The sequence below is a fragment of the Corvus cornix genome, chromosome 2 (assembly GCF_000738735.6).
Source record: "Corvus cornix cornix isolate S_Up_H32 chromosome 2, ASM73873v5, whole genome shotgun sequence".
In the NCBI taxonomy this organism is placed as follows: Eukaryota; Metazoa; Chordata; class Aves; order Passeriformes; family Corvidae; genus Corvus; species Corvus cornix.
In genome coordinates this window covers 119,303,223-119,767,094 of record NC_046333.1, presented here as the reverse complement: position 1 = coordinate 119,767,094, position 463,872 = coordinate 119,303,223, and the positions used below count along the sequence as shown (strand labels likewise).

The 463,872-nt window shown below is 39.2% G+C and overlaps 9 protein-coding genes, 1 long non-coding RNA gene and 1 other non-coding gene across 27 annotated transcripts in view; 7 read left to right on the top strand and 4 right to left on the bottom strand.

Moving 5' to 3' along the window:
• Positions 1–35,948: 35,948 nt before the first annotated feature.
• On the bottom strand, positions 35,949–44,306 carry LOC109950939. The gene is made up of 2 exons (XR_005601607.1): positions 44,237–44,306; positions 35,949–37,013 (listed from the first exon to the last, which is right to left on the bottom strand). It is a non-coding gene; the product is annotated as an uncharacterized LOC109950939 (long non-coding RNA).
• Positions 44,307–44,401: 95 nt separating this feature from the next.
• CPA6 (carboxypeptidase A6) lies at positions 44,402–131,919 on the top strand. Of its 2 annotated transcripts, none has more exons than XM_039550112.1 (11): positions 44,402–44,515; positions 82,685–82,760; positions 95,461–95,585; positions 98,964–99,078; positions 100,049–100,150; positions 100,979–101,083; positions 114,817–114,927; positions 115,175–115,265; positions 119,819–120,021; positions 124,977–125,061; positions 131,733–131,919. In XM_039550112.1, the coding sequence occupies exons 1-11, from the start codon at positions 44,430–44,432 to the stop codon at positions 131,735–131,737; spliced, it is 1,104 nt and encodes a 367-aa protein (XP_039406046.1). In that variant the 5' UTR covers positions 44,402–44,429; the 3' UTR covers positions 131,738–131,919. The 2 variants fall into 2 exon arrangements, with proteins under 2 accessions (XP_039406046.1, XP_039406045.1); XM_039550111.1 differs by lacking the exon at positions 131,733–131,919 and adding an exon at positions 126,380–127,781.
• A 16,038-nt stretch (positions 131,920–147,957) lies between these two features.
• On the top strand, positions 147,958–235,093 carry ARFGEF1 (ADP ribosylation factor guanine nucleotide exchange factor 1). 2 transcript variants are annotated; one of them, XM_039550110.1, is made up of 39 exons: positions 147,958–148,101; positions 174,023–174,053; positions 177,931–178,087; positions 179,134–179,280; positions 185,564–185,743; positions 186,469–186,742; positions 187,266–187,379; positions 188,038–188,201; positions 189,285–189,418; positions 192,876–193,110; positions 197,567–197,666; positions 197,785–197,924; positions 198,029–198,137; positions 199,145–199,346; positions 200,266–200,377; positions 201,566–201,771; positions 201,869–201,953; positions 202,496–202,667; positions 203,814–203,965; positions 207,403–207,531; positions 210,627–210,785; positions 211,127–211,277; positions 214,683–214,773; positions 215,805–215,845; positions 215,934–216,103; positions 216,729–216,880; positions 217,042–217,214; positions 218,188–218,348; positions 218,979–219,109; positions 219,964–220,093; positions 222,047–222,182; positions 222,271–222,409; positions 226,888–226,957; positions 229,616–229,745; positions 230,549–230,688; positions 231,072–231,240; positions 231,733–231,871; positions 232,772–232,889; positions 233,629–235,093. In XM_039550110.1, the coding sequence occupies exons 1-39, from the start codon at positions 147,978–147,980 to the stop codon at positions 233,791–233,793; spliced, it is 5,532 nt and encodes a 1,843-aa protein (XP_039406044.1). In that variant the 5' UTR covers positions 147,958–147,977; the 3' UTR covers positions 233,794–235,093. The 2 variants fall into 2 exon arrangements, with proteins under 2 accessions (XP_039406044.1, XP_019144787.2); XM_019289242.3 differs by lacking the exon at positions 147,958–148,101 and adding an exon at positions 154,274–154,304.
• Positions 235,094–238,211: 3,118 nt separating this feature from the next.
• CSPP1 (centrosome and spindle pole associated protein 1) lies at positions 238,212–300,147 on the bottom strand. 8 transcript variants are annotated; one of them, XM_039548458.1, is made up of 32 exons: positions 299,776–299,835; positions 294,962–295,065; positions 294,287–294,383; positions 290,252–290,352; positions 289,535–289,558; positions 286,976–287,056; positions 284,357–284,458; positions 280,781–280,959; positions 280,520–280,669; positions 276,320–276,421; positions 275,592–275,674; positions 273,747–273,840; positions 272,733–272,790; positions 268,939–269,129; positions 267,927–268,045; positions 266,851–266,929; positions 266,398–266,518; positions 262,366–262,501; positions 260,230–260,376; positions 257,892–258,004; positions 256,667–256,816; positions 255,288–255,434; positions 254,417–254,521; positions 253,340–253,406; positions 251,892–252,012; positions 251,007–251,152; positions 250,321–250,461; positions 248,213–248,268; positions 246,932–246,995; positions 243,289–243,395; positions 242,982–243,132; positions 238,810–239,036 (listed from the first exon to the last, which is right to left on the bottom strand). In XM_039548458.1, the coding sequence occupies exons 2-32, from the start codon at positions 295,061–295,063 to the stop codon at positions 238,810–238,812; spliced, it is 3,561 nt and encodes a 1,186-aa protein (XP_039404392.1). In that variant the 5' UTR covers positions 295,064–295,065; positions 299,776–299,835. The 8 variants fall into 8 exon arrangements, with proteins under 8 accessions (XP_039404389.1, XP_039404393.1, XP_039404395.1 ...); XM_039548455.1 differs by having other exon boundaries at positions 238,212–239,036; positions 280,520–280,959; XM_039548454.1 differs by lacking the exon at positions 299,776–299,835 and adding an exon at positions 300,114–300,147 and having other exon boundaries at positions 280,520–280,959.
• A 441-nt stretch (positions 300,148–300,588) lies between these two features.
• Positions 300,589–311,210, top strand: COPS5 (COP9 signalosome subunit 5). Its single transcript, XM_039548462.1, has 8 exons — positions 300,589–300,864; positions 300,972–301,206; positions 303,740–303,868; positions 304,351–304,416; positions 305,861–305,946; positions 306,767–306,878; positions 307,605–307,753; positions 310,814–311,210. The coding sequence occupies exons 1-8, from the start codon at positions 300,707–300,709 to the stop codon at positions 310,896–310,898; spliced, it is 1,020 nt and encodes a 339-aa protein (XP_039404396.1). The 5' UTR covers positions 300,589–300,706; the 3' UTR covers positions 310,899–311,210.
• A 14,080-nt stretch (positions 311,211–325,290) lies between these two features.
• On the top strand, positions 325,291–346,741 carry PPP1R42 (protein phosphatase 1 regulatory subunit 42). Of its 3 annotated transcripts, XM_019289052.2 has the most exons (10): positions 325,291–325,470; positions 326,627–326,837; positions 328,057–328,223; positions 328,665–328,803; positions 330,154–330,225; positions 331,432–331,548; positions 336,580–336,697; positions 337,971–338,099; positions 339,280–339,431; positions 346,602–346,741. In XM_019289052.2, exons 2-10 carry the CDS (start codon positions 326,709–326,711, stop codon positions 346,638–346,640), a joined length of 1,062 nt encoding a protein of 353 aa, XP_019144597.1. In that variant the 5' UTR covers positions 325,291–325,470; positions 326,627–326,708; the 3' UTR covers positions 346,641–346,741. The 3 variants fall into 3 exon arrangements, with proteins under 3 accessions (XP_019144597.1, XP_039425074.1, XP_019144599.1); XM_019289054.2 differs by lacking the exon at positions 330,154–330,225 and having other exon boundaries at positions 325,294–325,470; XM_039569140.1 differs by lacking the exons at positions 330,154–330,225; positions 346,602–346,741 and having other exon boundaries at positions 325,292–325,470; positions 339,280–339,920.
• A 5,941-nt stretch (positions 346,742–352,682) lies between these two features.
• Positions 352,683–359,668, top strand: TCF24 (transcription factor 24). Its single transcript, XM_039550223.1, has 5 exons — positions 352,683–352,792; positions 353,806–353,891; positions 354,817–354,908; positions 355,802–356,211; positions 358,641–359,668. Exons 4-5 carry the CDS (start codon positions 355,828–355,830, stop codon positions 358,752–358,754), a joined length of 498 nt encoding a protein of 165 aa, XP_039406157.1. The 5' UTR covers positions 352,683–352,792; positions 353,806–353,891; positions 354,817–354,908; positions 355,802–355,827; the 3' UTR covers positions 358,755–359,668.
• A 4,557-nt stretch (positions 359,669–364,225) lies between these two features.
• LOC120409841 lies at positions 364,226–364,303 on the top strand. The gene has a single exon (XR_005601662.1). It is a non-coding gene; the product is annotated as a small nucleolar RNA SNORD87 (small nucleolar RNA).
• A 1,363-nt stretch (positions 364,304–365,666) lies between these two features.
• Positions 365,667–375,524, bottom strand: MCMDC2 (minichromosome maintenance domain containing 2). The gene is made up of 14 exons (XM_010405130.4): positions 375,050–375,524; positions 374,837–374,967; positions 374,686–374,745; positions 374,178–374,373; positions 373,064–373,186; positions 372,767–372,874; positions 371,387–371,515; positions 370,627–370,858; positions 368,743–368,948; positions 368,264–368,430; positions 367,824–368,000; positions 366,971–367,113; positions 366,332–366,441; positions 365,667–365,834 (listed from the first exon to the last, which is right to left on the bottom strand). The coding sequence occupies exons 1-14, from the start codon at positions 375,147–375,149 to the stop codon at positions 365,668–365,670; spliced, it is 2,049 nt and encodes a 682-aa protein (XP_010403432.2). The 5' UTR covers positions 375,150–375,524; the 3' UTR covers position 365,667.
• Positions 375,525–378,735: 3,211 nt separating this feature from the next.
• On the bottom strand, positions 378,736–434,719 carry LOC104692837 (serine/threonine-protein kinase Sgk3). 6 transcript variants are annotated; one of them, XM_039548858.1, is made up of 17 exons: positions 434,537–434,600; positions 405,151–405,355; positions 400,328–400,411; positions 398,331–398,403; positions 395,455–395,530; positions 389,727–389,814; positions 387,801–387,850; positions 386,650–386,707; positions 385,766–385,849; positions 385,538–385,669; positions 384,247–384,359; positions 384,004–384,040; positions 383,805–383,891; positions 382,929–383,024; positions 381,931–382,086; positions 380,788–380,877; positions 378,736–380,351 (listed from the first exon to the last, which is right to left on the bottom strand). In XM_039548858.1, the coding sequence occupies exons 2-17, from the start codon at positions 405,226–405,228 to the stop codon at positions 380,181–380,183; spliced, it is 1,473 nt and encodes a 490-aa protein (XP_039404792.1). In that variant the 5' UTR covers positions 405,229–405,355; positions 434,537–434,600; the 3' UTR covers positions 378,736–380,180. The 6 variants fall into 6 exon arrangements, with proteins under 6 accessions (XP_039404792.1, XP_019144826.2, XP_010403433.2 ...); XM_019289281.3 differs by lacking the exon at positions 434,537–434,600 and adding an exon at positions 412,493–412,730; XM_010405131.4 differs by lacking the exon at positions 434,537–434,600 and adding an exon at positions 412,443–412,469.
• Positions 434,720–451,614: 16,895 nt separating this feature from the next.
• VCPIP1 (valosin containing protein interacting protein 1) overlaps positions 451,615–463,872 on the top strand; it is a 16,568-nt gene continuing 4,310 nt past the window's right edge. The window contains exons 1-3 of the mRNA XM_010405218.4: positions 451,615–454,509; positions 459,697–459,783; positions 462,753–463,872. The exon at positions 462,753–463,872 is cut by the window's right edge and continues 4,310 nt beyond it. Of these exons, the coding sequence (XP_010403520.2) occupies positions 451,821–454,509; positions 459,697–459,783; positions 462,753–463,624 (3,648 nt within the window). The 5' untranslated portion in view covers positions 451,615–451,820 and the 3' untranslated portion in view covers positions 463,625–463,872. The remainder of the gene's footprint in view (positions 454,510–459,696; positions 459,784–462,752) is intronic.

The window sequence follows — 463,872 nt, the reverse complement described above, 5'->3', positions numbered from 1 at the left end:
GGAGCAGCATTTTCTGGGACCAATTCTGCCATAGGTATCCTGCTCAACCATTTATGCGTGTGCAGATCAGCCTGGGAACTTGCCTGCTGACATCAGCATAGCTCATTCCTCAGTATGGTGCTAGTCCATTTCAAAAACAGACACTGATTTTCATGAAAACCAAAATTTCATTATTTTAAGTACCTCATGGCCCTGCTAAATCTCGTTCAAATGGATTGATGGGTTGAAAAGCCAAACACAGCTCACTGAAGCCTCTTTCTAAAGAAAACCTGTTTAAAATAGACAACATGTCTGATGATTAGCTCAAAACTTGTTCACCGTCTTGGTGGGCTTCATCAGTGAGACACTGTCCCAAAGTCCTGAGGCTCTGTGGCATCTGCCCTGATCCTATGGAGGAGATTAGGTGTTTCACAATTGCTTGCATTAGCATCAAGAAGGCTGATGCTATGGTGGCAAGACAAAAAAAAAAAAAAAAAAAAAAAAAAAAAAAAAAAAAAAGTCACCCACTGAACCCCATGATGAAGTTCTCAAGTGATAACCAGAAAAAAAAATCCGAAGCCACTGGAGTAGGACACACTACGGTTTCCCATTCCTAAATGCATGTGGGTGCCCTTCTTCAGGCCATCGTAGCCAAATGCCTCAAACCTGTTAAAACTCCTGTGAAAAAGCACCCTCTCTTTCTTTTAGGAAAGCAGAAATAAGGGTCCACTACATTTTTGATTTCAGACATTCCCCTGTGTTCTCAGCTTCAGCTGCGTGACATTGGTTGTCACAATCCGCATGCACCTCACAGACCAAGGTGACAGCTAAAAGAGGCAGAAGCAGTAGCTTGCTGTCTTTCTTTCCCATCATCTATAGAAGTAAGAATCCCTTCCCTTTACATGTTTGTATCTCACTGCCAAGAGACCTTAAAGCCAAAGTGTTCCGTGTCCTAGTTTACGCTCTTGCTGCCCTCACACAATGCTCCTTCATTGAAGCAGGCAGCTCCAGCTATCTGGGCCGGCAAAAAAAAAGTGACAACACACAAGAGATTTTTATGACTCATCTAAGGCCACTGGATGCAGAAAAACCCACAGCAGATGTGCAATGATAGGAAAAGTCATTCTAAGTACCAGACACAATCTATGGAAAACATACGTGCCTACAGGCTCAGCCAGTTTTCCTGACAACTTGCTTGAAGTAATAAAGGCACGGGGCAAATTACTCTTTCCCCTAGCTTCAGGGAAAAGCTAAATTGCTCCAATTGTAGTTTTCACTACACCAAAATTGAGTAAAAAAGAGTGAAGTAGAAGAAGATAGAATATAGAGCCATAAGATAAAAAAATTTAGCCTAAACAAGACATTTTAAGCAACGAAACAGCCGATTTTACACTGTGATGTACCAGAAAACTTAACTAGTAGATAACATGTTCCTGTATTTTAGACAAGTAGTGCTATGTAAAACAGTGTATTGCTTATGCTAGCGTGTGGGAGACAGCAATCCTTGCTCCCTATGTGGAAAGACATTGATTTGGAGAAGCTGGAAAAATCGTACTGTTCCCATGGGGTGCTATAACTCTGGAATGCAGCAAGAGCTATTTTGGTCCAAGGGTATTTGAGGCCCAAGCTGGATTTCTACTTAGAATCATGTTGAAAAAATACAGCAATAAATATGGCCTATACACATAACCACTGAAGATGGATGTGACCTCTTCAGATCTAGTGCAACCCTCCTGCAGAAGACTGACCAGGGCAACAGGGCAGGTTGTCCAGTCAGGTTTTGAGTAACTCCACAGATGGAACTCCACAGTCTCTATGGGAAATCTGTGCCAGTGTTTGATCAGTGTTCTACAGTAAAAAACAAACAAACAAAAAAAAAGTCTTGTGTTCAATCAGAATTTCATGGTTTTTAACGTGTACCCATGACTTCTCATGCAGTCAGCTGGCACTACTGAGAAAAATCCAGCTCCCTCTTCGTCATTCCCTCCCATCAAGCATTTAGAAACTAGGGTAAGATTGCCCATGAACCTTCTCTCTTCCAGGCTGAATAGTCCCATCTCTCTCAGCCTCTTCACATATGTGAGATCCTCCATTTCCTTAATCATCTTTGTGGTCCTATCTGATAATCTGAACCAAGATTCCATATTATATATCTTATGTGTGACGGATGATAGCAATTAAACTTCAGTGATCTGCCGTGACACTTATGGTCTCTGTGGGAAAACCACATGGATTTGTTTCTGTGTTGCCACTGAATGATGGCTATTGATGCAAGACAGCTTCAGCATCACACAAGAATGAAGTCAAGTATTCTGCAGGACACATTATCTTGTATTACAGCGCTCTAAAGGACTCCAGCTGGGAATTTAAAATTGTCTTCTCAGAGAGATCTGAAACAAATTTTATATTTAAAAAAAACAAAAACAAAACAAAAGCAAACAAAAAAAGCCCCACAGCTCCTTAAGAATTACTAAGAGGCCCATCAAAAAAAAATGTGACTAACACTATAAAAGTTCACCAGAATAAAAACAGTTTCTTTACAGGTGGTTCTAGTATCATACTGTGCAATTAAAATGTTAATATGTATGGGGTTAGCTATAAAGTGTTATGAAGTGTTGAAGAGTAAATAAATTGCAAAGTTCACTTTTGACACATTACTGTCTGTTCATTCACCACAGAGTTTACACCAAACCAACTTCTCAACCACAGGTTTTAAAGAGAAGTCATTATATGTATAGAACGAACCAAAATAGTCAGTTCTATAATCTTCTTTATGGCATTTTGCAAGAAAGATGGAGGTACTTTAACCACAAAGACATTTAAATGGTCTCAAGCACAGTAAATTATAATTTTTACTGTAAAATAATCATCAACATAATGAGTAAACTCATACAATCAAAAGCTTTCTGCAGGTATTCTGAATACAAGCTGGTCTCCCTCCCAAAACCAGATTTTTTTTACCCCAAGCTGCTACAGCATTGCTCTCCCAAGTATGAATGCACAGGACTTCACCACAAAGTTTTTCCAGGAGCTTCTTATGATGGTGTGTATCTATCCACAAGGCTTTTAATAATTTTATTCCCACCAGCACAAGGGACACAGCAAACATCTGCAGCAAACAAAATCTTAACATTCAGCTTTACTTTGCATGGAAAGAATTACTGCATGATTCAAATCTGATTTATCAAAAAATAAATCTAAAAGGACATATAGAAATTATAGCTCTTAATAAAAAGGGGTGATTTGCATTTCACGTAAATGAATGTATTTGATTTTCCCTGGGGGGATGAATTGTACCTTTAAGAAATCCTGCAGCAAAAGCCACCCAAGTCCTACAATGACAAGTGATGGTTTCTCTTCAGAAGGTTATCTAGCTTGAGCCAGCATGTACACAGAAGACCAAGACAGGAGCAGAATTAGTCCAAGTATCTTTTGACTTTAAATCGGTATTAAAAAACCATGTACTAACACAAATACATGCCAAGATTTCCTCCAGAAGCTCTAATTAGTTGAGGAAGAAATTTACCTTACCTGAAATCACCATTGCAAAATAAAAATAGTCTTGACAAACTTCAACCCCATCTTAGGTACCCTGTTGAAAGCTATTTAAACTAAAACCTCACTTTGTGTAATGTCTAAGCAGAAGAACAGAAAGGACAGCTGCAGGCAATTATTCTACCTCAATTTGTCAACATCTGATCACAGCTTCTTCACGTTAGCTATTTAGCAACCTTTCTAAAAGCTGGTAGGAAGTTGAAATAAAATTAATTATAAACCATGCAAGCTGAAATAAGAGGAATACTACTTATACAAGTAATGTCAAAAAACCCATGTTGATAAGAAGTACAAAGTCTTTCATGTTGCTAGCCATCTTTATATCCCTATGGATTCTACATGGGAAAGAAGCCATAGCTGATCGATTAAAACGCCTTTTTTGATCTGTGCATGGGATCTCTGCAGAGCAACCAAAGAGAGATTGAGCAACAGGGATTTATGTGGAAACAATGACAGAAAAGTAACAGCCACTCTTTGGCTTTTGGCTAACAGACAAATAAATAAATCATGATACAAAGAAAAGTGTAGTGAATTTCCATTCTGTTTACTTTAGGGTAAAAACGAAAACAATCTTATAATAAGAAGAAACTAATTAAGAGCTTTCAGGAATAATTTTACCTGATGTACGGCAAGTTCTTCCAAGACTGTAGCATGTTTGCTTATATTTAATCATAGGGCAGTAACTCATCACTAAGTTTCTAACACTAGTTGTTGAACTGTTATGTAAACATATGCAACTATTTTGAAGGACTTAGAAGGTGGAAAGAACATTACATTCATCATCTGGTACAACGTATAAGACAGATCTGTATCTGACTTTAACAGGCATCCTTTTTATTTTAGCAAGTACATTATGTCTAGACCCACTTGAAGGCTCTCTTTCACTCAGCTTGAAATACTTTTGATATAAGAGGTATTTTTATCACATCTTAGTAAGGAAATTTTGTCCCTCAGAGTGCAAAGACACTCTGTGCAAATTGTTATTCAGAGTTTAATACATTAAATATTTTATTTAACAAAAATCTTTGGTTTGATGTTCAAAAAAGTGGGGGTTTTATCTCAAGTATTTTAATGTTCTTACTCTTGGACAATGGCTTAGGTATTTTTTCATCTTTTTTTGAAGTGTAAAATTGATCAGTAATCTTTCTAGTCACTGCATGTGCCGTGTAAATACTGTCAATGTTTGCCGAAAATCTTAAATTAATCTTAAATTAAGCAATGCTTCTAATTCGGTTTAAAAATTTTGTATTTTGCTTTCATTGCTGGATTGAATGATACAGGATCCTCAAATATTAATTAACTTAAAGCCCAAGACCAAAAAAGATCTCACCTCAATTCGTACTTTGTCAGAAATTATTTTTATGTTCCCAAATGTGTGTTTGAGAGAGAGGATGGGGAGCAGGCAAGGAGAGGTAACATAAAGCAGATGTCCAGAAGCAAGCTAGACATGCATGTAAGCACAAAACAAGTCACACTGGCAATACCAGCACAAAACAAAAAGCATTTGATTGGTCTCAAGATTTCCATTTTCTGTAAAGTAACCAATACTTGCACCATCTCTGTCTCTGGCAAACCAAGAATAAATACAGACTGCTCAAGTTATGATGTGCTATAAGGTACGTGACAGCTAAGCTCCTCTTTTCTCTGAGTTCCTTTTGCCATGCAGCAACTTCCACAGATAATAAAAAACAGCTGAGATACTGAGTTCATTGGTTAAAGTTGAAAGTACAGAACAAACTGCTCTTACTCCAGAGATTAAATGTTGATTATACCCAAACCAGGTATTTTGCATCTCCAATCCTTCAGAGAGTACTAGACCAGAGAAAGTAATATTTTGAAACTATTCCAAAGTAAGGGTTTTAGCAAGACCTGTCAATCAAGAAAAGACAAACTTTAAGCTGAGAAATTAATTTGGATTTTATTATGGTTGATGCATTTTCATTATTACAGAGCTGAAGGAATGATAACTACTACAGAGAAATCTGAATTTGTTCTTCCCTAGGTAGGATTGCTGCTGTCAGAAGATGAAGCTTCTGCCAAAATGAAGGCTTAAAAAATTTAGAGCTTATCAACAGAAAAGCAGCGTAAGACTGGACATGCCCAGAATTCAAGACCAAGTACAGCAGAGTGTTACAGTATTCATTTGCTAGATTTTTATAGGAAGAACTAAAACCTTCTGTTTTTAAAAGCAGAATTAAAAAATAAAAATCTGAATGGTAAGTTTACCACAGTGGCTACTTATTATTTTATAGTAAGATAATACACAGACAAACTGTGATTTGTATGTTTGGATGTTCTTTGTTCATTTGTCCAAACAGGGAACAAGACAAGGTTCTGCAGGCCAAGCCATGTGCTTCAACCACAAAACAACATGATACAAGGTTAGATCATCAGCTGACATAAATCATCATAACTCCATTAACTTCACTGACCATTAAAGACACAGATGAAATACAGACTAGCTGTGTAACCCTACTAGAACTATCACCCATCTATTTTAGCTGTGTATGAGAAAAAGACACTTTACTGCATGTTTCAATGCACTTTTCTTCCCTAGAAAGGTAGAAAAAGGAAAGAAAGCATTAAAAACAAAATAAAAAATCACTGCCAAAAAAAATCTATGAAATAAACAAAAACACACAAATTTCTTCATTAATATACTTAGTTCGTCAACCATAGAATGATTACACATTAATATTAAATGTTTGTAGAATACTTTTAGTAAAACATGATAATTTGTTCTGAGTCACTTTCTTGTTAACCTTCCCTTTCACTTCTACCTATCACGATAACATATATGACTTTATTAATATATTCACATCATTTTTCCCCAGTGAACTATGAAATGTCAACCCCAGCAGTACAAATTTCTTTCAGGTAACACTGATTACATAAGGATGTGGAACATTTTGTTTTAAAAAAAGACAAGCTTATTCTTTCAGCTCTTCTATCTTCCAGGATTTAGTTTCCATAACACAACGTTGATACATCGCTTTAAAAAATAACCTGATCTTTGTGATATGATCCAAGTGACTACCATTCAGGCATTAAGCAACATGACTGGGACCTGGTATGTTTATTGTCTTACCTTTCCTATGAGGGAAAAGGCCTATGATGCTAAGTGCTAAGGTTGGGATTAAAAAAAAACCACGTTGCTATTTTTGTTACTAGAAAATTGTTATTTATAATGGAAAAAAGCCAAAGCAACAGTCCTTGCACTTCAGGCAGAAACTGTTCATGACAACAATGTTCCCCAATTTTGGGGCAAGTTGATTGCAGCCCTTTGAGGCTATAAGAAAGTTCCTTTATTTCACATGTACAACTCCTAATGCAAGCATTTAAAAAATACTTTGCCCAGGTAAATGTAGATTTGGAGGCTCATTTCCCTGCACTGTGGGACCAGATAATAACCAATTCTGAATCCAGACAAGTAAATCAGACTGGATTTGTCTTATCTGTGTGGGTTTATCTGTAGTTATAAAATACTTTTTCCTTATCCCTATAGTGGGGTCTGTAAGGAAGTAAAGAATTATTACAGTAACATATATCAAAAAAATCATATAGATAACAAGGACCTCTAGCACTCCTAGATTAAATATCCTGCTCAAAGCAAGTACAGTTAGAGAAAGTTACGCAGCTGAGTTTGTACTGTCTACTACTCTGAGAAACCTATTCCAGTTTTTACCACTCCTACGGGGTTTTTCCCCCAAGTATTGTCAATATTTTCTATATTCTAATTTGTGCCTGTAGCCCCTCATCCTTCCACTGTATAACTCTGAGAAGATTCTGGCTTAATCTCTCCATAACATGTAGAGAGTTACAGAGAGCAGCACCACCCCTGCCCGCTCTTCCACAGGTTGAACAAACCCAGCTGGTTCTCTCAGCCACCTCTCATACCCTATAAGCTTCCTGCTGGTTCCCTGCTGGACTCATTCCAACATGTCAATGTCTGTCTGGTACTGAGGAGCCCAAAACTGGGTATTGTGCTCCAGCAGCAGTCTCTGAAGTGCTGGACACAGGGGAAGAATTACTTCCCTCAACCTGCTGGCTGCACTGTTATTCTTATGCTCAGCCTGGTATGACATCCACCACTGAGTAACGTCTCCTTATGAAAGGAATGCAGGAGTTGCCAACTATGCTGATTTTGAAACCCTTTTGTTCTGCCAAGAAGCCATGAAACCTGAGAAAAAACCAAGTAGTGTCTCAATATTAGTCCCTTCTTCGGTACTAGCTAAGTTTAGCATCACTCTATGCCTAACAGAACTGTTTACATTCAGCAGCAGTATAATGCTGCTCTAAGACAAAAGGTTGCTAGCTGCAGGATATAAATGTGTCTGCCAGTGACAGCACACTGATTTATGAGTGCTGAAAAATCAGTAATTTGGGTACAAGTTAGGTGTGGATCAGCAACCTTTTATGGCCATCTATAAAAGGCCATGTAGCAATAAGTGCATTATGGCAGCTGTGGGAATAGGTGATTAGGAATTTCCTGTGGAAGTAGCATTTTTATTTTCCACGGTAAGAATTCCCACTCAGCCACTATGACATTGTTTGGACTCTAGAGAGTTTCCTGCACAGGTGCTCCATGACCATTGGAAGGAACTGCACAGAAATGTTTGTGCCGCTAAAAAGCACACAAACACGTTCTGTCAACAATATGAAATCACAATTTAAAAGATATTTCACTATACATGATGAAGACACATGGCCATAAAACAGTAACCTAAGAACTGAATCTGGAGTTTACCACTAATTTGTTGTGCAAGCACCATTAAGCCATCTCACTGCATGCTCCTCTGGGTTCTTACCAGCTATTACCTCCATTTATACACTTGACTACCACTAACCCACAAATCAATAGCGGCTTTTTTTTTTTTTTTTTTTTTTGGCAGCTTTTATGTTTTCATGGGCCTTCATAACTCACCCTTCCTTGCTCACATAATGTCAAAAATACCTGTCAGGGTTTCCACAAAGTACCTCCTACTGAAAGGAGACAAAATTTGCTGCTGTTGTAAACGGGAACTGTCAGTAAAAAAGGGCAGCAATCCTATACTGGCAGGAATTTCACCATAGGAGACTAAACAGTAACACCTATGCTAATCTCTGTAAACTGTAATATCTGATAGGCTTTTCCTTCTCAGACAACAGAATTTATTCTGTTACAGTAATAGTGTTGCCTCAATAATTATCTTTTCAATTGTTTTTCAAATTACTGCAATAAAAAACATTTTATTTTTACATTACAAAGGAGGTAATACATAACACAGATGTAAGACCTGCTGTCCCAATGAGTTATGACAGATTCGCACGCCACTTGCTAGTGCAGTTTGGCTTCCCTGTGAGACAATGGTGTTACAGCCCTAATACTTGATTCCATAAATAAATGCAGGTGTAATAAATGAAATTGATGAAATAAAGTCCATAAATAATGCCAGACACAGGATCTGGACTTCCAGCAAGGACTGGTGAACTAAGGTTTATTGAACAAATGAAAGGAATTATTGCAGTAAGATTTAGAGTACTAAGCGTTGGATGATCATATTGCCTGGATGAGGAAATTGAGCCACTTCTGAAGTACAACTCCAAATCCCAAGGCCTGCATTCCTTTTGGTAGAAAATATCCTTTTTATTGTGTCATTCTTTGACAAAACGTGACACATTTTGCAATACAGGAATTGATCTGGTATCATTACTATATATATCTGTGTCAGTTTGGCCTACACTGGGGCTCTGTAGCCTGGGGAAGAGAAGGCTCGGGTTAGGGGAAGGGTTGGATCTCATCCATGTACACATACACTAGAAGGGAGTGCGACAGCACGTCCAGCAAAGGGCAACAGGGCTCATGAAAGGACTAGAGAACGTCTTATGAGGGGCATCTGAGGGAGCTGGGTTTGTTTATTCTCAAGAAGAGGAGGTTCAGGGGGGACCTCATCACTCTCGACAACTCCCTGAGGTTGTGGTGAGGTGGGGGCCTGTCTCTTCTACCATGCCTGCAGTGAGAGGACCAGAGGAAATGGCCTTAAGCTGAGACAGGGGACATTCAGATGAGCTACAAGAAAAATTTTTTCATTGTTCAGGTGGTCAGGCATTGGAATAGGTTGCCCACGGAGGTGGTAGAGCCACCATCCCCGAAGGTGTTCAAGAACTGTCCAAATCTGGGTGATGGTTTCATGATGTGGGAGTTACAGTGGTAGTGCTGGGTTGATGGTTGGACTTGGTGATCTTAAAGGTCTCTTTCAACCTTGATAATTCTGCTCTAAAGCAGAGAAAATGGGGCTCTTTTCAGTGTCACCCAGTACCAGGACCAGAGGCAATGGGCACAAACTGAAAAACAGGTTCCTTCTGAACATCAGGAAACACCTTTTCACTTTGAGTTTGACCTAGCACTGGCACACCTTACCAAGACAGGTTGTGGAGTCTCCACCCTTAGAGATATTCAAGAGTCATCTGAACATGGTCCTGGGCAACTGGCTCTTGGGTGGCCCTACCTGAGCCCCCTTAAGGGGGGTTGGAATAGATAACGTCCATAGGTCCCATCCCATATCTGTCATTCTGTGGTTCTTTGAACTGCCAGGCTCATAGGGTTTTGATTACTGGCATAAATTCTGGATGGAGGCAAGTTAATAGGGATATATCTGGGGGCTGGTACTGGATCTAATACTGTTCATCCACTTCATTAATAATCTGGATTATGGGATAGAGTGCATCCTCGGTAAATTTTCATAAGATGTAAAACCAGGAAGAGTAGTGGATACACAAGGTCATTGTGCTGCTATTCAGAGGCACATCAACATAAAAGAACCCATGAAGTTCCCTCAAGAGAGAATGTGAAGTCCTGCTCCACGAAAGCATCAGCAAGCACTGCCAGCCAACAAGATAGAAAGTAGTTTTGCAAGGAAGGACCTGGGGGTTCTGAAGGATGACATTAACATGAGCCAACGGTATGCCACAGTCCCATGGATAACACCAGCACAGAGCAATGGAAAAAATGTAAGAGGCAGCAAAAGACAAGAAGTAAAGAGCAGCAGAATGAAACTGCTACACACTGATCCACACTATCTCTGCCACCCATCATGTCACAAAAGGGACTGGGAGTAACCATCAGTGACAACAGGAGGAGTGAAGACAAGGAAGTTGGAAGAAATGGTATCTGGAGTGAGCTTAAGCCTAAGAAAAGGGAAAGAAAGGTGTTTTCCCCAAGTCTTCAATGCTTTTCTTCTTTCTCAATACCCAGATCAGTAATTAAGTGTTTATGGCAATTAATTCTCCCACTGGACTCTGCTCATAGTAACATAGTAACTATGTTAATAGTAACTATTAATTCTACCACTGGACTCTGCTCATAGTAACCCTTTGACTCTGCACAGCCATAGCCTCCACAAGCCTGCCCTTGGCATTTCTCCCCACATGCATACACACAGCACCTGTGCCCAGACTTAGGAATCTCACCACACTGTTTCTTACAGATCCTCAAATCCTCCCTTCACCTGCACCCAAACTGCACCAGCATCCCAAAAATAACAAATCCACCACAAATCCATCACGTTAACAGTGCTCCCAATGTCAAACACTGTCCAAGTATCCCAGTCTCTCTAGTCAGAAAACCTTTTCTGCATGTTGAACCCTTATATGTGGAACTTAGTCTCGGATTTTTTTTTAAGTGGGTAAAAGTTGCTTTCTTATCTCTGTCTTGTTTCACCCCAGTGCTGCCATATTCGCTGGTGTGCCCCATCCTGCATTTAGCTCCATAGAGCTGGAGCAGGGCTATTGCTACAGGTTATAGTTCCTTCACTGTTGTGATCCTCCCTGTTTTCTCAACCCCCCAACAAAAAAAGCAGAATCAATAAGACAACATCTGCAAACTACCAAATACTAAATATACCTGCTCTGATTTTAACCTAGAATTTAGCCATTTAAACTGCTGCACTTATGCAACCCAAAACCTACAGATTCTGCTCAGGTATTGGCACAGTACCTGAAAAGCTAAAAACAGGACATCTGCTTTGTGATTAAACAGTATGTCACCTAACTGAACAATTCCCCAATCTAAAGCAACCAGAGAAAGAAAATTTTCTGAAGCAACTTTATTGCTAAAGAAATCGTCAGTCTTTAGAATAATGTACAATGTCTGGTGTTTTCCCCTGGAATTGCATGTGCATAAGAACAGCTGTGTTGAGGAGCTAAAGAAAAAAATATATGTGAGATATAACCTATTCCACACACAAAAAAATCCATTATGTATACAGCAGGAAATCAATAATCTGATCTAAATCAATTAGAGGCTACATAGGACTGACTGAAATAAGGAAATGTCTGAAACACAAAGTGCTGTCTAACTGTTTGAAAACATCCCAGCTGGTTCCTTCAGTGAGCTCAGGATACCTGAGGCAAGACAAAGCTCCATCCCATTTTCTTTCTAGAATCTTCTTCCAGGGATCAGATGTCTAGACAGGGTCCTGGACAGCTGGCTCTGGGTTTTCCTGTCCAGGCAGAGACTCTGGACCCCAGGCCATCCAGAGGTCCCTTCCCACCTCAGCCATTCTGTGACTCTGTGGGATTGCCATTGTACAAATTCATAATGATGACCAACCCTACTTTGCCATTTCGGTCTTAAAATTTACAGACAGAAACCTCTGGTTAAGAGTATTAAAACATGTATTTTCTGTCAAGTGTGAGTACAGAGACATATACTTTCTCAGGTCCCTTACCAGCCTTAACAGCCCTGCCCTGACTCTCCAGGGCTCCCTGCATGCTGCCCATGGCATAGGACCCCACATCAGCCCCAGGGCTCCCCTCACCCTGCTCCAGAGGTGCCACAGGTGGGCTGGTCTCCAGCTTTCCCTCAGCCCTTCCTTGCCTGGCCGTGAGCTCCACAGAGCCAGGCCCAACCATGGACTGATGGCCCAGCCGGGACGCTGCACGTGGCGCTGATCAGCCATGTCTGACCCTTGTTCTCCTCACCAGCTCTGACTCCCAGCTGCAGACCACTGGCCTGGCCTGGCCCCATCACCACATCCCTGCCTGTTGGCCACTGGACCCAACTGCAGACTCCGCCTCCACCATCTTCTGTACTTTTGTTCATGTACTGTCAAAGCATTAGGCATGCTGCCACTGCAAGGCGTTTTCCATGGGTGGATTCACATTTTCTTGAAAAGCAATCACTTCTGCCTTTTTAGGCTGCCCAAAGTAATCTGTGTGTGCTTAAGAGCAGCAGTCCAGATCACAGCATTCAACATAGAAATGATCTAGAAGCTTAAAGTAATGAACAGCAACACGGGAAAGACTGCTTGAGTTGAAAAGTTCATTACATGACTGCTTATCCTTGTCTCCCAAAGCTTTTTTTCCTTTGGAGTGAGAATTTCTTTATCACCTACCTTCCAGCCTAAATTTACATGGAGACTCTACTTTGCTGTTAACCATGTTTAATCTTCTACGATGTGTTTTCTTTAATTTCATAATTGTTGCTTCCCCTGCTATTTATACGTTTGCTGAAAGTGGCAACAATTTCCCACTCTGAAGATGTAAATGGACCTTGTATTTATAAACAAAGGCAAATGCAAATGTATTACTTGACAAATCAAAATTTTTCCATTATGTGCTGTGCAACTATCATATGTACTGCTGTTGTTCTCGTGCACAGAAAATGGGAGAAAAGAAGAATATCACTTCATACAGTCAGAGTTCATCCTCCAGATTTCCAGATTTCAATTTTTAATCAGTCTTTTCCTCATCCTTTGTTGCTATGTTTCCTGCTGCATCCAGTAAAGGATGGAGATTCACCTTGACCCTCCTGTTGCTAATGCATGTTAACAAGAACCATGAAGTAAACAAGAGTACTTGTATGCATATCATTCATCCATCCGTCACCATAGGTGTAACTGCTGTCCTAAATACATTAAGTATTACGTTCATCCTTGAATGCATAATTAGCATCACCAGAGTTAAAATTTAAGCATTTCTCTAAGTGTTTAAAGTCACTGCCTTCACAACAAAAACATGGCAATATATAATCTGTGTGAGAATAACTCTAGAATATTTATTAAAAATAATAATTAGGGAGGTTTTAGGCATTAGTAAAATTAATTATTGCAGCCATCTTAGGGTTCCAGAGATTTGGCCATGAATTTTACCCATGTAATTCACATTTACATATCCTGAGGATATTTCTAGGGGAGAAGTAAAATTCAACTCCGACACTACAGTGTTAGGTAATTTAAAACTAAATAAATTGGTATATACAGTAGCGTTATAAAAGTGTGGTCTATGTTTTCACAGAGTTATGCTGAATATGCTCATTTTAAATTTGATGGAACTTTTTGTTTGGTTTGGATTTGGGTTTTGTGTGGAGGCAAATATATTTTCTTTCACAGAATCACAGAATGGCTGAGGTGGGAAGAGAAGTGTGGAGGTCATCTGGTCCAACATGCCCACTCACACAGGGCCCCCTAAAACTGGTTGCCCAAGACCATACCCAGATGGCTTTTGAATATTTCCGAAGAGGGTGGTTCCACACACCCCTTGGACAATGTGTACCAGTGTTCTGTCACTTTCAAAGTAATTTTCATATGATGGGTAGCAGAAGAATTATCCTCTCTAACTGGGTACCATTCTGCCACTAGACAGCCTTTTCTTTCATTTATTTGTCCCGGTAATTTATCAGCTAACTGGCAAACAGCACTTCTGATAGTACAGTTATAGTTATGCTTATTGAAAGATTTAAATATGACTCCCTTATATGCAAAAAACCCTGGAAAAAAAGGCACAATTTCAGGGCTTCTAATGGCTCTAGAGAGTGATAAAAGAGTAGTTTTGAAGCAGAAATTGTAATGGTCACCACCATGGTTCAAAAACTTAAAAACACATGAGAACTATGAAAAATGTTCATGAGGAACATTTGAGTAAATCACAGAACAAGTTGAGTCATTTTTTAGGACACAACTGAAGGAACAAGAGATCATTGATATGCCCCTGGAAAATATGTCTTAAATGTAGTCAATCCACTGCCAATCCTGTAACATTGTTGTAGCAACTGTAATTAGGACAGAATAACATTTAAGAGCATCTAAAGTATTAAAACAAGTGAAGTGGTGATGGTGCCCCTCTCTGGTCATTAGCTATGTATCAGATGCTGTTTGATCACATTTTTCATAGCTTCCAGACTGATTTACATGTGTTGGAAATTAACCCACAACATTTTATATATCAATCATCACAGCTCTTTGAAATGTATCTTAACATCATTTGATTTCCCAGTAGAGGAACAGACACATGCAGTGTATTTATAGGTCTCCCAGTGCTGTCTAGTCTGGTAAATGAACCATCTATTTTAAAAATGTATTTGTTTTGGTTGTATTTCCAAACTGATGACTAAAACATTTTAAATACCTAAATAACAATAAGTATTTTTTTTACATTTTCTCACAAGAAAAAGCAACCTCTGAGTTGTGTATGGATGCAGATTGATAGCACCAAGAGTTGAAGAGCAAATAAGGACAGATATGCAGATAAGAAATTAAAACTGCACAAATGCCATTTGCATATTCACCAGAGAATATGGATTTTTATCTGTGATACTGAATTAAGCTTTTAAGTCCACACTCTTTCTTACATATTGCAGTCATGTTTTCAACAGAAATGCAAAACTAAATCTGAGCTCTCATCCTTTCCTCTTATTTATTATCTTTTTAAGTAACGAGGCCATAGAGCCCTTACCAAGCATGAAAATGCATGGGAGCTGCAGTGGCTGCTTTCAGATTTTACAGGGTGCACAGGATCAGGCTGGCAATGGAGCTAATTAGCAAACCAGCGTTTTAGCTATTGCTGAGCAGTGCTTGCACAGGGTCAAGGCTTTCTCTGTTCCTCTCTCTGACCATGAGCAAGCAGGCTGGGGGTGGGCAAGATGCTGGGTGAGGACACAACCTGGGCAAAGGGACATTCCTTACCATGTCTAATGTCATGCCCAGCAACAAAACTGGAGGGGAGTCATGGGAAAAAAAGGCAAGATAATATTTCTTGTGTGAAAAGCCTAAAAAAATTGGGGGTAGAGGGCTGGTGAGTATTCAGTTTTCCATCACTAATAAAGGAGAAAATTACATCATTCTCCAGTACTTTTGATTACCCTACATCTTATATGCATTTGATCAGTCAGGTTTGGGTTTTCTGATTAAAATTTCAAATAAGAAAAAATAGTAATAGAAGTCTTATAAATGTATGCTTTCTAAAAGTAAACTTTTGGTAGAGTAATGCATAAAGAAAAAGAAAGAGCAAACTCCAAGGGGAAAAACCACTGAAAACAGGGAAAGCCAAACAACCTATTAAAAACCTAAGTTTTGATTGTAGGTGCTCACTAGATTTAATGAGTTTTAATAATCCTTTTCAACACATACGGAACACACAGAGTAGTTCATTTTTATACACTTTCTACTTTCTATTTAATCTACTTGCTCTTAAGATTGTTTACAAGAATAATAAAACCAACATTTCTTGGAAAAGGCTGGCATTCCACTGGCTGTTTGATCCCAAATTGGTTTTTTCCCTTTGAACTGTTTCCTTAGTATACTGAAATTATCTCCTGGAAAATTATGAAACAATGCAGATTTATAGCTGGCCAAATAGTCTTTTTTCCCATGTGCTGGATTGCTAGCCGTGAACAGTAAAAGGAGGACACAGGGAACACAATGGATATGCAAAGTTCTTTGCTAGCCAAATTAAGGACTCCTTTACCTTCACATCTGTACCTATAGGGGGCCTACAAGACATCTGAAGATGGACTTTTCACAAGGGCATGTAGTGATAGGACAAGGGGAAATGGCCTTAAGCTAAAAGAGGGCAAGTTTAGATTAGATATTAGAAAGAAATTGTTCACTGTGAGGGTGGTGAAGCCCTGGCACAGGTTGCCCAGAGAAGCTGTGTGTGCCCCATCCCTGGAACTGTTAGAGGACAGGCTGGATGGGGTGTTGAGCAACCTGGTCTAGTGGAAGGGTAGGGGGTTGGAACGACATGATCTCAAAGGTCTCTTCCAACACAAGCCATTCTATGATTCGACAATTATGAGGCAAAGATTCATTCTTCCCATAGCTATCATTTACCCATTACACCAACAAAATAATCAGAGTTTATCCAGTAAGCCATAAAACTCCAGACTGGGCACCTAGCAGACCCAGCAACTTTATAGCCATTCCATGCATCTGTAACCAAATGATACTATGTCACATGAGGTCCTTACATAGGTTGATGACTTCAGTATTACTTTGAATCCATCATCTCTTACAGCAAGTGAAAAGAGTTCAAATTTACATCACAAATCACAATGGAACAGGCAGAGTTTGATTTGTGATGCAGCTTTAAAACACTATTCACTTTCAGACACAGCAACAGAAAAACTCCTGATGCCCAGAAAGGCACACACATGTATCTCTATAGTTGAAAAGGCAGCTCTATTCAGGAAGAAAAATCATCCTTTCCCACATAATCGCTGTAGGGATAATTTATGTTATAAATCTAAAGGGAAGGGTCTTCCTTATTGAGAAAACAGAACTAAAGTAAACTTCTCTGCCCTATTTAGTACAAGGATCCTTAAGCAGATTTCCTCATTTATGTTATTCTGAACCTAGAAGTGAATGGACTTAATAGTTCACTGCTGTAATCATTGTTTTATGTTTCTAGCTACAAGTGCTGTTGCTTTCAGCACAAAACAGAACAGCTGATAAAAGCTCAGTGTGTCTAAATAAAAGAGATTTTTCACTTTTTCCAGTCATATCATCACGTCTAACCAAATATATTATCTTTCTCTTCAATCATTGCTTCATTATAGCCTTGGTAGTCATGAATGCAACAGTAATTAAGAGTATGGTATCATGAAGCTTTGGTCTTACTCCTTTCCTGTTTTTGCTCCTAACTGTACAAACATAAGGTCTGCCTTGGCTTCTCCTGGTTATTTTTCTGTTATTTTGTCTTGCTCAATATATCTCTTCCACATACAGAAACCATGATAAAAATAAAACTGTCACCTCAACACATTCACCCCCAGATACTAATTTCTTTACTCACTTCAAATAGGAATGACTTAGAAAAATTTTCCTTTTGGAACATGTTCCATCCATTCTGCCAATAATGATTAGGAGAATGGTTTCTATCAACAGTCTGTAGATTAAACTACATGTCTCAAACAATACAATATCCTATCACTTCTATTTTTATCTGATTTTTATAAGGACTTCTTATATTAACTTATTTCTCCTTATTTAATGCCACTTACTTAATATCACTTTAACAGTTATTGAGGAAAAAGGAAAGGAAGTAAGTGTCATACATAATTTACAATTTCTTTTGATTAATCTTCTTCTGTTGGCAGAACTGTTCATCTTTCATGTAAAGAGCTTGGGAACATTCAATAGTTCTACTGGACTAACACTATATAAAAGCTACTGCTCAATTATTCATACATAGATTAAAGTGAATTAAAACTGTGGTCTTGGAACATCAGGAAAATATTAAATTACCAAGAATTACTAATATAGAAACCTTCAAAGAAGTTATAAAAGTCAAATTCTCAGCTACAACCTACTGTTATCTTTTTGGTCCAAAAATCAAAGGAAAACTTATTTTCTTTTTTAAAATATGGTAATTCATTTTTTCACAGTTTCAATTAATTGTGCCAAAGATTTCAGAGAATCTCTTTCTTACTAAAGAAGATAATTTCAAGGGGTAAATTACAGGAGTGGTTCATAGGATTGATATGGTATTATGCTGACCTCAAGCCCTATGGAGTCCTCTCATGACTGAAAGGGCAATCTGGAGTTAACACTTTCTTCCCTGCTCATGATGTCTACACACTGCAACACTGATGCCTTCAGTTTTGTCACCGACTTGGGGAAAAAAAGGGAAAAAACTGAACAGAGCACTGTGGAACAGTATCATTCTAAGATAAGATAATAGGAGTTCCAAAGGAGAGTCCAGTTATGCCTTTCTTGAGAAATTTTGGCACTCATTTTGGGAAGGCCAAGGATGTAATTCAGAAAACGCAGATAATGTACAGCCGGTCTCTCACCTGCCACCTTGTTTTACACCAGGAGTTTCTGGTCTGTTATGATCCCAGTAAGAAAGCATTTTGACTCTGTAAGGTATCATTTAAAATTCTACTTATTAGAGATAACACTATAATGAGAGAAAAATAAAGGTAATTTCATGTCCTGTTTGCTGCTGGGAACTCTGAATGTTCAGCATCAAATTATTCTCTGATGCACATGTAGCTCATCATGCAGAGAACATCCATTGAATTTTTGGTGATTTGAGCTGTTACAGGATTTTATTGCAAGAAAACAACTCTATTCATCATTTCTACTATCAAACAGAAAGGATGTTCACATGAGAAGTTCTTGCTGTGCCTTTAGATAAGGCAAGGCCAAGCAGGTGGCATAATCGTGGTGGGAGTTGCCTGCAGGCTCTTTTTTCACAGGGAGTGGGCTGAGTCTGTCCTGAAGCCAAAGGACACAGGCAGCACAGCACCAGCCTGAAGGCAAAGCTGCATGTGCAGTGCAGCTCAGGTTGACTGTTTCATGGCTCACTAATGATATAATATGGTCTTCTGGTCAGGATTTCTACACACATCTTTCAGCATGTTTCCCCTAGAACTAATGCTGTATTTTTCACAGAGGGACACTGAAAGGCGTTTACATTCTCCCCAGAAGTTTAACATACCCATTCTGAAAGCTCCCACTCTCACAGCTGCTGTCCTACTGCAGAGAGAGCACAGGTCTCCTTGTAGAGCTCACATACAACTTCCAAAAATTCTACTTGCACCATCCCTTCTTCTTTCCTGTAACTGTGTACTATCATGCAGAAATTAGCGTTAAGTCAATTTAATTGCACAAGCACACAGCTAATTTTTCCCCTGCATACTTGTTCAGTTGCACACCATGCTTACGTTCCTGTGGCTTTTTACTAATTTTTAATCTCTTCATTCACTCTTTTCTCGAAGAGAACATGCTCCTTATTTCTACCACTCAGTTCTACTTGTATTCACCTCTGTTCATCCCAGCTATGAAGAAACAGGGGTTTGCATGCATGCACACTTCACATGCTGACAGCCACCTGTCTGAGCACCCATCCTTCTTCCCTTCTATACTCAAGACAAAACAGAGAGCGGGAACATGACATTGTGTGAGTATGTGTGTATGTGCATGCGTGCTTTGGTGTTTATTTACCCTCAAGCACACACACATATACACATGCACCTTGCTGGGTCCTGGAGTGGAAGAGGATGCGAGCAAGCTCAATGGGACACAGACTCACATCCCTGCAGGAAGGGAAAGAAACAGCTATTTCTCCATCTGCAAGCCGCAATATTACTGCTGCTCTCAGGACTGAGCAGAGCTCAAATTCAAGAATAAGTTATACCTTCAGCTAGCATAATCAAACTCTGAAAATAAGGCTAAAGCTCTGCACCCAGAACTCCCTGTACCTGACTCTCAGAGAGGATGAATTTGATATCCTGCCTCTACAAGTCACTGCTTTCTGTACTAATGTTCAAATTGTGGTGCACCAGAAAGCAGACATAGGGAATAAACGCTGCTTACCTCTATGAGCACATATGAACAACTGGGGCCACATTGCATCTTGCTCTACTTGGGACAATCCATGCAGTTGTCATACCTACTGTGGCATTCACAGGCAGGAGCGCAGCACACAGACTAAACTGGACACTGCACAAGGCAGCCAGATCATGGTCAGTGCACACACAGATGTTGTTGAAAAGGCTGAGATTAGGAACCTCTGGTAGGCATCTATAGAAATGTTTCCATGCTTGTTCTCACTGAAGGTAGACTTCAAGCCTAACGTGTGACAAATGAGGTGTGACATCTGCCATGGGAAAAAAAAAGTGACAGGATCACACAAAAATATCTGCTATGTCTGTGAAATGCTTAAATGACCACTTGCCACTTTGGCTTAAGTCATTATTTTCATTAGCTGACTAGCTAGGTAATATTCAGAACATCAACTTCTATTGGGAGAGAGAAGTTTCATTCAATTAATACTCAGAATTAAAATAATTTGCTCAGAAAGATATGCTGAATTTTTATCCTACATCAGGTGCATCCTTTTCATCACCACCACATTGCACAACCAGTGTACTATTGTCACAAGCACAGGTGATTTAATCACTAATTAATGAAATGCTGCAATCAAAAATATAAAACAGCAAGCCTTTGGCTCTAAATGAGAAATTCTAATCAGACTTAAATAGTTCAGTTGTTCCAGTTACTGCATTGATCTTTGTATTCATGGTTTTTTTAATAGGATGAGACTATCTGTGTCAAAAATGCTGTTACCCAAGTACAAAAACTGCATGTACTGTAGGCACTTTTCAGTTGCCCAATTCTGTCTTAAGTCTTGAAGCAGATGTTTGGTTCATTATGATAATTTATTATCACTAATTTTCATGGGTTTAAATTCACTATATTTATTTGAGGTTTATTTCATTATGGCCACAGCACCTTTAGTATCATTAATACTTTCTAAATCTAGTTTGCTTCAAATTTCAATAAATATGCAGAACTTGTAGTTGTGAAAATAGGAAATGAGTATAACAACAGGTTTCAACATCAGAAGACAAAGTTCACCTAAAATTACAGTAAATAAAATAATTTTTTCTGACCTAACTCCAAATTATTTTTTTAATACCATAAGTGAATGATGCTGGTGACCAACCTCCTTAACCTGATTATTTGGGTGCTGTTTTTCCGAAAGCTGCAATAAAATGCATTCACATTACTCTTGCTGTGTACTGCCCTCTCGTGGATTCATCAGACAAGAAACCCAAAAAAGGGATCCAGTAGACTAAGAATATACAGAGACCTAGGAAATTGTTTTCCCCAGCCCTGTAAAGCCTCTGTACATGCCTGACTTTGGTCACAGAAGTGGGTCCACAGGAATTCGCATCCAGAAATATACATAAGCATTTACAGAAATCTCTAATCACTCAGAGAATAAATATATTAACAACAGTTTGCATTCAAATGACAGCTCTTCATGTCTTCAAAAAACCTATTTATGGTTTTTACATTAAAATAACTTATAGATTAGAACTTGATAATTTTAGCTACAAAACTTACTTTTTGTATCGATTATAACTGAAAAACACTTTAATTAATGAAAGCCTTAAGCTCCTTTAAAATCAAGCCAAGTGTTTTAAAATGAAGCCAAACTCTACAGCATTTTCAATAGGCATTTACAAGTAATGTAAATAGTTTGGAACTCATGTAAATTTATGATACACATATTTTTAGGTCAAGACTGGTAAAACACCCAGATTTTGGCTACCAGAAGGAACATTTTATGCAAGCTGCAGAAAAGAGAGACACTTCAATACAGCTGGCACATTGAGCAAGACAGATCTGCAAGTATTCTCAAAAAAATACTTTCAGCATCAAACCTGTTGTTTGCTCCATGTGAAAATGTGAGTTTCTCTGCAATTCAGCCTGCTCCTGAAATTCACAAATTCCTGGAATTTTTTTTAATCTTCAAAGATGGGTGTATAATTTATCTCTGAATATGGGATAGTCTGCTGCATTTTTTAAAGGCAAAACTGGATTTATTCAAAGGCATGCCACAGGAAGGGTGCTTTGGTCTGTACAGAGTATACCTAAAAGTCTATGTCAATAAGCTCATTCAGCCCAGTCCAACAAAAGCACATTCCCTTCCACCTCCTTCCCTGATTAATTGATTTCAACTAATTTTGAGAGGAAAAAGATCAGAGGCTTTCAATTAGCATGGTTTACTATAACGTGATGAAACAAGCTCTGCCACTGATCAAGGAACATAATATATCCATTGTTTCCATCATATTTTAAATTAAGACTTCAGAACAGGGTAAATTATTCTTTATTTCTTCTCTATCCAAAAAAGTGTGCATATCAGAATGCTTTCACAAAAAGCAGATGGACATTTGACAGGAAAATCAAATCCAGGTAATCTAGGATTTTAATCCATGTTGTCAACTCTGTTGTCACTCAAATGAAAGGATCTTGGACCGTAACTTTGACAGGAAATAAAAGTATTGGAGATGAAGAGTTACAATGCATGACCACCTCCAGATGTAATGAGGAAAAACACAGTTCTGAGTTTAATGCTGTAGTGAAACTGAAGATTCAGCCCACAATCTGAATTCATTGCTGGCATCTAGGGGCTGATCAAGGGTATAGATTTCTCCATGCCAACAGCATGGAAAAGTCTCCACCACAGCCCTTCTGCTACCCAGCTGAGTCTGTGCTCACTTATTACTCCCAGGAACCAGAATAGGCAGTGCTTTTCCATTGCTTCATTCAGGATTTAGCTTCTGTGGCATCGCCCATTTTAAAATACACATTGGGGAACAGATGGATAGGATGACACATTTTGCATGTCTATGCAATATAATTCTTTATGGAACAAGCTGCCAGATTTTAGTATTTCTAATTTACAAGAAATTTTTTTATACCTTTTATCAGCATCAGACACTGCAGCTCACTTTCTGAAGCAGCTAGAAGTAAATAGCTATAGATTTTAGGATGGATAGAAGAGGAATGCACTTCAGGGAATTCTAAATTCAATAGAAGTCTATTTGAGCGTTCAGTTCTTTTATCTGGGCATCTTTTAGAGCCAACTAGGAACACTACAGAATGAGCACAGGAAAGTTTTCCCTCTCTGGTCATCCAATCAAATTGAGTAGGTCAGCTTTAGAAAGGAAAGTGTTCTTCTATTCCTTTTGAGACTCTTACTTGTGCATTGATGTGATATTCTGGTTTGTGCCTGTTCTCTACTATTCTGTTAATACAAGAGGACCCAGGCTCAAGAATACTGCTGGTTTTGTTTGATCTCTCTTGAAGTAGTAAAGTCAGAGCAAAAGCAGGATTCAGCAGAAGAAAGGGTCCATAAAGAGCCTTAGAGACTTGTGGATTCCAGTGATTTCCATGGCAGTACCAGAAAACAAGATTTGCCTTATTAAATTTTCTTTTGTGGTGCATTACTTTGTTCCTGTGGTAGATGACACTAACAGTAGCTATTATCAATTTTACCACTTTTCACCTAAAATGTTAAGTTTAATTATTTATAGTTTTGCCAAGTACCAGTACTTTGCCCTTAGAGTTTGCTTCCAGGCCAAGTATCATGTCAGCTTGAAATACAGGGATGAGGGACAAGAGAAGGAAAGGAACAGATTTCAATAAAAATAATTCAGCTGTGTAGACAGAATTGATTGAGACTTTGTTTGCCTACGTTTAAAATTAAGTGTAATCTTACTTTTTAAAAATTCTAGCAATTTGGTTTTTGAAGTAGGGACTTGAATTTCAGGTGGCCAAGGATGGGAAGGGGGGAGTGCCAACCCACCACTGTATCAAGAATGTGGCTTTTTCATCCTTTTGAAACACTAAGTCCCACTGAGGTAAAAATATGGCAGGGCAAAAATAACTGCATGAGTGCCAATAAATCAGTACCTATAAATGATAATCTGAGAAGTGAAGTGTATCCAAAGAGGATATTTCACAAAAGTAGTGGAAGACTAGTCAGAATAGCAGGTGGTGTTCCCAGGAGTTTTGGGAAAAGCAGGCTGTGACAAAAATCTTGAGTGCTTTGTACAGATGAGGGCTCCAAGCAATTTGGAAAGTGACAACCAAAATATGTAAAACAGTGACTGAGATATTTTATATGCAGAGAAAAAGAAATGCATAAGGGAAATGAGATCTACAGGTTTACTGAGGCTCTCTGAATTGCTAATCCTGTTTCATGTAATGGACAGTTCTGTTCTGCTCTGCAATGCTAACTGGAAGGTTATTTAGCAGCATTGTCAAATCAGCATATCATACTGATGGATTTTGAAAGCCAGGTAAACCATCTAATTCATCTGCTGACAGGTTCACAGAATCACAGGATGGTTGAGTTTGGAAGGACCTCTGGAGGGCATCATGTCCAACTTCTCTGCTCAAGCATGGTCATGTAGAGCCCAGGACTATGTCCAGGAAGCTTTTGAATATGTTCATGGATGAAGACCCACAATCTCCCTGGGCAACCTTGCCAGCCCCTGGTCATCATCACAGTGAAAAAGTGTTTCCTGGTGTTCAGAAGGAACCTCTTGTATTTCAATGTGTGCCAGTTGCCTCTGGTTGTGGCTCTGGGCACCACTGACCTCCTGGTTCTGTCCATATTGGACCCTCCCTTCAGGTATTTTAATACATTGATCAGTTTTCCCCTGAGCCTTCTCTTCTCCAAGCTGAACAGTCCCAGCTCTCCCAACCTGTCCTCACAGGAGAGATGCTGCAGTCCCTTCGTCATCTTTGTGGCCCTTCACTGTACTCTCTCCAGTACATCCATGTCTCTCTCTATTTCTCTGGAGTCCAGAACTGGAGCCAGGCCTCCCCAGACCCAGGCCAACACCTCCATTGTCTCTTGGCCCAAGAGAAGCCCATGCCTCCCTGCCAGCTGCTACAGCTTAGCTGTGAAGTAGCCTTTGTCCCCAGCTTTGCCCAGCCATGTTACATGTTATTCGTCCAAACCAAATTCAGTCATGCTGGTCTGCGCCCACAAAGACTACTGCAAAAGACAGCTGCCACAGATGTGTATCACCAAATCACAGAATGGTTGAGGTGCTGAGTACAAGACAGCTAATACTTTACATTTCTTCCTAGTGTTGATAATTTTTTTATAAATCTTGGCAAAACTAGGGGGAGAGGAGAAGCAGCAAAGAAATTATGTAAAATTTGGCTTTGTAGTTCAGCTTCAGTTAAAAGAGAAAAAAGTCATAGCAAATATTTATGTTCTTTTAATATTTTGAGCAGGGCACACAAGTAAAACCTAGTGAGATAAAGAAATTCAAATTAAAAAACAGCATGATGTACATTTTGCACATATTCTGTGGTGATTTAGATCCTATACAACCAGAGATACCAGTGACTCAGCACACAGTGTGAGTTAAAAATAGGACTTTACCCAAAACAAATAAATATTTGTTACAAAAATCATTGCACTTTAATACATACCCCACCTTCTACTGTACACTCCAGGCACTCAGGTCTACAAGGTCAATGATTTGGCTACATTGCCAGAAGCCTCCCTTGTGACAAGTCACCTTGTTCCCATATGGTTATGAAACAAGAGCATTGACACTCTGTCAGAAATCTGTAGGATTTTTTTTCTCTCTCTTCATCTTTAGTCAAGTTAGAGCTGCACAAAATTGTGGGAATGACAGCCCTGGTGTGACTGTATTCTTTTGTAAAATCACAAAAGAGTTCAGCTTGAGCAGAACTGACACCAACCTCCCAACAGTATCTTATCAAGATCCATCAGCCGTGGCCTCCAGTGACCTCTCCCAGCAGTGAGCTTCATTTAAACCCAGTTTAGTCAGAAGTTTCCCTGGTGGAAAAGGCTTGCAATGCTGGCAGCTCTGTTCAGGCCTTGGTTCAGGCTGACTGAACCAAAATCACCACCACATTTCACATAGTTATCCAAACAGCACATAGATGGCAATTGCTGGTCACTATCTATCCAGCCTGGATATGGTAGTTATTCGCATCTATATTAGCATCTTTTTAAAGACAGCTTGGGGATCTATTCCTAGCAAGATGATCAGTATGTAAATTATTTCATAATGTAATTAAAATTTGCAAACTGCAGTAAGAATCCAAAGGGATTGCCTAAAACCTAAAATTATCCTGTGAAGACTGTGCTCTCCAAGCTCCCTCATTTTTCAGCAGTGAAAGAAAGTTTTCTTGGGCACAGAAACATAAACCAACTTCAGTCACCCTGCATCTCCCTCTAGAAAAGTCCCACAGGAAGCCCAGGGTTATTAGTTTTGTGAGGCTTAAGTTTACAGAATGTAAAAGACCCTTTATGAGGCACTATGTAGAGTAAGAAGAACAGGAGCTTGTGGCATGTTTTTGTTTGGTTTTTACTTTATTTTTGAATGCACAAAAATATTCCTTAAATATGCATTTAATTCTCAATGAAAAACAGTGTCAAATTGCTTATAGCAGAGACTTGTAAGGAAAGTTGTTATTTTTTATTGGATGTACCTCAGAGTATGATGTCTCTTTGACTTCCTCTGTGATTTTGTTAAATTTCCCAGGCCTACCTGACAACAGCTGCCTTATCAGCCTGATAGCTCAACACATCTGCAGAGAAATGCAACAACAAGAGCTGGAGAAAAAGATAACACCTATTTTGATGTGATTAACATATTTAAAAAAATATAAAAGGTCAGATGTCTGGTTCTGGGCATATGAAGTATATAACTAGATAAATTTAAATTTTGCATGGGGAGCAAAGGAAAGGAGGAAGGAAAAGCACTGCCTGTCTGCATCCACTAATCCTACAGTTATACTGTAGGCACTGGTGGGATCCTCTATTGCAGAACTCATTCCCAGCTACCTTTGCTTTGTAGCAGCTTACTGGTTTACACTGTTCCGCTCTGTCACAGCCACATTAAACCTCCTATTAAATTGCAATAGCTTAGTCATTACCATATTTTGACTCAAGTAGTATAACAAAATACTACCAATAGAATTAATATTCTTAGACTTATTCATGATCATAGCATGGAAATTCCCATATGTTTTGAGAAGGAAAGTAATTTAGAAATTATCGGTTTGATATCATGATGGTAAAGAGACTGTATGGTCCATAAAAACTTATTAATAAAATGCTTTACCCTACTAAAGTGAAATGTGTTTTTTAAACCTCTCGGTGGCCATTTCATGATTGGGTGCATATATTATTAATAATGTTTTGGTTATGGTAAATACCTGAGATACATTCCCCAAACCTTACAGTATTTTTTTAATATTATAAAACTGTATTTTTCTACTGCAAGTGCCTATAGGTAAAGAATTAAGCAGCTTACAGTACACAAAATGTGTATACTTATATATATATAATTTTGTAACACAGGCTCTTCTGATAGATAAGTGACAAAACTGGATGGAAATATTTACAGTAATCTGGTTAATTGTTGGATAAATTATAGCAGACCAGATCCTGATCCCACATTTATTATCCACAGGAGTTGCCCCATACAAGCCTAAATGGCATGCTAGCAAATCCTGGTGCTCCAAACCATGCACACACATCCTAAGGCACCTTAAATGCATCCCATGAAGGAACTTGATTTGATAGAGAATCGAAATAGCTCTTATTGCATACATATGTGTACATCATGTATTAGTTCTCCGTGGAATATAAGAATTTTTAGATGTGGACTGAGTGATTTTATGATAATAGCAGAGGTATTTGCAAGAATACCTACATTCACGGGATTCCCTTTAAATATTTCCACACTGCTTAGAGTTTTTCCCATGTATATCAGAGATAAGATATACTGCAGTTGTCAAGCAGCTGTAATGACAGCCCATCAATACAGAATGAGAAACGACTGTAGTTGGTTCCTTTAATTTAAAGTTTAATTTATGACGTGATCCTGATCTTCATCTAAATTTGGGTTATAATTCATTAGAAGCAGCCTCGGGGATTTTTCTCTTATTTTAATCACCACAAGTGATTTTAAATCAAGTTAAAAATCCTATCTGATAATATTCCATGCATTTAATCTAAACTTCCTAGACAACTGTCTAGCAACAGGGGAATGGAAATCTCTAATGCCGTTGCAGTGTTCTCCGCAGTCATACCAGAATGTAAAGCAAATGGCACACCTTTGACAACTTTTCCCTATCTGGGTTCCTACTTCCACTATTCAGGCAGTAAGTGGATTCCTAAGGTCTCTTATACACTGATTGCTAATTTTTTTCTTTCTGACAAGCTTTCACCATGTGATAACATCTGCCTGTTTGTTACCTTGTTCTCTTTGTCAGATCCTTTGAACTGATTAAACAGCTTAGCAAACTGACTTTTCATCATGTTCAAAGCTGAAACCCGCTCCTTCACTTTCCATCAAAGAAGATAAGATTATAAAGAAGTCAACACATTAGTGACCCCTGAAGAATCTCTATCAATTCTACTTTCTCTGCTATTACATTTCTGTGCAAACCCCTTAACTTCAGTGCTAGAGCCATTTCTTCCGAAAAAAAAATAGGAACCAATTATACAGACTAAAGTGATTCTGAGAAACTCTATGCCATTTCAAAAATATCTGGTAGGTCCTGTTCAAATATCACTGATATTTCTTAAGTTAGAATTTCAAGGACCATGGTTCCTGTAGAAGTCTTACTCAGGTAATCCAAATAGCCTGTTTAGAGCCTATCTAGTTAAAATAAATGATGTTTCCCCTAAAAAGATAAACCAAAGATACAGGGATTAATGCAACCATTCTTTAGCAAAGCTTTTTAAGAAGAAAAAAAAATTAATTTGACAGATATCCATGAGGTATTGTCTTGGTTTGAAAGACAGGTGTCTGCTAAGGAAGGCAGAAGCCTCCCTTGGAATGGCAGATGCGACCCCCCTTCCCTCCGAGTTATTATAATTTTGAAATCAAGGGGCTTTTAGGCAAAGATGTGGGAAATAGGAATAACCCTCCTTTACTATTATATATCTATATGTGTATAACCAGTCAAACAAACAGCAATAACTCTGGCAGTAACAGCAAACAATCACAAACCCAGTCCCAGCCTTCTCGGCTGTCGGGCCCTTTCCCCTCGGGTGCAGTTCCGCTCGCAGCCGGCAGGGGCGCTGGCGGCTCCCGGTGAGCAGGGCAGGGGCGATGGTTCCCCCGCGGCTGCAGGGGGCGCTCCGGAGCGAGCTCGGGGAGCACGCGGCACCGGTGCCCCGGGATCCCGGGAAGGGATGGGACAAAGGCTTCACAAACCCCTGGGCAGCCGATCCCGGTGTCCGGCCGGACTCTCGGGAACAGCAGGCTGGAACAGCAGGGACGAGCACAAATCCCGGGTGGCAGACGAGATGTATCCAAACTCTGGACGCTGTGGTGGGAACGCCCCGGAGGTCTGGGCAGGCAGGGTGAGCAGAGCTACAACACAGTGAAGGCTCGAAGCAACGGCAGGGGCAGGGCGGCCACGGCCTAGCTCTGAGCGCAGCAGGGAAGGCGGGCTTGGGATCCCAGGGTTTCTCTGGCAGAAGGAAAAGCAGCCAAAGAGACCAGCCTCCCTCTCCGTCCAAACGCCAGGGACCGACTGACCGCACACCCAGGTGAAACAAAAGAGTAGCCTGGTGCACCCCACCCTCAGTGGCTAGGTCTTTGTTTTTCTTAAATACCCAGCAATTTGTCCCATATGGGGAAAATTCCTTTAACAGAAAAAAAAAAACCAAACCAGGAGAGCTCCTAAAACCCCAACAGGTATAAAAGCAGCATCATGCTGCTCCCACCTCAGCACATTATCTTAGGTTCCTACAGCAGCTGACAATGTGGTCTCCAAAGTAATTTTGATATTTTGTTTCTTTTGGTTTTGAGGATTTTCCTTGAAGTGTCACAGGACTTCTAAATACTCTTGAATAAAGAATGCTTGCCACTGACAATTATTGCAGTTCCAGAAAAGCTTTTTACCAACTTATTTCTCATGTGCTAAAATGTGACTGTAGCAAATAAATTGTGTGTATATATATAGAATTGCAATAAGTGTTCTTAAAATTAACCAAGGACTTATTTATAAACAGGCTAAATAAGGTGCTAACTATTCTCCTTTGCCATCATTTTAGTTTAATGGAAATAGGTTTATCTGCATGTGCTTGGAAATTAATCAAAGATTCCGTGGTGCCTTGTCAAAAGCTCACTATGCCTTTTCCATGGAATCCAAGAGGTGTATCCTGTTCCTGAATTTCAGACATTATTTACATAACTAATAGGGCACTGCAAGTTTTAGTTTGAGTAAAGTTGGGCAGAACATGTAAAAGGTATCAGTCTGCCTGCTGCCAGACTGAGGGAATGTACTAAGGGAGAGCTCATCCTACCTCCATTTTCAATGGACTCTGTGATTTTGAAGTTTAGTTTGAACACAAATGTTTATCCATTTTGCATCTCAGTTCAAAGAAAATCTGTGTGGCAAGTGGAGAATAAAGAGCAATTTAAAGAGTCACAGGCTAGAAATACCACTCAGCAGTGATGTTGTTTTTTTCTACAGTGCTGCTCCTAGTCAGTCTTCAGACAGTCTTGAGAAATGTGATGAATGTGAAATACATTGTCCAACGGCAGTCTGGAAAGGATGCTGTGGCTTAGTCTAGACAGAAACTTCTTCCAATTTCCTCTTGCTGAAGGGGAAGGAATAATTTGAGGATCTTTGCCTGTTATACGTTCCTTCCATCACAAGTGTTGGGAAGATTCGTGACTCTATTAATTCTGTAATTTCCTTCCCACAAAGCCTCCTTGACACAAAAGCACATTGACATGTGCCTACTCATCACAAGAGTCTTGCAGACTGGAATAAGTGTTACAATGTAGTCTTAATATAGATGTGTACCTGTTTGTAGGTATAAACCTGCAAAGTTAAAAGGGAGATAAATTTTTAAGGGAAGTAAACTATATGTTATTTTCCAAATATCTAGGGTTAGAGGAGCTCATCAGTGCCATAATACTGTGTCAATGGGAGTCTGTCAAAACTTTGTGGGAGTTTGTCTCACCATTATGCCAGGTCACCTTGCCCCAAAATTAAAATTCTTCAGGTCAATATTATTTCATGTTTCGACCTCAGTCTCTCTGACTTAAAATAAGAATGAAACAGTGGCAACAAACTTGAAAGGACTGTCAATCCAAAGTTTAGTAAGTACACAAGGAAGGAGCATCCTGGACTATGTTAACAGGCATGTAGCTAGTAGATTGAGGGCAGTCATTATTCCCCTTGGCATTTGCTATACGAGGTCTAGAATACGGTGTCCATTTTTTAGGGCCCTGATACAGATAATGCAATAATTAAACCAGTGCACATCCAGTGAAGAGCCAGCACAATGCTGAAGGGCTGGAGCACTCCTATGAGAAGAGACTGAGAAATCTAGGCCTTCAGTCTGGAGAAGGACAGATTTGGAGGAGATTGAATAATCCCCTGCCAGTAACTATGAGGAGATCACTGAAAAGACAGAGACAGACTAATATAGGAGTGGATGGTGGGAATGAAAGAAACAACAGATAGATGGACACAAGAGAAGTTCAAACATATGAATTAAATCTTTCTCACTGTTGGAACAGTGACAGTGAAAGAGGTTGCCCAGAGAGGAAGCACAATACCTGTTCTTAAAGATTTTCAAGATGTGACTGAATAAAGCCCTGGTCTCACCTCATATGTATGCCTCTTTTGAGCAGAAGGTTGGGTTACGAACCTCCTGCAATCCCTCCCAACCCTTTCTCATGATCCTACGCAATACTCTTAAGAGAAGGGGGATTGATCTGTATGCTCTTACTCAGGACATTAATTTTTTTGCTGCCAAACTTCATGTCATTAATCAGTTTCTTTACTGAGGGGTATGAACATGTTATCACAGATACTACTACAATGATCATACTACAGAGATTTTAGTGCTGCATAGAAGTACTACCAGTAATTTAAATCAACTGTTTCAGGTAATAGTCACACTCTGGCTCAAATCTAACTCCCAGAGCTGGCAGTCAGAATAGGGAGTTTTGAAAACACAAGGTTTGAAAACAAGATGGTAACAAGACAATAACTTTACACACAATTATAATGGGGATAATTCAGATGGCTCCATGGATGACTTTTTTCCCAACAAGTTTCTTAATATAACCTATTTCCTTATACAATTCATCAGTGTTCCATCTTACTCGCTTTACTGTACTTACATTTGCACAAATGGTCCCAGACACAAGGAATACCCATTACACTAGCAACTGTATCAACAAATGTTAAAATAAAGAAGGCTGGGTGAGGAAAAGAGTGGAAAACATTATCATTCCTACATTGTTTTCTCCAAATTGCTCTCCATTACAAAGTCTTATGTTGAACACCCCACACACACACTCCCAGTTAGTAACTTCCTTGAACAGACATTAATAGATCTAGATGGAGCCTTAAATTGAACAAAAAACCCCTCCTCTCCAAGAAAAGGAGTAAGACAGCTGAATTGCCATTTATCACTGAGACATTGGACACTAAGATACGGCATTTTGAAAGCAGTAAGTGCTAACCTTTATTTGCTAAGATCAAAGGGTGGTTTGAGCAATTTTACCAGTGTTCTTGGGTACACTGACAAATCTTTTTCCTAATCTCAGGTATCTTCTCTGGTTTCATTTATAATGCCAAGTAAGGTGTGGGTGCATACCTGAAAAAATATCTGCACTTAACAATGTGTTTAAAGCCTATTATATTAAATTGTATTCATATTAATTAATGTCAGTATGTTACACTGTTATATTAAATGCTAACATAAAAAGCATCCAGCTAATTGTTTAAGAAATAAAAGAAATAAGAAACTGCTATGTTGCATGGAATGTAATCACCTGGAGGTGAGAGTTCAGGAGGCAATTAGAAAGCCAGCTAGGATAAAAGAGAGAGGAACTTGAAAGGAATCTGCAAAGGATTCAGTCACTGCAAAGAGTGAGGAAAAAGAGAAAGAGAGAGATGTAGTCATAGATTACTAGAAGACCTGAGAACTAATGGGCAATTAGAGTGACTGAATACAATGAGGGATGGGAAATTCTAACAGGATGCACTTCACATTAAAGGAAGCACTGGCCACAGTGAAGTGCCTCAGGAATTTCCTGCCTGCCTCCCTTTCTTTCTGGCAGGCTAGTCTTTCAGTGAGGAAGTCAGTCTGCTAGGAGCTGATGTGGTTGTCCAAAACCTTCATCCAAGCTGCTGCAACAACAGAATGTCTCAAGACACCACCAAATCAGTGAAGAAGCTGGCAAAATACATTTAACTGAGCACTGGTTAATGTATTTCATATCAACCTCCAAAATACAAACAAAAATATGCATGCTTACTTTATTGACCATATAGGATTTTCTTAAACTATGCTTTCCTCAGGCACAAACCTGCATCTTGTTTCAATGCCAAACAGATCCCAAAGACTGAAAGCATGGGTTTAGTGCATAATTTGGAATCAATAAATAGAGAAAAGATATTTTGTCATATATGCAAATATATGTGTATATAAACATACACGTATTTTTATCATGCTAGCATGCTAAACACTGACAAAAAATGACTCCGAGATATTTTGTAGTTTTTGGAATGTACAATTTAAAGTTGCCAGAGCTCACATCCGCTGTAGGAAGTGCAAATGTGTTACTTCTGACGCTAGATGGCAGGAGATTGAAGTAAATTGTTTCGGTGGGTCAGAGTAGCCTTCTTAATAAATCGGCTTATAAAACAAATGCCTGACATTTTGTTTATAAGGTGATCAAATCAAATTGAGAGATATCGAGATGTTTCTAAAATAAAGCAGAATAGATTTTTAAGTTTTTAAAGCTAAAATATTTCTCAGAGAATGACTGTTCAAACACACACATAAAATCTCAGTAATTAAATGGAGTTCACAAAGGGTTAAAAAAATCAGGTGGAACTGATTCTACAAATTTCTAACCCCAATGAAGTTCTTCCAGGTGTGGTTAGAAGCTGGTTGAGTCTCACTTTTACATTTAGCTAGTGTTTTCTTGGTCTGTTTCTTTATCAGAATTATATTTTAGAGCAGTTACCAGCTACATCCATCACACAGGGCTGTGGTTACAATGATACAGAGCCAGTAATGTAATACAGTGCCAGACTAGCTGGCACTTTTCATTATTCATTAATTGCTCTTTGAAAATGGTGAGTATCATTATACCTCTTTTCTAGTTGGGGAAACTTAAGCTGAGGAAAATGGTGCAATCTGTGCAGGATCATCATCAGGCTAGCAGCAAGTCAAAAACTTAAATCCCTCAGATTCTGGGCCTCATGTTCTAGCCACTGCCTTCCAACAACATAGTAAATACTAGGAAGAAAAGATTCTGGCATCTTTTGTCATCTAGTAATTTTTCTTTCATATTGATATTTTATATGCAATGGGTGATAATTTTAAGCTTCCAGTATCTGAAGAGGGTGTACAGGGAAGCTGGAGAGGGACTTTTCATCAGGAATTGTAGTGATAGGACAGGGAGCAATGAGTGCAAATTGAAAGGCAGGAAATTTAAGTTAGATATTAGGAAGAAATTTTTTACTGTGAGGGTGGTTACACTGGAACAGATTGCCCAGGAAGGTGGTGGATACCCAAACCCTGGTGGTCTTCAAAGTCAGGCTGGATAAGGCCTTGAGCAACTTGGTCTACTGGGAGGTGTCCCTGCACATGGCACGAGTGGTTGGGACTAGATGATCTCTAAGATCAGTTTCAACACCTGATTCTCTGATTGGGAGTTCAAGCAGCCTCTGGTAATGGGAACAGGACTAGTCCCAGTCTCCTACTAAACCACTTCAGCTGATGGTCCCTTCCACATTTATTATGGATCCTAGCAAATAGAGAATACTTTTCTTAGATGTTATAAATTATCCATTTACAGGTATCATATTGAATTTAAACCACTCAAATTATTCTAATTCACTGTTCCTGTGCTTTTTGCACTGGTTCAATTTAGTAGATCAGATTTGTAACATATCTCTATGGAGCCTTGCTTAGATGGTTCCCATTAATTACAATTTCCTATTAACCCCCATTTCCTTTGTTCACCTGTTAACTTGTCTCTTAATCTGTGAATTTGCACTTTATTTGTATGGCATACAGCTATTCTTGATTTGTGCTATTCAGAACATTGAGCAATATGAAATCGTGTATTGTACTTCTAAAAAGTTGGAATATGCTGCACCCACATGGCAATAAACCCAGCTCCCAGAGGGGTAGCTTATGTTTGTGAACAAGTGTCAAATATATTTGATTTAAATCTTTTTATGTACCTTTTTTCACCATCCATATTGACTAACATTACTTCCACTCCAATCCTCAGATATTTCTTCTAACTGCACCCTGTGTAAGCCACTCCTCTGTCTTCCCTGGGACTTCAGACCAACAACCTTACCTTAGAAATTGCTCATGATCCTCCTTGATCACTTCTCAAATGATTCCCAGTTCTCTTAAAGTATTAGATTATAATGTTGATTCTTGCTTCTTTACAAATACAGAACAAATTTTGCTATTGAACACTTATGTTAATTCTGCATTATTAATAATTTAACCATCAAGCAGTGCCTCTTTGCCACAGCGAGGATTTACACTCTACTCGATGTATTTAAGCCCCTTTGTTCTTAGGCTTGTCAGTCATGAATTTCTTCCTGATGCCTTTAAATCCTCTTATAACTCAGAATTTGTAAAGTGTAGAATGTGTGTATCCACTGGTATATATTTCTCTTTTTTTCTTGTTACATATTGCTTTTTCCTTTTTAATCACTGCACTGTTTCGCTACTGAACCAGGATGAACTTTTAGGCAGTACTGTCCTATTTCCTGGAAAATAGTAATCATTGAATGATGTCTTCAGGCCATAAAATAAATTATTCTCAAAGGTTATTAAATTCAATACAGTTTTTATTTTTGTTTATTAGAGAGATATTTAGGAAATAACATATATTTTTCATTTGGCCCTTAACAAATCCTAATCAGTGTCCTTCCTGTACTGTATTAATATGCCGATCCACAAATTCAAGACCCCATGATTCTTTCTTAATCAGCTGTCAAACAGGTAATGGTGTGTCTATTGTGAAAGACCTTATTGTTTTACGCTTTTTACTCTCTCTACCCTCACTAGATGGCTCAAAAAGTAGTTTCTCTGCAGCAGAGTAACTGGGGTTTTTTGAGGCATTACAGAGGAAGACTCTGTTATGACATCAATTATCTGTATTTCTGGCAGGTAGCTGAAAATACTGGCAGGATGTGCCACTGCCTCTAAACCACCTGTTGGCATTTGGAACATCAAAGATATGTGAAATGAAAGGAAACATCGTGACACTTCTCTTGTTCTTGAGGGTAAGAATATATTCCAGCAGTGGGATGGTACAACCTTCAGAGAGATGTGTGGCAATTTCCTCATAAGTATTGACCTTTCTAGCTGTTAGAGAAAGCTCTGGATTATCAGTTTAAATCCTTGGATTTAATCCAGGCGAACAGTCTCTGAGCTAAGAGATTTTTTGCTATGGAAACAGTTTCCATGGTGCATGGATGGTCTAATTCTATCAGATATATCAACCAATCTGACAAAATTTGACTGAAGTATTGCATAATAATTTTATATTTTCTTTGAAACAACAATATTCTCAGATGCAGTCACTTGTTTATATCCAGCGATAGCTGCGTGGCAGAATGCAAAATGGTATTACACCAAAATACTTCCATGTTAATGAAGATGTTACTTGGAAAAACTATCCTTGACATTTCGTATGGATCTTCACTACTAAGTTTTGCACTAATAGAAGGCAGAAAACTGTAATTCATTTCCAGGAAAAAGGTCCCACAGCTCTTTTTTCAATGTCTTAGAATAAGGAGAGTTTTCACTCTATGGAGTCCAGATTCAAAAATGTTCATTTGTTGTCTGGTGTATCAGGCACAAGTTGTGGGCAGGAAAGCAGGACACAATCTGGGCTGGAAAAGCAAACAAACAAACAAACAAATATTTAAAGTTTAGCAAGATGGTTGAACTGAGAATAGAATAATTGAGCTGATAAGGGACTTGAATTGAGCTTTTTACCTGGAGAACTTACCTACTATACTTCAGCTGCACATATACCTGAGCTAAATGTTACCACAAAGGATTATCCCACTTCTACAGTCACACAGAGATTGGGTATGTGAAACACTTTTAATAGTGTTAAGAAACAACAGAGAAAGTAATCACTTGGTTAACAAGTTGACATCTGCTGACTGACTACTCAGGAAAGAAAAACAGTTTAACAGGCTCCTAAGGGGTAAAGGTATTTTCTACTCTGCTTGTCTGCTCCTGTTCTGTGTTTTCATGTGCTTACCTCTTTGGACAGTAACACAGCAGCTCAAAACCTTTTTTTTTTCCTAATATATTGCTTCCAGGTTGAGGTTTTTTGTTTCTCCAACAGTGGAACAGCCTATCAAGAGAAGTATATTTTTTCATTGGCCGGGGGTGACGGGTTCATTTGCTTATGAGGGGAATTTCAATCAATCAAGGAAATACGAAGTGGAAAAATTGCACATCTGTGTCTCAGCCACTGCTGTCATGCCTGAAATCACCACATTTAAGAGAGCAACAAGTGAAGACTACATGCTACCTGAGTTATAAAACACTAGTACTTGTTCTAATGAAGGAAAAGAGATACTGCATTCAGATCATGTACTGCAAGGACTAGCTTAGACACCACATTCAGATCACTCTGCCTACCAACGACAAAGAGAAAAAGCTAAATTGTAATCTAAAATGTTCTTTAACTGTATCACGTGTCCTTCCTGCACTGTCATGCTCTGTGAAACAGCATTACCAACACGGATGTGAGGTGAAAAAATACTTGATGAGCCCTGGATGAAAACATTAATGGACATCTTCAGCAAATTTTTCTTTCTTTAAACAAACTATTTTCCATATTTTCTCTTCATAAACAGTTTTACAGGTTGTTCTTTAAAATTTTTTCATTAAATGAGTAAGTTCAAAGGATCACATTTAAAGGAAGGACTCCCCAACAGAAGATTGTAAGAGATGACCTTTCAGTGAAAATATATGGATCCCACAACTTCCAGCAGATGATGAAATTACGAAATTCTCGTTATGAAGTTCTTTCCTGAATCAAATTTTGTAAAGTCACCTCTTGTTAAATTAGTAGAATATTGGTCAAAAATAACTCAGTGGCTGTAAAATTCAAGTAGGGTGTTAATCACAAAAAGGGGGGTTGAGTTCAGATTATTTTTTGGCATTATATTTCCGTATTTATAGCTACAATTCAACTTCAGGTACCTGCAAGCTCCTGCCACCCTGCCTCTTCTGGCTTTGTAGCCACTTGCCTCTGGTTTGAGCTGCCACGCTATGTGTGCCTTCACTGGGTCAGCCACCCAGCTGGAGAGGATGAACAGACATGTCAGGGAGCAGAAAAAGGCAGCTCCCTGTGAGCTGGGAGTATTAGGGTGTCCCAAGGCAGCCCCAGCCCCAGGATGTGGGCCTGGCTTGTTGGGGCCCATGGCCAGGCAGGGCTGTGGGGAGCTGGGGACCAGTTCTGCTGTGGCATCACTGGGGCAGGGTCTGACCTGGGGCCCTGGGCTGTGGGCAGGGCTGGGGAGCCCTGGGCAGATGCAGGCAGGCCCAGCAGCACCCTTGGGGATCTGGCAGTTCTCCATTTCCCAACTGAAACAGTTCCCTCTCATAGCCCAGCTCACATGCATCCACTTTTTTTAGGAGTTGTTGACAATAGGTGGTGTGATCTCACCATAGTGCTGCCTGCTTGTAAGACCCAAGGATGTTTGCATTAAATATGCTTGCGGGGTTCTCCTTGTTTTCCTCCTCTGACATATTTCACCAGATCTAGACTTTATTCCTTGGCTTTTTAATGTTTCAGGATTGACAGAATTCTGTAATACCAGTACTTTTCACCATTCATATTTTCCAGTCTTTTCAGCATTTTTCAGCATTCAAGTTGCATAAAGCTCTGAAGCACATGCTACCTAATTATATAGTTGCAAGCTATTGAGGCATCTGAATTTGAAGGAGGACCATCAAAATATCACTTCAGGCACAGATGGTAAAATGACCTGATAATTATGAGGCAATGTTAAGGGTGAGAAAGAGAGGAGGAGGAAAGACACTTCTCATACCAGTGCAGCTGACAGATAAATTAACAACTCCGTAGTTTCTGCTTCACCTACCTCCAGTACGATATTCTACGTAATGTTCCCTTTCCTCCCAGAAGATATAATAATAGTTCACTGCAGAATGTCTGCAGCCAGGAGTTGTCTGGGGAGTCACACAGAACACCATTGTACTGAATGTACTCTTTCAGAAGTACCTTTTCCTTCTCAATATTTTCACACATGTATGTATGGCAAATGCCAATTGATATAAATAAATACTGGGCACCTGCCATCTTTTGTGGGCAGTAGCAGCTATAGAGCAGTGCTGATTCAGATTTCTAGCGGTGTTTCAAAATAACATTGTTATAATTTTCCTTTCTTCTCAACATTGTAACTGGGTCTCCAGTGATTGCAAACAATGTGTTTTAGAACTAGATACTGAACATACAATGCAGTTGGCAGTGCTCAGTTAATGGTTGGACTTACTGATCTTAGAGGTCTTTTCCAACCTCAATGATTCTATGATTCTTTGATTTTATGGCATAAAATCTTTCATTGGGATTTGTCACTACCCTTGGAGCAAAAGAAGCAAGACTGTATCTAAGCCCAAGTACCCTCAGACAAGTTTGAGACTCTGGGAACTAAATTGTTTGCCTTTTAAATTAGAAGTACAATCTAATACAAATTCACAAATTCCATATGTTTGAGTGGTTATAGTCATGAAATCCAAATGCTAGACTTAAAGTTGCTACAGACTTGCTCTTAACTCTTGGGACAAATTATTCAGCCTCCACATATCTTAGTATGTCCAGCTGCAAAACAACTCCAAAATACTGGTTACATGAAGTTAGAAGAAGTCTGAGATCTTTAACCACTATAAAGTACAGAAATTCAGAGAAGGATAGAGAAATGTGAAATACAAGTGCAGTGTGTTACTACACACAAATCATTTGTACAGAAAGTAAATACACATGATTTGTGTAGGAGATGCAAGAAATTTTTTAATTGCCATCCTCGTATTTCCCCACCATGAATTTTTCAGCAGAACAGAAAAGATAGGGGAAACTCTTGCCTAATAAAAGGCTGTATTTTCACTCAAAAAAAATTATCATGGAGGTTCAGATATAGGGAATATTTTTATGTGTGTTAGCAGGGATAGAGACATCTGAGACAAAGTCTATATTCAATGCAATTTGTTTATCCAGTTATATACACCTCTTATTTGTCATGAGCAATGCTTTTTTTTCAGAACACTCAGCCAAAAGTCTGAAACCAAGTTGCCACGTGTCTTAACGCAGAATCTCAAGACAGAACAAACTTTTCTTCACAATGGTGCCTGCAGCAAGGCCTTTAAAGACTTTTTTTCTCCTATGGTTAATTCTAAGAACTCTGTACGTATAAAGACACCTATGAACAAAAGTATACAAGTCTTTCCAAGACTAAAACTATTCTAAGGAATGGACTCATCAGATTTGTAATACTGTGCTCTGATGTTATCTATCAGTATGATTCCTAAAGGCTTCTATGGAGGGTTGATCGGTTGATGAATTGTCTATTATACATCTATTTTTCTTTAGCTGCTTCTAAAGCATACCCATATTTAAATGTCCCTTGATTCTACAAAACAGAAAAGAATATTTAACCTGTATTCCTGTCCTCCTGCAGAATAACAGAATAAGAGCAGAAGACAGAAATTCTCTAAGTGCAATTGTTCCATTCTTCCACTTCATTTAACCATTTAATGAAAGTTCAGTGCCATTGACACCAATTCAGATAAAATTTTTCAGTTATGGTAATGCAGCATCCCAAAGTAAGTTGAAGACAGAATGTCAAATTCTAAATTGCAAAACTCCTTCCTTCTAAAGATACTTGTACTTCGTTTTAGTAAGAAAATTACATTTGAATACCCTCCAAGGCAATGTCAAGCCCTGGTTCATTGTAAGGAAACTGTCTCAGGTACCAACAGCAGCCTGTCTCTGATAGTGCAAATCCCAGCACAACCTGAATAACCAAGCCCTAAGAGTGGGCAATTCTCAGGTTATCAGATCTCTGTTGCTACAGTAACATTTCTGACTACACAGAGTGGTTAGTTAAGGCTAACTAGCCATGGCACTCATGCATGGATTATATCACATTCATTCTTTTAGACCACAAACCTAACCTAGAACATAACCAGCAGGGCTACTTTCACTTTCCTTCATCTGACAAGGTCTCTGTGGGAGTTAAAAGAAATAGAGACCAGATCTTGAAAAGAACATTACACTCAATCAACTTCAATCTTTTTTAATGAGTTACAGCAGAGAAAATGCCAGCATGAACACGCTTAGTCTAATTTATCATTAATGGGTATGATTTAAACTAGGAAATGCAAACCCTTTTTAAGCTCCTGTTTCTGAACTGCTTTGTCTCTAACAAATGTGCAGCAAGGATTGTTCATTCAAGCCATGCAACCTTCTCATGAAGGTCAGAGTTGGGCAAACTCAAAGCTATAAAATATGCTCATAAGAAGCTAATGCCCTTTTTTCTGCTCTTCCCAATAAGTGGCATGTTCTAAAGTCCAGGTACCAGATGTAGGCTGCCTGCCCACTCACTTTAATGAAGCCTTTCCTCTTTCCACGCCGTGTAGAATTGCCTCTGTTTTGGCAGTATGCGCTCCTTGTAAAGTGTAGGACGCTGTGAAAAATCCCACAACTTGATTCATTAAGAGGGAAACTGTATTTCAGTTTGCTCTCTTCTGTTCCATCCAAAGCTGTTATTACTACCAAGCAGTCCTTGCTCCTGGCAATTTCTCTTTTCTGTTCCAAGAAGAGAGGGAATAGAAGCTCTGATCTTCTTTGTCTCAAATCCTTTGTTTGGCTGGGTGCAAGTTAGATAGCCCCTTCTTGTCGAGAAAGTAGACTTGCCACGTGTAACTTCCAGGCTCAACTACAGTGTTTTAATACTTTCCTAGCTGCCAGCATGACAGAGTTCCAGCCCTCCCTCCAGTATGCCCTGCAACATAGTAAAATTTAAACTGATGGATCAAGGAGGCATCAATGGACCTGTATCCGCCTCACTATCCCTACCTCGTCAAAGCCCTTTTTGGTACTTTTGAGCTGTTTCCTTCTCCAGCTTCCCCATAGCTTTAAAAGTGTACTTTAAAATTATATTTAAAATGTATTTTAAACTGCCTGAAGTAGTACCTATTAACAAAGGTAGTGACACCTTTTTTTTGAGTATTGATTCCCTATTTTGTTACTTTCCTTCACTATTTAGTTTTGGTGCATGAGTTTCCTTTCTATCTCATACCTTCTTGCATTTTACTTTCAAGGAATGTTGCAGGAAGGCAGGATTTAAGACTGAAACCTAGAGCCACAGAAGCCCCCCATAATTACATCCTCCCTAACTCAAATGAAGCCAAGTTTTCCTCTTGAAAGCAAAATTTTTAGAATAACAGCTAAATTATTCTACAAAGAGATGCCAAAAGTAAAGTTCTTACTAACTCAAATAGAGGCGGGTTTTCATCTGGAAAGCTAATGCTTTCGTATAATAGCCAAACTACATTTTAAAAATATTTAAATAAATTAGTGTATTACCCAATGCACTTCAGGTGTCGCAAGAATAACAGTAAGAAAAGTAAATGTGTAATAAAGCAGTGGGCTTTGCTTTAATATCATACTCACCCCCTTCAAAAGTCACTTACTCAACTTTACCTTTGAAGTCACTTCTGAACAGAGAGTAGAGCTTTTATTAAATAGGTGTTTGTAAAGTTGAAGTTGCATTTATTATAAGACTGAAGATTCACAGAACAGATTTGGAGGCTTGCCTGTAGTTAATGGAAAGTGTTTCCAACAAGAGATGTACAGCATTTAAGCACACACACACACACATTCACCTCTGCATATTCTCACCAGAAATAAATTTAAGATTTTAAGCAGGGCATGTTATGGGGGGATGGGAAGCTCAAGGGTGAGAACACCAATAACCAGACAGAAGAGAATAATCCTGCCTTGGACAAAGCCTTTTCCACCTCCAGACTCTATCATACAACTAGTGTCAGATTTGGTGCCAGTATGAAAAAGAGACAAAGGAAAATGCTTGTTTGCCTTTCAGCCAGAGAATACAAAGTGTGTGTGGTTTAATACAGTCCTTTTTCAAAAGGCTCCCTGTGTTTCTGAAACATTAACAGGGATTTACAGTAGTTCTCACACGTTCAAATGTCAGCTGGTTTTATTTTTCTACAGCCCACTCGTTCATTTTGCTGTCAGAGAGGCTGAGAATCAGTTGGGTTTGAAACAATTTTTGCTCCTTTTTAGTAAATTCAACATAAATGTATCAAAGGGGCTACCATTTATTCCATATTGACATTACATTTTTACCTACATTCTCTTTAACAGGTACTCCATGTGCTTTCTATAAACTACAATTATTTGCAGCAAAATTCTTCCCATTTTCCTTGTTATTCTCAGTGCGCCAATGACTTATCTTTACATGGATCTTTCATCCTCACCAGTGCGGAAGAGATAGCAAAAGTCCAGTTTTAAAATCATGCTTGGCTTTTAATTCACTCTATCGTATCAGTGTCTCTTCCATTCTCACTGCTCAGACCCAAGATTTTTGACCTCACCGGTAGCTTGAAATCCCACGTTCTCCTCCCTTTATGGTTCCTAGTGGACGTTCTACCACTCTTTGTTTCATGGAAGTGTGTCTCTGCCCTCTCATCAGCCTCACCTCTTGCCCAGCCTGGGAAACCTCATCGATAATCCCCCGATGCCACTGACTGCGCGTTAAGCGACCCTTGGGCGGCTGCCTCGCCGCACCTGCAGCCGAAGCCCACCCCGCCGCAGCCCTCGTCCCGCCAGCCCCGACGGAGCCGCCGTGCCCGCGGGGGCCTGCTCGCCCCCGCCCGGCCCTTGCCGGCCCCCGGGCTCCCCCCGGGGCAGGGCGGCGGCGGGGCCGCGCACCCCCCGCACCCCCGGCCCTCCCCGGCGGGCGGGCGGGCTCCTCCCCGCCCAGTCCCGTCCCCGTCCCGTCCCCATCCCCGTGCCCAGGCGCGGCGGGGCTGCGGCCGACGGGCGTCCTACCCCGACTTTCTGCCCTCGCCGCTGGCGACCAGCGACACCTCCGAGAGCCCCGCTCCTCCCGGCTGCGGCCCCGGCCCCGGCTTTGTGTGCGCGGCACCAGCCGCCACCTGGGGCGGGCGCGGCGGCGGTGGCGGTGCCGGGGGTGGCGGTGCCGACGGTGACGGTGGCGGCGGTGACGGCGCGGCCCCGCACGATGCCGCTCCGCAGGCTCCTGCCCCTTTGTCTGCTCTGCCTCCAGGCTGCGCTACCGCTCCGCGGCCACCGCGGCCGCTACGCCGGGTAAGTCCGCCCGGCGCCCCGCTCCGCCCGGGGCGCAGCACCGCGGCCGTGCTCCCTCCGCTTCCGCTGGCCAGAACCGGCTGGTGTCTGCATGTTCGGGCATCCCTCCCGCCGCCGACCTGGTCGTGGGCTTGTTTGCTGGCAGTTATAGCATGTAGTTCTTGAAAGAGGTGCTGCTAGTCTCTGTTAGCCAAAGGTAGGATGCTACATTGGGGGAAAAGAAAAAAAAGTTTGAGTGTCCTTGTGAAAAAGGAAATTGCGATTATACAGGGGGGAAATAATAGGTTTCGAGGCTCCACCGTGCTCTGAAATGAATGAAGGTTTGTATTTTCCTTTAGGATACAATTGTACTGGAACTTAAAATCGTTTTTCAAAGTTGAACAGCGTGCAGTCTTATTAGGGAATGCATAAGAAGTTCAAGCAATAGGGGAACTCTACTGTAAGCAAGTGAAGACTAAAACTTTCACGTGTATTTCAAACTAGACTTTTTCTTTTTTTCAGCGGGAGTTCAAATTTGTGTTAGAAAGGGAAAGATTGAACTAAGTAGTAGTAAAATGTGAACTTGCCTCCAAAGTGTATGTTCTTTGCCCGGTTTAAAAACTTTGGTTTTAGTAAGTATTTAACATAATAGGTTTATGATGCAAATGAAAAGGCAGTCAAATATAGGAGCATTAGAAGCCAGTGGCGTGTGTCAATGTACAGTATAAAATTCTTTCAAAGTGATCAGCAAATTCGTCAGGATAAGCATCCCTCTCTGTGGAAGTAAGAGCTGTATTATTCTTTTCATTTTGTTGGAGTAGCCAAGCCAGGCATAGAAATTCCCCTACTAAAATGAAGTTAAAAAAAAACATTCCCTAAGCTTCAAGGATTTGGTAATGTGATATGAAGCCATTTACCCCTGGGTCACTATTAGTGACAGAAAGTAGTTAAACACTTGACAGCTGTTTCACCATCTCTGTTCAGTTCCTCAGGTCCCAGTATCTGTCTGCACTGCGAAATCAAACAGGCCACCACAGTCAAGAGTCCTCCTTACAGTGCCAGAAAGCAGCAGGACAGAAAACTAAACTGTTCTTTAAAGCCAGGGTCCCACTGTAAGTTTTGTGCCACAGCACTGTTCTCTCTGTCTGAAGTCCATAGCACAGGCATGGTCTCCAGGGTCTTGAATTTTTTAAAATTCAAGATAGCATTCAATTTGTTTCCAGGTGACATTGAGATGAATAACACATTGACAGTGCTGGTGCCTAACTTTTTCTGAATATTAATTACATGAGTTATCTACTAATTGATGTGTAAAATGTCAAAATACACATTTTACTATCCTCTAGGTTTAAGTGACATCGTCAACTATAATCAAGTTGGTTCAAATAGAATAATATGCATAAAAATTCAAATATTGTACCTCTGCTCATTTATGCAACTCAACAATTTTGTTCAAAGTTTTAAAAATTATTTTCTTGTTTCAGAATCTCATATTCCCAAGGTGACATGTGAAAGACCTGCCCAAACTCTCCTTTGTTGATCCCTGGTTTTGAAGCTTTTGCATAGACTCTAGTTCAAAAAAATGAGACTTCTCAGCAGCTTCCAGAAGTTGGGCAAGAAAACCACTGCTCAAAAAAAAAAAAAAAAAAAAGCTAGAGTTAATTATAAAAACTCCTGGTCAACAGGCAATTGTAGTAGGGGGCCAAGATACATTTACAAGCCTTGCTGAAAATGTGGTCATATTTGAAACAGAAACCAGAATGTGTACCACATGTGTAACACAAACTGGAAAAACAAGCTAATATTTTTCCCACTCTACTAATATTTTCCCCACTCTACTAATATTTTCCATTTCTACCGTCCTGGCATTAATTTTGTCAATAAAAGATGATGGAAAGTTATTTTGAAATGGGATGAAGGTTTCTACAGGATTATGAATTTATCTTGTCTGTCTGTCATCATCCCAGTGTCCTGAGCGGGATCATTTAATTTCTTCTGTGTGTGCCATTGATTAGAAACAGTTGAACAAGTACTGCCATTACTACTGAACCTGGCTGTCACTCAAGGGGAAAAAATTTTGATGGGTTTCTTTTGAGAAAGCCAATTAGGAGGTGAATATTTTGCTAATGTTCACCATTAGAAGGGGTGTCCCAACAAACTGACTTCTTTTTGTGCTGAGAAACATCTGTGAATCTTAGTAATTTCTATTGTGTCAGAAGCTGTACCATAAAGGGAAAAGGCATAAGTATAATTAGGGCAAAAGAATGAGAGGAAAAAAGAACCAAAAAAAGTAATGGAAACATTTCTCATAAACTTACGTCAGCACTAATAGGTACATGCAATTGTAACTCTTTAGTTGAGGACTCAGACCTAAGACAATTTACTGGTACTGCACATGTTTCTCCAAACTATGTCAAGCAGGCCAGGTATGCCATATGGGCACATCTTTAGGTAAATGTGTTCCAGATACCTTTGGGAACTCAGCAAGTATTTGGGGAGTCTCAGCAAAGAAGAAGAAGCATTCATGCCCACAGAGCTCTTGGAAAGACTGAGGGACAGTTATATTTGCCTTCTGCCTCACACAATACTCAGAAGTTCAACCTGCCTCTGTGTTCTTGTGCCTGAAGGAACTCAAGAGGAGCTGTCTAGAAGACACTGCTAATCGGCCACCCGACAGCAAATTCAAAATTATACTGACACATACATTTTTCCTTCCTGCATTTGTATGTTCTGTCCAAAGGTTCCAGGGGAAGTGGATAAGTGGGAGATGCACACACACACATCAGGGTTTGGACAGAGTAGATGTGGAATTTTTAAGAGGATTTTTCAGGAGGCCATTGCCAGAAATTCAAACAGGGGAACAGTGATAACCAAATGCATGGGAATAGCTGAAGTTCCTGAAATAACCAAGTGGACTAGAACTCTTCAGTGTCCAGTAGAAACAATTTAGGCTCTAAGAGATGTCTTCAAACTTAGAGCCACATGGACCCAGTAGATAAAGATGAGTTGTTCACTGTTTCTTCCAGTTACAGGAAGCAGGAGACATAAAATGAATCTAGTAGGAACCTTTTGATAGCTTTACAGAATAGGGTGCTGGAGCAGACGGAGTTTTGTGAGGATTTTTTACCAAATGCAGCAATCTTCCTACTCTTGGGAATCCTATGAAGGAGATGACTTCCCATTAGCAGGTCAAGTTTTCTTAGAATAGAAAATCTCTCTCATTTATTCTTTAAAAATCACTACTGTGATCTTTTTACTTCAGTTCATCTACCTCCACCTGTAAATGGTGGCTCAGCATGTTGCCTCTGATTTCTCCCCTACTTTTTGTTCTTCCAAAGCCTTCTCAGAAGTGTTCCTCATCTCACCTCTTCTCTCACATGTTGATGACCAAGTGCAGGCAAAGGCTGAAATAACTTGTCCAGTTTTTCTCTAAGGTATTTGTTGCAAGATTTGAAGTCTTTTTAAGTATTGGATCAAGATGATAAGTCCTCCAAAATGTTATTCCTCAATGAGTTGCAGTACTGCAGATGATTGTCATTTCTCTTGGTCAGATGAAGGCCATGATACTGTGTAACAACCGCATAAAATAAACGGGGAGTCATGTGGAGGTGGATAGCAAGGAAACAGAACAGTAAAGAGATGTTCTGTAATCCAAGATATAATGTGCTGTAGCTACTGGGATATGACATCCGGCAAATTGCATAAACCAACTGTTCATGGAGATAAGGACAGATATCAAATCTGAGAACGTTCAGCAAATTTCAGGTATTTTAATGCCCATTAATACCCCTGCATACCATAACTAAGTACCTCTGATCTCACAGTACCTTACACACAATGGCTGGCAATTGTTCTGTCTCATGGAAAAAACACATGGGAGTGTGATGAAAATGAGTTGCTGAGGGAATTGAGAAGTGGAGAGGAACTCCTCCTGTGCTATTCCCTTTGCAGATTTTTTCCAAATGCTTTGATCAGGGACTAAAAGCTCTGCTGTGTAAAAAAATTTCTTTCTCCCTGCTGCTCAGCTCTCCATCCCCAAGTCAAAGTTAAAAATGTCGTGAACACTGGCAAAAAAAGCATTTGGAAAGCACACCACCAGCATGAGATGGAAGGTAATCATATTAATTCAGATGAAAACCAAACTTAGTGCTTCTCTGGATGGTGTCAGGGAGCTTCTCAGAAGTGAAAAGCTGTGAGCTCTATAGCAAAAACCATTTTGAGTATTCTTTTTTTCAGATAACCAATAATTATGTAGTCAAATCACCACTGATTCCTAAAAGCAGCACAGATCAGTGAAATCCACAACAGCTCTGGGACCACTTACCTATTATTGTCCCAACACCACAGCTCTAATTATGTGTTTTCTCATTACCTGATACTCCACCTGTACAATAACATTTATGTTCTCCAACAGGAAAAAAAGTACTGCCGAGTTTTGGTTATTTTTCTCCTCTATGCCCAAGCATCATAAATTTCCCTTTTAAAGCTTCTCTGCCCTCCTCATAATAAATGAGAAATACAAAGTGTTTCAGTTGCTCTTCCTTTCCCTCTTTTACTTTCTTTTTTAAAATAATTGGAACAACAGTACACATCCACACTACCTAGGTGAAGTGCATGCCAGGCAAGGAGGGTCCCAGTTTATTATGGCTGTGTTGGAACTGCAGATTCAGGTCACCATGTGAGCCTGGTGCCCATACACTTATCCAGACTGGGACACCATTGCCTGGTGTTGTGGCTTCTGACCTCTGCAGGTGGAAAAGATGGGGGGAAAAGCATGGGAAGTAAGGGAAGATACAAAAAATCAAGACATGGGCAAAGCTTGCACCCCTGCTTAGGAGCTCTGAACCTGTCCTAGATTTCCTAGCTTTTATGCAACCTATGGCCTTTCAGTAAGAATGATTCTTTTGGAAGTGTAAAAGCAATTCCAGTAAACACTTACACTTTCCTCGTTTTAAAGTGTGTATGTTACAAATGGGAATGTAGTCTATTATTAAAGAAAATTCATGTTCAGGGTTGAATCCAACAATTATGTGTGCAAAAAAACCTAGGATACATCTAAGGTGTACTTAGAAAAAGACACTTTTAAAAATAAGAAATTCACATATAAAATCTGCCTGGACCCTCAGTCTAAAACATCCACTTTGAATATGCCAGCTTCACTGTCTCATGAAATTAAGCAGGCAAAGAAATACAGCTTTTCCCAGAGCTTCTGGTAGTAGTTGCAGTGAATTCCAAAGCTCCCACTTCTACACTGTGTTCACCATATGCTGCTGCTGTGAGTTCACACTGCCAGAGTCATTCATAGGCTTCTTAAAATGAAGTTCTCAAATCTGAATGTTTTGTACAGGGCTTAACAAACACTTAACAGGGGACAGACACTGTATAAATTACGTACATATTGATTCTTTTCACTAAAGAAAAAAGAAATCTAAAATATGTGAGCAATTCATATAAAAGACAGCATAACCTACTTTTAGTTTAGAAAGAATCTCACAGTTCTGAAAGGAGCAAATTTGAAAAAGAGAGGCTAAAAATCTGCTTTTCTGAATACACTGCTAATATTTTACAGGGAACCCTTAGTTTCATACACTGTATAGCGCTGTATCCCACACTGCACAATAAACAGGATCCCAAAGTCTCATCTCCTGAAATTCTAGTATCTGTAAAAATGTCATTCATATGTCTGAAATGGCCTTACATGGTCAAAACACTGTAGGAAACGTTTATTGTTGTATCCAGTTGAAGGTGAATGGACACCATCAATCATCTCTCACTATCTCCTGGAGGTAAACTCTGTCATCTCTGTCTTGCAGCATGGCTCTTCACTTATGTTTTCTCCTTAATTTTACTTCTGAATACATAACAGAAACTGTACTCCCTCTTCTGTGGTAGAACATAGTATTTAAGAGGGCACTGTGTGCATAATGGTCAGGAGGAAGTCAAGAAATAAGCAGTTATATTGATCATATATTGGGCATCTCTTCAGTTCTCCTGCAAGCAAAACCTGCTGTGAGCATGCATATAGCTCTCAAAACTGAGAACAGCAGTGTAGGTCAGCAGTCAGTACTTCTACTGCTCAGGCAGTACGATTTGTTTTGCTCTCAGGCAAGAGATTAAAAGAATTTTTCTCAATACAAAATAAAAATAGAAAATAATTTTAAATAAACAGCATTGTTACTGTCCTCTGTCCTCCTAGCTTACATCTTTATGTTATCAGTATTGTTTTTCAAGCAGAAAACAAGTGAAACCCATACTCTCTGTTCTATTTACGGTAAGCAGGTTTAGTTGGAAAATGAGAACTAATAATTACAGTTACACATTAAACCTCTCTCTGAAAACTCTACTGTGGTTAAAACAGGACTTTTGCTGGTCTCAGATTTGCAGGAACAAATCCACAGTCAGCAAAATTCTGGAGACAAGCCAAATTCTAATTTTTTTCCAGTTAATTTTGATTCTGATTTAAAGGCTTCATTTACATGACTGTACATGTGGGTACGAAGTTATGGTTCTGATTTGATGTTTGTGTTACAGCAAAATGTGCATGAATTTCAAGGGTGCTACTAATTTGCACCTCAGTATATCAGATCAGAATCAGACTTTAAATAGACTGTGATTTTCAGGAAGATATCTGCAAAGAAAGCTCCAAAACTGCAAGGCACCTAAGGGTAGATAAACCACAGTACTCTGAACTGAAAATATACTCAGACCAACAAATGGATGGGGACAATAAATTCCATTTTTTCTATTATTTTGCATCTTGAACTTGCCAGATGAGGAGGATGGGATGGGAGCTGGAATCCAGCAGTGGACAGGGAGCATGAACCCTTTCCTTCTGTGTCTGCCTGTGCAGGCTGAATGCTCTGGAGGACAATGCTCTGCTGAGCCTCCTCTTCCTCTGGGAAACAATGAGACTTACAGTGTATTTATTTAAAGAGAATCCACACCATAAAGTTACCAGACAAAACAATACACAGAACAGCATTTTCTAAAGAGAAGATGCTCTAGATTGCTTAAATACAGCCATGGAAAAAAACAGAAGTACCTTATCAAATCAAAACAGTTTTTCTTTACGGTCTGCACCTCAGTTAAGGCTGTGATACAGGGGAGACTACCACAGCAGGACCTTGAAAATGAGTTTTTAGGGGGTTTATTATAGTAAAATTATTCTAAGAAAAATTTACTGTTTCTTTATCATACTGTATTTCAAATATCTTCAGAACAGTAGTGATACACCTCATGGTTGACTCAGGGATAAAAAAAGAAGCTCTTTTTAGCTGAGATTAAAACTAAATTCTGGGTGTTCACAGCCCAGAAAGCCAATCATATCCTGGACTGCACCGACAGAAGTATGGCCAGTAGGTCGAGGGAGGTGATTCTGCCCATCTGCTCCACTCTCATGAGACCCCAGCTGGAGTGCTCCAGTGCATCCTGCTCTAGGGACCCTCACATAAGAAGGACATGGACCTTGGAGCAAGTCCAGAGGAGGGTCACAAATATGGTCAGAGGACTGGAGCACCTCTCCTGCGAGGAAAGGCTGTGAGAGTTGGGGTTGTTCAGCCTGGAGAAGAGAAGACTCCAGGGAGACCTCATTGCCACCTCTCAGTACTTGTAGAGAGCTTATAAGAAAGATGGGGACAAACTATTTAGCAGGGCCTGTAGCAATAGGACAATGGGTAATGGTTTTAAACTAAAAGAGGGTTGATTTAGGCTAGATAGATGAAAGAAATCTTCTACAGTGAGAATATTGAAACCCTGGAACAGTGTACTGGAACAGGTCTGGTTGCCCAGAGCTCCATCCAACCTGACCTAGAAGGTTTCCAGGGATGGATCATCTACCATCTCTCTGGCCAACCTGAACTAGTGAAAGATGTCCCTCTGGAGGCATTGAAGTAGATGGCTTTAAAGGTTCCTTCTAACCCAAACTATTCTGAATTACTTTAGCAGGCCTGATGAAAAAATCTTGATTAATTCCACCGTACTCCTGCCAAGATTACCACCAGATGCCACTCCGAGGCTGCAGTGCAGTCATACAGCCAAACCCTACAAACCCACACTAGTGGCCACCTGCTGCCAGGGCAGTCAGTTGTGCTTCTGCTCTTCCAGATGTGCAGCCTCCGCTCAGGGACTGGCACTTCTCTGCCTACAGAAGGACAATTCCAGGAGCACAGAGAGTGAAAAAAACCCAACTTACTCATTCTTTTTTTCTCCCGGGACTAATTGACAGCTTATCAGGTTGTGATCTGGCTGCTGCAGAGGCTCTGTGTTTGTGTTGGCACAGGGAAGGGGCAGGAGTGGCTGGTTTTTTGGTACCTGCCTGTGTACCTTCAGCCTGTTAGTCTCCCTGTGCACTGGGGATGGTTGTCTGAAACCAGTTAATTCCAGATGTGTATTCCAAGGAGCACACCATGGGTTTACCTCAGCAGAATTTGGCTTCTTGATCAGTCCTGACTGCCAGATTCCTCTCCAGACCTATGCCAATGGAACGATCACAAATGAATGTTTCAGACTCAAAGAGAGAATAGTAGGATGCTTATTTTCAAATAAGTACTTTCCTGAAAGTGAAAAACCAAAGAAAACTTTAACCTCAATACTAACCATCATCCTGTGGGTTTTTGAAGCAAAGGAACTTCATTATGCTTAATGTCTGAAGAAGCTGTAAGTCCTTTACATAATGAACAAGACTGATGTGATAGGGCCTACAGAAAAAATAGCCTCTATTTATTAAGTAGGTTTGTGTTAGGCAAACAATAGCTATTACATGTCAAGAAATCAGGGAAGACATTTAATTAAGGATGTTTTATTAAGAGCTCTGTATTTTTTGTCACAGCACAGTTTCATATTTTCAGGGAAATAAACCTTGGGTTCACTTGAACTGTGTAGCACAGGCAGCCAAAAACACACGCTGCCCAAAATTTACACCAAATAACAGGAGTCACCGTGCAAGCACAGTGCCAAGTCTGGGCTGGTAAGTCAGACCTCTCTGTAGAGTGGGCTTGTGTCCTTGCCAGCAACACACAGTGTAAACATACCCAGCAGCACAAAGACAGCGCAGTGTGTCCTTACCCTGCTGCCTTATCAACAAGCTGGATCCCTGGTCCATCTGCCTGTGGTAGCAACAATGGTAAAAAATGTAAATGGAGATGATTAATCGAACATAAAATCTAAGTAATTTGCTTTTCTTCATGAAAAATCCAATAGTTTCACCTTCAGTGTGTTTAGCTGAGGTTTTTTTATTTTGCTTTTACCAGAAGCATCTCTCTTAGTTTTGAAATAGTCAAACATGTAGTCATGTTTTGATATGGCCAATAAAAAGGCTTCAGAGGAAATCATAGCATTTGTGTTTAAAGGGTAAAATCTTTTGTATTCTCTACCCAGCAGCATAAAAATAATTACTGATGTATTTTCTGAGGCCTAGCCTAAAATATTAATTGCAGTGAAATATCTAATTATGCAGGTTTTGATCACTACTGCAAGGGTTTTTCTGTTCACCACTAAGTTGTCCTGAGAGAGAGTGGTGGTTCTCCCTCCAAAGCAGCTGCGAGGAGCGGGAAACACAGGAAGCGAGGGCTCCTGTGTCCAGACAGGTCTTGTGAGGAACCCTGCCTGCTTGCCATGGGCTGTGCAGTGTCTGAGCACATTTGGTGTATCATATCTCAGAGGCCCCAGGCAAAGGAACATCATCTGGTCATAGAATCACAGAACCATAGAATTATTTGTTTTATAAAAGACCTTGAAGGTCACTGAGTCCAGCTGGTAACCTAACACTGCAGAGTCCACTACTGAACCATGTTCCTAAGCATAAGATCCATGTGTCTTTTAAAGACCCTCAGGAATGGTTTAGAATGGTGACTCAACCACTTCCCTGGACAGCCTGTTCCAATGCTTGTCCACCCTCTCAGTGAAGAAATTTTTTTATCAACCTCTGTCAGACAGATGCATGACAAAGATGCTGATCTACTCTTGCCAGGTGCTTCTAGGCCAACACAGAGACAGAAATGTGGGTATTTCAGGTTCAAACTGGGTGAGGGAGGACTCAGGGGCTTCAGCCTTTCCTCCTGTCTACAGCATATGTTGTTTGTCACATGAAGTAGTTATATCTTTCAAGGCCTTACGTCTAGCCTCACCTGCCAAAAAATCGTGCCTTTGCAGTCCAGAAGCAAATTAACAGGTGTAACACACCTGGAGACTACAGGACCATCAGTGCCCCTGCTAGCATCCACTCCCCCTATTCTTAGTCCTTAGCTAGTGGGCGGCATGCAACCCTCCAGTGTTATTTTTCCTATGTTCATCCCTCTTCCTTGCAGCTGTCACCTCTTCTTCATAAGATAACTGGTGGCTTTTTACTATATCATGAGTGGTGGAAAAAAAGGCACCTCAAAAGTCTGGTAGTCAGCACAGGCTGCCCCTGCAAGGTGCAGGACAATTTGTAATGATTAGCATGTATCACCCACAAACATGAGAAAACAGTATAGAGCCATAGAAAGATTAGTTAGCTTAAGCCTCCGGGAGATTATGGAAAAGTGGAGTCAAGTCATTGTCCTACATGTTAAGGAGTCAGTATGGAGTAGTGCTCAGGATGAGTTAAAGCTTATGTCTTTTTTTATGAGGGGCAACCTCTCCAAATCCTATGAAAAATCCAGGGAGGAATGGTGAGTGAAGGGCTCCATGGACCAGGAAAATCTGATCTTTTGCTTCTGCTGAATGAAACTGTAAGAGTGAGGGCAAAACCCACAGATTTTACCTCGTCAGATGAGATCAGTCCTACCAATTTGCAGACAGTGAGACAGTGCCATGAAACATTTTAGGGTACAGTATAGCAGAGCATAAGGGATGCACACTGTGCTCTGTGAAAGCTGATCTTTCTGCATTGTTTGCCTTTAATCCAGCAACCATTATCTCTACTGAAAAAATACATGTGAGCTTTTGTGTGTGGCAACTGCACTCGGGGTGGTCTTTGAATTAGAAGGCATTTGGTCGCAGAGCCTGCAGCAAGTCATGCCAGTGCAGCCTGCAGTTATACTGGGAAAAAAGAAGCAGACAGGAGAGGAAAAGCCTTGTCCTGGGTGGTTAAAGGGGCAGATCTGTGAAAACTAGATCTGAGGAAAGAGGTTTCTAATATTCAGGTGTATTTACTGTGAAGTGACATTAACTGAGGGAAGAGACATACATTTTAAATGTTTATTCCACAGGTGATGGATCTACCAGATTTAAGTTATCTTGTTAGAGCTAATGAAATGCAGTCTTAATGGAGTAGCTAATAGCTGGCCAATAAAAATGCAAAATAATAATTCTGTTAAAACATAAAATAATTAGAACAAACAGAAAAAGTCTTTATGCAGAAGAGAAATTCAGGGATCTTACTGGGAGGACCAGTTTTACAGCACCCAATGGAAAAATTGTTAGGGTGTATGTAGCAACAAAAGTCCCCCTGGCTCACTGGAAAACATTACTTTTTTTTCAGGAGGAAAAAAACAACACAAACTTCAAGCAAACAAAGGAGGAATTTTTAAATTAGTTGTTGCATGAAGAACCTTGCTTCTTACAAGAATAAATAAATGGGTGAATTTAAGGTAGTATTTTTAAAGTTATAAAATTGCAGAGAGACTATTTATTTCTAAACTGCATGGCTATAAAACACCAGATGCCATACAATGAAGTAATCTCAGAGCAAGGCTGGAATCTGTTGTCTGCGAGGAACACGCAGATGCTTGCTTTCAGCAGTGACGTCTTGCTCATAAAACAGGAGCACCAAACACTCTTCACTGCATTCAGAACTTGTGTCCCCATTGCGTGTGGGATTTTGTTGTTTTAAGCTTAATAATTACTCATGTGAAACAAGGAAGGGAGAGTTTTAAGTTACAGTTTATGAAGAGAGAAGTAAGAGTTGTCTTATGTTATGTTAAGGATTAACTGAAGGAAATGGTGCCTCTTGGTTGAGCTTGGCAGCCAAAGAGGCCTTTACTCTTTTGGCCACACATTGTCCTGATGTATGGCTTAGGTCACTCCTCTCTATTTTACAAAAGCAAAAATGAAAGATCAACAAAAGGATATATTTTTCATTTGAGATGGAAAAAAACAAAATTCCAATATAAAGGCAAAGTATCACCTCATATATCGTGCTGCTTCTTGCGTAATATAAGTTTTGGCAGCTTGTTCTTAGTCATGGAGCATGCCAACTCCATTTTCCATGAAACTTGATGTAATGATAGCTGGTCACAAAAAGAGTATAATAAGAAAGAAGCTGCAGAAATGTGGAGCCAACAATTTAGTGGTTTTGTAAAGCTCTACATTTGTGTGGTATTAATTGACATAGCATATCAAGTGTAGCTCAAAATGCACGTATTTTGCCCATTGCAGCCTTATAGACTGCAATAATTGCAAATGGTAATGAATTCACCTTATGAATTTATCCCGGTGTATAATGTAAAAAATATAATTTAAATTGTAAGTGTATAAAAGCAGAGAATGTGATATTAGCTGGATTTTTAAAAATAAAATAAAAAATAAACACAACTCTGTATCTGGGTTCTGAATTTAGTATGTAGTGGGCATGTACTGTTGCTGCTAATTAAAAAAAAAAACCCTTTCGTTTGCACTTTTGATAAATCACATTCCTTCAGGCATATCAAAAGAACTGTCCTTTTCTAGGAGAAAATGTAGAGCAAAGCTGAGGTTCAATATTGATCACAGGTTTCATAATTTGTGCATTCAAGATAGCATAAAAAAATACAAACATTATGTATTTTTTCATCTGAAATTTCATCTCACGCTTCAAGACCATTTCAGACAAATTGAGCTACATCCTATTTACCTGCCAAAAACTCAGCAAAATCAAATAGACCAACCAACCTTCCCTAGCTCAGCATTTCACCTTTAGATGGGAGTAAGTACGTTAGAAGCTGTTTCATAAAAACACTGGGTGCTACAGCAGCAGCAGGAGATTTTGGAGAAAATGCTGCTTGGGGGACATATCTTGGCAAGCAGCAGCTCCCTGATGGAAATAGCATTTGGCATCAAAAGTTCTCTCACAGAAGGCCTATGTACATAGTTTCTTGGTTGTCTTTTTCAAAGAACCTTTCCTTTTGCTGGCTGTGCAGGTGCTAAGCTGAGATTACAGCCTGCTGTGTAAAAACCTGCCCCTTTTCCTCATACCTGCCTCTCAGTTCTCACCCCCCTTCTACTTCATTGTCCTCGTGTCTCCTCATAAACAGCCTGCAGAGCCATTCTGGGTAGGGGCTGAGGCATTTTACTACCCGCTGGCTCAGCACATAATTCCAGATCTTTGTTGTGTGACTGCAGTATAATCAGGCAATAGCAGTTTCAGCTCTGAAACAGGTCTTTTGGACAGTGGGCCCAGACAGTATGATAAATAGCCATCTTATCCAGGTGAAAATAAGCTCAACAAGTTTTTATTATTATGAATGTTTCCAATTTAGGGATTTAGTTTCAGTTAGACAGAAGGCAAGAAATGCTGACGGGATGATTTGTTTAAGGAGCTAGCAGCTCTCTTCAGCATTTCATTAATTTTTGTGAGTTATTTTATCAAGAGAGATCTTATATCATACTTAGGAAATTTTCAACAAGTATCAACAGACAAAGGTCTGTTTTGTAATATGTTGAGTAGATGTGAGCAATGCTGAGAAATAATTGATACCTGAGTGCAAGACTCTGACACCCTCTGAACTTGGTATCCTGTTCTCCTGGATTCCCTTGGATTTTTTTGGTGTATTTGCTTGGGTTTAGTAGTTTTATCTGTGTGGGAGTTGGAAATAGGAATCAAAAAAGAGGAGTAAGCAAGAGGTCATAAACACCAGCTCTGAGAGACATCTACCCTGGTCATTTCAGTCCAATGTAACACATCCTGAGTGAATTTGATAGCAATGTCCCTTTTCACTAGAAGTTACGAGTATATTTTTATACCTTCACACAAATATGTGCATCATTATCCATTATACCTCCGAAGCTGGTAAGTCAAAGCAACACACAAAAAGGTAACTGTCTCTCATACAGAAAGTGTGAACAGCATGATGTCATGCAGTCAGGTAGACTAAACAATCTGTCTTTTTTAGATAAAAAACTATAAAACCTTTAGAAACATTTACTGTATCAGGTATCTGATGAAAATTACAGCAATAAATCTGAGATGATTTAGAAACTGTGTTCCCAGGACAATTACAGAATGCCCTAGGCATTCGCTGTCTGCCTGCTCTTAGGCAGAACATGTTTACACCATGTTTCATAAATCCAACTTCTGCAGCATGGAGTGGTTTATTCTAAGAGCACAGCAGTGAATTGTCTAAACAAAATGAATGACGTAAAACCTCAAATGGCAAGTTTGATATTTCAGTGACAAAGGCACAATACTTAAAGGAGATCTCTGCATTTGTGGTTTGTCGTAGTTTAGCAAATTAGATTCCAGATTGATGTTTAGCAAATAATCAGTGTGGTAATGCTTTTCAACAATCAAGTAATAAACAAATGTAGTGGCACGTCTCAAGAAATCAATTGTAAGTTGTTTTAACAATGCATAAAACATCTGCTTATTACTACAGATGTCACACGGCTCTAGCATGGAGAGTGGCACTAATGGGACTTGCTGTGTGTTGTCAGTGCCCTGAGTCTTTCCAAGTAGCCCCTTCACCACCCTGCCGTCTTCCAGTAGAAGAGCCAAAATCATCATGTCATATTCAGTGACTACTCATTGACTATTCTGAGCCATGACTCAGTTGTAGCCACACCTTGAACTTTGAAAACACAGAATCACTGCTTTGCCACTTAAGAGTTTTGGGAGAGCAGCCAAGGTAGTCTGGGGAGGTTTTGATGGCATTACAACAATGAAATCAGAATCTGGCCAAACATGAATGCTCCTTAATTTGAGGAAAAAGTGTTTACCAGGCAAATAAGTGACATTTTCACAGATTTCAGTTCAGGGCATTAAACTTTTTCTATCTCTGTGGAAGTAAAAACCTTACCATCTAATAACAGTTCTGCCTTTTTTGTTTAGCAGAGCTTCCCAAAAGTCGATTATATTTCTTTTCTTGGTATCATAAGGGATTCCCAAACCCTACTGCATTATTTCTCTGCTTAAAGAATATTTTTCAAGTCACACTTTTCTTTCAAGCTTATAGCTTGGTTGTTCCTTTAGATAAAATAAATAACACTGCCATCAGATTTTCTGATTTTTTTATTTACCTATTGAATACTGGGGAAAAACACAAACATTGATTCAGGAACCTGCATAATTCTGGGCAATATTGGCTAAGAAAGTTCATGTGTTGAACAGATGATAGTAAATGAAATGTTTTCTCCAGGAGTTACTAAATTCTCCAAACTGAATGAAACTGTAATGCATGTTAATTCATCTTAATTCATGCTGTGATGAGAATTTCCCAACCTCACCCCACATTTCAACACAAATATTTGTATTATCTAGCCGTAAAGTGAGTTTATTAAATGAAATAAGACACTCTGTACTCCATTTTACAAACATTTTTCCGTAAATTACATCATATTGGTAACAGATTTTGAGCCCAGCTAAGTCCAAAACACTAGAAATAGTAAGATGAACTATTTAAAGGGTCATTTTTTTGTGTGTTTTAAATTGGCAAGAAATTACTTCAACCTTTTGTTATTTTGGTTTTGTTTTGTTTTGTTTTTTAAATAAAGGAAAAAACCAAGGAACTTTTAGGTATGCTGGTGATCATGATACCTCCCATGAAATTGTGAATGTTTTATGATGTACTTTGGGATATCAATCACAGGACCCATAAGCAAAGAGTCAGCAAAGGCAAGAGACTCTTCCAGGCATGACACATCTGGTTCTTTGGCAGCTTAAACAGACTTTATATTGCCAGCTTTAAATTGGGCCTTTGAGTTTGCCACATGCTTTGTCTGGCGATGGGCTGTCTGGACTGCCATGTGTTCCTGGTTGCAGCAGCTTTAACATTTAATATTTAGGTTTATTCCCCTCCCTTCTCTCTCTTCAGAGGATCTCCATGCACACAAACCTTCATACTCAGTCCTCATGCTTAGGGCTTATGGCCTTGCACTTCTAAGCCTTGAAATATGCATTTCTAATTGGAACTGGGACACATTTACAGTACTACATGAATTGTGTTCCTGCGTCACCCACAGTTCTACACTTGTAGATATTCAAAATGAGCAATTAAAAGATTTCCCATCTGTACAAGACTCTTAATGCATCCATTGACTGGTCAGAAACTTCTCAATTGCTTTCTTTACTAAACTGAGGCTCTATTATCAGAAATCTATTACTAGAGGAAGTCAGTTGTAAACTGTATTTGTCAGTTACGAAAATGAATCTAGAATCAACTGGGTATGCCATCATAGATTGTAAATGAATGTACATTTGTGTATATCTTGATTTAAGGTGTTCTGCAAAGAAGCACCTTACTGCTGTTAGAAGTAGAAGGAAGCTGCTGTTAGGGAAAAAAGTCTTGATTATCTCCTGGATGTTAAGCTCTAATAAAACATAAGGTTGCTTAAAAGGAGTATCAGTAGTTTCCAAATTAAGTGATATAGGAAATAGAGGAAATAAAGTAGTTTATTCTTGATCTATTCCATTTCTGGATTCTAGTACTCTTGCCCCTACATCTGACACTTCAGTCTGTATACAGCGTACTTCTGAAGTTATGGATTCGGGTATATTCATGCTGATCTTAAGCATTAACTTTTTTTTTTCCTGCTCAGACTCTGCAATCAAAAATAACTGAAATATCATGGAAAACAAGTTTCCACTGTGAACCTATATACTCAAAGCAGGAAAATGGACTAATGCTTTTGTTTTCCCTTATCCATAATTTCTTAAGCTTCTCTTAGAGTCTGCACAAACTGTTTGAACACTCAAAGTCAGCAGTGACTGGGAAAGCAGAGAAGTATCAGGCCAGAGGATTGCAGATGTTGCCCCACTCTGGCTCTGTGTGCTATTTGTCACAGGTGCCACTGACTCCACCAGTGTGTTATGCTGAGTGACAGTCAAGTGCTTTCATGCAAATATCTGCTAAGCAGCCTTTCCCCTCACTGCCTGCATCTTCTTCATTGCACTCCCTGTTCTTGTGACAATGGTGCTCTCACTTCTCTTCCAATTTAGGGCTTATTTAGAAATTGCTACTGCCATCAAACCTCAGACCAGCAATGGGCCACAGAATGGATTATCAATCTTAAATATTCTAATATAAAAAGCCATTGTAGTGTGGTATTACTAAGTATGCTGTTAAACTAATATGAAAATCAATAAAATAGTTTCACTTATGACACTGATATCAGAGAGCATAAATAAAAGAGTTCTGTTTCTTCCCTTGTTTTCTTTTTAGGTGTTGCTCATTAAGTGTGAGCATTAAGGAGACATAGAATCAGGAACCTCTTCACTTTCATATCCAAAGTGAAAGCAAATGGCAAGCTAGCAGCCACCCTGCTCTGCTCCCTAAACCAGCCATGGATCTGGTGTATTTCTGTATCATACTGTATTTATCTGGTCATGTGTGATAGTGTGGTCATTTACAACAGTACCAACATAGCACCAGGATGCCACTTACTGCTGTGGCAGCTATATCAAACTCCAGCAGATTACCAGGCTTCCTGTAGGCAAATAGCACCCAAAATACTCATCTACCCAGGGAATTAGGCATCTGTTAACTTACCTGATAGCTTCTTTGTTACACAGTTCATTCTCTTGGCAACTGACCTTCAAAATAAATGTGAAATGCAAACCTCAAAGCATAAAAAGAGCCCCTAAAATATATCAAATCACTTAGTAAAATCCATCACTATTGGCTCAGACAGAATGCTTCCTAATTTAAGGCTGATGTTTATGTTACTCTAAAATAGCTAAACATGAATACTGAAGAGAGGAAAGAAGTTAGAAACATCAGAATTAGTAGTTAAATTTCTACATCACTTAATTTTAAAAGTTTGGTTAATGGCATGAGATTCTAAAATCTGTAAGAACAGGGGATTTATGGGTTTGCAAAAGACCTTTAGAAAGCTATGTACATGCATTACTGGATCGTTAAAATATTTTATGGAGAAGTTTTGAAGAAGAGTGCTTTGGTTTCTTTGACACTTGCTTAAAACTGTAATATTTCACATAAGAGCCTAATGTGGAACTGAGAAAGCTTATTTTACACATTTAAATATGTACCGACTTTGATAGCATTCAGACATCGACACTTGTATAACGTAGTGCCCTTGTAGGCAGAAAACATGTGTCAAGTAGAGCTGGTAAAAACAAAAGTTACTTGGGGTGTTTTTTGATTAAATTGACCTTTGACAGAATAGAAATTTCTGTGAGGTTTTTTCGTGCTTGTGCTGATGCAAAAAAAAAGAGCCATTAGGGGAATTTAAAATATATTTTAATTTTTTTTATGAAAGCTAAATACATTAACTTTCTTCTTACTATTTCTCTGGGAATAAATAAATTTCATGAGTAGTTATCAACAAATTAGAATTTATCTCAATTATGACAAAATTTTGAGGGTGAAATTTCTCTCACCAGAAGACAGGATGACTTGTAGCTCATGTGTTAATGACATGTATTTGAGTGGGGAAAAAGTGTTTTCCACAAGCAGTGATGGAGAATATACATCCACCCTCTCAAATGCATGGTCTTCTGTAGGAAAAATGGCCCTCCAGGAGTTACCCTACCTTTGGTAAATTTGAAGTAGTTTTGGTTAAATTTAAATCTAAGCAGAGGTCTACTTTTAAGTCTTGGCATTTTGAGTCAAAATAACCACCCTTTCAGGTTCTGTGTGAGCAGGTAGCCGGTGCTGAGGACCAGATCTTCTCTACATTATATGGATATGATTGGGTTTGGCTTTGGACTGGCTGATCTCATCTCATGGACTAAAAGCTGATTTGTGGTTGGGGCACATTGCGTGTATCCCAAGAGCATCCCTCAGTTTATGTTCAATCAAATTCATGCACTCTCAGACTGGTCCAATGTGTGCCACAAACCCAGAGGCTGCGTCATAGCAAGAACCATATGTGTGTAGGAAGGGACACGCAGGTTCAGTTCAGAAGTGCACTTCTGATATAAATTAAAATGTTTATGTAACTTCTATCCTTCTCCCAACACTAGCATCTAAAGAATAAGGTGTCTGAAATACTGCAGCTGTTAAACAGCATATCTGCAGCAAAGGATTCTTCCTAATCTCTATCACTTATCATTGATAAAGATACTGAGATCTCTGAAGTGTCTTGCAAGAGAATATGGAACTACTGTATTCGTGTTCTCTTGGTTTTGTAATTTGTGGGTATAATAGGGAGTAATTCCATCCAGAACGATCCAAGATTCTTGTGTATATTTTAAAAAGCTTTACTCAGCCATTGGCTCCTTTTTCAGAAGAATATTTTCACATTGTAATCAGATTTGTACTGCCTAAAAATGAAGTAATTACCTGCTCTGTACCAGGAATGTATTTAAACTAGCAAAACTTTTCCACTTCTTTGCTTTGTGACCCAACATAGTAACTGTAGAACAAATGTAGTTTCTTTAAAGCATTGCCTTACACCTGTACAACATACACATCTGTATGTTGGGACTTCCGTATTGAAGGCTGTTGTGTCAGCAAATATCCGGATCACTTCAAATCACGGACCTTGGAGATTAGGAATCAGCTGACTGACTACTGAAGCAATTCAGATCACTGACACCTTTTCTTTTGTTAGCTGAGGACTGAAATGAGTCATATTTAGAGAACACTATTTGTCCTTCAGTAAAAAAATCATATCAGGGGAAGCAAAATGTTTACCTGTGTGTACCTGAGGCACCCATCTGAGTGGACTTGGGTGAAGGCCCTGTCACCCTTGGCCTGGGTGGTACCATGTGGTCAGCTCAACCCCACAGCTGTGACTGAGCTGTGACACCCATTTGGCACCATCTCGCTGGGTGCTCTCGGCCTTCTCAGCTCCTGCTGTGGGACAGCTGTGCATCCCCCACGAACCAGCCCCACACACGTTAGCTATGCTTACACCACACCCAACACAAAAATAGCAAAGCAGGAACTCTCACTATTCATTTCTTCCTTTAATTCATTTGCAAAGGTGTCTTTTGAACCCCTCCTTTATGGAAACCAAGATATCAATAACAAGAAATACAAATTCTCCAATAACAAGAGTGGTTAATACCAGGCTTTCACTTTTGAAGTTACTATAAATGGAGTCATATTACCCTGAATGGGCCTAAGAAATGTAGGGCAAGTCCCAGCTGCCCTGAAGAGATTTCTGAGACTGGGCTGAAGATTTAAGAGAAGACACCAGCTTGTCTGCAAGCTTCATGGCAGCTTCCCTTGTAGTAAACTAAGCACAGCTGTCGCAGCTTCTTGCTTGAGGGCAGGGGGTTAACATCCCCTTACACACCACACTGTGTTAATCTCCACACTATCTTGGGTTTTTGTTTACTGAAAAAAAGTGAACAGAATCAGTGAGTGCAATTTAAAATGTTTCAGCATCACACTGCTCTTCTTTGTGCAGGTGACACTGTCCAACCGAGTATTCAGCTGGCTGTCACCTACCACAGGTATGTCTGGCTAACTCGGGGCGAGACGACTGCTCCAAATTAGAAGTGCTCTGATAAAAATGCTTTGATAAAGATAACCACCTTTTGACCCATACTAACATTCAGAGAATCTCAAAGCAATTTTATATTGCATATGCTTTCTGGAAGCACATCAAGAGGTGTTTAAGGAATTTAAATTGCTTGAGGCAAGAGGGGAAGGCAAAGGGAAGTGTCTTGCTCTAGGCATCACAACAGAAACAGTTGCTGCAGGCAGGAAACTGCCTCTGGTGGGATTACTGCAGATATCTGAGGCTCCTGCAGTACAGCCCTTCATACAGCACCACTGGACACTTTGCTAGATCCATAATGCAGCTGTTCTTTTAATACTTATTTGTACTATGTGTTTCTCACTGTTCAAAACTGTACTTCTTGAGCTAACATGCTACCTCAGAGTTTTCTGTTTACAAAAGCAAACAAAAAATGCACTGGTTTTCTCCTTTCTCTTTCACATCCTTCAGTGGTTCCTTGTTATGCTGGAACTGCCTTACCCAAGCTTCTACTTGACATCATTTTGGTGTGAATATTTAAATCTGCTACTTGGATGCATTGTTGACTTTTACTGTGCTGTTTCCCAGTTGAGTAGTATTAAAAAGTTTGGAAATCTACTACTAAAAAAATATGTAATTAGTATTTATTTTATATTTATATTGTCTCTAATTACAATATTAGTAAGATTTATTAACACTCTCTTTCTGCTCCTGTAAAAAATAATTAAAAGCAGATGATCTTACATACCTATGTAATTTCTTTTCCTGTACAGCTGGTAAAGAGTTAGAAAAGACTAGCTTAACTTCCACCATTTTCACAAAATCAAAATGCTAAATGTGATAGATGAGCTAAGTATGAATGATGAGGTCTGAAAGTGAACTTGTTTTTTTCCAGCAAACAGGCAGACCTGAGCAGCTTTAATTGTAGCACTCACTACAAGTAGTTTATGCCTGTACTTACAGACTACATAACATACATAATTCCCATGTTAAGCACAGCCATATGGATCTGTTAGGAATGGGCTACAAATTTGGATTATTCCAACAGTCAGAGTACAACCTAATAGTTGCTAACCATCACTGATCTTGCTACAGCCTCTTTTATGAGAAGTCAGAATACCATAACTCATTTCATGCAGACCACATTAGTATGATTGATTCACAATTCTAGAGCCCCTTTCTGCCACAGAGGAAGAGAAGTTTCTAAGTAAAACAGAAGAGTGAAAACAAAGAAGAATCCTTATAATACACTATACTAGGGATTTTCCTGTGATGCAGTAGACTCCCTTCACTCTGCCATTAAGACCAGACAGGAGATTTCACATGCTGCCTGTGTTATCTCCATGCTAATCTGGGCTACTGAGTCTTTCTGTTGGATTTACAATTGTGTGGTTTGCATTGGAAGGGACCTTAAGGAAGATCTAGTTCTCACCAGGAAAGTTTTCCTTTTCTCTCCATGCAGAATGGGAAAGTTTTCAGAATGTCACGTAATTTCTCACTTACCCCCTTTGTCATTGTCAAGATGTGTTTCAGGTGTAGACTTTTATTGTGAAGTGCTCCAGCTGGGTAAGCCTTCTGGTATAATGGGGAGAATTTTGATGCTGGCAGCTTTGTTGGGTACTACACCAACTCACCCTACAATCAGGATATTTTTAAGTAGAACAAAATAAAATGAAAGCCATCCGGATAAAAAATGTTGCTGCGAGGGTTGTACTGCAGAATGATTTATTTTCCCATGTGCCCATGCAAGGTAGGTATATTTTAAACAAATACCAATAATGGTCTTTGGATTTGAGGGCAGTAAACATCCTGCAATGAACATTTTGCCCCAACATCTGTAGATCCCAAATGTCAGAAGATAGGAGAATTCATGACCAGTTTATGCAAGCAGGTGTAACTCCATTGACTTGAATAAAACAATGTGTATTAACACCAACAAAAAAGAAAAGAACACCAGGTGCTTTTGAAAGGTATTTTAAGACACAGTTTATTATTTAAATATTTAATATAAATCTTTCTCCTTCCAGTCGTAAACATAGATTACCTTGAAGTTAAATATCAGCCTCACAACACGGCTATAACATATGGACTGCATTTATTCCTTGGTGAAGTATTTTACCTCTCTTCAGTTACATAAATAACCTCACCAAGACCTGTTAATTTATACATTGCCTTTTAATCCTTATTTGTCACCCTTATTTTAAAAATATACATTTATCTTCTGCTAATGAGAAACAGGAATAAAAGTCATTCTCAGATGGTTCCAGGAAGCGTCAGAATGTGCAGAGTGGTTAGATTAGTGCACAAAGCTCAAAATAAAGTGCTCAAAGCAGTCATAGCCCTGGCATCAGAGAACAGCAAGTTTAGGAGGAAAAAAAGAGGAAAAAGGCAAGAAAACAGAGAGCCTTAATATATAGAAGATATTAATATAAAATATAAATAATAGAATAAAAAATAGAATATATATTCTATATATATATAATATAAAATAGCTTAACTGCATTGTGCTCTATACTGCATTGATCCTTATGGAAATATTTCACTGTGTAGGTGATGAAGAGAGGACTTTTAGAAGGTGATCTGTGTCTTTATCAGTCTGGATAATCTTGAGATGCCCATCCCTCACTATGAGCTGTGTTGGGTCGGGTGGCCTGGCATGACATGGAACGGACCTGGGCCTGTAACACAGGTGATGCAAGTGATGCCTTTTCCTGGTCTTAAAATCAAGAGTCAAATATGTTTAGAAGGGGAAAAGGGATTTTAACTTGGTATTTATTTTAAGCATCCTTAGGTACGCACGTCCAGGTCAAACGCACCGAAATGCACACTGCAATGCACCCCCAAAAGACCTGGTATAACATTATAGGTCTTACTAATTAGCATATCTATCAAAAATTCCCCAATGAGAGGCTTGAATGAGCCCCCCTCCTCAAGGAGCCTTCCCCTGGATGGCTCTATCTTAGTTTACAGAATGTGTTCTGGAGAGGACCTTGGGGTCTGGTGCACATTAACCCCCACCTACGAAGCTTCTAAAATGTTGAGTCTCCTAGCTGAACAAACAAGTCTAAGAATGCAGGCAAAAAACATTAAGAATACAGAAGTTGTAAAAAAGGTATAACAGGGGTATAAAAGAAAAGGCAAAAAATCATCATGGCATCACAAGCACCTGCTGGAAGACAGCTACTCATGATGTGCTTTGCCAAGACACCTGCCTAAGGCTGTTGTTTTTACAAAGTGCTCCCTCTCAGCAGTTCAGAATTTGATTTTGTGGCTGGTCTATTAATGAACTCATGTTGGTAGAAAGGGCAATGTTTTCTGGTGTGCCTACAAACATCATCTCCCATGTGTCTTCAGACTGCCATAATACAATAAAATCACTCTGTCTATTCACAGCACCCTGGTAGAAGGTGTGGGAGGGTTACAGCACTGCTCAGGGAAGACCTGTGGAATTGGCCTCCTTTTCAATTGTGTTGAAATTGTGACAAACTCAATAGGTGCAGTTAAGCTGAACTATTCTCTAAACCACAAGCAGAATTTCCACTTTTTTGCTTAGAGAATTCTTACTGTGGCATCCTCTGAGGTCAGGGTATTAGCAAACTAAGAGGCACAGAAGTTTCTGTAGAATTCCAAGTTCTCCCACACAAATAACTATTAACACAATAAAGAAGTAAATCCCAAGCTTTCAATTCCAGATTTATGCAACATGTATCTCTAGTATTCCTTTCAGTCAGAAGTGATTTTGTAGACAACTGACACAGCTTTAATCTAGTGGAGAAAAGTTATTTCTCAAGCAGCTTATAAAAATGGCAAAATATAATTGCGTTAATGGCTGGTGCAGCTGCCTTACAGGAGCTGTGTTCAGAGAATAAATAATTTCATTGCCACTAAAATATTTATATCCCTCCCCAAGCCTTCCATTTGATTTTGTTTTTCAAATGTTATTCTGCATTTGGTGTGCTTTTGTTTTCTTTGGCACTATAGGTATCATTTTTCAATGATAGGATAGCAGGTCAGTTTTCTGTAAGATACTCAGGACTGGTTTGAGGAACAAGAGGTAAAGAATTTGTTTTAGAAAATCCAGATCAAAGGAGAGTCAGATTGCATATATGCATATCAAGACCAAGTTCAAAGATTCAGATCCATCATATTATGCACAGCTATCTTGTTTGTATGTGTGGATGTGTTACAGTCTTCCTTCCCATCCATTCCTTGCTGTTAAGTGAGACTACAAACTTGCCATCTAGTATAAACCTGTTTAAATGTAGTATGCTGACATCTTTTTTATCAAGATGTGTAGCTGAGTGAGTGCAAGAACTGTGATGTATGTATTACAACATCATTAGGGATTAAGGATGTCTTATGTGCCTACACAATGCCTCTCACAAGAAAAGACTAAATACCACTTAAGAAATGCACTGCCCTAAGAAGCAGCTGTAGTCACATCATGAGCAGAGCTCTCTTGGGTCGCCTTTCATTTTCTGGGGAGCCAGGGCAGGAGGACCCTCCACTCTAATTCTTTCCCACCACATTATTCATCATTTTTGTGTGGTTTGAGATTTTTTAAGCTTTCACTTTTGACACCAAAAACCAAAACAGCCTGGACCATCTAAATATAGCAAAATATAAAATATATGGCAGCCTGTCTTAACAAGTAATTGGCCAGCACAAATGTCAGTCCTGCTGATTGCAGTGCTGCACGGGTAGTCTACCCCTGAGAAACCTTGTGCCAGGTTGGAACCTAAATTTATGGCTATAAAAATGCAGAAGGATAAAATGTAGTATCCTGATGGGCTAGACCAATGCAAAGGCATTGGGAGTCTTCCACAGCCTTTAGAAAGAGAGCTCCATGTCCAACAAAGTGAGTTTGGTTGTCTTTCACACCCCAGCTCCTAAATACAGCTGACCTGGGTATGTCTGAGAGGCCCCTGATAATACATAAAGCCACTTTGCTTTTAAAATAATGGGGGAAAACCCCAACAACAACAACCCCCTAACTTTTTCACTTCCCTAAAAAATAACTGAACAAAATCCATTATGTTCAAGATAGAGATTATCAAAGGAAAGGCACTTCTACATAGTTGTTGTGCTGATGTTCACAGCATTTAAAATAAGTAATGAAGAAGATAATTATGTTGATCACATCAAACACTTTTTGGATGCTTTTTTTTAATCTACTGATATATACAAATGCCTCCCCATATTCAGATCCTGCAGGCAATTAGTGTACTGTTAATTTTACTGACATATAAGGTGACTTGTTTATTCACATGTGGGTCCTAGATGTTGTTCCACATATATTTTCTGTCTTTATTCTTATCTCTCTTATCTATTCTTTTGACAAAACATTGATAGAAGTGCTGCAAGCAGTCATCTGAAGAGCTGCTGGCCTGTGAGCTGAGTGTGTCAGGGAGGGCTGGCAGCATGGGCTCTCCAGAGGGGCTGGGTCCTCCGTTTGGGCAGATTATCAAGTAACTCACATGGTATGAGAAACAAATGGATGTAACCTCTGCATTTCCAAACAAAAAGGCTCAAAGAAAAAAAAAAAAAAGTTACAGAGCCTGAAAACAGCTTAAATGCATGTATAAGCAAAAAGATTATAAATAACATCCATAAAGCTGCTTGGAGCAGCTGGAGAAGTGTTTTTCTTTTTCTGGGCTAAAATTGTCCCACCACAGAAGGTTTCTAAACCTTGTCTGTAAATTCATCACCATGGAAAAGTGGTCCTTAGGAAAGAACATTCTGTGAGTCATCATGAGCTTTCTCTTTGTAGTACTACATCTAGTTCCAAAGGGTTGTTTTGAACTCTCATATAAAAAAAAAAAAAATCTGGCCTTTATCCAAAACTTATAAAAATGTGAACATTACAAATCTGTTATATTTAGTAAAATAACACTTCTTATTGCAGGCACATGTATACTTAATTTGTTTATACTTAACAGGAAATCAGATTGATACCCGTAAGGAAAGGTGGGTCAGTAAATACACTGCAATTTGAAGTATATGTGGTACAGAATTGTAGCTGTACTTTTCAGTGCATAATTCTTTAAAGTGAAACAAAAAATTTTTCATGGAAATTATTTTTCTCTCCTTCTGCTTCACACATTTGGTTTCCATGTTCACTGAAAACGTAATTAAACATTTTTATTTTCAGATTTATTTCAAAAATTTTTTTGAAAGTTGATATAAAGACAACCCATTGCATTACTGAGCACCCAAAAACACTTCCAATTTTTTCAATACATTTTACTGAACAACACCTGACAGTGCTAAATGCAAAGTACATTTGTTTATATTGGCTACCCAACAGTGTAGGCTGCTTCCAGGGCACACTCAGACACTCCTCAGCAGTGTGCACCTTGCATCCTTTCACAGGGCAAAGATGGTTGAACTCAGTGCATTACGGTCACACAAGATTCAGCTGGAAGCCAGGATACATCTGGGCTGTGCATTAAACTGGGCAATACTCCCAGGTGCAGCTGTACCTTTGCAGTCTTACTGCTAGGTTTGTCTCACTGGTCTCTTTATTCAAGGCAGTTGGTAGAAAGCAAAAATGACACAATGTACCAGGGGTCATGGAGACCAACCATCCAGCATTTTTAATTCAAAGAATTTACCATACATCTCTGCTTTATATATATTGAATCTGTTCCTTTCCTGCAGTATCATTTCCCCTGGAGATATATCTTCCCCTGAAGATATTCTTCAGTACGGCCTGTTTGGAGAAAAATTTGTAAATACCATTTGACCTCAGGCTGGGTGTACAAGGTGTCCCTTTGCTGAGGGACTCTCCTCATTCCTGTTGTCAGGGACTGTAGTGGTTTGGTCCAACATACTCATTACTGTTTACCTTCTGTGATATAAGAATTAGGACAAAAGCAAAGCAGGCACAAAACTTGAAAGAATATAAAGAAGTTTATTAATAGACCTAAAAGAAGGGGAAAAAAAAATCATACCACACCTTCAGAACACTTCTACTCCCCCCACCTTCCTCCCTTCTGCCACTGACAATGTAAAAGACAACCTTTGAGATGTTCAGTCTGTTTACCAATTCCGTAATAGCCTTGTTCAGTTCATTTAGGAAGAGGAGTTTCTCTTGTTCATGCTATGGAGACCATCTCCACAAGAAATTCCCTCATGGCTTCAAGTATCACAAGGAGGCAGCCGCCTGGGTTGGTTTTGAGAGTCCAATCTGGAGCTACTGGGGTACCATTTTAAGGTTGAGCTGTTCAGAAACAAAAGTTCTCTTCACCCATCTCTGGGAGCATTTAATCTCTAAGAGTAGAGGCTCTCCTCCTTTCCTGGGAGACAAGGGTCCTCATCATCTTCATCTTTAGGACTGTCTCTGGGAGTATCTCTAGGAACAGAGGTTTTCTCCTTCCAATTGGAGCAAGAGTCCTCATCGCTTCCATCTCTCCCTGCTCAAACTTCTCATCAAATTACAGCTGCTTCAGCATTTGCTTATTCCAGCACAGGTGCTTTTGCTCACAAGTACAAGTTGAACGCTCCACTCCCCGTGCTTTCATGAAGTTACAATGGGTACTCTGATATATCACAGTCCATCACCACCATAGCTTTACAACAGAATTTCAGCTTTAAGCATCTCCTCTTTCTCCTCCCTCAGGATTTCAGCTCTTCTTTCTTTACTTAATGTCTGCAGCACTTACAGCACTAAAGGGTTAATCTCACCTGGGCCTTGCAGCTGGAATTTTGCTTATTGCTGTTGGTCACATGATCTTTTGCTGGACGGAGGTGCAGCTTTAGCTGAATCTCAGCTGCACTGGAGAGGAGGAGCCGGGCTGCTCTGTCTGCGCATAGCAGGACTGGGGGGGGGGGGGGGGGATCCCGCGGGTGGAACAGGGCCCATTGGCTCCAGGATGGCTGGCCTGGGCCCGCCAGGCCCTGTAGGGGCCCTGCAGCCACCTGTCCCAGCACCGGAAACGAGACAGTCCTCCCCCAGGCTTTGTCCATTCTAAAATGTGGACCACAGAGGCAGTCAAAATTTTAGGTGGCTTAAAAAATTGTCCATATTCAAACTAGCCAGCTGATAGGTTCTGTCAGGTCATAGAGGAGTTGTAAGCACCTCTTTGCAAGAACATCACTTCTGGGACTATGCTCGCTAACTCATGACAGGGACACTCTACCTGGACACAAAATATTGCACCTCAGGTCAACACTGTCACCTTGCTCATGTTCCTGTGGGGAAAATTAGAGGGCTTCTTGTGAGACTCTCGGTTGTGGCAGTATTTAGCAGCTAGCATCATGTGTAATTGTTTCTGGGCTTAGTGCTTGCAGATTTACAATTTCTTCTTCAAAATAGCATCCTAAATTGATGAACAGTTCAGCACCCAGATCTCTGTTATGCTTATCTGAAACAGAGGAATAGCTAATTGTACTGTAATGAAAAAAAATCCTGCTGTTTTTCTCTAGCTTAACGTAGCAAGACTCCATGGAAATCAATGGAATTGCACCAGCCTATTGCAGTAACACCAGCAAAAAGAGAATTTCCTTACAAGATTTTCCTCACTTTATTCAGTGAATTTGGTGTATTCCCCAGCTTTGAAATATATGGATCCTGTCCTTCTGCAAAACTGTGGAGAGGCATGTCCTCTTTGTCCTTTATTTGAATAGTGACACTAAATGTGTACTTTCCATGAATTAAAATATATAATCATTATGTAGAAGCAAACTAGGCAATAAATGATGATGGAAGGGTTTGGGGAAACTTAACATGCTACAGACATCTCATGCAGCAGTATTTCACACCATAACAGTTTTTTACTCCATAAATATTTTCATCTTTCTTGCTGTAACTTGCATAAATGAATAAATGCATAGAAAACACTAATGATAAGTCCTAAATTAAATCTAAGCTCACCATCTTGACATTTACTTTTTAAAATATGTATGAGGCAATTCCTCTGATCTCTTTTTTATACACTTACAAACACATGCTTACAAGTTATTTGTGTTTCAGGGCCAAGTACAGTAATGAGTAAAGGCTTCCTCCTGCTATTGCTGAAAGACTTTGTAAAGTCATGAGGGCTTGAGGATCAAGGTCTTAAATTGAGCTCAAGAGATTGCCTATCAGGAATAACCAAATGCTTCCAAACTTGGTCCCATTCAGCAGCAGGAATTGCTACATGCCTTTAACCCTCATTCTCTATGCTTTGAATTATCATTACCTACAAAAAATACAGTTTTTCTCTATTTCCAGTTATTTTCTGAAACTATTCATTCAAGAAAGGTTCAAGACATGTTAGAAAAACCTGATGGACTTAATGACTGAATTAAAAGAACTAGGGTGAAATGCAATAATTTAAGTTTAAGATCATGCATACAGGAATTCTCCCTGTTACTGCAAATCGTTGGGTTGGATCAAGGAGGAAAAAAATCAGCAATGTAGTATTCAGCCACAGGATGACTCTGATTTTCAGTGTGTTAGGACCATAAAATTGAGTTTGTATGAGATTTTTCAAAGGAGTAACAAAGCTTACACAGTGCTTTTGGTCCACATTCAGAAGCAGAAAACCAGGAAGAAGTGCAGAGAAGAGCTACAAAGACGTCTGATTTAATGATCTCCAGATATCTCATGAACCAAAATTATTCTCTTACTCTATTGAATTATTTCTCCAAAGATGGAAATCATTTTGGAATGAATACAGTACAAGAATTACATGTATTATAATGAGAGGAACAGAGTACTGTTAGAGAAGACCTGGTGGTCATAAGATCTTCCTCTTTGCTGTTAAAGGAAATTATTTAATAAATTCGGCACGTTTTTTTCTGGGCCACCTATAGGCATTCTGTTGAAATTAGAGGGGAGGAAAAAGAAATTTAAAATAAACACAGATTTAAGTGAAGATCATGACTTATGAAAATAAAAGTAAAAATTTCTTCTTTTCAGTTTTTCAAATATAATAGTATTATCTGCTCCTTGAAAAGAAGCCATCAAGGCAGATAAATTACATGCCCCATTCAGTGGTTGTCACACAGTTGGAAATGTGCAGGTATTTGACTGCAGTGGCAAGTCAAGGTCAAGTAAAACCATAATTCATAAAAAGTGGAGTACAGGTAGTTTTTGTTCTATAAATTAAGGATTTTCTGTGAACTTCAAACATTCAAAAGGAAGGGTTTACACTTGTGTGTGGTAAGCTATTTATTAGTTTCAGAAAAATAGCTATTTTACTTACTTCTGGGTATTTGGGATTTTTAATATAAACACACTTTTAAAAATATGGCAAATCAATTTTACCATGTTTTCCTCATGGTCGCACATACTAAACCTGGGCAATTTTATCAGAATACCACCAGTTTAAAATTTTCATGAAAGACTGTAGAAGACTGCTTTCATTGAAAATATACTTTGCGCTTTCCAGGTTTGTAGCTTGCCTGAACAACCAAAAAGGGGAGGGTTTTCCAACCTTTGAGCATATTTCACAATTTCATAGCTGTCTTCAGAATAAGAGAGCGTGGACATCTCTTGTTTGGACTCTTTGCTGTTATTTTACAAATATCAATACATTGAAAAAATTGGAGATGTGGAAAATATTAGATTATTTGAAAAAGAAAAGGGTTTTTTTCAACATCATTGAAGGCTGTAGAGTAAATGCAGAATGTTTCAAGACTTAAGAAGAGTTGTAGAATTTCGTTCTGTGGAAGCTGTATTTAGCACTTTCCATCTGTGGTCCCTGCCTTGCTCCCATTACCATAGCCATCAAGAAGCTTAAAAGCTGTGAGTTTATTTGTATCTCCATACTCTCACAAGTTTAAAGGATGAGATCATCCCTGTTTATAGGGGCGGGGAGCTGAACCGTGCTGCACTGTCAGCCGAGCATAGCTCTGCACCCCTGCCTGTCCATCGGGCTTTGCAGGCAGGTCTGAGATTTGCGCCCAGTCTCGGACTCAGGCTGAGTGCCAGGCTTTGGCAAGTACCTGTGCTTCAAGCACACCCACCACGACAGAGCCCAGAGTCTTGCTCAGGCCATTAGAACAGATGGGGAAGAGAGGGACCAGACAAACCAATCCACCATCAAATGTCTCTAACCAAATACAGAGTGTGTGGTTTTCACACGTGAATGGATATAGAGTATATGGATCTCAGTATAAGGAACCTTCTGCCAAGCCTGCACTGAATCTCACAGGCAGATGACCTGTGATTGTTTGTTCAAGGTCTTAAAGGAAGTTGGAGCACAAAAAGTTTAATGCAGCCCTCTACCACTGAACCATTTCCCCCTTCAGCCTTCTGCTCTTGGTATCTAAATTCTGTAACAACTTTCTTTCAGATTTGGTGTTCTTTCTTTCACTGAGGCCAAGAGCAAATCTGCTGCACAAAGTCCTGAGATACTTAGTTTGGATATAGTTGCTGCAGTTGTCTCAAAATGTACACAGGGCTTAGAATGAATTGAAGAAACTCTGAAGCTCAGAAAAGCCAGTGAGCTTCTGTGTGGACTTCCAACATGACAGGACCTGCAGGAATGTGCAGGCCATGGACTGGACTCTGGCCTGAAGTTGGGCTAAGTGATCCAAACATGGATAAATGATGGCACATGACATGAGAAATTGTTGGCTATGACAATGTGAGAAGCCGACAAAAAAATCAGATAGCACTGTGAAGGACAGCTAGATCTTGCAGGGGGTAAAGGAGGAGGTACTTGAGAAATGGTTGAATTTCACAGGTAATTGAAAGGGAGTACTGGGGACATTTTGTGGGCAACAATACCTAAGTAACCCTATCAGTGATATGTATGAAGCTGAGATTACCTAGAAATATCAAATTTGGGTACAGATATAGCAAAGCTGGGACCAGTTGGGGAAAAGTAATTAGGTCTAAGTTGTTTATTTGAGAGGAGATGGAGAGAGGAAGCAAGGTACAAGTGTGGTGAAAAAAGGGAGGGTCAAGAACAGGAAAAGGGATAAAATACATGCAGCTGATGTAATCAGATCTGTTCAGGGCACTGACTGGGTAGTAATCATTTGCTACAGCCTAATCAGGACATTACACTGATCTTGTCTGGCCACACCACACAAGTTCAACATGCCTCTGCAGTCAGGATGAAGAGGGAATATAAGGGGAAGATTTCCTGTTTGGGCAGAGGAGCACCCAGATGGCTAGATAAACACCCTGGTACTGCCAGGCCTATGCCAGGCCTGACAGCATCACCATCTACTCATCGCTTCCTTACAAAGCACGGAGCAACTCACCTTATTGCCATGAGCCATGGCAATAAAGAAATAGATGAGGTTATAGTGGAAGCTCTGTTCAATAATATGTTACCAGGATGATGGTGATCCTTTCTTTAAAAGTAGCAGTAGTTCATATAATGTGTCATTGGAAGGATCACATCCAAGTTAAAAAATCATCAGCTGTTTCATGCAAACATGTTATTACAATATGTTTCTTAGGAAGTTAATATGAATGAGTATACATGCTGTTTCATTTAAGCAGATTAATGCAGCCTCTCCCCTGGATCTTAACCCTGCACAGTTAGCACAGTATTTCCTTGTCATCTGGTTGCTTAATTTGGTCTATTTGTTTGTCTTAAGTGTGTATTGGTCTTGTTACTTCTTATTTTATTTTCTGCCCTGAATCACTGCCCTCTTTCTCTCTTCTGTTTGCACATGACTGGATGACACTTGATGAAGCAAGACAGCATTCATTACCATACACAGCTGGTTTTTCTTTTCTGAGACAGAGACATGCACTGAAGCAATTGGTTCCCACTAGTTGTGTTTAAGCTAGATGTCCCTATAGGCAGTGTTTATGAGACACTGAGGGACAGCTTTTATTGGAAAAGCATTGCTCCTTAGTCGGAATGAAAATGGGAATTTTTGCAGTTATCAACATTTCCATACCATGTGTCTGTGAAAAGAAGCTGTTCAAAGGAAGATGGCTAGTAATATAGCACAGCTTTAGTCTGTAAAGTTTCCTACTTGGTAAAGAAACCCTTTTTGCACCTGAAAAACATCCCTGAAACTCAGATATTCCGTGTCCAGGAGTTAGGATGTAAGCTCAGCTTCCCAAGAAGTCGTTTGTGCTATCCTGATAAATACAATGCAGTAACATACTTTGCCTTCTCAGCATTTCTGCCTACATTACCCAAGCAACTATTTTTCATTCAAAATTATAAACTAGCTAGCTCTTTCTTATACGAGGAATAGTATCAGTTTTCCTGCCTTAATAGGTAAAAGGCAGAAAATATATACATTGCTATCTGGACAATACAAATGGTGTTCTCTTCTGTTTGGATCAGCATCTGCTGTAATACAAAAAACCATAATGAAGGGCTCAGGAAGTTTTGTAAAGTTCCCTTTCCAGATGTCCCCACCAGGTCTCAGGAAGAAGCCCAGCCTTATTTATCTATCTTGATTTTGTAACAGTATTGAGTCACAGTTTAAACTCTTCATCCCAGTAACAGAGAGAGAGTAAAACATTAATGTTTTATTATTTCTTAACCTTTTGACTATCAGAGTTTAGTGGAGAAAAGGGAATGAAGCAATTGATCTTTCATCACAAATGATATCTGGTGGCATATTGGGAGTTGACGAGAGGCTTTCAAACTGTAGATATTTTCAGATGTGTCATTCAGCCTTAATGAACCACTGAAGTGCAGCAACTATGGCAGCTTGCTCTCAAGAACTGTAATCCCTCCTGTACCATTAGGAATGGATGCCTGTAAGTGGGGATTTATTTTCTTTCCTATTTTTTAGCATAGGTATTTGATTTATAGCATATCACTTCTTAAACTGTGGTTAAAATACTTGTAAAGCCTTTGTAAACATACTTTTATTAAATTCCATGGGAGAGCAGAGATCTGATTAAGGTTCCCATTAGTCAGGAGAATAAAACAATAAGAAGGATTTTCCTGAAGGAAATGAGGAATTTACATAAATGCAGTTCATGCCATGTGAGTTCATCAGGAAAGTTTCATGAGAGAGAACTGCTAATTCCATCAGTAAAGAAGTCGTAGATGTGCTGCAGAATAGTTTCTTTGGATCCATCTGGTCTGTTCAGAGATGAGTAAAACGATGAAGTAAATGGAAAAAAAACCTCAATGAAAAAGCCAAAGAAGTAAACCAAGAGGTTTTAGTCCCCATTGGCGTCAGGGAGTATCACCCTTTCCAGGGCCACGTAGAATATTCTGTGTTTCGAAAGCAGGTGTGTCATTTCTCATGCTGTTCCTGAAAAATATAAGGGGGTGATGAAGGGAAAAAAAAGTGTCATTGCATGTCAGTGCTGGCCAACAGCTGGTCACCCATTTTGCTCAGACATGAGGCTGTCCCTGGGGACATCAGCTGTCTGGCTTCTACTCTTTGCTCACCACGCTCATTCAGTCAGTACTTTTACTAAAGCTTGTGTTTTGCTCTTGGCAAAGGCTTTCAACTGTGTTTACACAAAATTCAAAAGATCTCTCTAAGTCCTAGCTTTAAATTCCATTAGCCTAATTGCTAGGGGTAAATTGAAAGTTTGTCATGGTGGATATAAATTTCTACATTAATTGATACAAAATATATCCCATCTTGCTGTTTGTTTAGAAGGTTTTAGAAATAGGCTTTAAAAAAAAGATTTAGAGGCATCATGGTTAGAAAAATAACCTTACCTGCATAAATCAGCAGACTGCTGACATATGTCTGCCGGCAACAAAACTTTCCCTAGACAGACACGATTACTTGCTTCTTTCTCCTCAACAGCTCAACATGAAGGATGGCAGGCAACCTCACCAGGGGATGGTCCTGAGTGTTTGGGGTGCAGCTGCCATTTATCAACCATATTAGTCCATGATCTGGTAGATTTTGTTGTTGGCTTTTAAATAGTGGGTAGGTTGCTGAATTTCTACCCTGAATTCCATGGTATTGCATAGTGTTCAAGGTAATCGTTCGATTTCTTTAATGTGAACTGTAACCAGAAAAACTATAAAGCTAAAAAAATTACCTTAGGACTATGGTTTTTGACTGGTAGACATCTGTAGTAAAGCTAGATTTGCAATCTGTGCTTTGTTGAAGTATGCATAATGATTATCCACTGGCTAGCCAGCCTGCAGAAGTGGGTGTTAGCAGATAGTTCTCAGGAATCCAGCGTATTCCTACATCTTGCATGCACAAAAATTGAAAGAGCCTTGCCATAATGGCTTCACCATCTTTTAATAAAATACTAAAATTACCAGGTATGCTAGACTGCTTGCTATGAGCTCTCTAGCAGCAGACCCAGCCACAGCTTGAGGCATTTCCCAACAATGTGTCAAGTGATCAATCTGTCACAGCACCAGTATTTTCCTCTTTAGGGCAGGTTTTTCATCACATTGGAAATGACAGAGTTGCTGAGCTAATTGAAGACAGTTTACAGTGATGTGTATTAATTCAAGACCATACCTAAGTGATATCCGTTCCTTCAAAATTCCATTACAGCTGTGTAACACATGCTTAGCTACTTATTTCATTAAAATCTGGTTTTTATATGTTGGTTGTACCAATCCTTCCAGACATGTCTGATGAATCTTTATTAGCTACATCAACTTCCTGGGCAATAATTACTTCTTTATTACTTCTTTATTATTTTCTTCTTAACAGCAGTTTAGTGCTTAGAAAGAAGTGAGTAATGGAAAAGAATATTACTGTTGTATGTATGATAAATTCAAAGCATCTATTTTCTTTTAAAAGATGCAGCAGTTGTAGTACTCTAAGAGATTTATTCCTTTCTGTGCAAGCTCCTTTACAGGAGGTTAAACTTGTCTTGGAAGCAAAGTAATTTCCCCTAAATTTTTTGGGCTGCCAAATTATAATGGGAGAGCTTTCAGGAATCTTTCTTCTTAGGCATAAACTATTTGTCCAGTAAAGTCAACAGCAGCCGAGGAGAATGGAATGAGGTCCACACCTCTGGGCACATCAGTGTTATTGCAGCAGGAACCTGGAGTCTAATTGGACCAAAGACTTAATGCCATGAAGGAGTTGGAAGGCTTGGGACCTGTCTACAGGGAAAACTCAGCAGGGGTGAGAACCGAAACTGGAGAGCTAAGACAGAACGAAGGATTAGAGGCTGACCAAGGGGAGCAAATGTTGACTGTAGAGAAAAGACTAAGAAAGAAGAGGGTGTAAGGGAAAATTATTTCCAGAAAGAGGTAAGCTATTTCAGAATTCAGAATTTATTAGCAGTGCTTTCTTCTGAAACACTTACTGGCAATATTTAATGCTTACCTACATATGCATTAAGGATTTTTGCAACAAAGGTGAGTCCTACCAGAGCTGTAGCTGCAGTTCACCAAAGGCAAGACCTAGTGCTTTGGAACAGCAGCAGCTTGGGATCCTTCCTAAAATGGTGAGCCAGCAAGGGCACACTCAGCAGTGCTGTTTCTAGTTGGCCAAATATCTTCTCAGCAGACTCAGAACCTTCAACAAAGTAGGAGAGCTCATGAGATATTTAAGGGACAAACCTCTCAATGTCAAGGGAAATTCTGCTGTGTGAAATTCCCAGATGATATAGAAATTGTAGGTCAATAAATTGTTTAAAAGGCATTCTGGCTAGTGGATGGAACTCTAGAAATACAGATATGCATGACCTCCAAGGTCTCTTGGAAGAGAAGTACTGGTTATCAAAAGTACAAATAAAAAACTCAAAATGTAGTAAAATGGCAGAATTCACATGGGGCACGTAAAGTTATTTCATCCTTCTTGTGTATGGCTGATATTTTAGTTACATGATCGTGCCCTCTATTTTCTGTGGTCTCCAGCATCCCATTGGTCATGACATAGATGGTGGTCGTTGAAGGGTCATTCAGTTTCTTGCTTCCTGTTTGCATAATTATGTTGAGGTCATGGAATCATAGAAAGGCTTGAGTTGGAAGGGACCTTAAAGGTCATCTAGTTCCAGCCCCCCCTGCCTGCAGGGGTACCTTTCACTAGAACAGGTTGTTCAGAGCCTCATCCAACCTGGCCTTAAACACTTCCAGGGATGAGGCATCCACAACTTCTCTGGGCAATAAGTTCTAGTGCTCCTCACAGCAAAGAATTTCTTCCTCGTATCTTACCTAAACTTACTCTACTTCAGTTTCTGTTAAAGAAAGTTAATAAAATTAGCTACTATTTTTTTTAGAACCTCCTGAGCATGTATGAGCAGCTATTTACTTCACAAAATTTGTGCAAGTTTTAATGGGTAAAGCAAAAGGCATGCCCTAATATGAAGATCACCTCTTTTCTCACATCAGCTCCTCTCTTTAATGCATGAGAACAATGAACTTTTCAAAGTCATTTGAGGGTTTAAACATGAAAAAGCAATGTATTTTACTTAATCTCATCCTCGGAAAGAGATTAATTACTTTGGAAAAAAAATAATTGCTTTGTTCTGAGGCATTTGTTCAGTATGGAAGATGTCAGCTTGAATGGTTTAACTTAGAAGGAATGAACAAAGCATTTACATAGAAATGGAAGGTCAAGCTGACACTGATCTGTAAAGAGCAAATAATTTCTATGGAAGTGCATAGTCCAGCAGCAAGCTCAGAAGCAGAGCTTCAGCTCACCCAACATTTCGCAGATGCTGAAAAAGAGCACAGTTGCAGTATCTATCTGAACCTAATTACTGTCCCATTGTACTGCTGCAAAGAGTCCTAAAGTGCCAATTCAATTTTCTGTTATTGGCAGTGATAAAGTCATACGAGTTGTTCCTGAGAGCGACAGGGAAACACAGATCCTGAGGGCTGCGTTCAACAGGCTTAAGGTGAGTTTCATTATTTTCATCTTCTTTTTCTGATCTTTTTTGAAGACTGTAGTGGGTTAACAAACTTACCTTTCATTTGGCACTTCAAATTATTTTATTATCTGGAAAGCAGTCTTTGCCCAATAAATTCCTAATTTACCAATAAAATAGCATATGAATTAGATTCATCATGCCTGACAAATTTAACAACACTTATTGCCTTAAAGTAATGGAGGTGCCACACTTGTAAATTTGCTTTCTTTGCTCTTCCACTTCTTGCTAGCATACATAGTTGCTTCATTATCTGCCCAATGGTGTTATTTAAAACACTGAGAAATTTAAAGTTGTGAACAAACAGAGGAATATGAAAAAGGAAGTGGCTTCAGTTTGAGAATCTCTCTGGCAGAATAACCTTCTAGTAGCAGTTGAGATAGTGTTTATGATACTCACTAGAAAGCTAAAATCTTTCTTCCCTGGCTTTTCCCTGCAAATATAAATGAAAAGCAGCGGTGCCACTGCAGCAGGGCAGCACAGGAGCACTCTGCATCATGCTGCTTTGCTGGCACAGCTTGTGAAGGCAGAGGCAGTCTTTCCACAGCAGTCTGGCCCACTGTCTCAGAGGATGGGCAGCACCTGTAAGCCAGGTCTATGGTCTGAAAAAAAGAACTGTACCATGAGCATGCACTGCCCCCAAGCACTATGGGAAAGGGATAAGCCTCATTAATAGTCAACAAAACACAGCCTAACTAGAGCAGAATCAGGGAAGTAACAACTTGATCACTGTTAAGTACCACAGTGTTTGGAGCATGTGCAAAAGCTTTGGGCTGCTCACTGCCTTCAACTCCAGCAAACTATTAGGCAGTCTGTGGTGTAATTCTGTCTCTATTGTTGAAATCTTACATAAATGATTGTGTTCTCTGTGACAAAAAAATGAAGGTGCATCTAATTTTCTAGTCCAATAGTTAACATCTGTGATATAAGTAAATCAAATCTCTGTCTGCATACCAAATAAAACAAAACAGAATGAAGATGTTAGGAGAGGTCTTACACCCTCCTGAAAAACATTCCATCTTTCAATTATGACAAAGCTTTCTTGCTACTTTTTTTTAAAGAAAGAGGACTGAGCTACCTTAGGTACCTTAGCCCAGGAGAGGGCTTACTGCTGTGAATACTCCAGCAGTCAAGACATTGACACCTCACTAGTCTTAAGTAAGAAAGCTGAGGCTGTCTCCATCACATCTGCATTTCTTAATGCTATGTTTGGTTAGTTTCCCATTAAAGATGCTATATTTTGTAACCCCCGTTCTCAAGACATCCAGCCTGTGCACGTGTTGCAGGAAAAATTTCAATGTTCAACAGAGGCCGTGTCATGATGCCATGGATTACCACACTTCGCACTGTAATGCCCAACTCTCCTAAAGAATATTGTCTTATGTTTGTTACTGCACTGCTTATTAAGGACCTGACCCTCACTGTGAATGCTACTGTAGCACACCAAAAAGGATACTTGTTTTACTCCCAATTAGGAAAAAAACCTAACCATAAAACCAAGCAATACATGTGGAAGCTGGGTTTTGCATTAATTTCTCCCCCCTGGATGTTGGAACATAAAGAGGGAGCACATGTGTTTTTTCCTTTCTCCTCATATTGTAAACCCTGCAAAGCAAAAGGGTTACTCACCTTCCTGTAACTGTTTCTCATTACAGAGCTCCCTTAGGCTCCCAGAAAGAAATCTCTTCACTCAATTCCATCAAAGTGGGAGCAGTAGAAACTTGAATAAATAATTGCATGCTGTAGCTCTGAGAGCAGGATAATAAAATTTTGGCAAACTGCATCAGAATCTGACTAGTTAATTAGAGAATGATTGATTCTGATGAGAAACTAAGCTGAGGAGGTTGAAATGAAGACTGAAAAAAGAGAAAGTATCGTGTCACCCAGTTTCATGAAGACAGGCTGGGTTTGGCTGCGTGTCAGGTCTTAGGGCTCTTCCATCTGCAGCTGCTTCACTGCCCATCTGCATGGGGTGGAAGAGACACCTCAGTGGATAACAAGTAACAGATATGTTTAACATTAAATTATCATATTTTGTCCCCTGTCCCGGTTTGAAATAAAAATCTCAAGTTATTCCCTCATGAAGAAGTCGATCAATAATGACACTCTTCAGAAGTGCCCAGTCCTTACAATACCAGCAAAAGTCAGTAGTGGCTGCAAGTCATCAGCCCCTCTGGAGAACCACGTATTTAGAGTTGTGCAATTTTTAAGTCTCCAAGTCAAGTTTCCCCTGTCCTTCTCCCTGCCCCCCACCCCCCAGACTTCCAGAGCTGAAATTCAATGGACAGTGGATTTATGCTCTGTTTTTTAAATATGACCCTTTAAGCACGATGTTGATTATGTGCTCAGGAGGAAATGGAAGACAGTGCACAAAAAAAAACCCCTCTGTAGTGCAAAGTAAGCTGCAAACAAACCCCAGATATAGTCCTGCTGCCATCTTAACACAGTATGCCTGACAAACAACAGGAATATGAGCAGGAGTGTCAACAGACGTACAAATTGCTGTAATTACAAAGACTGCATTTCAGATTTTTTCATTTTTGAGTCAGAAAACCAGAACTGGTTTGAGACATCTCCTTTGAATCTATTTTGGTTTGAGCAGTAAATGAATAGCAACCTGTTACATTACTCACACATTCTGTCCCTCAAGGGGGAAATCAAGATGGAACCAGGATCCTTTTGAGACAGTTTGGTTATGTTACTCAGTGTTGTGCAAAACTCAGTTTTCAACCTGAGTTATGATATGGCCTGATAGTATTCTCTACCATTGTCAGTATTATAACAAGAAAAGTCAATAAAAATAAAACTTATATCACTTCTGTTGTTAAATTGAGAAGAGTACATGCACTTGGGTTTCAATTCAGACATGTTTCTCTACCCTGGAAAACTGGTCTACTGGAGATGAGGTATATTTCAGAGGACCAAAAGTTACACTCTCTAGGGATGTCAGGATTAGTCCCCGTTAGTCAAGCAGGAATTGCAGTGCAAAAGTCATTTGGGGAGCCCAGTTTACCCCTGGTGTCATCCATGCACAACATAACTATTTTGAATAAATTCCCTGGACAGTGCAAGCACAGAGTAGATTCTGCAAAAATGGATTGTATGTTTGGTGCAGAATTTCCGTGCATAGAACAGACAGTGGTAATAGGGCAAAGGGAAGATAATCCCTCCTGTCACAGGCTTCCTCCTCACCGGGTCTGGTGGAGGGAGGTTTTCTAAAGACTTGGGGTGTTTTGTGTTCATTCCAGCCATTTCCTTCTGCCCTTAAACTTACACTTGTAAGGCAGAGTGACTTAGCTTTTTCTTCTGACCTACCTCTCATAATCCAAAGAATTATAAGAAAAACTCCTCTCTGTTCAGTTCAAATGACCCTATCCTTCTGAAGGGTGTTATCACAAAGAAGCTTGAAAAAATGATCCTGATGATCCTACTGCAAAGGCAATGTATTTTGGTGTCAGGCAGAGAATAAAGCAAATGCAAAGATACCCCTCCTTATTGCCTACTGATTTGGACAAAGAGAAAAGAACCAAGAAGAAAATAAATGGGCAGCGGAAAGAACAGCAATGTATTGTTTCCCTCATTTTGTTTTATATGCCAGTTTCTTAATTATTGTCCTTACCACTGATCTTCTTGAGTAGATTTTGTCATTTACAGTCTACTCTAGCTGTTTTCTTTCAGAAAGAAACACCAGGGCAGTGGGGAAGTAAGTGGTGAGAGCTCTGCCTTTTGCCATGCTGAAGCCAATGCCACAGAGGTCAGCAAGGTCCATCCCTTTTGGGAAAAGCACCAGACATAAAAGGAATACTTTCCTGAATGTGCATTTACAGAAACCTACACTGAGTCATCCTTGAAAGATCATCTTGGAATTGTCTCTATGTCTTGATGTATTTGAAGTCTCTTAGAGTATGTCCCCAGTGATTAACTTGGGCAGTGGCAGCCGAGCTAAAACATAACAGCAAAACTCATGTAAGAGTTTGAAGGACTACTTAGGGGTTTTCATCCACATGGAAACCTCTTGATCTCAAACAGGACTGCTCTTCTACCAATACCTGAGCTATAAGGTTAATTCACACACTATTACAGAAGGTGTAATCTCTAAGAACTTTATAAACCTAGTATCTGGAGCTCCTTAGGAGGGATATTTGCCCCCCTTTTTTTAAGGGAAAAGTCCATATAATACTTGGTGTAAATAATCCCTGAATTCTACCTGAAGTGTCTAGGCTCTGTACAGTATGAATGCCGTTGCCTATACTGAGTGAATAATGGATAATGAATGTTTCATTCCACACATTTCACTTTTGTTCCTGAATTGCCCAGTGGCAAATCACATTAGTCATAATCACTTGCTGAGTAATTTCCACAAATTAGTTTTGGTCTGTAGCTCCATTGCCCACAGTCCTTTGTTATTAATCATTTTTATAAACTGATTCCTTCACAGGCTGGTTTTGTTAACTTTTAGGTGACAGAATATTGCTTTTTTTCCCCTGTTGGGGTGGACATAGCATGTAGATCTGCACTGCCAGTAAAAATAGCCAGCCCTACAGATTAAAATTTTTCTGCAGTAAGTTCTGTAAAATTCCCTGAATGTGCATGTATTTAACCAATAAACTCAGCTACAGTAAAGAAGAAATATAGAAGGTAAATATACTGAGTCAGATCAGCTGCATTCCAGCCTCAAAGCAGCAGGAGGGGGGTCTGGCCCTGACCACTCTCGTCTCAGCCAGGCTGAGCAGAGTTCCCTGTGCCTCCCCACCAGCCCCCCACTCTAGGACTACATCTCTCCAGAGCAAGTTCTCAGGAAACTCTTGTGCACCATGCACTGCTGTGTATGCAACTGTTTCTTAGGGCAATATGTGTGTGAGGTCAGAAGAAATGTGGCAGGTGGGGAGCAGAGTCATGCTCTTTTTTGAGGCTGGGTTTCACTAAGTGACAGACGTAGTAGCAGCTGACAGATGCCATCAGTATGTATACAGCAGTATCTCTTGTCTCCAGCAAGTTCCTCCATTTTTCTTTCAGTTTCCGTGGGGAAGAAAAATAAGACCCTGGTAACTGTCCTACCAGCAGCACCACCCCACACCCTTAGACACTTTTGGCACAGACCTTGTGCCAAAGCCCACCGGGGTAGATGCAACAGGGAGTATGACAGGGATAAATGATGGTGGAGCTCCTCCTCTGACTTTCATGTAAGATGATAGTATGCAAGTATACTATACATGCATGACAAGTATATTGCATAGCAGTGCTGAGGAACATTTTCGTATGGTTGTGATGGACTAAAATGCAGCAAATTCTTTGACAGTTCAAGTGAAAATTTTTTATTTTTTAAATATTTCTTTATTGCTCATGGAATTATTTATTTTTCTAGCTATAGATCTGTCTATAGACAGTATATACTGTCCAGCTTTTAGACTGGCTGCTGCTGTAATGCCATCACAGGTGCCAGTCTTAAATTTTAGATTTTCTGTTGCAGTCCTTTGCTCTTATAAATAATTTCTCTTTTTAGAGATATGGTAAAAAATTTTAATCCTGACTTAGTGTTTAAGACCAGAAATATCTTTTTGCAGGTACACCATTCCACACTAATCATTTGCAAATTATTACAGTAATCAATAAATCAAAAAGAAATACTTAGGATGATAGTACCACAGTGACATGAATATTACTGCCCACACTCTGTCCCCCAAGACTCCTCTTGTCCATCTGCTGTCCCTCTGTTTTGTACACCTCTCCAATGACTGGCTATTTTCTCCTGCTCTTTCTTGTTCAGAAGACAATTTGAGGAGCCTGTTGCTGATTTATGAGCCCTTTCATGGTTTTAATTCTGTTGGACCTGACTGACAGAAACAAATGTCACATTCCCAAGTGCTTTGCAAAGAAATGGGGATTTTCGTGGGTCCTCAGACCCAGCAGATTCTGTTTATCTGCTCTGGAATTTTCCTTTGTAAGGGTTATTTTTGAAGCAGCACTTCCTTTGAGCCTTGACTGATAACTTCTACTCCATCGGTGGTCTACAAGCACTTTTTATCACATAACGTCTGACTGGGATCAGGACTGTTTGTATAGGTAGCAAAGAAGCCACTGCTCTGTGAACATTCCTGGCATAATAGAGTTAGATCACTCATTCTTCAGCAGTTTTTATAAAAGAAATTCCTGGGCACAGCCAGGCACTTCTTCAGCTTTGGGAGAAGCCAGCCTAGCAGGCCTTGAAGCCAGAACTCCATTCCCTTTTGTTTGTTTTCTAGTCCTTACAGCAGCTGCTTATCCATTGTAATCCCTGAATTGATCCTGTCATTGCAGTTCAGGGAATCAGAAAAAATGTCTCATAGGGGAAAAGGATCACTTGGCTATAAATCTGATAGTTTACACCTCCATAGGAAAATGTGATAAAAAGCCTTCAGAGGACAAAAGCCCATCTGAAAATGCAGTAAGAAAGTCTGTAAGCCCAAGTGGAGCTATTCTTATTTGCAGAAGGAAAGAACTAGCTCAGCAGCCAAGGCTGCATGCATTTTACTTTGCACCTACAGCAAATATATCTATATAGCCAGATGCTTTAGTTTTCAGTCTAAATTTTACCCTAGCTCATGGTTAGGGTTCCATTCAGATATTAGCATATTTCAGATACACAAGGAACATCAGGTGACAACAGAGGGTATTCATAGATATATCAAAATACATGTTTGGAAACCACTTGCCAGGATCAGAAGGAAAATGTTGTTGCAGAAAATCTTTAGTGGGAAAATACAAGATAGAACAGCATAACCCAGGTAGTAAGAGTATTGCTCTCACAAGGTGCAGAAAGCATGGACTTTCTGAGATGGAAGGAATCTGCTTCCTCTGAGGAAGTCTGAGCCTGAGCTCAACAAAGTCATCAGCACAGCCTCAGTGGGAGTAGAATCAGATCCAGGGCTTACTATTCCATTTCCATGCAGTGCAGCAGCAACTGCAATTTGAACCAAGCTATAAATAGTTTAATAATAAACAGAAGAAGGGTTTGGCCTTTTTTTTTTTTTTTAATGAGTCTGTTAAAGACTTTTTCACATCTTTAAAATATACTTAGCCCAGTGGCATCTGTACTTCTAAGAACAGATATTCAGTTACCATAAAATTGAGTACAAGTTTTATCTCAGTGACTCTCTTGAGGAATAGCTGACAGGTTCTTTTCAGTGTAGAGCCCTGTGTAAAATTATACCAGTGCAAATAGAATGGGAAGACCATTACTTCGTTATAGTTCCACAAAGATCCGCAAAACTCAAAACTTCAAGCTGTGTGTTGTTCATATTCTGTTCCTGTCAGTGTTATGGTTGCTGCAATCCCATGAATCGTTCCCCATTTATTGGCACAATTACTCTTACCAGCCTCGCTGAAAAGCAAATAAATACTGAAAAGTTAGAGCCAGTAAAATGTCTAGTGCACTCAGTCAGAAAGCTAAATTACTTTGCACTAGGACTGCATTGTAAGTCCTTTTAGAAAGCAAGGGAATTCCACATTGGATTTCCACTGGATAATTTTGCAGCACATAAAGGGCAGCTGAAGCAGATTGGCAGTTAGGACTGCCAATTAAGTTCCTTAATTGTCAGAAGCAAGTGAGAATGAAATCAGTCCTGGTCCTGAGATGTTTGCAAGGCTGAAGACATTAGAGATTAGCAGTTCTGCTCTTTCCAGGTGAACCACAGCACTGCTGTAGTTATGCAACAGTGTCAGAGTGAACAAGAGTCATTCTTCCTTGCTTCTTTCTCTTCAGATGTACCAACAGAGGTCTAAAATTCTGTTGCACACTGTACATGTGCATGCGAGGGGTGTTTGTACATACGTGTAAGTAACTGTGTTGCCCATGTATTATGTGATAAAACCTCGGGCAGTCAGACCCCTGACAACACCAATAAGACTAAAGTGGTTTCTACTTCTACACTCTGCCTTCTACTATTGGATTTCTAATTGAAGACATATCTAGTAACTTTCAGCACTGCTAAGGGTGTTTTTGTGTCTATACATGAGCATATGGATGTAAATGGGAAACCCACGTTTCCTGAAAGAGCCCGCAAGCAAACAGTACCCCTGCTTTCATTACTGACTGCACATTCCCTTTTACAAGAGGGTCAGAAATGCCAAGCCATTTCTACTGACAGCATCATAACAATAGTTATATTCTGAACTTTACAGTTGACAGCATTTCTCAAAGAAATCCATTCATAGTGATGTTAAGGACAAGTCCAGCTTTGGCACATGTATTGCTGGATACAACTCAGTAGGAATAAAAACTGCAATTGCTAGGTAATAAAACATATAACAAAATTTCTGTCTTCATGGCGAATAACACAGATAAATCATAAACTGTTTTCTCCAGATACTAAATGTAAGTTATGACAAAGTTATTCCAGTTATTTTCGTGACAAGCATCAATCATTTGATTGATTCATAATTGCCGACCTGATGAGAGCACTAAGCATCTTCCTTTCAGGTTAAATGGAAGAAGAAATGAAACATCTGCTTATGAAAAGGTAATGAGGGACAACTGGAAGCTACTGCCCAAGAAAATGGCTTTAATTACAAAGGCTGGACTAAGCCCCATGGTCTAAAGAAGATGGGGATTTATTTTTATTATTACTTGAATTTAAAAAAAAAAGACTGTGAGATTTATGCAGCCATGAGAGTGTTTGTGGGGAAAAGCAGGGAGACTTTTCTTCCCAGGCTTCCTTTCCATGGCATGGAATGAGCAGGAGGAAAAATGAACTAGTGAATTAAAAACTCCCTGTTCTGTTTTCTGTCTAGGCAGAGCAAAAGAGTTTTCTGTACACCATTTGTGATATGTAGGATTATACTAACAAAATGTTTGTATTCTTGGAAAATTATTTGCATAATTTTAACTTTGGAAGAAATTCTGAATTCTATTAGTTCAGCACCCAAATCTGTTTAAAATATTTGTCCCTTTGCCTTGTCCTGACTTTTCATCACTGTACTGATCAAAACCTAGAGACATGACTAGTGAGTTCAGTGTTGCTGTACCTTGGAAGGTGTCCAGGTAAGAGCTGATAGATTTATTTGAGCTGTCTTTAACACCTCAGTTTAAAGGAAAATTGCCTGCAAAGAAACCTGGCTTTCCTAAGCACAAACTGAACCACAGGGACTTTTATGGGACAAGTGAGGTTGAAAAAAGAAGAACAGGCAGTTTAAAAAGACTACTTATTATGTAGTCACAATTAATAAACTCTCACACTTTCTTTGTTAAATAAAGAAATAATGTGTTTAAATGTTTTGGAAAAAGAGACCAGTCTCTATGCTCTTACATACCATTTTTTCCTCATAGAAAGCAAGTCAGGATGCCCATGCTTCCAGTGATATTCTGGGAAAGAGCATTCACTGGGCATCTGGGGAGCCACCACTGTCCCTGAGAACAGGCACTCATGGCCACATTGAGTGACAGGTGCTTAGTAATTGGTCTCCTGGTCCCAACTCTGAACATGTTGAAAGACAGGAAAAGATGTGCAAATAAGAGTGTTCTGCAAAGGAGATGAGAATATTTAGGTTTGCAGACATGCTCTAAAGCATATTTCTTTTCCTCTAGCCTCAAGATACCAGATGAATTTTGAGGTTCAAATATTTGGCTGTATGCTCCGGGAGTTTTGTAGGATTTCTGCATCTCTTTGTTTTGTAGCTGGAGAATCTTCCTCCCACCTAGCAAATCCTACCACCCATACAGCAAACAGATATCTTTTGGCACTGACTGGTACTCCATAATACTGTATAAAGGCTCGTGTGTAGTGTGTGGGGGTAACAACACCCTGTCTCAGAGAGTGAAGAGGATAGGACAGTCATTACTTTCACTGCCACTCACTAGCCAGCAGAGCCCAGCATGGAAATCCAAGGCATATTTGAGAGAGGAATGATGTTGAAATAAGAGTGATAATTTCAATAAGACTCTCAGTATCTGTGGGAGATGCAGTGATAAAGTCTCCTGAAGATGACAGTGAGTAGAGGATAGTTGGACTTGCTCAGTCCAAACATGCTTGCTCTGAAATCCATCTTCTGTTTGTCAGTTTCCATGTACTTGTCACACCAAGGACAAGCTGACAGCTGCAATATAAATAAGATGTCTGTTGGAGAAACATGTTGCTTTTTATATGCTTTATTAGGCAAAATCCAGCCAGTGATTGAAGTGTTGTTCTGGACAGCACAGGTAACATCTCCCAGAGGAGCACTGACTGCTTCGTTTACATTGCAAAGGATGAGAAGTGGGAGTCAAAGGAAGCCAAACTACCCAAACAGGGAATTGGGATGAAGCAGAATGATTTGCATTCTAAATATAGGATTTTTTTGTCTCACTTCCAGGACAATGCCAGGAGTGAAATATTGCAGTTTCACTGAAAGAGTGTAGTGGCAATATGCCACTGATTTCATTAGTTAAAAGAAGATTGCTTCTGCTTTTGATATTCACTTGTAGCCAGTAATGTGAGGAACAATTAGAATACCTCAGAAATTAAAAATTCTGGTGATGTTATAGCTAATAGTGTGAATATTTGTTGGTTTATCTCCTCCATGGTAATGGAGAGTTTCACCAGAATAAATCCTGAGTAACTGTCAAGAACAAAGACAAGTTTCAGGTGTATATCAGTTGTGATTAGTTGGGGTTTTTTCTTCTATTGCAATTCTGTGTGCTTAGATATTGCAGTTGGCCAGGAGACACTTCACTTCAGTTGCTCTTAGCTTGTATGTAACAATATGTTGTTATTTTTATAAAGATGGCTCTGGCTGAGCTCGTTGATAGACTGTTACTCTAAGAAAAACACATTTACCCTTTCTGATGTATATTTTTTGGAATAAATCTTAAAAGTCAAATACACATTTCTAATTAAACATGTGTGAAATTAACCATGTTGAGTTAGGGGGGAATTTCACTGGGTGCCTGTAATTTATCAAAATACAAAAGAGAGATAAACTAAAAAACATAAGGTGTTAGCACAGTGAGACAATCTTTATTTGTAAGCAGCATTTATCACCACTTAATTCACGACTTTCGTTTCTACTGGCCATCTGTCATAGCTGCTGTCAGCTTCACAAGCCTCGTGAACTTTGCCAGTCCTGGTGTTAGACTTCAAAAGATGCTGCACCCACCCACCACTATGACTTGGATGCCGATACCATATTGTGGCAGCTTGAAACAAAGAGTGGCTTTGGCAGGAACAAGAAGAGGCTGGCCCTGTGTTTCAATTCTGCTCCTTCCAAAGTAGCAGGCATTTAATTGGATTAACTGGGTTGAGGTCACTCTTGTTTAAAGAGGTAACACCAGATTCAGCATTAGATGCCCTCTTAGTAATCAGAATATTTTTACCCAGGGCCATTTGAGAAATGTTGAGAACTAAACCCCTGTTGCAAGATTGTACTCCTCTCACAAATGAGGTCCATAGCAAGACCAGGTAAATGCATTTGATGTTTCCCAAATAGCTTCTATGGCATAAAAGAAGTGAGGACCTTTTAAGGTATAGATTATAAAAATCTTTTTAGATACCTGGAAAGCAGTGGACGCTCATGAGCTGTATCAACGGCTTCGTAAGTGCAGCCTGGCACAGCTGATTGCAATAAACTTCAAAAGACATTTATCAAGTATCAAACCTTTAAAAATTCTCTTTAAGAAATGTGTGAACATGTACTCCATATCAGTTTCCTTCCTTGTATTCAGCTCACAAACATATTTTTAAGGCCTGTGGATCTTGGCATGCCTCTTTGTCATGTTGATACAGAGATTGCTCCTAAAACTCCCATTTATAATCTCCTATGAACATCCAGAAGCTCTGGAAAGAGTTTTGTTGACTTGTGTTCTTTCCACTGTCCTCACACTGGTTGAGGAGGAACTGTGCTCGTGTTGAAGAGTGCAAGTACAGTATTTTACTACAGGGTGCAGAACACTGAGTTTCAAATCCTTCTTTGCAAATTTTCTTGCTTTCTTGAAAATTCATGTTCTGGGCTAAATTTTCCAAATTTATCTCAGATTTGGCAACAAAAGGAAGTAAAAATGGACAAGAAACATCCCTTAGGTATGAGCAGATACAGATAGCACAATAATAATAGTGGCATTGTTCAGTAGCTATCATTTTTTACAAGACTGAAATAATCTGATTATCTTAATCCTGTTATTTTGACATTTAATATAAAGTTATTGTGTATTCATGGTCTTGGTGACCTGTTACTGACCTCTGATCTGCTTATTATCAAGAATAAAACTTGAGTACGTTTTACAAACAACACTGGTATATGCTATGCTTCCTATATCTCTTTAGCATTTTTTGGCTGCCCTAATGAGCAGAGAAAATGCCTTGCAAAATTAAAAAAGACTCATGGACTCCATAGGAGCTAATACATTGGGAATGTATAATAGTCTGAGGAGGTGCATGAAGCTGGAACTAGCTTTTGTTTTGAGCTGTTTGAGGAGGCATGTTCTGAAGACTGTTCTCTGTTCCCACTGGCAAATCTCCCAGGGCAGTTGTGGTGAGCTGGGCACAGTGAATCCTCAAAATCTGCTCCATTAGCACAGATGCTGAGCTGGACCAGCCGATGCAGTTTTATTGTCTCTACCAAGCCTAGAGGGTTTGCCTACCTACCTTCAAGCATGCTGTCTCCTGGACTTCCCCACCTCCACTGAATGCATGTGAATTACAGGTTGGTTCCTGCACTACAGGTGGACTTGTGGCAGCCCAGCAGCCCCTTCCACATCGTCGAAGGTACAGTCGCTGACGTGCGAGTACCGCAGAACACGAGCCAGAGCCTGCTGCCCTACCTCCAGCAAGCAAACATCCAGTACACGTAAGCCCATGCTTCACTTCCCATGCCTCGCTCCAGAGGCCTGGCCTTCGGAGCAGGTCTGCATCTACCACGCCAAGTGCTCTCAAAAATGCGTTCCACATCACAGCAGTTAGGCTGGCAGACAGCTAGGCATTGCCAAGAAAACAACCACTTTAATGGCAGAGCAGACCATCTCCCACAGGCAGGCAGCTTTAATTAAATGTCCTCCTTTGGAGTCAAGCTGAAATGTTTTCAATATATGTGAAATCACATCTGTTAAGAGAGGGTTGGTAATTACTAATTCTGTAGCCTGCTTTGCCTCTTTGTTTAGTAGGAGCAAGGTTTATTTACAAGCAAGCTGCAAATGCAGAGGCAAAACTTCTTCATCAGTTATACAGGAACATGCTACTTCTTTATTCTCCATTCCTAGCGACCAATGCAAGTCATACAGTACAAATGCACACTTAAGTTCACAAACCATTTATAGTGCTCCTTAAAAAAATTCAAGACAATTTTGGAGTATAGTTATCCTTTCATATTTATCCATATGATATACTGGACAAGAGAAATGATCGTGTCATTAAAGCTTTTTCAATGACATGCCTAAGCATCTGAATAATCAACTGATGAGTTATTTGAATTCTCAAAAATTTGCTGAGTAAAGACCTATATGAAGTTATTTATACTTTTTCCTCCGCACATCATCTCAGAATGGTGTAAATCATACTGTAGATGTATTTATGTATACATATGTATAGTACTCATCACAATCCCATTTTAATTATAACAGTGGTCTCTTCTTAATTTGTTGTTCTAAAAATACAGAAACAAATATAAGGCAATTAAGTACACAAGCTCCATAGCTGCAGTTCAGAGTAACTTTCATGTGGGTTCAGCACTGCTTCGGCTTTGTTTATGTTTAAAACTGAGATGGGGATTTCTGTAATTGTTTTCCTGTGCTTATAAAAAAATGTTCCCTAATTACTGTGACCCAGCAGTTGTATTCATGTCTACTGCTGTTCCTGCTCACAGTAATCACCTTTAATGATATCTGTTATAAACACTCTCTGTACTTGAAGACCTCTGCTTGGGTTGCAGAGCCATGTGCCAGGGCAAGAACTGCCAGAGCAAAGGGTCTCTGCAGTTTACCCCAAAAAACATGCTAGGATAACAGTGCATTAATCTTCCACAGGGAAAATCTGACTTTTGGCACAAAAGTTGTGTGCACTTAGAAGGAAATTGGGCAGCATTTTACCAGGTCCATACTTGTCCTTTGCTCTCCCTCTTCATCTCCCTGCTGCGCATTTTGGATGGTCCCAGCCATCAGAAGCAAAACCCTGCAAAGCCTCAACAATCATGTGCTTGTCCTGACAAGCCTCCTGAGATCTGTAACTCCACAAGACCTAGGAGGATTCACCATGAGAGCAACAACATCCATAATCAGGGAGAAGCAGGAGCAGGCTGGCCAAGCACAGTCATGCCCACAGGGTGGGGACCACAGCCCTGAGCTGAAGTGCAGCTCCACAAGCCAGGATTTTGTACAACTCCTTTTCAGATTACTGTTTTTCACAATTTTTAAAATTATTTTTTTCCACACACTGCAATGGAGTTAAATTTCTACATCTCTTTTGGAACTGGAAAATCTGAGGCAAACGCCAGGTAAAATTTCAGCTCAATACAGTGATGCTTACCTAAATTATGACATATTTACAAAGGCAGGAAGCATTTAAGCATCCCTAATAATGACCAGCACTTGCCTTTAAAACAGGCTTATTTCTCTTAGGATTTGACTTCATGACAAGATGGCCATGGAAACAAGCCAGGCATCAGATAAACTCTCTGCACCCAGTTGCCTTGGTTGTAAGTTTTCTGGCAAAGAAGCCACTTACGTTGCACTCAGACCTAAGGGACTTAAGAGCCTTTGTGTTATAAGCACACACAGTAGACAGTCATTTAAGAATAAAGAAAGATTATCAAATCCCATTTAGAGTACAGATGCGTAAGTTAACAGAGTGAGCTTGATCCTGATAGGTGCTTATACGAATCAGAATTCTGCAAAGCAGTCCAGTATTTTTTTTAAATATTAGATGCCCTAATGACTTGAATAAAATCACTCCTTTGATCAGCTTTACAGTACTGCTCTTACAGTACATACAACACCTTGCAAGTCAAGACTATAATCCTTTAGTTTGCTTAATGAATGTTGCTGATGTAGAACAATGTAATTCCTAATTATACAACTACTTCACTAATGCTTTGGAGGATGAGAATAACCTTTACCTTGATTCTGTATGTAGAGAGGCCTATTACCTTTGAGGCATCTGCTGCACAGCTGAGTTACGAGGAGAGTAAATGCCATTTCTTTCCATCTTTTTCCAACCACAGCAGCTAATGCCTATAAAAATTTCGAAGGTTGAATGTGACTGTCATTTTCTGGGAATGGTGAATTAGTGGCGTGGTGATTACACATTGCCATGCTTTAGGAGAAGAGAGCATTACAAGGATGACTCTCGGTTTTACAGTAATGTTGTTACAGATATCCATGACAATATTCCCTGCTCCTGCTACTGTCTGATGGGATGGATGGATGCCTCAACTTCCTTATTATAGTTATTTTCAGATGTTTTCTGTATTATAATTTAATATTCTTTTTTTTTTTTTTGCCATAAAACAGGAAAGTTTTCAGCTTACATAGCCCTCTCTGCATTTTGCTCTTAATGCAAAGAACCTCTCACTTTTTATGCAAGTATATTTAATTTTCACTTCATATTTTTCATATTTTTCCTGAGTTATTTTAACAAAACTGGCAAACAACTACAGCAGAGTAGATAAGGTAAACAACAAAGCACACTTCAGATTTTTTTGTTTCCTGTTTTAACGTGTTTCAGACAGAACGATAATGCTGCCAAGTTCTTAATTTTTTGTTTTGCCTCTACAACTTGTAGCTATATGTAACATTGCATTCCACTCCCAAGAGAAAGTATGTCCATGTTTTTCTAAGCTTAAAAAGATTTTCCAAATGGTTTGAAATCAGTTTTCAAAGATCCATGATCACATAGTATACCTGGATTATAAAAGAAGACAGCAAATGTTGCTCCTTAAAAAATTAAAGTGGGTGCCTCTTCACATTGGCTACATTATTTACATCATTCTGTTTTAGTCACTTAACTAGCTTATTGTGTTTTTGAAGGCACTGTTACATTTCAAAGCAGCTGGAGTATTTATTTGGCAGCTTATATTCAAGTGAGCCTGAAGCACTCTATTGTCAAAATGTAACAGATGAAGTAAAGTCAGGATGGTTTAAATTCTGCTATATTTCCTCTAAACATGATTGTTATTCTGATTTAGCTTGTGTGTTCTACTAGTTTTTCAGTAATACTGCTATCTTTTTTTACCTAGGATTCTCATATCAGACCTACAGCAAGCAATAGAAAACCAGACTGGAGTGAGGTCCCATAGGAATCGAAGGTCCCTCTCTGGGTATAACTATGAAGTGTACCACTCCCTGGAAGAGGTGCATTAAAATCCATATTGTTCCTCTTATCTACTACAATGTTGTATTTAATAAGGCTAAGATTTCATTCTCTCTACAAGTTCTGGTTACCTGTTCATCTTCAGAAATGTTCATCTACAGAAATGTTCATCATTCAGAAATGTTCTTAGAACATTTTGCTTCTTCAAAAATAGGCACTTCCTTGAAAAAAAAAAGTATATTTAATATTTGTATTCAAGGCTCATCTTTACATGTAACTATCTTTCAGAGCACCTGAGTTTTTATTTTAAAAAGTAGGTCTTTTACTCTGGTGGAATAAGAGATTTCAGTGAGTGATTGGTCACACTAAGTCATTTAATTAAGCAATATGAGTAAATGCTTAGGTATTTGCACGGGAGGTACAAATACTTAAAAACACCTAGGTACAAACTCATGTATAAGGAATACTATCCTGGATTATGGCTGGGTAAACAATTTCTGTTGATTTTACTGTGCTCACATACACAATTTCAGTCTGCACCAAATCAAAGTCACTGGGTTGAGCATGCAGAGTGCTGCACCACAAGAAGATCTGGTGCCTGTGAAACAAATATTGCAGGTAGCATTGAGACATGCATGTCAATCTGTTTGTCATTGTGTTCTGGCAGGCAGAATCAGGGACTCTCTTTCTTCATTCCATTAATATTTAGTGGCAATGGTGGATTAGCCACGTCCCCCTATTTTCAATGGACAGCTTATGCATTCCAGTAATACCCAACAATTAAATGGAAAAAAAAACCCATGTGAAGGCTGCATCCAGCCTCTGGCAATAGAGCTATGAGAGCCAAATAATGCTTAAAGTGTGAAAACAAAAACAAACAAGACAAAAATAAAAACTACAGGAAAATCAAAAAGTAGAGAGAGGACTGAGAGCTGAGAAAAATAAATATATTACAGTTTCTTCCCAGGAAATGCAAAGACTGAAAAAATGATTTTATTTCTGTATTTGCAGATTGAGGAGTGGATGCATTATCTGAATAGAACTTATTCAGATCTTGTTCACATGTTCTCTGTTGGAAAATCCTATGAAGGGAGACCACTGTATGTACTCAAGGTAAAGATTAAACAGTCATTAATGAGACTAAAATCTGGAATCAGGGACAGACCCTGTTATTTATGTTACAGCACATACACCAGAGACACAGCTTAACAGTGTTTCCTAAGGATGAGTTGCTTAAATCTAAGTATCTCTCTGAATGTCATCTTTAATGAAAAAAAGGGAAAAGAAAGCTGGAAAACTAATAGCCAAATCCTATTTACCTGGTTTGAATATGCATGGAGAAAGATAACAGGACAAGTTCAATTAGCAGGATTTGGATTTAAGGGGATTGCAAAGCTTTTTTTTTATAGACAACTAGGAGAGCAGTTATGCTGGAGAGGGACCCCAGAGGACTCTGGAGCCCTTCTCAGCATGTGTCACATGCGCCTTTTCTTTAGCTAGTGACAAAATTTCAGGGCTGTGTGCTCTCGACTCACATGATTAGGACCACAAATTAGAGTGTGTCGGTAAGATGCAAAAAATCTTTCAATGTATTTTCTTTCCATCTCCTGTTGAAAAGTTCTGAAAATTTGATTCTTTATGAGGCTATTCACATAGTGTCATTGTTCCTCACCCTACTCCATGTGATATTCATTCCTCGTAAAAGAGGAACTGACAGATCTCACTTTTCCTACAGTTTTTTTCCATAGGTCAGCCTCATTATCTTGGCACACCTGCCTAACATTATCTTGGCCATACCTTTTAAAACAATAAATTTGCATTCCTTTATATGAGGAAATTCAAAATGGTTTCGTCTCTCTCATATTCTATTATTTTCTCATTATTGTGTTTTCACTAATGTGATGAGATCCATTGGTATTTTGTGAATACTCACACTTCAAGTTAGGTAAAAGATCACGGCCCTACAAGAAAGCTGTCTGGATAGACTGTGGGATTCATGCAAGAGAGTGGATTGGCCCTGCCTTCTGCCAGTGGTTTGTGAAAGAAGTAAGTGTGCAAAATTTACAGTCATACAGTTCCTTCTGTTAAATAAACTTTGCATTTTTTCTGTAGCAGTTCTAACACACTACTAATATGGAAAATAACTAGCTATTATACCTCTCTTTTTAAAAATAGTTTGTGGAATACTTAAGTGCTTAATAAACAAAGCTGTTAATGACAGCCAGACACAGCTAGGCACAGGAAAAAATATGCCAGACACATACTGGCAGAGGTATGAAGTAGGATTTTATTCCAAGACCTAAAAATGTGAAGATTGTGATTCTGGTAACGGCGCAGGTAAATCAGTGCCAGTGTGTACTGCTTCAGATCAGTTCAGCAGCATCTTTGCTTTAAGGACTTAGTTTAAAAGAGACATTTCTCTTTTGTGTCATTCCATAGGAATAGGAAGCTAAAGTCACAGAATAATGCAATAGAATCACAGAATTGTTTGGGTTTGAAAAGACCTTAAAGATCATCAAGTCCAGCAGTTAACCTAACACTGCCAAGTCCACCACTGAGTTATCACCCCAAGTACCACATCTACACATCTTTTAAATACCTCCAGGGATGGTGACAAGCATTTAACTGGGCAGCCTTCTCCAATGTTTGACAACCCTGTCAGTGAAGAAATTTTTCCCAGTATCCAGTCTAAGCCTCCCCTGACTCAACTTGAGGCCATTTCCTCTTGTCATATCACTTGTTACTTGAGAGAAGAGGCTGACTCCCACCTAGCTACAGCCTCCTCTCCGGTAGTTGTAGAGAGCAGTAAGGGTCCTCCTGAGCTTTCTTTTCTCTAAAGACCCTCAGATCCCTCAGCTGCTCCTCATCACATTTGTGCTCCAGACCTTCACCAGCTTCTTTGCCCTTCTCTGGACTCACTCCAGCACCTCAATGTCACTCTTGCAGTGAGGGCCCAAAACTGAACACAGGATTCAAGGTGAGGCCTCACCAGTGCTGAGCACAGGGGGGCAATCACTGCCCTGGTCCTGCTGACCACACTATTGCTGATACAGGCCAGGATGCCATTGACCTTCTTGGTCACCTGGGCACACACGAGCTCATGTTCAACCAGCTGTTGACCAGCACCCCCAGGTCCTTTTCCAACGGGCTTCTTTCCAACCATTCTTCTCTCAGCCTGTAGCACTGCCTGGGGTCTCTGTAATTCAAGTGCAGGATCTGGCACTTGGCCTTTCTGAACAGTTGGTCTAAATCTGTCAAGAATTCATCTGCCATTTTCCCATGATGGCAATTATCATAGTTTTTCTGCTGTTCAGTGGCTTCCAGCTCCTGTTGGTTGCCCATCCTGTGTGTATTGGTGTAGATGTACTTCACCTGGGCTATTGATCCTGCTGCCTTCCACAGGGAAGAAGCCCTAATTCCTACATGACTGTTCTTTGGCACTTCTGTGGTTTCTGACACATCAATAACCCTTCTGTCTTTGCTGCCTCCTGGATCTTCATCCCCAGCTTCCGCTGGGATGGCAGACTGAAGGACCTATCTAGAACAACATCCCTCAAACATTGGTGTGGTGCCCCCAAGCTCATCTCTATCGAGCCTGGTTTTATCCTCTTCTGCCTTCAAATCCAGTTTAAAGCTCTTCCAATGCGACCTCTTAACTTGTGATCAAAGATCCTTTTCCCCCTTTGAGACATGTATAGCCTATCTCACTGGGAAGCCTGCTGTTGTGTAACCCAACCCATAATCAAACCCACAAAATTCTTCCAGTGACACCAGTCTCAGAGCCAGTGATTGATCTGCTGGCTGTTCTTCTTCATGCATGGATTTCATCTGAAACGACGGATTTCATACTATCTGAAGAACAAGTGAATCCTATGTTTCTTTGATTCTATCTTATTTGGTTTATTCTCCCTTTATTTTTGAGGTCTAGTATTTAGTCTTCATATTTATCCATTTGCAGTTTTCAAATGAGAGGTGAAATCAAGTGGAATTGGAATTTTGCTTCCAAATTGTCTGGTTCTGGTTTGGTTTTGGCTTTTTATAAGTATCAGCACTTAAACTCTTCTAATTTGGGATACATTACAGATGCATTATATGTTTATAGGATTTTGCCATCTCCCCTTAGCCAACAAACTTTTGTTCAAGATGAGACATTAGCTGCACAATGCAGACTACCTTGCAACGTAATTGGCAGAAGTCAAAAGCGGCTTTAAAATACCCCCACAGAGGTGCTTTGAGTATTTTGCATACTGTTTTTTGCACAAAAATAAGGGTTGCAATATGCTTTTACAAGCTTCTTCCTATAAACACATGATTTTCTTACCTGTCTTCCCACCCATCACTGTGTAATTCTACAATGTATTAATACCTCCTCTGATTTTGTGAGAGTAAACTTCTACATCACCAACACCCTAATGCTGAGATGATCAGGTAATCATGTGTGGCCTTCCCTCGAGCATCACAACAGTGAAGTTGAACAGGGGAAGTATAGAAATAATGAGGGATGCGCCCATGACCATGGATAGGCTAAATGAGATCCAGGAGCCAATCTCCAAAGTTCAGCGTGCAATGATGGTGTGTCTTCTCATTAAGACTCCTGTTAATGTAAAGATGAACTAACTTGCAATTTCTGAGTAGCTTTCCTACAGGAGAACATGTGCAGTAAGGAAAGAAGTTGGGACAGAAAGGCACTGGTGGGAAGCCTGTTGCTTAAGTACCTCTTCCTTACCAAGGTTTTCCCATAAAGCAGTAGAATGTGGCAGTAGGGTAAAAATCACAAGGTTTCTCTGTAGACCTTATAGCAGAATATAGGCCGTGGGTGTGTATACAAAAACCTCCTGGTTGTTATATGAGATTTTCAGAGAGCAGCTTGTAAGGCTGCTTCTCTAATTATGTAAAAAAGTTTTCCTAGATTAAAAGTAGTCTCCGCAGAGTTCCTTCATACTACAAGAATGTACCACCCTTGTCTGCCCATCCCTTCTTAGAGCAGTATTTCAATCCAGCATTAAAGCAAAAACCATCAGGAAGAGAATACATTATGCTCATAGTCTCCATCATCATATTAAAAATGACTGGCAAAGGAGGAGAGACAAGATGATTAGACTGCTTGGTTTAGGACATTACTTTTCTCATTGTATGAATTAGAAAATTTTAGTAAGAACTCTAGGAAAACTGAAGGTCTTTCTGTGCTTCAAACTCTGCAATTCTCTTTTGCTGGCAAACTCCTCCCTTAAGCACCTCTGCAGCCTGGCAGCCCAGTTTTCCATCCTCCCTGGCACTTACGGGCAGTTCTGAGAAAGGGCTGTCAGCTTGGAAACAGATCTTTCCTGGCATGTTTGCTGACTCTCAGGAATAGCACCACAAGTCCATCGATTTAAGGCAAGCAAAAAGAAATGCTGGATTTACATGGTGTTGGCTTCTTTTCTACCAGGAACAGCATACATGCATTCCTTTACCATGCAGGCAGCCTGAAAAGTTTTACCAAGCTTTCACTTCACCCTGTGATTTCTGACACTTATTTTTAATGAACTAGATTCATGTTCCTGTGTACAAGAAGGCTTTTCAAGCAATTTAGCTTAGGAAGAAAACCCTCTATGCATGAATGTCACTTAACATTCAAGCTCAAGACTGGGTGCTGCAAACTTTACCAGATACTCCTACCCAGTTTGGGAACTCTCAGTATCTTGCTTGCACCTCTGGAAGTGGCAGCTTCTGAGTGACAGAGGATTTGCTGCAAGCAGTGGGAGACCCCCTCCGAAGGGTGGAGGTGCCACCGAGCAGCTGCTCATGCAGTTTGCCAGGGTATGGCAGCAGCTCCCCACTTTCTACAGAGTCTGGAATTGTTCAGCTAAACTGGACCTGGCTCCCACCTATTTAGAAATGCAAAACAGACTAAAGCAGATCAGACTTGGGAAGTGAGGATGTAAGGCTGGAGCATGGGAAGGCAAGAGGCTGCCTGCTGTGCAGGCTTGTTCTATATTTGGGCAATTACAATAATTAGAGGAAAGGAAAATAATAGCTAGAGAAAAAAAAAAGATACAGAAGTTAAAGATTTAAAAGCAGAAAGAAAATGCACAGGGTATTATGTGATGATATAACTCAAAGTACAAAAGCAGGCTACTCTCATTTTGGAACAAACAAAAGGAGAGCAAAGACTATGGTTTGAGGAATTGTGGGGTTTTTTTGGTTTTCTGTGTGTTGGTTTGTTTTTTATTTCCTTATAATCTACTCCAGAATGAGCTCTAGCCTTGGCTCTGTGTTCCATAGATCTGATGTTAATAACAACGTCACTGTTTCTGTGGAAGGCGCCCAGAATGTCTGTAGTCTCTCGCCTAAAGATAATCAGATGTTCTGTCAGGATTAGTTGTACTGGTGGCCTCTGACAATCCCCACCTCATGGTCACTGAATTTCAAGTCAAGAAAGGGGTCACCTTGCATACAGAGCACCAGAGCTTTAGGTACCAGCTAATGAGCCACAGAGAAGTGTCTGCACCTGTACTGTAGTGAAATAGCAGTCAGGTTACAGTGGAGTCCCACCCAATTCCAGCCTTACTCAGCTGGAAAGGGATGGAAAAAGGACTTTGATAGTGGAAATATTATGAGACCTGTGGTGGAGCAGGGAAGCAAGACAAGCTGTAAAAGGAAACAGAACTGATTACATGTGGGCTTATTTGAAGGCAACCTGCAAAGATAAATGAACCCAGAACTTGTGTCCACAGCAAGAGATTTAGAAAGAAAAAATGAAAAAGAAAAAAGGTTTGTTAGCCTAGAAATTTAAAGAGGCTACATGGGATCTAATACATTATTATGTGTTAGTAAATATTACAAACTGAAAGATACTCTATTATGTATAATTACTTTGTAGGAAGCAGTAGACTTTAGAAACAAAATTCAGATATATCATGTATTTATCCAAAATTAAATAGTCCTTACAGACACAAAGATGCAATACCTATAGCCATTTTGCAAAAATACAATTATATATGTACATATGGTAAGTAAGAACATTTAACTCCTACTCATTGAGAGCAGAGAAGCAGAATTCAGGTATCAAATTATCCAGACCTCAAATTTAGGATTTTACCATTTCTTAAAAAATCTTAAATATGGTTCACAGGCTGCTATTCAAATTAACATCAAAACTAGATTCTGTTTCAGTTTTAGTGAAAGCAGATGAGGATTCCCATTACATCTGGTTTGACTTTCTTCCCTCTAATAAATGCTGCCATTTGATCCATTTCAGTGATGTATAACCTTGACATGTCTTTCACGCAGTATTTTCAGAAAACAGCATAGCTGAGATGTGACTTTGATATGTGTTATTCTTTATTTCTGGTGCAGGAATTTGTATTTCAAGATTAGAAATTCAAGAATGTAATTAAAAATCCTCAAGAAGCATGTACTGATTGTTCTTCTTGACAAAATATCCTAAGAGTCCAATGTCAACTGTAAGGGAAATGTCCATTGAGATCAAATGCATCTCCCTAAAGGAGTGACCTCATCAGGGCCTCAAATGAAGGTGAAAATAGCCTCACACTTTGGAAATGAAGTAACCTCCACCACCTTCTTCTCCCATCCTCAACAGTGATCTCAATTATTTGAGTTCCCAAATTATTCAAGACTATGTGTTTGGACTTCATCATGCTCCCAGGGAGCAAACATATAGCCCCAGAAAAAAGAAATTAAAGGCTGAGGGCAGTTCTCAGAGGTATTTTGTTGTTTGTTGGGGGTTTTTTTCATGCTGACATTGGTATTGATTTATTCCAAAACCAGGCTAGAATCCTGTCTTTTCATTCCATAATAATGAGCCAAGAGAGACAGACAGACTGTCCAAGAAGCAAAGTGGCAACATCTGCCCCCACTATTCTCAGCTTGAGACTGTTTTATGAGTCACCTCGTGGGATGCATATGGGATGCATACTGCCAATTAGCCAGCCATTAGGATTGTGGACCAGGCCCCAGAGAGCAGTCTTTACCAGGAATTTTGCAGCATTCAAGACCTCAGATTTTTCCTTAAGAATGTTTATGAAGTGCTTGAGTGCAGCCAGCTAAAGGAACAGTATATACACAGAGCTCAGTCAGGACAACAGCGCACTCAGGTGCAGGGCCAAGCAGGAGACCCAGACAATGTTAAAAAGGGTTGGCTCTTTTCTGCTCTGTTCAGGCCATGTGGGCAGAGGGCAGTGAAGCTGTAAGTATTCTTACTTTAAGATCTGCTGAAAGCCAGTGTAGCACTTATTCTCATTGTACAAAATTCACAGTCCGTGTCCTGATGGACAAACCATCTGCAAAATCCTGCATCGATAGTCAGAGCAGCACTCGGTCATTCATTCCAGTGCTGAAGCCCACACTGCCAGGGAAACAGCTTCACATTCTGTATCATTGCTGGGTCTTACTGAGCTCCATCAAAACCAGTAATCCTTTAGGATTTAGAAAATTTCTTTCCTGTGTTTTCCATAACTACCAGAGTCTTCAAATAGTGGCTAATTATCAAATTCAGATACCAGTTTTTTCACCCACTTCAGAAATAGTCTGATCTTGGGGGTGTGTAAGATAGTTATGTGAAGCAGCACAATAATGTTTCTTAGAGATTATACATTTGATCTCTCACTTGTCAACCCACTAAAGTCTTTTGAACAGGTACAGCTGAAATGCTGTGTTCCCACAGCCCAGGGTTTCAGACAAAGATTAACTCAAAGGATATTCGTTACACCTATATTTAGTTATTCTTTGAGACAATGTGTTCCACCTGCTGTGATAGGCTTTCCATCTCCATTTTTTGGAGTTCTCCAAGTGGAAGTTTTGGACCATAGAGGAAAGAAAGCAAGAACCTGACTGCCTTTCCATATAAATCAGACATTTATGCCAGTCCTTTCCTAGGTACAAGTATGCCACAGTTCCTAAAGTATCTTTGATGGTCCTCAAAAATCTGAAGAGCTTTTGAAATAACTTGAAATATTCCAAAGTGAATGAGAGGCATGCAAGGCCAAAACAAATATTTTAGCTGTAGGTTTTTCCTTTCACCCTTTTAGCTGAGTGTTCTTTCTTGACAAAGTCTGTTCCCTTCAGCTAAAGCTCTTTCGCTGATGTTGGCTTGACATGAAATTTTTGTTGCTCTTTAAATCATTGCATCTTCTTACTCTATGAAATTTTCCTATCTGAGTTTTCCTGCAGTTGATCCATTTTTAGTTTACCCTTGGTTTAGGAGAGTCAGATGCCTCCCAGGGCTGTGTCTTACCCCCCTGCAGCCTCCTTCACAGCTGTCAGTGGTGATGTCACCACAAAAACGGGGCTTTTTTCACCTTGAAGAACCAGTCATCTGGCTACAATCTCTCCACAAATGTCTGCAGCTCTTTCAGCAAACACTGTACAATCCTTGGAGCTTAATTTTTATTGTTTACCGGAATCTAGTCTCCCCAGCTGTCTTTTTAGCTGCCTAACTTCAGAAAAAAAAAAATGGACTTCTCTGAGTGCTCCCTGTATATTCATTATCTGGAGGGAAAAATCCATCTGTTTCATCCTGCAGTATCTATATTTGAAACACTCAGCCTTACTTGTCTTTAGCTAATTCATTCTTCTCTGTCAGAAGCTTCTGCCTGAAACATTATTTGTTTTTTCTCCATCAGAGACATCACCTCTTCCAGCCTCTTCACTTAGCACTTCATTTATCAGCCTTTCAGCAGCAAGAGGCACTGGTACCAATGCAGAATTTGTTTTATCCTCATGATTTTTTTTCCATCCTGCAAATGCTGTTCCTGCCGTTTGAAGTTCATGTGCAGTATTCACACCTATGTGTAGTAGTTTTTGCTTCTACTCAACGTCTCCCTTCCATTCCACAGCTGTTTCAGTTCTGAATGTGTTCCCTTTTTTTGGCAGCCATCCTACATACCACTTCTCTCTGAGTATCTGCATTTCTCTAGCACATGCTTGCTACTGAAAATGTGCACCACTTCTGAGGGGAAGGAAAACAAAGTAGCAGTGAACACTATCAACAAGAGTTTCCTGATCTAGGGCCCCAGTTGTGGTGCTTTAAAAAAAAAAAAAAAAAAAAAAAAAAAAAAAAAAAAAAAAAAAAAAGATAAAATCTAAGCCAATGCCAGAAAGATAGAGTGCAGTACCACGGTATCACCACAACGAGGCATGTGATGCATTGTTCTAAAGGCAGCTGTGGCAAACCATTTTTATACTGTGAGGTATCTCCCTCTCTTTTAATCCGCGGTGGAATTTCACAGGTTTTATTCAACAATAAGACAATTTAGGGAAGGTTCCTTCCCTTGCTTTTACACCTTCACAATAGCAAATAAAATTTTAAAAACCAGTTAAAATTGCTTTCAGTTTTCCAAAAGGAAGTACTGCACTGATTTTTGTGTGCACTACTCAGCTGCATCTTCTTGCCTACCCATGACCTTAAGAAGGTAAAAAGTGCTTTCATTTTGCTTGCAGCTATTAATTTTTCATAATGTGAGTAGATCTTGATAAAAGAAAAGTAACACTGCAGCTGTGTTGTGCCTGTAATAGGAATTCTTCAATGACACTTGCTCCTGTATATTCCTATTTAGGTATTCATCACTAGGACATTCAGATTCTACCCCCTGAAGGCTTTTAAGATGTTGGGTATGTTCTTCTTCAAGGCATGAAAAGAATTCACATTGTTGTTCCAACACATTACTTGCCCTAAGGGAGGAAGTCTGCTCTGTATTTTAGCAGTCCACTCCAGTATGATGGCACTGAGTAATTAGGGCCTCAGTAAAACTGCTGATATACAAAAACACTACTGAGCATGAGACAGGACTGTGAAAGAAAATTCCATATGTTGGACAATTTAGTTGTTCCAGAACTGGAATTACAAGCAATTATTTGTATCTTAAGTATTTAATCGTGTCTCAAAAATTTAATTAAGCCTTGTATTCAAGTGAGTTCTATTGAGTTTCCCTCAATATGTACTACCATGGACCAACACAATTAGGATGTAAAATTCAATAATTACATTTTTCAGAGGCCTATACCTTGGTGGGTCTCCACCAAGTTGGTGGGCACTAATTTCATACAATTACTAGTAAACAAATCTTACTCCTTTCAAAGCATTCACAGTGCTTCAGAATAACTCAGGCCTTTCTTTTCCTGGATAGGCAGTCCCTGACTTTTTTGGCATCTAAGAGGTTTTTCTTTTTTCTTTTTGTACTACTCTCTGAGTGGAACCAAGAAGCTGTGTCTCCAATTTCTACTAAGATCTGTGTAATTATGCATCTTCTTTCCCACAAGATCCTGCCTTTGCTTGAGTGGTCCCAGCCTTACCCAAGATTCCTGGAATGGCTGTTTGCTTCCCTAACATGTCCATCACACCATCGTCCCTCTGCCTCTTCTCCCCTCAGCATCTTCTCCACTTGCATCCTTAAGGAGCTCCATAGTCAAGTCTTTGGGATTCTGCAGATTCTTCTTGTCAGACTATTTTGTGGGTGTTGAAGAATAGTTGCAGCACAGTCCTCTTTCTCAGTTGTTTCTGGGTTTCTCCTGCAGTAAATGCCTTCAAAGAGGAAGGAAGGTTTTGCTTGGAATTAAACAAAAAAGATAAATCAGACACAGTTCAAGCTTCAGCCTTGAAAATTTGACCCTTTGTTTTAAGCCATTTGTTTTTAAATACTCAGTTGTATCTTAGCCTTAATAATGGGTTTACCACTCTGCTTGTGATTTGAATGCCAAAGCAGGACACTAGCAGTAAAAGGGAAAACAAAGATAAAAAGCTGTATTGCTTCCAAGAGTAGAGACAGAGCTAATTACTAGCTTGCCAAACTGATAAAGGGGCAATGAAGGCCTGAATGGCAGATCAGAGTGCTAAAGCATAACATGTACAGATAAAAGTAAAATATTGTGTGTTACTGTCAAAAAGGATGTTTTAACTGGTATCTTAATAATGGCACAGAAGAGTTAATCCTGTTTTGCCAGAAGCAGGTTTTTTGTGATTTCTGGCAGAACAGTAAATGTCTTGTGCTAAAATAGTAACTGTTTAATTCAGTATGATTGTTTAATTCAAAATCAGAAATAGCAAAAGCTGATTGTTACCTTAAATTTAATAATAATTAATTGTGAGATAGCAAATCCTTATTAAGCTCAACTGGGATTTCAGAATTTCTCCCAACCCTGTCTCCTCGCTGTGTCCTTCTCAGTCAATCCCCTGATTTTATAAAAAGCCTAACTGCATCCTAAATCCATTTTACACTCTTGCCTTTTATTGCCTTGGCAGTTTACAATATAGCTCTTTTGTTTACTTCGTCCCCTAAATTAAATTTCCTATGGACCAGATCCTCAGCCAGCCTAAGCCAGTATAGCTCTATCAACAACCATCACTCAGCTGATCCAGATGATCAAGCCCCCTCCTATTAATCACTGGTCCTCTCCCCATCCCCCAGGCAGATTGCTTGCACGGTGTTGGCAGTGTTCCTCTATCATCTGTTCACTCACTAATAACACAATTCAGCATTTATTGGGCTGGTCTGGTTCTCTGCACATTCAGCAGCAAAGCTGCTATTGATTGCATGATGGGGAAGCAGAATCAACCCATATTCTGAGAGCTCTCTGCAAACTACAATGCAGTTAATTCACTAATGCTTTATATTTGCCTTGCTCATGTCACAGCAGAGGGAAAATGTTTCAGCACTGCTGGCGTGGGTGGGGGAGGTGGTTCACACAACCATTGTTGGGAGGACTCGAGAGTCACGTCGCAGAAGGCAAGTTGTGGGCTTTGCTCCAGGAAGGACGTACCTTGGCAACTGTAAGGCTCATTGCCAAAGATTATACAGTCTGCGTTGCCTGATTACACACATCAAATAAAATTGCCAGATAAAAGCAGGACAAAAGACAAAGTATTTTCAGCAGAAAGAGTGAGTATGATCTTACTTACACTACCTACTTGCTTTCCAAGAAGAAAGCCACTCTAGATCCACTATGTTTTTAATTAAATACTACTTTAAAAGGGTAACCAAGTTATTTAAAACCCCATATATTCTTTAAAGAACAGAATTGAATGACATGTTTGGCTCTAAACCAATGTTAAGACTTTCAATTTTGAGGATTATTACTGGGGACTATAATGCTTTCTAAAGTCTCTTTTAGTATTTTGTCAACGATAACAGGCATTAAAATAACTTAGTCACTATAAAACCTCAGCATTTTGCTGCCTATATTTTGTTTAGGTTTTTTTAATGGTGGTCCTTTTACCTAGCAAGGAAAATATATTTTTCACAGGATTTAAAACATATTGTATATTAAACAGTCTTAATTCAAATATTTTCATTATGCCACTTTTTGCAAATTTGGAAAGGTACTGAAAAATATGCAAAGTTCATTCATGCAATTTTAAGCAGTGTATTACTTTTAATTAATTAATTATCTGTAGTTATTTTTAGGAGATGATTTTAAAAGTGTTTTAAAGAGTTTAGTCTTACAGCATTGCAGTTTAAAACATAATATATAGCCCAGTGTAACAAAATGCATAATCACAGATGTAACTGACAGCAAAAGGATGGCATACAAAATACAGATACAAGCACATATGCCAATCTCATCATCACTGGTATGTAAATACCCACCATGGGGACACAACCTGAGCTTAATTTGCTAATACTGTCTATAAAGAGAAAAGCAGTAAAAAAATCAAGAAAGTGGTGTGTGGTGCCTTATTTCCTCCCCAGCCAAACTACTTTTCCCTGAAATAAGCATGATGAAAATGTTCATTTTCCTTGACTCACACTTTGGAGCATGGGTTGGTTCTGTTTCCAACTGTAAGAACAGTTTTACCAATTTAACATCCATACTTACCATACAGGCTCTTAATCCTGTGCAGATTTAAGTACAGGGCCAGCCTAATGCACATAGTAGCCCTGTTTACTACAATATGTGTTCTCTGCATGTGAAATAGCAATGACACAGAGTCCTTATTTTCATGGTCATTGTTTTTGAGTAACCATTGATTTGACAAATCAATGTTTTGACAATTTTTTTTTTCCCAGGTCCCTGAACACCAATATTTTTATCCAAATCTATTTGAAGACTTGATATGGTTTTTTAATACAAGTAAATAAAATTTAAATGCAATACCAGCTAAGAATTTGGGGGGATTTTCTGGTACATGGGCCAGGGAACCTATCACCTCCTCACTGGCCAGGGACTTTCTCCAGGGCAGTCCATCAAGCTTCCCCTCAAAAGCTCAACTGTCATTTCCTTCTCCCCTATGAATGCCTCTTTCAAGATCTCATCCCTGCATGCTGTGCTGCACACCACCCTGTCCCAGCTGCTGCCTAAGTCTCATTTCATTCTGTGCTTTGCCCATTTGCCTTCTATTTCTCACTTTCCTCTCCTCTTGCCTGGCTGAAACAGAAGAGCTCGGTGTGGAGTAGCACCAGGTGACTTGGCTTTTCACAGGGATGAAGTGCTGCTTTGGATCTGATAGTGAGGCTGAAGGACTTGCATGTGCACAGCACTTCTGGGAGGGTGAGATGAAGCTGGGTAAGGATAAAGCACTGCACAACAGAGGGACGAATAATGAACCATATAGAAGAAGTATTTAGAAGTCTCACTAATCCCCTCTGTAAAGAAAAAAAAAGTCATAGTCCTCCATGAGTACATTTCAGCCCCAGACATGTCCAGATGTATGGTTATTTCTTATAGGTATTCCATACAAAGCATCCATCAGCTCCCATAGCAGCTTTAGTAATTCAAACAGCTGCATAGTTAGGAGCCCAGAAGTATTGAATTCCTGTACTTCACACTGCTCCCAAGCATTTGTCAATTGAAAAGCATTTAACTTAGTTTATTTCAGAGTAAATGTTTCCCTTTGCTCCCCAAACACATGCTACTCTTCAGATCTGAAGGGCCAGAAACACTGCAGAGCAGAAGCCTGTAATCACAGTAGCAGCAGGAGAGGAGCCAGGCTCAGGTATCCGCCTGAACCCAGCATCAGTGTGATATGCTTTCCACCTGCCACATGAAGCACTGGATTCCTCACCTTACAGAATCAAGACTTACACTTTGAAGGATGCAAAATTGATGCCTAGCTATGACAAGGGACAGTATTTGCAAGAGCATGTGGAGTATAAGCTTCCTGGAGCTGGTAAAGGAGCATCTCTGGCACTAGCAAATAGAACCACTGAGGAGCCTCTGGTTTTGCTGCATTTTTCTAAGATGCAGAATGGATAAAACCCAAAAACTTTCCCTACCTAGACTTCCTCTACTAACCTTTATACTAGAGGTCCTCCAAAAATAGAGAGGAGTCTAAATGATAAAGGAATAAACTGCCTGTATTGAAAATTGTGCATATGGTAAACTACTTTGAATACAACAAAAGCTGTGTTGTTAATGTGAGCCTTAAATACTTCAAGACCTTATCAAATCACCTGGTGGAAACAACAGGACTCCATTGTCTTACAGGAGCTAAACTCATTTACTCAACTAACAATCTATTCCACTGACTTTCAGCTCTTACTTCAAGAAAAACTTTGTATGCATTTGCTTCTCTGTAATATGAGTTGTATTTTCTTGAATGTTGAAAGCCACTGAGAAGCAGAGAGAATAGGGCCTTTAGAACACCTTTTTCACATGTTCACATGCTGTCTGAATCACATTTGCAGGAAGATGTCAGCCTTTCAGGCCCAGCTAGAAGAAAGTCTGTGCTGCCATGAGAACAGACCTCTGTACTGCCAAATGCCTTGTGACTTAGTCCATCACAATACTTAATTGGGAAAATATTTTTTTAATGGAAACTATTTTCTTTGCCTTTTCTACTTTAGGCTCTTCAGACATACCAGACTGATCCTGACATGCGAAAGATGCTAACTCATCTGTATTTCTATATCATGCCTGTATTTAATGTGGATGGATACTATTTCAGCTGGACAAATGTAAGTAATGTCAGTAGTATTACTCAAAAAATTATTCAGACAGGAAAGATAGAATGGTTGTTACATTATTCAAAGGTGACTGTATAAATCCAGTCCATCACTTTGTGCCTTGAAAAATGGAAGTAAATTACTCCACTTAAAACAGAATACTGAATATGTTTACCAGGGTTGATTTGTTATGTGTACAAGCAGATTTTTGCCAAAATAGAGTAATATTGCGATTTACATGTTTTGTAACTTATGCTAGGATCGATTTTGGAGAAAAACAAGATCAAAGAACGTGAGGTTTCACTGTTATGGTGTTGATGCTAATCGCAACTGGAAAGTGAAATGGTGTGGTAAGTATGGAGATACTTTGGTCCCCCAGTTTAGACTACCCTGTATTTAATTATCCAACAGAGGTAATTATCCAAGTAGGTTAGGTCACATCTGTTGTGAAGTGTTCTCTTTTCTGTAGTTAAAGTTGAAGATTTTTTTCCCATAAAGCCATAAGCCAAGGCTCAAATCTTCCTACTAACTTCTAAAAAAATAAAAGTCCCCAACTTCAGAAAAACAGACCTTCTCATAAGTAAAAAGTTGTCATGGCAAATGTGGCAAAATTTAAAAAATCACACATACAGCTATTCTGTATTTTGGCAATCATATAAATAATTTGAAGCATAGCATTAAGAATGAACCATGACTTTGCAAGATTTACCTAACTGCAGCTCTAGGAAATATTTCAAGCTTAATTTTATTCAATTTGCCATTTCTCTGAAATTATTTTAGTTTTGTAAATGTCAAACTTACTTTGTTGGCCTCAGTGTCCTTAAGGCCATTATTATTAGTGATTTAATAAAGAAAGAAGGTGCTTCTAAATGCATGGAGATACAATTTTAAACTCCCAGCACTTCTGTAAGTACTTCATAAAAATTGGACTCAATTTTGCATAGAGAAAGCAGCAGCAATGAAATAACAACCAGAAGATTTGGAATGGGTCCACCAAAGAACAAATGGTATTTATTAAATCTTACCAAAAAATAGTGCAACTCACAGAGGGGTAAGCAGCCCCTAAAAGTTCTGGTGTAAGAAAGTAAGAACACTGAAATACAGCCATATATACCTGCTGACCTGCTCTTCCACCTCAAGAAACTTCCTTCAGCTCTCTGTGCAGCTGTTTTCTCATCCAGCATTAGTCAACCTTCCTTATATTACAAGCTTCTAAAGACAAGAAATTGTGTTTGCATAGTGCAAGGGCCCTGCCTTCAGCCCATTCCTCTTCCACTGGAAGACTCTAGATGTTTCCACAATACTCTGTGTGTAGTAGGAGTGAGCACTGTACAGTCTGGCTTGCAACAGCTGGATTCTTTAAGTAGAGTTGTGAGAATTTTAAGGATAAAAGTGAATGTGAACAGATGTATACATTCAATCCAGTATGGACCTGTGAAATATGCTTCAAATTGTTTTCAAGGCTACCCACTATAAGGAGAGGACTGAGACAGAAGCAGAAAAGAAAGCCTGTGTTAGCTGAGAAACCCTCTGTTAAAGAAGACAGGCCCAGGACTGCTATCACAATCTTTAAGGCAATTTTATGATGCAAAAATAACATAAAGACAAACCAGTCCTACATCACTGTTACCATCTTTACTTAAGTGTGTAAGCCACAACTGCAGATATTGTGGGGACACCCATTTACTGTTCAGAAGACAGCCAGTGGCATAACTGGAATGATCAGTTCTCTTACAGTGTGTTGAGAGATATATCTTAGGTACCTATCAGTGCAACATTAATATTCAATGAATTTTCTTTCTAGTTCTAATTAATCTTTCTTGGGTTCCTCCTCCCTCTTCCTGCTCCCTAGCCACTGTATTAAAGCACATTTTTTATTCAGTCCTAAAAATGCTTGCTTAGTTTTCATTCAAAACACTATTTTTTCTAGGCTTAGTGAAACTGTAACAATACCCATGTGTTGCATGTTGTAATCCCCTACTTGTTGCATTTCTCCCCTGCACTGAACATGAAAGACAGGTCCCCACCCCAAGTTCAAAAAATAAAAATTCCTTCAAGGCTGCTCGTCATCCCAACAAGCACATGCTCTGCTTCCTGCATTGGACCCCAAAGTCTGTCTGATGGTCTGCTTTGATGGAGAATAAAAAGCTCTTTCATCAACTGGGCTGACTGGTACTCAGATGACCCTAACCAGTCACTTGGTATTGTCATTAATATCTGACACTGGATGAGTCAGAGAAGAATCTGGATCATATCACACTTTGAGGCTTGTGTAATCATGGTGTGTTTAACATTTAAAACTGCATGTGCTTGTAAAAACCTTTTTATTCAGCTCAGTTGCACTTAGAGTTTTCAGACAGGCTTGAACTTAACTGTGGGGCTTCCACGCAGGTGTGCTGTGGCAGACTCCAGCCTCAGCAAAGCCACTAAATGCTATCAGCAGTGAGCTAGTCAGTGCTGATAACACAGCATCCCATCTGCTTTCCTCTTCCTTTGTAGTGTAGGACTTTGATGTAAGGTTTGTGACTCTCTAGGGACCAAGCAAAGGGCCATATCACTGCTAGATTTCATGTTGCAGTGCCCTGTACTCAAAACAGTGCGCAGAAATTGCACACAGACCCATGTGAATACTGGCAGCAAGAACTCTGGGTAGAACCGCTCCTTGTAATGCACATATATTGCAATAACTATGATGGTTTAATGATAATCAAATAATAGCAACTTTAAAGCAAAATAATGAGGTACTTAGAATTAATTAAAGTCATAGGGCAAATCTAGATAAAGTGCTTGCATCCAAATCCCCAAGCAAGCAACAGTGGGAGTTAAAATTCCCAGTACATCCCAATTTCCAATGCACCCCAGTGCTCACTGAGGACAGTATCCCATACTGGCAGAAGTGGCTGCAAGGAAATTTGAATATCATGCTCCAGCTCATTCATACTCTTAGTCCTCCCTCTGTATCAAAGTGCTGGTTTTATCACTCTCAGTACGCATTTCCTTTGTTCAGTGGGTCTCATGATGGATGTTGGAGGATACTTGTCCTCCCCGGGTATGCTATTAGGTACAGTAATATAGCAGCACAGTAACATTTTACACAATTCCATTTGCTTCTCTTCCCTGTAACTTAGAAATGTCACAGGAGTTGATACATGCTGTAGCAATTCTTTTTTCATTCTTGAGTTACTTTAAAAGAATTTCCAGTACAAAAATTGAGAATATCCTTACATTATCCAAGGCTACCATGGAAACCTCCTCTTTTTACTACCAGCCAGTTTCACTTAAGGTAAAGCATTAACTACAGCTGGGATAGCACATGACTCACTGTAATAGGTTGAACAGTCACCATAATAGGCTGGACAGCTTACAGGGTTTTTCCTTCACTGGAAGTCACTAAACTGAGTCATATTTTACCATTGGGCCGTTTTACCATTAGCTTGTAGGAATCCACTGTTTATTAACAGTGTTATCCATTGCCATGATTCAGTATACAACACTGTTACAGGAGATGAAGTATCTATAAGAAAAAAAAAGCAAAGGCTCTGGGGACTTGGTAAAATAGCTCTCCTTTAGCTATATTATCTGAAAAGAAATCGAGGCAGAGTGCTCTTGGGATTTGAATGACTTGGTGTCCATCTGTTCTGCGCAGAGAAGACCATCTGCCCTCTATATAACCCTTCCGTATTCACTGCAATCCAAGCACTAATACCTTTAGAAATCCCCACCTGTAATGGGCCATTGAATGGTAGCCTCGATTTTCATCTTACAAATGAAAATGCAGCATGAAATTCTTCCACTTCTTTTTATTTTTTTGGCATGATTGCATAACCCTGTTTTAGTTGATATCATTATGCCTTCTCACACACTGCTCTTTTCTTATTAATTGAAGGTGGCAGTACTTACTATACAAAGGAAAGCTAATAAAACACTGCTGTTTTAAGTCCCTGATGGCACCAGGGAAGTTTGCAAACAATTATTATTCTGCAGGTCAGTGTAAAATGTGTGGTATTTTGAAATTATAGTGGATAAAAGAGCAGCATAGATTTGCATAAATATTGTTCTTTTAGGCCCAGGCCCTAAGCTGTAAATGAGACGATAGCTTAGATCCAGAATTGCTAAAGTATAAAGGAGCCACTGCCACATCTCCTTTTCTAAGTTTCATCTTTCAGTACCTCATGGGATATTACAGTAAGGCTACTCTTGAGCAGCTTGCTGCTGCCTGAGCAGATTGACATAAAGATATCCTCAAAACTGAACCCCTGCCCCAAACTTGAAGGAAAGTTAGGCCCTATGCAAACCGAGGTGATTTCTATTTTAGCTGACTGAACAATCATCCCATGTGACTTTTTTTTTTCCATAAGGTTTTCAGGGGTGAAAATAGGCAGTAGTTAGGAGTTGTTATCATGGTTCTAAGATAATCCCTGTTGAGGTTGTCTACCTGCCATTGTAACCACCACTGTAGTAGATAGTACATTAAAAGCTCTAAAAGGCTAGATTTGTCCTGGGAGTGACTCATGAAAGAGGTATAGCTCTCTGATTTCAAATAGACCAACTGAGACCCATCAATAGTTTTAATACTGGAATGCTGTCATAAAATGTGCCACTGATATGAAAAGCCAGGGAAGAGAATACAATGAAGTCAAGTTCTCCTTTTTCAGTTGGAAAGAATGTATCCTCTGGGGAGAACTGTGTGTAGTTGGCAAACTGGGAGCTTGGTGTGTCTACTAGATGAGCGAGCAGATTGCTGCACTGAGGTCCCATAGGCTCATTCCCATCAGGCACAAGAAAGCAATTTGTTTATTGCTTTTCATGCTTTTGCACATGGGCCAAAAAAGGTTGAGCCAGAAGTTGACCCTTGGAACTTCTCTGTGATTGTTCAACACCAACTTTCTCTTTCAACCTCTAGATGAAGGAGCTTCGTTACACCCATGTGATGATACTTACTGTGGTCCTTTTCCCGAGTCAGAACCTGAGGTAAAGGCTGTTGCTCATTTTCTCCGCAAACACCGGAAACAAATAAAAGCCTATTTGTCCTTCCATGCATATGCACAGATGCTGCTGTACCCTTACTCTTACAAATATGCAACCATTCCAAACTTCAACTGTGTGGTAAGTACATTAAAACTTAGGAGAATGTGCTTGTCTGTATATTTTTTGGTACATTTTGTTTTGAGAGGAGACTAGTTTCTTCAATAATTTGCATGTTTAATATTGAGCAGTATTTATTCTGGATCTACTTGCAATCACATTTCTGGTTATATAACCTTCACACACCATGAGTCAGTGGCAATTTGATTAAAATGGTATAGTGCCTTTCATCCATCAGTCCCTTTAAATGACTTTATAGGATAAATTCCTAAATTTTAATTATAGTTATTATCATTTTATTTAATTAACTGTAATGGGAATTACATAGTTAGGTCCTTGGGCTTCTAGTTGAAATTCTGTCTCTTCATGCTCAGAACTTAAACACTAAGAGCACAAAGAAGATCATCTTCAATGTTATGAACAAAATAAAACTGAAATTATGTTTATCAATTCAAAAAGAAATCTCTTAGATTTCACCAAAATTCCATTGCACTACATATCATTCGGTCAGACACAGTGTTTTTAACCCTTTCAGAAAAGCAGGTACAAAAAACCAGGAGCTTCTGTATATTAGAAAAAATAATTAACAAGAACACATTTTTTGATGTAAGCCTATTGATTCACAGATGAGTACATTTCGTGTATTCCATGCTCATCCAAATGCATAGCTATTCCCTTTGCTTGCAGTCTGAGGTCTGTTTTAGCCAGCCCCCTGTTGATAAAACCCCCCCTTATGTCTTATTCTCCGAGGGACACATGGCTAAGATTTGCTCTCCGTTTGCTCCTGCTCTCAGACCCACATTGCACAAACCAGTTGCAAGCCTCTTTCTCTCACCCTCAGTCCTGAGTAAAATTACATTTTCCATTTATCTTCCATTTTGACCTTGAAAGCTGCAGTGACTTTTAACTTGCTGGTTTTCTCCGAAGGAGCTTAACTGCACCTTAGATTTATCCTGTGCAGAATAAATTATGTTGTCAGTCCCTGGAGCTTCGCTGAAGTTTCACTCAGCTGTTCTCTCAGGAGGCTGCGCAGCCAGCACTCCGCAAACTAAACTCTCTTTGTAAGTTTATTTCTGTTGAGACAACTAATTTTAGTACCTACTAAACATTCTTCTATCTGATGGCATTCCTGTGAAACAGAGCAAACTAAAAGTTAACTAAGCAGCCAGAGGAGCTAAAATATGAAACTTGTGGAGACTGACCACCCAGCCCTGTACTGACTGTGAATAAATTTATGAAAAATTTTTTATGCTACCTTCACTCTCTTTTGGGGAATGACAAGGAAAAAGGAGTTCCCCAAGCGAATTGATGACTATTCAGTTAGCAAAAAAACATGGACTGGGAATTTAAAATCATAGGTTCTCATTCCTTTGAGGATCAGCAGGTGCGAGCATATATTTTTAAGAACAGACAACAGAAAAGAAGGTAAAGATGTAGTGTTAGGAAGAATCAGCACTTCTCTGCAAGTATATGATTATTGGGTATCTGACTAAAATGTCCAGAGTAATGTAAGGCAATAGCAGATGCTATAGATGGGAAATTCATTGTAAGGAGAAGGAAGATTTAACTGAGAGTTTTCACACACACCAGTATATTTTACACGTTGTTCTTGCTTCTTAAGGAATAATTCCATTCTGAGATGGGGCGTAACTCTGCCTTTCCATCCATTGCTTTTAGAACAAAGGATCCCAGTTTTTGATGTTTAGCAGGTGTTCCTCAGGTTTGAAAGACCTTGGATCAGGCTTCTCATCAGAGGAGGTGGATCACAGACCTAAATGAACAAAAAAAGACACTATTTTAAACAACATCCATGGATAAATTGAAGCCAAATACCAATTCTAAATATCTTGTCAGTATTTGAACTTCATACTTCTTTTCATTGCAGTCGGTCAAAAAGAAGAGGGAGGTTGAAATAAGAAACTGAAGTAATTTCCTGTTATTTATAAAGCTCATTATAGGGATCATAGTGAAAATCAAGGGAATACTTGTTGGTTATTTATTTGTCTGTTTTAATACTTGCCTACAGCCAAAGGCTCCATCACCTGGTGGCTCATAAATGCATAGTTTTTAATATTTGAAGTTTCTAAAATGGTGACTTAGGCTGAGGTTTCAGATTCTCCAGCTCTCTTGGAAATTGCAGTTAGCTGGAAGGTCATAGATCTCTGTTTCCTGACACTGATGGAACAAGCATTGTTGGTCTACATGGGCTGTGTACAGTGGAAAACTGTAGGACCCCACATGCATAGCAGATAAATAGCTTTTGGTGCTAACAGTGGGCTACAAGTAATTCTGAGCAGAAGAAAGGCTGTTTCTGTCTGAGTTGGATCATCCTAGTAAGCTGTCAGTTACCATTTCAATTACAGCGTTCAATTATTCAGAGCTGCCTTTAAACTGGAGAGCAGTGTACTGATCACAGCGTGTATATTCTGTTCTCATTTAGGCACAACTGTCTTATTAACACTCTCCTGAAATCTGCTCTTTTAAGATGCTTAAAATGAAAGTGTTCTTTTAGATTGAAAAAAACACCAACAGAAACATACATCCATCTCAAGAGTTTTAAATTTCACCTGATTTTCATCCCTTTTCTTCCTGTACTGTCGTTTGCCTTAGTGTTTGCAGTGAACTTACATGGCATGACTGAGTTTGTGTACACCTTTGCAAAAATCTGATAATTTTATGTGGCATTTTCTCCTTGAGGGCGTTCAAAGACTGGTTGCCTGGATTTACTCAGGATCCAACCTGCTCAGTATCATACAGTTGAGAACTGTCCCTTTCTTTGGGCACATGGCTCTAACAGTGGAAGTCAGCTGCATTCCTCAAGGCTAAGAACTTCAAGTTCACAGTGCCCAGGGATGCGTGCCCACGTGCCATGGACTTGGGATGCTCCCGGTCTGACCTCCTTCTGTGCTTCCTCCGCACAGAACCCATTACTGTTGTGCTGATTTTACATGGGCATTGCTAAACTATTTCTTCAAAAGATTCCAACAGAATTTTCTGTTGTCTCATTGCTGTACAGTGCATAATTCACATAATGCACAGGGAGTCTTTTCATTTGTGGCTATATTCTCCTTGCCATGGTGCATTTATTGGGACTTTGTTCTCCACCCCTTTGAGCTCCCTCAGCTGAGCCCTGTCTCCTGCTCCCTTGGCATCAGGCCTGTTGTCAGGCCATCCTAGTTCCACACCAAGACCCTGGGATGGTAAGTACAGCTGCTTGCAAATTTTGGTTGAGCAACAGAGTCTTGGACTTGGGACAGTGCCCCTGGCTGCAGCTGGAGTTCCCCCTTCCTGGGCCCTGTGCAGCCACAGCCACCACGGTGACATCACTCTGCCACCCCACCACCCTCACAGGGTCCAACAACTCCAACCCCATCATGGGTCTTGCATGTCACAACTCAGAAGTCAAGGCATATGGAGGAAGAGTTCCAAGTGACAGCATTTCTCCCACAGGACAGGCCCTTCTCATCTTTGGTGTTAGGGTGAGTCAGAGGTTACCCCTTACTGACAGCTACATCCCAGACCAGCAGAAGTTCCAGCAACACTGGGTTCAGTGGTCCTTGCCTCCACACACTCTCTCATGGAGGCGGCAAGAGGCCAAGCTGAAAATGTCAGTCTCCAGCACCATCATCCTTCTGCTAAACAAAAAATAATTCTGGTTGTGCCTAACAAATTTTTGTAATGGAATAAAAATGTGCTCTTTCATTTGCTGAGAGGAGTGTAAAATAAGCTCTCCAAAGCCCTACCTGCAGGTAAGTTGTTTCCAGAATGACATTTTAAAGCAGTTTTCTCTGGCTTCTCTACTTGGACAGACAAAGCCTGCATGGGTCAGACTGAGGACTAAGTCAGAATCCCAACTCCTGACAAGGGCAAACAAGTGGAAGGTTAGGAAAAACATTTAAATGAAAAGGCAAGTATAGGGTAATCCTTCCTCAGTGTATTCATTTAGTGCCTGATGAATAACAAGGTAAGGACTGAGTTCATGAAGACTTGCATAAACCAAAAGCTACAGCTCTTCTGTTCAAGGAAGTAAAACAACTAAAACAACCATTGCAACTTTACCCAGTGGTTCAAAGTCCAGCAGTTTCTAGCTCCAAATATAATAATTTCCTGTTGTCTATAGGGACATGACTGTGTTTTCCTGGCCTTCATTGTATATTTGCCAATATACTTTTCTTTGGGGTAATAATATTCCTTTTCCTTTTGAATATGTGCATCCTTTCTGTGCGTTTCGATGCACTATCCATATGTGACTCTCAGAAATTTCCATGGGTCAGGCCTTCTGCACCCAGTTTCACAGGGTGAACCATGAGCCTCCTAAACAGCCTTTCAGCCCCAAGTTGTTGCAATGTAGGCACTCATTTTCCCCATACAGCACTGAAATCACATTTCCATAACAGTGGAAAGAGCTCTCCAAGACTACATCATCAGGCCCCAGATAAAGTTGGACCAGCAGTGAATATCTACCTGCTGGATCAGCGATTCAGGAGTGGAACTTGCTTCCTTCCTTCTTCCCACTCTGCTCACTGAACCACTGTGAGTGTCAACAAGACATCATTTCTCCTTCACAAGTCCAGCAGGGACAAGGTTTAGTGAACTGGGAAATACATCCTCAGAAAATGTGAGCATGGCTTTTAAACTGCATAAAGAAGATATGATTTCATCTCATGGTCATCTAAATTTGTCGTGTTGCTAAATTGACATATATGCCTATAATTACAAATAATTAATGTCTGATCGTTCACAGTACAGTGAGCTCTTTTATGTCATGAAAACACCAAAACAAGTTTTTCGGGGAATTGATGTTATTAAAAATAAATTATGCATTTATCCTTTACTATAATTTTAACTTAGCTGCCATGGACTCATGGAACACAGCATTGCACTGGAAGTCAATGATCCATTGATTCAGGTTCCAATCACAATACAGTACTTAATTCAAAGTCTAATTTATGTATTTGGTTTTTTCTCCTCCCCAGGAATCAGCAGCCTATAATGCTGTTAACGCTCTTCAGTCAGCCTATGGTGTAAGATACAGATATGGCCCTGCATCCAGCACTTTGTGTAAGTTTCCCTCTGCAGGTTTGTGACTTTGACCTTCCTACAGTAAGAAGGAGAATACCCTTATTATAACAAAGAATGCAAACACTATTTAAAGTGAACTTTGTTCTGGTTTTGGTTGTGAGGAAGGCAGAAGAAAGTTTTGCAACTGATTCAGTCGATTGAAGTAAGATTAACTCAACTGATGTAATAACAGAGATTAAAATGCAATGCATTTGAGAGTCAAAAGCCAGCAAATAACATACCATATAAAACTGTGGATTCTGTAAAAAGAAAAATTAAGATCTTAAAACTCATATCTTTATCAGATACTGCAAATGCACTACTAAGTTGTAACAGCATTTGTCAGGCAAGCTCTCTGTAGACAGGTAAGAGAAAAAGAAGTTCAACAGGTTTCAACAAGACACTTTTTTTTCTTTACTGAAACCTTGAGGCCTGAATGCTGTGGCTAATGATAACAGACATTGAAAAAGTGAAAAGCTAAAGACTATTTGCTAGTAACTTCCTGCATCTCATCTGTCATTGCTGCATTTCAGCTACAATTCCACTTATCTTGGGCCTCCATCTCCCAGCACAGTCATCATCTTGTGCTCATTACACTGCAGTCAGTCACTATGTCAAAGGAAAAGCAGTGTGAATTAATGCCAGAATTGCACAGATTACAGCAGGCCACATGAGAGATGTATCTATATAAAAAAATGTGTCTTGGGTAATCAACATATGGAGATAACGAAAGCATAAGCAGCACACTTCCTCAGGAAGGTTTGTTAATATTAGACACCACCTATGCAAACGCTCTCATGCTGTGAGGAAATGGTGAGAAAGTAAGACAAATGAAAAGAATTTTAAAATCACTTTCAAAAGAAGATGGTAGATTACTTTATCAACTTCCCCCCTTCTCACCACAAATGAATTGCCTAAAAAACCCAATTTAAACCTAGGAGCATGCAGAGTTCTCCAGTCCAGCTGGGAGATCTTTGTGGAAGGAAAGCTTTAGACTGCGCTCACATGGGGACAAGAACAATTTGAGGCTTTATTCTAGATATTCTCTTTTAATAAAATTTTGCTTTACACAAAACAATTACAATATCTTTTCCTATGAAACTGAAGTGTCTAATCCATATTGTGCTGAGCACATTTCATCAGGTGCTGGGTTCTCGTACTATTTCTGAAGGGTGTTCAGGATCAGGGCAAGCAACAGCTGGAGTTGCAAGTATACTCACTGAGCCCCAGAGACAAAATGCCACAGGAGCCCTCTGGTGATTTCAGCATGACTTGGATTTAACCTTTTTTAATGCTTTCTCTGAATTGCCTGTTTCAGATGTGAGTTCTGGCAGCTCTATGGACTGGGCCTACAAAAATGGCATCCCATACGCATTTGCATTCGAGCTGCGTGACACTGGCCATTTTGGTTTTTTACTTCCCGAGACACTGATCAAACCAACCTGCACAGAGACCATGCTTGCAGTTAAAAATATAACTCTTCACTTGCTGAAGAAATGTCATTGAAATGGATTTCTAGGAGCTGGAAGTGAACATTTTACTCCTAGTGCTGATGCCTTTCAGCGTGTTCAGTTGCCATTCTAAGTTTGGCCACTTCAGAATTCTAGAAGCTAATGGGAAATACAGTATTGTTTCTGCCAAATTTACTTAGTGGAAAATGGAAAAAAATCATTTAATATCTGCTCTTCTAAAGTCCATAAAGTTGATATACTAACTTAGTTACCAGTTTGGTGCAAAATAGTTTCTTCTTTTTGCAATAAAACTTTAATTCTGCAACTTCAGTGAGGCCGGTCCTAAAATAAAGCGCCACTTCCAGGCAGTTCCTGGCCTTACTCCTTTCCTTAAGATGAAGACTTCCTGTGGGGTCTCTCGAACCAAGGGATAAAGTTTACATTCATGTAAATATACCCTGTGACCCAACACAGGCCTGTATCTACTGCAATAAATGCCTTATAGAGGTAGCTGGCTGCACTGCAAGTGGCAGTGTGGCTTCCTTCTGCGTGTATACGTACATACATACATATATGCACTTTTGTGATTTTTTTTTTTTATATTATGCAATAATTTGAACCAAGGTTTCTTTGAACTGTTCTGAGAAATCTACTTTCAAATGTATATAATTGGAGTGGACTCAAAATCAACATATTGTCTTTGAAAACGTAACTTTCCTAGTGATGTGTAAGGATTATAATGAAATACTATTGAGATAGACAATACTCTGCTTTATGGAGAGACAAAGCAACTTGCCATGACCTGGAACTTGAAGCTGGCAGTCGACTGATGCATCTGGGCTCTGCTGCCCGTTTCCACCAACCAAGGATTTAGCCTTAAACTGTAATTAACTGATGTTTTATTTATCAGTATTCTTGCAGTGAGTTCTGTAGCTCTTTGGCTATGTGGCTCTTCTTCTTGGAAGTTGTATTTTTATGCATGTTTTAAAGGAATTAATAAATTTTTAATAGATTCTTAAGTGAGCCAGAGGTGAAGGTAGAAGCCTTACAGCTGAAATAAAGTGAATAAGCACTGTTTGAAAGAATAATGAAAGCACAAAGAAGGTACCAACATGTTGAGAGATTTTTCGTACTTTTAAAATACTATTTTTTAAATCTTATTATATCTGCAGAAGCATATATTTTACTTTACAAATTTTGAATTTAATCTTACGCCACTACATGTTAACTAAAACATATTTGTTAATAAAATTGTCAAAGACTTTTGAAGTATTCTTCATATTTCACTTCAGAGTTAAATCTTTAGTTCAAGGATGTAACAGTTTTACCTATCTGTAAAACATTCCTGACAATAAGGATGGGGAATTTAAAAAAAAACTAAAAAAAAATCCTCTCTAAATAAGCACTTGAATTTAGCAAACAAGCAATCTTTATAAGTCTTATAAGAGTAGCACTGTATTTAATAAAGAATATCATTGTTTTCAGGACTCCAAAAGGCGATCAGTGAGCAAAGATGACAGAATTGCATTCTATTTGTCTAACATTTTGTTAATAAATGTGTTTATTTTACACAAGTTTTCTGAAGGCCTGTTCAGACTTGTTTAATTCAGTCTTGTTTGAGTACTGTAAGTTTCTATTCTGGTTTATTAAAAGTCTAGGGGACAGAAGCCCTCAAAATAGTAATTTCCAATTGCTTATGAGCATAACCATTAAATATTTTGAAGACAGCAATAACTGTCTTTTTCTATGCACAGATTCCTGAAGAATATCCTTGGTAGTGGTACAAATGCTTAGCACCAATTGTTATGAGTTATTCTGAATTTAGGTGACAAGATTGAACTACTATAAGGATGTAAGAGACTGAAAAAGAGGATGAATGAGGGATGTCTAATTAGCATGAGGCAAATTCACCTCTGAATTGCTACAGTACAAGCATGGAGCAGGAGAAACCAGATTCTTATGTGATGGTTTGATTCCTGCTTGCAGTCCAAAAGTTCATCATATGAAATATTTCAGCTTTATGTTCATACCATTACAACTCCACTGGTAATGACAAGTAATTCAACTCTTGAAAGAAACAAATGTCCTCTTTTAATTACCAAAAGGACCTAACATTGTAGACCTAGTTGACCTTCTTGGACAGAAAAACTGCAAGTATTCTTAGATTTATCTAAGAAACTTTGACAGTAAAAGTACTTGATATCAAACCCTTTCCATGCGTAAAGCTACACACTAGTTAATGGATGGACTTCACTTGATTACTATGTATGACGCACAACTGAGAACTCTGAGCTGAGTTTTGAAGACCTGTGCAGGGTAACATAATGCCCCATAGCTGAATACAAGTGTAAACAGTCTCTGAACCCTCTAGTTTCAGGGTCATTAAAGCTGGTGGAAACACAGTTGCTGGGAAAGAACAAGCCCTGTTTCCTGAACTAAAATTTAGTAAAATAATTTTTCAGCAGAAGAATGATTCTAAATGGAGTAGTTTACCCTAAGGAGAGGACTAATGGCAACCAGCTATTTGGATATGAAATCATATCATTTTTGTGACTTATAAATGTTTATTCTCAAGAACAGCTCTTTTTTATCCCTATAATTGCTTACTTCTCTTTCCTTTGTAATTTTCAGCAATTTTTATTGACTATAGGACAACAGATTGAAAGCTGATTTCGAGAAAAGTGAATTTATTTTATGATCATAGGTACAGTTTGTCATTCAACACAATAAAAAGTACATGAACAGCAAAACACTGTTTAGTAACCCAGCAGTCAAAATCATATATATAGTGATTATGTGAAATCCAGAAGTTACATTTCCATTGATTATTGATAGAATAATTATAAGCAATTCTGTAACTTGGAAAACAACATCTGTTATTTTTTAATAGCTTTTAATTTTTATAAACAAACCTCTGAGATTAATTAATAGGAAGGAAACAGGTCCGTGCCTCTTCAAGTCACCATTCCAAAAAACAAGTATTACAAATTACATTAAATCATCATTCCTAAATTGATTTAAAAATCCCCTTTAGAGATCAAAAAAGCTATTGAGCTTTGTTGCAAACCTTGAAGAAAGAGCACTGCTGATGGGTGAAGCTTCTTGTGTATTTTCCAGAAGTTGCTTCAAAAAGGTCAGTGTATTTGGTTGCTCATAATATATAAAGCCTATGGAAAACTGCAGTTCCTTTTTGAGAACTGCAATACCTTTTCCGAAATGTGAATCGGAAGAGTCCAAATGACCTTGAATGCCAACATGCATTTATATCCAGAGCCAGTCTATAGGAAACAGCATTGTGCAGATTGAGCTGCCTACTCAAGGACCGCATAAAATAGCCATTGATGGACAAGATTGTGTCTAATTCTTAAGGCTGGGAAGAAAGCTTTGTATTTCTTATGAAAAATAAGTCAATATTCAACTGCTCCAGTTTATTTCTGTTAAACAATCCCTTCACTTTTTATATTTACATTCATTTTAATGGTACCAATCAAAGAATAAGATACTCAGTAGCATGGGTAGGGTAATAAGTACTTTTGTTAGCACTTTAACCTTTCCTTTGGTTGTCCAAAATTACTTTATCATTTCCATAGTTCACTGTTTTGTAGCAGTCACATTCAGTCTCACACATGCATTCGTGTTTTTGAATCTTTAAGCAGTTCTTAAGTGATGGTAAAACACCAGAACAATATCTCAGATGCATAGAGATACAACTATCAGTCTGCGGTAGAAAACAGAATAAGAGAACAGAAATTTAAATAAATTACAGAAAGACATCTTAAAAACAAACCCTGCGGCATTAGGTATACTTCTTAAAAAACATTTTTAAATGCTCACAACACAAAATAATTTGTAAATTTGTTGGAAATTTAAAATTATTCTGTCCACAGAAAAGGTAGATTATTTGCCATGTGCTTAATGTTTGCCTGACTCTCATAACTATTTAGCATAAAAAATTGAGGTCCAAACAGCTGTAATTCCCTTCTCCTTCATTGTGTAGGAGGGAAGCTGGGTGTGGAGAGAGCTGCCTTCTTAGTGACTGCATCGATAGATTTTCCAGCCCTGTCAGCAGCACCAAGCTGGGAGTACTGATGCTGTTGATGGGTCTGTCTTGGGGGAAGTGTAACAACTGCAGAGAGGTTTTCACTCTTCCTGGCTGAATGCGCCTGTTGCCACAAGCATGATGCGCCGGTTGAGCAGCTTGTCAGAAATTTACAGCCTTAGGCTGCTCCTGGTGTCAAAAGGGCCTGCCCTAACAACAAGGTCTTCTGTTAACATCCGCAAGTTTGGGAACTAGCAGTGAGCTAACACACAGTTCTCCTTAGAAAAAGATGTTTGGGGCAAGGGCATTGAGAATTGGGAAATCTTTAGCCACTGAATGCTTGTCCTTGCCTGACAGGCAGGAGCAGTCAAGCAGAAAGTCTCAGGTCTCTCCACTTTTAAGGTGGAGGTCCTTTCAAGCCATCTTGTAAGAGAACACATCAAGCACAGCAGGGCTTGCCCTTGGATTCAGACATCAGGGAATGCACTCATAAATAATAGATTCAAATGTTAATTTAAAAAAATCTGCCACTGTCCCCAGCCATGCAGAGAGCATACTTTGCCTGTGACAAGGAAAATTTATCCATTGCCCTAAAAACATGGGGTAATCTATTCCATCAGTCTGGCCTGCTCTGAAAGTCCAGCCACTTCAACACTGCTTGGCCTTTTTGAAAAAGACATGTGGCAGAATAACCATAACAATGAAATATTTTAAACTACCCCCAGGCCCGTAGGAGCATATACTTTATATAAAAGAATGGATAACAGCTTCTGAAATAAATATTGTGGTATTACTGGGAGCAGGTGTTTTAGTCTGCTTTGCTGACTGTGATGTGCCAGGCTATTCCTCTGCATACCAGGATGGATCAATGCTGGGAGGAGTGTGTGTTTTATTAACCAATTAATGAAACTTTTTTCCCACTTCTGAGCAGAATATCAAATTAGGCCTGAAACTACATACACACAAAAGAGTCTGATAAAGTTGGATTTTAAAAACAGGATTTTCAATTTTCTTGAAAATAATGCAGCTGTTAAAATCACAGCCATAGTTTTCAGGTGGTTTATTGTTTTCAGCATGTCATAACTGAAAAAAAACCCAGTTATAGCAGCCTTGAAAGCTGAGCAGAGATGCTGATCTACTCACTGTTTAATTTCCCTTGTTTCATTTTGCTTTGTTTCTAGATTGAGAAAATCTGTTGATTGGGCTGAATTGATGGAGTGCAGTCAAAAAGCTGAGTGTAAAGGGTTTTTCTGTGTCTAATGAGCTAGAAATAGCTACTTAAAAAAAAAGTAGCTTCATCTATTTTAAGTTCTTTATACAGACTAATTGCTTTATGCTGTTTGAAATAAATTATCACATTCACAGAGACGGTTTGGACAGATCTATTGTTATTTTGTTGTGACCCAGCCAGTTTTCTAAGGTTTAAAATAGTGAAATGTCTACTACTGTTGTAGAAGAACCAGAGCTGCTCTTTGGCCTTGACAGCACAGAATCTGTACTTGAGCCTTCTCTAACAGAACAAATTTGCTCCATCATGCTGCATGCACCTCCATTTTTCTCCTTCCATTTCAAAAAAGAAGTGAATACTGTCTGTTGATGATGACTTCGGGCTATAAAAGAGCCTAACTTTTGGTACTAAATTTAAAACATGAACCTGTTAACATGTGTGAACTTCCCCACATACCTACGCAGAGCCAGTCACACACAAACACTCTGTCTGGCTGCACAATGTGTACTGTGTAATGGTTTATGTAATGGTGTAGCTGCAATTCTTGGCAACTGCAGGGCTGCTGATGGCAGGCAGCATGTGTTCAGCATCTCTCCGCTGCCTGCTGGAAGCACACACAACTTCAGCTCGTCCGGCCAGCTCCCTAAAAGCCCTTTGACACTATTTCCCTGGTGCAACACAGGAAGTTCTCGCTTCTGCTGCAGTGTGTCTCCGTGGGTTACCTGCCACTACTGTTGACACACCACCTATGAGCTTCCCTCTCAGGCCAAGCCCTTTGTGTGCTGCACCCTACAGAGCTCAGAGGTCGAGTTTCCCTATTGTGAATATTAGGGCAGAGGCTGTGAGAGGGTGTTATGACCCCTACTCCAAATGTGGATTGCATCCCAGAAAGCTTTCTTACCTTGTGCATAATGAAGAAAGTCCTATATCATTGCCCAGAGTCAACAAAGGGGTGTCTGAGATTGTGCCTGGAATGTCTGAAGTGTTAAGGAGAACACTGGAGAGCCTACAAGCCCATACCAACTTCCACCAGGAGTTTTGGAACTGCTTCAGCCCATATTAAGCATTTGCAGGAATACATTTTTAAAATAGTAATTTTAGACAAAAAAAAACCCTTATCTTACACAAGTTAAAGATTTTCTTTTGAAGTTTTTGTATTTATTTTAATGAGGTTTCTTTTCTGAGAAATGAAGTCCCTTCTGAGAAGCTAAAGTAGAAATAATGTGAAGTTGCTCTCATGCTGAAGGCTGTTTAGGAAGCCAGTGGATGCAGTCCACTACCTGTCAAAAACACACTTCCCAACACTGCAGATAGTAAGTGCAACCTTCAGCTGCAAACATGTCTGAAGACCGGGATATTCTGCAGGTAGCAGTTTTGAGGCAGAATGACTAATGAATGTTGAGAAGCTCTTCTACAACTCTCTCCTCTGGAGCTGAGAGTAGGAACATTATGCTTTCACAGCTCTCAGGACTGCACTTTTCCAAAAAACATTAGTCTGTGTCAGAGTTTTAACAGAGAAAGGAAGGTCCCCATTCATTTCACACTCCTCTGCGCAGCACCAGCGAAGGGCTCCTTTGCTGGTGTGCCTGGCTGCAGATCCATTGGCACCCAGCCCATCAGAAACAGTGTTGTTTGAAGTTGATGGAATCACTGTCTTGTTTTCCTTTTGCCTTTATGAAAATCACAAACAACCCAACAGTGCTAAAGCCTGAATATGCACAAGAATAACTCTCTCCTGTTTAGGTGTCTGTTGAAGGTCACACAAAACCTCATTTCTTAAAAATTCCTTTTTGGATTCAGAAATTTCCATTCTGTTGAAAACTAACAGTTTGTATGTACATGGGGGAAAAGAATAATCCCAGAAGACAAATGATTAATGGAAACTTTTATCCAAAACCATACCAAGTACAGTATGTATCATCTTCATGGCTTAATTCTGAATGCACAGAGAAAAGGTGGGACATTTGGAGTATGTTTTCTATTTTCACTTGGTATCAGGACTAAAAATAAGGGCAAAGGACAGAAGTCTATAACACGGAAGAAGTCCAAATTAAGTAGCAAGACTATGCCCTAAGAGCAGCAGAGATTACTGTAACTAGTATAAAAAGGCATTTTTATTTTTAACCAGGAATAAAAACACCAAAGCACCAAACAATACATTAGAAAGATGAAAGAAAATAATGTTGAATAATGCTGATGTTTGAAAAACCCAGAGCTGCTGGGTCAGATGACACACTGGGAGAGTGAACAGCTATCAGTGACACAGGTAGAAGAACAAAATTTAGAAAAAATTTGGCAAACAGGCAAAGGCTAATCATTTTAGATTGAATGACACTACGTGAGGAGTATAAAAATAACTTCATCCTGAATAAGTAAAGTAAATAGATACTGCTGGGATTACTTCTAAAAGTAACAAGCAGAGAAGACAAGATGGACACTAAAACAAAGATAATCATTTCTCTGATCATCTGATGGTGTCAAAGCCTATAATCAAGCTTCTTTTACCAAAAAAAAATTACCTGCCTTCAGTGTATACCCATGGGGACAATGTTAATTAATATTCAGCAACCTTGCGACACAATTAATTTTTGGTGTACGTGGATATTAGAAAGAGGCAAAAGGTATCTATCAAATATTGCTTACTACCTTACCTGGCAATACCAGTGTTTCCTACCTCATGAAAGTTTGCACTTTACCTCTTCAGCTGTACATGTGGATAAAGCCCAACACAGGCAAGCCAGATTCCTAGCTGCTGTGTGAAGAAGCAGAGCAGTGGATTCCATACAGAAGTAACAGAAGTTGTCTGCATTATATTCGGGGGGTATTTCCACAAGGGAACACGCACAAGTGTAAAAAGAACCACATAGCTACTATAAGATACTGGAAACTAAAAGAGGGTTAAGATCAGCTTCCTCTGTAGAAAACCTCGCTTGTCAAAAAATTCATCAAAATATTGATCCCACTGCATAGTAGATGCGCATTTCTTCTGCCACTTTTTATTAAACACCCATAATGCCACACAATGATGATTTTTCTCAATTCTCCTGCATGTCAATGCACTTTCATAAGTACACAGCTTTTCAAGAACAGATTGATACCATAGCTGAATAGGATAAAGTTGCAGCACAACCAATATACAGTATTAAATTAAAGACCTAATAAATTCCAAGCAAAAAGCAGCACTGCAACCCAGGACATGAGATTTATACAGGAATGTTTCCAAGGAAGCCTTTCTTAGGCTTCCCTAAATCTTGACAATGTGTATCTATTTAAATCACACTTCATGCTCAGATTCACCGGAGTAAAGAAGCCAAGGCTGCAAGGAAAGCAAAAACTATTGGATATGTATCAGTTTACTTGCCATTAGTTTAACACAGCCAGAGTCAATCTATTTGCCTAGTTGTCTTGGTTTGAAAGACAGGTGTCTGCTAAGGAAGGCAGAAGCCTCCCTTAGAACGGCAGATGCGACCCCCCTTCCCTCCGAGTTATTATAATTTTGAAATCAAGGGGCTTTTAGGCAAAGATGTGGGAAATAGGAATAACAGTTCTTTACTATTATATATCTATATGTGTATAACCAGTCAAACAAAACAACAGTAACTATGGCAGTAACAGCAAACAATCACAAACCCAGTGCCAGCCTTCTCGGCTGTCGGGCCCTTTCCCCTCGGGTGCAGTTCCGCTCGCAGCCGGCAGGGGCGCTGGCGGCTCCCGGTGAGCAGGGCAGGTGCGATGGTTCCCCCGCGGCTGCAGGGGGCGCTCCGGAGCGAGCTCGGGAGCACGCGGCACCGGTGCCCTGGGATCCCGGGAAGGGATGGAACAAAGGCTTCACAAACCCCTGGGCAGCCGATCCCGGTGTCCGGCCGGACTCTCGGGAACAGCAGGCTGGAACGGCAGGCTGGAAAGGCCGGCTGGTGTGGCAGGGACGAACACAAATCCCGGGTGGCAGATGAGATGTATCCAAACGGGGAACCCCCCGGAGGTCTGGGCAGGCAGGGCGAGCAGGGCTACAACGCAGCGAAGGCTCGAAGCAGCGGCGGGGGCAGGGCAGCCACAGCCCGGCCTCCAGCAGGGCAGGGAAGGCGGGCTTGGGATCCCGGGGCTTCTCCAGCAGAAAGGAAAAGCAGCCAAAGAAAGCAGACTCCCTCTCTGTCCGAACGCTGGAGACCGAACTGCCCACCCACCCAGGTGAAACAAAAAGAGCAGCCAGCTCTTTTGTTTTCCTGAAGTACCTGGCCATTTGTCCCCCTGGCAACATGTATGGGCAAAATTCCTTTAACCAAAAAAAAAAAACCCAGGAGAGCTCCTAAAACCCCAACACTAGTATACACCTATCTTTAAAAGGAACAATAAATAAATAATCTTTAAACTCTGCAAATTTGTTATACAAAAGAGTATTACATATCAAGGCTCACACATTTATATCGTGACTCTCTCTGTACTTCATATTAGGTGTTCCCTGAAAATTACATACATCACCATGAGAAAGGTCCAAACCTTTAACAGCCCAGTCAGTATATTTCAGCACATTGACAAAAGCTGGCAATAATCCTACAGCCAAAAGCTTTACTTCAGATTTCTGAGACATCACAGTAAATCCACCCATTCTTAGGTGTTAGATAAAAAAAACAGGCACCCTTGTACCTCCTGCTGGGGCACGGTGATGCAGGATACTGAGGAACAAAGAGGTGTTAGAGGTGTTACCTCTAAGAGTAACACCAACCTTACCAATTTGGTAACACCAAAGAGGTGCTACCAGTGCTGCCATTCACCTTCCGTTTTTCTGTATTCATCCTCTGCGGTGGCAGGCCTCAACTTTCACCTGTCTGGGAGAAAAATTTCATGTTCTTTCTGCTCTGAAGGTGGGATTTAACTCATCTGACTTCTGTGTCAAAGCTATTTATCTAAACTAAGTCGACTTGGTTCCCTCTGTAGTTGGTAGAGAAAAATAAAGGATGTAGAGGATGACAGGTCACATCTACCTTAGACTTGGTGCCATTGGTACTGTGCAAGTTACTCATTAGATGTCAGACTTTTTGCATAGTAAGAGCCAGCCTATGATTCTCAAAAATAAATGTTACTTATTTTAGCTATAAATATTTGTCTAATAGAAAATAATGTCCACGTAATCAGCAAACTGTCTATATGTATTTCTGTCACATAACTTTAACTCAAGCAGACCTAGTTTAATAAGCCACCACAAGTGAAGCCTGGCATCTTTCAGGTACTGTGGACCATGAATGCTTCCCCTTTTCTGTCTCCCATGTCTCTTTTAATCCCACCTGCTATTTTTGTGACTCTACATTTACATTTCCTTTCTTGTCCTTTTATTTTGCTGGAGAGAAAGCCAAAAATGTAAGAGCCCCTATAAATAACAATTAGCTGTCTAACACTAATCTAACAAGTTAGCTGCTTGGTGAATTCTTCTTTTTTCCCTGGACAGATTTTTTAGAAGTTAAACAAATGCTACGATACAGAATACAGAAAATGCCAAAGACACATAGTACATGAATAATCAAGCAATGCAGAGTATTCAGATTCTATCATAGGGCAGTTCCAAATCTGGCACTGAAAATAGCAAATTCCAGGGTTGTTAAGACCTTGTGGATTTTACCCCAGCAGCTGCCTGGCTGTCAGCTGCCTGCTGAATCCATAGTAGATGCCTCTATAAACAGTCAGTCTCCTCTGTTAATTATCTCTTTTTCTTGCTTCTGATATATAAAAGCTACTGAGTTTAAAGTGAAAATGTTATTTTTATAAGAATGTATAAGAACTCAGTGTTTGATGCAAATTATCAGTAATGGAGACTAGTAAACAAATATTCAAAGTAAGCTATAACCTCCTTAGCTTCCCACTGCAAAACCAATCTTTTTCTTGTAAAAGTCAATACCTTCATTAGAAAGAAAACTCACTCTGAGTTTTTTATGAGCAAGAAAAATAAAATGCAGTCACAGGTTCATGGTACAACATTTATCAGAATTGTATGTGTGAAATAAATGCTTTCTAGTAAATGATGCAGTAAAAACAACCTCAGAATTTTTGTGCAGAACTGGTGACTACAGATTTTTGTGTTCTGTGATTTGCTTTTTAATTAATGTTTTTGCAATTATTGCAATAAAATTTAGGTTTGCAAATGCACCAGACTGTTTTAATACTATATTTCACAGAGTGACCACATTTACCAAATGTGCACGATATGCAAAGCTTGCCTATAAAACATTGCTGTTATCGCTTGGATTTTTAAACCAGAGCACAGTCAGCTTCCATAGAGAGCTCACACCTATTTCAAAGGACACAACCTCATTCTTATACAGTACACTGTGAATTTAAAGCCAATTTGCATTTTAATCTTCTTCCTTTGATACAGCACTACAGTAGAAAGTGAAAATGTGAACTTAAACCTCCACAAACTCAGGGAAAATTCTGATGGGGTCTCATATTATGTGACATGAATGCCTCTAATTCCTATTATTAAGTGATGCATGATTGTGTACCCTTCTTTACATATTTCTCCATGAACTATTAGGCCTTAGGATTAAGGAAGCTATCTTGAAGGTGCCACACATACTGCTGTGCCTGTGCCTGTGCTAAATGTTCTGGTTTCTAAGCATCCACACCTGTACTGACCTCATGCATGTGAGAGAGCTCACTGCCAGCATGCTTCATTTTGAAAAACTGCACCACATTGCATCCTTCTTAGATCTGTGTTCATGCCATTTGTGCACATTAATATTCTTGTTATTATATCCTTGTGCACAATAATATATTACTTCTGTTCTAGAATGGTGAGCAAAGGAGAAGCAATATGCTGACAAGAGTTTAAACCAGGAAAAGTTAAGGAAGAAGAAACTAAGGAATAGAAGTGGTTTGTCAGGTGAGCATTCTAAGGATGACACCTGCAGCAATCCAGAGGCATGACCCCCATCCCATGTCGACCAAGTAGACCAATTCATCTTCCACTGCTATAACCTGCTATTAAATAAACATAGCTAAGCCTTTATTGCAAAATGTATCTAGTCCCAGAGCTAGCCAAGGAAGTAAGTTTGATCCAGGTATACATAAAACAATAAAGATTATTGTTAGTGTTGATTTACATAGTTATGTATCTATTACAAGGACCCTGTAGAATTATCTCCTGCATGCCTCATGAACTATGATACATGAGATTTGTACCAGCCCAAAAATGTTTGTTTGCCTTTCTTAGCTACAGCCAATTATTAATTGAACTTCAACAGTACCAGTGGCACAGCAAAATTTTCTAATAGCCACTGTCCCTACTTCTGTATGGGAAGACTTAAAATTATAAAACAAAGAAACAGCATACAGTACAAACCTCCAGATATCAAAACTTAACACTCAGGTCTGCCTGGATCAAAACCCAGACAAGCAGCAGCTTTCCATGTCATGATAAACCATCCATCGTACATGCTGTGAACTAGTCAGTTCAGTTTTTCATGATCCAGATTGCACATCAGCTGTGACACTTGACTTGAAACTAGAAACCTAGTCTAATCAAAATCGTTGCAGGTGTTTCAAAATGTCTTATAAAAATATTTGAGTGAATACACATCTAGTAAACAGTTAGCTAACTGGCATATTAGAATGAATCACTGCAATGCTTCTTTAATGTCTTCCTTTTAGGCAAAAGTATCCATATCTCCCATTCAATTTTATCTTTCAAGTTATTCATATTAAAAATCTTTCATTCATGTCATGAAGTCCACATATAAAGTATATGCTCAAACATCAGTTATTGCATTTTTGACAGGAAATGACCAACTGCAGTTGCTGGAGGAAACAATCAGGCAGATTCAAAGATCGTTTCATGGTATTTAAAAGTGGTTATTGCTTCAGTCTCATTGTTTCACACCTTAATTCACATGACTTTTATGACCTCTCTATCTAAGCGTTTCAACACGGATATTAAAACACTTGGAAACCACCCTTGTTATTCATTTGACTTACCCTGCCCAGAGATTAAAGGGATATTTTTCTCCAGCTGAAATCCATTCAACTTTTCTCAGCTGATTTTCATTTTTAACTGTTCTTTTGGTATTAGCAGCTTATTGAAAGAGATCTGCATAAACCTTTGAAAGCACTTAAGTTCTAAAGTGCTATGCTGAATTCACCTCAGATCAAGGGGAAAAGAGTTATTCAGCATACAAAAACTAGGTTCAGACTAATGCTTCATGCACCCAATATCTAGGCTATTTAATTACTAATCTGTAGGACAACCTCAGCATGCATTACACTCATCATGTCACATCAGTCACAAAGACCTGCAGGAGACTGAAGCCAGGATATAAAGGTGGAACAGTTACAATTTTCAGTAAATGTTACTTTTCTCATCTGTCAGATTATTCCCGTTTTTTGAATTGACACTGGAGATTAAGAATATGGGACAAACTATACACTATAGCAGTCCTTCCTATTACAGGTGTTTAGGGAGGTAACTAATTAACCAGGCTCACCCACAGAGCAATCCAGGAAATCTGTAATGGTACTGACAGCAGCTCCCAGGAAAAAGGGCAATCGTGTTGCGGCTTCCTCCTCTTAAATAGTTTCTCCTCTGCAATTTTAGTTCTGCTTAGCAATTTTATCTTCTGGAGTTGGCTGGGAGAAGCAATAAATCAGTGGATCTTATTGCTAGCTTTGCCATACATTCTCCAAATACCTTCTTTTACAGTGCAAAGGCTCTCAGGAAAGTGCCAGAGCTTTATATTCTTAGCATTTAGAGACAGAAGTATTTGCCATCATGAAGGAGTCATAATACTGGCTTGGATTTACCTTTGTATTTGCATAGTCTCACATACAACAGTAAGTGTATAGTAGGTTCCTGGTTCAGGGTGAGTATGGGCTACTCATTACTATGTTCCCCAAAACACCCTCTCTTCTTCAACAGAATGTTCCAGAAAATTACCTTTTCTGACAGTTAGGTCTGGTACATCCATAATCAGGCCCTTAAGTTTGAAAAACTACTGAAGAAACATTTTTAAAAACCCTGTATGACCAATTTTTTGAAAATGCATTTCCTTCTGTCTTTAAGACTGATACTTATATTCCTTCTTCATGCAGAGTATTAGGGAACAGTACGCTGAGGTACCATGGAAGCTGGGAACTGAATTATTCATCTGTTAGCAGGAGCAACATGCAGAAGAAAGAACAAGTTGAAAACTCCTATAGGTAGGCTAGAAGAAAATGTATTCCCACAGAAAAAGAACTAGAAAAAGGAATCATATTCCCTCAAATGCACTGGTATAACTTCCAGCACATAAATTCAAGCTACAGCCAGGAGCCTTTGATATCCTCTCACAGTTTTCAGCCACAATTCAAAACTTTATTCCATCAACCACAAGAGGTGGAATTTTTTCTTCACTGGTCTCTGACATTTTTCCTACATGTCACAGACAAATGGAATGCTTTGCTAGGAGTATGTTTCCTCACTTAACTGTAGTGTCAGGAATGTATTTCAATATGTATTGATGTATTTCAAAGTCTGTACTTTTTAGCTTTAAGGTATGAATTTGTCACCTTGAAAGAGCCTCTTTGCAGTGATGGATGTTTACTTCTTTACTGGTCACTCCAGGGTGTTACACGCTTTTGTACAAATGTCTGGAACAAACATACCTACTGGTGCATATTCCCTCTGCTAACAAACATTTGCTTTTTTTTCTCATTCAGTGCAACAGTGGATATACTGCAACCTGTTAGAATACTCACTCTCCGAACTAACTGGCCTCTTCAGTTACAGAATTTATGTAAAAAAAAGCCCCAAACAACAAAAAAACTCTTAAAAATATTAAAGCGCATTTGTGGTGAGTGTACCTCTTGCAGTTTGGTTGACAGACTGTGATCCTTTGCATAATGGATACACCAAATGTTCTGGATTATGCTTCACCTATTTTTACAAGGGTGGCAGCCCTTTGAGTCCATAAAGAGACAGAGAGTAATGCTTGGTTTGTACCTCAATATTATGTGACCAAGCACCACCAGAAGACCTGTTAAATCTTATGCATTCCGTAAGAATCTTGGAAACTTCTCCACCAAGGTGCCTGCAGTTGAGAACATAATCAGAGCTTCTCTCCTGTTCCAGGTTCCCATCTGTCACATCGATCTGGACTCTGATCCATCACGCACTGATTATCTGCATCTGGTATATGAAAACAGGATGGGAACAGATGCAAAGTATTATATTGGAGCTAAAGAAGGTGACAAGTGAGCCACCATGGTTAAAGGCTCATATGCAGTGGCAGGAATACACTAGTCCTATCTATTGACCCATCCATCCTATACAAGGGGTTACATACAGACACAGGGCTGAGTGCTCTCTTGCACCATGGAAATAATCAAGAAAACTTATATTAAAAGTAGTCACTTAAACAATACTTTAAGTTGGCATAAACCAACACTGCTGAAGTTTTTTAAAAAAGCAAGCCTGACCTCTTCTTACCTATTTTCTTGTTCCTGTTCTTGTGTTATCCATTACCCTGAGCTAACACAAACATCTCTGATGCTGCCCGCTGAATTGGGATATGGAATACATCTGGATTAAAAATAGTCAGTTTCTTGTCAGGTTAATTTCAATCTAATTAAATTCTGAATATAATTCAGCACAAAATTCACAACATATTAATGCAAATGCTTACACTGACGAAGGAAGTACGAAACATATAGGTAGAAGCAGGAAGGATTGCATCTTTTAGTAGTAGTTCTGTCTTATTCTAGCTTGAAGTGATCACTGTGTTATTATCACTGTGCTGTTTTAAAGCTCATCAAGATGATTTAAGAAGACACTGCCACCATGAGAAGCAGTCCTCCTCATCACCCACATTCCCCACTCCCTTTCTTGTAAGATTTACTGAATATGCAGGCAAGTCTGATCAATTCACTCATCCCACTGAAAACTAACTTTCTTATAAGACTGATTTTTGGCTGAACCACAGATGAACTAACTGATGGCACAGTTACACAACTGGACCAACACAAGAAAGTGGATGGGAGCTCATACAGGTGAAAGAATTCCCTTTGGGAGGCAGAACAGCTGAAAATCATCAGCTTTTTCTAAGCATGAAACTGCACTTTTACTATTCCCTTTTACTACTCATCTCACTTTTAAGCAAAGCTTTCTAGTCCTAGCTTATCAGCATTTTCAAACAAGCACTACATACGATTGTGGTACATAAAGCCAGCAGAAGCAGGTGCTAATTGTTCCCTCTCATGTGGAAAGTTCTCCACAGTTTTTTACTAAACAAATATCTAACACTCAAAACAGTTTAAATATATGAAACAATACAAATGGCTTTTGGACTATTCCAATTAACTGGTAAATAAAAATGTACTGGACAGTAATTTTTGCAGTGTTTCTCAAATACACTTTGTTCTCTTGTGTTGCTCTATGTTTAAATGTTAAGGCTCCAAGAAAGCAGTGATGCTTTTGTGCTTTAGGGCATATATACTACATGCTTCTTTTAGGCTGGACAGCAAACATTTCTCAGGTTTGATTGGAGAACTATATTATTTCTTACATCATGTTGCCAGCAGGCTTAGCAGTTGAAGAAGAAAAAACAATTAACAGTCCTTTTCCACATCTTCAGGACTTCACCAACAACCAGATAGGGACCTCTACAGCTATGAGGACTACAGTTCTTGGCTCAGACATTTACTAGTAAAACAAATTACTAGCAAAGCAAAGATCTGCATGCTGAAACCAAAACAATTATAATTACTGCATGCAACAAGCATTTTGGAATTCTTTGCAAGGCACTGCTGTCGTATGGCACAAGCTGTTCCTCAGGGCTCTGTATTGGGGCCAGTCCTTTTTAATAACTTTATCAACAATTTGGACAAGGGGATTGAGTGCACCCTCAGTCACTTTGCAGACGACACCAAGTTGGGTGGGAGTGTTGATCTCGTAGAGGGCAGGAAGGCTCTGCAGAGGCATCTGGACAGGCTGAATCGACAGGCCAAGGCAAACTTTATGAGGTTTAACAAAGCAACAAGGCCAATTGCCAGGTCCTGCCCTTGGGTCACAACAATCCCATGCAGTGCTACAGGTTTGGGGAAGCATGATTGGAAAGATGCGCATTGGAAAAGGACCTGGGGGTGCTGGTTGACAGCAACTGAACACAAGCCAACATCTGCCTGGGTGGCCAAGAAGGCCCATGGCATCCTAATTAGTATCAGGAATAGTGTGACCAGCAGGACCAGGGCAGTGATTGTCCCCCTGTTCTTGGCACTGGTGAGGCTGCACCTCGAGTCCTGTGTTCAGTTCTGGGCCCCTCACTAAAGAGAGGCATTGGGGTGCTGGAGCATGGCCACAGAAAGACAAGAGAGCTGGTGAAGGGTCTGGAACACCAGTCTCATGAGGAGCAGCTGAGAGAACTGGGATTGTTCAGCCTGGAGAAAAGGAGGGTCAGCAGGGCCTTTATCACTCTCTACAACGACCTGAAAGGAGGTTGTGGTCAGGTGTGTGTCAGCCTTTTCTCCCAGGACAAGAGGAAATGGCCTCAAGTTGCACCAAGGGAAGTTTAGATTGAATATTAATAGAAATCTCTGCACCAAAAGGGTTGTCAAGCTTTGGAATAGGCTGCCCAGGGAAGTTGTTAAGTCACCATTCCTGAAGGTAAGGCACGTAGATGTGGCACTTAGGGACATGGTTTAGTGGTGGACTTGGTAGGGCTGTGTTTACAGTTAGGTTCAATGACCTTAAAGGTCTTTCCCAACCTAAATGATTCTAGTTAGGAATCCATGTAAGACAAATAGTCTAAATCTTCACCTTTTAATTCTTACGAGTTTTCTCATTCTCCTTTCACTAGAAATAAACCACTACCTTTTAAAGTAATCAGGAAAGAGTTAAACACGTTCCTTATGGTCTGTAGTCTCTGTAACAAAATCTTCCCTAAAAAAGCTTCCTCAAAGTCTGTAACTTTTTTATGATTGACCAAACATTATTTTAATAGCTGGCTCACCTAGTAAATGAAGCTGTCATAACAACTAACTTTATTCAAAGCACTGGGACCCAGCACACAAGCTGATTACCATTTGTATCTTGTCCCTAAATGAGGGCATGGGACTTTTTCTCTCCAATGCTTATACAATAGTTCCACGGTGATTTCCACCCTTATTGACTCAGCTCTGGGAAGGAAACTGAATATTAACCTACTGGACAGGTGATTCACAATAAGATCTCCCTGTGCAACTTCAGAAGCAGGCTCTACACTGTTGCAGAGTTTAGATAGTGTTTGCCTTGTGACTAGAATGTAGATGTAGATAACCAGCTGTGCCAAGCTACAAATTGAGTCAACAGAGCAGCAGTTGTTTGAAACTGAGAACAGAATTTGAAGATTCAAACCACATTAAAAAATACCCAAACCAAAACAAGCACTCATATTAGAGCAAGAATGAAAGACATGGAACTGAGTCTCTTTTTGACAGGTCTTTTTCCCCAGACGCTTCAGCAGCAATTCTATACGCTCAACTAAAACACAATTTTACACGTAAAATCATCTTGTGTACAGAACATGAAAATAGACATTAATAAGAACAAAACAGATAACTGCAGTGCTCAGTGCTCGTTACGTACAGATACCCTTTTCCTTCATATCGCAAGTCTATTTCTGCTAAATGGACTGTGAAAATCAATAGCAAACTCCATTTGCTAAATAACACTTGTAAGCTCTGACTTGGCCAAGGGAATCTGGACTCAAATGGTTTGTGCAAACCTACCAGCAAGAACTCCACGGAAATTCTTACATTTTGCCATGTGGTCACTAGCAGGCAGCTTTGAAAGACCAAAGTGATTTTGACATCTGCATTTCTGAACTTGCACCTATACATTTAAAAAAAAAAAAAAAAAGATTTAGCCAACAGGCAAATGGTGTTCCCTAAATAAACTACTAGAAATAATTCAAGAATGCTTAGCAATTTTGCTGCTGAAGACACAGCCTTTTGAATAAATCAACACAATCTGAATACCATCTTTTTTCAGGAATCAATGTGCTTGGTGACATGACTTCTAACTCTCTCACAAAGTTGTCATAATTCTAAAATCAGATGCAACCTTTTCATATTTTCTGCATTGTTTATCAGTTGGGTGGCAAAATAGCCAATAACCAGAAAAAGCCACTGGTACAAATAAAGTCATTTCAGCAGGACAAGTGTTTTGCTCTAACACTCAGGCCTTACATTCACCTATAGCTTTAGGAGAATTCCCTGGGCCAGTGTGTTCCTTAAAAAGTCAAATACAGATACCTGTAAGGCAACAAATCATTTTGGCACAAATAATTTCTCATTTGGGAAACTGGGTTAAGCAACACTGGGCAGCATTACCTGCCTCTTCACTGGGGGGGCTGAGATCACTGTACCTTTACTAATGCAGCTACAATGGCTCCATTGTAGATAAGGAAACAAGTGCTCAAATAAACTGCTTACAAGGCCTTAGCACAGTGGTACGACAGCCCGGGCAGAATCGCTCAAATGCTCCATGATGAAGGTGTCAGGATTAACTTCGGAAGGCTGTGTTCCTGACTGATACAGCAGGACCACAGGAACAGAGAAAAGACTGAAAAGGCTTGCTGGGGATAACCTCCTTGCTGTGTGCTGGCTCTGTCCTCAGAGGTCAGAGACGGCCCCTGGTTTCCACAACCATCCCTGCTTTCTGCATGCTGATGCTGTAGCTTTGTCCTACTCTTCCTGAAAGGTACAGCTAGAACTTCTGCTCTTTCACTTCCAGATTAACTTCTAAGAAAAAAAAATTTTTTTTAATCAGGTAAAATTTTTCTAAACCAGACCTGCCTTCAGTTAGCACCAAATTCTACATTTAAATACTGCTGTATCACGTCTGAGTGCAAAAGCTGGCTCTGTTATCTTTTTGATGCTTACCAGTTAGGCAGGCTTGACCTGAGCTTTTCTTGGCTCTGAACCAAGTAGGAAATGACCCTTTTGCTTTCTGGGACGGAAAAGGACCAAACAACGTAAGCAAAAAAAACCCCAAAACCAAAACCAACCAAACAAAAAAACCCCAACCAACCAAAAACAAACAACCCCCCCCACAATTTTACAAAAATTTCCAACAATTTAATAAAGTAACAAATCATAAAAGGCACTGTTCAGTTGCAAGCGAAGGTGCAAATTTTATTATTTTTTTCAGTGCTCTATACTCTTAGTGCACGTGCAGTGGGAAGAAACTCGGGACGACAGCGCTTCAGTGAGAAGATGCAGGCGAGAGAGGAAGGGCACCACGCAAACTCACAGGTGCAGCGCTCCTCCGCGCCTCAGGGGAGCTCCGGGCATGCGGCTGCAGGACCAAGCGGGGCGGGGAAGGGCTGAGAGAGCGCCCGGGGAAGCCCGGACACCTCCCACACCCCAACGCGCTTCTTCCCTTTCTCCCTCCCTCGGTGCCAGGGGCTGCTCTCCGCTCGCTCCCCCGTGAGCCGGAAACCCGGGCGTTTCTCGTCAGGAAGGGCGGAGGGCAGCTCCTCTCCCAGAGAGGGTCCTTGCCCCAGGCCCGGCGGAGCCCGCCCTTTCAGGGGCAGGTGGCGCATCTCGGGGGAGCCTTCCTCCTCCTCTTCTTCCTCTTCCTTCTCCTCCTCCACCTCCTAGCGCTGGTGGCCCGGAAGGGAAGCCCGGCCCCTCCTCCTCATCTAGCTACTAGGTGGCAGCGGCCATCTCTGTGCATCCCTCTTCACTGCCTCCCGCGGCTCCGCTCCACCTGTAGCGTGGCCGCGGGGCGGGCAGAAGGCGAGTGCCCCCCGCCTTCCCACTTCCCTCCGCCCGCCCTGCCTCCCGGGACACGGCCGCCGCTTCCTCCCGCTCCGGCCCTGACGTCGCTTCCTTCCAACATGGCGAGGGCAGGTTGTTGCTGCGGCCGCCGCCGCCGGTGCTGATGGAGGCGGGCGCGGGCCGGGGGCGGCTCGGGGACTGACGGGCGCCGTCCGCGCACACACGCATCGGGGGTGGGAGGAGAAGGGAGGAGAAGGCTTCGTTCTCCCTCAGCCTCGGGAGTTGGCTGTCGGCGCCGCCCGGGCCCACCCCAGCCTCCCCCGGGGGAGCCGCCGAGCGGGTGTCAGGACGCCCTGCGAGGGGGCCCTTCCCCCGCGCCCGCCGCGGTCCGTGGCAGCGCTCCCGGCGGGAGAGGCCGGTGCCCCGTTCTCACTTCCCCTCTCCACCCTCCTCCTCCTCTCACGGCTCGATCGCGCCCATGTATGAAGGGAAGAAGACGAAAAACATGTTTCTGACCCGGGCCCTGGAGAAGATCCTGGCCGACAAGGAGGTGAAGAAGGCGCATCACTCCCAGCTGCGCAAAGCCTGCGAGGTGGCACTAGGTGAGGAGCAGCCCGGGCGGCAAGGGAAGGGGCGGCCAGAGGTCGGGGTGCGTCTCGGGGCCCTCTTTGCCAGTGCGTGTTTGCGTTGCGGGGGGGGGGCTGTGCGGCTTCTGGGGGAATGAGGCAGAGGGGCTGCCCGGCAGGGAAGGGTCGGCAGAGGTGGGGCTGCGGACTGAGCCGTGGCACGGGTTTGGGTCGTGCAGCACAGCCCCCGGAGGTGAGGGTGCCCTGGGCTGCGGGCGAGCATCGCCCCTCCCGGGAGCGGCCCCGTGCTGACAGCGGCGAGGGCGCTGCGGCGCCCGCCGGGCTCTCCTCCTTCTCCTCCTCCTCCTCCTCCTCCTCCCCGCTCGCAGGATGAATAGGCAGACACGGAGCTGAGCTGAGCTGACCTGGAAGCAGACGGCCGGCGGGGAGGGAGCAGGTGACAGGCGGCGGGGAGGGAGGAGGGACGAGTGAGGAAGAGGTGGCGGAGAGCGAGAGACAATGACACCAGGCCATGTCTGGAGCTGGTGGCCCTTCGTGAGCCAGGAGGAGGGCTGGAGAGGGAGAGGATAGTCCGGGAGATGTGCGAGGGAGAGCCTTAAGCGAGTCGTTCCTGGTGGAGAAACAGCTGATGGGGAAGAGAGCTGGAGCGGCCACGGAAGATAACAGAATCACAGAGTTGTTAGGGTTAGAAGGGACCTCTACAGATTATCTAGTCCAACCCCCATGTTGTTGGATTCCCAGGATGTGGGACCGTTTGCCTGCTTCGGGCCGAAGGACGGGTGTTGGGTTTGTAGTGCAGCTGTGTCAGCACCACCTCGTCTGGAAGCGTGAGGGAAGTACCGGTGCTGGATAGCACAAAGCACATGCAGGCATCCAATTACAGGCAGCTTGAAAGGACAACTTGGGCTTTGCAATTCTGACATGAATACAGGCGGGGCTTGAACCTCTGTGGCAAAATACGTATTTACTGAAAGGCTTCTAGAGAAAGACCTGTTTTATCTAAGTAATACGTAAATTTATTATGTCCCTCTCTTCCTAGTGTAATTATCGTGATTTTGTACAGTGATAATGTCTGTTCAAATGGATTTATTTGAAGAGATAACATTAAATTGAAACTTGCTTGTTTTAAAAATGAGTGTAAGTAATTTGAAGTTGTTCTTTTGTCATTCTAGTAATTCGTATGTTAGTCCTTACTTCTTTTTAAAAAAAGAACAATCCTTTTCTTGATTTCTTTGTCTGAAAGATCCTGACAAAGGGAGGGGCAGAAATAACTGTACTTAAGCTATTTATTTCTTCTTAATTAAAATCGATGAGAAACAGTTTTTTCTTACATTTTTCATGTATCACTAGAGTGATTAACAACAATTTTATGATTTATGCAAGTGAGATTAAATCGATAACCCTTTGGCCCTTTTGTTAACTTTAGACTGTGCATTCAAGCTAGAAATAAAACAGAGAAATGTTTTTTTATTGTTAAACTGAATTTATAGCCAGTCTGTATGTCATCCGTAGAATTAGACACTTTAATCTTCTCTTTCTGCCATACTTTATTTCAATAGCTTGGTCTGTCTGAAGTATCATCCATATCTCTCCAAGCATGGCTCCATTGTGTTACACAGATTATAAAGCAAGCCCTCTAGACTGTACAGTCTGCCTCTTGTGTCATGTAAACTGATTTGTGCAAGGAGACCCTCAATCACACATCCCAGTGGTTTCTATCCTACAGCTTCATTGAAACCTTCTCCTGTAGATCTGATTATGTGATTTGGGCTTAAATATGAAAACGATAGGATGTGGGTATAAAAACCATTAAGGCAGGAAAGAAGAAATACAAGGTTGTGTGTACTACCTTATGTATATACAGCGGTTTCATGAACTTGAAAAGTATCAGACATGATGTTAACTACTATGGAGTCTTATTGAATTTTTTTTTTCTGGTTACAGCACAACAAAATACAGTTGTTGGTTGTCAATTTAGCGTGGTCTGTTGTCTGGTTTTGTGTGTGATAGGCTCCTAATCCAGAAGTGGCCATATGTAACTCCGGAGTAGAGCTCATGTCTATCTAAAAGAAAATTTTTGGAGAAGAGTACATATCATCCATATTTCACATTTGGTGCCGTTGGCTTTTAAAGCTGAGCTATGTTTTTTGTAGTATTTGAAATAGGATGCACATGTTGTGGTCTGTCCATTTAGCTCCTCATCTGTAGAGACTACTCTTCAGCTGGACGCTTCTTTGCCACCTTAAGGAGTATGGACTTCTTATTCCTGAGATACTGTTTTATTTTGGAGACCAGCAACATTAAGGATAAAACATGAGTAAAATAGTGATTTAAAATTGAATTTAATTTGGTGCTAACTCTGGCAAAGTCTAACTTTAGAGTTATGTTGGATTTTTTTAAAATGGTAATTAAATAAGAAGTAGCTTTTAAAAATCATGGCAGTACTTCCATATCTTCAAATCAACGTATTTTTTTTTCAGTCTGAATATTTAGTTGATTAGTCTTCACTGAAGTGATCTCTCTGCTCCACTAAGATCCATTAAGATCTTTTTTTCCAACTGCATGACCGTAGTAAAGTGTTGCTTTTTATTTAATACTAATAATAGGTCAGATATTCTAACTGGTAGTTGTTACTAATTCAGGCTTTGTTTCATTTTCTAAAGCCACTATTTAAATTGTTTTATTTTGTTTGTATAAAATGATGTGCTATTGAAGTAGTTGATAAACAAGCAGTTGTCAGAATTACAGTATCCCTTGACAACAGGCAAACAAATTGTAGCTCTGCTTTTTAGATTGAGTTTAACAAGCAGTGTTTTAAGAATCTTTAATAATCTCTGTTGGTCGTTTTTAATCCCCATATATTTTCTTATAAATCTGTGCTGTTGCATTCCTTTAAGATTATACATCATCTATTTTTAATTTTTGAATTCTTGGGGAGAAAAACCTTGCAACATTCTAGACTGTGGCAGTCTGACCTCTGAATAGGTGTTGAGGTTCTTCTAGTATGACCATTTTTGTGTTGATTAGAAGATAAGAAAGCAAAATATAAATTAAGTATTGCAACCTGAATTATAGATGTTCTTTGGCTTTTAAACAGGGATGAAATTAAGCCTGATACTTGTAGCTTCCTATATTTGATGATTCACCAGGTTGTGTCTGGTTTTATATAGAACAGTTGAGTTTAATTTAACATTGTCCTTTCTGAAAGATTTTCTCTCTATGTGGAAAACACAACATTTCTTTACTCACCTAATGAAGTACAGCTAGTATAGAACTTTGTATTGTTTACTTTCATAGCAACAACTCTTAATCTGTGTAAGGAATGAGTTTATCCTTAAAATTGTCCACTTGCAGAAAGCATCAGGCAGCAAGCTGTCAGAAGGATTAGATTTAGAAGCTCCTTTTCCAGTGAGTTACCTCCACTGTTGTTTCTGTATTGCTTTTTAGCCATGTTACAGTCTAGAAAACTTTACTGTAAACATACTGTGTTTGCACAAACGATGAAAGATCTTGGGGAGAAAAAAATCCTTATCTGAACATAAAGTTTTTAATAGACTCTACAAAAACTGTTAGTGCTTCATGTCAAAATCTGGAGTGTGGATTTGTCTGCCTGAAAAGGTGGTTTCCTGGGACCAAGCTGAGCAAACCAGAATGCCCTCATATAAAGTCTGCTAGTTCAACTGCAAATCAGGAATCAAACAACTCTTCCATAAAACTCCAAATCACAAGTAATATAAAATGATGTTGGTATGTACCTAGTATGTACTTTAAAGAATAGTGTGCATGTGCTGCCTAGAGTTCTGGAACTACCAACTGAAGGGAGCTGAAACTTAGTTTTAAAAGGTTCTCTAGGGCTCCTTGTATTGTTCACTTTAGTCTGTCATGCAAGGATCCTGCTGGATGATGTAGGTCTCATGCAGTGTGAAAGTAGCAGCTCTGTTCAGTTTGTCCTGCCGTTATGTGTATGTGGAGGATGATGAAGCAGTGGACTATAATTAAGCACTTAGTTTCTCTGAAAACAGGTAATGCTTGGAGTAGAACTAACCCAGAGGTGTGAAGGTTCATCTGTGTCCTTACCTGCACCGATCTGCAAATGACCTCTTACCTACTTATATTTTTCTGTCTCCCTTTTTACCTTTCCTCATTTCATCTTCTTGTGTCCTTCGCTTATACAAACAATGCTGATACATTAGAATGAGTTAGGTTAGCAGTCAGTACAGAAATGTGTGTATGTATTGGAAAGTCTGGGTGTATTACAAAATACCTTCCTACACTATCATGAACAGTCAAAAATGTATTTTGAAGACCCTTATCGTGTTACTGCACTGATTTTAATTTTACTGGAGAAGTTGTGGATGAGCCAAATTCCTCTTTGTATTTTGGATAGTGCTGTTCTTGTTAGGCTGCCTTCTATTTTTCATGAAAACTGGTTGTCCTTTTTTGGAAACTGAAGGTCAGAATTTTTGGAGTCTTTTCTATGCTGAATACAAAGAGATTGGTATTGCAATATTGTCTGTTATCTTCATGAGCTATAGGCATTTATTTTCACAACATACAAGTCACTATTGTCCATAAAAATTTATTTTCTGGTTGTAATTGTTCTTCTGAAACACTTACTTTTAAGCAAAGAGTATAAATGGAGATTTCATGCTAGTAAAAACCAAGATGTATATTTAAAAAAAAAAAAACAAACTGAAAATTGCAGTTGCCCTTCCCTGCTTTTGCTTGCTTTACTGAGCTTGGGCTTTAACTAGCAGGCTTTCGGTGTAGTTAAGATCTCATCTACTTTTGCGAAGATTAAAAACTTGGCTTGGTAACAGTTAGGTTTGGTTGGCCCCATAAACTGTTTTCTAGGTTGCCTTCAGCATTTGATATGTAAGGTGCTATTTATGTAGAATTTATGGGGCTCATTTAAGGAAAGTTGTGTGTGTTGAGATACTTTATTGTTTCAAATGTAATCATATCTTGGCTGTGCAGAATGGCAGTGCTGATGAGATTTAATCTCTTTTGAGAAAGGGGATGTTTGGCAGGGTATATGTAAAAACACTTCAAGAAAACAGGGTGGATCGTATCTGGGTCAGAAAAATGTGTATGGAGAATGAGTATCAAATACTTGGGTTTTGTCTTGGAAGTTAAAAATGGTATTTCTTTTAGATGATTTTGACTTCATCCTGAAATATGTGTTCAATTAATACCTTTAACGTTTTGAAAGTTTGAACATTGATTTTCACTGTCTTTTAAAATTTAATCTTGAAGGACTTCAAATATCTTTATGACACAGGACAGCTTTTAAATACCTCTGTTCTGCTGCATATTTTAGAGCCTTAATTAGAATTTTGAAGCTTAAAACGAGAAGTTATTGCCTTGTGACCAGAATATACCTATTTCTTGTAAGAACTATCTTTACTGTCTTGTGGGGTTTTGGTCTAGTTCTTTTTTTTTCCTATACCCTTTTCCAGTGTTTTGCTGCTGTAACTGTCATTTTTTCTTTTTTTCTTGGTTCTTGTCTCCATTTAACCGCTGTGTCATTCATTCAGGATGACAGCCGTGTCCATTCTTATGCATATTCTTCATATACAAATGAAAAAAATTAACTGTTGACAGCAGTTGTACATTCCAGACTTTTTCTAGAATCCTTCAGAGAGCAATTGGTATTGAGATAGTATTTTGATTATGTGTTCTAAATATGTTAACTTCCACAGTTGTCAGGAAGGATTTTGGTGTTTATGGGTGTTTATAGAGAGGGAAGCATCAACCATTGGTGTTCTAGTCAGTCTCTCCTGTTCTCGGCAAACATCCTAGCTGAAATCATGGACTTACAAGTAAAGCTTATCTTTTGGGGGGCACCTAGCTGTCAGTTTGGGGGTTGTATTGGTGTTGATATTTTGATCAGGTTGCTGATTAGTTTGTGCTTTAAATGAACATGGCCAGGAGCCTGGGAAGCAAGACCTGCAAACTTGTACATGACTCTCATTCTATTCTGCAGCAGCCAGTGGTAGATCAGTGACTCGAATAGGCAGGGGAAAAGAGTCTTGTGTTTTCTGCACCCAGCTGGAAAGCCTTCCTGTGTGATGTGTAAATTGGTGGTTTGCAGGGAGAAGATATCCTGGCGTGTGAAAGACAGCTACTGTCAGTGGAGCATTGTAGGCCAAAGGGACTTGAGAAACAACTCTGCAGATTTTGAGGAAGGAGAGGAGGTATCATGGAAATACAGCTGAGTAAGAAGTTTGGTAATTTTTATCTGTAAAGGAGGCAGACCTTTACTGTGTGTGTTTAAAAGCCAAAAATAATGTGGAGTAGCTGTGCTAGTCAGATGCATACAGACCAAGGAGGATTCTGTGCATAGTTCACAGTTAGCCTGTAGTTCTTTTCCATAAATAAGTAGTAGAAGAAACTATAGGTTATACCTAGGCAAAACAGGCCTTTAAGAAAAATCACATACAGGAGGTCTCCAAACAGCCAGGGAAAACATAATGTGCTTCTGTGGGATTTTATAGAAAGAGAATATTGTACAAGGATAATTGAACAAATGGTAGCTGGTGTTTCTATGAAAAGCGCTTAATGTGCTTTTTTAACCTAAAATGAAGAAGAAAACACAAAACTCCAAATCTACCAAACAGCACCACCACCCCCACCCCCAGCATATATAATTTATAGATACCGTAATGGAATGCAGGGGAGTGTTAAAATCTGTTTTGAGGGATAAGGTAGATGATACTTGTTATACGATGCTTTCCATTTTCAGTATAAATGTAGAGACACTAAAAATAGGTCTGTCAAGACCCAAGAGTTTGAAATACCTGGCACCATTCCCTTAGTGATTTCTAATCAATGTTGGGACACTGAGAAAATTCCAAAGGGCTGGAAGACATCTGCTACTGTGCCAGCATTGTTACAAGGATGGATAGGATGACCTAGGTAATTGCTGGTGTATTGGGTTAATGTTGATCCCGGGCAAAGTAGTGGAGTGACTGTCAGTGAGAACAAAATTGGCAATCAGCAAGGATTTGAGAAAGATTGAAAAATAATTTTTTAAAAAGGGAGGTCCTCTACCAGTTTTAAGGTTTGGGATAGATTATAAGGCATCTTTCTACATCTTAGTCTTCTGTAACTCTTATGTTCTTCAGTTCCTAATTTTACGTGATTAGAATTAAAAATTGCCAAACTCAGAGAAAAAGGGTTAATAACATTTCATTTGAATTGATAAATACTAACAAATTTTGGTGTGAGGGGTTTTTTTGTGATGTTGGATTGGTTGATTTGTTTTTTTTTTTTCTATCCCATTTTTCATGTTGCTTCTTTCCAGTCTACCCTTGGTCTTAGCTTTTGGGTATTATTCTTGGTGTTGGAGATTTTGCTTGGGTTTCTTCCGGGATTTCTGAATTTGGGGGTGCTTGCTGTTTTTTTTTTTAATTTGAGGTTTTAAATGTGTTAGTAGATGATGAGATTTCAGTTGGGAGGCAGGAATTTTTGTAAAAGTCTTGAAGTCTTGAGGAGGCTGAGCTCTTGTTGTGGTGCTGTGGTCAAGAACAGCTTGGGTAGAGAATGAGGAGGTTGTACAGACTCTGTACCTTACACAACTTACAGCTGTTCTGTCATGCATAGATGGGGGTTTTGTCTTTAATCCAGGCTTTTTATTTTAGAATTGTAACACTTTAATAGCATAACTAGATTTTTCCAAAGCCAAGGGTGTCTTTTAGTAAGAAATCTAGGGCATGATTGCTTTGGACTTTTTTTTTCTTTTTTTTTTACTATTATTACTTTAGTTCAGAAGATTTGATTTTTTTTTTTTTTTCCCTGTCCCCCTATTTCTGGTACTCTACCATGTATACTCATGTGGTACAAGATTGTGTGGTTATTGATGTTACGCTATTTATTACTTGGTTTTGTTCAAATGGTTTATGTCTGCTGTCCAGTGCTGTCTAGGGTTTTTTTCATTTCATGTATTTCTTATGTAAGAAAAATTATATTTTAAAGATAATTGAAGTTATCACAATTGAAGAATTGTGATAAATGGGCTTATTCAAGCTCTCTTGTTTGTCTACTCAAATACAGAGGGAGATAAATTTCAAAAAAATGATCCATTAATAATACCAATTCTGCACGTACTGCCCTTAGCACTTGCTGTTCTAATAATCTCAACAGGTTTTGTAATGTTATTCCTACTTTTCAGTTAAAAATAAAAGTGTAATTAGGTTTGTAAATATTTCATGTGAAGAGATTTTAGCCAGTGCTGGATCCAGGAGTGTTTTACTCCTTTTTTTTTTTTTTTTTTTTCCCACTTGAAGTCACTTGAAGTGACTCCCAGGTGTCAATTTGCATTGCAGTTGGTTTGAATGACCATCGTGCTTCGACACTGCAATGTGCAGCTTTGCAGTTTGAGAGAAATGAGGGAGGAGATATTTTTAGACTTTGAAATTGAGATAAAAATACTGAGGTTTACTGAAGATATTAGATAGCATTTTATACTACAGTCTAAGCTGTCCAGTGGAATAGTATGAGGTAGACTTCCAAAGTTTCAAATCTGTAAATTAAAAATAAGTAGTGTGCCACTGGTATGATTTCTTTGGTAGCTTCCATCATATTTTAGTTTTCAAACTGTGCTACAAAATTGGCGCAGATATACTTGCACAGAGCAGTGTACTTTTAATGCAGGTTGTAAGCATAAACTAATGGGAATGCCCTTCCAAGTGAAGATACTTTTTGCAAAGGTATGGTTCTGTTGTGTGTAAAACTAACACACTGCTGCATGCCTGGGAAGTGACCTTGCAGGTATTAACAGTGTGTATAAAGATCTGGGTGGTACTGTTACCTGAACTGAGAGTGCAGCAGCCAACACAAAGTCACAGAGTTCTTTCTGCAGCTCAGGTAAGCTGGAAAGGCAGAGTCTTAACTTGGCTTGCTTAATTTGGCTGTTGGACTGTGATGTTTTGCAAGTATGCCGTCTCTTCTGTGGAGTGCAGGAAATTGAATAGGAATGAATTAACCTTTGTTTTCATTATTCTGAAATGTAAACAGACCTTTACAACCTTAAGTAAAATTGCTAGCATAGAACAGCTGCATTTGCATGGGAGTTCGAAAGCTGGATTAAAACTGTCTGAGAAGTATGATTAAAATTTTCTTTACCTGCATCACAACAAGACACTTGGATATTCTCCACTTGTGATTTAAGACATGAAACCTGATGTTGTGTGATTATGCATATAAATAGATCTTAAATGCCTAGAAATTTTGCTGTAAAGAGAAATAGTTTCCTTCTTTAAAATTGTACCTAACACTGTGGGATATATAGTCTGTGGTGGTTACCAATGTTTGGAGAAGCCTCAGGTTTGTATCTTAGCTCCTTTTCTCTTCCTCTCTGCACCTAAGTTTGACCTCCATCCATGAGTCTTGCTCAGAACAAAATCTATGTTCAAATTATTAACAGCCTTTTAGCAGTAATTACTTATATTTTCTACTTCACTGATCTTGTGTGTCTCCTATGTGTTCTTTAGGAGCATTTTAGGACATACAGTTAAATAAACTATAAATTTAATTGTGTTGTTAAATAAAAAGAACTTGTGTAATCAATGCAAGTACATTTTATCATAATACTGCATTATGAACTTTTGATCCAGTGCATCCAGTAAATATGTAACTGAGTGCCTGAAATTCTTCACAGCTTGATAAGCAGCGGTAAAAGAAGCACTTTCTTGTAGCATGGTTGGCAACATGAATAGGGCTAATAATACTGTGTAATGGTGTTCTTTTTAAGTAGCCTTCAACTTGCCTTCTTAGGGGCATCTGAGAAAAGGAAGAACAGTTGTCATAAGAGTAAATGTCTTAATTTATGCAGTCTGAGCTTTTAAAGAAAATTATTGGAAGTAAATAAAAGAACATAGAAAATTAAGATTTCATCATACTAATAATTAATGCATATGTGCTGTACTGAAGGCAGTCACACTGGATCTTTCAATAATACTCATATTCTTACTTCTTGTGTTCTTTCAAATATCTTAGTCTGACCTTCCTATAACAGCACTTCATGGAGAAATCAGGACTTCAACAGTGATCACCTTGAATGCTTCATTTAAAAGAGCTCACATCGGGACTTCTGATTTGAAGTTCGAGCTTTCTAATACAAGTTGAAATTTTTTTGGGGTGAAAATTACAAACTTGATATGGTTGTAACCTTTTTGGGGGGCATACCACAGGCACAAAAATAAACTTAAGTCCATACTTTATTGTTACCCTTTTATGTTTCCTCTATCAAATACAACTTTGAGTAGTGACTTTCTTAGACAATCATTAAATTGTAGTCTTCTGGCCATCGTCTTGTAGCTGGAAAAGATAATGGTTTCCTTATAATTCAGAACTACAGTAGGAGGGAATTGGCTTATTGCTCTTTTAATTGATGGTTACCAGAAGTATAATTCATGTATAGACTTACATGTGACCTTTAAAGTTTTAGTGTCTGAAATGAATAAGAGTCTTACAGTGTCATGTGTTTTGTTGCTTTTGAAGTTACTGTAGTGAGCAGGCTGCTTAATGGGGGTATGTTGGGGGTTTGTTTTGAGCGTTTTTTGTTGCAATTTCTCCAGGTATCATGGACTTAAGGTTATCTTCTATTTAAGTCTAAAATAAAATTTAGTAATCTTCAGCTTTTAAATTACCATTTAAATACCCATTTCCAAAAGGAAAAAATAATTGCACTCTAATATCTACAGCAAGGTTAAAAATAAAATGCAGATTTTCCCAATATTACAAAGGGATCTTTTAATTTGATTCTTAAAACTTGACACTGCACAAGACCTTAGTGTCCTTGGTTGTATCTTGTTTTTTACAAATCACAATTCTGGTCATTTGACAGAATAGAAATGGGCCTCATACACATTGAAAATGTTATAGCAAATGATTGTGCATGTTGGCACGAGGATAATTTAAAAGCCTGAAGGTTCCCTTTTTGCAGGATGTAGGAAGGGTTGCTACCTATAGTTTGATCAGCTTTAACTCTGGATTTTACTAAAAAATATTCTCGCAGTCAAAATAAATACTTTGAGATTAAGATGTTCACATGACCGGCTTAAAATAATCATTTTATTCCAGGTTTTCTTTTATTCCATGAATCTATTCTGTGTGTATATTACAACGATTTAAGATGTTGTATACTTGTGTTTATGGAGGGCACAGCAGAGGTGTAATTACTTTTATTACCTTGAGTAATCTGTGAAACTTGCATATGATAGTATTTTGTGGTAGCTGACTATTCCTTAAAAAAGTATGGAATAAGGATGTATCATCACTGCTTTGGATGTGTGCTTACTCCTGAAAAGAAAATTTAAAAGAAAAAGGAATGTTCGAAGGGTCATGTTACATGACAGAGTCTACTGAAGAGGTGGGCTGTGTGAAGAGGGGACACGTAGCTTTTGTTCATACTGCCAAATGATCCAGAAACAAGACTGAGAAACATAATGAGAGTCTTGTTCTACAGCAGCAGCCTGTCTTTGCCAGAATAAATACAGAGCATTAGTAAAACATTTATTTCAGTCTTCATTTGTCACCAACTGAGCAAATGTCAAATAGAGCATAGTAGAAAATAACAGAAGTCTCAATAAATAGTTTCATCAGTAGGTAACTCGGTCAAAAAGGAATGTATGCTTGCTTACATATGAATGCCAGACGTCTTTAAAAATAGTCAGCTGAGAAAGTATCAGTTGTTTTAAAATGAGCATCCTGTCTTAGGCCAGGAATGAGAAGGGATAATTTGTGGAAAATTCTTCATTCCATAGCATTAATTATAAAGGTATGAATGTGTAATTTGCTTGACATAGAGCTTAGTCATGGTAGGTAGATCATTCAACTGCATTGACAGGTAACATTCAATTAAGATGTATTGAGCAGCTCTTGTGTCCTTGAGCAGTACCTAGGAATTGGTTTAAGATGTAGCAATTGAAGAGCTCCTCTGTAAGAGTGAGCAATCTCATAATTGTATGCTCAAACATAGTCTCAAATTAAGCTTCATAGCAGTCATGAAAAAAACTCACTAAAGACCTTGGGTTTTTATTTCAAAAAGAGTAACACAAGATCGAGGGATCAAAAAGGGCGCAAAATGCTTAGAGCTGATTGTTTGTCAGGTGTTTTGTTAACAGAGGATATCAACTATCAATAAAAGCTTTTCAAAGCTTTGTGATAAAGCCAGTGTGAGCAAATAGTAAAGAAAACACACCCATATCCATATGGCTTGTAAGTGATAATGGTCACAAAAGTATTTGGGGAATACACAGATATTGAAGAAGATGAAAATACATTATTTACCTTTTTGCTGTTTATTTTGCTTTTTTTGCTGAGGAAGTTTTCTACAGAGGAATTAAAATTAATGACTTGGGGAAAAAAAAAAACCAATTTGAAGTTTAAACTAAAGATCCTATTAACTTGCTAGGAGCTTTTAAAGGGCCTCAAATCTGAAATTGCTGGACTGTTTAATAGAGCATGTAAGATTTTAATTTCATTAATTGCTAATAAAGGAATGCAAGGTACTAAATGTGACTAGAGACAGTGGTTTGTTGTTTTTTTTAAAAAAGTGCCAAGGGTGTGAGGGTTGAGGAAATGTTGAGAACTTCAGCCTGGCAAGTCTGAACTGTAGCAAGGAATAAAGTTAGTGGAGAACAGAAGGGATGCGTGCGCTGTGGTGAGGAAGAATCAGTGTGGACTTTTCTGAGGGGAAATTTACCATCCCAAATCTGCAGGGCATAGTCATTGAGTGTATAGGTAAGTGTAAGTAATCAATCCAGTTTTACAGTGAACCTCAACCAGGTTGCTCACCCAAGGTTCCTGAAGGTACTGAGCTCTCAAGGATTACATGTTCTGTTTTCCCTACAAAGAGGCATTTCAGTTCTTTAGAGGTTTGTGGTATTTTTGGGTGACAAAGGTTAATTAAGGAAAATACTTAACAAGTGAAGAGTAAAAACAACCTGCCAGAGGCAGCAGTTGTGCTGTGCTGACCCACTCCTTGATCAAAGGGCGCTGGTTGGGTGCTGCTAAATGCAAACTGACCTATATGATTGGAGGAGGAGACTGGTCGAAATTGTGGGTGCACAAATACAGTCACTAAATAATACTTACATCTGTCAAGAGGGCGCGTGACATTTGAATTGCTGGGAATGATTCCATCAAAATATTGATTCCTTTGTCAAAAAGACAAATATGAAAAACATTAGAGAAAACAAAATGAAGCTGTCAGGCTGCTTTATAAAGATACCACAAGTTCCACGTGCAGTTTTGCTCTCTGCTGCCTTCTTGATGCAGAAGTCAACAAGGATGATTGAAAGTGTGGAATGTCTTCCAGAGGTGATCAAGCAGACTGTGCTTCTTGTTCCCTGGAGAGGAAAAAAATGAGAGATGGAAGTAAAGGAAGTTTGTAAAATTGTAAGTGGCATAGACACGAACAGAGAATAATTGATTGTAATTTCTTGTAATGCAGATACAGAGATCCTGTAAAGAACCCATCTTATTTAAGTAAAGCAAAAAGTTCTTTCCTGCAGCTTGTAATTACATTCATCCCAAAAGTTAAAATGGTTTGAAAAGTGATTAAGCGAAAATTTAACAAGGGTTGTCAAACCTGTAGGAACAGTCTCCGTACAGGAAGAGCATAAGCCACAGATGGCTAAATAGTGGTAGGAGGGAACTATTGCAGCATTCCTGCCCTGCTTTTGTAATCTGCATTTACTTGAGCATATGCTGTTGGCCATTCCTGGAAGCAAAATGAAGACTGGATATAAAGGGTTTAAGAAAAACTTGCTATTCTTGTGTCTTTCTGTCCAATGTGGTCAGATATTTTTAGATTTAATTTCTGGGTTTGTTCCCCAGTTCTCAAAGCTCTCACAAACCTTATTTAAAAATCTGGGATAGGGTTGCTGTGTTTGCATCTTTGGACACTAATCTGCTTATGTATTTCATGAAACATTTCATGAAACATTATGTATTTCATGAAACATTGTCCATCAAACTTTATTAGATGCCTTCATTCCTCTTGTTTGAAATTTAATTTTCTACTATGTCTGCACTTCATAGTGAAATAGCTTTTGAGCTGGGTAGTACAAAAGTTCAAAACTATATTCTTTTTTTTAATTTATGTATAAAAATGCATGGTTAGCTGCAAAGAAAAAAATTTTTTTTCTTCTTAATTAAATGGACTAAAACTACTGCATATAAATCCCTGTCTTGACATGAATTGATTGAAAATACTGCTGTTCTGGGAATGGCATCGTGAACTGAAGATACACTAATTCTAGAATTAAACTTTGCATGTAGGTGTAAAAAGCTGTGTTGTATCTGAAGTAGGAAGAACAGAATGCTTGTGTAACACAAGGAGAGCTTGACTGTTGCAAAATACACTGTAGCTTGATTTTTCCAGGTTATGTTTGATTAGGCCTTGAAATTTTGATTCATAAAGAACCCACGTACGTAAGTGAAAATAGCTTTTGTTTCCTTTGAGTTTTTGTGATAGTTTATGTCACTGCAACACTTCATGTATACGACTGTAATACTCTTATTAAAATATGACAGTATTGGTGCTGAGGAGAAATTGAGAAACTGGCTTTGTGACTTAAATTCATGTTATCTGCTACTTCTGTTACGTTGTTCATGCTGTCATGAGAGGAGGGTACACTCCTGAAGCAGGATGCAGTTAACGAGTAAGATGCCTAAGATTAGGGTCCTTGATATTTATCTGATCTCCTGTGTTCCATAACTATTGTTCAGCTCTCTGCTGGCTTTGGAGAATGCTTGGGCAAATTCTGAAGCAGACGTCCTGGTCCATCTTCACAGCTTCTTCACCTGATGATTGCAGTGACAACTTGCATTTACAAGATGTCAGGCAGAGGGCATGCATGAAAACATGGGGAGAAACAGCATATATATCAAACTGAATCGTAGCTGGAATGCAGCATTTTGTGTTTCTAAATGTAGGTTCTATTGAACGTTTGGGATACTTTTTCAGTTGTAAATGCAAGCAATTAAAATGGTAATTACATTTTAAGAGTTAGTGAGATACTTAAGAGACTTGTTTCTGTTAAGCCTTCTGTTTGTTGCATTGCTTGACTGCAAGTGAGTGTGCAGAAATTTGTCTGTTACAGGGATGGATGGATATGGTGGAAGAATTCAGCAGTTGGCATTGCAGAGGGGTGAGAGAATTTCATACTATCAAGTCTTTGATTTGATTTTTTTAGAGTCAGACTCATGTTTGCTGTGAACTTAAAGGTCAGACTTAAAGATGATCTTCAGAGAAAAGCTCATTGTATCCCTTCAGATGAGATACAAATCATGGGATTTTGTTCTGGATATATTTCATTTCAGATAAGCTTTTTCAGGCAGGTGGAAACAAATTGATTAAAAATGCTTTCCCTATTTCAAATGTAATCTTGTGTCTGCAAAATTTATTTCCACTTTTGACATATATATGTATATATATATAATTTTTTTTCATTTATTACTATTATTTTTTGACAAAAACCCACATTTTCCAAGCAGAGGAATGTGTTTGAGTTTCTGATTTTAAGAATGAGGGAAGCTAAGCTGTTCAGTTAAAGGAGCAGAAAGAAGGGAAGCCAGACTTGATATGAAAAGTCACAACATGCATTACCACAAGATTATTTTCTTCATAAGACATGATACTACATTTCATATCTAATGGCTTTCACCAGAAATGTTATACATAATCAGTTACGTTGCTTTAAGTTTGCAGAAGAACTGAGGCTGCTTTTGACTTTTCCAAATTTCAGAGGGCAACATATCAAGCTGCTGTGGCAAATCAAGAATTATTGATGATTCACATGCTTTAGAAATAGGAAAACATGCTTCACAATTTTAAACAGCAGAGCTCCTGGTCTCCTTGTGGCTTGGAGGAAGCATAAGCCCACCATGCCTTGAGAGTGTCTGCAGCACGGCTCTTGCATGCAGTGCAAGCTACAGTTCTGCTGACTGGAACAAATACTCAATCAAGTAAAGTAATGAATGTTTGAGAAAATTGATAGGAGGACTGAATGTACTGAGTCTCTCTGCAGGATACACTGTTGAGAATTTCTGTCTCCTGATTTTTCACTCTGTTTTCTCTTTGATGAGTATGCTGACAAACTAATGTGTGCCATCAGTTGACTCAGGTAAACAAGAGTTGGGTTGAGTCCCCTGATCTTGCATGAACTATTCTAGAGAGAATGGTGGAGTTACATATTAATACAGACCATTAAATTCTATCATCCTTTGAGGCTTAACCTTGCCCTCCTCCCTTAAACTTGAAACTTAATTCGATTAGTAGATTCACACCTCCTTTTAGAGGGCTTAAAAGTGTGCAGGAATTCACACAGAGTGCTTTGTAATGTTGGGTTGCAGTGACAGAGGTGATATAAATAAAGTCTTACTTCCGACAAGAATTCTGCTGATTATAATCACTATGTTAGGAAATTTATAATTGGTGGTCAGTTTCTTTTACCTTGTTACGTGCTACTTAGATGGCAGTTATGGTTCTTTGCAAGAATATTTGAAAAATCAGTTCCTGAGGCAGAGAAGCTGCTTTTTATGGTTTGTTTAGGTTTTGTTTTGTCTGTTCGTTTCCAAAGACTTGCAATGCTTTTCTTAGTCCATCATGTGCTATTTTCATGAGAGACATTGGTAAGAGACTTTTTGTATACTGCTCTGTATACTGTTGTACTTGGTGAAATGGCTTTTACTTTAAATGTAGTTATTTGGACATGAATAACTGTAGCGTACCCTTTGATCAAACTCTTGTAGGAGGTCTGTCTCATTTTGGTGTTTCTCTGCAGTATTTCATCCTCTCATATTCTTTACTAAAGAAATAAATGACCTCCCTCTATGCACATTTTCATGTTTCCGTGTTGAATTTCATTTTCTGTTCTGTTATTCCAATCTGTTTAACTTAACAACCCATATTCCCCAGCAGCAGCAGTAATCCTGGGTAAAGCATTTGTTTTCTTCCCCATCCTACCCTTTACCACATGGTAAAACCAGGTGTAGGAGCTCATCAAATTGTGGCCCTTTTTTAAAAAAAAGTCTGTTAAAAACTAAGTAAAAAATGTCAACATTTATGTTCTTAATCCAGTTTTAAATTATTACTTTTTAACTAGTAAAGTCCCTCTGCAATTTTATAGCTGGTGTGCAAGACAGTTGTACTGGCTTAATACAGATAGATGATGTAGCCAGGAGGAAAGGGATGTTAAGTAGCAACTGATTTTTTGCTGTTCAACATATTGAACAGCATTGTAAATTCTTCTTGCTGAATAGTCTTTGTTCTGAGTCGTAGTTGACTCACTTGTGTGCATAGCACACATGTGCTACCTTCTTTCTTTAAGCAGCAAAAAATACAAAAAAGTGATAAAAATACCTGAGTGAAGTTAGTTTATGCTGTTTTCAAAATGTGCTACCGATTTGAATAGCTGTTGCTGTGTTGCTGGGGTTGTAGCGTATAGAATCAGAATTTACACAACTCACAAATGTTTTAATACATGACATGAGAAAGAAGAGTCAGAAAAACTATACACATTGTGAATATGAAGAAGAATATACAGCTGCAGACTTCCGTCCCCCACTTATGTGATAAAGAAACATTATTGTCCTGTCAAAACTTCATTACCCAAATAGCAGTAATGATGAGACATAGAGTGCAAACTTCGTAGGGGTTTGCAGTATATTTGTTACAGTTCGTTTTTTGGTGTACACTGCCATGGGCAATTGTGCTCCAGCTTTTCCTTCCCGAAACATGTGATGCACATGAGGTATGGCAACTCAGGGTCATGCAGGTCTACAGTGAGTTGAAATAGCTCTCTGACCCAATGAAAACTAAAATTGTCAGGCTATTTAAACACAATGCCTGGATAGCTATTGTGTAAGGAGTTTGCAAATACACACAGACAGTGGAATAGGAGGAACCACTTTTTTTTTGGTGGTCACCCTCAGATAGACTGGATTAAAGCACATTGGAAAACTGTCTTTCTAGGCAAGATCCTTTTTACAGTCTGGTTAGGTCACTGTGTATTTGGTAAGCAACCAAACTGCTTTTATGTTAATGGACCTTTTCAGCGACATGTGCCACCAATTCTGAGCATGAAACTGATTCACAGAGGTTGTGAGAAGAGGTGCCAAAAGGCAGGCACAAGGTATTTGAAAGGTATGTCGTGCTTGATTAAACTAAATACACATGGCTATCCTCTTGTAATTGTTCAAAGATGTAAATAAAAAGTCTATTTCCGTTCTTTGATACTGATTTAAGAAAAGACACAAATTTGGGTGTGGCTCGAGTTCACTGTAGATTTAATAAAGGATGAGGACCCATATAGTAATGAGGGGAAGCAGAGGGATTTACTGCTGTAGGAAATGAGCTTTTCAGCCACATGTTAGAAAATAAATGCTACTGAGAATGACTGCAGTTCAGTTCTCCTTGGTAATGTGTGACCTGTAAGTGTGGCACCACTCCTCAAGTAGTGAAGCAACTTGACAGTAGTCTCAACTTGTTTTAGCAAATAGAAGGATTATTTCAGGAAATCTAGTTATAAAGCCCCACCGGATTGAATTATTCTGAATTAATTTTAAACAGAATGAGGCCACTAGAGTAGTTTCTGCTTTTGTACAGATGGGCCGGTGATTCTGTATTTTAAAATGTCATATCTAATAAACTGAAGGAGTTTGACTGAATCGAGACAGGTTGTACATTCAGGTTTCTAAATTTACACCAGAGTTGCATATTCCTGAATGGTGTATTGTGAGCAGGGCTAGGGAGAACCTGTAGTTCTGTATTAGTGTCTAAAAATGGCTAAAAAGAAGACTGAGAATAAAGGAGAAGATAGCTTGAAAGATTAAAAAACCAGTAAGGACCATAAGACATAATGACTTTTGAAGTGCAGGTATAAAAGTAGAGAAACACTTTGACAGGATTTGCTGCAAATCTGTAGCATATCAGAAAATATGGCATGGGAAGTAACAACAGATACTGTTCCTTTCCTGTATTAGCACTCTTCAGAGGAATTAGTGTCATCTAAAGTTGAAGCACCTTACCAAAGTCTGTATTTGTGACTTTTGAGTTTTTACTTTGTGTGTATGTACATGTAAATATTTCTCTACATGATTGAAAGGTTACTACTCCATGTTTTTCCAAAATAATGAGATGACTTAGCATTTCACTTGATTAGAGGGTTTCAGGATTTTGTAGAGTACAAGAAGGATTTACACAGAATTTCATCAAGAGTTATTAGACTCAAAATATAACGGCTGTTTGTTTGGAATGCTGCTGCTTAAATAGTGTTGATTAATCTGCTTGCTTGGTTACTCCTTCGATACCTGCAAACATGAAGTTGGAACAGTATAATATGTTGGAATGGAAAGCAAGTGAAAGTGTTCAGATATACTCCTGAGGTTCTTTTATTTGTCTGTACAAGAATTATTTCTTACTATATAAATGCTAAATGAAAACCACAGCAGTGATTTTCTTAAATCTGTACAGAACTTTGCTATTTCCTGTCCCTGTGCCATACCTGTGTGAGCTATGATTTTACAGACAGAGGAGACTAGGTATAATGAAAAGTTAATTAACCCCAGCAAGAACCAGCAGTTGTACAGATGTGTAAATACACTATAACCAAAGGCCTGTCTGGCTAAAGTCTGGACTCAGGAGAGGGAAGAACTTTTGAGAGAGAAGAAACACTCGTGATATTTTACAATGGGGACACAGGAAAAATTCACACTTTGATGCTATATTGTGCTTGCACTTGCATCTGCATATCTTCCAATCCCTTTTTTCTTCAGGTTAGCTTCCTGGATTGAAACATAACAAAAACTGCACCCTAAAGGCCTAGTGCCACTGTCAGCCTCTTGGACTTCCACAAATAGGCTTTTTTTGTCCATCTTCTAGACACTGTGTTGAAGAGGGTTTGAGGGAAGGGAGGAGAGATTTCAGTGCATCATGGAAGGTACGATGGAAAAAGCTGTTTACAGGATTTAGAGGAAGACATAGTGGTGTCATATGTATCTTGGGAATTCCATTTAAGATACAATTTCAGCTTTCATAATGAGTGGTTTTTCTGCAGGCTACCCAAAATACTGGTCATTTCAGTACTATCTTCCTATCATGAATTTGCATACACTGTTACCAGTTTTAGGCAGGTCAACCTGATTTGATAATCTAGGGGAATAGATTCATACAGTGTTATATTAAACTGTTTAATTATTCTGTGCTGATTTGAGATCCCAGTGAGGCTTTTTATAAAGCCTTCATTTTTTGTCTGTTTGGTATTGCATACACTGATACCCATTGATATTGCAGATAAATGTATTAAAAGTTACTGAAGTTAATTACACTTCTAACTTAATAGTTAATTTAACTGCTACAGTTAAAAAAGAAATAGGAGAGGAAAATACCGTAATCTGAGTTTGACAGTTCTTCATACCTCCTCAGCACAAGGAAACATACTGAAACTGGAGTAGTTCGTAATTCAGATGCAGTGAGACCAAGGTTCTGTGGGAGCAAGCAGAGTGGTTCAGCTGGAAGCATCAAGAAAATCTCTCTGTTTTTTGGACACTTGTCTCTTGGCAAATCTTAAGCTTTGTGGAAGATCTGTAAGTGGTTTAGATGTTAGGGACAATGTCTGGGTAAAAGCAAGTCCTAAATTTGCAGCATGTATTTTTACATAAACTTACTGGTTTTTCATAGATGTATTGACTTAGCAGAAATTGCCCACAGAGAGCTTCTCTGGACCATAATTTTTTTAGTGCAGTGGAGCTTGAGGTGAAAACTGCTGTGTGTTTCTCCGGTTCCATTATTTGGACTCCTTAGACATAGTTATTTTAGTTTTTTTCTGAAGTCTGTTAGTGGCTTGTGGGTGTCAGTACTTCCTTACTTTAGCTGAATAGACAAGACTTTTTGCCACTGCTTGAAGCTAACAGGTATCAAGAAAATAAGTAAGTTTCAGATATTTTCTAAGAAATATATTCTAATAACCCAGTTAGGGGAAAAATGTACTCAGCATGATCTGTTTGGAATTTCATCTCATTGAGGGAGAAATTGGGTTTTTTGTTCCTGTTCCAAATTTATGTGGCTTTACTACTGTAAGTTCAAACTTGGTACTTTTTAAAAATTAAACTGTTACCATATGTGTAATAATCATGCTACACAGTTGGGAGTGTAGTTACTTAAAGTTATCTTCAAATAAATATGGAATTTCTAGTTTTATATTACAGAGTTTTTGTATACCTTGACATGGAGAAGGACATTGTCAGTATTGTTAAAGAGGGACAATTCGGGGTCTTTTAATCATTTAGTTGCCACAATATTTTGTATGATACTGGAGACAGTCACTAGAATACTTGGATGGAAGAATGCAAGCAAAGTAAATTCAAGCAAGGCTGTAACGTTTTAATTGGATTTCACCTTTTTTTAAATATAGATGGCGCTTTAAATTCATTTTCACTCCGTGTTCCTTGGATCTTATCCACCTGCTTTGACTTGAAAGAATTGAATGCAAATTGCTTCCTTCTCATGGTAGTCTTCTATGGTGTAAGTCATGTGAACTCCAAATATTGACTCATTTCCTTGAAGTATTGCAGCCTGTGCTGCTTTGGATGGTTCTACATTCTGATTAGCCAGGATGGTTACAGTTGTTTAAAATGCCACTGCTTACTGCCTTGAATTCATTATATATTTAATAAACGTTTATTTTAATGCTTACAGTGAATATTAGCCTTTAGATGTGCAGATCCTTGTGGAATTGAGAATTATGTATGTGCTTTTCTGGCGGGTAACATCAGTTGTTTAGAATACAGTATAATGGGAATGCAATATCTACTTGTTCTTGAATACAATTCTGATGCAAGAATGGAAAAACAGAATGAGAGATTTATTAAATACTTTTAGGTGTGTGGGGTTTGCCTAGCATAATATTTTGTAATGAACTTGTAAAGTATTTTTCCACTTTAAGGTAAATAGTTTGCATTTTTCCCAATAGCAAGTTCCATAAGAATTCTTTCTCCAGCAACCTAATGTACAGTTTGATGTTGATATCATAGAACTTAGCTCTCTGTAGTGTTCCTAAAGGTAACAGTTTAATTATTCCTTACCTGATGAGAATGTAATCCTTGATTTCTGCCAAAGTATAACTCTAGAATATTTATACTTCACTTAGTATGACAGCATATTTAGGTAATCAGAAGGAAATAATACCTAAAGATACCCACTTGAAATTTAGGTTATTAGAGATGCCCTTCAATGCAGTTAAGGTTTAAATCATACTTTGAATTGGATACAGAAGGGTAAACAATGAATTAGTCTTAAGTTGGAGTTTTGTTCAGTGTTATAATCCAGTATTGCCCACAACACGTGCCTGACCTACTTGGCCATTTTGATGTTGCTGTTTGGTGGTACTCACTGTCATTACAGAGAGATTTGTTGATTTTATAGTTGTAAATGAGATTAGCTGGTTATAAGGTGTCAAAGGAAGAAGGAGAAAACTGGAAACTAGCTTGGTTTTTAATAAAAACTATGAGCAGTCTGAAGTTCAAATGACATGTTAAAGGAGTGAATTAAAGCTGGAGAGGTGAGAATGAAATTATGAATGCCTGTTGTGATGGTTTATCTCTGGCCAGCAACTAAGCCCTACACAGCCTCTCACTGGCTTGTATCAAAGAGAGAAGTGAAAGGGTAAAAGTGCAAAAACTTTGGGTTGAGATAAAGATAGGTTAATTAAAAAAAAAGAAAAAAGAGGGAGAAATGACAATGAAAATCAAACCCAAGAAACATGTGTGATGCAAAAAAAAAAGCAGGAGCTCACCAGCAGGTGACCAATTATCAGCCAGTCAGCAACAGGCAAGCTGCACACACACCTCGTGCCCTAGTTTTTTATTTCTGAGTGTGACACCCTGTGGAATGGAATATCCCTGTGGTCTGTAGGGGTTGGCTATTGTGGGTCTGTCCTCTCCCAAGTCCTTGGGTATCCCCAACCTGCTCGCTGGTGGGGTGGAGTGAGAAACTGAAAAAGGCATTGACTCTCTGTAAGCGCTGCTTAGCAATAACTAAAACATTCCTGAATTATCAAGTGTTTCCAGCACAAATCCAAAACACAGCACCATATACAACCTACTGTGAAGAAAATTAGCTCTAACCCAGCCAAAACCAACAACAAAGGTCTTAGACATTTTCAGAGATTTCTTTGAAATTACAATGGCCTGTAGAAGTGTAGATGAAATGGAAAATGATGTTGAAACTCATGTACGTGATTCATTTTACCTGCTTGGTGAAAAAGTTGATGCATACCATTGGAAAACTGGAAAATAATTTATCTCTGTGATCAGCTCTAGCTTCTGTGTGCAAAAGCTTCATGTATTTCCATTAATTCTGTGATAGAGATGTGTAAAGAGATCTTCTGGAGCTGTGTGTCAATGGGAGATTCCGAGGGGTTTTATTTTGTCATTTCTGCTGCACTTTTAAATAATTGCAGTTAGTTCCATTTTAGCACACGTGATTGTTTCTCTGCCATAGAATAATCGGAGCTGTTTTTTGTAGTAATCTGTGTTTACATCACAGATAATACACAGGAAGCTGTTGTCCTTCCCTACAGTTTTCATCCCTTGTTTCAGCATCTTACATCGTCTTTATTTCTTCCCTTCCAGAATGAATGGTGATTCTGAGATAATAAGCTTTTCCAGCTCTTAGATCCTCTCTGCTGCAATTTCGGTTGTGTGTTTGGAGAGAGGGAGAGCAAAATAAGGAATGTTTTCAAGCCTGGCTTAATCATTCTTTTCTAGCTAATTTTTTTAGTTCTGCAGGGATTACTTTTTCCCATTTAAAAGAATGCATTGGTCGGTGTTCTGGTTCATTGTCTTTAACAGATTATTTATCTAGCATGAGAATTGTTAGTTACCTTTATTATGATCTGGTTTTCTGCTGATCATGCTTCTTGAATTTTTGTATGCTTCCTACTGGATGTGGTTGATACATGACCATGAAATTGTACTGTGATTAACTTGTGTTCTGGCTTGGAGAGCAGAGGGAGCAATCAGACAGTGAAAGAAATTAGGTTTCCTCTGTTCTCAAGGGTAAAAGTAAGGTTCAAGTCTGCTGGTTTACCTCATTCATACTAATAGTATCGTATCATCCTTCTCTGCAATTACAAATATTTTAGTCTTGTAAAAATAATTTACATCAGCCACTGTAAGAGCCTTTCTTTTTATTTAACAAAGGTTATAAAATCAGTAGTTTCACATTAATAGACTGAGGCAATGCTGCTTGAAATGGTAGTAACATTTCATTAGATTGAGACTTCTGTAAGTTTTTTACTTCTAGTCAGTTTTGTTGGAAACTTTAAACTCAGAAGCAGTTCAGTTTTATCTTTTGGTTGATAATGTTGTCTGATGGACAGACTTCAGAGTATCTCAGGGAGCAGAGTTCCTGAGTGTGAATGCTAAAGTGAGAGGTAAAATAATGGAAGGTATGAAGATGCTGGAAGGGAGGAAGAGAGTTTCTTCTCCTTTCTGTTGGTCAGGAGTTTGTCTTCAAGCAAGTAAAAGGATTGAATGTCATAATCTGGGAGGAAGGTACACTTTACTGAAACATTGCTGACTATGAGTTTTATTGTTACTTACTGAGGAATGCATAGTGTCTGGAATATGGAATTATTTTCGTGTTTTGTCTAGTCCTGGGTAGCAGCTCAGATTTGATCAGCTTCTGGAGTAGCTGTTCCTGGGATGAACTGCTGAACCTAACCTCTGGGGCTTACTGGGGGTAAATATGAACATCAGTCTTACCAGAAACAAGATGTAGATTTTAAGTTGATGTGCATTCCATATGTTTAGTTTTCTTGATGTTGGGAAAGTCAGTAAATGTATTTGCTGCTAGTGATCTGTGATAAAATACCAAGCATGAGAAGCTGTGTTAGGTAAGTGAATCAGTATGACCATGTGAAATGATAAATGAAGGGTAGGATGCAGACAAAGTGTGTTTTTCCTACGTGGGAGCTTAGTTAGAAATACTAAGTTGGTGTGGTTTTTGTCAGAATCAGTCCATGCCACTAGTTTAAGGCTTATATACAAAAACCAAAGTAAAGTGTTTGGTTTAGTTGATGATGGTTTTGCATGTTTGAACAGGACTTGATACTGGAATAGATCTCCTGAGAGGATTTCTTAAAAACACACACACACAAATATATATTTATTCATGATCCTGTACAGTTTATTTCAAGTATGTATTGCTTCAGCACTGGAAAACCTAGGCTTTATGAAATTCCCCATGATTTAAGCATGCAAAATGACTAGAGAATAGACAAGACTAGTCTTGAATCAAAGATGCTTCCTAAAATAAGTTCCAGTAATTTAAAATTATTTTGAAAATGTATTGTTAAAAATTTGCTTGAAATAGTATGAAACAGAGGTGCTACAGACTTTTTTCCTCTCCCTTAGTCATTACTGTGGTATCTAACACTGTTTAAAACCAAGGGTGATAATTGGTCATTAAGATTTCATATAAGAACTAGCAGTGATGGATTGGTTGGTTGTGTTTGTGTATAATCTGTGTTTATCAATAGTATATACCTTATATACTTCATGGGTAAATTGATAGTTCTAATAATGCTTGTGTTTTCCGTATTATTAACATATATGTCAGCTGGCCAGTGTCTTCACTGAAGCATTCCAGGGATGTGATGTGTAGCTGGCATGACTGGATGCAAATCTCAGCGTCCAGTTTTGAATACAGATTTGCAAAGTACTTATGATACAGTTTGCAATCAATGCAGGTGGAAAGTAGAGGTACTTAGGAAACTGTAAGCATGTATTTTCTGTTTTATAATAATCCTGGTTTCAAATGTTTGCCTAAATAGTTTTGTTTTCCAGTAGTTTTCTGTTATTTAATTTTATATATGTGCTTATGATACCATTTCTATAACTATGCCTTTGTTTCGTTTTACAGAGGAAATAAAGGCTGAAACAGAAAAGCAAAGGTATGTGATAGTTCATTGTATTAAGTGATAGTGCTTTTAACATCTTAAAATGTGTACCATACTTATTCTGCACGGGGAGTATGGGCTTACTTGGAAAAGCATTTTCAACATATTTTGGGTAGTTGGTGGTATCTGGAAATGTACAAGTAGTGTTCCTTTATGTGGCTGGCTGTTCTGGTGCAAGGCATGGGGCTTGGGAGAAGCAGCAGAAGGTAGCTTAGAGGGAGCAGGGTGGTACTGTCTGGCCAGGCCGCATAGGAAATGGGGATCAAAGTTGGAAAATATCTTTGTCGATGGCAAAGAAATTTCTTTCAGTGTATCGGTGGAAGAGCCTTGAAGTAGATTCAGAGAAGGGGGAAGATTGCAGATAAGACTTGAAGTGAGTGATCAGTGGGAGGAGACTGGGGTGAGGAAGTGGGAATGAGCAGAGAAAAGTAATGTAACTGGAAAAGATAGTGTCTGGAAAGGACCTTGCTAGGGAATAGGTGTAGATTTGTGAAGCAGTTCCTCTGCATGTGAAGGTAAAACCAAAAATGGACATTCAGCAGTCCTTTGCTGCCAACAAACTTTTAAGTATTGCTAAGCTGTGGAATCTCATACTGGTATTTCATTACATGGTCCACAGGATCGTCTTCTTCATGCAGTGTACATTGCTAACTCTGAGTCAGGGCCGTGTGGTGAGGACTGCTCATACCACGTGTTGAAAGAATTGGATCAGTGGGTGAAACTGAGGATGAAAGTGTTCTTAAGCAGATGGGTACTGCTTGGGGGTCTCTGTTCTGCCCTGTAACTGGATTTTGGGTTTTGGCAAATCATTTAAACCACAGCTGTCAGAGTTGGATGTTAATGATTTCTCCTTCATCTCCTGCATATTTGAGCAGAAATCTACAATTTTGGTTTGGAAAACAGAATCACTTCTAGCTGGAATAAAGTCAGTGGGAACTTTGTTTCAGAAGATGTAAAGGAAAACTTAATATCAAATATGCTGAAAAATTTAGTCTTCCATCTTATCAAATTGGGCACATAAAACTTAGTGGGTGCATCTGATTGAGACTGTGATTTGCTTTCCACCAGCAAAATAAAGTCAAGACAATGAGCTCATAGTAAGATTGTAAAAATAAATTGAATATTGATGTAGTGCTTAGAAAATGTTGCATCCAGCACTACAAGATTGTCTCAGAAAATAATAATGTGAATTTATAATAGGTTTTTCTTAGAGTGGTATAAATAAAGCAGAAGTCCACATTGTGAAGCATGATAAGAAAAAATGCTTTACATTAAATATTCAGTGAGAGATATTTGTTCTGGGCACTGAATATGGAAAAGTAATACCTGGTCCTGTAGTTAAATACCATGCTAAAACTAATGAGACCACAGAATTAAAATCATTTCTACAAATATGGTTGAGCCATTTCTGGACTTCAGGTGCATAATTTCTGCCCTATTAATGTCTGAAGTTGTGATTTTTTGGAGGGAAGAATGTGTATGTCTTATCTTCCTATATGCATTTTTTAAATAGATTTTGATTTCTTCAGTGCTGTCTCTATTTTGACAATAGCATTTTGCTGCTGTGAAGGCTTTGCTGGACTTGGAAACCCTTAATGGACTTCTCTATTCTTACTGTAGAGTCAAATTTTTTAGGTGCAGTAGAATGTACTGTTTTTCTAGGCCCTAGAATAGAGAAACTTCTTAGTCTGTTAAATTATTTTCAGGTTCTTACTTCTGTAATTGAGATTCAAATACCCTAATAAGGGATTTCTAATGATGAGTCTTTAAATTTTTCCAGTCCCTGTTCAAGGTAACTGATCTCAGTTAACCTGGAATGCACTGAAGAACAGATCCACATTTCCACTTTCCAGAAATTTTGCATGGACAACAGCTCCTTTTGTTCTGCTATTTGTTTTTTAAACAGAACTGGTATTTGATAGTGGGGTGGAGGGGAAGGGAATAGAAAAGTTCAAGCTGATTTATGTAACCATTACACAGCAAATGCTGCCAAAATAATTTTCCAAATCCATTGTTTGATACATACCTTAACCTTTCTCTATGGCTAATGCATAAATATCAGCATATTTCATAATTCCCATGCTTTGTAGATGCCTTGGTGGAAGAAGGTCTTGGGGATAATTTCTGGGTTTCAAAGCAATTCACTGACATTAAGAAGAAAAGTCCTTTTGAGTTTCTCTTCTCTCCTCCCTGCTATCCCCTTCCCTTACATTATCAGCAGTGTGATGAGCTTACTGAGTTGCTTGTCCAGAGAAGAATGTGCATCATCTTCCATATTTAATATCTTGCCCATTTTAAAATAGCTTTCAATTAAGAGAATTAAGAGGCACTCCAGGCTTATGCAGTAGCTTGCTGTGGTATGGGTTCTTCATTTTTGGAATCTCATCATGGCCTGCTCCTTGTTTTGAACAATTCTAGGTTTATTTCCAGAGTGCTCTTTTTAACTTAATTTTAATGGTTTCAATGGACATAATCACTAGATGAGGAACAGTCTTGTCATAAAACATAAGAAACAGATAACTGCCCTTTCATTCCTCAGAGTAAAGCTTTTATAGGAATATCAGAGAGGTTTAAGAACACAGAAGAGTCATGTACTTCCTCTTCAACTTATCTGATTAGGGTGTTGTTCAAAAGAGCTCTGCTTCCAGCAAAACAGTACAGGGCAGTAAATAAAGTTGTGCATCCAACAGAAAAACAAACCTCTGCTTAAACCTTCAAAAGAGATTTAGTCAGTAAAAAGTAGCGTCTTAATACTAATTATTTACTCTTAAGACTTAGAATTTGGGTGCCCTTTTTAAGCAGCCTAAACAAGATCTGTTTGAATGTGGTGACAGATACCATCTCCAGCACAATCCAGCCTGCTTCTTGAAAAGCTGAAACTAATTTATATTGATTAGTTTAAGGCCCACTCCATAATGCATGGGACTGCAATCATGATTTGGATTTATAATAAAATCTTAGCAGTTCATCTTCTACTTCAGGAACATGAAATTGAATGCATTCCTTGAAGCATCTGATTTAATTTGGAACATACATAGGAGCTGTATTTGAATGAAGTTGTTCTATAAAGATCTATTTGAACTACTGCAAGAATTCTGTAAGCCTTCACTGCAGACTATGACGTTTTTCACTTTTTTTAATACTGCTTATCAAGTCTGTGTAAGATAGCGTAGTTTACCTTTTATCTAAAGATACCTATGTGTGCACAAAAAAGGTTAGGAATGCTTTATGTAAAGGTGATGAGTTATTCTGTGAAATGAAAAATCAGAACATCTGGCTTTGAGCCAAAGTCAAACTGCACTGATGCACTGAAATTAGTGAAAAATGACCCATTCTTAATTATCCTTTTGTGGTAAGTATTACTGAGCACAACCTTTCTAAAAGTGCTGTAATCAATAAAACTTGAACAGCTCATAATTTTCTTGCTTTTGTACAGTTAGTAATTTCAGATAATTTACCCAAGTGCGATACATTGGTAACCACTGAACTCTTAAATTAAGTGGTGTTACCTGAAGCCGAGATTAAGATAAAGGTTCAGCTTGTTTTGCTTTGTTTTGTTTTGTTAGTGTATTGCTTTTGCAAGTCTAGTAAGGGGAGTCCTTTGGTATTTGACAGGAAACAGGTCTATGCCTCCAAACCAGCACGTACCACTGAATATCCCTGTAGAGTGCAGATGGGTCAATTTGCCTGCTCCACAAAGGAGCCATGAAGTATAAAAGGTGTTAACAATACTTTATGTATTACTGTTGTTAGAAGTTAGTCTTTCCTAACATTAATTTTCTTGATATTTTATTTCATTCATAAACATTATGGTGGTGAGAACTATTAATGTGATCACTTTACAGTATTCTAATACAGTCACTCTGTTTAGTCCCCCTCATGGAGAAGCAAAGTCTGGTTCAAGCACTCTTCCACCTGTGAAATCAAAGACAAGCTTCATTGAAGCGGACAAATACTTCCTACCATTTGAATTGGCATGCCAGTCCAAGTGCCCCAGGATTGTCAGTACATCTCTAGATTGTTTACAGGTCTGTATGAAGATGAGCTTTAACTATCAACTGTGAAATCCTGTTGCTTTGGAGGGGGAGTACAGTTATATGTGATAATTAACATAATGGGTTTTTATTATTTTACTTGATTGCACACACAGCCAAATAGAATGTATTTCTCACAAAAGATGAATATATGCCTTATTTATGTAGTTTATGTATGTGTTTCTTTGTGTATATATGGTTTACCACAGTTACCTGTTAGGATATTATGTACAGCTACCTATTTCCGTGTGTTTAAATATGTGTTGAGCTAGCAAAGCAGGTATAGCATTAGCAAATTCATTTTATGCTATTTGTAACTGCAATAAATTATTTTCAGTTTGACTCTAGTCTCTCAAAACTCTGTGGCTCCTGTAATGTTTTCAGAAGAAATTCTGCAGCGTTGTATTTAGCCATTCATTCCACCAGAGTAGCCCAACAGTGAACTCCGTTTACAGTCACAGGCACATGCGTGCCTGGCCTGCTCTCATACCATGATGCTGCTCTGTGAAGCATGGGGATTTACAAATACTCTTGTGCCTAAAGTGTTCAGAAGAGGATTCTACTAATTTTGTAATAAATTCCATTTCTAAGTATTGAAGACCTAGGGAAAGCAAAGGATACTAGAACACTTAAAAACAGAAGAAACACTTAAAAATAGAACACTAGCTACTAGCTCAAATAGAAAGTATTTGCAGCTGGTTTATCTGGTTTGAAAAACATTTGTGTGTTGACTACATATGAAGACTTGTGTGATGTGAGTTAGTTTTTAGAATCCTGATTGTTTTAAAATATTGTTAACTGATAAACAAAACCTTTAATGTTAAACTTGCTGACAAACTTACAGCAGTTGCTGAGTGAAAATTTAATAAATCTGAAGGCTATGTAAAAAAATCCTTGATGTTTTATGATACATGGGGTAAAATGTGCTGTTTTAATTATTCTGTGCAAGTTAGAAATATCAAGTGAATTTATTTATTATAACAAAAAGCTGGCTTAATTTTTTAAGCTCTTATTTACATGGGTTTTTCTCTTCTCTCCAGAAACTTATAGCATATGGGCACTTGACAGGCAATGCTCCAGACAGTACAGCTCCAGGAAAAAAACTAATTGATAGAATTATCGAGACAATATGTGGCTGTTTTCAAGGCCCTCAAACAGACGAAGGGGTTCAGCTACAAATAATAAAGGTAACATGTTTAATACTTCCTATATTTATAGTTGTGGCAGCAGGAAGATATTAATGATCTCAGAGTTCAAAAGCAGAAGCGCTTAATTTGTAAATGTCGTGGTAGTGTTAAAATATTTTCTTGATCCTGTTTCTTGGAGGTGGAAACTCCCTATTCTGTGCCCTTCCCCTAATTTCGCCCACTGCATTTTGGGCAAACTCATGGTTATGGCCTCAAGTCTTGTACATAGACTACTGGCTGAAATTCATTCACAGTAGACCTTTGGAGCCTCTAATTGCGAGGAATTACTGTCAAACAATCCTGCACTCCCAGTGGGGGAAATGTTAATTAAGCAGCAGATTTTAAAATCCGTTTTGGAATTGGTTGATAAAAGGCAATTAGACCTGGCAGTTGGACATTACCATGGTAGCTTTGTGCTGCTGTGTCATACACTTGCTTGAAGGAGGTCCAGGGTTTCTTTCCACAGGCTATATAACTGTTGCATGTGGAGTTTGTACAAATGTTTCTGGGGAACCTGTTTCCTGATTGCAGCCATTAATTATGGGTATTTGTTTCAGGAAATTGCTATGCCAAGTACTAGAATTTAGCTGCCTAGTGGAAATGTGGTACCCTGCTCCTGTAACAGCAGTCTTTGAATGGCTGCAATGGTGAGCGGCAGTGAAGAATACAATTGAAGTTAATTAAGAGAAATGGAGTGTTTGTTACCTCATAATCTTGTGCATACGTATCCTGAGGCATTGGGTTTTCTTGCAGACTGTATTTACTTGTTTTAGTGCAAAGAACGTAGTTTGTTCTTCTCTTCCTTTTCATAGCTCAAACCTTCCCTGTTCCTTTTTTGCACTCCACTTCTCCAGCAAATGGTTGTTACAAATGTTGGTTCATGCTGCCGTTTTCTAGATTTGTTGTTTTGTTTTGCCCAAGCGTTTAAGATGTTTTTCATCCTGCAAACCAAAGTTTTCATTGATTTAAACTTTCAGTGGCTGAAACTATTATAACTCTCTCTCTCACTGTAATACCATCTCTCTGAATGCTTTCTTATTCCAGTCCTCCCCGCCTGAAGGGGCTTTAAGAGATAATATTCCTTCTGTCCAGTAGAACAGTTGAGAAAGTAAATTATTCAACAATTGTAAAATGCTTGTAAAATTTAGTGCCTTAATTTTTTCACTGTTTAAATTTAGCTGATTTCCATGTTAGAGCAACTGGGAAAGTGGAGAGTACTCTTTTGACTTTGACTCCATCTTTGTCCAATACACTGAACACTATAAAAAGCTTGAAAATTTTAAGTAACCTTGGCAAAGACCAGAAGTTTTGGCTTTTGAAGAACAATGAAACTGCTAAGTCAGTCATATTCTCTTAGGCTTCATAACCCTTCAGTTCTGAGATGAATGTGGACCCTGCTTCTCCAGTATGTTTTGAAGGATGGATCATATATCTTCTTAGATTCTTCTGTGGTTCTGGTGATTAGTATGGTGTCTGAAGAATTTTAATTCCATCAGGGAGATAGAAGGTAGCGGACCTGGATCTCCTGCTTTTTTGTGCTGGTGTTCCCAGGCTGTTACCCACAACATAAGTGGCACTCCCACAGGGCAGCTGCTTCACCAAGACCACAGTGAAAGATAAGAACTTTGGTCACTTGGACACCTTCCTCTCTGGAGGACTGTCTTGGTTCTGCATGCAGAATGGGTGGCCCTTGCATAGCGTGCAGCCCTTCACTCTGGGATCTGGGAGCCATCATGGGGTAAGAGTTAACATGCAGTGCTGTTTCCTCGTTAACTGGGTGGCTTTCCAGGGGTGGAGTCATCTTAAGCCAGTTCCCAGCTACCAGAGCCACTTAGGCATTCTGAAAATCCCTTTCTCCTGACTGCCAGGGAAATAATCTTGGTGACACCGAGGAGTATAATTTGTCTTTTTTTTGTTATCTAAGCTCTAGAGTCATGTTCTGCAGTAGTTTTGATGGAGGCCAGTTAAATTTTTCTGCTCCTATTTTCGCTTGCATGTTCTCTCTAATGCCCTTGTTCTTCATCTGCAGACTCCATGATGAACCAGACTGGGACATTGGCCTTTCCTTCCTTTGCCTTGTAGTTTAGTTTGATTTAGTGTAATTCTGATGTGAAGCCATGCAACTCTCTTGTGTAGCTGTTGTAGTGGGGATTGTTGTGGCAGAAACAATGCAAGTAATTAGACTGCTGATGCAATTGAAAGTGGTTTATTCAAATTGTTTGAAATAACATCGCTTGATTGAATCTTTCTGCCTCCAGGCTTGCTTTCCTACAGCTGCTGTGGCATTTGTGGTGTGAGTGCAGACTTGCACTGACGGTTGCAGAGGTCTTGAAGTTCTGTTTACATGTTTTCTGGCCTTTTGGTGCCTGAAGAACTAAAATTATGACAAAACTTGTATTTTTTTTTTAAATCTGTAAAGAAGGAACAGGGATGAGGATGCAGGATGGGACATGATATCAGCTGTTGACACTCACGTGTTTTCTTTCCTTGGTTTGTCGTATGGAAAGTATTGGCTACTATCTAGGTACTTTTACAGCTTAACTTCCTAATGTTTGGCAGAGAAAGATTATTATGTGTGCTCAATAGCTGTAGTCTGAAAAGCTGAATGTTAATTAGTGACTTTTTTTTAGTGTCACTTAAATTCAAAAATTATTTATCTATGAAGGTTATTTGATGTATTTGTTGTTTTGTGGTTTAAGTTCAGTTTCCTGTGTTTTTTCAAAAGTCAGTCCATACTAACACATTATTTTGTGATAAGGAAATGTTTGGACTTCAAGTTAAGTTAAAACAAAAATTATTGTTGAAAATAACCCTGTAGACCCTCTCAAAGGAAACAGAATTATGTGGTTCCAGTAGCTAATTAACACTAGAGAGAGGAGCTAGGGCTACTCTGTTTTATGTGCTGTTCCACGTACTCGAGAGTTTCCAGGCAACTGAATTATGAAATTAAGACAAAGTAAGCCTGTGCTGATCAGATGACAGCTGTACTGTGTCATAAATCTTCCAAAGATAAGATGGTCAGAGTTGGCTGAGAGGAAGACAAAACTGACCCTGAGCTGAAAATTGTTGTCCTGGTCGTAGTCACATTATTTTGCTGCAACCATGCTGATATTATAGAATATTCAGTGTGAGAGGAATCAAAAGTTTAGAGTTAAGTTGGATGCTGGATGTTTTTAGTAGAGGATTATTGTTAATTTAGTTTACTTTTAAAATTACATTCGTTTTGCCTCACAAGGCATGATACTTCCAGAACTGTTCTAATACATTTGTTTTAAATAATAGAAAATTCACTTGGCAAACATGCTTGAGGCTAAAAGAAAAAGTATTGTGGGTGTCACACAAAGATAAGATAATCTGTAACTCAGGAAGTTATCCTGGAGATTCTTCTCCTTTCCCAAAGCCATCCAGTGGTTGTTCATAAAAATGAATGAGCTTTATTTATAGTAAGTAGGTGGCAGCACAGAACGGTAGGGTCTTTCTCAAACACAGAACAATAGGTATAAAGGACTGGAGGGAAAGCATAAGGAAACAAACTCACAGTCAGGATGGTAGCCAGTAGTTTTAGGGCAAGGAAGGCTTGTTGGCTGTTGGTATTTTTGCCCTTACCCCATCCCTTGTCCTAGCAAGTATTTAATACTCTGCATCTACTGAAATCACTTTTAAAACAAAACAAAATCCCAAAACTAAACACCAGAGAACCACCAGTGGGTGCTTTTGTTCTCAAGCTTTTGTACCGATGAGTTGCTGTTAAAATAGCGCAGGTGGCTTCATGCCCTGGACCTGTTGCAAAGTAAGCAGTAAGAGTGTGTGGTTGGGAGGAAGGCAGAGCTTTTGTTACTCCACCTCTCAAGGACAAGTGTTGTGTAGCAGTTTCAGATTTTGTGTAACCCTGCTTCACTGGGGGCTGAGGTGATTGTCCCCTATTCAGCTGTCACCCCTCTCTTCTTCCTTGTGTTGGACATAGTAGCTGTTTGGTCACAGAGTAAGGCTGGGGAGCAACATGAAGAAAAGTACTAAAATGAGAAAGGGTTTATTTTTCTAATGTATGAATTCACAAGGCTTTCAGAGGAGCAGTACTGCCACTCCTGATCATAAGCTGTGGTTTCTCAGGGTTAGTTGTCATGCCATTGCGATAATTATATACTCTTTTATGATAGAGAATCAGGTGATGTTGTTTAGGGTATATCATCAAATCGAGCCCTAAATAGAAGCTGTCAGGAGGGAAGGATGTTCAGAAAGCAATTGTAAAATACTTTCTGTCTTGTGTTCATTCTTGTATTTCTACTGGATTGTCATAGTAGTGGAAGAGAAATGGCACTGGGATTTGAAGTTAGAATGACTAATAGCCTGAGGATGGCTCTAAACTGTAGGGAAGAGGGAAGATATTAGCAAGAGATCAAAGCTAAAAATGCTTATCAGTTTGCAAATGTGTATGGTAGTCATTAAGATTAGTATCTAGTGCCTGGGAAGGAAAGAAACCCAAAGTGACTGTCAAGAGCTCTGTAAACTCTTCTATAGTTTGATATCCGCAGGGAGATGCCCTGTAGAAAGCCTGATTCCTCAGTCTGCACGGGAAATGTTATTCAGTGAATTTGGATTAATATATTAAGGAGATCTGTCTCTGTGTGTATTTGAAGTGTTTCTTTGCCTCCACACTAATAATTAGGTGGTGTGAAGAGAATCAGGCTCTAGTATTCATAACAAGCATACTGAAAAAAACTTAGGAAATTAAAGCTGTTAAGCCAATTAAAACAAAAGAGCACATAGTCTACCTGTAGTCTTGTCACCTTTCTCTACTAGCTGGCTCTCCTTTCTATTATTAAAAGTTGGGGAAAAAACGTTGTAAGACTTCACTGAACTGAGGTGGAAGTTAAAATTGGATTTTCAAGTATCAGCTTCTTGTCAGCTTCTCTCAGAAGGAGAGAGAAGGTGACACAAAGGAGTAACTTCATGAATGACATCTCTAGAACCAGAGATGAAGACTTGATCCCCCTACACCTTTTCGTTAGTGTCCTAAGTGCTAGGCTGCAGGAGACCCTGTCTTCCAAGAGAGAAGCTGTAGGTGGTTCTTAAGCTGGTGTATTAAGTGTTTGTGTACATGTGTCAGTTGTATAACTTGTAAATGAGTGAAAGAAATATTAATTAAATCTAAATATGTACTGTATTGGGTCCAGACAGTAGTGGTTTGGGAAAAATAGTTGTTTATGCCTGGGATCCACTTGTTCAGCTTGTTTTCAAGAGTGACTGACTTTACTTTTTAAGGGGTTTGAGTGAGTGATGGCTACTACTTCTCCACTTCTTGGTGCCTCGTGTGTATAGAAGTTCTGACAATGTCAGTAAGAGATGTGAGGTGTGGTTTGATGAGTAAATTACCCAACACTTGAAATAACTTTTAACTGTGATAAATTTTAAAAAGTAGGAGCTTTCTAGTGCTTCCAGTTCTTTTTTTCTTACCCTAAACATCCCATTAAATGATAACTTTGACAAAGTTTTTAATGCTCAAAATTCCCTCATTACTTCTACTGGATTACAGTGATGAATATAAACAGTGGCAAACCAGGCTCTTTGCCTTTCTTTCCACTCTCCAACACAATCTCTGACAATGTTTTCAAACCCTGTCCTCAGGTTTCATCTGCCTCTATTTCTGCCTTTTAATCCAGCCTGCCTCTGCCTCACATAGAGATAATTTGTTCCTTACTTCTGTTATCTGATCTTTCAGAGATTTATGTGCTTTTTTTCTTAAAGAGAAGCCGATCTTAGCACAAACAGGAAGAAGTAAGTTAATTTCTACATAGGGGGCAACACAATATTCTAGCATCTACCAAAAAAAAAAAACTTTTATAAAGGGAAGTTGTCTTACTGTAGCTGTCTAATCTCAGTCTTTGTTCATCACATTTACATTTATTTCTAAAACAGCTTTTGGATCCTTTGGCTTCCCTTCCAGGCTTTAACAGGTAGTCTGTTCCTGTTTTGTGTCTAGAAAACTTGAGGATAACTTCTATAAGCTACCTCTCTGATGGCTCCATTGGTTACTTCTTGCTGTTACAGGCTATGAAACACGTAATTCTCAGCTATGATGATTAAAAACTCTCAGTTTAATGTAACTGGTAAATATGATTTTCCACTATGGCTACAAGAGTATGTAGGAAAACATAATTGCAGTTCAATATATGTATTTAGGTATATTTTAGAAGGAATCCAGTTTTGGTATTTATTAATTTGTAAACATTTTGGTTGATAAATGTTTTGACTGGTAAATGTATATGTGTGTGTGTTTATTTAGGCTTTGCTCACTGCAGTAACATCTCAACACATAGAAATCCACGAAGGAACAGTACTACAGGCTGTAAGAACATGTTACAATATCTACCTAGCAAGCAAAAATCTTATAAATCAAACTACAGCCAAGGCCACTTTAACACAAATGCTGAATGTCATTTTTGCACGTATGGAAAATCAAGCAGTGAGTATCTCGGTATCTTTATCTAGAAACTACCTCTTGAAAGCGAACCAGCTTGAGAGATTTGTTTTATCATTATTAAAGCTTTTTGGCTTTTCTAACTTGAGCACTTTGGGGAAAAGTAAGAATCTGGTATCTGATATTTTTCTTCTTGTGTTTTACACTGACAGAGGTGGAAAATGTGGAGTTTGGGGGTGGGGGTGGTGTACAGGTTTTAAACTTCTTATAGTGGTCTGCTATATTTAATAGATGTGTTTACCTCAAAGGACATCTTGCTTTGGTTTGACTTTACATGTTGTCATAATCCATTAGAAAAGTCACAGAAATTCTTCCCTTCTGGGGATTCCAGATCAAGAGACCACAAAAAAAAGTCTGCCTTGATGTTTTTCCAGGCACTCTTGTTTATTGTCACATCTACTCCCTGAACTTCCTTATGGCGGGGCAGACAACTCTTTGTTGTATGGTTTATGTAGTGTAGTCGTCCCTTCTTTGACAGTGAAGGTATGAACTATGTGCATAGTTGGGAAGCAGCCCTTTTGCAATGGATTATCCCATGATACTGAAGTTATTTTTAATTAAACAAAGATGCATTTTCTTAAACTGTTACAGCTTTAGAAAGGCACTGTATAAGCAGCGACAATAGAGATGTCATCTTTATAAAATAATGCATATATCTTACTGTTTTATTTTGATAGTCAAGTTCTTGTGTGTTTAAAATGCTTTTGTAGCTTCAGGAAGCCAAACAGATGGAAAAGGAAAGACACAGACAGCAACACCATCTCCAGCAGTCTCCAGTAAGCCATCATGAGCCGGAATCACCTCAGTTGAGACATATTCCAGCACAGGCTGATCAGCTGTCCAAAGACCATGAGAGAGAACTTGACCACAGCACAAATGATGTGGACAAGAACCTTCAAGAAGATACTGAGGCAGAAAATGGATCTGATATTTCTAGTGCTGAAAATGAACAGACAGAAGCTGACCAAGCCACAGCAGCAGAAAGTAATCAGTGTGTATTTCTATTTCATGGAGGGAGGGAAAAAGTCTGTAAAAAGTGAGGCTTGAGGATTGTCTTTTTGCTCTCTCCCAAATCTGGAGTCAGGCATAAGTTTTCAAGTAGCTGACTAATGCAAAATGCCCATTTGTCCTTGTTACCACTGTCCATCAAGAGCATCCTTTAGTCCTGCACTCTGTAGGGAGCCTGTATCAAAAATTCCTTTTTGCATCTGTGTAATGTTGTGAAAGTTTTTGAGAATAACATCTCAAAACACTCAAGTTTTCAGTGTTTTAATGTATGTGTAGTTACAAAATTGATGTCTATTGTTGGCACAGGCCTGTAGAATAATTGCTGTTTACAGGTTAAATGCTGGAATTCTTACATTCCACAAATACCTATTTTTGAAGCATCCAAACATTTGTTAAGAGACTTGTAATTGTATTCTGAAATACTAAGTGCAAGCAAAATGCCTTCTTAATTTCGGAGTTTCTCATTAATACTTGTTTGTGTTTGTTTTTCTTTATAAAGATCTTTCTAAAGCTGATGGAGGAACGTATGATGGTGAAAGCAATGAGTGTGAAGAGAAGGCACAAGAAATTGTAGAAAGTATTGTGCAGGAAATGGTGAACATAGTAGTTGGAGGTATTACATTAATATCTGTCTAGTCAATAGCAACTGCGGTGTGATTCTTGACCTTAAGAATTATTTTACCACTCTCAAGTATTTAACTAAAATTTATTATCATTAAATATGACTTACATGCTGAAGAAGACAGTTTCAACTGTCAGACTTTAGCTGTGCATTATTTAACAGCAAAATGGACAGGATTTCATACACTGATTTACACTTTATATTGGAGACTAATGTTCTCTTAAAATACAAGTTCTTGGTGGTTTTTTCTTTTTGGTTTTTTTAAATTTCTATTATTATTTTATTTTGTTTCTATATAAACACTCTTCAGAAATGGGTTTCTCGCTGTAGGAGCAGTGTATCACTGTATTTTTCAGTTTGATGGAAATTGTCTATTCAGTCTAGTGAGTGATGTCCCATACCAATACTTCTTGGAAACTTGGTAGAGTGGTGACCCTGGCAATGTGAAGTTATAAGCAAATTTTTTACTGTAATTTTTGTTAGTGGGAATTGAGTATTTACAATTTTTATAGTCCTGAAATGCCATGTAAATTCGGCCTTAAGCTCCTCCTTATGATTATTTTAGTATTTAAATGTTGGTTTTAAAAGCTCTTTTTAATTTTTAATGTCATGTAACGTTTGTTAATAATTTTTACATCTTTTCTGATAGATGTGGAAGGGACTGCAGGCGGTGATGGCACAACTGTATCGTTAGAGGATGGCAGTGACAGTGAAAACATTCAGGCAAATGGAATTCCAGGGACTCCAATTTCTGTTGCTTATACACCATCTTTACCTGATGACAGATTATCTGTCTCTTCCAACGATACTCAGGTAAAGGCAGATATAAATTAGCAAATACTGAAAAAAAGTATTATGTTTTAAATGTTGCCCAACACTTGTGCAAAGTGATTTGTATAACTCCATTTAAAAAGTCACTGAGATGAATTTCAAGTATTAAGTCATGTTACTCTACTTCAATGCACTATTTAAATGAAATTTTTCTGAATAAATTTTTCATGTGATGTCTTTTTTTATCCCAGCATGTTTTTAGTAGCCCCATGGAGTTCACTGTTCCAAGAGAACTCAGTTTCCTGTTTCTTGAAGTGCTCCTAGTATTCAGCTAGTATTCAATATACATAGTAAAGCATATTGCCAATTATACACATGCCTGTGTAATTTCAATGTGCTCTTTTCAAGCAATAAATAGAAATTTCAAGCTGATAGCATGATCTTAATGCAGTGATTTCAGATCAAGAGTTTCATGTCTGAGAGGATTTGATTTTCCTTAACAAAATGGATGTGAAAATACACTCCCTCTGTTGTATGTGACATGTATGCACTTGTCAGCTGACCAAGAGTATCTGCTGTCAGAGTGTACTGAGTAATTAGGTTTGAGAATAATAATTGTAAGTTCAAAAAGTTACAGTCACATAGACCGTACAAATAGAACACTTAACATTAAACATGTTGCTTAAGTATGGAACAGTAATACAGAATGCAAGAACTTAGTAATAGGGGTGTTTACTGTACCATAGAAATTTTATCAAATGTATCTGGCGACAGATAGTTAACGATTCATGTGCTATTAAAATGTCAAGTGTTAGGGTCTTTTTAAACTAATTATCTACTAAAAGTGCCTGGCAGCAATTCACTGCAGATTACTCTACTTAAACTTGACCTAATTTCATGACACTCTTTAATTAATTCTGACTTTTTACTGAGTAGGCAATTTTTAGTAGTGACTTTCATTTCAACTGGACTGCAGAATGTTTTGTTTTAGTCTTAAGACCATAAAGCTAAAGTGAATTGGTTATATTTGTTTAATATATTAACTTCTTATTGCTCAGAGGTGGGGATTTCCCTACACATGCTGCTGATGCAAAATGGAATACTGAAATATGTTAACTTCCTTAGGAATCTGGAAATTCTTCAGGACCTACCCCTGGTGCTAAGTTTTCCCACATTTTACAAAAGGATGCCTTCCTTGTATTCAGGTCACTGTGTAAACTCTCCATGAAGCCCCTGTCAGATGGACCACCAGATCCAAAGTAAGTAGAATTTAAGAGTTTTCCTAATGAATCTGAAAATAAAAATAAGTTATTTAAATATTTTTGTAAGTCCTGTTACTGAGAAACTAATGGTACGGTGAAAAGAACCTAGAAACTCTGGAAAAGTACTTTCATGTTTTAATGTATCTTTTGTATACCTCTTAAGAGGTTGCTTAACACCTATCCTTCTATAAGTACAGCATTTTCTTCCTAGTTGCTGTTTATAATGCCTTTCAGAAGGGATTGTATAGAAGATCTTCAGGTATTTCTAGTCTTGCTCATGTTGCTCTGCTTTTGATACCTTCTAGGTTCATAACCATTGCTGGTTGTGCCCCATAATTTCTTTCATATCTTGCTTATTTCTCACCATCCAAAACGTAACCCTGTACCGGCCACTTGGAAGAAAATTAACTCTACACCAGCTGAAACCAGCACATTTGTGTATCCAGTACACATACTCAGCCCTACTTCATCTTCATATAAGCTACTCACCTGGAGCTGATAACTGGTTATGATAAGTTCATGTTACAGTGTTTCATTCTTTTGTTCAGGTTGGACTCTCTTATCAGCCTATTTAATCAAAACACAAACGTTTGATAACGAAGTCTTTATTTGGCTGTTTTTTCTGACTGAAGATTCCCTGTTTTCAGTTGCATTTATAGAATTGTTGTAAAGCAAATAAAAATTCTTCTCTATAGATGCTAATATTAAGTTTGAGTGCCAGCAGAAAGGTTTGCTTTCTGATCTTGGATTTATATGCGTATAATTTATATGCATTTTTGTACACGTTAGTAACAGTTGCTAATAATTTTCAAGAGGAATGCATTTTGTTCTAAGGAGTGCCAAGAGATTAAATTAAAACTGTAGTGTGATTTCAGATGACAGTGAAAGGCCTGGTATTCTTCAAAATAAAATCAGGTTTAATGGTCCAAGTCTGGCTTTTAAAGCAGGTAACTTTAAGACAATTTAGTTTAATCAGTGATGTGTGGTGTAGATTTATTAAGCTGAAAATGATATAATGTAGTCAAAAGGGTTTGAAGTTCTAGTCTAGAAATGTTTTTAAATTATCTAGTGATGCGCTATGGAAAGTCAGGACGTTAGAGAATGAAGACTGAAGCATGAGGGTTTCCCTCACTATGTCTGAGAATTGTCTTCCAGGAAATGCAATGAAAATCCTGTGGTTTTAGTTAGTACTCTGAGACTAAAGCTGTCCATTTATTAAAGGCTTTAATGGATTAACTCCCTTTGCAAGAGCAGTAATAGCTATTGAGGCCTTGGAGAATCTCATCTGAATCCATGGAGTCCTTGATATTTGTATTAGAACTGGTGAAGTTCTTCATACAAAACAAATTGGAGAAAAAGGCATTTAGGGCAACAAAAAGTCACTGCAAATATATTTGAACATATCCCATATTTGGAGAAGTGCCTAGAATTTATCAGTGGTTCTGAAGCGTTGATGGCTTTTTGAACTATTACAAACATGCTGTAATTGGAAGAGGAGGCGTAGGATATCTATGGCATTTCAAGAGTCTTATCTGCCTCTTTAAAAATCTTATTTTCAATGAAATTTGTTATGAAGTCTGTAATGAAAATATTTTTAAATTTTAGGTAACTGAACATGAAGCTTTAGCTTAAAATCACAAGTCTGGGTGTTCAGATGAGCATTTTGCTTCCCGGGAACCTGGTTAATGTCTTTGTTTCCTTTTTCTCTGGAATAAAATAAGCTGGGAGTGGAAAATAGCTCGAAGATTTGTTTGCTGGTTTTTGTTTTTACCTTGAGCCTGTTCTAAATTAAGTGAGCTTTACACATCATAAAAAATTGAGGTCAGCATGTCAGGATTTCAGGTAGGAGCTGACACTTGCTGGGAAGTAGGCAATATTTAATATCTTATTTATGACTGAAATTCTCTTCATATTTAAATTCTTACATTCCATAGCAAAGTGTGGTCTGGTCCTGTGCTGTCTACACAGCTGGTACCATGTGATACAAAATCAAGCCTTCTGCATTAAAAGAGATTGTTATGTCAGCTTCCATGCAGTGCCAGCACCAAGCATTTTCTTGAAGAACTCCTACAGAGAGCAGTTCTGGATTGACTTTGACCTGCAGCCCATTAGGAAAAATGTGAGGGACAAGTTCCTCACTCAATTTGACAGGCTGTTTTCTTCTCAAAAGCATCTTCAGAAAAGAAGTCTACTGTTGAAATTATATTTTGAGTTTGAAATGTTTGCAGATTGATTTTCCCATCCCACTTTGTTGGGCAGAAATAATTGAGTTTATTTGCAACATACTTAATATTAATTAGCACTTTTGGTTTTAGCTAGTCTGGAATTACATTTTTTTTTCATTAAACTTACGTATTTGCGATATATTGCAAATATCCAGCTACTCTGTGTGTCACAGATTGACTTGAAGCACTCCTTACTCTGTCTGGGCTGTACTGGATGAAAAATTTCCTGTCATTGTTTCCTGTGTTTCATAACTGTCCTCTGTCAGGGGTGGTTGTTTAATAAAAGCTGTGGACTCTCCTGTTGGGAAGGCCAATTGTGTCTATACCTGCTCTTGAGAAGAGATACAGCCTTTTTTGAAATGAGCAGGGGTGGGAAGGAGCATCCAGAGTCTTAGGAGAGAATGGTTTCACCTGGAATGCTATTTATTGCATTGGATTTTAATAGGTGCAGATCTCCTTTATGTTTCTTTTGTGTGCGGTTTGAGGGTTTTTTGGCTGTTTTGTTGTGTTTGTTACGGGGTTTTTAGAGCAGATATAGTAGCACTGTTCTGACATGAATTCTAGTTTACTTGAGTCTGTAAGAATGTTACTGTGGAGCACGTGACAACACTGTGGTTGTGTGTCTTGGTGATTGCCATGCTTAAAATAGGCACATTATGTGTCTTACTTGCTCTCAGAGTGAGATGGGCCCAGTGACCGATTAAAGCTGTATTTGCGAAAAGAGATTCTAATGTTGGCAGGAAGTAGGTCAGGCAGTACAGCTATTGTCTTTATAGACCCTTCAACTCTCTCTCCATGCTAGTGGAAATGGAGGAGGAGGAGGAATTTCCACCTTTTGCTAGTCAGGCTTTGGTAGATGGGCTGGATTTTAGATGGGATCTTCCAAAGCTCTTAACAGGACAGAATGCTCCTTCATCCTCTGGCTAAAAGGGCAGCATTGCCTCTTGTTGCTGCTGTTCTGTGGTGCAGAAGAGAGAGTGGTTCAACAGTAATTTTTCCTTTTCTGGAAAAAGGTCTTGCTTGCATTCTTGGTTGAAAAATGACCAGTTCAACAAAAAAATACCAACATCTTTTTATGACCCTTTCTGCAACAGGTTATGTCACATTTGAGTTTTTCTCATTTACATTCCACTTCCAAAATGATTGTGGTGTGTTTTGACTTTTCAAGAGAATGTTTTTTATTTTTTATGACTTACACTGGGATGATGTGCTGCATTGTTTTGTTCTAGGTCTCATGAACTGCGATCAAAGATTCTTTCATTGCAGTTGCTTCTGTCCATTCTGCAAAATGCAGGACCAGTCTTCAGGACAAATGAGATGTTCATTAATGCTATAAAGCAGTACCTTTGTGTTGCACTGTCAAAAAATGGAGTCTCATCAGTTCCAGAAGTTTTTGAACTTTCACTTTCCATATTTCTTACCCTCCTGTCAAACTTTAAGACTCATCTAAAGATGCAGATTGAGGTATGTTACATTAATTTCTAATTAAATATGTGGGAGGTGTTAAGTGAACATTTGTTTATATTTGTGTAGCTTGGTCTTGCTTAAATAAATTTGTTTTCCTTTGTGACTCACAGCTTTTCTGTAAGACTTGCCAGATCTTCCTTATTTTAAAGTTTTCTGTTGGGTGTGGCATGGTATTGGCACAGAATGTTGCTGAAACTCACAATTGAGTAGGTTTGTGCCTAAGTTCAACCAGTGTTCAATACTCCAATTAATAAAGCTTAGCCCAGCACTGCATATTATAAATTAAGAAAATGAATACACTTAGGAAAAGACTGTGTAATATATGGTTTTGCAAAAGATTTTTAGAATAAAAGCTAATGACGTGAAAAGCATTGTGGATTCTCTTTGAGGTCACTTGGACAGATTGCTTTCTCTGGGGAAGTCCCACCTGCTGCATTATTGTAGCCACTTCCCTGAAGGCTTATCAGGGCCTCAGTCAATATATGTCCTGAATAAGATTATCTCATTTCCTCTAAAGGTGTGTGCACAATTTAACTCCGTGGACTATAAGAGGAGATAAGTACATATTCTTTGCAATAAATTGTCTGAGTCCTGGCAGACGTTGTGAATTTTCAGTGGGTCAGGGAATTTTCAGTAAGTCATAGGGAAAAGGAAGATGTATCCCCATACGGGCCATTCACATAAGAGTTGGATTCAATGATCCTTGCAGATCCCTTCCAGCTCAGAATATTCTGTAATTCTATATGTGGAGTTTGTTCTTGAGATCTGCTCTTTGTGCATAAGATACAAGCAGCTTCTCAGAATGACTCTGTCCTGTTCACATGGATACCCTCTTGTGGTGTCCCATGTGTTAAAGATCTTAATTCTGTGGTGAATAAAGTAGTGCTGTGTGCAGTGTGTCCCTGTTGTTTATTTTAGTAATTTTATGTTTGGGGAGTCAGGTGTGAAAACTGAAGCCAACAGATTGCCCCATCCATGTGGAGCTTAAGTATGTGAAAAGATGCTTAGAAATGTTGATAATCTTTCTGTTATAAGGACCTTGAATTCAGGGATATCTTTATCTGTGGATGTCATTGTACAAGTTGATATGTTATGGCAGCTTTGGAGGAAGAACCTCATTTTGACAGTAGCATGTCAGAAAACGATTGTGTTCTGATCACTTACCACGTTATTCTTCTTTGGGGAAGAAACAATAAGATTTCCAGTATATGGCTGAGCATAGATTGGATAGAAATGATTGAATGTGCCTTGAAAACATGATGAATTTTGAAGAGTTTCAAGACCAACTGTGTGTTCAACAAGAATGTAGTGCATGTGCGGTGTTTGGCACATCCGACAGACTGGGTGGAGCCATTCTCAGTCCCACAGCCTGCTTCCCAGAAAGTGTTGGACTTGCTTACAAGTGTTCAGAGCTTACAAGTCAGCATGTAGGTGGTGAATGCATTGCAGTCGGCTTCCCTGACAGAAATTTGATAGGTTTCCATCACTGCCAGCCTTTTACAAATTCCAAACAGAAAATGGTAGAGACATGAGGCAAACTGGATATAGGATGCCCCACACTATTGTAGCAGGTTGTAGAGTATGCTGAATTAGGACCATCACCACATATCAGGGCTACATTTCCTCCTTGTGAATAGGAAAACCAAAAACTTGATGCTGCTGAGATACCCATCTTTGGGGTACAGCAGTTTCTAGAAACTTCTTTTTTTTCCTGGTTGTGAGCTAAGAATTCTTTCAGCTACTGATCCTAAAGGTTATCCTGAAGATGTGGGTAGACATGTAGATAACTTCACATGCAGTTTGTGTCTTGGAGCTGTAAGGAGAGCCATATGCTCTGATTTATAATATGCAAAATCTATATATTTTGGGATTGAGGCTGCATTTTTCATCTGTGTGAGAATTTTGTGGCGTGTTTGAGAAGAATAGTTTCAGATTCTGCTGAAAGTGACTCTCCCATGGCCTGTTGACTTACCTATTTAGCTAACACTGCCCTCTGACAGTAAAATAGTTTTGAATTGTACCTTAGTTGTATTGTAACTGTATTTCTGAATGGGTTAATGAATATATTTGAGCAAATCAAATCCTAGGTATCAGAGGAGCTGGAATGTCATTTAGCTGTATTTACCATTACCACCCTTTCATAACTGTGAATAAGCTGCCTTAAAACTCATACTTCAGTTGACCAAACATAATAAATAATTAGCTCTTTCCTGGTTTAGTTTTCCAGTATATTAGGAACAAAGTCTCAGCTCCGTGATGTGAATTGGAATAAGCTATATAGCGATAAACAGCATTTTTATGTAGCTGAAATGTAAACCACCACTATGGTTTTGAGAAGTTCTTCATTCCAGGATACGCTTGTCCAAAGGTGACACCAGAAGCAAGAAGTCAGCTTGGTCTCGGTGATGCCTTAGGTTTTAACTTCTATATTTTTCAGATCCTGTACTGCCTAGTATGCAACTCTGAAACTTCATACAGCCTGTTAGCTACTGTTCTCTCATGCTGATTAGGCATAACAAACCAGCCTAAACTGGTTTGAACCTGAGCTCAAGGACACATTGAGTTCACATCCCAGACCCCAAAATATGTAAACTAAAGCCTTTGAGAGGAGGGGCAAACTTGGGGTAATTACATCATTAACTGAAATCATAGTTGGGGAATTAACCCTGATATGCAAATGGACCAAAGTTAGAAAAGTGTGAAAAAGCCGTGACCCATCCTCCATCTTGGGTGTAGCCTCATGTCTGCCCAAGGTGTACCTTTGAAGGCCTTTCAAATAAATACCTACTTTTATTGTCTTAATCTTATCTAGCCTCTTGTTTTCAGGTAGCCACTTTAAGGCATCATTGGAGGCATAGAGATCTGAAGTGCCTTGACAGTATGCAGACCTTCCAGCTGTTTTCTCTTCTAGCTTAGATTTGGGTTTAGTTTTTGTCCCTGAAACTTTTTTCTCTGCTTCATCAGTGACTTCTTTATAAAATTTTCTACCAGAAAAGTAATAATTTTGCTGATTCTAGAAAGCATATAAAACTACTGTCTTTCAGTAAAAAAATCAGAAAACACCAAATGTGTAACTGAGGTTTTCTCACAGCATGACATTTATTAAATTTTTGTCTTTCTCTGGTTACATGAAATTGTGGGTAGAATCAGCCTAGTACTCTTAAGTATGTTTAAGCACTTGCAAGTCTTTGAATTATTGTGTGTTGAACTCCTTAGGTTTCATAGGGATGCTTTCCATATTAAGACAGTCAGCTGGCACTGTGCTGTGTGCCTCTTTTTCTCTAAAGAGATCCATAAAATATAACTATTGTGAGCACATTTTGCTTGAGGAAATAGCTTACCACCAAAGTTGCCTAAAAGTCAATGTTGCTGTTTTTCCTCAGATATATGACTTAAAGTGGAAATAGCCTTATGTTTATCTCTACCTGGCTAATAGCATAAAAATCTCTGTAAAAATTCTGTGCTATGAAGGAATTGTCAATATTAAAATAAACAAGGGTAGTTATATATTTGGATATTCATGTGATGCAATTGGAGAAGAGAAGTTGAGTGGTTTAGGACTTTGCAGCACTCTAGTAAAACTGTGTGCTGTGGATTTGGAAGCCACAAGCGGCTGTGAAGAGCTGAGCTCTCAGAAGTACAGAACAGTGATGTAATGCCCTGTAGCAGTTCAGTTTTGAGTTCATGTGCTGTTACAGCAGTTGCTGCTGCTCAGAGAAGAAGTGAGAAGAAGCCTTATTGTAGCTGCTAAGCAAGCTTGGCTGAATTAGTCAGCCTATGGTGCTGATGGATCTGGTGAGGAACTAATTGGGAGGGGATAAAATAGGTTCTATTCCAAACAACAGCATCTGTACTAAAGTAATTTCGGGGCAAACTCATCTCTGTTCTAGTGAAGAGTAGCTTTCCTATTAATGGAATTGCTGCATGTTGTGCCTGACTGGTACTCTTCTTCCAATAATCTGGTACTGTGAGTGATTCTTTTGTGTCAAGATGTTTCCCTTTTAATGAAGGTCCAGTACTTCAAATTTGCATAAGTAGCTGTTTGTTAGTTTGTGCCATAATATCATCTTGTAGAGAAAATATTTTTGTGATGAGGTGATACCTCTTCTTTCAAAATCCCAAATGAACTCTTAACAGCAGTTTAGGCTTCTTGTTAGGCTGAATTGTCCTTCAGGATTTGACATTATTCCTAATTCTTCTGGTTCTGAATGCTCAGAAAATAAACCTGGACAACACTGCAGAAGTACATAAGTAAATAATTCAAATTCATAATTTGCATGTATCAATCATAAGTTGTATTTCTTCCTTTCCTCCTGTTCTTTGCCTTTTTGTTATTTCCCATACCACTAAAGTGCTGCTTTCAGACTTACGTCAGAATTTGGACCATCAAAGTTAGTTGACTGTGTTTGTAATAGATTTTTTTTTTTCTCCTTCTTCCTGGAATATTTTTTAGGTTTTTTTCAAAGAAATTTTCCTGTATATCTTGGAAACTTCTACTAGCTCATTTGATCATAAGTGGATGGTTATACAAACGCTGACAAGGATATGTGCAGGTATTAAGGACTGTTGTGTTCTAGATGTTGTTTTTTATCTTTAAGAACAAAACTATACTTGCCTTTCATTGAGTTACATAGTTTTTGTTCAAGTTTGACAATGTCACTTTATTTATAGATGCCCAGAGCGTGGTGGACATCTATGTGAACTATGATTGTGATTTAAATGCAGCAAATATATTTGAAAGGCTGGTTAATGACTTATCAAAGATTGCTCAAGGAAGGGGTAGCCAAGAACTTGGCATGTCCAATGTTCAGGTAAAAATTGCACCAAACTTTATGAAGTTTCATGTTTCTTGTCATAATAGTTTGAGACTAAAGTCTCCAGTCCACTAATTAATTATTTATGAAATCTTTTCTAGGAATTAAGTTTAAGGAAAAAAGGATTGGAATGCTTAGTATCGATCTTGAAATGCATGGTGGAGTGGAGTAAGGATCAATATGTAAATCCCAATTCCCAGACCACACTTGGTAAGACACACAATGTGTTTCTTCTGGCTTTAGTAATGACATCCTGCTGGAGCTGAGTGTGTTCTTCCAGTATTTTGATGCTGTTAGTGTCCAGACTATTTTTCCTTTGGTAGAAATATTGGTAAGTTTGGTGTCATTTAAGCAAGTTGTCTTAGCTGTCTTTTCCTAATTGTATGAATTCCTAGAATGCTACTGGATTGAAAATGTCTAAATCCTGATATTTTCTGTATTTCTGATTTTAAAAGTGTCACAGAACTTGCTTTGAAGATTCCCGAATTTTATCTAATTTCATATTGATTAAATAACTACTAAAGGAAGCTGAATATAGAGCATTTTTTACTTATTTAGTGACTGTTTTAAAAATTACTTATTTGCTGATTATTTACTTACGCTTTATATAGCTGTAGAAGTTTGAATGTTGTAAGCTGTGAAGTAACTAAATCATTACTTGTTTTAAGTACTTGTGTACTCATCTGTCCTGAGATGGGAAGTACTAAGGTTATGCCAGAATTTTCAGATTAAGCTCTTAAAGTTGGTAGGTGAGGTAATAAACTTTCCAAGGGTGGTTTGCATGGCTGTCTTTGTGAACTGAGAGCACCATCTCCTTGGCATGCCTAAATTCTTTTAGACACTGTGTTTCAAAAACTTAAAATAGCTGCTTCAGGTTAAAAGTGACACTGGATCTGAAAATAAAATATTAATGCTGTAGTTGGTTTTCTAAGATGGTGGAGGTTTTCTCCCAGGTGCTTGAAATTACAGTTGTAATTTAAGGCTTAAATTTCAGTACGTGTTGAACTGAAAGAATTCTCCTTGATAGGTTGTAGTGATTTTTTAGTTATTATTTACTTTCCCAACCAAAATAAAAGCAGAATATGTCTATATATAAATAAATACATAATTGAAGAGAACCCTGAGTTTTAGAAGCCTTCATTGAGGATTTGACATGTGATTTTTATTTCTTTTCACTGTATGTATTTTGGATATATGTAACCCTTTCCAATTTGTAGGCCAAGAAAAACCCACAGAACAGGACAGCAGTGAAACCAAACACCCTGAGACAATTAACAGATATGGAAGCTTAAATTCTTTGGATTCTACTGCTTCATCAGGAATTGGCAGTTACAGCACACAGATGTCTGGCACTGACAACCCAGAGCAGTTTGAGGTCCTAAAGCAACAAAAGGAAATAATAGAACAAGGAATTGACTTGTGAGTGCCCTTTTATCACCCATGGGAGGGTGGATTCTTTTGGAGCTATGAAGATTCCTGGGTGTTTCTTCCTTCTCCTCATAGATACTCATCTTGTGTTAGGAAAAAAACTCTGGATGTAACAGCACTTCCTCTGGTGAAAGAGTGCTGAATGGTGTCCCCTTTGGAGCCTGTCAACAGTGTTTTGTGTTAACCTAATTCCTCACAGCTAGAAGATGAGTACTCTGAATGTTTGTTCTTTTTTCTCCAGACCTGCTTGTCTAAAAATAAGGTTTTTATATTTGGATAAAAAGACCATCAAACTCGTGATCATTTGAATATGACCCGTTTTAATGTACTGATGAAAATGCCTATAATGCTTATGCTGATGAGTCCTTATGATTAATTTGTCATAATTAGAACTGGAGGATAGTGTAATTTCTCAGTGCAGTCTGGCATGAATCTTCTGTGTGATTTCATTTTCATCACCTTAATCTCCTCAGCGAGGTCAGTTTTATGCAAAAATAAAAGTTTCCTGTCATACAGTTCTGGGACCCTGCACAAAAACGCCTTAGTCCTTTAGGGCTTCAGTTTCTTTCAGTTTCCTGGTTCTATCTCTTGTTCGTTTCCATTCTTACAGGCAACTAATGGATTTGTTGATTGGTTCATACAGATTAAGATAAAAATCAGCAGAGCGTAATTGTTCTTTCCAATTCAAGATTTTGCTGTCTTTGTGGAATATCTTTTTCTTCATGAGTGCCAGAGTAAATGGGAATAGCTCATTCCTATCTAACGTGCAGTTTGATAAAGGAAAAACATTTCATATGTAGATTTTTCAGCATCTCATCTGAAATTTCTGAATCTTTTCACTTAAGCTGGTACAGCTTTGTGCATGGGTAAAAGGGTTAACTCTTGTTTCATCTTGCTCTTCATTGTACAGATTCAATAAGAAACCAAAGAGGGGGATTCAGTACCTGCAAGAACAAGGAATGCTTGGCACTACCCCTGAAGATATTGCTCAATTCTTGCATCAAGAGGAAAGACTAGATTCAGTAAGGAAACTGTTTTCCTAATGGTTGTCTGTGCTCATGCTGATGTGTTAATACTAATTGCACATCAGCTGATAGTGTTTAGAGTGTGTAACACATTATTGTGGAATGAAGAAAAGGACATGTCTCTCCTAGAATTTGTAAGCTCAAGGAATTTGAGTTGGAGGGTGCATTGGAGCTATACCCTGTGCTCTATGCATCCTGTGGTTCAGCGAGGTGTAAAGCAGGAAGCTGACCTACTTGAGCTGACTCAAAACTTGTACTTAGTTGCTAGTATAGCTTGAAACAACTTAGTTAACTGTATATACTTTAGTAAGGAACTGCCAGAAGTATCTGTCCTTCAGAGATAGTTAAAAAAATAATCTGGTGCAACAACATTGAAAGGCAGTTTTTTCTGCCCCCAAAGGAAACTTGTTTAATCTAGATTAGTTCTTTGATTTTATTTACAGTTAGCAGCTGTTGCTGGACTTGGAAAGGTCCTTCAATATCTGGCTAGGGAGGGTGGGAATATCTTGTGTTAATATTATCATGAAAAACCTAACTTTCTGAAACAGCACTTCTCACCATTGTGCATAAAAGCCACACTCATTGGTACCCATGTTTGCATCTGTGGCTGAAGTCACAAATTTCAGTCTTAATGCTTAGAATCAGACATCAAAACATTTTTTTAACCTCAGTTTACATATACAAGCATCTTTATCTGAATGCATGCTCTTTTTCACTGTATTGTGTTGCACTGACAGATACCAACTCAGATGTATTTGAGTACCAGCTATTTATATTTGAGCATCCCTTGCATCTGTTTGAGATCAGTACTCTAGGGGATAAAGTTGAGTTTATTATGCTTTTCATTCCTGTAATAAGTTTCTTAGCTACAAAAATCATTATAGCAGAGAACAACCATTAGTAGTATTAACTTTGTCTTGTACACATGTGGAATTCATCTAATGAAAATACAGCATGTGAGTAAAAGCAGAGAAGGAAGAATGTAGGCAGATATGTATGAGCACATAAGAGCATTATGATGGAATAGATGACCAAAATACTTTGCTTTAGACAGTAGAGGAGAAGCCAGAGTATGTCTTAGTTAACTGCAATAGATGCCTCTCTTTTTGTAAGACATTTGACTCTGTTGTTACTTTTTTTTCCAAATATAAATACACTAGTTTGTCTTTTCTATTCTTATTCTAGACTCAGGTTGGGGAGTTCCTGGGAGACAATGATAAATTTAACAAAGAAGTCATGTATGCATATGTAGACCAACACGACTTTTCAGGAAAGGATTTTGTTTCAGCTCTGCGCATGTTTCTAGAAGGATTTCGTCTACCAGGAGAAGCTCAAAAAATTGATCGCTTAATGGAGAAATTTGCTGCTAGATACTTAGAATGTAACCAAGGGTGAGATATACTTCTTCAGAACTTTGGAAAGTTGAATAATTAGTAAAAAATCCTAATAAATTAAATTTGCTGTTCTTTCTCTCCTTTTTGCCTTCAGGCAAACTCTTTTTGCTAGTGCAGATACTGCATATGTTTTAGCTTACTCAATTATCATGTTGACAACAGATCTTCACAGTCCACAGGTATGTTGCTGGAATAAATATCTGTGTAATTCATAGGCATGTAACTTCCAGGCTTTGTGACAATGTGGTTGTAAAAGCTTGATGTCCAATTTAACACCAGTGTGTGTGTAAGAAGTAAGGAAGCGTAAGTTTGTGCATCTTTTAGTAACAGTATTATGTTTCATGGGTGTTGAGGTTTTGAAGTTTTTTTGGTAGGCCTTTCTGTAAGGTAGATTTCTGTAAGAGATCATTTGGTCTGTATGACAAGATAAAGCATTTTTTTTCCTTTTTTGTTTTTTAAATGTATGTCTAATTTGACGTACATTTGATCTGTGGATCCTACCAAATGCTTGAGTGTCCATGAATGTCCACATGGCTTTGTGGTATATTGTAGATCTGACAGTGTAGTCTTGGATATGTTGAATACTTCAAAATGTCTTCTGAATCAGCAGGTTTATCCTTGATGGTAACTTTTCATGTGCTGGGCAGTTTTATAGGGAGCATTATAACTGTGATGAGCTTGCCTCATTTGTTGATATTTACAGCTACTTTCTGCATTTCAGGTTAAGAATAAAATGACAAAAGAACAGTATATTAAAATGAATAGAGGTATCAATGACAGTAAAGATCTCCCTGAAGAATATTTGTCTGCTATCTATAATGAAATAGCTGGAAAGAAGATTTCAATGAAAGAAACAAAAGAATTAACAATACCCACAAAATCCAGTAAACAAAGTAAGTAGTTGCAGTGTTAGCTTTTTTCGAGGGTTGGCTCTTCAGTTTCATGAAGTTCTCCTTTGTAAAATAAGAGTTGAATGAAGCAAACACCACTCACTTAACTCACAGCGGGTCCTAGCTTCTAATTTCATATCCTTTTCTTCTTAACATAAATGCATGATGCTAACCTCACTGCATTAAATGCAACTGCTTTTTTTCACTTCCTTTTGCATTTGAATTCCTGGCAGTCGGTGCATTGACCATGAAGGGGGCAGGTTTTGCTGCTGAGGGCAACACAGGGAAATTGGATGTCTCTGTGAAGTTACAGTGTTGCCAATATGTACAGAGCAGAGCTCACACACTGGGTCTATCTTCTGTTTCTAAAGCAGCTGTTGTTATTTCCTGCAGTAACCAATCTGTCATCTTCAAAAATTCTGCAGTATTTGGTTCCTAGGGCCCTAATTTGTGCACTTTATTAATTATCTTTTCCTCTCTCAGATACCAGAAGAACTTCTTGTGTTTTGCACAGTGTGAAGATTGAGATGTTACTCATTCTAGCTTTTCTACAGAGAGCATTGAGAAACTTAACTTTCCCCCAACATATTTATATAGTTTAAGTCCTAAGGTTGGCCTTATGAATGGATTGCTTGCAGGAAATTTGCATCTGGAAAAAAGAGATACTCTTGTTTTCAGTATTCATTCACTTAGCATAATATTTTATTGTCATTTTTAAAATGATGATTATTACATACTACTTGGATTTCACTCTCTTGATGAGATGGAGGTTCTGTTACAGAAATGAAAAGATTTAACATAGTTCTTGCTCTGAAAAAGGATGTCTGCTGATGGATTGCTATGAAATATCTCTTCATTTTGAATTTGGCTTAGTGGGTGTGATACTTAACGGTGTCAGTATCTCTGTTGTTCAAATCTTAAAATTCTGTTGAGGTTTAAAAATAGTTTACATTTCATACACAAGTTTGCCTTAAGTTAAATTTTATCTATATTGTAAAAAAAATACAAGAAAGTTGGTGTGATAATTTCAGAAAGTAAAGATAAGACAAAAATGCATCTGAGTATTGTACTTAATGAAAAACCTAAAATTGTATTCCTAAAGACACCATTGCTAAAGATGCATAAATGAGAGAAAAAATGTGTTTGCAGGTGTTGCTAGTGAAAAGCAGAGAAGACTCCTCTATAACTTGGAAATGGAACAAATGGCTAAAACAGCTAAAGCTCTCATGGAGGCAGTGAGCCATGTTCAGGCCCCTTTTACTAGTGCAACACACCTGGAGCATGTGAGACCCATGTTTAAGGTGAGATACATGTTTAGATAATCATGTAGAATATCACCGGTTCTTAATACAAATGCTGACTGACAGGATTTATTGGAAATACTAAAGATTTGTATCTGCTATGTTTTGCTCATTTTGTGAGTTATTTAACTTGCTACAGGAAAGAGGATTTTGAGCCATCTAATCTAGTTTCATTTACCCTGGAATTTAAGAAGTTTCTGTGCTGATAGAAGAAGCATCTTGAGGCAATGGAGGTGTTACGATGAATGTGTTCAAGGGGAAAAAAGTATAAAAAGTAGTTAAAAACTTTTTATTTCAGATATAGAGGTGTAGTCAAAAAACAGATTAATAAACATGAGCAATCACTAATTTCAGGTCATTGTTTTGAGTCCCCCCTAATGTTTCTAATGGAGATTACATCATTGCATTTTGGGAGAGCAGTTATCAGGAAAAACTTTAATCTGATGTTGCCTGTTGCAAATGAATTCTGTAGAAAACCTAGGACTCTCATCCAGTGTAGGGGAGGAAGCTGGACCTGTATTAATCTTTTATTCTAAACATCTGTCTGCTATTTTGTAAGTGCAAAGTTGTGTGCATCCCAAATGCCTTTGCCGTAGTGGTGGATTCAGAGTCATAGATAGAGTATGTCCAGTAGTGTCCAATGCCTCAGTGTGCTCTTGGATGTTGTCTCTGACACAGCTAACTCACAGCAGTCATCTGCCAGTGAGATGAATTGTTATGCCCTTACCATGCTCTCATTTGTGCCCTTGTTCAAGTCATGGTCCTCACATGACCCCTGTGTGAACTGCTCCAGGGAAGTAAGGTCTCAGACTACTACCACTAAATAAACAAATGGTTCCCTGGAGGGATGTGCTGTGAGGTCAGGTGGAGCTCCAGGCCCAGGAATCACAGAAACATTTAGGTTGAAATAGATTCTTAAAAGCTTTGAGTCCCACTGTTAACCCAGTGCTGCCAAGTCCACCACTAAACCATGACCTGAAGTGCCACATCTACATGTCTGTTAAATACTTCAGGGTTGGTGCCTGCACTCCTTCCTTGAGCAGCTTGTTCCAGCTTTTGTCAACTGCATCTGTGAAGCAATTTTTCCTAATATTCAATCTAAACCTCTCCTGGTGCAACTTGAGGCGGCTTGCTCTCATCCTTTCCCTTGTTACTCGGGAGAAGAGACCAATCCCACCTCTTTCACCAGCTCTGTTGTCGTTCTCTGGACTCCCTCCAGCACCTCCATGTCTTCCTTGCAGTGAGGGGCCCAAAACTGAACACAGGTTTCAAAGTGCAGCCTCACCAGTGCTGAGTACAGAGGGAGGATCACTGCCCTGGTCCTGCAGGCCACACTATTTCTCATACAAGCCAGGATGCCATTGGCCTTCTTGGCCACCTCGGCACAATGAGGATCTGGCTGTAAGATTGCTGTCTGTGAGGCAAACTTACGAGTTCTCTGTCACCTTATTAAAAAAACTAGCATAGTATTCCATGTGTACAGAGGAACACTAAGGACAGACCTTGTTAAAAATTTACTTCTAGGCTGTTCAAGGTTGGACATAGCAGAGGTGTACGTACTTTCTTTCTGTTGACTTCCTTAAGACTGAAATAATTCACATGCAGGCATCTGTAAAATTCATAGTGTGATTTTCTTTAAGATACCAGCCCTAATACTTCCTACCCTTTAGGATCTGAAAAGTGTATTTCTAAAGTTCATTTTCACTGGAGCAAAATATGAAGCACTGGGGTAAATTAATACCCTAAACATCTTTCATGAAGGTGCTAAGAATTAGAAGTTGTTACTTGAAGTTACTTGAGGATGTTCATGAGCTAAAGTACTGAGGACAGTGTGATGTATTGAGCAGAGGACCCTCTCACCAAAAAAAAAAAAAAGAGAACTGTGGAATTTAAATAGTTAATTTCATATTTTTTATTTAGATGTAAATTTTCAGCAAAACTTCACAAATTTCTGTGAATCTCACCCATTGATTTCCACATTAAATTGATTATTATAACTGTATTTAGAGATACATTGGCTAAATCTTTAAAACAGAGCAGAAATTCACTTTATGTACCCATCTAAGCAGTTCAAAATTTATTGTCTGGTTTTGAGGCTTAATTTTCACCTTTAATAACAAAACAGTTTACAAATAACAGCTATATCTAGTTACAAAGCACAGTATACAGACCATTAGATAGTTCTTAAGAAATTATTTCAGTCTTGTGATTTTTTTTTTTTTTTTAGATTAGTTTTGGTTTCAATAGTAATGAAAATTAGGAAGGCGGTGGGAAGAAACATATATTTCTGAACATGAAATCATAGAATAGTTTGGGTTGGAAGTGACCTTTAAAGGTCATACAATAGGGAATTAAATCCTGAATCTATTAATTCATCTGATGCCTTTAATACTGTCCTGGAGTTACAGTTTGGTATGTGCAAGCATTAAATGCTTTTCAGAGGTAGTGCTTTTGGAATTGCTGGCTTAAATGAAACCAAAGCTCTGTGGTGCATCATTTTGTTATGAAAGTAAGTGTGAAATCTGTTGCTCCTTGCTGTGCCCACTGACTCTGTATTCATCTGGGGTGCCTTCAGGTAAAATTATTTCTAAAATCATTCTGGGTTCCTCTCCATAACCCCATGTAGTTATGGTAAGATCCTCTGCATTTTCTCACTGTTTTTTCTGCCTTTGGGAGAGGGAGCCTTGACCACAAGGAAAGTGTAGACTCTCTTGCAGTAATTTTTATTGCATCTGTTTCATCCTCAGTGCCACCTAAGGCAAGAGGAATGCGAAACATAACAGTGGCTTAGGTACAAAAAGATGGAGGGATAAGAGCAACAATATTAGTAGTAGAGAGATAAGGCAAGAGTCATATCCTGGGGTTTTTTGTTGTTGTCTTACCATAATTTTAGTGTAATTAATAAAGTTTGCCTTTTTTTCCCTACCTTCCTGTTTTTTGTTGTTTTTTTCTGGTGTTACCAGGACAAGCTAGTCTTATTTTAAGTATGTACTTTTCATCGTAAAGAAATCTGCTACATGGTGTGTTGGTTATTACAAAAACTGTTGACCCTGCTTTTCAGTGTGCAAAGATGAAAGTCATCCTGGTGCTAAAACTTTAACGGACATGTAATTAATGTAGCTTTAGGCTTTGGTGTTTACAGCTGTCTGAGGATGGCTGTGTGTTAGTTACTGAGGGAGAGGACAAGTGCTTTTGAAGAGAGCTCCACTCTCCATTACTTCTGTCCCATTCTGTGTCTCAGGTCTCTTCTAACCACGCTTTATACTATTCTATGTCTCATGTCTGTATATTTTATTTCCTTTTTGGTAAAAGACAACTTCAAGGTTAATGATGTAAGTTAAGGGTGGAATTTACACTTCAGCAAGATATTGAAACTGTAACATTCCCTTCAAGTACCAACAATTGCTGATTTAACACTTATATTGCATACATTCCAGTTGGCATGGACACCTTTTCTCGCTGCGTTCAGCGTGGGTCTACAGGACTGTGATGACACCGAAGTTGCCTCTCTTTGTTTGGAGGGTATACGTTGTGCAATCCGGATTGCTTGCATTTTCAACATACAGGTAAAAAATGTAAGATTGAGACAGTACTTTGATTTATGTACCAGCAAAAATGTTAGTGGGGTTCTAAGAGTCCTTGCTGCAGAAGCTGTGCACTTCAATACCTGGAGGCTGCCTGCTTCTGACATTGCAGTTTCATCTGATATTAGACTGGAAGTGTAAATGAGGTGACCTTTATAAAGTTTTTCCTGGTGTTTTGTGGTAAGTGCTTCCATGCCTCTGCACTGAAATGTTTGTTTCCCTAGAAATTGACTCCTTTTATGTCAAAGTATTTTATTTCTAGCTTTGTTACAAAGCCGTTTAGATGTGTTGTGTTGTTTTATAAAATTAGTGTCTCTGTCCTGTAAAATAGTATCTCTGTGAACTGTATTTGAAATATTGTTCTCAACTTCAGAGAGATTATACTAATCCAAGATGCCTATAAATGGATACCCTTGTTAAAAGGTTATGGCACTGGAAATGGCGTTCCTGATGTAATGAATGAATGGATCTTGCAGTAAGCGCAACGCCAAGAATGCCAGACTCTCAGGTTCCAGAGGGTAATGGTGATTAAACTTGGGCTTTTTTTGGCTTTGGTTTTGCTATTTTAAAACCATTGGTAGGGAAGGTACAATTATGTTATTGTAGATTATTAGTTAATAAATGGAGTACTGGTCTGCCATAAGTCCATTATAGGGATAGCTGAAGAGAGGGGCAGGCAAAATTCATGTGTTTGGCATTTTATTTCATGTGTACATTGAAAACACTTTAAAAAACAAACAAACGAAAAAAAGAAACCAAACAGAAACCAACCAAACAACCCAAACAAGAAAACACACACCAACCCCAAAACCAACTGTATAAGACTAAGTAGAAAATGTTGAACTATGATACAATAGTGAATGCTTTCCTTCCTTCCCCCTTGCACTTGTATTTGGCAAGTTAGATAACTTCCTATCACTAATGTGGAAAGGCACATCGGGACCTGTGATTCAGCTGCTTAAAAAAGCCCAGTTGAGATCATGTGAGGTTTCCTTCCTCTGTTTTTCCACCTAATATCTGCACCACCACCTGTCCCTGAGCTGAACAGACTTAAAAATTTGATTAACAAAGCCTTCCCTGGAGCCTGCAGATGTTCAGTGAAATTCACACTCTGGTTACTTTTGTTTCTAAGCTGCAGAGGTGGAACTGGTACAAATACCAGTTTCAGCAGCTGCAGAGTTTAGCTCTCAGTCCTGCAGTGGTCAGCCTTGCATGGGGAGGGCAAGGACGTGTTTGCTCTAAGATCCCTGTGACTCTGTTGTACCTGTCCATTGGCTTGGGACATGATTGAACTGGAGGTGTTCCCAAAATAAAAGGTTTTAAATTGCAGAAAATGGGAAGTGTTGCTTTTGAATTTTCATTATAAGCAATATTCCTTCTTGGTTTTCTATGGAAATTGTGTTTTGTTGGTGTAGTTAAAAACTATACTGTTTGTACTATTTGTTGGTGATTTCAGTATTACAGGATGATTCCAATTCACAAGATCTTGATTAGATGGGATATTATCTGATGTCAGACACCAGATAGCTCTGGTGGTTTGAAGGAGACTGGCACATTTGTACTTGAGCTGATTTAAGGATCTTTTTTGTTGGAATCAAGTTTTTCCTCATGTGCTTAACCAGTGATGGCAAGTTTTCAGTTTTCATCATGTAAAAGTATAGAAATTAAGATTGGTGCCTATTAAGAATTAACATTAGTTTACACACCTTGAGAGATAATGGAGGAACCTGGTTGCCTTTAAGAAAATTTCCGAAGTACACAATATAGTTTAAGTTATTCATATTCACCTCTAAAACCTCAATTATAGTTTCTGGTTTTAATTATTTATGCTTTTAATCTTACACTTGTCACACAGTCTGACTTTTGTCTTTAAGCATTTGAGACAAGATACGCATCAAAAGGATGTACTTAATCTGCTTGTATCATCAGATTTTACTTTCTAGGTGATGGACACATTGTCTACTTTGCTGGCTGAGAAAAAGGCGGGAGGGGGGACTACCTGTATGGATAAGTAGGACTGAAAACGTTTTGTTTTTACTGAAGATACACAGTTTGTAGGCTCCAAAGTTTCATTGCTTTGTACACTTTCTTTAAGACTTCCATTTTTCTGTGCTTCTACATCACTTTCTGTGCCTTTGCCAGCATACCCTGCAGTAGTGGTTGAGTTTGAATGTGGTCCGTGGCTCAGTGGCAATCTGTCCCTTCTTTCTGGGATTTTTTTTTAATATTTTCTATTTGGTTGTTTTCTGTGCTCAGTTATTTTTTTATTTTAAAATAGCCCTAAATATACAAACAGTTAAATATATTTCATATTTGCCATTTGTTTATCTGGTGTACAGCCATTTCACTCCGTGGCCTTCAGTTTATACATAACAGGAGAATAAAATGCACTTGTGGGCTCAACTGTAATCCCCTTTTTACCATTGTAATTGGTTCATGTGACATCTGAGGAGTTTCCTTTGTTGTTTCTAGATACCATACACATAAAAATTGGGTAACTGTAGAATTTTTTTGATGAGATCTGTCTAGATTATGGTCACTTGCTGTTTACCCATGACACTTGCTTCAGAAGCTTCTGAGGTGCTTCAAATGATGCAGATTAAATCAAATAAGTTTTGAGCAATTCCATGGAATTGTCATAACGTACCTTTCAGATACATTTTTTAGATTTTGTTGACAAAAAATGCTACAACTTGAGTGAGTCTGCTAAGGCAGAATTTTCAGAGTAGGTCTGAGTAGAGTACCAGAGTATTGAAAGCTTAGCTAAGTAGCAACATTTCTTCTGAAACAGCATCCTGATTTCCCCAAAAAGACCAAACCAGAAACCTAAACACAGCCTATGTGTTCTATGCTGTCAGATATAGCACTTCATGTTCCTGAATAGAAGGAACCTGATTTCACCCCACAGATATCTTCTTCCTGGTGAAGAACATGAGTATTTTCACTGTGCTTTGGAAATTCAGTTCTAGGAAGAGAAAGGTAAATGGTATCATTGATGAAATCACAGAGATTTTACTAAGAACAACAAATGGCAAAAACATTTATGAGACTTTTGTTTCTTTCCCTCCCATTTGTAGCTTGAAAGAGATGCCTATGTTCAAGCATTAGCAAGATTTACACTGCTTACAGTGAGTTCTGGTATTACTGAAATGAAGCAGAAGAATATTGACACCATTAAAACTCTCATCACAGTGGCTCATACAGATGGAAACTATTTAGGAAATTCCTGGCATGAGGTACAAGTCATTTGTACTTAAACTGTAAGAAAGCATGTTTACTAATTTTAAACACAGTAGTGTGCTTGTTTGTGCATAAATACAGTGGGGTTAGGTAAGTGCCGTGTCTATACTTTTGTTGCATACATTATGCAGCCAATTAAAGTAGCAGAACATGTCCAAGTGAGAAATAAAATTGTGAGAGATGAATCCAGTACTAATTAAATTAATACTCATTTTAGACAGAACAGATTGTCTGACCTCAAGTGTTTAGAATTCTTTTCTTCTAAAGATCTTAGCTTGTTTTTTACTATTTCAAGCTGCTTTTTGTTGATAAACAACTTCTTTATTCTCTGGAACAGATTCTGAAATGCATCAGTCAACTTGAACTGGCACAGTTAATAGGAACTGGAGTAAAACCTCGCTACATCTCAGGGACAGTGCGTGGCAGGGAAGGTTCTTTTACTGGAACAAAAGATCAGGCACCTGATGAATTTGTGGGGCTGGGACTGGGTAAGTAATGCAGATAAGAAGTATTTCATTTAACTGGTTTTGTTCAGAGATTTAAATTTGTTCTGTGTTTTGTGTGAGGTTCTGACAAAAGACCAAGAAATTAGTCCTTACAAAACTTAGGCTTTGAGTAGGCTGATTCCAATTTCTGGAATATTTAGTTTGCTCTGTTATTATTGCTAGGGTGGGAAGTGTAAGAAGATTATATATATTATTCATTTCTAGTAAAATACAGCTTTCCAACTAAGAATGGGTTGCAGATGGTATGACCTGATTTAATAATATTGCAACATTAGTGTGCCAAGTATTTTACCAAGCAAGCAAGTCAGTATGTGTAGGTTAAGCATCTGTTGTGGAGCTTTGTGAGAAATACACAGAATTCAAACCAAGTGGGAGATTAATTTAGCTTAAATTCTGAAATTCCATTTTTTTCCTATTTTGGTTACTTTGCTACTGAGTAAGTGCCTTTTCTAGGCTTGAGCACCAAGATATACTCCAAACCTGAGATGATGTCTCTTATCTTCCTAGAAAAGCCTAAGTCTTACCTTAAATTATCTTTAGAAGGTTGGGGCTTTTGTTTATTTGTCTGTTTTAAATGGGAACACAGTTAAAGATATTGAGGTACAGGGTATTAGAAAACACTGGAAGTGCCAAAGTGAATATATAAGTCTATTTGACTATGAGAGAGTTTCAGTTGTAGTGCGGTGCTCAGTATCTCCTGCTGTTTGAACTTCACCCACAGCCAGACAAAAGCTTTGTCCCCTCATTTTTTCACGTAATTTTTTTTTTTTGAGTAGTGATAATTTTTCTATTTTCCCTGATCTTAGCCCCCAAACTAGTCCTAATCATCCAGCTTTGTGTTCTCCTCAGACAGTTGTTCTTCTTCTATAGTCAGTCCTTTTTTTTCCTGTCTGCTCCCCTTTGGCCTGCCTCTGTGTACTCCCCTCACCTTGCCAAGCGTTGATGAAGGGAAAACTTAGGCCTGGAAGTCAATGAGTCTGCCAACACTCTCATGTACTGAGCTTCTTCCTGCCCTGCCAATATGCATCCTTCAGTTCAGTGTTCCCTGATGACCTGTGCAACTTGGCTACTTTCAAGTGCTGGCAGTTTCTCTACACTGCAGTGACTGGCCTTTAAAGGTTTTAAGGTCTAATAACTCAAGAATGTAAACTGTATTCAGGTGTCTCAAAATCATACTTGCTAGTAATTGGTATAGATCCAGCTTCTAAAGACCTTTTGCTGCTGTCAGTTACTTCTCTAGGGAAAATAGTTTATGCCCAAATACATAAAATGTTTCTCTCTGAATTGAATTTCTGGAATGCTTATTACAGTGCACATATGGAAATTTCACCATTTTCTTATTTTTTTTTAAATAATGTTGCTTCAATCTTATAGGAAAATGCTTAACTTGGTTTTCATGCACTAAAGGGCTGTTAGAACATTTTCTCAACTGTTCTAGTTATTTCACTTCTTTCCATAAATCCTTTTTTGCAGAAAGTTTAATTTTCTATGATTACTCGAAGGTATGCATTGGAACTATGGGTTTCAAGCAAGCTTTCTATAAACCTGGATTCCTGTGAAGAACACATAGTGCGTATGTCCATATATACAGACACACATTTTACAGGAAAATAGTTGTTTAGAGTGAAGTTGCAGTCTGGTGACACAGAAAATCCATCTTTCAGACCTGCTTGCAAAATCAGATGTGGATAAGCAGCAGCACTCACTCTTCTTGCTGAAGTTAATGTGGTTTTGAAATAACAAAGTTGGCAAAACCAAACCCAAAAGCTCCTTTGCTCATTTACTGCCTCAGCAAGGTTCAGGTGTGGTTCTTCAGGCATCTGCATTCAAATGTCTTCATCTCTTGTATTATCTTACTGTTGTGGCCCTTTTTTTTGTTGTACTTGGAAATTCAAAACATCACAAGCATGTGGGTTGTAAAAGTAAATGCACAAGCATCTGTTCTATTGCTTCTTTGGTAGGAATGTTGCCTTACTTGGAGCTGTAATTGTGAAATTCACATTTCTTCTACTTCAGTTTCTGTTCACAAAGTTGGAAGACAAAAGCCTCTGCTATGAGTAGGTCACAGCTGAAGTGTACTTCCTAGGTAACCAGAAATCCTCTTTGGACACTGGGAATCTGAGGAATCCCTTTTTCATAAAGCAGAGTTACATAGCTGACTCCTGTGTTTCATTCTAAAAGATTTCACAACTGTTAGAGTGTAAGTCTGCTGTCTGTTTAGGTTTTCAGGCATTGAATTACAAGTCCTGCGATAATAAGGAATTCTTATGTAAGCTGGTAGAGTTGGTTAAGGTTCTGACTCCTTGGAAATAGCCCTTCAAATTCTCTTCACACTCTGCTGCTCATTTGATAAATTTCTTCGCTGACTCGTTACCAAGATTCAAGCTAATTGACACTGGCAGCTTGTGTGTTTACAAGAGAAGTCTTGATCAAACCCAGTGGTGTTATAAGTTGCTGAAATATTAGTATGAGGTTACATATGTATGTACAGAAAAATCGTTCTATAAATGCCTTAGAAAAGTACTTCAGATAGGTCAGGTTATATAGATTTGACAGATAGTCATCTCCAGCCACCTCCAAATGTGGAAGGAGCACATCAAGACTTTGAGGCAGGCTGAAACACGAGGAGTTTTTCTCTCAGCAAACCTCTGAGAACAGAACTGCTTGCCTTCTTTCAGTCTCCTGTTCTTCTCTGTATTTCTGAAAAAAGAAAAGCCCTGAATAAAGGGTATGTGGAATTACCCAGAGTGGTTGCAAGAATCCTGCTCTTTTTTTTTCATGGTGGTACAAGGGGAGTTTGGAGATTGCTAAAAATTTCAGAATTTTTCTCGCTGCCTAAGTTAGCAGTTTCTTCATATGAGCTTTCCCAGATGTGGGTTACAGTTTCCAGCCTCTAAAATAAATAATTGCTATTTTTATTTGTAGATATTTCTCACTATTTTGGGTGATAATTTTGCTGTAATTGAGATGTAGCTTTAAGATGGAGTTTTGGTGGAAGCTCTTCTTTGTGAATGATAAACAAAATCTTTTGGGATGGATTTACTCGCTTGATGCTAATTAAGCGTGAAAAATTCTCCTCTAAGCTGTATTCTCAATCATATGTTATATATTTTAAGTAGCAAGTTTACCAAAGATTCATTGAAAGATGGAGCAAAAAAGGTGATTCTTCTGGGTTTTATTTATAATCCAGATAATTAGGATTACACCAACATGCAGCTGTTCACTGAGGTGGCCAGCTCATGCAAGGGAAATAAATAATGTGCTTCTCTTATTTGTGAATTAAAAATATATTTAATTATACTGGTAGTGGCACAACTTTTATTCTTCTTTCTCCCCAATCCAGTCTGTATTCTCTCTTACCCATTTTTCAATTTTTTTTTGCTGTAGTTGGTGGAAATGTGGATTGGAAGCAGATAGCAAGTATTCAGGAATCCATTGGTGAAACTAGCTCCCAAAGCGTTGTTGTTGCTGTAGACAGGTACTGTATTAAATCTGTTGTTGCCACCTGAAGTTTTTTAAGCAGTATTTGAATATCCTGTGCTAAGAAAAGGATCTTACTAATTTATTAATTTATTAGGAAGAAATACATAAAAACTAACCTAGAGAAGTGCTTTTCAGTTTGGGGGTGTTTTTAGGATCATAGATATTTTTGCAGGAAGGAGCAGAGCAAAGATTAGGCAAGAAGCTTTTTTACTGATAAAATTACTACAGAAGACTTGCAGAATGAAGTCTGCTGTAGTGTCTGTTGAATCTTGATTTGCTGTGTATAGTAACAGATAGCAAATCTCATTTTGCCTTAGTACTGATTTTTGTCAGACCCTTTTTCTCCTAAATGTTATTACTGCCTCCCTGCTTTCCTCTACGTTATGTAGATGTTCTCTGAAATGACCAAAGTTATTATTCCAGTCTTCCTTTCTATGAATCACATTTATTTTAACTGGATTTGGCTAGGCAGAATACATATTATGAACATTCCCTGTTTATATCATAGAGTAGAAGTGTTCATGGATCTTACTTGCTCAGCATGTAAGAAATCAGAACATACAATTTTTTTTATGGTTGTCAAAATTGATGAAGAGGTATCATTTCGAAGGCTTACAAACATTGTTGTGGTTGAAGTACAGGCAGCAAGATCAATGTCGGTTCAATGAAAAGTTGTCTTGCAGTAAAATCACATCAAGTGCACTAGAAGCTTGATGCCAAACACATAATAGGTGTTTAGGTTTGCAGTGTCCCTGCAAACATGGGAAGTGTTTCAAATATCTGCTTGTCATGACAAATGGAAATTAGGCACTCTGGAGATGTTTGACTTCTGTATTTGGATCAGGGATAATAAAAACTGACAGTATTATCAGTATGTCTTTGCAATTACTAATTGTTTTTTAATAACTAAAGGTAATTAGAGGCTATCTATATATTGTTAAGAAAAATAAGACAAGGAAGTTTGAATACATTTAATAGATGCTTTTCTTAAGAAATTTTAACAATGTCTTTAACTGCACTTTACAGAATATTTACAGGATCTACAAGGTTGGATGGAAATGCTATTGGTAGGTTTTATCTCTTCCCTACCCCTCCCCACCCCTGTAAACTAAATCTTGGAAAAACACTGCATTAAAATCTGTGGTCATTTAACAGTGGATTTCGTTCGCTGGCTTTGTGCTGTGTCTATGGATGAGCTGCTGTCTGCTACCCACCCTCGAATGTTTAGTCTGCAGAAGATAGTAGAGATTTCTTATTACAACATGGGCCGGATAAGGTTACAGTGGTCTAGGATCTGGGAAGTTATTGGTGATCATTTTAATAAGGTATGTTCATGATTATAGTGCATACTCCTTCAGTTACTGGTACACATTAATTTTATTTTGAGATTTATTGGAAAAGCATGTGCTTATCTGAGTCATAGTGGTTTTTATGTCCTTTTCTGTAAGCTTGAACCAACAAAAACTGTAAAGCTGGAAAGACCTGTGAGGAGGCAGAGGTACACAGTATAATAAATGTAAAAACAGAAGTATACATTAAGTTATTTATCATAACCTGAGTCTAGAACTGGCTGCTGTTAGTTTTGTGTTATAATTTTGGGGGGTGTTTCATGACACTTGGATTAAGAGGTTGTCTTCAAGTCTAAATTGACTGTTTATCAAATGAATGTTTGACATACATTTTTAATACAGCTGTTGAAGTCTTTTTTGGACAGCTTGCTTATTTTTAGGGGGTTTTAAATGCCAGGTTATTTAACATAGAAGATAGCTGGAAGTAGTTAGGAATTACTGAATTGCATAAACAGTGTGGTTTCTGGAACTGACTGCTGTTTAATTTCATTAATTTTCCAGTACTGCTTAGTTCTCTGTTATCAACTGTAAAGGCAGCTTGTGCTGAATCCATAAGAATTCTGATGCAAGCTTACTCTGCATTTCTGTTCTACATTCTCAGGTTGGCTGCAATCCCAATGAAGATGTAGCTATTTTTGCAGTAGACTCATTAAGGCAATTGTCAATGAAGTTCTTGGAAAAAGGTGAACTTGCTAATTTCCGATTCCAGAAGGACTTCCTAAGACCATTTGAACATATCATGAAGAGGAACAGGTAATCACATAGAATTAACTGAACTGCCTGGGATCACAAGCATCAACTTTTGCAATTAATGTTTCAAATAGCCTTTGTAAAATCAGTCGTTAGAGAATTGTACTATTCTAATTGATTATGTAATTTAATTTTAAAAATTACTGTTTGTTATCCTAATTTAGGTCTCCTACTATTCGAGACATGGTTGTACGGTGTATTGCACAGATGGTGAATTCCCAGGCTGCTAACATTCGTTCTGGCTGGAAAAACATTTTTTCAGTGTTCCATCTGGCAGCTTCAGATCAGGATGAAAGTATAGTGGAACTGGCATTCCAGACTACAGGACACATTGTCAGTGAGTATGGACGATATTCAGACGTCATGCAAGTGTGTCACTTCAAGAGCCCAAGAAGCTTTGTTTGTGTGTGGACTCCACAGCCTGCATAGTAGAGCCCGCTGCATGTCTTGGAACCAATGATTTACACTTTCCAATCATTCTTCTGAGAAAATACTTACAGAAGTCTTTCAATAAGATTAGAGTTAACTGGCTTTCTTCATGCCTTTTGGCAAAACTTATCTCTTTGTAGCATTCTGTAGTAAAACAAGTCAGGCCTTAAGTAATTCTATTTAATGTGTACATTTTTGTTTAAGTGAAGTATTCCGGGGTTTCCCCTAGGAAAAATAAAAATTTAGCCATTTTACTAATACGTTGTTTGCCTATCTTTTTCTGTGTTTCTGAACTGTGCTTGTGTAAGGCCTGTTTAGGAGAAAGTGCTGAGCTAGGGGGCACTATGATAATTTTTTTTTCTCTCTCTCTCTCTATTCTAATCTAGATCCTAGGTTTTAAGGGATTTCTTTATTCTGTCTGAACCTCTGCAAGTTTATAAAACTATTTCAGCATCGATGAAGGACTTTTTTTTTCTTCAAAAGTAGCTATTTAAAAACAAGGCAACATGTTGCTGAGGAGGAGGTCCATCAGTAGATGTAATTCCATGCTTCATGCATCCCTCTTAAGCTCTGGTGACACAGACTAGTGTTAAACAGTAAGCCTATTGCTCTAGTCTTGCTTAACTGTTACATTTACCTGCTTTAGTCTAGATGCTACTCTAATTTACTTTAAACACTCACTGTCAAAATGAAATGCCCTCTGGGTGCTTTTTTTTTTGTATTCCTTTTTTTTTTCTTTAGTTTTTATTACTACTCAGACATTTGACAGCACCGGTCAATGAACCAGCTTCTCATGACTTCTGTTACAGACAGTTCATATTAGAATTAATAGATTTTAAAGCATGACACTTTTTTTTCTCCTTTTCACACTTTTCTCTCAGCAATCGTGTTTGAAAAACACTTCCCAGCAACCATAGATTCTTTCCAGGATGCAGTCAAGTGCTTGTCTGAATTTGCCTGCAATGCAGCATTTCCAGATACCAGTATGGAAGCGATCCGCCTCATTCGCCACTGTGCAAAATACGTGTCTGACAGACCTCAGGTATAGTCTGTGTTAAGTGCTTTTATTAAAAAAAAAAAAATTATGCTAAACTTATTGTCTTCCCTTCAAGTTTCATGGATTAATGAGAAATGTACTTTATTCGGAAACAATAGGAGTATAAAATGCCACAGGCTTTGAAAGTATCAGCGATTTTTTTTTTCTCCTTTTATTCCCCTTTGCCAATTCCTATCCACCCCGTTCAGCTGGTGACTAGTATTCCTGAGAGCTGCTGGAAATCAGCATATCTCAGGATCTGCTCTCTACCGAGAAATGTGAAGAAATGGATAATGGCGTAGCCAAAAATGCTTGATATCCTCAAAATGTTATGGTTAGATCCTCACTTTCAGAGCTGTCTCTATAAAAATGAGAGCAAGAGACTCACACTGAACTGCAAGCAAAAACTGGTGCTTGAATGTATAAGCTTGTTTGTTTTTTTTAAGTTTATTCTTCATAATATACTAAGCGTTACTTTGAAAAACACTTTCTCAGTGTTACAGTTTTGACTGCCAACTCATCTGAGGTATCAGGGATGATACTGTTGCAGGAGAGATCATTGTTTACAGTCCAAACTGTGTTTTATTTTGAAGATCTAACTTCTATGACTGTGTAACTCTGTGTTTCCTTCTAAAGGCATTCAAGGAATACACAAGTGATGATATGAATGTAGCTCCTGAAGACAGAGTGTGGGTACGAGGATGGTTCCCAATTCTCTTTGAGTTGTCCTGTATCATCAATAGATGCAAATTAGATGTAAGAACCAGGTAACAATCAGTATTTGTAATTCAAATTTTAAAAGACTTACTTTACACTTCTTAATTATAGAAATACCTCTTGATAAATGTAATCACTGTAAAATGACTTAAATATGTAATTTGGGTGATACCACTGTGGAAACAACAAACACCTTTTAAATAGACACTGGAATACAAAAATGAAGTCTGTGTTCTGTACATTTGAAATTTTTGTTTTCTGTTACAATAAATAACAAAGTTATGTAGCTGTTATTGCATTCTGTGTCTAGCCCACCCTGCTTACCCTGAGGATTTTAAAACTTACCCTGGGGTTTTATAGCATGATTCATTAAGTGGTTGAGGATTGCAGAAATGGTTAAAAAAGCAAAGGTGTACTCTAATCTCTTGTAAAACTTGCTTAATTTCCTGGAATGTGATTTTCCCTTGTAAAGTGTATTCAGTTGCAGTTCTGATGTGAAATATGAGGGGTAGTGTACAAATAACTTCACATTTACATGTTGGCATTCAGGCTGTGCATCTGGACTCCCTTTATAGCTGGTGAGGGTTAGTAGTTGTTTCTAAACCTTCATATTTTTTAACTGGAAATATTTGTTTATTAATTTTTGTGGCCCTTGGTAAAGAAGTTGGTTTATTATTTTAATTTTAAATTACCCCACTTCTCAAAAATATTTTTTGGCTATTGCCTGTGTCTATAAAGTGCTTTTTTTACAAGCTGATTTTCTACTTATTTTTTGTGTACTCATGTGCACGTATAATGTTCTCGATGGTATTTGAGTTAGTTATTGCTGCTGTAGTTGTACTTACTTGGTCTCGTTCATGTCTTTCTGTAACTATTGGTAAAAGTTGTTCTCTCTTCTTTTCAGGGGCTTAACAGTAATGTTTGAAATAATGAAGACATATGGCCATACTTATGAAAAACACTGGTGGCAGGATTTGTTTCGGATTGTCTTCAGGATATTTGACAACATGAAACTGCCAGAACAGCAGACTGAGGTGAAAAAAAGTGGAGGAAGATAATTTACATGAGAAATAGATTTACAGTAGAAAACCTGTAATATAGGTTTGTCAAGTAATGTAGGGTAAACCTCAAATTTTGGACAGTAGACCTGTGCTTCTAGTATCCTTGTTTTGTTTTAATGGCATTCTGTTGGCAGGTGTTATCCCTTTTTTAATTTTTTAAAACCATGTATGTAAAAGGCCTACTAGTTTACACTAGGAACAACAGAAGAATAGCATAAAATGCAATGTATCTAGGGTTTATAAGAAGAACTGTAGCTTTTACATGTGATGTTTGGAATCTGAGATACACAACATGCTCACCTGAGTGATGTTATGATCTGGTTTAAACCCAGAAAAGCAAAGCAAGCTAAGTCTCTGTGCATAAACCGGAAAGAACTTAGAAGGTTCAAAAATATTCCCAGAAATGAGATTAAAACCAAACGAGATTAAATGTTTTGATACATAAAAAAATTGATGTATTTTATTTAATAGGAGAGAGGCAAAGAGAAGAGAAAAGAAAGAAAGAAATAGAAAAAGAAGTGTGCATGGGAATTGGGAGAGGTGACAGGGCTTAGGTGGAACCATATCACCCATCCGAGGGTCCCAATGACGTCTCGTTGCTCCCCTCCATCTGCTCTGCTGGTGGTGAGGGTCCCCCATCGCCGCCGTGGCCATGCTGCCACACGGTGCCACACGCCAGAGGGTGCAGAATCCCGTGGATTAATGCACACTTTGGGCCAGGTGGGAACGCCCACGTGTCTCCCCTTGCAGGGGCCAGCTTGACACTGTCCCCTGCAACACTGAGGGTCTGTTGCATCACCTCTGGTGCTCTGGGGCAGGGTCTGGGCACCCCTTTGAGAGGGGGCCCCTGTGATGGGCCATGTCACCCCCTTCTGCTGTGGATAAGCTTCTCCCCCCCCCGGTGAGGAGCCCTCAGCTGGGCTCCTCTGCACAGTGGAGGATGGGCAGTCTCTGCGCCTCTGACCACAGGCTTTTCCAGGACACCCAAAGCCTCTCCTCCCCCCACCCTTTGGTGCAGGGGGTCTGTGTGAGCCTGGCAGCTGATAGCCCTGGGGCTGTGGTCTCCCCCTTGGAGGCGTTAAGCGTGTGCTTTGTGAATGTCCCCAGGCCTGGGCTGTTATTTTATCTTACCTTCATCAGTGAGCAGTTTAAGGCCTCAGACAGGGCCCCATCCAGGGTGTGGTAGTCTTCTCTGCAGCTTTTGTAATACAGTTTTAAAAGTCCTTCAAGAAAATGTTTAAGTCATAAACTATAATATTTCACTCTCTGAAAAGTGAGGCTTGTAATCAGCAGTGAAATCACAATTAGAAGAAATAAGTTCTGTTAGTTCAAAATTTTTTGATGACAAGGCCAAAAAAAACCCCTCAGCCGAACAGAAACCAAAAAACCCCATAACCAGCCCACAAACAAACAAACAAAAGCCACCCAAAACAGCACTGTGCTGTTTTGACCAGCAGTCTGGGTTTTGATTTGCCAAATCAGAACTGGGTACTGTTCTGACAAACAACTGAACAGAAATGGGCTTTAAAATGTAAATAATGTGTAAATTATTATTATTAGAAGTTAGATTAAAACTGTCAGTTGTTTGGGAGGCTTTGTCTGGCTATTTGTAATAGGACATGTCTTACTCTGTAAATTTTTATTCCCTGGAAAACACTTAAAAGAAACACAGCTTTAGCTTGGTGTTAAATTGTTGAGCTAGGATTAGACACTTAGACAGTCGTTTGTTTGTCTGTTCCTGTAGTTCTTTTTAAACCTGCTAGCTAGCAAAGCAGAAGTTGAGGCTCCAAATTTTGAAGTTTTGAGATACAGAAATGAATTCCGTTTCACTGTAAAGCAAATTGAATAAATACAAACGTTTATCTATATCTGTATACTGAAGTTTCACCTTAAGGTTGTAACTCTTCTCTTTTTTTTGACTTCTAGAAAGCTGAATGGATGACAACTACTTGTAACCATGCACTTTATGCAATATGTGATGTATTTACACAGTATTTAGAAGTACTTAGTGATGTTCTTTTGGATGATATATTTGCACAGCTCTACTGGTGTGTGCAGCAAGGTAGGAGCTGTACAAATTATGTTAAAACAATGTTAACATTTTGCTCTGTTGTATGTGAATAAACAAATACACTGTTTGTCTTTTACAGACAATGAACAACTGGCACGATCTGGTACAAACTGTTTGGAGAATGTTGTCATCCTTAATGGTGAAAAGTTTACCCTAGAAATCTGGGACAAAACTTGCAATTGCATGCTGGATATTTTCAAAACTACAATCCCTCATGCGTAAGACAACTGTTAATACTTACACTTGTAAAATAGTTTAACTAGATGATGTACCCATTTCAAACTCTTGGATGTCTCATAGGTGGGGTGAACAAAAAGCAGTTACCTGTGGACTAAAGAGAAACAGACTTACTTGAAATGTAATGATAAATTAGGTGTAGGTATTCTTTTGTATTGTAAATGATAAAGTCTTAAAAACTGAAATACTGTATAGGAGATAGGAAAAAAAAACCCCAACAACCCTCAGAATGTAACATGATTCAGTTTTAAGGTTTTGGATTTTTGGAGAAGTACTGTCTGATTTTTTTGGTTATTTTCTTTTTTGTAATAGAAGATGCAGGCATTGCTATTTGTAATTACTTGTGAAGCTTTTTCCACAAAATACTAAAATACTGCAACGGTCCTACATACTCAAGTCTCTGTGGTTGATGATTAATTTCCATCATATGTTTATATGAATCTTAATATTTTTGTGAAAATGATCTTCGATACTTGGTAACTCTTTCCCTTCATATAATAACTCGGTGTGAGGTTTCTTGGAGTAAGGCCATACCATTCTAAGTGCTATGTTTTATACATCCTAGAGCAGAGTAGTGAGAAATCATGGCATTATACCAAAGGTGAGGGATTTTTGCCCTGCACTACCAGCAAACACTGAGATGAAACACTACTTGTTTTCAAATCTGATAGTCTTCATGGTGAACTGCTGTATTATTACTTGTCCTATGTCTATCATCCAGTTCATATTGTTTGCTTCTGGGACTTTCTTTGGGCCTGAAGAAAACTAAAGCAAAAGGAACCTTCTTCATTTTAGTCTTTTCTTTAATTTTAGAGTTGTGTATCAGATAGCACTGTAAGAGAGCTTCATTCATTCATTAAAAGATAAAATCTGTCACTACCTCACCTATTTTTTTATATAACTATGTATAAATTAATAAAACGAAGGTGAAAGATTTGGGAGCTAGCAAGATACTTCTGCATTTTGGTAACTGCCACAAATAAAATTGAAACATGAATCTCTGGATGTAAATGTCCCGCTGAATTAATCCTAACTTACTAATGGCCTGTACTTGGAAAGATTTTGAAGTTAATGTTCACTACAAGAACATTTGCCTTGGTTTCAGCATATGATCAAAACTTAGGTTTCTGAGTATTCTTACAGTTGAATATTAGAAATCTTTCTAGAGCACCATTTTGGATATCTTAATATTTAGACATACTCGAAATATTCCTTTTGCCTTTAGTTACATCTAATTAGAAATACGTGCATTATTCGCTTTGATGTTGAGGCACTTCTGTTTCTCAAATGGGTTATTTTTCCTAGGAGAGTATCTGACTTCTTCCTTAATCTTTCTCTTTCTCTTTCTTTCTCTTTTAATCTTTCTAGACTCTCTTTTGAGAACTTCATTATATTATTCCTTCTTAAATTTCTGGGAGGTTCCCAGCTTTTGCAGTCTTATTTTGATTTTATATTAGGGTACTCATCTTTTTTTCTTCTCTTTCTGAGTCCTGATACTTCTTTTTTCCTCTCTTTTTATGGGATCTGGTTCTTTTTCTGAGACTTCTGGTTTGGCTGACATTTCACATATTTATTTCTTAGTCCCTCTACTAGCCTTATTTTTGCAATGGAACTTTTCCTACCCTCCCATCCTTAGTTTCTTCTTACTTTCTTTTTTGACAATGCAGTTTTAATACTCGGCTTGTTGTGGAGGCTGTCTCAGTGCTTAGAGAAGGCAAATAATCTTTTTACCTTTGTTTTTCCATGCCGGGAAGTAACACAATAGTTAATGTTGAAATGAAGACAGACAAATGACACAGTGGTATATATGAAAACTTTATGGGCAAGTGCTTTATTGCCAGTTGTCTTCAAGTAGTCAGAGGATACAAATCTCTGGAGTGTAAAGTATCTTCTGGCAGAAGTTCTTATTAGGCTGATCAGGTAGGGTTACATATGTTCTTTTTTTGCATTCATGTAAAACATCTTCCAGCTGTTGTGAAACTAACTTCTGTAATTTAAGAGCTGCAGCATTGGCTGCAGGAGTTCTTAATTGCAGTATCAGCCTCTCCTGGTTCTTCGCAAGTTACTTTTTTGTAAAGAGAGATGATCATATTTCCTTGTTTGGAAAATGTACTATAACATTTACTCAGCTACCAATTTCTGCAAGGACCACTTGCTAGAAAGCCACAAATCAGGCTGCTGCCAAGCATCTACAGATCACTGAGGTGTTGATAGCTGAAGATACTAATGCAGAATGACACAGAGTGGCTGAAGTTGGAAAGGGCTCTGGCAATTTTGTGGTCCAGCCCCTGTGCTTAGGCATGGCCACCCAAAGCAGTTTTCCCAGGATCATGTCCTGACTTTTGAATATCTCCAAGGAGGGAAGCTCTGCAGCCTTTCTGGGCAACCTCTGCCTGTGCTTGATCACCCTCACAGTGAAAAAGTGTTTCTTAATGGTCATATGGAACCTCCTGTGTTTCTTTGTGCCATTGCCTCTGGTCCTGGCATTGTGAATCACTGGAAAAAAGCCTGGCTCTGTTCTCTTTGCACCCACATTTCAGATATTTATAGCATGTTGATGAGATGTGCTGAGCCTTTTCTTCTCCAGGCTGGACAATCCCCATTGTCTCAGACTCTTCTCATAGGAGAGATGCTCTAGTTGCTTCGTCACCTTTGTGGCTTTCGCTGAGCTTTCTCCAGTAGGTCCATGTCTCTCATACTGGACCGCCCAGGACTGGCCACTGTGCTGAGCAGAGGGGCAGGATCCCCTTCCCACCTGCTGGCAGCTCTCCTCACACAGCCCACGGTAACGTTTGCTTTTTCTGCAGCAAGGGCACCCTGCTCACTCCTGTCCAGCCTGTTGTCTACCAGGATCCCCAGGGCCTTCTCTGGGGGCCAAGCTGCTTCCCAGCTAGACAGCCCCCAGTACATCCTGGGGTGTGGGCTTGTTCCTCCCCAGGTGAGGCACTTTGTTCTTCCCCTCACTGAACTGCACAAGGTTCCCATCAGCCCATTTCTCCAGCCTGTGGAGGTCCCTCTGGATAGCAGCATGACCCCCTGGTGTATCAGCCACTCCTCCTACTTTTGTCATCCAACTTTCTGAGAGTCTGCTCTGCCCCATCACCCAGATCATTAAGATACAGGACAGAATGGGACCCAGTATTGACCCGTGGGGTGTACCACTAGATACAGGCCTCCAACTAGATTCTGTGCACCTAATCACCATTCTCTTGGCTTGACTCTTCAGTCAGTTTTCAGTCCATCTTACTGTTTGCTTGTCTAGCCCCTTGTTTGTTAGTTTAATAGTTTCTTCAATTTTTCTTTTAGTTTAATTTCTATTCTAATTTTTGTTAGTTTAAATTTTCTGAAGCTTCCTGAGAGCAAATCTTGGCTTTCTGGTGCTCAGAAGTACAGTGTGAATGCCCTCTAGTCCTCCAAAATTTCAAGAGTTAGAATTGGTTCCTTGCACAAATTATGATGGTCTGGCCTCTACTGGTTCATAATGGCTCATAATTCTAATACCTCAATTTGTGTCCTTGCAGCTTTCAAGAATCAATTCAGTTCTCTGTTCTGCTTTATTTGTCGTATTACATGCCTCAAGACTTTATCTTTTCTTATCTCCAATGTGTTTTTTTAGTTATCCAGTATTTAGTTTTCTGGAGATCAGTGGTGTATTCATTTACGATGCTTAGCTTGTTGGGGAAAGCTCTCCCTTAGGATATGCAGACATAAATGTCCAATATGTGTTACCTCACACAGACTGAGACTAAAGAGTTTGAGATCATGACAATGACAAGTAACTTCAATCTTACTTTGTAGCAGTAGACTGGATAGAACAAGAAGTGATGGGACAATTTACGTTATTTAAGCCAGTTTCCCTCAATTCTTGGCAGGCACAGACAGTTTCAGTAAGTTACAATTAGTGTAGAAATTTTTTAGTGCTAAGGTAAAGATCCTCAAGACAGCAGTGCCCTGTAGGAAATCAGCAGGGAAGAGGTCAGAAGTATTGCCAGCAACTTGATACCTCATAACAGCAATGAATCCTGAGTGGAAGTGGTGAATCTTAAGCAGAAATAGAAACATAATGCTGGAACATACCCCAGAGAGAGAATGCAAAACATCTCCAAATGCTCATGTGATTTGTTCTGGAGTAGATTCATTCCTTATTCTAGATGAGGCAGTGTGGGAGAAGAGGCCCACCAATGGCACTAAAGCACTGCCTTAAAACAAATCCAGTATTTCTGAGAAAAATTAATCCACCTCTGCACAGTCCACTTGTCCATCCAAGGTAGTTGGCAGAAATGTTGAAGTTCAAAAAACACAGTACTTACATGTTTAAATATGTGTGAAAGAATAAAATGTACTTAGAATTGAAGTTAATGCAAAAAATCCACACCATGTTGAAGGGGACTCTTTAGAGTGCTGGTTCTGATTTATATTTCAAACTTAGTAAATTTGGGATTGGTTTTGTGTTTTCAAGGCTGCTGACTTGGCGACCAGTTGGTGGGGAGTTTTGCTCTGGCTCTCCCTCTGATGCAAAAGAAAAACTGGTAAGCTGCTGAAATAAAAAAATAATTTAAGATTGCAAGAGCTCAGTCCAAATGTGTTGTGATGTAGAATAGGTGAAAAGTATACTTGGTTTAAATACATTTTTCAGTTTTGATTTACGTGATTTTTTTTTTCCAGCTCAAGTGCTATTTAATGTTTAAAAATGGCAAGGAATTAACTGATACAGAAGTACGTATTTGTTTGCAGCAAAGTTGACTTCCAGAAATTGGCTGTAGGTAGTTACCTGTGTTTGTTTTAAGTAATGCCCTGTGATTGGTAGGTTTCTCTAATACTGTATTTGAGCTTTGAGTTGTTTTCTGGTTTGGGTCATGGTTTTTCTTTCATTTTGATGTACTGGCAAGAAGAGAAACTGCTAAAGAGGGATAGATTGACAGATTGACTTTTTCTTTTTTTTTTCCCCTCCAAATTTTCTCTTGTAATATCTTAAATATCTATTTAAGATAGAAAATGGATATAACCATCAGATTTCTTAGCATTGATTGCATAAACTGATGTGAAGTCTGGATTTGCCTGCAAGTGACAGTCCTGTAGCTACTTTGCTACTGATGAGAATGAGTTTAACTTTTGGACATTCTCACAAGATTGCTGCATGAAGTTCTTTATAGATTAGTGAAGGCACTTGATAACAGTTGCTCAAGGATAATGGTCCCAAATGAGCTTTACTAAGAGAGACCAACTCCCTCCATTTATCTTTATGGAGTGTGAACATGATTCAGTGTCGTGGTTTGACACTGGCCCAACGCCAGGCACCCACGAGAGCCGCTCTCTCGCCCTCCCCTGCCACAGCTGGGCAGAGGAGGGAAAAGGAAAAAAAATTAACGAAGGCTCCATGAGTGAGATAAGGACTGGGAGAAACACTTCAAGGGGGGAAACAAGCTCAACTTCAGTTGTGAAGTGAATTTATTACTAACCAGAATCAGAGGGGGATAATGAGAAGTAAAATAAGCCCTTAGAACACATTCCCCCCCCAGCCCCTCCCCCCTTCCCACGGACAGGGCAGGGGGGTTTGGTCTGTTCATCACCGAGATTTCCTTCTGCTGCTCCAGGAGAGGAGTCTTCCCCTGTGAGGCCGTGGGGTCCCTCCCACCGGAGACAGTTCTCCTGAACTTCCCTGGCGTGGGCCCGCTCTCAGGAGCAGCAGCCGCACCGCCCCTGCTGCAGCGTGAGCCCCTCCCATGGGCACACAGCCCTCCCAAAACTGCTGCAATGTGGGTTTCTCTTTCCACGGGGTGCAGCCCTCCAAGGACAGGCTGCTCCAGCCTGGAAGCAGGCCCCTCTCTCTCCACCAGGTCTCCCACTGGATCACAGCCTCCTCCAGGCATCCACCCTCTCCAGCACAGGCACCTCCCCCACGGGCTGCGGGTGGATCTCTGCATCCCCCGTGGATCCCCATGGGCTGCAGGGGCCCAGCTGCTTCACCATGGTCCTCACCACGGCCTGCAGAGGCATCTCAGCTCTGGAACGTGGAGCACCTCCTCCCCCTCCTTCTCCCTGACCTTGGTGTCGCCATGTTGTTTTCCCTCACATGTTCTCACCTCCTCCTCTTCTCTGACTAGAATCCAAAATCTTGTGACTTTGTTTTGATTTTCTTCTTAAATATGTCATCACAGAGGCGTTACCGACCTCTCTCATTGGCCCAGTTTTGGACAGCAGCATGTCCATCTTCAGAGCCATCAGCCATTGGCTCTGCTGGACATGGTGGGAAGCTTCCAGCAGCTTCCTCACAGGAGCCGTCTTTGTGGCTCCCCTGCTACCTAAAACCAGGCCGTGCCAAACCAATACATTCAGTTAAAACAGAAAGTAAATGTTTGTGATGGCTAGTTCTCATTATATGGATGTTATACTTTCATGCTGTATTATGACTCATTTATATATATATTGGCTATATTTTTTATCCATTTATGTCAAATATAATAGCATGCATAAATGGCAAATAAATTCAAAGTCTTGAGTAAATTGAAAGATCTTTTCCCTTTGAAGTAGTTTAACATGAATGTTTTTAAAAACTGTTTTTGTCTTCAGTATAAAAAAATACTTTGCAACTTCAAAATTAACAGAACTTGCATAATAAATTATACTAAAGGAAAAATATTTTGGCTTTCTCATTTAGTAGGATAGAATCTTTGCAGGCTTTGGATATTTTCATCTCATTTTTCTTTACGTAGCTCAAATATGATGGAGCGTTTTGGTATCTATAGACATTATACTTATTAAACTATATATTTTTACTTAATAGAGATGAAATCCTTTGTTATCTAGTGATATGAGAAGCTGAGATGTTCTTTACAGGAACCTTGCAGCAAACCTCCTACTCTTGATCTGATAAAAGCCATAGTAACTCTTGGCTGACAGAAGAAGTGCTTGGAGGGCATACAAAAACCTATCTGAAAAATGCTACTCATCTACTTTTCTGTGTACTTAAATATTTGTTACTTGATAAATTTTCAGTTGTTTCTTAGTAGCTCATCTGTTTGGTACATTTTTCATGAATGCTCATAGCAAATATGAATAGACGTGAATGAAAGTGCAGTGTTGAAACAGCAAATGTCTTGAGCTCTGAAGATCCCAGCACTATTATCAGTTAGGTTGCAGAAGTTTTCTATAAGTTAATTACTTAATTTTTTTTGCTTTCTTTTCAGGATACAATCTCCCAGAAGTCAGTAGATATCCATGATTCCATTCAGCCTCGATCTTCAGATGGACGCCCGTATCAACCCAGCACAGGGGCCACAGTAGCTGAAGAAATGAGTAAAGCCAGGCCAGCAGCAAGTGCGTGCTCTGCAGTGATTTGGCATTTGATATCTCTTAAGAGTAGTATTTAGTAGATGTTTGATATATTAGTTATAGCCCCAGCTATGACTTCAGAAACATGATGTGAAAAGATCACATTTTTAAACTTTTTGTCTTCATGCAGTATGACAGAATTCTCTTGGGCTCCTGTGGGTCCACATTTTTGGGTTGTGTTTTAAAAATCAAAGATTTCAACTGCAAGCTTCTAGGCTTTTTACCCAAAGCAAAATATTAAAAATAGTAGTCTCCTTACAGTGCTGTGTATTTTTTTTTCCTTAGGAGCAGAGATTTTTCAGTGCAAAATGCAACAGAAGCAGTAGCTGAAAAAGAATTCTGTCTGTGATTTGAAGAGAGTATATCAAACCCTTATTTAAGAGCCTTGTGCAGTTATGTGTTGGTGCTTAAAATGGTCATGTGGTGACATCAGCACTTGCCACAGCTGCAGACAAGCAATGAGGCCAGTGCTGTGCTAAGCCTCCTGCCTGGGAACAGCCTCAGCCTCTGCCTCTTGCTATTGCACTGAAGGTCCAAGTCACTCATTTTGGTGATTTCTAGGTAACATTGAACCAGGTTGATCCAATGTATCACAGACAACTTCCGGAAACAGTTTTTTACGATGTTCCAGTTGGTAACATGGTGATCTGTCCTGGTGTTAGTAATTCAGACAGGTGGATTCCAGCTTTGGTTTACACATGTGCTTGAAGTTAAACTGTTCTTCAACTTGCCCTCAAAATAGCTCAGAAAAGTTCTTTAGTTAACAAGTAATTTTCTTTCCTTTAAAGAATTTCCAGAACAGAAGTTATTTGCTGCTCTTTTGATCAAGTGTGTTGTACAGCTGGAACTCATTCAGACGATCGACAACATTGTGTTCTTCCCAGCAACTAGCAAAAAAGAGGATGCAGAGAATCTAGCAGCAGCACAAGTAAGTGGAACTGATAGATATCTCTCTTTTTAACACCTTTTCTTCCAAAGGTTTTAAGATAAAGTTTCTTAAACTCCCATAACATCTGCTAATTTACAATTTTTACATAGGTTTGAGAATTTCCATTGGACTGTTGAGATCTTTTACAACTTCCATTAAATTGCATTTGCTGTGCCAGGGCAGCACTGTGGAGATTAAAACATGTATTGCTCAAAGGGATTTATGTAACTGGGATATGGATATAACCTTTACTACAGTGTTAAGTTTAAGTACAAGTACAGATGTAAACAGGTTAGGATGGAGTTATCACAGGAGCTTGCTGAAGACAGTTGTGAATTTTTACTTCAAATATTTTTTTTTTCTTTTCCTTTTTTTTTTAATAGAGAGATGCAGTAGACTTTGATGTCCATGTGGATACACAGGATCAAGGGATGTATCGTTTTCTAACATCACAGCAGCTTTTCAAACTTCTCGATTGTCTGCTGGAATCTCACAGATTTGCTAAAGCATTTAATTCAAACAATGAACAAAGAACTGCTCTCTGGAAAGCAGGTGAGTCAGTCCCCTTGGAGAAATACTTTTGTGACGGTGTGAATTGACCCAAAAATAGGTCAAAAGTATTTTGATGCTGAATGTAAAAGTTGAAGCTTTAGCTTTATAACTGCAGGATTCCTAAAGGGAGGGGATGTCATCTGTGCAGTTGCAAATATGTCTGGTTTCCTAAAATTTAAGGTTTCACTGAGGTACAGCTGCCAAGCTGATTCTTGGCTGTAGGTGTGAGTCCCATGCTTGAAAGCTGCAGGCACAAACACAGGTTTCACAGCTACCTGGAAGCTGAGATTAAAAATGGGTGCCAAACACAATCATGGAACATATAAATAGATTAATTTTTAGCAATGCTCTGTACTAAATGTTACGAGAAATTAATTACTGAGGTGGTTCTTCTGTCTGTGTGCAGAAGATGCTTAGAAAGAGAAGTGGGGGACTGTAAGAAAGAATGTCAGTTGAAAGAAAAATCTGAATGGAAACTTGGAATTCCTGTAGGTTTCAAAGGCAAATCAAAGCCCAACCTGCTGAAGCAGGAGACGAGCAGCCTGGCCTGCGGGCTGCGCATCCTGTTCCGCATGTACATGGACGAGAGCCGCACCAACGCCTGGGAGGAGGTCCAGCAAAGGCTGCTGAAGTAAGGTCCATGGAGCTGAACCTGTTCATGTTATTTCTGATGTTAAAGAAGGAGGTTTTTATTTGGAAGGATATACCTTCTCTGTTTGCAGTGAACTTCTAGAGCTAATGTGTGTGATGGCGGTCGCAGCTAATATTAAGAGTTTTATGTTCTGTGGGGAGTGCTCTGCCTCCAGCTACTGATGCTGTCTCTCCTTTTTGTTCTCATTACATGTTTTGCAGAGAGAACAAAGGTTTTGTCACCTTTTTTTGTATCATCTGGGTAGGTGGAGGCTTGTTACAGCTCCTCTTTAAAAAGGAAAGCAACTATCACCTAATCCCTGTTTTTTCTTTCACTAGCCTCAGTGAAACTGCAGTGGAGCTGGCACTGTTTGTTCTCATCTGCAGAAATGGACACTGGGCTTGAGCAGCCTTGTGAGGATACAGAGGCTTTTGGCTCTGTGGTTATTCATCTGAATGGTTTTTGTTTACAAAGTTTTTCAAGCAACTCTTGGAATAAGAGAGGGCTTAAAACCACAACAGCAACACTTAAGGCTGGGGCTTTAAGGTTCACAGACCAGGAAGCAGAGCTGAAAACTGCCTGGTTCCATCAACATGAGATGTTCCTAAAGTGCACATAGCATTTTGTCACATACTTCTCACAGAGCACTCGATACATTTCAAATACATGCACAAACAGCATAATCACATTTTTTCAGCTTATTTATTACTGAAGTCCTGGGACTTTGGGTTTAACAAAGTCACTGCTTTCTGTCATTAATCTTAGAGCAGCTTTCATAAAACAATGCTGTTCTACACTAGGGCTCTAGACTGCCAGAGGTTGCAAAGCCAAAGCTCCCTCTCTTCAGAAGAGCTCAGAAATAAATGTGAGTTGCTATTTTTTTGTGTCATTTGTCTCCAGTGTCTGCAGCGAGGCTCTGAGCTACTTCCTCACTCTTACATCAGAAAGTCATCGGGAAGCCTGGACTAACCTTTTACTCTTATTTTTGACTAAAGTCCTGAAGATAAGTGATGAGAGGGTAAGTAACTATTTGGAAGGATGTTTCAGATGACATGTACAGGTAAGAAGGAGTTCCAGACTGGTTTGTCACACACAGTTACAGACTCGACTTTAAAAGCTCCTGCTGCTCTGTAGACGCTCCTTGTGTTGAGGGAACGTACGTTCAAACTGCACTTGACAGCTACTGACACTAATAATTCAGTGTGAAGGTGCAGTGAGTGATAAAATAAAACGTGTCAGAGAAGTTTAAAGATGCTGGAATCCTTTAGAAGTGTGTGTTGTTTTCACTCCTCTCCTGCTGAGGAAGGGAATTAGTGATGATATTTTATTCAAAGAATTAACTCTTGTTTCTGCCTCCAGTGCTGCGGGTACGTGTACACCTTGACCTTCTCCAAAGCAATTCTGCAGTAAATAAATCCCTGTTTAGATCTCCCTCTGTTTCTAAGAAAACTTGGCTGAAATAATTAAGTGAAAAAGGCCAACTGCAAGAAAAAACTCATAATAGAAAAATATTTCCTCTTGGGGAATAAGCATTAGTAAAGAGCTTTGTGTAGCTGGTGAGCATCTGTCAGAGTATATCACAGCTGTCTTAGCCTTATTCTAGCACTGCTAACTTCAGTTGTAAAGATGCTTCTGCTTGTTACTTTGTGGGTTTCTCACCCTCATTTGGTAGAGCATTTAATATTCATATTTTGCAGTGTGCTTTCTGAGGTGTACCGATGTGTAATAGAGTAATTTCTTGTTTGTTTTCTCCTCAGTTCAAGGCCCATGCCTCGTTCTACTATCCTTTGTTGTGTGAAATCATGCAGTTTGACCTTATCCCTGAGCTTCGAGCTGTTTTGCGAAGGTTTTTCCTGCGGATTGGTGTGGTTTTCCAAATATCCCAACCACCAGAACAAGAGTCTGGAATAAGCAAGCATTAGCAGATAGTGACGCTGTGTTTCAAGGTTTATATTCCTCAGCTAAATAAAAGGACCAGGTAGCTGGGCCATTCTGTCTGGATATCCATATAAATGATTTCTTTCTCTGGCCACGTGTATCCAAGGGTTAACGGTACAGACGCTTACACTGTAATTAAGGCTTGCAACACTCCAGTCCCTCTTTCCTGGCGGATTCTCTCTCGTCGGTATCTCTTGCCTGGCTCGTGCTGAGCACAGAGCCAGTTTTTAGCACAGTCCCCTTGTCAGCACGGGCTGCAGTGTCCTTTACTGTCCTAGACAGCAGTATAGCAACAGATGTTTATGGCGGGTGTGAAAGTAAAATGTACCCAAAGAAACATATATATGTAAAGGTTTGAGCTTCTGCGAGAAGTACAACTCAGGAGAGCTGTATTTTGAAGGATAAAATGTTTATAGTGAAAAGAAAATGGAGATTATTGTTCATGGAAAAAAATATTTAGCAACTATGTCTGATATTCTAAGTTTTTTGCACACTCAGGCTGTCTGAGACATTGGTAATCATCCTTCTGTGAAAATGTACAGAGATGCAGGTCTGTAATATAAACTCTTTAACACTATACAGTTCTTCCTGAATTATTTTATTTCTGTATTACTGATTTGTTGAAAGCCCATAACTCTTCCTTGTTTACCAAATGCACTAGAAGTTTGGGGTTCTTTTTTTGGGTTGTGATTTTTTTTTTCTTTTTTTTTTTTTTTTTTTTTTTTTTTTTTTTTTTTTTTTTTTGTTCGTTTCGTTTTGTTTCATTGTAGCCCAGAAGTTATTGTTGCTGACTTTTGTCAAGAACAGCGGTAGAAATATCACGACTGACATAACTACCTGTAATATACTTGTTTTAGGGCTTTTAAATATAACGAGCCATTGAAATGATGATCCTTCAAGGACTGGAACTTGAATCACTGCAAACAAGTCTAGGTTGTGTCTGCTGTCAGATGTTTTTTGTTTGATGTAGATTTCACTCTTATGTACAGAATTTAATGTTGGATATATTCAAGTAACAAATCTGGCATGGTTTGGGGATGGTTAAATTTATTGGAAATGTATTCATACTGTGAATTGTGCTCTGATGGTTAACAGACGAGATTGTCAAGCATTCTGTATTACAATGGATGTAGAAATTTTTTTCAGATGGACAAAATGTATATGGTACAGATATGTAAAGTTTTCTATGTAAAAAAATTCTGTACAACTTTCTGTACAATATTTGGTTCTCATCTGGCATATTCTAATCAGGTTATAGGTCAATAAAGTTTTTGAACTCTTTCATCAGTGCAATCAAAACCAGTCTAATCCACAGCTACTTGTTTTACAGTTTGCTTTGCCTCTCACGCTTTTGTTTCAAAGGAGCAAACCCCAGACCCCGGGAGCAGAAAGGTGGATGCCCTTTGGTTGACTGGGATGTGTCTTCTCACTTTTAGAGACAAATACAGAGGGAAAAAGAATGGTAAATTTAAAAAAAAGGTGGGCAGGGCTGGAGGAGAATAAAAGCACTGCATGAAGTGGGCAGATGAACCCTGTAGTGCTGCACAGATAGAAACTCAAGTACTGCACTTTGCTCTCTGGGGATTAAAATATAAACACCAAACATCTGATGGAGAAGGGGGGAAGGGAAGGGCTGAGATTGCAGTTCTGCTGACTTGGAGCACATCAGCAAGCTCAGCTGTGCCAATGTCTTCGATTTTGTAAGTAAAAGTGGAATTGGATTGTACTTCAGTGTGTTCCCACAAAGCTCCTGACTGGTACAGGAGAGCAGTGTGAAGACCAAGAAGGTGTGTGAAGGACACTGCTCTCTCTTACAGGGCAATGAATCTGCCATAGACATTCACAGCAGGCTCCAGAAATAAGCGTAAGCAGTTCAATGAAATAGCTATGGAAAAGCCAGAAAAGGGAATTAAAATGTTGTGACCTGTAATTCAGAGTTTGCTCACAGAGTTAATTGGGGTGGAGCAAAACCAAATAACAATTACCAGTGTCGGAAGGGGGAGAACTGAGGTTATTTGAATTAATTGTAGCCTTTCCTCTTGGGCTGTATTTTACTTCTTCAGTTTGTTGTGCTGTGTTTAAATCTTAAACTGCTGTGCTAGGCCAGATCTGAGGTCTTTCTTTGTTTGACAGTGATCAGTAATAATTTTTAGAGTATAATGTATTGCATCCCTATTCATTGTCATTCTCTTCCCCCATGACTTTAGCAAACTGTTCTGAGACCATTACCAGGGTGTTCCTGACACTGCTGCCCTGAGCACTCTTTAAACAGCCACTGTTCCTTGTGTCTGCTCACTTGCTTTCTAATCATCTGTGTTCAGGATAGAACAGTGAGTACAATGAATTATCTAAAAACTTGGGCAGTTGGGGTTGTGGGGCTCTTTTTGGTTTTAAACCTCACTGCTTCATTGTCTTACTGTGTACTCCCCTTTACTAATGACGTTTTTCTTTTATAGCCTGGCCTTCTCATGTCTTATTTATTGCTTATGTGGAAAAGGCCCAATAGCTGTTAAATTTTGATTCATTGGGAACTGAACTTCAGTGTCATCATAACTCTTTTCTGTGCATCTCTTTGATTCTTGCAATGGCAGAGCAGCACCAGGTGTACTCTGGGCATCTTACTCAACGTGCAGCTTTCTTAACATTCACATTTGTGATAATTATCAAGAATCGGGGGTCAGGGGCAGGGAGTAGGTTCTGTTTTAGTAATCTCAGTATCCATCAGGGCTGTGGACTGCAGATATATTTATTTTGCAGGTGAGGCTGTCATGATAAAAAGTTTTTAAAAGGCAGAAGGGCCCTGCCAAAAGCTGAACTTTGGAGACGCAGAGAAAGCTGAAGGAAACATCTGGAAAGGGAAGCCTCAGGGCCCAAGGGAGGGTGGCTGTCGGGAAGAGTGGAATTCGTGGTGCTAAGGGCTGCTGAGCAGTGAGGTTAAAGTCATTTCAGTGGTTGCTGGCCACAGCACAGAGGGGCTGTGCCTGGCCATGAGCTGGAGTAAAGGAATGCTGTTACAGTGGGGATGTTGCAACACGCGTATCAAACAACGAGGCCCGTGGAAAGAAATACCTATGGGCTGATTCTTGCTAGCTGTTTCAGAGATGTTTATTTCCCCAGCCGCATGGCCGGAGCTCTGCCCAGGAACTGTTCCAGTCACGGGACCCGAGGGTCCTTCTGCCCGCGCAGGGAACACAAACCAACCAATGGGAACGAGGCTGAGCAGGGACAGGGAAACCCCGTGTGTCCCCTCAGGGCCCCTCTCCCAGGGCTACATGGCAGGGGGAGGGCCCCAACATTTCACCAGTTTATTTTTAACAAAAAGAGATTTAAAACTTAACATTGAAAACAACTGGATAAACATGAGAGAACAGAATGCCAGCCTGTGGTGGTCTGTGGCATTTACAAAACTTACTGCAGTGAAATGAGGGTGGCTTTTTAGGGCAACACTTCATGCTTCTGCCAGGGGTAAAATGCTGACTAAAATTAAAGAAATAAAGAATAATTAAAATTCGGTAGGCAACTAGATGAGGAAGAAGAGAAATTCTGCCTCTAGCCTGGAGTTAGGGCAGTGAGCATGTTACAAAGTTCAACTTGTGAAGTAACTGGAGAGAGCCATCAGGGCAGGTGACAAAAGCATAAAAGACGTAAGGTGGGATTTGGTGTGAGAGGGTGGTAAGTGTATTACTATAAAGCATTTTCATCTCAGCTGCTTAAAATTATTTCCGCTGCCTCTGGTAAATCCAGACTGAAGCAGCCATGCAGGCTGCAGTACCTGCTCCAGCCCAGGCTGGGGATTACACCACTGCCCCTGCTTGAGTGGCCACCACTGTCACAGCCACGCTGATGAACATGAGCCTTCTCACTGCTGAGCCAGAAATTCAGGGCAAGAATTATCCTGATTTGGCAAATCCTCTCTGGATAGGAATGTGCTAAGCCCATGAAGAAGCTGAACACCACCCAGGTTTGAAGTGCATCTGTCAGCAAACATTGCCTGCCGTCATCATGGAACTCCTGTAGCCTTCAACCATGCTTACAAAAGCTTGAAGATGGCATTTTAGTAAAAATAAAAGACCTTTGTAAAAACTTCTTGTTTTCATCGGTAGTTTGTTGGGATCTTTTTTTTCCTCTGTTGATCATGTTTAGGCCTCTGGGTGGGAATTTCCTAACCAAGAGGAAAGCTGTGGCATTACCCTGCTTCACCTTGGTCATCTAGTTCACTGCACTCCTAAAATCTTGCTTCCATCTACATGTCCTTGGTAAAGCTCTGTACTCTTAATCAACAGATTTTCCATGTGTTTTTGTTTCTTTGCAGACAGCCTTAACAGTTTGTTCATGAGTAAATGAAAGCTGAAGCAAATAGTAAGAAAATTGAAGTCGGCTTTCACAGTTTTTGTAACAAAAATAATTTTAGTAACAAAATACTTTATTAACTCTTCAATCAGAAACATAAATATATGCAACAATATCTGTATTTTCATCACATGACAAGTTAGGGAATGTAAGACACATTGCTAATAGTAATTTTTTTCCCCATGAAAGTGTTAGCTGCACTTTTCATGCAGGATAGCATTTATCCTGTATGAAAAGTAAGTATCCTTCTTCAAGTTATTCACTCTTTGGATAAAAACCTAATGCCCTTCTGCTGTTGGGCTATGCTAATACCAGACAGTTTTGGACTTTGACTATAAAGCTAAAAAACATCTTTGATTTAATATCAAATTCACACACACACCACACTCTGTTTCTGAGGCTGAAACTTAAGTTGTATAAAAAGTGCAAAAGCGGCCAAGCTATTCCTCCATTTCCCACGTCACGGAATAGAGAACATCCCTGTGCTACATCTCCGTTCCACTGCAGTGTCTGATCCTTTATTATTGCTATTTTAAATTGCACACACAGCTCCACACTCTGTACATGGAGGAGAACTCTCCCTGCAGGATTCTGGCAGGTGCAGCGGTGCTGGGCGCTGCCTCCTCGGCCGCGGCGGTTCCTGGGCTGTGTCAGCCGTGTGCGGTGGAGAGGCCCTGCCAGCCCAGCGGGAGCGCGTTCTCCGGGGAGAGCTTTGCTGAGCCCGGCTGCTCCACCAGGAATCTCCGGAGCGTGGCCGACGTTCCCGGTCGCAGCCAGGGCTCTGTGGCCTCGGTGTCAGTGGAGCTGGAGCATCTGCCGGCGTGGGACTGAGGGCGCTTCAAAAGGTCGTCCACGTCCCCCAAGGAACTGTCATCACCTGAGAGAGGAGAGCAATGCTCCTGTGAGAGGGGACAGAAGCTCTTCCCATCACAGCACTGGCCAGGCTTGGCTGCAGTGAATGCATCAATTACACTTTTAAATGACATTTGTTTCTACTTAGCACACGGTTGCTGCTGTTCTGGGAACTGCGCCCCAACAGCTCCCCACCACCAGCTCAGCAAGGGATAAGGATACAGGCAAAGGTGGGTGGACTCAGCAGAGGGTTCTTGCTTTCCAAAAAGTTTCCATTTAGTCAAATCTGACCATGCATATATGCATTAAAATGCATGTAAAAATAAAGCCATTCAATTACAGGGGCCTGGCTGAACACTATAGACAGTCTCCTATTGAGGAAGAATTGTTTTAACTTGGTTTAACAGTGCAAATGCAGGTGAGCCTGTGCATCACAGCCCAGCTACAGCTCAAAACCTCAATGCAGTCTCATGCTGAAACTGGCTAAGTTGGGATCTTCCAGCTACAAAACAAACCCCAGCAAATAAAAACCAGAACTGCCTTGCCTTTGAACTTGGGGTCATTATCACTCTGTACCTCTACTATTACTTGTACATACACATGATACCTTAAACAAGTAGTTCTTAGTGTGGATTATCAAACAACATACATTTTTACTATAAATGAAGGGGTATAAAGGTGTAAGTTCCTCTGTGCTGTTCATTTCCAGGCTTTACAACATTTACTTTTTACATACTTAAACCAAAATTGTGCAATTCCCCTCTAGCTATAATGATTGAAAATTGCAATGTTTTCCTCTTAAAACTGAGTCACGTCAATGAGGAGGTTCTGGTTTCTTGGTATTTAGGGTGGGCAGAAAAATATTTAAAGACTCTGGATTAGGAAAAAAAAATCAACATTTTTGCAGAAACATTCTAATTCAAGCAAAACAGAATTGTATATTCTTTAGTGATAAAATAATTCACCTAAGCAATTGATAAATATCATGTAATTTAAGTATTTGGATGATTTTTACAGATTTCAGGGGTTTATTCTGGAAAATGATGACTTTTTAAAAATGAGAACTTAAACCAAAGGTTCTCTGACGATTCTCATTAAAAACTGAAAGTTGATGTTCTGACCATGGGTGTGAGAGCCCAAGGCCTGGAGGAGCAGCAGCCAGGTGTGCAGGGGTGAAGGGAAGAACAGGAAACGCACAGCCCCAAATACACTGGGAGCAAGGGCTCCGTTTTCCTCTTTGTGTGTTAGGTGGGATTGCAGGTTCTAAAACAAAATGCCAAATACTTTTTGTTCCGAAAGAACTTGGCACGAATCACTAGTTCTGTCACATAATACAGACAGTGATCTGATCATCCTCCAAGCCTTCCCAGTCTGGTTAAAACTTGTCTGTAACACTAGAAGTGAGAGCAGACCTCCCTCTCTCTAGGGCCTGTCATCTCCTGTGCTGGAAGCTGGCAGAGTGAACCTCTTTGTCTCCTCAATCCTGGGTCAGATGAACTCTCCTGGGCGTTGGAGCCCACAGTTTTTTGAAGACATAGGTTATAGTGGGGTTAACAGCCACAGCAGGAAAAGTCATACCTAAACAAAATTAATTTTCTCTTTGCTGCTTTAAGAGATTATATTTAGCAACAGTAAAAATAAGGTTGTTTAGAGATAAATAGTGAATGTCCAGGCCGGAGGGCTGCATTTCCCCACACTTAACTACTTCTGCCTTTAAAGCAAAGCCTTTAGATCTTGAAGATGGCAGAGGTAAGATCAACTCTTCTACCAGAGGTAAGATCACAGTGCACATCACTGGATCAGACTCACTTGGTGCTGCTTTTAGAAAGCACAGCAGATCAGCTGCACTGCACAACTTCATTGGGAATTTCAACACTTTGCACATGCCATAAAAAACTGTCCTTAATTGGGACACATATCAAGACTCTTGATAATTCAGTCTGCATGTGGAGGCTGGGTGTAAGGAGAACTTTTCCTTAGCGTGAAATCCTGGTTAGGAAATTGAATGGTATCTGGATTCCTGCAAAACACCAATGGCAGCACATCCTGTGTGCCCAAATCTCTGAGCATTCCCTCTTCTGTATATGAGCCTGCTCTTGTTTATGCCCTTAGGAACACACATACCTTGCCTGACAGAGAAGGCATCTCAGGCTTGCAGAGACTCCATCACCCAAATATTCACCAAGTCTACACTGATAGGAATTCATCTGGATGGTGAAAATGGAGAAAGCCTGGCTCCTTTTTTCTTATTTTCCAATTAAGAAAACAATACTAGGACGCCTTTAGGATTCCCACATCAGCCCCACAGGAGAAAGTGAACTGCTGCAGACAGAGCCTCCTTATTGAACCGGATCAGCTCTTAGAATTTATCAAAGCCTGTGAATTGCCATCTCTCATCATTTCAAGGGAAGATAACCAGGTTCCTTGGTTATATATTTGAGAGATTTGTTTTCTCTCAGCAGTGTCTTTGAGGGCAGAGGAGAAATTACAGTCCTGGCTGCTCGGAAAGCAAGAGGATGCCACCAGGGTTCTTTGAAAAAAACTTGGCTTCACTCATTTTTTCTGTAACATCCCTGAGCACAAGAACAGGAGGGCAGGCAGCAGTGCAGCCTGAACAACCACAGCTGAGCAAGAGGATCTCTTGCTCCCTTTCCAAGAGGCACAAATGCTAACCATGAGTGATGGATCCCCATGTGCTCCAGAGAACAAGCTACATACAGACATAAATGTAAATATAAATATAAATATATATATATGTGTGTGTGTGTGTGTGTATATATACACACAGATCAAAATTATATTTATCTAAAGGCTGAAACTCTAGCGACTGTGACAGAAGGAAAGCAAAATAAAAAGTGTAGTGCATATGATAGGTGGAATTCTAAAAGAGGTGAGATAAAACAAGGATACAGAAGTAAAAGTAGTTCATATAGCAAAAATATCTGGGTAGAGTAAAATTAGTAAAGAGTTTATTTAGATTATAGAAGAAAATAGTATGAGTAGGGTTTTTTTTTAGTGACTTAAAACCACAGTGAGATGGTTAAAACAAAAAAAACAAGGATGAAGTGCTTGTAAGAGTGCCCATAGCAACAGAATCAAAAATACTGCCAGCATCTGTACTCTCATTAAGTTTATAAAAAGGATACTGATACTGTAATTGCCTAGGCAGCATAGCAACTACCTCCAAATAAAGGGAGACTTCAGACTTGTATTCAGACTTGTATGAAAGAATCATTAGCACAAAGTGTATGAACTGGGTCACAATCCATGTGAGAAATTAGAGGCCATTAATGGTTGCCATGACTGGTACTTCACACACAACAGGGGTCTAGATCAGGCAGCCAGCATTTGGAGATGCTCCAAGACAGCTCCCAGCGCCTGATGTAAGAAACATGGAATGAATTCAAGTGTGTGTGCAGTGAAAGAGATACTCAAATACTCACATACTCAAATACTGAATGATCATTAATATTAACAAACCACTAGAAAATCAAATTAACTAGAAACTGAAGTACTTCATCATACACAATTCTCTGGCATATCTTCATGCTGGCTGGACCACAGACATCTGATTCCCAGGAATGCCAATAAGCTCACACAGGCACCTCATCATCATTCATCACTTGGGCGTTTCATTTCTTCCCACTGCCAGTTCAGCTGTGCAGCTGGATATCCCCATGCTGCTGCCCACAGTCACACACTGCAGTGGTGCAGGCAGGACAAGTATGAGTGGCTGATCAGACAGGAATATGAGAATCTTCTCCTACTCTCCTGCTCTAAACTTACTCTAAAGGAGCTGTGTTGAGGTGTGCTGGGGAAGCCTTTGTACCAGCTACAGAGCTCTATAAATAACGCCTGTGTTTGATCTGCTTGCTTGCTGTTCTGCTACATGAAGCCTATTACTATTTGCTCCTTTAATTATTGTAATTACTTGATGTTCACTACATCATCTCTGCTACAGGGAGCATACCTAAGGAAGGAGATTTCTGCTGGGGCTCAGTCAGTCTGTGCAATCGCTCCTCATTCTTGCCTTTCACCTGATCAATGTCAAGGCTGAAGTTTGAGTGCAAAGAGAAGCTGTCAGGCTGCAGCAACGGTGTCTGGCCTGGTGGAACTTCCTCCTGTAGGGAATCCAAAAATGCACAAATCCTTCAGTTAAACAGCATCCTTTTCAAAAGGGCAAATAGCTACACATGTACTCTCTCAGGAGCCATAACATGGAGTCACTGAGGAACCACAGGAAGTCTGACATTACTTCTGTCAGTTCTCATACGTACAGCACTCTCCAAAGCTCTCTGCTTTAGTCGTCTCCTCTCCCTTGCAGAAGATGGATGCTGTGGTAATAAATTAACTTCTAAGGCAGAAAACGTTTCCCCATTAGCACCTGGAAAAACAGGTGAAATAATTTTCAAAGAAATCAAAATACCAGAGAGTGCTCAAACCCGTTTATGTTTTGAAAGAAGCCAATACATTGTACTTGACTCCATCACAGGAATCAGAGGAAAGTATTCATTACAGATCTTGTTTATGCCTAGACCTTTAAAGAAAATGAGTACTCAAATGAGCACAGTACCTCTGCTTGAAAGAGAGAACACTTGGAAAATCAGTGTCATAAAGAGATACAATCATGTAACAAATTATGTTTGTAAATATGTTACATGGAATATATAATAACATTACATGGACTGACAATGTTACCTGGAATATGATAACACAAAATCTATGCATTAACCACACATCCTTGGTTGTATCTCAGCCTTTTCATGAAATAAAATGTTAGAATCTGTTAATACAAAAATAAATAACTACACTTTTTGATCATACTTTATCACATTACAGCGGGGGGGTTTAATCTATTTTTATAATATACATGGACTCTAAGGTCACGTCTCTGCTTCACACTTGTCTATTTATTCTTCTTTAGCTGACTCTGGAAACTCTATCAAACAGGTACTTTTTTTTTCCCCCTCCAGGACCAGTAACCACTGCCTGGGGCTGGTTCATGGCTTTTCTGCTGCTTGGTGCAGACAGTGGGCTGTGCTTCCTACTGCTGTCCCTCTGGCATCTTCAGAACAGAGACTCCCAGGAAAAGGAAGGACTCTGCTCAACAAAACCCCTACAGAATCCGTTACCACCAACTACTCTTTGTGACAATGAAGTCACATTTTGGAAAAGTGCTTAGTCCAGTATATCACATAAAGTAAAAAAAAAAAAAATTTAAAATAAATGTGTGTAAATTCTAAATGTAACAATTAAACAATTAAACAGTTATTTTGGTTGAAAATTGATACTTAGGTTTGAAAAATAAATTTGATTGATATCAAACAAGTTCAGATTAACAAAAAGATATTTTAAAAAATTCTTTTATATTGTCAGTTGTTTTTTTCCCTAAAAATACATTTTTTATTCTCTTCTTGTCTCTTCTCTCCCCAGTTTCACCAAAGGTACTCATGCTCTTATCACAAATGTTTTAAGTAAAAAAAATCAAAGCATAATTTTAAAATAGTGTAATGCTAACAATTCATGCATCAGAATTCCAGCTACAAGACCAGCTGAACTTCACTAGATTCAAAATAGTGCTATTACTTGGAATATAGAACATGGTTTAACAGTGTGAATTTGTCACAACAAAGAACAAGCTTAAGAATTTATTTGTACCATTAGTGTATCATCAGTATCAGATGCTACCTTTTTCCTGTAAGCATCTATCATTCACATCCTGCTGCACAGAGATGCTTTCAAATCACTGCATTAACACTAATGGATTCTAAGGTTTTCAGTGAGGCAAAAAAAGGGAAAAAAGAAACTGATAAACCACTTTATTTCTAACTGCCTCAAATTTCTGAGCCCTAGGAGATTAATTCATTTGTAATGCTGACATAATAGATGCCAAAATTGAGTTGGATTTCAAACCCATGTCAAAAAAACCTCAACCAAAACAGAGGGTAGTGTTACACTCTTCTTAGGAAATGGCACACACTGTTAAATACATCCCCTGTATTTCACAAAAGACCCTCAGACAATGTAAGCAGCACAACTCACAGAGAAGGCAGCCCACAGATAATGATAGTTTTTAATTCTCACTTCAGGGACAGAAGTCACCAGATGCATATCCAGAATGTTAGTAGCTATTTATAAAGCCCAACTAATGCAAAGGATAACACATTTTTAGGTAATGCATACAGCTCACTATTGAAGAACATGGTTTTCATCAGTCATAAATGATCGGGGGGGGGGGGGGAAGGGAAAAAAAGTGGGGGGGGAATAAATAATATGCTAGGTTAACTGCAACACCTCACTAAACTGCAAGTACCAGCTGGATGGGGAGAAGAAGGAAAAGGGTGAGAGAACTATAAATATCCTGAACCTCATGAAAGTGGTGAATAAAACCAAGAGCACCCCATTACAGAGTTGGCAGACTCAGAGCAGATGAAAGGACACAGTTCACAGAAGGCACAGGTTGGATATTTATCCACACAATACAGCTGATGGTAAACAGAGATTCAAAAATGCTGATTCCCATTCACGAAAGACAACCTATGAAAGGCCCAGCTTAGCAAGACTCATGAAATGCAACCAGCTGCAGGTCACTGGAAGCTGGAAGAGTCCTGCATGTCTGCCTGCATCTTGTGTTCCTCTCCATGAGCCTGTCCTGGCTGAGGTGGCAGATTTGGCCCCATCCTAGACTGATGGGCTCTCCTGAGGCATCCTTTCACCATTGGGCTGTACTACTACACAGTAATCCCTAACCTGAAAAGGAAGGTATTGCAGACTACAGAGAGAACCAAGTGCACTGAACAAGGCTGAAAGCACCACCTGTGCTCTTCCACATGCCAGGTTCTATCCTGTACTCCAGGACTTGCACGTTAACAGAATAGGCTTGAATACATTTCAAATGGAAAATTCTGCTTTTAACCAAATCCAGAGATAACACTCATCAGTTTATAGAAACATTGTTTCATTTAAAAGTACCTGCAGGACTCTACTGCATCTCCCCTACAGCACAGAATAAAAACCTTGCAAGATGATTTCCCATAGATCACTGAAAGAAATTTCAATATACATTCAGCAATGCCTGCTAATGGAAAATAACATGTAGAGGCCCGAGCTGGTTGGGTTTTTCTAGCCTTGTTATTTCGAGTGACTGGAAATAAAACAGCACTTTTATATCCATGCATATAAAGGTTGAATAAAGAGACACTACATGAGGCAGTCCATAACAAAAATCTTTAGAAAACTAAAAATCATTGACTTCAGAAGATGAATAAGTGACAACATCTGTAAGTATGATGTTGCAAGTGAAATGAAATAATATGTGAACACTAGAAAAGTGACTAATTTAGAATGAATTGCTATTTTATACCCATATAATCATACTTAAAATCAAGCATGCTTGTAAATCAAAAGAATAACCATGAAAAGAATCGCTGACTGTCTAAGACTTGTACATTTCACTGTGGACAGATTGCAATTGTAAGCTGTGATTGCCAATAAATTATATTATTTGCAGCAGAACAATAGAAAAGCATTGCCTGTGCTACCATTGTAACACATTTCCTGAATAATCATTAGCTTTTCCTTATCCAAAGCTGGGAAGATGGCAAAAAAAGCCCCTTAACAAGATTAACATCCCAGAAGAAGCATGAAGAGCAGAGAAAGATGCTTTCTCATGAAAAGATGTAAGGTGGTAAAGGGCAACTGAGCAGCATCATTAAATTCAGGTATGATCTACACCGATTTTTTGCAGTAAAATTTCATTTGAATTTGGAGACATAACTTCCTAATACTTCAAACAAGTCACCATAGCTACAACCACTGCAACTTTTAAAACAGTAATAATCATTTTAGAGACACAGCATTAGACTAAACCATGTGTCTGTGCACTCACAACATGGTTAATAAGGGGAGGTATAAACTCACCAATAAAAGCACTATCCGATTCCAACAGTGAATTTTTCTGGAATTCATTAGATTCATTTCTGAACTACAAAAGTGAAACAGAAAAAATGGAAATTCAGAGGCCTCTATATATTTCTGGGGCCAAATTATAATTAATGTAAATTAATTGCCAAACTTTTGCAAAGTAAAGAGCAGCTCTACAGTGTTAATATTCTACTATCCCTGACTCTGTGGTTCTAAAAACCCAACACATTTTTAAATAACTCATACTCTTCTTAAGCATTAGGGATTTTTTTTATTTTTCTGTAGACATCCCAGTCGCTGAAATTGCCTAGACATGGCATCTGTTGTAGTGATTTGTGCAACACACACATTTCCATCAAGAAATTGATCCTTGTCACTCTGCAGGAGGTTCAGAACAGTCAGTGCTTGAAGTGAGCTTTGCACTTAAGGTTTGTATGAAGTATTGATCAAATGAAGAATGATTCCTTATGTTTCAGTTATCCCACCACATACAATCTTTGACATTAAAGCATTAAAATAACAAATTTCTACATCACAATATCAAGCACTAAGACCAATACTCGAAGTTCACTGCATAGTTGCAACCATTTGTTACAGAAATCCTACTGTGGAATAATTTATGTTTAAAACCACTCTAAAATCAAAGCAGTAGAAACTATCAGAGGAAACAGAATAAGAGAAAACAAATCTTTTACTGTAAAGCATTGCTCTGAATGAGAACTTCAGGCATTAAATTACAACTATGAAGTGCATAAATGTGATTTTTTTTTTAAATAAATACTGTTTCATTTCTGCATTTAGTTACAGTATTATCCTGTAATGTCTTTGCTGTTGCACAGTCTCCTGTTTTTCATCACACTACCATGAAACACAATTGAACTCTGTTATTCAGTATTTTGGGTTAGTGCAGAATTCTAATTTGATAGCACTTTATTTTGCTCTTTCACTGAGTCAGAAAATAAATGTCCCATCTGAGGACAGATTCAATTCTTGACTGCTAAGTGCATCACTTAAACCTAGCAGCAATTTAACATATGAATATAAAATAAGTACCAATGAATACAAAATGAAGAAGAGTTAAAAAATCAGGCCATCTCTGTATACAAAGATAAGCAACTTGTATGTCAAGTTTAAAGAAGCTGTCGCTTGTGTGGACAAGAAAAAGAAGTAAATAAGCTTGCTGCCTTGTTAAGTGTCATTTATTTCTCCAAATCAGTGAAAGACACAATATTTCTCACACTTGAAAAATTAATATAATAAAAAAACTTTTATTCTTACCAGGCCCATGGTTTGTGGGTAGCTGTCCAAAGCAGAATCATCTTGATCAACAAAAGCTACATAGACAAGAGACAAAACAACAGGGTTGACATAAAAACAGCTAATAACAAAACATATTTTATCAGCTTATTGTTGCAAAAATAGACCAGTATGCATTACATCTTTAAATATACATAAATTGTAATGAATTAATGAGTTTTTAAAACATTTGAACACAACAATTATTCCAGTTTCCTTATGTAAATCTAAGTAGAATCAGAGAAATCAAACAGTAATCTGTAGTGTATTATTTCTAATCTGTTTTTTGGCTCCTGGCAGGGAGTAACAACCACAACAGGGACTGCAGAAAGCCCCAAGAGTAAATGCACATTCAACATGCTGAGCACACCCCACTTCCAGCTTTCAAAGAGAGGCTGAACTAGACAGAGATCATTTCACAGAGGAAAGTGATAAGAATATATATGCTTTTATCTAGGGATAAAAAACTCCGTTCTGAAGAGCACAGAGAACCATCCTGAAAGTTAAGATAACAATGACCGAATGCGTGCTGGAAATGCAAAGAAGCAGAACTGAAGTTACTTTTCTTACTTAGTTTAAGTTTTCAAATAAATTATTTAATTAGATTGTTTTTGAGGCAGAAATGCAAGAAACAAAACCTTACTCAGTGTGTAGCTGACCTTGTGTCCAGCATCAGAGCACATGGGCTGTCAGTCCTGCTGGGCTGACACCCAGCCCATTCCTGACACTGCTCCAGCACCCAGCACTGCAGCACAGCAACATCAAACCTGCCCTTGGGGCTTTCCCTCCCATCCCCCAGAATAATAGTCATCCAAAAGTCTGTAAAAGACTGCCTCATTTATAGGGACACAGCTAGCACTTAAAAACTTGGGACATTTAAAACACTGATTTCTCAGTTTATAGTTCTATTAACAGCCAACATACTCCTCTTTCACATAAAGAGAAAAACAAACGTATCAGAGGGAAAACTGTATGAAAAGCATGTAAGACAAAGAACACTTACACACAGAGTGGGAAAAAAGGTATCCCTTTGCCACAGCAGCCCGTAACACATTATTTCACCCACAGAACAAAAGTACATAATACTGCTTTAATTCATCTTTCTTTCTGCCTTAAATCAGACACTAAAACCACTCCTCTATTTTCAGAATATGATGAACTTGTCTCTGAGGAAAATAAACTGGAAACAGAGAGATGGCAACTAATTCTCTTGCTCAGTACTCAGTGACAGACTATAAAGTTAAATGATATTGTAAAGCAGTAGGAGAAAGAGGAAAAGCTGTTCAAGCATCCTCTAGAAGTTCAAGCATCCAGTAGAAAATACTTATAAAAATCAGCTGCCTGTCTATCAATTAATCTAAGTTACCCTGAAGAGGCCTTTCCTTGGACGTCATCATGAGCCTACATTATCCATTAGCAGAAGTCTAAATGACTGCTTATGCTTGAAATTAATGGGAAGGGCAAATTTGCTTTCTAGATGGTGGAGGTTTCTCTGCAGAAAACATTAAATGAAAACTTTCTCAGACTGGTCTGTTCAAAAATATTCTAATGGCAGAAAACCAGAACCAAGCCCCAGAGAGATCTCAGCTGAAGCCGGTGCATTATTTTTCAGCATTTCAGTCAATCTCATGAAGAGGAACACTGAAGTCAACCCTATACATTCCATTTAGACATTAAATTATAGTCACAACCATATAATTAACACAGAACGTGGTATAGATATGCTTATTTGCAACTGTGATGTTCTATTATCCATAAGCAGCATCACACACATTGCTTGAACACCAGCACATCTGTCCAAGATAGAACAGGAATCATCTTTAACACTCAACAGGATACTGAACAAAACACATACTGAACAAAATCCCAAAACTAAGTCCAAAACCACAAAAGCTCCTCCAAACACTCGATTTTTTCATGCTTACATTATGATAGAATTTCAGTATTCTGGTGTTTTACTGTTTTGTACTGCAGTGCTGACAGTGCACTTGAAAGAAGTAAAACCAGAGCTAGCGGGTTTTAATTCTTATCAAATACAAAACACATTGTTTCAAGGATTTTTTGTTTATCTCAGAACATTCATTCCTTACCTTCTGTTTCTCTCCTCATTCTCATTCTGTCAAGTTTCTTCTGTTGCTCCCTCAACAGTGCCTGCTGTTGAATCTCTAGAGTCTGGTCATCTTTTGGAGGATCAGGATACATGTGCCTCAAGCCCATACGTGTTTCAGGATCTAGAGCAAAGATATGAAATTTACATTTTTTCCCTAAACCAACATTTCTGAAAAGCATTTTTAAAGAAATAGCTACAAAGTCATTAAAAAACAATAGTGACAATGACCAAGAGGATGAGCAACTTAGCAAAGATTTTACTATTTTACTATATTAAAAATATATATTTTCTGGTAAAGAAGAAACAGAAAGTTACACAGAAAGATAATTTGTTGGTGGGTAAAAAAGTCCAATCTATTTTCAGTAACACCATGATATCAAATGCACAACAAGCTTAAGCCCAGGGACTAGAAGATAGGTGAGTGCACCAAGTGATGATGGAGCGTTGTGATGCCAAGAATTCTGTGGAACTGCAGGAGCAGCCCCACAGAGAGATACACACACACACACACACAAAGTACTGACCACAAAGTGTGTTGCATGGTCAGTAGTTCATGAAGAGCCTGATTTTTACTTTTGTCTTTAAATCCTGCGTGGAATGGAAGATGGATGAAAGGGACAGATGTTTCCCTATCCTTCTTTATCAGTAATAAGAAGATCTACCTGCCTTTGTATTTAAGTTCATTAAATTCCCAGATATTCTGTATATTGACGGGATCTTGTGCCTCCTTTAAGGAAGGTCGCCGAACTGGAGCCTGCAGACGAAGCCTGGCCATCTCAAATATGTCCCTCGGATTCTTCTCTCTCCTCCAGCTTGAAAGGTTTGTCAAACAAGCAGAACGCAATTTAACACCATAATATTAATGAGTTGGATGGAAATATAATATTGATAAAGTTCAGATCTTTTATCTTTAAATAAAGCTATCAAAACAGGAAAATAAATTTGAGAGTAATAACACTGCATATTGTGTTATAAAAAGAGATAACCTACTTAAAATAAAACAAACCCTCATACTTTACAGAGTGGAACTAAGACTGGTAATTAGATGAGTCTTTCCCAGCTAATTGGTATGATCAACTAATACATTTTGGAAGCAACCCAAATTTATTAAATAAAGAGAATATCATTTTTCACTAGGAAAGAAAGTACTTCCACAACAGTATGGTATTCATGAGCATATTTGGCAGCTATATACTAGCTATATTCTATATACTAGTACTGCAGTTTACAGGCACAAATTATGCCCTAGGAAAAAAAGTAATGAGATAAAATTCTGCCTTAGACATCTGTTTTAGACCACTCTTCAAGACAGACCCTTGCAACTTCCTATCTCACCAGTACAGCCATTCTTACAACAAATTTCAGCAAGAGTCTTGGAAAAAACCCAAACACATTAGGAAAAAAAAAAAGAAAATATTTTATATACCAGTTCTACCTTTACATTTTCATTCCACTCATGTATATTGGCCAACTAATACTAGCTAATAATACAAAGTAACTCTAAGTTCCTCTGAAAAATCTAGCTTCTAAAACAGAAGATTAAATTCCTACCATGTAATTGGTACGTAATCATGACTGGACACATTTAGTAACTGTTCCTGCAGTCGCCTCTCCTCACTTCGAAGCTGTTTCCTCATCTCTGATAATTCATTTATCACATTCTTCCTTTCCTCTGGAATTTAGCACAAATAATTTAAAAATAAGGAGTGTCAGAGCAATGTTGCTGCCTACTTATAAACATAAGTAAAAAATAAAGGGAAAAACAGATACAATGAAATGTTAATTAAAACAAGGATTGTTTTAATTAACATTGTGTACAAACACAAGAATTGCAACATTTCATACACTAGAAATTAGATCAGAGTTTTTATTTTGACACAGCACAAGGACCAGAACCCCTGAACAGCAGAAAACACACAAATGTCACTGGAAATGTTTCACTATACTTAAAAAAGTAAAGGCTATGGAATACAAGTGGGTGTTGCCAGTAAATAGCCTTATTTTGAAATATGCAAGCCTACACAGTTCTCAGATAACAGGAACTGAAGTAGTATCTGCAAGCACTCAATGTAATTTTTTTTCCTGACTCAAAAGTGGGATAGGGTTAGGGTTATCTGTCTATGCTGGTTTTTTGTGGTCAGGACAGCAGTCCTCCACATGTTAAACCAGTTTAAGAAATTCCTCATTTTCCAAATAACATACTTATAATTAGATCTTTCACTGACTATTAGATTTTAGTGTCCAGAACTTACCAGGCAAGCAAGTCTTACAAGTTTTTGTCTTTATTTCTCTCCTCAAAGATGGTCTGAGTCAATTTCCAATGGCTGCATTAAGAACCACTCTGCTTTCCATTTAGTGGAAAATCCACAACTCCCCAGAATGGCCCCAGGTACTTTCTGCTGCAGGCTAGCATTTGTAGGACATCATTTACTGCTACATTCCATGTGTTGTTTCTTATATACTTGTAAAAAAAGTATCAGCAGAAAAATTACTGCTTTCCACCCACATATTGCCAGGATAACTAATATAAAAAAAGCAAAGGAGATCCTTCCAGCACATTTGAATTTCAGAACCACCAGTGAAAGCTACGAGGAATGAGGAGAGGATTAGGCAGATTAACAAAGGTAGCTTGAATTTAAGAGTTAGGACTGCAATGCTCTACACTCTAATCCCTAACTCAGCCAATCCAAAACTCTCCCATGTTGCAATATTCTGGTCACTATTCCAAGACATCCAGAACTTCCCATGCAGACTATTGCATTATCAGAGTTTTTACAAAAAAATATTTCCTTATGAATACGTATAATAAATGCATTTTTATTTTGTCTTAAAACTTCAGACATACCATGTTAATACACTGATAGTACTAAGAGAGAGAAAACACCTAGATAGAAATGCAAACTTCAAAAGACTATTCTTTTGCAGGCAAGAAAAGAACTGGGACTGAGAACGGTTTTGTTGCAATAGAAAGCGAGCTTGCAATAACGGGAAATACCCACCTAATGAACGCAACTGATTCCTTCTAGCAGGAACAGGTGGAGAGGGAGCTCTCGGCTGTGCAGGATCCTGGTGATCATCATGAACATGAAATGTTGATTTGTAAAAGGAAGGAATTACAGTACATTTTATTTCCTTACTTTACATCCAATTTACATTAACAGCTGGAAGACAGAACAGTAACCTTACAGGTTGTGAATGCATAAGGTTTTTTAAATCTGGTCTTTAAATGTGTAATCCAAATCACTGTGACAATACCTATAATGCACTATTCAGAAATCTAAACAAACCTGTAACAAGTACAGCTAAAGAAATAAAATGACCTACCTCCAGAGCATGCTTCACATTTAGGGAAAGCAATGGTTTTAATAAGTTTTAAAGTGTGACATAAAATATTCTCTGAAACTGCACTATAAATTGTTTAGCACAGTTCAGACAGAGAGTTGGTAAAAAACAAACAAACACTTTTTCAATAAAAAGACAGAAGTGTAGCCTGAGATTCAAATATCATAAACAATTATTTAATCTACTCTCTTCTAGAAGTTTCTTTAAAAAGCCAAAAAAAAACCAGAGAAGATTATCAAGTAAACAAATGAGTGGTCTCAGAACCACTACTGTAACTCATTAGTGATGCAGAGAAGAAAGCAAAGCATATTACTAGTTATAATCTTCTTGTACCTTCAAAAACATAAAGATTACACAATGTCAGTAGCTTCGTGCCTGAGAGTGAACACGGTGAGCTGCTAGGTTATATGTAAACTTTCTTATCCTATATCTTGAGATCATTGGAGACCCCTGGTATGGGTCTGGACAGCGTATGTCCTCTCCAAAATGAGGTACTCATTCCTACAGAAAACGCGCATGCAGCAAAAAAATTAAAATAACACACCACCAGAACAAATTTTTCAGTACTTGGAATAAAATCTAACCTTCAATTTCAGAGCTACAAGACTGATTAATATAAAGACTGTCTCATTATCCATGGCATTCCAGTAATAACTGGCAAACTTTAAAAATCTGGCATGATTTCACACACTGTATTGTTTTAAATAAACCAGTAGAAGTTTGCTATATCATACTTGGGCATAGTAAGATAGACGGCTCTCAGCAGAGGGAATCCTTTCTTCTCTCCTCACTGATTTGTTTTGAAGAGCAGGAATGACGGGTGAAGCTTGTCGTGACAACTGCAGGGAAGAAACCAAGACTGAAATTACATTCCTGCAGTTTCTGAATAAAGTGTTATTTTGGACAGGGAAAGTTTAGTTAGTGTTTTCCTTTTGACAGAAAAAAATGTTCTTAAGCACATAAAACAACTGCAAAAAATTATTTCATGGGATTTTTGTTTTCCACCTATAGCAATTTTGATACTTTTTTTCTATGCTGTGGTGCTTTTTTCCTTAACTTATATTTCAGTTACGTATCTTTTTCCTCTAGACACTTCCTTTCCATCAGTCCATTTTAGAGAAATGACAGAAATTTAGTAGACATTTTATGAAAGAGACAGTTTTATAACTTACTTAGATTTTGCCCATCAGAATTCTATGTGATGGACTTCTTACATCATCCAGGTCAAAGGAAAATAATTAAATTGCCAAAAACACCATTGTTCAAGATGAACAGTCCCACCAGACCTCTAGTAAACAATTTTATTTGTATTTACACCTCAGCAAATGCAGGTCACAGTATTTCATAGCAGATATAAAAATCAACTATTGAGTGCAGATTAATCTTGCTTTTACTATTTTTTAATGCAAATTTGATCAACAAGATAAATTTCTACTGCAGTATGTCTGATTTTTCCATCAGCTGTTCTTGTTTGTGCATGAAGTATACTGCAGTTTGATACACTGAGAGGGGAACAACACTGAAGGCAGAGGTCTAAGAAATCATGTGATTTCCTTAAAATCCAGTTATTTTTAAAAGTTATCTTAGAAAGTCATTTAAACATACCATCTTCTTTTCCTCTTCCATCTTTTCTTTCTCAAAATATTGTCTAAGTTGTTCCTCTTGCTTTTCTTCTTTTTCTTTTCTTTGTTTTTCTGCCTCTTTTTTTCTTTCTTCATCTAATTGAATTACTTCCTTATTTTTCAATCTTCTCTGTAACATAATTAATACTTAATAATTAAAAAAGACTCAGTTACTGAAGTTTCTTCTTTTTCTTTGAGAAGTTAAAATTACACATCAAAGTGATGTAGTATGAAATAAAAAAGCATATTTCATTAGTCTGACTTCAAATATTCAAATTAAAATATATCTCCTTCAACTATTAAACATCAGCAGCCCTGGCTTTGCTAACATCATTAAACAGAATTCCTAATAACTTCTTTAAACACCAGTCTGTGACCCCAGATCTGCCATCAGCTAAGGCAAACTGTAGGAGTCATTTCCAAAAATTCAGATTCAATCAAAACATACTGCAGACATGCACCACACTATCAAAAGACCACAAAGAAATTATCATCTGGTCTCAGTTTTACTCTTGTGACTGTGAATAGCAGTGACACCAGTTAGCTCCTTACTCTCTGCTAGACCAGCTCTAGTATCCAGAAGACAAGGCTCATCCAACTAATCTGTTCATACCAGGGAAGGAGAATTTAGAATATAAGCTAAACATTCTGTCTTAGAAATTTTCAAGTCCTACATCCTAAACTCATCTTTCATAATCCCCTAGGGTACTGAAAGACTCCTCCTTCTCTGATGTCCTTGTGTCCTCTTCCTACAATTATTTATTATAGTCTAAATTATGCAAATTTATTTTAAAATGCAAACCCAAGAAATAAAAGTTTGGGGTTTGAACTAAATCAATGGGTATAGATTTAGGGTTGAATTTACCTTCATGGAAAGTATTCACTAGATTTGTTTAGCATTCTTCCAAAACAAGCAGTATTCTTATCTCAAAGATATTTCCTTGGCAATTCAAAAAAAGGCTTTACAAAATATTTCTGTACAGTTACATTTTACAAATAGTTCCATGCGAACTAAATTTAAGAAAAAAACTGGGATGATATTTTTTTAATTCACCAATTTGACAAAGCTTTTTATTGGCCTCACCACCAATTTCTTTTAGAAAGGAGAGCACCACTGTCATTTATAAAACTACAGACTTTTTCTTTAAAGAATTAATAGTACTTCAAGATTGTAGTATACCATAAAGAGTGAGAAGAATGTGCTAGTTAATGCTGACAATCTTCTACCTCTCCTCTGCCTGCAGACCCATTTAAAAGCAAAGACCAATTCACAGGACAATTCTCAGCTTACCATCCTAGACAACAAATATTACAAAGGGTTCGTTTAGCATGGAAAGAAGTCAAAGTATCAAAATACTACACCTCCTCCTCTTTTCTCCTTCTCTCCTCTAGTTCCTCTTCATATGCTTTTTGAATTCTCATCCTCTGCTCTGCAAGTCGTTTTTCCTCTTTTTCTTCTTCCATTCTAAGTTTTTCTCGCTCTGCTTCTTCCCTACGTCTCTTTTCTTCAATCTTAAAAATAAAACAAAGAAGTATTCAACTGTCAATTGTAATCTGATTAACAACATTTACCACCATTTTTGCAGTAACTACTTGCAAGATCAAAAGCTGTATGGTGCGACTGAAAGAATCCTAGAGCCTGTCCTATATTTCAGCTGCAGGATTCCATTAAAATGAGATTCTATTTTACTATTTCTTTTTGGCCATTGGAGCCACCCCCCAACAGGAAAACTACTTATAAACACTACTAATAAAACCAGAGTATTTCCTAACACTTGCTCTATTCCAGATGTGCTGCAGTAACACTTTTATTCACTGATTAAATAATGGAAGATGGGAAACAAAAAAGATACGGTAATTAACTTTTTCCATTCCACAATTACAGTATTATTAGATGAAGTGCTGACTTAGTGAAGCAAAAGGTCTGCCCATTTTTTAGTCTTTTTGGCAGCCCTATGCATGGAAAAAAAACCTTGATCTTTTCTTTTCAGCAGATCCACATCAAACTAACTGTATGACTTTAGTAGTCTCTTAAATTATCTTTGATTTCCTTGATAATGGTATTTAATTATATTGATATTTAAGTCATGCAGTATAAGATTAAATGTGAAGTATTATGGAGAGAAGATATATGCTGGTTGAAGAACAATCAGGTTTTATGTACCCATCAATAAATAACTACACTATGACTGATCACCATTTCATTTTGATGAATGTGCATTTTTATAATGTAGACTTCCAAGGGCAAACATCTTTGCTTCTGCAGTCATTTATGTATGCAAACCTGTACTATATGTACAGCTTCAGAACTCAATACTGTATTTAGAGAGCTGTACTTCAAAAAAAAAGAAAGACAGAGTCTAGATTAAACAAGCCAACTATTAAGAAATGCTTGTATAAGTGATGCTATTATGTAAGCCAAAATCTAAGAAACTCAATAGTATGTAGCTTTTAGTCCACCTCTTGTGTACAGAATTGGCTATGATAGCACAAGTAAGGTCTTTGGTTGGCAGTGATTATTTACTCTGATTGTAAACCCTTTTTTTACAATTTATTTCACCAGATGATATCTGGCATGAGCATTCACCTGTAGACGGAGGAAGTTCTTGTACGATTCCTGTCGCTTAAGCTGCTCTGGAGATGGAGGTTCACCAAACACATTACCTCGAGCAAAAGGAGAGGCCTGTGTAAATGTAACACCTAAGGGAGGGAAAAGGTTACAGATAAAAATCAAACAGAACTTATAACAGCAAGCCAGAGTGAAGAAGGGGGAATCCGAGACACTTGTTTCAAAAGGAAGCTTATGACAGTCGTAACTCAATGCTATAGCTGGGCTTAAAAGTTCTTACATTGTCTGCCTGGAATAATTGCCAGGTTTTAACTGTTTAATACCATCCAAGCAAGTTGTATTTCTACAAAACAACACCTACTAAAGTCACCTATTCTACTGTCCAATTTGCAGCTTAGTATGTAAGAACATTACCTACAAGTTAATTAGAATAGCAAATACTTTACGCCTCATAACTTTACTGCTGGCAATTCCTCTGACTTAGAACATACAGTTCTGTTCCTTAGGTTTATTCACTCTTTAAAAACAGAGCATCCTAATAGAAAAAATATTTACACAAAAGAGCAAAGGATGCTACAAAAAGCAAAGCCCCAGACTGGCAAATAAAATTCTAAGCAGTCAGAGAACTGAATTCTGCCAGTATAAAGTGCTTTCTGTACTATGAAGTTTGAAGTGTCAGGTTTCCTTTAGCCCTGAGTTACGACCATGACATAACCATACAGACCCCAAAGCTCTAGACAGGAGGATTAATTCAGATACCACACAGAGCAGGTTTTGCAGAACAGAATCCCTACAAGAAGCAGAGGAAAAAGAAAGGAAGTAAAGGAAAGTAGAGTAAGTTGTGTTAACTTTCCAGCTCATGCAGCACGTTCTTCACTCATATCATGTCTGCTCTGAAGGACAGTGCCTCAAGCAAGTGCAAGAGCAATAGCTCCGCTGAGCTGAGACAAACATTACATTTCCCTATATGGTGAGGTAACACCCAAGTCAGATGAAAGCATAAATAACACATAAAAGTATTCCCAGAGGAATGCACATGTTTACTGCTACAGCCTAGCCTTAGGAACATGTGTTTGCATACCAAGGAGTACACTTTGAGATTATTTTTCCTTACATGGAAGCAGTGCTTGAATCCTTCCAAAATATAACTGAATTTACATGTGGCTCTTTCATGATGGAGTTACTTCCATATAAAAAAGCAGAATAAGTTTTATATACCATTTAGAAGGCATGGGTACAAGACAGGCAAGTTACTATGGAAAGTATCAAGGAAAACACTTGCTGTGTACCAGCTACTATCCTGCAAATTCCTCTTTTAATAGGGCAGTGTACAAAAGTACCCCACAAAACCAAGCGAGCAAATCCACCAAAACATACACAAAGCCACTCTACTGTGTGGCTGATCAAATTCAAGGTGCAAGACTGTAATGTTCCCATCACTGATGTTCACCACCTCCTAACGCAAAGTAAGTGAGCTAACCAGGGGGCTCTTGGCTGTTTTACATTATTACTTTATCAGCCTTCCTGTTTCACTTCTTACTGAATGGTTAAATATACACTCTGTTGGGGATAAAGAGAGGTGGGACAGAAGGAACAAAAGTCAGTGGTAAGGATGCTGAATTGCAATAGCGCAAAATAGATTCATGCCCCAAATACCATGTAATTCTTTATTCAGAAGTGCAACAATTCAACCAGGAGAAGGAAAAGTAGCATCTAATCTGAGTTGAGAAGATCATCACTAATCCTGGCCTTTGCCCATCCTAAACTAGGGACAGGTCTGGAGTAACACAGTGCTCTCATTCAGATGTCTCACAAAACATAAGGAGATAAAGATGCCTTAGTTTTAAAATATGAAAATAAAACAAAATCCCTAAAACTCGGAGGCAGTGCACAGGGCTCCATATGTACCCAATTTACCTGTAACTTTTTAGAACTTGTTAACCTAGTTACTGTGCCAATTTCACCTTAACCTCTAACATCATACACCTAAAGACCTTCCATTTCCTTTTATTCCATAGTCTCACCTACCACACAGCTGTATTTTTACTATGTCATTTAAAAATAAGACAAACGTGTATGAAGATTGGATTAGAAAACACCAAATCTGGAAAACTAATATACTGATCTTGACTCTTCAGGGCTAAAACAGCTTTAGTTATTACTGACAAGACAGATAAGATTTTAAGAGCACACAGTGACAGCAATGAAGAAATTTGGGAAAGAAGCATGATACTGACTTCACAGGCAGATAGCACTAACACTACCATGGGACTGCCAGAAAGAGGTAAAGAACTATGGAATTTTGATCGCTAAGACTTATGGATAGTTAGAGGAGCAATACAGTATTCTTAAAAACCTGCTATTTTATTTGTAGATGCTTCTGAGTTCTCAGGTCTTGAGGAGGCCAAAGTTAGGTCAACAATACCCCTTTTATCTTCATATAGTCTTGCCTCTGGATTATGATATACCTCTTCATTTCGCTTGTGCATGATATTCAAGTCCGCTAAAGGAAAGGGGAAATAACTGTTTATAGTGTTTTAATCTCATAAAAGCATGTTCACTGTAGATTCTCCAAAACACAGAGAGTTTTGATCAGATTCCACTTTTCCTGGGCATATCAGCCATGGGAACAAAAAATTCAGGCAAAGACAAGAATATAGAGGCTAAGGGTGAAATACTAATAATTAGGTCCTATTAATTAACAGATTAAAAGATTTATTTTCTTGCTTTTCTTTTGTCAGGAACGATTATTCACAACAAACCTCCCTTCTCCCCTGCCTCAAAATGCTATTAAATGGAAAGATAAAGAACTCAAAGACAAAATTGACTCACAAGTTTGTGTTGATAAGCACATATTTAGAAACCACCCTTTTTTCTATCTCCCTAAAGCTGTAAAATACTTTTGAGTTTAGTATTGATATTTTAAGTGCTGAATCTCTCCTTAATTACTGTTCAGGGAAATGAGTGAAATTGAAGCACTGAAGCATATTTTGGCCTTCATGTCTTGAATAATAATCCAGGTGCAGATTTCTATATGTAAGAAAAGCAACATTATCCAACATTTTCATCAAAATTTACATGGCGCCTGATCAAAGATGTTAATTTCAGCTCATTTTGAAGCGTTACTGTACTACACTTAGAAGGCTCATTTCAAAGCAAAAAAGTACTGCATAGTTTTCAGATTACCTTCTGAAATAGTGTTTCTGATAATTATTAATTACTGTAGTCATTTAAGCACACAGATTCCAAGAACTTTAAATTACATGCCTCTCTGTAAAGCAGCCTTTGCATATATCAGAGTCTCAAATGCTATTTACAGACATTTTTAAGAGGATAAAAGGACAAGTCACACTGCATAAAAAAGAGACGTCAGAAAGCATGTTCTGTTTCACGACACTTGACTCATAGCTTATCCATCATGCAGCCAAGCTATGGTGGGAAAAGTATTTTACATATGTAATCCAGGAAAACAGGGTAAGAAGCTTCTTTCTCTTGGTTTCCCATTTACAGACAGAGATAAACTTCTCAGCAGTTACATGCAGAGCTCAGGTCAGTGTGAGACCTTTACATTTCCAGTCACACCACTGTTAAAGCCTAGAGGAAGAAGCCAAACATATAAATACAGTGCCTGAAGTCAGGCAGTATGAACACCTCTATCTGGCTGAGGATAAACAGAAGCTTAGATCCTTAATACAAGCTTCTAAACTTGTAATTTGCCCACAAAATCTTTGAAAAGCACTTAAACTTTACTCACTACTCTCAAAATATACTACTAATTTTGGCACATGTTGCTCAGGTGTCATACAACTGAAACTAATTACTTTTATACATAAACTGTTATCCAGTAAGTATTTCATGATTTACTGGAAGGGCAGATGAACAACCTGGATCATGATCATAGCTATCTTCCAGCTCAGTGCTCCCATCTTGTATAAAACAGCACTTGGAAAAAGTAAGACTTAAAAACCATTACTGCTGAGCGCTCTTTATATAGCCATTTACCAGCAGTGTTAATTTGGGAAATCTAAATATTCCACTTAGCTTTGTATATTTATATAAACATGCTTCCATTTTTCATATCACAAGTAGAGATTTCTAAGCCTAGAAATTATTTTTAAAATGAAAAAGAATTTTAAACCTGTTCCTAGTACATGTTTAAATAAAAGTCTTCACAACAGACTTTAGCATATTTGTATTGCAGATGATTCTGACAGCTTGTTTTCCTCCTTCTCCCTTTACAACTGCATTGTGTCTTCACTTACAGTTGACATGTCCTGTGTTTCCCATTTTGTTCGGATTGTATTCTTTGAATGATTCTACAGAAATCAAAATAATAACTACTCCTAGAGTGCATCTCCTTGAAACAAATAAGTCTTATTTGTCAAGGGCTACCAGTGTTACAAAACAAGCAATAATACGGCTGAATAGAGTCCTTACGAGAGCAAGGAAACATCAGCCTTGAAAAGACAACCCATAATTCTCACAAACATACTTATAAGATTTCCTTCTGCATCTCTGAGAGGAGCACCACCACCACCTCTTCCCCAGGGATTGTAATTCCTCATTTCTGCTTCTAACTTCTCCTTCTCCTCTCTCTCTTGTCTGCGTCGCTCTTCTCTCTCTCTTATCTAAAAACAAACCAACCAAAGTTAGTTCCACAATAGTATCACATTAAGTAGAAATTTCATAAAAAGTTAACAGAGCAAACTGAATGCTCTCATTATCTATTTCCCTCTTCTACATCAAGCAAATCCAAACAGTTTGCTGCCTATACTCCAGACAGTGCATTGAATTCTGTTGTCAAAACATGCATGTCCAGTTGTGCATAATCAGAGAAACATACTACACATTATAAGACTTAGTCATGGTTTAGTATAGATTGGGTTTTTAGTAAAGAGGGCATCAGCCATGGAAGTGATTCTCTTGCAAAGAGGTGCTTACAGCTTCCTCTATGACCTGACAGAACCAATCAATTGGCTAGTTTGAATACTTTGGCAACTTTTTAAGCCACTTAAGCAGCTTGACATGCCTCTGTGATCCACATTAAAGAACGAACCAACCCCGGGAAAGCTCTCTTGTCTTCTGGCTTTCGAACAGGTAGTGGGGGGCCCTGCAGGGCGGCCCAGCGGGGCCGGGGCCGAGGCACGGCCCTGTTCCGCCTGCGGCCCCCCACGGCCCTGCTCCGTGGAAGGCAGCCCCTGCTCCGTGCGGGCAGCCCCTGCTCCGTGCGGGCAGCTCCTGCTCCCTGCGGGCAGCTCCTGCTCCCTGCGGGCAGCCCCTGCTCCCTGCGGCAGCCCCTGCTCCGTGCGGGCAGCCCCTGCTCCGTGCGGGCAGCCCCTGCTCCGTGCGGGCAGCTCCTGCTCCGTGCGGGCAGCCCCTGCTCCGTGCGGGCAGCCCCTGCTCCCTGCGGGCAGCTCCTGCTCCGTGCGGGCAGCCCCTGCTCCGTGCGGGCAGCTCCTGCTCCGTGCGGGCAGCCCCTGCTCCCTGCGGGCAGCCCCTGCCTCCGTGCGGGCAGCCCCTGCTCCGTGCGGGCAGCCCCTGCTCCCTGCGGGCAGCTCCCTGCTCCGTGCGGGCAGCTCCTGCTCCGTGCGGGCAGCCCTTGCTCCGTGCGGGCAGCCCCTGCTCCGTGCGGGCAGCTCCTGCTCCCTGCGGGCAGCCTCTGGTGCAGTCGGGGCTCATCCGGGGCTGCTGCCCCCTGCCCGGCAAAGATGATGTGACCAACAGCGATAAGCGAATTCCAGCTGTGGGGCCGGGTGAGATTAAACCTTTAGTGCTGTAAGTTTCCTCCAGAACAGATGAAGCCGCAGACATCAATCCTCTCCTGAGTCAGAGGAAGAGGAAAGGTGGAGGCAAGTGAAGAAAACACCACAGAGACACCAAAGTCAGTAAAGAAGGAAGAGCTGAAACCCTGAGGGAGGAGAAAGAGGAGATGCTTCAAGCTTAGAAGCTGAAATTCTGTTGTAAAACTATGGTGGTGATGGACTATGATACATCAGAGTACCCATTGTAATTTCATGAAAGTATGGGGGGGTGAAGAGTTCAAACTGCAATTCAGAGCAAAAGTACCTGTGCTGAAATAAGCAAATGACAGTAGCTGTAATTTGATGAGGACCCTTGCTCCCAGGGAAGGAGAAGACCTCTGTTCCTAGAGATGAAAGTGATGAGGACCCTTACTCCCAGGGGAGGAGGAGGGCCTCTATTCCTAGAGATGAAGATGCTCCCAGAGATAGGTGAAGAGAACCTTTGCTTCTGAACAGCTCATCCTTAAAATGGTACCCCAGTAGCTCAAGACTGAACCCTCGAAAGCAGTTGTGGGGAAAGCTGGAAGTCGAGGGAAGGGACTTCCACATGCGAGCAGAGAACCAACCCGGGCGGCTGTCTTGCTGTGATATTGAAGCCAAGAGACAACTGTTTCTTGTGGAGATGTCTCCATAGCATGAGCAAGAGAGACTCCTCTCCCTAAGTGAACTGAAAAAAGGGTTATTATAGAAGTGGTAAACTGACTGGACATCTCAAGGACTGTCTTTTTACTTTGTCAGTGGGAGAAGGGAGAAAGGTGGGGGGAGGAGAAGTAGCCTGCAGGTTTAGTCTGACTATTTTTCTTTCTTTTAGGTCTGTTAAAAAACTTCTTCATATTCTTTTAAGTTTTGTGCCTGCTTTGCTTTCTCCAAATTCTTATCTCACAGAAATAAAATAAGTAAGTAATAGATATTTTGAACCAAACCACTACAGACTTCCAAGTTCCAGAAATGTTCACATCTGACATTTGCACTAGATCAAAAGTTCCTTATCTTTGGATCTTTGATACAAATTTTTATACTGCCTGAAAATTAAAAAGGCAAAATTCTACAATATTACTGCACTTGCTTCTCTCAATCTGGTATGTTTTGTTTAACCAAAACTTAGACTGGAGGTGACTCCTAATAATAAATGCTTTAACAGAATGTTCCACAATTCTATAATCATTCATAAAATAGTTTTCAGCAGTAATACATTATGATCGATGTATATAACACAGGAATGTTCATATGCTTTGCTCTTCTTTTTCTTCAAAATCATCTATGGAACTAAGTCTCCTAATAACTGTAGCATTTATAAAGTGAACAGCCGTTAAAAAGTCCATCTTCTACTCAAAGCTTTTAAAACATTATTTATGTAGTTGAAATATGTTACTGTAATTTTCTTAAGTTTATTTCTCATGTGCATCAGATAAACGTTTCATTAGATAAATATAATTAAATAAAACACTATGAGGGTGGTGAGGCTTTAGAACAGGTTGCCCAGAGAAGCTGTGGATGCCCCATCCCTGGAAGTGTTCAAGGCCAGGTTGGATGGGGCTTCACACTGCCTAGTCTAGTGGAAGGTGTCCATGGCAGGGGGATTGGAACAGGATGATTTTTAAGCTTCCTTCCAACCTAGGCCATTCTATGATTCTATAATTTCCATTTACCAAGTAATCACAATTTTGTAAGAGATATAATGAGTCAACAAAAACCCATCTAGCCCCTTCAAGTGTTTATAAAAATCATCAGTCGGGTTTGTCTATGGAAAAAAAAAAAGAATACCCTCTGTTTGCTTTGAACCATAATAACTTTGAAAGACTGTATCATGCCACATTTATTAGATCTGTGCAGTCTCTCATATAGGGAGGTAAAACTTACTTGAGACTGTAGTGAGAAAATGCCTTCAGAGAACCACATGTACAGTACCTGACACTATTCCTAAATGGTTATTCTATTCTTTATTCGACCTTGGTTGGCAGCCTCTCATTTATTCCTTATGCACAATCATAATTAGAACTACAGTATTTTTATACCTATTATTTACCACTACCAAAGAAATAGAGAAAAAATAGAACAAGAAAATGTTAAGTGCCACTGAACTGGGTTCTAGCAAAATTTCTTCCAAAGAGACATGTCTCATCATGGTCAAATACATTTTATAACTAAAAACTCCCGCAAGGTACAGCAGCAAAAGGCCACTAAAATGAATATAGGACTTGGATGTCTACTGGAACAGGAGACCTGAAAAATTTGTTTAGTCTTTCAAAAAAGAAGCTGAAAAGAATTAAGACACCACCTACAAACACACTGGAAATAAACATGAGGCAAGCCTTTGAATTAGTGCCCAAATGATCATGAAGAACTTACTGAAATTAGACTGTTCCTAATTATTGTAGCAATAATGGAATATCAGAGCAATACAAGCCATTCCTTTTAAGATGCAGGTGCTTATGCTCATGAAAATAATAATATAAAGCTACATGGCTGGAACTAATGTGTTTGCTGTAACATTCTTAACATTCTCTCTGCCTCTGACAAAAAATTTGAAGAGCTTACTGTCCACCTGAAGAGCTAAAATGAGCTAAAGCAGCGTCAGAGGAAGGAAGTCATGAACGGAAGAAGAGTTTAGAAAGCTTTTTACTTGTAAGCTAAATAAAATTGTCTTAAAGAGTACTAGAGTTGCCACCATTTTATGTCAAAAAATAGAAGAATAAAGAGTCAGAAACTTTATCACTCAGTACCTGCTGTTGTAATTCTTGTTGATAAGATAATGTTGCCTCTTTGGAAGGCTTTGCTTTTTCTTCTGAATACACTCCCATGCTTCTTTGTCTGTCTCCTGTATTCCTCTGTCCAATGTTATTTCTAAATTGAAAAATCACACATATAAAAGGAAAATATCACAGGGTCCAAAGTGGGGTAATTAAAAAAAATCCCTTCCTGAAGTTAAGAGCTGTTCTTTCCCACAGTCTGGCAGTTTATAATCCCAAACATTTTCTTAAATCCATATGAAAATAGCAGTTCACTGAATAACTCTTCTACTGTCTAGATAAAAATCTTTTATTAGAAGTTTGAAGAGTTGTCTTTAACACATTTTATTTCAAAGGCATATCTGTTCTCAGCAAAATACTACCAACACAAAAAGTATATCAATACAGAAAAATACACACAAAGAATATGATACAGATAATACTTACATGGACTGCTCTACTGGGGCTTGGCCTAAAGGAGGATCCAGACTAGGTGTGGGTTGCATTCCCATCATACCTGTACCATCTGCAAGTGAAAAAATAAACCCTATTTTAAATTTTGAATGCTCAGATATAAATATTTTTCATTATTTAAAAGAACAGAGTTCACTGCTCAAACTCTGTGAGTGCAGAACAAACAGAATTCTCAGCTTCTGTAACAAACTTAGCTAATCCTGAATGCCCTCTAAAGCAAAAAATACAATGCCAAGGTACAAGTCCATTTCTTAAATTCAACTTTAACCTCTTTAAATTTTACAAATTACTTCATTAAAATATTCTAAAATTAAATTACTCGCTTAATGGTGACACTCGTCCTCATTCTTTCCAAATGTCATTCAAATAAATTAGTAAAAGAGTTATTTTTCTAAGGTTTTTTTCTCCTTATTTTTTACCTTTGCTATGAAGGTAGCACAAAAATTTTTTTTAAGTATTTCTGGATTTTTCTCTAAAAAAGAAAGAAGAAGAAAAAAAGAGAAAAACAAACACCACGTAATCCAGTCCCTCCCTACACACATCACAATTGTTTCAATCATGAGATCATCATGAAGCAGTCAAAGGACAGACAAAAAAGAAGTTCTTAAAATATAAAAGTAGATTACTTCAGACATTATTTTAATATTTTAATGTATTAATAAATATCTTTAAAATATTGACAATTATATCTGAAATCGTAACAATGCCTAAGCATGTAATTAATCATTATTTAAGTGATTTTAGGAAATAATGTTTTAATTATCAAAATTATAAAGAAAATAATCTGGAAGGAGTAACAGCAAAGAATCTGAGATTAGAGCTTGTCCAAGTGATGAACAAGATTTCTGGAAGTCACAGCCCTTTTTGTTGCTGGAGAGAATTACTTCATTCAAAAACAGTATTTGAAAAAAAGCCCTTTTCATTCAATACGCCTCTAAAAAACAGGTTTAATTTGCTGTTACAAGTTCTACACTACCATCATTTAACTAGATTAAAAGCAGTCATATGAATCACTCTAACAACCAATCCACCTAAAATCATCAACTTACAATATGCAAGAGCAGGATCCAAAGGATTCCTAGCCCCATAAAAGTAATAAGCATCATCATAAGGTGTTTTATAGTTGTCTGTCAAAACTGGTGGTGGAGGCGGTGGCAACGGTGCAAGCCTTAAAGAAAAAAGGGACACAATTCCTTGGTTTGTTGTACAACTGAAAAGATGTCATCAAAAGAAGTGGGTGGAGGAGAGAAGGAGAGAAAGAGAATGGAGTGGGGACAGGACTAGAAAGAAAATTAATTATGGAAAAATTCCAGATTCAGTTCAGCTGAAGACCTCTCATTAGTGGCATGCAGGAACAAGATGCAGTAAGTTTCAGTAGGGAATTAACCTTCCCTGAGGGAGTAGTACATGATCCCAGACTATTCCAGGGATCTAAGGAACAGAAAACAAGCACACCTTCTTTAAGTGGCTCAGTTAATGGTACTTCCTGGCTACATTAATAAAGAAAACAAGGCAAAATCTGGTCAAAGGGTGAGTAGCACAGCACAGCTTCAGCCACATGCCTGAAGCTCCTTCTCTCCCTGAATAGTTTAGTCACAATCACACCATCTAGTGTAAGCTGTCCTTGCCTACAGTGCATTCCTGAGCTCAGCCCTGGGAGACTGCTTAATTAGCAGGGGCCAAACTCATGCCATACCAGCCTTCTGAAAACATGGACTCTGCTGGGCATGTGCCCAAGCATCCTCACAACGTGATTCAATATTACAGGCATGGACATAATTTCTACAATCCTTATCTACACAAACATCCACTAGAAAAGAGCTGCCTGCAGAGATAATCCAGCCTCCATGGATTTTTTCAAATAAACTGTGAAGAAACTGACATTAAAAGTTTATTCCAGTTCAAAGCAGTTAGTTTTCCGTTACTTGTCAAAATACTATTTCTACCTTCATCAGTTCCTTGGAGAATGATCAGCAGCACCACTGAGCTCTACCTCAGCAGTTATAACATGCTAAACAACAATCTCCTTTAACATGCAAAACGAACATGATGATGAAGCACCTGGGAGCTGCCATTTCCCCAAGACTGCTGACTAGACTCCTCTGAAAGTCTTTATCACTCTGAGAGTCTTCATTCACTGGAGAGGCTGAACGGGCAGGCATTGGAGTTTGGAAAGCCACCCTGGGCCTTTCAGGAGGTACTTTCTCTTCAAAAGCTCTTGCTGTGAAGCCAAATTGCTTCAATCTATTTGGCTGAAGGAAAAAAATAGAAGTAAGAGAAAAAGAGAGAGGGAAAAAACCAAACCAAAACAGTTACTTTATTACTAGGAAATATTCTGAACCTCCATTTACGTTGGGTTAAACACAGGATCACAACTAGCTGTTCAAATTTGTAGAAACTGCATTTTTTCCTCCCAGTGATCTACTGGGAGTCTAACCCTACAAGGAAATCTCTGTCAATCTCTGATGAACTTTTATCAGAGATTTACAAAAAGCAACCTTATCACAGGTTTCAGAAATCTAGTTAATGTCCAGAAAAAAAGAACATTTCCACAGCTGTCTGTAGAACAGTTTATCTACAGCTGCCAATTTTCTATAGTGACAGTATTCTCATATAATGCATAGGAAAATTTTCTGAAATCCCTCCCCTCCACCCCAAGATTGAAATAGCTCATAGTCAGTTAAAACTAAAATCAAATACACACTGAGACTTTTTCCAATAAACATTTCCTTGCAATACCATTATTTTATTTTTTAAATTCCTTTGATCTTAATAATTTTTTCAACCACAACAATTACAAATTTTTGGGGGGAGTTCTTTTTAAAACAGAAGTAGCAAATGTTTATTGATAACTGGCAGCCTCAGAAGAGAGTCAAAAGCAACATGCAAATAATGTGAAGGCATGCAAGTCAGTTAGTTTCAGAATTATCCTATCAAACCCAGAAAGCCCTTATAGCAACTGCTCTGCATAACTATTCTAATGTTTGTTTAAATAAGGCAATATAATAGGAAAATTGAAACGAATCATACAGTGTACAAGTAAAAGAGATTTTGTTCTGAATTTATTGGTCCTAATATTGAAGTTCTTCAACTAACATGCATTTGGAGAAAGTAAGACCTGAAACCAGCTACATATTAAATATCTACCAGAAAATCATATACCCTACAATATGGAAATATTTCAAGAAAATATTAAATCTTTACCTCCTCATCTCTTAGCTGCAAGACAGTGTATGCAAGGCAGTTAGTACTTGCCAATCATGGACTACAGCGTTTGGATAAAAATTCTCAAAATCTACTAGACATGAATATTTGTTTATAACATTTAACTTCAAATTTCTAGATGTGAATACAGAATCAGATAACAGATATTAGCTAAAGCAACTGAACTTCATAAAGCGGTCTACAGACTTTTTGTCTTTTCAAATCCAGTGTCTTGGGCAGCAGAACATTTAAAACAGCCTTTCTCACTAAAAACTTTAATCTGAACTGTTCCCAAAGTGCCCCAGATTTCAACTCTAGAGCTGATTTCAGATGTGACTTCAGTACTCAGTTCATCCTACGGATCGTTTCACTTTAAACAAGCAGCATATACAACAGTCTACATTTATAGATTCTTAATTAGGCATTGCTATTTAACCAACCTGTAATTAATCAAGAAATCCACCTAATTAGAATCTCTCCCTGAGAGCCAATTTAAAGCTAACAGTGACTGATGCTTAATGAATGTAGCAATTCAACTTAATTGAAGGCTTTCAGCTAAATTAGTGCTTTTAAAACACTATGCATGCCCTATACTTACTCTAGATATAATTTTGTTCCTACGACAGGCACTTTGCAGACTCTGACTGAGATGTGTATGGTATATTGAGTGCTGCAGCACAGCAGGCTTCTGCACAGTCAGCTTTGATTACACAGTACTGTTTATACTGACCTTGCAGCCTGCTGAGCCAGAAGAGCCAGCATCCTCTGCTCAGTTCTGCCTCCTCTCCTGCCTGTCTCCCAGCTGTACACTCCATCCCTCTCCCTTTCACCATCTGAATCCCTGATCAACCAGCTGACCTCTCCATACAAACTAAGCAGCAAAAAAGATTCAGATTTTTGCCAGATAACCAAGCTGAATCAGTTTGAGACCGAACAAGCATGACAGACACTTTAAGCAGGGAGGGCAGGAACATGCAACCAGACAGGTATTCACTCTCCCCATTTAGGAGTAAGAATTTTGATTCAGCTTCATTGCTTGTCTTTGTGCGTTCTTAGTCTCCTGTCTTACAAGCTTCACAGAAAGAAAGAAATGCTTTCACAGAATATTCAGAGTTGGAAGGGACCCACAAGGACCTGACTAATAGCATTTTACAGCTATTCATTCATCTACATTTTCTAGCAAATAGGGCCTTCTTTCACCTCTACTGAACCCCCCAGAAATGGCCCAAGTTTCATTCAGTGTTGTAGCATCCCCCAAACCAGCACTATTGATAATTTAAACCAGTAACCAGTTAAATGAATAACCAGTCTATTCTTGCACAAAAGTTACCACCCTGCATCTTAAACAGCACATCTCCACCATACCCAACCTGTAATGCCTTTGGGCACTTAGCATGTACATGCAAATCATACAAGTTCTGTCAGTCTCTGCAAGACTGTCAGTCTCCTCCTGATGTTACTTGTGCTGATGACCTACTCCTGGATACATATTAATCAAAATTCTTAATGTAATCATCACCTTACTAAGGAATTGGAGACAGTAGTAACTCTGCATTAAGTCTTTATGAACAACACAATACTAAACATCTTGCTTTTTACAAAATCCTGTAAAAATGCTTGTAATCCTAAATACTATATTGGATCACTTTAAAAAATTTACAAATTTTAAATTAAAAACTGCTATAATGAGATCAACTCATCTGCAAAACAACCTTTTTTTTTTTAATTAAGAAAGAGAAAAGCATACTTTGCATTCCCAAAGAAAGTTTACTACTGTGTGTATGGAAGAGGCTACCACTGGACACTAAGTATTCTTTCCATGATACCCACTGTTGGTACAAATTTCCACTTGGACACAGCAAAAGAAAATGTTCAATAACTTCCATGAAAGTATTTTCCTCTTAAACTAAAAGCATGTGCAATGACTTACAGCCTGTGCTGCTTTTAGCTAGGGTAGAGTGAATTTTCTTCACAGTAGCTGCTATGAGGCTGTGTTTTGGATTTGTGCTGAACACAGGATTGATAATATAGAGATGGTTTTGTTATTCTGCTTTTCGTGCTGCCATGCTGGTGAGGGAACTGGGAGTGCCTGGGAGGGTGGGAGGAGACACAGCTGGGACAGGTGACCCCAGCTGACCAAAGGAATATTCCAGACCATGCTCATCATGCTCAGTAGATATAGTGGGGGGAAGAAGGAGAAAGAGGGGGATGTTGGAGGGATGTTTGTCTTCCCAAGACATGTGATGGCTGAACACCTGGCTACCCATGGGAAGCACTGAATTAATTCCTTGTTTTGCCTTGCTGGTGTGTGCAGCTTTTGCTTTCCCTATTAAACTGTCTTTATCTCAACCCATGAGTTTTGCAGCTTTTACCCTTCCTATTCCCTCCCTGATCCCACTGGTGGGGAAGTGAGCAAGCGGCTGCTTGTGGGGCTCAGCTGCTGGATGGGGTTAAACCACCACACAGCCTCATCATCCTTGGCTTCAATTTTCTTATATACTGATGCCCTATTAAAAAGAAAATAGCCCAACATTTTATCATTTTATAGCAGCTCAGTCACAACTGTACAGTTTTGTGACTGAACAATCACAGTGTGCATGTAAGAAAAAAAGAAGAGGCTACATAGATGAAAGAAAATCCAAGTTTCTTACCTTCTTTTCTGGGTCTCGAGCTCCAGAAGCAGCAACTGAGAGCTCAAGTTCCTTCTCACTGTTTTGTTTTTTTTTAAAAAAAAGGATCAAATCAGAAAGCAATAACAACTATATTCATTCTTTCAAAACACAAATTCACAACTCTGTAGCTCAAAGAGCTCTGAAAATACAGGATAACAGAAGACAATGATTCCACTTGATTTCTTCTGGAGTCAGGGAAGGAAGTAATATAATACTGGTAAATAAACAGAACTCTCAAGAAGTATCTGGCTATCAGCTATTTCACCTAGTAAAAATCCAACTGCCATAAAAGGAGAAACCACCACAATTCTTTTTTACTACAACTTTTCAGGACATTTCTAAAAAATTTGTCTTTATTCACATTCAAGAAGTTAATATTAAACACATATGATTTGAAAGTGCAGCAATAAATACTGTTTTGTAATTTCTGGGCTCAGGCTTGTCCTGCATGTACAATTTTTGTCACAGTGAGACTGTCAATAGCGAGCAATTTTTAATTCCTTATCCCTTCTCTAATATTGCTGTGTGTTTTTATGTATCCATACTATTATTCAGTAGACAGCTACTAATAGGTAAGGAAGAAATTAATTTTTTATTATTCTGCATAAGCCAGATGATCAAATGCTTTAAAAATGAAAGGTTACTTTCCTAAATTGGAGGGCAAAAACAAAACTAATTTTCAACTTTGCCAACTAGTTAAGCACTCCTGTACCAGCAAAAAAAGATAACTTTAGTTAAAGCTTCTTTACCCTTAAGAAACTAAAAATCAGTTTTAAAAATGAAAAAGTATTTGGCTTTTCTTTGTTTCACTGAAAGCTTGTGAATATGTTCATTATAAACTAAATCTCTCATGACAATGAGTTTAATTAAATGCAGTATTACTCAGCTACCTGGAATCCCTTAGTTATGAAATTACTTCTTACTGCACTGAATTAATGGAATGCCTTTAAATTTCAGCCATTGTCTTTAAAAAATACAGTAACTTTCCATTACCGTCTCTTATTTCGCTGCTGCTCAGCCATCTGTTCCATCAGTTCTTGTCTGTATTTCTCCTTTCTTCTCTGGAGAAGTTCTCGGTCCTGACCACCTAAAGGAAATGACCACACATTTGTGTAAATGCTCCACAAAATACACAAAAGGTACTGGACAAAAACATTGTCTTTCAGTCAATTTAAAAACTGAAGCACAGCAGACTGTACGAACACTGGATCTTTATTGACTTTAAAAAATAGATCTCTGGTTTTAACACACAATTTGTTTGGAGTATGATGATCAAAATTACTAGAATTTTCATTATTACTTTCCTAGTTTGCCTGGTTTTCTATAGTTTCAAAGCTATTTGATACAAAAGCAACTAAAAAAAGTAACTTTTTTTTTTTTTCTAATGTTCACCTAAGGAAGATACACTACAGCACTCCAAAATTATGAGGCACTGCTCTGGATAAAAATGAAAATTAAAACTGAAGGGAGTCAAACCCATGGGGAGGAAAGCAAGTTGCTCCACTTTTAGGATGGTTCCCATGACTACTAAGAATTAGCAAAGTACCGACAGATGTAAAAGGATGTATGTAAAAGGAAATAATGGTAACAGCTCATGTAGACCTTAAGGAACACAAAAAACTTTGTTTGTGGTGGTTCCCCCACAATATGTGCAGAGGTCTTCTCTTATTTTAAAAACAAACCCCAAAAAACATCAGCAGTACTTTCTATAGTATGACTATCGGACACAAAGACTCCTAAAATACTCTGTACACAAAGCACCTGTGGACTTCTGGTGAAGTAGACCTGAATAATAGAGAAAGAAGCTGGAAACTAAAACAAAAGCCAAATAATCAACAGCAACAAAATCTGATGCATGACTGATTGTTTTTTTTATTTAACTGTTGTGCTGGGACTACAAAGTGACCAAAATGCTCAAGATAACCTCATGGTTTGTGAGTTTGGGGGAGTCTGAAATCACTTCTCATTTTCAAAAAATTCAAGTTTCCATTTACTTAATCTTTTCACAACATGGTTTACAATACTCTTCTAACTAGGACTGCTAGGAGTACAAATTCACACCTCTGTGTCCTCAGGTTACTACAAATGAGATGACTGGGCAGACCAGAGACTGACTGCTACAACACCAATGGTTCATTGCTGCCTTTAAACAGTTCCGAAAACCTGACCTGCCACATATAGCATTGAAGATCAAGTAAATTCAAATGAAAAAATGAACAGATATTATTCTGACAACTGTTAATCTATTTTTCCACATTTCAAAGCTAGCTTGCCTTCAAAAGCTCCCATCTGAAGAACTACTAGAGTTTTTATTCTTACCTTATAGTTTCCTGAATTCAGCTAAGAATGCTATGTCTTCACCAGTATTTCTCTCTATGACACTCAATACTAGTGTTTCCTGCTAAAATTTATGACTACAGGAGAGATAAGAATCATTTGTTCTCGCCCAGGGTTGTGAACAGTACCATTTTCCATATTTCTGCAATTAAAATTCACTATAAAGCTGTGTCTTTAACAATACAGAGGTTAAGATTTCTCCCATATTTCATTTTGTAAAAATAATTTAATTGTTTATCTGGGCCTTAAAAAGTTAATGAAATCTAAGAAGAAACTCGGGCTCTTCAAAATTAATTAGTAAGTCCTGTAACATTAAAGCGGAAAAGGAACATGTTTTGCTTTAGTTTCTCTATGTAAATAATACTCATTTACCAATCATGGAGACAACTAGCACAAGGAAAAAGAAAAGCTCATTTTTCTAGTTTTTAACTATTCACATGCAGAAATAATATATGCAAAGAAAGTCTAACTTGGTGTTTTTAGTTAGGTTTTTATACATACCAAGAACAAGGCCTGTTGCATACCGCATTTCAGCTGCAGACTTGGCCTGTTCATTAGCTGAAGAACTAATCTGTACCTGATTTCTGGCAAAGACAGAAAAAGAAAATGGAATGATCAAACTCAAACTCCTGCACAGTCTGTGGGAAACATGACAGATTCACTTACATCACTATGTGACACATTTATGACAAACAGTTTTCCTACAATCCAAAGAAATATCCCAAGCAAAAGAAGAAACTGCCTGGCAAAAAGGCATTTCTCACAATTCCCATTTGCCTTTGGTTTCTGAAGCCATCAGAAAAACTGACTCAGTTGAGCACTTCAACCATGTTGACAGACTGAATGGTGCCAGTCAAGAGTTTACGTAAGGATTTTACAAGTGTTCTGCTTCTGCCTCACCCACTTAGATCACGTCAGGACGTGCAAAACCAAGACAAGAGGAAGAAAAGGAATTTCAAAACTACTATCAAAACAGGATTCCACACTATTTGACTCAATAAAAGTCATCAGTTGGAGAATAGGTGCTCTATTAATTCAAAAAGAAAACTGGCATGCAAGCTTCAATGGCAGTTTTCAGAGGAAACATGTTTTTCTTGTTATACTATATTGTAGCTGCAGGAAAAAAACTACCAGGCATTTCAGATGATGTTTTGGGATTTCAAGCCAACATTTTCCTCTCACCACAATTTTGCAGTGCAATTATCAGAAAAATACACAGTATACCACACCTAGAATCTGCAGTTCTTGAGATCGGCCGCACACGTGCTCTCTCCTTTAATTCATCTTCATATTCTGCAGGTACATCTCTTACCATTCCATTCAGATAGGGCCTTAAAGAAATAGAAAATACTCAGCTATGCTTGCCTAGAAACAGCCAATCTGAAATGGAAGGTTCAGCAGTTTCATGCAAATGGATCTGCTGCCTGAATGCACACTGGACAGCAGAACCAGTTCTGAAAATATCACCCCAATTTTCTAGAAATAATTCACTTTGCTAGCACTGTCAGGGCAGCTATTTGTCTGGAGTGTGAATTCCCAAGCCTGCTTTCCTGCAGCCTTTATATAATGAGCCTGGTTAAGAGCTTTGAGCACTGAAGGGCTTCTGACACTCACACTGCATTAATTGAAACAGATCTTGCTGCTCTTAATCCCCAGGAGCCAGCAGAGTCTTCAGCAGGTTTTGGCACACAGCTATTGGGTAAGGCTGGTGAAACAGCCAATTCAGATATGAAAAGCTTCTTTAAAGACAATCTACACTTCACTGCCCACCCAATAGAATTTGAAAGGGTGAAGTGACTTTTGATCAAGACAAGAGACAGGCAAAACCATAAATACAAAAATTCAGGAGCTAAAATTTGAGTCATCTACATAAGAAGTGAAATCATATGATTGAAACTTCAAGTAACTTCAAAGATGCCAAATACTGTATGGACACAAGGGAGCTATTCCTGAAAAGATCTGGGGTGGTAGAATTTACAAGGTTTTCTTGACTTGCAAAGTAACAACTCTTTAATGAGGACTTCAAGTTATCATGACAAAACAGGGCAAAAATAGGTATTCAATGAAAAATAAAGTACCCAACAAATGCTAACAAAGTTATATATTTTCCAGAGCTGGACAGAGGCATGGAATTCCTATTAAGCAAACAAAAAAAACCCCAAAACCAAGGTAAATGTGGGAAAAAACCTCATTCTTTTACATAAAAAGAACCACAGCTCTGCCTATCTCTAATTTAAATAGAAGTCAATAACCAAAGGCAAAAGGATGCAAGCAGATTATTAAACATTGATCTGCATCTTAACAACCCACCAGAACAACATGAAAGAACAACATTCACCCTCTTGGTATAACATGATCTCCTTTCATGATCAAGATCATCTTTATGACAACAATCAATCTGCTCCTTACAAGGCTGGTCACGTAAGACTGAAACACAGTCAGGTAACAGAAAGCCAAGTCCCCAGTGTAATGAAACGATGCAGGAAGGAAGCAAAGAAACAAACCTTGGAATTCAAGAGGCAACCTTTTTTGTAAAAAGCAGCCAGCTTAGCACAGCAGGGCCAGACATGTTGGCCCAATTCAATCAAGAAGCTGTTGTCTCCTGTTCACAGGACAGACCTGACAGCTGGGTCATTCCACTCCTAAGAACTAAAACATTTTGCAATTCTTCTCACTTCCCGGTCACAATTTCTGTTTGTTGAAATATGCCACAGACCTTGTGACTCCATCAAAACAGAAACCCTTCTGAAAAGTCCTGTTACGACCATCTGCCTCTCCAAACTAATAACCCCCATATAAAAACCTAAGAACTTTAGTAGAGCAAATAAAAACATGTCTCCTTTCAAACTTAGTTTCCATCATGAATCAAATGTATTTGGGAAAAGTTGACTTTGCCTGAAATGTAGAAAAAAATGCTAACTCTTTAGAAGCTGAGCTGTAACTAACTAAAAGACGTATTTCTCCTTGAAGAGACTGAATGCACTTCATAGGAGGTTAAGTGGAGCTCCTTGCAAATGAGAAAAAAGTACCAGATTAAAAAACACATTTAATAAAGATATACTGAAAATTAATTCTCAATAAAAATTCATTAGTAGAAAATATACACAAAAACCCATAAACAATCTTATGTACAAAATTAAGTTCAGGTAATTCAGGTGATGGTCCAGAAGATTATTTTAAGAAGATGCACCACGTCTGCCAACAGCAAAGATAAGACTCTCACCTCTATTCTCTTTTAAAAGAAAAATGGTGCTAAACCAGTTTCAGAGGTCTCTCCAAATAACCCATGAATTGCCTGGTGATCTATCAGTCACAGATACTTATATAAGCACCATCCACATTTTCTGGAATAACTTAAAACTAGTATAGTAATATTCAACATGATGTCTACGGTTGGTTCAAACACCATACTTGCTGGTAGTTTATCTGTATAATTCTGTATAAATTCTTTGAGAAACAAAGTAAACCCTCAAACATTATCAAATGGTTACTTTTATTTAAATATTAGACTCTGTGTCCAGCTGCATTAGACAGTGGCAAACAGCTACCTAATAAAAAGAGGACACTCATCCTGAGCATTAACTGACTCACTTTAATTCTCTGACGGAATTAAACATTGCTGTTAGTTTGAAAAATATTTTGGTTGCCTTTCTTAGACATCAAATTCAGCTTCTAATAATTTTCTTTCTGAAAAGCTATAGGACAAGTCCACTTTATCCTACAACCTCATTTGCTCATTTCTACCAATAATACACTACAGAATGGAACAGATTTTGAATTTTGCGTTCTCTTCTCTGAATCTCAGCAGAAAATGGGCAATCTTGTTCCTCTCATCTATTTAACCACTGTTTCCATTGCTAGTCTTTTTCAGAAACACTTTATGAATAAATACACACTTTTTAGAAGCACACCAGAACACACAGTCTGAAACTTTGTAATAACCCATTTATTAGAGTCTGCCTCTCCCAAATACTTCCAGACATTTCATTTTTTCCACAGACTTACTTCCTCTACTTTTTTTTAAGGCTGAGAAAGAATATCAAGAGCTATTTTTGGAGAAAAATTTTTATAACTCTCTTGGCATTTGAAACTGGAAAAGAAATATGAGTTCATTGAATTCAGAAAATGCTTTTACAGTAGAAGAGCATTTCCTCTCACCCCAGTTATTAATTTGCTATCCAGAAAGTTATCCCTGTAAACAATGACTCAAAAGATCATTTAACCCATCCACCAGCCACTACCAACAAAAAAGAATAGTAATATTTAACACTGTTTAGAGCAGTACAATATGCCTTTGTTTTTCATAGAAGTATTATTTCTAGAAAAAAGAAGAAGTGTTTATTTTGCCTTGCAAAGGAAGAACACTGGTTCCTTCATTGAAGCAATTGCAGGAAAATAATTCTGGCAACAGGCTTAACACAAATAAAAATAACTACAACACTCATGTTCCCAAGACCTGGAAAGGGAACAAATTAACACCTTTAAAATATCATTTGAAAATTTATTTACAATAAACTTCACTGCTTTATTTACCTATATAAACAAATCAGTTTCAAGTTTGGTACTGTCTCCCACCACAACCCATCTGGTTTTGAAAGCAACCAGTTCTTGCAATGGAATCACTAAAGGTGGCCAGAATGCCAAACCCTGAATGATTAAGAAGGCTGTACGTTTTTTATTTTCTTTTAAACAGGTAAACTAGAAGAGAAAGATTAACAGTTTATGTCAAAGTAACCCAACTGATGTATCAGTTAACACAGTAAAGACTACTTAATACTGAACAGTACATAATATTAGTTTTCCTGGTGAATGTTTTATATGAGACACCCTCTTTTGTTCGGTTTGGGCTTTCGCAAATATTTATTCAACCTGTGTAGTTATTAGAGAGATTAGCACCTATTAAAGCCATCAACTACACAGATGTTTAAAGCCTGTCATTTAGGAAGACATGGAGTAAAAAAGAGGATTTTTAAAACATAGACTTTTACATTTTATACACATAGTCACATGTACCAAAAATTGAAGCTCAAACCAGTTTTGGAATCTGAACTGAAAACTGACTTGGGGGAACTATTACAGAGAAAGGAAACAGAGGTAACACTGGGTTCCCAGTGCAGGGGTTTGCTCTCAAATATGTTTTCTGGCAAACCATTCTTCATAAAAATGAATTGTGAACTGCTGCTTCTGGGGTAATTTTTCTAGTACCCTTGGTTTGCTATAATATATAAAATGTTTCTTAATGTATGATGTATAAAGGTACTGGTCCAATTTTTCATCACTTTTTCTATAAATTATTGCAAAGGTCCTTTTTGTAAGTAAGTACAACAATCCTGCTTTCACATGGGAATTTTCTCTAATATTGAAAGAGAGTAAACCATAGCTGTCAACAAGCACTACAGAAATAAAGGAGAAAATGGAGCTAAGAATACCTTTCAGAATAAAAACTCCGGGGAGTTTTTCTGTCATAGGTGCTTTCACATCTAAATCTATGGTCCATTTCTGCATTTGTCTCAGGATCATATTCCCCTCTGCAGTATCTTCTCCCAAAATCACCATCTTCATCAAGTCTGTGATGCTTCCTAGTAGAAATTACAGATTGGCTAGCAAATCCACGATGTCTTTGATTGTGAACTTCTTCATCAAGTCTTTTATTTAATAGTCGACTTCTTAATTCAACCTCATCATCTAACCTGTGGTACCTGTCTTCCTCCAACCATCTCTTACTTAGCACCTCTTCGCAACCTTCTGTGGAAGTAAAGGCATCCTTCTTGGGAGGTTCTGCACCTGTGTTACAGGGCTGGACTTCTCTATGTAGTTCTGGCTGGAGCCTGGTAACAGCAATAGGTGTTTTATTCCTGTGCATCTCATTCTGTTTAATGGAAACAATATTGAAAGGGTTGAATATAAACAAATCACATTGAGTAAAACCTTAGTTCTGTATTTCTTCAAATAAACCCTCATCAAGAAGAAAGGTAAGAGGTGAGCAAGGAAAATACCTCAAGAAGTGCTTAAAAACTAGGGGTTTATTCATTTTTCTTGAGGAAAAAGAGAGTACTGTTCCTCTTATCTAATGTCTTTCAGAAGAATGGCTATCAATACTGGACAGGTCTTTTATGAACTCCAATATGACCTCCAGTTTTTTAGGTGCAAAGAATCAAAAAAACACTTCAAACTTTACTTCCTCAAGAGACTAGGTATCTTCATTCTATCCAGATTCAGGCAAGTCTGCAATACTTCTTACCTATGAGCACAACCTTTTAACCTGAGCATTTATTACTCAATGTCTCTGCTCCTCAGGAAATGTCATTATCAGAAAGGATAGTTAAGTAGATAAAAAACCCTATGACACTCTGGACTAGTGTTCAATACGAAGTCCTAATAAAAACCATGGTTTTGCATAAATCCTGTAGTATTTCTGTGTACTAATCTTTGATCTAATCTTTCCTCAATGGAATAAAGATAACAGTAACTCATACTTCACAAAATTTAATGAAAAAATAAATTAAGGATGTAAATGACACGAAACTGGGAAGAAGGATCAATACACTAGAGGGTATGACTGCCACTCAGAAGGATCTTGACAAGCTGGAGAAACATGCTGACAAAAAGCTCATGAAGATCAACAAAGGCAAAGGCAAAACTCTGTATCTCAGACAGAACAGTGCCATGCACCAGGACAGGCTGGGCACTGACCACCTAGAGAGCAGTTCTGCAGAAAAAGGCCTGGGTTAGTTGTGGGCGAGGAGCTGAACATGAGGCAGCAGAGCACTCTTGCAGTGATGAATGCTAACCACACCCTGGGCTGCAGTATCTGTGCAGGTCGAGGTAAGTGACCCTTCTCCTCTGCTCCGTATTTATTCAGTATTTAGGTTCTGGTGTAGTGTGCCCAGTCTCTGCCTCCCCTCCCCACAGATACTGATGCACTGAAGGAAGTGCAGAGGGTGGCTACTGAGATGGTTAAGGTATTTGAGCTCCTCAAGGAGAAGCTGACAGAGCTGGGTTTATTCAGCCGGGAAAATGATTAAGGAGGGTGTGTATGGGGCAGGAGGAACTAATAATTGCAGTCCCTATGTAAAAGGTGGTTACAGAGACACCAGTATTCATGGTTTTCAAAGAATTGCAGCAAAGGAAAATTCCAATGGGATACAGAAGGACAGAAGTTCAGATCAAGCAGTTAAAGCGATGGAATGGGTTGCCCAGAGGAACTGTGGATTCTCCACCCTTTCTAACCTCAACCAAATAAAGCCAGACCAACCTAACCTAAACTGTGAAGTTAACACTACTCTGAGCAGGATTTATCCTGTGACTATCTAAACTGTTGGATCAAACTTTGGAGGTCACATGTAATTTGACTCTCACTCAAAGTTAAATATCCCTCAGAGATGGCATAACCTCAACAAATCCTGACCAGGTTTTTTTTCCTGTTTGTTCTTTTCTGACAGCAAAATAGTTTCTACACAAGAGTAATAAAAATACAACTTAAAGGTCCAAGTGGCTGACAAATAAAGCAAAAAGAAAATCCCTTGAGTCCCTAGATAGATTTCATTGTGTAAGTCAGCTTAGGAAACTTAAGTGCCCAAACACTTAGAAAAATTTGAGAGACTTAGTTCAGTTGCACAAAAAACAAGCTGCATTTTTGCCAGTATTTCCTAGAGATCACTGCTGTGTAGCACTCCAAACCTTGAAGAAGGCAGTAAGAATGAGATACTCAATTTCAACATCTACAGGAAGCCTGAATGCTGCCTTACAGATACCTTCACAGATTAAAATAGTTTTCAACTATTTGACACTCCAATGCACTTGAAGGAAAAGATGTTTCTCATAAGCAAACAATCTTTCTAGAGACAGACAAGAAACATTCTTCTAGACAGAAATTACAAATATAGGGGGATTTGCACTTGCCAGCTGCTATAAGGAAGACAATAAACTTTCAGCTGTTTATTGGGTTTTAGGTACAAATACAAGGTCCTTCATAGAACAATCTAGCTCTCACACTACTGTACACTTTAGAATTTCCCTATTAAAAAGAAGTGGAAGGACTTCTGAAATGAAACTTTCATTAGATGAAAGTTCCAAATTATTACAGTCCATCACTAAACTGAGGCAAAAATATTTTAAAAAGGAAATCTACCTACTCTAGACAAGATTTTAAAGTTGAAAAGAGTTTATGGATCAATATATTGCTTCCAGATTACTCAAACTAAGAGTCTCCCAACAATGCTAATCAGACCTAAAAATCCGATTGGCTGTTGCACTAGTTTTGGTTGAGACAAATTTCTTCATAGTAGCTTGTATGAGGCTATGTTTTAGATTTGTGATGAAAACAGTGTTGATAATACCAGGATAATTTAATTCCTACTGAACAGCACTAACACAATGTCAAGGGCTTTTCTGCTTCTTACACTGCCCCACCACCAAGGAGGCTGTGGGTACATGGGAAGCTGGGAGGGGACACAGCCAGGATAGATGATCCCAACTGACCAAAGCGATATTCCACACTAGAGAGGGTCATGCTCAACATGAAGGACGGGGGACATTCTGAGTGATGGCATTTGTCTTCCCAAGTCACAGTTACATGTGACAGAGCCCAGCTTTCCTGAGGATGGCTGAACACCAGCCTGCCCATGAGACGTGAATGAATTCCTCGGTTGGCTTTGCTAGTGTCAGCAGCTTGTGCTTTACCTATTAAACAGTCTTTAACTCAACCTACACTTTTTCTTACTTTCACCCTTCTGATTCTCTCCCCCATCCAACAGAGGTGAGTGTGTATGTGGTCCCAGCTGCTTACTGCCATACAAATCAAAGGCCTCAGCTCAGAACTGGAACTCAATTACGCATATGTCTAGTTCACATTCAGCAGTAAAGACTTTTTGATCTTTATTCACAAATGCACAGCACCATATTCTGGATGGCTGCTACACTTGCCTGGCTTTCTACACGAGAGAGGAAAAAAGAATCTACAAATAAAAGCTAAGGAACCCTATGTGGAGTTCAACATTTTGTTCAAATAGACAGCTTTTTTGGATACCACTTTTATTACCAAGAACAACCCACAGAATTGCTTCAGGCACATAGATGAATTAAAGCATCCTTCTACCAGACAGACACGACAGAAGCAGGAATCAAGAACTGCACTGTGTGAGAGTTGTAACCAGGACTTTCTTAGATGCATTAATAAAACTGTGGCCTAATTGAACAACATTATTTGTATATTTTGTCTTACTTTGTATGTCTGAGTCAATAATAAGACTGTAAAACTGTATTACCTCTCTGTTTTTCTTCCCTAATTTCCTTAGCCTTTCATTCCATTCTTCTTTATCCCTGAGATATTGATTGTACTCCTTGTTTCTTTCAAGCCGTAATCTCTCCTAAAATAGGCATTGAAAAAGGCATCATAATTTTGCATTTTTTGTAGCTTTTAACTTCATAGAACAGCAGTACTAAATGAATAAATGCAAACTGTGTGTTTGCCCCCCTCCCCCTTCTCATTTTTTGTGATGTACAAATAAAGCTTGAATTACTTTGAGGTTTTAGTTCATTTTCTCTTAGCATAGCACTTTCTCTTAATCTGAAATCTGTAAGCAGAAGTCAGCTTCTTGGGCATGAAGTCTAGTCCCCAGAGACACTACAGTATATCAAGGTCCATCTTTAAAACCAGGTAGGTTTCCTTCTGCTAAACTTTTTCCAAAATTTACCAAAGCCGCTCTCCAACAATTAGGAATTGCCTTCTCATTTCCAATCTGAATGTATTTACAGTTGATTTTCAAACATACAATTTCTTTCTTTGTGTTAAGGCTAGTTGTGACTTGCCCCTCTCACAATTAAAACAGGAGAACAAATACAATTGTAGACAAGATGTATCAATTACAGCTCAGGATATAACTTGAACTTTTAAATTCAAACAAACAGTTAAACTGACTCCAAAAAGTCCAAAGTGCAATGAATGCAAGGAAAACCAAGAAAAACAGGATCTATGCTTGTTGTCCTAGCTGCTTTTACAAGGTGATAACATTTATAACCAGCTTTCTCAGGTCTAAAAATATACATGAATTGTACTTCAATAGCTTAATAACATAATATGAAATACAAAAGTCTCCAGATAAAGCAAACTCTAATTTGCATTATTTCTTGGTATCAGTCCCTTACGTTTAGAGCATGGGGTATCTCTTACAATAGCCAATTCCAACAATCATAAACAGGAAAAAAAGAGAATTATACTACAGTGTTATGAATCAAGCTCTTTTCCGCTGCAGCATTTTCCAATTAAAAAGTAAAAGTATTAAAAACTTCTGAACATTACATAAATTTACTTTCTCATGAGCAAATTTCAAACAAAAATAATTTATACATCAACCACCACATAAATACCAGATTACTAAAAGTTTTGCAGATTAGACTAATGCTCTCCAAAACGGTTTCAGTTTTTGTTTTTTTTCCCCCCAAAAAAGTTTCCTATAGGTTTTCTAACAGTGACAATTTAAAACATGCAGACAGCCATGAAAGCTGCCTGAGATGCATTTTGCAAAGCTGAGAAACCAGCATTGTCTTTAACAGGTGGCAAAACACTCGGTAGAAAATTCAATATGCTGTGTGACTGCACATTTGACCTAATAAAGGAAACCAAAATGCAAATGTTAACCTCTCATTATTCTGCCCAGAGGCCAACTGATTAACAGGGCACAGTGTGACATCTCCTGGCAGCTTTTAGGTTCTGCAAGAGCAACAAATAGATGGGTAAAAAGGATACAACACACCTATACAGAGCTGATACGATATAAATCCATCAATGATAAGACATGTTTCCAGTACAAATACATCTTTAATTTCCCCAGAATTAATCAATCATACTTTATTTTTCACTGTTTCAGCACACATACTTGCAAGGGTTAATACAAAGTTCACGAGAACCTGAAGCAAACATAAACTCAGTACAAGTGCATGCTGCTCCGGAGGAGTCCTCTCCCCCCTTCTGGGTGTTTCATTCTTTCTGCCTCCTTTTTACACTTGTATAACTTGGAGTATAGGGCTTTTTCATAAAAGCAATTTTCACTTTGAGTTCTCACCTGGCTCCTCCTACATCCAAACCAAGAGCACAGGAGGGGCAGAAAGTTTAATGTAAGCACAAAGGCAAAGCCAACCCGTGCCACAGCAGAAGCCTTGCATCAGATTGCAGTGATAGCATAGCCGCAAACACAGATCAACAGTGCAACTTGAAGGCAACAAAGGTTAAAAATAAAATCAAAACCAAACAAAACTCCCAGGATTGCAAATGTCTGCTCCTCTTCCAGCAACACACGTTATCTTTTTGCCTTGAATCTCTGCTGTGCTTTGACCAATCTTAACAACCAACCAGTGGTGTTGATCAGAAAAAATATTGATAAATTATTGATAAATTACAATGTTTCTGCTGATTCAACTTCATGGATCAATTTACAAGCAAACACAAGAAAGAAACTGGGACTATAAGGCCAACAGCATGAGGGCAGGAGATCAAATCAATATTAATTGCTGAACAAAACCCAAGCACAACCACTAGAGGTCTTGAACAGACCAAGTGCTCTAAATGTGTGGATCAGAGGTAGCAAACCACAAACTAATATCAGTACAGAATTGTATCTATATAATAAAAACCAAATATCTAAAATTTAAGGGTACAGGTAACCTAGGATCAAAAATTAAAAAAAAAAAATTCAAGGACCAGACTTTTCTGAAAATGATTACTAATTACCACCTCAAAAAACATTCATTTGTGTAAGAAAAAAAAAGAAAAAAACCACAACTAAACAAAAAAACTTAAGTGGTAATATTTTTTCCATAGCCGTTTCAACACACAGGTACATTTTTCAAGTTATACTCCATTTACTTAATTTACTTCATATATTTACCTTGGCAGATCTTCGCTCATCAATAGGAAGAGATAATCCCTGAGTATATGGATCTACTTCACCAGTAGTCAGATAATTTTTCTACATCAAAAGAAAATTTAAAACCATTCAATACATTTTAAAATACCAAACCTTACTCACTAAAGAGCCGTTAAGAATTATATTTTCTGAAATTAATTTGAGCAATTTAATGAACTAAAGACTGAAGACAACCTTCACATTTTGAAAACATCAGATGTTCTTGAAACACATGAATGAAGTGAAGGAATGCAGGAAGTAAATGTCTTTGTCAAGTTTTAAGCTTGAGTTTGAAAGTATTTGTCACTTCTTCCATGTTACACTATTTCCAGTATTACATATGTTAGTCTCGATATTAAAAAAACCCTATTTTTATTCAAAGAAACCCCACTCAGTTCTTCTGTAGCAAAAGCATAAGCATCTGTACAAGCATACAAGGAGTTTTCCAAGACGCTTCCTTACTTAAGATGAAAAATTGCTTTTCTAACAGCAGAAAACATATGTTTACCTCTTAGTTTAACAGATGGAATTCATGCTAACAGTAGCACACCTCTTTATCTCAACAGTGTTTTCCATACCAGCAGTACCCAAATTTTTCAGGATAATGACCCATCACCAAAACTTGCAATTCCTTGTGAACGTCAGTCACTTTCAGAACAGAACTTCCCATCAAAACCAGTATCTTTTTGTTCCATATAGATCCCTGGGCCACAGCTTGGGAACTGGGCTGTGCAACAAATCAAAGTACCTGCTCTTCAAACCAAACACCAGTGCTGGAGCAGGTCCTTAGATTCCAGGTCTAGATGTGTCATACATCACTCCTTTATTAAAAGCATCCCCGGGCCATTCTCAGTCAATCATATGTTTTATAAACCTGATTACCTTTAATAAAAAGATCATCTATTTGTGTGTCATGGGCTGAAGAGGGGAATGGGTGAAATACAGTATTTCACTAGCATTGTTTCCTTTCATTATCTATATTGCAATGTAGCCTAAAAGCTTAGAGGAAAGTCAAAAAGTAAGAGCTCTACCTGTTCCAGTACAAAGCCACATCATTAGAAACACCCCCATCATTATAAATGATATTTCAAACCAGACATTAAAAGATTTAATGTATTTAATAATCATGCAAATATTCAAGCACCACAACAACTAGATTTATATGGAAAACCAAGTTATTTCTACTAGAAAAGGTAAATAAATTGTAATCCTCATTATTAAGAAATTCTTTACACGTATTTTGAAGACATCTCTAGAGGTTACCTCTGATCTTAAAAACTTATTTTCCAAAATCAGAATCTGATATGGAAGCTGCATTTTTCTAGATAAGCAAGACTAAGCAAGCTATTAACAAAAAGTTATGACAGTGAGAACTGCTAAAAGTTCCACCATCTCTTTAGGTGGGAAGAAGAAATTAGAGATTGTTATCTTAGTTCTTCCTCAGTCCTTACCAGCTTAATACAGCTAACATGCACTAGACCAAACACACAAACAAACAAAAAGCCTTGTAAACCTAAATTTGTAAAACTGAAGTCCAGTTGAGAATAAAACACTAGAAGTTAATGTAAAGATTATATTATTTGGGTACTTCGGTGGTAATTATGAAACAGTAAATTTTAACACAATATTCTAATTGAAAATAATCTGGAGTCTTAAATTAAACAAGAAACAAAAATTATATAAGGATAATTTTGGTTAGAGGTTAAGAAGGCAGTTTATTCTGCTGTTGCTATTGCTATTCAAGAATTCTAGTGCATGCTAATATAGACAATTTGTAACATATGCATGTTATTCAAAGCCCCAGAAAAAAACCGGCAGACTGTGTTTCTACCACATTACCTCCTGGTCCTTTACTGAAGTTGCTCAATCTGAACAATTTGGATGGAGAGCTAAATTTCAAAATTACAGATTCACAAAAGTATAAAAATATTTTTTAAATTAAAATTATTTTAAAAAGCTTGCAAAAATAACACCAGAGGTGTTATTTTGTCCTCACAATACTTCTTTGTATTCTTGCATTCTGGCCAGTAGGTGCTAAATAACTGGCTCTACTGCTTCCCTAAGCACCACTGATGAGAATTCATAGAGACAGGGAAGAAAAAAGCCCTGACTCTGGTTGTGATGATATATTATAATATTTATATAAAGTTAGTATTTTATTCCAGCTTTATAAAGAATGTATAGCAAGAAAAAAATTATGTGAACTCTTCATATCTACATAACTGATAATCTGTGAAGCAAATGTCTACTAAAATAAAAACTACTGTAGAGCCAGCATTGAACAGCAACAATGGCAACTGCAAAGGGAAAAGGAAATCAGCAAGTGTTTTAAAAACTTAAAAATGGAAAATAATATATATAAGTAATCATTTTGCACAAAGCAAGCAATGCTGTTAGTCACAACTAATCACTACAGCATGCATAAATGCACAAAGCACAAAAAAAAGTAATGATTTTTTAAATTCCAAGAGCATAAAGTTTTCAAACAAAGCAAAAAGCAACTAATTTGAAAGAAAAAAAATAATATTGAAGGCACCCTACCTTTCTTTTTGCCTGTGAAATACCCTAAAAATCAGGGAAAAGATACTATTCAAAAGGATTCTTTGAGTCAAAAATATTTGACTTAACAAAAAATACTTCATTTCTTAAAGCAAATCCATTAATTCGTTTTAAGAATTAAAGACACTGTTAAATAGTATTTTCATAAAACAAAAATTATTTGATTTCTCATTTTTTTCTGACTCATAAAGAGCAGCTACAGAATATCCCCAAGATGATGACATTTCATACATATCGTTTCAATTTTAAATTTACTGTGACATTTAGTAAATCATGTTAAGCAGAACATCAAAGGTTTTTTCTTTCTAAAATTGAAAAGAAGCTGTCAAACGGAATCACAGTAAGTATAGGGATATTCTTACCCCAATTACAGACCATAGAACACATAAGTACTTCAGGAAGTAACAGCTTTTAAATTCTTAAGAAAAAAACTAAGGAAGAAGCAAAAACAAATAATTAAAATATTCAGAATGAAGTGTCCTAAGTCACATGGCAACAAGATCTGCAGAAGCCTAAAATATATAACCCTTCCTAGGAAATATTTTGAAATTACTTTCACTCAAGTCTTCAAAAACAGCCATTGCTCATAATGAATGCCTCCTTAAAAAATTCTCTACAGATATTAATTTTCATTCAATTAAATGAGAGAATAATTTTAAGAGACTCACTAAAGTCAAGCAACCAGACAAGCAGCTTTACCTGAGAAAGATAGCGCCTGTAATCTTGTCGAAGTTCCTCTTTGAGTTTATGTTTTTTTCGTTCATATTCTTCTCCAAGAGGTAAACTCAAGCCATAGTCACCTGAAAGTTTAACACCGCTAAATATCATTATTTACTACTTTGCATCAATACAAAGCAAAAGCTACATCTGGATTCTTATTAGACACAAGCAATAAAAAAAAAAAAATTAACTATGCAACCAGTAATAAAAAAACCACCTTCTCTGTATAAGTAGTTGGGTGAAAAGCATAGGAAAATAGACTGGTATTTGGATAGTAGTTTTCCTCTCATCCTTTGACTTTTTCTTCCCATATAAAAAAAAGCAACATAAGCTGAATTTAATTGAATCTTTTACATATTTCTTTTGTCAATGTATGTTTCCAAAGAAATCTCCTTTGACATGTGAGCTTCTAAATTATTCTGATATTTTAAGCTGTGTTTACCACACAATAGAAAACACACTTTCCAAATGAAAGCAGCAAGCTATTTGTTTAGCATGTGAAACATTTGTTTGTTCCTACACAACTAGAGGGAATCTGACTATATGATAAAAATAATAATCATTTTTCTTTCCACCTCAGTGTTTTTAATCGTAGTAGACCCAAAACACATTAGTACCTTTCTGAGATTACTATCAGGTCTCATAACAGCTGCACTCTTAAACTATAATAAAATATTATGCTATGCAAGCTGTTTGCTGTTCCCAAAATACATTTCAAAGTACTTTATAAGAAACATCCTCTACCCAAGAAGCCCATCTCTGTAGTCACTTTCACCACTCTCCACAGACCAGCGAATTCCACAAAATCACACAACTAGTGACAAAGATTACAACTCTATGTGTGTGTATTATTATTATTTCATATTGTTTCTCTAAAAGCATTTCTACATCTTGTGATCTATGTAAAATTAGCAGCAAGGAGTAAGAGGGAAGAGAGGGATATTCAAGACTTACTCTTAGATCAGTCCATTTATTTTAGGGTAGTTTGTTTGGCCTGGCTCGAGATACATTTGGACTTATCCTATCCCCATGAGCCAGGGAAACAGTGTAACAGGGAAGAAGTAGCAAACAAGAGTCAGCCTGATCCTCTGCAGAACCAAAGGACCCAATACCTGATTAAGTATCTCCTATGCTATTCTGAAACAGCCTGCAGGGTTCAACTACTAGCCAAAATCTGCACGGGGACTTCTTCTCCAGCCCACTTTTCTCCTAATTTTGCACATAAGGTAAGTGTGAGTTTCATTAAAAAAATAATGTACCCTTTCAAACTTCAGAAAAGGGGTTATAAAATGGAATAGAATACAGAAGAAGAAATGGTTTGTTTCAGCTGCTTGCTCTTGCCTTTTATTTTATGCCTAAGTACTGTTGAATTAATTCTAGAAAACCAAGAAAAAGATCAAAAGCAACTAAAAAGTTGAAGGAAAGATTCATTTAGTAATTTCACAGGTGCTACTGAAATTCAGTATCAAAAAAAGAGAGAAAAGTGAGAATCTAGTGCTTTGATTCAAATACGTGAAGTATTCAAACAAAAGATGGTTTAAAATTAATTTTGTTACAGAGGACTTTTTTTGGCCACCAAAAAAGCACTGAGATAACAATTATGGGTAGTGATCTGGGGGATATTTGAAAACTACCCATTTCAAAAACCTACTCTAGGAGAGCCTAGCAGAGTAAAATTACTCCAGTCAACATATGTTCAACCTAGTGTCATGCAAAATTTGTCCGAATTCTTCTGACAGAATAAGAGATAACCTTTTTGTTTTGTCACTTATGTTTATTCTGTATTTTCTGTATTTATTTGCCATTTCACATTCTATTAACCACATAGAATCACACTGACAATGATTTTTTTAAAAATGTTAAGATTTTAAATGCATTTTTACATAAATATTTCCATGTATGCAATGTTGAGAAATAACTGCAACTTTATTCAGTCTGAATCTCAACATTACTGCTAGAACTATAGAATATACTTAAAAGCTACCAAGGAACAAGTCCCCATCTGCCTTAATCCACACGAAATTACAGTGCTTTAAAGCAGATCAAGCCATTAATATCAGCAACCACCCATTTCAGCACCCAAATGATTATTATAGAAAGTGCTGAGTTTGGCTGGGATAGAGCTAATTTTCTTCATAGTAGCTGGTGTGGGGCTGTGTTTTGGATTTGTGCTGGAAGCAGTGTTGAAAATTGTTTTACATTTGCACCACTTGGTTCTTCTTGAGTTTTACTTCTTTCTCTTTGTTATTTTCCTCTTCATTACTTTTTTTTTTTTTCAATTATTACTGAGTTTTTATTTCAGCCCATGAATTTTTTCACTTTCACTCTTCCAGTTCTCTGCCCCCACCCCCCTAGTGTGGAGGGAGTGAGTGAGTGGCTGTGCTGAGTTGCCAGATGGGGTTAAACCACAACATGGCAATTGCTCCTTTTTCTTTTCATTTAAGCTCAGCTGAATGCCCCTCATCTGTAATACTTCGTTGTTACTATATTCAGGTGTCAACAGTTAAGTCAAATTTACAGTAACAAACACAACATTACATGCTTTTATAGCTCTCAACAACAAGAGATAAAACTATTTTAATATTAATAAAGTTTAACTGTTTGGTAATGGTCTGTCACAGCCAGTGGGGTACTACCTATTGTGTTCTGGTTTTTGTATCATATGTTTCCTCAGTTAAGCAAAGAATTACCAGCACCAGGAGTAACCTGTGGCACCAAATAAAACTGCCAAAAATGTGTGACAAATACTGATTCAAGTGCAGCCCTCTAACCAAGCTTATCCATTATGACTTCTGGAAGCAAGGAATATTCAATTATCATTTCGAGTATTTTTCTGTGAAGTTTTCCTCTAAAGGTCTTTGAGGAGCTTGCTTTGCTGATGGCTGGAAGTTCTATTTATACAACATCCCTATAAAAACCATGTTTTTACTTATGCAGCTAAGATCAGTTCAGACATACAGATTCACAAGCTTGGGCTCCATCCCACTGGAAGCTGCAGAATGACACCAGAATTAGAGTAGGCACAGTACGAAAATTAATGATGTACAAACCCAGTGTCTACACATCAAAGAAAAGAGTTACCTATCAAAAAGAAACAGGACACAGAAAAGCTCTAAAGCTCTCAGGACAAAGCTGAGCTGCACAAATGTAGCTGAGAAAAAACAGTAGTGCCTACAGAAGGGAGATGATACAACAACTAAGGAAAGGTGGCACATTGCAGGAACAGGAAAATGGAGAAAAGAACACTATCACACATTTTCAATCAAACATCACAAAGAACACAGAGAAAAGAAGAAAAAGGACAATATATAAAGAAAACAGATATTAAGCTTTTGGTAGCCACACCAAAATAAATCGAACCATTTCACTTGGTTAAGATTTCAACCAAAATGAAGTTCTTGTTCTTTCCTTGTACAACAAATGACTACATTGTAACAAAATTACAAAAGGAATAAAAACAGTTTAAACTGCCTAAACGTTTGAAAGACACTATTTAATAAAGAAAAATTAGTTTAACTGTGTGCATCTTAGCCAAGCTGGACCAGGACTCCTAAGCTAAGAGGCTGAAGGAAAGAAGCCCTACTTCCCACATACAGGGAATGTACTCTTTTGCAGTAAAGTTCAGATGAAAGATGAACTTTTGAAGATTTTGCTGCACCCCAATAGAACAGGAAAGGACACATCACCTATCAAGGACTGCCAAGCAGGTTTTTTGGGTTGTTCTTTTTTTGTTTGGTTCATTTGGGGTATTTTTAATGGCACTACCTTGCAAGAAGAAAGAGAAAGCTTTTGGCATATTTTCCTGATTAAAACAAAAAAAAAAGAAAACCTAACTACAAAAAAAAATTGCATACAATCCCAAGACTTTTGGAAGACTGGGGAATTATTATGCACTTGAATTACAATGATCACCCTAATGATTAAAAATACAAAGCAGTAATTCCCTTCCAAAAATTGTCAAAGACAATGAAATGGTACTTAAATCTAGAAGACATTAAAAAATATATACTATACCTAAAGGATAGTTCTGTTGACTATTTGGAGGTATATTTTCTTTAGCCATGGAGATTAACATCTTGCTAGTTTCATAAAGCTTCTCTGATTCCTTATTCTGAAAACAAAACAAAATGCCTTACTGCATCACAAAGTAAAGGAAATACCACATGAAAGAACAACATTAGTAATGTAATTATTAGCACTGGAGAACAGAGGGATTGAAAGTAATGCTGGACTAACACATTAAAATTACTAATAGGAAAACTGTGATAAGAACAGATTTTTTTTTTAATTGTTATTTGCCTTTTATATTTCATAGTTTCTGGAACAGAAATTTTGAGGATATTTATACCTTCCGTCCCCACCCCAACACCCAAGCTCTGGAGTGGACAGAGGACAGATCCCTGCTAATCAGCTTCCCTAGGGAGGGCCAAAGGAGTAAGAAAAGCCAGGTACAAGACTTTTCTCACTTGTAAAACATAAATCTTACTGCATATGCCTGGTGGCAAACAAGTTTTTAAAAATCTACATATAGATATGAAGCACTGAAGTTGGAAATTACTTGGAATAGATAAATCTTTAACATACTCTTTAACAACAAATACAGTTTTAAGAGTGTAGTAAAAGCAAGCTTCAATCAAGACTTTGGCAACAGAAGTATTTAAATTCAGGAAAGCTTTTTAATACTCTTACCCTCATTTCCATGTAAGGTGGATCATTTTCAAGTTCTGCCTTATCTTGTGCCAACTTGGCCTTCTGGTCTTCAATAAATTTTTCTAAATCATCCGCCATCATTTCTAAAGTTACAGAAAAGATGTAGAATATGGCTTTTACATTAGAACCTCAAAAATGTAAAGCTCAATTACTGTTGCTTAAGACAGCAATTAAAAATAATCAAATTTCTCCCTCAGAACTACAAGTCTTAAGATGTTTGCTGGGTCAACAAAACAACTGACTTGGGAAACCCATCCATGGGGGAGACTACTTGAGGTTTCACCAGAAAGAAAATACAAAGATTTCAGATTACAAGACTGAAGATACTTCCCTAATTTTTTTTCCTAACATGGCTGAAGTGTTTTGGGGTTGTTTTTTTAAAGTGCAAGTCTACCACTGACCCTTCACTACACACTAGCACAAGCTTACTCTTAGTGAACTATAAAATCAAAATTAGAAAACATAGAAAAGTAAACAGGATGAAGGAATCATTAGGAAAAAAGTAGAAAAGATGCAAAATATATGCACAGTCTAAAATAAAGACCAAATCATACAATTAATTTTGTGCTTAACTTACTACCATGAGAAGTCTTGAAAATAATTGAGCTTATAAAACATTATTTTTTTTAAAAAACACTCACAAAATACATGCATAGTGTTTCTGGAGTCAGAGACAACAGTACCTACCTCCTGGACCACTAAAATAGTAGAGGCAATAAGTACAGCTACAAGTCTGCAATAATCCTAAAATCAGGGATATGACAAAGCATTGACTGAGAATCAGACACTGATCTGTAAGAAAACATGTTCTGAGGAAGAGCTAATTACCTCTCTTCCGTTAGTTGTGTGCCTTGCATATTTAACTGAAAGTCCTTCAGAGCAGAAATTTTAGCATCTTATTTGTAAAAATCAGCATATATTGCTGCTTTCAACAACCTCATAATGAAAACTAAAACCAATCAAGTTCCTGTCAATGGAACTGTACTGAAGTTGAGTTAGAATAGTCCTATCAGAACTGAAAATACTGCAAAGCTGCGTATTAACTACTTTTGGAAAAAAAAGACAAAACCAAAAAGAATGACTGCATACAAGCCTACACATTCTAATCTCCACTCAGCATTTTCACCAACTCCACTGGAGGAGGAGTTTTACAAAACCAAGCCTACCGATAAAAAAAAAATCCTTAAGTTATATTCCATGCTTAAAAGAAGCATGAAACTGAGAAGAAAATTATGACCCTCAAATCACTCCATGCAGCATAAGCAAAAGGATTGCTTATGCAGGTTCCTGAAAAATGCCATCAGATCCAGTATCTAAACTAAGACAGCAGTTTTTTTGAGGCTAATTCAGTATCTTTATAAGATTGTATGAAGTAAACAATAGGCCAATGATAAAGATATTTTAGAAAACAGTTTCAGGAAGACGATCAAAGAACTCAAAAACAACAGCAACAAAAAAACTCAAACCATCATCTCAAAGACAATAAGGGAGCACACAGGTAAAAATAAAAATAATGTGTCCAGAGAGACTGAGATAAATTCTCAGTAGAAGCAAAATGGAAATAATAAATGCACAAATTCTAATGTGAAGTAATTGCATGATAACTTAATTTAAAGAATACATTTGCTTGATGTATTCCTTAGAACGTACTCCTTTAAACTTTTTCTCTTTTTTGATTCATAATATAAAAGTGTAATATTGTTATAAAGGAGACAGAACTAGGCCAACCCATTTAAAATTCCTAGTAGTAACACAGGACAATCAATGCCAAAAATAAATACCCCCATCTGATTTGTCCTAAATCTTTAATCTCATTAGTTTTGCACACTGATAAAGGATAAAAGAAATCTGAAAGAGGATAAGTTTCCAAGCATGGTAAATTTTATTCAGCCTATTAGGTTACATAACAATAATGAAAAAACTGTTCAGAAAGGGTGAAACAACTTGTCATACTAAAGATTTTAGAAGTTGGTCTCATCACCTACCCCGTGCTGCACAGTCATCAAGAGGAAAATTACCACACGTAGGAGGCACTGTGAGAAGCCTTTCTAAAAGCTCACTGACTGGAACATCTATATTTCCTACCTCTATTAACAACAGCATTTATAAACTCCAGCACTGTTTCCGAATCACTGTATGGGAATGGTACCAAACTTATTCTGAGAGCTGGCATAAGGAAAGGAGTCTTTGCAGTGTATTTTCTAACTAGCACGAGGAAGACAATGAATATTCCAGCATTCTGCACTCCTATCATATTGCTCAAAAGGCCAATATAATAAATTAAAAACCAAAGACAAAACAGTTACAGTTGAACAGTTGAACTCCACAGGCACTTCAATTGGTGTGAAGAAAGCTGCCAACTCCAGGCCTTGGAGAACACTAAGCTACAGCACTGCTGATTCAGCATACCTTTAACACAGCACAATTGCCAGAAGAGTAGCCGAATCCTTCTTAGAAATATCTAGACATTTTACATCTTAACATCCTTCTACTTGAGTTGATCTTCTTAAAATATACATGAATGCAAACTTTATGAGACAAGCAAAAAGAATATATTATACCAAAAAAGAAAAATTCCTTAGTTGTTCTAAGCAAAAGAGTGACAACTTCAATGTGACACATACACTGTTAAGTTCCAAAAATATACCAGCATGTAAGCAAATATCCTACTGAATATTAACCAATTTTATCATCTACCTCATGAAGAGATTATGACTAATCACAAAAAAATAAAGAAATAACACATTTCTATCTGAGATGAGGCCTACTACAGCCCACAAGCATGCAGTGAACTATATTGGAGGTGACAGCATCGAACTCACAGGGAACTGTCGACTTCAAACTGGCTTCCCATGGCTGCACAAACACACTGAGGCACAGCCTGACACTATAAGACCAGTTCAGAACAAAAGAATTTATTTTCAGTTTAGCGATGCATCTGAATTCTTTTTGAGCATTTCTAGATTCTTGTAATTACTACTAAAAGTAGCAGATTCAAAACCAAAAACTGGGATACATCACTCCATGGGCACGCGCAGAGCACAAAGGGAAAGTCAAAATATGCTGTAAACGCTTAAAAATCCATCCATAGGATTGGATCACGAGGCATAAACATATTTTTCAAGCTTTTTGTAAAACAGAGTATTTTGCAAATGCTGTTTCTAAAAAATGTTTGATAGCACTTATCTATCAGCTTTCCTTTAGCTCTTGCAACTTTAAATCTTGGATAATTTGCATTCCCAAAACAATGCATTATTCAAAGTAAAATTCAATTAAACATACGTCTGCTATAAATTCAAGTACTGTCTGAAAATGTCCCATAAAAATATTTTTACACATTTTTTCTTTCAAGATGATGTTAGATTTTCATAGCCTCTTTTCCTTATTCAGAGTTTTTACAAAAGCAACCCTGAATAATTACAGTCACCCAGGTAAACTTCAACTTAAGCAAACATAACAAGCAATAGAAAGCATATAGATATTCAAGAACAGTAAGTCAAGTCTGAACATGAGATTTTTATTGGATCTATGCCCAAACAGAGTTAATAATGCATGTCTCTCTATTCAGGGTATTCAAAACATCTATGTGCATATGTATTGTATGTACTATATTTACCTACGTATTGTGTAGCTACTTTATCACCTAAAGCAATGTTTACTGCATTCCATTTTAATCTTTCCCTTCCCCTCCTAATTGTTCAGGAAAATGGACAAAATTTAAAACCAGCACGTGGAAGAAGATTTTGTCTCTTCTATGCTACCATAATATTAAAATATTATCAGGAGCACCAGCAAAATGGTAATTCCCATCCACATGAACTGCAGCACGGGTGTCAAGGAGGGAAATGCAACTACATGCCACGTTTAGTTGAAAAAGCAGCTATATGCCACGTTGAGTAATTGTACTTACAGGTTACATGGCCACTAATTGTGTCATTAAGAAACACTGTTCAAAGTTTAACCCAAACTTCCTAAGGAATTAGTATTGCCTGCTTCTGTACCCTTGTGAATGGCACTTAGATTAAGCTACTGCTGCCAGAGATGCGCTCCCTGTACTTTTCTTTCAAATGCGCTGCTAAAAAGCACAGGTTCTAGGGTCTGGCCACTCACAAATTAAATAAACTCTTGACTAAAGCAATGCGACTCTTTCGCAACTGAGAAGGCAATCCATCCTCTGAACAACCAAGCAACAAGTTTCGCGAGTTACCTTCCCTCCAATACAGGGCCTATCTACTTTGCAGAGCACGTGATTTGATCCAAAAAGACACTAATTTCGAAAAACTTTCAGACCCAGGAGATCAGGTTTATTTCTCCAAGAGCGATAGCTCGGGTACGCGCCTCTCCCCCGGCCTGCAGCACCCGCGTCCCAGCCTCCCTCCTTCCCTCCATGGCAGCACCTCAGGGGCACCCCGCAAGGCTCCGACCCCTCAGGGAGCAGCTGCGGGGCGGGGATGCTGCACTCGGGGCTCGGCCCCTTTCCGGATCGCGGCGCCGTTGTCTGGCAACGGCCGCACAACAAGCGGCCCCGCCGGAGGGCCGGGGCCAGCCGAGCCAAGCCGAGCCGAGCCGAGCCGAGCCGAGCCCCGCCGCCCCCGCGGGGACCCCCAGACCCAGCGGTACGCCCCGGGTGCGCCCCCGCCCCGTCCCGCTCTGGAGCCCGTCCCGCTGCCCAGCGAACCCCCCCTCTCCCGCCGCCGCCTGCTCCGGGCTGTGAGCGATGCGGGCGATGGAACCGCCCGGCGGGGCTGCGAGGAGGGTCCCCGGGTGCCGCGCTGCCCCCGCCGCCCGCTCACCGGTACCGGCGGCCGCGGCTCCGTCCGCGCCCCGCGCGCTACCGCCGCCCCGGAACCCAGCGGGCGGCGCCGCGCAGCGCCCCCCGCTGCCCCGGAGGGCGGTGCGAGCCGGCCGCCACCTCCTCCCGGGCGGGGAAACGGAGCAGGAGGGGAGGCGGCGGCGGGCGGGCTTCCGAGCATCACGGAATGGGGCAGGTTGGAAAGGACCACAGTCGGTCACCTGGTCCAACCTCCCTGCTCAAGCAGGGTCACCCTGGAGCACATGGCACAGGATCGCATCCAGACGGCTCTTGAGACTCCACAACCTTTCTGGGCAATCTATTCCAGTGGTCGGTCACCTGCACAGTAAAGAAGTTCTTCCTCAATTTCCGGGGGAAATTCCTGTGCATCAGTTTTCTTGCCTCTTGTCCTATTGCTTGGCACCTCCGAGCAGAGCCTGGCTCCATCCTCTTGAAGCCTCCCACTTTAGATACTTTACTTATAGACATTGATAAGGCCCCCTCTCAGTCGTCTCTTCTCGAGGCTGAACAGGCCCAGCTCTCTCAACCTTTCCTCATGAAAGAGATGCTCCAGTCCCTTAAACATCTTTGTTGCCCTCCGCTGGGCCCGCTGCAGAAGTTCCGTGTCTCTCTCGTACTGAGCAGCCCAGGACTGGTTACAGTAATTTAAAAAGTATAAGTAAATAAATAAATGGGCAAATAGTGAGAAAGGCCTCGGCCCGGCCGGGGTCGGGTTCCTGCGGTGCCGCTTCACGGCGCCATCGGGTCGAGCCCGGCCGCGTGCAGAGCCGAGCGCAGCCGCTGGGGGCGCAGCGCCGCCCGCCCCGGGCCTGCGCGGACCGTACCACCCTCCGTCCGTACCCTCTGCCCCGCGCTTGGTTCCGCCGGCGGCCCGGTGCGGCGGTGCGGGGCCGGGGCGGGGAGCGGGGGCCATGGCGGCGGCGGGGAGCGGCGCCTCCGGGAGCGGGATGGCGCAGAAGACGTGGGAGCTGGCGAATAACATGCAGGAGGCGCAGAGCATCGACGAGATCTACAAGTACGACCGCAAGCAGCAGCAGGAGATCCTGGCGGCCAAGCCCTGGACCAAGGAGTGAGTGGGAGAGGGGCGGCGGGCCGGGCGGGCGGGCGGGCGGGCAGTGAGGACCGGCCTGATCTGATGGCTCTGCCTTCCCTTCCGCGGCCTCTGCGATGTTGCAGCCACCATTACTTCAAGTACTGCAAGATCTCTGCCCTGGCGCTGCTGAAGATGGTGATGCACGCCAGGTCCGGCGGCAACCTGGAGGTGATGGGGCTCATGCTGGGCAAAGTGGACGGGGAGACCATGATCATCATGGACAGCTTCGCCCTGCCTGTGGAGGGCACCGAGACCCGCGTCAACGCGCAGGCCGCCGCCTACGAGTACATGGCTGCCTACATCGAGAACGCCAAGCAGGTAAGGAGAAGTGGCAGGGGGTATCTGACCGCCTCCGTGGAGGTCCTGTGCCTCTTGTGAGCTACAAAACATCTCGGGGGGTTGCAGGCTTCCCCCGTCCCTCTGGCGCCTGCCCGATTGTCCTGTCTCTACTCAAACATGACAGTAGAACTGTCAGCAGCAGGGAACGCAGGACCATGTAAACGTCTTCACATACATATTTTCCTGACTTACAGTAGATCATCAAAGGTTGGACACGATGATCTTGGAGGTCTTTTCCGACCTTAATGATTCTATGAAAAGTAGTGCATTCTCCTTCCCTTTGTAAACTATTGTCATTGCTGAGGAAGTGTTTTTATGGCTGAGGCTGCTGGCTGTGTGAGGGAGTGTGTTTCTAAAATAACTGATACATCTTTGTAAAAACAATATGCAAAATTAAACATATGTGTGTATTGGACATATTTAGTATTTGTAGATCAGTATTATGACATTTATTCTTACCTTCTTCTGAGGTCTTTCTATATTGTATGCTGCTCTTTTCCATAAAATATAAAAGACATATTTGTGAGGAAAATGCTAATGAAGGAATCAGTAAGTTTCAGTGCAACTTAATTATTCATATTTACCATTTGGAAAATTAGATGGAGAGACTCACTTGTCTGTTTCTCATCTTTGTCACTTTCTATTCAGAGATCCATGTCATATTAAAGCTAACTATACAATAAAGTTCTCATATGCAGAAGGATAACAGAAATACAACTCTGCTCTGTGGCTGATGTGGAAATCATAACAGCACATCAGAGCACTTGCTGATGTGCTTCTTCCAATACAGGACAATCTTATACTACAAATAAGAGCTGAAATAACTTTAACTCTTCAAGCTCAAACAGTTTTGAGACCCTGTCGACCCTTTGATATTTAAACCAGCTAAAATTAAAAGCCCCTTACCTACTAAGTGGATGTAACAGGAGTATTTGGGTTATTTTGCAGAGTTGTACCTATATTCACAGCCTTACATACAGCTGGAGATACAGAAATGGATGTGCATTAAGCTGAATCGTAACATCAGCAAAGAGTAAACATAATGCAGACACAGTTACGTTCTGGGACTTTTTTTTAATAATTCATCCGTGTGAGAAAATTTAGAAATAATTCATTTAATCTAGTTTATCTGAAAACAATGTCATGATGCTAATTCTCTTATTGCAAAAAGTAGGTAACTTGAAGGGATGTCTTTATCCATAGGTAACTTAAAGAGATGTCTTTGCCTAAAGATACAGTCATCATATCTTTCAATAAAGATATATTCATACAATCCCATTCTTAGGTAGAACTACTGAATTTCAAAATAGTAAGTATATAGCATAAAATTATAAACAGCTTGTCTTATGTTTAAAACAGTCCAGGTTTCTGTAGGAGTTCTTATGTGATAGGAAATAGTTTTTCCCCATAGTTCATACTGTTCAGTTTTGTCTGTAGTTGGTTTCACAATTTTGAAACTGAACTTGTGTGCAAATAAAATATCTCAGCTTTCCTGGTGCGCGGGAGGAGTTTCCATGCTGGCTGTTTCATATTTGATTTTGGCAAGCACTTGTTCCTGGAATAGCTCTTTTTATCATTAGGTTGCTTGTTAATATATCTCTCTATGTAAGTGCTTCATACATGCTGATGTTCCAGTTACTTGATTCTCCATGGACAGGATCTGGTCTTAATGTAGCCAAACGTGTTATTTGGCTTTGAAAAATAACACACATTCTTTCGTGTTTTGTTGGTCTCTCTCATGGGAGTTTTAAAGAAAATACAATTATTATTCACCAGTTAAAAAATAAAGTAGGCAGTCTGTGTGTTTTGTCTCATCATAACCGGAGCAGCCAGTAAACGATTCCTTAGAGAGGATCACAAAAATTAGATAGATCCATTAGGTGTTTATTCTCTTGGGTTTTTTTGGCTTTGCTCCTTTCTCTTCCAGTGTTTTTAGAGATAGCCAGGTGTATTATTTGGAAACGCCTATTTTGAGGTTTTATCTGATGACAAGTTGCCAAAAATTCATCTTTTGGCTTTTAAACCTGGCTTCAGGCAATAATTTCTGTCACTTCTGGTGTTTGAAAACATGCCTTTGAAGTTATTTTTTAAACCTATCACTAATCTAATAGTATATGCCTGTAAGATACGTTACCATACTAAATAATTCATTCTCTACTGATATTCCCTGCGTTATATGAGATTATATATATACTTGAGTTATATTCCTAAGAAATTTCTCAGCCCTGCTGAGGAGCCCCAGCTCACCATCCAGCTTTGTGGAACCTCTTCTGTACTTCAGATGTCACTGAAGAAGGAGCTCCAGGCTCCTTGAAGGCCTTCGTTCTGTGGCAGCAGCGGTAGCAGAGAATGCCAGTACTCATTGCATTCGTAGGGAACAGTTTAGCACGAGTGAAATTCCTGTTTATCCTGCCGCGCCTTGCAGTGTGCTGGAAGTGCCGCTGGAGGGCAGCCGGTGCTTTGGGAATGGTGCTAAACGCTAGGGCTGTTTCCCTTCCCTGCTCTTACTTAGGTCGGACGCCTGGAAAATGCCATCGGCTGGTACCACAGTCACCCAGGCTACGGCTGCTGGCTCTCGGGGATCGATGTCAGCACCCAGATGCTTAATCAGCAATTTCAGGAACCCTTCGTAGCAGTGGTTGTAAGTACTGGCTGACGGGTGATAGCGCTGCATAGCAAATCACGTTGAACAGGGAATACTTCTTGGATTTCTGTCTGTTAGGATTCTGGTAGTGTGTACTTTGTATGAAGGAAGTGTTAGATCCACACCTTAAAAGGGTGCCACTCCTTTTGCTTTGCTGGCCACATACTGGCCAAACCAGTAGTGTTGCTTGCCTAGACCGTTTTCACTGCATTGTTTCATTTATGGTATAGTTCTTAAGAATAAGGGGGTTTAAAGTATTTTGGAAATAAGGAAAATCAGTTTGAAAAAATGATCCACTGAAGGCTATTGATATTCCCATCTTTTTAGAGAGTCTCATACCAACAGAAAAAGTACTGTTTATGACAAAACTAATACAATTTGCATGAATTACATTTCTGAGATAAAATTACTACAAACTTAATTTAAGCCTGTAATAATAAATAAAATGTAGGTAATGAGTATTACCTGTATTTCTACAGATTGATCCAACAAGAACAATATCTGCAGGAAAAGTAAATCTTGGAGCTTTTAGGACATATCCTAAGGTAAATAGTTAAAATTATCTAGTGTGTGATCACTGAACTGTCTTTAAATAACAATGGATTGGTTCTAAAGATTATTGCAGTGATTGTTTGAGTTTGGTCTGCTGTGCTGTACTGAATGTCATTGTTCATTCCAAAGGAAGATGTGCCCATACACTGGTTACTGCACGCCTTCGGATGTCGATTACATTTATAAAGGTTGACTTCTAAATTGGTTTTCATAAAGTTTTGGCAGTGTTAAATCAATTACACTGTCCAGATTGTGGAGCTGTCCCAAAACTATGTAGCTCCATATAGCCATTTTTTAACAGATATAGTTGTAGGTAGCATTCATCAAAATAATTTTATGTTAGTTCTTCTCTGTTTATTTTTTATACCTAAAACCAAATGTTAGTAGCATGTTTAATATGTTGTAATTCACTTTTCATTTTAGAAAAGGAAGGTTCAAAACTACCTACTTAACTTTTTCAAATAAATATTATGAATCTTCACAAACTAATGTACAAAAAAGTTAATTAAACAGTATGGGTTCGGCTTAAAACTAGAAAATCACATCAGTATTGGAGATCTGGGTCTCCAAATGCATCCTCTTAAGCATATTTCTGGCTGTGCTATTTAATTTCAATCCAGTAAAGCTCAGGTATATCTTTTAAATACCCAGTTAGTAACTCATCAAGAACTTCAGGCAGCCATCCAGTAAAACAATTACCAAAATTAATTGTTTAATAAAAATCAATTTTTTTAATTAACAAAAATGTTTGTGAGAAGTCCAAGCATTAGGTTTGTGTTGACAAAAACATGAGAGAACAGTTTGTGATTCAGGAAAATATTCACTTCTGTGGGCAAAACCACTTCATAAATACTTTGAGAATTTTGAACAGGGAGAAGAATCCTGCACCTGAAAACCAAATCACATCTGGAAAATGCATGATAAAAGCATATTTTTAGGGGCTTCTCACAGTGTACTGTGGGCAGTTCTTGCTTAGTAGCTGTGAGTGGCACCAGCTTGGCTAAACAAGTAACTGAATGTTTTAGGTTTCCCTAAGGCATATCCATGGACGTTTCTTTCCTCTTCTCATGTCTCCTATCTTCACTCAAAATTTCAAAGAATACGTAGAGAAATACCGTCTAAGAAGAAGCTTGCCCTTTCTTTGATCTAAGAAATTATCTAATCATAGCTTGTCACGTTACTCATGAAAAGACTCAACTATGACCACTAGTTTCCTTTTCATAAATCTGCAAATGTAATGACTAGTACAGCTAGTAAAGCCAAATGTAAACCTGAGATTCCAGAAAATTCCTAATTTCAGGCTACCGGGGGAAATGTCATTTTCTATAGACAAAAATAAACTAGAATTTCATAAACTAGAAATTTTTTTGTGAAGTTTAGGCATCTTAAAAAGCCTCAGAATTCCTGTGTCATCTTTGCCATTTGTAACATTTTTAGGGCTATAAACCTCCAGATGAAGGTCCCTCTGAATACCAGACTATTCCACTCAATAAAATAGAAGACTTTGGTGTACATTGTAAACAGTAAGTAACATAAAAACTACTAACTTTATTATTTTTTGTATGTTTAGGTTAGTGATGCAGTATGGAAAAGTAAATTTCTTGTAGTGTTTCAAATCCTGAAGTTCACTGTTGCTTTAATACTCCTGCTTTTGTGCAAAAAGTGTTACTGTCATTTTTCAGGAGATGTTTTAGGGGAGAACTGCTGCAAAAATAAAGAGGAACCTGGTTAAAAGCTTTAGCAGTTGATTTCTGAACACCTTTAAGCAGTGATATCTTGTTAGGGCAGGAAGGAAAGGGTCAGATGTCGATTGGTCAGCAGGACTGGGGAGGCTGTAATCCCACTCTCTTCTGAGTTAGGGGCAAGTGCTGTGCAACTCCTTTTCTTGCCTTACTGGGAGTGTTAATTTGTAACACCGCTAAAGCCTGGCTTTCAAAATCAGTGTGGTGGAAGGTAAGGTTGTTTGCCTGTTTGTAACATTTACTGCTAGGAAGCCTTCCTAAAGGAATTAGAGGTGATGTATGCAAAACTACAATAATGTGTAAATTATTACAGTATTGAAGAACCCAAGCATGGAACAGGTTGTTAAGAGAATAATTAGAAATGCCTTGCAGTCTCATTAAACAGAACACAGCAGTATGTGTAGGGATTATGTATTAAATCTATATATGAATTACTTATGGAAAATTGTACAGAGATTTGGAACTGGGAGTATCTTTAGGTGCTTTGAATTTTTGAAGATATTTGCCATTGATAAGGATTTTTTGAGTTGTATGTACTTTGGTTCTGACAGTCAAGCAAGACAGATGGAAACTTATTTTGTTTGCATGTTTGTTTTTAAAGGTATTATGCTTTAGAAGTCTCATACTTTAAATCATCTTTGGATCGTAAATTGCTTGAGCTTTTATGGAACAAGTACTGGGTGAACACTCTCAGTTCTTCTAGTTTGCTTACTGTAAGTACCACAGTTGTGTGCATTGATTCATTCATGAGTGCTGAAAGCCAGGCCCTCTGCTGTAAAATGCTTAATAGGACCCTGGGAGATACAGATCCCACATTAAGAATCTGTAAGATAAAACAAGAAAGGAAGGTTTTCTTAATCATAAATACTGAAATGTCCTTCATATCTGCTCTGTAAAAGTAGAAGGTGGGAATAACGTGCTTAATTTTACTGAGTTCTCTCCGTACACTTAGATTTTGTCTTAAATACTTTTTAACCTTGTATCTCTGTAGAGCACTGTAATGAATAATTCAGTTTAATAAGTAAATACGTTTTAAAAAGTAAATAAAACAAGCTTACAGCAGAAATACTGCAGGTAGACCTTCAGTGTAACAGCTGAGCATCAAAACCTTCCCTGTGCAGAAGGCAATTTTATTTTTTTTCTCTTGGTCAAAACTAACTGAATTTTACTCTTTCATAACTTAGGGCATGAGCTGAAAGTAATAAAAATTACCCAATTCAGGCTTTAGGGATTGAGCATTTGTCAGATGTTCAGTTTCTGTTCTCTTAACCACCACTCATGTTCTGTATCACTTCAGTTGCAGATTTAGATTAAAATATGCAGCACTACACTTTTAAAAACTTTTCTCAGATTTGGTTTATAGATTTGGTTTATTTTGTGTATAAACCCTTGAATTTATAGCTTAAATTCAATAGGTTTGTTACCTTCTTTCTCCTAAGAATGCTGACTACACCACCGGCCAAGTCTTTGATTTGTCTGAAAAATTAGAACAGTCAGAAGCTCAGCTTGGAAGGGGCAGTTTCATGCTGGGTTTAGAGACTCATGACAAGAAATCAGAAGACAAACTTGCAAAAGCAACAAGAGACAGGTAAAATAACACATCCATGTGTTCTTCCCTGTAAAAAGTATTATTTGGTTTTAAACTTTTATCATGCCTGTAATTGGAACCTGACAAGATTAGAGATAAGAATTATTAGATTATAGATAGGAATGAGAGACTCCAGAAGTCACTAGTTATTTTAGTTATTTTTGAAAGTTAAAGAAAATCTTGCCTCTATTAAACCTACAATGATTTTTTTTTAGGTTTGGAATAAATTCAGCTCTAGTTTATTAAACAAAAAATTGCTGTACAATTCCATCAGTATCTAGCAAACAAAAAAAATGTTTTCTGTCATGCAAAATCGTAACTTTGCTAGAAGTAAGCACATTTTTGTGGTTAATCAGGTTAAAATGAACAGTAAATAAAATTATGGTATAGAACATGATTTTAAGAACTAGTGTTCACAGTCCAGTAAGTTTAGTTTATACTTGTCTAATACTTTAACTAACTTAAAAATTATGAACTCCTTTTTTTCATAGTTCTTAATTAATGTATCTTTTTTTTCAGAAATAAGAAGAGGTTGGGGTTTTGTTGTTTTTTGTTTTTAAGAAGTAGCTTACAGATATTCTGGCCTTTATATTTAGCCACCCTCCCTCACAGCAAACAGCTGGTATTATAAGTTAATAAACTTCTTACCACTAGATCTACAAAATTATTTCAAGGAAGTTGTAATATTTTCCCTCAGTTTTCCATATGTTTATTGGTGATCAGCTCTGTTAATTTTGAGCTTTGAAGTACACGAGTTGCTTCTTGGTAATACTCACGTCTCTTTCCCAATAGTCTTAAGAATGATATGTGTGCTTAGACTATACCATATTAGAGTCACCATTTTTCCAAGTAAAATCTTTTAACAGAGGGTAATAGTATCCAACAGGTCATAACAGCTGGGTTGTTCAAAGACATTGTATTTGGCAAATTTAAGACTTTGAAAACCAAGAAACACTGCACTGTATGTGCTGGTACAAACTCAGGTCCATCTGTGAAGAAGGCACCTGCATGCACCTTAGGAGTGTCCTGAGCGAGATGTAGTAATTCCATTTAATAAGGAACAATTCTGTAGAATCCCTTGGAACAGAGTGCAAAAATGGAACAAAATCTGGGATGTTTGCATTTGTATGTTTTCAGATTTTGAGGCTTTCTGTCCCTCTTCCCCATCACTTTATCTTGATAATAGAACAGTTTCCTGGTATTCTCTCCCCCTGACACACCTCCATGCTAGCATACTGTGCTGTAGTACAAAGTTGACTAAGAAACAGATTTTTGAGATACCGGAGGAGTGGTGACTTATGTAGGTAAAAAAAATCAAGAGACAAAAAGGAGCTCTTGTGTGAACAGAAATAACTACTTACATCTTGTTCACTGTGACTCAGTGAACACAGGCTTTGCCTTAATAAAGAGAGGAGTCTGCCTGTTTTGGACAATCCTTTGTTCCCCAGTAAGCAGTGGGGGAATACCTGCAAATGTAATATGGTCATTGCTAAACAGAATCAGAGCTGCTCTTGTGCTGGTGTCTTCTGTGTGTTTGTTTCCTTCTTATGGAAAGTTAACAGCTTACAAGTTTTCTAACAAACATCATCGAGTTGGAGGCGGGTTGACTTTATAAAAATTAATACTCATTTAGCCTATTTCAATTGCAGAATACATTTGCAGTGGAGTTAATGCTGTTGCTAGGCCATAGCAGCCAGGTTAAGTGGTACCTCCCCGTTCCTGTAGGGCAACAGAATAGCAATGCTTTAAAGACATGAGAAGGATGGAGTTGCTGACAAGCTTGCATTGATTTTGATTTCTGTCTGGAGTCCCATAACACTGACCACATTTTATTTTCCCCTTACTCTCACATGCTTGTGGTTATTCTAAGAAATAACTCCTTCTCTGATCATCCTATTATAATATTTCTTGCAGCAGTTCTAGGTATTTTTCTTTTCTGTTTTTATTTAGTCTTCATCAGTAGTTAGTTTATAAATTGTAAAGGATTGGAAGGGATTGTTTTTGTCCTGAATTCTGCTTTCCTGTGCAACAAAAGCTCCCGTAGTTCCCAAAATGGACTGTAACACTTCTACACATGCATGTTTTTCTTCAATTAGTGATCTTGCCTAAGAGAAAAGACAATAGAAGACCTATGCAGACATATGACAATTAATTTAGTGTCAGCTAAATTACTTTGAAGAAATAAGGTTGCAAAGTTTACTAAACGATTGTTGGACATACCTGGTTTAGGAAAACAGTGCTGTAAAGCATTAGCATAAAGGTGCTTACACGGGGCTGTGTGATAACTTCTGTTACTATCCATGCACATCTCTAAGCCATTTTCTGAGGGGACATACGCATTCACCAAATTGTGCTCCAAGTCAGCTTCCTTTCCCTAGGATTCCTTTATCGGTCTAGTAGTAATTTGTCCCTATTTTCCATGTCTTCAGTCCTGATTCATCTTTTCCATTTGTATATTCTGGTTTTATTTATTGGTTTGACACTACATTTCCCTAAGGCAGACACTGGGGAAAACTTGGATCAATAAGAATCCTCTCAGCTGTTCAGGGGTTTTGCACATTACATATTTTGACCAATAACTGATTTATTCTATGAATTCTTCCTTTAATGTTCCCAGTAAAGTTTCTCAGGGGACCATGATTACTGTGCACTACCATTCTGGTAGTGAGCAAAGGAGATAAGGTAGAGAACAGTGACAGCCTGCGGGTATTGATAACACTAGCTGATAGCTCCATTCCCATAAGGATTTTTTTATTATTATTTTTTGGTTCAGATGACCCCAGAGCCCACTTGCTATTGTCAATATAAGATGTCCTAAATGGCAAGACAAAGAAGTTTTCTGGAACTGGTCTTTGTGTGTATAGTCAGTTTGCTTTTTAAGTTACAAAAAGGTATTGGCAACAATGGCTAAACTGCTGCGTGTGACTGTTCCTTTCTGGACAGTTTTTAAGATTCATGGGGTTATGGGCACCCTGAACTTCAAAACAGCTGGATATCTTCAAGGAAAATGACAGTTCAGTTCAGTTTTTGTCCAACATTGAATTTATGCTTGTTTTTCAGCTGCAAGACCACCATAGAAGCTATACATGGATTGATGTCTCAGGTTATTAAGGATAAACTTTTCAATCAAATTAATATAGCTTGAAGTGCATCACCAGTTGATATGGATCTCCAAAGCAGAAAATATCATAGTTTCTTTTGCTTGGACTTGTTCAATTTGGGAAATGAAGCTGAAGTGGAAAATTATTCATCTAATTTGTAGTACTTTTAATATTTCCCACCTGTCTGACCAGTTTTAAAGAACAAAATGTTCCAAAATGTAGTACAACTTTTTGTTCTTTATCATAAAACCAGTTTGCAGAATTGTTCCAAAGGAAAATAAATGTGACTTACTGGATTTTGCTCTTAGATATTTATCTCTATTATCCAACTGCAATAAAAGAATTTTGAAACTAAATGTGCATTTTGGGCCTTGATATTTTTGGCACACTTTTATCTTCTGTTACTCTTTTTCTTATTGTTCTGTAGAAAAGTTCTGTCTACTCAGATGAGATAGGTAACCTATGCAGTGTAAGAAGTTTGTTTCTCAGATTTTAATATATGTGCTTAATTTTAAGAATTGAAATCCCACTTGTTTCTCTTTTGTTAGTAATTTTATTAGTTATTAAATCTAGTGGAGCCTTTCTTGATTTAGGTTTACTGGTCCAGCCAGAAATGGTTTCTTTTCACAGTAATGAAACATTTATGCATGGTACAACAGTATTTTGCTTACAGCTTCATACTCACGATGGACATTTTGTATTTCTACATAATCAACTATTGACCAGTTCTGCAGTGAAACTCATAATATGGTTATATACCATTATTTTTCTCCTACTCACCTTGTATTGCTTCTCATCGTCACTTGTTGCATACAAAAGAACAAAATGAAAAATTACCTTTGAAATACGCATTAGGCTAATTTCAGGCCACAGATAATAAATGCATTAATCATAATTTCTGGCTTACGACATGGTGCTGCTGCAGGGCTGATCTAAGTTTGTTTTGGAGGCTTTCATACTGCATTTTAATAATACAAGATGTTTGGATTTCTTTTAAGTTTTCATTCTTAATCCTGAGTTTCCTGGGGGTTTTAGAATGTTTACTTTTAGGACAATTTATGCTTTATACAATATGCCATTATGCTTTATACCTTAAGTAACTGATACTCCTTTTCAGCCTTAGCTCTGCCTTGATGTGGGTTTTGTTTTTGTTTTGGTCTGGAAATTTTAATAGCTATTACTCATTTAGGCCTTTTCATCCCAACAGCTTCCAATGCATTTGAAGTTAAGATGCAAGTTATACAATGAAAATTTGTAATTCAGCAGGGAAATGCAAATACCCTGAAGCAGAAGTTCATCAAGAGTTTTAAAGCAGCAGCATCCAACTGTAGGAAAAATACGTTTAATTGTAGCTAGTAAATTTGAGATAATTATCAGATGTGCAGTTTGATAGAAGAACAGTTTCATTTTCTTTCAGCATGATAGTGGCGGTGAGGAGGAGTCAGGAGAAGAAAGCTGTGGTATTTTAATAGTCAAAGCTATTTTATTTTCTTGGAAGTTGCACCAGTAGACTTCTGTACAAACAAGCACAGTACGTAAGTGCACAGCAGTTTCTTTTAAGTTCAAGGAAGACACAGCAAGTGTACCTGGCCAGTTACTCTTCTTACTTAATTTTCTTCCACAGGTGTTTGAGACTTTAAATTTAGCACACAGCCATTTTCCCAGTCAATGTGTGTTTATGCAAAGAAGTACCCTGCTTTTGTGAGATAGGTTATATTTCCTAATAGGTATTTCCATTGCTACTTGGAGAATTCTCTTTGCATAACATGATCCAAAAGTTTTGCACATCTTGTATCTACCTAAAATATAAAGTAACAGTTTGATCTTGTATTAGTCTATGACTATTTAAACTGTCCTTGTTTGTGATAGCAGTGAACTGAACGTTTTTTGCCTGTAGGCTCACACCCAATGTTTTGTAGTCACAGATGGCTTATTTAAAAATACCAAGTTGTTTTATAAACTATTGCGATATGAATGGTGATGTTTTAATGCTCATGTGAAGAGTTGTCCATTGAGTTGCATGTCTTGTTACTTGCTGAGCATACGGTGTTCTAACTCAGTTTGAAATTATACGTGTAGTGGGGCTCTACCTGTGGCCTGCCCAGGATCCTTTCTGCATTGTTCAGGAACCAGAATAATGGGGCCTTTGTCTGTGATCAGCCATTTTTAATGCTAGTGTTATTCCAAATTCTGAGATCAGAATTCCGTGCATTGAAGATCATTACCACAAAGGAGTCATCCCCATCTACACACACAAACAAGTGTACCCTGAACAATGGAGATTAACGGATAGATGCCTTAATTCTACCAAGCAATTGTGAGACTTCAAAAATATTAGTAATAAGGGTATTCTTGAGCACAATACATGTTGTGTACTAACAAATACATCAATTTATTCTTCCCCATTTGCGCCCACTTTTTATTTAGAAATTAGTTTATGCAAATGAGTGCCAAATATCAGTAATGCAGGAAGTACTAAAGCACGTACACATGGTAAGATTTTTTGAGACAAGCATGCATTCCAAAATACTGAGTGCCTTTTACATTGCAATAAATAAAAATCTTAATGAACACAAATAATTTCTTCATCTAACAGTATTTGTCAACATATTAAAATTACAGAATGCTGAAAATGCTGAATTGTGTTTGAACTTCCCCCTATCTTGTTTGGTTTTCTTTTTTGAAGCATACCTGTATGCTTACCTTTCTCATGTATGCAAATTGCATTTTAAAATAATTTATACATACTAATATCACCAAAATCCAAAGAAATACGTGCATATTTGTGACAATCAAATATGAAGGAGTAAGGTGTAATTCCTGATAGAGTACTGGTTTGCCTTATTGTGAATGGGCTCAAAGAAGAGCCATTCAGATTTATTCTGTGGTTACCAGGACAAAGATGCTTCATTATCCTATCAGATTTGATTCTCCTGTGAAATTCCCTTCAAATGTTTGGTAAGGAATGGACTGACAGCTCCTCTAAGTTAATTTTAGTGCCTGAAGATTGTATGGTTGGACTTCTGTTGCAACACGAACAAGAAAAAAAGATATAATGTTTCTTGCATTTTTCATTTTTAAATTTACTGCATGGAGGAATGCAGCTGTGAGAGACTGGCTTCTATTTCTGTTTCCCGGTTGTCCTGTCCTCCAGCCTACATAAAATGCAAGCAGGCAACAGAAGGTGAGGGGGTGTGGGAAGTACCCTGCTGATGGACCATCTCTAAAAGCAGCTGTAGGAGTGCTGCTGAGGGAGAGCACCTGAACCTAGCCACGTTTTTACCTGTTTTGAATGGATCTAGTAGCTTTCTAGAGTAGTTCTAATAGCATGGCAGGGGGTGATTACCAGTTCTGTTTAAAAACCTCCACCTTTATGTTTATTAGCTTTCATCATATCGTCACCTCAGCCTTCTCTCTCAATTAGGAAGTTTCAGCTTTTTCATGTTGTTATAAAGCTGCCACTTTACCCAATTGATAATTTCAGTTGCCCTCCATACATCCCACATCCTACTTTGGTCTTGACGCACAGAGCCCAGACCTGCACTGTACTCAAGATTTGGGTGCACCAAAGTTTTAGAGAGAGGCAAAATAGTTCCCCTTCATTCCCTTGTCTCCCTTGTAAAAAGCTAATTAGGTGATCAGTGTATTAGGATAAGTTCTTTTCTAAATATGTCTGCATCCAGCAGCTCCCATTCGTACCCTGAAGCACACAGATTTTCAAAACCTCAGCAGTTAGTCTGAGGGAAAATGGGAGCTAGTAAATGTTAAGTGTTTGCCTAGATCTCTTAGACTGGATATCTACTGGAGACTGAGCCTTTCTGAAGGATTATGCTACATGGGAATTTAAAATAATAAAGTCAGTACAGTGAAGAAAGACAACTTTTAGAAAATGTGTCAGTCCCAAAAACTCTGGCACCATTAGCCAAAGGTATCTGTGTTTTGTCACAAACTCTGTAATCTTTACTCATACAAACCTCACTAAAGTCAAGAAATATTTTTGCTTCAGAAAAAGCTAATAAAAAGGCTGACCTTAAGCTTTTGCTTTTGAGCAGCATCCCAAGTTCATCAGTTGTTCCTTACCTCACATTCATGCCAAGTCAGAAGAAATATTCCTTAAGCTTTTCATAAATTATCTTTCATTCTAGTACTGGAATAACAGGCAACTGTGACCTGGTTACAAGAGCTCTGTTCACCATCTATCTTCAGTATTCCTTGAAAAACTCACCTCAAAAAGTCCCTGTTCAGACCCTATTTGACAAGGGACTCTCTCATTTTCTGTGCTTTTGGTGGCAGTGTGTGCACATGTGCTCAGATTAAATAGAATGAGCTCTTTTAAACTTGATATTTAGTAAATGAAGCATAATGTTCTTGCATTTCTATCACTTGTGCCTTTATAAAGTTTTGACTGCAGCTGGTTTTGGGTATTTTGATTTTACCTTAACTTGTCCAGTGTTTCATGAAACTTCAGTGTGGCAGATACAGTTGCTTTAGAAAGTATAGGGTTGCTATGAACTTGGGTACAGGATCACAACATAATACATTGCCCCAAGGCATGCAGTGTTTCTATAGTAGGCCTCCATTTATTATGAACTGTAATGCCAGTTGATTATTTAATGTTGATTATGAAAAATGGAAGAATCCAAGCTGTAAAGCTAGTTGCTGACATTTTACTATTTTGTTTATAGGTTAAAAATATAGTAAATATAATTAAGCATTACTCACCTTACTTATTTTCTCCCTTTTGTTAAATTTTGGATTTATTTTTTTTTTTTTAAATTTTAGGTCAGTGTTTTAAAGTAAGCTTAGTATGTTACTTTCTCCTTGATAAATATGCTATTTATTTTATCTATTTTTATGGCTGTGCCCCAAACTTGGACTCTCATTATATCACTAAAATTTCTTCACTGAGCGGGGTCAAGCATTGGAACAGGCTTCCCAGGGAAGGGGTTAAGTCACCATCACTGGAGGTATTTAAAAGACATATCTATGTGGCACTTAGGAACATGGTTTAGTTGTGGACTTGGCAGTGCTAAGGCAATGGTTAGACTTGATGATCTTTCCAGCCTTATTGATACTATGGTTCTATTATATTTAAAGTATTTATTGAAATCCCAATATAAAGTATTTTGTATATGATACTGTAAACTAGGTTAAGATAAAATGATAAAAACAAATACTTTAAAAAGTAAAAAACCAGAAAAAATGTAAATACTACATTTTTTCTACTACATACTAAATACTACAGAGCTGAGCTAGCATCATTTTAGGGTGCAAGTCTCTAAGAGATGAAAATTATTAAAATATGGGGTGATAAAATATAAGATTAATTGCATGCACACAGAACTTTTTTCATGTGTCAAGTCTTGAAGAACTGACATCAGAGAGTATCCAGTTAGTTGAAAGATTTTTCTGGAGTTAAAAATAATTATGCTAAACCTTTAAGGAATTAATGAAGTATCTTGTTCCTCAGGGTGTATTTTTATGAGCTGTAGTTTTACTTTTCAGAGCCTCAGAATAATATCCACAAGGAAATATGTAATTTAAGAAAGTTAATTTTGACCCCCAGATTAAACCTCTAACATATGAAATATTTGCTGTGATGTTTGGTTTGTTTTTAATTATGAAAAAATGCTTCATACAGGACTTTCTGAAAACTGCAGTATTCTAGGAAGTAGCATGGTCCAGTGGATAGGTCACAGGACTGCATCTCAGGAGAATGGGGTTTTCTTCCTGGCTTTTCAAAAACCAGGAGTGCATTAACTTTAGCAAGGCATTTTTGCCAGAGCTAGTGTCTATTTCCCTCTATGAAATAAGAAGATTGATCATTAGTCTTTTAAAAACATATGATAAAGCATATGTAAGTATTATTGGGTTTATGCACTAAAGGTCATCACTACATCTCTAGTTTGTCAGACATTACCACCTTAAATAACAATTTGTAATACTGCTGTCAGCAAAGAATGTTTACTCTGTTTTGCATAGTTTGTCTCTTTAGATCATCACAGATAGGAAATGGCTAACCCCTTTGAGGGGATTATAAATGTATTATGTATTATTTTCAGAACTCTTCATTTTCAACAGAAACATGTATTCAACTCCTATGTAAATTTGTCCATCATTTCCTGTGTGAATTTCTGTTTTCTCTAGCCCAGATTACCTTAGGGCTTATGTGCAACTGCAGTGGCATTACTTTATTATAAAAGGAAATTAATTTATGTGCCTACATCTAATGGCATGCAATCTTTAGTAATTACAACCATCTGAACTTTCTTCTCCACATGAAGTTGCATTCACATAATTTGAAGTTAGAATTAACCTTCTATTTTAAATCTAAGGGAGGCATTTTCAGTCTGAGTTCTTCAAAGCTGGAGATCTAACTAGAGAAAATGGCAGATACTGTTTCAACTTAAACTAAGATGTATGTATCCTGTATGGTGATACAAGCTCCAAACTAGCTCCTCATTATTCCAAATTTGTGTAGAAGTTCTTCCTTTTCCACTTTAAAAATTCTTCCTAGGACATCTAGGTAAAGCTCTATGAGTAGCAAAAATGGTTTAACACAAATATTTATGTAAATCATCAGCTGCGGACAAATAACATGTTAATAACATCTTACAGCTATTTAGAATAAAGAATGACTGTATGAGTACTCAGAAATCTATACAATGTTTGACAAAAAAATGCTGAGATACCAGTACATCCTTGGACTGCTTCTGAACCATAGCAGCATATCATAATTTTTACTTTCTATTCTTAATTCATCTGTCAAACTTCATTACAAGATTTCCCAAGCTGTTATATCCTCTATGGTGAAAACTTAAAGAGTTTTGAATTATTTCTTATCACTCATCTTTGGAGACAGGATTTTGCATTTCCCAAATCTACACTGTCATTTCTGCTGGAGGTAAGATACAATCTTCATTTAAAAAAACAAACAAACAAACATCAACTCTATAAAGATAAAATGTTTGTCCTAACAAACAGTTTTCTAGTAACTTCACTTTCTTTTCCAGGCTTCAGCAGATTTTAATACTGCAGGTCTGATATGTGACTTCATTGTCTTTGTTGACTGAGGTGCTCCATTCCCAGTTGCTTAATTGTTCTGATCATGCAAGTGTGTAGTGCAGATGATTTGAAGAGGTCTGTCCATGTCAGTGTGAGGAAATCAGCTGTAGTAGTACGTTGCATAAATAGAAGCAGCTCTCTAAAGCTTCAATTTACTTGTTTTAAGTCATGAGTTTTGCTTGCCTCACCCTGCATACTGGTTGGGCTGCACAAAACAGACTTGAGAAACTTAACACTTGTGAAGTTATAGTAATTGTAACCAGGCAATCATGGTTAAATAGGATAAAAACTTTTATTTTATTTGAAGTCCTAGAAGGACCAAATGAAACAAATACAGATCTTAACTTTAGACTGAACTTTCTCTATAGAAAGGCATTCTCTTTAAAGGTAGATGAACTTTATGTTTGGTTGTTGTGTTTTGGGATTTTTTAACTGTAGTAATTTCAACGAATTTGTATACTCCTCATAAACGTTAAAGCCTTTCATTTATCTCTGAAATCCTTTGATGAAGTTGTCCAGCACCAGGTTTTGCTTCAAATAGGAAAAAAGATGTGAAGATCTCTTGTCTGTGCTGCTACAGAAAATGAGCCAAAGAATTGAACTGTGGGCTTTGTCAGTGCTGTATGTTCTTTTGAATGCAATGCTTCTCTACTAAAGAATTTTTTTTCTTCTAACATGGTTTGTTAGCTTTCTAAAAGGAGATCTAAGGATGTGAATTAATCTTGCAGAAGGAAGGCAACATGAAATGCAGACTTTTCTCCTGTTCTGAACTTACAGCAAACCTTTGCAGAGGGCTCAGTATTGTTGCTAAATAAATGTAGAACCACTGTTCTGTGCATGGAAAATAGGGAAAGCAGGGTGTAAGTGTTCTTGGCGTTAGGAAAAAGATATTGTGGTCAATGACATCTTGCATGTAAGTAAAACAAGAAAGTAACCTATCCCCTGTAATGAAATTTAAATGATTTCAAGCCAAAAGAATACAAAATCCCATTCTTTCCTCCACACCTTTCTTAGGATATGGGAACAAAACGCTATGTGTTCTTGTTGGTATGAGATGGGAGTTTGAGATGGTGGCTTCAGGTCTGCAGTCAATAGTGTTCAAACACATGAAGTGTGCATAGGAGGATGATAACACTGCTAATTCTCCATTTTTATAGATACTTGTATCATTTTGTCACTTAGAGGTCTGAATTCGATGATTCTTAACATCTCTTGATCCAAAATGAATTTGTACCCAGCACAAATTTAGCATCCGAAGTCTTGAGCATCAATATTAAACTTCTTGTTTTATGGTAGACTTCTTTGTCTAAAAATAGTGTGCTAGCTAAGGAACAGAAGATGCAGCAGCCAAGCATTCATGAAACATTCCTGACTTTATTCCTTTTATTAGTGTTATGGCTGAATGGGCTTTACATAGCCATAGATATCAGTACTGGGACCAGTCAGTTTAACATCTTTATTGGTGACCTGGATAGTAGGATCGAGTGTACCCGCCACAAGTTTACTGACAACACCAACTGTGTGGTGTGGTCAACATACTGGATGGGAGAGATATCATCCAGAGGGACTTTGACAGGCTTGAGTGGTGGGCCCATGCAAACTTCCTGAAGTTCAATAAGGCCAAGTGCAAGGTCCTGCACCCAGGCCAGGGCAATCCAAAGCACAAGTACGGGCTGGGCTGAGAAAGGACAAGAAGCCTGACATGTCTCAGCAGTGTGCACTCACAGCCCAGAAAGCTCAACTGTGTCCTGGGCTGCGTCAAAATAAGTGTAGCCAGAAGGTCCAGGGATGTGATTCTGCCCCTCTACTCGACTCTCGTGAGATCCCCACCTGGAGTACTGGTGTCCAGGTCTGGGGCCCCTAACACAAGAAAGGCATGGACCTGTTAGAATGAGTCCAGAGGAGGGCCACTAAGTTGATTACAGGGCTGGAGCATGTCTCCTATAAAGTCAGGCTGAGAGAGCTGGCACTGTTGAGCCTAGAGAGCCTCCAGGGAGACCTTACAGCAGCCTCCCACTACCTAAACTGGCCTACAAGAAGACTTTTTACAAGGGCACGTTGTGATAGGACAAGGAGGAATGGCTTTAAGCTGTGAAAGGGTAGGTTTAGATTAGCCATTAGGAAGAAATTCTTCCTTGTGAGGGTGGTGAGGCACTGGAATAGGTTGCCCAGAGAAGTTACAGGTGCTTCATCCCTGGAAGTGTTCAAGGCCAGATTGGATGGTGCATTAACCTGGTCTACTGGAAGGTGTCCCTGCCCATGGAAGGGGAGTTGGAAGGAGATGATCTTTAAATGGATCTTTAAAGTCCCTTCAATGAAACCATTCTAGGATTCTACAATTCTGTGATGATTTCTCAAATATCGAAACCACCACCACAGCCCCAAGAGCACAACAAGGGCTACAGCCCAGGTCTGCCACTGCAGCATGGCAGTGAAGAGCAGATGTCTCTGGGCCATGTCATTCTGCTCCAGTTCCTGCAGTAGCCGAGCCATCTCCCGTCTCAGCATTCCCGCACGCTGCCGCATGCGCTCACATGTGGCCTCATCCAGCTCCATATTGACCATCTGCAGGTGCTGGATGATGATGTTTCGCACCACACTAAAGAACACTCGGGCAGCCATGGCCTGGAGGAGGAGGGAGAGAAGGGGTCAAGTGGGTCTGGGAAGGAGCAGGGAGCAGGTATGGGAGCTGCACAGAGTTGGGAGCAGGTAGGAGAAGGGGTGGTGCTGCTGGCAGGGGGCTGGGCTCTTGATGCAGGGTGAGAATCCACGTTTCTGTCCCAGCTCTCACCCAGCCCAGCCTCCCCTCATGTGCTTACCTCTGGCCCAGACCCTGAAAACCAGTCCCACTATGACTCATCCCCTACGATGTCATAGGGCCAAAGCCCATCACAGACACTCCCAGCCACGCCCTGGCTCTGCAGCTCACAGCTGTCCGTGGCAACCAGAGCCTTGATAGCCTCAAGGGACAGACCCACCCAGCAGAACAGGTAATAGGGGATAATATAGGTATTATAGGATACAGGTAATATAGGATGCAGGGGTGGCTTCTTCATACTAGGTGAGAAGCTGCCAGAAATTCCCTCCATGTCTGAGAAAGCCAATGCCAGCCAGCTCCAAGACAGACAAGACAGACCCACCACTGGCCAAGGCCAAGCCCATCAGTGATGGCAGTAGCACCTCCCAATAACATATTTAAGAAGAAGGGGGAAAATAAACTCATGCAACACCAGCAGCCAGGAGATAGAAGTGAGAATATGGGAGAGAAACAACTCCGAAGATGCCCGGGCCAGAGAAGGAGGAGGAGGAGCAGGAGGAGGAGGGGCTCCAGGCACCAGGCAGAGATTCCCCTGCAGTCTATAGTGAAGACCATGGTGAGGCAGGATGTGCCCCTGCAACCCATAGAAGTCCATGGTGGAGCAGGTAGACACCTGCAGCCCTTGGGTGTGCCTGAAGGAGGCTTTGACTCTGTGGGAAGCCCATGCTGGAACAGGCAAGAGTGTGAAAAGTCTTCCCCTAAGCAGGAAGGAGTGACACTTCCCACAATCCCCATTCCCCTCTTTGCTCTGCTCCAAGTTTTTGAGAATCTTATATTTGCTACCTTTGAAAAAGTAAAACCCAAATTGAAATTAATTGGAACAAGTTATTTCAGACATATTTCACATAATAAAACATGTTTGCTTGTAACATTTTGTGTCATTTTTCCTGTAAAAGAAATAAAGTCCTAATCTTGGTTTCATTTTAAGCAATCACCCTGAGCCTTCTCTTCTCCAGACTGGATAGACCCAGCTCTCTCAACTACTCCTTAAAAGAGATATGCTCCAGTCCCTTCATCATCTTAACAACCTTAGCTGGTCTCTCTCTGTATGTCCATGTCTCTCTTGTACTGAAGAGCCCAGAGGTGGACACCAGCACTCCAGGTGTGGCCTCACCAGCGCTGAATACAAAGGGTAGGATCTCCTTCCCCAACTGGCAATATTCCTCTAATGCAGCTCAGGATACCATTTGCTTTCTTTGCTGCTACACTGGTGGCTCATGTTCAGTTTGGTGTCCCAGGACCTCCATGTCATTTTCTGCCAAGCTGCTCTCCAGCTGTTCTATGCTGGTGCCTGTGGCTGTTCCTCCCCATGGGCCAGGTTTTGCAATTTCCCTTGGTGAACTTTTTTGGGCTCCCCTTGGCTCATGTCTCCAGCCTGCTGAAGTCCTTCGCCATGGCAGCACGACCCACTGGAGTATCAGCCACTCCTCCCACTTCTGCTTTATCAGGAACTAATTAGTTGGCTTTTATAAAGGCACTAAAAAGTTTTATATAATTGATTAAACAAACCAAAACAAAACCAACAACCAACCAACAACAAATTGGAATAATGTTTCACCATAAAAAAAAATTATTAAGTATTTGCTAACATGGGGGTTTTTTATTAGTTTGCTGTTACATACAGTATCCACTCCATTTATAAAACTATTAACTTTTCCAATTCAAGCATGAGGGAAAGGAACTGGTAGTCCATGCTCACAAAAAAAGCCTGGCATGCAGGAAGAAGGGGCAACATCAAGCAGAAAAACTGCTGGTTAACAAGACTTAAAAACACATAGCCTTATTAAGACATTAATAAGGCAAAGAGCTCTTTGTAGGGGTGGGCAGTGAGGGGGATATTGTTCAAAGTCCATTTGCATTAGAATAGTCTCGACAATGTAGAGGCCTTGTCAAGCCTCTAAAGGGGGGAATGATGCCTTAGGTTTTAACTTTAATATTTTTCAAATCCTTTACTGCCTAGTGTGTAACTCTGAAGTTTCCTGTTGCCTGTTAGCTGCTGTTCTCTCATGCTGGTTAGGCATAACAAACCTCTCTAGGTTTTGTGAGAAACTACTCACTCGTTTGAAGTTTCAATTGTTTATTAACTGACAATAGGGGACAAATGATAATAATCATCCAACCAAAGCAGAGGGCGCAGCCCTAGGTACCCGACTGCAGCCAGGGCACAGGCAGATGCACACCCTGCAGCTAAAGGATGCAGTTTTTATACCCCAGGGGGATTAGCTCTGCCTCCGCCCTGGCTCCGCCTTCTTATGATGTTTTCATTGGCTCATTGTCTACAGGGTCTTCTTATTGGCTCGTCGTTTGTGCAATAGGGGTTCCCCATTTACTCCTTTATGTTAAGTAGGTTAACACCCACACCCCCTTTTAGAACAAGATTACATCATCCATTTCTAGAACTTTACAATCAACCAATTACATTAATGACAATCCCAACAATGAACTTATCAACAATGAACCCATTTTCATAAAACTCTCATTAACCATTTACGAAAGCCAACCTTACTAATTGCATTTATAACAGTTTCCACCTCAAGGACACCAGGCCCCAAAATGTGTAAGCTAAGGCCTCTGAGAGAGGGGCAAACTTCGAGTAATTACATCAAGAAGTGAAGTTATAATTGGACAATTAACCCTGATACGCAAATGAACCAAACTCATAAAAGTGTGAAGAACTTTTGACCCAGGGTCCATCTTGGGTGTAGCCTTTGGCCTGCCCAGGGTGCACCTTTGAAGGCCCTTCAAATGAGTACCTACCTTTATTCCCTTATTCTTGTCCAGTCTCTGGTTTTAGGTGGCCACCTCAGGCATCAGCAGGTTTCAAAGGTTTCTTCTGGGACAAATTAGAGAGTTGGGCAATCACCAAAAGTAAAGTTCTGGATTCTGCCCCTGGGATGGGGCTACTCTGGATGTATGGACAGACTGGGAATGAAAGGCTGGAAAGCAAGGCCACAGAAAGGGCCCTGGGGATCCTGGTCGACAGAAAGCTGAATATGAGTCAGCAGTGCCCTGGCAGCCAGGAGGGCCACCTGCATCCTGGGGTGCATCAGGCACAGCATTGCAAGCCAAGCAAGGGTTGTGCCGCTCTGCTCTGCAGAGTACTTGAGTACTGTTCTCCACAAAAATCATATTACCTGGTGTGCAACAAGCCAATAATTACACTCTTGAGAGAGACATTGATTATTTATTCCAAAATTATGCAAGCCTGGGTGCCTGGTGGAATTCCACCAATCAAGCATGCAAACTACCAAAACTTTTTACTATTTATACATTTTAGCAAACAAAGGAATTAGTGTTCATTGGCTATAAGTTACATAGTTTTCTTAGGACTTCCTATTCTACTATTGGTTAACAATTTTCTTGCTTCTTATGCTAATTAGTCCACATGTCTAATCTTTCTCTTCTTTTGGGTTGGTGATCTCTGAGTTGGAGGTTGTAGATCTCCCCCTTCTGGAATTACTTTTCACTCAGTTGCTGCTGGTTCAGCACAACTGCTGAGTTGAATTCATTACTTTTTTTCCTTATCTTGGGAGTTCTACCAGATGTCTTGATGGCTTATAAATTCTGCATTCTTTGTGACCAGTCTCAGTCGGCACCCTTTTTCTCAAGCTTTGTTAACCTCCCCCTCAGTCTCAGATCATTGAAGCATGTCAAGCCCTAAACTTTAACAAGGTAATTCTGCAAACATGTAATTTGTTTTTCTAACACATAGATATCACTTAGAGCTTGCTTGTTAGCTGCTATCTGTTTCACAAATGAAATCTCCCTTGTTGACTGGACTCGAAAGTATACAAAGATCAAACATGAAAGAACATCCTTTAAGAAAATTTTTACATATTCCACATTTTGCAACAGTCCTGTGTGCAGTTCTGGGCACCACAATATAAAAATGACATTAAGCTATTATAGGAGGCCCAAAGGAGGACAAGGAGGATAGTGAAGGGACTGGAGAGGAAGCTGTATGAGGAGTGGCTGAGGTCACTTTTTCTGTTCAGCTTGGAGGACACTGAGGGGAGACCTCATTGCAGTTTACAATTTCCTCATGAGGGAAAGTAGAAGGTCATGCACTGATCTCTTCTCTACAGTGTTCAGTGACAAGACTCGAGGGAATGGCCTGAGGTTGTGTCAGAAAAGGTTCAGGTTGTATATCAGGAAAGTTTTCCAACCAGAGGGTGGCTGGGCACTGGAACAGGCTCTCCCGGGAACTGGTCATAACACCAAGCCTAACCAGAGTTCAAGAAGCACTAGAACAATGCACTCAGGCACATAGTGTAACTTTTGGGATGTCCTGTGCAGGAGATGGACTCGATGACCCTTTCGGGTCCCTTCCAACTCGGGACATTCCGCACCTCTCCGAACGCGGCCGCCAGCGAGGGCAACCCGCGAAGCCTCGTGGGAGTCGTGACTGCGCATGCTCGAGAAGCCCCGCCCCTGCTCTCTCCTCGACGCTGATTGGTCGGAGGGCGCGCGCCGCGGCCGGTAGCGGGAGCGCCCCGCCCCTCGGCGTTGGCGTGCGGTTGCCGTGGCAACCAGGGGCCGCCGGCTCGCGCGGGCCGGGGCTGAGGGGAGAGCGGGGCCGGGCGGGGTCGCGTTCCTGCCGGGAGGGAGCCTGGAGCAGATCCCGGCCCGTGCCCGCCGTCAGAACCGCCTTCCCACCCCACCGGCCCTGCTGGGAGGCGGTTGGTGGCGGGGCGGCGGGACGGGCAGGGCGGTGGGCAGTCGCACGGCTGTAGGTAGGAAGGAGCTGGGGGACCGAGGGCGGGAGACCTGCCCGGCTTTCTCCCGCTTATTCTGCTCGGTTTGGAAGAAGATCTGAAAAGGGGCTCTGAAAGTTATTTTTATCTAAAAAGCAAGAAACTCACAGTAGAAAAACAGGCAACCCACAATGTCCTTTCAGGTCTCCTTCATCCCCACCTTTTAAAATCAAAGTTAAAAGCAAATCCTGTTGCGATAAAGGAGAGCTACTGAGCTTCAGATTTGTTTCGTAAGAAAGGAAGTTTCTTCTGCCTTCGCAGCCTCGATCTTGGCTTTTCTTTTTTCTCCTAATTGTAATGCTGGCAAGGAGGATTCTCTGTGCGAGGTTTAGCACTGGGACGCTTTTTGCTGTCTCCTCAGTTTTCTGATACACTATTGTGGGGCTTTTGTGTATCAGCTAGAATAGATAATATACATTGGTATATGTACTGGCTGAATAGGTGACCTTTCTGTTCTGAGTCATTAAGTTATATCTGTTAGGGTATCTTTATCCCCGGATCGTTTATGCATCCCATTCAATACTAGCCACTTACCTTCTTCCCTCTTCCCCATTCCCTCATTTATAAGCTCACTTATATGAGCCAGAGTTTGAAAAAAAATGGTATTGTTGTGAGAGCCTCCATAATATGCCTTAGTGAGAAAAACTCAAAGTTTTTAACTGTGCAGAAGATGCCGTTGTGCATGTGACAAAAGTGCTGTGCAGATATATAAAGAGCACTGTAGCTTAATGCCACCTCCCACAGCCTGTAAAACCTGTTATGGAGTGTCCTGTATTTTCTAATTTATAATCAGGTTATGAACTTCCATTAACTAGTTAATATGTGTGAGAATTATACCTGCTGTGGAGCATTGTGCTCATATTTCTACAAGAAAAAGATGAAAACCAGGATACAACCTTCTTAAGCAAACTGAAACAACAAATCAAATAGAAAAAATATTTTAAATGTTAATGAATACACCAAAAACTCGATAAAATGTCAGCAATAAAAGAGGTAGATTTTTATAGACCATATAGTATCACTGTAAATGAAAAGGGTATGGTGAGGATATGTCAGATTTCAAGTACACATGTAAGCTTTGTTGAAGTTCTGGGATACAAGTAGTATAACATTTTCCTTTTTTTTGTTTTTTAAGGCATTCTATAATACTACTTAGAAGAGCACGTGGAATAAACTATTAAAAGAAGCAGTAGAGCAGCTTGACCTATTACAGAACCATGGTTCAACTAACAATGGACCTAATTGCTAAAAATGCCAGTCACAAGAATCGTAGTGAAGAGGACTTTGGACAATATCTGCAAAAAATAACTCATCTGAATTTGTCAGATAAAAATATCGATTCAATTGTAAGATTTATTTTTCATTATTCCTTTTAAACTGGCTACTCTAATGTTTTGTAGTTACCGTTATGATGAAGTGTTCATAGTTGGCGAGACAAACAAGGAAAGCCAAGTTTTACAGAGTTGTTAACTCACAGCACAATCTTTTCAATCTATCTGTGATTTATTCCTTAAATTGCAGAGGAAGTCTGAGAAAGGAAAGGAGAGTTCAGGAACAGGAAATAACCCGAGTGAGGTTAACAAATTTGGACTGGTGTAGTGGCTTTTTCAAATTAGTCAGGTTAAAAATACACTTTTTTTAAAAAAAATTGCTCCTTGGGGCTTACTCATTTAGAGAATAAATCCATGAGCTTTTTATTTCGAAGACTAAACCTGCAAATTTAACCCTGTCCTCCTTCCTCTGAGTTTAATAGTAGGAAATGTATACAGGTTTCAGTAAGTTCTGAGTTAATTCAGATTCCCTCAAGATACTGAGTAAATTTTGAAACTGCTGAGCCCTGCACAAGTGCATTGTTGCATGTGGTGGATTTCTGCTCTAAAAGTGTGATTTCAGTCAAGAAGAAATCGCTTGTTCTGTGTGAACAGATCCAGGCAAGCAAATGGGTTTATTCAGCCCACTCCTAGGAACATGTGCAGCCATAGCAAGTTACTAATTGGATCAGTCCGTTTGATGAGGTCTGGTTCATCAGCTGCCACAGCGAAGTTTTACAGAAACCTTCATAAGGAGTGGCCTTTTACTTGTTTAATAGAATATATTCAAAGAAACTCAACATTTGAGTGCAAACCTGAGTTCAGAAGTACATTAAAATAGATTGAAGTGCAAGGTTGTGTATAAACCAGTAATTCTTTGCCAAGAACTGGTTTCCAGTTACATCAGTGTGGTTTAATGGAGACAACTACACTAAAAACTGTGCTTTTCTGGAATCCATCTGATGAAGGCAGGGAAGGGAATGAAGTCACACTGGATGTGGTGTATCTGCTGGTTATGCCTGTAGTTATCAACTTCTGTATGACCAAATAGTAATGACAGATTTCAGTCTTTAATCTGATGATAACTGACAATGTAGAATAACTCCATTGTTCTAGGAAAAAATAATTTTAAGAAATGTTTGCTAAAGGTGAAAATTTATTAATCATGCAGCAGAATTTAAGTATAAGAAAAATGAATAGCTTCCAGAAGCAGGCAGTGAGTGAACATTAAGTAGCATGTTATTGTTTATTTCAGGGTGACCTCTCTTTCTGTAAAAATCTGAGAGTTCTGTATTTATATGATAACCAAATCAACCAAATCCAGAACTTGGACTTTGCTTCAAATATAACACACCTTTACCTTCAGAACAATCATATTTCAAGTATAGAAAATCTCTCATCACTGAAAAAACTTGAAAAACTGTAAGTTGAAAATAATGTATTTATTTTACTAGTAAAAGGAATAGTTATGACACTTAAGAAATTTTTTAAATTGTGTAGCCATTAAGGTCCTTTCAGCTCCTAAATTTTGCTTTTCAAATAGAAGTAATTGCTTGTTATTTTTTGATGAGATGTTCTGTGATAAAAGTAATGACATATCATCTTGACATCTATTTAAATTATTTTATTCTTTCAGTCATATAATAATAATAATAGTAATAATAGCAGTGGACAAAACTGCAAAAAGCTTTCGAATCAGTTAAGTGTACAATCTACTTGTATGCTGGGTTATTTACTTTTTCTATCATAATTTCCAAGTGTTATTCAATAATGCTTGAAAAATATTTTTCTTTATATACTGAAGCCTTGTGTTTGCTCTTACTTTCAAAGGACATTAAGTCTATTTTGTGTTCTATTCTGTAGATATTTGGGAGGCAACTGTATCACTGTAGTTGAGGGTTTGGATAAAGTAGGAGAACTAAGGGAGCTACACATTGAAAGTCAACATCTCCCTCTTGGTGAAAAGCTTCTGTTTGATCCAGTATCTCTTAACTCCCTGGCAGTAAGTATATTTTGAGAATTTCAGTGAGCCAGTTATCAAGTGATTAGTATTTTTACGAGAAATGATTAGGACTTGATCACTCTGTGTTTTCCTTCTTTGCCAACTGGTGGCATTCTTTCAGATTCTACCAAGGGACTCCCACCCTAATTCTCATTTAAACGAGGAGTCCAGAAAATTCTACTTCATCTTTTTTTTTTTATTATGAAGGATGAAAATGAGAATAAAGAGAGAGAGGAATTAAGGAAGTGTGTGGATGCCCTATACCAACAGAATGTGAATAAACTAAAAACGGGGTTGGAATTTTTCACTCTTAGTTTTCTTACTCTGTTTCACTTGTAGTGAATTAGTTTGTTGCTATTTCACTGATTTGATTGTTATTTATTGCCTTTTGTGTTTCTGTAGAAAATGGAATGGAAAAAAAAGGCACGAACAGCTTTTTTTTTCCCTGGATATTAAGAATAACACAATCAAAACCATTCAGTTTTAGTTCTGCAGTTCTTCTGTGTTGTGTTATATCAAGATTTCAGGAAATCTTTTTGAAGTTGTCTTTCAACATGTTAATTGCTCAGAAAACATAAAACATATAGTTGAAAAGGTTAAAAAGTAGGCTTTATTTGCTAATGGATGTAGTCCTGTACTAAAAAAATTCCTCTTGCTGTATCTCCCATAGTGTAGCCAGGGTTTGATGAGCCTTTTTTCGTGAAAATGAAAAACTCACTAAAAAGTGAGTTCTTTTGTTCACATGTATATCATAAATATTTAACCTAGCTCTATTTTTTTCCTGTTTTGAGGTTAAGTAATTCAAGACATGTATTGCTGTTTTTCTTTAATAGAAATGAGTCATTACTGTGAGAGCATTTGTACTTTGTTCCCTCTATATTGGAGAAATTATCAAAGTAAAGGGAAGTTTTATAGCTATAATCTTCCCAGGATAATAATGTATAATAAACTCTTCATGTGTTTTTCAGCAGCCTGGCCTAGATTTTGTTCTTCGTGGCTTTTATTTAAGGCCTTTTGAAGTGGGGTTTGTTTTGTTTTTTAAGGAACACTTTGCATTCTTGACGATGTAACATCTTTGTGGAAGCTAAATGTAAAAATATTCTATTTTATCCTTCAAGTGCTAAGTGTTTGGAGCCTTTTTAAGACATCACGTTTTACTTCTTATTCATCTGTTTCTGGCTCTTTTAATGGCGTCAGAGATGAAAGAGATAAAAACATGAGGCCGTATAGCTCTCTGTGTACCACAGGCAAATGTTTTGATGATGACAATGTCATGAATCTGACTGAGAAGATTAAGTTTATGAACCTGGCTTATCAGGATGATACTGGTAATTTCTGTCTGCAATGTAGATCTTGGTCAAATTTTTGAAGGGAGTTAGTTTTCCTGTATCAACTGCTGAAATGGAGATTTTCCAACTAATGGTAAGTCCTATACCTTGTATAATTCTAAACTCACTGGATTAGGTGTCCCTTTTCATTTTCTAGAGATATAAACTTCTTCTTTTTATGTGGAACTACATTAGTATTTCCTGAGATAAACACCCGAAACACATTTAGCTTTTTATCTAAAATGTAAAGATCTCCGTAACTATTGTCTGTTACAAATAGCAAAGTGCAACATGTGACTCAGTACTGCTCCAGAGAAGGGGTAAGGAGCAGACGTATGGATACTGAGAGGTTTGTAGGATCAGGCATGAAAGAAGAATGCTGTAGTCCAGCTGTTGAATGAGACTATGTGGGTATCACATATGGGCTTCAGCTCTGCAGTTCAAATGCAATCTTTGGGCCCACAGTATAAGAACATGGACCTGCTGCAGCAAGGCCAGAGAGGGCCACAAAGAGGATCAGAGGGCTGGAGCACCTCTCCTGTGAAGACAGGCTGAGAGCGGTGGGGTTGTTCAGCCTGGAGAAGAGAAGGTTCCAGGGACACCTTATACCAGCATTCTAGTACCTAAAGGAGGTTCATAAGAAAGCTGGAGAGGCACTTTTTGCAAGGGTGTGTTGTGATAGGACACAGGGTAATAGCCTGAAACTGATCAAGGGCAGGTTTAGATTAGCTGTTAGGAAGAAATTCTTTGTGAGGTGAGACACTGGAACAAATTGCACAGAGAAGCTGTGGATGACCCATTCCTGGCAGTGTTCAAGGCCAGGTTGGATGGGCATTGGGCAACCTGGTCTAGTGGAAGGTGTCTCTGCTTATGGCAGGGGGATGGAACTAGATGATCTTTAAGGTCCCTTCCAGCCCAAGCCATTCTATGATTCTATAAAAAGGCAGTCAGTTTCAATGTATGTTTCATACTTCAAAAGTAGAGTTAGTAGCACTTGCAGAACTCCGTAAAGCATTTGAACATGTTTAAAGAAAAACAAAAATTCTGTATTTACTAAGAATTCCTGAAATAATTGAGATACAATCTTACTTTGGTTTCACTTCCAAAGCAGAATAAATTACATTTTAGGACAAGATGGAAAGCCAACATAAAACAATCTGTATAGTATGTGGAGGTGGTATTTGCATGTTTCTTCTTCATATGTTTGTTCATCTTTTAAGATAATTTTCTGTAATAGTTTACAACTTGAAGCATACATGGCATGAAAAAAATACTTCTTTTTCTGCTTTTCTTCCTTCAGAAATCTTTGTCTGTATTGAATATCAGCAATAACAACATTGATGAATTAGAAGAGCTGGCAGTTTTGGAAAATCTTTCTTATCTTAAAGCAGTCGACAATCGACTTAAACATATGAAGGTATTAAAATAAATATTTGTTGTATTAAGTATGGGTGATAAGAAATTAGTCACATTCATCTTTATCACCAAATTTATGAGTAAAAAGAAATTTTACTTCTGCTGTTACTAAATCTCTGGATTGTCAAGCATGCTGTCTTTTCTCATATAGAAATATTACTGAGATTAAAAATGGAGAAGCATTTATCTAGGACGTCAAAAATTCCATTTTTATTAATTAATACTGAAATTAATGGGCTTAAATGGTAACCCAAATCACCAAGACAAAGTCTTGCTTAAAATAAACTCTTTCATTTCTGGTTTGCATATACATTTTATTTCCTTAGTAAACTTAACTTTCATTGGTTAGTAATTATTAGAATAACTATTCTTACTACTTCTTAGAACACAATATATTTTTAACAGATTGTTGAGAGAATTTGGCAGTTCTCTTTACTAATGAGGAGATTGCAGTATTTTGTGTGCATAACCTATTAGTTATATAGATGAATATATTTTCTTTGGACTCTTCATTTTTTTACACTTTAATATTAAAAAATGTTGAATGATGTCCTTCTTTTTTACTTGAGGACTATTAATGCTTTGTATTTCAAGTCCTGGATGTCAGTTGTGATTGAATTTATATCAAAATACAATTCACGTAGGCTTTAGCTGAAGAATTAAAATCACATTGAATATGTTGGTTACATCAAAATAGCAGAAAGCTTTTTCAAATAGGCAATCTCCCCAAAGCTTCCCTTTTTAAAAGGAATCCATTTCTAAATAAAACATATTACAGAGATTTTTATATTGGCTCTTTCTTTCTTATAAATAAAATATACTTCTGTTGTGATGATCTTAAAAAAAAATTGTCATAGCCAAAGAACCAATTATTTTTAAGAATTAGGATGCCAGTTTGAGACAGTATTTTCAGTATCTCAGGGGAAAAAACAGAATCCTCTGAAACAGAATAAGGAGAGGACAAAAAGACTGCATTATTCAGTAACTGTGTATATATTATTTATTCATTATTAAACTTGATTATGTAATCATCAGGAAAACCAGAATTATATTTACCCAAATAATGTAGATTTCTATGCTGCATGGTCACAATGTTTGAAAAATTATGCAATTAGCATTTGAGTTTGCTGCTGCTGTCCATTACATTCAGATTAAGCTCTGGTATATTTTGAAAGTGACTGTTCTTCGTGTTTTCTAAACAATCTCCCAATTGTTTAAAATATATAATTGTTTGAAATGTATGGAACAGGGAAGGTGTTTCTATTTGTATCTTTGCAGACCTGTAAAATTAATGAACATATCAAATATGTTTAATATACAGTGTAATGCAGGTGGATATCCAGCTTTCCAGCTACAATTACTGAGTTTTAAGGGATTACATTTTGGTAGGCTCTACTTATCACTGATATAAATTCTTAAATAAATAAGAACCAAACTGTTGAAAAATGGAGTGAGCCATACAAAGTGTTTTTTAAAAAGTCAGTTTTAACTCTGTGTAGAAGGCTTTAGCTCACAGCAGACATCAAGTAGGAGAACAATCTTATACAGCCGCTGACTGTTCAAAAAAAATAGCTGAGGGAAGTTTTGAGTATGTTTCAACTTTTTTGCATCCCTGAATTTCATGATTGCATGGCATGCATTATTCTACAGCTGTGAAAGCTGCAAGGATTTTAGGAGTATACAGTTCTATACACTTAACTGGTTCTGCTGGCTGAACTTGCTACGCACAGCAAAGGCTCTTTCATTCCCACACAAGCTGCCTCCATTCTCCTCCCTCTTGCCCCTCTGTTATCAAAACTCTGGTGTATACCTCTTTTTCATGCCAAAAGCACTATGTCCCCTCTTTTACCATTCTTTCTTTCCCATCACTGCCATCAAGAACTTCCCCAGGAATATTTGGCATTGATCAGAGATCGTGGCAGTGCTGCATAACAGGGAAGTGTCGGAGAGCTCTGTACCCAGCTGTGCTTCACCCGGTGGGAAGAGAGACTGTAGAGGAGCTGTGTCTGAGCAGGTCTGGTGAACTGCAGGAATAACATGGAATCTTTGTGAAAGATGAAAATATGAAAGGCATGAGAAATTTATGATATGCAATCTTATGTAGACTTTTCTCAGTTTTGTGTATTTTATATAATTATTTAATATTTAAACATTTCTCTCAGTTTTTTCACTTTATTATGAAAACCCATTTTCCTTTGCTTTGCAACTATGCCACCTTGATTTCAGCACAGTTGGAAATTAGGACTAGTAAATTCAAGCACTTAAGGTTGTGGCTAATTCAGGGCTTTGTTAGCATAACTAACAGACATCAAGGCATATGACCTTGTTTCACTTGACTGAAGTTTATATAATGCAGTCTGAACAGTAGACAGAAGAAAATCAAGTAATTTTTCTTAATTCATGCAAAATAACTGTGATGCAAATAACCAGATGCAAAAGGTATGTTGTAGGTCAGTTCTCAAGAACATAATTGATTTTAATAGAATTGGCTTTTCTTTGTTTTCTGTTGCTTGCTACTTCATTTATTCATCTTACTGAGGTTCTGGTTTGCTTTAGTCAGGATCACAAGGTCTTCTAGACTGCAGTGTATTTGGGTTGGAATTAAGGAAATTTTTTTAAAACACTATGTCTATTAAAAAACCCCCCACAACTATTCCTTTTTACAAAAAGCCAGCATATTATTTATTTATTAAGTTCATTAGTTTTTGGAAGATTATGACTTGTGTGAGTATTTGGATAGGTAGAAAAAATATAGCTAGAAATACCTGTAAAAATCTGTATTTCCCAAGTCTTTAATTTATTCAACCTCTGCCCAGTATTGATTATGACAAGAGGATATCATGAAAGATGAATTCATTTGCTTCAGAATTGAGTCAGGAACAAGAGAAAAATTATAGATTTTCTCAAATAGATTATGACAGGTAATCAAACTGGTGACAAATTGCTGTCTGTAGATGTAGCTGGGGCAGTTGGATTAGATGTTTCCGATAAAAACTGGAGCATACTGGTCAAATACCAATTCTTAAATGGCCACCGTTAATTGGTAAGAAAGTTACTGCCAGCACTCCAGCTGCCTACTCAGGCACTTGCCCTTCCCCCTCCCCACCCTCCCTGATGGAATATAGTTTGCTCGTCAGTATTTTGTAGCAGACCTCAAAGTGATAGCATGACATGATCATTTATCAAACGGAGCCTGCCCAGAAGAGTGTCTGGTCCCTTTAGTACAGCTTATTGAAAGGCTGGGAAGTGAAAGCACTTTATTAGAGACAGGAAGGCAATGAACAACTAGAGCGTATCGAAAGGGTAATCATATTTCAGCACAGGATTAGTGTGCTCTTAGATAAACATACATTGGAGTAAGCATGTTCTGGGTCATTTATCAAGTAAGTAACAGCTAACAAAAATCTACAGGACTCTGTGTACATTCATCAAAGTTAAACTGTATACATTTTATTTCAGTAATAGACAACTTTGTGTTGCAAAACTATTTCTAGGAAAAATTCTTTCTAGTGAAATCTAGAACACATTACAGGCTTCAATTATAGTGTCTGAATGCTTAGGTAAGAATAAATAAGTATACTTGCTAAATGATTTTTCTTTTTTAATAATTCTAGCCTAAAATATTTTGCTTGTGATGAAGTGTTAGCACCTAAACTATGGGGGTTGTCATGTTGCTGTTCGGATACATGCTGATTAAGCTTTGCTGCGTAACATTACAAGAATTATTAACATTTCTTTGTGTGCATTGGTCCTCAGAGTTTCTTGCATTGTTTTATCAGTCTTGATCCTCACAGAACCAGGCTTTTGCTCTCTGTTTTTCTAAGAAGACATTTTTATCACTGAATAACAATAGATGATATCACCATCATCAGAGATAGACCAAAAATTATATGATTTGGAGGTATGAAGCTGTGCTGCCACTTTCTCTTCCACATGATTTTTCTTAACATATATTATGTAACCCATAGAATATTTCCAAGAGGATTTCCTACCAAGGGAGATGAGCCAGCAAAAGCAGAATTCTCCCTGCTTGTGTTACCCAAGCAATTTTCTAAATTTGAAGGACCTAAGAGATACCTGCATTACTAGAGACTTCATTGTTGGCATCAAGCTACAAAATTTTACACACTTTGCAGTTTAGAATCTGTCACAGCATGATGAGTAGATTTTTCCAAATTATTACAACAGTAGAACATAAATTCTCTCTCCTCTTCTATTTGTACAGATTGTCTTGAATCCCTCCATAAGCTTTTCATACATACAAGAAAAGCCTGTGAAGAATGGGAGTTAAATGAAATTTTGGAAAGAAAGTATTTCATAAAGTAGGGTGTCTGAGTAGAAAGGACCAATCTGCTAAACTTTGCATGTTTTTACCTTGAATTTATTGTATTTAAAAGACAGAATAGTTTCATCTAGGTCATGCTGTCCCTGGGTAACAGACAGAAATACAGATGGAGCAAGGTATATTTCACTAATTTCACTGTTTAGGCCAATACTATAACTGACCACCCACAGTTAGGTAGGGAGAGATTACTCTTTCTCCTGTAAAATACAGTTCTACATATATATAAAGAGAGAGGCAGTCCACTCTGGATAGTGTGGTTTTTAGCTTTTTTTTCAGTCTGTCCTTTATAAAGTATTTATTGTGCCACACGCTGATATTCTAAGGGCTCTGTAAGACCTTGGTGATGCATTAACAGACATTACATATCATACAATTGTTTTCATTGGTACTTCCTAGGCTTTAGGTGCTTATAAGTGAGATTGAAGTGGTAATTTTCCAAAGCTGGCGTTACTGTATCCTTAAAAATGCAGTGTCTTCCAACTGCATCACCGGTTCTTCTGTGCAATTTTGATATATTCAGGGGATGCTGTGGACCAATCTGCTTGAAAATGCACATTCTTAATGTGAATAGTCTCGTTGAAGTTATTTCTGTGTGCAGGATTTGGGCCTGGCTGAACGAATCACTGTTGAATTTTATTCTGGAGGGGGAAACATAATCACAATGTTCTGTTGTTGTTTCAATTGCAGGATTTGGAGGTTGTATTAAAAAAATGGACAAAGCTACACAGAATAGATCTTACGGGAAACCCCATCTGCCAAAAACCAAAGTACAGGGACAGGATTATAGTACAGTCACAGACTTTAGGTAAAAAATTAAATCAACAGCCCACCCATAACCCCCACTCTTTTAGAAAATAACTGAAAAATTAATTGTTCTTGAGTAGCACTATGTATGTAAACACAGTTACTGCTATAGATATGTGTCAAATCATAAATTTTTAATTTATATACAAAGCTAAAACTGCTTATGTAATCAGCTTCACAAGCCATCTTGTTTGGCTTTTGGTATTAGTAGTAGTAATCATTTGTTTTGTAATAGATGATTGGTGAGACTGTTACAAGACAATTTTTGTGTTCGTATTCCAGATGTTGTGAAACTGATTTTCAAAGATCAGTTTAATCCATTCCCCTATCAATGTGTAGTAGTTGCTAAAGTGTTTTTGTTGTAGAGCGCCAGTTGTGCAGATCCCACCTTACTGTGTTTGAATTTGTCATATAACATTCATCCTTAAACTTATAAGCAGTTCACACTTATATTATGGGTGTTATTTGTTAATCTTAACCCTTATGGTGCAGTTTATATTATTATTTTGAGATAACTTTAGCATAAAAGGAAGAAAGTAATTCTTCTATATCTAAACAGTTGTACTGTAGAAATAAGTAAAAAAAAACCCCTCCTAATTTTTTACTTTTTTGGATAAATGTGGCAATTACGTTTAAAGTTAGAATTACGGAACTTGATTTTTCTCAGAGTACAAAGTATTGGCCATTAAGAAAAAGAAACAGCTTATCTGCACAATGAAAATAACAGTGCCTTAGGACAGTTCTAATGCAACCTAAATTTGTAGCCACCTGAGGTATTTCATTTGGGCTGACTCAAAAATGCAGATGCAACCAATGAATCATAGAGCAAAAGGTTTATGGCACCTAAGTGAGTAAAGTTAACCTTAGAGAGGAAAATCTGTGTGACTGTCTTCATGATCAGTAGAATCCCTTGATTGCTAAGACATGTCGTTTCCCTCTGAACCTGGATTTTTGCATCTATCTATACTGTATGTAAGAGCATATCCTTTCTTCAGAACTTTCTAGAAGTGTTGCATGTTAACCAAATATGAAATATGTGTATTTCCCTTGAAATTTATAAAAAAAGTAGGGTTTTTTTTTTTGCAATTAAGACAAATCATTCTTGCAGCTTGAATATGAATATAAATCTTTATTGGTTATTTTTTTCTTTACCAAAATACTAGAAAAAGAAAAAAATATTTGAAGAGAATGAATATAGAGCCAATACACATTACATACAACTTTGTATAGCCATTTAGTTCACTTTGTATCACAGAAAATGTTCTCTTTTGCAGAATCCCTCGATGGGAAAGAAATTCAAGGAATGGAAAGACGTTTCTTAATGAATTGGAAAGCCTCCAGAGCTGCCAGGAAAAAAAGCAATGAAAGAATAATAGATGAACATGCAGCCTATGTACAGTTTTGTAAGAAAAACAAATCAATTATTTCATGCTTATTTAAAATTTACAGAAATCATAAAATAGCAGCTAAAAATATATATACTAAGAATTGTATGTAAGGGACTTGTACCAATGATGAGTCCAAAAGACATGAATAGAAATTGAGCTTTTCCAATATAAAATTTAATTTTAGCACTAGTTCATGTGTTGGTTTTTTCCCTCACATCCCAAACTCCCAGAGTCATGGAAAGGAGTAGCTAGTACATTTTGAGTGTGTAAATATTCACATTTACTTCCCATGTTTAAAAAATGTTGGGCATTCTTGAATAAATATGCATGAAATTCATCAGACATTTAAAATATATTTGTTGATACTTACTTGATCTGTGTATATTGTCAGTCCTTTAAAGGCCTTCACAAGATACATGTAGCAGAAGTCCAAGTTTTAAACTTGGAAAGAAAAAAAATGTCTGGGAGGTAAAAAAGCCTTAAAGCCTTTTTGAGGTTAAAAGGCAACATGTTCTTCAAGTGGGAAAACAAATTAGTGTTGAAACTAAAATAAAACCTGAAATAAATGTTGAGGTTTTTTAAAAATGATGGGGAAGTGGTGGTTGTTACAGAGTTGACTGCAGGTTAAAACATAAATGACTTAACAGCATGTCTTGCCATCTTGCAGTATTTGGATACAGACATTTGACTTGAAATTAGTCAAAATGGTTTGGATTACCATATTTATAAAGTAAAATTGGTGGCAGTTAACACTGTTGCTTTCAGAAGATAAATTAATATGTTATTTTGGAAGACATGAAGGCTGATTCTCTGCCTGCCAGCACCAGTCCTAAAATATTTAGTGTGCTCAGTGTTTGGAAGCCATATGTAAATGGCAATGGTTTTGAAATGGTCTTCTGAATAACTACTGATATAAGGAAGTGCTATGTAATTGAATTTACTCCCTTTCAAATAACTCTACCTGACTGGGAATACCTGTTTTAATATTCACCTTCATCAGTGTTTAAAGCACCTTCCATAATTCCATTCAAAGTTTTCCGTTCTCAATTATCAAATTTGAAGTATTTACCTTAATATTACCTTGTTTTCTATAACAAGATATATTGGAACCTCTGATCAATCACACTGAATATTAAATAGATATGGTTTGACTTGGGATATTGAATTAATCCTTTTTTCTTTCTATTTTCTGCAGCTGACTCTGAAACACCTTATCTCACTCTTCCTTTTCACGACAGTCACTCTGTGAAAAAAAAAGCAGATTTTTTAGATTTGTCTCACAAGCAGAAAGTTGCAAGAAAACCTCTGTCAGGAATCCGTGAAAGAAGTAGTCAGATGAAAACTCAGGTGTGTTCCTCAAATATCTTCCCTTTAGTTATGTTGGTTATTGCTTTTACAGCTCTTGCTGAATCAGTTGGAAAATGAGTACAGGAAGGTAGAGTTTAATATGAAATAATTTTTTTAAACACATTATATTTATTGTCTTTATTTCTTTAAAAGACAGGATAATACAATTCAGTCTCTGGTTATAAATCAGTAGACTAGCTAATAGTAGTAACTTTAATGTTACTAGTTTCTGTCATATGCATTTAACTATAATCATTTTCCACAAAGGTAAAATAATATCGAAGTTAATTCTCAGAAGTAAGTTAAGGTGTCAGCACCGTTGGTGAAGGGTGATCCTGTGCATGGAGTCATCTGCAGAAGGAGAAACAATATCTTTTCATCATTACAGCTTACTTCTAACGGCCATGCTCCAGTTTCACCTGTAGCAATAGTATAGTGAGGTATTTGGGACCTAATATCACTCCGTCCAGATTTTTAATGTTATTTTTAACCAAACAGTTTTATTATTTATCAGCTACACTAGCCAAAAAAAAAAAAATTCATCATTTATACAATGCCATAGATAAAATAAATAAATACATGCAACTGACACAGCTATGCTTCTGTTACTAAATTAGTATATATAGTGTTCTATTTTATATTTACATCCAAGTTAGAATTTGTTAGTATGTTTGACAATTTACTGAGCAACATTTAATGCTATTTTATTCTTGACAATTTACCACTTTCCATTCCATCACTTTTGTTCCTTCTGATTGTTTGTTCTGATTAAAATACCTGCCTTTCCATTGAGAAGGGAAGAAGAATTGCAAATCATAAAGCTGCTCTCTTTCAAATAATAATCTTTGTTCATCACATGACAATGGATATATTCTGGCCTAAAAAAACCCTGAACTTGTCATATATGTGCCCATTCTCGAATTATTTCTTGCTGCGGAAAGCACAAAGCAGTGGAGCAGTTAAAAAGAACTGCAGGAACAATGTACTAGTTATTATAAAAAGTAATAGTGTTAGTACTACTATAGTAGCACACTATTATTTTCCAGTGAATAGTCCAGGCTTCTGAAATTTAAAGGGATACAGACTAATACTCCTGCCATATAAATATGTTTGGGGTTTTTTCAATTCTGTTGTAAGATGGGTTTGCTTGCATGCTCAGTGTTCTGTCAGCTTGCATGTCATCTTTATTAGCATCCTGTCTTTTGGGCCAGGCTGAGTAAAACTGTGCTTTCCATTTACCATTCCCCATAGTCCTAAAAAAGCATGGAATGTGCATGTACATCATCTTTTCTTCTATAAGACCTTCTGCTATTCCCTTGGAGACAAAGCATTCCGATTCTGCTGTACAATGTTAAAAAGCTGTCTGATTGTTGAGCTTCTTTGCTTGGCAAAAATTTTCTCAGTGTGAAAAAGCTGGAATACATCCCGGCTCTGTTGAAATCCCTTTTGACCCTAGAAAGGCAAAGAGTGCATCTTCCATACTTGATTGAAATGAATGTCTTTATTTTTATTAATTTACATTTGTAAATTAAACAATTTGAGTGATTTTTTTTTACTGTTATTCTAGAAGATTTTAGACTGTTTTTGCAGAAAGGTTTGAAGAAACTGCAATCAGATGACGTGCATTTAATATTTTTAAAAAACTTTTAAGTGGGACTTTTATCTTAGATGCTGAAGGTTGCTGTACCTTACAATTTCATGTGTAATTACTAATCCTGAGATGTATTCTAATCTTGTTACTAAAAGAATTCCATAGAAACAAGAGAGTCTTGGGAGTTAAAGGTTTGTGAATTCTTTAGAATATTTATTGGGAAAATAAACCCAAGAGCTCAAAGAATAGAAATATTCATTCTCAGAGTTTATGCAGATAGGAAAAAATGGTAAATCATAGTATTCCCTTGCCAGATCCAGTAATTAGGGATATACATGAATGTGCCCACAAGTAAAGGAAGGAAATTTTTTCAAACTGAACAAATACCTGTATTGTTTAATTGAAATTCAGTATTGAACCAAAGAAATTAGTGAATTTTAATCCTACCCTCTGTGTTAGTCAAATAAATTATTCCAACAGATGTTTCCTCTTTCCCTATACATACTAGGTGATGTTTGACCTTGGCAACTGAAAAACAGGCATTAAATACCTTTTTAACCTACATCTAAGATCCACTGAGGATTGCATACAGCTTGAACAATAAAAAAAGCCACTTATTACTAGATTACTGAAATATGTCATTTATCTTTCTTTTTTGATGATATAAAAACAATAGCAATTTTATATTGAATTTTAAGTTAGTTTTGGGCATTCAGAGAAAATTATGGATATTGGCAGGAAGTAATTAAAAGAAACCAAATCACTTAACTATTTTAAAGATACCTAATACCTTCCAATGGGATACACCATTATTAATTTTCCCTGAGTAGAGAAGTTGTTGAAATTTTGATGTTGTAAACCTAATCTGTTACCAGCAGTTTCTGCCCACATTGCCTTACTCATGGAATTAAATATTGTGGTAGGTATTTGTAGCAATTCAGAATGGGGTGGGAAAGTCACCTTTTGTCTCTCCAGCATATGTTATGGAATTAGCAATATGGAAATATCTTTAAATGATATAGTCAGCATGTAATAAATACTCTGGATTGTGCCAACTAATTATAAGCCATTATAATGGCTTATAATTAGTATATGTATATCTCAAGTTCTGAATTAGTATATGTATATAATTAGTATATGTATATCTCAAGCAACATGTATAGCTCAAGTTCTAGTCCGAAAGGAAGGAACTTGCAGTGAACAATGTCAGTTCTCCCTCTTCTTAGGCAGGTGCTTGTATAAACATTGTATTTAATTAGATAAATATTTATAAATGCCTTGAGTTGCAGTGATTTGTGTGGTCTGAAATCTACACAGGATAATGTATATTTGATAACAGGTAGAAATCTGCATGTTCTGCATGTTTACTGGGCTTTTGTTTATATGAGTCCAACCAGCGTTATAATACATAGAATTATTAAGGCCTATTATATGACAGGTTTTTGGGGAGAGATTATACTGAGACTATAATGATATATACCCAAAATATAAACTTTGCAATAATGGACTTCACATTACACAATATAGTTCTCTTTTTTGAGAGGGAGGTGGGGAAATACGTTACCTCTGGGTGACCTAATTCTTGTTCTCTTACTAAATATCAATTTCAGCAAACATCTGAAAATTCAAAAATAAAAAATACCCTCAGTCTTGGCTCCAGGAGAAGGAGAAATACGGATTTAAGATATAAACCAGTGCACCCTCGAGTTGGTTTTTGCAGCTGAAGAGCTTACAAGCACTCCAAATGTATTCAGAATTAGGTGCATTAAATACTTAGAGATACCAGCTGGAGCACTTTGCCAGAGCTGAGAGCATGTTTAGAACAGACACTGAGTGCCTTTTCCAGCAGCCCATCTCACTGCCTTTTCTTGCGATGGTGTTGAAGGAAAAATGTAAACATCTTCTTAGTGAGGTCTAGAGAGTATCAATCAGCATTTAGTGCTGAAGGCTGTGGAAGAGAAATGTAAGGAATTTACTTGCTGTTGAATTATTCAGCCATAACAGAGGATATCAAAGGAGTCACCACAATGCTAGATAAAGTGTAAGGATAAAGAGATAAAGTGAAGTTCTGAAATTAAATAGTGTTGCTGAAGCAGAGCTATAGGAATGAAGGTCAGGTAAGCAATTTCTGGTTACTGTGGCCCATGCAAGGTCTCAGCAGGCAATTCAGCCAGTTTAGTGGTTGGTTCCCTTTTTTTTTTTTGTGGAGAATATGCACTGCCTGTAAAGGTGAGTGTAAGTACTTTTGCAGAGCCATAATTAACATTACAGTAATCTATACCCTAGTAGTATTTTTGGTATCCATGTTTACAGCCTTGCTGAATATGGTGCTGGATGATTCTCCCCATCATTGCCATCATTCATACTCTGTTCAGTCGGAAGAATATAACTGTCATCACAAACATACAAGATGATATACAAATGGCATTGCCTTCTGCCTAAACTTCTTTCAGTAGTGGTAATTAAAAAAAACCAAAAAATCCCCAAAAAGAAGTAGGTCTAATATATGCCCAATCTGTAATATTTAATACTGCCACATCATCCAGTGTCCTAAAGGCAGTGACAAAAGGCATCCCTTTTTGCCCATGCCCTGCCTCCCCACTCCAGTTCTCTGTGCTGCTGGCTGTCCCCAAAGCTGAGGAGTAGAGATCTAAACCACACTGGCAGGAACATGTGCACTGATAGACCTCTGTGCCCTTGAAAAGAGTAAATTCTTCTCAAACCATGGAGAGAGAGCACATCTGCTGGTGAGCAGATTGCCAGCTAGACCACGTGTACTCCTACACGTCTGGCTGACCAGATAGAGCATAGACACATTCTTGACTGGCAATCTGGCAGGAACACATTTGCAATAGTCTGCTCCCTCTTCCAGGAGATACAGGCTGTTTCCTAGACATTTAGAAAACCAAATGGCACATGCGACTTGTCTGCCAGTAGGTGGTCAACAACCTACAAGGGCACATTTGGGGCTGCAGGCTGTCAGGTGCTCTCAAGAACATTGAAACCAGACTGTTTGAAATCTTCTCCATAAAAAACATGAATATTTAGAATGTTTTAGGTTGGAAGATCATCGAGTCCAACTGTAAGTCAGTAACATTTTAAACTGAATGCAGAATGAGAGAGGACTACTTAATGATTTTAGGGTGAGTTGTATCCTTTAACTGGCTCCATTTAAATTGTATCAGGAATGAAAAGCTATTTTAGGATGGTAAACAAAGAGCAAAGTCAGATCTTTGCATATCTATTTTTCAGGTGTTACATGTTCACCCTAATAGATACTAGATAAATGAAACATTCAGGATGCGGTATTTATTTTTTTTCATAGATTTTTGTTGTCAGTACTTTTAGACTACTGTTGAGATAAAACCTCAAAACCTCATAATGTTTTTGGTCTGCTGCATTAGCATTACACATTTTTTACTGTGTAATTAACTGGAAAAATTAAAAAAATCACTTTAATAACACAAATATGAATCTAATTTAAAAAGTAAAGAAGTAATGCTGTGTTTTCACATTTTTAAAATACATATCTGCATGGGAGTTTTAAAAAGTAATTTGAGGTTAAAATAAAGACTGCTGCTTGAATAGGAATATATAAATAAATTCTGTAATTTCAATATAACTCTGTTGAACTCAGTTTCAATAATCTAATTTACTGCAATGATATAAACACTGTTTCAATATTTGCCTTCCTGTATCCGGTCATACATTGTGTAGGCACACTCCCCTCTCTGAAAAGTTGAAAGCAGCTGCTTTAGCAAACCTGAGGTGAAAACACAGTCACTGTGCCTTCATCTAGCATGGTGAGCTACTACATTTTGGAGGACACCAAATGGACAACCACTAATTTTGGACAACCACTAATTCCTTAGTAGTAGCTATACCTCCTCAAATTCACTTCCAGCACCTTGGGATGTATCCCACCCAGTTGCAAAGACTTGGATATGTCAGATTTGCCTTAGTGGTTTTTAAATTGGTCATCATCTACTGTTGGTAGAATTTCTCCCCACCAAACACTGTTCCTAGGACTTAAGAGGCCTACAGGCCTTACCAGTAAAGATTCTGATGCTTTTAGAGCTTCCACAGTACCGATGGTGTGTTAGAAGTACCAAAAGAAAAAAAAGACATCACTGCCCAAATACCTCCCCTTGATAATAATACCTCCCCTCTTACCAGAGTCAGAATATATGTAAACACGCAGTGTTTGAGTTACTGATCTAAAGTTCATATTTGAACTTTTAAACCATAGCTGATGAAAAAATAATATTTTTTCTTAAATATCACATTAAAACCAGTGCAAGGTGTAAGTTAATTTAATGCTGTATTATTTCTTTATATATGCAGGTATAAAGCAGTACACAGCACTGCCTGTGATACAGCTATAAAAACCATGCAGTTCAAAAGTTCTGAGATAGGGGCAGACAGGGGAAAAAAGTAGCCAGAAAACTGTCAGTGATGAAGATGTGTCCATTGATTTTTCAGGATGAGGATTCAGACATGATCTGTTAATATGGGGTAGTATGTGATTGTATTCAGGCTGTAACTGGTAAAAGTAAGTGCATCTGAAAGGCTCTCTTCCCTGTTTTTCTTATGATTTTTTATCTTGGTGTGGTGTGCAAAGTAACTATCATAACTAACAGAGCTCTGAGGCAAAATGATTAATTATGTGAACCTGCTTATTTACAGTCACAAAATTATAAATGTTATATATTATAACTGGAAGCAATACTTTTTTGCTAGGAAAAAAAAAAACAGTGAAAATTTATTTTAAGTCACTTGGCCTTGAAGAATTCTAGGAATTCATTGTTAAAAAAGTTGTATTTGAACTTCACCTCTTCACTCAAACAACACTGTAACCAGAGACTACGGGAACAACTGACTACATCTTTCTGTTCTCTTAATTCTGAGCAGAATTAATTGCTGCATCAAAACCAAGATAAATCCAAGCCAGCTGTTTAATGATCCATGTAATAGACTAATACTTTAAATCAAAAAGAGTTTTGAATCAATAAGCTCTTCCTTTCTTGGAGAGTTAATATGTTAGACTACCATAGTAACCACTGATTACATGTCCAGTAAAGCTGGGTATAATCAGTTACACATAGTTTGTAGGAAAATGTTTTGGAATAAAAGACTGAATCTTATCTGATTTCGTTTATATGAGAAATTGCTTTGATTATTTATAAGTTTTTTTCCTTATGGGGCTTGAAAATTGAAAGTATTTGATACACATTTATGCAGGAAAAAATGTTAATACCATTTTTGTCCATGAAAAAAGTCAGTTTTGTAATAAAGGAATGTACAATACCCCAAATGGACAGATTCTGTCAATTCAGAATATTCTGGCTCCAGGTTTGGCACTGAGAAGAAAAACAAAAGGGCTTTCACTGCAACAGCCAATAACCTTGCAATAGGTAAAGATCTTTTTTTCTCATCAGCAGGGTTTGATAACACTGCTTATACTTTTTTAGAAATATTGAGTGCTCCCGGGAAGTGTTAATGACAATGAGAGCAATAGGTGCTTTGGCGTGGATGTGACATGAAGATCTGACCTGTCTTCTCTGATCTCTCTGATGTAGGTTGAGGAGGAATCTGAAGTAACAGCAGAAGTAGTTTGAATTCTAAAAGCCAGAAGTTACAGGATGTGAAGATTTGGCCAATATTGATTTTTCTTTTTCCCCTCAAAGCTTACAAAGAAAGATACTGGTGTCTCTTTGGATATGTTATCTGTGTCTTTTTAATCTCAAAACCAGACAAAAATTAGTATGTTGAACTTAACACTGCTTTCTAAGAACATTCAGAAAAATAAGGGGACTACCTCTTTATTTAGAAGCAGTGCTTTGTCTCAAAAGCATGTAAAAACATCAGCATGTGCTAGGCTAAACTGGTTGCCTAATTCTTAAACTTCCTCAAGAAATGAACTGGTTTTAGCCAGTGTCTTACCTAGTAGCTGCTTCTTTCCCTATATGATACTCAGCAATTGTGTAGACGCATGTTCACAGTAGAGTCATTAAGGTTGAAAAAGACCTCTACGATCATGCAGTCCAACTGTAAACCTAACACTGCCATATTCACCACTAAACCATGTCCCCAAGCACCACATCTACACATTTTTTTTACACTTCCAGGGATGGTGATTCCACCATTTCCCTGGGCAGCCTATTCCAATGCTTGACCACCCTTCCAGCAAAGAATTTTTTCTCAACACCCAATCTAAACCTCCCTGGTGCAACTTCAGGCCGTTTCCTCTTGTTCTGTCACTTGTTACTTCAGAGAAATGACCAGCCCCCACCTGTCTACAACCTCTTTTCGGGTGGTAAGGTTCCTGAGCCTCCTTTTCTCCAGATTAAATACCCTGAGCTCCCTTGGATGCTCCTCATCAGACTGGTGCTCCAGACCCTTCACCAGCTCCATTGCTGTCCTCTGGACATGATCCAACACCTCAATGTGTTTGTAAACTAAATACAAGGGCCCAAAACTGAACAAAGGATTTGAGGTGCGGCCTCTCCAGTGCCAAGTATGGGGAACAATCACTGCGCTGGTCCTGCTGGCCACACTATTCCTGATACAAGTCAGGATGCCATTGACCTTCTTGGCACATGGCTGGATTATGTTCAGCCCACTGTCGACCAGGTTTTTTTCTGATGGACCGCTTTCCAGGCTCTCTTACCCTGCCTGTAGTGCTGCCTGGGGTTACTGTGACCCAAATACAGGATCCAGCACTTGGCCTTGTTGAACCTCGTACTATTGGTTTCTCACTTCAAGCAGAAAGAGGCTATTAGCACATGATTTTTGAGAAGATCTGTAGTCCTAAAAAATAATTTCCATCATTTGGATTTTTCCAGGTTCTGGTGAATAATGTGGAACAGTTAACAGAGGAGGCACAAGAGGATTAATTATGTCTGTGCTGATTTTTTGATTGGGAGTATTGTTCATTAATTTAACTTCAAATTCTGTTTGTTTGGCTGCTTTGCACTACTTTGAGTAATTAAATAAATGCTCGAAACTTCTGATATAGGAAAATTCCAAACCTACAGATAAGGAAAGGAAAGCCCAGATTACAAATTGCCCCTGGAAAAAAACTTTTCCTAATGCAGTTTCTCTGTGTGAATGGCAGCTCAGCATCTTGTGCTTACGGCCCTCTCTGAAATAAGAAAGGAATTTTTCCTGAATAAGGAAATGAGGATCTGTCTTTTTTCATGGAGTGTTTTGTGTATTTTGTTATAATTTATAAAGCTAAAGATAATTTGATACAGATTATTAAAATACATTTAACTCCTGCATGCAGTCTCCCCTTGAATACCAAGGTCTTCACCTTCATTTTAAAGAATGAGATTTCCAAATCTAAGGTAGTAAATGAGTGGTACTGCAATGCTGAGGTGCCAATGCTTCTGTTAAAGTGTCGTGGTTTAACCCCAACCAGCAGCCAAGCCCCACGCAGCTGCTTGCTCACTCCCCTCACTGGGACTGGGAAAAGAATTGGAAGGGTAGAAGCTGGAAAACTCATGGGTTGATATAAGGACAGTTTAATAGGGAAAGCAAAAGCCACACAAGCAAGCAAAGCAAACCAAGAAATTTAAGTACCCCTTCCCATGGGCAGGCCGCTGTTCAGCCATTTCCAGGAAACCAGGGGCTCATCCTGTGCTATGGTTCCTTGGGAAGGCAAATGCCGAACATCCAAACATCCTTCTGCTTACTCCTTCTTCCCCCACTTGATACTGAGCATGATGTCATATGGTATGGAATATCCCATTGGTCATTTGGGGTCACCTGTCCCAACTTCCCATATTGTCAGTTCCCACATTCCCAGTCTCCTGGCCAGCATGGCAGTGTATGAAAGGTAGAAAAAGGCCTCATCTCTGTGTTAGCACTGCTCAGCAATAATAAAAACATCTCTATATTATCAACCCTGTGTTCAGCACTAATCCAAAATACAGCCCTATACCAGCCACTTTGAAGAAAATCAACTCTACGCCAGGCAATCCAGCACATAAAGCTGGTGAGTCATTTGCCTTCAGAATGAGAACATTCCAAACATGAATTAAAGCTCAGATGTGTAGCTGTTAGTCCATTACTGAAATCAGTACTAACTGAGCACGGTACCTCTTGTTCTAGCTGTAGTCATCAATGACATTCAGGTCGAGAAAGACAGAAAAGCATACCTTAAAAAAAAAAAGTTGATCGTTCACAGTGTCAACTGCTGATTGCTGACTCAATGTAGCACATTAGGAAGCTGCCTCCTGATCTCTATGTCATGGTGTTATCTTTGCATCTTACACTTCTCTCTGCCTTACGCACACCCATTTAAAACTATTTAATGGATTGTTAGTATTTCTCAATGTGGGTTATGCTGTGTAAGCCATCTAGAGCATGATCTATTTTTCATAGGTTCTGAGTATTTCTGGATTAAAGATTTTACTCTTTTGTACAACAAATAAAACATTGAAGACCTGAATGAATTACTCCGATAGAACATGTGTCATGGGGTTTCACACAGAGAATTCCACAGCCAAGCAACTCTTGTCTAGCTAAAGCAAATCCCTAACAAAATCTTGATACCATGGTCTAACACTTATGTACACACCCACCCCTACCCACCAGAATGGAGCCCTTCTGATACGTATTTTAAATATACATTTTTAAAGTAATTCTTACTGGAAAATGCTATAAGAAGTATATTGATACACTGTAATATGACATATTTAACATAACTGTGGAATATGCTATGGTTCTACAGTACACTATCAACATGGCATTTGAAACAAGGGGGAAAACATATTTAATTGGAAATCTTCAAAATATTTGTTTAGCTTTGGAATCCATTATGAAATGCTGAGATTTCCCCAAGAAGCAAAAGTTGTGAACTGCAACTTATTTTTATTCTGCTGTGGCTGTGTCCTGCCTTTGATTTGCTCCCAGGCTACAGCTGGAATCTGTGGGATCTGACCAGATACAATCTGTGTGTGGCTTCCTGCCGGAGTTGTTTTACTTGGACAGGCAATGTTTCTGCTAGTCTCTGTCAGAAGCAGCAGTAACTGCTGCACCATACCAGGCAAGCACACTTGAGAAATCCTTATACAGAAATGGGAATGGGAGAAAATGAACAATTTGGAAAGAAATAGCCTGAATGTTCGTGCTGAATTGTAGCCATAAAACCAGAAAATAATTTGACATGAAGGGAGCAGAGTGTACCTGGAAAAACATCATTCTGTCTCTGGTAGAACTTCTTCTTACCTAAATCACACTGGAAATCTGGCTCTTCTGTGGCTCTGGCATTTCTCAGATTTGAGATATACTGTGGAAGGTAAGGCAGGAAAAGTAATTCTCAGTCATTTGTCTGGGAAAGAAGAAAAAGAAACAGCTGCAGCAACTTGTTACAGCTTTAGACTAAAAGAGTGGGTTGATACAAGAAAATAATCATCGGATGTCTTTGTGCTTATAACGGAGCAGGCATCATCTGATGGGAGAAAATCTTAATGGAGCAAAGAACAACTATTTCTACACTTCTATTCTCTGGGTTTTTTAAAATATGTTTAAATCACCCCTTTTTTGGTAACAGGGCTAGAAGCCAGAGTAGTGTCCCCAAATGTGCTCAAAATCTTACTGTGCAGTCTCCCTAATCACACTCTGCAGTAAACTGGGTTTGGTGTTGTCTGAAGATGGTAATGGGAGTTCAGCCAGCACTTGTCTTCCAGCTCCTTCCACTGGATTTCCTGCACTGAGGCAGAACTCTCTGTGCAGTGTGAAACTCCAAAAAAAATATGGTGTCGTTAATCCGATCAGAGCAGAAGAGCACAGTACTCACAATCTGCTAATTTAGGGTGGCTGGGAAGTCTCAGGGCAGATGGGACACCTGCTGTTAAGTTCTCTGTCAGTGACTTATTTGAGCGTCCCATGACCTAGTGAGGAGAAGTCCTCTTTGAGTGGGCAGCAGACCTAGAAACTCCTTGGGGTGTGGGAGGGCTGATCCCCAGACTTGTGTGCTCGTCTCAGTCAGTGTGTGTTTGGCACTTACAAGATGACAGAGGAGCCCCAGTGGAACTGAGGCTGGAAGGCAAGTCTCCCTGCTCCCCAGGGAGTCTGGGATCAGTTCTTCCGCATCACATGGCGGTGTCAGACTGTTTTCAGTACAAGCTTAAGGATATCTTCAAGAGCTGCTTGTCTGAGCCCCAGAGGCTGACTGAGCAGAGGAGCGTCTGTTGAGTGAATTTTTAAAGAGGTTTTGACTGCAGAAAGAATTCAGCAATGCTCGCTTGGGCTGGAGGCAGCCGTGGAAACCTTTGGGGCCAAAACATGGCTTAGCGGGGCTGCTTGAAGGCTACTCCACTGTCCTCCAGAGAATCAGTATCTTCATTCTTTTGCATCCTGGAGGCCAAAGGATGGTCCGTGGTGGCGGTGAAGTCCATCATCGCGGCCGTGTACATACCGACAAGAGTAGCTTTTGTCAGAGTAGCTCCTGATGGCTGAAGGGAAGCTCCCACCGAGGCTGCCAGCACCAGGCAAAGGTAAACGTTGAGGCACAGTTTCAGTTCTTAAATTTATAGATGAATTTAAGTACTTAACTTAGAAATTAGTGCTTAAATTCAGTACTTAAATTCAGAACCCGTAGAGCAGCCCGACAGCATTCCTTGCCATCCGGCCCTCTCCGGCCCGGCGGAGGCGGCTCCTTGAGGCCGTGGATGCCAGCCCAGGGCAGAAAGGGCGGCGGGGCCTCGGCGGGGCGGTGGGGCCGGGCGGGGCAGGGCAGCGCAGGGTCCCGCCCGTGGGCAGAGCCGCCCGTCGCCCCCGGCGTGGCGCTGGTGGAATTCTCGGGCTGGAGCGTTTGGCCGGGACGGGCCGGCGGCTGCGGCGGGGGCGCCGCCGGGCCGGGCCGGGGCTGGAGGCAGGTGTCCGGGTCCCCTGCGCTGCTCCTGCCCCCGCCGGGTCCTCACCGGTCTCGTCCCTTCCCGGGACTTCCAATAATCGCTAAAGTTTAAGTCCTTAATTTTCTTGGCTGCAAACCCGGTAACGAATCGCTCAGACTTTGTTTTTCCACTGCTCCCGAGGCTTGATTTATTGTGTCTCTGTTATCGCACAATCGGGCTTCGTTCAAAATGTTATTCTGGGCTAATTCCATACCCCGGTATTTATTTTGACTGTCCCTTCTCATTAGCGTTACTGATTTTTAATCGCTTCCCGCTCCCTTTTAAATCCCCTCTCTGCCCGCCCGGGCTCGCCTCATCCCGTTCGTGTTTCCATCCTGCGTGGGTCGGTCCCCCGGAGCGGTGCCCGGGCAGCCAAAACCCGCTTCCCCCGCGGCTGCGGGACGGAGCCTCGCCCGGGGGAACCCGCGAGCCGGAGATGCGGCGGCGGAGCGGAGAGAAAGGGCTTGCTTTTAACAGGGCACCGCCCGAGCTCCCAGCCCAGCGATTGAATTTCTCTCCTCCAGCAAAACCGTTACTTTATCCTAAGAAAAACAGCGCGAGCGGGGCGAGCGGCGGCGCGGGGCGGCGGGACCCGCACGGACCCGGGGCCGGGCGCGGGGAAGGGCGGGGGGCGAGGGGAGCGTGAGGCGATGTCGCCCCGACAGCTCCGTGATTGATGACCCACCCGCCCGGGAAGGGGCGGTCGCTGTCGCCCGGGCAGGAGGGGGAGCCCGGAGGCCAGGTGCGACCCAGCCCCGCCGCACCCACCGGCCGCGACGGCTTATAAGCACCGGGGCCGGACGGGACGGGACGGAGGCGCCTGGAGGGGCCGCGCCGGGCTGGACCCTCCGCACCGGGAGGGAGCGGTAAGTTCATCCCCGGCCGGGCACCGCGGGGTCCCGCCAGGTCCCGGGCAGCCGGGTTCCCCCGCCGGGGTGCGGAACCGGGGCGCAGCAGCCGGCGGGGCCGTGAGCGCCGGTGCTGCCCCCGCACACCGACAGGCAAGTTCCTATTTCTCTGCTCCGGAGAAAGGATTTTCGATACCGGAGTTACACAGAGGGCAAGGTCTCTTTAAAACCGATGCAAAATAATTCAGATTCACTATGTTTTTCCTCCTATGGAGCAACGGAAAAGTTTATCTAAGGTTTCCAACTGTTTGTTTTCAGTCTGTGTGCTTTGCTCCGGCGTTTTCCGTCTTTTCCTTGTCTGTGTGAGCAGGTTGCCTTCATTGCTGTTTCATTCACACAGAATATAAGATTAAAATAAATATTGTGCTGGGTTTTTTGGTAAAAGATGTCAAACCAATCATGTCTTTGTAGTGTTATGTAAAAACACCTATAAATCTGCACGTATTAGAAATACTGCAGTAGAAGTGCTTTAGAAACAACATAAATACTTTAACTTACTTTCACAGCCCTGTTCCCAACTCTCTCAGCACACCAGGTGGCAAGTGGGTGTTTGCAAAAATTACTGCCATTATTTTAAAAACCAAACCTCTTTCTTATAAAATTTTAAAAGGAAAATAACTGTTGCCCAGAGGCTTTTTATTTACTTTAGTTTTTAGCAGCATTTTTTGGACCACGAGGTTTGGGTGACGCCTGGGTTTGAAGCACCTGGAATGTGTGTCCTGATTTCGCCGGGGAGAAGAGTGATGCTGCCAGTCCCATTGTGCAACAGAAGCGATGTTGGCCGTGGATCCAGGAACCACCATGGTTTGGCTACACATATGTACATACCTACAGCAGATCCTTTCTTTTGTGTAGCAGATTTTCCCAGGCCATTTGCTGTTCGTATTTGATGGGAAGTCTGACAGTGGATAAATTTAATTCAGAGTGAAATCTCTCATTTTTAGAGCTGAAATTTTGCACATTTTTTCCAGGCCTGGGATTTCATCTCATATAGATGTGAAGTTCCTAAATCAGAAACTCCTACTTCCAGGGTCACCCAAGGAGATGAGGTTTTTAGGTACGTGCATTACTATGTACTGTATGTCACTCGAAGTCATTCCAGTTCTAAATGTGGTTATACAACAGCATGGCAAAATCAAAACTGTAAACCAGCCCCAGTCCTGTATTTCAGCAGAGGAGAAGGGATTTTTACTATCCCAGTCCGTCTGTATCCTTGGGTAATCTGGATGTCTCCAGTAATCGGGGAAGACTTCCTCCTACCAGTGGGATTTTGATGGGATGGCAGATGAGAAATCCTGCTACTAAACATGAAGTGTTGGATTTTTCTGCCAGTTTTTGTGATTATTTTAAATTACTGTCTTGATGTCATCTCTGCAATGATGATTTTTTTTTTTAAAATGAAATGCATCCAGATCTGACCGTGCCTTAACACAATGCAGAAACACCAAGAAAAAAGCACATAGGAATTCTTTCTATTTTAAGTTAGAGGCAATAGCCAGTGTAAGGACCATTTTTCAGCCCTCATGAAGTCTTAATGTAAGTTTTATTTTATATTGATCATAAATACAACAATAAAAAAGAATAGTGAGATTTTTCCTTTGGTTTAGAGCTATAACATGCACAGAATATTTCACAAGTAATTTCAGTCTAACCTGTACTGCTACTGAAGAGAACGTTACATGATAAAACTCTATGAGACAGATCAATAGCAAATTAATCACAATTAATCGCCCAAAATGATAACAATAAAAATGTATTCTAAATACCATCAAGTTATAGCATTGCAAAAAGCATTTAGAAAACTTTCCTTGTCTTTGATAGAAATCTTTGACTTCAATGCGTGCTTGAAGTCCTATGCAAAATCAAGAGCTAATTCTTGTAAATTAGATAGTCATTTATGTTTATCATTGTTATTTAAAATTTTAATTATGCAGTATTTGGATGAAATCAAGTTTTAATAACTTGTTCCCGCCCCTGTCTAGCCAGGCTGTCACAGGAACAGACACCCCTAACACGTGAAAGCTGGGATCTGGGACACCCACGAGGGCTGCTTTGCTGAGGACAACAGGATCAGGTATTATTCCAATTAAGTACTGCACTTTGGGGAGTATTGATTGAATTTTTCTGTGGAACTGAATTAATTAAAGGACTGTGAGTTGTATTACGGGCAGAGCTGACTGACCAGCCTTTCTGAAAGCTGGGAAAAAACCTTGTGGTCATTGCTTTCAGCTTTCCTCAAAAGAATTTTTTTTATGTTTTCAAAAGGTTTTTTTGCCCCCCAATGGCCAAAATACATCTTACAAAATTCTTTTGAAGTTTGAAGATGTAGATGAGAAAGGATAACGACACAATTTTTTAAGTAACATTAGGGGTGGGAGGTCAGGAGAAGTCAGTTCCTGATTCTTTAAAATTATGGGCCAAGTTTTGCCCTTCAAAAACTGAGTCTGTGCTCTGTGGCTTCACTTACTGATGCATCTGAAAATGATATTCTTCTTTCTGTAGTCCATGGAACACTGACCACCTATAAGACTGTTGATAAAATGATTGTAGCTAAAATAGAAAATATACTAACAGTTCCACATCCCAAATCATAGAGAGAATATGTCTTAAAAATTGTATTTAGCCTAATTTTTACTTGGTTGTAAATGGAAACCACTGTGGCAGTGCCTCTGGGCAGTGCCTGTTGGGCTTTCTCAGAAGTCATCTCTGGGCTATAAGTGACTCAAAAAATTTGCTCTGTGTAATACTGTCAAAAAATTAAATACTTATCATTGTGAAGATTTTAACTTCTGTACCGTGTGTGATGCTGAATTTGTAAGCAGTGAATGGAAAAGTGGCTCACAGAGCTGCATCTCGGCTTTTCCTAGCACAGGCAGTGCCTGCGTTTCTGACCATCCTTGTTTTCAGAACGTGCTGGCTCCAGGCCAGCACAGCATCTCACTTTAGAGATGCTCTTGTTGCTTGCAGGGCCCTCCCTGCCGGGGAAGTCACCGATGGAGTGTGGACACTTAGCGGAGAGCAGCGAGGAGATCTCCAGCGCGGGCGCAGAGCCCAATTCCCTGCTGCCCTCCTCTGCCGGCAGCACCTCCTGCCTGCCCTTGGCGGCCGCGCCGCGGGCTGGGGCCGCTCCGGGCCGCCCCGCCGCCGCCAACGCGGCCCGGGAGCGCAGCCGGGTGCAGACCCTGCGCCACGCCTTCCTCGAGCTGCAGAAGACTCTCCCCTCCGTGCCGCCCGACACCAAGCTCTCCAAGCTGGATGTGCTCCTCCTGGCCACCACCTACATCGCACACCTCACCCGCAGCCTGCAGGATGAGGAGGAGTCACCGGGAGAGGGCTTGGGCACCCTCCGCGGGGATGGATACCTGCACCCGGTCAAGGTAGGGGAGCTGAGGAGCAGCTACCACCTTCTGTCAGCGAGTGAGTACACTGGCCTTAGATACGCAGATGAAACGAAAGATTTCAAGTTCCTGTACCTTGCCTAGAGGTAATACTTGGAAATCCTGTCCAGACTAACCATTGTGCCTAGGTGTTAGGGGTCCGATGGAAATATATTGGAGCATTGTTCCTCCAGCTTCAGGGACTTTGTGCCAAAATACCAAGTCTAGTGTAGGTCCAAACCTGGTGGGACCGGGTTTTTGGAAGTGAAGGTCAGCACCAGAGGAGTACTTGCATCTTCTCAGTCCCTGTGTGGAAATCTTGGTGATCCCCTCAGACCTACTGGATCCTGCTGTGAGGGGTCTGTGGTGAGGTGACACTGTCCCACAGTAGTGACCCAGCCACGGCTGGGCCTGCTTTGGTTCTGCTGCCAAGGCAGCCCAGTGCAGACAGCGGTGTTAATTATCAGCCATGTGTTAATTACTTCCATGAAAGTGCTTTCCTGAAGCATTTCTCTAGTTGGTATATGCTCTTCTCTTTGTCAAAAAAAAAAAATCACAGCGATGCAGAGGGGATGAGAAGGGGGAACTGCTCTTGGAGAGGACCGGGCTGGAAACTGTTTCCAAATGCAGTGCTCACTGACTGATGGGGCTCAGACACCGCGGGGTATTTTGTTTGGCTCTGCTCGCAGAGAGTGAGTTAGAGCACTGGGCTGTTTTCTTTTCCTTTTTTTTTTTTTATTTTAAGAGTCTGAATTCAGAATGATTTAATTAAGATTAATTTGTGAAGTAATCTCTAATTTCTAAAAAGTACCTAATTCACAGAGAGTTCCTTGTTCACGGTGTTGGTTGCAGTATTTTACAGCACGATGTGAATGTAGGCTTCTGAGGGCATTTAAATGATTAGCAGGCTCATAAAGAAAGCAAAACCTTGATATCAATTAGAAGATGGCTATAATTTAAGTAAAAAAATTCTGTGACGTATTTAAAAATAAGTTCAAATTAGCTTCTGTTAGTTCCCTCAGTCAGAGTGAAAGGACACAGGTCTCTTACAGTACTTTTTATCAGCTGCCAACTACAACCAGCAGAAAAATACTCTTGAATAGTTATTACAGCAGTTAAATGATCCAGACGCCCATTTCCCAGGCTACTGGAATAGAGTAGCCTGGATTCACTTAAGCAATCATTTTTTATGAATGTATTTGATGAAAGTGTCACAGTCAAATCCTAATACGTGCTTCAAAAACCCCAAAACACAGTATATGAGACAACCTTTAGAAATAAAGACTTCAACTAAACTGATAGATTAAACATAGTAAATGCAAATGGTGAGGAAAGTTAAATATCCAAGTACAGTTGTGTGTACACTGAATGAAAAATATGGTTAATAACTTTAAACTCTGATGGTTTATTGGTGACAAACTCGTAACATCACACTTGAAATTGAATTACTGAATGAGATCGCACATTCCAAGCGAGAATATGCTGCTGCTTTGGGTCTTTGAACAGCAGAGCTGAGATTTATCTGCAGTATTATTAGGTGCCCCTTACCCACAGGAAAGGTGTCAATCTGTTCCCAAGAGAGTCTTTAAAAATGGCATTCTTTTGGAACAACGTGCTGGCTGCATATCAGGTGTTTTTGCATCCAATGTGTGTGAAAAGTTGTCTCAAACATCTGCCTCTCTAATACTGAACTTGGCACAGCAAATGGAGCTGGATGCTCCCTCCCAAGTTCTGGGTGCCCGGCTGTGGCCACCTGCACCACAGGGCTGCTTGCAGTGAGTAACCTGCTGGGGTTAAGAAACCTGAGCTGTCAGAATAAATATTTAACACCAGAGTAACTGATGATTCCAAAAATCTGTGAGTGTAAAGATGAATTGTCTCATCTGAAACAGCTGGACCTGACAAGAACAAGAAGCTGTGAGCACTGAAGACTGCCAAGGTGCAATTACATTAAATTCCCTCAGACTCACAGCCTTCAGCAGCAGCCCCTGTGCTGCAGGCAGGGTTGTGGGGCCCAGCCAGCAGGGATGGGTGTGCACACAGGGCTGCAATCCCTACAGGTGCAGGTGTATCCCCATAGTATCCCTGGTGCCTTGAGAAGGAATGCTTTGTTTTATTCTACTAACAGAACATTTAGGACACAAACTGAGCTAGAATGACTGGCCAGCATGGCCTGCTCCTGTCTGCTGGGGCACAGCAGGGTTGGGAGCTGTGCCTCACAATTAATTACCAAAGCAAATATCCTGCCTGAGGCTCCCTTATCAAGTTCCAAACATTTTCCAGTGAATGACAAAACAGGAACTGTTTGGTGATAGCAACAATCTCCTATTTTCTTGTACCATGATTCTATCAAAGCTTTGCTGAGAACTGCAGTCAAGAGTGCAAAGATCCCAGGTGTCTCAGTGCTGTGCTTGTCTCCTCTCTTGCAGAAGTGGCCCATGCGTTCCAGGTTGTACATTGGAGCCACGGGACAGTTTCTGACTCACTCGGCACAAGGAGACAGCGCAAACCATGGGGAAACATCAACATCTTCACAGATCTAATCTCCCTTCTTGCTTTGAAAAAAATGGTTATTTATTACACTTTAAATATATATATTTAAGTTAAAAAATAGTATCTACAGACAAACTATCATTCCTGAATGCTGTTTGTAGAGGACAAGGAATTGATTCTTAAATGTAATTAATACCTCATTAAGTTAATGTGACGCATCATTGGTTTCTATCATTGCTGGGATCTGAATGGGGGGAGTGGGAGGTGGTGACTGCAGCCAGCACCAACATGAGCAGCAGTGGCAAAGAGCTGACAGCAGAGTAAGTATCCTTGTCCTCTCAGGGACAAGTGCTGTGAGAAAGAGAGGAGAAGTGATGTGGTACTGGCCAAGTACAGGGCAAAACAGGCTCGGGTGAAAAGAGAAGGGCAAGGCTAAAAACAGCAACTGTAATCCCACACAGACTTTCTCCACTGCTTAAAGCCGATGGCAGAAATCCCCTGACCACAGCTGTCAGGTCAGGGCTTCACCCATTGGATAGTCCTACATGTTTGTAGCTATTGCTGGGAACATGGATGCATGTTCATGGAGTAAAAACATGCTGAGAGACCTGTCCCTCCTGCACAGAGCACTGTGCGTCGGGCACTGCTTGTATGCACCCGTGGGATTGTGCTGCATGTTACGGGGCTCAGCCTGTGTTTGCCACCCCGGCACAACCACGTGTCTGCTCACCATTCCACAGCTCACTTCATTTAAGGGGTTCACATGTTGGAGCAGATGAGCCCAAAGTGTTGGCTTGTTCGTAGCACACTTGTTCGCTTAAACATCTATATTTAGGCAAGAAAAGTTGAAACTAAATGCACAAATGTCATCTGTTGTAACTGTTCTATAAAACACTGTACTTCTCATATGGTTTGTTATTGCTGAGGTAAATGCTCTATTAAATATTATTCAGTGAATATTATATATTTCGACTTGCAAAATCTGTTATCAGTTTCTCATTGTACACGATAACATTCTACATTTATAGATGCTGTCTTCTTTCTGAAGGCTTCATGATTTAAATTTAAAAATGACGTTTAGGAAAACAAAAGTATTAGCCAGAACAACTTTCATAAAAACAGTATGGTAAAATCTGGAGCTCTCATCTGTCCCTGCAGCATTCTGAGCGTTCAACAAGATAATATACCTGGAAGGGACAGTATTCAAGAAAGGGGGAAAAAAAATTCCTCCGTGTTTTTAAAGGCTTTGTTCCTTTAAATGTCATTGGAAGATTCTGACTGCTTATCCAAGAAGCAGAGGTTCAGCTGGACATCAGGAAAAATTTCTTCAGAGAAAGGGCTGTTAAGCATTGGAATGGGCTGCCCTTGGAGGTGGTGGAGTTGCAGGTGGTAGAGTCACCATTCCTGGAGGTGTTCAAGAAAAGTCAGGATGTGCCAATTAGTGCCATGGTCTAATTGACAAGGTAGTGATCAGTGAAAGGTGATCAGTAGTCTTTTCCAACCTAGGTGATTCTGTAAGCATGAAAAATGCTTTAGCAATAAGGGTTAAAAACATGGACCATTATGAACGGATGGCCCAGAGAATACATCTCAGACTCTTTATCAGTGAGCTACAAGACCTGTATCAGTTTCTCCTTGTACATGATAATATTCTGAATTTATAGATGTTGTCTCTTTTCTGAAGACTTTAAATTTTAAAATGACATTTAGGGAAAAAGAAAAAAAATACTAGCAGGAACAACTTTTGTTTAAAAAGTATGGTGAAATCTGGAGCTCTCCACGACCCCTATAGTATTTACAATTAAATATTTACAATGTTCTGGACGCAGCCAGAGAATTGGAGCAGCAAGCACTGTAGTCACTTACTGTAGCCACATCCCTAAGATCTTTTCAGCATTTTATGGAATTATTACAGGCCAGTAAGAATGTGCAAAATTACAACAGCAGTTTTTCAGTTAAGAAGAGTTCCCCATATTTGTGAGTTGGGATTTTTTTTCCTTGAAACAGATTATTCTGCATCAGAATTATGCCTTTCCTTTCAGAACCAAGACACCAGGTTAGGCAAAACACTCCCTTCGACCAGGGCAAGAGCTTTTATCTTCTAGAAATTTACACAGCAGGGTAACAACAGATCCTCTGAACCTGTCTGCTTCAAGCCTGATGTTTGATTCCAGTGCTACAATTCCTAGGAACAGTTCATATCCTCGTATACTGAAACACAAGTGTTTGGCATTTAGCACTAGGAATATGCACGTGCTTAGGAATAAAGCTGTACAATGTTTATACATTGCTATCAAAAGGTGGCATTTTTCATGCAGGAGCCTAGAAGATCTCGGCAAACCTCGGCCACTGTCATCCCGGTTTTTCTCACGGAGGGATGGGACAGGTGAACTTGCCGCGGCCACAGCAGAGGCGCTGCCTGTGCGGACGCTGCGGCGCAGAGATCGGCTCTCGCTGCTGCTCGCGGCTGCACTTCCTCAGCGCCCGCGGCCCCGCGCCGCTTTCCCGGGACACGCCAAGCGCCCCCGGCGCCGCTCTCCCCCGTGTCCCTGTGCGCGCGCAGCCGGAAGCGCTGCGCCCGCCCCGCCCCGCCCGGCGTGCCGCGTATTTAGCGGGATCCCGGCCAGGATTCGCCATTTTCCAAGGGGTCACACCGGAGCGACCGCGCCTGCCCGCCTCCAGTCGGGGTGCGTGCCTCGGTGGGTGCATGGATGGATTGTGGCGGGACCCGGCCCGCGTTTGCGGGGGCCCCTTTTTGCGGCGGATCCCGGGATGGCGAGGGGCGCCCCGGGCGGTGCCTGGGAGGGGGGAATGCCCGGGCGGGGGCGTGCCCGTTGCCGCTCCGTGGCTTGGGAGCAGTTCCGCCGTGCCCGGCCTCGGGCGTGGGAGCGCCAGCAGCGGCCGCCGAGTCTGATGGGTACAAATTGAAAAAGGGGAAATTTAGGTTAGATATTGGAAAGAAATTCTTTACTGTGAGGGTGGTGCGGCCTTTGGAACAGGGAGGCTGTGGTGTGTAAAGCCAGGCTGGATAAGGCCTTGCTGGTCTAGCGGGCGGTGTCCCTGCCCGTGGCAGGAAAGGGGTTGGGACTGGATGATCGCTGAGGTCCGTTCCAGACTCTTAACATTCTGTGATTCCGTGATCCGCCGTGTGGATCCGCAGCGATCCGCGTGATTCCGTCAGAGCCGCCCGACCTTCGCCGTCCATCCTTGGAGCAGGTTCTGGCAGTCCAGGCACATGCTCGTCTAAACAGTAGAGTGATTTCTGGCCTTCTCAGAGGAATTAGAAATGCTCCCAGGCGGTTGATTTGAGAAATCCCGACGTAGCAGGTCAAAGCAATGGCTGTAATCTCAGGAATTGCAGGGATGGTTTGCTGGTGCTTTTCTAAACAGCCAAAGCCATCACGTGAAAGAGGAGTGATTGTCACGCTGTTGTAACTGTGCCTGTGTGTCCCCTGGATGTTGGGGTGGCACAGTTCAGGCTGACACTCCAGCCACACAGGCTTCCCAGGAGAGCGGGTGCCATGGGAGAGTGAGATGGACTTAATTAGTGTGTGCCACGTGGTGGTTACTTCGAGCTGTCACTTGGCTCATCAAGTCATAAAACAAATGACAGATTGGACATTCAAAGACACTTGGTTTTGCTGAGAGATCGTTTTCATCAGCAAATGCCTGTCATAATTCAAAAGATAAATTACCTTCTTTTTCCTTTAGGGAATTGGGCAAGGGCTGTGAGGTGACCCAGACTATGCCCCTTTTCAGGTTATAGGCACAGATCCGAACTGGTGGGGTCTGGCAGGGACAGGGCCCCAGGGGTATCAGCAGCCTCTGTGGTAATGCTCTCCTGCCAGGACTGCAGTGTGAGTGCTGACCTCAGTTCAACTGGTGCTAAAACATCAGTGAGTTCCCCAGAGTGTCGCACGTGAACTGGGGTTAAAGGCTGTACCCTGCCAGGGTGCTCCTCTGCCCAGCCTCGCTGCTCATTAGGAGCACTGTACTCATCCTGCAATCAGTCATTTCTCACACTGGAGCTTGCTTTAGGAAAATGGTCATGCCTCTCCTTAACCTTGATCTCGGCTGATGCTCTGTCCCAGGTAATTACAAAGAGAGCATGAGGCTGGTGTTTCTTGGACTGGCTTACTGTCCCCAAAGAAGTGTTAATGCTTTTTGCTACTGGCTCAGCAGTGAAGCTCTGTGAATCAAACATCTTCTTTTCATTGTTTTAGGCAGAAAGTGAAGCTCAAGATGCGTTTGTTACCGGCTTTGGGAATCCTCCGTCTGGACTCTGCCATGCTTTGCAAGCGGAAAGATGCCACGTGAATTCTGGAGCTACAGAAGTAAATATTTCTTACTGTATTTTAAGATGTTGAGGGAAACCCCATGAAATCCAGATGAAGAGTTCTGAAGCTGTGTAATGGCTTGAAAATTCCCTTACAGGTGAAAAAAGGAGGAATATGATTGTATTTGGGGTCAAAAGATTGAAATTCTAACAAAAGGTATTATGGCAGCTATAAAATCTCCCAAGATCTGCTCCCCAGAAGAAAGCAGGTGCAATCCAAGGATCCCAAAGGAGTCAGAAGGGAGAGGTTTGTACCAGAGAACCTAGTTTTTAACTGGGGAAACATGACTTCTGATTTGAAGAATTCATGGATGTTAGTTGAAAGGAAGAGAATTAAGTGAAGAACAGTATGTTCAGATCACAAATCATGCTGGCACCTAACCTGTGTCAGTCTTGCAATATATTCCAAAGGGAGAGGTGACTGTGGTAGTGAGCTTGACCTCTAGAAAGATACTTGGCATCTGGGGGTTGAATGTAAGAGAGGAACCTGCATTTTTGTGCCCAAACAGAGCTGTTTTTCTCTGATTCTTGGCTATACTCAATCTGTTTTGTGCTTAACAGTTAAAACCAAGGCTCTGGTTCAGCTTATGGAAGTACAGCTCTTGAGACAAGCCTAACCAATTCCCTTGTATTTAGTACCTGGAAAAAGCTGTCTTACATAGGCAGGAAACTGCTGGCATAGTGATGATGACCCTTTGCCGTTTACCCAACTGAATGTTGTGATGAGCAGTGTTGTATATCTGATGTGCCAGCTAATCAGTAGGGGTTTCCCGTTTGATTTGCTCCTGTCATTTCTGATTTTATTTATTCCTTTCAAGGTTCTGTGACATCAGATGACCACCTCCACCATCTTCCAGCCTTGTGCGTGCACATAGAGCCAGCCGGAGAGTCCACCCACTTCTAGAAGTGCAGGTGTTTAAGGAGGTCAGTTGCTTTTTTACTGTCACAGTACTGAGGCTCCTGCAGGCTGTACTGCCATCCAGGGAGAGCCTGTACTGGCCATGTTGACCACTGTCCTGTCCTTATGGGACTGATACAAGTCTTCCAGTTTTCAAGAGATCATGGAAGAAACTGGGGAGAGGCAAGGATAAGTGCTCTTTTTGCAGAAAATCCCTTTATGTTGCTTCTCAAAAATAGAGATTTATAAAGGAATTCTGTTTCAGTCTACTCTTAAAGAGTAATTTTGCTGGCACAATGATGAGACTTTTGCCGTTTACCCATCTGAATGTTTTTGATGTGTATCTCGAGATCTGAAATGCCAGTGAGGGTAGTACCTTTGTCTAAGATTGATTAAGGATACAGGAAACTAACTTATTATTGTTATTGTTCTTAGCTTGAAAACAGCAGCCTGGAATACGGAGTTCTAATGCACTTGGAAATGCTTACATTGCCCTTCCTGCTCTTCAGAAATACTGCTTGGTTCCATAGTACGCCAGGGGAGTAGCTGTTCACTGAAAATGAATAATCCTGGAATGAAGTTCAGGGTAGACAGTCACTCTAGAAAGAGAAAGAGGCCTTATGGGCATTCTTAGAACTTAGTATGAATATTTGAGTGTATCAAATAAATGGATCAAAAGTGAATAAAGCAAAGATTAAAATGTGGGAAAACTTGTGTTGTCTAAATGAGTGTTTACAGTGTTAGTAGAGGGTATGAATAAAATCTTGGCTTTCTGTTTTCAGTGACTTATTTTTTTGTTGAGGCTATGGGAGCAGTAGCACTGTGATCTTGCTGGATGACATCCTGGGTAGGAGGAATACAAGCCTTAAGTATTCAGCTTGTCCAGATTTGACAGGAAGTCTACAGTTTTACTGCTGCTTTTCTATTTATGTGTATCTCTTGGATGTGAGACTTGCTGAGGATTGTCTAGTGCTATATCCTTACTAGGAAGATGAAATACAGGAAAGCCCATAGCTGGGGAAGCATGCTGTGCTTCAAACACCTCATGGCCTACCACTTACAGTGAGGTAGAGTTGAATTCATTGAGCTACCTGCCTACCAGGTTGTCTAATACTATTTTTTCACTTACCTGTAGCACTTGGCTATTCCTTGCAGTCTATACAAAATAATGTGGAAACACTGGGGTTTTGGGTATTTTTGAGGCTGGGGGAAGAAGGCTTGTGGGGGGGGGGGGAGGGCTAAGGGGTTTGTTTTGTGGTTTGTTTGTTTTGCAGGCTTTTTTGTTTTATTTGGGTTTTGGTGGCAGGAGCATGTGGCATCGTTGTAGAATCTCGTGTTGCTGTAATGTAAAAAAGGACGCAGAACATGAAGCAGTATGATAATACTTTTATACATTTCAAAATCTATACACCATGAGGAATTAAAGACTGTTAACTTAAACTAGGAAAAGAAGGGTTTTGATGTTCTTAAAGCTCCTTAACCCTTTGGGTGATATATTTGAAAAGAAGCAACAAGAAAAACTGCAGAATTCAGGTAGCTGAAATGAAACATTAGATTCTGAACTGGTGGTTTAATTTTCAGTTGTAGTCTTAATAAAAATCCTGAATCCTAAATTACTCCTTACTTAGCTGTGAATGGAGAGTGGTAGCCACAAAGAGAAGTAATTTTGTATTTCTAACTGTAGTCTCTCAAAAAGCCAAAGCCTCAGGCTTTACTTAGAGTGGGAATTTTACTCCTCATTAGTGTTAGTGTGAATTCCTGGGCTATAGGCAGCAATAAACTTCAGCACTTGATGGTGACACTGCATGAGGTAAATATCTCTCTGTTGCAGGGAGTTTTCATCAGTGATGTCAAATGGAAATACAGGATTTGGTGCTACGCATAATACAGATGTGCCTAGGCAAAGAAGAAATTAAACCTTGAGCTGAAAGGCTTGATATTTGCCAGTACTTTGAGGGGGAAAAAGCTGTGATGCAAATTACTTAGTAATGCAATCCTAGATCATAATTCTTACCTCACTTCCAAATATGTGTGTGAACAAATATGACTGATGCTTAATAAACAAAAAAACCTCCAACCCTTGGTTTTGGTTTCCCCAGGGAGGGAAATCTGTCCTTAGTTTAACCTCAGCCAGTGTTAAGAGGAGCAATGCCTCATATAAGCCAGCATGAAGGACAGGCTTGGTTCAGGCTTGTGGCCTCATTACATACAGCACTGAGACTCAGCAGAGAAATCAAACTGACAGACTTCTTCAATACCAGTCTTCAGCAGTGGAAGTTCTGGATTTTGATCTGAAATTCACTTACTGCAATCAATGGATATAGAATTTTTTCAGACTGACAAAATGTGCTGGTGATGCACCCAAGACTAAGGAACTGTTGTGCATTATTTACCATGTTTTAGGGTCAGCGATGACTCAAGTAACAAGATGGCAATCACTGCATCTTCCTCAAGTACTGTCTGTCTTAAACTGAGCTTGGCATGAGCCTTAGACAGTGAGATCCTAAGAGATCAATATAAGCATGTCAGAAATAAAAAATACTGCAGGCATGAATGCAATGTGTATCGCCCTGTGTCAAACACTTGCGTAATTAAAAGTTAATGCTGGGTTGGTTTTTTTCATACTTTAGCTGTGCAGTTACACTTATCACTGACAAAATACATGTGCATTGACTTTTTGTGCTAAAAAGTGGAACTTGGCATATTATCCATTAATACTTTTTTGCTCCCATGATAAAGCAGTGCCTATTTAAGTCCCATTTTGTTTTTCTAGATAGCTTTAATAATGATACGTGTTTTGTAAATAGCTGTTGGGAGGTTTTTTTTGCCTGGCAAAGTTGTTTGAACTTGGGTTTCTTTTAGCAGTATCTATATATATATAACAATTCAATATATAGAATAAATGGCATTCATAAATGATAAATAAGATTATTTATGCTTGATCAAAAAATTAGTCTTATCTAGATTTTTATTAAACAAGCTCCTGAGCAGATGAGCACAATTTCTCTTTGAAAATTAAAAGTGGGACATACAGAATTTTTAGTGCAGAGGCTGATAACGTTGATCCATGAATGGAATCTCTTCTCACCCTGCGACTTGCAAGATAATAGCCCTGAATGAGACTTTCTGCTTCTGAACTCAGTTCAACATGAAGATTCCTAGCAAACAAAATAAACTAGAGAGAGAGCATACATTTTAAATATTTAACTGGAAAATAAAGAACTGACCTTTTTTCACACCTTTTAATATACCAGTGGCATAGTAATACAGGCTGGACAATATATTCTACCAATAGTTTTAATAGTAAAGACAGTTGTCACCATTTGGCTATGCTGAATAAGGAAAATATGAAGGATAACAATAAGGACAGATCTTGGATAGTAAATAGAATTATAGTATGGTTTGGGTTGGAAGCGACCTTAAAGATGACCCAGTTCCAACTCCCCTGCCATGGGCAGGGACACTTTCCACTAGACCAGGTTGCTCAGAGCTCATCCAATCTGGCCTTGAACACTTCTGGGGGGAATCATCTGTTAGTTATGCTACAGCTATTGACAATTTAATTAGAATGGAATATTAATTTCTGCTACTGCTTGTAAACCTTTTGGCCAAAAGTAGATATTGGAGATCTGTTCACATATGAATGTTAACTTAGTCTGTTTTCCAGAAACACGCTCAAACTGTATTTATTATACTGACCCTTTTCAAGAACTGAAGCTGCTTTTGTCAATGATCCTCTTAGTGCTAGTGGAAATATGATGGGGGAAGGGCAAAAAGTGAGTATTAAAACTAAGCAGACTGTGCAGAGAGAACTTTCTGATGCCAAACCTAGTATGATATTCACAAATATAATGCATTTCTAAATTATTGTGTATAATCTGTTACCTCCTCGTAATCTTGTGTTCTGAACTGCTGTGAGACTTTGTACAGCATGGCTTCAGGATTAATGGCTCTTCTCAAGACATGATGTACAACAGAAGAAGACAGGTGACAGGAAGGAAACTCATTGTAGATCAAGAGCCCAAAACCATCTACAAGGTTAACTGGAATCAAACTCACATCCTAAAGAAAAGACCCATAGAAAGAAAACATCTATTTTGGGCTTTTGACATGTAGAAGCATCATATTGTTTTCCATCTGAAATATCCTATATCCACTTATACTGCAAGATTATCTAATGAATTACCTGTAATACTTAGTAAAATTTTGTTTCAATACTTTTTTGGGAAAGCTGTCTCATTTTAGAAGATACTTGATTTAAATTTACTTAAGTTGTGACTTTCTGGGAAATACTAACAAGTTCAATTTTTAGGCATGTGCTTTACCATCTGTCCAATTAGAAAGTTCTCCTTTTGTATATGTTTCTTTGAGGAAGAGTCCACATCTACATGGGACCAAAAGTTGGTCTGAACTGAAACAGTAACTTGTTGGTCAGCCTCTTCTCCATACTTCTTCCCAGGAATAAATACTGTTGTTGTTCTGCTCTCTAGCACTAGGATAAGACAAAATTCATCAGTTACGTTACCAATTCAGCTTAGCTATAAATTCTAGTCCCACACATAATCTGAAATCAGTCACAATGGTGATTTTGCTGAATTGTTATGATTAATGGATGTCTGTAGTGTAGCAGATTTACGTTTACAGGACCTTGGCTTTTATGTCCTTGTGTCTTACACAGACCCATTAAAAACAGTGCACAGATTTTTGCAGCATTTGAGGGCCATAAGCTGGGGAACAAACCTAGCCTTGAATTTGCACATTTGTTTAGTTCTGTCCCCTCATTTGTTAGGAGGTGGGAGATTACCAGACTGCAGTAGTTCAAGTTTATCCTTTTTATATGAACTTAAGTCTCCTATGTAACAGATGCCACCCTTGGCCAGCACAACACTGCAGGCTTGAATACTGGCACTTCCAGTTCCATGTTTATCTTTGGACACAGAAGGAAAAATGTCACTAGAAGGTGGGTGTCGTATGCCACGAGGCAGAAGACATAAGCTGTAATTCAGAAGCCTGGAGGATTAAATAATTCTGTCAGTCATAAATTGTTAAATTATTCACTTTTAAAAAAACTTAATAGGTATTAAGACTCACTTAGAAACAACAACAAAAAACCCTTAATGTGAAATCAGCATCAAAACTAAATGTTTGAGTACAAAAGTAGAGGTTCAAGCCTGCTCTCCAACAGCTGTCATTGAGACTGTATTTCTTATGGATTAAACATGAGGCAAATTGTGGTGTGCAGAAGTAATTCCTAGGAAATCAAAGTCGTCTCATAATTTAACCCCATATTGTTAACTCCTCTTTCTATGCTAGAGAAACTTTTCCAGTGATGTAAAAGTTTAGAGGATTAGTAATTCTGGCCATCTAGGAAAAACGAAAAGGCTGGAACTTGTAAACTCTGCCTTCCTGAGTTACACAGTACCCTCCAATTCTTTTGGAGAAAGAAGGCATAGAATATCTTTTTCATCCCCTGTACTGTGTTCTTTGGCACAGAGAGGTTGCAAATTATCTGTCTGGTTCCACAATCAAAGGCTCATAATGATTTTAAGATGTCAGAGCATGGTTTGTCCTAGTATTGCGACCTGGGAGAAAATTATTAAATGAAATCAGTAAGAATTAGTAAATAGGGTATTGCACCAATGGAAATATGTAGGAAAAGCCTACTTTGACAGGCTGCTGACAGTAAATACTGTGCACATGCAAGACAGTACCAATTACAATACTGATCATGATTTACAGTGTGCAACTGTTTTAATATTAACCAGATGGTTTGATTCTTAAAACACTGAACTCCTGTTTCTTTTAAGAAATCTTAATCTTAACCTGGGAAAAAAGAAATCTTGTAGATCACAATTTTTAAAATTTGAACAAATTTCTACAGCTAAATTTTGAAATGGTCAAAGTTTTGGGTTCTTTTTTTCACAACAAAAGATATTAGTGAGTGGGTTGAAGAACTTCCAAATGAAAATAAAATTCATGCCCCTTTCAGAGAACTTTTTTAAGTTATGGAAGGAGAAAGTAGTTTGGTTTAAATTAATGTAACTGTAAAGCTGAGCATATTGTACTTTTCTGCAGTGTATGTAAAATTGTGTTAACAGTCTATAGTTGCATGAATAGCTAAATACATAAATGCATAGTGAAAAATGTTTAAAGGCAACAACAACCAGATTTATAATCTATGTGTAAAGATGTATGTGAATTTTCATACCTTATTCGTATGGTTTTTATGAAAAAGAGTGATAAAAATGTAAGGATCTATTTATACGCTGCTTATTTATTAAAAAGGCTGATAGCTGGGAATCAGTGATGAGAAGGCTTACATTGAAACAAGGTTTGAAAAGTTGAGCCCTATTTTTTTTGGCATTACCAGCTTCTGGGACAGTCTTCAGTTTTGATTTCAGAAGAATGTTTTGTCTGAGCTCTGCAAAACAGTGCTAGTGTTAAATTCTTACTGTAATCTTATGAGAGTTTTAGGAGGTTTTATAATTAATGAAGTTCTGATCTAGATTTATCACTTGAAAAAACCAAAAAATGTCCTAGGGATAAAAACTGAGTGTTTAACTAAGTTGGAGCCTTGTATATTCTTTTAAAACAAAGTCTCTAGCTTTCCATGTAAGACCGATCCTATTAGCTTTAAAAATACTAATTCTTAAATTCTAATTTATGTGAAAAAAAATAATCTCTTTACCTGTCGATTATTAGCGTGTCACTTGTTACAACCAAGAGATCCAGATAATCTGCATTTTCTTTTTCACATGTCTGTACTAGACTCAACAATATTGCAAGTTTAAGAGTATTGTAAGTGCCTGGTGGAACAACCTGAGAAGCAAAGACGTTGGCCAGGACAGCAGTAAACCTCCAGCATGAACTTGAAGTCAGTGAGAGCAGATACTTAAAATTGTCACTGACAAAAGAAGGACCTAATGGAAACAAAGTACAGGTGAACAAACACATAAAAGAGATCTATGCAGGTATGTTAGAACACATCACCATTGGAGTCTTGATACAAAACTTACCAAGAACAAACATATCTCTGTATTAAGCACGAATTCAGAATGTAAGCATCTGACACAGTTAATTTTACTGCTAAAAAGTTAGCAGACACAATCTGCTAGAACTGATGGAATAAGAAAGGAAAAACAAACTGAAATATCAGGTGCATTTTATATGATTTCAAAATACTTTCCAATGGATAGGTGAAGATGGAAAGAGAAGTTGAAGAACTACAATAAATAATTAGGGAGTTTCCCAAGGCATGGAAAGTGGGCAAAAGCAGACATCCTCAAATAACAGCAAGTACACATTTCAGACTGGAAGAGGAACGTCCCTGAATGGTTTTGTAATCTGGACCTCTAGGTAATAAAAAACTATACCAATTCTCAAGATTTTTTTTTTCTAGGAGGTTTTCCAACTTTTTTTTAAGCCAGTGTTTAATGGAACTTTCTTACCATTTGGTTTATAGAGCTGTACACTATTGACTTCTATACATGCCGTAGCTTGTAGACCATTTTGCACACAAGCTGGAATTCCTATAATCCTGTAGTGGTTTCCTATTGTCATTTTATTGGCCAGTTCATCTGGAAATAATAAAAAAATAAGTGTGGGGGGCAAAGCTACAGATATGTTAGGGCATAAAAGCAGTTTTAAAGACATGGTCAGAAAACAACACATTCTGAACGTTTGATTTGATGATTTAACATTGGCAGAAAACAGCTGTATGCCAGATTGATAATGGACTAGAATAAAATGAAACATACAATTTTAATTATTTAGTGCAAAAGGTAAGGAAGGCACACCAGGTGAGGGAAAATAGACTTAATGATAAAGAAAATGGACAATGCATTTAGTCCTCCATTGAAAAGAAAATGGACAGTTTTTTACAAGTATATTTCCTACTCTGAAACTTGTGGCACCACCATCATCAGTCACTGTCCTATATAAGGTCAGAGAAAAAAACCCAACACAATAAAGAGGAGTTACAAACTACAGATTTCAAAAAGACACACAAACAGCTTTGTGAATCTTTATATTTCTGTGCAGCTTAGAAAACAAAATCCCATTTATTTTTTGAAAATGAGAATTAGATCCAACCAGATATCAATCTCAGCCTGAGAAACACTGTAACCACACTGATCGCTGGAGCCAGTGGAAATTTAATGCATACAACTCACAGTATCTTAACCATAGATTTTTCTATGAAATTTTTAAATATAATTTTAGCACTCCTAGTTCTTTCTATTTAGTTTTCAAGAAATGAATCATATAATTCCCTAGACTTTTGGAATGGCAGAGGGCTTTTTTGTTGCTTGTCTCTTTGTTTGTTTGGGGTTTCTTTAAGAATTAATGGAAATATGTTGCTGAGTTGTGATTTCAGTTGGATATTAACATTAGAAATCATTTAATGTTTGCAGTGGAAGGCAGTGGTAGTAGAAGCCAAAAATCCTGATGGAATGTGGAAAACAGCTAGATTGAGGAAGGATGTTAAAAATGCATGAAATTAGTACAGAACAGCATGGCCAAAGGAAGTAGAAAGGAGATAAAAACAAGCAACAGTTGGAATAAGACACTGCTAAGCTGGCCAGGGATTTTAATTCAATGGGGGTGTAAAAGTGACACAAGAATTTTGTGATGTACGCTCTGCAATCACCTGTGCACACTGCTTTGTTACCTAGCTACTTTTTATAAAATTAAGGAGGGGAGTACAGAAAGAACTGCAATATAAATTATGACTTTCACCATTTTAACCCAAAAAATGGAGCTACAATTGCAAGGGATTCTTACGGATCAATTCTAAAACATTTTTGACAAAACTCCAAAGTTCATCTTACCTCTCAAGAACACTGTAAATGCCTGAATCCTAAAATGTGATTTATCATTGGAATATCCTTTCAAAGCATTCAGCATTTTAGCATCAATCATTTCAACTATTTGTTTATCTTTCAAAACAAAGGCAAAGAAAGGTTAGTTCTCTTGAAAACATATTTTTTTAAATGACTGGTGTATTTTAAGTGGGCTTTTGTGGAAAAAGCCATGGGCTTTTCCATTTTTGGAAATATTTTGTTTACTTATTGTGTAACAGAAGTAGGAAACTACCAGATCTAGAAGTCAGATTACATAGATCCTACCACCAAGTACTCTAAATTTCATGTCTTCCTGCAGTGGTGAAGAACACAAGCTACACACAAAATCAGTCCTCACTGTAGCAGACTCTGTAGCTCCAGGACAATGCACCCTGATGCACCTAAATCCTAAAAAAAAAGTAATAAGTTACCAACCATTTTAAAACTAATGCTGTGCCCTCCTTTTATTTTCCCATGAAGAACAGAAGCAATTAAAATACTGGACAGTGAAATTCCAAATCTATTACGTGTCTCTTCAGATGAGCCTCCCATACATATTCCACTAAAATTATCCATATAATTTATTGGGGTTGGCCACGAGATGGCAGAGTTTCCTACTGCACATTCCCAAGCTGAATAGCTTGGCCGGGCTTTCTTGAGGAGTGAGCCACTGCGGCTTCTGCCTGGCGTAGGAATGACATGGGACATGGATAGTCACTAACAGAGGTGCGTGTCCTCATAAAGATGTCAGTATGACTTAATCTGCAGTCTCCAAACTTTGGGATTTTGCATCTCTTTTATAACCGTATGGTCTCTCTTACAGAAGAGGCAAAAAACCAGCCTTAAAAGTATTTAGGGCCTCACCCTGCAATGGTACAAGCAATTCAGTAACATTACTCAAAGTAGTACTTCCACAGAAGTCAGCTACTCATTAAAGCAAACTTGTTTTATGCTAGAAGCTTTTGCCAGCCACTTAAGCATATTGTGCTGTGGTGTTTTTATACAGACAGAAACAGTTTCCAAGGAAAAAGGTATCTTACTAATTTGTTTATTTACTTTTGAGATATTTTATTGTTATTCAAGACATTTAAGTATTAAGTTATTTAAGATATTAAATACATTCAAGTTATACTGGTGACTTATGTTTTCTCCTATAAACTATCTCCAGCATTAGGAAAAGGGATTGCTGGCACAGATATTCTTCTAAAACATTTAATAATGCTGAGTAAGTCCACTCCTTTCAATTAATAAAAATCCTGCTATGCTCATTACAAAAATGTATGCATAATAAAACTATATAGGAAAATACCTTTGTTATGCTAGGTCTTTAATATCTTATTATCAAATTTATTTAAAAGCTTTTAAAATAGTACTGATTAATTTGGGGGTTTTTTACTACCTTCAGAGAAAGGACAGGTTTCCTCAGTACAAAGAAATCTTGCTCCTTGTGTGTATTTTGTTACAGTTCCCATTGCAATCACTATCCCATCAGACATATAAAATCTTTGAGATGTGTAATTAAAGGGATATGCAGAAAGACTCAGAACATAACTTGGTAAAGGTGGCAAATGTGTTGGTTTCAGCAATATACTGATCTAGCAAGAGACACAATTGCATTAGTATCATAAAAACATATTTTTATTTAAAACTGCTTTACTTTTCATGGACAAACACACAATGTGATGCGTAACTGCTAAAAAATTTCAGAAACACATGAAGAGTAACTAAGTTTCATATTAATTAATCTCACAATTGCAATATGTTTGGGTGAGACTTCCAGCTAATTTTAATTATAAATAGTACTGCAACCAAAGGGAAAATGAAAACTTAATACAAAAATATTTGTTAATATTTCACTATACTTAGAAGATTCAAGGTCTAAATGGAGAAAACCAATGCAGACTCACCTGGGCTTCTGTCTGCAATTGTTCAATTAATGATAATGTCTTAATAGCTACGAAACATACCTGTGATGGAAAAATAACTTCATTTTAGAAAGGAAAATCTTGTTGAAATTTAGATGGTGCACTTTTGTGTACTCATCTGTTATACACTTACTGACTGAAAAATCTGTGCAGCTTGTAGGGGATTATGAAGAATATAGTTTCCAAGAGTTGCATCCAATTCAGCAATGTCAGAAGGATTAATTGAAATAATGAAACGATAAACAGCATAACTTTGCTTTGAGTCTGTAGGAGCAAAAAGTATCTTAAAATAACAGATTTGTGTAACATTATGTATTAATTTAACAGACTATGTGTTGAGTAATACCATTATATTTTTTGCAATCATGCACAAATTTCTGAAGGCCACCACTTCTGTCAAGGTAGACAAGGACAACTTCCCTCATTTTCTGCATTTCAGGATCCATCTTTCAAGATCTTTGCACTCTTTATCCAACTGTGGGAATAAACTGTGAAGAAATTATGGTAGCACTGGCCATGCTATAATAGTAATAATAAGGGTACATATTAACGAAGCCACACAAAATTAAAATAGTCTCTTTTTCAAACTAGGAAATTCTTGAAGGATTTTTAACATTCAGTTCAAAGTTCTTTCCAACGACTGAAGCATACCCTATTTCTAGAGTAAATTTCTGAAGAATGCTCTAGTGTTTTCATTTCCTTAGTGAGTTATTTCACTCTCCTAATTCCCTAACCCATGAAATTAAAGTTTCCATTTAACCTCTCCTGTAGATTTTATAATCAGTCTATCAAAAGTAAGACTTAAAATTTTAACTCCCTTATTTGAGAAGTCTATCAGAGCTGTTAAAAGTGTGAAACTGGGAAACATCTCCTTTCTTAAAATCTGACTTTCCTACTCTGCTGTGATTTCCTGTGGCACCCACTTAAGGTGCTGATCTTGCATTTATTTCCATGCAGGTACACAGAAGTTCAATTCTGATTCCCACTGACAAAGCTTTTACAACTACAGTTTTGGTTTGCAGGCTGACCATGTTCTTTGGTGTGGTTTTCACTGTGTATTACCCACATCTCTTTATATTTCTTTTTGTAAGAGTAGAGTCTTGTACCATAAAGCACTACTTTGCAGAATTTAGAAGGAGCACTACTAAGGCCAAAATATGGTATTTTGTATATATGCATCTGTTTTAATATCTTTCATATTTTCTTCTGCAAAATGTCCTTAGTCCTCTTTGTAGATGACCAATATGAAACAACACTTGAATCTTCAAAAATAAGAAAGCTACCTGGTAAAGGATAGGACATGGAATTACTGAGCTGATGGGGAGCCAAAGTTCACAGCATATGAAAGATTCCCTGCAGTAGTTCACAGAAATGACTGTGGGATGACAAACAGATCGACATCCGAGAGGAGTAACTGCATTCCAGCGCAACTTCAGTGTGACAGCAGCATAAACCCTGTGGCCTGAGAACTGTACCCTGTGGGCTGGGCTGTGTTTAGTGACTGAAGTAACAAATTAAATGCACAAGTTAAAAGACAATTTATAACAGGGATTTTTCCTCCCCCCCCACGCCCCCCCCCCGTCTTCGGGATTACTCCTGCACAATTACTACTCCATCCCCTGAAATCTTCAGCAAGAAGGGCTTAAATGTACACACACAGATCCACTGTACCTCCCTGGATCCTCTGTTACCCGGGCTGGACACACAGGACACCACATATGACTAGGAAGGACTGAGCTATGGCCCAGCTCATTGTGCACTGAGCAGCCATCGCCTAAGCTTCAGAAAATAAAGCCTGACCACGGTGATGGTGTTCATCAGTGTCCCCACAGGCAGCTATCCCCACTCCAGGCGTTGGATCCGGCACGGACACCAAGCATCTCCCGCCTGGCTTCAGGCTCCTGCCATCCGCACCCACCCCTTCCTCACAGACCTCTCCACCGAAGTTATTCACCAGGCTTCCTGTGCCCCCTCCTTCCCCGGCCCTGCTGGGGCGGCAGCAGCGGGCACCGAGGGGGCCGGGCTGCCCTCACCGCTGCGGGGCCGCGATGCCGCTGCCTGTGCCCGCGGGACGGGGCTCCCGGCGCCGCCCCCTCAGCCCCTCAGCGGGCGGCGCGGGGGAGCGGCGCCACGGCCCGCAAGGCCCGGCCGCGCTGGGCAGCGCCCGCGGTCAGTGCAAGTCCTCAGGGAAGGCAATTCCCAGCCCACCCCACACCCACGGCTGCCGCAGCCCCGCGGCCACCACCGGGACTGGCGACTCGGCCCCAAGAAGCTGCCTTCACCCACGGGCAGCACACTGGGCACGGGACATGGCTCTGAGAGCGTACAAAGTACTGAAACAACCTACAGAACCATTTTCTCTCATTAATACATACTGCGTATTTAACTGCTTTCCTTTTGCATGCTAGCCACTCCCAAACTTACCTCCCAGGAGAGCACCTCTGAACTCTGTGTCGTATTTCAGTTCACGTTGTACAGCCATCATGCATTTCAGTCAATCCGTCTTTCGTGGGGTCTCTCTCGTTCCCCGCGCAGGCCGAGAGACCGGAGACCACAACAGCGGCACCGTTCCCGGCCTCCACAGCACCGGAGAAAGGCCTGCTCCTCATGGGGTGCTTGGGTTCCCTCTCTGGAAGGGGAGAACCATCCCCTTTCGCCGCAGACAGGCAAAACAAAACCCCCTGCACTAGTCACAAAAAGGCAAATTTTGCCTCCCTTTCTTACTTATCAGCCAAAACATGAAAGGAGTAGCACAGGTTGTTCCTGACAGGTCTACTCTCCTCTCTAGGCTTTACCAAGAGCTTCATATATGACTTTCAGCTCAGCCCTGGGTGAGGGGACTATGATACTCCAAATGCACGTCGTACTGTGGAAACCATCCCCATGGGATGCACAGAGATACAGAACAAGAGCACTAGATACAGAAATACTGTGAGGCTTTATTGCCTGATGCTGTACAGTCTGTTAACCTTTAATTAAAAAAACTTCAGTACTTCAAGCAATGTGTTGAACACATTTGCACTTTGCCAAAAAGGCAGAGTCTGCTGAAGTAAAAAGCTTAGTAAGCAATTATTAAGCAGCTCTTGCAGAAATAATTTCAACTGCCACTGCCATACTATTTTTTTAAAGGAAAGAACCCCTGAATTCTGACCAAAAAGAAAAAAACCCAACCCCCCTCATTCAGTCAGGCAGCTAGGTATGAACATCTTGGAATACAAGACAAAAACTAAAAAGGGTTGTTGCTAGTTCGCACAACAATTTCTGAAGTATTCCCTCTCCTTCCCATCTCTCCACAGCACTGTACCTCCTTGCCATAAAGAGGAGGTAGTTACAGTAGCCACAGAATTTCACAATAATTTCAGGAGCACACAGACTAAACATTCAGTATGAGAATGGATACTTCCTTTCATACCATCAACTTCTGCTTTCCAGTCCCTCAGAAAGCCATGTTAAAAAAAATTAAATAAATAAAAAGAACAAAACAAAACCAACACAAAAAAACCCTAAAACCCAAACCAACCAACCCCCCCCCCAAAACCCCAAACTAAAAAACCCCAGGGCTGTTGCTTCCAAATTATTTTAATGCCACGAAAATGGTTCATGTAGTAGTTGGTTGTCCTGAACAGCCACATAGCTACTTCCAACCCTTGCAGAAGAGAACTACAGAAAACGAGTGCCAAGCCACCACTCTGCTCCCACAAATGATACAGTTCCTTCCTTCCTTCCTTCCGAATTCCTTCCTTCCGAATTCCTTCCTTCCGAATTCCTTCCTTCCGAATTCCTTCCTTCCGAATTCCTTTCTCCCTCCCTCCCTCCCTCCCTTCCTTGTGTCAATTCTTACTTCTTTTACCAAATTGCTCCTTCCAAAACTTATGTAGCAACTGCTAAACTTCGCTTAACCGCTATGCAGGAGACTTGCTCTAGGAGATACTCCTTGAGATAAGCATCGAATCCTGTTTTACTTTCCACTTTTCTAACGTATTGATACAACATTTATTTCAAAAGAATTATGATTTGATACACGCTTTCCTCTTAGGTTCTCAATTTTTATCTAATCTTGATGCAGTATAAACACTGTTTCTTTTACTGCTTATTTTGTCAAAAAGAAGGCAACATAGATACTGAAATTTATGTAACATTCATTCAATTTATGTATCATTATGATGTATCAGTATCTTACCAGACTTCTCTCAAATCAAGGCATTTAACTGAATGTATTTATGAACAAAAAAAAAAACACTGAACATTTTTGGAGTAACAGACAAAAATAAGTTGTTATTTACAAGTAATATATATAATAAAACTACTACCATTATATGCCTTTTATACACTGTAACTGCAGTCAATTTTTGCATTGTTTAAAAAAATTTCTTTAAACAGAAATTGTTCAGAATTATCTGTTTGTCCATACACATGTATGTTATGAGAAACACAATAGCTTTTCACATTTTTAAAATTATCAGTGTAATTTACATTTTTCCCCCAGTATCAAGTGAAAATTTAAAAATGGTGCAAACTGGAACACAAAGACAAGTAGCTATGAACGCTGAAATACAATCAATTTGGAACATAAGTGTGTTTTAAACTACCAAGCTGTGAGAAAAATCCCTAATATTTGGCATGATCATCTCACCACCCACCCCCAAAATGTCAAAGCTAGTTGTCTTACTTTTAAAGTAACCATGATTATTGCATATTAGATCTTTGGAGAAGCAGAGCTTTAACCAAAAATATTTTTAATGTAGTTGAAATATAGACATACTTAGCTCAGGGAGGAAAGAAAAGTAGAACATGTAATAAGTAATGTTATCAAATCAATCCAGTTAATTTGTTCTGTCCTTGCTTTGAGTAATCCCCCATACGTCAGATAATCCAGTTGAGTCAATGGGTACTTCAGCAAGTGCAAGAGCAACAATCCAGTTTTACGCGACCAAATTTTCATTCTGCACAAGTCCTTTAAGAATCCTGGTCCTTAACTTACATCATTTAAGTGCTGACAGGTAAATTAACACATATTCCAAACTGGTAACAGGAAAACATTTACCTTTTTTTAAACCAGGATATACAAAAGACAATTTGCATAGTTACAATTCAAGCACAAAGTCACTGTAAATAAGTACAAAAGCATTTATAAATTTACTAAATTTGCTGCTGTTTGTGCCAGCCAAATTAGATAGGTATGAATGTAAACTTGAAGGGTTTGAGGAGAACAGTCAGTGTTTTTGCTTAAAAAATATGTAGAGAATGCTTTTTAAAGGTTTTAAAAAATATTTTCTGCAGCAGGAACAAACAGTTCAAACCCCAAAGAGAGCGATCCAAAATGCCCAAATTCCTCCTATACAGCAGAGAAAGTTTGTTCATAGGTTTCAAACCTACATACAAAACGAGGCACTATTTATGCTATTTTGGAATGTGTCCATAATCCTAACATTTTGGTTCAACCCAAGACTTCCAAACCACTCTTCACTTCTAACTTCCTAGGAAAACATATCTTCAGAAGGTGGTGCATAAGAAAATCCAACAAATGCATCATCTGCCTCTAGGACACTGGCATTAACAATGCTGTAGTCAGAAGAAACACAAACTGAATATGGGACCATTTCTTCTGTGAACACTGCATCGAAATTCCCAATATCGTCTGGTCCAACCTAGAAAACAGGAGGAGCTGTCAGTCATCATATTAATACAGTGTTTTAAACTTGTATTTGTCCTTTAGATTCCAAATTTAACTCTCAAGGCTATCTATTTTGTTGTTCTTCTCTATTTAAGTAAAAGAAATTTAAGGAAGCACACCACTGCATCTCTGAAAATAGCTATTAAAAGGCTGGGTTTTTTTCATTTAGGTTGGAGTTTTGGCCAAATCATACATTCTCAATGATCTGATAAACCTAAAAAGCATGGATTAGCTCAGTTGGTTAGAGCATGGTACTATGAGCACCAAGTTTAGGGGTTCAGTCCCCGTATGGGGCATTCACTTAAAAGCTGGACTTGATGATCCTTGTGGGTCCCTTTCAGCTCAGAATATTCTGGGATGTGTGATCTGAGATGCAAACACTAACACCACCTCCCCCCCCAGGCACCTACCACATTAGGATTAAATGGTGGCGGAATCTTCTTCTGAAGAAGATCAGTCCAGCTGAGAGATTCAAAGAATGGGTGCTTTTGAATTTCAAGCTGCAGCAAACAATCAAGATTTTAGATATTTCATAATTCCATCCTATGCATCACAGTAAATATTACTCCATACTACATGCACATAGGGAAGTTCTCATATGCATGTCCTTATCTTGTTTATTCAAAATTTACTTTACAATAAAAGCTGTAGTTGGTAAAAACAGCAATTACAATTTGTTAGACTGCCTCTATAAGTGGGGCTCCTTTTAGGATCATTCTTTCTGCTTTTAAGCCTTAAAATCAATGACCTTGACGTCTACTACAGGGCAAGAATGTTTTCTTTTAGTATCTGTTCCTGCCTTAAAGTTTTGTTAGTTTTTGTAAAGCATATCACTGTCTGAGATGCAGCTGCCTCAACAACTCTGCAAGATACTTACGTTACAAAGCAGCAAACAGCTAAGCTAAATGCTACCATCCTTTCATCTTGCTCAGTTACAAGGTCCACAGGCTAACATAAGGACTGCAAGCCAAAGACTACAAAGATTCCACCACTAATGGATGGACTACGTCCTTCTAGATCATTGCTCATTGCACAGTTCTGAAGATACCTGTAACTTTCTCACATCAATTTCTTGTGAACAAAGGTTTTGTTGCTACACTGGGAAAATGTTTGCCATGATTTTAAGGCTAAAAAGAGAGCTGCTCTTTGCATGGAACTGGTGATCCTCTTCATCAGAAGACTGGTTCCCAAGTCGTTAGTTAATATTACCACATGACAGCCTTTCCTTTTGATTATCTCCTGGTTTCACCATGAACAGTGAAACCTACTTCTGCGCACCTTAGTGACTGCTATACCAGCAACTGTGTTTCCTTTGCTGGCAGGTACAGCAGCAACCAAGCTCAAAATACCCCACAACAATCACCTCTCTTATCCCCAGCAACTTCCAGGGATAGACCCCACTGGTGTCTTTACTGAAGAATTAAAAGGGAGGAAAACAGAGACAGATGTAGAAATTAAATTTCCATCTCCAACTATTAATTCTGTGCTGTGCACATTAATTAGGTGAGTCCCTTTAAATGAAATTGAGCTTGATAAATTAGGACACTACTTACAAAATCTTCCCTTGCTCCAAGTCTGCTTTGCCGATCTTTCTCCAAAAGTTCTTCCAGGATAGACCAGGCTGTAAGACTGATTCCTGGGCGCAAAACCAGGGGTTTGTGAAGAATATTATCGTACATCTCAGCAACATCACGGCAGTAAAAAGGAGGCTAAAAAAATACAAGTTCTACATGAATTTGAAGCCATATGCAATGTTTCATACATTATGTATGATCAGTAAATGATTCTTTAAGACATACAAGCTGCTAGCTGTGAAGCAGAAATCTCCTTCTTTTTACGCACTGCTAACTTCTAATTCAGTCACCACCACTGCCAGAACTTTACACTTGATAACTTCCCACCACCCACCTCCTCTACTCCTAATGTGTTCTCACACTCATCAGTAGCCATAGATGCCATCCAGCTACAAAGCTCCCACTGAACTTGCCTGGAAAGAACCTGAGAATGGGAAAACAAATCCATCTCCCTATTTAAAGTCCTATGGGAGGAGACAAAACTCAAGAAAACTGAAAGAACAGACTGTTACTGGAGTAATCGCATATGACTAGAAGAAGTGTAACAAGATTTTTTTTGTTCTAATGCTGTCAAAAGCTAGGAGAAAACCTGGGATACCTAAGTAAAAAAAAAGTCTTTTAATTTTATTTATTCCAATATTTAACAAAATTTTACTTATAAGCTGGGGTTTTTTTTTACTGTGTATTATCACTGTTGATTCAGTTTAGTCTCAAAGTCCCCATACTGATTTTGATGACTACTGATTTTGCTGATGTCTACGATTTTGCTTTTCCACGAACTGTCAAGACACCAAGAGGCAATGTAAAATCCAAAAGAGAAACGCAGGTGCTATGTTAAGTACAAGGCAATCTGCTAATTTGCTTAAATGGAGCATTCCAATATTACTAAAAAGTAAGCATCCTTAACAACACTCAAAGGTTACCTCAAATAAAAGGGGAGAGGGGAAGAAAGCAACCTTTACATATCAGATACATACCAGCCCATAAAGCATTTCATAAAGAACTGCACCAAGGCACCACCAGTCTACTGTGTTGTCATAGGGCTGCTTTTTAATGACTTCTGGTGCAAGATACTAAAAAAAAAAAAAAAAAAAGAAAAAAAGCAAGCAGTATTTTAGAGCATTAGGCTAGCATGGATAAAACCTAGGTTTTAGTCACATCACAGTAAACACTTACAAGAAAAGTTGCTTCATAACAATTAAATGTTTCAGCTGAATACTACACCTCACTCATCCTTCACTGCCTTTAAAGATCTTTCTGTAATTTAAAGTATGTTTATCAAATTACCAAAGTTTCTAATCCTGTCAGTTCAGTGAATCCCTCATACGTGTTCAAGCCTTCCCCATTTTAAGTTTTGCAGCGTAGTTTTCTCAGTAAAAAGACAACAGAGTTCAATAACTCAGTCAGCAGCTTCAAATTTTCATGCATATGCAATAATTTGCTTGAGTCACAGACATCAATTCCCTATACATTTACTAAGAATCAATGGATATGGTAAGTAGATTCATATTGACAAATCTGCAGCAGCTGTTACACAAGCTAACTGTCCTGTGTCTACCCAGCAGTTAGGAGACATGGGAGAAAACAGTATTTGAAAAGGGCTGGAAAAAGAGACAAAGGAAGAGATGAGTTATGGCCATGTGGCTAGCAAGCAGTAGACACTGCAGATTAGCAAGAACAACAACAAATAGATCTGTAGGGAGCTTGTCTTTGGTTTGGTTTCAGCTTGTTAAAAGAATGCAAACCTCCCAGCAGTACAAAACACAGCATTTGACCTTCCAGTTACAGAAATATGAATAACAGTCAACAGCCATTAATTACTGATTAAAACCCCATGAAAGTTGTCAACATACTTCTGGGGTCCCACAGAAAGTTGCAGTGGTATCAGAAGTTGCAATCCCTTCTTTACAAAGTCCAAAGTCTGTCAATACAACATGACCCTGTTTAAAAAAGAGTGATATGTTAAAAAGAGAACATGCTCACTATGTGGATACACAGAAGTGTCAATTTTGTGAGAGAACACAGAAAACAGAAATAATCTTGCATACTTACTAGTGAATCTAGGAGAATGTTTTCTGGTTTTAAATCCCTATTAAAAAAGAAAAGGTAGTAAATCAAAACAGCAGTCACAAGAGCTTTGGAGGCAAGGGGCTTTATTCTTCAGCTGAAAGCTTCAAGTTTTGTTGAACTATTACATTCAGGTTTCCCATAAGATGATTTCCTGAAGAGTTTTTTATTTGGTAATTTGTCCTGTTTTAAATTTCTGCTGGACAAGGATACATTTCAGAAACTTACCTGTACACTATATTTATGGAGTGTAAGTAGCCCAGTGCACTGGCTATTTCAGCAGCATAAAATCTGGCTCTGTGCTCAGGAAAGGAACGTTCTCTTTGTAAGTGAAAGAACAGCTGTAAGTATGCAAATAGGAAATAAGAACATAACACAGACAAAACAAAATCAGGTTAATAATATGTAATTTTACAGTGAAGAGTAATTTATTTTGTTGTCCACTTAAAAAAAAAAAAAGTACAAAGAAATAAAATTGATTTTACTGCATGACTTTGACTTAGTTGTTGCTTTACTCTCTTCCCTGCTTCTCTTTTGTAGCTCGGATGGTAGATGAATAGAAGTTGGCAAGACTAAATCATGCAAGACTGCCCCCAAGCAGACTATAACCTGGCATCAAATCAGTCATCTTTCATTTCTGTAAATGCTTGTATTCAAAGATTTGCATAATTATTTATAGAACTGTATTCCGAAATAACCTAGATGTAGATCACTGTGTGAGATGTATTTTCCAAGCTGATCCACCAATTCTCTCTACTACAGAGAACTGTCAGGCTGCAAACAATTTGAGGAGATACAAATGTCTAGACAAAGATTAAATCATAAACATATGGATTCAACTATACTACACATTCAATTTGGAAAGGTTTTAAGAAAAATGAAGTTTTCTGGTTTCTGTCTACAAAGTTTAGGAAAAATAAAAAGCCACCCTAGCTTTCCAAGCTTTCCATTCAAATTTGAAAGCTGTTTTGAACTGTATATTATTTTGCCTGAAGCAACACAAAACTAAGTTCTGAAACAACGCAAAACTAAGTTGTGCCCACAATTCAGAGTAGAGCAAATCAGGATTTTACTAATACAGTCTAAGTAAGATGACAGTACATTAGACAAGAGAAAAGCCCATCTTGTCCCAACTCTGACACAATATAATAAATTCAGCTGTCAAGTTTCATTCCTTCCCCTTTTGAAGTATCAGCATCTCAGCTAATGCAGATGCAAGAGGAAGACAGTTTTACATGATGAAAAATGTAAACATAAGATTAATTAGTAATAAAGGTAAATTCATATAACTGTAAAATACAGTATTTGTATCTGACAAGCATGAATAAACTTGAAGTTGTCAACAAGAACAAGAACAGGGCCCAAATAGCTACAGAAGCCTGTAGCATCAGCAGATAATAATAGGATTTTCAAAATTGGAAGAATGCTGATCACAGCCTACTGTAAAGAACCATTTCACTCCTCACACCTAGAATCAGCAGAATAGACAGACTAAAATGCAAACAAAACCACCACATACCTCTCCTCCATTAACAAAATCCAAGACAAAGTAAAGCTTTTCTGTTGTTTGGAATGAGTAATGTAATCCAACCAAAAATGGATGTTTCACATTTTTCAAAAGCACATTACGTTCAGCCATAATATGTTTTTGCTGCAAGAAGTAAGAGATCAATAAGTAAACAGGAATGATTTTGTAATTAAGGGAAAAAACAAGGGAGGTAGGCGGAAAAAGACTATTTTTCTTAACCTCCTTCCTATTGAGAACAATTTTTTTTTGCAACACTTTGACAGCATAGTATTTCCCATCCAGTTTTCGTTTTGCAAGAAGAACCTGTGAAATTAAAAAAAAAAATGAAGAAATGTGACTGTTGCAGTTCATGTACTATTAGTAGTATTTTATCATTTCAGCAAAACTGGAAAGTGTTCATGCTATTTTTTCCACAATACAGCTTTTTTGCTTCCAATACAGTCCATCAACAATGTAATTGCCAATAGAGTGAGCTTACAGTTCAGTAAAAATTTATCCCGACAGTGGTATAATGGAAGACTGAATTACAACATTTATTTTCCATGACCTGCTAAATCTCTATCAAGATCAATTTCAGCTTTTTTTTTGGATAAAATTTAAAGGTAACTGAATGAAAAACAACAACATGAAAAATAATTTGGAAACTGAGATTTCAAGATGGATTATCTTTGGCACCTTTGTAAAATATCAATACTTAAGTCACTTTCCAATGTGCTGTTGCTCACACTGCTCCACAGTATCAGGGGTTTTGCAAAATAGTCCATGACAACAAGAGGAAAATCAGGATTCGTACTCCAGCTGCTGCATAAGCATAGGGGTACCTCCCTTCCTCCCTGGGGGAAACAGGATCCCAACTGCCCTTAACGAGAAAGGGAAACTCTCCCTTTTGTTAGTCCCAGTAAGTGGCTGAGGCAGGCAACAACTGCACCAGGGAAAAAATGGCAGGGCCACAAAGCAGCAGCAATGGGGATCCAATAGAACAGTTTATGGGCTACCCTAGACCAACACCACTTCTGGAACCTCTGGCCAAGTCTCCAGTCACTGTGCACAAGAAACCAGCAAGCATCCTTGCACCACTATAAGACAGAGGAATAAAAGCTCACCTTGCCAAAGCTGCCTTTCCCAATAACTTTCAGGAAATCAAAGTCTGTTGGTTTAGCACTGAAAGATATTTAGGAAGGAGACAGGTCACCTGGGTAGAAATTACCACTTCTATAGCTGTACAGCAGTGTAGTGTAGCACTCAAGTTGTAAAGTGAGAACAACAGCCTGTAAGCACCCTCCTTTTCTTTGCTCCACCCAGCCCTGCTTCTGCAGACCTGTCCTCAGACACGATGACTCCTCTCCATTTTGCAATTCCATTTTCCTCTAGGGAAAGTGTTCAAGTTGCATCCTCTGAGTTTATTTTATTTACTAAGTTTAACTTTATGATGTAAAGGAGAAGCGAGACTGTTCTTTCATTCTCCATGGTCTAGTTTCCTGTCATTTTTAAGTCTCCATTTCCCCATGACTTCTACTGGAGCTTATTTCTTACTTGCAGCAGTCCAAATGGATTCTAAAGCTTACATGAGGAAAGGAAGGACCAAGTTTGTTATCTATTCCCTCTTATTTATTCCATTCTTTCCTCCATCCAATCCTCCTCATTTTAAATTTAAGTAAGAGGAGGGAGGTCCAAATACCTGCTTCTTCTTGGTGTTTGTATGAATTCACCCTCAGTTTTTCCATTTCCCACATCACCACTCCTTTCAGTTCTTCCCAGGATTCCCTTACTCTTTCCTGAATACAATTCTGTCAGCAAAACAATTATCCATGTTTTCAAATTCCAAAACAAGTTACATCACCACACACCTCTCTATTTATTGCCCCCGAAGGGAAGGACTCTTACATTTCATTTCTTACTGCAATGTATTAACCACTTCCTCCTGCTAGCTCAGAACAAATCTGAGGAAAGCAAAACCAAAATAGCAGTCATCTCCTAGATGAGAAAAGCAGATTTACACAGAACTGAGAACAGAAACTGCAGAAGACACCAAACAGAGACACAAGTTACCACTGTAGTAACTGGGCTGTAGCACCAACAAGGCAAGCTGCTCCTTTGCCATGCAGTAAACCAAACTTGTTTTCAGAAGCTGTGGGACCACTCCCAAGGTCAGTCTAACTTTTTGGGTTTTACAATTAATTTTAATCCCTTTTAATTAAATTTAAAAATTTACATTAAATTGAATTATGTTTAATTCAATTTAATTGAAACCTACTGAGGATTTCCAGATGGTCCAAGGTTGATATTCTGTGAGGTAGAGTTTAACTGTTGGGAGAAACAAAGAGGTTTACTTGTAACTCTTTTTCTTAACTTCTCTCTTATATCTTTCAACCAATACTAATTTCAAAATACTCTACTAATATGCTCAATCCATACTTTTACATTTGTTACATTAGAATTTTAAAGAGATCTAACATCCAGGTTGGGAACTGAAATACCAGGCCATCATCACCTTGTCACAAATTCTTTCTACACACATCCTGTTCAAGGATGAAGGTAATAAAATATTTGTGTCCAGACAGAGAGGAAAAGATCAGAAATAAAAATTGAAGAGTATGTCAATAAACAACTTGTTCCTCATTCAGAACTTAAACCTTTCTTGTACTTGCCTTATGAATATATTTTCTGCCTTTTATTCCAAATTCTCCAAGTTCTTACTAATAATTAATTTTAAACCCACACTGTTCATATAAGAGTACTTACTGAAAGACACAGTGCTTTTAAAAACACGAAAGTGAACATTCTCCCAACCCCAAGAAAAACATTACCAACCTTTTCTATCCTGACATTAAGGTTAAATAACTCAATTCCTGGAATTCCATTAATCTTACCGGTACACACCCAGGCAAAATTTGTAAATTAAAGGGAGCAGAGGAAGCCACTGTCATTTAGGTAATTTTCTCCATTTTGTTTTTGATTTAGAAAAGCAGTATCTGTACTCTCATTGTGATTCTGGAATTTAACACAGAAGAATAAACTGCACTCAAATACAAGTTACCTGGGGACAGGCTGTCAGGCAGCACAAACCAGTACTCCAGAAGTGGAGAATGGCCTGACACCAGCACTGAATGCCACTACTCACTGAAATGAAACAGTGGTACAGGACAGTTTTAAAAGAGCTATTGTAAAAAAGACTTGTTTTTAAGGCTTTTTTTTGTTCCTTGTTGTTTGGCTTCATCATTTACAGCAACTATAGAGTGAATTTTCCACCAAAAATATGGGGTCCAGGCCATTATGCAGTAGCTCTCTTCCTATTTTGGAATTTGTTGTGGCATGACACGTCATTAATTTTCCACAGACGGTTTTTATCATTCCACATTACTTAAAATACCTTTCAAAGGAGGAGGAAACTGGTATTTTAAACTAGTGACTTTGGAAATCAAACTTCCAGAACACACTAAATCTCCCGTGGATCACACACAAGCTGAAACAACTCTTACATCTTTAACAGGGGCTGAATAAGAAGAGCAGAATTAATATCACACCTTTATGCCAAGTAGTAAGTAATAGAGAAGACAAGCTTAAATATGGCACTTCTGCCTTCCTAGACATGCTCCTTTTTTCAAACAGCCCTGTTTCTGGAGGCTGTAAACTAATTTTCAGATAATCCATCCAGCTATATAGTGGATTTTTGTGACAAAAGAAACTTCAGACCTCACACAGTGTTACATGTGAAATGAAATCAAATCTATCCTTACTCCTAAGTGACTTTTAGAAAGACTGCATTTTTTCCCCTGAGAGAATTCTGTTTCTCCCCATCTTTAAAAAAGAACACACAAGCAAACAAAAAGACAATTAAACATTCAATCTCCCCTGCTCCTTGCCAGATGTTCTTAGCAAGAGCCTTTGAACAGAGTGCAAAAATGATGACAGCTAAGCTATGACTAAAGTTGTGTTTCTTTAACCCATATAGGAAGGGGGAAATAAGCAAGACAAAGCCAGCAATCACTTTTACTCCTCTCTGCAGTTCACAGCTGACAGAAAAATAGCTTACAGCCCACAGTGGAACTGAGTTGTTTAAAAAGAGAAGGAAGGGGATTTATTGCAAAAGCTACCAGTAGTTTTCAGTAAATAATATACAAAAGAAGATTGCCCTCAAGTAGCTAAAATTTAGAAGACTGTTCTACTTCTGTGTTATTACCTTCCGACTGCTCCTTTCATCTTCATCTTCAGATGGATCCGACTGGTGTTTTGGGTTATCCATCTGAAGAAAGGCTCTGACATCTGGGCTAGAAACACAGTTAACTTCATTAGCACACCAATAATCTGCATGATTTTCAGCCATAAACAGAGTACAGGACTGGACAGCAGCATATAGTGGAGTTACTCATTACAAAGCTTTATATTTAAGTTCTGGTAATTAAGGACTGTGCACAAGCAATACTTTCTTTCATAGCAACATAATTCAACTGCCAAGTGTGTTATAGGCAGCACAAAACTTTTCACTTGCAGAAACCTGACATGTTAAAGTATATGTATGTGAGGACTTCAGAAGGAAACACTGCAGAACTGCATTTAAAGATAATTATCAGAAGCAAGCATGAATTCTAACTGGCTAGCAACCACCAAGAAACCAACTTTCTTCCAAAAAACTGAAGAATTAAAATTTTTGTTTTCTAAATTTAATTGTCAAATACAATAGCAAATGAAATACATCATCTGTATCCCAAGGAAAGACACAAGTTCCAAGAGATACACAGCACTAATGTTCCTGTCCCCATTCATTTTAAAGCAGAAGATGGTGATCTTGTATTCAGAATTCCTTCTGGCTGGGGACTGTCAAAACAGTGTTAAGAAATCCTTCCAGTCAGCTGCAGGACACAAATGTTTCAGGAATTAGCAAGAGAGTCGACTGGCTTCCCACAGTGCCTAAGGAGATGCATTTTATCTTCAGCAGCAGTTTCAAGCTCTGTCTTGGTGGAGCTGGGGGACAAGGACTGAGAGAAAGGTGGGAAAGTAAGAAAATTCCAAGAACCTGCTTCCAGAAAGAAAGGCTTGATTGAAAGTTCAAAAGAATGTAACATTTTCAGAACCACAGCACAGTGCAAGTAAAGAATAATGTAATACAACTGAGGCAAAATTAATTCCTAAAAAATGGCTATCATGTATAGTCCATAAACCACTTCAAGTGATGATTTGAATCTTTCAAGTTCATTCAGCTCACTAAAAGGCAACCTTCTTATTGAGGAAAGAAATCTTACCTACATTTCAGAGACAAAGTTCTTTGAGAAGGACTCAGGACAGTCACTGACAGGAAACTCCACATAAGCCATTCAGTACAAGAAAAGCACTAACTTACTATGGAGCTGTTCTTTTAATCTGTCCCTAGAATATATAAAATAGGGTAGTTTTATGTAAGAAACAGATGTACTTGCTATTTTCAATCCATTCACTCTCCACAACTCTGATCAATGAGGATCAGAAGTAAGAGATGAGCTGTTTCTGACACTTCACCAGCTCCCTTAATTTCCTGTCAGCACTACTGAACCTACCTCATACCTATGCTATCTGAGGCTCCCAGTCTTCATCACTTACATCCTGTATTCCTAAGTCCTATTTGAAATATGTTTCAGTTCCTTCAGCCTTTCAGGTTTAAAGCACAGCAACAAGACTGTTCACATAATTTCCCACCATCATTTCAGTTTAATTCTTCCCATTTTATAAGAACTCCAAATTCTGATCTATTTCAGCATTTGTCTTGCATCCTGAGGCCAGGAAGACAAAAATCACAGTGGTTTGAACATTGTGGTAATCCTGGGTCATGATGCAACAATTTAAGTTTTAGAACATTTGGATATCACAAAATCAAGAAAAAAAAGTTATGGTTAATGCTTTTCACTAGACAGAACAGAAACAAACCTTAATTACCTTTCAGCATGAATTATTCTGGAAAACTGGCTGATTAAATAGAGCATGATGTAATACATCTCAAATAGTTACCACAGTAACTTTGTCCATGACTGAATTCACAGCAGGAAAAACATAAAAATATCAATTCACAGGAAAAGGCTGCTGTACTGTTGCAGGGTATTCCACAATCTCCACAATCCACAATAGCCAGAATCATAACTGATTGATGTTACACTGTTCACACTGGGAATTCTAAAAGCATTGCAAAGAGCTACTGATTAAAAATAAAAAGTTTCATGTACCAATTTCTTAGGCAAGACTGCAGCATGTAATGCACAATGCTATACAGATTGATAGGACTCCTATGCTGTTTTAGCTCACATGGATTAACTCAGTGTGTTTTAGAATACATGGAAACTATTCCTAAAATAACCTCACCTATGAAACTAAAAGGAATGAGAAAACCATTTAAAAAGCTCAATATATATTGTACCCATACTACCAGCAAAAGTTGGTTTTGTCTGGATTTTTATGATTGACTGAATAAATTTATTTTATGGATTATCTCTGAATACACAAAAGGGTGTCAAGCTCTGCTTAAATACAGCTGCTTATGTAATACTTGTTCTGCATTAGTCTTCCTACAAAAACAATATAATACCGCACAAAAATTTTGGGCACACAGAGAAATATGAACAAACCCAAAAAGTCACACAAATTTCAAGGCAAAATTGTAAAATTAATAGCCAGTGACAGAAAAGTAACATTTAAGACACAGTTTATTTAAATAATGGTGCCTAGCTCCTCCCTCTTCTTGCCACGTTTTCTTAAAAAGTAAACCACCGATGTCTTTCTTACAGAAAGCAAAGGTTCAAAAAGCCATAATACAGTAAAGTACAGTAACACTTTAAAAGAGGACAATAATGTAATGCAAGGTTTGCTTTCCCCAACACAGACTGCAAGATCCTACAATTCAAGGGTTTCACATTCACTTTTATATTAATCAGATTTTGAAATCAGAAAAAAATAGTGACTGATTTTCTTCTACAGAACACATTCAGACCCTGCTTCTCACTTACAGAACTGATAACTCATTTCCCCACAGGTTGCAGAGTATTGTCATCCTTGAGTTCTTTAAGTGTTATGCAAATGTTCTCATTCTCATAAAGGAGCTACTTTGGACTATTTAAAAATAACTGCATTGTATCTTTAATGCATCCTCTATTATACAGTTTTTCAAAAAGGTTTTCTTTGGACATGTTCTGATAGACAGCAATTAAATGCATTAATACTTCAGTGAAGGCCTACATTTGAGGGGGTGAGCAGCCCACTTTCAGGAGTTGTGCAGTGTTTTAGGGAGGCTCACAGTGCTCACTAGGAAAACAACTCCCAGCTCTTATTAAGAACATCAGTCAGCAAGGGGGACACATTATGAGATCTCTATCCCTTCTGCCACTTTTCCTTCGAACACCTGCACTCTACCTGTGAGAGCAAGTTGTCTCTCACAGTAAGTCTGCTGAGGAAATGCAGCTTGAAGCTAGCCCACTTAATTCCCAATTTGGACTAAGCCAGTAATCTCACCCTGTATTCCACCTGACAGCAACTGCAGGAAAATCCTTATCAAGTGTCCCAGGGTCTCTCTAATCACTCCAACACACTATAGGTTTTTCTTTGATTTTTTATTGAGCATAAAGGTTTGGCTTTGATACAATATTCAAGAAATGTGCCATACCCAAAAAAAAAGTTCACTGAAGGAAAAGAAGACAGTGCTGCATGTTTTGAGGAATAATGTAAATATTACCATCTTGGACACACTGAATCTGACATTTGTGCTTTTCACTTCAGATGTTCAGGTGCCTTCCCATACAGAAATGAGAACACGCTGAATCATCCTTAAGCTTTTAGTGAAACAATTTTCCTAAGCAGGACTTAAAATATATGACATGCTGATAGTGGTTTTAATGCTTAAAAGATGCAGTGGAAGGTGGATTTCCTAATGGTTCTGTGAGAATGCATAACCCACTAAGTCCTCCTTGTACATCACTAACTTTACATAAGTTATTTCACCTAGTACCAAATTTAATTAGCCCATTAAAGCAAAACAGTCTAAGAAAGCAAGGATGGACTATCTGTGAAGACTCAGTCATCACATATTCCTTGAGTACCTTCCATCAGATTTTACAAAAATTCCCAACCACCGAGATCAAAGATTTGGTATTTTTTTCTCCAACAACATTCACTGGCACACAGAAAAGGTGTCAGATTACATAATTATTGATATGATTTGTTGCAATGTAACACTGCAAAAAGTAAAAGCTAACATCAGAAAAACAATCACCTTGCATCGATTAAAAGAGAAACAATATACAAATTACTACAAAATTAAATGCTTTTCCACTAAATTGTGAATTAAAGGCTTTTCCTCCCGCTAAGTTCACTGTTTCTTCAAGTGTGGGGTGGAGAACAGCACAGACAAACTTTGGTCTCTATTCATTGTTTTTATTGTAGAACTGTGTTTAATAAGCTTGTTACTGACTACACTTTCAACAGCACCAAACACTATCACACCTGTGTCTTAACCCTGGTTTAAGTCAGTTTAAAGAAGCAGGTAAGCCAAGTGCCATATTAAAGAACATTGATTCTTCTACAGTTACATTCGAGCATAAAACAATTTTAAAAGCTCATAAAAATTTAAGGAGGCAGGTGGATTTGAGGTTTGATGCCTTTTTTTTAGCACATCATTTCTGCTGTCCATAACAAAAAAACACCATTTACCTTTGGAGAACAAATATAGTATGTTTTGAAACAAAAATATTTGATAATTGGACATACTGACAACCAAACAGAGGAGGAGATTGGCCTAAATAAACCAGTATCCTTTCCTAATGAAACAAAACAGATTAGTTTTCAATAATTTATCATACTAAAATGCTTTTTATTATTTCCCAAAGAACAGCACCAAGCCCACAAACCTCACAGTATTTGTTCTGGTGGAAAAGTATCCTTTGGTAAAGACTGTTACTAATTTTTTTCCACCAATCAAAAAAAAAGTATATATAAAATGCTCCTTTTTTTTTATTTAAAAAGGAAAGGAAGAACATATTCCAGGCTGACAGGACATTAAATAGTTGCATGCTGTGAACTGCAGTGATATTCTGTTAGAGTTACTTTTTTCCTGTGGGAAATGGGCAATTTCACAGGCTGTACAAATAGGCTAATTAAACAAAGTGTATGTATTAAAGACATTTACTCAACACTAAAGCCAAGCATAGAGCTTTACCATTTTACCAGTTCAAGCAACACAGAAAGCTGCATGGATTTAGTTTAAACTGATTACAGCTTTCCACTGAAAGAAGGCACCCATTTGCCCCACAATGAGTTCACACACAGGGTGCTGCTCTCTAGACTTAGCTGAAGCTGACTCTGTCCTAACACCACCTCCCATTCACCACTGGTGGTGGTGAACACATCTGCAGTTCTTCTGCTGGGAACACTTTAGGTAACAAGTTTATTCATCATTTCCTTTAGGCAGCTCAGCTTGGTTACCCAAACCATCTCAGCAAGCTAATTAAGCCACCTGGTTATCGTGCTTCAAACGAGTTCCAGAGCACACGTGAGCTGCTCTAACAAAAACAAAGGATGCAGGCAGTGACTGACTGCCAGCAATGCAGCAGCAAGCGACAGCAGGGCCCTCAAACAGTACAGCCACTGGCAAAACAAACACCTGCCCTACAGCAACAGTTTACAGTGGAATCTGCACCCCTGGAATTAATATCAGTTAATTGCCTGCAAATTTGTAGGTTGGCTTTCACAGAACAAAAACACTTTTACATTATTCAGTCTGCAGATTTTTCCTGAATGGATGGCCATATAAAGTTTATTTTTTTTATACTGAAGAGTTCTGAACAGGTGAAATACATTTTCTGGTTAAATACTTAATGTGAAATTTTGTATTAAACATGTCTTTTCATCTCATGTCTTTTCAACAGCCCTTATAAAACAGAAATGAAACTACTTACTGGTTGCATAGCTCTGGCTGTCTAACTAAATTTTGAATGAATTCATTCAGTCCTGCTCTTCTCTGTTTAATAAAATCTGAAAAAAACAGATTTGTTAGAATCATCAGTCAGCTTGTGAGAAAGACTTATTTTCTTATTCAGGTTTTTTAGGATTTAAAGTAAGTTAAAAGGAGACTGCCCCATGACTGATTGAGAATGGTATTGGTTCTATGTATGAAAATTGCAAGCTTAAAACACCCAACTGAGCTGAGAGAACAAATTTCAGTTTCTCTGTAACACTACAGATGTTAAAAATGTTGAAAGCCAGGTGGATTAGAAGTGCCACCTTGTGCTTCAAGAACAGTGTGTAACCACAGCGGGCTAACCTGTGCAGCCTTTGTTGTGTGGGTGAGCCCTTCAGGACCTGATTCCACAAAAACAAAACCCCCAAGAACCCACAGGCAAAACTTGACATCAGTTGCGCAAGTCTTTACATGAACAGTCCCACCAAGCAGCATATTTCCATAATATATGTATGGCAGTGGGAAAATTACACAATTCATCCTGTTGGCAGGCACTCAGATACAGCCATAAAGATAACAAAATAAAATACCTTCCTTTAGATTTTGGACATCATCTCCAACATTAAAAAAGATAATCCTCAGAATCCCTTGCCTTATCTAAAGCTTAAGACACGTAACTGTTCTGTGGCAACATGGAAAGATACACAAAGGATTTACAACAGAGAGTTTTAACATAAAATAAAGTGTAAAATGGAAAAATCTTATCTTTCATTACTCATATCAACAATAACTCGTATGGAAAAAGAGTATTTAGCTCATGTATTAACTTTTAAGGCATTCCAATGACTGTCATACACAGATTACTGACAATTATTAAAATATGAAGTTAAAATTAAGTTTTCATTAATAGCTGTATTTAAAATATTAAGAAAAACATCCATATTGTTTCAGGGGTATAATCCCTGAACCCTTCCTAGTGTATTTAATAATCTCAAATTACTGACAACTAACAGGAAGGTAAATTTGCATACAGATATTATGGGAGTCACCAACATCAGCAGTTTCAGTGTGGCAGATGTACAGTGTCTTCAGTCACTCTAAGCCTACACAGCTATCCATGCTGGTGAAGATAAAACAGCTGTAACATCTGAAATTTGTAGGTTCTGTATTCTTACTGGTTTCTGTTTCATTTTTTCAAGTTAAAACAAGATTAATTTTGAAATAACCTAAGTGCCAATAAAAATGGAGCATTTAAATGGCAATTTAAATGACAGTATTTTTGGTAGGTTTTGGGTAAAGGGATGTAAACGTCTCACTCTGCTGCATTTCAGTGCAGTAGTACAATGCTCCATACCTGTGGATGGATTACAGAAGTAAAATACCTTTTCAATATTTGTAAAATATGTAACTTGTTTCAGGAGCTAGCAGAAACATTACATCAAAGCCTCAATAAATAAGTGTTAAGGAAAAGAATTATTTACATAAGCATCATGGCTCCATCTCCACCCTACCTCCCAGCAAGAAACATCTTGAGAACTATTTAGTTTGTCATGCTTCAAGGATTTCAGTGCAGTTCACAGAAATTTAAAACAAGTTTGAGGACTTTGTTTTACATATATAATTTTAATAAAGTTTTAGTTGAGGTTTTTTCCCCCCATTAAAACTCCAGTGTCCTAAATCTGGCTCCAAGAAATCCACCTGCATATTTGCTTGTACAGCAAACCAGACTGCATGACATTCTCTGGTCTTCAGCCAGCTCTGAGAATCCCAAGGTCAGAGAAAAGGAACCAGAACTAAACAAAAAGTCCCTGTAGACAAAATACATGTAGAACTTTTGGCAATCATTTACGTCTTTATCAGAATAGAACATCAGAGCCTGGATACTTGTATTTGATTATTTTAATAAAAAATAAAACAGAATTTCACAGCAGGATCCAGATGATTAACTGTAACTGCTAAAAACTAGGTTGGTTTGTAAAAACTTTAAAAAAACCTAAACCTACACATCCTAAGAGTTCAACAGCTCTGGATCCATTTGTTCCTCAGCAAAGGAGAAAACGAAACTATTGAAACAGGTGCAGGAAGAGATGAAACTACAAACTGATCACATCAGCAAGCCAAGGGAGGGTGAGAGGGATCCAAAGGGCATCAGGAAAACCCTGAAGTAAAAATGGCTTGAATGAATAGTACAGACACACAGAGCAATGGCCTGGCCTTCCCATTTGTGTTTTTAGTTACTTATCCGTGGTGCCACCTAGGTTAATTCAACACACTTTGCAAGTGACTTTCATTAGTATTTTGCTGTGTACAGAGCAAGCTAAATGAGGACCTGGAGCACAACATGTTCACATCAGACAGGCTTCCTGTTGTTGTTCCACTTACAGAAGAAGTTCATTTTCACGTAAACTGTACAAGGAAGCACATTTAGATAGAGAGTTCACAAGTCCTCAAAGATAAATCCTTGAGTTATTTCATTTTTCAGAGATGGTTGTGGGGTAAGTCACACAAAGAAAGTTTAAAATGGACTACACATAACAAGAAGAGTCTGGGGTTCGGCTTTTGCTTTTATAGGAGAGAGATCACACCTGGCAGTTCAGAATCTCTCACAATCCTGAATATGGGAGGGTTGGGTGGAGCTATAGCCTTCAGTGCAAGAGAGGCACTGGGCAACCAAGCGATGCTTTGTTCACTATCACAAGGTAAAACACCTACCCACACTAGTTCCTGCTCTTGACTGAAGCATGACTAAACTTTGGTTTAGTCACTGTTTTGAGGAATGCTGCAAAACTCATCTAAGATAGCTTTTTGTAGGCTGGAATAGATCAATTTTCATATAAAGAAACTGACAAAATGAATAACAAGATGATGACATACCAGGATCAAAATTATCTCCAAATATTCTTTTAGCTGGAATCTTCAGGTTCATGGTGGGAAATTGCTTCTTTAGCTGAAAACAAAACACATAAAATTGGATTGTGCTTAGACATTAAAATACCTAGAAATAATTGCATTTTGTTTGTTTTCTGATGAACAGTTTGAACACTTGATTATTAGTAATTCTGCTCTGCTATGCCATCTCTGCTCATACACATGGGGGAAAAACACATACCCAGAACAACCTGTACTCAGCTTGTTTGCAATAGACATACCCTTTTCAATTCAAAGGCCATCTCATCTTCATCTTATGGACTACTAGAGCAATGATGCCAAAATTATTTGCCCCAGGACAAAAAAAAAAATTCTGTGTTTTTTTTCTTATTTTCCTTTTTTCTTCCTTCCTCCATCAATTCTTTATCTCTCTTGAGTCTGTTTTTTTCTTACTTACTTGCTTGCTTGCACAGGGCTGTATGCATGAGGCTTATGATGGGCTGGGGATATAGGCATCTGAGTTTTGTCCAAATGACAATCTTAAAGCTTTACAAATCACATGTGGTCTACCCCTACATCAAAACTGCACACAGATAACAGTCTATTTTATGATTCTGCATTTGATAACTCAATTATTACTATACTTGATAAACTGACCAGAAGATAGTATACAACAACACTGAATTATATATTAAAGAAACCAACCTGACACTAGTCAAGCCTCAACTACATTTAATTCAACTTCAAGTGCTCCAAAAGAGCAATCGTACTCTCATCCTCTTTAAAAGAGTAGTTTTCTAATACAGTAGCTGGCAATTCTTCCCTTAGCAACACCAGTATCTCTTCCAGTTAGCAGCACAAGTTCTTTGTGGTGTACTATACTGTATGAATTACACTGAATAGAAACTGGACTAAATGCCCTCCTGGTTATGCTTCCCCAGGACCTCCCCTCTGGCCATGTTAGAGAGACCAGTGCTGAACAAACTTCAGCAGAGCAGTGCTAATCTGAATGGCAAGAGAACGTGGCAAAGGATCACCAACATCCCCTGTGAAAGGAGGATATTCTGGTTTCACATCCCTTACAGGCCTATCCCTGCAAGGTGCAGGCAAAGCATAGCATGGATAGGTATCCAGGGGCATTTCAGCTCAAACCTCATAGAGCAGCTCCAAGCTCACAACCTGCACTTGGAGGCCACTGCCACATGCAAATCCATGCACACTGAGGCAGAAGAGAGAAGGCCTGACTACTCCCCAGAGAGACAAGGGAAGGGAAGTGGAGGCACAAATAGGCAGCTGGTAATATTTTAATACGGGAATCAGGGGGAAATTACTTCCTCTTTTGTGAAAACATTATTGTCTCTAAACATGAAGAACTGGAGAAAAGTATGGACACAGCACACATAACTCAGACTCATATCTGAGCAACTATTTGCCCCATTTGCCCACTATGTAAAAAGCACAAAATTCTCTTCTAGCAACAAACCCAAGAGATCCATACTTAGTTGCTGAAGGGGCCTATTTTATTTGGAACACTGACCACATTTTTTGTGCAAAAAATCGTACCTGGTACGAAACTGCAGGTGTGAATTGCCATGAATGACTGACTAGAAAATTTCTATTAAGAAACAAGGATTTGTTCATTGCTTTCAGCACTTCACAGAAAAACACTTATTTTAGGAGAAATGTATCTATCTAGATGTTTTGTGCGATTTTTTATCATGAAAAAATGCCCATTTTAGATGTTTTGACAACCACTAAATTGGAAGTTTCATTAAGCTATGATCCCAAGTAACTATAAAAAAAGTGACAAATAAGTGGATTTTGAGTCTGAAATTCAAACAAACCAGAGTTTAAAAAAACCCACTCCATCATCTTCTTTAATCAGGCTCCTATGGTTACTAAATGTTGACTTAAACTCCTCAAGAGAGGATTAACTCAAACCATAACACTGCAAGTGTTACTCTGCTATTCTGGTATGATTTCATGGTTTGCTTTTTGCTTACCGTATTGTAGAGTTTATCAAACTCTGCATACCGTCGAAAGACAAACCATTCACTTCGGCCAACAGAGACCAACACTTTGTAAACCTGTAGGAACAAAGACAGTGTTATTGCCCACAAAGCTTAGAGAAACCTCCCAGGTTTAATCCTGTGCTGGAAGTAAGGGCAGGTTGTTAAATTTATTGTGTAAATGCACTTATTGAACCATGCATTTCTTACAGCTAAGTCACACAGAAATCAACAGAAATTATTAAAAGAACAATTAAAAGAATCTGGTACTTTACAGAAAATTTTTAAACAAGGTAAGCAAAAACTAACACCAAAATTGATTTAATGGAGTTTCATAAATCAGTTAATATCCAATAAGAACACCTGGCCATCAGATAGCAGTCTATTAAAATTTAATACAAAATTCGTTAACAACTTGATAATCCATAGTAAAGACTAGTATTAAAGAAGCAAAGCATTTAAAAATACTGAAGACTGCCTTCACCAAAAGCTAAAGAGAAAGTACATATGAAAGGTACAAAGATAACTGTTCCTTCCAACACCTTGAATACAGAAGAACCCTGGCTGATAGCACAATTGTTCAGGGAGGAAAAAATAGTGCTGTGGCTTAAATACAGCCCACATAACATAATACACAGCACTGGGATGAAGGGAGGTATGGCTGGAACCTGCTGACACTTCTGGCCTTTCAAATGCCATGTCACAGAGGACTTCAGTAACTAGACAGATTGTCAGTCCCTGGATTCATAAACCTGGTTGACAGCTGTGTGTCCAGCAGGCTTCTCCTGTCTCTTAGGCAATTAGTTGTCTTCACTTCTCTACTTTCTTGTACTTCCAGAAGGAGCTCAGCTATTCTTCCAGGGAAGAGGATGGGCACAGCAAGGAAATGAGTGCAGAGGGCTGCCAATACCCAGTGCAGACAACTGGACCAATGCCCCAGTCTCCCCTCTGCCCTGCAACAGCACCTTGACGCTCTCTCTAACTCCCACAGGGGAAGTGGCAGCCCCACCATCCGTTCCTCAGCCTGAGGGCTGCAGTCACGCTGTGTTAACTGCTCACATAAGTTGTTCCCAGTCCCAGACCCTGGGGAACACATCCAGCAAAATGCCAATGAGACCTTCTAAGAAAACCCACTTTGCCTCATTACTGCTAAACAAGTGTTAGCATAAAACTTACCCACTCCCCTTCTAGAACCTCCTTACACTGTAGACAGCAAAAGCTTCAGCTGCAAAACTTAAGCACTGACCTCCTCAACTGGGTATCTTATACAGCAATCAAGTCCTGCAAGCAATGTTCAAACACAAAACACCTCTGCTCCCCATGACTGCATGGCAAATCAATGCCAACACACTTGAGCAGAGGGCCAAGGCAGACAGCACAGACTGCAGAGTGCACAGGCAAGCATAACTTAGGACACGAGATGATATCCACCTCCTTGGCAACTGCAAAATTAACACAGTTTTGTTCTCAGAGTAGCTGTAGAACAATGATATAATCAACATTTTTTACAAAAGAGAGCATAAAAAAGCCTGTATGAGGTCATCCAGTTCACACCACTAACAAAGCTCTTGCACACCCCAACAAAGGAAAAGCTGCAAGTTCAACAGTTATGGAAACACTGAGCAGTAAGAACATGTACAATAACATGTACAATATCCACAAAGAATCTGGTAAAACCTAAAACCATGACATGTCTGGGCTGTAAGACTAATTTCAGCTACACCTATGTAATGATTAGAGAGATGTGCAATGCTTATTTCTAGAAAGGTGGGGGGGGGAGGAATCTAGACTTACTTAGATAATAACCTTTTTAAGTCTAATTATTCCTAATCCAAATTTGGCCTTAGAAAACTCCTTAAACACAGATACGATGCAAACCCACAAAGCTTTGAAAAAATAAAAAAGAAGAAAAAGAAACAGAATTCCTGAAAGCATCACTGTAAACTATCTTCCCAGATACAGACAGGACAGGATCCAGCTATTTCTGGATGCAGCAAAATTTCTTCACAGAAGTCACTGAAATGAAAAGACTTCAACTCTGTTGTGGTAGCTCATGCTCCTGGATTAAACACTTGATTTTTATTAAACAAAGAAAAATAAAAAAGTAGGCTGTTTTCCAATTTTGAGAGAACAATCATTGAGAAAGTAAGGAAACTATTTATTGTCAACAAATTAAAAGAAAAAAACCAAAAACTCCAGTTTCCACAGGGCTGGGGTTTAATATTATATATCACAGGCCTAAGACAAAGTTTTCAGATTTAATCAAACAAACAGCACCCTTGAAAGAGATTTTTTAATAAGCCTGTGTATGATCCAGGTGTGAAGAGAGATGAGAACAGGTCAGAAGAGAAAATTAAGCCTCAGACATCAAACAGCATAGGGATAAAAGTAAGAAACCCAAAACAAAGCTATTTGTCAAAACAGGCAAAAGAATGACCTAATATGCAGCAAGGACAGAACAGCAATTAATATAGGCTAGATATGGTCCAAAACAGGGAAATACTTTACTCTTTCTATGAAGAAAGTGAGTGCTGAATCTTCAGAAAAACGCAGGACAGTGAACTAGTGTGGATTTACATAGAGGCTGGTTGCCAGGAATTAAGTGGAAGCAAAAAAGGTTCCCTTCCAGAACACCCAAAAAATGCAAATATGTAATTATTTGAAAAAAGAAAAAAAATTGGTAATAAATATATCAAAAGTATCCAGTATTTAACCAAAGCAAATAAAATATTCAATAAAAGATCATGAAAATGCTCAGGAGGAATGAGAAGTTCACTTCCAGAGACAAAGCTGAAAAGCTCATTTAATTATCAGAATAATGACTGCTCAGAGACATGATTGTTTTTAAAAATGCCTTATCAGAGTAAGTGTGAGGGGAAAAAGTAGAGCTAGCAAAAGTGAAGTTGCTCATACTTGTCTTGTTTCCATGCCAGCACTAAGTGAGCCACTGGAGGGTTTGAGCTGAAATTCACAGTTTCTATTCAGACCAGTAAGATTCTAGAAGTGTCTCAGAAGCAGCAGGGATACATACTGTGAGCAAGGGTAAGGTGAAGACTATACAGTCAGCTGAAATCTTTCCTAGCCTTTATCACTGACCTTTCTTTTCACTCCAAGGTTCTTACTGCTCTTTATAGAAATGGCACTAGTGTGGCCATCAAAAGAGACAGTTATACCTACCACAAACTTGTTAAGAACTGTTTCCCCCCCACATCCCTTTCTCACTCCCTGTCAAAGTACTGATGGGATCCTGTCATTACACACAGCCACAGAAGAGGGGACACAGTAAAAGCACTGACACATGCTGGAATTCACAGTTTCTACCATGAAGTTTAGTATGACCCTCACTTCTGTTATCAAATCCTAAAATATATGTGATAATATTCGAAAGCTTGGTTGTGAAAAGCACTTCTTGTCAAGCTGCTAATTACTCCCTGGCACAGAAAGCAGAAGCCAGCAAGACAAAGTGTACCTCTGCACAGTGTAAGCTGGGCTGGATTCCTTCTCCCCTCCTCCCTCAGCCCCCCATTTCTGACATTTCATACAGCTGTCTAAAGGGCACGCCCAAAGAAAATGCCTTCACACTGCTCAGGCTGTCTCACAGACCTTTAGGTAAAATGACCTGGAAACCACAACATTAGTACACGCTCAATATACCACACTGGCGTATTTTAACAGCAGAACTGCCAGCACTGAGGCAACAAAACAAACCTGTTTTGCTCAAGTTCAGACTTCCATGAAGGTTTTCCCGCTCACCTAAATTTCACATGCATCCAGAAGTTTAAGGAATTAGTAAAGTTCTCTTTTGTTTATTCCCTTTACCAGCACACTCCCTCCCCAAACTACATCTTGACACACTTGTAGAATCAAACAGCACTGTTCTTCACCGAAGAAGGGAGGTGAAGAGGAAAGGGAGATAACGTAACTCGTAGTAAACCATTGTTTTGTTGTATTCTTCAGAAAGCAACTCCATATAAGGGTGTTTGCATTCTTCATCTGGAGAGTGACTAATTCACTCTGTGAAAAAAAAAATCTTGGAGGAAGTTGCACAAGAGCAATGAAATAGTTTGAGCCTTTTCAAGGAAGTATTTTGATCTTGTCATTTAGGTTTATATAGAAACCAAACAAAAATCCACACCACACTACTTTATTTTTCAGTATGCAATGCAAAGAATTTCCCACACAATAGGAAGACTTCACAACCAGAAAGTCAAACTGGGAGGCAAAGAAAGGAAGAGGAAGAGGAATGACAAGGAGTGGAAATGGGAACAGGATAGGAAAAAACTCATAAGCATTAGAATCAGAAACAGGAAGGAAGACAGAAAAAAGGTTTTGAAAAAATTTGATGGTTTATACTTTTTTCATTTTACACAAAAAAATTACAATAGTATAATGCAATATCTGTGAAAGAATGGCCATTAAAACAAACAAAAAAACGCCAAGAACCAAATCCACACTTTACCCCTTTACAAAATAAATGTCTTCATGAAAAGTCATGTAGAATGCCAAAAATGGTACCAAAATGCTTTCCCTGTATTTGGATACTTAGATATTTTACACAAGCAAATGCAGCTATTTCGGGGTAAAAATGGCAGAAATTTATAACGGCAAGTTCTTTCTGCAGAAAGCCAAACAGGTAAACATTGTATAATATTCACTTTTCACACTGGACTATAGCCAGTGCTCACAAGAGCAAGGAAACTGATTTCCATAAACCTACTGAAAAAAATACGAAGCTTCGTAGAAGAAAAGAAAGCAGCACTGCAAGGCACCAACAGCCTATGCATTTGCCCACAGTGCTTACTCTCTCACATACTTACAGTAAATCTCTTTTTCTTCTCTCTGTGTTCATCAGAGCTGGGAATGCTAACACTTGGGCAGCTCTCTTTGAGATCCATTGTATGTTTCTTGTGACAGATTCGTTACAGGACCCTGCTTCAGGTGCTGCAATCAGGAGGTATTGTCAATGGTACTGATCCAAGATCCGCAGCTTTTCTTGAGAAAATGTGAATTCCATCATGTAATCTTGAAGTGAACATAGAAGGAAAATTTAAGTACAGGAACTCTTAACTCACAGTGCTAAAAACCTGTGTGACAAGAACTTTTGCTGGCAGGAAATGCACATTAATATGCACATATAAAGCCACAATCATGTCTATTCTGTAAACTTTCATGCTTGTAGTCCTTTGTTGTTTCACTGAAATCATCCAAAAAATCACTGTGTAGACATACTGGAAAAAGTTTGGGCCCACTACAGACAATACTTTGTAGGAACAAAGGGCACGAAGAAATAATTGAAGATGACAACCTGGTATCAGATATCTGAGAAATGCCACCAACTTGTACATTCAGAACAATTTATTTCAATACCAAAGGTTTTCAACTGCACAAGTCTCTACCAAAGGGCACCTCAGATTTGTCATAACATGCTGAGTGCATATAAATGTCACATCACAGATTAATGATGAAATGAGAAAAACTAATTTTTCATGCGAATTTTAGAGAGGGACACAGGCAGCATCATGTGTCTGTCTGAATATTTACCTTCTCTGCCCCTCTCCCCACACTGGGCATACTTTGTGTTTGGCAGAACACAGGGTGTAAGGTCACCCTTTCCCTTCAGTGGAACACTTAAGTTTCCTTGCAGATTGTACGAAGGACACAACACAAGAGACTAAAGCCATCAAAAAGGCAGAAAGCTTAGTATTAACCAGATGCCTCTTCACTCATGGAGGGACAGTATTCTCCACACCTGCCCTGAGTACAAGCACATTATTTACTGGACCCCACTGATAACAACAGGAACTTCAGCAGTGCTTAGGAGGAGCCAAAATTAACGCTGCATGGCTACAACCCTCTGTTTGGGTCTGCACACTACAGCCATTTGAACTGCTTCCTTGAATGCAGCACAGATTTAGAACAAGATGTGTCTGATCAACCAACTTACAAACATGAGAAAAGTGTTTCAGAAAGAGGGGGACCTCCGTTCTCTTCAAAATAGCCAGAGGAAAAAGGAGTGCCCAGTTCAACAATAACTCCCTATTTTCTTAAAACAGGGAAGTATAAAAGTGAGCTCTATATTTCATATAATAAATTTCCAAAAAGCACAAACTAATCCAATGCAATTCTGCTATTAGAGAGACACCCGTATTTATGTTGGCACAAAGGCCAAAGCTCCTGGAATCCAGTGAAAAGATTTGTTCTTGATACCCAACTAGTCTCAGTCAGTCAAGCGACTATTTTTCTTGCTCTCAAAAGCCAGATCATCAAACTTCATGTTGTTATTTCTCCTACAGCCATTTAAAATTAAGTCAATTTTCAAAGATCTATCTGATGACTTTAACAAAAAGGAATGTTTAAAACCACTGTAATCACTGCTAAGTGATAGATCATCCGTACTGCAACACATTCAGAAAATTATTTTTAGCTACATCTGCATTTACCTTAATTTGATTGTTCCCTACTTCACCAATTAGTGCTGAGCAGGGTTAAGCTTCTCTCTCCCCCACCTTTATTTGACTAGAACACATTTGGCTTCATCCAAGCCAGTTACACAGACCGTGAGTTTCAAATTGGTTTCTCTTCTCCTTTGGAAAGCTACTGTTAAAAGCTTTATTACAAGAAGGCACACCTTCCACAATTTTATACTGGCATGAGATTAAGGGTGGTCTTCTCCCATTGCCACATACTAAAATTGGGATGTAAAGGTTTACTGACCTCTTCTCCATCATAAGAGGTCCACTAAAACAGTCAACAGGCACCACTTCCAGTAAGTGTTTCACTAAGCTTAGACTTTACTAAGCACTTGTGTCAATCTTTAGCCACTTCAGGTCAGTGTCAGGAACTGAGCGTAAGACCCTGTGTTTTATCTGTCTTCCTGCTCATCACAGAAAAACAAGCAAGGCTTTAAAATGGATTAGGTGTTCCCTGATTAATGTCACTCACTGTCCTTCTCCTCTCGTAAACCAACACTCATTATAAAGATTTCCAAGATGCCTGCACTCATTTTCACAAGACAGGCTGTATTTCTCTCATCCCTTCAGTTTCTTATTTTTAGTGTCAGAGTTTTAAATTCCAGTACAGGAGCCATATGGATTAAAAGCTGTAGTCTTGGGAGACTGAGCTTTATGTCAGATCTGAAGTTGAAAGATCTCTGAAAAACAAAAGGTGGAAGTGTCAGATTAATTCAGGAAGAGTTTATTCTTCTTACTGGGGAGAAGCAGAATAAATCATCTGAGAAACCAAAACTGTAATGTTCACATTTCTTTCTTTAAGCTGCCTGGAAGATCACCGGCTGTGATTATTTTCTTACCCTGAGGCATCTCCTCTGAGCCATGCCTGGGTAATCAACACTAAGCTGAACTGACAAACTTGGAAGAACTGCATTTTCACTTTGCCACTAAGCTCCAGCGGATCAGAGCGTTCTTTCAGTTTCTATTTGCCTCGAGCACATCAGATCTTGAGAGCTTCTTACATCTGAACTGTAGGTCTGAAATAGGGATAGACTTGCCTTAATCTTTACCATGCTGTAGTTACGAACACAGCTGTAGGTTAAATAGCAGGTAAAACCACTAATGCTCTGATAACTACATGAAGTAATAATGGAGAGAAAACAGTAGAGACCTATTTTTATCCACAGCTTCAAAAGTGGAAATTGCAGCATTTTGAAGGATGCCAGATACGAGTGAATTTAACAGACCCTGTCAGCAGAGAAGTCTCTACCTCTGGTTACAGCGTTTCCTGGAACGAACAACAAGCAGCTCCTCAGCTCAACTTTGATAAAAGACCAAAAGGGAAGGGAATGTCAGAAAACCATGTATCAAAGTAAGTCCCCTCAAATCAAACTTGGGCACCAGTGAAAGATGCAGATAATGCAGATAATGTGCAAGACAGGTTAATGCTGAGACCAGTGTTGTCCAGAAACAGCTGAAACTTAAGCTGCTACAGTATGTAGGCCTGGAACAGGAGAAGGCACAGAGAAAGGTAGAGTAGAACAGAAGTCACCAGTCCTCCTGGCACAGTTTCAAGTCTATCAACAGCTACACTGTCCACTCTCTCCAAGGGGGCTGTCAAAAAGCCAGCAGTATTTTCACCGTTTCCTGCAGGAAGCCACAACAACATCAATTTTCAGACTGACCCTTGCCTCTGGTGAAGCAAGAGCTTGGCAATAGCAGAACCCTGACACCATGAGAGCATACACAAATCTACTACACCCACAAATGAATGCCTAACTATAAAATCTTCTGTGCAGCCTCCTAGCAGCTGCATGCAACAGGCAAATATGACATAGTTTAGCAGTATGTGGCATCCTCCTTTTACTCTCCTCTACATAAGCAAACTGTATTAGAAAAGGTTTCTGAAGTTTAATCAGATTATTTTATTCTGCACTGAAATATTTTCTGTTCTTTTTAAAATGGTAGTGGCCCAAAGATGATACCAATGTATAATCAAAAGATCCTTTTTCTGGGTGCTTATGCTTCAACCTCTGCCCAGAATGTCCAAGGCTAGATCACGTAGCTGCCTCTCCAACTGCTGCCAAATTGCCTTAAGTACCTCTAAGGCCAGTGCAAATCACACTCACTCTTTAAGTAACACAAGGGAAGCAGTGAGAAGAACAGACAAAAACCCCAAAAGACTTCCTGCAAGCATGCTTGGAGGAATCACCAGGATCCATATCCATTGGAACCCAACACTGGAACACTGCATAGGCACTTCCCTATACACGAATCATTGGCTTTGAAGGACTTACTTTGGGACTGAGTCATCAGTAAAACCAGCTGCTGAAAATCTCACCTGTGATTCCAATTACAGAAGGAACCTGCACACAAAGAAACAGAAAGCAAGGCACAGGAGGTAGTCCTATTATTCTCTGTAGTCCTATTATTCAGTGTAAACACTACCCTATTTCCTTAACTTTAGAGAAAGTATCAACTTTGGCATACTTTTCATCACTTCCTCAGTCTTCTCTACATACACTGATAATGGCTCAACATATGACTGGACCTTACACAATCTTGGAGAAAACCCAGAAAGTCAACTTTTTCTCAAACTCTCTATGGAGAAATATGTCCCATTCTTGTTACCAGACAGGCGACCGACACACAGGAAATGGGAGACGAGATATTCAGAATTTAGTGCAACAGAAATACAGGATGAGGAGATCCAGGGACTGTACATGAAGTCAAACACTTCAGAAAAAGCCAAAAGCAAAACACAGACTGCTAATCTCTAAAGAGACAGGGATGGCCAGAAGTGGTTCAATAATGAGGTTCTGGAGAAAACAGGTTTCATTCACAGAAGACATCCTTTTAAATATCACATTACATACGATTTTTAATACAGTAACACTAGACACCAGGGTAGACCTCTAGCAAGACTTCACCTCAATTAAAAAAGAGAGCACTAACCAAAGTACTCTAGCCAATCCTTGGCTTATCTCCACACTCCCTTCTAACTAAAATTTGAGAGAGTTGAGAATTCAGCCACTGCTATAAAGGAAAAAGCCTGCTCCCTGTTTACACATCCACCCACTGCCTAGCAGTTTTAAAAATCTCTAGTAGCACCACTCCTCTGCAGCAACATGGGCAAAGTCCGATTCAGCTGAATCTTTCTACTTACAGAAAAGGACAGCAGGTACAGTGAAAACTCAACCAAAGGAATAAAATAAGTAACTACCCTCTTTTTGTCTCTATCAAATTTCCTTTGGAGAAGTCAGGCAAGCATTGCATTCCCACGATTGTGCTGCATCCAAGAACATCCCTTCTGCCCCACCTCCCAAAAGAAGCTCCAGTAAGTTGCTCTTAACTGGCATATAACAAGATCCGTGTCTTGGACTAGACCTATTTGCATTCATATTTATTACATGACAGAACACAGGTTCTCTGCTGTGGTAAGCAAACCCTGAGTAATAAAATGGGTCTTAAGAACAAACACCGCCAGTAAGAGGCAGCTGTCTTTTAATCCTAAACACAGCTCCATAGTAATTTCAACTTTAGGCTGTGTCCATAGTATCCACAAGGATCACTATGTGCCTCAGATGGTACAACTTACACAAACAACAGAGTATATTAAAAAATCCAGTTTGTCTTACACTTGCTACCTGCACACTTCTTGGTGTGCTTTCTCAGCCTGCTGACACACCGGGTCCAATTAAATTTTTTATGCAGATGCCTAAGGATAGCAGAGCTCAAGAGTTATAGTGACAGCACTGTAAGCTCCTTTGAAGAGGTCTTACAGACAGCTGTCAGCAGCCATCTGCAACATAGTCAGTTCTACGTAAGAGGGCAGTCAGACTTCAGTAAACACCAAGCAAATAATCCAGCCTCGTTTTACCCTCTGGATGAAAATTAAACGAGAGAACACCACATTTCAATTCCAGATATACTGGACATGTTCTTACATGACCTTCAACAGAAGTCACCAACTGCTCTCCCTCTGTTTCACTACATAAACACAGAATTCTGATCTGTTTAAGACTGATACTACTGCTAACATATTGAACATGGACAGAGTTCCTGGATTTTATGTACTGTAACTGGCAAAAAGGTAAAATACATATAATAGAATATAACTGGATAATAACATGATGAAATATGTAAATTCAAGCTACAGGCCACCATCTAGAAATCACACTTTTGAAGTCTGTGCTTTACAGAACTGATGGCTGCCTAGAACCATAAATCTGTTGGATAATGAAAAGGCAACAACTTAAACACTTGAATATGAAAGGCAAGCAAGAGAAAGACCCTTTAGCAATATACAAACTGCGTGTCCAGTTCACCACCAGTTGATTCATCATGTTACATTGGTGCAACCACAGTGAGTATTCTATGTCATTCTTCAGGGACAGTTTACAGACTCCCACAGGTAAGAGCATACACTAACCTCTCACATATTTCTGTGCTGCACAGAGAATGAGAAGGTTCAGTTCACAAAGATTCAGAGATTAGCTGCTTATGTACAGAAAACAGAATTTGGTGCAACAATATCAGATGTGGTGAGGCTGTAATTTACATCACAGGTGGGAATTTGAAGCTGGAAAGCAATTTTAACACATTATGTTGTTATTATTATTATGTTACATTATCATGTAACCACTAGTGCCTACTTCTTCAGCTTTGCCAAGGTTGTTAAAGCAACCAGTACTTCTCACTGACATGGGCAAGTCAATTGTGCTGGATTTCTGATCTAAATGAGGATCTCAAAGTATCTTTTAAGAAACTGGTCAGCTTTCTAGCTTTAAGTTATAAAAAATACCATGCACGGAGACTACCTTAACAGCAGTGAACTTTCCAAAGTGCTTTCCAAAAGCTAGTAACAATTTTTCCTGAAATCTGAAGTCTCTTAAAGCCTTCAGGAAAACACTCCTCCATATGCAGCTTCTGTTTTTACCATTAGTTCATATTACAGTCATTGAAGAGATTGATCTGCAGGTGAAGACCATTAAAAAAAACCAAATTGAGAACTATATTTAGACACTGAGACTAAAACAACACTAACATTAGAAGAATCAAAAATAGAGTAACATCAACCCTTAAAAATACAGTCTCATTCTGTGTGTCTATAAAACCACTTGAAATGTCTATAAGAAGTTATAAAAAAACCTTAGCTACAAGGATACTGCAGCAAGTGATATTCACAGAAACCTCCAGCACAGGAAGAACCATAAGGGCATTCAGGTGACACTGCTGTACTGTGATGAAATGCACTACCAGCATGACAACGTATTCTAAGTTTACAGGGGAATAAGAAAGGCACATTCCATCCTGCAAAACTACTGCACGTTTAGAAGCAGCAGTTACACCTTTACGAGCTGCTAGAGGAGGAAAACTCACGTAAACACACACACACATTAAAAAAAAAAAAAAAAAGGACGAGCTGTCAGAACAGCTTTAGCCATAACACTTTACAACAGCCTTTTAATTTACCTCCACAAAATTAAATTCCTCAAGGGTACCTGAATCCCGACAAGGCAGCGTTGCCTAAGACGCTTCAGTGCTGCTCCCCCGAAACACCAGCACGCCCTGGCTGCGAACCACTCGGGGAAGGACGAGAACGACCGCGCAGAGGCCGCCCCGGTTCCCCTCCCCGGGTACCACGGATCCGCACCCACCTCCTCCTCCTCCTCCTCCTCCTCCTCCTCCTCCTCCTCCTCCTCCTCACCGGCGCAGCCACCGGCTTCACCGCCCCGCGAGGATCTCGGGAACCAAACCAAGCTTCTCTCGCCTTTACCCCAACAACTATTTCTCGTCTCCCCGACTTCTAGGAAGTTCAGGCGTTCCTCCCGTTCCCGGCCGAGCGCCCGCCGCCGCTGCCCCGCGCGGCCATCTCCCGCCCCCGCAGGATAACGCGCTCGGGGCTCGGCGGCCAGGGAAAGGGAAAGGCGGCTCCTCCTGGGCGCGGAGGCTGCGGCCGCCCTCTCTTCCTCCCTCCCTCCTTCTCTTCCCTCCCTCCTTCCCTGACTCCCGTCCCTCCCCGCCCGCGGCGCCAGGCTGCCCGCCCGCCCGTGCAACCCGGCTTGCCCCGGGCTGTGGGACGGGGCCGGGAGGCGAGATCCTCTCCCCCTCCCGCCCCATATATATATATATATATATATATATATATAACCACTAAAATACAAAACTTGATTTTTTTTTTTTTTAGGGGCAAGTTTCCACTTCCCCCAATCCCAAGGTTTCAGTCCCCTCTCCCCTCCCCAGCCCCTAGGGGGATGCTCCTGCTTCTGCTGGGCGGCTCCCCACAGAAACGCTGGAAAAACAGCAGCGCTCTGGTAAAAATAACCTAAAAACACCCCTGCGCACACGAGGGGTTTCAGTTTAACTCTTCAGTGTGTCCAGGGGTGCCCACAATCCACCGGCAAGGCCGTCATTAAACCAACCAGCTGCCGTAATTACAGCTCTTTATCTGTATGGGCAGGAGGAGTAACACAGGGGAAATGAGACAGATTTGTATAACATGTAGCACTATATAGGGAACTATTTCTGCACCCTCTGAAATTTCAGGGATAAGTTTCAATACGCCCGTTAAAATTCAACTGGACCTCTTAGAATTACGTGTAACTTGGTAAGTTTTTCCTGAGCAAATTGAGGCCATAAAACAGTTATAAAAATATAAATTCTAGACAAAAAACCCCACCCTCCTTTAATGACAGTCTCACTCCTCACTTTATTTTGTTAACAAGATCTAAAAGTGCAGGACAAACAGAAGTTAGCGTGTATTCTGTTTAACAGAAAAGACCTCAACACCCATTAAGTTAAAGCCTCATGTTTACTGAGGATCTGCTATGCTTTCAAACATTCAGAGAAGGCTTAAAAGGCAGGGAATATCTAATGCAAATGGTAACACTCAGGATGAGTTAAAAGCCTATGCCATTTTAGCTTCCTCCCTATAAATACCTGAAATGTTTCTTGGGATTTCAACAGCCATGTAAAGAATGAACAAGTGTGCAAATACTGCAGCCCACTCTGCTGTATCACCAAGGTAACACCAGGGAGTCCCCAAAACCCCACGAGTTGTCATCAGGAACTGTTGTATTGATTACAGAGAAGCCCCACGTTCCACAGGCCTGTCTTCACAAGATTTGTATTTGGGCCTGACAGGACATGATGGTGCTCATTTCAACAGTCACAGGTAATGGCAAGTATCCGGCAAGGAGCAATTCGGGAGATCCTGTTTCTAAACAGTCCTGCTGCAGAAGTATTCCTGCATAATACTACACTCATGTGTCAGGCACTGACAGTCATCCAAGCACTCTCCAAAAACAAATCAGAGAAGCAGTCTGGCAGTTTTTAAAATACGTCAGTGTTTGGATTAGTGTGTTGTAACTGTGTACACACAAGCTACAAGTCAACTGGATCACAAGCTTCCATTTCAGTAGAGCCCACACAGGAAGAAATGAGGAATTTTCCCATCCTAACCTGCCCTTTCCTGATTTTGGAGTTTTGTGGTTTTGGATAGGTACTGCTAGATATTGAGACTCGGCATTGTTGCAACAGCCTTCTCCTGCTCGTTCAGATCTGGCAAGGTATTTGCCTCTGCATTCATGGAGAAGTTTTAAAGAGGCTTTGTTAGGACTTCTCATGGTGAGCCCCAGACCAGAATGCTTCTGAACTTCACTCAGTTAGAATAACCCACTGGCAAATAATTTAGTAAGGTAATCTGTATTCAAGAGCTATTTTACTCTGCAGTTGTTTAGCAGTGTTCCACTTCTGGTTGATAGTTTTTGATTAATCATTAACTTGTCAGCAGATCAGTTCAGTGGAGCTATTGACTGATTTACAGTACAGCCTCAACCCAGGAAAGGTGAGAAGATGACCCTGGCTTAGAGATAATTTAACTCTGTCTCCCTGTCCACACAATCTAAACCCTAAACCTTTGACTAAAGAGCAGCTATTTGCCCTTCCTTGGACTTAAAATCTCTCTGAAGACTGGGCTGTTGAGCAGTTAATTTTATGCAGTTCCTCTCCCTATTCTGGAGTAGGTAATTAGAGATCAGCAACACCGTACATATCCTTAAATTGTAATTTGTCTGAATGAATTCCACAGCATGTTCATCTGTCTAGTGCATCATACTATGCAAAACACTGTTAAGGTCCTAAAATTTAAATAAACTGTAATTTACAGATTTGCTTGATGAGCTTTTAAAGGCTAATATTCTAATGTCAAGGTGGATACCCGGTGGTTAACTGCATAGCACACAGAGAAATGCACGGAACTCAACTTGCCTTTGAGAAGTTAAAGGTCAGCATTCATTTTGACATTTTTGTCCCCAGGAACTCCCTTGCATTCCCCATTTATGTTTTCTGGGCGGTAATACACACAGAGAATCTCGTTTCCACTGCTTTGCAGTATTTTGCTTCTAAGGAATGTTACAAATCCATGTAGTGTGCTGTCATCCCAACTATTTTAAGCCTTTGCTCAAGGAATATCAGTGATTGGGTGGTGGGGGTGGAAAATACAAGAAAAGGGAAAAGAAATGAAGGACCCATCTCAATCTTGCAAATGCAAGAGATCACAGAAATGCAGAGTACCTTTAACATGTTTCTCCAAGCCCAGGATGAGCAGGTAGCAACAATATGAACTATTCAGTTCTGTTTTTATTGAAAATGTCCTTAAATTAGTATGAATACCTTGTCCCTGACCAAAGATCAAAAGTCTCATTTTATAACATCAAGAGAACTATACAGACAAAAATAGAGCATAAAAAAAACCATTGTAAGACAAAGACACGCAGGAATACAGATGACTTGTTTAAATGCAGCCAGCAGCTTTGCTACTGAACACTGTTCCATAGGAATATACTGTGAAACTTTTGTATACATTCAAATTCACACAAAAAGCACAGCCCAAACCACTTGACAAGCTAGTCCAAAAATGTTAGTTACTTCTAAAACACAGCAGGTCATTGAGTAACAAAATCATTACCTCACTATCAGCTTCAAACACCAACACCACAGCTTTCCACTTCAGTTCCTGCATCTTCAAAGGAGTATCTCAGCCTATCTCTGTTAACGCCAAGCTTTCTATCCTACTCCTCACACTAAGGAAAACACAACCTCCTTGCCCTAAAACAGACTGTCAATAGTCAGCGGGTTTGGACACTAAAATGAGATGGTGTTTAGAATTAAAACTTCTTCTGTGTCAGTATCTTGCCAACTGTTAATTCCAGTTAAACCAAATGTGTCCGTTTATCACCTTCCAAACATGATGTGGTAATCGATATGAAGTGATCTTTTAAATAATTAGTGTTAGCCTTTAGCCCATCAGGCCCTGAACTTAGACTTCATTCAGGAAACAATACATGGCCACTGCAGTTAACTTCACATGTGCCAAATGTTTTAATCAAAGGACCCAACTCCCCGCAGGTTTTACCCACCTACACAGCATTGAGCAGTCTGAGGACATCACCATTTTGAAAGGTCTCAGGCAGCAATGGATGGGCCTCACAATGACACAGGCACAGAAACTCTGGGCAAATACTGTCTAACACCAGGGATTCTGGCTGCCACAAAGACCCCATAACAATCTATGAAGACAGATATGCACCCACCCTGTTCTGTGAGTTACTCTCACACTGCTTTCCAGCCCCTTGTTTGGTGGCTAATTAGGCTATGTTCACACCCCACTGTCTGCTTAGGAACAGGACTTAGAAGAAGCATGGGCCAGTTGGGACCAGGCATTCAGCGCTGCAAAGCGTGACACCCGAGAGCTGTGTACTGGAGAAAACAGTGTCCTGTTGGACTCCCTGGACTCATGAGATTACCAGAAAACACAGGCTACCATGGACAAAATCAAGTAAGAGAAGACACTCAGTGGGGAAGTGAACTAGCTGAAAGCCTGAGAGTTAGAACTGTGGAAGAATTGCCAGCTGGGCAAGATTTAAAGCTCACAATGCAGGTGCAAGCAACAGTATCACCAGGTAACTGTTCTTTACCAAAGCTGGTTTTGTAACACTTAATGAATGTATGCATATTAATAGATTTCATTTAACTCATTTTCATAGTTGCATGCCTGTGCTTATTAGAGGAGTCTGAGTAATGGTTCAATTTTACATGAGCTGCTCAGAGGAAATGGTTTTTTCCCTAATTTCTTTTTGTACTCTAGATCAGCTACAGAATGTCTTCAGATGACAGTCTTTCAATCTGAAGGAATGAAATGAATACTTAAAAGACTGATTCATTGCAAACATATATTTCAACCCCTTCTCCAAGCAAACTAACCAACCCACCACAAACTACCACAAGCCACCTAAACACTGCTGAAAGATTTAGTATTATCTCTTGACAAAGCCTAAGAACTTGGCAAGTAAAAGGAGGCTTCATTCATAGTGACATAGTGAACTGCCAGTTTTCCAGCACTCCAGACACAAAGATGATGATCCATGTATTACAAGAAGAATGTCCTGGAGCACAGAGGTTAATGAATATCAAAACAGCGATCTGCAACACTACATGGACCCTCCCCTAAGCATAGCAAACACCACAAATCAAAATGATGGAAAACTGTAGAAAAATCATAATAAACTGCATCATTTCATGAACATCACAGAGTGTGTATAACATGAACCAGAAAAATGACAGCAGCACCACATCAAAGAAATTCCTCACAGAAGCTCAGAAGAAAACTGGTTTAAATCAACTGAAGTATTTACTAAAAAGGAACACTAGTACACAACCAAGCATTCTGCCAATAGCATAAATGCTCAATGAAATTTCGAAGTAAAAAAGCAGTATCAGGCAGTGAAATACCGTATCTGCAATTTCAATACGTGCATCTCTATTTTCCTGACTTCTTCCTCCTCAAGTTCTCTACTTCCCTCATGCACACACCAAAATATATTACTGTTACCATATATGGAGTACTTTTTTTTCAGGTTAGTTTCACTTTTTTCAATGATTAGTTTCTAAAAATTACTTAGCATGCAAGGCATTTAAAGTGAATGGTGAATTCAGTGTACATGAACTGTCTGACCCAAATCCTGCTGTTTACATCCTGTTCACTTATCACTCCAATAGCTGGCAGGGTTGCACCAGGAGACATCACCCAACCATACCTGTGTCCTTAGGAGAAGAATCACTATCAGAGGGCACATGGCCCTTACCTTTTTTTGCCCTGCAGCTGTCCTCACTCACTGCAAGGGTGCAGTATGGAGCAGGTGACCAAGTGAAACCTCCACGAACTAGTTCAGCTACCAGAAGAAGAACAGTATGAATGCTGAACTCCTGATAGCCTAGTTTACCTCAGTTATCAGTTATCTCAGAGACCCAGAGTGTGGATACTGCCTCAAGCCACCTCCACATGCTCACATGGAATCACAAAAGATTTATGTGGGTTTCAAGAATACAAGGAAAAAGAAGCACCTTGGACCTGGCTTACCACCAGGTCCTACAAGGGTGAATACATATATAAAAAAAGGAAAAATATATATAACAAAAGGATAAAGATAACCAGCTGCTTTATAGGCATATAGCAACACATGTGCTTGACATATCACATATACATCTTATTGGTACATGCTGAAATGTTCTGGGACTAGTTTCAGCAGACATGCATAAAACACAGTAATAAATTACTGCACTGGTAAACACTGTGAGGCTGAAGTTATCAAATACAGCCCATGAAGTATAAATTGCTAAAAAAAACCCCCAACTGACAGCACTGTATGACCTGCATTTCACTCTCAACAAAGACTCTGGAATTCCATTTATAAATACAGTTCTATAAAATAGGCCAAGTCTCTGAGTTTCCAGGAGATCTGAGCACTTTGTGCAGGAAGGTATACCAAAGCTAAGTATAAAAGAAAAAAATCTCTTTAAGTGGTAATTCCGTATGGATGTTTCTTATTTCAGCCTCCTGAAACCCAGCTACAGCACGTTCTACTAGAATTGCAAATACAGGCTGGGGTGAACAAACATGCTTTGGTAAACAAGTTCTCTGGCACACAATGTTATGTAGGTGGGGTCTACCCAGAAAGTCAAGAGTTCTTCCTCAAATTGTAGAGATGAGCAAGAACACAAGGACCCCGTTTGCATTTTCAAGCTATTTACTGGTATTGTATTCAAAAGAAACTGAACAAGGGCTTTGGTTTGGGGTGTGTATGTCCCCTCACAAAAGGCTCACAGCCTTTTTCCAAATTAAAAGCATTTTAAAGGCAGCCTAGGATCTACAGAATAGACCAGATTTGTTTTTGCTATTCTATTAATACTTCCAACAAACTGTTTATGGCAAAAGACACATGCGTTCCACTAAAGTACTGTTATGCACCAACTCAGAGTAGCAAAAATGTAGCAACAATGAAAAAAAAAACCGATCTACCAAAGCAAGACACATATTTAAGAAAAATGTTTCAAGAGTTTATTATTTGCTGACCTTACTTTGCTTACTTGTTTATCTAGTCATTTCCCAGGTTTGCCAGATTTCCAACCCTATTCCTGACCCACAGAGAAGATGTATACTCATCTACTAGCTATGGAATCCAATTTTTGTTCTCCAAGAACATTTTCATTTTCTCATTTTCAGTCCTGGGAACTATGGCTCTGTGTTTGAAGGGTACATGTGGGTCTGAACTACTAAGTAAGTTTCAGCAAAGATTGATATAAAGCTATGTGGGGTATGCCCAGCACCTGCCTTGGAGGGACCCCATACCAGCAGCCATAAAGATACATCAGCAATACTTTACATAAAGATGCATCTAGTCCTCTTATACCAGGTAAAACCAATACAACGAGAAGCAGGTAGACATGATCCACTTCTGGACTCCACTAAACTTATTTTTTTCTTTAACTTACCTTTCTTTTTATAATATGGCAATCTAGCAGAAGCCAGTTAATGGAATATCGTACAATTAAATAAATCCCTCTAATCTCAATACTAATTCAAGACCACTGTTCCATTATGCAGCTTTAAAAAGGAACATAGCAGATTTAGTATTTCAGGTCAACAATTTTTTGATGTTAGGTATTGTGGTGTTGGAGGGTAGGGACCACACGGAACAAGGAAAGCTACTGTAGGTTACAGTATGGAACATGACTACTAGGGAGGAGAAATTATCACAAAATTTAGCTTTGATGTACATACAGCCATTTTAAAAGGGACAGTAAGAACCAGATTACTTTAAAGACACGGTATTTTCTTGAAATCATTGTTCAAATTACTCAAATGTTTCATAAGAAAATGTTCCTGCACACAAACCAAGCTACTCTTGGATCTATCAGGTGTAAGTCTTATTCCAACTACAGTTTTCTCCAGCAATGCTGTACAAATTAAAGTAGTTTTTTAAGATGACAGCACAATTTTAAGCTTGCACAAGAACACAAAAAACCAAAATGTCAGAGTTTTCTAATTACATGACAATCTTTGTGTCAACCTGGTTCATTAAATGTTTTTATAAATCTTTGAATTAAAGAAAAAATTTTGTTCTAGAAAGAAGATAAAAGATTCTGTAAAGCCATGAGAACTCATGATGTTCATCTCCTGAACTGAAGCTCTTGATAAATACATTGTTACTGCATTAGTACTAAAATACGGGATATGTGTGGAATCTGTGTAACATTCAAGAAGCTACCAACAATCAACCTCTGTTTGGTTGCAATTGCAGAGGTGATGAGGATCTCCTAACTGGAATATGCACGTTGCTAGTGGATGCCAACAGGAGCGGTGTTGGAGGATGGTACTAATATCTCTCACTCTTGGATCGTCTGAAGCAGATCCCATGCAAGCACTCAAAAACGTCTCTGTGTCACAGCAGCTCTGTTTCCCCTCAGGTCTGGGATGAGTCACTTGCAGTTTGCTACACCAAATTGCTTCCGATTCAAATGTACCTTTCATTTATATAAAAAGTGTTGCGGTAACAGCCCTTCAAAATACCCACTTGAGAAATAATGTTTCATTGTTCACCTTTACATAACTGTGGTTCTTCCAGGCCTACGCTGCTCTTTTTTTTTTGATTTGTTTGTCACCAGTTTATGCCTACCTGAAAGCAGTTGTTGCCACACCGGAACCACAGGGACATTCGCCTGCTGCTGCAGTCACCTCCCCTGGGGAGCCTGGGGTGGCAGGCAATGTCCAGCCAAGGGATCCTCACCACACACCTCTGTTAAAATAAAGCTGGGGTAATTGTGGATATTTTCATCCTTCACCCATCTACCTCCACTGATTGATTTAGAAGCGCGTCCAAAGTCAGAAGATACAACTACTGTTTATTTCTCACTCTTACAGGAATAATGACTAATTTTGAGAAGAGAAATGCAGAAGTAATCAGGATTCTTTTAAAGTCACAGTAAGGAAATTGGCTGTTTCTACTGCTGACTCCTATTTCCAGCATTCCTATAGGCATAATTGCTCAATGAAGTTTTTCATACACACTTTATTGCATGCATTGTGAACTGTCCTGGTTTCAGCTGGGATAGAGTTAATTTTCTTTCTGCTAGTTGGTACAGTGCTGTGTTTTGGATGCAGTATGAGAATAGTGTTGATAACACATTGATGTTTAGTTGTTGCTAAGCAGTGTTTACCCTAAGTCAAGGGCTTTTCAGGCTCTCATCCTCTGCCACTGAGCAGGTGCACAAGAAGCTGGGAGGGACCACAGCTGGACAGCTGACCCAAACTGGTCAAAGGGATATTCCATACCTTAGAACTTCATACTCAGCATATAAACTGGGGGAGTTGGCAAGGAGCCACCAATTGCTGCTCAGGGATGGGCTGGGCACTGGGGGATGGTGAGCAATTGTATTGTCCATCACTTCTTTCTCTTGGGTTTTATTCCTCTCTTTCCATTTCCTCCTTTTTCATTATTATTATTATTATTATTATTATTATTATTATTATTATTATATTTTACTTTATTTCAATTCTTAAACTTTTCTTACCTCAACCTATGGGTTTTACCTTTGTCCAATTCTCCCCCACATCCTACCAGGGCAGGGGGAGTGAGCAAGGGGCTGCATGGTACTTGGTTGCCAGCTGGGGTTAAACTGTAACATGAACCTGCACAGTTAAACTACTACTACATTTTCAAATCTGGTTTATGGGAAGGATGTCTCAAGTCACACAAGCCAGAGCAATTTATGGGATAAAAGAGAGGCAGTAGAAGTTTTATCAGCTAACAAAAGGACCAGTGGTTGAGCGAGACAAAAAGCAAACAACTAAAACATCAAAGAAAACACCAAAGAAAAAGACATTTTGGACGTTCCACATAAAAGAAAATTTGAAAGCAGTAATATGCCTGCCATGGTGGACAGGTAGAGCCAGACTATACCTGTATGGCTGCTAGAATTGTGGGAGTATGGAAACAAGGTGTTGGGATTACTTATTTAATTTACATGGGATTATATTAAGTTTTGTTTTATTGCGTGTCCAGGAAAGTTGAGAGGAGAGGCCACAAATTCCTGTAGTGTCTGAAAGGAGAGAGGAAAACATGCATAACTCACACTCTTTTACTTTATAACTAAAATAATAATTATTATTTTGAGATTTTCTTTTGTAAAGAAAGAAACTACCCAACAAAAAGCCCCAAACATATATGGGGGGGGAGGGGACAAATTTACTACAAAAGTAAGTAAATCAGATACTAACAAAAAATTATTTCAGAGAAGAATTGTCACTATCTTCTGAACATATAAATTGTGGAATTTGTCTTACATTTTAGCCAGATCCTTTTCTTTTCAAAGTGTGGCAGCACGTCACAGCCTTAATTTGGAGGAAGTGTTGAATTGACGGGCTTCCTGCAGCAGGGTGGGTGCCTTTTTCACTCACCCTGGATGTGAAGCAAGCCAATGCCTTTAGCATCTTTGATGTCACCAAGGGTGAATATGCAAAGGTTCAGTTCTCTCTCGGGAGTGGAATGCAGTACAGCATTCCCCTTTCAAAACAGCAAGGGGAGGCATTTCAGTTAATTGCTGCGGACACCCACGTCAAACAGCCGTTCATTCTGATGGAGTGGTTCAGCTAAAATGTTCTACTGTCATTGCTGCAACGAGCCAAGGAAATAAATCCATGGTTGGAGGAGTCTGGATCCAGCATCTGACCTCTGTACAGTATCAACAACTTGTGAAACAAAATCTGGACCATCTCACAAATGGGCTGAGGTTACAGACCAGAAATGGAGACTAGAGGATCTTTAAGGTCCCTTCCAACCCAAACTATTCTGTTATTCTGTAAATCTGAAAGGATGCACTCTCCTTAGGTTTTAAATTGATGTTTCCCACTGTGGTAGATCCATTGTCACTGCGCACAATGACAGACAACAAGCACAACGACAGTCAGCAGAATCTGAAGCCTTTCAAGAACAAGCCATTTGCACTGACAGGGCTAATCAGTTTAAACAACAACAAAGCCATTAAAAACCACCTACCAGCACCAGGGTTATTTGTTCGATATCTCAAATCTACATATTAAACAGTTAGCAACTTAGAAGTAAAACCAAAGAGCCTGAATGGGGAATCTACTACCATGTGGTATCTTGACAGTCACATGGTATAAGGAGCAAAAGCCTGTGAATTGACAGCACTTTAGTTCAGTTTAGGCTTAAACATCTGTTTCAAAATCAGAATTTTTTTTAATTTTCAAAAAGGCAGCAGATCCTTTAGATTTGCTTCTAGACAAATGGAAAGCAACCAGTTCAGAAGAAAAATTGACTAAACCTTATTAAATGGGAGGTGGGGGACCCCAAGAATGTAGCAAAGAGAATGTGAAAACAAGAGACACTAAGAGGGGAGACAAGAAAGAAGCAGCAATTTCTCTACAAAACAACACGATAATCTGTGTTTGTGCCCTGTAAAAATAAACAGCAGAAGTAGCACAAGATTTGTTTGTCAAGACAGACACAGAATGTGAAAACATAGTCAAATTGCTAGCAATAAATATAAAATCTGCAGAAGTACATAGTTAAGAGAATCAGCATGGTTAAGGTAGAATTAGAACGAAAAAAAAAAAAGACTAGCAACAAAAAGAAATCCTTATTATCAATATGTTTATAGCTTAAGAGCAAGAAAAACCTCCTGGCCCTAGTCAACACAGAGAAAAGCTGATGAGAGATGACGTCCGGTAGACTATCATGTTTAGGACATCAGTCTTCACCAACAGGGTCAAGTGCAAGCAGTGACTGGCATAAAAAATAGTAATGACACGTAAGATTTCAGGAGGAACAGGAGAGAGACAGAGCATGTGAATGGAAGTGTGTGCACGTGTGCACAATGGAAAAAAACCCAAGTAAACAAACCAAAGCAACAAAAAACAACAGGTAAGAATATTAAAGACCCAGTGAGTCAGTTTAACTTCAAATTCTGGGGGAAACAATCCAAAACAGATCAATTAGCAGCACCTGGAACATAATCCAAAGTAATAGCCAAAAGAGATTTGTTAAATTACATCGCTAACTTCCTCTGACAACCTTGCAGGGAGGTAGGAGAGGAATCACAGACATCACACCTTCCCTTTAGGAAAGCTTTGAAACTGCCTTGAGGTATTTTACAACCAGGCTACAGATGCAGGAAGAATAAATATTAGTTCTGGATGTGAGAAACAAAGGTTGAATATATCATCGCCAGGACAAAGGTAGTGATCTGGAAGGATGGAGTGAAATGTAGCAGGTTATGTACAAGATACTGCCCATGGGCAGGAAACGTCTAATATGGAAATACAGGATGGGAAACAAGGCCTCAGACTACTGCAGGTCACAAGAGACAAATGTCATGCTGTTCTAAGAAACACAAACATTGCTATGAGATATAAAATAAAAGTCTTGGGAGTGGAAAGCCTGAGCATAATCTGCTGAACTCAGAAAAGTCCTTCTACTTCACTCTGTGTCTGAATACCTAGGAAAGATGTGGTCCTATCTGAGCAGGTCTAGGGAACAGAAATTTGAATGAAAACTGGTCTAGAAAATGTGATTTACAGGGAAGTGGATGGACAAGCTAGTGTGGGGTGGGGTAGAGGGAGCCCACCTGAGGGATGGCTATTACCTTGGAAGACTACTTCAAAGAGAAGGGCATTGCCCCTTCAGGACAAGTTCTAATGAGCTTAAAATGAGCATAGAGAAGGTTCAGTTTAAACACTGGAGGAGGGGAGACAAGAGCGTGAAAAAAATATTGGAAGGGTAATGAAGCAATGGAAGAGATTTCACCAGGAAAGAGCTTTAAAAACAGCTGAAGCAAACACTTCTTCATAAACACAGATTGCATCTTTGGGGCAAAGATTACTTGAGACTGAGACCTTATAGCTGGGAGCAATGGTTGAGGAATGCAAAGGTGGCAAACCAGAAGTGAGGAGAAGGCAAAGTGGTTTTGAAACCCAGAGAGAAGCACTGAGGGAAGTCAGGTGACAGGCAGGAAACTGGGAAAAACAAAGATGAAAAATGAGACTGCCATTTGCAGGGAGACTCATTTCAGAGGGGTGTTACACTTTCATGAGCAATGGCTTAACAAGGCTGCACCTGAAGTCGAGAGAAAAGGCAGGCTCCAGGTGCTTGGATCTACTCTTGCTGCAGTTTTTGTTTCAAATGTGTACCTTAACAAGTAATGCAGTGCAAGAAAAGCACATCCACAGAGGGGAAAACAGTTGATGCTGAAGATGCAGCACCCACGTGACCCATGTTGGCATGGCAGGATTTCTATGTTTTGCTTCAACCCAGCTTTAGCCTGGTCCTGTGGGCGGGACACTGGCCCCATGTTCAGTAGCGCTCCTGAAGAACATCTTCCAGTCTTACTTCATCTGAAGGGAATCCAGCTCATGTTCCCCAAGATCCCCCAGCAAAGTGAAACACAAGGGATGTACTCCAAAAGGACACTCCTGAACTGAACTAATACTGTAACAGAGACTCATCTTAAGCTAAACCAGAGGAATCCAGGGACCAGCCGCTGGCATCCATATGGCAGAGACCAAAACAGGACACACCAGCCATAGCAGACCAGAACAACACTGCTTTCCTCCACTGTTAGACTGATCTAAATGCTTTGCAGCAACAAGCATGACTGGAGTGACAGCATTCAGTGTCTAGACACCAGGCACTGGCTGATTTGAGACAACATATTGACCATTTTAACTGACATCTGATGTGACATATGGACATCTGTGGTAGATCTGTAAATACATGGGAACAACTATCACAATATTTTAACTTAAGAACTGCAACTGCTTTAAAATAACATTGCTAATAATCTGTCTTATTTTTCTTTCTTTCTTTTCTTTAAATGAGGACCTATGTCTAGGGACTTTCTGACATATAAATTAAAACAGCAAAACCAAAACAAAGGGCCAAGCACCCAAGTCCTCAATCTTTTCCAGCTGCCATGTCATAGAGCAGTAACCAAGACAAAGAATGTTCCAGTTTCTCCTTGCCAGTTCCTAATATCAACATATTTTCATATAATGAACTTTCTTTTCCCAAAGAAGTGTCAAATTGTGCATGTCTGTGTGTGTCCCTGTCTAGATTCTGAGCTGCAAGGCTGTCCTCTGTTCCTTATGCTTTGTAGCTTCTGAAATATTCAGCCCCTTCAGATTCCTTGTCAAGGACTGTTTTGTTTCTTACTCTGTGCACATCACGCATCCAACATGGTTCCCTGAATAATTATCCAGGATTTGACTGGGCGGTTGATGATCAAATTTCTTTGAGGTCATTTCAAGTGATGCTCCTATGTAAAACAGTAAACTGATTTTTGCACGCATTGACAAGTTTGCAGCTTAATTTCTGAGCAAAACCCGTAAGTGTTATGAGATTCCTCCTTCTACCTCTATTTCAGTTCTTTGTAAATAAATACACATCGTATGTGTAAAACCCCACAAACAATCTAAACTAATGTCAACAAATACAATTAAAGCATTTGCACAGAAATTCGAAATACCTTTTAATACATGAGAGAAGCTACAGAAATCTGGTTTTACTCCCAGATAATTAAACAAGGGGGGAAATGGCTGAGGGCATAAAACATAAGAATATCTTAACTGAGGATCCGAGCCAGCTCGTGTTGCAGAGCTGTGTTTGCGAGACAGGCATTACTTACACGTTCTGCTGAAGTACTCCACAGATTTAACATTTTAAGGCGTTTATGAATTTCTGTGTGTCAATTCACATAAAATGTGCTTAAACACCCAGATGCTATGACCAAAACCAAATTAATCACAACTCTGAAGTTCATCTTAACTGATGAGGTTAAGCTTCTAGTTAAATTTACATTGCTGCCTTGGATGTGTAAATTAACATCCAAGCAGCAAAATTTACTTTTAATTGGCTTGGACCATAGATGAACTCTTTCCTTTTTAGTCTGCCTTCTGATTTTAATTGGGTGGAACGCTACTGTAAATATTTTCTTCTTTCTCACCCCTTCTTCCCAAGTTTTTTTATAAACAAGTGAGGTATTGTTTAGCTGCTATGCTCTAGACCCCACACACCCCAAAGCAAAACAGAGAAAAAGTACGTGTTCAGATTGCTACAGTGCAGGTTTTTATACATTTTTTGATCACACACCAGCAAAACACTTGCCTTCCTCCAAACAAATTGATCAGTGCAACTTATAGTGCCTTCTTAGCTTTGCTTCTCATAATCTGTAAGGAGAGAAGAGTAGGCTTGGAAACTTTGGCAAAGGCACCTAAACAGACTTGCTCAGCAGTCTCCAAGCCTCTGGTCAACAGCTCTGTGCTGTTCAAAGCCCAAGTACAAGTGCATCACTGTTCTCTCATTTAAATGTAGAATAATTCTAGGATTCATGGCAATGCCAGCTTAAACTTAGCTCTAAAGAAACCCTTTGTTTTCAAGTAAATCAGTGCCTGGTTTTAGATAATTCTATAAAGAATCCTATTCATCCACCACATAACCTATTAGTTAACATGAAAAGAGCACCAAAGAGGCAGCCAACCTTCAAAAAATTCTGAAGAAAAGTGAAGTTAAACCAATCTATCTGGCATATGCCTTTAGAGTTACATATAATGTGTGTGGGCACATACACAAGATGTAAAACGTCATTGGAAACAGCACAGTTCATTCTTGACACAAACAATTTACACCAAGAAACCTGAAAATTTTGTAGCACAGTGGCCACATTCTCTCACCAGAGCACAGTAATTGTCTGGTTTTCTGTTACTGCTGCAAGTGTCACATTATTTTCAAGAGACACAACTAAGGGACAGTTTTGGGGTTCCCTGACAGAGAAACCCCATCTGTTTTCTATCAGGGCTCTGAAAACCGAAGGATGGCAGGAAAGAGGTGTTAGTCCCAACAATTCCAAAGACAACAGATATTCTCTTATCAAAGGCTGATTTGGGAGGGTGAAATTTAGATATTAAGATGCTGCTTAACCATTTCCATGCTAGTCTGAAAAATCCATGACCCCTCTTAAAGAGCAATTGATGAAAACAAGTTAGTTATTTACAAGATATTTATCAAGAGTACCGGGACATTAAATTAACAGCATTACATTTATTGCTTCAATGAAACAGGAGGGCCTAGTATTTGAAAAAAAAAAAAAAAAAAAAAAATCAGGAGGCTAATTGGATAATTGGATTCCAGGCTATCAGCATCCACTATGACTCCAAATAACCCCCTTCTGCTTCCCTTCTTACCTCTCATAAAACATTACTACATACTCCTTAATGCTATATGCTCTTTTTATTTACCTTTTTATGAAAACGGCTTCTTTTTTTTCCCCCCCCACTTTAATATATTCAAGATGCACCACTACTACTGCAGTGAGGAAGCAGAAGTCTCCTAGTTCTTTGATGCACTTGTCTTCAAGGCATTTGACAGTCTGGGTACTTTTGCCAGGTAGCTTTTATTTCTGAATTGTCCTAAGTTTTCTCTGTTTTGTAGTTTTTGGCAGCATTCCAAACTTGTAGACTTAATGCATCTTGCTTTTTCAAGGTATGGTTAAGTCCCATCCAAAGGGAGTACAGGAGTTATTTTCTTCTTTAATTACCTCCTGTCCCTCTTCTGTGCTCTTCCCAGCATTAAAGCAAAACACATACCATAAACTGGAAATTCCACCATGGTTGAGTAAAAGCATTCATTTTCTGAATGCTCAGTCCTTACTTATTTACTAAACTTAGTATAAAACATATTTTAGGGTTTGATAGTGATCCCAGTTCATAAATACCTAACACTAGGATTTACAAACAAAAAAAAAAGTCTAAACCTAAACTATTGCAATATAAACACACAGTAGTTCAGAATCATGCAGACCACGTACACTTGCATCCTAACACATGCATCCAACATTCCTCCACTTCAGCAGGAACTACACAGGGTATGGAAGAAGCCAAAACACAAAAGTCATGGGCTGCAGCACATTCTCTAGGTGAGCTGGAGGCAACTGGACTTACTTAGCCTTGAGAAGAGGAGGCTTGAGGGGCACCAAACAACAGCCTCCCAATGTCTTCGAGATGGTTACCAAGACAGACTGGCTGGTGCAGAGCAGTGCACTGCGAGAGAAGGAAAATCTCCACAAGGATAACTGACCACAGGGTGCTCAGGGGGGCTGTGGAGCCTCTGTCTTCGGGGGTTTTCAAAACCCAGGCAAACCAAGCCCTCCACAGCCCTGTCTGAATTGAGGGTGGGGAGTTAACACAAGGTGGTGAGTTAACCCACCACGTTCCAAGGTTCCTTCTAACCAGAGTAACAGCATGATTTAAGATGTTTAGCCCTGAGCAGCACTTACCCCTTCAGCTTATCTTCCTTGCTGAATCCAGAAATGTCATCATAATGCAATATATTATACAACACCACAAGACAATAATCTTCACAAGTGCCCTTTTTCTCATTAAAATACCAATTTGAGCACACATTACTGGTGCAAAGCTCTGAAATAGCTATCAAGATAGCTCCTGAAAAATAAAACTGTGTTTCCAACTCATGCCTTGATTTAACAACAAAGTTACAAGGTCTCAATAAATGGCACACAGTTTGCATATATTTAGATATCAGATTTTGCATTCTATTTTATATTGATAAATAGTTGGGATTGACTTCAGTTGCATGGATCTTCGATAAACACTCAAATATGGGGTGTAACTCCGTGGGGCACAGCAAATCTATTCTGATGCACCTGCTGCATTAGCAACATTGAGTCCAGGATCAGAGGCAAAGCTTTCCTTGGCCTGATGTCTGTTCCAAACTATTTTGCAATTAACAATATAGTGAAGATCTTTTAAATAGTTCTTTTTTCTTGGTTATTTCACAACAGTGAACAAGAGATGGAGAAGTACCACTGACAGAAAACTAATCCCATGGGCTGGAAGAGACAGCAGCAGCAAAGCAGCATGATGGTGCCTCATAAGGTGATGGAAACATGTAGGTCCTGCTTCTCAGCAGAGGCAAAGGATCAGAAGCTAGTACCCCTTTGGTTTACTCCAAGAGAAGCATAACAGTCTGTAAAGCTATGCAACTTCTGCACTGGCAGTATTTTGCAACAGTATTTGGCAAGGCACTCAGCACTAGCAGCTTGCCAGTTGCCCTCACAGTTTCAAACAAGGCTGCCAAGAAGTAAGATGTGTCATCTCTTTGAATAAAGGAGCTGTGAAACAAATTTAGACATCAATCTTGCTTACCCACAATCCCCCAACCCCCAGGTGCTTTCCTGCCATAAACCACAGAAAGACTGTAGTTGCAAAGCAAAGCATTTACAAATATGAGGGAATAAGGAAGTTTCCTCTCCTCCTCAGATGATGCTCACAGGGTGTCTGAGAAACTGGAGTGAAAAGGTCATATGAAGATAAAACCTTACTTCTTCCTTTGCTAAAGAGTAGGGAGAAAGAATCCTAACACAGATAAGGGTGAGGGAATGGAGTTACAGGTCAGGACACAAACACACAAAACTGTGGCATGGAACACATAAAACACCACCTAAAAACCTGAATAATACAAAACTGGCAGGGTGACACCTATTGCCATGCAGATACACTGTGTGAAAGTGGTGGCCCACGATGGAGATTCCTGCACTGGAAATGGGACTTTCTGGATGGAAACACTGGACACTTTCCCCACTTCAGCTTGCAGGCTTGAACTTCTAAACTGGAACTACAAACAACTGTCACCACCCACTCCAGATCTCTGAGCCTGTTCTTCTCCTGGGCCCAGCTCTCTCCTAGAGAAATTAGTCAAGTGTTGATCCTCTCTTGAAACATAGAGGATGTCATGGAAATGCTCACCTCTGATAATCATCATGAGCAAGCAGCCACCAGCTCCCAGCCCTCCTCCCAGTAGGACACAAACTGCTGTGACCGAGTCAAGGTTCTGGTGCTCCCTCATGCCAGCCTCGGGCAACCTTCTGCATCTTCCACAAGACAGCCCAGGCTGAACACAGGAGCGAAGTGTGCCCTTCTGCTCACCTCCTTCAGCCTATTCAACAGCTGCAGAGGTGAGAGAAGATGTGGGTTTGAACCCCTAGGGCACAGGGACCAGGAGCCCTGGTTTCAACTACCAGAACACAGTCTACTGCTTAGACAAACCCCGCCACCAGCAGCTCTCCGGGAAAGGTAAGTGCTGGCTCCTCTTCCCACAGCGTTCTCAAAAGGAAATACACAACCGCATTTCGAGACACAACCGATGCCGTCAGTGTGTGTGTTTACAACGTGCTTGCCAGGTGCCCTACTTTCTTCATCTCCTAAGGGCTTTGATGCTCAACTACAGCGGCTCTAGATAAGGCGCTTAAGAACTTTCTGCTCAAGGAGGGAGATCCAATATTTTTGAGACACTTTCAGAGTCAGGCAGACTCAGTGTTAGGTGGTTTGGAAGACTTGGGGGAATAAATTCTGTTTGAGAATTAGGAATGTAAGCAGGAACCTGATTAACATATTTTAAAATGTTCTTACAGCATGCGGAAGCCCTTCGGTTCTACTTTGGAAAGTGTGTTTGCTTTGTAGGACATTTTAGCATATGGATACTACTTAAACTAGAACAAAATGAATCCTTCAATTCAAATACTCATAGAGCTAACTTCAAATAAAAACAACATATTGCTTTACTATGTCTCAGTCTATATATGTACATACATTATTTACAGTAGTTTCTAGTTCCTTGGTCTATGGAAAAAAAAAATCATAGCAGAATAAGTTTCAATGACTTACGGATGTCCAAAAATGAAGTCATAAAACCAACCAATAGTGACTTTCCTTTTGGGAAGCACCCATTCCCTCAAAATAATGTTCTTCTAAATGACAACTTAGGCAGCCAAAACAAAAAAATAATTTGGAACTGCAAATATGTGTCATCTGAGCTCTATTTCCAAGCAGAAATGCAGGGCATTTGTGTATAAAATGGCTTGTAGCCATGGGACAAAAAAGCCCTAGTTACTTGCATGAAAATTATAAAACTGAAACCATCTGGAAAATGATCTGGGATATAGAGAGGATAACCCAGGAGAGAACCGATTCGTGGATGTGGCCGAAGGATCACAGCTTATTAGAAGCTTATCCTGTATGGATGGGATGGAAAATAAGATTTGACATACCCTCTTATACAGTGATGATTAACATGAACCTGCAATTAGCATGCATGGCATTTTAGATTGACAGATGATTTCCATCATAAATGCTAGATCCCAAGAGAAACAAGAGATGCTTTGCATCTAGTTTTATTTGCTAATACCTGGGTCATTTTATTTAATATACTTTATTTTTGGGCCTCAGCATACCCTACTGAAATATTTTGTTGCTGGGTCAAGTCAGCTTTGGAGGCTTGCAGCTATTCCAGCTAGCTAGGCTGAAGCAATTCGGCATATTAAAAACCACCAATCACTATTTTAAACACATGCCATTACAGTCAAATTATCCACCTACTTGTGGATTGACTTTAAAAAAGTCAAAAAATGAACAGAGCAGTGATTTTAAAGCGCACACATCTTAAAATTTGAACTACTAGCTCCGTGCAATACATTATTTTATAAGCAGAGTGGACGAGGAACTGCCCAACTACTGTCCCCCCATAAGTCCTTTGAAGACTTCTGTTCAATGAGACTTGAACATCCAGCTTTGTCAGGCTTCTTAGAAAGATACCTGTCCTTTGAGAATGAGAATGCACACAGTGATAATAAAAAGCAACAACTCCTATGGGTTATTGATTATTAGGATGAAGATCCCCTCAGAACAACATAACCAGTGAATTACAAGTCTTGCAGCACTCTGGATGCAGCCCATGTATTCACCAGCCCGCATAACTTTCCTTTCCCTTAGGAAATGTTTAATCCTCTTTGAAGATTACAATAGATACTGAATTTATTAGATTAGCATGAAAGAAATTAAATACAAGGGCTGTCAACATCTATTTTGAATATCCAGTATAAATGTCAATGCTATTTCAATGCTTAGAGCACATAATAAAGAGGCTGTAGCACTTACTGAGAGGAATACAGAGATCACTAACTGTTTTTTTGCTGCCAACTAGTGCACATTTCTGCTCTTCATACAATCTCAAAAATTAAGGGGAAGAGCCTGACAGAATTCAGATTTAAAAAAAGGCTTTGAAGGAGCATGTAAGTCTCACAAGGGGAAGCCAAGGAGCTCTGACCAATGCTCACAAAAGCACTGAGGCAGACATCCTGCAAATAAAAAAGTCATGCAGGTGAATGTTATGGGATACTCCTTCAAGCTCGACCAGTTCTCTCCTTAATTCAAATTCTTTAAGTCTGCGTCAGAATTTTACCTTCCCATAAAAGATCTGTGCAGGAAGCACCAATACTTTGCGACTTCTGCACAGGAGAAGAAAGCATTATTTTAATTCTCTCTCTGTCTCCAACCTTCTCTCATGACGAAGATGTTTAAACCAGTAAAGAAGCAATTCCAGCCCTTGCCTCTCTGGCACAGAGACCACCAGAAAGAGGGACTGCAGATCCAAACCGCATTCACTGCTTTTCCTCTGAAAAGCACAAAGCAAAGCAAACCAGGGTCTCCTCATCCTGCTGGGGCAGAGGAAAAGGACTCTCTGGAAAAGGGCTCTTTCACCTGCTCTAAATGTAAACGCCCAGCCATTCTTTACCTCTTCAATGTCTGATTCCAGCATAACTTTACTGTCTTTATGGAATTAAGTAGTGGAACTGAAATAGAGTTTGGTGGTGTCCGTAATTGCAACCCAGAAATCAAACCCTCCCATACCGAAACAGCCGTGCAAAATAAAGCATAGTATGTAAAACTACATATACTCGCAGTAATCCATAAAAACATTAGGGCAAGAGTACTAGCAGGAGGCAGTAGCACTGCTGGAGAAGGGTGGGAATAAAAAAAAAAAAAAAAAAAAAGTATATGTATATATACAGAAGAGAGGAGAATGTGAAACGCCAAATAACTTTAAAACTTCTTTGCAAATATAATATCTAAAATTATAGCGGCGGGGACGGGGGTGGGGGGGGAGCAGAAGTTTCTCCATGTTTGTTTGTTTATTCGCCTGCGAGCACTTTGCCCCCTGTCCACGAGGGGATCCCTGCCGCTGGAGCCGCACGTCCGCGCGGAGCAGCGCTTTCCTGCGGGAACACTCTCAGCCGCCCCGGCCCCCTCCGCAGGAGCCCGGCGAGGCCCGCACCGAGCACGCTCCACGGGAACGCCGGCGGTGCAGGCAAAGCACGCAGGCGTTTTCGGGCTGCAACAAAAGGGAAGCGAAACGTCCCTGAGTCCCGTGTCTCCGAGTGAGTCCCGTGTCCCCCGCGGCCGCTGAACCTCCGCGGCTCCGGACGGCCCCGCTCTACCACGGCCGTGGGAAGGGGTACGACCCCTGGACGGCTGCACCCCGTGTACCTGGCTCCCTCCGTCCTCCGCCGGCCGGGGCTGCCCGTCCGTCCGTCCGTCCGTCCGCTCGCCCGCCCGCTCGAGTTGCCGCTTCCTCCTCCCTGACGCGTCAGCCGCGCTCCTCCCGCCGCGGCCGCGGGATGACGGGCTCCCCTCGCGGGGCTGCGCCCACCCCGGGGCGGCCACGGGCCACCGCCGCTCCCCGCCAGCGCAGGCGGGGCCGCTGTCGCTGTCGGTGCCGCTGTCGGTGCCGCCCCCGCCGCCGGCCCGCCCCGAGCAGCGCCCCCCGGGCGGCGGCAGCCGCGGGGTCAGGCGGGGACGCGCAGCCGGCCCTGCTCCCGCCCGGGGCCCCGCGGCTGCAGCTGCCCGAGGGACCTGCAGAGCCTGCGGCTGCCGGCTAGCGCGGGATGTGCGATCCAGGGACGGATTACGGCGATCCTCCCCCTAAACCGGCGGATAATCCAGGGCGACGCCGTCATCCCCACATGCAGCACGCAGCGGGCGCGCAGGCTGCGCCTCGGGAGCGGGTTCCCAGAGCTGACGGTGCTGCCAGGGCGCTGGCGGGGACCGTGCCCCATCGGGTCCGCTCCTTCCGCTGCAGAGCTGTCACACCCTGGCACAGAAGGCGACGATGGTTTTCGATGCCGATATTTTATCCACTTGGGCAACAGAAGTATATCAATAGGGCTGGATGGAGGAGAGGGACATCGGAGACATCAGCTAGGGTACAGAAGCATCCTCCCCACTCTGTCCTGTAGGCATTATTTTGCCTTTTTTTCGATAATCACCTTCAGTGCTCACTTCTCACAGCAGGATGTGGTAAAAATAGTTATCAGTTTGTTTCAAGCAACATTTGTTATCTCTCTTTTGGCTGCTTTTCTATGCTTCCTGGCATACTTTCTTCTCCACAAACTACCACAGGATGCAGCACAGCAAAACTCACCTCACCCTTAATTTGTGCAATCCTGCCTCAAAGCACTTCTGTCTATAAGATTCATGGTTCTGGGTATGGCCTACTGAGGTCCCCAGGTGGCACAACTTAGGAGATAGTACCAGCTTGGAGGCTTCACAAAGGAAGGCCTCAGAGAGAGGATGTGAGATGAGAGAGATTGTTCCAAGCACAGTCAAGGCATAGGTGAATTTTTTGAGTGGTAATAAAAGGAAGGGAAGAGACTCCTAAGGACAACAACAGCTCTTGCGTCCTGAGATGCTGGAAAGAAAACAGAGACTATAGTATGGGCAAAAGTGAATCTCAGAGAATGAGCTCAATATGATGGTCTGGTATAGTTAATCTGTTGTCATAGTACATCTTAAAACAATGATCCCTAAATTACCATGTCCCCTCAATATAGTTTGGATAGTTCCATCCTTCCCAGCTTTCAATTAAGCAAAGGAGTGAGATGAAAAAGTAAATCTAAAAGCCACATCTTTGAGGAAAGGTAGGTATAAGCAATTCTTGCCAGGACGGTTGTGTTTTCATGCAAACTTCCTCTCTTCATTCAGGGATTTTGCTAACATATTTTTAGTAGGAACACTCTTTTAATCTATCATTATGCCTAGTCACTTGACTGCACCTAAAATTCACTTCTAGTCTTCATCTTTTCTTCAGCCTACCACCACTCACTGGAATTGTACACTCAAGCTGCTACAGCAATTGCTGTTGTGTCAAACATTTCTTTCTGACACCTTCTTTAAAACTGTGCTGATAGTTCAAAACATGAACTCAGAAAATCACCAGATTATTGATATCATTTGAAATAGAACGTTGAAGTACATTTAAATATCATGGGAACTACTGACCTGTAAACCTCATCTCTTTGCCTGGGAAGATCATGGAACAGATCCTCCTAGAAATTATGCTATGTCGTATGGAGGATAGGGAGGTGATTCAGGACAGCCAACATGGCTTCACCAAGGGCAAGTCCTGCCTGACCAATCCAGTGGCAATATACAGTGGAGTGACTACAGCAGTGGACAAGGGAAGAGCTACACAGGTGTCATTTGTCTGGACTTCTGTAAGGCCTTTGATACAGCCCCAACAACATCCTTCTCTCTAAACTGGAGAGATACAAATTTCATACGTGGACTATCTATTGGATGAGAAATTGGTTGGATGATTGCATCCAGACGGTAGTGGTAAATGGCTCAATGTCCAGGTAAAGATCAGGGACAAATGATGTCCCTCAGGTATCCATACTGGGACCAATGCTCTTCAATGTCTTCACCAATGACATATACAAAAAGGATCGAGTGCACTCTCAGTAAATTTGCAGATGACACCAAGCCAAGTGGTGCTGTTGACAGGCCTGAAGGACAGGATGCCATTCAGAGGGACCTGGACATGCTCCAGAAGTGGGCCCATGGGAACCTCATGAGGTTCTGCAAGGCCAAGTGCAAGAAACTGTACCTGGGGCAACCCCTGATATCAATACAAGTTGGGGGATGAATGGATAGAGAACAGACATGTGGAGAAGGACTTGGGGTGGATGAAAAGCTGGATGTGACCTGGCAATATGTTCTTGTGGTTCAGAAATCTGACTGTATACTGGGCTTCATCAAAAGCAGTGTGGCCAGCAGGCTGAGGGAGGGGATTCTGCTCCCTTCCTTGGTGTGATGAGACCCCACCTGAAGTGCTGCATCCAGCTCTGGGGTCCCCAACACAGGAAAGACATGGACCTGTTGGAACAAGTCTTTGTCCAGACAAAGTAGGTCCATGAAGGTGCTCAGAGGGCTAGAGCACCTCTCCTATGAAGACAGGCTGAGAGCTGGGGTTGTTCAACCTGGAGAAGAGAAGGCTCCAGGGAGACCTTATAGCACCTTTCAGTACCTAAAGGGGACCTACGAGGGAGCTGAAGAGGGACTTCTTACAAGGGCATGCAGTGATAGGACAGGGGATAATGGCTTTAAATAGACAGAGGGTAGGTTTAGATATAAGGAAGAGAAATTTTACAGTGCAGGTGGTGAAACACTGGAACAGGCTGCCTATGAGTGGTAGATTCCCCATGCATAGAAACATTCAAGTTCAGGTTGGATGGGGATTTAAGCAATCTGACTGGGCTGAAGATGTCCCTGCTCATTGCAGGTGGGTTGGACTACATGGCCCTTAGAGGTCCCTTCCAACCTGAACTACGATTCTGTGTTTTTGTGAACATCGTAACCTTGTTTCTCATAAGGCTTGCATATGTTCAACATTATGTACACGTGGGTGTCCTTGATCCATCTTGCATGTATAATTATTTAGAATACAGTCAGAGAGAAAACTATTTTCAGGACAACTTCCAAAAGGCAAATCTCCAGACCAAAAGGTTATGCAGTTTGACCCATTGAAGAGACCCACCCCTGTTACGCAGAAGTAATGCTAAAAAGTGATGAGTGATTCTTGCTATATTGTTACTTGGGAGAAAGGGTTTGATTAACACAACTAAACATTTCCTGTAAGGCCTAGATTTTCAGGAATTAATCTGTCAGTATTAGAACCCTATTTCTGCATTGGATTAAATTAGTAGAGACAGGACTGAATAATAGATGTAACCATTCCCTCCCAAAGAACATGAATGAGAAAAAAGTCTTGAAAGGTCTTCTCCCATATCAGGACAAAACTAAAAATAGAACAAAAAATGTTCTTTCCCCTCCCTAGGAAGGAAAAATCTGTTTAACCCCAAAGTAACCTACAACCTGATGTATCATCTCAACATACTTGAGCTTCTTAAACACTGGATAAAGTGCCTACAAAATTCCTACTTCCAAAGCTCTAACCAGGTATACTTGTATTGTTTATTTCTTATCAGAAATTAAAAATTGTAAAAAGCATCCATCTTAAGTGAAATATACCTTAGTTAACTAACAATAACAAGCAACTCTTTCTAGAGTTTTCCTGCCACTTAACACAGAGATTGCACAAAGGAACACAAAAGGTCAGCTGCAAACAGCATATTTTATCAGCTGAGGAGTCTGAAGCACTGTAAGTCTCTTCTAGTCCATTTTGTATATGTGTGTGCAAAAACACTACAAATCCTTCTTTGACCTGATATAATTCATTTTTTCCTGCTTCACATACATTTTGGCACAAATTAGGCAGCTTGAGAAAGACATGGTCCTCTTGCAGGTGATGGGTTGCCACACTGACAGACTGGGGGAAAGTTTCCAGTCTAGACCACAACGTGCAGATGCAACCCTGGCCCTGCCATGGCTTTGCCGTGGTGGTGGAGTTCCTGAGCAGCTACAAGTTCATGCTCTTTCCAAGTTTATTTCTCTCCACCAAAGACTCTTCTGTTGCTAGTCAGGCTATTGCACTCCTGTACAGACACAGCAGAAAACCTAAATATCAAAGAGAATCTTAACCACCTCCACTTCAATGTAAGCAGAGTTCATCTGCGGTAAAAGCCTCTTAAAAAAAAAAAAAAAAAAAAAAAATTACTTGGCACTACAGTCAACCTTTTCTTCCATCTTAGTTTTCCTATAAGAATGGCATAAGAATTTTCCTCTTGCTCTGGTATTCTGTGGCGAGGACAAAAGTACATCCTCAATGTCCCTAAAGCTATGTCCTGCATACTAGGAAGCACTAAACTTAGAAAATCTTTAAAAGGTCAGTCTCAGGCCGGCTGCTGAGCAAACAAAGTTAATAGATGAGTTAATAGATGTGCCTCATTTGCTCCCTCATGTCTGCTCCATTGTTTGTTTTCTTCTCTTATGCATATCCTTCCAGACAGGTTGATTTGTTTAACTACACGCAGGTCAATGTGCGAACAGCACATCTAAAAGCACCAGCAACACAGAAAGAGAAAACAGAAAAAACAGATGATGATGATGGCATTCTGCTTTTAAAGCATAACAAAACTCCCGTCAATATCAACAGTCTGGTGCACAGACTGAGGTCAGAGTAAACCCTTTGTGCACTGTGTAGTTGTGGAGATGATGCATTCTCATCTTACTATAAGAGGCCAAACAAAGGGGAGAAACATCTTTTGTGAGGTCACCATGACTTGTGCCTTCTTGCTGTACTTCCATTCTCTCTGTGGCTTCACCGATTTGCATATCTCCGCCTTTCTTCCCTTTGCACTTCTTTCCCCATAGCAACTCTGCCTTCATGTATCCTACTTCTGCCTCCTCCCACGTGAAGAAGCCACGTAATAGCACGGGCTGAACTTCAGAGGGGAAATTGCAAGACAAATGGTTAGCTGATGTAGACTTGTAGCAAGCTCTCTAGCACTATAGGCTATGAGCCAAAGTAGGGATGAAAGAAATAGAGATAGACTAAGGGTAAGTGGAATAAAAGAAGTTAAAAAAGTTTTAAAGTAGAGAGCAGAAAGTTATATAAGGTGACCTGTTACCTAGGCTTGTCTGTTCAGCAGACCTGACAGTACATGCTCAGGCTAGTTAGGTCCCCCACAACCACATACTAATCAGGAAATAAATCAATGATTACGTATCATGAGAAAGGCTTGTTGTGACATGGATTCATCTGCCACTGAATCCATGTTCATGAAGAGGTTCCTATCTTCAAGCACATAAATTCCCATTTTTTCAGAGCAGGTTCCCAGAGGAATGATAAAGTTCATCTTCAGGAGGCTACCTAACAGTTCATATTTCTAATTAGCATAGAGATTTACAAGACACAAGTATTGAAAATGCTTTCCTCAAATAAGGTAGCATAACACACATTTTATTCAACATTTGAAACATGGACTACAGCAATTAAGATGAACATGTAACACAAATGTTAAATAAAAAGAAACTTAAATGCTTTATTTCATTCCTGGAACTTAGTTACCAAATTACATTTGGGGATCCCTACCTCTTGTTGTGCCTTCAAGGAAAAATCATCCTCTCCAAAGCATTGCCATTAGGCTTTTACATCAACACCCAAGTCACAACAGGTACAGAGGAGTAGAGGTCACTCTTCTCATAGCCACCACTTTAAGTTGGTTATATTTCCTGCACTGTTGCATGCTTTGAGTTTCATACTTTAGTTTGTACTTATCAGTGTCATGAGTAAATCTAGATTGGATTTTTGCAGAATTGGAGTTCATGGACAGATATTCAGATGAGTGTAAATAGAGACGGGTTTCCTTAGTTGTTATAAAATAATAGACATTTGCTGTTTGATCCTGAGACATGATGAGCACTGGTGGACAATGTTGCCGAGTTTGTGGATGATATTTCAGGACATGTAAGCACTGTTGCTTTGCCCCTAACTAGGAGCAGCTTTCAAGTGAATAAGTACAGTTCTTTCCCTGGAATGGTGAGAGGTACACACTTAAGCATCATATCCGTTGTCTAGGTAGGTAGAAACCACACTTTATTTTCTTTCCCTTCTTCCAAAGCCAAAATTTGTTATTCCTCAATCATATCCTCTTACTTAATTGTTGTGACATATTGTGTTGCTATTTAATGCTGTAGTGTGTTCTCTGTAAAGTTCAAAGTTAATTACAGCAGAAGGTTCACTGCCCTTCTGCTTTTGTTACTGAATGCACTGTAAGACTCATCCCATTCACACCACAAGCCTGTTAAATTTTTGCATACAAAGCAGAGCCCATGTTTTGCATTCAGGATCCCTGCTGCTGTGAGCTATTTGAACATTTGAAACATCAGTGACGTTGGCTACAGCATTTAAAAGTCAACCTCTGCAAGTGCAATTAACTAAAATAATGCAAGACAGTATAGTCTTCAAATCTGTAATAAGCTCTTTACAAATTATTTTTAAATTTAAAATGGTTTTTAAATTTGAAACATTTTATTTTAAATATATTAAATAACCATTCTCAAACATTCAGCCAAGAATTATAAGCTATTAGTCTACAAAAAGACAAGAAAAAAGGGCAGTATGATATGTATTGCCAGGGTGAAACATAATTCTTATATCAAGATACCTCCAAACAGAAATCCAAAGAATAAAACAAACAAAATATGAGAGGACATATAGTCATCTTACTCAATGCAAACTGTAATAGTTAAGCAGATGATAAATTAGAGACCCTAAGTGAAGCCCTAAGTCTACTTTTGCTTCTTAACATAGTTGTATAAAAGAGAATTGGGATTAAATCTTAGTGGTATGGGGGGAAAAAAGTGTCGTGTGATACAACATTGCAAGTTTCCAAGAAGATGAAATTGAATTAATTTACCAAAGTTTCAGTGCAAGAAAATATCCCACTGAGAAAACAGATTTATTTAATGAAGTGGTTTTTTGTTTCTTCTCCCTTCTCTTTTCTGTCCCAGCTGTGGTTACCATTTTGGGGAACAAGAAAGTCCCTGCCTCATATGTTTCCCATGAGTTATCAGGAAGTAGCTTTCACAGATATAAAACCTACCACAAATTCATGGAGATGTTTTTATCTGTATTAATATCGGAGTTAGGGTCTAAAACCTTTAACAGAAAAGAGTAAGCCCTTTGAGTGGGCAAGATTACAAGACTGTAAGGAAGCTGTAATCCATTTCTAAGTGAAGTGGAGGGGTTACTAAAGTTTGTGTATGTGAATTCTTTTATATATGCGTCAGCTGGAAGTGTTGTTACTTAATGCTCACTCATCACTAACAGGCACTCTCTCCAGCTCTGCTGATAGTGAGAGTATAACTTAAAAATGAAATAAAATTTTTGTTTCCCCTCAGTTTTGTTGTTCTGATTTCTCATTTTTACTGTCTTCTGTTCTATGAACTTTTCTGTCCTGTAATGCAATACAAATGCGACCAGATGAAAGAAATGGGTGACATCTCTACTGTAGGGCAAAATGGGAAAGAACTGAATAACTCATCTTCTTTTTTTTTTTTTTTTAGATCTTGCACACAGACATAAGCATAGTGAAATTTAGTGGGCATACGTAACTGAACTGTGCAAGTGAGTAAGAGATATCTACTAAACCCTGGGGTCTTCAGTGTGCTGTAACTCCACTCTAAAAGCAGCCATTTTTTAATCAACTCTTGCAGAGCTCCAGCAGGAAGGACACAACAAATGTCCCAGGTGTTCTGACCCATAGTCCATGGATCTGCTGTCAGCAGAGCGTTTCAAACACCAGTAGCTATCTGCATCTGAAGCAGCTTATATGATGGTGGCAACTGCTGGAAGTTTATGAGAAATCCTTTGGCACACATGATAGGAGATGGCTGCTTACAAAAAGTCTGCTTGGGAAGAGTCTGGAGTCCTAGGGAGCGACTGAGGCACAATAATTAAAGTAGGGATTAGATAAACCTAAATCAATATTAAACCAGTGGTAAAAACGCCATGTTCTCCACTTCAGAGAATTTTCAGATCCTATCTGTTCCTAAAGGTTTATTTGTCTTTTCCTGCGCCTAGGCTTGAAAGACAATGTTTTGGGTGCAGTTATGTATCCTCTAGTTTCTTCTCTATCTTATTCTGGCAACTGTAGTAGGTTTCCCTGTGGAAGGATTTCTTTGAGGGGTCTGGTATTGTGCAACAAGGAAGAGGGATTATTGGGATTCCCTTTCTGAGGAGCTGGTGTTTCCCACTCTTCCAGAGGCTGCTTAGGTGTCCCCCATACCAGAGGTTCCACATGCGTTTCTTTCTCCCCACAATACAGAGAGCCAGTGAAGTGCTTTTGGAAGAGCTGAGTTGGGAATAATGCTCTTGGGAGGGGTAACAGCTTCAGTCAAATATTCTTTGATCTGTAGGTTACTATAACACTAGCTAAACCTTTCAGCTCTGCTAACCCACATCCAAGAAGGTAATCGCTCAGTCTCTTTTTCTCAAACTCTCATTTTGCTTTTTTTCTACTTTTCAACAGAGCATGTTTTTGTTTGTCTTTGTCAGGAGCATTTGCCCAAATTTCACCTTGAGCTCTAGGCTGGCTACTCCTGGTATAAACAGGAGGTGAACAAAGCTTAACCATCAGAGGAGGTGTGGATTTATCAATCATATTCACAAACAGAAAGCTAGGAAAGGGTTACAAGTAGACCAGACTATTTTTCATGAACCCATATTATCTCTAACATATTTTTCTCATTTTCTCTATTTCTGTATCATGATTCTTTACTGAGATCTTGACTCTTACTCCCAGTTCGTGCAGTACCTGCCTCAGTTACCTAGCTCTTGCATGCTTACATGAGGACATCCATTCTTTCTCTCAATCTTTTTTTTCCTAGATCATGATTATTTTTTTGTTCATTTAGCTTGGAATTTTCCCTCTTGGTTCTCATGTTTCTTTAAATGAGGTGCTAACACTCACTGTGCTTGCTGCAAGTTGCCATGTTGTATCCTTTTGTATCCACATGCTCATTCTCTGAATCGTTTAAAAAGCTTTGCTTTTTCATAACAGCATGACGTGGCTGACTCACAATCAGTTTGTGATTCACTGTATGCCCTAATCCTTTCTGAAAAATGTTTCCAATAAATGTACTCCTTTATCTTGTGATTATAAGTGAGAATAAAACATTATATATGCTGACTTCTAATCCTATTTATTTCACTAGCTTGTCAAGAGAATTTTGAACCATACATTTCTCCCTCAAAGTGCTTGAAACTCTTTCCAGCTTGGTGTTTCCCACAAGTTTGATAAGTATAATCTTGCATGTAATTAATGAAGAGACTGAGGACAGATGCCTGCATAACCTCATTTTGATATGCTTTTACAGTTTGGTAGTGACCAGCTGCTCTGCATATGCTGTGGTTACATAAGTTTGCTATAATCGTGGCTTTTCTATCTAGCACAGCAGTATCAGATCAGTACATTTTCTGCCAGCTTGATTGTAAAGTGTAATGAGAGAGGATACCAAAACTCACGAATGCCAAGATCATACAGCTATCACTTCTCCTGTATGTGCTCTGCCCTCACTGAAAGAAAATAGGTGACCATATTGGGCTGGCATTGTCAACCATTCCTAACAGAAATAATGCACTTACAGTGTTACCCTTATATCCCCTTAATTACATCTTACTTTCTGCTTTGGCATGATTGGAATTTTTTTTTTCCCCATCCTGCTTTCTGTTTGGTAACTTGATTTAGTGGGGTTTTTTTGCCATGGGTTTTTTTGAGTTTTGGGGTCAAGCTCATTGTTTAACCAAAGTGATTTTTCTACACTTTACTATTCCTTGAATCGAGATGGTTTGGGCACATGTAACATCAGATTTTTTTCTGAATGATTTTTGATTTTTACTTCCTTCTCATGCAGTATTATCTGGAAATGTGGAGAGTTCCAAAGATGCTTTATTAAAGTTGTCTTTCTTTCACTGTCTTGTTATTTCACCAAGTTGTGCAACTGGTTTGATACTTTAGTTTACTCACCTAGATTTGCTCAGATTCAAATGTAAAAAGCCTTCCCTACAGGATGCCTGACACAGTCTGTATCGACAGAATCTCTCCCAAACTCTACCTGTGAATGAGCTTCCTCCTGCTGTACCTGCAGATAGCTCTTAATTTGAGTAGTGAGCTTGACCTTAGTATGATTTTATTTGAAAACCTCCCCTTAAAATTTTATCTCCTCAATCATCCTTATGCAGTGCTCTATAGTAAAGTCATACCACAAGGAAGATCCTTCCTCTGCAGTTACTTGATCCAATCGCCTGATGAGTTCCGGACCTCAGAACAGGCACTCGTGTTCTCAATGTGCAAATCACGGTGGCCTGTCATTCTCCAGCACAAAATGTTCTCCGAGACCAGCATCTGTCTTGTGAACCACCCTACCATGCTTGCTATGCAAATGAAATATCAGTGCGTAAGCAAAGCTCGTCCTGCTTATTTGCTGTGATGTGCAATCACGTAGGATGCTCAGCAGCTGGACCCGCTGTTTTTCGTTATCTGGTTAGTCAGATAAAAGGCAGTAGAGGGACACAGTAGTGTTGCCTTACAGCACTAATGTATGATCCGTGTAGCGCGGCACTTCCCGGGATGATGGCAAGGTTCCCTTGGTGCGCGTCTGCTGACACCTACTGCCAGAGCTGAAGGCAGCCCATAACGCAGGGGAAGGCACGGTCCCTCCCCCAGGGTTCTTGGCGTGTAGCTTTGCATTCGGACTACCGGTGTTGTATGGAAAGAGGTAAATACCATCCACAGTTTTATGGAAATAGGTTATATAGACCAGAAATAGCAAAGGCCCCAGGAGCAATTTGGTTGTTTGGTTTTGGTTTTCTTGGATTTTTTTTGTTTTTTCCTGGTAAAATTAGTGAAGGATGAGAGTTAATTGAAAGTCACTTTATGCATTTTCCATGATAGAAGCTAATGAGTTTATAACTGGAAATAATTCTCAAAGACAAAAAAAGGTTTTACTTTAAAAATATTTTTTTAATAAATGGTACATCTTCATTATTACTGTGAGTCGTTTTACATCAGATGCAAGAAAAAGCCAGTCTTCAAAGAAATTCCTGCCCAGTAGTAGACACCTGTTTCTTTGGTTTTGCAAACCTCCTTTTCACTTATTTCAATACCTAGAAATCACATCCAAGACAAGAAAGTGTGGTAGAAGACGCCACTTACTGGAAGGTTGTTAGTGAACTGCAATGAATTAATGAACACGAGAGCTGTAGTTTAGACCTTATAGGTGTATAAAGGATCAAGGACCTTCTGAGCTATCAGAAAACCAGAAACGATTAGAATATCTGGCTACTGGTGGTAAGGCTGTTTGTGCATGTTGGAAGATGGGGTATTATGCTCAGCTCAGTTGCCAAAGGACAGGGCAGAAAACCAGTTGGAAGGGTTCATCTAGTTTAAATTTGAAGTGTTATAACATCTAGTTTAAAAACCCCCAGGAGAAAATCTAAGGATAGAGTGGCTTTGTTTGTTTTTCTTTTTTTTCAGCCTGTTGATCCACTCCTACCATTTTGTATTTGTGAATCAGGTTGTCTCCTATGTCTTCAACTCTGAAAAACACAGGCTCTCAACCTGTGAAATACTTCCAAATTTGAAGCATAATCATGAGTCAGGCATCACTGCTACATGCTCTGTAAGAAGCACTTGATGTCTTTGTCCCCCATTTATATCCTTGACTTGGCAATTCTTCTGTACTGGAAATGCTGTTCATTCTTTAAACTGGATATTTGCAGGGAGAATTTCACTTAGGACCAGACAGTTAATTGGGACACTTAAATACATGTGATAGTCATACAGATTTAAGTAAACCTTTAACAGCTGATGAGATCAGTGACTGCATATACTGTGAACATACAAATCAATAGGGCAGGGAGTGTGTTAGTTGCTCAACCTATTTTATTTTGAGGCATTTATCTTTTAGTGTAATGGGATTGTACCATTTGTTCAATTTGTATTTGACAGAGTAGAGTGGAAAGCAGATAAACATTCACAGTAATTGCCATTGAGGCCTCCATATAATCAGGTTACACATCTAAGCTAATAACACTTATATTCTCCTTTTTTATAACGGTCTACTGCCCTAAAGATTGATTTTCTATTGACAGTTCCTGAACACTGACAGTCTGATGAATCCATTTTGTGTGCCAGTTGTGCTGACATCAATTCACAAAGCGATATGCAGAGTAAAAAAATGTGGGGCCTTAACTTTGCAGAGGAGTTTGCATGAGAAATCAATTTGAAATGTTTTCAAGATAGGGCCTCAGAACCAGATTTTGAGCCAAGAAATAAAAGGAAAGCATAGGTAAACAAACACAAACCAATATTGAACAGCTTGACTTGGATGCTGAGATTTACCTGGCATGAGAGTCAGCTGTAGAATTGTTCTTATTGGACAAGGCTGTACCTGAACCACCACTGTGAACGTTGATTTTGCTGCAGCAAAGCCTTTGAGCAGGTTATTTGGATGGTTGTAATTAGTACTGGAACCTCTGCCCAGTATTTCACTTTTCATGTTGTTTTCCTAATGCATTCATGTTTTGCTAACACACATTCCAGGTTTTGAGCAACCCAAATTTGGTCTCGTGTAGGAATGACTTCAGTGTTAACAGAGAGCATGTAATAGTAGCGTGGATTGCTGAACCTGGTGCAATGGCAGCAGTTCAAGCTCTGACTCTGTGAAAGCAACTGAAGGAAAACATTTTTTAATTTTGGAGATTATTGGAAGGCAGTAGAAGAGGGATATGGAAGTTATTCAGTTGGATGCATCCAAGACAAGAGTTACCAGTCCAGGTCCCCAGGATAAGTCAGGTGCTGTTTTCTAACTGCCATTGACTAACTATTAATTAACCCAAAGGTTCAGGAAAGCTGAAGTTGCTCAGCGGTCATTCCTGTCCTTCCAGAACACTGCTGGGCTGCACCCTGCCTCTGAGGACCAGGAGATGAGGCGGCCTGTGACCAACACCCCTCTGGAATACCGCAGGTAGCATGGTGGTGAGTGCTTGGGGCTTCTAACAGCGCCTGCTTAAGTGATGGGCAAGACAAAAGATGTAGTTCAGCAGCATTCTGGAAGTGAGTGCCACATTGGTTTAACAGGAACAAGAAGTAAAGAGCCCACACAACACTCGAAGCTGCTCTGTGCAGTGGAGCACATGCTGTTGTTGACTCCTTGTAGCTGGTACTCCTAATAGTACTTATGATATAAGTACTATCCAGTTGTGGGTCTACACATGCTTTTTAGACGCTAGGGTATCACATCTAAATAAAAAAATGTTGCATTCATTTTGGGTGTGATGATATTGCCATCTTCCCTCTAGCTCATACTTTTGTTTTCTCTCTCCTCTTTTCTTGAGTGTAAATGTAGAGAGCTTTCAGGGCCAGGTCAGGCTAAACTGCTAGTCTTGCAGGCTAGGCAGGATCAGCTCTGCAAGGGTTTCAATGAAGAAAACACCAGATTTTAGCTATCCTTTCTGAAGAGTGTGCTGAGGTATAGCTGAAGGCTGATAATAACTTTCACTTCTTGACAACATAGACCATCTTCTAGTTTATCATGATCTGTTCTTTGGCACACTGCACAAGCCTTTTGTTTCTGTTTAGCTGGAAACTTCTGTCATTGCTCTTCCAAAGAAACAAGCCTCTGAAAAATAATTGCTTTGACCTGGGGATGACCCATTTCCTGGGGGTAAATGACAAAGAAGAGAGGGAATAGCACTGGGTGAAGATCAAACTGAAATTTTTACATCTTCCATCCTGGGCCTGAAATGAATGCCTGGTATTTTGACTGTCAGTGCTTGGTTCTCATCAACAAAGTGGCATGGGTTCAGGTATGTCCTGTTGCTGACAATTAATCACTCTTCTGACCCATTACAAATAGATTTAACTTTGTAATCAGCGTGATCTTCAATCCTACTTTCTTGACTGTGATGTTGTTTGCCTGTGAAAATAGCATGGCTCTTGCTGTGATCTCTGGTAGGACTCATTGCTACACTCTGCAGGGTACTTACTAACAAGGCAGGACACGGTATTTCCTGAATATTCCTTTAATACTGCTTAAAGATTTAGTTACTTGTGTAATATGTAGTCAGTGATACAACACAGAACTTCCTTATCCTGTTTGCCAGACACAGTGTATAAAGCTTGTAAATAAAGATGCATTTAATTTGCATAAATGATTAGTTTGCCAGAGAATTGTGATTTTTTTCAAAGATTCTGTAATGAAAGTTTATTGTTGCAGAAATTTCTTGGGCAATCAATCATGATCATAAGTCTGCATATAGCTGGAAAACTTACAAATGTCATTCATCAAAAACATCCATGTTAATTAGGGTCAAGCCACCATAAAAGATAAATTATATTCAGTAGAGGAATCTATCAGTGAAACTAATGTAAGGAATAGAAAGGAGAAATGTTTTTGACTTTACAGTCAGAGTGCTTTCATAAAAACATCTGGTTGGAGAAGTAAACAAAACATCCTAAGTTCCATTGGTTTTGACAGTACAAGTGAATTATTTCACCAGGGCGCTCCCTATTATTGACTACAAAGTACTGTTAAACACTAACAGAAGTGTTTATTTCACATATGTGAAAAATTGGATTGTTCCAGAGGCCAAAATTCTTTGACATTTCTTCAAAACGAAGGCCGGGTTAGCACAGGATTGTCACCGGCCGATGCCCTGAATGGTGCCCATTCTCAGTAGCTGCCACAGAGTTTCACAGAAAACAGAGGCTTCCCTATTTGCATTTTTACTGTGTTCCTGCTCCTTATGAAGGGGAGACTAAGGAATGAATGGGCACAGACTGCTGATTTATCCCCAAGTACAAGGCACATTGGCAGGATTGTGGAGCTGGTGATGCTGCTACCTTCCTGTCATACACATAAAAAAGTATTAGTAGCAGGCAAGAATGAAAATCTGTCTCATAATTTTCATCTTTTCCTCTTCAGACCTGCCACATATTTTAAAAGATCAGTAAAAGATTACACTGTGGAATTCATACATTTACACACACACACACACACACACACACACACACACATACACATACTTTCTGTGCTTGACAAATTACTGAAACCGAAAGGGAATGAGCATGCACAGCTCAGCTGCTGTCACTGGAAGGTGGCAGTACTCAGTCTGTCACAGGGCCAGGCCCGGAGCCATTTTTTTCCTTAAGCCTGTGATAAAGCACGGAAACAGATTTTTTTTCTGTATGTATTAATCATCTGAATCTTTATAATTTAAATGTCAGATGCATAAATTACTTTTCATGGATTAATGAAAATGAAACATGCCCTTTGTATTGGAAAGTACAAGCACAATACTATCTCTATGATACAATCTCTATGATTTTTATTCTAATTTTAGATCATTTGAGTGACTATAGAATAGGTGAGGCCTTGGGTTGTAAATTCCAAGTGTTTGTTTGATAGAACAAGGGTGACGGAGGAGGGAGGAAGTGGTCATTTTTTTTTTTTTTGCCCTTGTGTTCATAGGGGTAGGTCACTGGGACTTGGAAATACCCTGTGAGGTACTACCTTGTCCTCTGACATTCAGCTGTTTTCCCCCTTAATTTAAGGATAAATCTCTATCTGGAATAGCTTTCAGAGAGCTAAAGTCCCCCGTTTGCTGACAGTATCCCTCCTTGAGTTCTCCACATGAGTACACTGGAGCCCACTGTAATTAGGTTGGAAGTTGTGAACATTATTCCATTTCATTTTGGCAAAAGTATCATTTCCAACGGCCATTGGAGATAACGTAAGCGCCAGCTCCGTTCCCTCATTATCTCCTCACGTAGCACCAACTGGAGGGATCACTCGTGTTAACAGCTTGCTCTCGCGTCTCCTTGAGGCTTGTTTTGTCGCTATCAGCAGCCGGCAGCCAGGGAACACCTCCGCTCAGATAGCTCACCCCCCGGACAGGCAGCCCGGCGCGGCTCCGGGGGAATCGAAACCCCGACGAGCTCAAAGGGCAGGCACAGTCCGGCCGCCGCCACCCGGGCCTGGCTGCGGCGGCTGTCGGGGCAGAGGTTGGGGTCAGAGCCCGTGTGCCCACGCCTGCAGGGAATGCTGCCTGGCAGGGGACGCTGCTTGCGGTGCTTTTGGTAACCTCCGTGGCCAGGGAGCCCTCGGGGGCTGCCCCAAGCACTCAGATTGCCCTTTAGCGTCACTGCTGAGGGGAAGGCTGGGGCCGGCCCCCACCCTGTCCCTTTCTGTCAGCCCCTTGTCGGCAGCAGCCTGTTGGAGCTGAGCAGCCTCCCGCCCCCGGAGCCTGTCCGGGGGGACAGGTGACACGGGAGGGAGCGTCGCCTCGGGGCTCCTGCGGGGCGTTATCGGGCGGGGGGCGACGAGGCAGAGGAGTGATGTACACGCGGGGTGTCACCTCAGACCAGCCCCCGAGGAGGGCAGAGGAGGGATATACGTAAGAGTGTCGCCTCAAACCAGCACCCGCGGGGCACAGAGGGGGAATCTACACGTGGGGTGTCACCTCAGACCAACACCCGAGCGGGACAGAGCAGGAAAGTACATGTGGGGTGTCACCTCAGACCCTACTCCTACCCCCAGCGCTCCCGCAGGAAGCGCAACAAGCACCGCCGAATGCCCTGCGCGTCCCACCCGGCCCACCCGCTCGCGGACTACACATCCCAGCAACCCCGCCGGGGCTCGCCCCTCTCCCGCCCTTCCCACCCCCCCCGTCCGCCGCATGGCACCACGGTCCCTGTAGTCTCCGCTGGGTACTCCGATCCCTTCCCCATCCCGGGCTTCTGCGGCGGGTAAAACTACCACTCCCGTCCGCCCCTGCGGCACCGCGCGTGCGCCGCCGGCGTGGAAGTGCGCGAGGCCGCGGCGCTGCGGGCACTGAGGCGGCCGAGGGGCGGTGAGAGCGGCGACGGCTTCCGCGTCGGACGGGGGGTGGCGAGCGGCGCTCGGTACCGCACGGGCGGCACCGGCACCGGCGGCGTCTGAGAGGCGGCGGTCGTTGTCCGGCGCGCAGGGAATGCGCCTGTGAGGGCGGCGGAGGAGCGGGTGCGGGTGAAGCCCGGGCGGAGCGATGTCCCAGCCCCAGCAGCCGCCGCCGCCGTCCCCTCAGCAGCAGCCGCAGCCGCCGCCTCCGTCCGCCTCCAAGAAGCGAGACCGGCGCATCTTCTCGGGCACCTGCCCCGATCCCAAATGCCAGGCGCGGCTGTTCTTCCCGGCGCACGGGCCGCAGGGCAGCGGCAGCATCGAGTGCACGGACTGCGGGCGGCGCCACGAGCAGCGGCAGCTGCTGGCCGTGGAGGAGGTGACGGACCCCGACCTGGTGCTGCACAACCTGCTGCGGAATGCGCTGCTGGGCGTCAGCGGCGCCGGCCCGCCCCGCAGGAACACTGAGCTCGTCAAAGTCAATGGCCTCTCCAACTACCACTGCAAGCTCCTGGCCCCCATCCTGGCCCGCTATGGGATGGACAAGCAGACTGGCAAAGCCAAGCTCCTCACGGAGATGAACCAGGGAGACATATTTGACTGCTCCCTCCTGGGCGACCGCGCCTTCCTCATCGAGCCAGAGCACGTCGAAACCATGGGTTATGGGAAGGACCGCTCCGGCAGCCTCATATACCTGCACGACACCCTGGAGGACATCAAGAAGGCCAACAACAGTCAAGAGTGCCTCATTCCTGTCCACGTGGATGGAGATGGCCACTGCCTTGTCCATGCAGTCTCACGAGCCCTTGTTGGCAGGGAACTGTTCTGGCATGCTCTCAGAGAGAATCTCAAGAAGCATTTTGAGGAGAATCTAAGCCACTACAAGGCGCTTTTCCATGACTTCATTGATGCTGCAGAGTGGGAGGATATTATCAATGAATGTGACCCTTTGTTTGTTCCACCAGAAGGTGTGCCAATGGGCCTTAGAAATATTCACATCTTTGGTCTTGCCAATGTGCTTCACCGGCCTATCATCCTGTTAGACTCCTTGAGCGGAATGCGAAGCTCTGGAGATTATTCAGCAACGTTCCTCCCTGGTCTGATACCTCTGGAAAAATGCATGGGAAAAGATGGCATGTTGAACAAGCCGATCTGCATTGCGTGGAGTAGCTCAGGACGTAACCATTATATTCCTCTTGTTGGAATAAAAGGTGCTGCTTTACCTAAGCTGCCTAGAAAGCTACTTCCTAAAGCCTGGGGAGTTCCTCAAGACCTCATCAAAAAGTATATCATGTTAGAGGAGGATGGTGGTTGTATTATTGGAGGAGACAGAAGTTTACAGGATAAGTACTTGATGAGGCTTGTTGCTGCGATGGAGGAGGTTTTCATGAGTAAACACGGTATCCACCCCAGTCTTGTAGCTGATGTGCATCAATATTTCTACAGAAGGACTGGTGTAATAGGGGTCCAGCCCGAAGAGGTCACTGCAGCTGCCAAAAAAGCAGTGATGGACAACCGCCTTCACAGGTGCCTCATCTGTGGGGCTCTTTCAGAGCATCACGTTCCACCAGAGTGGCTGGCTCCTGGGGGGAAGCTGTATAACCTGGCAAAAAGTACCCACGGCCAGCTAAGGCCTGACAAAAATTACAGCTTTCCCCTGAACAGTTTGGTGTGTTCTTACAACCCTGTGAAGGATGTGCTGGTACCAGACTATGGCCTGAGTAATTTGACTGTTTGTAACTGGTGCCACGGTAACTTAATGCGTCGTGTCAGAGAAGATGGGTCTGTTTTGTATATTGATGGAGACAGAACTAATACTAGGTCTACAGGTGGCAAATGTGGCTGTGGATTCAAGCACTACTGGGAAGGTAAAGAATATGACAATCTGCCTGAAGCTTTTCCTATAACTCTAGAGTGGGGTGGAAGAGTGGTGAGAGAGACTGTCTACTGGTTCCAGTACGAAAGTGACACCTCTTTGAACAGCAATGTGTATGATGTCGCCATGAAACTTGTTACCAAGCACTTCCCTGGTGAATTTGGTAGTGAGATTCTTGTTCAGAAAGTTGTCAACACAATACTGCATCAAACTGCCAAAAAGAACCCTGATGATTATACCCCTGTAAATATCGATGGTGCTCATGCTCAAAGAGCTGATGATGTACAGCAAGGACAAGAGTTAGAGTCACAACTTCCAACCAAAATAATTTTGACTGGACAGAAGGCTAAAACTTTGCACAAGGAGGAGTTGAATATGAGCAAAGCTGAAAGAACTATTCAGCAGAACATTGTGGACCAGGCTTCCGTAATGCAGAAACGGAAAAGTGAAAAATTGAAACAAGAGCATAAAGGGCAACCCAGGACTGCTTCTCCTGGGGCTGTTCGTGAGGGGCCCTCGTCCGCACCTGCTACACCAACCAAAACCCCGTATTCTCCAACATCCGCAAAAGAAAAGAAAATTCGAATAACCACCAATGATGGGAGGCAGTCAATGCTTACCTTGAAGTGCACTACCACCTTCTTGGAGCTCCAGGAAGGCATAGCGAGAGAATTTAATATTCCCCCGTATTTGCAATGTATTCGCTACGGCTTTCCTCCGAAAGAGCTTCTGCCTCCCAAAGAAGGCATGGAGAATGAGCCCGTTCCTTTGCAGCACGGTGACAGGATTGCCATAGAAATCCTGAAGGGCAAGGAGGAAGGCAGGCAGGCTGCCTCAGCGCACTCAGCTCATGCTGTGAAGCACGAAGATGTTGCTGTGACCAGTAAGATCTCATCGAAGGATCTGCAAGAGCAAGTCGACAAGGAGATGTATTCGCTCTGTCTTCTGGCAACGCTCATGGGTAAGGCTGACTTTGTGTTGTTCTTCAAAATTGTGTTTTTAAGTAGAAGATAACATTTTGCAAACTGCAGTTACATACACATTTCCTTTTTTCTTAAATCATGGTTACTCAGGTTAATTCCCTTATTCCTTTACTAGAAGAACATTTAGTATGCTGTCAGTGACTTTTAGAAATGCATGTATGAGGTATATGAGATACTTGTTCTTCCTTTGCTATAAAGTCCTCTTTTAAAAATTGCTGTTTAGAAGTGATTGCATTGCCTCTGCCGTCCTGTCTCTCTCTTTTTCCTGCCTCTCATTAGGCACACATCTGAAGTGTATGTGTGAAAGCTACATAGTCTCTTTTTTCCTACATCTCCCTCAGGTTTCAGGAAATACATTCAGAACAGAGGTGAGAAGGGGATGCTGAGTGTCTGCTCATTGGAAGTTTGAGGAACAAATTCACCTTTGTAGTAGGATGAAGTCCTGATATTTGGCCCCACAGGGAGTTGTCTTGGTTTAAGCAAATCAACTTGACATTTTCTACTTAGGTAATCTGTTAATTTTAAGTGAAGATCTGGTCTTTTTAAAGGGCTGAGAAAAGTATTATTTCAGAATATAAGCGGAGGAGAAACTGAAAGAATCTAAACATGGATCTGAATTTCAAAGGTTGGACATAGGGTTGCAGAGCTATACTTATAAATTATTAGTCATGTAAATCTGACTGTTAATAATTCAAGACAAAAGGACTTTTCTCAGGTCCCTGTGTTTTTTATTTGCCTTTTTGAACTCAGGAGACTTGGACCCCCATTTGTGTAGTTTGTTCATCAGGTTTCACAGTTACTGCTGCTTTCTGGCAGGAAGTAGAACTGTAATTATCATACATTCAGCTCTACGAACCAGTTGAATAGTCATGTTTACAGGTTTGTTTTTTTTTGTGGTTGCCTTCTCTTTTGCTGGAGGGATTTGGTGTGGCTAAAGCATGTGATGTTTCAGAAACGAAACAATTACGTAATCACAGAGTGGTATGTCAGAAGTTCATCAAGCAGAACTTTGATTCTTTTCCAAGTGTGATTGTTTACTCCTGTGTCTTTTGCAAGATAGTGTGCTGAGTCACTACTCACCTTGTCACACTGACATTTACATCCCAGTTCCAAAGTGCAGGAAAATGTTAGGTTTAAAAGTTGTCTTAATTTTGAGATGAAGAGTGCTTTCCTGTCTGCAGGACATACTGCTGAAAGTATAGTTATTGGCTTCAAAAAACTTTGGCTTGCTTTAAAAATATCTTGGCTACTTCAGCATTAAGGTGTGTCATTATTTTACAGGTGCTTATCCATAAACTGTAAGTTGGTCTTGTATGCAAGAATGACTTTTTGTCTTTGCCATCATTACTGTTAGATTCTGCTTTAAGAGCACAGGTTAGAATAGAATTTACCTCACCCTTCTCTGGCTGCGTCCGTCGTGCATTACTAATAGAAGTAAAAGCAGCAGCAAGTGATGAACCAACCAGTTATAAAACCTTGTTCAGCTACTGAATAAGATGCTATTATTATATTATCACTCTTCTGGTTGGGTCTTCATTTTCCTTTAAAAATACTTGTGGAAAAAACCTTGTTACTAGACTGTTCACGATTATGATTTTTTCAACAGATTAACAATCTTCCTAAGTCCTTGCACTTTCTTAAGAGTGGCAGTTCCTCAAGGTGGCATATTCAGTCTTTTTGGGACAAGAAGCCTTAGTTTTTCTCAATGACATTTCTGTACTGCTAAAAACTGCTGCAAAAGTCTGAGAGCCAGCTTTGTGACTTTGTTCTGCTAAAAGCATTCCTGTAATACAGTCAGATTAGAATGTGTAGAGGGGCGATGCTATTGAGATAGCTCACTGGGCCAGACACACTTTTCTTTTCCCCAGTGCCTATAGTGGAAGTGTGTCTTCAAACATCCATAATTATTGATTCTGTGTGCTTAGAAGATTTTCTTTCCTACAGAATCTCCTGTAGGCTGAAATACTTGTTTCTTATTTCAGCTACTATAATTTGTCTTTTCTGGTTTCAGCTACTTATTAGAATTTTAGATCGTGTTCTTTAATTTTTCTGTATATAGTTTAAAAACAAGCCCTGGGAAATTAAATACTGTAATTTCTGGACCACTTAACATATTATGCATGACTTTTTGTAAAGCTTTCTCTTCTTTTTTTGTTTAGCTCAAAATACAGAATTCTGTAGGGAGATTACTAAAGGAATTGGAATTTTACATTAACATATTTAAAATGTTGTATTTTAAACCAGATTTAATTACACCCATGCAGAGGCACTCTGAATACATGCAAGCCAGATATGAATGTATTTTGCTTGGGTTTTTTTTTGTTGATTAATTCATCCATGCACAAGGAATCAAAAAAGACAAGTTTAAATTAAATGTATTATTTGATACCAGGATTTTCTTGGAATTAAACAGCTTGCTTTGAAGCCAGCTGTAGTTTTCTATAACATGTTTATCAATTGAGTTTTTTATTTGTGTTGCACTTTGGGTGTTCTCTCTGCTCTCTGAAATGACAGTCTTTGGGCTTACAGCAGGTGCAGGCTAACTTGTACCAGCAAACAAGGCATGTTTGTGGGTAGGACAGTCTTGATTTGTTACCATACCTTAATGTTTGGGGGTTGGGGTCTGGTCTGAGGAAGTGTGTACTGGAGTAGGAACAGCGCAGAGAACATAATCTCTTTGATAAATGTAGTGTCTTGAGGGAGTTTTTAATCTAAATGATTATCCAAATTAAGTTGTGACCTATAAACATTTCACTGCCATGGCAAACAAACCAAAACAAACAGTAAAACTCAACTAAAACCAAAAATGTGCAAACCTCAAATGTTGTTTTAGTTGAGTCACACATACTAGTTCTTCTGATCTGGGAAAGTCCAGTTGTAACTGTGGGCTTTTTTGGTCTTCCAGTGGGAGATGTCTATCAAAACAGCATTTTTAGTTTGTATTTCTTTTCGTGGCTGATGCTTTTGTATTGTGAGCCCTGTTCTCCATGCTTTCCTGCATGTAGTCCTTGTTAGTGTTGCATAAAAGGCTATATAAACAGTTATGCTTCCCTTGTGCAAGGCTTGAAAAATCATGCCCTTGGCAAATAGGGAATCTTTCCTTGAAAAGTGTCAGTAATGTCTAAAATTGGGCTTCTCCTAGAAGTCCAGTGGTTGTCTTGTGGAATGAAAGGGAGCCCTTCAAATAATAATCTATTGCTTGATGCAGCAGTAAAGGAGTCCTCAGTATGGAGTCCTGCTGTCTGTGGCTTCTTCAGGCTTCAGTGAACTGACAGCTGTATTGTTACTTCTCAGTGCAGTGGTTATTACTTTGATTCTGGTGGGCAGTGTTTAAACCATCAGGAAAACTTGGAAGAGGCACAGTAGTGATGCTCTGGAGACACTGTGTATAGGGATGTGCATTTCAAACTGTAAATGAGAATAAGGATACAGTTAGCAGTGACAGAAGACTTCCTTCAGTAGATCATGGAATATAAGAAAGAAGAGTAGTTGGTTTGTTACTTGGGTGTTCTTCTTGGAAGTGAAGGCCAAATTTGTGAGCTTGATGTGCAAATGCGATGAGCCTGAGCATATATGATTTGATGGAATGCTTTCAAAATTAATCAGATAGTATAGGTCTCCTGTCTTTAAAATGTCCAAAGACAGAATGTGGTGAATGTGCACTGTACCTTTGTAAAGAGAATGGGGGCTTGAGTAATGCCTGTAGTGGAGAGGTGAGCAACAGTTGCAGGGGAACAGACGAGCAGGGGAGCGTACAGAGTCCTGTGCCTTTTGTGCCTGCCAGGGAATGGAAACACAATGCTGGAGAGTGGCTTGAAGGGTTTCCAAGCGTAATGTAGCATGTAATGCTGCTATCATGAGGGTGAAATACTTTCTCACCTGAGGCAGGTGGGACAGGAGAGTAAGTCACAGTTATCTTGTGAGATATACAGTAAAGAAATGCAAGGAGGGATTTAGATGTGCCATATATTCAGTATTTGGAAGCTATTAAAAATAGCTCTTTTATTTTATTTTCCTTATAACAACACGCAAAGACATATTGGTGGGTTATATTTTACAGCCTCACACATTCCAGCTGTCTCTATCCAAGTAGTACATCCAGTTAACTATGGTTGAAGATTTACATTCTCCAATCTTAATAGAAATTTGAGAGATGTGGTTATTGAGATTTCAATCCTACAGAAGGGGGCAATTTCTATATAAAATATCTCTGTATGTTTCCATAATATTTGATGGAAAGTGGGAAAATCAATTTTTTTCTGAAAATGTGTATGTGCAGTAGTTGTTTCTGCATCAGGAGAATGGAATTTATCAGTACTTTCTGTTTGCATTGCTTAGACAGCTACATAGCACATGTCACTTCTCTGGAGCAGGTAAGTGGTTAGCAAAATAAGGAAATGGCATAGGCAAAACGCAGATCTGAACTGATTGAGCAGGTGCTGTTAGGTCACTGATATTCCATCACTGTAACCCAATTTTTCTGTTCCTTATATTCCTTTCCTTATGTAGTCTAGGTTGGTTTTTTTTCACTCTGTGACCTTTAAAGATACCACATTTCAATGCCATTTTTGGCATTGTTGAAAAATGCTGGTTATACAGGACTGCCGGGGCCTCATGGTTGGTATTTTGCTTCCGACTCTCAAGAAAAGCAAGGTACAGACACACCTTCTATGCAGCTGCCTGGATGGATATTTGTGTCTCAGCTGCAGTGTTAAGTCTGGTGTGTGGCAGCTGTGAAATTGAGCTCTGATTTTTGAGAAGGTGTAGGGAATTCAAGTTTTAATGAGCAAGGATATGTGCTTGAATTTTGGAAGCGTGTTAATAATTTCCTAGTTTAATGTTGAAAGCAGAGATAGGAAGGGAATGGAGACTGATTTTTAGGGCCTGGCAAAGAACCAGAAGCTGCACTTTGGATCAAATCAAATTTGGGAACCTTTGTATTAGAACATGTAGGATATTTGACTGCAGATAGTGGTCTATTTTTCTGAAAGTCTCTCAATGTCCCGGGCTCCTGTTCTGTGCATTTGCAATAAAAATTCAAATTCTTTATTGCATAGAGGAGAGCGAGGACTCAGCTTTTGATTTAAGGAGTTACATTTTCAGCCATTGTCTATAATATGAAAATAAAACTGTTAAATTTTAATGATTGTATTTTATTTTTCCAGGAGAAGATGTTTGGTCTTACGCGAAGGGGCTTCCTCAGTTGTTTCAGCAGGGTGGAGTATTCTACAGCATAATGAAGAAAACAACAGGTATTTTTTGGGTTTTGTTTTTATTCCTTCTTTCCTCTGTTTTCAAATCCTGAAAATTGTAAATTGGTATTGAGTCACTTGTAAGCATAAATATTTTTTTTAAATTCTATTACTATGGTAAATTTTCATTCCGAAAAGATCAGAGAACTCCTAATGCTCCCTCAGACAGACTAAGACTAGGGAATCTGACTAAAGATGCTTCATTGAACTTAAACCTCTTTATTTTCTAAAATTTCCACTCCCTGAATTGTACAAACAACTATTTTTTTTTTTTTAAGACAGTATGACGAAAAAAGTCAACTGATTTTTTGTTTTTCTAATTTTTTTCTCCTGTAAAGATCAAACAACAAGAAAATCATAGGACCTACTCCTGTTATACTTTAAAACGCTTACTGGATAAAGAGTTTTATCTTTCGCATGTTCTTCTTAGTAGATGTTTTATACAGGGTACTGTATGTTTTAAATTTAAATGGTTGATTAAATTTGTTTTTCATATTCCTAAGATTATTGTTCAAAAGCAAAGCTATCCATCCCGTTCTGGTGTTGCTGAGTCTTGGGCTCTGTGCAAAATAACCAAGCAAGCAGAGTTTATTTGATTTTTAGGTGGCTTTATAAATGCTGCCTACAAAGAATAGCAACTGTTTCTTTAGAGAAGAAAGTACTAAAGGAATTATTTTCTCTCAAAGAAATTCTCTCAAAAATTTCTCTCTTATTTTCTTGATGAAATCTTTGCATTCACAGTTTAGCTCTTGTGCTTTCAGGTACTATAATGGTTCCTTTGCTGCTTTCTTGCTGTTTGATTTTTTTCTTAGGCGGTTTTATCAGCCTTAACTTTATCTTACTTATTTCTGGAAATTAATTAAAATGTGTGGTATACTCAATGCCCATTATCTCTCACTGAATTATTAGCCTGGATAATAGAGTTAGCATGCAAGTGTCTTATAGCAGATCTGTTTCCTTTTAGTTTTCCTTCTTTTACTATGCTTGTACAGTAAAGACTGGTGTATTGTTTGTGGAAAGTGAATTGGCTTAAACAGTGCCTGATGGAAAGGGCATTTTTGACCAATTAATGGCTAGCCAGACTTGAAAGCCTGAAATGAATCCAACGAATTTTAACTCAACTCATAGAAAACGTCTGACTTAAAAGCCATTTTTCCCAGCTGACTGTCCCAAGAAATAATGCTGTGGGAGACGATAGTGTAAAATGCCTGCATGCAAAGAAGTGCAATAATTTCAAATACAGACTATCTTGGTAGGTACAATTCATATTTCAGCATTAGCACACTTTTGCAATTCCAGTGTGCAACAATCTGACTCATCTTTCCACTTTAAGAAGCTCCTTATCTATTTGTAATTTGTAATCTTCTAATGTAACAATGCAGCTATCATACTGGACCTTTGGAACAAAGCTGTCTGTGAAGTGTAGGTACTGTTAATCAGTTGAAGTTTGATTTAATAGATCTTGTTTAAGATCTTACTTTGAGATTTCGGGATTGCAGTTTCTGAGGCAGTTTTGGTCAGTCATAGGAATTGTTACAGTTCCCTCTTTTGCAAATGAAAATTGAGCTGCTAAATTATGTACTTAAAAGATGTTCTTCAGGCTAAGTTAGACAGGTAGCTGTTTGAGGTTAAATTTTGTTCTGCGTTTTGGCTGTTTGGTTATTGGCTCCCATGGATATGTAAATAAAGGAGCTATGTGTCTGAAGCTCTCAGAATAAAATCTTATTTGTAGGTTCTCTGCAATTGTGCACGTGTGAATCAGAAGCTGTGGAGGATGAGAGAGACTGGTCAGTCAGTTCATTAGTATGAAAACAGTTAATTCTCAAATTATTGAATGACCTTTTTCATTGATTCCCAGAATACTCATTTTGAAAACATAGTATTTGACAACACAGAAATAGAATTTGCTTGTTGTGTTTCTTCCCTTCTGAATAATTTCTGGTGGTTTTCTTCATAAATTTTGAGAATCAGAGGAAAAATCCCAACAATTTACCTGTTCCTGGCACCTTTTAAACAGTGTTGTTTTCATTGTTGCTCTCCATGCACAGGTGATGGAACTAAAGTGAAGAGAATGACTGCAGCAAAGTTTTCATCTGCAGATAGCTTTTAACTCACAGAAAGCCACCATCACTGAAGTGATACCTTACTGCTTTTACCACAGCCTGCATGGGACAGAATTGAAAGAGTTATTTTGTGTTTTATGGTGATAAACTGTAAGAAATGAATGTCAATTTTTGACACACAGAAGCTTCAGAACTTAAAATGATCTAGTGAACTCTCAGTTTTAACAGATTGGTCAAACTGTAAGTGGGACAATTAAACAAACAGCAGATAAAAAATATTATGCATTATGTTTGTTTTGTAAAGGTTAATAGTTATAATCTCCAGGTCTACTAAATACAGTAAGCTTGAAACACTTCAGTTAATCTAGCAACATTTCCTCTCCAAAAAGAAGACTAAATAGCAAATTTAAAGTTCCTCAGGCTTAGCAGCAGTTATGCAACCTGAAATCCTACTACAGTTCTAAGTAGTATGGAAGGAGTCTTAAATAGTATTTCTCCAGACAGTGTTTTGAAATGTGCTTCTTGTCAGTTTTCTGGTTTTGGTTTTTGATGGTTTGGTTTTGTGTGGTTTTGGGAGGTGTGGGTTGGTGGTAGTGATGGAGTTTGGTTTGTTTTACATTACTGCAAGGATAGAACGGCAAGTTGTAGTGGTGTGGTTGTTTTATCCTGTAATAGTACAGAACTGTCTCTTCATCAGAGTCATAATAGAAGGCAGCAGCATCTTTGCAGTGTACTGTGGTTGCTATTGTATGGCATAAAAGCCTAAGCTTTTTCTTCCACAGTAGTAACTTTCAGTGTTTGATTTTACATACTTGATTCAGTAAATTTAAATACAGTAATTACTGTGTGTTCAGAGCATGCCTTAAAATAGGTTAGCACTTTGAATAACTTTTTCTATCTTTATAGGTTTGGCTGATGGCAAGCACTGCACTTTCCCACATCTGCCTGGTAAAAACTTTGTGTACAATGCAGCAGAAGACAGATTAGAGCTGTGTGTGGATGCTGCTGGGCACTTCCCGATCGGTCCTGATGTTGAAGAGCTGGTTAAAGAGGCCTTAAGTCAAGTGCGAGCAGAAGCTACTTCAAGAAGCAGGGAAGCAAGTCCTTCACATGGAATGCTGAAGCTGGGTAGTGGTGGAGTAGTGAAAAAGAAATCTGAACAACTACATAACATAACTGCATTTCAAGGAAAGGGTCATTCCCTAGGAACTGCATCTAGTAGTCAACAACACGATCAAAGAGCCAGGGAAACACCACTTTTAAGAAAGCATAGCACAGAAACGGACTTCAGTCCTTCTGCTAAAATTGAGCCTTCTGTATTCACAGCTGCTTCTGGTAACAGTGAGCTTATTCGAATTGCTCCAGGAGTTGTGACAATGAGAGACAGCAGGCAGCTTGACCCCACTTTGATTGAGGCACAGAGAAAAAAGTTGCAGGAAATGGTCTCTTCTATTCAGGCTTCAATGGATAGACATTTGCGGGATCAGAATACAGAGCAGTCAGCATCAGTTGATGTATCTCAAAGAAAAGTAGAGGCAGTGAGTTCAACTGCTAAAACTGGGAGCTTTCAGGCTGCCTTACCTGAATCATTTTCTGCACCAGGTGGTACTGAACTCTTGAATACTGAATCAACTGATGGTAACATGGTAAATTCTGTGGGAACAACATTCCCTGCAAGGTCTAAAGCACAAAAGGGAAATTCCGTTGAGGAGCTTGAGGAGATGGATAGTCAAGATGCAGGAATCACTAATGCAACTGAGCCAATGGATCACTCTTGATAGGTTACAATCTAATAAGGGTAGAAGAAATTACTGTTCAAATGTAATGTTTATTGGCTGGGCCACACAAAGTGATTAGTTATTAAATCTTGTATGTATGTCAAAGATTATATCATCTTATTCAGTGCATGATAAGCGTGTGATTGGCAATAGCTTTCAATATTACCATACTGCTGCCCAGGCTGGCTCTGTTACCTGTAAACTAGTTATTAGGAAATGCACTGAGATGAATATCTGCTGTACATGTG

Excerpts from the sequence above, each read along its gene's own strand:
- MCMDC2 (XM_010405130.4), bottom strand. The coding sequence starts at position 375,149 with ATGGATCCTGAAATGCAGAAAATGAGGGAAGTTGTCCTTGTCTACCTT. Across the intron at positions 374,968-375,049 it reads TGATTGCAAAAAATATAATG|ACTCAAAGCAAAGTTATGCT; the intron begins GTATTACTCAAC and ends TTGCTCCTACAG. Across the intron at positions 373,187-374,177 it reads AACCTGTCCTTTCTCTGAAG|GATTTAGGTGCATCAGGGTG; the intron begins GTAGTAAAAAAC and ends CTTTTTTTTTAG.
- TCF24 (XM_039550223.1), top strand. The coding sequence starts at position 355,828 with ATGGAGTGTGGACACTTAGCGGAGAGCAGCGAGGAGATCTCCAGCGCG. Across the intron at positions 356,212-358,640 it reads GATACCTGCACCCGGTCAAG|AAGTGGCCCATGCGTTCCAG; the intron begins GTAGGGGAGCTG and ends CCTCTCTTGCAG.
- COPS5 (XM_039548462.1), top strand. The coding sequence starts at position 300,707 with ATGGCGGCGGCGGGGAGCGGCGCCTCCGGGAGCGGGATGGCGCAGAAG. Across the intron at positions 304,417-305,860 it reads CTTTTAGGACATATCCTAAG|GGCTATAAACCTCCAGATGA; the intron begins GTAAATAGTTAA and ends TAACATTTTTAG. Across the intron at positions 305,947-306,766 it reads TTTGGTGTACATTGTAAACA|GTATTATGCTTTAGAAGTCT; the intron begins GTAAGTAACATA and ends TTGTTTTTAAAG.
- CSPP1 (XM_039548454.1), bottom strand. The coding sequence starts at position 295,063 with ATGATGGCGGATGATTTAGAAAAATTTATTGAAGACCAGAAGGCCAAG. Across the intron at positions 289,559-290,251 it reads ACAGGCGCTATCTTTCTCAG|GGTATTTCACAGGCAAAAAG; the intron begins GTAAAGCTGCTT and ends CCTGATTTTTAG. Across the intron at positions 250,462-251,006 it reads TAATGAACTTAAATACAAAG|ATCCTGAAACACGTATGGGC; the intron begins GCAGGTAGATCT and ends TCTTTGCTCTAG.
- LOC104692837 (XM_039548858.1), bottom strand. The coding sequence starts at position 405,228 with ATGGATCTCAAAGAGAGCTGCCCAAGTGTTAGCATTCCCAGCTCTGAT. Across the intron at positions 384,360-385,537 it reads ATTTTGTTAATGGAGGAGAG|CTGTTCTTTCACTTACAAAG; the intron begins GTATGTGGTGGT and ends GCATACTTACAG. Across the intron at positions 383,892-384,003 it reads ACATTCTCCTAGATTCACTA|GGTCATGTTGTATTGACAGA; the intron begins GTAAGTATGCAA and ends TTTTTTAAACAG.
- CPA6 (XM_039550111.1), top strand. The coding sequence starts at position 44,430 with ATGCCGCTCCGCAGGCTCCTGCCCCTTTGTCTGCTCTGCCTCCAGGCT. Across the intron at positions 44,516-82,684 it reads CACCGCGGCCGCTACGCCGG|TGATAAAGTCATACGAGTTG; the intron begins GTAAGTCCGCCC and ends TGTTATTGGCAG. Across the intron at positions 114,928-115,174 it reads ACTATTTCAGCTGGACAAAT|GATCGATTTTGGAGAAAAAC; the intron begins GTAAGTAATGTC and ends AACTTATGCTAG.
- ARFGEF1 (XM_039550110.1), top strand. The coding sequence starts at position 147,978 with ATGTATGAAGGGAAGAAGACGAAAAACATGTTTCTGACCCGGGCCCTG. Across the intron at positions 186,743-187,265 it reads CCAAGCCACAGCAGCAGAAA|ATCTTTCTAAAGCTGATGGA; the intron begins GTAATCAGTGTG and ends TTCTTTATAAAG. Across the intron at positions 188,202-189,284 it reads TCTCTTCCAACGATACTCAG|GAATCTGGAAATTCTTCAGG; the intron begins GTAAAGGCAGAT and ends TAACTTCCTTAG.
- PPP1R42 (XM_019289052.2), top strand. The coding sequence starts at position 326,709 with ATGGTTCAACTAACAATGGACCTAATTGCTAAAAATGCCAGTCACAAG. Across the intron at positions 328,804-330,153 it reads TATCTCTTAACTCCCTGGCA|ATCTTGGTCAAATTTTTGAA; the intron begins GTAAGTATATTT and ends TCTGCAATGTAG. Across the intron at positions 330,226-331,431 it reads TGGAGATTTTCCAACTAATG|AAATCTTTGTCTGTATTGAA; the intron begins GTAAGTCCTATA and ends TTCTTCCTTCAG.